Raw genomic sequence first — 576,716 nt, 5'->3', positions numbered from 1 at the left:
CAGATTATGGGAATAATTTTAACTAGCTGCGTGACATTTGGTAAATATATTAACCTCTCTGGACATCTAACTAGATCTCAGATACAGTCTGCTGCAATTGACTTACTCATTTCCCTGGGGCCATTTCAACTAACAATCTGCAAGGGTGAATGGTCTTTTTACTGTTCCTGTGGGAATATATTATGCTTGCTTTTGTGGGTCTGTGGGAGGGTGAGCTAGGGGCTTCTTTCCGATGCCACGGGTCCTGTGGTTATTCCAGGTAAACTAGGGATCCCCACCCATGGGCGATACCCCCCTGGGATTATGTGGCACTGACTAGGGACACTTTGGTCATCACTTCTGGGGGAGGATGCTCTCATCTAATGGGGAGAGGCCAGGGACGATGCTAAGTCTCACAGTGTACAGAACAGGCCCACGGTAAAGAATCATTCAGTCCAAAACGTCAACGGTGCCAAGGCTGAGAAAATGTGATGGATGCTGATGGACTGTGATGTGGTTCTTCCTGCCTTTCATGATTCTAGTGTCTGTTGTTTGCCTGAACAACTCATGTCTTTGAATTTATCCTTGATGTAGCTACAAAGCTTCAGCAGGCCTGGAGACCATTTCAGTTTTTTTAAAGTACATATATTTTTGGTCTACAAATACTCAGAGAACATAAAATAAAGGCACTTTTGTTGTTCCAAGAAAGTAATGTTGTATTTGTTCCAAACTCCAAATACTGCACTTGAAAGAGACTCGAAATCCATATGGTCCACATAGAAAGGGGGAGAAGGCCCTTTCATGCATATCTGTCAGCTCAGGACATTACCAATGTCATATTTCAAGTGGCAATATTCGCAAGAATTTAAAAGAATAACATAACTAGATTCATAGAAATTTTGAGTTGGAGTGAGTTTCTGGGATCATCCAGAATGTGAGATGCTCAGCCAGACTGTCTCCAGTGCTTTGGATGTGACGTCAGGGTCCAAAGAGGTAAGCCGTGAGCACCCTCAGAGCGGAGCCGGGCCCCCAGGCTCCCAGGCTCTGGGGCCAGCGGGTCACCTTCATCTACACGGAGCTGCTTCACTTATTCTGCTGCGAGAAAGATGCTGAATGAAGCAGCCTCATTTCTACCTCTTGAAAAGAATCCCCATTACCTTTTCACATCGTATCTAAAGTATAGACATCAAAGACTGATTGTTGAGAAGATAGAATTCCACGCCCGATGCAGCACAGCTCGCGACAGCTTGCCGCTGGGAGGATCTGTGTCCGTTACGCACCCCTGGCCTGCCGTCACCAAGCACTTGGCAGTGCCACGTTCACCCGGAGCCCAGGGTTACGAGGTAAGAAGGAAGCGTGTTCTGGGTTGGGTGCAGCTCACACCTTTGCTGTGTGACAAGGGCCTGAGAGACGAACAGTCCTGAGCTCACAGGGCCATGTTTCCGCAGGGCCGGATGCCATTCACTTCTCACCGCGCTGTGTTTTCCTGGGCGTGTCACTGAATCCTGGGACTGTCTGCCGTCGCCTGGGCTGCGTCGTGCTGGATGCACAGCAGGAACAGATGGGTCTGGCCTCTGTTCCTGCCGCGTTTACCGCCCTGTGACCGAGGAGGCCGGACACGGACACAGCAGGGGTCCACGCAGAGTTTCAAATAGTTGACAAGGCTAGAGGACAGGGACGGGGCGCCCTGAGAGGCACTGCGGGTGCAGGTGAGTGAGGGTCCGAGGCCGGGCTCCGGAGGAAGCAGCAGGCGCGGGTGAGCCCAGACGCTGAGCGGGACTGGGGGTAAGCCGGCGCAGGCAAGAGGCCGGGGTGCGCTGCGCTCGGGCCACCCCTTCCCTGCCGCCGCACGGACTTAGCCAACCCAAGAGCTCGCAGTGTGCGCGTAGCACGGGGCTGGGCTGATCCGGTGTGGAGACGCGGTCTAAGCCTCTCTATGGCTGACTGGAGGGACCGCTGGGTGCTGATGGCCTCTCCGAGGCGCGATGGGCTTCCCTCCTGCGTCACCGGGCTCTGCTTCACCAGCTGTGGTCTCACTCGAGTCGTCTTCTCCATCAGCCTTGGTCCTTGTTTTCTGAGGTGCAACCCCCTGTTACCGCAGTAAACTCTCCCCCTTTCCTAAGTCTGCTTTCTCCAGCCACCAGTTACCTATAAATTCTACACATTTTCTTTGTTTATTATTTTTCTCCTTCACTGGAATTAATCTTCATGAAACTGGGATTTTTATTTGCTGTTTTTCACTGATAAATCCAGTGCTCAGAAAGATGACTGATGTAATACACAATGAATAGATATTTGTTAAAAGAATAAATTTCACAGGGCTCTTTGGAGCCTCAGAATAATGCAGAAAAGTCTCTAGTGTATACTCCCAGGCATAGAAGAGTGCACCAAACTTTTCTTTATTTTAATATAAAAATTAGTGTTTAAATTAAAAAACGTTAATAATGCTTCTTTTGAAAATCAATTATTTTTTTAAAATGAGGAGTTCTGGACAGTCTTTTCAACAAATTATTTTGGGAAAACTGGATATCCACATGCAAAAAAATGAACTTGGATCCTTACATTATATCATATTTAAAAATTAACTCAAAACGGATCAAAGACCTTAATGTGAGAGGCTAAACTATAAAACTCTTAGAAGAAAATATAAGGGGAAAGCTTCATGATAATTGGATTTGTCAATCATTTCTTCACTATGACACCAAAAACAGAGGCAGGAGAAGAAAAATAGATAAGTTAAACTTCATTAAAACTGAAAACTTTCGTGCATCAAAGGACACTAACAACAGAGCAACAAACAAACAAACAAACAAACACCCCAACCCACACAATGGGAGAAAACATTTGTAGATTATCTATCTGATGAGAGGCTAGTATCCAGAATGTATAAACAATGTCTACAAGTCAACAGCATCAGTGAAACCAAACAAGCTGATTTAAAAATGGGCAAAGGGCTTCCCTGGTGGCGCAGTGGTTGAGAGTCCGCCTGCCGATGCAGGGGACACGGGTTCGTGCCCCGGTCCGGGAGGATCCCACATGCCGCGGAGCGGCTGGGCCCGTGAGCCATGGCCGCTGAGCCTGCGTGTCCGGAGCCTGTGCTCCGCAACGGGAGAGGCCACAACAGTGAGAGGCCCACGTACCGCAAAACAAACAAACAAACAAACATAAAATGGGCAAAACACTTGGGTTGATCTTTATCCAAAGAAGATATGTAGATGGCCAATATCATGTGAAAAAATGCCCAACATCACTAACTGTTAGGGAAATTCAAATGAAAGCCACAATCAAAGCCATTAGGACGGCTCCTACCAAACAAACAGAAAATAACTGTTGACAAGGGAGTAGAGAATTAAAATCCTTGTGCTGTTGGTGGGAATGAAGAATAGTGCGGCTGCCATGGAAAACAGCATAGAGGTTCCTCAAAAACTTAAACATAGAATTACCATATGATCCAGTAATTCTACTTCTGGGTATATGTCGAAAAGAATTGCAAGCAGAGACTGGGACAGATATTCACACACATACTCATAGCAGCATCATTCACAATAGTCAAAACGCCCATCAGTGGATAAATGGATAAACACAGTGGGATACACAGGTGCGTTGAGATACCATCAGCTTTAAAAAGGAAGGAAATCCTGACACACGCAACGACGTGGAAGAGCCACAAGGACATTACGCTAAGTGTAATAAGCCAGACACAGGAGGACAAAAATCACACCATTCCGCTTACCTGACGTACCGAGAGTGGTCAAATCCACAGAGGCAGAAAAGAGAATGGTGGCTGGAAAACAGAAGAGGGGCTGCAGGAGGAGGGGCCGCAGGGTCACTGTTCATGGGGACAGAGTCTCAGTTTGAGAAGATGAGAAAGTTCTGGAGATGATGGTGGTGGTTGCACAACATGATGTGTGCCTAAAAATGACTGAAGTGGTAAATTTTGTGTTTTATTTATTTACCACAGTAAAATCAAGACTTTTGATAAATATTGTCAATCACTTAAGAAACGTTTCCAACATTGCTCCATACATAAAATCCATATTTTCAAAGTTGTAATATAATGTGACATCAGGCTTTTTGACATTTTTCGCCCTGTATTTGCCTCCTGTATTTTTTCCTATTATATATATAGAAAAATCTAAAGTTTTAGGAAATTTGCCATTTTGGAGGAATCAACTTTGGACATCCCAGCACAGACTATTTTCTGCATTAAAGAGAAGATCGAATATGACAAGAGGAGTCGGGTAGTAGAGGCAGACGCCACGTTCAGGCTGGATGTTCATGACCACCCTATGTGGCCGATTCTGTTTGGCCAAATGTTAGAGAACCAGAGACCAAGAAAGGTGAAAACACAAGCCAAGGTAGAGACACCTGGATAGGCTGAAGATTTTTTGCTTTTTTTTTTGACTTTTAGGGTGTTATATTTTATAACCTCCAAATACAGACATCGAAGCCTGTTCATTCAGGGTCCATTCTTTTTTACTGACTTCGTTATTTAAATTAAGTTTACTGGCCGCCTGTAGTGTGCCAGGCACTGGGAGATTCGGGACAAACTGTCCCAATTTCGTCCTGTGTGGAGCTATTAGGGACAAGAGTTTGCCAAGTTAGGGACTGAACCATTGATTCCCGCTTAGCAAAGTGTGATGTTCATACCTGCTGGGACACCTGCTATTTCAGCCCTTCTAAAGCAATGACTTTCACTGGACAAAAGCCAGAAAACAATGATGCCTTTGAACATTAGTGAAGGTGACAACGGATGTTTTTAAAGGCACAAGGTACTGACAGGTTCCAACAACGCATAATCTTGAAATGTATTCATCTAGAGGGTGATTTAGCAAATCAATTCCTAATTTGCTTAAGTTGGTAATTCTGTTTTAAGATTTCATTTTTTCTTCTTAAGGGAATGAAGAAATAAACTTTTATCATGATTGAGCTGTTGAATGTTTTCTTTCTACCATATCATACTGCCACCATCTCCCATGCAGGGTTTAAAAATGCTGTTTCTCAAGCATGAATGGATAGAGCATTTGGGGTTAGAAAAAGTAGCTGAGTTGGCATTTTCTCAAATTTAGAACCTATCTAAGTTGTCAGGGCAGATTTTCAACTTTGAACAGTGAGAATATTAGCAATGACATCTTAGAACCTTAAGTCAGAGACTCACTACCCTCCAAACCAATGGGAAACATAAAGAAGACATCACAGAAATGCAGAAAGGGCCTGTGGTTGAAAGGCTGGGTTCCCAGTCGATATTAGAGGTGGGGAGGAAAGCCAGGGCCAGAGGGGGCTGCCTGGACCCCAGGCACCCAACTCACATCAGATCAGACATTGATGAACATGTGATGTTCACATCAGCACCACGGGATGGACACACCTGAATAAGATACACGGGAGTCGGGATGCAGCTGTGTGGTTAACAGGAAAGATGTCATAGTTACAGATTTGTTCATTTTGATTCTGTTGTTTCCTTTCATATTTCGGAGCCATTTTTTAACCTGGAAGTGTGCATGGCTCCAGGGACAACTATGCCTGAAATGATACTGGATGACATGAACCGGCCTGAAGAAGAGGTTAAGTTGTCTGCAGGGTCCCATGGCAAACTGGCGCTGGGGCCTGAACACGGCGTGTCAGCCCCTCCGGACACAGCTGGTTCTCAAAGGGTTAGTTGACATCTATTAGCTCCATCAGTACATTAGACATTGTAACAAACATAATTCTGAACCCAGATCAATGCGATTACAATCTTAATTAATCATGAGTCAGACCACAAATAGAAAGCGAGGCTCCTCGGCTGACAGAGAGGGAAAGAGAGTATAAGCTTACTCTCTGCCTGGTATTTCAAATGCTGAGGCGCTTGGAGAAGATTTAGAGCCTTACGAGTCACATGGGGCTGCTCCAGGAGAGGGGTAGAGCCCATCCAAGGCTGGCCCAGCCTCACTCTTTACAGATGAGGACATCCAGGCAGAGAGATGGCGCACCTGGACCCGGGCTGACCTGGGGTCACTTCAGTCCTACACGGAGCTCATTATATTGTTGCTGGTTTACTTCTGAAACAGGAGATGCCAGGCAGGATCTTGGGTAGAGGCTGAACTTTCAGGAGCCCAACCTCGTGGGCAAAGCAGAGTCCCCGGAGCTCGCCTCCTGGACCCCTAACTACGACTGGAATGTTGGTGGGTTTTCGAGAATTAGGCTCGAAGATGAAGATTTCCCCTAGACTTTTCCGTTAGATGAGGATGAAACTTAGGTTCTAGAAAACGTGCCGGGCCCTCCTGGCTCCACTGGTGACTGAGAGCGAGTTGAGAGCTGGCCCTCTTCCGACTGTCCATCCCTCCAGCCAGCATCACAGGGGGGCCTGGCCCCGTGGGAATTTGAGTCTGCAAACCAGAGTCCAGATGGTACATATTATCCAGCCCTGACACAGGAGTCCAAGGTGCTTCTACCCATGGAGAGAATAGATACATTTACGGATCCTACACATATGATACCCCAGGTTAAGATTTTACTTTTCTTTCAGATTCGTCACTGATCATTGGTGGGAGGGGAACAGAGTGGGCTGAGCAAGCAGACAGGGGAGGGGCTCTGTCCACCGCCTGTTGTCAGAAACCCCTCTGCAGTCGCTACCTTTTGCTCTCTTCAGGCTTACCAGAAGCAAAATAAACAAAGTGAACGGACAAAAGCTGAGTTAAAGCTAGAGAATAAAGTGTTTTAAAAGTATAAAGTTCCTAAAAATATTAAATATACAAAGAAATAAATAATTAAAAATAATATATATTAGCATAAACCTCAAAAATAAAAAAAGGAATTGACAGTAATTTGAAAGATATTTACTACTTGATAAAAGATGTAAAATATGAAAACAGAAAGAAATAAAAATAGTAGGTTTTATTTAACAATAAAAATGCTAAAATAATGTCGAAAGTACAAAGTTGAATATTATAAAATTTCTATTTTTGCATCAAAATGGTCAATCTCAACCCAATATGTTAATATTACTCTGACGATGCTCCTCAATAGCTCGGAAAACATCCACGTTTGATCTCTTTCCAGAAAGACCTTGATCTTCCTAGCAGATGCTCACGAGTGTCTTGGAGTCTGAGAGGTGATGGAAAGTCCCCTTCACCCACCTCCTGCGGAGAGAGGCTTCCCTCCACCCACCCCTGAGCACCTGTGCCCACTCCCTGGCCCCTCGCGGGGTTGCCTGCACCAGGCTCCTGGTTCCAGATGACCTAGATGTGGCTCTTTGAGAATCTCCAAGTATGGTATCTGTAGACTCATACTTCCCTCCTTCCAGTGCTGATCGATTCTCAGAGCATAAATTGGATGTGTTGTTGCTAAAATACCCACTTTCTATTAAAAGCTATCAACTAGGCCAAAGTTCAGCTGCAGTAACAGAAGACCCAAACCATCAGGAATTATGCCCTCACGGAAAGGAGCCAGAAGGGGGCAGTCAAGTGCTGCTGGGATGGCTCCATGAAGCGGCCAGGGACCCAGGCAGTTTTTAGCTTTTCGGTTCCACCATTCTTCTGTGTGGATTCCATCCTCAAAGTCACAAAATGGCTGCTAGAGCTTTAGCCATTGCATCAGCTTCCAGTCAGGAGGAAAGAGGAAGGAGAGGCGGCAAGTGGGCTTTATTTAGCTGTCTGTTACCTAAAGCCTTCCTGGTATTACCTCCTGATAACTTCCATTTGAGATCTCACTGTTAGCTGAGCAGATTGCTCTTCCCAACAACACAGGCAGTTGCTTAAGAAGGAAAAAGGGAGACCAGCTGTGGGATGGCCAATGGCAGTCACTGCCACAGGGATTGCTTTCCTTGCCAGGAATTCCTCTACATTTGTTCTGCCACCAAGTCCTACCTACTTTTCTGCACCTAAGTGCCTTCTCCTTCTCCTCCCTGAATCCCTTTGGGCTCAGATTATAGATTTCCAGGGTGTCCACTCATTCATCCTGCTCTTGAGCTCATTATTATCTGGGTACCATGTTGGTTTCTAGAGGGTTTTGATTGGTGAACAGCTAGCCACTCAGTGCAGATTTTAATATGTGCATCACCAAATGGATAATTTAGATAATCAACTGCAAATGTTTAAAATCAAGATGAAACTTAGGGACAAAAGTGGTTATTTTTCACATATCAAATTAATAATTTGATGAATGTTGTTTTACAGATATAGAATGCAGATTTAACAATGGCAATTAAAAACTGCACGTTAAAATGTTGTTCCTAAGAACCTCAGCTTTGGAGCATCCTAAAAAACGTCCTTTTGGGCTCTGTTCTAAACAGGAACGAGTGAACGCCTGTGGAGGCGCTGCATCAGCCGTGCTCCTCAACGCAGGTGCAGGGGCCTCACGGTGTCTGTGTTGGAGGGTCCTGGTCCCAGCTCGGAGGTGCCAGTTCCCGAGACTTCAGACTTACGTCACTGTTTGTAGTAAAATGATTACCTTTGAAAAAGCCACCAGCTGGTTAACTATGTGGGTTCAGGTTTGACTCTTTAATAGTTAACACAAATTATTTTCTTTTGCGAGTGAGGCACAGGGAAAAGAACACAGGTTGTATAGACCTGGCTTTGCCACTTCCTAGACGTGTGACATTGGACGAGTCACCTGATTCTCACCCCTGTCCTCGTCACTGCAGGTGAGTAAGGAGGAGGGGCTGACCAGGAGAAAGCAGTTGCAGGAGCTGAGATGGTCCGAGAACGGGGCCCAGGGCCCTGGGTGTTTCTAGCTGGAGGAGCACTTGGTGAGGTTTTCGCTGTCCCTGAAGACGAGTCTGGAGGAGATCTGGAGTGATCCGGAGATCACTCTTCCAGGTAGGCGTGGAATTTACCGTCTCAGCAGAATTGTCTGACTTACCAGGTACCAGGATGTAGATGGCTTTTAGACTGAGCTACTTGGGTAGGAGGGGTGTGTGTGTGTGTGTGTGTGTGTGTGTGTGTGCGCGCGAGTGTGTGTGTGTGTGTGTGTGGCATTAATTTTGATTATTTTTGACAAATAGCTTATTTGCCTTTTAACTCATTTCTGGGAGGAATGTTGTTCGAATGTCTGAAAGTCTCCCTCTCCCCTCCCCCCCAGCTTCTTTCCTTTGCACTTTATTCTTATTTTCCTCGTGCTTTAGGGACACTATCAAGTAAATTAAGCAGCTTCACTCAAAGAATTAACCCCAAAGGCCACACCAACAACTGGAGCGGGAGTGTTCATTTCACAGCAATGCTGAGATGGGGATGGGGGTCAAACAGAAACATCAGGGGAAGAAGGAAGACGCAGACAGACGGGGAGCCTCCCTGAGTGTGAGGTGCACCCGAGCTGTGCCCCAGTAAACGTGTAGCTCTGGTCTGAGGAGATTCAGAGCTAAGTGGCCACAAAGCGGTCCGTTCCCTGCGATCTGGGGATGCAGGGACCCCGGAGGTGGGGAGACCAGGTCGAGAAAGAGACTCCCTGAGGCTGTGTAAGTGGGAGGTGGACCCTCGGGGCTTCTTCTCCCGCAGCCCCCAGGACCGGAGGCCACCTTCCTCCCTCCCTCCTAGTGGGAGCCTGGGTGCGACGCTGGTCCTGGGGACCCCAGGGTAGGTGAGGCAGGTGCACGTGGGGGCCTTTCCTCAGGCTCCCAAGAGTCCCTGTCAGCAGCTTCACCACGTGGGCAGCGGATCGGAGGATCACCGTTAGAAAAAAATAAGCCGTGCAGGATGAAAACAGCAGAAGCCCAGATGGTTGGGAATAGCTCAGGCCCCGCACCACTAGGGAATCTCACCACTTCACAAGCTGCTCATACAGTTTTCAATCAGCTTTATTTTTATTTTTAAATAAGAACAGTTTCCCAAAGGAAATGGAAAACCTGAAAGACAAAGAGAAAATGAAAGATTGAGAATAATCCACAAACAGAAAAAGAAAGACAATAAAGCTGGAGGACACAGGAGGGGTGTAAAGGGCAGAAGACAGGCGTGCCACAGGGGTCCCGAGGCTCTGGGTTACCTTGTCACTTGGTTTCTGTAAATATGATCCATGGGTTTGCTTTTGCTGTCGGGTAGCCTGTCTGCTCGTATGCTGGGGTTTGGAAAGATGCAAAATCTGGTCCAATATTGCCACCATCTTTCCTGGGCCCTTAGTCAGACTGTAGTTACTATCCTCAGACAAGAGAGTGCACCGCATTCAAAAAGGAAAATCATGCTAGAAGAAGAAAAATGTTTAGGGAAGAGCGTCAAGACAAAACAAAGAAGACAGCAGAAATAAAAAATGATAATAGACACCAAATGTAACATAGATAGCTAGTGGGAAGCAGCCACATAGCACAGGGAGATCAGCTCGGTGCTTTGTGACCACCTAGAGGGGTGGGATAGGGAGGGTGGGAGGGAGACGCAAGAGGGAGGAGATATGGGGATATATGTATATGTACAGCTGATTCACTTTGTTATAAAGCAGAAACTAACACACCATTGTGAAGCAATTATCCAATAAAGATGTTAAAAATAATAATAATAATAGAGTGTTGGAAACAAAAATTGAAGAAAATTTCCAGAAAGTAGAAAAAAGAACAAGAACTTAGAAAGTTAGCGAAAAAAAGGTTTGACATTTAGATGCCTATATTGACTAGATGTTTGTGTCCCCTCAAAATTCATGTGTTGAAATCCGAGCCCCAGTGTGGCTTGTATTTGGAGATGGGGCCTTTCAAGTTGTTTAGGTCATGAGGGTGGAGCCCTTGTGATGGGATTGGTGCCATGATAAGAGAGGTGTAGACCCGGGATCTCCCCCTCTGCTCTCTGTCGCGTTCAGACTCAGCAAGAAACTTCCATCTGCAGACCAGGAAGAGGGTCCCCACCAGACTCGGGACGGATCTGCCAGCACCTTCATCTTAGACTTTCAGCAACCAGAATTGTGAGAAATAAACTTCTGTTGTTTAAGTGGCCCAGTCTGTGTCAGTTTGTTACAGCAGCCTGCACTGATTAACAAAAGGCTCTTGTTAGAAGCTACAACATTTAACTAACAGGAGTTAAAAAATAGAAAACATAAATAAATTATCAAAGGACTAATATAAGAAAAATGTCTAAAACTTAAGGACAGGAAATTCCAGATTGAAGGCATCCACTGACTGTTCAGGTCAAAAGGTGGAACAAATCATGACACCAAGACTCATCACTGCAAAGTTCCAGAAATATTATAAGAAATGACATCAAAACATCTTATTACCATATTGAGGTAAATACTACAAGAAACTGCTAAAATGTTGAAAGTGGATACTTCTGGAAAGTAGTTCACTGGGACAGGCAGAAATGATTCAGAGGGAAACTTCTTCTGTATGAGCTCTGCTTTTGGCTTTTTCTGTTGACCTTGCTTATAGATTATTAAGATAAAAATAAACAGACATTGAGTTGTAAGAGAGTATTTGACATTTGCTCACATAATCTCTGCTGTCTCAACTGCTCTCTGTACGTGTGGATGAGAATTTACAACCTTCAAGTTGGACTCAGGTGATTCGGTATCACTCTGTCATCCACCCATGTGAGAGCTAACCCTAGACATGTGCAGACAGGTGCAGACAGGGGCAGACAGATGAAGACAGGTGCAGACAAGAGCAGACAGATGAAGACAGGGGCAGACAGGTGCAGACAGATGCAGACAGGTGCAGGCAGATGAAGACAGGGGCAGATAGGTGCAGACAGGTACAGACCAGGGCAGACAGATGTAGACAGGTGCAGACAGGGGCAGACAGGTGCAGACAGATGAAGACAGGTGCAGACAGATGTAGACAGGTTCAGACAGGGGCAGACAGATGAAGACAGGGGCAGATAGGGGCAGACAGATGAAGACAGGGGCAGATAGGTACAGACAGGTACAGACCAGGGCAGACAGATGTAGACCGGTGCAGACAGGGGCAGACAGGTGTGTCAGACATCTTCCCCCAACCCTGCCAGGGCCTATCTGCTAGACTCCACATGTTCCAGGTACTTTCTGCTGTCACTCTTGGGGGTCTCTCTCTCCCTACAGACCGTGACATGGTGCTGGCAATGGAACTGTAGCTCTCGACTAGTAAACTCTGTTGCCAGAGCAGCATGTACGTGGGGCCCCATTTCATCATCAAGCCAAGACCACCCTGGCTGAAAGTCAGTCTGCATTTAGCCTGTGTGCTTCCTCTTTCCTGGGGCAGCTTGGATGGTTTAGCCTTTAGAAAGTGTGGAGAATTGTACCACTGTGCCCCCAGTCTTGCCACCCCCTCTCCGTGCAGGGCTCCCCGCTGTGGGAAGGTTGTAGTTCCTGATCAGTGTTGGCTTCGTATCACTTCTGAACAGAATCTTCAAGAGTCAGTTCATGGCCCACCACCTTCCCTATTCCCATTTCATGAAGCTGGCAACACATCGTCCTTCAGAGAAAAGAGGGCATGGAGCAGAGCTTCAGCTGGCCTAAGACACAAACTAGAGGTATGTATGTATTGTTCTGAGTTGCCGACGTCACGGTTGCTGCAGTGTGACACAAAACTAAGCTGACTGGCGCTGTGCCTACAGATGAGTGCCAGGTGTCACATCTGACTTTCCTGGGTGATCAAAGTAAGTCACACTTTGGGCTTTGGCCTTTATCAAAAGAACAGTAAGGAAGCCATTGATGGAGGTTAAGCTGAGGTATGACAAAATCAAGTTTATGTTTTCTGTTTAAGGAGATCATTCTGGCTGGATAGTGGAGATGGGGTTGGAATAGAGGACAAAATTGGTGCGGGGATCTATTTTAGGAGGTTCCTGAAAATATAGGCAAGAGCTGATGGTGGCTTGGAGGTGTAGGTGTAGAGAAGGGAATGATGTCAAGAGACATTTAGGTGGAAAACCGGAGATGGGATTAAGACACAGGGAGGTGGTGCCCTTACCTGGAGAGGTGATGATGCATCCACAGACATGGAGGAATCTTAGAAGGAGAAGTTGGGGGTCACTGAAAAGAGGTGAAGGTCAAGAGCTCTATCGTGAGTAGCCTAAGTGTGGGGTGGACTTGCAATGTCCAAGTGGGTTACTTGGGGGTCTGGCTCTGCCTTCTTGAATACGTTTCTGCACAGGACAGGAAACCCCACTCACAAAGGTACTAGATGTCTGCTGAGGTTCTTGGCCAGCTTGTGCTCAAGTGTCCTCTCAACACTTATTTAGTATTTATAATAATTCTGGTATTGAATGTCAACGAGTAAGCCTACTGTTTTGTTTTGTTTTTTAAACCTAGGCAATAAGCATGTGGCTCATCTGATGTTCATTTCTGACAAACAAGTGGCGAATAGTCTTTTTCTTACAACCACAAGGCAGACCAGGGGTTTAAATGACTGCTCCAAAATCATAAAAGAAGTTGACAGCAGCGTTAGAGTGGGCAGTTAGTCATCCAGCGCGGTGCTGGTCCATTAGGCGCCAGTGTTTTCACTGCACCAGGTTGCAGCAAATTCAATATGGCGGAGGACAGCCATAGCGTGTTGTGTCCTGTGCTGGGGGGGGGGGTCTCCTCAACTTCTCCTAGAGCCACAGCAGTAGGATCTTGTTAACAGAGCAGAGATGGTGATCCAGACATAGATCAGCCCAAAATCATTAATCAAAAACAAGATACATAACCTAAAACTTCTGGCCTGATTTTTCCTGTAACCTCTGAGGTGGTGACAGTAGACGAACACGATGTTAGAAAATCTCCCTTGGATGAAGGACACACCTTAGAGACTAAACAAATAAAAAGCAGGACAGAAATAAATCACCTTAAAGGAATATGAAGAAATAAGTGAATTGAACACTATTTGCTCATGAAACTAATGAGCTGAAATGTCACATTATGTCCTAGTTACGCTTCTGCGTTGTATCAATACAAGCACATTCCTGTCTATCCACCCAGCCCTCATGCTGGCCTTAACTTACGCTACCTTCTAAGGCAGGGGTCCCCAACCCCTAGGCCACGGACTGGTACTGGTCCATGGCCTGTTAGGAACCAGGCTGCACAGCAGATGGTGAGCGGTGGGCGAGTGAGGGGAGCTCCATCTGTATTTACAGCCGCTCCCCATCGCTCGCATTACTGCCTGAGCTCCGCCTCCTGTAGATCATCCGGCATTAGATTCTCATAGGAGCACAAACCCTACTGTGAACTGCACATGTGAGGGATCCAGGTTGCGTGTTCCTTTTGAGAATCTAATGCCTGATGACCTGAGGAGGAGCTGAGGAGGTGATGCTGGCCCTGGGGAGTGGCTGCAGATACAGATTATCATCAGCAGGGAGACCATCATAAGTCAATTGCTTGCAGACTCATATCAAAACCCTATCAGTGAGTGGCAAGTGAAAACAAGCTCAGGGCTCCCACTGATTCTGCATTATGATGAGTTGTATGGTAATTTCATTATATATTACAGTGTAATAATAATAGAAATAAAGTGCACGATAAATGTAATACTCTTGAATCATCCCCAAACCATCCCCACTTCCTGGGTACGTGGAAAAATTGTCTTCTACAAAACTGGTCCCTGGTGTCAAAAAGGTTGGGGACCACTGTTCTAAGGGCTTCTACAGCCTTTCTCATTCCTTATCTGGTTGTCCACATTCTCTCCAACTTTTGTGATGTGGTCCCCAAACTGGCCAACCTGAAACAAGGTTTCCCTTCCTCCAAGAAATAGCCAGGGTCTTGCACCCTCCCTCAAAAGTCCAGCTGTCCTGGATACCACTCTGAACCCCATGCCTGAGCAGCCTGGGATTCTGAGTTCCACATAACCATCTTTCCTAAGTGTCACTAAAGCCTAGTCACTCCTTGGAAAATTACTGCTTTCCATAGTATATTTGCTTAACTAAATGGAGAATTTTCTCCTCAGGGATATGGGTTCTGATTGAGATGTTTACTTTAATTATAAGCTTTGGAGCAAAGAGAATAGAATGTTTTTCTTCTTCAAGGTTGGTGTTCTTGCTTTGGTTGGTCAACAGTCTCAGCTGGTTCTCTTCAGCTCTGTTTCCCTGCGTGGATTCCTTGCAGATGGACATGGAAAGCTATTTACGAGAGCGGCCACATTTGGAAAACAAAGAGTTGCTATAGGAAGAAGAAAGACACCATGTTTATACTGGATTACTCATATAAGCTGATCCTGAGATTTTTGAAAATAGCAGACTATTTATTCTCTCTGAGCATTAATTAATATTTTTCACACAGATATCTATTCTTCTCAATGCATTCTGAGGTTTAATTATGAAATCCTAACAAACCAAATTGTGCGTTTTTCACATGCTAAAGGACCACACACTCACTAAGGCTTAAGAAGAATCAGTTTACTGTGGATTCCAGCCAATATTATGGAGTTCTGTTGTCCAAGAATACACTTTCGAAAGATGAGGTTAGATATATTAGTGTTGTTCTGGCTGAGATTTCATTAAGCAAGATGGCTCTCATACTTTTCTTAGACCGGGCAAATTTTATTAGGCCAAATTATTTTTAGGTGAATCTATGGAATCTTTCCAATTTGTTACATGTCCTAGAATCTTGGAGCTCTGAAGTTTTGTTTTGTTTTCCTTTTTTAAAATTCTCTCTTTCTCTCTCCCTCTCTGTCTCTTTCTCTGATGTTATTCAAGGTAAAATTGCGTCTTTGTTTCACATGTGTCTGAGGACAGAGGACAGTCAGGATGTGCTCAGAAAGTTAAGTACAGGTTACACAGAGAAGTTCCTCACGACCCCCGAGCCCTCCCCTCATGCGATGCTGTCTCCTGGGCGCCGTGCTTCTGTGATCGATTGTTGGGTTCACCGACGAGCTACCTACACACTTAGCAGCTACTGGACATCTTCTCAGAGAACAAATGACAGTCAAATGTCCAGTGTTCATGTGTTCAGTGGTTCCTTCCTTCTCTCACGGACAAGGCTTCATCTGGTGCAGGTGAAGGGACGGCCACAGAGCCGAGTGTCAAGGCTCCAGCCACACGCACCAGCTTCCAGTGCTGGGTTCACGATGCATTTCTCTAAGTTCCAAACTAGGGTCTTCTCGGGGCTTAAGGGCAGCATGTGAAAAATCTCCATATCCTGTTTTCAATCCCCTGAGCTATAAACTCCCCAAGAAAAAAAAATCTTTTCTAAAGAGACTGGCTTGCTTTCAAGCTTATAAAAACCAGCCAGAGGGCCCAGGCTAAGTTTAGACAACTAAAAATAAAGGGAAAACTTGGTTTTAAAAATTATTATTATTATTTTAAAAGCCATTTTTGAAATGTACTTATACAGTGGTACAAAATCAGACTAATAACATTTCCTTGTTATCATGAAAATAAGTCTGTTTTGGGCTCACATAAAATGAAGAGCTTCTGTAATGAATGCTTCTTTTTTTTCCTCTTAAAAACCAAATGTGCAAATACTGTCTGATTCCACTTACATGAGGCATTTAAAGTCATCAAAACCATAGAGACAGAGGTGTCATGGCAGGTGCCGGGGCTGGGAGAGGGAAGCAAGAGTCAGCGTCCCGGGCACAGAGCTTCAGTTTTACGAGACGAGAAGCTTCCTGGGGATGGCAGGGGCGGGTGCACAGCCGTGTGAATGTACTTAGTGCCACTGAGTGTGCCCTTAAAATGGCCAGGATGCACGTTCTATGTTATGTACAGTTTACCACAATACAAAAAAAAAAGAAGGCAAAACAAAGACCGAATGCGCACGATCTTTTGGAGAAATAAAGATGATAAGCATGAACTTTGTTCATCATCTTCAACCTGCTTGTCATTTACTCCTTAGAAATCACATTTTCCCTTAAAATCCTTGATCTTTCATGGTACGTCCATGCACCATCAGACATACATACTTTGATGAATGGTGTATCTCTGATGTACATATGTATAGATTTACTTATTGGCATTTGGCTTTCTTTGAAATATTATACTTTTTAACATACACCAAAAACACAAAGAATGAAAAATGATCCTGAAGAATGGCAACTCTGGTCCCTTCTTTTCTACTTTCATGGAATAAATATCAAACTTTCACGGCAGCTGGACAACTGTATCTCCACGGTAGGCAGAACACAAATGTAACTGTTCTCGAATCTAAGCAGGAAGATTCTTAGCAGAACCTTATGACGGATAATTTGGTCATTTTATAAAGTGGGTTTTATACATTTCAGCGAATTCCAGGAGTGCAGGGCTTGTCCGGCTCCGCGGAGACAGAGGTGAGCACGCTTCCCAGCGGAGGCGCTCGCTGGGCCCACACGTGGAAGCTCGGCCGCCTGTCCTCGTCCCTCTGGCGGCCGGAGCCCGGGGGGCAGGGCCGAGGGTGGCAGGACCGGCCGCCCTGGTGCCGGCAGCGTCCCAGCGTGGAAGGGTCCCAGGCCAGGCTCGGCGTCCGTCGGGGCCTGAGAGTTGCGTTTACCCCGGAGCCGGGGGATCTTCGGCGGCGGAAATCCGGCCGACTCACTGCTTCAGCTCACAGGCCAACGTGCCTCGACCCGCGAACGGTTCCGCGCGCTCCACGCGCGTTGGGGGATTCGGGCCACACCCAGAACGGGGCAACGCAGGTCTTCCTGTCGCATCTTTCTTACGGCGACAGCACGAGGCTTGGCGCCCACCCTTGGCCCGCCCGCGGACGTGCTCACGTTCTGAGGCTTCCGACGCAACGGCTAAAGCGGAGGCTCGCGGACCCATCGCAGCACAACACACGCCGACGGAAGGACGGCACCCCCGCCGGACGGGCTGGGACCCTCGGGGAAAGGCCCCTTCACAATCCGGCAGAGTGGGAAAACTGAGTGGACCGAGGCGCCCCTGGCGAGTGCCCCCCAGCTCTGCTCATAAGCTTCCAGAAGCGAGAGGCTCAGGCTTGTGGCCTGACGGGGATGCAGCCTTCGGCGTCCGAGCGGCCGTGAAACGCGCACCCGAGCCAGCAGGCACCCTCCGGAGACTGTCACGCGGACACGCAGCTGCTCGCGTGGGCCTCTCAGCCACTACAGCATTCCGATATCGATTTTTAGCAGTTTCCTGTAAATTATAAAGTATAAAGGTGGATGTAAGACACATTCATCCAAGACCGTTAGTGGAACTCAGCGTTTCCAAAGTCTCTGTGGCCCTGGGCTCAGCCGCGCTTGTGGCACGTGAACTCCCAGGACAGCTGCACAGTTAGAAGCTTCCGGAAGCACCTCCGCCTGGTGCAGGGAACAGCCTGGGCCTCAGAGGCTCTGAAACCAGGAGACTTCCTCAGGGGTTCCTTCAACAGAGCCTAAATGTGATGGGAGTTGAGGTGTTTCGTCCTATCGTCCATTTTACATTTGCATTTGCAAACCAAGCCCCGGGACTCCTACACAACCTACGCAGGTCACGGGTCAGTAAGGATTTGAACCAAAGCTCTGTTCAGCGCTGAAGCCCGCATGCTTCCTGCCAGCCACCGCGGCTTTCCAGAGCGAGGCGTTAATTAAAACACAGAACGATGACTGATTAAGGCCCTGAGAGGTGACCGGAAACCACCCAGAGATGGGAAATACCCACCTGTAGGATTCGGGGGTGGGTGAGAGACCCCCAGGCATGACCCTGCAACAGAAAAACTGTGTATGAAAAAATAATTACGAAAACTGACAGTCAGATGTGCAGTAAAATGAAGGAGGAAGAACCTCTCAGGGCAGCGGTGAGCACGGCCGGAAGGTGGGACTAAATCACAGGTATTTTGCTCTATGAGGTCCCGATAGGGACGTGATGGCCGAGGCTCCCTGACCCTCAGGAGATGAGCCGAGGCCGTTCCCCTCTCCTGACCCTCCTGGGGTGCGTGGTGGGCAGCCCTCGCCTCTGCCGGGCACAGAGTCCCGGAGCCTCGCTCGGAGCTGAGACCGTGTAGCAGCTCTTTCCTCGGTGCCCTTCACTGTGAGAAGAGAGCACCGCCTGTCTTGGCTTTGCTTTCATCCCGTTTTCCTCCTCAGCTTTTTCTCCTCCCTGACGGTGTCTTCCCCTGTAATTTAATGGAGCTTAGGACGCTCTTGGCATTTGATAAACACTGACTGCAAGTCTAATATGTGAGACTGTGATGAAAATACTTGAACACATTCACACACACTCGTCCATTCTTAGGAAAGACAGTTTGACCCTTTTGCTAATAAAATTCATGTCATTTGTTCTGCTTACAACTGTCTCTTCAAACAGCTGGCTCCTGGGGGACCTGCGTGGCGTCTGCAAGGCTGGGTGGGGGAGCCGGGCGCACAAGGAGCACCCAGGCTCTGCTCGGCCAGGCGGGCGCCCCAGGCCCTGCCTGCAGAGGCCGCCCTCAGTATCGGGACAGAAAAGGCAGCGGCTTCTGAGTTTCTCCCTTTCCTTCCCTCAGATCTGCCTTTTTCCTGGTGCCCGTGGCCTGCCCTGGGTAGGTGGGTCCCTGCATCACTTCCCCAGCTCTCATGTCCATCACTTCGTATGTTAGGCGAGCTTAAGGGGTTAGAAAAATACATGCATGCATCGATTTGTGTGTGTGCGCGCGTGTCTATACAAGCACGGATGCATGCGTCCTCTCACACCTCAACTTTTAAAAATATTCTCAGCAGATTTACAAATACCTCCCTGTTAGTCAAAGTCTGATAAGGCCTCTCCCTTTGTTTTGCATTTCTGCTCTAACAACAGTTCCCATCTTCCATTTCTGCTCTAACTGTTCCCATCTTCCGAGGCAAATGGCTCTTTCTGTCTGATGCGGGGAGAGATCCCATATACAAAAGAGGGAAAGAGGAAAGCACGTTAGTGTAATTATACTTTTAAATGATCTCTTTTGCCCCAGTATTTGCCTTACTTGTTCATGTTCATGAGAAGTTTGTTGGGAATGGAATAAATTAGAGCATGAGGAAAAGCGCTAACATTCCAATGCGCGCTCCGTGTGGGCAGAAGACACAGGTGACCAGCGGCCTTCCAGGCTGCTCTGCAGACCTGGATGCCAGCAGCTGCCCCGCAAGCCTGGGCTTTGCCGTCTGTGGGCAGAGGTGCCCTGAGCGAGGCCAGGTCGGCAATAGCGTGGGCTGAGCTCCTACTGCGTCTGCCCGAGGAGGGTGACCGTGGGGGTCTGGGCACCAGCTCTGGGGACGGGAGCCCTGGGCATGTTTAATATCGGGCCCCCTTCACAGAGCGCCCTGGTGTCGGCCCAGAGCTAATGTTAAGGACAGACCTAAATGTCAGTCCTTTTATCTGAAGCCTCTTGGATTCTTTTCTGCACAGTTCTTTTATTTTTCTTCCTCTTTCTGATTTTTTTCAAATTTGTTTTATTCAAGTATAGTTGATTTACAATGTTGTGCTAATCTCTGCTGTACAGAAAAGTGACTCAGTTATACATATATAGACGTTATTTTTCATATTTTTGCCCATTATGGTTTATCACAGGATATTGAATATAGTTCCTCGTGCACAGTTCTTTTTTTATGAAACGCAAACTCCTTTTCTCTGTTGAGCCCAAGAAGTCCTGACATTGTATAAGCTAAAATAGAAAAGTTATTTCCATTTGCTAGACGCAGTTTGGGAAGCTTAAGGGAACACCCAGGTTTCCTTCTTTCTTCCTTACCCACCCTGCTCTGTGATGTGGGGATGGATTTTCAGGCTTGGTTTTTCTGACATATGTTGAAGAAACAGAAACCAATGCCCTTCTCCAGAAACGGCAAAGAGCAGTGGATGTCAGAAAACTCAAACGCTCCTAGCTGTGACCTTGAATTAACCTTTCACTGTCCTCCGTTTTAGTTTCCACTGCAGGCGAGAGGGTATGATGTGCCCACCCCCGACCTCTGTGGCCGCGTCCCGGGCCTCTGGGTGTGGGCGCACCTGCTGGCAGGGGCACTGGGGCTGCTGGCTGGTCTCAGAGGCTCTGTATGGGTCTGGACCCCACCCAGGCCACCCACTCTGCTGTGAACTAGGGGAAGGTCGTGGTCCTGGGCCCCAGGACCGTCAGCTCTGTTCTAAGGGAATTAATCTTAATCAGCGGAGATGTTTGCGCCTCTTACACTCTGTGTCAGGAGCTCTGGCCGGATGCCTGAGGACTGTCCTTACTGCAGAGAGAAAGGGACATGTGCTCACTGCAGGGTGTCTGCCGCGGCGCCAGCCCTGCACACCAGCTTCCTCTAAATGCTTCTAGAAGCAGGTCTCAGTTTAACCCAGTTCTTCCGCTGGACACGGCGAGTCTGCCGGGGAGAGGCTTCCTTCTGTCCCCTGGGGACGGCCAGTGCTGGGCGCCCCAGCCCCGGTCTGGAGCAGGCCGGGGATGCCCACTAGAGGGCATCTCCTGTCCCGAGAGTGCCCGGGTCAGCCCGGCCTCTGCGTTAGGATCTTTGATCCTCTTTTCCTGAAACACATGCTGAATGCCTTTTCATACACTTCCTCTTTCCGCTGCCCCCCCCAACCCTGAAGAACAGAACAGGTGTTATCAGACCTCCTCTGGGGAAGGGGCTCCGAGGCTCAGCCCCTGGGGGATGTAGCCTGACCCCAGAGCCCCCTTCGGTCACCGGGAGGCTGAGTGGCTGCGTCAGCGCCCTTACGTGTCTCCTCACCTCACCTCCAGCCTTCCCCTATCCTGCTGATGACGGAAGCGGCTGCAGGACCCCAGTCCTCTCACCCTCGTGGGATGAGCTCTGCGTCCTGCAAGGTCGATTACGGACTTCCCTCCGGGGCGTGAACACGCAGGATTCGGGTCCTCGTCCCGCACCTGGATTTTAAAACATGTCTCAACGTCTTCCCGCCTCTAGTCCGTCTCCCCTCTGTTCATCTGAGGGTGTCCATTGGTCTGTCTCTCGCAGGGTAGTGATGGTCACATCACTCCCTTCTCAGGAACGTCACAACCCTTCTGAACATGAATAGGACCCAACCTTCAAGACCATTCTAAGGGCCTTGAACCACCTTTAGAACTTGCCTCTCTTAGCTTCCCTTAACTACTGTGCCCTTGACTTCAATTGAGCTGTTCACAGTCTGCACACCTCGCCCACATCTCCCTGTTCTGGAATGTTCTATCTACTCATCGCAGGCCAGGCCGTTCATTCCCTCATGAAGCCCTCACCCCGCAGCCCCCAGGCTACACGCACTTTCTATTCTGCGATTGTCCGTGCTTCATGTTGACCATGGCTACTGCTTTGGGAGAACAGCGGCCTGTCCTGAGCTAATCCATGTGGCTGCATCTTCAATGCCCACCCACAGCTGGGTGCCTCACGTCAATGTCTCGACGTCATGGTGTGGGAGCTGGTCCCAGCAGCTCTCAGCAGAGCAGTGGCCGATGTCCAAGAACCACAGTAGAGCCCAGCGCAGATGCTCAGGCTGGGCTGCCATGGTGACCAAGCTCTCCCCTCCTCTCTGCTCAGAATGCCTCAGGGCTGCTGGTTATCGAAATGGACGTTTTTAGGCAACAGTGCGTCCCAGCCCTCTAAGGGAAGAAATCCTATTTTCAGTACCGCGTCTGTCTGAAGCATCCATTATTTTCACTGCCAGAATCAGTTGTGTTGCCACCACCTGAAATCTGCTGTGAAACAACGGTAGCTGCCAACGCATGGGCGTTTGGTTAATTACCGTCGTTTTATAAATGAAGTGTGCTTTAACTGATATGCTTTTCTCTTAAGCCATTAATGATGTGTTATTCTGGCCTGTCATAGGGCAGCTCTGCAAAGAGTGTCCTTTCGGAACGATAATAAGCGCGTTTAAAAAGTGTTAATGCCAGGGGCCTCCCTGGTGGCGCAGTGGTTGAGAGTCCGCCTGCCGACGCAGGGGACACGGGTTCGTGCTCCGGTCCGGGAAGATCCCACATGCCGCGGGGCGGCTGGGCGCGTGAGCCATGGCCGCTGAGCCTGCGCGTCCGGAGCCTGTGCTCTGCAACGGGAGAGGCCACAACAGTGAGAGGTCCGCGTACCGAAAAAAAAAAGAAAAGTGTTAATGCCAATATCTGAGTTGCCCTAAGGAAGACAAAACTAATTAAAAAGGAAATGAACAGTTTCATGGAGTCACAGGGCTTAAAGCTGGATTTGTGTGAGTAAAGAGCTATGGAGAAATAAAACTGAGCTCTTAAGTTTTTGCTTTAATAGAATTGTTCTTTTGAAGACCTTGGGTCAATTGGGATGACAGATTTTTATCCTCTTACCATTTCAAAAGTTTTCTCTTTCCAGTGCAGAAATAGAAGGAAAGTATGTTCCTCCCTGAGCAGGTTTGTCTGGACTGAATGTGTCTCCCCCATTCATATGCTGGCGCCTTTACCCACACGTGATGGTTTGTGGAGGCGGGGCCCTTGGGAGAGGGTTGGGGTGAGGTGAGCCATGAGGTTGAGACCCCATCATGGGATCAGTGTCTGTAAGAGACACCAGAGAACTGGCAGTGACTCTGCAGGAAGAATAGGCTGTGTGAGCAGCAGACAGTGAGGCCTCCCTGGGTCTTGGACGTCCAGCCTCAGAACCATGAGAAGTGAGCGTCTGGTTTTCTGAGCCGCCCAGCCATGGCATTTTGTTATGGCAGCCCAAGCTGGCCAAGGCAGGCACACTGGAAAATTTGTTATTAAATATGCTTCTTTCTCAGAGTTCTCTTATCTAGCCTTGCTTTCTGCACAGCCATATACATTTCAGAATTTATAAAGAATTTTACAGCATCTGCAAGCACAAATCCTGATGGCATATTGACAGTTCCTTGCCTCTACAGATCTATTTGGGAATAATCGATATCTTTACAACATTGAGTCCACCTCTATTTTCTTTCACTCAGTAAGTGATTTTTATTGGCTTCCTGATTAGTGGCCATGCACATATTTTATAAATTTGTTCTAGTTAAAGTTTTCTGTTGCTTTGTGATGCTTTTCTAAATACTGTTTGTTTCTGGCTTATAAAAATACAATTAGTTTTTAAAAATTTGACCTTGTATTCAGCAACCTTACTAAATCCTAGAGTTTTCAGATTTCCACATTCAGTGTATCTTCTGTAGATAAGACAATGTGTTTTCCCAATCCAATCATTATATCTTAATTTCTTTTTATTGCCTTTTTGGGGTTCAGGCACCGTGTTGACCCTGAGCAAGGACGGCGGTAGCGCTGCTCTGTCACAGGCTCACGGGAGAGCCTTCAGTGCCTCACTGAGAAGTACAGTGTCTGTGAGAGGTTTCTTCTGATAGACATTCGTTAACAGATTATGCATTTTCTTCTATTTGTTTTTGACTAAAATTTTTTTCCTTTGTTAGAATGAATGCTGACTTTTATTAAATATTTTCCTGCATTTTGGGGAAGATCATGTGCACTTTCTCTACCACCTGGGATCTAGCAGGGACTCTCCTCCATGGCAGGTCTCAGACTCCCAATTTTGTGCCAAACAGTGTAAAAATATTACCAAAAAGTTGATCAAAATATTTGTCAAAACAGAACATCTGACAGACTTATGCCAACGAACCTGTCAACGTTTGCTCAGCATCTTGTCTCACAGCCTTTGCCCTTTGGAGACAGTGACACAGCTGGGTCACCTGGGGTCACCTGTCTGGCTCTCTCCTGGCCCTATTTTTGTCCCACAGTTACTCGTGGTCTTGGAGGTTTTCTGATCTCTTTAATCAGATGGATATATATATATGTATATATATAGTTTTGGTCTAGTTTCTCTTCCTTCCTTCCTTCCTACCACTCTTCCTTTCTTTTTTTTCCTGAGCAAAAAATATTAGAATCGTCTCATTTAATATTTTCTCATTGCCTTTGGAATAAATACAGAAATTGTGAAGGTCTTACATCTTACTTGCTTTTTCCTCTTCTTTCCAGTCTCATTTCACATGATTTCTACACTTTCATTCTCTGCTACGGTTGTATTTTACTTGTGAATTTATAAAAACCTGTAGAATTTCAAAGGAGCTCATTCTGTTCTATGGAGATAGAAATCATCATTGAGCTAGAGATGGCAAGAACTTCTCTAATACAATGTCCTTTGAATGAATATAATTTTACTCATAAATTTATCCTACATAAATCAGCACCCACGACATTCCGTTATCTTCAGCTCAGTATTAGAAACAAAGAAAAAAGGAAGAGTTGTATTGGACTTGAATTTCAGTGAGTGCTGACTCGGCATGCGTTAAGTCCTCACCCCTAAAACGTAGGCAGTAGTGACTAAATCAGTGTGTTTCGAGTCACATATGAGAAAGAGGTTTTCAGTGTGACTGGTATAAATCTTTTATAATGGGGCATTTTCAAAATACTTTGCTTGGATCTTAGTTAGCGTGAAAGACCACAGACTTCTCACTGATTCCAGAAGAGGCTTCTCCAGTGGCACCTGAGGGCTCTCTGCAAGGGCTTTATGTCACCGTGTTTGCATGGAGAAGCCAACTCTGCCGTGCTTTGCAAGGTACTGAGTAGGCCAGAGGGTTAGGGGTGTTTCTGAAGTTGTGGTGTCACCCTGCTGGCATGAAGCCGGCTGCCGGCAGACGCTGGTGACTCCAGGCTTCCTCCCAGACTGTAGACACATTCGCGGCTTCCCCGAAACTCAGGGCTTCTGCTGCCCCCACGCGTGGTGGAAGGCTCGGGAAATCAGTCGCCATGGCGAGTCGGATCTATTTCAGGGCACGGAAGAAAGCCAGAGGGCAAAGACGTTTTCTTCATTTCTGTAATTTCAGGCTTCGCCATGTATTCTCTTTTAAAAAAAAAAAATTCTGGGGGAAGTTGTACAATTAAAGAAACAAACCTCTTGGCCCAAGGGTTGAAAATGTAGTGGCTCTCCTTAGATACTGTTATGTTCAGCATTAACTGGTGGTTCAGGGTGAGCAGAAGCCTCTTTCTGGCCTGTGAACCGGACACTGTAGCCCTTGGCCTCCGTGTCTCCACCGTGTCTGTTAGCATTTCTGCGGCGGAGCAGACGGTCTGTAGCAGAGCTGGTTCCTGTGACCTACGTTTCACAGGCTCTGGGTATTTGCAACACGACTCAGGCAAAATTCAGTGCGACTCAGGCCGTGAAGACTCAGCGGCAAAGGGGCTCTTCGTCTTTTATTCGTTCAGCACCTCGACCTGAACGCCACTGTGACCAGGCCCCAACCGGCAGGAGGGCGACGTGTGGCCTCGGAGGCTTTCCCTGAAGTGGGGCTGTGACCTTGGACCTGGGGGAGGCGCCAGCCCAGTCTTGGAAGGAGCCAGGCAGGAGCCGGCGGGGGGGCGATCCACACGTGACGAGCTGGCGGGCAGAGCAGGGACCAGGGGCTCCCCTGCCCTTCCTGCAGGGACCCCACACCCGCGTCCAGCTGTCCAGTGACCGTGGCCACCACTCGCCTGCCTCACGTCCACTGCCTGCTTGGACAGGTCCGGGGCGCAGGCCCGACTCTCTGGCCCCGGAGCAGCGGGACGTCCTCGGCCTTGCGCACCCTCCAGAGCCAGGACTACATCCGGTCCCCGTGCCTGTTACTGTCAGCTGGTGAGTGGGGTGAGGTACCATATGAACACGCACAGCCACTTGTAGGGATGGAGCTTGGGTTCTAAGCCCTGATGCTAAACCGTGTCCCGTGGCAGGTGGAAGGGCATCCTGGGGCCAATGCTGGGACAGGACCCCGGTGTCACCGAGCTCCACCACCTCCCAGCTTGAAACCTGGGCGGGCAATGACAGCTCAGATGTCAGTTTCTCTCTCAATAAAAAGGGGATAATCATACTCACCCTACACGGTTGCTGTGAGAATTGAAATGTTCACATTTGAAAATCCACTCAGCATGATACCTGGTTCAAAGTAGGGGCCAAGCAAATGGTATCATAATAACATTTCCATTATTGCCAATGACCTTCACTGGCCTGAACCCCTTCCTGGTGGCTGACGGTGGCCGTCTTTGTCATATTCTCTTTCTCCACCAGGAGCCCAGGGTTGTGCTGGAAGGAGCACCGTGGCCCTGACACCTGCCGCATGCAGCTCTGGGCAACGTCTCCCCTTCCCTGATCCTGTCTTTCTGTTTGTGAAACGGGGAGGCCGACACTCACCTGAAAGACCGACTTCGGACCAAATGCGATTACAGTAACGCAGGTCCTGACTCACAGTAATCACTTGATGACAGACACTAGGTTTTTCCCCCACTTGTAGGAACAAGTTTATAATGACAAGTGGAGATTCAAATACAGGAATACGAGCAGATACGTTCAATGTTTTACCAGGAGGGTCGAGCCAGGGACCTGGACGTGAAGGCAGGACCCGGCATCGCAGGGGTCAGAACCCTCCAGCCTCCACCTGCCCCTCTGCGTCCACGCTTGAAAGACCTCACGGGAGCAGCAGATGGCTTTTTCCCGTCAACAAGGTCATGGGAGCTGCAGGACTTACGACCTTTATAACCTCATAAACGTTCGTTGAACGAACCCTGGTGCCGCCTAAAATAATATCAAACTGTGCTTAGTTATCCAAACAGCCTTATGATTCTGGGAATAGCGAGGAAGTGGTTTCCCCAACCGTCCTCAGAAAGCAGAAAGCAAATATACCTCTGATCAAAAATATAAGTTACCAGTCTGAGTTAAATTCAAGTTTCAGGGAAAACTGTGTGTGTTACCCGATCAGCTTTAAACATGGAGGGGGCAAACAGTAAGTCGTGCAGAACCGGCCAGGTCTGTGCTCAGGGCCTTGAACAGATGCAGTTGGCCGGCCCACACCACCCAGGGCTGCCCAAGCATGTCGCCCAGGCTGGGGCCGGGCGGCCACAGCTTCTCAGCCTCCTGCCAGGATCTGGGGGCAGCAGCCAGGCTGGCCTTGCTCTGTACGGCCGGGGTGAGGCTCCCGAGGTTCCTCACACGCCCAGGGGAGCACGACTGAGGGAGGAGCCCTGGGGTGAGATCTCCCCCAGCCCCACACCCGGCACAGGAGTCGGGAGAGGCTGGACGGTAGGCTGTCGGCCTCTCCAAGCAGCCCCGGGAGACCTGGGACGCAGGCCGTCGTCGTCATCACCTTCGGCTCTTCCGCCAAGGGCTGAGGTTTCAGGTGGTGCAAGAAGCCCGGAGGGTGACGTGTGAGCCCGAGTTCACAGCCGAGCAGGGACGGGGGGATGCCACACCCACCTACCCTCAAGCCCACCTCCCGACATCACTAAGGGTTCGAAGGTCACACTCGTGGGGCAGAAGGGCTAGAAGGCATTGCAAGTGTGTTGTTAATGCAAGTCTCGCAATGATAACTGGAGAAGGATCTGATTAGTAACAGAGCCACTCCTCAGACTGGGCTCTTCCACGTCAGAGCCTAAACCACTGCTTCTCAACCTTGGCTGCCTCTAGGGTGTCAGAGGAGCTTGAGTCAGAGGAGCCAGTGCCGGGGCCTAACCCACAGAACCCAGTTCAGAATCCTCCCTGGGCCGGTTACTGTGAGGATGTAGCCATGAAGGACTTCAAATATTTGTAGGCTTGAGGTCTTGGGCTCTGAAGGTAATTTCGAAACAAGAGGCATTAACGTGTGATGAGCCTGGAGAAGCTGGAGGCCGCGGGGGCCTCACCCTCACGTCCTGTGTCAGGGTGAGAGCTCACGTTTCCTGCGGGCGTCCCTAGGAGGGTGGCGTGGACTGTCATCAGGACCCCGATTCCAGGCTCCGTAGGAAGGGCCCACCTCCCTTGTCACGTCATCTTACTCGACACCTTGATTCTGTGATAGGCAGAGCGTGCGGGTTGGAGTTTATACTTGCGAGTTTGGAGAAAGGGAAAAGCAGCCCCTGACGTCCAGGAGCCGGCCTGGCGTGGTCAAGGGCCCTCCCGTTAACACCAGTGAAGAATCAAGGTAGCAGCAAGAACCCTTGGTGCTCACCTCTGAACAGACAGAACGTGAACCTTGTCCAAAGCACAGAACACCAAATGCCCTCTCCCGGCTGATGTGAGTGGCGGCTGCACGGCTACCTCGGCCCAGCCTCCCCCCTCCTAGTAAGACTTGTTGAGACCCCAGTCATAAACCTGCCCGATTCCCCCGAGCCTCCAGCCCAGAGCAGAGTCTTGTTTCCTCAGACTCTCCCCCAAATCACCGAACCCCAGCCAGATCCCATAGGGTCCCTTCTATCCCCCACAGTGTGTGTCCTGCTCGATGCCGCTGTCGTAAACCCGGCTGTGCACACTCAGGTGGTCCTGGGGGCATTTGGCTGGAAGGCATCAGCAGTGTGAAAACACCGAAATTATCCTTGATTCTGCGAGTTAGACAGGTATGCTGCAGAACGGGACCTGAGTTTATGTTGCTGTTCATCGATAAACTTTGAATTAAAAGAATAAATTCCACAGTTTGGGGAAGCTTGTTATTGATCAAACAAGAAGCTTTGACATTTTTCTTGCTTTGCCACTGAGCACAGGTAGAGAACCTTCTACCTGAATAGTCAAGTTTGACTAAGTCGTGATGGTGCCAGTTGGCAAGATACGAAAAGCAAAACCATTAAATATTAATACTGTTCAGAAATGTTGCCAGCTGCACGTTTTGGTCCTTGACAGGGCCGATCGCACGTTTGGACACATCACTGACGCAGTGCGTCAACGTTGCTGTTCTGTTCAGACCTCAGGAGCACTGGTGCCCCGCACCTCTGGGCCCCACCAGGCAGGGCCGTCCTGGGAATGAGGGTAAGTTGGTGTCTCCAGGCTGAGCCGGCATGGGCTGCATCTGGTTCTGGGCGGTCGTATGAGCGCCGGTCGTGGGCGACAACACAACTCGCTTCAGCCATGAATGGCGAGACAAGGTGGCGCACCTCCAGCACGCGGGCTTCTGCTCCCTCACTGTGCTTGGAAGCTCCAGGGGCCAAGCCTTGTGATCGGGCACCCACGCCCATCCTCCGCAGCCACATTGGCCACAGATGCGAGGGCCTCCCAGCGTCTCACAAGGACGATGTTGGCCTTGGGACTGGATTTTCAGAAGCCAGGCTACTCCTCCAAAATGGGTCATTAGACTGGACCTTCCCCCATCATGGATCTTCTGTAGGTTCTGCAGCGCGACAGGGAGTGTTGCCGTTGGGGTTCGGAAGGGTTCCTCATAGCTAAAATTTCCTGGATGGTCACCTGCTTCCCCCCAAGTTTTATCCAACTTCAGTGTAAGACTGTGAGGCTGAGGGAAAAAAAACTATGTCAGTGATGAATTTGAAGGACAAAATTAAGCTTTGAAAATGGTAAATGCAGATTTTGCGAAAGACAAACTCCACTAGCTTATGAAGTGCACGTTTTTATGATCATAAAGCTTTGGACGAAATGCAGCTGCATTTTGAAACCTTTGCTGTCTACACTGCCACTCATGTAATGGACAGCAATTAAATTATATGTTGAACTCAATTGCTTCCAAAGGAAATAGTTTTCTAATTATTGAAGCCATCTTTTGATGATACCGGAAATTAAATCTTTTCAATTTCTTGTAAATGAGAGTTTTTTTAAGAATAGAATTCTTGCTGAGTTGATGGAATCTCGCTCTTTTCCACCGACTTTTTTTTTTACATTTCTTTTCAAATCTCCCGTTTCCAATGTGAAATGTGGAGGGGAGCACTCACCTAGTTGAGTGGAAAAAGCTTCTGGTCTAGGTGAGGGGGTTTGTGCAGGTGAGCCAGGTGTTCAAGTCAGCCCAGGGTGCTGTACGGACGCCCCAAGACGGGGTGGCCGACACGCCAGACCGAGACGGGGTGGCCGACACGCCAGACCGAGACGGGGTGGGCGACACGCCAGACCGAGACGGGGTGGGCGACACGCCAGACACTGGCTTCTCACATTCTGGAAGCTGGACGTTCAAGATCAAGGCGCCAGCACATCTGGTGTCTGGTGAGGACCTGCTTCCTTGATCACAGAAGGCGACTTCTCACTGTGTGTTCGCCTGGAGGAAGGGGCGGGGAGCTCTGTGGGGTCTTATACAAGGGCAGGAATCCCATCCTGAGGGCTCCAGCCTCATGACCTCATCGCCTTCCAAAGACCCCAAAACTTTCAGTCCATAACAGCAAGCAAATGTGATTTTTTTTTTAACTAAATACCTGGGGAGAAGGCAACAAAGATGGAGGTCAAAGATGATCGGAGAAATGGACGTCTTAGGAGAATCACAGATAAACTAAACACAAACGGAGGCCAGAATGAACATTTTCTGAAAGTTGTCACACAGATACTGTGCCAACTGTATAAGGGGTGGCGACCCAGCACATCTGTGTGTGCAGATTCATGACGAAGCTGGACATATACGAGCATGTGTTCATTCAGCATTTATTAAATGTATAGTATTTTTATGCTGAGATCCTTGGATACAGAGATGAAAGGACATATTCCCCTTTTCTGAGAACCGTCTGTCTATGGCAGACCGAAGAATTAACAGCTAAACTTCACACAGTGAGGAGGTGGAGCTCTGGTCTTACGGATAAAGCCCAAGCAAGCCAGAGGAGGAGTGAGTCTACCCTTCTGGACGGTCCCCACGGCAGTCATCTCTGGGATATGCTCTGAGCAGCATTGAAGAAAGACCCGGGATTCCACAGAAAAGGGCAGGAGACCTTCGAACGAAGGAGCACCGCCTCCCTGTGCAGACGTGTGGGAGACTCTCTCTTCTGAAGGCACAGAGGGAGTGGCCTGCCAGGGCCCACGGAGGACCCTGCAAGCCACGTTGTCCTGTCCCTTCCTGCACTCATAACCCACCTGTCAGCAAGAGCTGCAGATCCATCCCCCAAATACTTGTAACTTCCACACGGTGTCCTTACGTCCACTCTGCACCGTCGCCGTGCCCTGCTGGCCCTGCCTGTGAACCACACACCTCCTGACTGTCTGTCTCTTCATCCGTGTCCACAGAGGAGTCCAGCTGATCCTAAAGGACCCGCCTCAGCTCCTCCACACAGATGCTGTCGTTTCCCGCTTCAGGGATCCTGGGAGGAGCCACGTGGTGCCCTGACCCTCCGCCCAGCCTGACCTGGTGGCCGGTGCCCCCCTGCCCCGTGAGAGTCTGCACCCACGGGTCCTGCTCTGCGAGGTTCCGCTTTCATCCTGGTGACACCAACGTCTAAGTGCTCCCCCATTACTTAAATCTTTGGATGTTTTATTGTATGCTTTCTTTGCATTTTTTTATGTTTAGAGGATTTTTCCAGTTCAGAGATATGATTGGTTATATTTTCTTCTAGGTTTTATTTTCATCATTTTTAAATCCTTGCTCTTTGATAATCTGGCTTTATTCCTCTATGTGGTACGAGATGGTGATCTAATGGGTTTTACCAGCACACCGTTTGTAAACGCACCTCATGGCCGATCTGGAAAGTCTTCACGGACGTAGTAGTGAGCAGCAGCGGTAGGCTGGCCCGGGAGCTACTCCCTGTGGCTCCTGGGTCACCGTCTATGGGAACAAACAGTTGAGAGTAAATGGAACACGGCTTCCACATTTAGCGTCAAACACTTGTACGGTCTGAGCAAGGTTCCAACCAAGTAATCATTTCGCATCTCGGTTAAATGTAGATTTCTGAACTTATGGTTAAAGTTACTATCTTGGGGCCAAGAGTGTACAAAATAGGTAAAAGTCTTATGGAAAATCCATACAGTGCTTACCGTCTATTAGAGTATGGTAAAGCTGCTGTGTTGTAACAAGGCCGGGTTGCTCTAAGACTAGGTTGTCAATAAAACCAATACGCATCTTGGCTTGAAACTGAAAACAAAAGTCAGTGGGCTTCGTATGTATATACATGTTGGCCTTAATTAACAGACCAATACATAGAAGTTTAACAGAAACGGACTTGATTGAGGGGCCCTGGAGGCAAGCTCAGGGTCTGAGCGATGTGTGTGTTTCAGACCCCAAGTTCCCCGAGGAGGTGTGACCGGCACCTACCAGGGCTGAAAACGCTAATCAACATTGTCAGCAGAATTTTCAAACCCTGTTCTTGGGACTCTAAGCTTGATCGACAGTGGTGTTGCTTTGGGGAAGTAATCCGCGCTCAGACCTTGAAATTATGTTCCCGGGAAAGTTGTTTCTGCAGCAGGCAGCATCTGTTCTTTATTGGGGTCTTGCCTCTACTTAATTGTGCAGCTGGTTTGAGAGAGGAAAAGCATGTCATGTAATCTGTTTGGGATCAAGGGTGAGCAGCAAATTCACTTCAGTCTCAAGGACAGGCAAGTTCTAAGAGGCACATCTCCAGCTCCCTGGTCCGTGAAGCCACGAAGCCACGTGCACTCTTAGGCTGGTCATTTATTTACAAAACACCCTCTTCGAGGGGGTGCGGCGGCCACTCAGGGACAGGCTAGTTTCAAACCAACAAGGACGTCTACACTCTGTTTTTAGGGGTACAGTTAGGATAGAAGTATTTGTGTTTACACACCTTCTTTCTCTGAGCTCTGGCATGTACATGTCACCCCCCCTTTCTAAATGGAAACATCAGCCCAGAGCTCACGCCTGGCTTCAAGCCCTCAGTCTTTTCACGGTGTCACCCATCCCTTCAGGTGTGAGGCCCCTCCATTACAGATGAAATTTTGTGGGAATAAAAATTAAGCTCATGGGGCTTCCCTGGTGGCGCAGTGGTTGAGAGTCCGCCTGCCGATGCAGGGGACGCGGGTTCGTGCCCCGGTCCAGGAGGATCCCACATGCCGCGGAGCGGCTGGGCCCGTGAGCCATGGCCGCTGAGCCTGCGCGTCCGGAGCCTGTGCTCCGCAACGGGAGAGGCCACAGCAGTGAGAGGCCCGCGTACCGCAATAATAAGTTCACTGTGCGACAGGCCTTGGGACAACAATTTTTTCATGTTTCCTTCATTTATCATTTTTAGTTTATCTGACATATATTTGAACTCATTATGCACAATTTATGGGATAGATGAGCACCCTTGAGCATTTTAAAACCAAGTCAAAGTCGCACGTGGAATGCTTTATTACTTTTTTTCTTGTTTGTGGTGGTATTTTAAAAAGAACACAATTATTTGCACCAAGACAGTGATAACAGACAAGGGGCTTAACTTCCGGTCCCCAGATTTCCTGCTTGTAAGAGGGGGCCTGGGCAGGTGATGAGTGCCCAGAGTGTTCACCTGGGGCCCGCGTGCAGGTCCACGCAGGTCCACGCCGCTCTGAAGCCGCTGGGTCCACTCCGATTGTGGAGCTCTCGCTGTGCTGGTGGCTACTGCTGTGATTTTTAGTGAACTCACGATGTCTGTGGTGAGCAGTCTGCAATGTTGCCAAGCCTTTTCCTCTGCAATGACTTTGCAGCCCACCTCATGGAGACCCACCCCATTTCCCAAACCCCATGGCCTCCGGGCTGTGACTGGCTGTAGCCCTAGAGGCCGCCAGAACACCTGGGGTCAGCCCCAGGCTTCACACGCTTCTCCCCTCTCCCTGGGGACCCTGGAGATGTTAATGGAATGCTAATATTTATATATCCTAAATAGCAATTTTTCTGAAAAGAAGCAATCTTTCTCAGCTGCCTGACACCCGAATGAGCTCCTCCGTGGACCTTTCCTCAGAGGTGCTGACTGTAAAGGGGCTCCCTGTCACCTGAAGTGTTTTATACACACAGGAAGAAGAGTGTCTGTTTTAACCACACCTCAGCTTGCGTAAGTATTTCGTGTTTTTTCTTCTTGGAGAGCGGGGAGCAGATGATGGTGTGATTCGTGACCAGCTGCCAACGCTGTGGAGCATCTCGCGTTAAAGGGTGCAGCCGCGGGCTCCGAGGGCGTGGCTTTACACGATGCCCACACTCGAGCGTCGCGCAAAGCTGTTCCATCCCCTGATAAACATCGGCACCTGCAGAGGGGCTGCGCAAAGACCGCCCGCCTCGCGCGCTGCCCAGTGGCGAGGCCTCATTTGTGAACGCGCGGCTCCGGCACGAATCCCTCCCGATTGTTTTCTGCCTCTTTGATTTTGAGCAAGTTGCTTACCTCGCCGATTTCGGGACCTACATTTGTAAAATAGGATTAAAATGTGCACCTCTCAGAGTTTATCCAGTGAGGAAAAAGAATGCATGTTAATAAAAAGAAACGACCGTCTAAAATGAAGTACGATGCTCACCGGACAGTTCCTTCCCTCTGCTTTCCTTTGTAAATGGAATTTCTTAACTGAGAAATTCAGACGAAAAGAGATTGCTTGCTTAATGAAACTCTTCCTATTTTGAAAACGTTAAGGCTATAACAGAAAAGAGGCAGGTCTGGGGTGTGCTCCCAGGGCTGGGCAGCTCTGCCGCTCAGAACAACCTTGATCCTCGGAGAACTGCCTCCGGGACCCGCACTGCCCCCGGGCGTCTCCCCGGGGCTGCAGGCCAAGCGCTCACCCCTGTGGGGCTGAGGGGCCGTCTGGTCCCTGCGTGACCCTGGAGCTGATGGGTCTGGCATCTCACGGGAGAAATGAGAGCAGAAGAGGCTGGTCTGAAGGAGGAGAAGATGGACGCAGATGTGCACGGGGAGGGGGTGTGTCTCAGTCTGAGATGAAGCGATTTCTCAGCATCAGAGATTTAGCTCCAGGTAGCATCCGTCCAGCCGTCTTCCCGAAATGGGCTGCTGCTCTGGGCAGGCTCACGTCAGTCACCTGGGGGACTGGAGTCTGTGAACAGGGACAAGGCACATGTATTTGTTCATTTTCTTAACGAACTCCTACTCCACATCTAATAAGGCAGGGTCCCCAGCCCCTGGGCCACAGACTGGTACCGGTCTGTGTCCTGTTAGGAACTGGGCCGCACAGCAGGAGGTGAGCGGCGGGCGAGTGAGCGAAGCTCCGTCTGTATTTGCAGCCGCTCCCCATCGCTCGCGTTACCGCCTGAGCTCCGCCTCCTGTCAGATCGGCAGCGGCATTAGATTCTCACAGGAGCGCGACCCCTACTGTGAACTGCACATGCGAGAGATCTAGGCTGCACGCTCCTTACGAGAATCTAATGCCTGATGATCTGAGGGGGAGCTGAGGGGGTGATGCCGGCGCTGGGGAACAGCTGCAGATACAGATTAGCATCAGCAGAGAGACCATCATAAGTCAATTGCTTGCAGACTCATATCAAAACCCTATCAGTGACTGGCAAGTGACAGTTAAACTGCATCTGGTGGCAGGCTTTAAGTCAGAATCCGACACTTATTTTAGTCCGTGCGTGGCCCAGCCATTATTTTATTTGCCACTGCCGTCCATGCCTCTTTCCCACTAACCGCATTGCTGAAGCTAAGAAGCCCTTTACTGTTGGTGAAGAGTTGATGCTGCCCGCTGCTAAGGACGTTTGTCGTGAACTTTTAGGAGAGGTGGCAGTTCAAAAGGCGGCACGTGTTCCTCTTTCGGCTAGCGCCGCAACTAGACGAACTGATGAAATAGCAGAGGATGTTGAGGAACAATTGCTAGAGAGGATTAATGAGTCACCATGCTGTGCAATCCAGGTTGATGACTGTACCGATGTTGACAACAAGGCAACGATGCTTCTTCCTGTGTGACATATTTTTCAGGAGGACGTGCGTGAGGATATGTTATGCGCACTTTTGTTGCCAACCAACCCCACGGCTGCAGAACTAGTCAAGTTTTTGAATGATTACATATCAGGAAAACCAAATTGGTCATTTTGTGTCGGTATATGCATGGACAGAGCCACTGCCATGACTGGACGGCTTTCTGGTTTCCCTACTCAGGTCAAAGGGGTCGCTTCTGAATGTGAGTCTATGCACTGTGTCATCCATAGAGAATGCTGGCTAGCCGAAACATGTCACCTGAACTGAACAACGTTTTGCAGGATGTGATTAAAATTATCAACCACGTTAAAGTCCATGCCCTTAACTCACGTCTGTTCATGCAGCTCTGTGAGGAGACGGACGCAGAGCACACACGTCTTTCTCTTATACACAGAAGTGGGATGGCTCCTAAAGGTAGGTCACTGAACAGAGCTTTTGAGTTACAAGAGCTGCTCCAGAGATTTCTTTTAGAAGAACAGTTACCACTGGCAGCACATGTCAGTGACACAGAATGGGTCACAAAAAAACTTGCTTACTTGTGTGACATATTCAACCTGCTCAATGAACTCAGTCTGTCACTTCAGGGGAGAACGACAACTGTGTTCAAGTCGGCAGATAAAGTGGCTGCATTCAAAGCCCAGCTGGAATTATGGGGGCGGCGAGTGAACACTGGGATTTTTGACATGTTTCAAACATTAGCAGAGATTTTGAAAGAGAATGAGCCAGGGCCTTCTGTCTCCCAGCTGGTGCACGATCACCTATCTCAGCTTTCAGAAGAGTTTGAGCATCACTTCCCAACCACAAAAGACCCCCGAACTGGGAAGGAATGGATCCATGACCCATTTGTGAATAAGCAGGTGAATCGGCTTTGTTCGTGCTAGAAGGGAATCAACTGCTTGAGATCGCAAAAGACGGTGGCCTTAAAAGTATGTTTGAGGCAACTTCAAGTCTCCATACTTTCTGGATTACAGTCAAGGAAGAATACCCCGAGATTGCCGCAAAAGCACTGAAAAGCCTGCTTCCATTTCCAACAGCCTATCTTTGTGAGGCAGGGTTTTCTGCAGTGACAGCGACCAAAGCGAGATCACGGAGTAGAGTGGACATAGCAGCACACGTCGGGGGTCACCATCTCCCATCACCCCCGATGGGACCATCTAGTTGCAGGAAGACAAGCTCAGGGCTCCCACTGATTCTGCATCATGGAGAGTTGTATAATAGTTTCATTATATATCACCATGTAATAATAATAGAAATAAAGTGCGCAATAAATGTAATGTGCTTGAATCGTCCCGAAGCCATTCCCCCTCCACCCCTGGTCCATGGAAGAACTGTCTTCCGTGAAACTGGTTCCTGGTGCCAAAAAGGTAGGGGACCACAGTAATAAGGTGCCCACCTTTAGAAGCCCACGCAGCCGGCAGGCACGCTTGGGATCAGTGGGGCCAGTCCTGAGTGTGTCCCTCAGGTGTGTCACTTCCCTGACCTGCAGGTACGCTTCCCGGGCTCCTCCTGACGTGCCCCCTCCTCCCTCCGTGCCTCCCCAGCCCCGCTGTGGTGGGTTAACAGGCTTCCTGGGTGTTCTGTCTCCACAAAAGCAATCGTGTTCTATGTCGCTCTCCACCCAGGGCCTCCCCTTCTTAGCACCTGCCACTTAAGTGACTTTCCTAAGTGGTAAACTGGACCCTGAGTGTCCTCACAGCTCCCCACGGTCTACAGGGTAAAGTTACACTATCTGGCTTGTACTTCTCTTGTTCCATATGCTCTCTTCACACAACTTCTTTATATTCTCCAAACGTGGCATGCATTTTCATATAAATCTGTCTTCAGAAATGCTATCCATTCGCCGAGGATGCCGTCAGTCACCTGTGACAGGCCGCGTTCTCTCCTTCCTTTACGGTGGGGCTCGGGCTTCACTCTTTGCCAACTGTTCCTCGGCCAGAGTCTTGGTTGGGGCCTGGCCATGTCCCTTCCCACGTAGGGCAGCCCAGATGTTCATTTTTGCCGTTGGCATGATTGTCATCACTTCGTTCTCTGTCCTCAGCCATGAGATTCTTAGGAGGCAGCCGAGACAAAGTTTCACATACTTTTCCTCTCTTCTTTATAGAGTTTGTGTCGTTAAATGAATGAACGGTGCTTCTGGTAATAAGACAAGTGTGTTCAAAGGGAGGGAGGGAACACGCCCGAAGGTAACACACATGGGAGGATGGGGGAGGCCAGTAGAGGGATGGGGGAGCCTGGGGCAGCAGGGCCTGGTCAGCAAGTGGGGCAGAAGCAGACAGATTCGGGGCACGTCCAAGAGGCCAGGGAACTAACACAAGGCCCTTAGCAAATCTTACAGGAAAAGAACAGAGACGCTGAACAATTCGGGCAGAACAGGCCTTTGATCACACCCACATCTTCAGCCTCACCATCAAGAGTCTTAGCTGTTTTCAGAATTTTATACCATGAACTCGCAGGGCCGGAAATGCACATAATGTATGTTTTCAAATCAAAATAGTTCCTGTACTGTAGGGAGATTCCACCACGGAGGATCTCAGGATTGCAAACTGCGTCCCGGGGGTTCAATCACCGAAGGACGCAGAGATCTGACGCTTCCAGACTTGGGGGGAAGGGCAGCATGGCCTCAGTGCACCGGTCGCTGCCGAGACCCGCGGGAGGCTTCAGGAATTGGCCGGAGCCTCAGGGCAGCTCATCTTCCAGGCCCTGCGGCTGCTGAGGCCCCTCGCCCATCCCTCCTGGGACCCCTTTCCTCTGGATGCTTTCTTCTGCCTGATTTCTTACAAGGAAGGGAAATGAGGGCGAAACAGATGCACATCTCAACACGTTGCTCTTCTAGGTGCCTGTAACAAACAGCATATTTAGTCAGAAATAGATCATGCTGCAACTAAGGAGCATATGTGCCACAACTAAGGAGCCAGTGAGCCACAATTTAGCAGCCCGCCTGCTGCAACTAAGGCCCAGCGCAACGAAAGTAAATTTAAAAAATTTAAAAAGGAAGAAAGAAAGAAAGAAATGAAGATACACACATTTTGGGGACCTTGAGAATCCTGACACAGGAGGTGTCAGATCCCACAGAAACTGCATCTGTGAGACTGATTTGTACGAGAACCTGGGACACTGCACAGCTTGTGGGGGGAAGAGTGGAAAACAAGTTATCGGAATATTTGCAAAAGGAGACTTGAGGAGCAAGGGCTTTGGGCGCTGGATTAAGGAGGAAGAGACGGTCTGCACAGACAGTCCAGGGGCCTGGGGAGGACACGGCACTGCCGGGAAATCAGGGCTGATCCACAGTAACGAGGACGGGTCTCTAGAGAATTAACTAAAGCTCTGAATTTTAGACTCCCAGTTCCTATGACTATTGCTAAGTCCTTGTAAAAATCACACTGTGAGATGTAAGGGTTTGGGGCAACTTCAGTGACTCCTCATGGGCTTGGGAACCAGAACACGTCTGTAACTTCCAGCCTTACGTGTCCATTCGCACATTAATTTCCTGTTGAAATACAACTGCTCGTATTCAAACAGATAACTGTTACCATAATCTCCCAGGGTTCCTGGGAATCTTGAGCATCTCCTTTGGAGGTTGAGCCCTTGCTTTTGAATCTGGAAATGCTGCATAACTTAAAGGTAAAAGACCCAAAGTGTAGCTTCACACGCAACTTTCAGGCCAGAAGTACCCAGATACACGGTAAAAGTATACTCCAGTTGCGTCCCTTCCATGAACTGTAACATGTTGGGGAATTAGCCTCTTGAAACAGAAGTAGTCAATTTGATGTGAAACAAAAATCACGAAACCAAAGAAAATTAAAAACTTTTGCCTGGCAGCGTCCTTACACATCGCATGAAGTCGAATGTGGTTCAAGTGACTGTGAGTGGCATGGGGTCTGTCCAGAAGCAGGAGGATCAGGAAGGACTGATTCTTATCACCGAACAAGGCATGTGCTGCTTTAATCTCACCAAAGTTTCATCTAATTAGAAATTGGAACGGTTTGTTTGTTCGTAGTATATTTAATAAACTGGAAAATACTTAATAGTGAGTGATTGCTTTGGGCCATAATTCCCCCAGTCTCTGTGAGGTCAGAGGTGAAGGATCCAGACCTTTCACATCAGGAATTCAGTGTCACAAGGGGAATAATTACCCGACCTCACACGTTCACGTGTGTGGTGTCAGCTTACTTTAGGAACGGGCGAGGACCTCATTTGTTTACTTCCTGACGCCGGGCAGCGGGCTAGAACTGCCTCTCTTCTCTCTCAAAGTGCTGAGTGTTATTTAAATTCTGTCAGTCTGTGTCCCCACCTCAGCCTCACCGCCTGAGGGTGAACTGACACCTTGAATGCTATGTGGATTCAGCCGATGCCCAACGCGTACTGTTCCCTGGCTTATCTACAACTATTAGCATAGTCCCAACTAGAAGCAGGCCTCCTTTTGAAGAGCAATTCCCACTGGTCCCCTGTGCTAAGGTCCGCCCGTGGAGTTTACCCCTCAACAGCCCCGACCTGGCTGGGACTCAGGTTTCCTTGAGCACTTTTCATGCCAGGAGCTTAACTTGCTCTAATCTTTCCTGCTCTTGACCAAGTTCTATGCTGACCTCAGTGGGAGTTAAGTGTCTACTTTCTTGCAATATTTATATATTGGTCTTAATGCCATCCCTGGAACTACAAAACATACATCTCATCATCACTAAGACCAAGGAAGACGTGCACACCCTCCCCCTTCTCTAGTCCGAGGACCTCGGACGGCTCTGCAGGGTCAGGTGTGTTTACATCTCTTCCGCTGAGCTGAGCTGCTCTTCACAAAGGAAGGGAGTGAATCACTTCCGCCTTTCTGACTCTAGGAGTGTCAAATTCTAGGAAATAAAAGGCACGACATACTAGTCAGAGTAGGCCAATCACTGGGACACCCCCATATTTCAGTGGCCTAACAACTGAGGATGAATTCTTCGTTTGCACAACTGTGCCTGCAGCCATTCAGGCACCTGGGTCCCTCCCCACCACCCCCCGGGGCTCAGGTCCCCCCGGGGCCTCTGAGGGCAGTGCAGGAACCAGGGGCAGGGACAGGGGTCCAGCCTGGAGGTGTGCACGTCCCTTCCCCTCCGTCCGCCAGCCAGAGTGCTGCGAGTGGGGAGTCGGGGTCCCCTGGGTGCCCCGGAGGAGGGCCGTGTACATGGCTCGGCTCTCCCGCGGGTGCTGCCCTCAGCAGAGGGCAGTGATTTGTCTCCTGCTCTTGAGTCCACAGACCCCACCATCCAGGAGAGACAAAGCAGGGGACAGTGCGCACCGCCTGTGGCTGCGCAGCCCATCTCCACAGGGACAAAGCCCGGCCCTGCATCCCCCGCGATGGGGGGTGGTGTGAAAGTGGTGCGGACTGAAGTCTGTCTAGCAAGCGAGTTCATTTGCCGTCCGCCACCTTGTAACGCCCCTCAAGGAGAAAAGTGTCACGCTTCCAGCCTGTTTCCTTTCTGTGAAGAAGCGTTGCTTTCCTCCCCTGGCTTCTGACGTCCGTAACAGTGTTCTCTTATCAAGTCAGGACTCGGACCTCACCAAACCCTTTGCTGTGTTTCTGTTTCTAGCCCCTGCCCCTCAGTGACAGCTTGTTGCTAAGAAAATGAACTGAGGTTTGGAGTAGGCACTGTTGTTTGCAAACTAAACCTTAATATATGGCGTCAAGGGTTCCTCAGAAAGTCTCTCAGAAGCAGCTCTTAGCAGGTAAGGAGGGATAATTCAAATCACTGGACAGGTTGAGCAGGTTAGAGTGACCAAGGCCCCTGGTGACGTTTGAAGCTCTCCTTCGAGGCATCCTGACAGCAGTCATCTGCCTTCTGTTTGAACACGTCAAGGACATCACGTTGCAGGTGTGATGGTTCTGTTAGAAACAGCTCAGATTGCCACGTGGCATATGGTCCTGACATTTCCATTCCTCCATTCCATTTAAACACTCAATTTCAAAGAGAACAAGTACAACCTCCTGTTGCACAAGGAAGGCTTTCACAGGCCTCAGGGGCCGCATCTTCCTCCTGCCTGTTGATGGGGCGTTGAGCAGGACACACTTCCAGTCACGTGTCTCCATGGCAGCAGGACACACTTCCAGTCACGTGTCTCCGTGGCAGCAGGATCCTGGATGAACGTGAAAGGCACAGGGGGTGACACCGACCTGAGAGTGCGGTCCAGCTGATTCCCTGATGGTACCTGCGTCTGAAGGGACCGCACTGCACTGCATAAAGTGGACACTTGAGATGAGAAATCAGTCACACAGACGGGCCCATGTTCCAGACGCCACTCACCGCAGTGAGACATCTTATCTGGTAACAAAACCTTGTGCGGTTAGTGAGGGAACTCAGGGAAATTTTATCCGTATATCCCTATCTAACCTGCACCTATTTATACCTATATCCGCATCTACACCTACACCTGTGCCTACCCCTGCGTCTGCGTATCTAGACCTGTTCTGCGTCTACACCTACCCCTGCGTCTGTGTATCCAGACCTGTTCTGCGTCTACACCTGCACCCACATCTGTCTCAGCTGTGACTGTGTCCACACCTGCACCCACATCTGTCTCAGCTGTGACTGTGTCTACACCTGCACCCACATCTGTCTCAGCTGTGACTGTGTCCACACCTGCACCCACATCTGTCTCAGCTGTGACTGTGTCCACACCTGCACCCACATCTGTCTCAGCTGTGACTGTGTCCACACCTACACCCACATCTGTCTCAGCTGTGACTGCGTCCGCACCTGCACCCACATCTGTCTCAGCTGTGACTGCGTCTACCATTTCTGCCTCTGGGTTTTACCGGAAGAGGATCTACCACACGTGAGAGATTTTCCCTCTTGAACCGGTGCCTACACTTTCTGGACCGGTACCTTCACGTGTAAACTGAAGCGTTGTGCCACGTGAGTGCTAAAGAAACTGTCAGCGCGACAGTTTTAGTCTGCGATTTCTGGGGGGCCTGCTAGGAAGTTTGGGGAAAGATGAAGGCAACCCCGACCCTAGTCCCGGCTGCCTGCCTTTGATGATGCTTAAAAACTCTGAGAGGAAAACTGTTTCCCAAGGAAGAGGTTTAGGGCACACGCGGCAGGTGGAGGGAGGGTGGCGGGGGCCTTTGGGACCCCCGACGGCGGCCTCGTCTGCGTGGATTCACCAACACACGTGCTTAGTGAGGGGACTCAGTGATGGGAAGTAACAGGTGTTTTCTGAGCTAAACCATTAAGCCTGAGGCCAGAAAGACAATGTGAAAGGGGTGTTTTCCGGAATATGTATAAGAACAGGCCACAGTCAGGGCAGACCTCCCTGAGGGTCGGCCACCGCTGATGGCCAGCCGCCTCCGTCCTGTGCCAGTCGGTCTGGGGATGCCCCCTGCCCTGTAGCCTCCTCTTCAGTTCCATGTGTTGTCACCTCCTCTCACCTTGGCTTCCACGGTGCCCCGCCCACCCCGGGCTGTGCCCCCAGGCTACAGGGCACACTCTGCTGAGTCCAGCAGAATCCCTGGAGACTTCCGTGTGCTCTTATCCACCTCTACTTCCGGGGCTTCTCCCGTGACTGACGCTAACCCTGTCAGTGAAGCATCGTAGTGGGTGGAGAGAGAGCCGGGCTGTGTCACATCGTCCTCTTGGCAATAAAGGTCTCCTAACTGATGTCTAAATTTTCACGTGATTTTTAACTCCGTTCAGTAAAGACTATGGAAAGCAACGTGCCCGCTGCTGCTGAGGATGGAAGTAAAGAAGCCACAAAGGTGCTCGTGGGCAGGAGCCCAGGCGGGTGGGCCGGTGGCCAGGTGAACATCCCAGCAGGGACGGCACACCCAGTGGGGTGGAAGGAAGCGTGGGTCTGCGTGAGCCAGGTTCCAGTGAGCACCATCGAGTCGGGGAAAACAGTCCATCAGAATCCATCCATTCTGCAGCACATGGATGGACCTGGAGACTGTCATACTGAGTGAAGTAAGTCAGACAGCGAAGGACAAATATCGTATGATATCACTTATATGTGGAATCTAAAAAGGGTACAAATGAATTTACTTACGAAACAGAAATAGAGTCACAGAGGTAGAACACAAACTTATGGCTACCAGGGAGGAAAGGGGGGGAGGGATAAATTGGGAGATTGGGACGGACATATACACACCACTATCTATCAAATAGAAAACTAACAAGGACCTACGGTAGGGCACAGGGAGCTCTACTCAATACTCTGTAATGACCTAGATGGGAAAGAATCTAAAAAAGAGTGGATACATGTATATGTATAACTGATTCACTGTACACCTGAAACTAACATAATATTGTAAATCAAATATACTCCAATATAAAAAAAAGAAAATAACTTGGAAGTAAAGGAACAGGACATCACAATAGAAAAATATTTCAAATCAGACTCTGATGGAAGGGCCCTAAATAGCAGACGGTAAACAGGTCTGTGCTGTGAGCGGCCGTGGCCTCAGCCCAAGACAAAAGAGCGTCAGATGAAGGTACGGGGTAAACAGGAAACTGGACATAGGACAGACTGTGGTCCACAGGCTACAGTCACCAGAGAGGCATCGCTTCCCCCAGTTTTTATTTTTAACATTTGAGGTGCAGTCATTCTAACAACCAAATCATGCTTGTGGAAAAGGGAACATTTTGTTTCATAGTTGATTCCACTTTTGTGTAGCCTGTTCCATGGTTTACCTTATAATATACTGATGACCTATAGGAGTAATAAGTTCCAGGAAAAAGCAAAACTCTTAGTATTCAGGCCAGGCACTTATGTTTGGATTGGTGCCCTTTCTGCCTCTTTTCCTCGGTGGAGAGCAGGACACGTCTCATCTGTTTGGTGTCCTTTCTTCGTCCACTCGCTCTAAATGCAGACGACTCCCTCCGTTTATTATTCTTTCTAAAAACATTACCTTGAGGCTCCCCCATCAGGGCGATGGATGTGCAGGTGACAGAGCTCAGCACAAAGTGACAGGCAGACACAAGGGGGGCTTCCTGGGGCCCCTGCCGCCGAGGGCTGACCCCTCCCAACGCATTACTAACCCCTGAGGAAACGGAAGGAGAAACGATGCTCGCTATGTGGGGAAAAGCATGGCAGGTGGGCTGTGTCGGTGTTGAACAGGATTCCTCCTTAAGCAAGAAAGCATATTGCATGGGGTCGCCAGTGGATTCCACAGGCTTGGACTCATGAAAGCAGCAGCCTCTCTTTCACTCTGAGTCTCCAGACCTGGGGCCGGGGCGTGGGTGGCGATATCCTCAGGGTGCGTGTCCCACTGCGCAGCTCTTACCTGGGGGAGGGAGGAGGGGCCCGGGACAGCAGCGACAGATACTAGGGAAGGGGACAGACCGCGTGCCTCTCACTCACAGAGCCGAAATAATGCTCTGATTGTTATTTGGGAAAAAATCCCTCTTTATTAAAGATATTTATATTTAAGTTGAGTTTCCATTCCTGGAAGCTGAAATTATTCCTAAGTAATACAAGAGGATGGAAGTATTAAATAAAAAGTATAAAACCATTTGTAAATCTAAAAATCTGTAACAATTTCTATAAACATGGTAACACCTGAAAATAATCTAATAAGAAAAGTCAATAAATTTGACTAACTGAACATTTTATAGCATATGCGTTTTTTCAAAATAAAGCTGGTTTACGGCAGCAGACACTCCCGATGGCTCCAAACCCTTCCACGGCTCAGAGCCTCGTGCGGCCCACCTCTGCACACCACGGTTCCGCTGCCTGGCCACACCGTGGTCAGATCAGCCCTGCAGTCCGAGCAGCCACGTGTGGCCTGTGGTCGTTTGTGCACAGTCACAGCTAGAGCCCGGCCGCAGGCCTGACCCGTCACAGCCCCGGGGGGTCAGCTTTCAGGGTGGGCCACCTGCCCAGGCACCTCCTATCCGAAGTCTCTTTACTGGGGGTCCTTGGTCCAGGCGTTTCTTGGTCACCTCTGCAGAGACCTCCTTGCTAGGGCTGGAAGACCCCTCCCCACTCCCACTCAGCCTTCAGTACTAGTCCATTCCTGGCCTCCCGTCCACCTTCCTTCAGCAGTAGGACGATCCCCACACCTGTGCTGTGACACCAAACTCACCTGGTCCCGTTCTGAGCGGGGAGGTGGGCGGGAAGAGCCCTGCTCTCTCCCATCACAGCAAGGGACAAAGCCTGGCCCTTACCTCAGTTGAGTGAGAACCTCGGCTTCTGGCAGCTCAGCCCTTGCCTGACGTTAGGGGTTCGCTGGGAGTTTTCACCTTTGTCCTCCTGCCACAGAGGTGGCACTTTTCTGCCTCTGGATATACCTACATCTGAGCGCGTGGCCTGGACGTGATGGGAGGGCAGAGACACGCGGAGATCCTGAAACCTTGATGGCGTGCTTGAGCTGCCGGGTGGTGTGGGCACCAACCCTGCAGCTACATTACTCTTGGGGTTTGAATGCCAAATAACAAACTGGTTCCACTTTCAGTAGACTTTTCTTGTACAAACTGCTGAAGACTTTTTAATTTATTTTATTCTTTATTGAGTATAATTGCTTTACAATGTTGTGTTAGTTTCCGCTGCACAGTGAAGGGAAGCAGCTCTATGTATACATCTATCCCCTCCCTCTTGGACCTCCCTCCCACCCACCCCCCATCCCGCCCCTCTAGGTCACCACAGAGCACCGAGCTGAGCTCCCTGTGTTATGCAGCAGGTTCCCACTAGATGTCTATTTTACACACGGCAGTGTATTTATGTCAAACCTAATCTCCCAATTCATCCCACCCGCCCTTTCCTCCCCACCAACCCGTGTCCACACATCCAATCTTAAATCACCAAAGGACAGTTAGTAAAGAAGAGGAACCAGATAATTCCAGATCATTCCAGATAATGATAATTTCTGGAAGCAACAACTAATGACAACAAGTCTTCTTCCTAATTGTTGAGGTGAATTGTGTCGCCCAAGGAGATTAGCTGAAGTCCTGACCCCAGGTTCCTGGGAATTGACCTAATGAGGAAATAGGGTCTTGGCAGATGTGATGAGTTAAGACAAGGCCATTAGGGTGGGTCCTGATCCAGTGTGACTGGTGTCCTTATAGGAAGAAGAGACACGGGGAGGAGGCCATTTGACAGTGGAGGCAGACGGGGTGGAGCAGCTGTTGGCCAAGGATGCCAGCAACCACCAGAAGCTGGAAGGGGCAAGAAAGCGTCCTCCCCTAGACCTGCAGAAGGACCCCTGATCCCAGCCTCCCAGCCTCCAGGACCGTGAGAGAACACGTTTCTGCTGTTTTAGGGTACCGAGTTTGTGGGTCTCTGTCACGGCAGCCCTGTTGGGATTGGGACGCGGCTGCCGCTGTAACAAATACTGGAAGATGTGGATGTGGCTTTGGGTGAGGCAGCAGTACTGGCTGGAAGAATTTTGATTAATAAGTCCAGAATAGCTTGAAGAGATTGTTGATGGAAATATGGACATCAAGTGTCTTCGGGTGAGGTCTCGGCACAGAGGAGGGAGCTTGTGCTGTCTTAGAGCCTCGTGTGCCTCCACAATCAGAAGGTGTTGCTGGGGGTCTGGACATGGGGGAGAGCAGTCCCATTCCAAGGAGTCAGAGACCCCAGCTGAACTGTGTCCACTGTTCCAGAGTAGAACATCTAAGTGATGAACCTGGACTTTAGCTGAGATTTCTCCAAACGCGGTGGAGGCTGCAGTCTGGTTTCCTCTTGCTGTTCACAGTAAAACACGAAAGGAAAGAGGAAAATGGAGAATGGAACCCTGAACCTGTAAGTGTGGCCTTATTTGGAAATAGCGCCTTGGCGGACGTGATCAAGGTGAAGACAGGCTCACCAGATGGGCCCTCAGCCCCCAGCGGGTGTTCCAGAGTCCAGGAAACCAGCACACTGATGGTCAGAGAAACACACAGCTAGGTTCCCGGGGATCCTTTAAATCAATTAACTCCATCGTCTGGTTTTTATTATTTCGTAAATGTGTGGATCGTTTTGTACGTTGGTGGTAAAAACAAAACTGATGTGAACTCGCTGAAAAACCTTTTGGAAACAACTTTCAAAACTCTTGAAAATGTTATGGCATTTAACTCAGCAATTACACTTCTAGGGAATTTATCTTCAAGAAATAATCATAGCCAAAAATAAAGAATAAAAGTGGAATAACAGAAGGAGCCGGATATAAGATTTCTGACTCCTGGCCTCCAGAACTGGGGAGAATAGACTTCTGCTGTTTGAAGCCGTCCAGGTGGGGGTGACTTCTTATGGCAGCCCTAGGAAACTAAAAGAAGTCTGACATTTTTCTTCAAAAATATCGGGAAGGAGGGTGTTACAGATGAGACAAGATGAGTTATGAATTAATAACTGGGTGATAGGTTCTAGGGAATGCAATCTATATCACTTTCTCAATACAAGCAAATAAGAACTTTTCTTCTTCTTGCTTTTTCCCTTAATATGTACTAGAGATACTTCTCATTCATTCTTTTCACTGCACATTATTTCATTGTATAAAAAGACCATACCTTTTTCTTCAACCAGACCCCTCTTGAGGGACGTCTGGGCTGTTTTTCCAGTGTGTCTGTCTGTCTGTTTGTTGACTTGCAGCCTACTACAAAGCCTTCCCGGAGCAGACCTGCTCTGTCTACACATCAATGCTGACTGTGCAAATAACTTCAATACCATTAAACCCGCCACATCTCCCCTATTGCTTCTGTATTTTGCATCATAGGTTACAAAACCGTCCATCCTTGTTTTCTCTTAATGAGATGCCTAAAATTTACTTTAGCTTTAAGGTAACACGCACACCCAGAGCCATCCATGGTTTGTGTGTGTGTGTGTGTGTGTGTGTGTGTGTGTGTGTACACTTGCATGTGTGCATGTGTGTACGTGCGTGTATCTCCACACCACACACTTGATCCCTTGAATTGCATCTTCATTTCTCCTTCTCAGTAACAGAGGCTTGTCCTTCTCCCATTTCCATCCTCCTCTACATCCTCTCCTTCCCCAGCGTTCCTCAGGACCGAGCACTGCTGCTCCGATGTCACCCAGGCCCCGTGGCCAGTGGGCTGCACTGTGAGGCCGCCCCCAGGGCTGGTCTTCGTGTGTTTCGCTCCACTGGGGCCGGCTGGCTGCACCCCCCTCCTCTATGCTGGGAATAATCAGGCAAAAATCACTGAAAATAGTTACTTCTTGAATTGTTCTTTTACCTTAAAGCAGCAACTACTGCTTGAAAAAGGATAAAAGTCAATTTTGACGATATTGTTCAAATTCATTACGGGTATCATTGCATGACTAAAATTCCCAAACCAAAACTTTATGCCTCAAAGTTCACATTGTTCCATCATTTTTTTTTCACCATTTAAAATTTTAAACACAAAGATTCTGAGTGAATCGTCTCATGGTCTCAGTTCTATGTTATTTTTGTGTTTATAATCACTGTTACTGTGTTTACTCTGAGTCTGCTGCTTAAAAGCAGGGGTGTGTCACCCCCAGAAGGGAGGGAGCCCTGACGAACCTACTATTGAAATGGGAGGGCTGTGTGTTAACGTGTCTGCATGTGGCTGTGAGTTCTCAGAATTGACTTTCTCATGGAATACAATGTTATGAAAGAATGTGCAATAGAATATGCTAATTTGAAGTTTACATATATTATTAAAACTCAGTAGGAACCTAAGCAATTATTTAGAGCTTAGACTAGCATAAGGCTGTGTCGGAGAGGAGTATTTCATGCTTGACATCATTTAACTCTCCAGCGCATAGCGATAAGACAAAGCCGCTGCTTTTGTTGGTTTGATTATTATTTATTACAAATTATCCATGGAGAGAGCGCAGGCTGCTCACACCGCTGTAACCAGCCCAAAGCCAGTGGGTTACAGGTCACATGGTATTACCAGGGTGTGTAAGGTTTTCCTGTGAAAGGGGAACCTGGACCTACAAGTCATTTGTTTCCTTATAATCTATTCCCAGGAGTAGAAACAGTGGGTCAAAGGGTACAGACACTTTATGTAAGTTGACAGAACTGCTGAATTGCTTTTCAGAAATTTGGTACCGCTATGTACAGCAACGAGCGTGTGTTAACATACCTTCACCAACAGAGTGTGAAAGTTGGTTTTATTAACTTCTTGTGCCTTATTACTTTTAGAATTCTGGTTCATCCCATCCCATGCTATATATAAATTGAGATCCTTTTCCCTGAACCTGAGAGATTTAGACCAGATTACGTTTTTTAGAGAGAAGGCATAAGAAAGCTGTGTAGTAACCCAGGCCACATGGTTAGTTTCTCAATGAGCTTCGATTTCCCAAGCTCTGCCTTAGCTGTCAGTGCACAAACCTGTTTGCATCACTTACAGCCTGTTCTCAGTGATTCATTTTAACAGCAAAGTGCAATTCTATTAATGTGTCTCCTCTGGACATGAATGTGATTTCTGCTCTGCAATTTCCTTCCCATTGTTCTTTCAGACCACTTAATGTTTCATATCGGTAATTAGCAAATTCTTGTTATTTAGTGCTAATTTTAAACATTTCATCTACTTTTGTAAGATCCCTTTTCGGTAAAGTAACAATAATTTCTTCTAAGTGTTCCCTATATTCATCTGTTTATAGTTACAAGGCCGCTCTACACCGGGGGTCACACGGCTCTTCTGCTCCTTGAGATGTACTGACAGGCTTTTCTTCTCCAGTCGGGATTCTGCCCATTGACCCTCTGGCATATTTTACTGAGCACCTACTACGTGCCTGGCACAAAGGGGGAGAGGTGGGGCCACACCCAAGATTAAAGAGGGAGAGAGGAGCTGGAATTTCTTAAGAGCCTGCAGTGTGCCAAGCCAAGTGTTATTCTCACGATTTCTGTGCATTAGTTTGCGTGATACCAGTTTTGCAGATGAGGGAACAGAGGCCTGAAAACCAAGGAAGTTGGTGGGTTTGATGTCTCTCCTTGTACTCACGTGAATACAATGCCTCGCCCTGCCTTACATTTTGGTTTTGAATAACCACAGCTCCACAATTGTATGTGTGTGTCCCCCTCTCAGTGGTTCTCGGCCAGGAGGCAATCTTGCCAGCAGGGACACTGGGTGAGGTCTGGTCACAGTTCCGGATGTTGTACCTGGGGGACGGGGCCACTGCATCAGTGGGCGAGGCTAGGAATGCAGTGCTCTGGACACCCCTCAGGCAAGAGCCCAGCCCACACTGTGAAGGAGGTCGAGATGCCTACATTCCCTGTCATTCTCCAGCCGAACTCCAGAGGGAGATGCTGTTGAAGGCGGGTGTAAGCCTCTCCCATGCTGTCCGTCCACTGTATTTACTCTATGTTTGACCTCAATTCTCTCTCTGTGTATATTTCTAGCTAAAAATCAGAGCGTGCTATATGTATAGGTCTGTAAGCATTTGCTTTTTCCTACTTCAAATATTACAGACATTTTCATCTGACACCTCAACCTTCAACTCATTCTTCTTGGTTGCTCAGTGTGCACGTTCCCTCATACGGATGCACGTAGGTTTACTTGGACGCTCCCAGTTGGAGGATAAGAGGCCAGCTTCATTTTTCACACTGTTTCCTACGTGGCTCTATAGGTTCACATCATGATGTGTGAGGGTGGTGTCCCAGAAGTGGGGCGGCTTGTCACCATGCACCCTCCTCTTCCTTGTGAGTGGGGTACACGTCTGAGTCCCCATCACCTTCAAGAGGGCCCCCCTTCCCACATCCCTGCCGTGTTGGGATGGCATCAACTCCTTACTTTGTGATGTAATCTAACAAGGAAAAGGCCCCTTCATGTATTGGCCAGTTTAATTCCTTCTTCTGTGAATTGTGTCTTCACACTGTGTCTGTTTATTGGCTCTAATGTCTCTCCTTGATTGCAGGGACTCTTGTATAGCTGTGATATGTCCTTTTGCCTGTTGCAGATGAAGCCGTTTTCTTCTCTTTGTTTGTCTGCTGGCTGGACATCTCTGTGGTCTGTTCCTTGCATCTGAGAACTTGGCCAGGTTCACCATCATTGTGTTCCCATTCCAAGCACGAGTCCAGGCATGCAGGAGGCACCGGTAAATATGAACAAAGCTAATAATTTGCAATGTGCATGTGAGTTTTCAAAATGTTTTTCTTCAAATAGAAAATATGAACAGACTAATCCCCAGTAATGAAATAGAATCAGTAATAAAAAAAAAAAAACTCCCAAAAAACAAAAGTCTAGGACCAGGCAGCTTCACAGGTGAATTCTACCAAACACTTACAGAAGAGTTAACACCCATCTTTCTCAAACTATTCTAAAAAATTGCAGAGGAAGGAACACTTCCAAACTTTTTCTATGAGGCCAGCATCACCTTGATACCAAAATCAGAAAAAGATGTCAAAAAAATTACAAGCCAAGGTCACCGATGAACATAGATGCAAAATTCTAAACCAGATATTAGCAAACCAAATCCAACAATACATTCAAAAGATCACACACCATGACTAACTGGGGTTTATCCCAGGCATGCAAGGTTGCTTCAATATCTGCAAAAGAATCAGTGTGATACACTACATCAACAAATTGAAGAATAAAAAAACATATGATCATCTCAATAGATGCAGAAAAAGTTTTTGACAAAATTCAATATCCATTTATGATAAAAACTCTCCAGACAGTGCGTATAGAGGGAACATACCTCAACACAATAAAAGCCATGTATGATAAGCCCACAGCTAGTATCGTACTCAACAGTGAAATGCTGAAAGCATTTCATCTAAGATCCAGAACAAGACAAGAATGCCCACTCACCACTTTTATTCAACATAGTATTGGAAGCCCTAGCCACGGCAATCAGACAAGAAAAAGAAATAAAAGGAATTCTAATCAGAAATAAAGAAGTATAACTGTCATGGTTTGCAGATGACATGATAATATACATAGAAAATCCTCAAGATGCCACCAAAAAACTACTAGAGTCATCAATGAATTTGGTAAAGTTGCAGGATATGAAATTAATATACAGAAATCTGTTGCATTTCTACACACTAACAATAAACTATTGGAAAGAGAAATTAAGAAACAATCCCGTTTAAGGTTGGATCAAAAATAGTAAAATACCAAGGAATAAATCTAACTAAGGAGGTAAAAGGAGGAAATTGAAGAGGACACAAATATATGGAAAGGTATTCTGTGTTCATGGATTGGAAGAATTAATATTGTTAAAATGACCATACTACCCAGAGCAATCTATAGATTCAATGAAATCCCTATTAAAATACCAATGGCATTTTTCACAGAACTAGAACAAATAATTCTAATATTTATATGGAAACACAAAAGACCCCAAATAGCCAAGACAATCTTGAGAAAGAACAAAACTGGGAGTATAATAGGCTCCCTGATTTCAAACTGTACTACAGAGCTACAGTCATCAAAACAGTATTATATTGGCACAAAAACAGACACATAGATCAATGGAACAGAAGACAGAGCCCAGAAATGAACCCATATTCATACGGGCTATTAATCTATGACAAAGGAGAACAAAAACACTAATTAGAAAAGATATGTGGACTCATATTTTCATTGAAGCATCGTTTACAGTAGCCAAGAAATGGAAGCAACCCAAGTGCCCATCAATAGATGAGTGGACAAAGAAGATGTGGTATATTATAATGGAATATTACTCGGCCATAAAAAAGAATGAATCCTGCCATTTGTGACAACATGGATGGACCTAGAGGGCATTATGCTAAGTGAAATAAGTCACAGCAAAGCAAATGAACAAACATAACAAAACAGAAATGGAGTTATAGTTACAGAGAACAAACAGGTGATTGCCAGAGGGGAGGGGGTTTGGGAGAGGAAAGAAATAAGTGAGGGATATTAAGAGGTATAGACTCCTAGATGACAAATAAATGAGTCATGGGTATGCAATGCACAGTGTGGGGAATACAGTCAATAACCATGTAATATCTTTTTATGGTGATAGATCTAAACTAGGCTTACCTTGGTGGCATTTTGAAATGTATAGAAATATCACTGTATAACAGGAACGAACATAGTGTTGTAGGTCAATTATACTTCAAAAACAAACAGACACACGTACAAACAACCTCATAGAAAAAGAGATCAGATTTGTGTTACCAGAAGTGGGAGGTACGGGGAGAAGGGATTAGATGAAGATGGTCAAAAGGTGCAAACTTCCAGTTATAAGATAAATCATTATTAGGGACGGAATGCACAACATGTAAAGATAATTAGCACGGCTGTGTGTTGTATATGATAGTTGCTAAGAGAGTACATGGTGAGTTCTCATCACACAAAAAGTTTTATCTATTTAATTTTGTATCCATATGAGATGATGGATGTTCGTTAAACTTACTGTGATAATCACTTCCTGGCATATGTAAGTCAAATCATTCTTCTGTATACCTTAAACTCATACAGTGCTGGAGGTCAATTATATCTCAATAAAACTGGAAAAAAATAAAAACAAAAAAAATGACAAAAATGTTTTCCTCCGAGACTATGAATATCCAGGATTTTTGGCTTTAGGTCCCTAAAGGTCACCGGCTCGGCCGAGCGAGAGGTCGGGGCCCTGGGCCAGGCTCTGGTGTCCTCAAGCCTCCCTCACAGCTCCTCTGGAAATCTCCGCCAACACCTCAGTCACCCCGTTCTTCCCCGCCATCCACAGTATCTCCTATGGCTTGTCCCCAAGTGTGTGCTCCTGTGTCCCAGACAGGCCCCACCCTGGGTGGAGTTGGGGAAGGGACCTCAGATCTAGGGAATCGATCTGCGTCCTAAGGAGGTCACTGGAAATTCAGCACCGATTAAAGGGAGAAGCCTGATCCTGTGTGCGTGACTGTCTCATGTGCCCAAGTCAACACGAGGTCCCCGAAGGGCAAAGTCCCATCACAGTCCTTCTGTTTCATGACTTGTACTCAACAGTCAGCAGTTCATACTCAGTTCAAGTGACTTATTTTCAAAAAACTCAGTCTTTTACATCATAAAAGAGGCAACTAACTTTCCTCAAAATGCTCACATAACATAGAAATTGACTGAGGCAACATTGAGGGTAATTAGGAAACTGTAGATTATTTAAAAGTTTTCAAGTACATTGCTTTGTCTTCAGTGGTAGAGCCCTTCAAAAACAGATTTCACACTCATAATAAACTTAATGGAGGTTGGCTTCTGTGATTCAATGAGAAACCACCAGGATAACTCACTTCCTGTTGCTCTGAGAGGGCAAAGCCTTTCCCATTAGCCTTTGACAGCTGACGGTTGGTGGGATTATTCTAGGAAATATTCGGGAGAACGTCTCCTAAAGTAACGAGAGTGGAGCTTCGGTAACAGATCGTTACCTGCAAACGAGCTTTTAAAAACCCAAGAAAGATGCTCTTTTTCTGCATCTGAGCATGGATTTCGGGCTCCTATGCAGCCGGCGTCCAGTTAGGGCAACAGGAAGACACGGTCCCCTTCCTGGAGCCTCTCGCAGCCCCTCCACGCCCTCCGGGCTCCCTCTGCTCAGAGAAGAGACCCCTTTGTTCTGCTTTTCAGAGTTAAGCACATGATATATATTGTGTTGGCCAAAAAGTCTGTTCGGGTTTTTCCGTAGCAAACATTTTGGCCAAACCCAATATTTTTAAATGGATGATATGATAATTAGCATCTCTCTAGCACTTGCTGTGTTCCAGCTTCCGTGCAAAACGTCCCACATTCTTTCAGAACAATGGGGACTGAGGTCATTTTAAGCACCTAAGAAGCGTTGTGCTCTTTTTTTTTAATTTATTTTTTATTGAAGTAGAGTTGATTTACACTTGTGTTAGTTTCTGGTGCTGTTGTTGTTGTTGTTTTACTCAGGAAGAAACTAGGATTTAAAGAGTCATAGGAACTAGGATTTAAAGAGTCATAGAAACTAGGATTTAAAGAGTCATAGGAACTAGGATTTGAAGAGTCATAGGAACTAGGATTTAAAGAGTCATAGGAACTAGGATTTGAAGAGTCATAGGAACTAGGATTTGAAGAGTCATAGGAACTAGGATTTAAAGAGTCATAGGAACTTGGTCTAGGGCCCCCGCTTTGTTTGTAACAGAACCAGGATTTGGATCCAGATCAAGGGAACATCAGCTCTGCCTGAGGTACAAAGACGGCCTGGGCCTGGAGACCTCGCATCCCAGGTGCTTCCTTTGCCTTTCCTCTTGGTGACCCCGTTTCAGGGTCAGAGGCAAAGCCCTGACCGTGCCGTGCACACCTTCGCTCCTCTCCTGGGACCTGGCCCTCAGGGAGCTGCGAGGGAGGCCCATCCACCTGGGCAGCACCTGCAGCAGAAGAGCTCCCCACCTCAGGAGGTGCCATGGCATCAGCGGGGAGGTTCGGATCTGCGCCCCAACTCCCAAGGGCGGCGCCTACCGCATCCCGGAGAAGAAGGCAACAGACGCCAGGAAGGTAAAGAAGTTGCAGAATTGAGATGGAAACCACACGTTTCTGACTCTGAGAGCAATGGCCACCCTCCTGCTGCAGCCCATCTGGGCCGACTGGCTGGTGGGAGTCGCAGAGCACGGGACCGCTCGTGGGTGAGTCCAGCTCTGCTCCCGTCGCTTGTCCTGCGGCTGTGGACGCGCTGCTCACTTTCTGTGACCCCCGTTTCACCGGCAGGGGCGGAGCCCGTCCTCGGCCCAGCACCGGCTTTGCTTCCCCTGCCTCGCGTTTCCACCAGTGCCTCCAGGACCTCTTCCGGACTCCGCACACGTCTGTCCAGACCTCCTCGGTGCCTGGGGGCCGTTGCCTTCGCTGCGGTCCCTCCAAGGAAGCGAGGCGGCCGCGTCCTCCCGGGCGGGCATTTGCGACTGCTGCGGCCTCCAGGCGCGCGAGCGAGTTTCCAGTACCCCCGCCTTGGGCCGGTGCGGGCGTCCTTGGGGCAAGTCACGGAGCCTGGCCTCGGGAGCCGTGGCCTCGGGCTCAGGAAGCCCTGTGGGGACAGTTTTATTTTTTGGAGAGGCCGGGATGCTCGGTGAGGGAGCTGCCTCCGCCCTCTGGGCTTCGAATGCCGTGTTCTCGTCTTCAGATGTTCTCGCTCTGGCCGATGCGTGTTATTTCCAAAGAAAGCAGTTCGGTTTATTGGTGGATATAACTTTTAAATTTAATTTTGCCTTGGACAAGATGCATGACGACCCAAGGGGGAAAACATCCTTTGGATGAAAATGCCCTTAAATGAGTGGTATTTATAGGGTTGCGTAGTAACTCAATCCTGATACCAGATGAGCGCGGCTGGCGCCTCGGCCCCGGGGTTCAGGCAGCAGCCTGTCCTCACAGCGCGGGAGGGCGGGCGGAGGATTAGGTCTGTTTTCTGTTTTCTCTGAAAATTAAAAACTGGTCTCATCTCCGTGAGGCTTCCTGTAGCTGTACCGTAGGCTTATTGCACAGAACATCAATTCTTCATTGTATTGCAAAACCAGTAACAATCCACTTTCGTGTTAAACTGAGATAATAAAAGGTTTATGCCATTTCCACATGCGAGTTACATACAGACTGTGTCTTCCTGGAAGACAGAGGAGAGTTTCCAGTTACCCCACTTCCTACTCCAGCTGACAGGACCCCATTAGCCATCACATAATTTACCACATGGGCTGCTTCCTGAGGACAGGCAGACTGGGATGCACACCTTATGATTACAGAACAGCACCCGAGGGCTGGAAGACAGTGCATGGCAATCGCTGGACCTATCCCGACTAATCTAATTATTCCAGCATCGTAGGGCTTAGAAATACAGTAAGTGCACAACCTCCATCACCAGCGCATAATAAATACTACACAAATCTAGTGAATGTATCGATGGGTAGTTTTACAGGTAGTAAGTTCCAGGAGTCTCCAGAACCTGGCACGATACCTCTGAACGCAGAGCACTTCCCCGGGAGCGAAGTGAAACGAGCAAAACCGGAAAGCAAGTGGGAAAAGTGCCCATTTCTGCCTCATTTTGACGACACCATTACACAGTCATCAGGAGAGAAAGGAATAAAGCGCTGGTTTGGATTTAGTGTGATGTGTTACAGTCTCATTATCTGGGATGCTTTTACATCCTTCATTTTTTTTTTAATTATAAGGCCAACGCTGAAAACACGACATTGGAATTAAAAACCACAAAAAATGTAAAAAGAAGCAGATTAACTTTTTATCAGCTTAAAAATTCTAGGGTCAATTGTTGAAAACTATTTAAAAACGAATCTGTGCTTAGAAGAGACCCTGGTGAGTGAGCAAGTAAGTGCCCGGGGACAGAAATAGCAGCGCAAAGCTGGGGGCCTGCTGCTGGTGCAGGGCTGACCATCCCCCGACCTTCCCTGTTCCCTCGGGGAGGCGGAAGGCGGTGACCCCACGCGCAGCGAGACTGTCGGGCAGTGGACGAAGGTTATGAAGTTTCTGTAAGGACTGGCAAGACGGTGACCAAACTAACAGGAGCCCGGGGCTTTCCTGAAGATAAAATGCACAGCAGTTACTGGTTTTTGTTCTTGTTTTTGTTTTGTTTTGTTTTGTTTTGCGGTACGCGGGCCTCTCACTGCTGTGGCCTCTCCCGTTGCGGAGCACAGGCTCTGGACGCGCAGGCTCAGCGGCCATGGCTCACGGGCCCAGCTGCTCCGCGGCATGTGGGATCTTCCCGGACCGGGGCACGAACCCGTGTCCCCTGCATCGGCAGGCGGACTCTCAACCACTGCGCCACCAGGGAAGCCCAGTTACTGGTATTTCACTTGTGAAGTGAGAAACTCACAACTAATCTGCAACGTGCTATTTGTCAGCCCAGCGCTGTCTTCGCACGGAGTTGGTGCCTGGAGAGACCAGAGAAGCTGCCCAGGTCACTCACTTCTCACATCAGGCCTCCCCTGTGTCCTTTTCCTCTCTGCAGTGCCCCCTCCCCCCGACTTGTTCCCTCCTGCTGTCCGTGGAGCCGTTAGCAGGACACTGATGTCTTGACTGCTGCAGTCACGTCGGGGGGCAGACACAGGACCGGTTGGGAAGCCTTGGGGGTTTTGCTGCTGTCGTGATGCCATTGCTCCTAGATCTCCAAGCCCACGCGTCACTCCTTCACCTAAACGGTTTCAGCCCCTCCTCTCCCCTCCCCCAGCTTAACTGGCAGGGCGGGGCATTATCAGCAGTGACGGGACAGTTGGGCCTGCCAACCTCACCTTGCCTCTGATTTTGGAAATCACATGCTGTTACAAGTGTTTGATGTCCTAAGTTTCTCCCTAAGAGCACGATGAATTTCCAGAAATATCGGGATTTACTCCACTTCTTGGCAGCAAGAATGTCGAGGAGGTGAGCAAACGGACTATCGCCTTCCTGGTGGGAGGTGAGAGGCTATGGTAATGTCTTAAAAGTTAGCATGCACCTGTTTTATGGCCAGCCGTGCTATTCCTAGATTTTGACTGAAGCGAAATGAAGACACGTGTCTAGAGAAGACTTATAAGGAACAGTCATAGTGAATTCACTCATGATGGCCAGAAACTTGAATACACGTGAATCCCATCAACAAGAGAATAAATAAACTACTGGAGATGTATTCATACAATGGAATGCTGCTCAGTGGTTAAAGGGAGCAAACTACTGATACATCCAACTTCGAGGGTGATTCTCACAGACATATTTCTGAACAAAAGAAGCCAGACCAAAAAGATCTCACATTGCATGATTCCATTTACGGGTAATTTACCAATATGGACAAATGTGATCTCAGGTGTTAGAAACCAAAGCAGTAGTCGCCTCTGGGGTGGGGTTGCCTGGAAAAAAGACACAGGACCCTTTCGGGGTGAGAAATCTTATTTGGGATATGGTCGCTTGTGTGTATACAAGTGCCAGACTCATCTTTAGACTTTTCTTTAAAATGTGCACTTTACAAGGTGTAACTTAACTTAGCAAAATAGAACTTAAACTTCTATTTCTTTGCTTTTAATAGCCTTCCCATCACGCCCTTATTGCAAAGGAAATTTACTGTAAATTCTGGATAAAAAAGGTTCTGTTACATGAGCAGAAACAAGGGATGCCCAAGACACATGCCTCTGGTTAGGAAAAGAGAGGCTCTTCCCATTCAGGGATTTAGGAGACCAGATGATGGCCTGAAAATAGGTCTCTGTTCACATTCAGGAGAGGTGACAGCATTTGTGTAGCCTGCTTCCTTTTTCTTGTTTGCTTTGTCTAAGTCCAGCTTTATTCTTTTGCTCTTTATCTTTGTTTTACTTTTATCTTCTAAGTTTGGATGGATTTTAACTCTGAAACTGTTCATTATATGCGAGGTCCTTCACCTCACATCCTCATTTTCATCTAATTACAAGCCATTCTTTTTTTCAGCTTTATTGAGATATAACTGACAGGTAAAATTATAATATTTTTAAAGTACACAAAGTAACGATTTGATATACACAGACATTGCAAGAGGATTTTGAGTTAATTAACACAACATTACCTCACCTCACATACTTATCTTTTTTTTTTTTTTCCTTTTTTGGGCGAGAACCAAGCCAATTCTTGACAGCTATAATTCATGGTTAGGCTTTGACGATATTAATATGCTATCCAGGAATACCTGACTTCTGCTGCTTTTCATATTTCTGATTGTGATGTATACAAAGGAAGAATGGCAAAAAGAAAATAAACAGATTAAAAATGGGGTTTGAACCTATAGTAACCAAGCACAGGGAACTGTAAGGTGTTTATGTATCATCTTAACTCAAACCCAAGTCTTATCATGGGCTGCCTATGGGTTCCCAAGACAAAAAGACTGTCAGAACCTGAAAGATAGAGACAGAGATAGAGATGGACGTGGAGATAGGAAAAGAGAGAGAGAGAGAAAGATGCTCCAGTTTTCTCCCCCGTGGGCTGTGCTCCTCGTTGGTTCAGCAGCACAGATGGAAGAGGAAAAGGGAGAGACCCGAAAAGTAACTCAACCCTCAGCCGAGCTGGGACATCAGCATCCCGTATCTGACCCGTAATGCTGGGGAAGAATGAGGAGGGGTGGGGAGGGGGAGCAGAGAGCTTCCTTCCCCGCAGAGAAGGCTGGGTTGGAAGGTGCCCTCTCTCCTTCGGACGTGACATCACTGCCTGTAAGACCCCGGGAGCACGTCCTGCTGCAGTTACCGTAAAGCTCTCCAGTGATACCGCCTGTGGTAAGGCAAACCGCAGGAAGGGGGTGTGTTGGGAAATAGCACATTGTTTCAGGGTGTAATTACCATCACAACTCTCTAGAAGAATGATCAGAGATGGCAAAGAACTTGGGAGTAAATGGGCGTTCGGGAGCTCAGATACAGGGACTGTATCTGTTAGAATTGTGCTATGCTCACTGCATTAGTAATTGACTCGTGTCTTCGCCTCTGATGAATCCTAGATTCTCATTCTTTTAATTATCACCCACACGGTAGTTTTAATGTGTTATTACTCTACTGAACTTAGAAGACTGCATTTGCACTTGATATATTATTGATATGCAGTAGATGCTGTACATCTTAGATGTGAAAGGGAAGTGGTATTAGGATAATATGACTTTAGGTTAATAGGAGGACATTTTTTCCTATGTTTCTTCAACTTTTCACATCAAGTGTTAACCCTAGAAGGAGGCTCTGGGATATGAGATATAGATTTTTATCATATAACCATCATATAACCAACTTCTATTGTATTTTCAGTGTGCTATTTCATGGTTCATTACCCAGTTGCTTCAACATTGGTATAACCTTTTATTTTATTTTATTTTTTTAATTAATTTTTATTGGAGTCCTGTTGCTTTACGATGTTGTGTTACCTGCTACTGCACAGCAAAATGGTATAAACTTTTATAGTTTCACCTCTTCTCCATTTTTTCTGAAGGGTCTCAATTGAAAGTCAAAATTTGCCATTATTTTTATTTATTTTTATTATTATTATGTTTTGCGGTACGCGGGCCTCTCACTGTTGTGGCCTCTCCCGTTGCGGAGCACAGGCTCCGGACGCGCAGGCTCAGCGGCCATGGCTCACGGGCCCAGCCGCTCCGCGGCATGTGGGATCTTCCCGGACCGGGGCACGAACCTGTGTCCCCTGTATCGGCAGGCGGACTCTCAACCACTGCGCCACCAGGGAAGCCCTGCCATTATTTTTAGAAGGAAATTTATCTTCATGGGGAAATATCCCATTTGGGGAAAAATTTTACTCACTAAATGTTGATCCAGTGTAACTGTATATGTGATTTTAGATTCGTATGTTGCGTTATTCGTATAACCAATATTCATTTCAGTGTTCGTCCATTTAGTGACCATGATGGGTCCAGGTGACGCGGAGACAAATGGTCTCACCCCCAAGCATCTCAGTCTGCAGTCGGGTGTCTTAGCTCATGACCTACAGACCACATGGTTGTTACATACATAGCAAGAGATTTGCTCTTCGAACGATTGTGATTCTTCTTATGGGAGGAGACTGTCTTGCAAAGATTTCAGCCTCACTCGTGGTGGGTGCATGTTGTCAGATGTGTTCCCATGGTTGCATCCTAGGTTCTCAATGGTGAAGAAACACATCTATTTTCAGTCCTTCCACAGTTATCTCCAACACTTTTGTTTTGATCAGATGTACAGAACTGGAAGTATAGCCTCAACTTTACCCCTGGACACGTATCTGTGAGATAATCTACAATTTGCCCATCAGCCTGGGGAGTTACTGTCTATTCACGAGCTGCCTGGCGCTCTCTCCTCCCAGCATAACTCCACCCGGGCGGGGACCAAACTGGCTGGTTCACTCACTTCTCTGTGAGGCTAGGCTTATATTTGGCATTCAGGAAATATTTGTTCAATGAATGAATATACAATCAATTGCAGATTAAATATCAAACTTTTGGGGCTGTGCTAGCGTTCCACTGGGGAACTAAACGTCAGCTAAAATGAGTTTGCTCGTAAGTGATTTCAAGGCTTCTGACGTTAGTATTGGAGGCTTGTCTGCACTGTTAGCGGAGAAGACATTTCAGGCCTCTATTCCTTCTCATCTCCTCCAAAAAGTCCACAAAGGACCCCAGGAAAGAGTGTGAGAGCAGAATTAAACGATGTGACTGAATCTAGTCATGGGGGTGCCGAGGTGGGAGCACAGGTGATGTTGCTGCTAAGGCCAGATTTCTGGGTGGGGGGTTGTCCCTCCAATGTGGTCACCTTCAACACCACAGATGCCAGAGTCATCCAGGTACAGGATAGCAACAGTTAGAAAACCTGGTCCCTTTACAACTGGCGGTTCCTACATAGAATTATTTTTGTTAGGATCCATAGTATAAAATACAGTGTTTTTCTTGGTCCCTGGTATTCATGGGTTTTGTATGTTTTCTTAAAGAGTGATGAAGGTCTGAAAACCATGCATGGCTAGGAATTATAGATTATTGTTACTTTAGTGTTCCTTTAAGGATGAAATAGAAGAAATGTAATGTGGATATTTTCAGTTCTCTTATGATGAAGATATTTGTTGTATTTCTTTCTAGCACTTACATGCACTTAAGTATAAATAGACTCTATTTTCAATCATTTCAGGAGGAAATTTCAGGATTGCTCGTCCTCTCTAAGTACAAGTAAATAATTTGGAAATAATTCAACAATATTCATGAAAGGACAGGTTTACAGGTCCTTCTTGCTGGACTGCCCCATCTGGCTCCTGAGTTCTCTGTCACATTCAAACGTTCTGGGAGGGAGGATGGGATTGGCCCTTTCCGGGTCAGACACCCACCAAGGTCCCATCACCTACAGGCATGCGAGTGACAGGTGACATGTCACAACGTATGTTCTGTGATGTCCTCAGCAGGGCATGTGACAGATTGTCGGGCCCCAGCAAAGGGCGTCAGTAAGAACATGGATACACACGCAACATCTTCAGCACGGAAGGGGGATGTGGCACGTGCGGTCCTGAGCGTGGAGCTGAGGTTGGCGGGAGCTGTGTGGTGGTGGGACCGAGACGAGGCAGCGGAGGTAGGTGGATGGGCGGACGGCCATGGCCGGCACTTTCCAGCCAGGCCGGCAAGGGGAGCAGGCCTGTGGGCACCTGTCTGCTCCTCCCTGGGCGCTTTCCGGCCAGGCCGGCGAGGGGAGCAGGCCTGCGGGCACCTGTCTGCTCCTTCCTGGTCGCTCTTGGCACCTGCTCTCCTGTTGGGCTCAGATTGCCTTAGCATCTGCTCCAGGAGCACCTGGGGAAGGCTTTTGGAGCAGAGGTGGCTGTGAAGTATAATGTCTGTGCCATCCTGAGGGTGCAGCTGGGCGTGGGAGAAAGCAGGGGGAGAGCGCGCAGTGACCGGACTGCACAGAGCCCCTGACTGTGATTAAAGGAGGAACTGGAGCGCCTGGACCCCAGCCCAGGTTCCTGGGGACCCCCTGTGGCTGCAAGCCCAGCAAACCCCTCGGCCTCAGCCTCCTCCTGTGGGAACAGAGGGCAACTACAATGGGGACCACCAAACCCCATGCCCGTTTAAGGCTTTGGACTTCTAAAATTTAATGTCTGATGGGTCTTTTGTTAATTAAACAACTCTATCCAATCAGTCTGAATAAGTGAGAATTTGTGCTGAGTTTCCCTGCTAAAACACCTTTTTCAGATACTTGAAGGCTAGCCTCTCTAATGATTTTTGTTTTCTAATGACCACTCAGAACAATGCCCTGTGGCTTTGACTTTTTAAGTAATATTTGCTGTTACAGTTATTGGTATAAATTGATACTTTATTTTAAAATTTGTAGAAAATCAAATGATGCTAAAGAAGGAAAGCGGTTTTTCATTAGCGCAAGGTAACTGCTCTTTATTATTCTGGCACATGTCTTTCTATCTCTTTCTGCGGACTCATATTTGTGCATGACTTTTGCACTTCTATAGAACTTACTTTATACTGCGCACTAGTATTTGAACACATTAAGATGATTTTATGTACTTAGATATGTAAGCATGAAGTAATGTAAAAATGCAGCAAAAGTATTGTTGAAAGTATTGATTTCATTAGATAAATGGGTCAAGAGTGCAGAACAAAGGGGCATCAAACGCTTTGCCTGCCTCTCTAAGGAGAGCCCCATCGCAGACGACGGGGCGTTAGGTGGAAAGAATCCAGTCGCCACCAGAGCGTCTGCACTTGGTATAAAGCTGACTCTCCCCTTGTGTACCTGACCTTTAGTAGCAGCCTGTGAGCTTGTGTGTACATGTACTGGATCCTAACATTAGGCAGTTAGGCTGCCTTAGGGTAGGTATTTATTATTAATTTCCATCCAATAGGTCACTGGTGCCAAACGCTTACTTTTTTTTAATTGGAGTATAATTGCTTTACAACGTTGTGTTAGTTTCTGCTGCACAGTGAAGTGAAGCAGCTCTATGGATACATCTATCCCCTCCCTCTTGGACCTCCCTCCCACCCACCCCCCATCCCGCCCCTCTAGGTCACCACAGAGCACCGAGCTGAGCCCCCTGTGCTATACAGCAGGTTCCCACTAGCTGTCTGTTTTACACATGGTAGTGTATATATGTCAATCCTAATCTCCCAATTCGTCCAACCCTCCCCTTCCCCCCATGTCCACATGTCCATTCTCTACGTCTACGTCTCTATTCCTGCTTTACAAATAGGTTCATCTGTACCATTTTGCTGGATTCCACATATATGCGTTAGCATATGGTATTGGTTTTTCTCTTTCTGGCTTACTTCACTCTGTATGACAGACTCTACGTCCATCCACATCTCTACAAATGATCCAATTTCATTCCTTTTCATGGCTGAGTAATATTCCATTGTATATACGTACCACATCTTCTTTCTCCACTTATGTCATTAGACATTTAGGTTGTTTCCATGTCCTGGCTATTGTAAACGCTGTATGATTGCACACTCTGATTATTTTTAAAGGTTTTAATTTTGGAGTGGTTTCCAATATCATGCTGAATGTCTCAGCTGAGTCTGTGGTTCAGGTGGTGCAAAGAATGAGCACATCCTAATCAGACCACGGTGCGGCCTGAGGGGCGGGCGAGGGGAGCCTGCTTGGCTCAGAGTCAGAGGGACAGGTTCCAGCCCCACCGCTGCTGACGAGAGCCTGCGGCCCTAGAGAAGCCAGGTATAGGGCCTGGTTTTAGCTTACTGATAACACCAGCCCCGTCTAACTCCAGGGCTGACATCATTAGGTCAACATGTTTCAAGGCTCACATGTTCAGCCGGTCATGTAAATATCATTCACTTATTCATTCCTTTACTGAGTATCGCTTACACGCCAGCCCCTGTCCTAAGTGACGGAGACATAAACGGACTCAAATTGCCAACTGATTATTGCAGGAGACAGTTGTTCAAAACCAGCCATGGTTGGCAGGGAGCATCTCAGTGTTTGGTACACATCTTAATTAGTCCTCACAAGAATACTATGATATGTGTTCTATTGTCCTTTTTCATAAATAAGGAAATTAAAGAGGTTTTAAAGAAATTAAGGAAGTGTTGACATCTTGTCCTAATTTATGACTATAACTAAGAGTAGGATATACCCGACAGCAAAATTTTCCTTGTAATTCGCACTAATTCTACCTAAGAGGCAAGAGGAGTTTTAAATTATGATAAAAACTCTTCAGTTATTCCTGAGAGATTTTGGAACAACAGGCTTCGTAAAATTACGACAGAGATCCATAATTGCACGTGTACGTTTGCTCTTTTTAAATCCGTATACTCAAAAGCAAAACGTTCAGAAATAATGCCATGCTCAATATGGACTTAAGTGGAGGAGAATTATTTTAACATTATTTTAGTACAGTAGATGTTTGGCTGAAACCATTCTTTTCCTGGACAGAAATCTGACTGACCCGAGAGACCCTGTGGTCCTCCTGGTAGCTTCCCGCCAAAACCACATCTCCAGAGCAGCAGCGACCACCGTAGCCGCCGTGCCCCAGGCGTTGAGGCTGGGCCGGCAGGTGCAGGGCCCGAGCGCTGCAGTCAGCGCATTCCCTCTGCGCTCCGCTCCACCAAAACCGTAGTTTGTAATTAAAAGAGCTCTGTGTAGCATTGAATTAAAACATGACCGAGATCCCAGAGATACTGAGCTCCAAAAGTAGAAAGCCCAATATAACCAATAAGCATCACTGAAAGCACATCTTTTCCAGGATTCTGCATCTTTATTTGATTTGCAAAGGATTTCAGCCACGCATGCCAGGCTCCATCCCCGCGCCAGGCAGTGAGCCTCCGCCCCTTCGCCTCGCTCCGCCCTGTTTGCCAGGCTGCCAGGCTTTTAAGAGTAACCGGCTCTTCTCTCTCAGCTCCCTGACTTTATTTCATGGTTATTCGTGTGTGAACTGTCTTCTGGGCTAAGGACAACTGATGAAAACACACGTGGACAGCGCGAGGTAGGGAGCATCTCCTGTCCTGCGCGCATCGCTGTAACCTTTGCCCTTTGCCCTGGGGCAGCGGCGAGCGTGGGCAGTGTGACGCCGCGGAGCTGGCCCTCGAATGCCACGTGCGGACGCTGCTCAGAAACCCGCTCTCCTATGAGAACTCCTCTCCCTGAGCGGGGCGAGCCGCCGGTCGGGAGAGCGAACGACCTTCCGCCACCGTTGAATTCTGCCCTTGGAAGCTGTGTGTTTCCTGAGCTCGCGTTCCTCAGCTACAAGAGGCCGAGATTTTCCTGTAGCGGCTGCCGTTGCAGCTGATGAGAAGGACCCGAGGTTGGGAGGGGAGAGAAGCAAATACCTGGTAGAGAAGTGGAGGGTTTTACGCAAACATCCTTGAATAATGTGTTTAAAGGAATTTATTTGGGAGGTTGTTTCCAGAAAAATGGATTATAAACTGAAAATGTTTGCCAGGTACTACAGTGTCTTCTGCCCTGCTTAATGGCATTCTTTGTCATTATTATTATTTGAATAATTTTCAATATTATATTATTGATATTTTATTTCCGGGGTATATTTTCACCAATACATCACTTAAAAATCATTAATTTGATTTAAAAAGTTTTGAGTTTAGAGAACACAACCATTAAAAGTTTAAAGAACAAAGTGTAATCGATGTTTAATATATATAGTAAATAACGCATTTAAATTAGCCTTTGGATTTCTGAAATGTGCCATTGTCATATTTCCAAGTAGTGCCTGAATCATTGTCTTGGGACAAAATAGAGAACATCTTGGGTGGCATCACAGAGCAACTCCGTTTAAGCCTCGTGAAAGCTTACTCTTCTCAGCGCGTGAAATCGGCTGGATAACTGTACCCTGGAAAAGGGTGTATTTGTAAATGTTTCGATAGCCCGAGAACTCTTGAATCAGCCACGTTTATTACTGCCCCCCCCATCCTCCCATCCCCTGTGCTGTCGCTGGAACACGTACCACCTGACAGCAGGGAATCTAAGGAAGGGAACATGATTAGGAGTCGGGGGTGGACAGGAGGAAGGGAAACCCCACAGATAATGGGATAATGGCCAGAATCCCATCCTAGGCACTGCAGGCTCTTCGTGTGACTGACAAGCAGTCGGGGGCCAGACTTGGAGTTTATAAGTATCGTCATGAAAAGGTGGTTCAGAAAGAACACTGTGTACAGATCTTTGATGCCCTTCATAAACGTGTTTCAAATCTCAGAGGAGAAGTATTATATTCGAGTCCAGAAGCTAAGTAGCCTGGCTGGGGGCTGCGGTCCTCCCTCACTGTCCCCGAAAAATCACAGGAACAAAATGCAATGAAAACCGCAACCAGGTGGAATCATGAGACACCCGCTAATCCACACATATTAACTAGAGCAGAGCTGCCAACCGCAGTGCAGCTGGACCAAATCATCAGAAGAGGCGCCCAAAGTAGAAAGGAGCTGAGCTTGGTTCCAGAGGGCAGGAAGGGCCTGTGTCTTCGGAACAGGGAGGATCCCAGGCTTGTGATGCCCGCGGAGTGTGTCTGACGATGGACCCACTACTTGCCTTTCAGGCGAGCAGGGGCCGAAGGAGGAAGCCCACGGCACTGAGCTCTCGTGGGGAGCAGAGCACGCAGGGTAGCACAAACGGGAGCTTATCCGCATCGGTGTAGAAAAATAAATGAAGGTAGGAAGTATCAAAGAGCTGGCCACACACGCTGCATGGGATCCAGTCCCCAAGCTCAGAAGTCACGGGCTTGTGCGTGTGGAGTCGATGGATGAGGCGTGATGAGAAAATGTTCTGAAAGGCTCATCTGAACTCAAGCTGCCCATCCTGCCAAACTGCTGAGCCAGGAGGTGTGGCGTCCCCGAGACAGGAAGCAGGAAGTAGAAAGGACCAAAATTAAAACCGAAGGAAAGTAGCACAAAGCACTAAAGGCAGATACAGATTTACATCAGAAGAAAAGCCAACTGTGATTGCTTTCGGTGTAGTTCTTAAAATTGCTCATTAAAGAAAATTTCTGCCAATATCAGGAGTGTGGATAGTTTTGAGGAAAATTAAACAGCTGAAAAGGGGAATAACAAAGAACTCAATTTAATTCGGGAGAAAGTGATAGATATGGAGACAAAGGGAATCCAATACCTACTCAGTGTTCTGGGAGTTCGGCAGAGAGTGACAGAATGAGCAGCGCGTTTATTGATGTTCATCCTTTTGGCAACCAGGCAGACGGAACCACAGCCCCGTCTTTCTTCCACGACGGGGGAGACATGCCTGCACCCCACTCCCTCCACGATCAGTTCATCATTTGGAACGTGAAGCAATAGAGGACACTAGTCTCAAATCTGAAGACCTAAATAAAGCAAGCAAGAAGGCTTCTTGAAAAAAATCACTTAAAATCAAGGAAACCAACAGCTAAGTGAAAATAAATGGTTAGACATTGAGAAGTCATAGAAGGCAGCTCTGTTGACAGGTGCAGCTCTCAGCACCCCTGGTGATCACGGCCAGTGACCGAGGACACAGGCTGCAGACAGGGAAACGAAGACAGTTAACGGGGGCCAGTGGGACATGGAGGGAAGATGCGATGAGCATATTGGCGTGCCGAGTCTGGCATTTGTCAAAGCAGAACTTCGGATATAAATTTAAAATCTCATAAATTAAATTTTAGAGAATAAGTACATTATGTAAATTTGCAAGGCAGCATTTAAAGATGTTAATATACAAAGTCAGACACCAGTGGGGAAGAGTAACTTTGAGGAGATCACATGTGTCAGTTTCCTCTCAGGTACTTGAAAATTAAAAGTCACTGTTTACAATGACAAATCAAAGGCTAGAGGTTTAAGCATGATATTGCAAGTTACGTCCCCTGACAGGGCTTGTCAGGTTGGCGGCCTCACAGCCAATGACGGGTGAACTCAGGGACATTGCGCAGGTGCCTGAAATATGGAGAGGGCGGGGTACGGACCTACAGCACCAAATGCGCTGATGAAAGTTCTCTGGGGATGAGGGTTTTCTTTCCTGTGCTTTTTCACAAAGAAAAGAAAACCTTTTCATAATCAAGGATTTGTCATCCTTTTCACATCATGTCAGAGCTTGTGATTAACCAACTTTAGTCTCTTGAATATCAGTAAGCACCAAACTAAAGGAAAAACGTTATTTATTAGCAGCCGTAGTCGGCATTAAAAATCACAGACCTGTTTATCTGTCACAGGATAGATGTTGTGACACGCAAAGTGGTGAATGTCCTACTGCAATGTCTCTTCTCCCACCTGATGACCCGCAGCCTCGGAGGGGTTTGCATCCCTCGTCTCCGCCCTCGCTGCTGTGCAGACCCATTTAGCCCCCATGCTTCCTCAGGGGTCACCGTCTACCACCCGCTCCTGAACCTGCCTGCCAAATTCTTCACACTGAACTCTAGCAGGTTTGATACATTTTATTTCCAATATTGCCTTCTATCTTAAGGTATCAATAAAAAAATGATGGTCATAATTCTGCAAAAGCACAAATAATAGAGGACTCTCAGAACATATAACTCTGATGAGTCTGATACAGACCCAGGGAACTTGTCAAGATGCAGATTCCTGGGCCCCGCTGTGCATGTATGGCCCAGGAAGTCCTGGATCTTAGACCCTAGGGATCCGCATTTCCAGCAACCACCCACAGGTCCCCCGGAGATGGCTGTCCAGGGACCATGTGCTGAGAATTATTTTTCTAGGGCTTATGATTGGAATATTTTGTGTTGATTTTAAAAAGTTCCCTCCTTTGCTTTCCTATTGCAGCTATAAAAGCTGCATGTGTAAAAACAAATATTTCACTTTTACCTGTTTTTTAAACAAAACTGTAAATTGAATCATACCTTCTGCATCCTTCTCCATCCGGCCTCTTCCACTCAAGTCTTTGTGGAAGGCATCCCCCACCCCCAAACCCTTCCTGCGTCCAAAAGTTTTCAGCCCAGAGTCCTTCTCAGACACAGTGAACTGAAGATTCTCCAAGGTTAATGATAGCGATTTCCTGAATTACTTGGGGTTTTCATATTAAAGCTGCATTTTGGTCACATACGTTCATAGGTGTTTTGAACTGAGGTAAGTATAATTGACAAGCTTGGTTGGCTGATCTATTCCTAATTATCTGAGGTGATGTTTTTAATTTCGTTATTTTCCAAGAGAGGATGGCAACAATTCCAGCTATTTGAGCTACTCATTTATTTAGTACTCGTTTATTGAAATGTTCTTATGAGATTGACTTTAGAAGGAATTTTAACAATGTTTCATAATAGTTAAACAATTATTAATAATGTATCTATGAACCTAGGGTCATACCCTTACATACCGTAATTTATTAAAACGAATTGAATGAAATACCACATTCATTACATCAATTTTACAGATACCTGGTGATATGTGTATTTTCATGTTATTTCTTAAATCCCCTTCCTTTGCTGTCTCGGTTAGAAGCTCTCCCCTTGAATTTAGGTTCAGCATCAATAAGCCCAGCACGCGGTGGAGGAATGTAAGCTCCTTGACACCAGAGCGCTAGGGGCTACTTTGGCAAACACAGTGCATCATCACCCAGCATTTTCCAGGTGCTCAGAAAGAGATGTTCCTTTGGGACCGGCAGGGAATTGAAAAATCACTCTTTTCTTTCAAATGGCTTCATGAATTTTACTCAATGTTTAATATAATGCACTTTTTTTTTTATAGTTTTATGGGGGAAAAGGGTGTTTTGATGCTAACATTTTAATGAATGATTTTTTACAAATTAAAATCTCAGTGCCCCAAATTATTCCCCCAAATGTGTTCAGACCACTTCTAAAAGTTGGAAAGGCAGTAATGAAAAACTAGTTTATGGTCTCAAAGAAAGGGTCACACGGTTTATTTACAAACGATCCAATTGAAATGAGAAAGCTTCGTATGTGACATCATTTGCTTGTGTGAGTTACATGCGCTCCTAGTACACAGCTGTCCCAGTAATGGGAAGCAGGGTCCCCGTGACGCGCAGATGATGGGTATCCAGTCCGTCCTGCAGCTCCTCTTGTCGAAAATCCCCCTTTTAGCCTGTGAACGGGTCTTTGTGGAAACGTGAGACAGCATTCAATTAAATGAAAACGCACATCAACCTTTACGCATCTGCTTCACCAAATGTAGGTGAATACGGTTCCCAAGTTTTAACAATTTACCCCCGATAAAATTACATCAATTATTTAACAAGATAACTAATTAGTTCTCTTAGACAGGTAAAATCACTTGAACATTATATAAGTTACTGGAAAGTCATGGTATATCATAAATAAACCAAAAATATCCTTAGCCTGCAAAGCAGTAAGCTTCAAGACAGGATGCAGGGTCTTCAGCGCTACAACAGGACCCAGCGGGCTGATCAGGGCCTTCAGATTCCAGAGCTGGGTGTCTGACCTTGGCTGCCCGCATCTCCAAGGCCATTTTCCCTTCTTGGACAGTCTTGGTCAGGGAATCGTTGCCATCTGGCTACCTCATCTCTAAGTTCCAGGTCCGGGAGTCTGTGAGCACGATTATAAATTAATGTGAGCATGGAGCCAATCATCTGCAGTTTTTTTCTTATTTGCACATATTTGTCTAACTCTGCATGAAAAACATTTTCATCACAGAAATTCCTTGTCAGAGATAAGGTGGTCTGCCCCTCCGCAGGCCGTGCAGCCACCCTTGGTGGCCGAGTCTGCCGTTCACACGAGGGGCTCCCACCACCTCCCTGCTGCATCTTTGGGAGTGCCTGCCCAAGGGGCGCGCTGCTCTGTGATCTACCGAGCCTGCCGGTCAGCGCTTCCTACTCCTGTGGGGTCAGGAAGCAAACCTAGGGCTCGGGGCCAGCGCTGGGGGTGCTTCCACAATCCCTGGAGGCTGGAGGGGCAGGGCCGCTGCTGCCGGCCGGTGGTGGTTTCCACGGCAACCTCCTGCCAGGGCAGCTTCCTCTTTCACCTCCTAGAAGAAGGGAGGGCCCCCTGGGAGCTGCCGCTGGAATGTCGGCCCGGGGGCACTCTGCCTCTGCAGGACCCAAGAAGATAGGAGACGGTGGGATCGCTGCGGCTCCACGGGGTCCTCTCCACCCGCGCACATGCGTCACACGGGGGGCGGGAGATGCGGCAGCCGCGATTTTACGCCCTCCTTAACGGGTACCAGCTTTATAAAAGGGTTAAATTCCTTTCTGCCTGATGACAAGCACTCTTCCGACCGGTAGTGCCTAAAACGGTGCTCTTCAGGTAGTATACCCTTGACTAGAAACTCAGCCGAAATCATTTAACTAATTCTGTGTGTAAACAGAGGAATAGGGTTTGCTGGTGCTGGCTACGACTTCCATTCGCAAAATCTGGACTATGCTTATTTTTCTTAGCCATCTGTATGTTCACTAGAGAATTGTTTCTCTCCCATAACAATTTTGACACGTAGAGCAGAAAAAGCCACATCATTAAGAAATTCGAGTTTCCCAGCATGTATGTCCTGACCCAGTTCAGAGGCCACTTATCCACCTGTTTAGTGTCAGGCTTGTGGTTTTGAGCAAGCTCATTTGAGGAAGAGTGTAGCTTTAAAATGTGTTTGAAATAAAGAATCTGGCACTTGTGTTTTATACGATGAAAGGTGATGTGGCTTTAGTATTTCTACAAGTAAACTTTTGACTTTTAAATAGATGTCGCACTTTACGCGCACACATGCTGCTCCACTAAGACCTGCTGGATACATAGGCCCTGTCCCCAGGATACAGCGAAACATCTTAATTAATCCTGAGCTTGCCATGTTTTAAAAAACAACGGCTCTATTCATTCCATGAAAGATAGGAGATGGGCAGAACACTTGTGTTCTGGTCCAGGTTGAAAAATAGCTCAAATAACTAGCGTCTGTGTGGGTGTTGGCAGATGTCTTGCTCTGACTATTTCAGGAGATCCACACGGTTCCCTTCAGAAGGGAGCATTAGCCTTGCGGGCATGTCCAGTAGAAACTCGGCTGGTTAAGTCTGGAGGCGGGTGCGGAGTGGTCCTCAGGGCCCCGGAGCTGCAGGCCACGTGCTCTGTTCTTTCCCTGCACCCTTTGCCTCACCTGGCTAGGTCACCTCTGGTGCCTCTTGCCTTGGGGTCTCCTGAGCGCCTCCCCTGTTCAAGGGGCCCCGGAAACTTCCAAGACCATGATCAGTGCTCACTCTGAAACACTTTACTGGACATTCACGGTGCAGCCTGTGCTTCTGTTCGTTCATTTTCACTGTCGTACAATCATCACTTCATGCTGTGGCCATTTCACAATTCCTTTTCCATTCTTACGGCAGTGGAATTTCAGTTTTTTCACAGGTTATTAGATCCCTAACTCACACCATAAAAAGTCTAGGTTTTAGATTGAGGATTTTATTCAAGATATTAGAAGGAAACGCAGTGATAAGACAGTAATGAGAGACGCTGATGCAATAAGATCACGAAGTGCAGGCTCTTGTGAGCATGTCTCTGCTGTGAACGCCTCAACCTCATGACAGCCCCACACAGGGGTCATACACAGGGGTCCCGCTGCCGTCTTACTTCACCAAAACTGAGGCCACAGCGCTGAGGGCTTACGTGACTTGTCCAAGCTTGCTCTGCTCGCAGTGGACAGGCCTGAATCTAAATCGGGTGTTTGGTGTTAGACTCACTCGACAGCTCACTCTCCTACTTCACGGACTGAAAGGCTCTTCAACAGGCAAGAGCTGCTTCCGGGACGGCCAGCTCACCTTTCTTTTCCCCTGGGACAGCCTGGCCCTTGAACTCAGTTTCCCCTGCAGCCTCTATTTCTGTCCAGGTGGGAGAGAGTGGTCCTACCCTACCTGCCTCTCAGCCTGGGACCCAGCACTGCTGCCACGTGTCCTTCCCTCGCTGGGGCAGGGGCGGGATGTGCTCGCCCCAGCTCACATCAGGCCACCTCTCCAGGCGCTGTCCTCTGTGGCCACCAGGCACTTGGCCACAGTCCTGTTCACCCAGCGGGGGTGGAGGGGTCTCCACAAAGAAGCACTGACTGGTACGTGAGTGAAAATAATTGGCTTTAAAATGCTTGGGAGCAAAGTATCATTTATACAAAGGGTCCAGTGTAGAGATTTGTAAAGGCTGCCTGTATAGAGACTGGATGATTCTACACGATTTCCAGATAATGTGCATCGTATTCCTTCAGCTTAGCAATGGCCAGAATAAATACTCCCCTGACCGTCTTTGCTTGACCATGTATATGTTCACAAACCAAACATTTTACAGGAAAGCGCACGTAAGTGTGAGCCTGGCCCGGGACCCGCTCAGAGGACCCGACCCTGCAGAGGACGGGACAGGACGAGTGTCTTCGGGTCACTCATCCGGGCCTTGTAAGGGGCCTTCTAATTACCTGAGTGCTGGCGGGAAACCGCGTCAGAGCATCTACTGAGTCCCACCAAGCCCTTGTGATCAACGCTGGGGGCGGGTGTGACCGAGAGTTCAAAGTTCCGGGGCCTCCTGGACGCTAACAGGCAGACCCGGTTCGGAGGGAGGTGGGTGTGAGTGCAGCGGCCAGGGGTTGGGGGAGAAATAGAGACCCCCGACCCGGGAAGCGGGGCCCAGGGGCACCACGAGGGACCCTCCCGGCTGAGCCCGCCGCCGCGCCCTCACGATGCACAGCAGGGGGAGGAAGGGTCCGTCAGTTTCCTGGGGGCCTCGCCGTGGAGACGCCGTGCGCACGCACGTCCCTGCACGGCAGGTGCACGACCCGCCAGGAGGCCCCGCGTGCAATCTCTGCCCCAGAGGCTCCAGGATCGGGGAAATAAAGGGCGACTCCTGTGTCCTGAGTCCCCACCTCAGCCTCGGTTACCGCGCGTCCTAGGTCCTGACTTACTGTGCGGTGAACCGGCCCGGAAACTACAGTAATAGGTAATTTATAAAACTGACAAAAATCCTCCGCTAATGCCAGGAATAACTGAAGATTTTCAGAAAGGAAACAGGAATATTTCCTGGTGTAAATAATAGATAAAGAATGAAAAAGAATAAATGAACACAATCCAGCAGTACTCCCCTTAGGGGACAATAAACCCCGAAAAGTCCAATTTGTGCAGCAGGCCCATTAGGCAGGAAGTTAGAAAGCCAGACACTGTCCTTGGGCTCTGAGGGGAGTGACCTAATGCAGGGCTTGATGCCTCAAATAAAAACTGCGGAAGGAAGGAGCAGCAGCGTTTCATTATCTTGCATCAGCTCAGTATGAACAGGCTTTATCCGAGACGATTTCCTCCAGCAAGCGCAGGGCGTGTGCCACGTGGCTGCCCCCTGCATCCCGGGGTCGGGGGCCCAGGTACACACGCGCCTTTGGTAGTGCTGTGCGTCGGCTCGAATCCTGAGGCTTTAACTCAGCTGCTGTTCTCATTTTGTGCCTAACTAATTTCTTTTGAGGTAACTATCTTACTGAGAGAAGTTGCTGCTTTTAAGATAGGCTATATATATATATTTTTTAATTTTTTTTTTTTTTTGCAGTACGCCGGCCTCTCACTGTTGTGGCCTCTCCCGTTGTGGAGCACAGGCTCCGGACGTGCAGACCCAGCGGCCATGGCTCACAGGCCCAGCCGCTCCGCGGCATGTGGGATCTTCCCGGACTGGGGCACGAACCCGTGTCCCCTGCATCGGCAGGCGGACTCTCAACCACTGCACCACCAGGGAAGCCCTAAGATAGGTTAGATATTTTTAAAAATAGAAGTTTAAACCATATTGCTGTGGTGAACCCTCATACATTTCTATTTTCTACAAGAAAAAAAATCAGGAGTTTAAATTTTTATTTTAGTAACTGGGCCATTCTAACAATAACTTTTGCCCTGTGTTAGTGATTGTAGCATTAATTCCGGGGATTGTAGCTCTTCGGCTCCATTCATACATAAGTGAGTCTCTCTACATGGATGGTTTCAACATGCTGGTCTCTGTACTGAAGGCAGGACTCATGTAAGACTTTGTATTACTTTTCCTATGACTATGAGTTTTTCCCAGTATTTTCACCAAAGTCCATCATGAGGCAGTCGGGACAGGCCTGCTGTTAAGTGAAGTCTGTGAGGTCAAGGTCAGGGCTGCGTGAACAGGCAAAGTCTGGTGGACACCGAACCCAGGCCAGCGTTACAGCTCATCCCAGTGAGTGTGGGGTGCCCGCACTCTGCCCGGACAGTCCCGGGGGTGCCCGTGCTCTGCCCGGATGGTCCCGGGGGTGCCCGCGCTCTGCCCGGATGGTCCTGGGGATGCCTGCGCTCTACCGGTCTGGTGCACCCACAGCCCTGGCCGATGCTCTGGTGTTTCATGCTCACACTGCATCTGGGCTGGCTGAATGTTTGAAGTGAACTGACCAGAATAGACATGATCATCATATATTTTTTCTGTCTTACTCAAATCATTATCAATGTGCCCAATTTTATAGTGATTTTTTAAGAATATCTTTCTAAATTTAAAAAACAAGGGATGTAATTAAGGCTCGAGCTCGCTTGCATATGGCCATATGGCCAGATTGTAAAAATATACCTCCTTACCTTACAGTTTGCTTTCTCAAACCCAGTAGTGTACTTTGACTGATTAAGTTTTCTTCTCATGGTTTCCTTCCAAGGATGTCTTTGGTAGGAAAGATACATAAAATTCCAATAAGTATCTTTGCATAATGTATTTCAATTACTGAGATAACTCAGCAGTAGTGGTTTGGGGATATGTGTGTGTTTTAAGAATGACAATCTTACTTCATTTTGTTCTGGTGGCTTGGGGAAATTCTTGGAAGGCCCCTAATAATGGACAAATAAGACACATTTCTGTTTAGCGTATCAGTTACCTTATAAAAATGAATATTTTCTGTATGTTTCAGGGGGTAGAATCAGATTATTACAAGCCCTTTTACCAATTAAGTTTATAACTAACTTTAAAGAAAATTTATGGAACAAACGACTACTGAACACACACATCCATCTTCCTTTTGTCTCTGATCCTAAACAGATATCGGAAAACAATCAATGCTAAAATAAGTTAATTCCAGGAAAATGCTGGGAGGCAGGAAACAGAGCCATCAGCATACCAAAAACTTGAGAAGTGCCCCCAATTGAAGAAGAGGATGGGGTCTTATCCTTAGAGAGAAAAGTTCTAGGGCAACTCCAATTCTCAGCACCAAGTGCAGAGAATTGAGCCCAGAGACGAGAGCCGTTGATGGAGGGCTTGCCTGAGAGCAGACAGATGGAAAGAAAGGATGGAGACGGTCCTTCCAGTGCATAACTGGGGAGGGCATTCACAGTGCTCAGCCAGGCCCTTGCCCTTTCCCCAAATTGTGCTGAAGTTGGGGGGGACACCAGCAGAGTTTTCCCAGAGGCTACAGTAGAAAATGAGTGATGAAGCCACTAACCAGTAAGGCCAGGGAATCATACATCCACACGAGTCTGGCTGCAAGCTTGCCCAGCTCAATGGGAGCCGAGTCAGGTTCATTCTCCACGATGCTCGAGATAGATGAGCCCTTGTGCTTGGAACCTGCACCTGCACGTGGCCACCAGAAACTGCAAACACAGAACGGGCCTTTGTGAAAACCGACACTTAGAAGAGATGCATCAGGACTTGTATTTCCTCTGAGACGGAGGAGTCTCATTCCTCCCAGGTCCTTCCCTTACAACCAAAGCACCTTACACAGCACAACAAACAGGTAAGGGGGAGTAGAAGGCAGGGCTTGGACCTCACAGAGTTCCCATACAGCCTGGGCAGGTGAGTCCCCTGGAGTCCTTGTAGCTCCTGCAATCAAAGCACCTCCCCAAATATTTAGAAATCTTTAGAAAGATGTGGGAACTGCGGTTATAGATACAATGAATCTGAGAGTCCAGTTAAGGCTGAAAACACAAAGTACTGTTTAAGCCTGTGGAACAGTGCATCTCCAAGTGTGGTCCCCAGCTAGCTGCCTGGGCATTGCCTGGAAATCATTAGAAGTGCAAATTCTCGGACCCCTGAACCTCTGAATCAGAGACTCCTGTGCATACAACTCAGGGCTTTGCAAGTGCTTCTGTGCTCACTGGAGTGGGAGCCTGCTGCTGTATGAGAAAGTTAGAATCCTGGAGCCCCTTCCCGCCCACGAGAGCCTGGACATCACCTCCCCACCTCGGCGGAAGCCTGCAGACACAGGACCCTGGAGGTCCAATTTCTAGAGACGTGCTCCTCAAACTTGAATGTGCATCCAGATTCCTATTAAACAGATGGTGATGTAACAGGTCTGGGTTGGGGCTGGGGATGATGCATGTTTAATAAGCTCCCGGGGGCAGGACCACACTGAGTGTCAGGGATCAGAGTGGTGCTTCCAGACTCGGCTGCACGGATAACCTGGGGAGCCCTGCAAACTGCTGGGGTGGGAGCCCCACCCTGGAGGGTCCCCGAATTGGTGTGTGTGTGGTCTAAGCACTGCCTGCTTCTGCCCCGGCAGAGACCTCTGAGGCAGGGGACTCTCCTACAGCTGAAGTGAGCATTCCAGACCCTAAGTGGAGAATAAGGAAAGTGCCTCTGCTGAAAAGTGGAGCTCCAGTCTCCTCTTCAACAGCTCCCAGGCAGAAGTTTATACGGTTACTTGTGGGGAAACCTGCCCAAATGAAAAGAACTAGAGAAATTAATATTTGAGTCTCCACCTGATCAGGCAATATGTTCTCCCCAAACTGACACACAAGGTGGTGAAGAGAAAGAAAGCCAGGCAATTAATGTTCAGTTTGAAATTGTAAAGGGTAAAAAGAATCTTTTCTATAACGTCCCCTCAACTATCTGGAAATCAGCTTAACGGGAATTGTGGGAGATTTACAATTGTGGAAACCTATAAAGAAAGCAAATGTCTCACCTAACAAAGAGACAGTCTTACGGAGAATTCACCATTTAAAGCTGCCAATTCTCCCCAATTAATCTACTAAATCAACTCAATTAAAATATTAAATTTCTTCCATTGAAAATATCAAATCTCCAATAGGATTTTTGGTGGAACTCAAAAAGCCAATTCTGAAACTCATCTACAATATACACAAGCTCAGCCAGGTCAATTCGCAGATAAATGGCAACTGTGCTCATTGCAGAAGCTGCTCACAAATAATGTGCTGTTCAGTTTTAGTACAAAAACGTACACTGTCTCTGTCTTTCCTGGATTAATAATTTTTAGTAATTTTTGCGGATTCTTAGTTTTTAACCATGAACTTAATGTAAGAAAACTATCTTGTGAAGAATGAAGGACATGGCGAACGCTACGAGCTGGCTAAGTGCTCACAGCCAGTGGACCCTGAGACCGTATAGCACATACTCTCTGAAACCAGACCACCAGTTTTTTCAGCATACTATACGTTTTATTCTTTGAAAAGATGTAAGACTTACACAATACTTTAGCAACATTAATCAAGAAAAAACAGAGAGGATCTACATTTTCATATTAAATTTTTAATAGTAAACTATGCATTTATAATAATGTAATATGAAAATGTAGACCTAATAGAAAATTTTCTAGAGAAATATATCTTACCAAAATTGATTCAAGAAGAAACAGAAGACTGACTATCCTTATATCCATGAACAAAATGGAATCAGTTAATGATAAAGATCTACCTAAAAAAAAAAAAGTCCCAGTTAGTGACATGCTTTAATCAAACTCTCAGGGGATAAGATAACTACTAACTTTTACTTTACAGATTTTATTTTTTAGAGAAGTTTTCGGTTCACAACAAAGTTAAGAGGACGATACAGAGACTTCCCATATTTTCTCTACGCCGACGCGAGCATAGCACCCACCCCCATCATCGAATCCCCAGATGGTACGTTTGTTACAATTGATGAATCCACATGACACATAACCACCCAGAGTCCATGGTTAACCTCAGGGTTCACTGTTGGTGGTGTTCATTCTGTGGGTTTAGACAAATGTAGCGTGACGGGTCTCCATCTTCATAGTATAACACAGCGTATTTTCACTGCCCCAAATCCTCTGTGCTCCACAGACATCAATTTTTAAACATTATTTTAACTGTTAATGGATCATGAGGCATGACAAGTTGCAAGGACATAGCCAGGCCAACCCCAGAACCCGCCTTTGAGCGTCACCCCACTCTGCTGCTGAGTGTGTCGGGGTCCTGCCGAGAAACAGAAGCTGATGTTTCCACAGAAGGAATTCAGTCCAGGGAAACGGACACAGAGGCATCTCAGGGTCCCCGAGTTCAGGGACGATGCTGCAGAGTGGCCCAGACCCCGGGGAGGGTTGCTGGCCCCTCCTCTTCCCAGAGCAGGTGGGCTGTGCTGGGTGTGTTGGAGGAGATGGTCACTGGGACCACCCGTGCTCCAGGGGACAGCCACTGACTACATCGGAGAGAGGGCGGTGGGCACCGGCATCGCAGTGTCCCTCACTGAGAACCAGTCTCAGCTGTTCGAAGCAGTGCCCACGTGCTCTGCGGGTTCAGGGGTGGACGTGGGGATGAGAGGCAAGATTGCTGAGTGTGGACAGAGCGCAGGGTGCCCCACTGCTTTGGGGACTTTCCCTCGGAAACGAGTTCTCCTCCGTCTCCTTTGGCTTCTGTCACTGCTGCCCAGGACTCCAATGTCCTTCTGCCTGCCTTTTACTCACACCGTTCCCTTGTTTCCCTTTGGAACTTTGAAAACCTATCCTTTTCACCTTGCATCCCCCAATTCTATGGTTATTTGCTTGGGTCTGAGTTTTCTTATTCATTACCAAGGATATTGACTGCATCTCTACATTTGTGAATTTATGGGCTTTACTTCTGGGAAACCTTCTGATTTCGTAAAAATATTTTTCTCCTTATGCTTTCTCTGTTGTCTTTCTGGAACTCTATTATTTTTCAAATGCTGCACTTCTTATTCTAGTATCTAATGTTCCTATTTTTTCCTCTCACATTTTCCATTTCTTTTCTTATTTCTTATTTTTTCTATTTCCAGAAGAGATCCTCAACTTTATTTTATCATCTTTTGTGTTGATTTTTATTTCATTTCTCCCACCATATACTTAGTTTTAAGTAGGGTTATCAGATCTAGCAGATAAAAATACACAATGCCCAGTTATATTTGAATTTCAGATAAAAAAACAGCCTTTAGTATTATTGTAACTATGGCCAAATATTGCATGGGGCCTAGTTATACTAAAATAGTACTTGTTAATCAGAAACTCAAATTTAACTAGAAATCTGGTGTCCAGAGACCCCAGTTTCAAGATAGTTTTTCTCGTTTCTCAACCTTTCTCCTAATAGAGAGCCTTCAGAGATGCAGTGTTTCCTTCTATCTCTACAGATGAGGATGCTTTCAGTCTTCTACTTTTTGAAGGTTTTTTCCTTGCTCTGTTTACTTTTCCTATTTCTGCTAAGTTATTTTTTCTTGCTGCCTTGTTTTGTTTACTTTAGAGATGTTTCTCCAGCGCCTGGTGATTATACTGAGGAGTGACTCATGGGAGGACGGCTACACTCTTGGGGGCACACTCTCAGGGGCTCACGCAGGACCCCTTGATTCTGGGGAGTAGTCCCTAACTGTCAGTATCTTCTGGGCAAGCTTCTGACCTCTGGACACTCTCTACTCTGCTGTTGGGGCCTGTGGTTACCACACCAGCTGCCAGCTTCCTGGACGCAGAGACTAGGAAAGGCTGCCGGTGATCCAACCGTTCAGAATTGAGCACTTCACCTAATCTCACGTTTTGCGTCCTGTGTACGCTTCAGTTCTCAGCTAGGACTGGTGCTTGCTGGTCCGAATCCACCTCCACAAGGGGCTTTCTGGCTCCTATTGGGATGGAGGGAGGGGCGTCCACATCCCCCCGGAAGACTCAGTTACCCCTGCCTCTCACTGACTTGACACTGTGATTTCAAAGGCACCTGGTGTTTCTAACTTTATGATTTTGGGGTTCTGTGGTTTGGATAGATAAATATCACTGAACAGGTTTATTTTTCATATATCATTTGACTTAAAAACATTATAAAACAGAAAGAGTTAAAATTACCAAAAGAAGAAACAATACAAACCTGGAAAAAGTGCCATAACTGAACTGTTAGAAAATCTAAAAAAATCTAAAATTTATTATTTGTTTTACACTGATTCTAAATGAGGCAAGGGGTAGTCAATTTGGCAATTTTGATATAAGACTAATTTGATCAAGTCCAATTTTCAGACCATCTTCATAACCCATTTATCTTCCCCTACGTATACATGCAGTACGACATTGGGTTGTAAACCAATCATAATTTAAACTTGAGGAAAACTATTATATGGTCCAATGGGAAATGATCTGGCTGTGGCCAGTTATGGCCACTGTACCACCAACTCTCACCCCGGGAAACTCATTCTCTCTGAATTATGCAGGGGGTCACGTAGCATAATTACGTGACTCCCAAGGTTTCCACGATCTTCAAGTGAGAGAAATGAAGGTTTTGTCAGTATTAGAGTAGCTTATTGGTGGAACCATCTTATTTATGATGGGATTATTATTAGGTTTGGTTCTTATGGAAATCTGCATTAGAACCTCCCCAGAACCAAGTGTACGGGGCAGTCGACATGCAGAGCCAGAGCCCAGCTCAAGGACCAGCATGTGGTGTGTGCCCATTATTCTGATTTTTACAAGGTTTTGTGAGGCCAGACAAGCAGTTTCATAACTTCCACCCATATATTCAAGATGTAGTGGAATAATTGTAAAGACGTTAGAGAGAGGGAACGTTGTTTCCTGAATGGGATAATGGGGCTGGCGTGGCGGTCGACCCCCTGCCAGCCCTCTGCCAGTGACGGAAATTCTTGTCTGTCTCCCAGAGACTGACAGTGAATCCAAACACCCAGAAGCATTCTTCGTGTGTACAGTACGGAAAGTGTATCGATTGGAAGTTGGCATAACTTGACTTTTTTCACACAAATCATTGGGTCACTTGTGCAATTCTGAAGAGGCACGAACTTTTCAGGAAAGAGACTGAACAGTCAGGCACAGACTCCAGCCCCCCTGTGTGCTTAGTGCGTCAGAGTGAGGAGGGGTCTGCAGCAGCCCCTCGTCGGGGTTTAGGAGAGAAGTTTCCACGTTCAGCAGAGCCTCGTGGAGCTGGAGGATGACGGCAGCTGCGAGACGCAGCCATGTGGCTGGGAATGGGGGGCGGGGCGGGGGAACAGGGCGGTAGGGCCGGGGAACGGCCTGCGGGCCTGTTGCTCCGGATCTGCCCCCGTGGCTGTAGTCTGTGTGGGGCTGTGCCCCGTGGATTCGCGTTTAGAATTCAACAGGCAATTTCCACTTTCAAATACTTGTTATGTGTTTAAAACACGAATTTTCTATAAAGTAAATATAAGGTTTTGAGCCCAGTGTTATAAGGAACTACAGATGGAGACAAATCTCTATTCTTTGGAAGTTTTAAGGAATAAAATTTTCATGAGTTTGAGAATATGTCATAGACAAAAGCCTAGGTGTAAAAAGTCCTAGTAATAATAGCAATAATAATAGTAATCCCATAATGATAATTGTATCCCCAAAAGGAATTGATCAGAACTCTTTGACATACCTGTGGCTACAAAACCTAACATTTGGACATTAACTAGTGATAGGTAACAGAGAAAATGGGAAGCTACTAACTGAAAATTTAACATGTTACTTGCCTAGATATGTTATTTTTCTCCATGGTTACTTTAATTCTAATGAGGACCTCTTAGAAGTATGATGATGTAACCAACATGAATAAAATACTGTTTGTGTTTATATAAACTCAGAAGAGACTGAGTTTAAATGAAAGTTTCCAAAAATGCAGGTAACTTTAAGACCTTTCGCTTTGGGATTTGCTGATAAATTCACTATTGTGATTCCTTTAACAGCTTCACCCATGCATCTCAGATTTTCTTATCAGGTCCATCGAGAGTCAGTCTTGTTCATGGTTCTGCATTACATCCCTCAAAGCCTGAAAACCAATGGAAGTTCCACTGCATCTCCTCCTCGTGGGAGCTGCCGCAGCTCGTGCTTGCCGGACCTCCCAGCTTGCTTCACAACCTGCTGCCCCATCAGCAGCTCTGCACACGTCCTTCGAGTAGAACATCTACGCTGGGAAAGCAGAAGTTGTACTGAAGACATTACATTTTTTTCTCTGAACTCTATACTTCCACTGATGCGGGCCAAAGGTATAAATAATACAATTCTTAAATCTTCATTGTAAATACTTCTGTACTTGTTCAGTTGCAGATTCTGAAACCAAATGGTGGGTCTTTTATTGGACGATTAAATGTCACTTCGGCTGGTTGAGACCCCGTGGGTTCCAATTCTTTCACTTAGATCGTTCTTTATTTTGCCTAAATTTCTGTAAATTTCAAAGTTGGTTAGCATGTCATTTCCTCGTTCAGGTCACTCATCAATAAACAGAAGACGCCCCCAGATGAAGGACTGTTCGTTAAATTTTAGAGGCCTCCTCTAAGCTTATTTAGTCAGTGAAAACATTGTGAGAATTTTCCATGTGCAAGGCATGAAATGTGTGATGAAACTACACCTGACTTTTTGTCCTTTAGGGAGCGTTCAGTCTACGATTTCACCAATTAATTCAAAGCAACATTCTTTAAATACTGTAGCTCAGTTAGTGATGAGATCACTCGAATGCACTAAAACATGGCTCACGCGTCTCATCTTTTCCAAGCTGCTGTAAAGGCAGCAGTCATTGCTAACGTGTGTAAGTCCTGAGGCAGAGATGCTGGCTGGCCGTCCATAAAGGTACCATCCTTTCTGTGGGGTGGCTGCCCACCCCAGGACACTTCCCAGCCCCTGTTTGCATCTAGGTGGGGCTGTGAGACTGGGACTCATTCATGGAATTAGCCGAGTGAATGACTGTCAGCTCCTGGTCAAAATGGTCGCAAAGAAGTGAGTCCCTCCCACCTGCCTTTACCCCTTTACGTGAGCCACCTGCACACGGTCCAAGACAAGACAGAGTCTCGGGGTCCAGTGGGGTCACAAGTTTCTGAATCATCTTGTGAAGTCTGTGTGTGGAATCCCCACATTGAACTGTTATGTGACCTGCGCTTTTGAGCCGATACAACCTGGGGGAGGCCTTAGCTTCCTCTGGCACTTAGCACGTTCCAGGGAGCGTTCTAGGCACATTCATAGGTGTTGATTTGTTTAATTCTAAAACCAAACGAAACCATGAGGTAGGTACATTTCTCACCTCTGTTTTGTAGTGGAGGAAACTGAAGCCCAAGGAGGCCAACGCCGTGGCAGAGTGCCCCAACCAGCGTGGGCTCGAGCTTGAGCCCAGAGAGCTTGGTCCAGGGTCCACCCTTGGGAGCTACACTGTACTTCTCTCAGGAAAACACTGTTAGGATCTCCAAGGAAACATCTCTGTCTTTATCTATCTCATCGTTTCCTTGCCCCGTGAGACCAGGAGGCCCATTAATGTCAATATAAATGGAGACACATTTGTTCTGATTTTGTTGTATGACAATAGTGACAGTGGAAATTTATACAAAATTTGTTTCTCTTTGTAATGCATTTGCTGTCTAAAAGCATCCTGTCAGGCAGATGCTAACATTAGTGATCAGGTGATTTTCTCGGGGTACTGGTAATGTAGAGAGAGACGGGGACCCCAGATGAAAGGCTCCTCTCTCTGTTCTGCTCTCCGCAGCCCACAAGGCCTAACTGCTCCAGTGAACTCAGGAGGGTCCAAGCTCTGTCCTGCTAAATGCCTGTCAGCAATCCTTCTAGAACCACATTCTTGACCCAGAAACCGCCTTTTATTGGGAAACAGAATATTGCCGGTCTCCGTTCTCTCATTATCCATGGGAGTTCCAAGCTCATCATAATGGTTCAACAAACACATCTGCAAGTTCTGCAAGTGCACCCTTGGCTGGCCTGAGGCCAGACTCAAAGTGAGGGGCAGGGCTCTGGACCAAGGTTCAGGCCAAGCGAGCAGTCTCTCAAGTGTGACCTCTGCCCCAAGCCCCTACCATGCAGAGCACGTGGTTTCAGGCTTTGCTTCTGCTCTAAGAACTCCCCGTTGTTTCCTCATTTATTCTCCCAACGTTGATCGAGTATCTAAGGTGGTCAGGCGTCATCCTAGCTGTTAAAGGAAGCGATCAGTGCCTGTGTGGCTTAGTTCCTGGTGGGGAGAGAGAAAAGCAGCACAAGGGGGCGGAGTCCAGGCCGGCGGTGGTGGGGGGGGGGTTGAGCAGCAGGTGGAGGGTGGGTGTTGGCCTCCTCCGTGGGTGGAAGGTGTGGGGTCATGGGTCCCATTCACACGTCAAGCTGGCTTCACCTCATCGTCAGGCCTCCCCCTCTCACACAGGACGTGAGCTATCAGGTTTTCAGGCTGTTTCTTCATTTTGGTCCCAAGCCCTCTCTGCACCTTGTACATCTGCACCCATCACAGCCATCCACCTGCACAAATCCTTCCAAAATTCACCGCCAATATTAGTGCGCTGAAAAAACTTTCCTATTTCACTTGCAGTCATTAGGGATTGCACTCACTTTGCTAGGTTCTTTCTGATGTGCGAGCAATATTCGAATAGGTTACTTGGGGTTCTTACTGCTTCATGAGCTGGTGCTGTTATTTATTTGTGTTGTGTGGCACAGTAGCGAAGCTGGTCAGAAGGAACTAGCATGACGTTATACATTTAGCCGTATTTGGCGAATGAATGTTGATTGAACGTGTGCTGAATGCCTATAATTGTGCTAAGGCTCCGCAAATATAGACATAAGAGAACTAATCGCACCTGCTCACCTCATATCAGGAAGAGAGGGGCGGGGACCTGGGCTCTGAGTTAATTCCTTGCCTTTGCAGTTGCGTACCCCATATAACTGTACCTCTCACACCCTTTCTTAGCCGTGTTATAGGGCTCTGGCCTCTCCTCTTTCCACTTCTGAAATATATTTTCTATAGGTACAGGGTGGATTTTTTCTAAGATGTTAATTTGAACAAGTAACTCATTTTCCTAAAAACTGATTTCCTCTTCCTACAACGTAAAGTCTGTTCAAGTCCCATTTAATTTAAAACTCCTTTTAATCAGGTGTTGTTCCAGTCCAACTAAACCTTCTTATTAGCCCCCAAATATTCTGTTGATTTCTTGCCCTTCACTCTGCTCAGCCCGTTTCTTCCGCTGGGATGACTCTTCTGACACTTGTGTGCCCGTCTCCACTTCTGTGGCCTCATCACGCTCGTCCCTCGCCTGATTCTTGGTTTCACCGGAGGCTGCGCTTCCCCAGCAGCACTGAGGACTGCCCCCCGCACCGGTCATCACCACACGGGCGGCTCTCGGGCTCCTGAGCTCTCGCCTGAGTGGACGCACAGCACTTTCCTCAGTCCTCCCCCTTCACTCAGACGGGAACGGGGACTCGTCCTTCACCTGGTCTCCTCTCGGCAGGTCTGCACTGCAGCCATCGGCTCCCCTCTGACCCCCGAAGTGCACCCAGGGACGCCCTCCCTCGCCCCCTCAATGTCAGCCCCGGGTGCCCAGCTCTCACAACGTCTCCCAATTCCAGCAGCACCTGCCTGGACTCCACACTTCGGGGTTTGTGCGTATAAAACACCCTCTGCTCAGCCAGCAGATGCTTCGCTCGGAACACGAATGAGGCCTCAGCAAGCCATTGCTGAAAACTGTCTGACAGGCCCCCTTCACCTGAGACCAGCCTCAGCTCTCAGCTCGGCCACGTGAACCTTCCCAAGGGCTGCCCTGTCTATTCCAGGCCCTGAACTTTATGTTCCCTGGACGTTTCCAGCTCCTGTGCCCATGACCGTGCCGCGCTGTCTGCACAGAACGCCTTGTGTCCTTCCTCTGTTTCCTGAACACCTGGCACCTCCTACTCAGATGCGGGGCTTAGCTCCAGAGGACTCACTTTGTAACCTGCTACCAAGCTGCGCCAGACCCAGCCTCCCCGTGTGCCCATTACATCGTATAAACCTCTTGGTACTTATTTTATTCTATTATAACTATCTGCTTATGTGTTTATCTTCCCAACTAGACTGAATCACTTCATATCCCAGGGATAGCGGCATTTAATGTTTCCCATTTGTACCATAGATAATTTAAAGTAAACATTTGCTGACTGGGAGAGAGTCAAATGGAAATAATGTCTATCTCACAGAAGTTTTAGGAAGAAAAAATGAGGTAATGTTTCTAACGTGATTCAAAAACTTAAAAATACATTACAAATGTTAGTAAAGATACAGTTGCTGTGATGTTGACGGTGATGGTGAGGATGACATGAAGTTATGTAATGATGCTCGGTGGGCAGGACCGGGTCTGGGGAGAGAGGCCTCAGCTGGAATTCAACATTATTCATCACAAGATGAGTCAGCCAGGGGCAGTTACAGAGATGAAGCACAGAGAAAACAAATGGATCCTTTCTGCAAAGTGGCATTGATGATGTAGCCCAAGAGGAGAAACCAGTACAGGGCTAGAGAAGGAAGCTCCAGAGGGGTCAGATGAAACCCAAGACAAGGACATACCCCATCGAGAGAGAGAAGAAAGGGCAGAGGGAAAGTCCACAAAGAGCTGGGCTCAGAAATGGGCTTTCTTCCATTTGAATTTTGCAATGATGACCCCACTGTTTACCTGAGTGACAAGCACATTCTTTCTTTGGACCAAATATGCAGTAACTGAAAATTAACAAAATATTTACTCTAGGAATGTACTGTACTCTTTGAGGGCAGGACCAGCACCTGGCCCACATCCCCTTACCTGGCGAGTATTTGGCATGTGGTAGGTCTTTAATTTGCAGGGTTTATTTTTTTAAATGGGAGAAGTTCTGATGGGCAGTGCAGGGCTACGTTCTCCGTGGCGTCTTAAGGTGAGCTTTCCTGCGCCTGCGTGTCACCCAGTGTTGGTGTGACAAGATTTTCTCTGGAACATTAAGTTGGTAAAATTTTGTGTTTCTTGAGTCAAGAAGTTTCTTTGTAAAAATAAATATATCTTAAAGTAATATGTAACGGTAATTGATCCCTGACGGCGGTTGTGTTTTCAATTAACTGGATGAATGAAGCATTTTGCTGTTTATGTGACAGCTGGACGGACCAACGTTCCGGGTTCTTTCTCTCCCTTCCCACCCTCTTCCCTTCTGATCTCATTCTCCTCCCTCCCCTCTCCCACCCCCTTCTCCCTCTTTCTCAGAGCAGGAGAGTTTTTATCTCGGTTATTGGAATTAAAAATGCTGATATTTCACTCCTGGGCCTCAAGAAACCCTAGAGCAATGATCATGTTTTAGATAAATGAAATGTAGCAAATGCTAAAATTGTAAAATGTGCAGTACATGAGAGCTTCCATGTGGAAAAGGCAGACGGTGAGAACGTACCCATAAAAAACTGGACAATGAAATATTATAACTTCCAGTACAGATACAACTGAAAGTTTAAAAAATGATCATGAGAAAGTGGTCTGAAGCAGATCTCAAAGGAAGTGATGGAAAATGCAGGGACCTTTGTTCTGTTCCAAGTTGGAAGATGGGAGAATAAAGAAATAAATGAAGAAGCACTTCTGATGTGGCCCCAACCCCAGGGACTGACACAGCACCTTTGTCTGTTCACTGCGTCTCAGCCTCTGGTCCCTAGCTGTCTCACTACTTCCACAGAGGAGCTTGTGATACCAAATTCAATGGGTACTTTTTGGTCCTTATTTCACCACATATAGTGACTGCGTTAGACCCAGTGGACAAATCTGTCCCGTTTGAAATGACTCTGTCCTTCGCCTTCCTGGCCCCCCTTCTCAGACCTGCCCCTCCCAGCCCGCTGCTTCACCCCAGCCTCACGCCTCCGGTCTCCCCATCTCTTCCCAGGCTGGTCTTCAGACCACTGTCTCTTCGTCCACTCGCTTAGTGACTCACTGACCCCGAGGCTTGACCAGTACCTGCTGAGGACCTCAGATCCTGCCTCACCAAACCCACATGCCCAGGTCCCACCTGGCAATCCTGATCCTGGGTACCAAACAACCATGGTTCACTCAGTATTTCTAAAATCGCATTCCTGGCCCTGTGTCATCTCGCAGTCTTTCCACCCTAACAGATCTGTCTGAGATCGCCTTCCACCCCATGTGTTCTATGCCCTTTACTGATTTATATTCATTGTCATCACTTGTCACTATTTAACATTCACAGGTTTGACTTCACCAGTTCGCCAGTTCAGGGAGGGCAGGGATTGTTCTCTCTGTTCACTTGGGTATTTCTAGTTCTTAGAACAGTGCCTGGTACAGAATATTTACTAACAGATATTTCTTGAGGTAGTGAATTAGGGGAAAAGCCAGATAAATCCCTGCTGCAGGAGTGAGGGCAGGACTTGAGGAGAGACAGCCTCGGGTCAGACCCAGATAGGGGACAGAGGAGATGTACAGAACAAGAGGGTATCTAAAGGTGAAGCTGAAACTTCCGTATTTGCCAACTACTAGACAATTCCGCTAGTTGACTTTTGATCTTTAATTGAGAGAAGAATGCAGACAAACACCATTTTATGGGGTGGGGCAGTCTTGTTTTAATAAGAGGTGATACCACAAACACAGCCAGAGTTTTCTGGGGTCCCGGATGTGGACTGTTTCAATGAATGTTTGATGGAAGGAGACTTACTTCATGGGTATTATTGGGGCTTTGCCACTTTTTTTGTATTTTATTCATTGGCTGCGTCGGGTCTTCGTTGGCTGCGTCAGGTCTTCGGGTCTTCCACCCTGCATCCTTCCATGTAAGCCGGGTCTTCGTTGGGATATTTTGTGGCGTGCGGGCTCTGGAGCATGTAGCCTTCTCTCTAGCTGTGGCGCGCAGGCTCAGTTGCCCCGCGGCATGTGGGATCTTAGTTCCCCGACCAGGGATCGAACCGGCGTCTTCTACATTGCAAGACGGATTCTTAACCACTGGACCACCAGAGAAGTCCCCTTTGTCACTTTTTGAACTCACTAACTCTGCTTTATAAAATGTGATATTTTCGTAGAGTAACTGTGTCTTTTCATTAGTGTCTCGTCCTCCTTCTCTGGAGCTTCATCGTGCTTTTCAGTAGAATCTAGCAGTTTTTCCTTGCACCTACGCTGGTATCTCGTAAGTAAGCACTTCCAAAACTGAGCTGCCAGTAGTTCGGCTGAAGACACAAAATGAGAAACGATTCGGCAGGAAAGGTCCAGCTCAAAGCCACAACTTTATCCATGAATTACAGGCAGCAGGATTAGATGCTTGGGCCTCGGTTTCCACGAGGTTGGTCCTGTTTCAGTGTCATCCTCTGGGCACATGGCTGTTATGAAAGTGCTTCTATGGCGAACTTGCGGAGAAGCTGTTCACCTTTTTCTTTACAAGAGGCTGCGCGTTCCTTAGAGAGACTTTCTTCTGCTTTGCTTTGGTCTCCTTGAAAATAGAAAAAAAGCAAACACTTGGGCACCGACTGCCCCGTGTCTCTAGGGAGGACCCAGGATGGCTCCCCTAGGAGGGTGAGGTCTGCCATTCCCCAGCTCCATTGGGCTCTCCGGCTGACGAAGCTTTAGACATGCTGGCAGTGTCCGGCGAAGCTCCTCCTTCATGGAAGCCCAGGGCGGCCGCTTCTGGGATGAAGCAATTCCATAGGGAGACCCTGGGGCCCCCAAGGCTGCATCACGCCTCTTGACACCTGTGTGGAGGAGAGATTCCCAGGCCCCCCCCCAGATGCCTGTCGTTTGGAACAGCTTCCGCGAGCTGCTGCCCTGTCGGCACCACATCCATGGGGTGGAGGTCTGAACACCTGTTGTGATGGGGGAGGGTGTCCGGCACGGGTCTGTTTCCTCAGCAAGTTCCTGCAGAGACCCAGGCGCTCTGGCACTGACTGGGGAGAGACCAGCAGCAGAGATTCAGGTGACGTCTGTGTGGAGAGGAGCCTTAGCGGGTGCTTCTGTGTCTTCGTTTCTGCTAATTAACTAAACATCACGTTGCTTTTACCTACTACGTGTTCAAGAGAAGAGGAGGGAAACGGGCCTGATGTTTATTGATGGGTACACGTGTGCGAGAGTGGGTAGGTGTGCTGGCATGTGCACGTGCACGTGTGCATGTATGTCTGTGTGTGTCCACACACTCCTTACCAAAGCCCTGTGGCAAGGATTAATGTCATCATCAAGAAAACGAAGGCTCCTAAAGGTTAGGCAACTTGCCAATGTCACAGGGTCAGCATTTAATCTGAGATGAACAATTAACACATCAAGTAAGTGATACGCTGTGACTTGTGACCAAGTGTGGAAGGGAGGCCCCCAGGAGGGGAGGCGCACTGACTAGAGCTAGAGAGAGGCCGTAGCAGAGGGGAGATGGAAAGCCCATGGGACCTGGGGACATTCACACATCCAGGTATGAGCTGCCCTTGGTTAGAGAACTCGTTAACCCTCTCTGCACCTACTCAGCTCACCTGAAGAATGAAAAATCAGTATCTCCTGCGTACAGTTGCCAATCAGAATTACAGAAGATAATGTGACTGTCACGAGGCTCATACAGGGAACTCAAGGGCACCGCTACTGTTATTCGGGCATTACATAGGAGCAAAGAGTATGCATAAAACAATTAAAAATCAGAGAATTTTCTGTCCTTCCGCATGTTTCTACCCCACGATGTTCACCCACATTGTTCCCTCTGACAGAATTGCCCCACCTGGCTCTTCTACGTCTATGTAAGTCGATTGGTGTTTTGAGGACCAGACCAGGTCCCCAGCGCTCTGGACGCCGACTCCAGCCCTGCCCCCCGCCCGCTTGTGCCGTCCCTCCGGGGGCCTCTGCCTGGGGGCCTGTCGTCTGCACTGCTCTTCCTAGGAAGCCTCCCCCACTGCCTCCGTCAGTCCCTCGTGTCCTTCTCCGCCCTCGTGATGTCACCTTGTTGAGATAACCGTGCACGGAATGCTCGGCGCTGACACAGTGACATGCACTCAAAACAGTTGACATTCTGGGGGAATTTAGGTACTGCCACCCTGCATCCTTCCATGTAAGCCTCAGGAAGACTTGCTCGACCCCGGCCCTGCCCCTCAGCCCCTCCGTCCTAAGAGCTATTTGATCACCACCTCTCTATCTCCAGAGACCCGGGGGCACGGGTGGTTTGAAGAACTTGCCCGAAACCACTGCCTAGAAGATGGACCGCTTTCCCACCAGACCTGTGACCTTGGGCCGCACCTGCCTCCTGAGAGCCGGGGCTGAGTTCGGAGGGGCAGGGACGGTCCTGCATTACGATGTCTGTTCCTGCAGCCCAAGCCCGAGACACCTCTGTTTATTAGGCCCTGGTCGGCGAGAGCAGGGACCCCTGTCTCCGGTCCCCACGCCCACTGAATGCACCTGTCATTTTTCACATAATTCCAGGTCCTGGAAGTAAGGAGCTGGTCAGAGCAAGGCTCAAACTCTCACAAAGTTATAATCTGTGGAAATAAGGTCTGTAACTCTTCATGGTGTAAGGGATTTTAATTTTATAATTTTAAGTTATAGTTTCCCTAAGAAAGTCACAAACTGATCACTTTTGAAGTCCCATTTCTGACGTAAGGAACTACCAAGTAGTGTTACTGTGTTTTGGAACGAGGCCGACAGGTCAGTCAGGAGTGGCCTCTGGCGTCCACGTGAGACCCTGGGCAGGCAGGGGTCTGCGTCTGCCCTGGAACAAGGCTCAGCCTACCTGCATACCTCTGGTGCCTGGCACTGGGGAGCACAGAGACTCTCTGTGTGCGTATCTGTGTATGTGTGCATATCTATGTGTATCTGTGTGTGTCTCTGGGTGTATATTGTCTGTGTGTGTATCTCTCTGTGTGTGTACATTGTGTGTGGGTCTCTGGGTGTATATTGCATGTGTGTGTATCTCTGTGTGTGTGTACATTGTGTGTGAGTCTCTGGGTGTATATTGTGTGTGTGTCTATCTCTGTGTGTGTATGTTATTATGTGTGTCTCTGGGTGTATATTGTGTGTGTGTCTGTCTCTGTGTGTGTGTACCTTGTGTGTGTGAGTCTCTGGGTGTATATTGCGTGTGTGTCTATCTCTGTGTGTGTGTCTCTGGGTGTATATGGCGTGTGTGTCTATCTCTGTACCTTGTGTGCGTGTGTCTCTGGGTGTGTGCCTGTGCACACAGTGTGTGCTGACTCACTGTGCTGGCGCAGCACTGAGGCACCGTCCCCCAAGGAAGCGGTTCAAGGCCCGAGGGCACCTCTGTTCCTCCATTACCATGAATCACGGCTCTGGGGACACTCAGTCTGGCTGCTCAGGCACAAACTTCTGACCCTTGGTTACCCAGGTTCCAGTTTGTGAAAACACAGAATTTAATGTTCTCTGCCTTTGCTTTGGACATGTATTCAAAACGCCATAAGGAAATCAATGTGTCGGTAGTTAAAATAGTCTACGTAGCCAATTCGTTTTCATATAATTTCCATTGGTCAGGCTTAAGTTTCTCATCTTTCAAAGTATTCAGTTTACTATGCTTTCAACAGAAAATGAGTTGGAAAAAAATGACAAAAGTTAAAACCAGATGTTTGGATGTCTATGATAATGTTCAGCTTGAAAAAGGGAAAACTATGCTAAGAAACAAGCTTTGTTTTATTTTTGTTTTTATTATGTCTCCGGCGGTTAGGCCAGTAGGAGGAGACCTTCCCGGCGGCTGTTCTGCCTATTTTCTTCTTACAACGCTGTTCCCAGCTGCACAAGCCTTTCTGGAGTAGATCTTGCTGCGGAGAGACCGATGACACGCAGAGCAGGAGGGCGGGGCAGCAGGCCCAGGGATCCTAAGTGCGGCGGCTCCTGTGGACACTCGGCCGAAACTCCCGTCCGTGAGCCCAGACGCTGAGGCACGGACCATCCTGAGCACCTTGGTTAAATGCCAATTCTGACAAGAACCGACGACGTCGGGATGGAATCATACCTGATTCTTCCAAAAACCACTTGCACTTTGGGGAGAGTTCAGATAACTTCTCTGAATTCTATGTTTAATTCAATGACAGATCACGGTGTCTGGGATTTTCAGTAAATATTGTCTGATTATGCACATCCTCCCTCAGGATCCTAGCCTGCGGACAGGCTGGGATACAAATGATGCTGTGGCTTCTGGGGCAGCTTTGAAGGCGTCCACCTGCATCTGAGGGGCTTCTTGCGTTGCTGGGTGTGGGTGTGTGTGAGATTCCCAGCCCTGGGCTCTGCCGGCCATGGTCCTCCCGCAGGAAAGGGAAAGCTGCTTCCTGCAAGCACAGGGATGAGGACATCGTTGCCAGGTTATAAGCGTATGGCCGCCCACATGCTGGGCCCGTGACCTGTCTGGTCTTCTTTAGTCAACAACAGGAGAAAGACACAGCCTTGCTTGTCTGCCCCGTAACTGCAGCCTCAGGAACCTGCCAGGACCCAGCAGCTCCCACGAGCTCTGGGTTCAAGGTCTGTGACCGAGTACTGTCGCCTCGTTGGAGCCTGGCAGATACAGCTTTGGCTGGTGGCGTCTTCTTTGCTCCCTTGTAAAGCACGTAAATTCGGAATTTGGGATTAATATATACACACTACTATATGTAAACAGATAAACAGCAAGGACCTACTGTATAGCACAGAGAACTATATATACTCAATATTTTGTAATAACCTATAAGGGAAAAGAGTCTGAAAAAAGAGATATGTTTAAGTATAACTGAATCACTTTGCTGTACACCTGAAATTAACACAACATTGTAAATCAACTATACTTCAATTTTTAAAAAGTAATTTAAAAAAAGCAAGTAAAGAGTTCATGAATTAGGGATGGTGGCTCTCCTAAACCTCTGGGGCCAATTACTAACCGAAATGAACTAACAACCAAACAAAAACAAAATGTGAAAGAAATCTGACAGCCTACAAAATTCTTACCAAACGTGGCCCGAACCAGCTTTGACCAGTTCTTACTTAATAGAGCGTGCTTCGTAATTCTCTAGAACTTGTCTCATACGCCGTAGTCTCTTAGTCATGCCTCTTCCTGTATGTGTGCTACAGCTGTTATCCCCCATCGTACACTCACTGCAGGAAACAAGTTGACTGATTGGAATGGAAGACAGAGCTGCCTGGCATTACTGAGCTCAAATCTCTCTCCCCTCCCCCGCTTCTCACCCTCCCCCACCTAACCCTTCCTCCCACTCTTCTTTCCCGCTCATCTGAGTACATTTAATAGGCTTTTCAAGGTATTTTGGTAACTGTGATGAGACACAATGGCAGTACAAGTGTATTACTGAAATGCCAACGCCCTGTGTCTGTGACACTAATAATTTGCCGTTATTAACTCGTCAAGTAGATTAATTTACAGCTTCATTGAATTATTCAACTTGCCACCCTGACTTCTGGGTGTGAGGTGAGAAGACCAAACCGGTGACTCTCAGGGCGTCACTGCCCGGCACCCTCACTTGCCCTTGGGGACCCTCCGTGGCCGCGTGACTCACGCGCCCTTGCCAGCGGCTAGAGCACAATGGTCAGATTTTCTCCTCAGGACTTTCAGCCTCTCCCTCTGCCCACCTCTTCTCCACTCGTGGGCCTCTCATTAGTTTCTCAGAAATACTGTGCTTCTCTTCTGACAAATGCTGTTTTCATCCTTTGTTCCAAAGGAGACTGTCCTGTGCAGAAGACTCTGCCTTTAGGGGCAAAGATCTAGGTTTATAGCTGCTGACTCTGGGAAAGTCTCAGCTTTCCAAGTCAACTTCTTCTATTAAATATTTTCAAAAACTTCTACTCATAGAGTTCTGACACAGATCCAATGTCATAGTGCGTAGACTATTACCACAATCAATTTATACTCTTATCATAATTATTCGATTCATGTTTGCAGTGTAAACCCTGACAGCTGTTTTTTCTCTTTTGTTACGCCCGTGCCCGACTTCAGCTCTGCTCCCCTCGACGAGTCTGCCAGCCACACACCAGACAGAGCCAGGGCCCCGGCCCCTGCGCCGCAATGAGGCCCCTGTGCTTTAGAGACCTTGGTTGATTTCAGTAACTGACCATTTGGCCCCTTGTTTTTCCTCTTCCTGTGCTTTAAATTCCCACCTTTATGTTTAAATTCACCAATAAAGAGTGATCCCGGGAAACCCCAGACCCCGGCCTCGACCCCAGTGAAAGCAGGACCCCGGGCCTCGCGCTCTCTGCTGGCAGCCTCCATCTCGCCGTGTGACCCAGGGGTGCTGTGTGATTTCCAGGTCCTGTCAGCAACAAACCTTTATTTTTTCAGTCCCCTCATGGCTACTGCTGAAGGCATCGTACGACCATAGTAAGAGCCACAAGGGCTGGTCCCGCCACAGCACAGGTTAGAGACAGGCCAAGAGCCACACAAAACAATGTTAACCTAGAATTCTAATCTCTCTACCTTTTCACCTCTGAACCTCTCGATTTGTTTTCAGTTCAAAATGCCACGTTTTCCGTGAAATGACTTAAAATATCACCAACTGAAAATTATGTCCTCTTGATCTGAAGTGTCAGGACACTCTGGACCTCACTAAAGAGACGGGACCTCAGTAAAACACAGTGGTTACGCCTCGGTCAGCCTGGTTTCCGGTGATACAGCGAGACACCCGACACCCAGCCACCCACTTACACGAGCAAAGGGCGTGACTACTAAGCGCATGGTCACCAGGTAAAGGCCTCGGTCTGGAGATAAGGAATTTTCTCCCTGCCTTCCCTCACGGCAACGACGTTCTCCTAGTAAATTTGAGAAAAATGATCATCTGATATGGGCTACGTAAGACAGTTTTAAACCCAACCGTATTTTATTTATACACTGTGTATTCTTTAATGTAGCTTTATCTCGTGTGGAATCTTCTCAGGAGATTTCAGTAGAACAGGCCACTGTCATAATGATGCTGTTTTGCACATCGTTCTAAAGATAGCTGTGTGCTTTCCCACAATTTCTGTATAAGAAAACACATAGAGGTTAAGATTAATGGAACATTGGATTGAGTCATATTCAATAACTAGAAACAACTTCTGAATCTTTGTAATTACTTATTATGTAGGATGAGAAGCACACTGTGTACTTATGAAAATAAATAAATTAGGAAAAATCTATAAATAGACCTCCTCTGTCATGTCATTATGATAAACAGTGTGAATCATGTTCATGGCATCACCCACAGGTACTCTCAGTCCCGGCCTAACTTTCAGTCTCCTCAGAAGGAATGTAAGAGCTTTGAGGTTAACAACATTTCGTATTTCTCCAGAATTAGCTCAATGCCTGACACAGAGCAGGCCCCCCCAAAACAACTGCAACACGAGTGCTGTCGCAACCACTCCGAGCAGTAATTACGTTAGTAGGTCAGGTCACCAGTATGAGTGGAAGAAAGAAAGGTTAGGGAGAAGTTTGGTCGTGTTTTCTTTTAATGGCCGAAGGTCAAAACGATTTTCTGCAACCATTACCTCACTTTGGCCGGAAAGGTCAACGCCCAGGCCTGTGGCTCATCATCTGTCGCCCCATCACGCACCCACATTTCTGTCTCTGCTCTTCACGTGTTTTACTGAACGTTCGTCTCATTTTTCAGTGTCGATTTTCATAAGCTTAATGTAATACTTTAAAAACTGGCAAAGATAAATCTGCCGTTTAAGTCTGGTTTTGCTCTAAGGATGGCAACATTCCACATGCTGTATTTGCAGGGAAATGGGAACGTTTCCAGCACAGTTAGAGGCAGAATATGGTTTAAAGGTCTTGACTCTCTCAAGAACCCTCCAATTTGGAGTCCCTTTGGAATAGCTGAGATGACCTGTGGCCAGTGTCCAGAGGACAAGACTAACCCTAACAAGTTCAAGGAGTTTCTCAGCAGGAATTCCCCTGGGGCCAGCACAGAACCGCACGGTGTTTCAGAACTGAAGCCTAGAAGCGCGGTCTGTGCGTAAGGGCAGACAGGCATCCGGGTGTGCTGACAGGTGGTACTGTCCGTAGTCCAAGTTCAAGGTGAGGAGCTCTAAAGCTTTCCTGGGAGACCGAGGCAGCAGGTCAGCATATTTGGACACACGAAGAAAAGGTTGACTACTTAATGTTATCAAATTTATTGTCTTTATATGTCAAAACAACCTGGTTTTGGAGGGGTGGAGAGACGGTGGGTGAAGAAAGGATGCTTCCAGTTTGGCTGTGTTACTTTCACAGAAAACAGCAACAGGAAATGACGTCCCCTCCAGGTCAACAGTGTGACCATGCAGCTAGGCTTCCTCTACCAGAGCAGCCCTGGGCCCTGGGACCACCTTCCAGTCTCTTCCCAAATAGCATGGAATCTACTCGTCTTCCTTAATATATTTTATAATTTTAATAGTGCTCCATCTGAAGGGGGTACAATTCGTATGTTGTTGGTCATTAAGCACTCAAGAATGAATTGTCAATTTCCCCTCATTACTGAATTAATCTAAGTCCTATAATCCTGTGTTCCATTATTTTATCATTGAGCTATGATCAATTTCTAAGGAAAAATAATCAACCAATCATTTATTTTGTCAATTCGATTTAAATTTTTTGCTAGGTAATTACAGCAAAGAACACCAAGTGACAATCTAGTAATTTGGGGAAGTCTGGACAAGACCTAACAATAGTGTCAAGTAACTTAACATTGGTTCCATTAGTGCAGAAGCAGAGGGAAGGCAGTCGAGAAGCATTGTTTTATTCCCATTGGTTCAGTGCAGGGATGTATGATTTCTCACTTGGAAGAGCTCAAATCTTTCTAGGTGGTCTTTCCATTTCCTGTGAGTTCTGACTCCTATCTATTTTGCATGTATATTATAGATTCGTCTTCCCAAAGAAGAGCTTCAATCATTTGACCCTAGAATCTCACAATTAGGAGGGATGTTATGGATGGCCTTCCTCACCCTGCAGTTGGGCACTTAAATGAAGTGTCTGGATGCTTCCCGTCGAGATTTTCTCAAAATGGGAGCCTTGACCCACCTGCGTGAGGATCACCTGTGATCTTGTCAAAATGCACATCCTATGTCTGTACCCCAGTTCCACTGACCTGGACGCTGGATCAATTGCCTTTAATCAGGAGAGTCCTATTCAGCCTAGAGCTAAGGGAACAGTAGCACACGACAGTCCATTTCATCATGGGAAACTCATTATTAGAAAGATATTGGAAAGTTACTCTCAAAAATTAAAGAACAGCAGGAACAGAAAAAGAAAAATCAGAAGAGCTGAATCTTACTCCCTCATTCCTGGTCACAAGGCAAAGAGCTGTGGTCCTGTGGTCCATGTGGTCCTCTGGTTCTGTGGTCCATGTGGTCCTGTGCTCTATGTGGTCTGTGGTCTTATAACCCTGTGGTCCATGTGGTCCTGTGGTCCATGCGGTCCTCTGGTTCTATGATCCATATGATCCTGTGGTCCATATGGTCCTGTGGTCCATATGGTCCTGTGGTCCATGTGGTCCTTTTGTCCTATAACCCTGTGATCCACGTGGTCCTGTGGTCCATGTGATCCTCTGGTTCTATGGTCCATGTGGTCCTGTGGTTCATGTGGTCTGTGGTCTTATAACCTGTGGTCCATGTGGTCCTGTTCTCCATGTGGTCCTCTGGTTCTATGATCCATATGGTCCTGTGGTCCATGTGGTCTGTGGTCCATGTGGTCCTTTTGTCCTATAATGCTGTGATCCATGTGGTCCTGTGGTTCATGTGGTCCATGTGATCCTCTGGTCCTGTGGTCCATGTGGTCCTGTGGTCCATGTAATCCTCTGGTTCTATGGTCTATATGGTCCTGTGGTCCATGTGGTCCTTTTGTCCTATAACCCTGTGATCCATGTGGTCCTGTGGTCCATGTGGTCCTGTGCTCTACGTGGTCTGTGGTCTTATAACCCTGTGATCCATGTGGTCCTGTGGTCCATGTGGTCCTGTGCTCTACGTGGTCTGTGGTCCTATAACCCTGTAGTCCATGTAGTTCTGTAATAGAGCTTGATGCTGTGGCAATAAAGGAAGGTGGGTCTGAGGTCAGAGACTACTGCTGCCTTTCTTCCAATTTAATCTGAAAAGCTCAACTATGATGAGTGAGTCCATGATCTTTCTTTGGGCTAGACGCCCCCATGCTATTTTTTTTTGCTATAGGGTGTGGTACTTCTGGGCATGTTCTTGAAATGCCTATGAGTTGTTTGCATGAATGGAGGGAATGATGTGGAAGAGTCACTGGGCTTCAAGTTCTTCTTTCCTTCATTTTGAGGGTTCACCTTATAGTCTCAAAAGATCCCCATCCAGATTCCTCTCATATTCCAATACAGAGAGATTATCTATCCTTACTTGCCCTTGGCTCAAAGTTGAAGATGAAGAGGCTTGGAGCCTTTTGTGAGTGTATGCAGGCTTTATGCTCTTAAAAGCATTTTTGATGTTTATAAAATTAAAAAGAGTAGTAGCAGTACAATGCAGGGAGAATGATGTGTGTATCTGAGCCCCATCTGTCATCTCAATAAGTGATGAGGCCAGATTTATAATTTAGTTTCTAAAGTCTAATAATCTCCAAATGTTCAACCAGACCCTCTTGGCTAGTGCCCTTGTAGCAGAGACATGCAAATGTAATTCATCTGAGAGAGATGAAGGTTTTCATACTATCATAAAAATCAGACCTCTCCGTTCTTCCTTTATCCTCCAGAAAGATCACTCTAAGGTATCACACAATTCACTTTTCCCCAAGACCCTAAGCCTGCATCAGACACACACATTTGCATGTCTACATGCAAACACAGACACAGACACACACAGAGGTGTGATGAGTATTAGTAGGCAGAATGATACTAGAGTATAAGACCTTAACCATTTTCATGTATATTTACTAAGTTTTAGGGTTTCTTTCCTAAACATATGTCAATCTTAATATTGCCAAACATATAGAAGCATCTTTAAACTCAGGAATCTGATTTTTGAGTCTAATAATCATAAAAAGGGTAAAGGCCATGTGGATTCATTCTCTTCTGTGCAATTCTTCCCATGTCTCTACAAGCCAGATTATCCCTTTCAAATATACTTCTTCATGACTCTCTTAGAAACACTCACAAAGAAAGGCAAAAATATGTACCTTGTAAGAAAACAATGACATTTAGTTTGCATTTAATAAAAACTAGGTATCTATTTAGAAAATACTGAAATATATAAAATGCTTCAATGACAGAGGAGTACATATTAATTCAATACAAATGTAATAAGCATGTACTATGTTCCGGGAACCCATATAAGTGCTGGACACGCAAAGATGAGTGGAACCCATCTATGGCCGTCGAGGACCTCGGTCCCCGTCGGAATAGTGTAGGTAGGGCACGTTTTCTGACATCTGGAGGTTGAGGGTTCTGATTACCTAGTATAAGGAAGAGCGGCTTTGTCAATCAAGTCCCCTCTGAGAGGAAAGGACCTTCCATGTTGGTAACAAAAGATTCCAATTCCAGCTGTAATGAGAAAGACAATAAACCAAAATAGTCTAATTTTACAGAATCTAGGAGTCATCTTGTTCCCATCCCCCGTGTACGATGAGGAAGCTGTGCCCGGAAAGGGTGACCAGCTCCGGGGGGCAGGGAGAGTCCTCAGCGGCTGACCCAGCTCCTCTTTGCAGCCCACTTTGTCTCTGCCTCCTGGAAGTGTGCTCCCCGTGCAGAGTCTCGGGGTCTGACCCGTCTGCGCCTCTGGAGCTGTGAGCTGCCTTCTGCTTGTGCTGCCAGAGGATGGGGGCAGGCAGTGGACAGAGGCCTGGGTGACAGAGCGGAGTGGGGCAGTCTTGGAAAGTTTCAGGAAAGTATATACTTATTACCAATTTGGGGTACAGTTACTCACCTACATGTTGATTATGATGGTTAATTGTTATGTGTCAACTTGACTGGGCACCAGGGGACCAAGATACTTGGTCAGCATTATCATGGGTGTTTTGTGAGGGTGTTTCTGGGTAAGGTTAACAATTAAGTCAGTAGACTGAGTAAATAAGATCGCCCTCCACGGTGAGAGGTGCATGGGCCAGTCTCGTGAAGGCATGAACAAAAGGGGGCAGGAGAGGGCTTGCTCTGTCCGTCTCTGCCTGACCCGAATGCTCTTCAAGTGGGGACCTGGGCCTTCATTTGCCACACACTTGGACAGGAGCAAACATCATCAGCTCTCCTGGCTCTCAGGCCTTCAGACTGCAGACCTGGGGACCCCGCAGCCTCCATATCACACTCGCCAGTCCTACACACGCGTTTACATATATGTACTCACACACATGTACACATAGGTATGTGTACATATATCTGGAGAACCCTGCCTGATACTAACAACACTATATCAGTTTTATATTAGTATGATACTCTACTAATAATCAATGGACAGAACATTCACAAATTGTTTTACTGAATTCCCTGTAAGAAATAGATGATTTTACTCTATGTTTACTCTATGGCTAATATGTTTATTGAGTGAAAATTTTCTCATTTAGGAAATGAATCTGACTACTAAGATAAACGAATCATTTAAAGTCGACTGGTATGAATCCCATTTCTTCCCTGACTTCTCTCTCTTGTTAACCTTTAAAAAGGTATTTGCATGTTCTTAAATAAAAATTGTGTCCATTTAAGGTGTACAACGTGATGATTTGATGCACGTGGTGAGATGATTACGACTGTCAAGCTAATAAACGTGTCACACATCTCCTCACGTAGTTATCATTTTTCTGTGTGGTATGTCCGCCTGAAACCTACTCTCTTCTGTGTTGTTAAATACCCCACTTGTCCTGTTCCAAGCTTGGTTTCTAAAAACTCTAATTTTCTTTTCTTTACATATGAAGTATGAATAGATTCCAAAAAACTTTCAAAAAGTTAAGAGAATAGAAAATAAAGTGGTAATTCATCTTTTGGGATTTAAACATCTGTTAAAGCTACGCTTGCATTTCTAGCATTTGGCTTGTTAATGAGTATAGTGAAATTTCTAGTTATAATATAAAATTTCTTCAAAATGCAAAACATAACTACGGCACAGTTTTTCTAAGTTTCCCTTAGCTATTTTTTTCAAGCCAGTTCCACAGTGATCTCATAGTTATTGAGAGAGACAATCAGCCCAAATGTAGTTTCCCATGAATGGAGCGTAGCTGGGAGCAGCTGCTACGTCTAACTTTGCCTGCGTTTTTCCTCAGAGCCGGAGCCGTAGCTCAGAAGCTCAATCAGAAGCTTCTAAATAGAGGCCTCACGAGCTGGGACTTCCTGCGTCAGACAATTTTGTTTAAAGTTGTTTTGCTTCTGCTCTGCCTTCTTAAGTTGACACTGTGGGTATTTTGGGTTCTGTGGGCATGTGGCTGTGAATAGACGCAAAATCTTCCAGTTTTCAGAGATTTTTGTGTTTCTTTGTGAAAAGCCATGATGGTCACCGGGCACACTTGAAGAGACGATCCGTCTTGCGGGCAGAGAAAGATTCGCCTGGAATAGAACACGCTTGCCCGCCTCCCACCCCTGAGAGCATGCCGTGAGGACAGCAGGGTCCCTGACCTGGCATCATCTGTGATAAGGCGTCTCTGGTGAGCAAAATCTTCAAATTAAGCATTTCTTTAATACAAAATTATCTTACATTATTGGGTTTGTTTTCTTACCTTAGGAAAAGACAGTTTTGATCAAGATTGAAAGGCTTCTGAGTAATTTTAGTGCTGTTTCAATCACGGACCATAACCCTGGGGTGTGTCCTGTTCCCATGGGACCTCTGTCCCCCACTGCTGCCGACGCCTATCCTCTCCCAGGAAGCGTAGCCCCCTTCTGCTCCCCACCACCCACTGCTGTTTAGGAAAATTAAGGTAAATAAAACCTATTAAATTGCTAATCGACTCTTACTAATTTATTACTGCCTCATAAAGATGGCCACTGTACTTTTTAAACCAACTTTAAAATTAATACTTTATTCCAAAAAACTGGCATTGCCTGAATTGAAGCTACCGAAATAAATGAAGGATATTTTCAAGCAAATACTCCCCTGAAAGGAAGATCCTAGACTAAATGTCTCAAGATTGCCCACCGGTTGGCCCCCGTACAAACAGGCCACAGAATGAAAGGCTGGAGAACGAATAAGCAAGCGCGTGTCCCATTGTTACAGGCAAGGGCTGGAAGGTTCTCTCTGGCCCAGGTCTGGAGCTGTCCTCCATCGCATCGCTAGTTTAAATGCAGTCTATTATTATTTTTCCTTTATCAGTTTTGCTATCTGCTATGCATAGGTAAATAAAATGGAATCTCTATCTGTTAACCTCTACAGACACATGGAAACAGCTGGGTAGATTTTCACTAAGTTAGGATTGTGACTTTTGGGTGTTAGGACTACAAAAGTGTTCCAGGCGTAAGTGTCAAGCGCACTCTGAAGAGACCTGGGATGCCCCAAAAAGAACCTGCAATTCAACCTCCGGCGAGGCTGAGAGGGAGACGCACGGGGTCACCACACACTCAGGGAGCTGTGCCGTATCCAGAGGAGAGAAATATGGAAAACAGGTAGTTTCCAGTTTCATCCCCCAGTGGAAAGCTACATTGATTGACAGCCAAACTGCTTCCGAATCACAGTGTTCTCGGGTCTTAAGGCAGAACACAGTCCAAACTCTGTAGCCCAAGGTTCTCGGACCCTGCATCCTTAGACTCTGGGTCCCATCAACATTTCTGAGACATTTAACGAATCCTACTGAGATTCTTAAGTGTCTCCTTCTTTACACTGTTACATACATTCTACCCAGTCAGCTACACTGGATTCCTTGGCCCTTTCTGAGTTCATCTATTCTTTCCTGACTCTGATTTCTCTTTGCTTTCATTTTCTATCTCAGATGCCTTTTTTTCCCACAAAGCACCCCCTTCTCTTTCCCCTTCCCCCAGCAAAATTTCATATGCTACCTTTCTTATCTGACCACTGTCCATCTCTATTGACATTTATCTTTTCAACCCTGCTTGTAGCTATTTAGCAATCCACCTTATTTTTATTACAACATAAGTTCATAGATTTCAGGAGTCATTCAGAAGATCTGATTGGTCAACGTATCTATGCATACATGCTGAAAGTGCATCCATGCATTTAAAATTGGAAATTCTTCTTTTTCCAGTTGTGTTAAGATAAAATTGACATATGACACTGTGTAATAGTTTAAGGTATACAATATTATGATACGATACACATCTATATTGTGAAACGATTACCAAAATAAGGTTAGTTAACACTTTCATCATCTCACATAATTACAATTTTTTGTTGTGGTGGTGGTGGTGTGAACATTTAAGATCTTAATTGAGTACTTGGTAACTTTCAAGTATACAGTACAGCATTGTTAACTGTAATCCCTGTACTGTACATGTACACTACATCCCCAGGACTTATTCATATCTTACATGGAAGTTTGTACCTTTGACTGACAGCTCCTCGTTTCCCCACCTCCAGCACATGGTAGCCACCAATGTCCACTCTGTTGGGATGAGTTCAGCTGTTTTGGATATTTTAATTTTTATTTATTCTGTGTACCCCAGAGAAGAGTTAGGGTCCTCTGGAAATTTTAATACCTCAATATAATGGGACCCTCAAGGGTAGTTAGCAAAAGTTTTTGCTGTTTCACTTTTGGGGTATTCTAAGAAATAGCAGCAGAAAGACCCAGGGTTCAGCGAAATTGCGTTGTTTCTAAGTTGGGTAGATTTGGTCAGATGTGTAGCTTTTGGAGAAGCATCAGTCCAGTCGGGTGGGGCGTGGAGAAAGCACAGACGTGGGACCCTGGTGGAGTGGACCTGCAGATCAGAGGAGACGCAGCCCTGGCTCAGCTGGAAGAAGTCACCATTACCTGGACCAGGTGGATCTCCCTGGAAAGGGGGTGGGGTTCTGTGTGGGCAAAGGCATGAACGTGGTTAGAGGATTTGGAGCGAGTCACCGGGGGGACCAGGTTGATTAGACTCTGCGGGTGAGGTGACAGGCCGTCACAGAGAAAGGCGGGCTTTTAGTAAGTCGTTGGGGGATTCGGGGAGCGGTGGGGGTAGGTGCCTGAGGGGTGGGGACAAAGATGAGCAGAGACAGTGACGGATGACCACAGTTGGCAAGTGTTCAGCACAGTCTCTGCTTTAGGCATAAGAAAATGAATTAACTGAATCTTCTCAAGATTCCAATGAGGTAGATACTATTATTCTGCAGGTGAGGGAACTGAGACATAGTGAAGGTGAAAGAAAACCTACAAAGGACACTACTGACCACAGGCGAACCGAGGTTGTGACCCATCATCGGCCACATCCGTGGTGTAGCCGGCACTCTCGGTCGCTCCTTGTTGCATCCGAGAAAACATGTTAATTTTTCATACTTGCAACTTATTTTTTCTAAGTAAGTAACATTTGAATATTAACTTATTCCCTGTACTCTTTGGAGTAGTAACAAACTCCTAAATAGAGAAAACATATTTAAATTTACAGTGTTCTACATATAAAAGAATCTTCTATTTTCTTCTCATAATTCTACACCTTTCTAATTGATATGTTTTATTTTATTTTGTATTTGCACGTACCTCACTCCTACTGCTAACGGGCCATTAGCTCATCTGCCATCTCACAAGGAAGCGGAAGGGAACTCAGACCGTAAGCAGACGTCCAGAGATGGGTAAGACGGGCCACCTGTTCCTCTGTGCACAGTGAAGTGCTTGGTGGGGACCCCGTACTTGCCCAGTGTGTGCACTCACACGTGTGTGTTTGGGGGGGGGGTGTTTGTCAGTACACAGGTGTGTGCGTTTAACAGCTGACTCAGGAGACCGGATGGAAGTGGGAAAGTCCTAGGCAAACAGGACGGCTGCTGGGGCTGATATGAACACAGATCGGTAAACAGTCCCCAGAGCTTCCTGCTGGGACTTCTGGAACAGGGGGTGGGCACGCTGTGGGGATTTAGAAGGGAAGGCGGGAGGAGGGGGGCGGTGGGCACGCTGTGGGGATTTAGAAGGGAAGGTGGGAGGAGGCGGGGCAGTTAGGGCTGGAAGCCTGTGGCTCAGCCCCAGGGTCAGCAGGACGCAGCAAGTCAGTCCCAGATTCGAGAACAGAGTGGGAGGCGGCTGGAATTCCCCATGGTGCACCAGTTACCCAGGTGGGGCCATCCCGGCCCCCATGACAGAAAACAACGCCGCAGACCCCCGTGAGGCCAGAGCAGGTGCGAGAAGACGGAGCCGGCCCTCAGCTCGGCGGCTACTGGGTGGCTCCCTTCAGCAGAGACGGTGAGGTGGCCCCAGTGACAGCAAGCGAAGAGGAGAGCATAAGCCGTGCCCACGAGGCCCTCAGGAGCGCAGGACAAGGGATGCGTTTCATAAAGACCCACAGGTGATGCGTAGGCTTTTCAGGGTTTGAAAAGCACAACCTAAAGAATTTTTAATTAGTCCCCTTGCATTTTGGCAAATGTGACTTTATTCATCAGAAGCATGTCGTTTGTGCAGCTTAAGTGACTTTTGCACAAATGTTATGACTAAAATGACATAGAAATCTTCATAAAACAGCTGACAGACTGCAGACATCACTTACTTTATGGCTACCTTCTGTTTTACAGAAATACGCTGAAATTTGTTCTTAATGCTGTGGGATTGCTGAATGGACCACCTGGCTAAGAATACAAAAGTGAAAGCTCGGGTATTATTTGCGTTCTCCTGCTGTAAACATGGAAGAGCCCATCAGAATGCTATTTACATTGAAACACGACTGTATATTGAAAATCCGCGCAGCCTGAAGGACACACGTGACTTTTCCGTAGCCGTGGGCGCCTCACTCCTGGCTGGTGGCCTGCGTCTCCCTATCGAGAAGGAGCCCCCAGCCCTTCAGCCCGGGGTTTGGGCTGCGCTGCCCCGGAGGGTGGCCTGGGGCTGCCGGCAGGCACAGGTCCAGCTGTTTCTGAAGGCAGAGTTAACGTTGTGTATTAACGTTGAATATAAACGTATGTGTCTGTTTTAAATACACGTATATGTGTAAATAGATATCTGTAGTTATATTAAATCAAAGATTGTAATTTTACAGCAATGGATTTTTCTTGGTTGTAACCCAGTATTCTTATGTTTTCTTTCAGTTATCACCATTCGAAATTTACCAGATGAAGTTTTCGTGAAAGTTGTTTATCAGATATTTTAAGAATTTGATGCTAATCGTGTTTTGCTTCTTTCTTTCTTGTTCTTCACAAAACACTTCCTCAAAATCCTTCTATATCAATAATTATGTTTATATATGTGTGTATCTTTAAAAAATAATAAATACTTTAAAATTTTAATTTTCTAACATTTTTTCTGGCACCAATAAATTAACGTGATGTTTACTTTTGATGGTAGGTCGTAGAGGCCCAGAAACTGATATGTAGTGTCACCTAGGAGTACTGTTAAGGCAGAATTCTTTGATTCTTTTGGTCAGAACTCGTGACTTTGGCAAGTTTTGATGTTTTTTTATTCACTGCTCCTGATTTAAAAGTTCTTGTGTTTTCATTAAAAATTTTGTATACCCATTTTGAAATAAAGAGAGAAAATGGAACAAAATTTAGCAGTAATCCCACAATTATGAGAAAATTACAGGTAATACTTTGTTTCCTTCTTCTACACACACGCACGCGTGCACGCGCGCACACACACACACACACACACACACACACACACAGATTTTATTTTAGAAAAATGGAAAATGGAAGATACTGTAGGATTAGTCAGCTTGGGCTGCCGTAACAAAACACCACAGACTGGGTGACATTTATTTCTCATGGTTCTGGAGGTGGACGTCCAAGATCAAGGTGCTGGCCAATTTGGTTCCTGGTCAGAGCTGGGGTGCAGACGGCTGTCTTCTGTCCTCACACAGAGGAGAGAGAACTCTGGGGTCTCTTCCTGCCTTTATGACCTCATTTAACCTCTGTCACCTGCTCACAGGCCCTGTCTCCAAATACAGTTACCGTGGGATTTGGGGCTTCAACATACGAGTTTTGGGGCAACACATCTAGTCTATAACACTATACATACTGTTTTATAAACGATTTATTAGCAATATACTGTGAATAACATTCCAGGTCATGAAATACTCTTTTACAGTACCATTTGTAGTGGCCACCTGGTGTTACCTTGTATGAAATAATGTATTTAACTAACTCTTATTGTTTCCAACAATGTTTTGCAAATAAACACAGTATTTCAGAACACTGTTATAGATAAATCTTTGTGTTTATCTTTTATTACTCAGTCATTGTCATTATTCAATATTTTATAATTATATAATTTATTAATGAAAAGTGAGACTATTTTAGCGTTTGTAATAAATACTGAAACTTCCAGCAGTATGCTTAAGACTGCCTTTACCAACAGCCAGTGGCCAACACTGATTTATGTATTCTCCAGTGACTTTACAAATATGTGTAATGGTTTATCATTGTTTTGATCTGATATCTGGGATAAGTTACGATATTGCAGAGTTTTTTCACATTTACTGGTTATTTGTATTTCTTCTTTGATGAAGTGTCTGCTCATCTCTTTGACAATTTCTTACAATTAAAATATTAAAATTTTTATTGTGATTTAGTAAGTTATATAAAAAACAATTAAATGCAATGCCTAAGTGGGATTTAGTCCTAGCATGTAAGGTTGGTTTAACACCCAAACTCAATCAGCATGATATACTGTAGGAATGAAATGCACCACAGAAAACATGATCATTTCTACGTATATAAAAACGAAGCCCTTCCAGCTCTGCTCCTGCTCCAGTTTGTGCTGCATTTGCTGAGTCTCACTGAGCCGCTGCTATAGATGTAGCTGTGCCTGTGTCGCAAATCTCAGTAACTGCATTTATGGGCAGGAGTACGGGATTGGAGTCTCCTTGGGCCTTGGGCCATGTCCGTGGGTCTCAGGTTGAATCTCCTCTCTTGGAGGAGAATATAAGATGGGTGGTGACTGAAACCGGACTCACAGGAACAACTCTCATGCTGTGACCGTTGGCTGTTTGTCTCCACAGGTGTTGGGCCCAGTTCTGGAGCTTCCAGGGGCAAGTCTGGCAGCCTCTGCAGTACGTGGGCTCGTCAGGCGCTACTCATGCAGGAAGAGCAGGTGCTACCCATGCCCAAGCTGACTTCCACACTAAAAGCAATGCCCACTGGGACCCACTGACGTTTCTGCTGCCTCGGCCACCGAAGAGGGTGGGGAGCCTCAGGCTGCAGGGGAAACAGCCATGGTACTTCTGGGGCACAGCAAGCAGGCTACTTCAAGCCTGTTTAAATGCATTTTACTGACACCCAGAGAAATAACTTGCCAATGGGGAAGCCCCTAACCCTGAACATGCTGATCTCTGAGAGGAAGAGTCTTAGAAACGTGAGCAGGCTGCAGATCGTGTCCCCAGGATACACCTAGTAACAAGAAAGGAGGGAAGGAAGGAAGGAAGGAAGGAAGGAAGGAAGGAAGGACGTGAAACCTGGGAATACAGGAGGAAGAGGAAAACACAGAGGTCTGCAATTTGACCCAGCTGAAAATTCAGAATTTACGTACACATATATATATAATACATCATATATAACACAAGGATAAGGTAAAAGAAGGCTGATTGGCTTTTGTGCCCCTTAAACAGAATTTCATCAAAATTTTAAAAATCTGTTCTTCATCCAAAGAAAGTAAAAATTTACAGAATGAGACAACATATTTGCAAAGTACATATGTGATAAGGGATTTGTATCCAGGTTACGTGAATAGCAGCTGTAAATAACAATGAAAAGACAAGTCCCACTTTTAAAAAATGGGCAAATGATTTGAGTGGACATTGCTCCGAAGATGATGTACAAACATCCAGTGAACGTATGAAAAGCTACTTGGCGGAATTCACATCAAAACACTAGGAAGCTAAGACAGAAAGACAAAAGCACACATTGGCAAAGATGCAGAGAAACTGGAACTCTCATCCTTGCTTGTGGGAATGTAAAATGGTGCAGCCAGTCTGGAAAACAGCTCAGCTTCGGCATTTTCTATAAATGGTAAACATGAAGTTACCATATGATTCAATAATTCCACTCCTAGGTATATGGTCAGGAGAATTAAAACCATATGTCCACAAAAGCACACAAGCATTATTCGTATTATCTATTGTAAAATGGGAAAACAACCCAAATGCTCACCAAATGATGAATGGACAAATAAAATGTGCTATATCTGTCCAAGGGGATATTATTCTACAATAAAAAAGCGTGGCGTGCTTATGACAGCAACAGCATGGATAAACCTTAAAATGTTACACTGAGCGGAAGAGGCCGGTCACGAAAGATTGCATGAGCCCGTTGATGTTAAATGTCCAGAAGAGGTAACTGTAGAGACAGAGGTGCGTCGGTGTGGCCAGGATCCTGGAGGAGAGAGGGGTAAGGAGTGCGTGCTGACAGGGTGATGGAAACATCCTCACCGGTGCACAACGTGAACACACCCAGAACAAACAAAAACCCACACCCAAATTGTGTGTTTTGAAAGGGTGGATTTTGTGGTATGTGGGTCGTATCTCAATAAAGCTGTTACTGAAAGGGGGACATGGCACCTGAAGATACAAAAGGGTGTGAAGCTCACTCAGCACCTGAGAAATCAAATTAGAGTGAGCTACCGTTTCTCTCCTAATTAATTGGGCAAAAAACAAGATGACACATTGGGCTGGTGAAGCGGTGGGGAAAACACCGTCCTGCACGACGCATGGAGAGAACGCTGCTGCTACTCTTCTGAAGGAACATGTGGGAACGTTTATCATCACTTCTTGTGCGACTGCGTCCTGACACAGCGATCCCTCTCCCAGGACCCTCCCCTGAAGAGACATCTCAACAACGCAGAACACAAATGCACAGGGTTACTGACTGCCTTAAGGAAACTGCAAAATACTGACAGTGACCTAAATATTTCTCTCCATACAATGGAGAGAAACTGAAGAAACTGTTGGGTCTACACAGTGGAATACTGTACCCTGAGCTGTGAGATAGAAAGGGGTGTGTCATCAAGTGGGCCAAAATGTACAAAAATGGAAAAGAAGACACACGTCTGTGTGATTGTGGAAAACACACATAGAGTGGGGATAACCTGGGGCTGGACAGCAGAGCTCAGGATGGATTTGGGGGGCTGGGGACGGAGCGGGGCGGGGACACTTCCTTGAGTACACATTGCGGCTTATTTCTTAGCAAAAACCTGTTCATGGTAATTTTCTACATTGCTGCCTTGTTCCTGTTTTTCCCAAACTCTGCCTTCTAATATGGACTCACTCACATTCGCATTTCTTTATTTGAACAGTTTACATTAATTATTTGACACCCTCTTTTCAGCCAATCACAGCAGTTCATTTTGACCACACCTCCACTTTGCTTCAACACACTCCGTCCTCAGCATGTGTTAACATTTATTCTGATTTTCTTAAAGCAATAATGCTGGGGTGCAAACAGGGTTGTTTGCCCACACCTGCCACTCTCTCTCCCACCTGGAGGGGTCTTTGAGAACATAACAGTCGACACAGCACTTTGCACTGAAATTACTCAGAGGGACTCCTCACAGTCAAGTTTAAAAGTCACCTCCTGAGACATCCCTGGCCCTGCAGCTTGGGTTGTGTGGCCCCCGTGTGCCCGGGAGCTCCCTGCTCTCCTGCCTAGCGCAGCGTTTACCCCGAGAATTGCAGGTGTCTCTGTGGGTCACCCCCTCCACGAGCCCCAGGACAGGCAGGAGGTGACCTCGCCCACTTGTGTCCATGTCTGTTGCATTTCCAGCAGAAGGCTCACCCTCAGGGAAAGTTCGTGAGATTTTGGAAAGCATCTGTCTGGCTAATTCTTTAGCTTATTTTCCCAGGACATACCAGCCTTGTTTATAATGAACAATTTTATTTTCTACTAAAGGTTTTTTTTTATCATAAAAAAAAATTGTCACAATGAGTTAATGTAATATTCTGAGTTATTTTTCAGTGGGAAGAAGTAACAGGAAATTATTACACAGCAGATGATGTTCAGAATTTGGATGAAAGCCGAGGGCTTGTAAGTTAGGGGTATTCCTTCATGTCACCTGCTTAGTTATCAAACTGGACCCCAAATTGGCAATTCAAATAGGCCTCACCCTACAGATCTACACGGAGAGGGAAATTGATCGTCAGAAAGACTTTGCGTCGGCTGCCAAATTCTTAGGAAGAAACAGCCGCTCTCATGAGAATCCCATTAATCAACTCTCCGGGCACAAAGCACACGTGGCTTTGCAGCCTCCGTGAGATGCTTTCAGCCTGGGTCGTCTGCCGCAGGCCAGTCAGGTTCTCCTGCTGCCACACTCGGGCCCAGCCGCGTGATTGCTATCCGGGAGGAACAGGGGTGCACAACCAGGGTTGAAGCTCTGTTATTTCCTCTCGGACATCCACCCCAACCCACAGCCAGGACGGACCCCGCATCTGACAGCTGTCCAGCTTACTTGCACGTGACCGTCTGACGAAGCCCTTTGTCTCGTGGCTGGTACCAATGGCCACCCTATCCCAGCACAGGGACCGGTGTCACCCACGCGTAGATCTACGTGATTTGGTTAAGTTACCTGAGTCCGCTGAGTGATAGTGTCTCTGTGTATAGAAACACCTCAATAAGTTGCTTTAAAGATTAAGTACCTTGATGTGCATATTACCTGGGACCCTTTCCCCCAAGAAAGCCTGTGACACCTGGGGCCAGATCCATGTCCTACGTGCAGTGTTGCGGGGCTCTGCACACCTGGGCGCCCTCCCTCCTTCCTGAGCCGACGTCACCCCGCACTCTAAGGGGTCTGTGCTGCGGGCCCCCCGTGGACCAACAACATCGCCCCCGGGCTCCTGCGGTGGAGAAAGCGGACCTGCCGCGGAGGGTGTTCCAGACCCACAGGGCCCTCCTGCTTCTCATGCTGCCTGGGGCCTGCAGGGCCAGGACCCCCTGCTGTCTTCTCACTTCTCCTACAACGTTCTTGCCATTACACAACTTCCTGCTACTCACTTTTCTCATGGGTTGCTTCTAACTTAGGAGAAGGTGAACACTTTTATTAACAATGCACTTTTCATGCACCTCCCAGTTATTTAATAATTACATGTGTATTGCAGTGGGATAAGGGGAATAATCTAAATGGTGCTTTGTAACATCCAGTTGTTAGTGAATGAACTAGAGTTACATGTATCAACGTGGACAGACCACAAAGCAACAGTAAGAGAAAAACTGAATCGTTAAAACAATATGTTCTTCTTGGTGCTGTGACATGTTTTATTCTCACCTCAGAAAAAAAGTTCTCCTCTTAAGAGTTATTGAATTAATTTAGGCTCTTAGGAGAGCAAGAAAAATTCACTCATTCACAGCAGCTCAAACAAAGTAGGGTTTGACACATGAACAGAATGAATGAATGAGTGAGTGAATGAATGAGTGAATGAGCAAGTGAGTGAGTGCGTGAATGAGTGAGTGCGTGAGTGATGAATGAATGATGAATGAGTGAGTTAGTGATTGAATGAGTGACGAATGAGTGAGTGATTGAATGAGTGAGTGAGTGAGCACGTGAATGAGTGAGTGAATTAAAAGGGCCACTAGCAATGGAAGCTCATGGAGGAGCCCTCCCAGCACCGCTGACTCTTGAGGATGGTCGGTTAGGGTGAACAGAGCAAGTGCCCCAACCCCGGGAATGGGTTCATTGTGGCCACGTCGTCTTCGGGGTTTGGCTGGTGGGAAACAGGGGGAGTGAGCCTGGTACTTCAGCTCTCCCGCCCCACCGAGCTCCAAGCTGCTGTTAAGAGTGGTCGCTAAGGCAATGACATTAAAAACACACAGAAATAACTTAGCGATAATTAAAGGACAGTGTGAGCAGGTCAACTGATATTTTCTAGGGCAGATTCCGATGCACACTTCCAGCTTGTTTCGAGTCGGGGTCCCAGGGGAACACAAACTCCATGATTCTGGCTCTGTCCTCTGACAGCCCTTTGGTGGAAGGTCTTTCTTTCTAACCTGTTCATGTTCAAAAGTTGAAATTGTACTTCTTTTGAAAAGAAATCCTGAATAGTCCTACCTTTTTGTAGTTAAAAAAAAAAGAAAATTCTTGGTAGAGATCAAGAAAAGAGGAAAGAATTTACTGAGAGAGAAACATAAAGTTATGGTGGCAAAAAAAAGTGAAAGAATGAGAAGATGGAAAAATAATTATAATATAAATGAACTCTGCTTCTTCTCTTCAAGCTTTCTTTTAAATTCCGTCATTTTTTTCTCCCTCATGGTAATTGTGTTCACAATCCCAAAGGGTTTCTTCCATGCTGTCCACACAAGCCCAAAGAGACTGATATGCTGAAGAAATTTCAGTGAGTAGCTGGGTGGGGTATTCACCAAAAAAGAGGCATTGAGAAATAGATGTATGATATATAATTAAGTAAGGCATTTTTTCAAGGATTTATATAGTTTATGCCTTTAAAATGATTTTTTAATAGATTTTATTGGAGTATAATTGCTTCACAATACTGTGTTAGTTTCTGTTGTACACCAAAGTGAATCAGTCATATGCATGCATATGTCTCCATCTCCCCTCCCTCTTGCGTCTCTCTCCCACCCTCCCTATCCCACCAGGTCACAAAGCACTGAGCCGATTTCCCTGTGCTGTGCGGCTGCTTCCCACTAGCTATCTATTTTACATTTGGAGTGTATATATGTCAATGCCACTCTCACTAGCCCCAGAAGACCTAAACAGACATTTCACCAAGGAAGACAAACAGATAGCCAAGAGGCACATCAAGAGATGCTCAACATCACTAATTATCAGAGAAATGCAAATCAAAACTACAGTGAGGTATCACCTCACACCCGTCAGAATGGCCATTATAAAATGATTTTTTTTTATGTTTTAAAATTGTGAATCACAGTGTCAGACAAGTTTTTAAAAACAGAAGAAAAAAATCTCTGCTGAATAACACCTCCCTAACCCAATTATTTAAATGTAATCCCATTCAAGTGTATTTTTGGTCTTTTCTTACGTCTTTGTTGCTGTCTTCCTGTATCACACGCCTGCAGTAGAATCAGTAAATCCCTATTAAGATGGACGCAGGTGAAGGACCCTAAAACAGACCTTATTTTCCTGGAAAGCTGCCTTTTCTGGAGGGCAGGGCACCCCCCTTCCCGGGGCCATGGCGGTACTCACCACAGCACTGGATCCCCAGGCAGGCGCCACTCACATCACACTTCACTCTGCGTGTGACAGTGTGTGCGACGTCCTCCGGGCGGCCGTGGTTGGGATTAAGGCTGGGAGACTCTCCCACGCCAGCCCCTCGCAAAGCCCCTGCAAGCCGCCCGGAGACTCACCGGGGAGGGCGGTGGCTTGGGGGCTGGCCCGAGGGGGCCTGTGCTGCTCTGGTGTTTGCACAGGGTCAGGCTTGACCCTCGGTTCCTGCAAGAGTGATGGCGGGGGGCGCGGGTCCGCTTTCCCAGGAGCAGCAGCTACAGGGCTGGGGGGACCCGCCCCGCAGGGCTCCCTGCGCATTTTAACAGGTTTGTTTTCCAGGTTTGGAAGGGGATCCGGTATCCAAGACTGGGTTCCCGAGTGAGGCCTTAGGGACGCGGTGACCGGCCTACGGTGTTAGCTTAAGCCTTCGAGGTGAGTCACGGCCGCTACGAGACTGGTCACAGGGGAGGCCCAGGGCTGATCCCAGGAGGCCCGGGATTTAGGGGGTCCGTGGAGGGGGCGGTGGAGTCCGGCCCGGCGCGCCCCGCCCCTGCTGCCCCCGCGCCTGGTCACGTGACGGGGAGACCCTCCCCCGACCTGGGCTGCACCTCTTGCGCTCCGTGTTCGCGGGAACCGTTTTCCTCCGCAGCCCCTTCCGTCTGACTGTGAGCTCCCTACGGGGGGACCACGGGGCTTTCATTTTGGGGCCTGACACGGGCCTGGCGCGTGGCTGGCTGCTGGGACAGTCACTTGAATGGGCCCCTGAATCAGCGAATCCCCGGCCGAGTGAGCTGACCGCCCCTCCAGCCCGTGCCCCCTTTCTGGTCCTGCGTTATCTTTTCAGGGCCCCAGATTTTCTGGGCCTCTGCTCCCAGCCTTCTGTTTCCCCATCTCAGAAACTGGCTAAAAACATCAAGTTCCGTGGATTTGCTGGGAGAATAAGGCTGAAGTGTTCCTAAGAGTTCTCAGCACTGGAATTTTTTCCTTTTTTCTTTCCATCGTATGGCTATGAGATGGTGGATGCTAATTGAATTAATTGTAGTGATCGTTTCAGAAATATGTGAGTGAAACCATCAAGCCGTACCCCTTAAACTTACACAGAGATGCACGTCAGTCACATCTTACAAAACTGGAAAAAGAGGACACGGCTGGCATTATTCTAATAGGTGTCTCCAGGGACGTGGCCTCCTTTGCTGCTTGTCACACACCTGATGCTGAGGGCAGGTCGCCTTGTGGATAGGAGGAGGGGGTGTTTCCGGGGGTCGGGGGCGCTGAGAAGCTCCAGGCAGCCGAGCTGTCCAGCCTCTCTTCACATCACACCGCTGGACCCGATCACACCACTGGACCCGACACTCCTCTCGTCCTGCAGTGGGTCAGGCCTTCCTGGAAGCGTCTCCATGGCTAGAAAAGCTCTGGAGAAAGAGAGGGCGAAATGCTCTATGCCAGGAAGATGCCCAAAACAGCGTTTTCTGGAAGCTATCTCCTGCTTTGCTTCTAGTTTTAAAAGCAGAGATTGCTCTTTGGAGACGCTGGGACCAGCCCTGGAGGGGAGGAGACTGCTGTCCTCACAGGCCTCCGCCTCCGCACCCACCGGGACCTTCCCATGTGAAGAAACAGAAGGAGATGACTTAGCGGGAGAGCGCCCCGCTAACCTTAGGGCTGGAATGAGGCTCGGACGTGAGGCCCTGTCCTTCTCTGTAGTTCAAGCAGGTTTTCATGTCCAGTCATCCTTGTTCATCTCAGAGAACATGTCACAGTGACATTGCAGAGGAATTTAGAGCCTCATAAGAAATGTGAAGTAAAATCCTACATCACACGGTCTCTGAAATGAGTCTTGTTTAAAAAGCAATAATTTCATTTTCTCTGATTCTGCATGTGTATCGTGGGACACGGGCTTGAGTCAGTGACAGGACCATCCTCTGAATTTTTGTCCCGTTAAATACACAGTGCCTTCCAATGGCTTGTTCTAGAAAACTGCTCTGATACTAAGGGGAAGAGAAAATGTTATTTATATAAAGTTCATTATTTGCATCACACCTATTTCCAAAAATTATTGGGGATGATTTATATTTAAAATATATGTAACATGAATATACAGACACACAGTGTGGAAAGTAGCAAGATGTCTTTGGCCTACAGCATCGCTTTATTTGGGGCCTTTGTTTTCCTTTGTCTGGGTCATTCTAATGCCCAGCTGAGCACTCCTCTGCCGCAGTCTCTTTCCTTTCTAACCTCAGTGCCACCGCTCTTCTTAAACACGTAAGCGGTCGGGCCACTTCTCCGTGTAAGTTCGCCCAGCATCCCTAACTTTCTGCAGGGTGGATTCGGACACCTGAGGGCCTCCGCAGCACCTTCCAGCACCCACCGTTCCCCTGCAGCCCCAGCACCAAGTATCCCCTGAGTCTGCTGTGCTCGCTGCCTCCTTCCCTATCTGGTCAAATAGCTCAGCATTTTTTAAATCAGCAGATTTTTAAAAAAGTATTTCCTCACCCAGCGTGCAGAGCCTTTTAGTAAAGGATTAATTAATAAACAAGTAAGAAATACTGGTCTCCTAACGCTGCTGATACAGCTAAACCGACGAGCTCCTGCCCTCGTGTGTCGGGGCACAGAGGAGGAGATGCGCACACAGAGGTCACACAGCATCACACGGCATCACACGGCATCACACTCTAGGGTGAAAGCAACCTGGTCATCCTCTTGACTTGTTAGTAAGACAAAAGATTATTTAAAATGTAGAAAGAGAATTTGAAACTATCATTCCATCTAAGAAGTAAAACTGAAAATAAGGCCACGATCCATGCCTGACTTCGGGGAGTCAGCCAGCTCCTGTCTCCACAGCGGAAGCGCTGTGTCAGGCTGGCCTCATGATCGCTAAAGCATATGGTGCCTCTTTTTCAGCCAGCGAGGACTGGGTGCTTCCTGAGGCACTTGCCAGGATGTGTATCATCTCTTGTCAAAGACCATCTGAGACAGGGCTTTTTCAGCTAGAGCCCTCGGGACAGGCTAATCCTTCATTTCTCTAGTTTCTTTGAGCTCAGTCTGATATCATCTTAAATCATCAGAAAGAAACATACTTCAGATGGCATTAACTTGGCTCCCTGTAGAAATGCTGTCACAGAATCACAATTCAACATGAGCTTTTAGATCGAGGGTCATTCATGCCGAGGAGCCGTGTCCAGAGAACATCTGTGCATCTGCTGAGCAGCCAGGGCAGAAGTCTCTTGACATCCTTTGTGCACAGAGACTCATGGTGCATTCACCCCAGAATTTAGACCAGGAAATTTGGACAGGACATATCTATCTATTCATCCATCTATCCATCTACCTCTCTATTTCTATCTCTCTGCCATTCCTGCACCCACTTATTTAACCCACACTTGTTTGTATAGCCGTAATTCTAGGGGGTCCAGCTGCTCACTGGAAATGCCCTGGAATGAAAGACGCCCTGGCCGTTGAGGAGCTTGGTGACTGTTGGAAGAGGAGCGGGTCCGGAAACTGCAACGCTCTGAGTCCTTTACTAGCAAACCAGCTGATTCACGGAGCCTAGACTGTCATCTCTGTAAGTGGAACGAGGCTGCAGCAGGGAAGGGCATCCTGACACAGCAGCGTGCGGGCAGCCCACACCCCACCCCAGACTTACTACCTACATGGCTGCACACCCTTCCTGAAGAATCCCAACATGTAGAACTGGCAAACCACACAGATATCTAATTTACACGGAACCAGAAACAAGGCACTGGAGTTAGCTGCTCACATAGTATGTTACACATGCTACTTTTCCAGGACAAAACTCTGATAAAATCGCCAGCATCCCGTTTATAAATTTCATTGCTATTTAACTTCACACAAAAGAAATATTATTTTGAAATTTTCTGAGACCTTCAAGGAAAGTATTCTAGTCGATGCAGATCTTATTCAGCATGCCACAAATCCTCAGAGATGGTAACTTACAGGAAATACGGCCTCTTCATAACATGCGTATACTTCTCCTTCCTCCAAACCATCCATTGCTCAGTCGTCATGTCTTCAGCATATTTGAAGAGAATGAATTATTTATGCAGGTGGTTGTTGGAAATGAAACACCCTTCAGAAGTGAGACTAAGAGCTGTACATCTGCAGAGCAGGAGGGATTCCCGCGCCCTCGTTCCAGAGGCTGCGGCTTCTAATACTGCCGATTTATGACAGCACACGAGGTAGGGCTCTGGGGTGCCTCAGCGGGTTCAAGCGCCCCCAGCAATTTTCTAAAGTAACTGGTGCACAAAACCTGTCCCTGTGGCAGAGAGGTACAGCTACAGAAAATCACAGCCTCATTTTAATTTGAAAAGCTCCCCCCATGTTAATTTATTGCATGGACGGCTTTATAGGAAATAAGCTTTTAAACTAAAAAAAAATCATTTTATCTGCCAAAATCACACACTTCCAATCTTCCCACACCTGCACGATGTTCGACAGACGACTTACGCAGAACCCAGCTCCTGCCGGCGGCCCGGAGCCTCTGCCCACTGCCCCTCCGTCCTGTGGCTGTAAGTTGCACAGACCAGACTCGGCACGGCAAAGGCCCACTTCTCACTCACGAGGCACCTGCTCACGTGCTGATCACGCTGGGCTCTGCTCTGAGGCCCCTCGGAAGGGCTGCAGGGGCTCCACCAGGCAGAGCATCAGGGTCCCCGGGTCAGTGGGAGAGGGAGGAAGGAGCGGGGAGGCTCCCAGGCTTCCAACCGCCTGGCCTGGAGCTGAAAGGAGCCGCTCCCCTGATGGTACCAGAACCCATACTCACAGGGCCCTCTCCTCGGACCTGAGTTCTCATCCTGCTTTGTGATGGCCGTCACCGTTTCCTTTGAATCTTACTTACATGTGAGCTCAGTGGTATCTACTCTGGTTTATAAGGACTCGGATTTAAAGAATCAACAAGAGTTCGCCATTGTATTTATACTCTTGGGAAACTGAGGTCAAACTTCCCCTCCACCATCTGGAAGGTGTTGGTAAGTCAAGTTTCTGGATAGAGGTTCAATTAACAGAAAAGTTACAGGGTGATTTCTGAAGATTATACCTTTAGGCTCAAAGTCATAATATCTCAGGGATGCACTTTTGCTTCAAATCAGTCATTCACAACCTCTCTCTCTTTCACACACACACACGTACACAGAGGCACACACATGTACACACATGCACACTGGGCACCAGTGAATCACACACACGAGGATCATTTGTTCACCTGCCCAACGTCTGTCTTCCCCATGTGACTGGGCTCCAGAAAGGCAGAAACTTTTGACACTTCGGAATTTTCCTGCCACATGCCCTACACCTAACACAACAACATCTGAAAAGTGTTTGTTGAATAAGTGAATAAATGCAAGCAAATAACTGAATTAATGAGTCCTCGTTTCTAACCCAATGGTCAAAGTGGATTTACAAACAACACCAGCTCTTAACTGCGGCCGCATTCAGCCCACCTCAAGCCCTCTACGGACTTGAAATAGAGGCCACGTGTACAGGTCAGACGACCCTCCGGGACATGAGGTCTTTGCTCCTTGAAGCTCCACCTGTGGGAATGAGAACACCTTTTATAAGACAGTCTGCAGGGCCTTTGAATGTCTCGGGATATCTTGAATCACGGTGACAGCGTGCGTGTCCACAAGGTCACTCACATGTTACAAAGTTGTATCATGTAAACGATCCTGGTTGGTCATAAACAGTGAAGGTGACCACACAGCAGGTTTTAATGCAGGGAAGGCATCAAGCTAAAACATGTTCACATAGCCTCACAAGAGATCCAAGGGAAAGCAACAACAACAGGAAAAGAAAAACAAGCAAAGCTCGCACAGATTTTTGCCAAAAATTATATTTTCAAACACCTATTTGGAGAAAAAACAGCACTATTGGAATTAACTCTGGCTGATTAACCTCTTTCGTGCTGCGACTTCCTCCAAACCCCATGGAGGCAGAGGCTAAAATAAAAGCCGGTTATGCCTGTAAAGAAGAAATAAAATGAAATACTAGGCAGAATTCTTGGAACATGAAATGGGCAGATTCTTTCATCCACTTCTCCCTTCAAGCCTCCATTGACCACGTGTTTGAAATGAAGTCCTACTTCATCTCCCTCCCTTGTCCTTTTCCCTTAAAATTATGGTGGCTTAAAACGTCCACCTTATAAGATATCCTTGGTTTCATCTCTTAGAAGGTCCCCTCACACATGTTTAAACACAGATCACGTGCAGAGCCTTTGGCTACAGTTGCAGATTAACTAAAAGCTATTCTGCGAAACTCTCCTGAGTTCTGGCAAAGTTTGACACACGTCACTTTTCATGTTGGGTGTCCATGTAGCCAAATGTCCACTGGACAGTCATTCCATAATGTGATGTGGTCCATTCACCTAAACGCTGGGCCACTGCAGTGCTACTGATTTAATTCATGATTGATTGGGAGTCAGGCTCTGTGATGAGTCAATAGTCCATGTGGCGAATAATATTACCCCAGTGCATTATGGGAGGCCCTGAGTTGAGGACTCAGGTCCCCTCTAAGCCACCAGGACACACAGGTGATTGACTCAGGCCTGCATTTTAGGCAGTGATTCAGGCAACAATTGTTTGCTTCTCAGTTGCGATCATCTGTTTTTCCCGTGTTTTGGTACAGACGGTGGGCGTCTGTCACTGAGCATGTTTGTCAGTGATGCTGACCTTGCACCAGAGGTCTGAGCCTGGAAGATGCTCAGAGGACAGGAGCCTGGCCCGTTCACGTGGGAAATGTTGGGAGGATTGACTGACATCGTGGCCTGCTGACATGCCCTCCAAAAGTGCCCTCCACATTTTTCATCATTTAAGATGATTTTGGCTATAATTAAGGACAAATGTCATTTCTTCTTCAAATACTGCAATGGCTTATGAAGCAGAAGAACTAGCAACAGTGCAGGAAGAAAAAGAGCCAGGCTGCCCTGTGGACAGGAGCCCACGTGGTCACCAGTGGACACTGTCCTGAGGTGCGTCAGGTCCAAGCACCTACTGTCTGAGAGTCCATGTGTCCAAGCTTCCGCATTTCAGGGAAGGAACATACTCTATGTTGTCAGTTGGGCATCTGGGGACATGGCCACTCCAGAAATTGTGAGACCTGCTACATTTCCCAGCATACAAGAATTTATCCACCCAAGTCGCAAAGTTCTGAATGGATGCCTCCTCTCTTTCAGCCCATCTTGTGTTCAACCACCAATTTGTAGACACTGCTCTCCAAACACATCCCCAGACCACCCACCTCTCTCCATACTCTCCAGGATGACCCTGACTGTGGTCCACCATCCCTAACCTCTGGGTCAGGGTGCTTCTCCCATCTCACTCCCACTCTGCTCCCCAGACAAACACCACAGTGATCCAGAACCACAGGCTGAGCTCTCATTTGCTCAGACCTCCTACTGGGTCCCCCCTCCCCGAAATGCAAATGCCATGCTTGGACACACACTCTGAGGGCTCTGCCTTCTGATGACCTCTCCGGGTGCCCTCCCTCACCTCACACGGTCATTCCACCCCTCAGAGCTCCATGAGCACTTGGAACAGGAACACTTCTTCACCTGTTTAAAGCAGCAAAACAAGAAAGAGTCACTGAGCTTCTGCAGGTCGGAGGATGCATGTATATGACGTAGGTGGGGGTGAGTTTTCATGAATCTCACAGGGTGGTGGAGAGGGGGCAGTGCAGGTCAGAGACTGAGGCTTGGACTTCAGTCTGGACAGTCCGGGTGACTCCCCGCCCTGCCCCTCCTCACTGAGCAAACGCTTGGAATTTACCGAACCCTTAACCAAGATGAGACTCTACTCACCTGAAAAATTAGGGTAACGATAATAATAAATCTTCTAAGGTTTCTTTGAGGTTGCAAGTCACTGGTTGACTTGAATGTTTCATCCATTGTAGGGGAAGAAAAACACAAATGCAACCAGGCAGTTACAGGAAAACATTTTCCCCTTTCTCTTCCCCATTTCCTATGACACCCTTTTCCATTAAATACTCCATGTTTGGAGGTTTGTGTCCGGAGAACTTTGGGTGTGGCTGTCAGGAGACCATGGAGAAAGGACAGAATAAAGAATGTGATGCTCTTTAAAAGCAACTATTCATGAGAAGCTGAGAAGTAGCACATTATACAAATGCTAAGGTGTGTTTTAAATGGATGGTTTTAAAATCCTTCTTTTTCCGCGAGGGATTTTTTTAAATTAAGCAATTCATTACTTGAACATAGTTGCCAGGCAGCCTCAGTCTAATTCAGTAGAGGTCCTGTGGTTTGGATGACCTGCTGGCAGTCACCTTGCTGGGACTCCGAATTACGGAATTCTCTTTTTGGTTGTGTCTAGAATAAAGTTTATATTTTCATTCAACTTTTATGTAAGTGAGTATAGGTATATTTTCTTTCTAAAGTATCTTTCTTGTTCTTCCTCTTTATAGACACTTATTTTATGACACGGGAATTCTATCCCTTTAAATGTTTTGGAATTCTTCCCACCCTTATTTTTAATTCTCTTCCAGGTCATTGTTCCCTTTCTAGAATGTGCGGGAAAATTCCCTGTATTATTTCATTGGATGTCTCTCTTTATTAATGGCTCATTTTCTTCAGTTATTTTTTGTTTTGTATTTTTTGGTACTTATTCTGTCCCTTGTATTTTTTAAACAATGCTGATTTATTTTATTTATTTTTCGTGTTAGAGGATCCTTTAGCAATTATAAGATGCATACACCATCATATTCTATAAAGGTAATGACCCTTTACATATAAAAACCTTACCTTAGCTCCTTCTCATCTTTTGTGCTCTTTGTCATAGATTTTATTTCCACATATGTTGTAATTCCCAGGGGGTATTGTTATAATTTTTACTTTAAACATCCACTGCCTTTTATAAACACCAGGAAAGAGTAAAAGAGTAACACCTCCACACACATAGTTATTATTTTCGGCACTCTTTAATCTTTAACTAGACCTGATTTCGATCATTTTCCTCCAGCCTGAAAAACTTCCTGAAGCATTTATTACGGTTTGGATGTGATGGGAACATTCTCTCATCTTTTGTTGTCTGAAAATGTATTTTTTCTCACCTCCCTTTGAATGCTGAAGAATTCTAGTGTGTGTTTTTCTTTCTGATGCCTTTGCTTTCGATGATTTAGTCTCATTCCTTGACGGCCTCTGGCCTCTGAGCTCGGGTGAGAAGGGCTGTGGGAAGGTGGCTCTGGGCTCCTCAGGGAGGTGGGGAGAACTGTCTTCGTCCTGAACTGGGCCAGAAGGTTCCAGGCCCCATGGTACTTATAGGAATAGCCCCTCTAGAAGTAAATGGCGTCACCCTGCGGGTGTACAACCCCTGAGGCCCTACAGCTCCAAGTCTCTAAGTGGAAAGTGGTGGACTCTTAGGCACACTGGGCCGTACAAGGAACATCTTCAGATGGCCACGCGGGTCTCAGGGTCCCCGATGGCTGCTTGCCACAGTCTCCCTGGTGCTCAGTGCTGAAGGCTGTGCAAAGAGATGTCCCATCACACACAACCTCACCCCACACCTCCCACTTTCCTGCTGCCCAGGGCTTGCTGGGCTGACTAGCAGTCCTAGGAGGTGATCTTGAATTTTTACCTTTTTCCTTAAGGTCTAGACGCAAGGCTGACCACCGTGTTGGCAGCCATGTCTCCTTCCTGGAGCAGCTCGGTCCCATTTGGGTCCCAGAGGAAGGACTCAGATGGGTCTCCCGTGACAGAAAGTCAGAGAAAAGAAGGAGATGCTCTTCCCCACTCCTTTTCTCTGATTCCACCCAAAGGCTCCCGGGATACCTGAGCTGCATCGGAGTTGCTTAGAGATTAAAATACACGCTCAATGGTTGATAATTACAATTTTTTAAATGATAATTATAATAATAGCGACATCGAATTGAAAAACACATTAATTTATTTAATCCTCGACCTCCTCACTCATGAAGCAGGTGTAACAGGGCAAGTTTTTGATCCCAGATATTCTTATTCAAATAACCATACTGTTTCCACTGTGATACCCTTTGAGTGAGGGTGTGATTAATTTAGATTAAGTATGAACAAAGTAGTCTCTCTTTATCTTTCTGACCTCACTTGTTCTCTTCATTCATGACCCTCCAGAACTTGCGGGGGTCACATAAAGGAAGGAAGGGGAGACTGTGGTCCTTTTATCCACATGAAATTCTGCTGACGTTGCATTTTGTTTTTTAAAGACACAATCCCTCACCCCACTCCTTATTTTCTTTCTTTTTGGAGCAATCCCCAAACACATAATTCTCCTGTAACAGCCAAACTGAACGAGGATACGAGCTGTGTGGGATGCACAGCCTCAATCTGTAAACCAATTCTCAGCCGCGAGGGTTTCTGGGGAGTACACCTGCGTTCTCCTCAGAAAGTTCTTTCTGTGCCAAAAACGTGGGACCACGTTTTCCTTGAAGACGCAGCTGCCAACGGATGAGAAGCATAGTTTCAAAGTAGGTTTTACATGTTACTATCACAGCTGACCAGGGGGCAGGGTGGGGCTCAGTGTCACAGGTGACACTCGGAAGGCGGGGCGCCAGCAGACGTTGTGCTGTTTCTAGAGGATTCCCCTCTGGCCCCACTGTCACTTTTTGGGGATCCGAGGTCAGAGCCGGAAGGCAGAGCGGAGGGAAGGCCCTGGAGGGCAGAGAGGAGCCGGTGCCAGGCAGCAGGAGCTGGTCCTGCCAGACCCCGAGTAGCAGCCTCTGAGGGACGGTGCCCAGGAGCCGGGCAGCTGCAGCTCCGCAGACACCAGGTGTGAGCGGACAGGCCACCAGCTCAGCACAGGTGAGGGCGGCAAGCAGGACGCACCTGCCAGGTAAACGGGGACCCCCGCTGGAAACCACGTGGGCATCTGGCTGCTGTGTGTGCCGCTGCTCCCACACGGTGCCATTGCACAGCTAGGCTTTTATACGTCGTAACTTATCCTCAAAGCCCGACGGCTGCTGGTAAGTATAATTATTGAGTCACGCAGTGTTTAATTTAATTTGATACAGAAAGAAGACAAAGGGCTGCTTCAACCAGAAATGGGTTTTGCTTTGTTCTTGTGAAACAGCACTTTCCCACATTTGTGCTTATCTACACTCGCTCCTTATTCATTAACCAAACTTTTATCAAGCACCAGGTGTCTTCAGTTTTGGGCCCTGGAGTCACACAGTCACCATGGGAAGGGTGGTGTGTTCCCTGCTCTTATGTCCTGCTTAAGGAGAAGAAAGGGCATAGAGGTCAAGGAGCTGCCTGTGGCCTCTCCTCATAAGTGGAAGGTGGGCTTAAAAACAGGGTCTGTCAGCCCCACAAACTCATTACGGTAACCAAGATTGTTATTAAAAACCTTAACGTTACTTAGAGAAAAATTATAAGGAATTCCCCTGGTGTTTAGTAAGAAGACAATCCATTTACCATGACCATCTGCGTCTGAATCGTCCACGGTCTACACAGAGAGCATCTGTGGGGTGTGGACAGCCCACAGAGTTATGAGGAAGACGTAAGGGTCTGGAGAGCAGGGAAGCAGAAACAGCAGCAGACCATTTCTGTCATCTACACGATGCCAACCCTAGTGCCAGGCACACGCCATTCTGCTTTCAAAATGTGCAAGGAAAGTAACTCAGACTCTTTCTGATTCTAATTAGCACTTCCCAAGCATCCAACTCTCTCTGTCCCTGAGAGGCATGGAGACATGGGGCCAAGTTAAAGAGATCAATGAAAAATCAAAACCCAGCCTCAGATGAAATCTCTACTAATTATTCCAAGTGACACACAGGTCATTGAGCTTCCATGTAACCGAACAATGGGAAGTGATTTCAGATGCTTGTAGCTGAGTCTTTATTTCCTTATCGACGGTGTGTCAGGATGACCAAGGGAACCAAGAAGCAAGAGGAACTTTGCTCTGTCCTCGCTGATGCACCGCCAGCTGGGGCGAGGGGGTAAAGGACACTCGCGTGTTCTGAGAGTCCCTGTTATTAGTGCACCCCAGGATGACGTCAGCAGTGCTCCGGGAAGGGTGAGCTGGACCCTGGGCCCTTCACAGAGGAAGGACCTGCGGAGGGTTGTCCACTTTTCGAAGCCAAGGAGAGTCCTGGATGCCTACGGATGTACCGCTGGGCTCAGGGACTCACAGTGTTGTCAGGGGTGGGGTGGGGGTGGGGTGGGGTGGAGAGGGAGGGGGAGGGGAGAGGGAGGGGGAGGGGGAGGGGGCATCCCACTGTGCAGGCGCACACCCCACGTTCCCAAGGATAGCGTCTACTTCCCGGGCCTTTTCTCACTTATAAAATGGAGATAACAGTGGCCCCTGCGTAAGAGATGATTTGCTAAAATCGTTTAGCACAACGTAGCGGGTATGGAAAGTACCCGGGGGGTGTCAGCTCAGGGCGTAAAGGCGCACATGCAGTTGGTCGAGGGCCGGTTAATGCAGGGTCTGATGCAGCCTCGAGAGTACGGACGCCATTCCGAGGGCAGCCGTGAACTGCTACGAAAAATCACAACCAAAGGGACTGTGTGATCAAAGCTTTTCCTGGGAGCTGGGTCAGCATCACGGGATGCTCAGAAGCGTCTGTATACAGCAGGCCGGTAGGAAGGACAGGTCTCACAGGGGCACACGGTTGGGCTGAGGTCCAGGAACCAAGGGTTTTCCCCTGGGGACTGAAGGCAGGTGATGGAGGGAGACTGTTAACGCTCAGATCAGCTCGTGCTCAGATAGGAAGTGAGGTTCCTCCTTCCAGCTGAACGCGCACCTGGTGATTCAGTGACCAGGTGGGGCATCTGTCCCACACCTGTCACCTCTGCCCAGGTAGCCAAGCCCAACTTCTCAGCTGTGGGGCAGGGATGGGCTGGCAGCCTCCAGGTGGCATCCTGACTCAGCCGGGCTGTCAGGACCCCTGACGGGGGAGACTCATCTCCAAGATGGGAATATTTTCTAGGTAACATTCAGTTCTGAAGGTCAGTTAGGAAACTATTTCTGTTTGTATATTTGGGCTTATTCCTAAACCTTTAAAAATGCTATTTCCCATCATTGAAGCAGTCTCATCTCCTTAAGTTAAATCATCCTGGCTTTTGCTTTAGAAATCCTGCTGTGGAGTGTCCTGCATGGTAGAAATGTGCTCTAACACCTTCAGTAAATACCCATCATTTGGAGAAGCAATTAAATTTTAAGGCAGTGAAATACTTCGGACCCAAATATTTGAAGTCGAGGTGAAGGGTGCTTCCTGATGGGGTGTGAGGGACAGATCCCTCCCCCTCCATCCCCAGCACCACGTATAACTGTCTGCCGGGTGGCGGCTGGGTCCCCAAGCTCGGCTGCTTCTGCCGGGAAGGGATTTACCTCTTTCCCGTGAGCATTCTTGTGAAATAGCGGTTCATCTCCTTCGACCAGTGGCTCCTTCGAGATAACAAATGTTTCAGCTCATTAGGTGAATTTCTCCTTCACTGGGTTTCATTTCGTGAACATGTCCGGGAGGCCGTGCACTTTAATGAAAGGTTTTCAGGGATGCTTGGAGACTCTGGCATTTTAAGGAGAAATAGGAAAGGTTTGGCAGCTCGCAGCTTGTTCACATCATTTTTTTCTATTGATTGTTGGGACTTCACATGAGAAGAAGATCAGTTCAAAAGACTAATGAACTTGACATTGATCTCGGACACAGGATGTTCTGAGCACTTCCCAGAGGAAGCGGGGACCTCGTAGACCTGCCTCTCAGGCCCCCTGAGCTGGGTGGAGGGTGTGATGGGTAGAATCTTCCCGGACTGGGAAAGGCACGTAACAGTGGATTCCATAATGCCCCGGAGGGAAGGGGAAGAAGAGGCTCGGGGTGTCTGCAGTCACAGGGAACATGTAGATTCCGGCAAGTGGCCGATGAGAAAATCAAGTACAGGACGATGGAGCCAGGAGGCAGCGGCAAAAACATCCAAGTCGGTCTTAGCAGCCATCGCAGAATTAAGTTACACCTGTGGCATTTTGTTCAGTTTGGGGCAGCGTGATTTAGAAGGGAAGTGTAAAACTGGAATATGTACTGAGTAAAACAACAAGGTGACGAGAGTGCTCAGAATATCGTCCTCTGAGGACTGTTGATGGAACTAGATTGTTTGGCTTCGAAATGAACAAAAAAGCCTTGAGGGGCAAAGTGAGGGTCACCGTTGGATCAAGAGGACTGTTTACAAATACATAAAGCTGTCGGGCAGAGGGTGGCTCAGCTCTTTGAAGTAACAGGACAGCAAGGTGAAAGATGAGAAATGACCAACGTCAGCTCAGAGCTGCTCAACGGGGCATCAACCACCTCGGGCTGGATGGGCACCAGTGGGCGCAGCTGGGCAGTCACAGCCACACACGTTCTCCAGATGCATAAAGCACAGATATGTGCATTCTGACCAGCTAACTAACAGTTCCGTCATATAAGAAGATACTCTGCAAAAATATGGAAGTAGAAAAGTGATGCCAAGAAAGTAAATACACACACATATTTATATTTTACATAAGCTACCAGAGCACAGGGCATGGGAAAATGCTTCTCTAAAGACGTGTATTCATTGGAATCCGCTGCGTGGGGAGTTTAGGGACATAGACTTCGGGCCGAAAATTCAATCTGGAGTGAATCTCCCCTGTACGGGCCACTCGCTCTTCGCTTTGGGTTCTGTTGCAACTTTCATGTCTGTTAACATAGATAATTGCATATGCAAACAGCTCCTTCAATGACCTGAAAGAATTCACCAGCGGGTGCTTTAAATTCTGTGGTTTCTCACTTTTGGTGGGCACAGGGACCATCACAGTGGGAAAGCACCCCCTCCCCTCGCTCATTCGGGCTCACAGCCGCGGCTGCCCACTTTCTTGCCCCCTCCCAGCCCCCCGCCTCGCTGTGCGCACAGCCCTTGCTCCGAGGCTCTCAGCACACAGCTGCCATGTGTGGAGCAGTCCCACGATGAACAGGCTTTGGCTACAGCTGGGTGACCTGCATAAGTGGCGGCCGAGGGTATTTTCATTCCTTTAGAAATGAAAACGGGCTGGCTCGAGATCATGTTCTTTGAGACTGAAGACAGCTGGATAGATTTTGATACTTAGATGCTGTGAATAATTCTGTGGACGAAATCAGCATAATTGGAAGCAGACGTGGACCAAGCACCGTGGCATCATCTTCCAGTCACCCCAAGACCTGTGCTTTTGCCAGACCACGTGGTGGCCGCAAGCGGGTCCCATGTGCCCCCTTTTACCAGCTGTCCTAGAGTCCGGCCACCTCCAGGACAAGTGCAAAGCCCTGCTCTGCAGACCCCTGAACTCCTCAGGGCTCGGCCGGCTTGGGGCGGTGGGGCCCCAGCAGCCCAGCTGTGTCAGGGGACGAAACCGGACGGGCATCTGGGGACCATGCTGCCGACCGCGTTGCCCACGTGGAGGTCGGAGCTCGCGGCCTCCTATCGTCCAGATTCGGCCTGCTGTGCACACACCAGGGCTGCTCCGAATCACGCTGTTTCCCCGAGAACAAGATAACTGCTGTGTCTTAGCTGTACCCAAAGCCCGTCATCTGTTGTCTTCAAAGTCTGTCTTCCACCACGGCAGTGTGGCCCTAAATTCATCTGGGAACGGTTACAGAAAGCAGTCTGTGCTGAGGCAGGGTCGCTGGACTCTGGAGATGCAGCTCCAACCCACGGTTTTGCAGCGATTGTCCAGGCGACAGCGGGCAAGGCCTACTCGCCTGTACGTAAGACGAGCGACTGAGCCCACAGCTGTTCTGAGCTTCGTGTGAAGCAGCGTGTGCTCATGTATTGTCAGGTGCCGCATCTTCGTCCCTCAAAGGCTTAATCAAAGGGGCAACCTTTGATAGAGGGAAGAGCCTCTATTTCACAGCCGGTCACTTAGACGGGGGACACGTCAGTGTCTGCCCGTGGTGATCAGCTGTGTCCCTGGTCACCAAGTGCGCCCCGTGGACGCAGCGGCTCCTGGCACGAGCCCGCGAGCCCTTCCGTCCTCTGTTAAGTTCTAACAGAGCCGAGAGTGTTCTAGCCCCCGTTGGCCAGGATTTGTACCGGCTCCTGTGCCACACACTCATTTCCCTGTGTGTTTGCGACACCGGGATACTCACTGAACATCCAGTTTTCTTGATTCTTACGGGAAATGGTGCTGGGAAGCGGGGGAGGGCGAGCACAGGGATGTGTAGATCTTATCGGGAGCCTCCACCACAGGTTCAGCCTGTGCGAGACTGAGTCGAAAAGCGTAGCCGTTCAGCCGAGACCAGTGTTCCGTGTCTGTTTGTGTCACGTTGGCCATTTGGGGTCAAGTTCAGCCTTGGGACAGTTAGGCCTCCCCCCCTCTGGGCCCCCAGAATTGGGCCAAGAACCTTCTAATTGACTGTTTAATTAAGGAGGTTTCCAAGTTACAGCAGTTTGGAGCCTCTGCATGATTTATTCTGCAAAATAAAAATCTCCTGTTTCTCTGCGGGTCTGAGCCAGGGACCCTCTCTCTCCTCTAGAGATCGGACAACGCCATCTAGAAGGCAGCCCACGAGACGCAGGGCTGGCCTGACGTGTGGGCGTGACGCGGCCGCTGTCGTTTTGACAACAAATCCTGTCTGGTTTGTTTTTGGGTTTGAGTCGTATATATAATATATATTATATATATTTTGCTAAAGATTCTCTTGTTAAAATACCAATGCACTCTGGAAATAGGTCACACCGTCAGACCGTTTCTTGAAGGCCAATGGTGGGGAAGGCTGCAGGGCTGGAAGGGTCTGGAGTTGGTAGAGATTCTGGGCCCTGGTCTGTGTCAGTCCTGCATATACGAGGACCCACAGGGCCAGCCTTCCAGGGCCTCACGTTCCGTGGGGAGAGGTAGGAACGTCCACAGTGGGAGCTCGTGGTTCGTGTTGGCAAAGCGCGGGGTGGCGGGGAGAGGTCTCACAGGCCGGACCCTGAGGGACCCCTGGGGACTCGCCCAGCACAGGCGGCACACAGCCTCTCAGAACTAAGCCTGGCTGAACTCTGGGGACTTTGAGGCGTTGCAGGTGTCTCTGGGCTCAGGAGCGAGGTGGGCAACAGGCGGTCACGACCTGGTGGGGACCCAGGTGGTCCTGATGGGAACGGGGGTTTCCTCACGGGGGCCTGGACTACGTGCTGTCTCCAGAAAGACCCCTGAGGACAGAGAGGACAGTTGGTTTTGTTTGCTTGTTTTGTTTTACCTTTTTGTTGGGGTTCGGGGGGGTGGCTGCACAGAAAGACAAAAGGAATGAGACTGATTAGGAGGTTTGGGCAGAAGTACAGCAAGAAGCAAGGAGCCCCGCTTTTACAGAGACTGTCTGGAGTGCAGGCCTGTCTATGGGGGTCATTTTGGGGAGTGTGTCCCCGGGCCCAGCCTGTGTCTGGGGCAGGGCTGCTGACCTCGGCCGTGCTGACCAAGACACATGAGGGAGCTTCTCCTGAAGCAGCAGGGACAGAGCCCTCAGCCTGGGTCTGTTTTCAATCGGGGAGTCAGGACAGCATGGCATCGGCGCCAACGCATACCTGAGCCGGACCCCCTTCCTCGTTAAACTCCCACCACGTGCTGGTGCCCCAGCTCCCGGCCTTACTGAAGGGCGGAGGGGACCTGCCTCAGAGGAGCTTTTGTAGGTGACCGACTGGGGGCTGTGGCCCTCGGAGCCTCCAAAGGCCAGCCGGACGCTCCTTGTGTTTCTGCCTTAATTTATCTGATTTGGCTGATGGCCTAAGTTAGAAAAAGGCAGATGCTTGGTTGAGAGCCTGAAAATGATCATTTACTTTCCCCTAAAGAAAACTGAGAAACGTGCGTGAAGTGCTATCATTTCTATGTGAATGACAAAGAGAAATTTGAAATTTCTCTTTTAAGATTCTACATTCTCAAGTTAGCTGCGTCTATCTGACACCTAAAATTACACTTTCTGTTTTCCAAGTTTCTACCAGTCAATAAGTTAAAGGTTAAACAATATGACTTCGAGGTGTGAATGTGCTTGCAATTTACTACCAACAGCTCGTTAATCACACGGCGATCCAGAGCTTTCCGAAAGGTCCAGGGTGAACACACTTGGCGAGTCACAGGGAGTGCTGTTGGTACTTTGCCTTAAACTTTTCTTTTAAATTCAAAATCAGATTTTGCTTGTAACGAATGGAGCTGAACTGATTCGGTGTCACCTGTCCTAAGAGGCTGGCGAGCTGTGAACGGGCTGTGAGTAAGGCTGGCTGTGGGTCCAGGCAAAGCCCCGGAGCAGCGGCGGGCGGCTCCAGAGCTACGCTCGAAGACGGCAGGTAGAGCAGGTCTGCAAGCTGTTCCCCTGGAGGAGTGGCCACAGGCAGGAGACGCAAGTCATGCTGTTCGTTCACTCAAAAAATCCAGGACCTGCTGTGCGCCCCTGTGGCGTGTGGGTGCTGGCCCCGCAGAGGAGAGTGAAGCGTGTTCTCGTCCCCAAGGGTCCTGCCACTGGTACAGACGTGTCCAGGGCACCGTGAGTCACAGCGGGGCTGCACCTCTCTCAGCCCAGGAGAGAACGGCAAGGCTTCCAGGGCAGACACCTGAGCTCTGTCCAAATGCGAACTGGGTTATCCAGTCACAGAAAGGGGCGCCCCAGGTGGAGTGGATGCATGCGGGCCAGCTGGGGGGACGCTTCCTGCAGGAAGCCAGAAGTAACTAGTGACGGCTGGAGAGGAAGAGGGATCCAGGCCAGGGGTGCTCACCTGTGTCCCTGTGTGTCCTTCCCGCAGCCCTGGCCGTACGGCTGTTACTGATCCTGAATCAGTGGTGCCCCCGCGCAGCCCTGAACTGCAAAGAGCGGGCCGCGTAGACCATCCTCGTCTCCCATCTCCCGATCCGCACCTGGAAGCGGCGCAGACGTGCATGGGGCTCGGTGCACGCAGGTCGTGCAGGCCTTCACTAGCAAGGTTGGATTTCATCTGGAAGGGGGAGCCATTTAGGCAAATGAGAGTCGCGACAAAAATCATGCTTTAGAAGAATAACTCTGGATGTGGAATATAAATGGATGCAGCGAGAAACAACGGTTCCAGCGCAACTCTGGTGGTCTGTATCCAAGTCGTGGAAGCAGAAGTGAAAAAGAAGGGTCAGTTTGAGACGTATTTTTAATACGTGATTTTTATTAAAGTCTAGTTTATATAAAATAAAATGCAGAGATCCTAATCACACTACCTGGTGCGTTTTGACAACTGTATTCACCCAGGTATCAACCTCCAAAACAAGATGAAGGACTTTTATGTCATCCCATGAATTTTCCTCCTGACTTTTATGTCATCCCATGAATTTTCCGCCTGTCCCTGTTCCCCTAACTCAATAAGTCTGGCCTCAGACTCAGTAGGGAAATGTCCCTTCCTTCTTTATATTCTGAAAGTGTGCAAGGTCGTATCATTTCTAGCCTGAATGAGGGATATAATTCCCCAGTGAGGCTATATGCCCTTGATGTTTTCTTTTGGGGAAGATTTTTGACTATGTATTCAATTACTCTAGTTTATATAAGCTTTCAGATTACCCATCTCTTTTCATGTCAGTTTTGGGAAGCTGTATTTTTCAAGGAATTTTCTCATTTCATTGAACTTGACAAATATATTTCTAGAATGCAGTTCATAGTATTTCCATATTTTCCCTTTAATGTGTGTAGGATCTGTATAGTGTCCCATCTTTCATGCCTGATATAGGTAATTTGCATTTTCTCCCTTTTTTCTTGATTAGAGAATTATTAATTTTATTAAACTTTTTAAAATTAACTTTTGACATTGTTGATTTCTCTATTTTCACTTCCACTGATTTTTTGCTCTTATTTTTTACTATTTTTTCTAATTATGTTGGTTTTAATTTGCTCTCCATTTAGTTTCTTAAAGTAGAAGCTTAGCTAACTAATTTTAAATTTTCTTCTTGTTATATGTTCACCTCTATGCACTGTCTTCGTTGAATCCCATACATTTTCATATGTTGTGTTTTTATAATGATTATGTTCCAAATATTTCTAATTTTCTTATGTTTCCTCTTTAATCATTGCTTATATGGAAGTATGTTTCAAATTTCCAAATGTTTTTGGATGTCTCACTGTTATGGATTTCTAATTCAATGCCACTTCAGGGTATATACTCTTTATGTTTTCAATCCTTTAAATTTATTGAAAATCTTTTTATGGCTCAGCATATGATGAATCTTGAAGAATGTTCATTGCACTTGAAAATAATGTGTGTTTTGTTCTTATGTGGAACGCACTCTATAAATGAAAATTAAATCAAATTTGTTAATAGTGTTATTCATGTTTTCTATATCTTTACTGAATTTTTATCTCCTTATTCCATCAGTCACTGAGAAAGAGGCATTAAAATCTCTGAATGTAATTGGGTAATTACCAATATCATCTTTTGAAAAAACAGACTAGTTTACAGAGCAGTTTCAGATTCACAGTAAAATTGCAAAGGTGGTGCAGGGATCTGAGCATCCCGCATTCGGATTCTTCTTTATTAACGTCTTACATTATTTATTACTATTACCAGTTACGTTACTATTAGCAACATTGCATTACACTAGTATGGCACGTTTGTTACAGTGATGAACCCATATCGATACACTGTTACGAAGTCAAGCCTATTGCTTATTCAGATTTCCTTAGCTTTTACCTATTGTCCCTTTTCTGTTCCAGGATCCCCATCGGGGACACCATATGACATCCGGTTGTCACGTCTCCTTAGGGTGTGGCGATTTATCTGACTTGCCTGGTTTTTGACTCTGTTGACGGTTTTGAGGACTCCTGGTCAGGCATTTTGTGGGACACCCACAATGGGAATTCTTATGATTTTTTTCATGGTAAGAGTGAGTTAATGTATTACCAAGGTAAAGTGCTGTTTTCATCACCTTGTGTGGGGGGTGCATATCGTCAGCCTGACTCCCTCCACCCCTCCCTGGGCCCAGCCCTTCCTTTTTCCTCCCACGGATGGGGTTCTTCCTGGTAAACGCCCTGCACAACAGTCTCCAGCTCACAGGCGGCTTCTCCGGGAACCACCTGAGTCAGAAGCCCACAAGTCGCTCAACACTGTCACTGATCGATGGTCCTTCCCTCCCTGTTACCTCCTCTGAGCTTTAAACACACAGTTGAGCCTTCCCTGGGCCGCCCCGTTCGTCCCCGATGAATCGTCCGTACTAGTGGTTTAGAAGGGTGATAAGGCCAGGCCTTGGATCATAGGGACCCTCCCACCGACACAGCTGATTCTCTTCGCCAATGCTAGAGCACAGACCCCAAAAGCCTAGAACAACAGACTTCCTTGTCAGCCACCGCCCCTCAGAGTTGTGCTGCCTGCTGTGCTATGGAAATGGAGCCCAGTTTCCATCAAGTTTTAAGTAAAGCCTTCATTCCAGCCAGTATTAATTGTCTGGACGCCACTGTGACACTAGTTGGATAAGCAGCCCAATGAAGTTTTTAATTAGCCTGTGTGGCGCCCTCAGGTGTGACTCACTTGCTCGTTAGGTAAAGCAAAGGGGATTTGCTCTGAGACCCACCACGGCAGGAACAGCGCAACCCCGTCTCTGTAAAAGCTCAGAATCAATTAAAAATCCCTTAGAAATCAAATGTCAACCGTTATCAAGGATAAAACGCTCTCAAGGCACCTGGCAAGGTGGTGAATGACGGCCCAGCATCCTCTCAGGCCGTGAGAAGGCCCAGTGCAGCCTCCCCGTCCCCCGCGAGGCGACTCGCTCGGGGCTGAAGCGACAAGGAGTCCCCGCTCCATGGCGAGTGCGGTTAAGGAAGGCGTTTCCGGTTACTCTCTGTTAAGGAAAGCAGAGATTCTCCTTATTTAAAATGTGACGACAAATGAGATGCAGAACGAGGTGAGGGCAAAGCAAGGGCAGAGCAGGCCGGGTGCCCCTGACAGTCGGAGCCGCAGCCCTCGCTGGGGCTCATCCCTGCCGCTCGCCCAGACCTCCGCGTTTTTGCGTTGTTTTCAGTGACAGATCCTTAAATCCGAGGGAAAAGTGCGTTACCCAACTCAGGCTCTGTGACTTTGGGGGCGTGCCAGGATGGGGCCTGGGCACAACGGCCAGGCCCGCAGACGGCCCAGGAAGGAGGAAGAAGCGTCTCCAGCCTGAAGGAGGAAGCGCTGTGTCCAGACCACGTGTGAGGCTCCACGTGCAGTGGCAGCTGCGGGCCACACTGCTGGGTGGACGCACGTGGAGGAGCTGGGCGCACCGCTTCTCAGATCCGGCCAGAGCTCTGGGGAGCCTGAGGGTGGAGGACGTGCCCGGGCAGGGCCCAGAGGAGGGAACCCAGGGGCGGAAGCTGGCTTCTGAGGGCGACTTTTCACTTGAGGCCAGCCATGAAAAACGGAAACGCATATTAGGAATCCCCAAGTCTCAAAGGACGGAGGGACAATAATGGGGTTTGGTTTCACCACGGAGCGGGGACACTGGGAAACAGTCAGGCCTTGCTGTGGGATCCGTGTCCAAACGCCTCATCCTAGAAATAAGGAAAAATACGAAATAGAGAAAATCCCTAATTATTTATTCCATTCCCTGATTATATTAAAGTCGCCTGTCCCTTTAGACCGGAGGATGTCAGAGGCAAATTTAAACTATTATGAAGGAATAATTCAGCCAGAGCGTCAAATTACTCCTACGATGATTTATATAAAATGTCCAATATACAAGGAGAATAGAGGAAAACAAGAAGTCAGACCCATAGGGAATTCAGGTTGGGATTATCAGACATAGACTTTATGACAACTATGATAACATGTACAAGAATTACACTAAAGTGGAAAGTTTCGGCAGGAAACTGGAAACTATGAAATAAATGGTTACCAGCACTGAGGGTGGGGGAAATGGGGAGAGGCTGGTCAGAAAGTACAAACTTTTAGTGACTGAGGAAGTTCTGGGGATGTAATGCACAGTATGGGGACTACAGTTAATAGTACTGTATTGTACACTTGAAATTTACTGAGAGAATAAATCTTAAGTGTTCTCACCACACCAACAAGTAAAAAAAACGGTAACTACATGAGGTGATGGGTGTGTTAAATAGCTTGAGTTCCATGATCATTTCACGATGTACACAGAAATCACAACATCACACTGCACACCTTAAATGTATACCATTCTTGTCAATTATACCTCAACGAAGCTGGAAAAAAGAAAACAACAAGAAAGTAACGGACAAATCCTCAGTTGTACTGTTTGGTGTAAAAATACATCTTCAGTAACTAATAGAAAAGTCAGACAAGGACTTAGCAAGGATATGAAAGAGTTGATGTTTTAAGACAAATCGTGTAAATCACCGCATTAACAGGACAAAGAGAAATTACACCAATAAAGGCAGAAAAAAGTATTTGATAAAATAACACACACATATATATACACACAGACACACACCATACACACACACCATATACACACCATACACATACCATACACACACAATACACACACCATACACACACACACACAATCGACAACATCAACAGAAAGGATTTGGCAAACTAGGAACAAAAGGAACTCCCTCAGCCCCCAGAAGGACGTGTGAAAAACCTACAGCAAAGTCACGGTTGTAGAAGATGAACTGCCCTCTCTCTCGAGGTCAGGAAAGAGACTAGAAATCCACCGTCATTACTGATGTTTAACTAGCAGGGGAATAAAACAAGAATAAGAAATAATACATGAAAACTGGAAAGGAAAAAATACGTCTACCCTTGTATGTAATTAAACTGATTATGTATGCAAAAATCTAATAAAGTAAACAGATACACTTAAAAATTGATAACTGAATTTAGCAAGACATTGGATAAGGATCAACATACAAAAAATTATATTTCTACAATAAGAAACAGTGAGACAACACAATTTAAAAGAGACCTTTATAAGGACAGAAAAAGTCAGATGTTAGCAACACATCTAACAAAGGATACATGAGACCTTTAAGCAGAAATCCAGAAAACATTACAGAACAAATTAAAGACCTAATTGAATTGCAAGACTCCATCATTCTAAATATGTCAATTTTCTCCAGTGTTTTATGGGTTTAATATAAAATCCTAGCATAATTTATAAGGTTAAGAAAATCTCGTGGAGGAATAATTGTAGACTTATAAAGCTACAGTAATTAACAAGAGTGAGGAATTGTCACAGCATGGACAACAGACACAGGAACAGCACAGACAGTTCAGAGAGGCCCACGGTAGATGGACATTCAACTGAGGGCAGAGGGCACTGCAGAGAAATAGTAAAGCACAACCTCCCCAATAAATGAGCGTTGAGTCACGTGGATATTATCCGTGCAGAAGAAACGTTATGGGATTCCCAGCGCACACCATCAGTCAAATCCCTTCCGGGGAAATAGTAGGTATAAATGCGAAGGCAACACAATGAAACTCATAGAAGGTAACAGTCAAATGTCTGGGTGGCCTTGAGGCAGCGAACCTCTATTAACCAGACAAACAGAGAAGTAGCGACAAAGGCGCTATATTAAAATTATGAGGGGCTTCCCTGGCGGCGCAGTGGGTAAGAATCCGCCTGCCAATGCAGGGGACACGGGTTCAAGCCCTGGTCCGGGAAGATCCCACATGCCACGGAGCAACTAAGACTGTGCGCTACAACTACTGAGCCTGCGCTCTACAGCCCGCGAGCCACAACTACTGAGCCCATGTGCCACAACTACTGAAGCCCGTGTGCCGAGAGCCCGTGCTCCATAGCAAGAGAAGCCACCGTAATGAGAAGCCTGTGCACCACAACGAAGAGTAGCCCCCGCTCACCACGACTAGAGAAAAGACAGCATGTAGCAACGAAGACCCAATGCAGCCAAAAATAAATAAATTTATAATAAATAAATAAATAAATAAAATTATGAACATCTGTCCATCAAAATATTGTAACAAAAAAGAAAGAAAAAAAGCAAGACAGACTGGGAAGGGATATTTGCAAAAGCTCCTGTCTGTTATCAGGAGAGAACTCCTGGATACAGTAAGATGGGCTCTCCATAGACAGTGTGAGTGGCACTGGCTGGGCCCTGTCGAAATGGACGGGCACGGTGAGCAAAGGGTAGAAAGCAGATTCGCCAAGGACCCTCCCGCTAAACCACAGCGCGAGGTCGCACTCCACCATCTGGAGCAGCTGAGACACAATGACCGACATCACGGGTGTGTGATGCATCTTTGCAAGGTTCGAAAACGCACAGAACTGACCCCATGATGCTGGTGACAGGAGCCAAGATAACAGTTAGCTTCCGGGAGGTGGGGAGGCGTCACACAGGAGCGACTCGGGGTCTGGTAATGTTTTATTTAAAGATGCCACGAGCAGTGCTGTAGTCACTCAGCTGTGCGTTGTTCACTGGGCTGAATGCATTAATAATGAACAACACCTAACAGCACAGTAATTCATGAGAAGGGGGACAAGGGCCATTCACGTGATGGGGCCAGAGATGAGGTCCCACGGGGCCTCGTGGGGTCAGGACTTCCTCCTAAAGCCCCCAAGGGCTTTGGGACCAGGCCTGCGGCTGCGTGGCCTGTGATGGAGACGGGCCGGATAAAGGCAGGTGGGTGCCTGGCTGGGAGCCGGCAGGAGAGGGACGTTTGCTCTCCTTCGAGGGGAGTGGGCTGCAGGTCCTCCAATCTAGAGGCACAAAATAACCTTTGACTTTAAAAGTCTGTATAGCAAAATCATTGTATTCATCACCACAATACTTCAAGACCGTAGAACTGAATTGCTGTGGGCCGACAGTATATATATTCTAGTCTGCAACAAAGGAACTTGGTTTTGTAAATTGTTAGAGACTTCAAAAAGCACATCTCATTTTCAAAAGTATTGTCAAGGGCAGTGACTCACTGCTCAGGCTGGTTCAGAAGCGATCTCTAAAGAAAAGCCTAATCTTTCCTGAATCCCATTTGTGAGGAGGCTGGGGTTCTGCCCCTCCACCCAAGGTTGGTTCTGACTCTGAGGTCCCTGAGGCAGCTGAGCCCCAGGAAGGGCAGCGTTGCTCATCCAGGGACCCGGGCGGGCACAGCACAGAGTCACGGGAGCAGGGGCACACTGCTCGCCCCTCTCTCGCTGAAGCTTATGACTGGGTTCGAGATTCAGCCTTTGGACACTAAGCAAATTGCCTCACCTATGTTGCATTAAAATACAATTTCCAACTTTTGCTTGAAATCAGTAGATGCGTCAGCTCAGTGATTCACTGTGTCTCCTCACCTTCTTAATTCTGTTATATCCTGGAAGAATCCTACTTGAATATTGATGGAAACGCTTTGAAGTCCTGAGACATTGTGTTTTCTCAAATAAGGTCATTTCTTTTTGCTACTACCTGACCTATGAAAAGTCTCTCCTCAAAGTCTGTAGAAACACTCAAACGGAGATGACAGGTCATCTGCCACCTTCTTCTGCAGTTGCGGGTTGGTCCTGGAAAGCTGTGACAGGACCTGGGGGGTGGTAAGGCCTCAGGCTTTGGAAAATCCAGGCCTCGAGCGTTCTAGCTGCAAGGTCGAGGGAGTCGTGTCCTGGGCCGTTTGCTCTCGGTAGTACAGGGGTGATGCCCACGTGAGGGACCTCAGACACATGTAGGGGCTGCCCTGGCTACAAACACACCCACCCAGGACATGCACCTGGGTTTCAGCCCTTGCAGCTTTAGCGACATGAGTACAGAGCCCTGGCATGATTGGGTCAGTAGCAGAAAAATCAGGACAGTCCACCGAGCATCTCCACTGGGGAAGGGAGTGGGGACCCACAGGCCTGGCATAGGAGACTGGCTGTCTGGGTTCAACAGTTCTGAAACACAACTTCACAGCCAGTCAGTACTAACCTCTGTGGATAATTCCAGCAAGGTCGGCAAGGAGGTCTTCCGGTTGGTGACATGCTTGGTGACCAAGAGCGGAACTCTCTGGAGCTGGTTTAAGCAGAAACAGGAACTTATTTGAAGGTTTCTGAGGCATGGCCTCCAGAGGGACGGTGGCCTGGGCCGGGGGCAAACCCCCTTCTGTGTCCAACCTCACCCTCTGCGAGGGCCTGGGCAACAGGGGGTTTAATCCCTGACCCTGACCCTGACCCTGGTTCAGGCTACAGTACGTCTGCCTCAGCACATGCCAACCTTAGGCTTTGAGCGGCTCTTAAACGTCTGGACCTCTTTCCCCTACAGTAGGTTGGGTGCAGGTATTCACTGTGGGCTCTGACCAGCCACGGAGAGAATCTGAAGTGTGGGCGTCTGGCTGTCCCTGGAGGGGCCGAGTGAAGGGAAGTCCTGGAGAACACACTCCCCAGTAACCATGCCCCACAATGAGCGCATTTTCAGAAACACTTCTGGAGGCTTTGATGTGAGAAGAAAGGACACATGTCTAAGATGCTGAGGTGGCTGTTTCATGTGTCCACTTTATGGGGCCTCAGTGCCCAGGTGTCTGGTCAATCATTCTTCTGGGTGTGTCTGGGATGGTGTGTTTGGATGAGATTAGCGTTTAAATCAGCAGAATGTGTAAAGCAGATCGCCCTCCCGATGTGGTGGGTCTCGTGCAATCAGTTGAAGGCCTGAATGAACAAAACGGCTGACCCTGTGCTGAGTAGTGCCCTCCTGCCTGGTGGCCTGGAGCTGGGACATCGGCTTTTCTCTGCCTCCAGACTCAGCTGTCATGGGTCTCCAGCTTGCCAACTCGCCTGGCCAATCTCGGGACTTGAGATCGTGGAAGCTGAACCTTTAATCTCAATCTCTTTCTCTACGTGGACACATCCTCTAGTCTCTGTTTCTCTGGAGAATCTGACCAGTACAGATGCTGTGCCCTGCAGAGACAAAAGGGCCACCAGAGGAGAGGAAACAGACAACACCCCCCACTGCCCACCCTGGACTCACACCCCAGTGTCCACAGGGTCTGACGTACTGTCCATTCGTGTACTTGGATGCCTGCCCTGTGCCCACTATGCTCAGGGGTTGTGTCATCCGGGTTAATGGGGGGCTTCAGAGTCCACGTGAGGGCTTGCTCTGCGGGGGTGGGGACAGTGCTGGGCAGGTGGGGTGAGAAATGTGACCCACGCAGAAGCTTCGTGTAAGTGGGGTTTGCTGTTGAAGACTCCCGAGGAGCTCATGACATCCACAAGACACTTCTACACAGAATCCCTCAAATCACCTGAAGTTGGTGATGAAGACAATGTTCATGCCATGGGAGTGGCTGGAGGGTCAGGCCGGGTCAGGCCACCCGCTTCACTTCACCTGTGAGCAGTCTCTGCTGGTCCGCAGCCTGGCCGGCCTCTGCCTGCCTCCCAGGGACACCTGGAAAGCTCAGACGTGGCCTCAGGCAGCCGGGGCAGAACGGCCAGAGCATCACTGCTTGGTGGGAGTTGGGGGCAGTCGGCCAAGCGGAGTCCCATACGTCGAATTACAAATACGTTTCCCTCAGAGAAATGACAAAGGATGCCACGGTGAGTATGGCCGTTCAGGATTTAGTGTTTCTACTGTGAGAGTCTGATGCTTCCAGTTAGGGGGCCAACAGGAAGCACAATCTTTCCCCAGGCAGTGTCAAAAGTCCAACTCTCAGAATTCTGTGGGCTGTAAATTGCTAAATCTACTGCAAGATAAGCCAGAGGAACTGGGTGAATCTGAAGGTGGCCTCATGTGTTAACACCCCCCTGGGCCTTGTGATGCACCAAAAGGGCTGAAACCAAAAGACAAAGTAAGAACCAGGTTTTTTTTGTTTGTTTGTTTTTGCGGTACGCGGGCCTCTCACTGCTGTGACCTCTCCTGTTGCGGAGCACAGGCTCCGGACGCGCAGGCTCAGCGGCCACGGCTCACGGGCCCAGCTGCTCTGCGGCATGTGGGATCCTCCCGGACCGGGGCACGAACCCGCGTCCCCTGCATCGGCAGGCGGACTCTCAACCACTGCGCCACCAGGGAAGCCCAAGAACCAGGTTTTAGAGACGTTTGTGCATTCAAGTCCTTTTTCCTTTAATTTAAACTTTCAAAAACCCACCGGTTTCTCTTTTAGCCAAAACTCTTTTAATATTCATCCACGTCAAGCTTCCCACTCCTGACTCGGGCAGCGACCTCCAAAGGTCAAGGGTGTTAAGACGCCAAGACAACGGTGAGCCTCAGTGGAGCACCTTGTTCTAAATGGGCCCGATGCGTATGGACATGCTGCGCTCAGATGTCCAAGGGAAAATGCTGCTCTCAAGTCTGTAACGTCCTGTCTGTTGCTAAGTGCTCGCAGCGCTGGCAGCACCGGGTCGCCACGTGGCCAGGTGGGGCAGGTCCCTCTTCTCCAAGTGAGGGTCAGAGCACCTGAGGGGAGGCAGAGTTGGCCTGGGCCCTGGGTAGATGCAAAACACAGCATTTTTTTCTCCACGTGTTAATTCTTCCCCAAAATGAAATGACAAGTTTAGGCAAAGCGCATACAAAATCTAGAGAGGCAGCACCACAGAACCTGCCCCTTAAAAATGCAGCGGGGCTCTCCCAGCAAATCCCCACAAAACAGTTGATGCCATGTAAGAAATAGCTCAAGCTGGTTAGTGGAATAGAAAATGTGAATTAGTTTTCATTTCATCTGAAACGTTCTCTGATACTTTCCCTCATTTTCACTTAGTGCCCACAGAGTATGTTGCAAGAGTGTAAAAGAAATACAAGTTAAAGAAATGGGAACTTTTTCTCTTTGGGAGAAAAAGCCTTTCCGCAGCAATTCAATTATAAATCCAAATTTAGTATTAACGCCTAGGGTCTCCTGTGCTATCCAGGAAAAAAGAGAGACACTGGCATTCCTGGTCCCTATGAAATGGGGGTTCTCACCTCCATGGAGGAGGGTATTATTGTCCCATTTTAGAAAGTATTACATCAAAGCTCAAGGAATTTAAATAACTCAGTCAACTCACCCACAGCACCTACACTTTCTCAATGTTGGGGCAGGTGTAGGTGTAGGTGAGTCATCACTGAGAAACATCACATGATGGGAAGTCTGAGGTAAATTAGAACCCACAGAAGGAGAATTAGAACCCACAGAAGGTGGGTTAGGACCAATGAAGGTGAGTTAGGACCACAGAAGCTGAGTTAGGACCACAGAAGTTGAGTTAGGACCACAGAAGGTGAGTTAGGACCACAGAAGGTGAGTTAGGACCACAAAAGGTGAGTTAGGACCACAGAAGGTGAGTTAGGATCACAGAAGGTGACTTAGGACCACAGAAGGTGAGTTAGGACCACAGAAGGCGAGTTAGGACCACAGAAGGTGAGTTAGGATCACAGAAGGTAAGCTAGGATCACAGAAGTTGAGTTAGGATCACAGAAGGCGAGTTAGGACCACAGAAGGTGAGTTAGGATCACAGAAGGTAAGCTAGGATCACAGAAGTTGAGTTAGGATCACAGAAGGTGAGTTAGGACCACAGAAGCTGAGCTAGGACCACAGAAGCTGAGTTAGGACCACAAAATGTAAGCTAGGACCACAGAAGGTGAGTTAGAACCACAGAAGCTGAGCTAGGACCACAGAAGCTGAGCTAGGACCACAGAAGCTGAGTTGGACCCAGAGGAGGTAAGCTAGGACCATAGGCAGCTGGGCAGTTTGGTGCGTCAGCAGAGTGCTTTCATTTGGATGCTCTGATGGATTAAATTTCCAGTGCAGGTGCGTGTTGAGCCGAGGGGACTGGGGGTTGACAAAAGCACTCTGGTCGTGGTTCTGTGAGTGGCAGCTGATGCAAGTCCTACTCCCTTCTCTTTCAGGGTCAGAACCTCCCTCTTAAAGGAACGTTCTGACAGCAGTATGAAGGCTCTGTGAGGGTCAGCTTAGGGTTAACAGTGGTAGATGCACTAAAGCAGAGAGCCAGAGAGAAATCCCACCAACTCTGCCCAACCGAGGGCCCTTTGGTCACATGTGCAGCTCCCCGTCAGAGAACAAGCAGTTATAAATTAACCTGTTGGGGAACAATGGTACCTGCCCCCCAGATCCCTCCCCAGACAGCTGGGCCCTCCTGACCCTCGTAGGAGGGTCACACACTCCAGGGAAAATGTGGGCTCATCCACCCTCTATTCAAAAATAGATTTTCTTATAAAATAGAGTAACAGCTTCGACCTAAAAAGTCCTGGGAAGAAGTTTTATCAAACCACACTGTGTGGTAACTTCACACCAAGAGGAGGCTCTACTCAAACAAGTTCCATGGTCGCTTTAAGAAGAAACGGTGACGTTAAAAAGATGTGTTCACTTGCTCTTGTTTGCTGAGGAATAAATAGATGCACTTTTCTCTCGACTGTGACTGCACCGAGCTTACAAAGACTAAGAAATTGGATCATTTACATGATGCCGAATGACCACATCCTTCACTCCGAGCCCGGAGGTCTGAGCACACGACTCTGAGTCATCCCAGCCCAGTGCAGAGTCCCGAGTCCAGGCCGCGCTGAGTCACAGCTGTCCCTCCGGAAGCACTTTTCAGGGTAGCTTGTCTGAATGCAGAGAAAACCTGTCCGAGTCTTCAGTAAACGTAGCAGAGGCTAAAGTGATGCTTCGAACTATAGCGCTGAGGTCTGATGGAAAGAGGTCAGATACTCGCAGGGGGTTTATAGTTTTGGCCCAGAGGCTGGAATGCTCTGCCTTTATCACTGAGGCTGGTTATATGTGGGCTACTTAGTAAGTTAAACTATCCGTTGAATGACAGCATTTGTCTTAGTTTCTGCTACAGTCGTTTAAAACGTACAGCTGATTCATCTTGTTATACACCAGAAAGTAACACAACACTGTAAAGCAATTATACTCCAATAAAGATGTTAAAATAAATAAATACATAAATAAAAACCAGCTCGGTGAGGACAAAGCTCGTGCTTGCTTTGCCAGTGCTGTGTCCCAAGGTCCAAGTATGGCAAACATGTTTAATATTTATTTCTGGATAAACTAATGAATGAATTGACATATTGTCAGGGTCCTGTTGGGGTGTCAACTCACCAATTTATTCAAATTCTCTTATCTACATTCTTATTCTAGTTAGTATTCTATCTTATGATATAATACGCGTAACAACTGATGTCTCTTTAGCAATCCACAGTTTACCAAGTTTACGTCATCACCTTTCATCTGTACAAACCCCATGAGGTGGGCATTAACATTATACTCACTTCTCATTGATGCACTGAGGCTCGGGGAACTTAAACGATTTCAATGCGACCTATATAATTTAGTAGCATGTAAGTTCTCTATTTTTCTTAGTACTACTATGCTTAATACTATGTTGAAATGCACTGTTTCAACAACAAGGTACAACTACACACCTATTAGAATGGCCAAACCTATTAGAATCCAGAACACTGACACCCTAAATGCTGGTGAGGTTGTGGAGCAACAGGAACCCTCATCACTGCCGGTGGGGACGCAACATGATGCGGCCACCTTGGAAGACAGTTGGGTGTTTTCTACAAAACAAGCATACTCTTACCACACAGTCCAACAGTCATGCTCCCTGGTATTTACCCAAAGCTGCTGCAAAGTTACATGCACACAGATGTTTACTGGAGTTTTATTCATAATTGCCGTAACTTGGATGCAACCAAGATGTCCTTCAGTAGGTGAGTGGATGAATAAACTGTTACATCCAGACATAATAATGGAGTATTATTCAGCAGTAATGACAAATGAGCTATCTACCCATGAAAAGATATGGAAGCACTTTAAATGTATATATACTAAGTGACAGAAGCCAGTCTGGAAGCGCTACGCACTACGTGATTCCAGCTCTGTGACATTCTGGGAAAGACAGAACAATGCAGACAGTTTTGTGAGAAGATCAGCGGTTGCCAAGGGTTAAGGGGGGCACACAGGACACTTAGGGTGGTGACGTTACTCCGTGTGACAGTAATGGTGGACGCCTGTCATTATACATGTGTCCAAGCCCATAGAACGTCAACCCCAAGAGTGACACTTGGTGTGAACTGTGGACTCTGGGTGAGGATCACAGGTCAACGTACGTTCAGCAGCTGCAGTAACTCTACCTTCTGGGGGTGCTGGCGATGGCGGACGCTGTTCCTGGTGAGGGGTGGGCAGGGGCTATACTGGACTTTCTGTATCTTTCTCTTAATTTTCTGTGAATCTAACACTGCTATAAGCACTAAAGTCTAAAATAATGGTGTGCTGCATGAGAACAGATTATTTCATATGTGTACATGTATATAGATTATATATATTTTATAATTATATAAACACATATTATTATACAGACACACAAACATATACACAGATGAGCAAATCCGCAGGCTAAGAAGTGAAACCATTGGTGAATAACTAACAGCAACACTGTGAATCCTTCATCCACGGCTCTGCAGCTACACTCCTCACACCTGCTTAGAAACAGAAAGATCCGTAGTTACTTTTTCCTCAGCGTAAGTGAGTTACCCGCGTCCTTTATTCCAGGACATGGGCGACTGTTCTCAGCAGCACCGTGAACCAAGCCCAGCACCGTCGCTCCAACCTGGGAGGCCACGCGGCGCGTCACCCGCGCCCAGGCTGTATTTCCGTCACTCTCATCAGTGTCACATCCGCTGACGCCAAGCTTCTCGCATTGTCCTGATGCCATTCTGGTCACTTACACATTGTTTGCACACACTGTCCGCGTGCAGCTGGCGCATTATTCACAGGAGCCCAGCTGGCAAACAAAAATACACCCAGGCTATAGGGATCAGCTGCTTATCCCCTGCAGCCTTGGCTGTGAGATGCCAGGAGGAAGTGAAAGCATTACCTGTGAAGAGTCCAGGCTGGGCCGGAGGAGCGTGGCGGAGCTGAGTCGTCGTGGTCTCAGGACCTGCGGAGAAGTCTCAGCTCCAGGAAGGACTTGTGCGCCAAGTACAGCCACCAAGGCTGCGGGGCAGCGCCCTCTCCTGAACTAATCCTTCGAAGGTTAGGATGCCGAGAACGAGGCGACCTGGCAGCAGCTGCCGGTGTCCAGTAGGCGACGGAAGCCAGAGGGACTTCTGCCCACCCGGGAGCCCCTCCTCGCGGCCCGGGGACTCGGGACCCTCCTGCAGCGAGAGGCAGGGCGGCAGCCTCGGCTTCCCCACCGGGTTATTCACCGATTCAACATCCTTGACAAACAGCTCAACTTCATGGTACATATGTTATTTGATTGTTCTGCTTCTATTCTAACTCATTTCGGTCTAGGGTCACAGTGACAAATACGCAGCAGTCATCACTGACAAGAAGCGGTCTCACACCCGGAGCTGATCTCGGGATCAGGCCGACCTCGGGATCAGGCCGACCTCGGCGAGGAATTAAGTTATGCCGGGTTTATGTGCTTTTCTGCCTCCGGGTCAGTGACACAAAGCGCCTGGTTGAACAAGTCTCTGCTGCTAAAAGGCCGTCTTTCTTTTTTCCAACTTTTTCTTACTGTAGCAACACACACAAAATTTACTACCTTAACCAATTTCGGGTGTTCAGCTCAGCTGGTGAGAATGTAGATTGGTGCGGCCACTTTGGAAACAGTATGGAGGTTCCTTAAAAAATTAAACAGAGTCTCCACACGCTCCAGCAGCCCCACTCCTGGGTAAGCGTCCAAAGCAAATAAAATCGCCGTCTTGAAGGGATTCCTGCACCCGGGTTCACTGCAGCATTATTCGTATGCCATGATATGACAGCAACCTAGGTGTCTCCGCTGGATAAAGGAAATGCTATATATGTACATAGTGGACTATTACTCACTCTTAAAAATAAAGGAAACCCTGCCGTTGCAACAACACGGTGATCCCGATCATGCTAAGCGAAACCGCATCACTGCACCTCTAAGACCGTCCTTCTTACCTGCTTCTGTGGTGGTAAACGCATCAGGTATTTGACGATGAAATGAAAGATGGAGTTTATAGGGACATTTAAACTAAGCTCCCTGAAGGTCTCCTGTGCTTCTCTGAGTTTCTACCAAAGACAATGGTGTCATCCAAGTACAGTAGAACTCCTAAGTCGCTCCTAAGGAGCTCTGAGATCCCCTCTTAGATTTTTTCAAGTTAACCCCCAGCAAATCGTCCAAAGGATGCTTTACCCTGGCCCTCATCCGCCATGAATCCCTTATAACCACCACCTGCACCAACCCCCTAGAAAGTGACTTCGTAGGTGAGACGGTTGAGTTTAGCCCCTCTTGTCACAACCATAGAGGCAGCAGGACGGCAGGGTTAAGAGTTATTTACCGACTGGCCTTAAGTGTAGACCCTAGGTCAGTAATTCCTGACACAACAGTCTTCCCTGGATTGTCTGGCAATGGACTTGAGTGGCTGTAGCTTAAACTCTTCCCTGAGGATCATTCCTGTCCCGTGAGGAGGTGGAAGCAGCCGCCTCCCTGTCTGGGCCGTCACCCGGGCAGAGGAGCTGCTCTGCTGCCGCCGCCGCTGTCGGCTTGGACCCGCCGGGACTCGCCTGCGTCCCACTGCTCCTCCGCCCTCCACGGTGGATTTGGACCTGCCCTATTTGGGTTCATTTCCTCTTGTTTTCAGCACCTTTAGTTCATCCCTTCTCACTACCAGATGCCCTTGGAGGGTAACTTGGCGTGGCCCTGGAGTCTTGCTCTGAAATGAGGCAGAGGTGGCTCTGGAGCCCCCATGGCTGCTGGTGGTGACCCCGTGGGGGTGTCCTCTTATTCTCCGCACACCTTCCAAGCCCTGATGAGTTCTGGGGAAGAGACCGCAGGTGCTGAGCTGGCCCGTGCGTTACTTCTGGACTGTTTCTGTGTGGCGGGGTAGTTTCCCTGGTGGCTGTAACTGGGTGAGTACATTTCTCATTCCTCACGGTGAGAGATGGATGAAGGTGATATGACACACGCATGCACACGCGCACACACACTCACACGCTCGCACACGCACACACTCACAGGTGTCCTGCAGTGTGAACAGCCTTGCTCCCAAAATGCAGGTGGACCACCTCACAACTGGGGATTGACTGGGCGCTTTACCCCAGGCTCGGAGCAAAGCACCTTCGCTTTCCCTTCTCAGATGTGGAAAATCAGATGTTGCCCCGTTTCTTATTCTAAGCAGTTAACTGTCATTTTGGTCTCCCGGCCCCAAGCAACACTGTGGCCTCGATGTCTTCTCTTCCAAGTGGCCCTTATAGTACTTTCCTTAGCAAAGACATTCTTATCTTTGTTCTTAATTATTAAGTGAGCACAATAGCCAGTAGAAATGTAAGAAAAAGCTTACTATCACTAGATTTCCAAAAATGAAAATTAAAATAATTGTCTGCTCTTCCTTTTCCAGCCAAATTGCCCAAAACAAAACAGAGTGCAGTCTTCCGGCCGTGAAGACAGGCAAAGGGCACCTTTCTGTGTGTCCATCGGAGGGATGTTGGGATGAGCTCTTAGAAGTCCAACAGTGCCAGAAAAGTTCTGTAAGGAAAAAATGGAGAAGCAAGCAAAGGTGTACGTTTAAAGATAATTTTTACAGTAGTGTTTATAAAAAAAAACCTGGAAACAAAATAAAGTGCAATTAGTAAAAGTGCAATTAGTAAAACAGTAGCTAAACGAATTATGATAAACCCACACAGTAGAATTCTATGAGCACCAAAAATCCTAATTACAGGTTGACTTGGAAAAATGCTGACAATATACTGTTAAGTGAAATAAAGTTTTCAAAACAGTGAATACAATCGTATCCTATTTTTGAAAACTATAATGCATACAGACTGACAAAATCTGGAAGAACACACACTAAAATGTTAAGAGCAGTTATTTCTGGGTGATAAGATATGGAAGATTTAATTTTAGTTTACTTTTATTTATTTTCTTAATAGTCTATGATGACCATAAATTACTTTTACAAAAAGAAAAAGTATTTTTCCCTTAAAAATATAAACACATATTGCAGCGTGGTGCACTAATTTTTACATATCGCATCAATTTCTCTGACATTAGAACAAATACCCAAACAATGGGCGGCCTCCCTTCAACATCGGAATTTTCTCCTATTTTGCCTAAAAGAATAAAGGTGAGTGTCACATTTTAGGAGAGGCCAGTGTACATTCACTCACAACTCCCTTTCATATTTTAGCTGGAGGTTCAGAATGTCATACTACATTTCTGCAGTCTCCCTAGGGATTTGAATTTGACAGAAATCAGGATTTCAGGCTATCAAGTTTAATTGTTTTAACTGGAATTGGTTTGTAGCATCACCCCAAAATCCCCAGCCGTGACACACAAAGCTTGGTTTTTGCATAGGAATCATTCTGCCTTGTCCTGCCCCACTTCAGCCAGCTAAAGGTTGGCACTTGCCATCTGCCTCTACAAGGGTTCAATCACACAAGCTGCTGCGACCACTGCCCTTCAACACCCCCAGAAAGGAGCTCCGGGTGGAAGTCAGGAATGACGCCCTCTGTGCTCTGGGGAAAACTGGCAGAACAGGCCTTCAGATTATTAGATATTTTCAGGGGAAGATTTTATGAACCCAATTCTTGCATCTCCTCATGTCTAGAAAAGCACTAAAATCCTTCATGATGACGTCAGCACCCCATGACGAGCAGTGACCTTTACGAGACTAGCAGAACCTTCTGCAAAAAGTATCCCCTTCACCAAAATCACATCGATACTGGCCGTCCCGCCGCCTCTTCGGAGCAGTTCCTCAGCACTGTCTGAAATGCTGTCTCCCAGCCTACAGTCCTCATTTTGCCCCAGTAAAACTTAACTCACAACTCTCACGTTGTGCTTTCTTTTTCAGTCGACAGCTGGGTGTCTGCAGAGATTCCCTCACTTCCTCTCAGTGGTCATTTCTGGAGCATTACTGTGTCTAGGACGAGACCACAAGCTGCAGACATGGCTGAGAGGCAGTCCTGTCACTGGAGGGGCTCAGAGCCTGGAGATGAGGACAGACAATCACACATCCTATGAGTGTGATTCATAGGTAACCTGGGGTAGAGGGAAAATGCCTTTACGTGCCAGGAGCTGAGATGGGGAGCAAGGTGTCCGGAGGTGTCCATGGGGTCAGACACCTGGAGGCTGGGAAGATGCTGCTGCCCCAGGACCCTGCGTTCCGGGGCCTCCAGATCTGAGAGGAGAGGCGGCATCACCCAGGGGGGCAGGGGTCTGACTGCTCTTTGCTGCACCTGCCAGCCCGTGAGGCGAGGGGGACTCAGCCCCAGACTTGGGGTCCGAGACTCAGCCAGGACACTCGGCAGAGGACTGGCGGGACCTGCCCGCAGAGGAGGGACAGCTGCCCACTCTCCTCCTTTTCTGTCTTTCTTTCTTTTCTTTTCTTTTCTTTTCTTTTTAACGAAATAGTTTTCCTTCTGTGCCAAGAAAACTAGAGCTTATGGTTCTGGAAATAATCATCAGCTGCACTTTTAAGGTCTGTGCTTTGTCAAGCCTGTTATGTTTGCTTTCATGAAAACTATTAGAAATTTTGGATTTGATGAAAGGTTTAAAAAAGTCACTTTAAATGGAAGATTTTAAATTCACATAATGTTTAGAAGTGGAGCCTTTCCCGTAAACTAGGGGTGGATTTTGGAAAGATTATGGTCTTTTCAGTTTTATAGGATATTCTTCGTGCTTTTAAAACAACGCGAACTCTGAATCTTATATCTTTCGATGGTTTTCAGTATTTTGTGGCCCCAGGTGCAGGCGATAAGGCAGATGAGGCTGTGCTTCTGCTCTCGGGCCCCGGAGCCCCCAGCTTTCTGGCCTCAGATGTACACGGGAGGCTGGAAGGTCAATGTTGTGAGGAAAGGGTAGACTCTGTGCTTTAACATAATAAACCAAACATTGTTCCTAAATGTCTGTTCTTCCCGGATCCCACTGGTTTCAATGGTTGCTCAGGCCTGGTTCTGACACAGGGGCTGCCTGGGGAACAGACACAAGCATTTAACTGGGAGCGTGCGTCAAAAAACTGGCAAGAAACAAATGGTTACTTGCTCTCCTTTCTGTCTCCTCAAGATTTCTTTTGTTTCATGTTCAATTTTTCAATATATGCAGGTCTGTAAAAACTGAGCTTTTATAAAACGTTTGGCAAAATGTGGATTTCTTGCAAAATTACTGGAAGGGTTACCAAGACAAGGAAGTCGTTCAGCTCCCTTGTGGGTTACTTTTGTTCTGCTTGGTTGAGTTTTCTGAGCATGTGGAAACTTGATGGGAGGATGGATTCTGTTGTGTCAGGATACTCCTGTGAGAAGGTGGTCACTAGCTGGTATACTGGGCTGGGGACGTGGAGAAGGTTGGGGTCCATGGCACATTTGTGACGGCAGAAACATTTCCAGCCGAGGGGTGTGGCGGAGGGGGGTCGGCCGTGGGGCAGCTGATGGCAGGCCTGGCATCAGCAGAGCCCGTGGCCACACGCAGGTGACCTCTGGCGCCAGGGCCCCTGCCGTCGCTTCTATGTGTCAAGGATCAGCCTCCTTCACTCTTTTTAAAGAGTTTGAACACGGTTGCAATGCAACACCCTGGCCGCCTTTTGTCTTTGAAGTAGTGGAGAGGCCCCAAGTGAAAAAGGTAGGAATCGAGAAGAAACTTAAAACTGGAGCCACCAGGATGCAGTGAGGCCTTGAACCCCGTGTGCACGGGCAGGCGTGTCGGCGAGGACGCAATCCCAGGTCCCCGCAGATGGGCAAGAGGCACCACCCAGGGAGACCCACCTTCACTCTGCATCTGCCGTCGAGTGTGCAAAGTGACCTGGTCAGCTTCTTCCCGAAGGTTCTCACCTGATGAAGACAGGTGTGTCTGCCAAACCTTGAGGAGAGCGAGTTAATCCCGACTCGGACAAATTGTGTCTACACGCCTCTTATGTCCACACGGCACCTTCATAAGGACCCGACTGTCGGGCATTTTCTTCTCTCAATACCTCTGTTCTATCTAAAAGTAAATGTTCTGGTTCACTGGGGGCAATATTAAATATAAACTCTATGGGTTAAGTAGTAACGTTTGCTCCTTCACACATGTCCAGAGAAGCTAAGGCTATGCTTTATTTATTATAGCTCTATGTTATTGTTCTCAACTCCAATGGCTACTTGAGCAACTGGGCATGTAGCCTGAAGAGACAAAATCATCTCTTATCAGGTTCACGACTCTGCTAACGGAAACGACCTTCCCCACCACCACCACCCAGTGATCTATCCCTTCATGAAGAATAAATCAGAATTGCCAAAGCCAACCTACTAACGAGTCAAAGCAAGGAGTTTATGTCTCCTCATCCCTCGGGGCCTGGACAATCTCATGCCTGCTGAATGTCAGACCTCCCAGCCAGGACTCTGCAAGGGAGGCTCGGCTCTGGGACAGGCAGGTTCTCTCTTGCACTGGGCAGGCTTGAACCTCACTGATTCAAGCTGGGGAAGAAAGCCGAAGGCGGGCAGCTCTGAGGAACTGCTGAAAGCAGCGAGCCCCTCTTGTAATCTGTGTATTTTCTTTGAAATATGCCAAGAATGACACAGCTGCATCCTCTTAAGACATTTATGTCCATGGAAATGAGGGGGCTTTCAATGTTTAATTATGGAACAGGCTGAAGACACATCTAAATAAGGGGAAATGAGTCTTCTAAAAAAGACCTTCTTTAAAAGGTTGTACAAATGCAAAAATTGTGTTCTTCAGACACAGGAAGACTGGGGTCTGAGTCAGACAGGCAGCCGTGCGGGTGTCGTGTGGACCATCACTCCTCACTGGTGACTGGGAAGGAAGCAGTTCCCTGACTCTGCTGAGGGGAGTCCGGGCACCAGTGCAACCAGCCGTGTGGACCTCCAGGGGCTACTGGATGTCGTAAATGACCCCTTGACACATAGGTGCAGTACCACCTTCAAGCATTAGCAGGAGAAACGAACAACAAAATGTTTTATGGGGCACTTGAGAGAGTTACCATTGTTGTGCGGAGTGTCCGTGGTCTTCTGTTCCCTGACTTCTCTCAGGGAAACACTGGGTTCCGTCACCACTGCCCTGAGCAGGAGAGGCCAGGCAACCTTCCACACACAGCACTCGTCACTCCTCACTAGGGGTCTGTCCAGGGGCAGCACACAGCCCGTGAGCATGCTGGACACAGGGAGGTAGGTCTTCTCACAATAAAGGTGCATGGATAACCTGATACATCTACCCCACTCAGAGCACGGAGTCCCAGAACAGCAGTGTGCTCTGTGAGCTCCTTCCAGAGACTGAAGCTGCCATGTAACTCTGACATGTGCCTGCAGGGGCCACGCCTCTGAGCTCCTCAGGGATGGGAAAGGGCCCTATTGGCTTTCGACTCCAGTTACCGGCCTAGGTGCGTCAGAGACATTATGCAGCAAACATTCGATAAATCCAACACATGGTAATGAAGGGGCTGAGTTATGCCAGGCAGCTGCTCAGGACTCCACATCGTGAGGTTCCAGGATTGTTGGCTGACCACCTGCTGGCCTGGCATTGTCCAGCAGCCACAGAGGCAGCAGCAGGATCCTTCTTCACTAGCTTGACAGGCAGGGCTGCAGGTGTCCTGGATCCTGAGGGATGATCTCAGCCAGAACACCTCCTAAAGGAATCCCAGATATTACAGTAGAAATTAATGAAACTTAAAATACCTGTGATTAGTATGTGCTAGAAATTATCAAATAAAAAATTTTAGAAGAGGATTGGAAGCTTGAAAAGACTATTGGAAATTCTAGAATTAAAATATCAATAGCTGAAATCAATAATTCAGTAAACTAACTAGAAATGATAATTAGTGAAGTAGACAGTAAAGAGGTAATACCCAGAACAAAGCACAGAGAGAACCCAGGAGAGATTCCATAAGAACAAAAAGCATAAGAGGTTGTGGAACAAAGTGCAAGCCCTGCTGTATTTGTGATCTGGGTTCTGGAAGGACAGGAGGGATGGATGGAGAGAAGTAATCATTGAAAAGATGAAAATTCCTCCAAACTGTTGAAAGACATCAAGCCACAGATTCAAGAATCCCATAAATCCCAGTCAGAATAAGTGTACAAGAATAAACAAAAAAGAAGGCACATCAAAATAATATTCCAAAAGATAAAAAGACAAGCAGAAAATCTTAAAAACAGCCTGGGAAAGAAAAGACCTATTCCATTTTATAAAAGCAGAAACTGAGACAGATAGTTAACTTTTTAATAGGACAAAAGAAGCCAGAAGACTGCAAAGGCATCTTCAAAAACAATAAAAGCAAATGAATGTGGGAGCAAATTCTATAGGCAGTGGATACATATTTCTAAAATAAAGGATAATATAGAGAACATTTAAAAATGGGGGGGCAGAATTGAAAGAGAATGTGAAAAGTTAGAAAAAAATTGTCAGTTGCCTGAGAGACACTGAATTCCAGTAAAAAGATGTTACTTCAAATTAAATACTAGGAAGGAGGAAGGGGGAGAACCAACATTCAAAATAAAGAGGATCCGACGATGTTAAATAAAAGTACTGGGATAAAGCAAACAATACAACAGAAATACAAACGTCTCTGTAAACCAGACGACATGTCTTAAGTGGGGAGGACAGACAGAGACCATCTCAGAGCCTGGTGGACACATAAATGCAACACAAAACAGATGACAAAACTGAGATTAAAATGCCAAGATCAGTAAATGTAAATGTGCCCGGTGCACTTAGTGAAAGACTTTACATGACCAACAAGGAAACTCAGCGCTGATTCGTGCGTAAGCGACATTCCTAAAGGCTCAAAAGGCAACAACTAAAAGGAAGGGCCAGAACGGAGCAGGTGGGTGTCAGGAGTAACTGGTTCCTATTTCCAGCTTTCCACGTCCCCGGAACCAGCTCATCACGGGCCCCTGGATATACCAGCACCTACCACAGGCGTGTCCCCTCAGGAGGCTGGGTCCCCATTTCTAAGAGCCCCTACTTCTTCCCCTGTCTTCCCACCCCTCAGGGTGTATCTCTTTCCTGCAGTTACTACTTCTGATAACTCACTGTCTGCTTTTCTACTTGTCTAATACGATTTAACCAGTTCTTTATATTACATTTTCTCTCCTAAAATAAAAAAGAAAGCACAAGTCAGGAATAAGTAAAGATCAAGGAAGAAATGAATGAATTACAACACAAAGAGCAGAAGAAATCAGAAATACATCTCTGTGAAAAATCAACAAAATAGGCAAAAATTATAAGCTAAGTTAATCCAGAAAATAGGAGAAAGACAAATAGATGAAATTAGAAATGAAAAGAGAAGAATAACCACAGATCAGAAGAAAGTTTTAAAATGCAAAGTGACACTTTGTGCAACTTTACACATATAAAATGCAAACACCAGAAGAAATTAAAAACTTCATTTTATAGATTTATAAATTTGACCGTGGTAGCGTCATAAACTTGAAACCAATAGCCTTAAAAGAAATTGAGTTAATAAAGAATCCTCCTATAGAAAGCAAAATGCCCAGGTAGTCTAACAGGCAAATTCCATTAAACTTTATAAATTTGATTATCCCAATGCTACCTAAATTATTTTAGAGCACAGGAAAAAAAGGAAAACTTCCAGATTATCTTTATTGAGAGTAAAACATTGATTCCAGAAACAAAATGACTACAAGTCACTTTTATTTAGTAATAATCATGCAGAAAATTAAATATTTGCAAAAGAATGTAGCAACACATTAAAAATATGATACTTCTTTAACATAACATTGAATAGAGTGTTCCCCAAATTGCAAGGCTACATCCGAGGGTCCTGAGGTCCCTGAAACACTTTTGAGGGATTCCTGAAGCCAAACCATTTTCAAAATAATACTTGGATATGTTTTTTCTACTGTGTTGATGTTGCCACTGATAGTGAAACAAAAACAAAAACAAGCAAAAACCAACCACGCACAAAGCAGCGGTGGGTAGAATGGCAGATGCCTTGGTGCAAAGGTGGTAGCGGCCCCAACTGTGCTGGCTGTAGGATGTCCTGTGCACCAGCTCCAGGTGAGGATGGCCCTGCTGAAGCAATCGCCTTATTGAGTATACACCACAGACCTCGAGCACAGTTTACGTGACACAGACAGAGGGATGCGTCTTGCACACTCCGGGTTGTTGATGGGCAGGAAGGAAGAGGAGGGGAGTGGAGTCAGGGAACAGAGGGAAAAGAGACCCCAGAGCCCTGATGTGCACAGAGCGGGTCGGTGCTGGGTCGGAGCCGAGAGGTGTGAGCCCTGGCTCTGCCCTCAGGTACCGTTTGGGAAACACGACAACAGAGCAACAGAGCAGGACAGAAGCTGGCAGTGGCTCTCAGTTTTTACCAAAAGTACTTGAAAAGCTAGTTTTCATCCTTCTTGTTACTCATTAACATGTGTAATTTTATTTCTGGTATTGCTGAGCCAACACTATCTAGCACCATGTTATGTTGCTAAATAATATCAATAAATACCCGATAAGTGGAGTGGCAACAGTACACAACAAAAATGACCAAATTCAAAATATGTGTATGGATTATAAAGCTTTAATTCTATATGTTTGTGTTTTACACTTCCCTCTACTTCCTGAGGTCACAATTTTCACACAGGGAAGAGTTCTGTTTTTGTTTAATTTTGGTAACATATTGTCCTTAAAGGATGCTGGGATGCAGGCATGAAGCCCCATTGATGGGCTGGTCCTTTGGGGAGACACCCAGCACTCCAGCCAAACACCAGATTTTTATCAGAGATGCTGTGCTGACAGCTGAGTGGAGGCGCTGCCAGCGTGCACAGGAAGTCAGAGACGGAGAAGCCTGTGGCCCCTCCCCACTGTGGCCCTGAGAGCGCCTCTGAGAAGAGACTGTCCTGGAGAAAAGGCAGCTCCTTCCCTGACTGCAGGAGAGCAGAAGGGAAGGGTGCTGAGATGCGTACCATCCCTCTAGCAGACTTCCTACCTACAAACTAAAAAGAAAGGTGAAGAATTAAATATGTAAAGTTACCATGCTCAGGGGATAGAGAATTTCAGAGAAGTGTGCCCAAGGGTAAACATCGTGTGTGTCTGCATCTGACTGCAATGCTGCCCACTCCTTGGAAGGGAGAGAATTCACTGGAAGACCAAATTCGGAGAGTTGATAAATGGAGATGTTCTGAGTTGGAGGACGTTTGCCCAGAAGTGCCCTAGGAGTCGGGTTTAGGGCCTCCAAATAGTCTTAATCGAGTTATTAATGATCTGAAAAAGGTGGTAATCAGGCCGCTAACGTGATTTCAGCAGGGCTGACATTCAGAGGGGTCACTAACCTGTGAAAAGGAGGAGGATATAAATGGTTCAGGAAAGTATAATCATTCAACTGTGAAATTCCAAAAACGTGCTGAAAAAGAAAACAGGAGCTCGTTTTAAAATAAATAGCTCTAGTCAGCTTACAAAATGAATCACTCATTTATCTTAAAACCTTGACCGTCGTCAGAGGTCTCAGAATTCGTGTTTACAAGGGGAAAGAAACAAGCAAGCAGGCCTGAGTAGCTTTATGTGTTTTCCCTCCTGACTCAGAAAAATGAATACTGTACTGGATTAACTTTTCTAAAAGTTAGTGATGTGGCGCTAGACAGGCCACCTGGAGGTTTTCTAGACGCCTGGGCGTGGACATTCCTGGGTCCCCAGCTCTTTGGGATCCAGGCCTCCCTAAGTGACAAACAATGGCCAGTGCTCTGGTGACCAAGCAGACGCCTGAGTTGCAAGTCTTCTATGCGTTCACGGAAATACTGTTGAGACTGAAGGTAGGACCGTTTGGCTGGATCTACCCTGTGGTTCCAGTGTAATTATTACTAGGACGCTATTTTAGTCTCGAGTTTTCCTAACGAGTGGAAATTGTATTGCTACCCCAAATTCAGACGTTACGGTTAAGAGCCCGGACCCTGGCCCCTCCGCCTCCTCGGTGCGCAGCGAGAGCCTCCTCCATGTGCCTCTCCCACCTCTGTAAACTGGGCGAGACAGTGCCCTCCTGCTGGCTGTCATGGGGAGCACGCCGAACACCTTCTGCCCGCGTCCCTGTGCAGTGAGTGCCCTGCAGAGGCTCTCAGCCCGGGAGCAAATGAGACGCGTGCCCCCTTTGTCTCTGCCAGGGGCCCCCTACTGCTGCTCCAGCCCGTCCATGGAGAGTTGTGGAGACTGCTTGACCCACTGACCCCCCCAGGCTGTGGGTTCTGCCACGTGCACCCAAGGGAGCCTCCACCCGTTTGGCATGGAAATGACCAGGGTGCCTGTGCCCCTCGGGGGATGCACACGCATCAAAAGGGAACCTCTCTCTCTCTTAGTTTGGTGACACGAACGTGGAGGTGGTAACAGAGAAAAAGGGTTTTGTTAGGAGAGAACTGGGCCAGAGCAGAGCGAGATGACAGAGTCCCTGAATAGACTCTTTCCTTTCCAGCAAATAAAATAAGGCCGCTTAATTATTCTGCCACCAGTAACCAAAAGTACCTTGATGTTTACATCCTGCAGGACTGTTTTTTGCAGATTAGTAGAGCAACACCTGTGGGGTAATACGGTCTCCTAAAACTTGTGTTTGTTGGACCATTTGGAAGTGTCTGGGGAGAGAGAAGAAGATGGTCCAGTTTTCACACTGTCTGCTCGTCAACCTGGACAAGCACAGGGTGATGAGAGCAGCCACATGAAGTGCAGGTCAGAGGGCATGGCGGGGTGGGCTCCCCAGACGCCCAGAGCATCACTGCCAGAGAGCCAGCAGACCAGGTTCCACCTGGAGAGCCAGCAGGTTCCCCTGGGGTCCCTGGTTCTAAGACTACAGGCGCATAGGACACAATCTATTTCCCTTACGTTGCCACCGCTCACAGTTCCATTAAAACAATTGTGTTTTATTGTAAATGACCATAAACTTAATGTAAACACACCATTGTGCATCCCCAGGCACCAACATAAACAAACCCTATCGTGTATTCATGGTGTTTTCTCAACCCCTTCCATGTGCAAAAATTTCCATTTCCACAGCATAAACAATCCAAATGCAGGAGGAGCTAATCCCACACCATGAAAAGACGGTATAAGTTCTTAAAAGTTGGACGTCTTTTATTTGCTATCAAAGTAAAGCAAGATTGTAAAAAACACTTCATCACTTCAAAACAAAGAGTAGTATTAGTTTCAAACAAAAACTCAATTCGCTTGGCCTCTCTATGAATCTCACAAAGTTAATTTGCCTCTTTTCACAAGAATGAATCTCACAATAAATCATCAACGCTAGTTAGGTGTCCGTCTTGTCACTGAACGGCTGCTAGAAAATAGCTACACAATCTTGCCGGCTATCAGGAATGTGCTTCCAGTTTTGATTTATTTTGATTTGCATGTTGTAAGGGACACAGCCAAGGTTTGGTCCTTAAAGATCGTTCAGTCCTCCCAGCAGTGCAGGAAGAGGCACTGGCTTCTGGTGAAGAAGTGGAACCCAAGCATCTCATCAGCGACAGAGCCCATCTCAGGCCTGGCCTTTCACATCCCTCACCAGAGCCGCGTGCCTGAGCTGTTAGGGGTCCGGGGGCCCATGTATATCTGAGGGTAAAATGAAAATAAAATCTATATTTCCTTGCTGGAGAGGATGTGGAGAAAAGGGAACCCTCCTACACTGTTGGTGGGAATGTACATTGATACAGCCACTATGGAGAACAGTATGGAGGTTCCTTAAAAAACCAAAAGTAAAACTACCATATGACCCAGCAATCCCACTACTGGGCATACACCCTGAGAAAACCATAATTCAAAAAGAGTCATGTACTTGGTACATGTTCATTGCAGCTCTGTTTACAATAGCCAGGAGATGGAAGCAACCTAAGTGTCCATCATCGGATGAATGGATAAAGAAGGTGTGGTTCGTATATACAATGGACTATTACCCAGCCATGAAAAGCAACGAAATTGAGCTCTTTGTAGTGAGGTGGGTGGACCTCCGTTGGTGCTGGAGAGCTTTTTGAGCCCTGCACTGTGTGGTCTTGGCGACAATGCCATCGTGAACATGGTGCAGACAGCACGGTCGTTCACACGGAGGAGACTGCGGCCGGGAGACTCTGCCCCGCTGCTCGGACACGCGCCTCTCTAGATCCACGCCTGCTTCCGTTGCCGCTTCTGCCAGGAAATGGGGGCTCCCGGGGAAGAGGCTTTGCCGAGGGTCTGCCCTGCAGCACTGGGTGCTCAGAGGCCACGTGCCACCCTCCATCCCCTCCCAGCGCCCTCGCCGGGCCAGGAGCAAACGCAAGATATCACTGGTCCGTGTTCCAGGACTGGGCCTCATTTTATAGCGAAATCCCTCAGCCTCCTAGGGTCCTCGTGACGATGGGCCCCCTTCTCCGCACGGCCAGGCCCGCGGGTGGCCAGTGTCCACACCTGACCACGTGGGTGTGACGCTGGTGTCACAGGGAATGGTTGCGTCGTTGTCACGGGGCCTGGGGGCTTTTGGTGTCGACTGAAGGGACCAGGGGATTGTGCTGACTTCCATCAGGTTTCTCAGCCAAGGGTGTCCTCCTGCTACGGATCTCGGGGGGCTGGGGAGTCACCTGAGCTCGTAAACAACAGGAACCCTGCTTGATCGCTAGAGACTAAATTCCGTGTTTGTTTCCTCTTCCCAGGAAGGGACTTTTATCAGATGGTACTTGTGGCTGTTTCTCCCTCTCACTTTCATCAGGGGAAGTAGCCTCAACCTTCCAGAAGGAAGAGGATGGGGCGTTCTGGAGGCTGGGATGCCTCCCGCCCCGGGGCCAGCAGCAGGTGTGCCGTCTGAGGCGCCCAACTCCCTCAGCTTCCTCACTTGCATGTGGACAGAGGCGCCAGGATGGAGGGGGTCCTGGCTGAGCTCTCAGAGAGATGCAGGAGGCCCTGCTGTTCCCCCAGACGTAACGCTCACATTTCCATCCGCTACGCAGAGTGACCTGTACTTATGGTTTTCCAGTTGGCCTGGGGAGAGAAAGGCGAGCTCTCGGATTTAGACAAAAAATCCCACCACAAGACTTTCACAATTCACTTTGTTTATTTTTAAATTTCATTTGGTGACTTTACATGTTATCAGAAATCCTAAATAGCACAGGAAATAGAATTGTGTTTGCACAAAAGGACAGAGAACCGTGGAAATCGAGTTTTCCCAGCCCTCTAGAGTATTAATTAAATGTGGTTATTTACCAGCTAGATGCTGACTGTCGATTAGTGATGACAGAGACTAATCGTGTTGTCAGAGGCCCTGGTAATTGTGTCACAGTAACAGGGTTACACCTTGAAGTCCCACAGGTGGACTCACGTGAACCTGTCTGCTCACCCCCAGCAGCCCATCCTGGGAGGAGAGGACCAGAGGGCAGCTGGGGTGTCAGTGTCGTCCTGCCTCTTTGTCCACCAGCACGGGATCTCAGAGCACAGCCAACAGTCCCCCCACCATGGTCCCCAAGGGACTAAACACTCCTCACCCTCGTGTGTGTAGGTTCCAGTTCTTATTTTTTTAATTAAAAATTTTTATTTACTTATTTATTTGTTTGTTTGTTTATTTATTTTTGGCCGTGTTGGGTCTTTGTCGCGGTGCGCGGGCTTCTCATTGCGGTGGCTTCTCTTGTTGCGGAGCACGGGCTCTAGGCACATCGTGGCACCTTACACATCCCAGCACCTTACACATCCTCACTTCTGTTTTCCTTCTCTGTGTTATTCGTTCATACGTCCATCTCCCCATCACCGCTGAGGTGAGGGCTGAGGTGGGCACTCTCTGGGGACACCCGCCAATTCCTGGAGGACCCTCAGCGGGGTCGGGTGGGCTCAGGCCGGCCTATCCCTCCCTCCAGGCCATCTCCTCTAGGCTGGTCAATGCACTGAGCCTCGGAGAAGAGGCCGCACTCACTTCGAGGGGGTTCCATCCCCATGGACCAGTTTTGCTGGAGCTAAAACAGAGCTGCCGTCAGTCCGCGTTCGATCAAGGGCCCCAGCCTGACCTTGGGTGTGACCTTCTGCTTTCACAAGATCTGGGAAAACCAAGGGTGAGGCCGTCACCCACCAACCATGGATCCACACGGACTGAGGTGGTGCCAAAGGAAATATATGATATACTGTAATACACAGCTAGAGGCACTATTACAATGTATATTATGTTTCCTTTTTAATTCTTAAAAACAATATATCATATTTTATGTGTTTTATATTTAATATAGTCTATTAAATACACAATATATAGAATAACTTTTTGCACCATATATATGTGTATTATATAATTGCTCTGTATCCTATAGTCCTTGTTAACACTCGCCAGCGTCCAGATGCTAATAGGTGTGCGTGCCTGCGATCAGCCCGTGTGTGTCCCTGCAAAGACTAACCAGAGGAGTGGATCTGCCAAGCTCTGTGAACTCCTAAGTCTGTGTCTACAGGTTCCTGGAGAAAAGATGCTTCCGGTGGGCGATCAGCTCCCCCGGGACAGAGGCTCTGAGACGGAGACGCTGCATGAGGCTTGTCGGGGGACGTCTCCCAGCAACAGGGACAGCCCTTCACACTGCCCCCCCGCATAGCGCTCCCACCACCCGGCCGCCAGCACTGTCATCTCGGGGGGCAGAGAGTGTGACCTGGCAGCTTCCTGCCCGCCAGGCAGTTTCTCCAGGAGCCTCAGGCCGTCGTGCGGGCAGCTCGACCCTCGGGCCTGCAGTGATGAACGTCTCCGTCCACGTGTCTGAGGGACACGGCGGGTCTGCTCCCTGCCCTGCTGTGCACTTCTCTGAGTGTGTGTGCACGTGAGCTATCCTGAAAATCAGTCCATTTTGAATTGTGTTATTCCTCACAAAAATATAGCTATTTTATAGATCTAATCATAGTAAAATTAACTCAGACATTCTTCAAATAAAGTTAATTAATTCACACTGGTGAGCGTTGGGTGCAGGTTAGTGCCATGTGGTGGGCGTGTCCCCGTGAATGACCACAAAACCACGTGTGTTTGAGAACAGCGTCTCTTCAACCGCGTTTTTTTTGTTGGTTTAAACCACTTCACTCAGACACAGCATTTAACGCAATTATCAATGAAGTTTTCGATGAAGTGTTTAGATGTAGGAAAAGCACAGGTGTGACTGATGCAGATTTTTCGTTTCCTTGAACCAATTTTTGTTTGTAGGACCTGGAGCGAAGGACTTTAATAAAACATTAAAGAAGGAACAGAATTTTAACATTGTCTGAACCAAATTCTCATTTTGTAGGCAAGAAACTGAAGCTCAGGAGGAAAACGGGCCTCCTGAGGAAAGAGTCGCAAAAACATTTTAGATTTTAAGCAAGACCTGAAGCTTTGCAGTACGACACCATCGAAACTGTCTCTAGACACCCCAGATTGTGTTGTGAGGCCTTGGAAATGCACGAAAGTGAACTCTAAGGTCTCAGCAGCTCTGCTCGGACAGAGTCGCCCCTCACCCTCCCGGCCCCGCTCCCTGTGAAAGGCAGACGTTGTACCCGTCAGAAGACACCCTGCTCCTGGTCTTGCTAGGATAAAGAACCTAGTTGTTTTGGCTTCCAGCCCCAAGATAAGGAGAAGTGAACAGTGCTGGCAGGTGGTTGTCCTGTCCCTCGTGCTTGTCACCACTCTGTCAGACCAGGAACCTTCTGACCTGACCAGGAAGCTGTAGCCCGTGGGAATTGGGGCAATTCAGAGGAGAAGCAGCAAACACAGGGCACTCACTCCAGGCGGGATTTTTCTTGTGACCCTCAGGTCTTGAAATCCACCCACTTGTATTAATTATACCTTACTGACCCTCTGGTATAAAGAGTTTATATCATGCTCAGAAATAGATTATTAAAGATTATGAAAGGAAGCAAACACTGTTGCATTGTCTTGGTAAGCATGGGGTGTGTAAGCACTGTGATTGCAAGTGTTTGGGTTATTAACTAAGACAACAGAGATTTTATTCTGAGTTTTGAATTCTTGATTGAAAAAGTCTTGTTACATTGAACACTCATGTGAAGGCTTAGAAAACGCCTGGATGGGAGGCTCTGTGGCGGGAGGATATCACCAGAACTGCATGTGCACTAAGTCAGGTTCCTGGGGTCTTCAGAGCCTGTCCCTGCCTTGGGGTCCTGTCCCTGAGCTGCAGGAGCCCCAAGACTGGGGCTGCAGATGATGGTGCAGGAGTCTCAGAGGTCAGACCTGGGCGATGTGGGTGGGAGGTGAGGCCAGCCTCCAGGGACAGGGGAGGGGCATCACTTGAAAGGGTACGAGAGGGCGTGTCTATGCATTTACTTATATTTATATGTATTCCTGTATTTCCTCATTTTCCATTCAAATGCCAAAATGTTCCAAAGTGCATCGTAGCCAAGGTGCTCTACCAGCTTTCCTAATGTGTGGCTCCAGTCACCTTGCTCGCCGATGGCTGTTTACACGCCTTTGACCGTCAGATGCCTGTGGTTCCTTCTGGTAGAGAGTGAGACCCATGAGAGGAAGAGAGGAGCGGAGGAGGGAAGAACGGAGCCGGGACGTGGTTCCATCCATCCTGCCGTCCTGCTCGTCCACTACTCAGTCCCTGCGGGCAAGTTTCAGGTCTCGGTATTTTCCTAATAAAACTGTCTCCCTCACTGTACTTCACACTGATATCCTCCATATACTTTGTTTCTTTCATTTTCATTCCATTCTGTTTTGGGTGCCTGACCTCAGGATCATATTGCGTTGTGCCCGTTCCAAGTTTTGGGTCTTTGCATTTGTTTCCACTCACATTTTTAGAACCTGAAGACTTAAATATCTTAAATCCATACAGTGTTGTATGAATGAGTCTGTTTTCCAGCAAACGTGGTGTGAGGTTTCTGTCAGCCTTAATTAAGGAATAATGATGCCCCGAACACACACATCTGGACTGTGATCAGCTCCTGTCCCCTTCTCGCTCTTCCTGTCCCTTCCTGAGGGGTCCTGGTCTCCTGTGATATACGAGGTGGTCCTGAACATGTATTACAAGAAGAAATGCACACCATACACCTCACTATTTATAAGAACTGCCAAGGGCTGAGATTACCTATTTAAGTGAAAATACCGTAAAACATTACATTTAAAGTCAATTATGTCTGTATTACTGAGACTTTAAATCTGCTAGCTTAAATATCTGTCATTGACACTGAATTTTTAAAAATCACAACTTCACATTTATGTATCATTTCACAATGACTAAAATCCCTCTTATACTATGAAATTGGTTTTAATTATTTTGTAAATAAAAAGAGCTTTATAATCCTATTCTTAAATGGTGTGTTTAGCTTACTGTTTAAAATGACAATTTTAGCTGTAGATGAATGTATTCTGCTGGATGAAATGAAGGAACTTAGAAATATTTCCTCACATCGACCACTTATTTGGCCTTTACACACTGCACACATGTGTATTTGTGCAATATTGTGTGTAGCAGGTAATATGTACACACGTATTTAGCAATAAATCCAAAGAAAGCACTGTTACTAGTTTTACTGTTACTGTTGCTGTTGCTAGTTTTCACAATTAATGTTACAGTTGGGGTCAAAGTGATGATCTCTCCAGCTGATGGACAAACTATCTTGTTAGAATGGACAGTCTGGGAGACAGAAGAATGTTCAAACAAAAGGTGGCTCATTGTGTTTCTCTAGAAAAGGCTGACACGTTAAGTCTGGAATGGAGGTGAGATGCTGGCCCTGACAGCCCCCGGGGTTTGCAGGTGCCGAACGCCCCATGGGACACGACTGTTCCCACAGGAGTGAAAACGATGAGATGTAGGTGGCTTTGGGGAGCAAGTGGTGGGGACAGAGGCCGCCCAGGGGTCTGACCTGCGGGCCTGGCTGGGCTGGAATTTGGGAGCTTCCAGGCGCCCGGGAGAGGCAGGAGCTGCTGGTCCGAGGACCACACGGGGTCAGGCATCCACACCCAGGGCTTCGTCCTCAGCCCGATCTCTCAGGAAACAGCTCATGACGGGGCCACGTGACTCCCAGGTTTCGGCAGGTGTAACGTTCTGGGGGGCTCTTGCTGGCGATGGGACGGGAAGAAGCTCCAGCTTTCGATGAAATCAAACACCTCCAACCCGATGACCCCTCCCTCCTGGGTGGGAAGCTCCGCCGCCCTGGGGGCTGTTCTGTTCTCCCTCCGTCGGGGAGAGGAGCGGGCAGCCGGTGTGCAGCTGCTCAGCAAGACGTATCAGAGCATCCTCGCTCCCTCCACACGAGACCCAGTGGCCGCCGTCACTCGGAGACTTTTCCCACGGCAGGTGGGAACTCAGCAGAGCTGAGGCAGGTTCAATGCAGGTGCAGATCAGCGAGGAGGACCTTTCATCCGGAGGAAACTCCGTGACCAACACTGAAGATGAGAAAGCCCAGGCAGGTGCTGTGTGGGGGCTGGTCCCCCAGAGCAGTGGGAGGTGGGGAGTGCCCAACCTTGAGGAGCCCTGTGGGTCTGAACAACTGATGACTGAGACAAACATGGAGGCCGTGGCAGTGACCAGACCTGGAGACGGTGGCAGAGCTGCAAAGTGGCCAGCGAAGGACCGGGGAGGAGGGATGTTTGGGGCAGAGGGTTTACAGAGAGAACAAAGGGGGAAGTCAGGAAAGGCTTCAAGCTTGGACCCAAGAGAACAGACCTACGCGTGGCTGGAGAGACAGGAGTGGATGTGGTTACAGCCCTGGGACAGGGCAGCCTCGCCACTGCGTCTGCAGAGAGCGGGCTTCCCTGCGGCATCTCCGGCCTGCACGCAGCCTGCTGCCCGGACTCGTCGGACCCCCACCCGCTGGCTCTCCAGCCTCCCCGCTGCTCGGGTCTGTTTTATCACCACGCTGTCCTCACGCCTGTGACTTTCCTCGCTTCTCGCTGGGACGAAAACCCAGGGTCCCTCCATCTAAAAAGACCAGCCAAGAAAGACTCTGAAATCACCAAACAGAGGAGAAAAGACAGAATGACCTGAATCGTCAAATTCAAGTTCAGGGATTTTAGCGCAACATGTGACACTGAAGAAAACGTGAACTTAAGGTAAATAAGAGGAGATGCGCTCCGTGCGGTAGGCGGTAAACCACGGAGCTCACCAGCAAGGGCCACTGGGCGCGGATCTGTTAGCTTCAGAAGTGACATCCAGAAACTATCCCCATCTTCTCCACTGAAGCGGTGACGACGTCCCTGTGCCCCCGTCAGGGTGGGAACGCTGGCCTGGAGCCTCGCTGATGCTGAGGCTGATGTGGGCGACGGGCATCTGGTCAGCAGCGGAGAACGGCGGGGAGAAGCAGCGTTGGGCCCGTCGAGGAACTGCAGGCTCCCCAAGGGCAACTTAGGAAGAGAAACCCTGCAGTGCCACCTGCTGCCTGACTCCTGAAGGCGCCGGAGTAAGACGTCTGAGCCAAAGTCGCTCACTAAGGTGGGGAAACGCGAGGCAGGAGCTGTCCCTGTCACCAGGTTGCTTCCTACACGCACCTGGGAGGGAAATAGGGCACACGTGGGTTCTGTGGAGCCCAGTAAACAGATCCGACTGAAGCAAGGAGAGACGTATTCAAAGAACTCTTCCTCCTGGGGGCCCTCCTTTCTGAGGAGGGGTGGGCAGGGCTGGGGGGCCGTGTGGGCAGGGCAGGGCCTTGCAGGGAACGGCCCCCATCAGGAGAGCACCCCCATGGGGCCTCGGCAGCCCTCTCTGAGGGCAGGGTGGTCTCAGGGTGAAACACGCCCATAACCCACCCAGGGTTTGCCCTTCACTCATTCTAACGTGAGAAATCCGCACTGTTTACTGCGTCGTCCGTCATAGTTCCCGGACGTGAGACCAGAATCCGCTTGTCGCCTGCCATCCGCTGTGCGCGGGCCTGGAACTCAGAAACCTCCCGTCCGCCTTCGTGGCCGTGCATCCAGACGGCCTCAGTTTAATTCTGGGACGAAAGGTGAGAATGTCTGGGCGTGTGTGGGTGAGAAGTTTCCAGAAGTGCAGCCGCTCACCCCAGGCCAACCATAGCAACCACAGGCGATGTCCTGGGTCTGGCTTCCTTGACCGTTTCCGAGTCTGCCCTGAGCTCCCTGAGGAGGGCCGACCTTGAAGTGAAGGGTCACCTGCTTGGGGTGAATGAGAGATCCCGGAACACAGCTTACCTGCCGAAGGGCGTGAGGATGTTCAGGCGGGCCCAGCACCTCCACGTTTTCTTGCCTTGTTTCTGTAGCTGGCCCTGGGGCAGAGGGGTGGCTATTTTGTTCTCAGACAGGAAGTGAGATGAGCTGAGTAGCTGGTGGGCTTGGGGCAGAACCGGATCTTCTGCACCCAGACGTGGCTCAGGACTCGGTCAGAGGAGCCAGGCATGGCCCTGTCCAGGAGAAAAGCTGAGTCTGGGAGACAGCTTTTCTCAAACCTGGGTCAGGTACTAACCCTTCAAAATGTGGGGAAATTCCCCAAATTAGCTAACTTGAGAACTATAGGCCCACAAAACTAAAATGTATTTAATTAATTCTATCAATTACTAAGTATCACTGCAAGATCAGCCTTTCCAACCAGTAAAATAAAGTCAGAGATTATCGTGCAAATGGAATCCTGGGATTTAAAACACATCTTATTCCAGACCTGACCTCTGACATCCTTGGAGTCAACCTAGCAGAGGCGGACCCAGATCTGGGGACTGGGGCAGGTCCACCCCGCAGAGAAGAGTGCAAGCTGGGAGTCCAGGTCGCCCGAGGGCACTTGAAGGCCGCGGGAAGCAGGGCACACGCAGCTGGTGGGAGGCGTGCAGCTGGGCAGCGGGGGTCTGCTGGGCCCTGGGCACAAACGGCTCAGCTCTAACGGGGGGACAGATCCGGGGAGCCCACTGTGTGCACCCAGGGCCACCGCGAGGTCGGGCTCCAAACAAGTCCATTGCCGGCCGCTGCGTGTGTGCTGCCTGCTTGAGGCCGACCCGCAGAAGCGGCGTGTGTTCAGGAAACGTCCTGCTCCTTCGGCGAGAAGAGCGGTCCCTGGAGGCTTGGGTGGATGGTCTCTGCCCATCGCCCACGTTCAGATTCCCCTCGGGCAGCGGACACTCCCGCCCCGGTTAACCTTCCAGGTGGCCAGACCCCCTCAACCCCTTCCGGTGAGTCTCAGGCCCAGACATCTGCCTGTGAGCACGGCAGTGGCCCCAGGGCGGACGGGGTGCAGGGGGAGCCCTGTGAGAACCAGTGCCTCAAAACCCGCAAAACAACGGGCCCTTGCCCTTATCTGGGCCCACCGGGCCTTGCATCGTCACACCTCCTGCAGCTGAGATTGGGAAACACAGGCAGTGCTTCCAAACAAGCCAGGGGCAGAGGCCTGAGGAGCAGGAGCCCTAGGGCAGCCCGGACGCCTTGGGGCTGATTTCACTGCCCAGGCAAGTCTGCACCAGGCCTGCTGCCCCCGGTGGCACAGCTGGGGAGAAGTCACGGTCCTGACTGTTGCCTCCCATTACGGGGTTCGACTAGAGCTTATTTTTATGGGTGGTTTGTGTGAAAGTGAGTGTAAATATGTCCTTTCCAGGCCTGATTTTAGAGAAACAGGGATGAACATCCATCAATACCCAGCAGCAGGTGCCAGGTCTGGAGCCAGCGGGTTAAGGGGGTGGCATCCTGAGAGCACTCGGGTCGCCAGGTCTGGGCTCCCTCGTTGCCGACCATCAAAGATGTTGACATTCACGTTATTTCAGCACAGAAAGTGTGTGCTGATACGAATCACAGTAGTTTCAATGATGAAACTGCTCAATGAAATTTTTCTTACCCCAGCAAACCTCTTTTCTTTGAATTTCTCACGCACAGGCCCTCTTGTTTTCCCCAGAAACGCGAGCTGCGGTCCTGCTTCTCTCCGCTGGCCTGCAACCTCGTACACCAGCTCACCGAGGTCGGCGACACCAGCCTGCTCTGTCCGCTTCTGGTCAGCGTCTCCAGGCAGCACCGACCCACTGACCGCACAAGGGTGACTTCTGAGTGAATGCGTGAAGAGCTAGATGAAGTACAACACGTTTAGCTTCTACATCCAATCCTGACACCAAATTCCGAGGGCTGGGGCTTTTCCTCACACCAAGCAAGGCTCCGAGGCCCGCGGGGTGCCCTACAGTTCGACGCAGCCCTGACACTGTCTGCCTGGAGACGGCCTCCGACCCCAAGGTGAGGGACTCAGTCCTGCAAGACTGGCCCCTCCTCGGCTGCCCCCTGGGCCTCCAGGTCGTGCTTCAGGGCTCTTGCTGCAGGGGCCTCGGCAAGGCGCCCAACTTGAGTCAGTGATTGAGCTCAACCTCCCAGAGGTCGGGGTGGGACTGACGGGGGCAGGGCGGGGGGGCGGGGGGGGGCGGCATTCCCTGGCTCCCAGCCCCCACCCTCGGGGGCTTTGCAAACATCACCTCACTCACGTAACAAGACAACCAAGGCTCTCCTCACAGGAAGTTCAAAGTGTTTAAGGAGTGGGACTTTGACCAAATATGTATTTCTTACTATAAATCACAATATCAAAATGTTACACCAGGTCCTTGCAGTTTTAAAGATAACTATAACTGGGAAATGCTGACCATTATATTTGTGAATGAAAAACGTTGCTGCCATGTCAGTAAGCAAAGGATGCTGCGGCCACCAAGCCATCTGCCATTACAGCTGCCCGGACGGGGCCCCCTGCGGGGACTCGGGATGGGAAAGCACAGGATCCTGGCCCCAGGTAGCTGAGGTGCGGATCAAAGGAACGATTCCGGTGAGCGCAGACTCTTGCATCTTCCCATGCATAGAAAAGGGCTGAATTCATTAACCTGAGATGTCTGGTTTTCTTTAATGAACAGTCATCTTTCCATGTTCCGACTGCCTGGTCTCTGTGGCAAAAACCCCTGTAGATCCTGGTTCCTCCCCGACCTCTGCACAGCGGTCCCTCAGCGCTACTGACAGGCTGCGCCCTGGGCTTAAGTCCTCAGTTTTGTCCGCCAAATAAACGTCATTCTCAACTTTTAGGTTGTGCATTATTTTCAGTTCACATATACATGTATATATTTGTATATTTTTATAATATATATTTTACAAATAAGATTTTGCCAAGAGAAAAGTCACCTGGCTCAGGTGACAAGCACTTGTACACACAGTGCGCGTTTCACTATGAATCTGACACGAGGACACACGTTTACCTGCAGCACTGCACTCAGCGCTGCATGGGGCGGGATCGGCCCACGCCATCTCAGGGATGTCCCCCCAGCCCTGCTTCCAGGTGGGTTCAGGAGCATGTGATTCCGGCTGATGAGACCAGGCAGACAGACACCAGCACTCCCAGGCGCACCCCCAGCTCCTCACTGACCCTGCAGGTCCCTCCCCCAGGTGCGGAGCCGGGACAGAGCCTCCTAGCATGAAGACAGCAGGACCGTGGGTAGTTGGTCAGGGCAGCTCATAGGCGTGGGGCTGTCCTCCCAGACACTCAGTATAGCACAGGGGAATGGACCGAAGGGCTTAACTTTGCATTAACTTCACAGCAAAGCAACACGCTGCTCCAGACAGTAGGAACCTTTCCCAGGCCCTAGAGCTCGCAGGGTTGATGTGAAACAAACTCACACTGAGCGTGAATGGTTAGTACCAATTAGAAGTGCAACAGTATTTGCATTTTATTCATAATTTTTAAAAACATTAAGACATTTCTATTTGTAGAGCAGACTTCAGCTAGAGCCTGGAAGTGCAGGAGATAATTTGGTCCAAAATTTTTCACAGAGATGGCGTTCTAGTTTTTTAGAATGATCGCTTTTTCCTTTTGCAAAGGAATCACTGCTTCCTGAGTCACCTCCCCGTGCTCTCATCTGTCTCGGAAAAGTTAAGCTTGAGAAAAATGAAACTCTCCAGTTTGCCTGCCAATTCATCCCTTAGAAACATCAAAACATAATTCAAATTTAAGTATTTAGAATATTTTTCTCTATATGAAAATTATAGCCAAATAGAATAAAAATTTATGTATTCACAAATACAGATTTACAAACTATAACTGTGGTATTCTTTTCTAACAGAGATTTGGCACAAAAAAAAAAAGAGTAAAAGAGGAAGGACTCAGAGCTGAGATGGGGGACCAGTTAGTTCAGAAATAGGTGGTCACAGATGAGCTGATGGCTCTTTTTACTCAAAAGGCCAGTCCGCCTGGGTCTCGGGGGAACCTGAAGAAACCACAGGTGACGCCTGAGTCTTACCGACCGGGTGGGTTCATGACTGTGCAGGTCACACTTCCTGGCAACACTTCGCTCACATCGATGAGATGATATTTTCAAAATGACTCTGAAATGCATCTTTAATGAATGAAGTACAACACACCTACAGACGACTGAAGTAACACGTACTTTAAGGTACAACCTCGAGCTCTCAAAACCCACTCAGTTGTCATGGGAGTCAATACCGTGGCCGTTTTGTATTCCCGAAATACGGGCTTTAGTGCCAAGCATGTCTGTCTTGGTGGAAAAAAATCATGTTTTCGAATTTTCATGCCATTGCATTTGCTGAAATACCCTTTTGAATTTATAGTTCAGTGCAAACATTTTTTTTTTTTTTTTTTGCTGTAGACTTCATGCTTCTGTAGAACTATCCAGAAAACAAATTGGAAGAACCTCTTTACCACTTTAGCACTATTTACTGGACACTAGTCCAGGTGCCTGGGGAGGACACGGAAATAACGACACAAGCCCTGAATCTTAAAATAACTAATAGCATTTTTTATTTGATTTTTTGTATGATCTAGACTATACCTTCATGGAAAGTATTATCTGGTTAGATAGATAATATATAAGCATTTAAAGAGATGGTTAAAACCAAAATACCATGCGCTAGCATTTGTTACGTAATGTCAATACTCTGGACCCCAAATAAAAGTCTGTTTTCCATGATTTTCCCTAATCTTTGCCGAAACACAGTGGGTAGATATCAGCCATACGTTTTCCCAACTGAAACTGAGACTCAGAGAGGTTGAGTGTTTTACCAAAACTTAAGAAAAAGCAAACAGAGCTGAGATACAGAACCGGGTTGTCACACCCGAGCTCATCTCTTCCCGCCACACCAGACACACTCGAGCCTCCAGGGAAGTAGCGGGCGGACACTGGACGGCGCTGGGTCCCCCTCCTGGACCGGCCCCAGGAGGGACAGGGCACGGCTTGCCCTGTGACGAGTGACGAGGGCAGTGGCCCTGGCTCTGCTGGGACGGTGTGGGGACATGGCAGCCCCGTCGGCAGGTTCAGGATCCTGGGCAGGCCTGCAGCGCTGAGGAGGCTGGAGTAGCTCGAGCCCAGCGGCGACCTGGGCTGTTTCAGGCCCTGAGAACTGGGGGCTGCTTGTCATTACAGGGCCGCCCGGCAAGCTGCAGTCGCCACCCCGAGGTGCTGTCCTGTCTCCTGGACGGTGAAGGAGGACAGGGGCGAGTGGAGGGAGAGTGCGGACAGGGTTGGGGGCCAAGCGCCGAGGTGGAGCCAGAACACGGTGGGGTGGGGGGCAGGTGAGGGTCTGGAATCCGTCGGGGTGACCCTGGAGGGTGAAACTGCTGGGAACTTCGAGGCAGAAGCCAGATGGCAGCATGCTGACGTCATGCGTCTTCATAACTTGGGTCCTTTCAAAAAATGTAAAGTAAAAACAAAGCCGGAAGTTTACTCATAGCTGGTAGACTTTGGGCCGTTTTAGAAAGAAGAGGCTGCACAGCCAATACCAGCATCAAACCCCAGGATGTTGGTGCCACCGCCCTCCCCCGTGGGCCGCCGGACCCCCCCTCCACATGTGGGAGCGGCTGCCACGTGCCAGACATCGAGGCCACTGTCACGGGCGGCGGTGCTGGCCACGGACGAGCTGGTGGCAGAGAATCCAAGGGTGGATGGTGCAGGTCGTCGCTGCGGGCTCTGCAGGGGCCCTGGGGCAAGAGGGCGTCTCCTTGGGGGCCTCGGTGACCCCCGTCTGCGGTCTGCACTGTTCCGGGAGTTACTGCCTCGACCACCACGCCTCTGTGCTCAGGGTGCAGGCTCAGCGGGTCCTCGGCTGCAGCCACAGGGCAGCGGGGACTACAGTCACTGGTCATCCCAGCAACCGCTCGCAGGACTGTGACTCAAGGGTGGCGGGTCCGGGGTCGCCCTTGGCTTCCCACTACACTGGCCTCTCCAGCCTGGTGGCTTGTTCCCCCAGAGCAGGAAATGGCCACAGTCTTGGAAGTGACCCCATGGCTCCGCCGTGTCCTTATCACTGGAAGCCCTTCGCTAAGTCCAGCTCACGTTCTCCAGGCGAAGGAATCGCATGCGGCCTGGGTGCCAGGGCCTTCCTTGAAGTGTGTGGCCTGGGTGCCAGGGCCTTCCTTGAAGTGTGTGGTCTGGGTGCCAGGGCCTCGCTTGAAAGATGCCAGCGTGGTGGGGGACAGGAATGAACGAAATGTTCTCTAAAAATCAGAAGTGCAGAGCCCTTGACACCTGGTCGACTGAAAGCCAGGAGAGATGGCTGAGCTAACCCAGGGCAGGTGGGGGGGGAGCCCCTGAAGCTGCTGCGGACACCCCAAGGCTGCAGGGACCCCAAGGACCCCCAAGGGGCAGCGTGGCCGGTGCCCTTACTCAGGCCCACACGAGGGCTCTGCTGGGGCTGAAATGCAGCTCCACGCCTGGCCGGGGCCCTGGGATCTTCTGCGAGTCCGGCGAGGTCACCGTGAGTGACAGCCCGGCTTCAGGGCCAGCCTCGGCAGTGGGGGTGGGCCTTCTCCCTCTAGATCAGGATCTCAAGACGGTCCAGAGGAGTGACTTGACCCCCTCCCGCAAAGGCCAGACTCTGCACCTGGGATGTCATCCTGCACAACCGGCCCCCCGTGGCCTGGAGGCGTCTCTGCTCCTGACTGGTGGCCATCCTGACGGACCGTGTGCTCCCGGGAGATCTGCGTCTTCTGGGGAACCGTCCGGGGAGACCGCGGAGAGGACAGGTTCCCAACACTGCTTCTTCCTGCTACGAGCCCAGTTAGGGGGTTCCTGCGATACCAAAACCACGGGAAACGCATGAAGTGCTCAGACTATAGCCTGTTTACTCCGGTGACACCATCAAATCACTAGCAGCGCACCCAGCATCTGGGGAGTGATTCTCTGGGACGGACTCTAAAACATTTGCCGCTCAGGGGGGTGGGCGTTGTCAGGCCGTGCGATAGAGTGCAGGTCAATTACAGAGCTCGATGTTCTAAATTAATGCCACATGACAGCGTGTTCGGGCCGCTCAACAGACCGCGGCTTTTAAAGGGAGTTGACAAATAGAACTTACGGGCCTGTTTTCCTTTTGAGAGGCTGTGATGGAATTCCCCAGCTCCCCTGCCGTGGGCTGACATGAAAAGATGACTCTGCAGAGTCCAGATTTAACACCCGGTTACGCTCCGGCCCTGGGACTGCAGTGGGTTTAGCTTCTCAGGGGTCCACTACCCCCTCCATCTGGTACCAAGGGACCACGTGAACTGGTTCGGTTCCCTTCAAACTGCTCCCAACAAAGAACCCGGCAGCATCTACAGAAAACCAGGGTTGAACTAAACAACCAACGCTTCTCTCAGTTCAAGAAGCATTTTGGGGTCTGCCACGTGCTAGGCCTGCTGGACTCTCCACGGACTTGTAGCCAAGCAGGATGAGAACACATGAGAAACGTCACAGGGGGCCTGAGACCCCCTCAGGTTCCAAGGTCCTGAGCTTCCCCCCATGAGCCTTTGATGGTGAGACTTTTTCTGTATGTGCAAGGAAAGGCTTTGCAGGTTGTTAAAGGGATTTCATGCAAAATGATGTAAAACAAGGCGAAGTGAAGAGTTGCCATTGGAAGATGCAGACTTAGTACCTGTGGGGTGCAGAGCCAGAACCCTCTGGGCTGTTAACGCCCTCTGGGACCCTGCGTGTGTGGCCCGAGCCAGTGCCCCCGGGGGCCTCCGTGAGGTGTCCATGGAGGCGGGACAGCCACGTAAAGGCCCGAGCCAAGAGCAGCAACAACTGTGCCGGCAGGAAATGGGGCTGCTGCCTCATTTCTCCTCGTGGGGACCGTCCTGGAGCTCCTAGGCCACGGGTCAGCCCCGGCCACACCCCCGACTCAGGGTGGACAGCGCTCTGGCCTTGAACTTAGCGTTTGAGCTCCTCACGAGGTGACGCCTGCACTGAGCCTGGTGCCGCAGGGTGCCCTCGGCTGGGGTCGTGCAGACTCGTGGGTGAACTCCCCCCAGGCTTCCTCATGTGGCCTCTTCCCTGGTGCTGCTTCTCCCGCCCGAGACCCCTCAGCACCTCCTTCTCGCCAGCGTCCACCTTCTCACGGACATGGGCCACATCCCGCCCAGAGAGCGTCCTCAGCCAGGAGCCCCTGGTTCTTCCCCTTCCTGGACGCGGGGCCTTGAGCGTCCGGGCTTCTCGGGAGCAGCAGGGCACTGCGGACGCCCGGCGCAGGTACGGGCGCAGGTACGGGCACAGGTACGGGCGCAGGTATGGGCGCAGGTACGGGCGCTGGACGGGCGCCCGCCTCCTCCAAGCCTCCCCAGCTAGGTGCTGCAGGAAAGGAACATTATCTACAGGGCCGCCGAGTTTCCCTACAGCTGTTCTACTGCAAGCCATGGCTTACTTGACTGTAAGTGGGATGTTTTCTTCGGAGTTGAACTTGGCAGAAATGCGCTAAAAATGCTAGCTACGCTCCTAAACCACAGGGCGCGCAAACCTCGAAATCAGAAGCGTTTCCAAAACCTGCCATTTAACTTTCTGAAAAGCCAAATACAATGACAGTTGTGATTTCCACTTGCCTCGAAGGAGGGTCAGTGGCGGGGGACCTGGCCTGGCCCTGGCGCCTTCCCCGGGCCGGCCCACTGCCCTCGGGCTGAGGCCGCCTGGGCCGGTGAAGGGGTTTGCAGAGACAAGGAAGGGTCCTGCTCCATCTGGGGGACATCTGGGGGACATCTGGGGGACACCCCGGGGCGGCCTGACCTCCTCGGGAGAGGCCCCAGGGAGGCCTGAGGAGGCAGCAGGGCAGGCCGGGGACCCCGAATCTGCTGACAGCCCCGTGCACTCGGCAGGGGACCCCGTGGCCCGGACGAGGCGCAGCAGGGCTGCGACTTCAGCCTTGAGACCTGAGAGGACAGCCCGGCCCTGTTTTCAGCGGTTCCACTGAGGTGTTTGTTCTGCAGAGAAACTAAGACAGTTGCTAAAACTTGAATTATTTCCTGTAATTTCGCTGCAAAATTCTCCACAACTGTTGCAGTACAAGTGAGAGCTGTGTGTCAGCTGAGCTGCTTGGAGAAGGGCACCATCCCCCCGGGACGGCCTCAGGGCACAAGCCGTCACCGCATCGTCTCCTGCGGGGAGGCGCCCTCCTGCTTCTCTGATGCTTCGCCCTGGAGCCTTGGACACGTGTGTCTCCAGCCAGGACTTGAGAGGAAGTGGATGGGAAAGTTGTAAACGCTTGTCGTCCGGCTGCTGAGGCGGCCAGGTGGCGGGATTTGGTGCCTCGCGTGAGAGTGAGGCCGGGGGTGAAGGGCCCACGGGGTGGAGGCAGCATTCCTACGATTTGATGGTGCTCCCAGAGCAGGCCGGTATTTGAAGGGATTTGATCTTAGGGCAGCCGGACCGTCGGAGGAGGGAACTTACCCGTCTGAGGGCAAGCGTCTCCTGAGATGGGGTGTGCCCCTCTTGGGAGGGGCAGCCTCGTGGGGGGGGGCGTCCTTGGTTAGGACAAAGCAGGGAGCCCCGGGCAGGACAGCGGAGGCTTTCGAGGACCAGGGCCTGTGGGCGGGGCCTGGCTGCGGAGGCAGGAGACGCCCGGGAGCCCGCAGCATATCCCTGGTGATGGGTAGACAGGCCCCGGGGCCCGAGGGCGCGGGGCCAGCGGGGCAGCTCTGCGGGTCCCCCTGAGACCCCGGAGTCCAGTTCTGAGGGCCACATGGCGGCGCCCCAGGTGGGGAAGAGGCGCCTCATCCAGGTCGGCGGCGGCTCCGCACACGGGCCTTGTTAAACTCTACAAGGGAAGCAGGAGAAACGCTTAGGACGCATCCGTTCCTAACGCCGTCCCCTCTGGCTCAGCGCCAATCTGGCTGGCTTTCTGTCACGCCCTCCCAGAGGTGGCCGTGCACCCACCGGTGGTGCTGAAGGAGAGGCTGCAGTGGAACGGCCAGGAGCTTCCAGAAACGGCAGGCCGTCTTCAAGGGCTGGGGAGCGCCAGCCGCCTGAGCAATAAATGAAGATGTCTTCTTAAAAGTGCTGATGTTTTCAACAAAGACTCGGAAACAAGTAAAAAAACACAGGCAAGCCGATAAGTGAAAAAAGCAAAGACAAGCTAACCTTTCATGTGTTCTCATGGAAAAGCTTTGTCTTCTCCTAAAATTGCAGTTTGGGTTGTTACCTACATCAACTGACATGTAAACTCCGAAGTTCTAGCCCTTTCATCGTGACACAAACAACCAAACCAACCTTTACCTTATTATTGCTTTTGAGTTGAATCTTGGGAAAATTCCAGATCACATCTTCTCTTTTAGGGTTGGTCATAAATCACCTGGCCTGTCACTGTTGTGAAAACTCCTGGGCAACTAAGACGACGGGGAGTCGGCGGTTCTGCAGCCTGAGCCCACGACCTCAGCTTCTCATTTACTAGAACAGCGGGCCGTGGCCTGCGCCCTGGGACCCTCTCCCCAAATTCCTGCTCGTTTCATGAAATCACGATTCAGGCTGGACGCCCGGCACCCCCGATGGACGTATCACAGGTACCGTGTGTCCCGGCAGCCCTGTCCTCAGCCTTCACTGGTGCTTCCAATCCACGTAGATTCAATTCCAGTTATTAGCCTTCCTTCTAGTTTCATTGTAGAAAATGTAGGGAAAAAATGTTGGCATCTCTAGACTGAGAACTGTACTTTGAAACATAAACTTAAACGTTAACTGTGGAAACAGAAGCATCCGTTTGCTGGAACACGTTTAAAAGAAACTCGTGGGACCCGGGACTGCCGGCCGTCCTGCCGCTCCCACGTGAGGCCGCGTTCTCAGAGGCTCTGTCCCTGCTGTGTCACGATGACACAGGCATCCAAGGTCGGGCAGAACACATGTGAACAGCTACCGAGATGGAAGCACACAGCAGGCTGTTCCCACCTAGGGGCAGAGCGCACACTCAGAGCTGGACATTCAAGGCCAAAGTCCCCATCTGACGCCCTGGGGCTGAGTCCAGCCGTGCTGGACTCAGCGCTGGCCTGTGACCAACACAGGGATTCTGAGGAGAGGGAGGCGGGTCCAGGCTGAGGCGGGCTCCTCCTCTACCTGAGGACGGGGGTCGGGCCCTCGGCTAGGCAGATGACCAGGACTCCATCAGCTCCCAGCTCACGTCTACCACCGCGGCGCCCCGGGACCAGACAGGCCTGGAGCCCGCGGTTCGCAGCCTCGGGGCCCGGCTGGGTGGTGAAGAGTGAACTTGTTGCTTCCGCATCCCTGAGGGTTACTAGGCGGCAACCACAGGCCCCCCTGCAGCAGCCACAGCACCCCTTTCCTTGGCTCAATCTGTCTGCAGAGCATCCTTGAAACTAGAAGACAGTTCACGAGCAAACGTGCTTATTGACTGACTGGGAGGGACGGGGGCTGGGCTGGTGCGGCTGGGCGGTGTCCCCTCGTGTCACAGGAGGGCGAGTTCCTGACCTCCAGACGTCTGCGTGTGCCTGTGTGCACGTGTGCGTGGTCCACGACATAGTCTGGACGCTGTTAACCTAGTTCGCGTGAAGAAAGGGACTCAGAGCCGCTGGTCCCGCTCGGTGCCCTCAGCCCGGGACAGCAGACGTCACACTCCTAGAGGCAAGGCCGCCTGGCCTGGACTCAGCCTCCGGCAGTGACACACTGTGTTCGCGCCCCCTGGGGGTCGCATGTGCAAACACGAGCGGAGGCTGAGAAACGGATTCATAGCGCGGTGGAACCGGCGGAGGTCGGGCTCCGCCTGCGACCTGCCCAGAGAAGCCTCCTGGCCCTGTGGTCACCTGTCCGCGTCCTCCTACTGGGCACCTGGGGAGAGCTGAGGCTTCACAGCTCCCGGGGGCTCCAGGCGATTCTGATGGATAAACCCCCCGTTACCGCCAGCCCAGCAAGAGCAGTGCAGGGAGATCTAACACGAGTCGGATGCTTTGGTCCTTACAGCGATCTTATTAAATAAGTAAGGCAGACCCCTTCCCACCGGGCTCTTGTTTCCCAGGGAGTGACGCTGTACGCTTCTAAGCAAACCCCTGGGACCCTGGGAACTCCTTGTGCAGGAGATGGGACCTTACAAAGAGGAGCTACTCCCAGGGCACCTCCGCGGGGCTGACACTCAGCACGGGAAGCGCCCTCCCTGGACTCACGTCACACACACACGACTCCCGAGAAGTTTTTCATGAACACGTTAATCGTTACAATCATGTGCACTAGTGCGTGGAACTCCACAACAATATTCTGTGGCTCCTGTTCTGGAATCTAAGATAATTGTGTATTTTAATTTGCTGTGGAACAGGAGTATTAAAACTCCCAGGATGGTGTGAAGACCCCAGGGTGTGGACCGTTTTCAGTGCCAGCTATTCTGCTCCAGATGGAGACTCCAGGGAATAAGCAGCGGACGCTCTGCCTCTGTCACACACACACACACACACACACACACACACACACACACACACACTCGGCTGGAGAGACAGGTCCCCTGGTCACTAGCCCAACCTAAGCAGGCGACCAGCCACGAAAGGAAGTGAGGTGATGACTGAGGCTGGTTGCTACGCTGCAGAAAAGGGAACAAAATCCCACAAATTTCTACTAAATGTATTTCAAAATTTTAGACCTTTGAATTATATACCAGGTATGTTTTGAGAGATTCTTGGATAAACTTTTATACTGTCAAAATATAAACTGTCTGCATTTACAACTTTTTTCAACTTTGCAACTCTCACTATTAAATGCATGTAACTTTAACACTCAAGTCTGATTTCACATAAACTGAATTTACTATTTTGGTTTGATAACTATGACATCAGTAACAACCTGCAGAGCGCAATTTAAAGAGCAAAAAGCTTGTCGAGTAACTTCACGGTAACACCTTCTATTTTCTGTGGTTTACACCATTCTCAGCAAGTGAACCCGTCAGGAAGAGACTGTGGCCCTGACACCCCTTCGTGGACGCCTGCTGAGACTGTAAGGATGCCGGCAGAAGGTGACAGCCAAGTGACACGCAGTTAGTGCAAAACAGTCACAAACACACTGTCATCTTTACGGTTTTGCTTATTTATTTCATGTAGGTGTTAGCTGATGTGTAAATGTTTTGTGGTCTGTTTCATTTACTTACACAAACTTCCATCAGATGCCCAAACTACGTCACCGGGCATCCTCTGGCTCCAAACCCACCCCCTTTTGCTAAAGCTCTGGGGTGAGAAGGGACCGCAGGAAACCAGGAATGGGGATATGCTTTCCTTCAACGGGCCAGGAGGGCCCCTGTGAACCCCTCCCGTCATGCCCCACACAGCAAGGCTCATACACCCCAAACCCTCTGGGGGACAGTTCTGGCTTGTAGGATTTCCCCAAGCAGGACAGAGAAATATCTGTTAACACTGAATTAGCCACTGAATGTGAACTTACCAAAAACAGTTAAAAAATAGTGTTTGTGAAAACAAAACTGTTACAAAATAATCGCACACACCAGTGAACGAAAAGGCCCATGTCATGTCTTCAGGCTGATATGCCATTAACGCCAGATTTATGCGAAGTTAGCAATGCTATCACACTACTGCCACACGGAAACTGAGACTCAGCCAGCTAGCCCCATATTAGGACAGCCCGAACAATTATGCACAGGGAAAATGCCCCAGAACCTCCTCGGCTTGTGTGGCCGAGGCCAGGGTGCTCCTATCCATGCATTCTGTCCCCTGGGCCCCGGCCTCAGCCCCTCCCACCATACCCGCGCTCCCAGGGCACCGGCCAGCTCGGCCCTGCTCTCCGAGGAAATCGCTCGGGATGCAGTGGACTCTTCTGAAGCCATGAGAACATTAGACACCCTGAACTGGAAATTTCCAGAAATGCAAAATGAGGCATGCTGTCAGGTACAAGAAATTTAAAATCTGACTTCACATGAGATGCTGTTTTTTAAGCCGATTTTTTTTTTTTTTTTTTTTTTTTTTTGCGGTACACGGGCCTCTCACTGCTGTGTCCTCTCCCGTTGCGGAGCACAGGCTCCGGACGCGCAGGCTCAGCGGCCATGGCTCACGGGTCCAGCCGCTCCGCGGCATGTGGGATCCTCCCAGACCGGGACACAAATCCGTGTCCCCTGCATCAGCAGGCGGACTTTCAACCACTGCACCACCAGGGAAGCCCCTAAGCCGATCTTTAAAACGTTCAGTACAGAAGTTTAAGACATCAAGGAGGGACTGGAAAAAATTTCAGGTTAAGATCTCCAGTAGATTTATCGAGGAAGTTCCACCCACTCACTTCTACAACTAATGTCAAAATTCAGGAAATAATTTCTCTACTGAGAGTTTATACCTACCTATAAAACCTTTATATATCTGGATTTCACGATTTAATTTCATAATCTGTCAAAGTGTCACCTTTTGAGCTTCTAAAGCTTTCATATGAACAAATTTTCTTTTCTTTTTGAAATCGGACGAATGTATTTCACTTATCTTGTTAAAATTATGGTAACTATTCACAAACTATTTTCTTAAACCCAAATCAGGAGCCAACAGCATCCTCTTTACTGAACGCTGTGTGTTTAGACAGGTGCGCTGCTTCACCCGTCATCCTCCAGCTGCAGCTCCAGGTGTGACAAGACCACGAGCGTCCTGCACAGACGCTGGTTTACAGAGCGGACATCACAGAGAAATAGTGCACCTGCTCCGATAAACCAACGGCATCACGTCCCAGGACACCCAAAGGGTAAAAAGAAGGTGGAACAGGAATACAATCGATCTTTGTATTTGCCATAAAAACATCTGTTAGTTGAAACAGGTGAATGTTGACTGTTTTTACTGGCAACTTTCCTTCCAAAAAACAACTCAAGGGGCTCATCCAGCCACTGCTTCTGTGGATTCCGACCCAGGGCCTCCGAGTGTCGTCACTTCTCTAACTGGATGAAAGGAAAGGCAGCCCCTCGTGTTCTGTCCTGTGGCAGCACCACATGGAGAGGCCACCGCTATGCAGATCAGACCAGGGTGACGGATGTGACAGGGGGTGATGGAGGTGATGGGGGTGACAGGGGTGGTAGAGGTGATAGGAGGTGACGGGGGTGATGGGGGTTGACAGGGGGTGATGAAGGTGACAGGGGGTGATGGAGGTAACAGGGGTGATGGAGGTGATGCGAGTTGATGGGGGTGACGGAGGTGCCCACGCGTGCATGGCACTGTCCCTCACTCAGTCACCGTCCCCACGTGGACAGATGTCTGGTAGCTCACACGGTCACAGGAGTCCCGTGGACGTGTGGCGACGTGCGCGGCTCCATTTGCTTACAACTTAACTGGAGAGATGGGACCCCCTGCAGGCCCGGCGAGTGCCCTGGTGGACGTGCGGCAAACTCTGTCCTAAAGGCTGGTCTAAGTGCAGTCCAGGAGCGCGCGAGGCCAGATCTGAGGTGTCACTCCTCCTGGGCCTGCCCCTGGCCCTCCTCCTCTGCTGCAGGGCCCTCAGGTCGGTCATCACGGTCAGGGCCTTGCGCACCCACAGGACCTGGAAAGAACCGTGCAGAGACGCGGTCAGAAGTGGACACGGGCCGTGTGAGGAGGACAGAGGCCCGAAGCTCCGGCACACACGTACCACGATGACCAGGGCGTTCAGCAGCACGGGCGCCGAGAACACTATGGAGATGAACATGCCCCTCGAGTCAAAATACTGGTATTTCGAGAACAACCTGTTTCAAGAAAGATTTAAAGATCACAGAGCGTCACAACATGGCGTGCTCGTGATACTCTCTGTCTCAGGAGCCCCTCCGCACACGAGGACGAGGTGCGGGCAGAGCCCCGCCTGCACACAATGGCGACCCTCCTAACCCCGTGGGGGACGATTCCCAGACCCTCCAGGGGCATTGCGGCCCCCATGCAAGCTCAGGCCAAGCCCCTGGAGAGGGGGACACAGCGTGGCGTCCCTCTCAGTGGCAGCGCAGGACACGAACTTTACGTCACTGACTCAGCAACACAGTCATCACCCTGGGGCCACAGTGAACAGAGCCCAGCGAGGGGTGGTCAGGATGCGCGTCCTAATTAGAAGCGGAAGAGACAAAGCGGGGGGACGGGTCGTGCGGGGGGCCGAGGGTGGGCTCCTGACCCAATGACAGGGGTCTGAAGCCGCCGGGAGGGCGCGGCGGCCGGGGCGTGGCTGTCACTCTGCTCTGAGACCTGTGCGGGCAGGGTGCCGAGGGCAGACCCGGGAGGCAGCGTGCTGCGGGCCCCGAGGGAGCAGAAGGCCTGGGGCGGTTCTGGAAGGGGGGCCCAGGGGAAGGGTCGACTTCATGGGGCTCACTGGACGTGGAGTGGGTTGCCCAGGTGTGTGAGCAAGAAAGGACACGCAGGCGAGGACAGAATGGCCGGTGTCCCGGAAACCAGGGACCAGCGTTTTCAGGACCAAGTAAATCGTGGGTGGATCTCGGGCTCCCCGTCACGGACAAGAGCGCTTCTGTTCGGGGGGCCTCCGGGGCCGACGGTGACCACTGTCCAAGGCTCATCGTGAAGGAAGCTGGGACGTGGACGGGGCTGGGGCTGCTTTATAAGCGAGAGCGGGGGGCTTCCTGGGTGTGTTCTGCTGCTGACGGGGATGGTCTCACACAAGGTCCACGTGCCCGGGGCCGTTCACCTCCAGTTCATTGCCGCCACTTCATTGATGTATTCCGCGCAGTAGACTAAGGTCACTGAGAAGAAAGCAAGCCCACGTGAGAAGTCAGGGGACCAGTCCACCGCCACAGCCTTATACATCCTTCACAACATGCTACGTAACAGAAACGTAACAGAACAATGCCACGCTGGACGAGACGTAACTCCTACTTCACATTACACAGAAAGGAAACCCGAGGTGACACACGAGTCCGGTGGTCTCGGTCAGACCAGGCCAGCCCTCAGCGGAGCGGCGCCACGACCAGGCTTCCTGCCCCGACACCACAGTGGCCGCACTGGGCCATCTGCCGACCTCCCTGCCCCGCAGGTCACACATCGGGTGCAAGGCCGGCAGTGGAACCCGAGGGCCCTGAGACCAGAGCTGAAGGCCACCTGCCTGCACCCTCTGGCTGCCTGGAGCCCCCAGTGGTGCTGGCGGCAAAGACACGGAGGGAGCACCGACCCGAGGGGACAGGAGCCGAGGACAGCCCCGTCGGCCCTCGCAGTCCCATGCGGAGTGCGTGGAGCCCCGCCCAGGGCGGGAGGACCGCAGGCTGGCCCAGCACCAGGAGCTGCTGAGGGCCTGGATGGGGCTGGCGGAGGGGAGGACGGCCGCCAGGAACCTCAGCCTTGTAAAACTGTGCAAAACCCCGGTTCCTGGGGTGAAATGGGGGAGAGCAATCCTTGACCCCTCCCTCGACGACTGGACCCTGAGGCGCACATCAAGGAAGCCAAAGAAAGGAGACGGGAGAGGAGAAGAGAGGCCTGAGCACGGGGGGGCCACCTCCCCAGAGGGCAACGGGATGCATCCACCATGCACCCCACTCAGGAGCTGGGGGCGCAGTGAACCAGTCTGTGCTTCGTTTGTAAGACTGCAGCAAATAACATGCAAGTCTTCTGTGGGTGTGAGAATTAAATGGGCCATCAGACGTGTAAACGCACTCAGACCAGCATCTATCATCCCCACGCTAAAAGTCACCCTCTGTTCGTCCTTGAAAACAACAAACCCACACGCAGCGCCCAGCTTCACAAAGCTTTTCAAGTATATGGGCTCCTCGCACGAGGCTCTGCGGATGACGCCACCACCTTTTCTGTGCTTCCTGCCTCGGGGCCTTTGCACACATTATTCCCGGGGCTTGCAGTGTCCCTTCCGGCCCTCGAACGCCTGCTGCCTGGCTGGTTCCCCCGCATCCTTCCCCCCTCGGTTTAAATGTCAGGGCAGTGACTTAAGTCCGGCCCCTCCCAGGGTTTCACGGTGCTCCTGCCCTTCCTGCCATGATGCTCAGCAGGGCTGTGGCTACTCAGTGGACGCCGGGGACCCCCAGCCCTACGAGGCTCCGGAGCCCGTCTGTCCTGTCCGCCCCTCGCGGTCCTTCCTAGGGCTCCCACGTAAAGAAGTGAAGTGACAGCCACCCCTGACCGTCAGGACCGTTTCCGGTGCAGGCTTGCTGATTCGCGCCTGTCCTAAGACGACCTCTTGTTTGATTTCCCACCTTGCACAAGGCCAACTGAAAAATCACACTTAAGGTGAGTTTTTGGACTTTGTTAAACTACCAAGCAAGATCTTCAGCATCTTCCCGACGTCCACAAGACGAAGAGCCCAGCATAGCCTCTGAGGCCCTGGCCCACCTTTCCTGGCTGAACATACTTCTAACTAGTCAGCATCAGAATGTGGTTTCTCTGACACCTGACGTCGCCCCTGTGCTCTCACCGGCTGCCTCCGCCCCAGATGCCAGGCCTGGGCCCGACATCTGCTCCTCACCCTAGAAAAGGAGATTGTACTCACCCCTTACACCCCCTACCATGACTTGACCTTCTCTGTGAAACCTTTCTCAACGACTCCCCACAGCTCTGCGTCTTCTCTAAAACCCTGTAGATCTTACCTTCAAAACTGACTCAGGCAATGTGTTATTTTTGCACCACAGCGCTTTCCTTCCTGGTTTGCACTCCCTCCCAGAGCAGGCAGGGCAGCTAAGCCCCCAGAGGAGCCTCTTGTACAGAGTCCGCGTTTCCGCAAACCCAGCTCTCGTTTGTGTAACTGGTATTCAGCACCCTCCCGGGAACACAACACGTGCTTGAGACGCCTTTGAAATCCAATATCCAAAACGTACCTTATCTTTATAGTACCCACAAGCGATCAAAGCAGAACACGAGGCAGGAGAGTTGGGAGGCCTTACATATATATTCACATATCACTGAGGCTACAGAGAGAACAGGCACCCGCGCTGCCGCAGCGCACAGCGATCCGAGCCGCAGAACTGTACTCACCCAGGCACAGGAAGTGCCCCACCTGTAGCTTGTACCTCCGCGATGAGAAGCAGGTGAGCAGCAGGCAGAGCACGTGGAAGGCAGCCAGCCCCACGAGCCAGGGCTCCGTCCAGTCCGTCTGCTGGAGGACACACAGCAGAACCTCGTCAGGGCCCACGTGCACTGGACCAGGCTTCACACTGCCTCTCCTCTGAGCCCGTCCCGAGCGCCCGCCAAGCCTCACAGGACACGGGGAGGGGAGGGGGAGCAGGGATCCCCACTGCACCCACGTCCAGGGACTGTCACCCGGCCGTGCCTGGCTGTCCCTCCACACAGGACTGAAGGCTTTCCTACCTGTCGAACAGACCTGCACTTCAAGCTGGGAGAATCTAAAGACCCTCCCCCACGGGGAGATGAGAAAGCGGTGCCTGGTTGCACTCGGTCGCCCCCAGAGGCAAAGCTACCAGTTCCTCAGAGCAGTGATTAAAGCCTCAGAAACCTGGGCCACCCAAACTGGCAAGATGTGGTTTTCTCCCGCCTTTCTGACACACACCCTGCCCTCCAGACAGTGCTGCGACCGCACGTCCGCTCAACTCTAGAGGTGGGCTCGTCCGCACCCCTGAACTCGGACCCCCTCCTTGGGGCTCAGGTCCCCCGGGGGCACGGGTGCTGGGGGAGCGGCCCGCGCCCTGCCACTCTGCCCACAGCGGGTCCACGCCACCCGGACCCCCCATCCCAGCCCAGGACGGCCCACCTCCCCGCTCCTCGCCGCCACGAGGCCCCAGCTCTCCCCGCAAACCCCCGACCCCCGACCGCCCCGCACCTCAGCATCCCGCCAGCCTGAAGGTCCTCCAATCTCGTCCCGCCCCGACGCCCCGGCCCCACCGCCACGCCACGCCGCGCCCACCCAGGTACAGGCCCCGCCCCTGCACCCCCCACCCACGCCTCCCGTCCGGCGCCGCCGGCGTCCCCGGCGGAGGCTGGGAAATTTGGAGAGGCCCCAGCCGACAGCGACCGAACTGACGGCCAAGGAGGCAACGACTTACCGTGATCACGGCGGGGATGCTGACGGGGAACTTGCTGACTGAGAATGCAGACGGCATCGCCTCCGGAAAGGCCCTGCTTCACCACCACCTTTTCGTCTTCCCCGCCCCGCCCGGATAGGTCAAGAAGTCCTCTGGTGTCCTCTCGCGTTATCTCCACTTATCGCGATGCCTGCTGTATCCGGAAGCGGCAGGCAACCTGCCATCTCGCGATATCTCCAGTTCCCGGTACCAGGTTCAAATCTCGCGAGATTCCGTGGTGTTAAAATAAACATAAGGGAATTACGAGTAGCTTCCAGCGTTGTTTTTTCCCCCCCCGAGCTGCTGCGAGAGGGACGTTTTAGTTCTTCCTATGTGGCGGGCTCTCATAAGTGGCAGCTCGGAGGACTGGGGGCTAGTGGGCGTCCCCGCCTCCTCCCCGCGCAACGCCTAGGGCTGGGGGCGTGGGGGTATCGCTCAGGAGAGTGACCTGGACCCCTAGGAACATAGGGGAGAGTGACCTGGATCCCGGGGACAGAAAGGGACAGTGTCCTGGACTCGGGCGGGGGACAGAGAGGGAATTGACCTGGACACTGGGGAAAACGGGGGACAGTGACCTGGACTCCGGGAGACAGAAGGGGACAGTGACCTGTACCCCAGAGAGAGAGGGGCACAGTGCCCTGCACGGAGGGGGACAGTGACCTGGACGTCGGTGGATGGAGTGGGACAGAGGGGACAGTGCCCCTGCCCCTCTGAGAAATCAGGGTCTCCAGATGCTCACTCTACCGTCAGCTCCAGAAGTGGGTGCTGATTGCTTCTAGCTCACATGGACCTTAAAAACAAAACGGCCAGTAGTTTTACCAGCTAAATGGCTTTGTTCCGGAATAGAAAGGAATTGCAGCTTGGGACATATAATCTAAGACAAAACCACAGGCAAGTTGGGCAAACAAAGGACAGGAGCGTGTCATTTTATAAAGAAAAAGGGGGAAGTGGAAAGAGCTGCTTTGAAGGAAAGTCCATTGGAGGAAAGTGAGAGTAAAGGGTGCTGAGGGGTTCCTATTGGCTGGGCAGTGGTGGTTTCTCATTGGATGAGTGGTGACAGTCTCTCATTGGCTGGGCTGTTGCCAGGCGGGGAGAAAATCTTCCCTCCCCTGCCGGTCTTGAGTAGGGACGTTCCTTCTGTCGGGTCTGCAGAGGGCCGGAGTGGTACCTGCCTGAGCGTATCCCCTTCTGCTTCCCGTTTCCATCTTCAATGAGGTTCCCTTTATTTTCACACCAATCAGGGAATCCTGAATTCTCTGTTGATTCAAGACACAGAATTAATGGAATCAATACTTGGCATCCTGCCCTGTGTCTGCGGACTAACAGGGAAGCCCCTGGTTCGCAGGCACTCAGTCAGGTGAAGAGACGGACCCCGTTCTCTGGGTGGACCTGGGGGAGGGTGTGAGGAAAAGGACTGCAGCCTGTCGCCACCTTGAGGGTACTTGGCACCTGCAGAGCGGCAGGGGGGAGGGAGAAAGTGAGCTCTTGGCAGGTGGCCTCCCTGACTGGGGGAATCAAGCCAGGATTGAACCCAAACATGTGAGCCAGGCTGCACCAGGGTTTCTCTTCCTTGCTGCCTGAGGAGCTTTCCAGAAACTCCATACTTGGCAACTCCGGCTTCCAGGGTGGGGAGGTCTCTATGGCGGCCGCCACCCATCGCGCCCCCGCCCTGCCCATCCCTCGCTGGATAAGACGGCTCTGTCCTCCTGGCCTCACTCTCCCACAGTCCAGTCCTTACACCGCAGACACAGACAGCTTTAAAAACATAAATTAGGTAAAGTTGTTTGCAACAAATGCATTTTCATATATTCATAGTTGTTGAATTGAGAGGTTTTAATTTATACCATTTAATTTTAGGTGGAGAAATACTTTTCTTCTGAGAATTATGGAATAGCCAAATCTGTTATTTATGACTCTTTTTTTCACAGATTGCCTTTACAAAATTATAGTCATTTAGAAATGTGCTTGTGAAAAGTCCGTAATTATGGATAATAAAAGCTTTATAGATAAAATACAACAAATTAATATCTCATCTTCGATTTATATTTTCACTGTTCTGTTAGTGTCTCCTGACCTCAGGGCTCTTGGAGGAGTTTGTAACTACATGGATTACAGGGCACATCGCCATGTGCTGTTTCCATGGATTTATGTTTCTGTCTCAGACATAGGAGACGATGTGTTTATTGACCTTTGTCAATCTCACAACATTTTGTGCATTGCCTGGACATACTGAGAATTTTTTAAATGGAAGTTGAGGGTTTAAATCATGTGTCACAATTGTACCTTCATGTGTCACAATTGGGGCTGCCAGGCTGGGGACTCCTCGGGCCGGCTGTGGACTCAGGTCAGCCGTGGGCTCCTAGGTGGGGCAAGCAGGTGTTTTGACTGTGATGGTTTGCAGACCTGGGCTCAGCCAGGTGGGCTTTGGCCTTTGCATGTGTCACTGATGTGGGTCTACAAAGGCAGGGACTGGGGTAGATGCCATCAGATCAGAGACACCCAACAAGGGCTCGATTTTATACGAGTCTTAGAGTCATTGTAACCAGAAAACCGTTTGCTTTGGCCTTTGCAAGGCGGCTCCAGCTGTAAAGGGGGGTTTCTGGCCCAGCAAATCGTGCCCTCCGCCATTCTGCAGGAAGGGCCAAGGGGTGAAGCCGGGAAGCCCTGGACCGTCCAGCAGCATACGAGTCACACCTCACACCCCAGGGCGCCTGCAGACTGAACCTGGACGGTGGGCGTCTCCGGGGCCCAACCTGCTGCATAGCCAGCACTGTGTTCTTTCCTGTGGCTGCGCTGACGGAACACCCGACAGGGGGCTTAAAACAGCAGGAGACAGCCCCTCTCAGTCTGGAGGCCGGAGGTCCAAAGCCCCAGGGGCAGCGGGGCCAAACTCCCTCTGAAGGAGGGGGGCAAGGTCCCTGCTGCCTTTTCAGCTTCCCACGGAGGGTGGCAAGCCCTACATTCCACTGTCACATGCGCCTCCACCTTCTCTTCTCATCAGGGCACCGGTCACTTATCAGGGTCCACCCTCCTCCAGTAGAGCCTCATCCTAGCTTGATCACATCTGCAAAGCCCTGTTTCCAATAGGCTCCCATTCACGGGCACTAGAGCTTGAACATACCTTTGGGGGACGCAGTTAACCCACAGCCTGTGTAACAGATAGCTGCCACACCCAAGGGTGCCTGCTCCGGAAATGGACACAGCAAGTGGGAGGAAGGGGTTCTGAACACGGTGGATGGGAAAGAAAGAAGGAAACCTCAGGAGGAGCGGACACAGCAAGTGGGAAGAAGGGGTTCTGAACACGATGGATGGGAAAAAAAGAAGGAAACCTCAGGAGGAGCAGACACAGCAAGTGGGAGGAAGGGGTTCTGAACACGGTGGATGGGAAAAAAAGAAGGAAACCTCAGGAGGAGCGGACACAGCAAGTGGGAGGAAGGGGTTCTGAACACAGTGGATGGGAAAAAAGAAGGAAACCTCAGGAGGAGCTCAGGTTTGTAGGTTTCAATTGCCACTATCTTAGGGAGGGAGTAATATATGTCCTCCCCTCCCCGAGGGTATGATACCTGTGTTACGGAACTCAGGTCCAGCTGCCTGCTGCTCAGAACTCAGTCTTCAAAAGGTAAGTTTTGGTGGAAATGGGAAACATTGCTTTTAATCAGAAAGCCAACAATCTGGGGAGAAGGTGGACTGGGTATCCCCAAAACCAACCCCAAAGATTCTGCCCGGCCATGCAAGCTTTTAAAGGGAGAGAGGGGACGTAATCTCAGTTAAATCGTGGAGGTAGGAGATCAGACTCATCGCAATCCCCCACTGTGTGCAGGCTGTCGACTCCGTGGCTCGCTCTTTAGTTGCTCTCTTGTTCACAGTTTGTTCACAAGATTCCTGAAAGGGGAAGCTGGGGAAAGATCTGGTCATCTGTTAATTACTTATTCTTCATCTTTACTTCCTTGATCTACGGAAGGAAACAAGGTTAGGCAAGGCTTTGTGTGACCAAGAGATTTGAAAGGTGTGCTTGGGTCGGAGACAAGCAGAGCATGGGGGTGGCTGGTCTAAGTTTAGTGACAAGACAGAAGGGGCCTCCTGCAGAGAGCTCGTTCCTGCCGAAAGCTGCTGACACCTGCATCATCTCAAAACTGCCCTCCTTCTGGGGCCTCTTAACTGACTTCAGTCCCGCTTCACAGGCCACAGCCTTCCTCGTCTGAAAGAGGTTGACATGATGGGGTGTAGCTGACCGCTCCAGAAGCAGAAACCTCTATGTCGACCTATTACTTAAATGCTCCTAAACCACTGAGGGGATGGACGTTATGGATTCACTCTGCAGTGAGGAAACTGAGACTCAGGGAAGTAAATACACTGCCTAGCATGACAGCCAGTGAGACAGTCCGGATCCGGGGGAGACTCAGCTGATTCCAGAGGCTATTACTCTTCCGCCATCGGCCTCCTCCCAAATGGTCCCCTCTAATGAGAAAACGCTTCTTTGCACAGGAGACAGCTCTTCCCCAGAGTAGCAAACCGTTGGCTTAATGCCTGATTCTCTTCGCAAGCACAGCCTGGTCTCAGAACGCAACTCTCCAACAATTCTGCAGACCAACAACCTGCCTTTCTTGAGTTGACGTTCGGGTCTTAGGTCAGGTTCAGCTCTCCTCTAAGGCAAAGCTGGAGTTGTGGGATGAGGGCCAGAAACGCTGTGACTGGTAAACCGTCTGTCCAGGTGAGGATTCGGTTAGAGACGGAGCTGTTTGAGAATGAGTCGCCGTCCTGCAGTGACTGCTCTCAACTCTGACGTTGGGTGTTTATGCTCAGTATTTACTACGCTGACCTGTCAGGGAGACGGGCTGGAGAAATCAACGACTTCAAAGGCAGTTTTTCTCCTCGCTAACGATGGCTTCTTACACTAGGGCATAAAGAGCAGGGTTCTCGGCTTCCTGCCAACGCCGGCTCCAGGGCAGTGTCGCTGGAGAAGGGCCGTTAGAGTAGCTGACTGTGTCTAACGCAGGGCAAGCCGGATGCCTTAGCAGCCGCTGTTCACTCCTCCTGTTCCTATGACAACCCGCCCCGGGAAGTGACCGGGTCAGCTCTCTGGGCTCCTGTCCCCTCAGGGAGCTCGCTGCCTTCACAGCAGCCACCGGTGAGTCCCTCTAAGAGTCCAGAGCCAGTGGAGAAGGCGTTGTGGGTGTCGACTGAAAAATAATGCACAACCTAAAAGTTGAGAATGATGTTTATTTGGCGGACAAAACCGAGGACGTAAGCCCAGGACGCAGCCTGTCAGTAGCGCTGAGGGACCGCTGTGCAGAGGTCGGGGAGGAACCAGGATCTACAGGGGTTTTTGCCACAGAGACCAGGCAGTCGGAACATCAAAGATGACTGTTCATTAAAGAAAACCAGACATGTCAGGTTAATGAATTCAGCCCTTCTCTATGCATGGGAAGAGGCAAGAGTCTGGGCTTACTGGAATCGTTCCTTTGATCCTCACCTCAGCTACCTGGGACCAGTGTCCTGTGCTTTCCCATCCTGAGTGCCCTCAGGGGGCACCGTCTTCAGGGAGTGGCTGCAGGGGCTGAGAGCGGGGCAGTGGGCATCCTCAGGGCTCACCGTCCGGCAGCTGTAGCGGTGGATGGCTTGACGGCTACAGCATCGTTTGTTTACTGATACGGCAGCAACATTATTCATTCACGTGGGCTTTCCTGTGCGCGGCCGTGGGGTTTATCATCTCACTTGTTTTTAAGACATTTGAGACAAGTAAGATATAATTTTAAATGCAGTTGTTAAACACAAGGAAATTTCCACCTCTGCTTCAAGCAATCATTGGCTCATTTTTACCCAATTAATGGGCCAAAGACATTCTGTTGAGTATCTCTCACCTTATTCATTTAGGGGCAACTGCTATTGTCCTGGTGCCACAGAAGGACAAAAGCCCCAAGGCATGAGGTGCAGCCAGGAAAAGCCTGCTTGTGAAGCAAGCAAAGCCAGCAGGTGGTCACTTCTGGGCTTTCGATACGCAGATAAGCCTTCGGGAGTCCTTGAACGCTAGGGCCGGCGCTCTGCCACGAAGATTGATGTTGGGAGGTTTGCGGGCTCCTGCACTATGGAGGCGGCAGGGTTCCCCGAATATTACACCCCTCTTACTGGTGTAAAATGACAGCGTGACACGTGGTGATCAGTTCATACTGACGTCTCCTGGGACATTTAGAGAGGCTGAAGACAGCCTTCATGTGGGACATCTTAACCCTTCTGTGAGAGCTGCCAGATGATTTTCTGCATAACATTCTGCGTGGGCTGCCGTAACAAAATACCACGGACCAGATGGGTTAAAGGACAGAAATTCACTACCTTACAATCCTGGAGGCTGGAAGTCTGAGGTCAGGGTGTCCACAAGTTGGTTTCCTCCGAGGCCTCTCTCCTTGGCTTGGAGACCCCTGTCTTCTCCCTGTGTCCTCACCTGGTCGTCCCTCTGTGCCTGTCTGCGTCCCAATCTCCTCCTCTTTTAAGGGCTTCAGCCATGTTGGACTACAGCCCTCCCACGTAATCTCATTCTACCTTGAGTAAAGGCCATATTTCCAAATACCATCACATTCTGAGGCTCTGGGGTGGGGCCCCAACACATGAACTTTGGGCAGGCACAGCTCAGCCCATAACCACTCCCAGGGGGATCGTTCAGTGCAGAGAGAGGATCTTTCATGTCCTTTTCTAATGTGATAAAGCACTGGGAACAGTGGAATGAAAATGGACTTTAGATCAGAGGAAACAATTTGAATGTGAATTTTCCCCTTGTTGGCTGCATGACCTTGCGACTATTAGTTTTTAATTATCTGAGCACTAGTTTACTCCTGTGTGAATGAGCACACTAAGGCCTTTCTGATGTAATTTTTTGTGGACTGTAATGATACGCCTTCACTGCCTTGCCATATAATGCCTATTACTATTTCTATACTGTTTTATCCCAACTATCCCCAGGGCATCTTCTTTTCAAATTTCTTTTAATGCATAAGATGGATATTCTATCTGTTTCCAGCTCTTTTCTGCACATGGGGAAGCCGTGCAGATGGAGGTGAAGGGAGATACATCCGGTACTCTCGTCATGACAGTGCCGTTTCTTTTATTTTGGGGACGGTGTTGTTCTAAATAGAACATTGTATTTTATTTGCTTCTTTGAATTCCATTGCACGTTGAATATTGCATCTTGGAAGAGGTTTAAAGGTCTGAGACTCTACAGCCACTTCGTATCCAATCACTGTCACTCTGTAATTCAAATTATTGCTTCTAATGTAAATATTCCTGCATTCATTAAACATAAAGTATTTACACAGATATTCTATTCTGAAGCTGGAGATCTAGGTTGCCTAATAAATAGGTCTGTTATTGAAGATGTGAACAGCATTCAGCTTTGCTTCCTTGATTTTTTAACTTGCCAGGTTCATATTTCTCTTTGTCCTAAATTGCCTCCAGTCTATTCGAGAATATAGGATGTACAGTTACTCCTTGGAAGGAGGTAGACACTTCTGACCAGTGACAGGAGGCAGGTGTGAGTTGGGCTTTTACCAAATCCTTTTCTCTTCTTCCTGGGCACCAAGCTTATCCCCGCCTCCACGTGGTCAATGGCAGTGTTAACAAGGACTTTAACCCAAAAAGGGAAAAGGAAGTGATTGATTGAAGGTCAAACTGGGTGTGCACAAACCTTGGGAAGAGGGCTGCACCTTCTGGTTGTGTGTCTGTCACTTAGCGACACCTGGCATCCGTGTTGGGGTCTGTCTGGGTTCCCAGAGTCCCTTCCCGGCCCCTTCGGTTGTCCTGAGTCACCCTCTCCTCCAGCTTCAGCTCATGGTAATTCCACAGCTCTGCAAAGGAGGGGAGAGAGTGCTTGGGGGTCAGCAGGAGTCAGCAGTTGGAGGCCCCGCTCGGGGAGTCCTCCTTACACCCGACTTCCGGGCCGTGTTAGTGGCTTGCAGGTCGCTATATTCGCGCGTGATCGTTGTATCTCTTCTTCAGTCATTGCTTTGAAATCATGCAACTTCCAAGAAGCATGACATTTTTGTTATCGCAAACTTTGTGATTAGAGCTGCTGAGTTTCAATAATATCTGAAGGAAAATCATAAGAAGCTGAATGCAGTACCCAATCTAGAACACAAATTTACAGTGAACACAAATGATAGTTTGTTTTGAATCACAGATCTCCCTCCACACACAAATCCAAATGTAATTCTGCATAGTATGTCTCTGGATTGTTGGTTGTGACCTGGATGGAAGGATTAATTAATAATATGGTGATGACGCACTTTCTCCTTTGACAGCAGAGTGAATTTAACTATCGAGAAGCAGGAAAAATTGACAACATACTTTGATGGGTTGGTCATTTAACTAAAAGCCAACTGGATACATCTTTTCCTTTTTGACAAAAATCAAGGTTTCTGAAGCTGCTATCCGTGGTGGCCTCAGTAGGTCCATGAAGCTCTGGAAATCACCAAGTTTCTTCTTCCGTCTGTTTACATGGAATTTTTCTGCAGAAAATGTCTAAATCCTTAGTTAAATTCTCAGAGTCCATGGAGAAAATCCAGTCCATTTTCTGGTTCCCAGAGCTTACGTATCCTGGACTTGTCTGCTCTGTTGTTTCCCCTACGATGCATCTCCTAGTGTGATGTGAGCTGGAGCCCTTCCCGGGGGCACACATCCCTCCACACTCATAAAACAGCTGAAGTGTAAATGAGGAATGAAATGAATAAGGTCAGCCCGCTCAAGGCGAAGCAGAGCGCCACGCGTCTTGGCAGCTAGAATCACCACTAGGCGTTCGACCATCCCCAGTGAGAGACAGCCAGGGCCACCCTCCTGGCTGGAAAGTCCTGGATCACATATTTCCTCATAAGATTATCAACAGCACCCCCTTTTGAGTGCAGAACTGTCCAGTTTGGGATGATAATTATACAGTCGCTCTATTACTGGGAACATGATCGGATCAGCGAATCCAACATTGCTTTACCGTTTTGCTGTAAATGAGTTATTTTGTCAGAAGTGATGTTTTATGTGAAATTGTGAACGGTGGATGAAGTGGTCAAGACGTCCAGAGTTGGCATCAGTGGAAGAAGCACCGTGAGCCCCGGGCACCCAGTTTGAGGGGATTTTCGTGCGGCTGACCGTTGGGGGTCTGTCACCTGTCTGCTTCCTGTGAACATGCGAGTCGTAACTGCACGGGCAGATCACAAAGGGGAAAGGGAGTGGCCATGGTGACCGTCCACTGGCTGGAGGGACGGTGCTGACTGAAATTCCCATGTCCTCTGACACGGAGGCTTGTCTGCCGAAGGGACTGCCTGGCATGTCAGCCTATCCTTTACGGACCAAGGTAAATCTTCCTCAAACTTCACCTTCACCAATCCTCCATTTATTCTTCAAATCTCTGTGCATCTGACACAGGACGCGCTTGAAAATCCAGGTCCACCTCTGACTACAGCCGTCTCTCCTGTGAATGCCCCGTTTAGGCAGAATCCCCTTGTTGTCCCCATGGAAGAAGCAGCAATAGGGTAACGGATTTTCAGCCCTACCAGGGGTCAGCTGTGTCAGCAGATAGAGGGCTTTGGAAATGAGGACTGTGGGGAAACGCATCGCATGCATTCAGACACTGACTTCGTTCCACAGAAAATCTGCCGGTGGTGCTTAGAAGTCTCTTCCTTTCCTGCAACTATTACTAAGTGACGCTTCCTTATCACGTGCCCACAGGCTACGTCCTGTCGTTAAAAAGACATGGAATCTTGCTACTGTCTGTTCCCTTCACTGCTTTCGTGGTCTTTGAATTAGATGCACTGAGTCAGTTAATATTTCATTGGTACCAGGATAGAATTAAAAGAGAAAGGCCAGGTTCCTTTGCTTGCAAAGGTGCCGTTTCATGTCTGCTCTGTTCTGGGCTGAAAGATGTGTCGTTCTCCCTGGAGACAAGTCTCAAAAGATAAGCAAAACAAAACGCTTGCATGAAAAGTCACCGTCTATAAATCTACTCCAAATCATGTGTGATAGTTCGATGTTTTAAGCAGTGTTATTGTTAAATAATGTTTTATCAATCATCTATTATTTTCCAGTGGCTGCCATAGAGAATGCTTTTACTTTTTTATCGTGTGATATTTTATTTACAGGATATTGAATGTAAGTGAGTGTTAATACTCACCTTTTCCAAGAGAGTCTGAAACTGAGCAGTTCAGACGTGAGAAGGTTAGAGACTTTCTTTCTCTTGATTTTAAAATTCCTCTGTCCCATATGACTTACAAGAGCATACTTTTATTTTCTTTATCCTCTATAAATTTACACTGAACTCAATTTCATCATTTTAAGAGTGAAGTCTATCCTAATACTACCTCCTGCACACAGCCACAGAGAGTATTTATTAAAAAAAAGGATGTATTAAACCGTTTTATGGAAGCTTTACCTGCAACAATAGCCTTAAGTCACATTTTCCTTTCCTGTTGGAGGGCAATGACTTTCTCCTCTTTGTAGGTGATATTAGCTTCTCTACAACCTCCCCATTAACTTTAAGGGAGGATCCAAGCTTCTTTGTCCTCTATAGTCCATTATGTCTTAGTTTGTAATAGAATTCAAATTACTTATGCAACAGTAGTACTTATTTTATTTCATTTACATACTTGCTTTTCATTGAGGAGTATAGGTGAACTGAGGTTTATACACCTATTTAAAATTCACTCTGGCATAAATGAAGGTTAATTTAGAATTCTGACAGGTCCTAAGGGTCAGATCTTCCCTCTTGCCAGGTCCAATCTAATATAGTTCCCATTTTTCCCTGGGAAATCTACCACAAAAAATCCTCACCCATTCTTATAGGGTCTTTTACTTGCCGTTTTCTAGCACCATCAGAGTGTGGGAAGGTAGGCACCAGCGCCTCTGGCGTCTGAATTGCCTGGACTCCCAGTGACACTGCCGGCTGCTGCCCTCGAAGCTGCACAGACACTCCCTAGGTGACCTGGAGGGTCTTTGTCTCAGGTGGGCTGTGATCAGAGTGATGGGGGGACGTACTTGCCTGGTCTTCCGGGGCGGGGTGCAGACCCCACTGTCCTCTCTGAGGAGCCTGGGGAGGGGCGAGCAGCATGGAAACAGGGGCAGGATGCTGCAGGCGAGGCTAAGATGCCTCCACACGTGCTGATTCCTGGTCAGGAAACCACGCTGAGCAGGACGGATGTGGGGCGGCCAGGTCTCTGGTACCGTGTTCTGTCAATGAGGGTCCAGCTGCTTCGCACTGATTGCAAAGTTACTGCTTTGTTGAAAACAGCCATGAGAAGCATGAAGTTATATATGCCTGGTAATGCTTGTTGTACTAGAAGAAGGAAAACCATGTCTTCATCGTAAGTGGAATTGCCAAAAGCGCCAGGAGGAGGTCCTCATGTAGCTGAAGTAACTTACAGACGATACGTTTACACCGAGGGAATGTATCAGAGGTCTCATCATTCCTACACATTATAAAGCATGTGGAGGACGGCCAGCTGACGCACACTGATGGCACATGGCCGCTACACACATTGCTCACGTTTGCTAAGAGCTCCCTCGGCCCAGGAATTACCGACCAGTTCAAAGACCGCGTGAAGCACAGCTTCAGACAGTTGATGTTCCTCATTCATGTTCTCAAGACTCAGCAAAGATGTTGGTATCTTACATTTTGTATACAAATTTAATGATCATATCTTTTCTAAATAAAAAAAAAAGAATATTATACCAGAAATTGAGACTTTGGAATAATCAATTTAATTGTCAATACACTCATGCCCTCTTTTAAATTTTAATGTGTTGTATACATTTAAGAAGGTATAGAGTCTGACATTTTAAAAGGAAATTGTATGTATGCAACATTAGTTCTGAAACTTCTTTTACCCAGACATCTTTTTTAATACGAGGAGGGAATTTAACCAAGTCTTAAAAAATGTGTTGCTTCAAAAATCAGTCACTGCAGGAAAAAAGAGTAACACGGGTTAGAGGGGAGAAAACGGGGTGGGGGAGAGAAGAGAGAGGCAGCGGTCAGACGAACGTGAGCTGTTGTTCAGTTAAACCGCGTGTCACAGGGTTACACACAGTTCTTGAATCATCTCTGGCATCACCGTGGAAACCTGCAGGACTTTCTCTGGAGAGGGGACCACACCCCCTGCAGGCAGCATTTCGTCCTTTGGAAAGCCAATCTGTTAGGAAGTTAAGCTTACCATTTTTCTCACATGTTTTAATTTTTTCCCTGAGGCCAAAAGTATTTTTCTACTTTACATCTCCTAAAATATTCTTTATGTCTTTAGGGACCCACCACCCACTGAGCACTTGGGGAAACGGCGGGGCCAGCATTGACCCTCCCTTACCCCGTCCTGCCTGTAAAGCTCTGTATGTGAAGTCTGCAGGGGCTGCGCCTACGAGAACACACATCACAAGGACATGATGTAGCTATCGTCCACCAGTTGCTTCTGTGGCTTTCCTTACAAACACGGCTGTTGAGAATGTGTTCCCATTTATGGGAAACAAATGTGAAACAAGATGAAAGTGTTTCCTTCTGTCCAATATGGATTCAGCCTATAGTTTGAGGACTTATTTAAACATTACACTCTCTTCCTCTCCTTTTCAAGCCAACTTCCAACTTGATTATTGTGTTGTAATGATCAAGGACACACGCATTCAGTCCTACAGGAAATTACAAGTCCCCCAGTTGTGTTGTCTCCCTGCCACTGGAACAGCAGGGGAAACAACGCCAAGTGTGTTACTTAAGCCTGCAACCAAAGTCCTCATCAGTACCGTAACGGATCAGCCTAATGATATTAATGGTTATAAATGAGAGGAAATTGGGGATTAGGAGAGAGGAGATAAAAGCAGACAGCAGAGCAGATAGGATTTGTCTTTGCAATGCAATCTTAGGAGGAAGAATAAATGCTGAAAATGGGAAAAGTATACATAAACCTTGGACCTCTATTATGACATCTGTAAAACAGAGAACAAATAAGTAGAAGACAGGGAAGGAGTGTGGGAAGGGTACTCTGCTCTGTCACCTGATCCCACACAGCCAGGAGTGGAAGGAAGGGCTGGTGAAGGTAACTCTAAGAGCAGATGACGATGTCCCCGTCCGGCTGCCCTCCCTGCACAGGTGACCAGGAACTTCTCCTTAGGCTGCACACCTAGAGCAAGAGGGGGGAGGACGTCTGCTTCTCCCGTCGTCGCAGGCAAATCGTTCCAATGAAAACCACTGGAAGCAACCAGACAACTGCATAAACACAATCGATATAGAGAAGAAAAACATTAAAGGCGTCAGAGACCTAGCAAGGCGATAAGGAATCCAAGCATATGGTTCCTAGAAAGACGGGAAAAGGGGGAGGGGACCCCAACATTGGCACCCTCTTCCCTTCATCGAGTGTGTTGACACAAGCAGCAGCTGAGATGTGGAGAAACCAAGGAGAAAGAGGCTGGGAAGTTCAGAAAATACATTTTACATCTTATAGAACTAAAGGGACAAGAGTTCGAGTTCAGGGCCCACTATAGGGAAGGGGCCCAAATGCGCCCCCAGAAGTAAGGTGAGCAGAACGCAGAGAGGAGGTGGGGACCCAGTGGGGACATCGCGGTAGGGATCCACCTCCACCTGCCCGGCCACCGGCCGAGTCCAAAGTGACCCCTCTCCGGGGAAAGACAGTGGCATCTGGAGCCCCAAACTATCTCTGGAATTATCTCTATACTGTCAGTTACCCGCTCATATGTTTCCAAGCATCAACTGCATAAAACCAAGAAATTCAATCCTAACTTCACTAGTCAACGTTTTATAGGCGTTTCTTGTCAGTCAAATAAGCTAAATAAAATAAACGGTAAGAATACTTGAAAAATACACGCGTCTCTACTTACAGGTGAAACGTGTTTATGAAAGAAATATTCTGTAAACTGTTAAGTTTAACAGATGAGTTTGACTCACTAAAGCACAATGTCATTTCACAGAAACCCAGTCTATTCCCCAGCAATTAACTAACAGGAAGTACGTTTAAAGTGATACCATTTACCACAGCATAAAACTCATCGAGGTTCTAGGAAGCGTGTGTAAATAAGGGTAAGGCCTCTATACCAAAGTTATGAAGATTATTGAGAGAAGGGAAAGAAAGCCTAGATAAATGAAGGACAGAGTGTTTTCTCAGGTTGGAGGAAGTAACATTGTGAGAATAAAAATTCTCCCTGAATCAGAGCAGGTATTTTTCTTTGTTTGTTTGCTGACAAGAGACTTGCTAATCTAAAATTTAAAAGGAAGCAGAAAGAACCAAGAATAGCAAAATATCTTAGAGCCCAGAGGAGAATATATACTACCCAAAGTCAGGATTTATTGGAAAACTAAGTAGAACAGTGCAGTTCTGGTGAAACGGAAGGAAAGAGATCGTTGAAATAGAGTCTGGGCAAAAGAAAGCCTGCCCAGAAAGTTGATATAAAACAAACGGGGAAAAAAGGAAGTCTGCTTAGTAAAAAGTGCTGGATAGACTGAAATACTCAGGGAAAAAACTCAAATCTGGGTGGACTGCAAATCTAAACGTGAAAAATAAGACAAAACAGCTTCTAGAAAATAATGTGAAGATTCTCTCCTTTGCTATTGGGGTGGGGAAAATTTCTTAAACAGGATAAAAAAGCTCTGGATATAAAGAACAAGAGACTTCTATTTACTGAAGACTCTACTACTAGTTTTTTTTTTTTAAAGCAAGCCACAGAGGAGGAGAACATATTTGTAATACATATAACTATCGAGAGAATCATTACAGTGAGAATAATAACGTCTATAAATCAATAAGGAAAAGACCATCAGAAACAAAAAAGAATACCATGGGTGGGCAGTTTGCAACAGGGGATCTCCAAATGGCCGATAAATGCATGAAAATTTGCTCAATCCCATTAGCCCTCAGGAAAATGAAAATGAAAACCAAAACCAAAATGACAGAAACAATCAACACAGTGAAAATCAACCTGTGGAATGAGAGAGAATATTTGTAAACCATATATCTGATATGGTGTTAATATCCAAAATATGTAAGGAACTCCTACAACTCAGCAGCAAAAAACAAATAATCTCATTAAAAATGGGCAAAGGACTTGAACGGATATTTCTCTGAAGAAGGCATAAAAATGGCCGGTAGGCACATGAAAGGATTCTCAACATCATTAATCACCAGGAAAATGCAAATCAAAATCACAGTGGGGTACCACCTCACACCTATTAGAACAGCTATTATCAGAAAAAAAGAAAACAGAAAAAGTAGATAAGTGTGGGTGAGATGTGGACAAAAGGGAACCCTCGTGCACTGTCAGTAGGAACATAAATGGTGTGGCTATTATGGAAAACAGTATGGACGTTCCTCAAGAGATTAAAAATAGAACTGCCATATGATCCAGCATCCCCACCTTCGGGTATTTACCAGAAAGAATCTTGAAGAGACGCCTGCACGCCTGTGTTCATTGCAGCATTATTCACAGAAGCCAAGACACAGAAACCACCAATGTTCACTGATGGCTGAATGAATCAAGGACATGCGGTGCATATATACAACGGAATATTATCCAGCCTTAAAGAAGAAGGAAATCCTGCCATTTTCGACAACATGGAAGAACCATGAAGACTTCGTGTTAAGGGAAGTAAGCCATCACAGAAGGATAAACACTGCGTGATTCCACTCATCTGAGAAGGTACCTGGGGCCATCAGACTCGGAAGCAGAGGGTGGATGGTGGTGGCCTGGGCCTGGGTGGGGGGCAAAGGGGGAGACGCTGGTCTAGGGGATAAAGTTTCAGTTCTGCAGAATAAGTTATGGAGACCTGCTGTACAACAGGTGCCTACCGTTAAAAGTCCTTAAAGAGGGTGGATCTCATGCAACGTGTTCTTACCACAATTAAATAACAAAACATAATGAAGCACCACTGCCTTGTACCTGAAATGCTAATTCCGATGCCATTGGCTCCACGGAGTGCTGGTGAGTCTGTGGGCAGCTGAACTCCCCGAGCCGGCTGTTGTCAACTGCTGTAACCACTTCAGGAAACCCTTTGCCATTTATCTTAAAATCTGGATGTACACGTATCACAAAACTTAGCATTTCTACCTCTAGTTATACAACCAACAGAAATGCATGCAGAGGTGCCTGTGTTTATACCAGTATTATTTATAACTGACTCATGTTGAAGAAGTATCCATGAACAAGCAATAAAAGGGGTAATCAATCATGGTGTGTTTATACAGCAACCTATAAAACAGCAATAAAAAAATAACTCTTCGGGCTTCCCTGGTGGCGCAGTGGTTCAGAGTCCGCCTGCCGATGCAGGGGACACGGGTTCGTGCCCCGGTCCGGGAGGATCCCACATGCCGCGGAGCGGCTGGGCCCGTGAGCCATGGCCACTGAGCCTGCGCATCAAAAAAACCCAAAAAACCCCATAAAACTCCTCTACACGACAGCACATATGACTGTCACAAACGTACTGCTGCTCAAGGAATGCGCACACACACACACACACACACTCACACACACACACACACGCACACTCACTCAAGCTAACCCTGGGCTGGTGACAGATTAGTGATTGGGTGGCTAGGAGTTCATGGGTGTTTTCACTTTGGGGTAATGAATCAGATGACAACATTTGTCACTTCACCCAAGTATGCTAAACTTCAGTATAAATGTGAGTCAAAAAGAATAAATTAAGGCTACACGTATTAATAAGAAAAGAAGCTCTGTTAGCTTGATTTGCTCGTAGTGACCTGCGAAGACTCTGGTGGTTATGTCCTCCTTTTCCTGTACGGCCACGGACTGAAGTATAATAAGAATTTCCCCATTAAGTTACTGGGAGGGAAGTACCACGGGCCGCAGGAGTGAGTTCGCGGGTTAGAATCAGTGTTAGCGATGCTTCCTGGCTAGAGTCCACCCACACTTCACAGGCAGCTTTGCTGTAGGAGGGCTATCAGAGAAGGCGTTTTCATCAGAGAACCCTGGACAAGTGTATCCAGCGCTCTTTCTGGACTTGCCAGCACCAGTGCTCACGTTACACTCGGGAAACCTCCCGAAAGTATGCCGCCTCTAGGACCACGGAAGATACAGGCGTCGGTGAGGCAGGGAAGAAACAGCTGCAGGAGCTGTGGGTGGAGATGCTGGCAGGCGCGCAGGCGCACAAGGCCCCCGCGTGGGTCCAGAGCGAGTGCTGGTGGTGGGGCTTCAACGCTGTGGCCGCCCTCACCTGGGACTGCGCCCCGGGTGGCCTAGTCCCCGCAGTCAGGGGCTGGACCCTGAGAGCAGAGCTCGGGGGCTGGCCGTGCCCGGGCCGGGAGGGTGTGCGGGCAGCCTTGTGTTCCTCAGCCCGCGGCAGCACCTGGCCACCTATACCCGTTGTTCTGTGTGTGTGTGTGTGTGTGTGTGTGTGTGTGGTGTCCGGGCCCAGACTCCCCCTTTAACAGGGACCCCTGTTGTGTTGGGTTAGGGCACACCTGACCCGGGATGAGCACATCTTAACTAACCACACCTGCAGTGACCCCATTTCCCAGGAGGGGCCCCTCCTGAGGTCCTGGCGTTCCGACACGTGTGTCTGCCCCCTGCTGTAGGCATCGTGCTGACTTGGTCCGGGGTATTTCAGCACGTGGGGGGCCGTCGGTGTCCAGTTGCTGACTGAGCAGATCAACAAATTCAGGTGTAGGTTCCCATCAGGATGGTGGCAGGACACATCTCTCCCTCTGAAGAAACTGGACATGGAGTCTTGCTATAGCAGAAGTCGGTTAGGGCTGCTTCCAATATGCAAGGCCTTATTCTTTTAGCCCAGTCAGGCATTTTCTCAGAAATGTTTCTCTTCCTTACTTAATCACATCCTGAAAATGGTTACTTTCTAATCAGAGCTGTACAGGGCACCTGGTGTGTGCTGCCCTGAGGAAGCGCTCCCTAGCGCTCCCTTCCTCTGTGAGCACCCTTTATTCCAGAAAGAGAGTCACAGTGTGATAGCCTCAGGGACCACTGCAACCCTGCAAAGACTGCCCGACACCAACTTCGACCACGTAGAAGTTTTCCAAGAGGAAAGAAGAGTGCAAGCTTGCGCCTGCCCTTCTCCTTATCAGCACTCCCTTCCCCTCCTGAACTATAAGACCCCGTCCTATTTTCTCCCAAGGGACGGCACAGTCTTGAGGGCGCTAGCTTACTGTGGCCTCCTCTGCCTGGCAAAGCAGTAAAGGCTACTCCTCTACTTCACCCAGAACTGTCTCTGCGCTTGTGTTTGGCGCCAGAGACAGAGGCTGGGATTCGGTAACAGTCTCAGCACTCTGAGAAGCTGTCCTCAGGCTCCTGCGCTTCCTCCTGCCCCTGCAGGGCGACCTCTGCTCACCCTCTTCTAGGAAACAAGCTCTGGGATGTTGGTTGCCACCCAGCACGGCACCCGGCCTGTGGTCCCCGGGTCATGGGTCTGCACCCGACACCGGCGGATCCGCCCACTGGTCCCCGGTGGACCGCAGGGCTCTTTCTTGTCTCACTCTCCATCTTAGCTTTTAGCAATTAAAATGGTTTTTCACATGCAGAAAATATGAATTCCTTACACTTTTCTTTGCCATTATTGTTTTTAAATTAGCTCCTTCATGCTACTAGATTTTAACTTTCCATACTTACTTGGAAGGCACTTGAACAGAGGTGACAAGTACTTTCTGAACTCAATCATGCCCAATAGTTTTTCTATTCACTGTGAAGGGTCTTTGAATGTGTGTGCTTCTTTCACTAGGCTGGCGGAGACATTTATAAACTGATATTAGAATTTCTTAAAGGCATTCTAGATAATGAGGTGAAAAACACCAAGTCTGATGTGGGAGAGATTCAGCCCCTGGAATGTTGTTTACGAATCACTGCCTGAATCTTATCACAGGAAAACAGAGTTAGTTTTCAACACTTAGTTTTGAGAAGCATCTAAACTTCAGTATGCGCCGAACCTTCAAATGCTTTTGAAGGAGGTTGTCTGCTGCAAAGCTAAATAGCGGTGAACTTAAAAACGTATCTCTTCTGGCTCTAAATCAGGCCATCTGCTGCGGAGAAGCCAGCGTACAGTGAGGCCCCAGAAGCCGCGCGGGTCCTCCCGCACTGAACCACCTTGAGGACTCCTGGCTGGTTTCCCAGTAATTACGTCTTTGGTGTTGCCAAAGTGACTTGATAAATTGTGGATACAATGAGCAGTTTGAAAGGCTAGTGTGACCTTTTCGTTCCCAACCACAAAAACAATATAAAATAAAGTTTCTAAAATGCTGATGAAAATACATAATCTAAATCTATTCCATACCTGATAATGAAACAATCAATTAATCATTAATCATGGTTCAGGCTGTTTGAGTGCATTTAAATATATGTAATACATAATAAATACACACATAGGAGAAGAAGTCACCTTCAGCAGCCCCTTGCCTGCTGGCCTCTGTGACGAGCTCTCTGGGTCACAGGCTGTCCGGTTATTGGGAAACAATGCGGGAAGGAGATCACGCACTCAGCCCTTAGTTTAGGGTCTTTGCACAGGACGTGATCTCCTTCTGACCTGGGCTTGAATCTCGTTATCGCAACTTGTGAGCTCACGTTATCCTGGGCGAATGACAGGGTTCTCTGAGGATGAGCAGAGGGGATCTGCTCATCGTGGGGATCTCCCACGTGGAGCTCCTGTGAGTGTTAAATAAACGTGTGTGTACACACACACACGCGTGAAGCACAGGCATGCAGAGGTCCAGCACCTGAAGTCCTGGTCCTACTGGCTCAGCCTCACTGGGCTGATGGCTGCATCAGGCCATTTAACCTGGTGCCGTTACGTATCCAACTGGCCCAATTCTCATTCCTTCTTCAGATTTTACGCTCAACAAACTCTCCAAATACAATTTAGTGTTTGCGATCTATTCTCCATTCCATGCTGTAGCCGTGCAAAGAAGGAGCCTTGCACTGCCTGTTGTTTGAAGACACACACACACACACACACACACACACACACACAGACACTCATGCACATCTTCTGAATTTCGAGACAAGCGAATGCTTGCTGAAATGTAAGTCTTTGTTAACTTTGTTAACTCTCATGTTTCTGTGCACAGGACACGAGTTAATAAGTAGCTGGTGTGGAACAACCATCACTTTTGAATATCGATTTACCCACAATTAGTTTCTAACTGTTGACCACATTTAGTTACTTAACTTTGATCTGATTTGCTTCTGTAGACTTTGCTTAGTGTATGTCTCAATTTCATCTTTGTGAAACAATAGATGATTGGCTTGAAACTCTTAATCCTAACAGTGTTTTGTATAATTTACTAGCAAATGAGCGTCAGGGACAAATATTTAAGATTTGGAACAGTAGGTAAGATTACCCACTGCCAAGTCACTCAGCTCCACCAAGGGTTTTCTAACCGTCTCTCCTCCCTCCACCGTCCAACAGCTGCTCTTGGTTACTTCCTAGACCGAGATCATTATTCCTTTTCTGGCTTCCAAAGCTTTACAGCGTGTGGCCTCACTTTAGCCAAACAGCCAGCTCTTCACATCTCCCCATCCTGTGTCCTTTGCTTCTGCCCTCACTACCACCTGCTCTCCTGCCCTGGGAGGGTGGGATGCCCGAGCCTGCACCCAGGTTTGCAGTCATATTAAGCGAAATAAATAAATTCAGCCCAGTCTCATCTCTCAAAACATCCAAAGGGCAGAGCTGGACGTGGTCAGTGCCTGACGTGGGTTCAGGCCCAGTTCTGGCGCCTTTTATTTGATCCTGGGCGAGTTCCATGAGCTTGAGGCTCAGCTCCTTTGCCTGGGAGGCGGGATCGACAGTTTCCAGGTGACAGCGTGTGTAAGCGAGGCTCCCACAGAGGGAGTGCCCGATGCACACCACGAGGCACCCAGTGCAGCCCGGCTCCCACCGCGTGGCCCCCTCAGGAGCCTCGAGACCCTGGAGGGACGGCTAGCTGTGCCTGGAGGCTCTGGATCCCAGCGCCTGGGCGTGAGGTACCTGCTCAAGTGGCCGGTTCACCGGTAAACTGATCGCCACGCATCACACGTCATTAATCCATGTGAAGCAGTCAGCAGAGTGCACTTCAGTTTGGCTCTAATAATTTCAAAATAAAAGGAATACAACAAAATTATACAAATAACATAAGAAATAAAGGATTTCCCTTAGTCTGTTGATGGCTTTAAACTTACCCCGCTTTACTCACTGTAAGCTAGTCTTAAGATCTATCTTAATAACCAATAGTAACAGAAGGGAACTAGCCCTCGTTCATTATTCACTGTGACTCCAGAATCTCTGAGCATCGCGAGAGTGATCTTTGCTGAAGGCACTGAGCGGAGCGTGTCTATTGCTGAGTGTGGCCACTAGATGGCGACATGCACACGCTCCTGCGGGTCTATTTTCATTCTTAATTGAAGTCCTGTTCAAGCAACTGCCTCTTTTTTCTCTCTGTTCCTGGAGCTGTGAATTTTTATAACACGTTTCATTGTCCTTTTAATAATCCTTGAAACTTTTTATGCCTTCCTTTAACCCCAAAGCCAGATTACTATTCAAATGGTCCCATTTGATAAAAATATTAGGTGTCTATCAAGTAACGACAGCTTAATCCTGCCGCCCCAGGAAGCTGATGGAGCTGCGGCCTTGGGGTTGGGAGGGGAGCAGGCAGGGGTCTGCAGCCGGCCATGACCTTGAGGACGAGCCTCAGGCCCAGAGCACACCCGCGCTGCAGGACTGGAAGACAGAACCCTGTGGATGGGATGAGAGCCCGGGAGGGGGTCTGAAGGGCTCATGTTACCCTGTCTATAAACAATCGGTACTCTGGGAAGGGGATTGGAACTCATCACTCCCAGAATCCTCAGCTTCGGCGATTTGCTCAAGGTCACAGAGCTGTTTAGAGGCAGCGATTTCAGGCAGGAATCCTCCTCTTCTACTTGGAGATAAATCGTCTTTCAGTGACAGGTGTGCTGCGCACTCGGGGTGTCAGAGAGCTGGAGGTTCAAATCCTCTCCCTCACCCGCCGACCCCCAGGCTTGGTGAGGTGGACCCGCCTCCCTCTCCCCTCCAAGGGCGTCTGCTCAGCGCCCAGGGAGGTGGAGGCCGCAGGGTCCCAGGGTCCGCGTCACAGAGCAGCCCGAGCCGGGCTCATCTGCTGCCTGAAAGACGCCTGTCTGCGCTGGACGGCAGTGGACTTGTTCCTGAGACGGAGAGGCGGCGGGTGCGGGGTCGGCGGGGACGGAGGACACGGGAGGCTGCAGAGCGAGGTCAGGCGCCATCACCGGCCGTCCTTGGTGGTACGTCTGCCAGTTTGGACTCTTCGGAAGGTAGGAGAACAGCTGTGCAGCTTTAAGCTGTGGAGTCCCTAACAGATCACTTTATGAAGTTTGCTCACTGTGGAAATGTGTGGAAGGGGGAGGCCGGGGGTCCCCGACTCGGGATGGGGGCCCGTGGGTGGGGTCACAGTGGAGAAGCCAGCGTGGACGGGTGGTGACGACAGCACCACAGGCGACCTGAGAGGGGAGAGTCAGGGGGTCTGGGCACCACGGGTAGGGCGGAGGGGCTGGGAGAGGATTCCAGGGTGGGAGGCAAGCCTGGCGTTTCGCCTGAAAGCTCTGAACGGAGGGACGAGCACGCGGTGCCCTGGGGAGCAGCTCGAGCCCCTCCGGTCCCTGGGGAGCCAGGCTGCAGGCAGAGCATCACCGGAATGTGAGCCCCGGCCTGGATTTCCACAGCATCGACGTCGTGGAGGCCCCGCTTTAACCCCGCCGTGTCCCCTGACCTCACTGAACGCGACGTGTGGGGCCGCGGCAGCCATTCCTGCTCCGGCCTCCGCGGTACCCGGCACCCCTCACCTCGCGTTGTAGCGAACGTGTTACCTTGAATTTCCTGGCGGTGAATCAAGCCTAGAGCTAGAAAATGCAATTTCTCTTTCCTCTGGGAGACCCACCTCACAGCCCCTCTGATGCAGGAGTGTGAGGGCTGTCAGCCTCTCTTTGCAACGTTCTTGGCCTGAGGCTTCTGCTGTAAGTGAAGGGAATCAGCTACACGTATACACACATCTCCTCCCTCTTGGACCTGCCACGCCCCCCACCCCGGCCTCCCATCCCGCCCCTCTAGGTCACCACAGAGCACCGAGCTGATCTCCCTGTGCTGCACAGAAGTTTCCACTAGCTGTCTGTTTTACACGTGTTAGTGTATTGATGTCAAACCTAATCTCCCAATTCGTCCCACCCTCCCCTTACCCCTGTGTCCACATGTCCGTCATACAGAGTGAAGTAAACCATTTTAAGACTTTTTAACCCAAGCTTTCTATATTCATTCAGAATTACATACTATTAACCAGGCTCGTGAAACCAAAGTGTTTTCCCGAAACCCCAAATTTCTTACTGAATTTCCTTCGGTGACATTTGTTTGTCTTTTTCAAGTCAGATGAGGAAATTTTACTCTCAAGACTCAGTCTTTAACTAATGCCCAAGTAAGACCTGCTTCTCCCCGGGGGACCCTGTTCTCTCCGCTTACAGACGCCAGAAATAAAGGGTCTGTCAAATGAGAAATCTCTGAACAGATACAAGTTCCACGTCACTGTGAGGTAAAGCCCGCTTTTGTATTTGAGAAAATGAATAGTTACATATCCATTTAGTCCACCTTTCTGTCAACACATATGTACTGACGTTTACCTGTGGAACGCGGGCCTTACTGAGGTGATCCTTTTGGTTTGTGTCTGGCCCTCGTCCAACAGGTGGGTGAACGGGTTCATGACAGCAAGTCCACATCAGCAGATCTATTTCTGCCGTAATCAGAGGCGATTCCAGACACTTGGCTACTCTTTATTAATTGTTTTGTTGTGTCTATTAAGATCAGGAAGAATTTAAAGTCAGTCTCATTGCGTGTAGGTATTAAATCCAACAAATAGATTATCTTAATTCTCATAGGTAATAAAATATTTTTTATCAAAAAAGCACTCTTTCACCTTTTATTTGAATGATTAAGAAAAACACATTTTCCTTTTCCATTAGTTTCTCTTGTAGAAGTCATAATTTTCAGTCCAAATCCAAACTGTTAATTGTTCAGTTAATTAAAAACGAAATACAAGCATGGGCTCCAGCATCTGTGTCTGCAGTGTCTCAGGGAACAATAACAACTGATGTGAGCAGACATGGTCAGTGAACCTCCCAGGCACCCAGAAGGGTCCAGATGCCGCTGCTTCTGGAGTCCCCTTGGCGACGCTGGACTCCTGAGGGGTGTGTGTGGGGTGTGGGCTATGTCCTTCCTGTTCAAGGTACTTCCTGCTGCATTTCTCTCATTTGCATCTAAAAGGGGTCCTGATTACTAACAGGGCCAAACTGAGAAAACCACGGACACTTCACTTCTACCTTCAGGGTCAGAGGGAGGTCCTCCTTCCGCCTTTCCTTCCACCCACGTCCGGCTCCGATGCGCGGTCGGCTCTGCTCCCGGACGTCTGGGCCGCGTCCCATCGTCCTCGGGTTCTGCTTACGGCTTTATTAGCCACCTAGTGTTTGCACGGAGAGTTTTCTCCACTTTTCCTCTTCTGCTTGTATTGAAGCTCCTGGAGCCGGGGCCACGCCGCGTCCTTGTCAGCTCAGTGGGCATCCCTCCTCTCGACCGCACACACAGTGCAGTCGAGAAGGGGTGTTTGGGAAGCAGGCTGGCTGGACGCGCTGGTCTGAGCCTCGGAGCCAGCACGAGCTTCAGGGATGCTGGCTGGTGGGGCGGGGGCTGCTTCCCTGGGAGGCCTTGAGAGGATGGTTTTCTTTTCTTTTTTTTTTATTGAGGTGTAGCTGATTTACAATGTTGTACCAACCTCTGCTGTACGGCAGAGGGACTCAGTTTTACACATAGACAACGAGGTCCTACTGCATATAGACAGGGAACAATATCCCCTCTCCTGGGATAAAGCATAACAGAGGAGGGTTTTCTGCAGGAAGACATCGGAGCTGAGACCTGCAGGGTCATCGAGAACAGGAAGCAGAGAGGACTCTGAGGGGTGTCCGAGTCCCAGAAGGGGGTCACACGGGAGCCTTCTGTACAGGTGTCCTCTGGGCCCTGTGAGGTGGACCCCGAAAGAGAACCTGCACCAGAGTTCTAGGCCAAGACCCCACTGGCCTTGAAAGGTAGAAAAATCACTGTGCTTTATTTCAGCATGTGAGGGACGGCCGTCAGGCGGCATCTTGTCAGAGACATTCGGATTTTTAACCCCACTCCCAAATATGAAACGTCACTTTGTCTCAGAAAAAAGAATGCTATCAACATTCAAAAGTCAAGAAGAGGGTCTTTCAGGAGGCTGCCTTAGAGACCAGAGGCCTAGCTCCTGCAGGCCTGACTGAAACGATTTGTCCACAGTTGTCCCCTTAGCTCCAGGCATGGAGCTGGGGTCCCCCCACGGCTCTTCCGAGGTCGATCCAGGGCCGTGTGGAAGTCAGATGCTCTTTCCTGACAGAAGTCAGATCGTCCCCTGGGCTTTCCCTCCACATTCTCTTGGGTAACAAAATCCAAGGCACACGACGCCTAGCTGTATCATTTCTCTGGAGTGGAGTTGTTCTCTAGGACTAAACCACAATTTGGAAGCTTGAAAGGTGTACAGCAAACAGCCAAGAAAGGAGAGGAGAAGGCGAAAACAGACAGGGGACGGGCTTCTGCGCTCACTGCCCTGGCAACAAACTTCCAGAAGCCTGACGGTGCCTTGCGACGTGGTCGTCTTCCTGCCCTTCATGATCGTGAGAGAACAAACCCAGCATTTTCAGTGCGCTTTACACGACAGCAGAAAGAAATGCTGTCCCCGCTGTTAATGACGCTGGGAATCAAGATGCAGAATTTTAGTCCTCAGAGATGCAGATGATCATTTTTTCAGAATGATTAGAGTGGGAGCCAAGAGAGTCAGGGCGCAAGGGTCCCTGTGATTGGGGGGGGGGCATTCAGACGTGACAGCCCACCTGGTGCCGGCATGCGTGGACGAGGGGGTCTCCAGAGCTGCAGGGAAGGTTCCAGAGATTTCAACCATCACGAGAAGGGGTTCCTAAAAGCTGCGTGAACTTTCAACCATTTTCTGTGAAAGCTTTATCAGGGACCAAGTATATTGCTACAGCAGAATCTCACACTTCCTTGTCTTCTAAGAGATGACAGTTGTCATTGCTGCTTTCCAGTATATGAAAGGAGTGCAGACTTTGACCTTAGCAATGACTTCTGTGCTGTAGGAAGAGGGGAGTGATGCGCTTCTCAGGCAGCATCAGCCCTTTAAGATGACGGTGATCTCGAAGCTTCCAAAGAGGTCCGGGGCTTTCGGTGCTTCAGTGAAGGGTGGGCCGGCCCCCCGGTGCTCAGTGTTCCCGAGCCGTCCCCACCACTGGCTGGTGGCTGCAGACCCAGTTTACACCCAGCACAAGTCATGGTGTTAGACTCACCTGACACAGAGGCTAACTCGATCTTAACACCAACAGAACAACCACACACGTTCCCCGCAGAACAGGTTACGGACCCTGTGACTGGAGGTTTCCAGCTGTGTAGAGGCTCCCTGGACCCCAAGCCTGCACAGACCCCTTCACCCTGCCCGTAATGTCTTCACAGGAAACTCCCCCAGCACAGCGCCCATGGTGGAATCCAGTTAACATTCCACCTGATCGTATTTAATTACCAGTCGACAGTGATTTACGCAGAGCCAGCGATGATTTCCAGGAGGGTTAGCTAGGTTAACAGTGCATTATTCTTCCAATGCTTAGATCAGATTTTTTTATCTTCATCTTTTCTCTATTTTTTCCTTCCTCTTAATGTGAGAAAAGGAATCTAAGTATTGGGGCAGCTGGTCAACTGGCATGTTTTGCCATTAACTTTTGTCATGTTTAAAAGGATGGGTTTGAAAATAATACTTGTTTTTATTTGTGCCCTGGTTTCTTCTACAGAGCAGTTGGAGAAGGACTGCATGAAAACTGGGTAATCTTGCCAGCTCAGTAGAATATCACTGAAGAAAGAGAAGTGACTTTTATTTTAAGAAAATGCTTAGAAGTCTATGCAGAAAACACACAAAAGCAATGGAATGTGATGAAAACGTGACTCTGGGAAAGAATGGGTGATAATATTACTTGTAACGGGTCTTGGAGATGGTCACGTGCCTTTCAGATCTCATGGTTCTCTTGAAACAGGTAGGATTTGTCGTGAGCGTCTACAGGCCTGAGTTACACCAGATAACGTAGAACAAAGGAAGCATTTTCGATTAATGAAAATGCATCTTTGTTTGTGCTTTAAAAAATTGATGTCTAAGTCCTGCCTGCCATGTGCCCATGGGAACATATGTAATGCTTGAAACTGGATATTTAGTTTGACTAGGTTAATTTCAAAAACAATGACAACTGAACTTAAAAGATCAGGCTATAAACGAAAGGAAATAGGAGTACAGGTTGTTGAAAGACAGGTATAAAATAATGCAGAAGTGCTGCTTCTTTCTACCAATCAGGCTCCAGTGATCTTAATTCAGCTCAAGCTAGTCCACGTTTGATTTCTTTTTATTATTTTAAGGAGCAGATCTTGACTTGCCAGATGGATTTTTGAAAGCAGTTCCAGGCTTTTCTTTCTCCTTCTTGGTTTTCCCCAAATGCAAAGGAACAGATGTCTTTGGGCTGATGTGTCCCTTCCAGGTTACACCCTTAGGATTCTGCCATCTTGGTACCAAGTAAACTTTGAACTCAGTGCTGGGTTATAGAACACAAGGTACGGACTGGATGGGGTATTTTCAGGGAAACGATTTCATGTTGTTTATTTGAAGAGAAGTGCTAGGCTGACTGCGCACACTTGACAAAGTGCTTCTTTTGTTTAATATGTACAGTGGTAATATTCCCAGAGGTGATCTTTAATTTCTATATTGTGGTAAGTCACTAGCTTGTTCTGATATACTTGAAATATAAACCTGTATGTTAACCATACTCAGTGAATTCTTTGGTTTAATATCTGCTTTCAAAATAACATGGCATCCCAGAAAAGTGATGTATACTTTTCTGTCATTTTGTCAAATTTCAAGGTAATTCCATTTAAATCATGTGAAAAAATGATATATTTATTTATAAAAATAATATTTGGAGATAAGACATATAATAGAAGCTTTAGGGCATACTTTTAAGATTGCATGGTGAAGCAGGATTACCGGGATGGTTTTTAGTTTTGAAACAGAAGTCTCTGATGACAACGCTGAGAGAGGTGGTCATAGACGTGTCCGCTCACAACCCCGTCCTGCACGCTCGCCTGGAGAATGAGTGTGTGCTCCACTATGGGAAACATGTACAGCTGTTTCATTTATTATAACTTTTTTCTGTGGTATTAAAAGTTGGGAAAAGCTTGCGTGCTTGTCATTAGTAAAGGAGAGCCTGTGCGTGCCCTGGGCTCTACCACTCCGCGATCTGGAGTAAAAAACAATGCTTTACATGCAGCAGTGAATTACATCAGAAATAAGAATCAAAGTGATGTGCGATACGTACAATAGTAAGTATGTAAATTAAAATACACGAAGAACATCACATCTTTTTTCACACACAAGCTGGACTACCAAGACTTTCATTAATTATAATAGAGTGAGTGCTTACTGGAGGAGAGTAAAGATAGGGAACAGGGAATAAAAGGAACAAAACAGAAAATACCATCTCATAACAGAGGGACCCAGCCTGGACTTCTGGCGATCAGCTTCTGTCAGTGCAAAATACGAAAGAATCAACTCTTTCCTTTTAGTGTCTTGTCTTTATAATAAAAAAATAATAAAGTGAAAAGGAAAGTAAAATCATGATATTAAAGCTGGTCTTGGATTATAAAAATAGCTGAATTACTATTAACAAAGAACATTTTAAATCAGATATATTAAGCAGAGGCTAATTTTTTAATGCTACCAATAGATAAAGAAGAGAAGTACCTAGGAAAAAAATCATATGTTTTATCAGATGATTAAATAGGGTCTGGACAGTCATTGCACAGAGATGTTAAATCTTCCATTATTTTTTGACAGACTGGAAACTGTAGAGACTCTTTAATTAAAATATCATCAGCTGTGACAGAAAATCCACTAAGAATTTGTGAGTCAAAATGTGATTTGAGAAGATGACAATTTCCTTAATAAAATAGCAAACTTCAGCCCTAACATGGCACTATTTACATTGAATGAAAATGATTTAATACACCAATGAAGTTATAGGTTGTCAGAATGAATTTTTCAAATGACCGAAAAAAGATGTTTAAAAAGAAACTCACTTCAAATATAATGTCATATGTAGGATCAAAATAAAAGGATCTAAACAGATGTACTCTGCAAAGCTGAATTTTAAAAAGGAGAGAACTTCTTATATTAACAACAGATACAGTAAACTTTAAGCAAAAAAATTACCAGGGACAAAGGTTAATATTATCCGTGGATAAAAAGATTGACCCGTGCAGAAGGCATAGCAATCCTGAATGCGAATCACCAAACACTGCCTCAAAATACGTAAAACCAGAGCTAATGGAGCTGAAAGAGAAGCGGACAAATCCACACTCAGAGTTGGCAACTTTCAGCAACTGACAGGACTCTCAGAAATTCATCACGGGCGAGGAAAGCGGACACCCTGAGGCAGCGGGTCTAACGGACATTTACAGAACCTCAACTCACATACACGCCATCCTAAAATCCACAGAACACGCACCAAAATACACCATGTCTTAGTGTATATGAAAAGCCAAACAATTTTAAGATACTTGAAACCACACCAGGTGTGCTCTCTGACCACAATGGGATCAAAATAGAAATCAATAAAATAAACACAATACAAAATTTCTGAACATACAAAAGTTAACAAAACATTCCTAAATAATCCATGTGTCAAGGAGAAAATCTCAAGGAAAATAAGAATAAATCACAGATATAAGTAAAAATTAAAATATATTAAAATATGAGAAGCAGCTAGACCATTGCTAAGAGAGAAATTTTATACCACTAAATGCTAAATTAGAAAAGATGGAATCCTCAGATAAATGGGTTAAGCTCCCAACTCAAGAAAATATAAGAAGATAAACTCAAATCATGAAAAAGAAAGGGAATAGGAGAAGAAATCCATAAAAATGAAAACAAGAAAAGAATACAGATCATCAATGGAACAGAAAGTTGGTTCTTTAAAACGATAAACCTCTAGTGAGACTGAAAATGGTAAAAAGAGAAAAGATACAACTCACTAATATAGGGAATGAAGCAAGATATATCACTGTAGATCCCACAGATTCTAAAATAATAACAAAAACATAAACGATTCTGTGCACATGAATTTGAAACCTTACAAGAAATATATCATTTCCACAAAAAATCACTCAACATGAAGTGGATAATTCGAATAATCATATAAATATAATGTAAATATCCTATAAATAAATGTACTGAGATAGGCCAACTGACATTATCCAGTTTGTGGAGCAGGAAGAAAAATGAATGAAGACAGGTGAGCAGAACCTAAGGGTCTGTGAGATGCCATCAAGTGACCCAACATATACCACATACACAAATATACAACACACACGTGCAACACACACACACATACATACACCATTCACACACAACATATACATGCAACACACATAAGACATACGCATGCAACATACAATACATACAACATACACAAATATATACACATACAAAACACACACACAACATACACAAGAATACAAAAGGTTACAAAACTATCATCCGAACATAAAGGATAAATGAATCCGTCCCCAGATAGTCAGAGCTGGGGTGTCTGATGTAGTAAATAGGGTCTGACAGTCCCGACAAGAAATGCTGAAAGGATTCCTTCTGACTGAACTGAAGACCCAGGTTGTCACTGGCACACGGTGTATCAGGTGAGACCTGAGCCATGGGAAGGAGGGACACTGATACACATTTTCGTGCACAGGAAATATAACCACCATTTTGTATGTCATCTTCTTTCTATGTGATTAGAAAGACAAACGTACAAAAAACCAATTTTCGACCCAAGTTGATGGGCACACATGCTAAACATGTAATTTTTGAGGGTAACAATGTAGAGGAAGGGGTGGAGAGATACAGGAGCAGAGGACGTATTTGCAAATACCGTCTGAAGTGGGACTTGGGTATAAAAAATACGAAGAACCCTCAAAGTGCCACAGTGAACTCGAGCAATCTAATTACAATTAGGGAATATGCAAAAGCCCCAGAGAGATACGTCACCACAAGGATATGAGGATGGTAGAGCAGCACACGGAAATGTGGTCGCATCTTACCCACAAGTGAAACGCAAATTAGCACCACAAGGAGAGCACTGCTTAGCACCACTGCTCACCTGTTAAAACAGCTTCGTTTTTTTAAAAAGTGACATTCTAAATGCAGGGAAGGATGTGAAGAGTCTGGTGAGAACGTAGAAAGACAGAGCCACTATAGAAAATAGTTTGCCAGAGTACATGATTATTTCAAAATAAAGGTTAAAAAATAAAGAGATAGACAAAAAGTAGTCTTAGGGGTAGAGAATGTTAATATATGTTGGTGAAATAGTAAATTCATTAGGAACAATAAATAATTCTGAACATTTTGCATCAATTAAGTTTCCTCAGTCAGTCTGTACAGCATTCCACAAATTGATGGAACTCCAAGGTTTAAATTTCTCTCAATTTTGTTGCTCTATTCACTGTCTCACGGGAGGGATTTTCTGTGCAAATGTTAACTTCAGTGCAGCCTCCACCTAGGTTTCCACCACAAGGCATCAGCACCCTGCCTCCTAGGAACCCGAGTGGTGGGGTACTCTGACCGTCCACGACGGCCGGTGCCGAGGTGCTGAGGACACAGCCCAGGGAGCTGGCACACATCCTAGGTGGCTTTAGTCTTCCCTTTTGGGAAGTAACCCAACAGAATCCGGTCAGCCTAAAATTCCTAAAAGGAGACTCTGACACATCCCAGTACTTTCCTAAGATGACTGTGGAATCCTTTCCCAGAGACTTTTATTTTTATGGGAGATTGAGCCGATGTATAAAAATAAGATAATGTCCAGCCAAGTGATTAACTTTCGCCAACTGCTTCTCGTCAGCTGCAATCTGAGACATTTTCTGACCCCAACATTCACTTTTCCGAAGCGTGCATGGCAGCTGTGTTTACAAAGAACCCGTCACACCTGGATGTGCTGATTTCCCACCTCAGTTGTTTCTTGCCTGAGTATCTGTTCTAATTGTTTTGTAAAAAAAAAAAACAAGGTTTTAGAATTGTTTTAACACCTGGAATATGGAAGTTGAATTTCTCAGATGGAGAATTAGGTGTTTCATCATCTGTCCCACGAAGTCACATTGATCCCTCTCTTTGAAAAGATTTTATTTACTGGTCCCTTAGCTGCATTTTTTAAGCAGTTGTTTTTAATAATATATTTTTAAAAGGCGTTTATAAATATTTATCAAGAAACTTAATTTGGGAAGTCAGCCCCTCCTCCCTGAGTGAACACTGGGCTTTGAAGAGCGTCATAGGAAACATTTATCTTTCATTTGACCTTCAGCTGGATTTTAACCCACTGCTTGTTGTGTTGGGGTTGGGTGGGGTGAGGGTGAATGCGTGAAAACAGCCAGATTTACCCTCCATGCCCTTTGCCGATGCTCTACTTCTAGCACTTGCTTGTATTATTCCCCACAAACGATAGAAAATCTTGGTAATTCCCATAGTGCTCGGTGGGTCGTACACCATCCTTTGAGGTCAGGCATAGCTGAAATAGATGATGGCGAGACCCCACCTCTGGGGCTGGCGCTTGACCCTGAGACAGGGTCTCGGAAGGGTCAGGCAGTAGGTCGTGCAGGAACAAATAGTGTTTAGAAGGAGTATGAGGGCTTCCCTGGTAGCGCAGTGGTTGAGAATCCGCCTGCCGATGCAGGGGACGCAGGTTCGTGCCCCGGTCCGGGAAGATCCCACATGCCGCGGAGCGGCTGGGCCCGTGAGCCATGGCCACTGAGCCTGCGCGTCCAGAGCCTGTGCTCCGCAAGGGGAGAGGCCACAGCAGTGAGAGGCCCGCGTACTGCAAAAAAAAGAAAAAAGAAAAAGAAAGAAAAAAGAAGTATGAATGCTCAGAGGAACACGCAGGCCCCAGCACAAGATTCTGCATCATCAGAACTTTCATGCCCAAATCAGCTTAAGGCTAATACAAAGTTAACAATTGACCAGTGGATCTGCCATCGACCCTCTGGCCACCATGCAATCCGACGGCATCCCAGTCTCATGTCCCCCCATGTGAACAGACAGTGGGACCAGGGTGAGGGGTGATGCTGCTGCCGGAGCAGGGGCTTTTCTGGGGGGCCTCGAGCTGCCCTAAATTCTTCAACCGCAAAGCCAGGGCATCTGGTGACGAAGGCTGTGTTTCCCAAGGATCCAGGACAACAGAACGTCTTAGTTGAATCTTAATATTCTTTTGTGCCAGGGTGAGTAAAGTCCTTTCGAGAACGGCTTCGCATCAGGCCCAGCCCAGGCCTACAGTCATCCTGGGGAGATGTGACCACAGAACGTTTAACTCTGCCTGTGAATGCGTCGCCCAGAGGGATCACGGTGTTTTGTTTAATATACAGTTTTTGATGATATCGTGACTTTTTTCCCCAACTAACTGTATTGCGATCAAAGTTGTTCCTCCTAATCTTTGTTTTCATTGCTGTCAACGAAGCTTCTGTCCCAACCTGCTTCCTCTGAGCCCTGAAGAAAGGATGCAAACATAGCAAATCTGATGCCGTAAATTACAGCTGCCCTTGCTTCTCCCCGACAGTTTTAATTAGCAGAGGGCTTTCCTACCAAGTAATTTATTATTCATAGAAAATCTTTGATGTAAAATTTATTTTGAATTGAGTAGGTATAAATTTTAACTTGGATTTTAATTTTTACTTTGATTTGTTTTTAAAGTACATCAAAGTTGACACCTTGTTAAGAATCTAATCTCTTTTCTAAGATTTCAGAATCTTGTGATTAATTTGAACAAAACAAAGAAACTGTAAAATCTTGGAGTGTTTTATGTTGCAACTGATACTATAAATAAGCTCCCCTTGACCCTCACAGCCCCCCAAACACATGCACCTAAATATCTAATGTGGCACCTGGCAAGCCCTGCTCATTTTACAGAATCAGAAAACTTCAGAGCAAAAATTGTATATCCTTGCAACTGTGATTCCAAGAACTTCTGTGCAGAAACTATTCCCTTTCCCTCTACCGTACCCAGCTTCAATTAGACATTTGAAAAAGCCAAAGTGGGCATCACCTAGTGTTACACGCTCATGTCAGGAGCCAAAAGGAGCAGGGACCAGGCGCTCAGTGAGGCTGTGCTGGTCCCAGCTGGGCACCTTTTTCCTGCTTCAGGAAAATCAGAGTCATCAGTTCTGTTCCAGGCAATGTATAGTGACACATTTCCTTGTGTTTGGTACAGTTTTGTGAACTTCTGCTTGCACTGCCCGGATGAAGCAGTAACACAGTTACTACGTTGAATTAGCACCTGCCAGGCTGTCTCTACATTCACCATCACACCTTCTTAGAGTGGAAGGTGTGGGTCTCAGGTGCCGGATGGAAGAGAAGTAACCGAGTGTGATGCTGTCACTGAAGTAACACGCGAGCGTCTTTACGCGTTAGCTCTGTCAGGCCTCTTACGAGTTCACCTCCTGGAGTTAACAGGCTTAACTTTTTCACGTGGGATTGTTTGTCAGAAAGGCATCTTTAGGGCTTCCCTGGTGGTGCAGTGGTTAAGAATCCACCTGCCAATGCAGGGGACACGGGTTCGAGCCCTGGTCCGGGAAGATCTCACGTGCCGCGGAGCAGCTAAGCCCGTGCGCCACAACTACTGAAGCCGGAGCTCTAGAGGCCACGAACCACGGCTGCTGAAGCCTACGTGCCACAACTACTGAAGCCCGCGTGCCCAGAGCCCGTGCTCTGCAGTGGGAGTGGCCATCGCAGTGAGGAGACCGTGTACCACGGTGAAGAGTGGCCCCCGCTCACCGCAGCTGGAGGGGGCCCGTGCGCAGCGACGAGGACCCAATGCAACCAAAAATCAATAAATTTATACATATAAAAAAAAGGTGTCATTAAAAAATATCCAGTCCTTCTGTTTTTGGTGAAGGGCTGGAACTTGCTGGCTATTCAGGCAGCACCCCCACAGCTTTTACGGTGCGTTTAGTGGACGATCGAGGCCTTTTCCAAGTGGAGCAGCTCAGCTGTGACACTGCAGTGAAGTACGGCAAACCAGACAAGGTGCATCACTGCAGTGGTGCAACATGTGAGGAAGGCACGGTTTAGAAAGTTGTAAAACACCCCGTTTTCTTTCTGAATGTGCCTGGACCTCCCACCTGGCTCAGAAGGTGAATCACAGCCTGGCCGAGTCTCGCTTGGACTTGGTGGCCAGAGTTCTCTGCGGCTTGAAGGATCCTGGGCAACCGGCTCTGGTGGGGGAGGGGTCTCTAAGGAAAGGGCCACCCCCGGGGGAGGCTCCCCCCGTTTGTGCTGGGAGCTGCCCCTCCACCGACACCCGCACCCCTCCCCCCGTGAGTGGACACCAATGTCCTGGGACTCACGCTGCCGCGTCTCAGACGGGTTTTCAGACGCCCTTCATTTGCCCTCTTTCTTGCCTGAGATGGGATTAAGCACTCAGTTAAAATTTCCCTAAAGAAAGAGAAATATAATGAGGCTTATATGTTCAGTTGGCGGTGAGGTGACTTTAATTTTTATTTCATAATGATTTTCATTTCAGATTGGCAAATCAATGTACGTAACTTTCAGGAACTTATGGGAAGATGTAAAATATTACATAATGCTTAAGCCATATGAGCTGGTCTGTGACTTTTTTGTGTCCAGAGGTACATTTTTTTCAATACTTCAATCGTAATAAGGAGTATGACTATTCATTATTAAGCCCTGGACTGGCGCCTCAGAAACATTAGTATTTTGTTTGAATTTACTATAAAGAGTGGTCATTCTCCTATTAGTCTTGGTGAGTTTGAGATTTCTCAAATTAGCACAACACCAGCTGTGATCTCTTCTTGAAGACCGAACAGCCCAGAGATCATTTTCAGAAGTCAGCTTTCCAATTAGCTGCTTCTCCTGGAGAGGCAGTGGTAGAAGCCTCAGAGGTCTTCTTATTACTAAGCTCTGAAAAATGACTGAACCTTTTCTCCAGTTTCCGATACATTCAGGACAATAATAATAGGGTCTAACAGCTGGGGGCCCTACAAGAAGCAATTATTTCCGGAAGGAAAGAAAATGTGAGTAATTTAGCCCCAAAGTGAAGAAAAACATGGAATCGTTTCCGTCTCTGAAGTAACAGTAGAGCGACCATGGGGTTTTTTGGTACTTAGGTGACTATTAGTAACACATTTTTTTAAAATGAAGATTTAAAAAATTTCACACAGAACAGCTGAGAAGGAAACACATCACTGTTAAAGTGATCAAAATCACATACAGGTTATAGATTAATTAATGCACAGCTAGTAAGTCAGTCAGCTTTGTTTTATTTTATCTGGTTAAATATTTCTAAGTCGTAATCACCTTATAGCATTGCTGAAGGAAATATTTTTAAATGCTTAACAGTTTTTACTTCTGCATGATTCTATTAAAATATGTCTGTATGTGGACAGTTTTTACATACTTGCATCTACAAAGCCTAGTGTGTTTTCTGTATTTTAATGTGTTCAGTGAGGACTTCTCCCTGTCAGCAAGTGAACATTATGCTACGTACGCACAGTGATTTGAATGCGAACTTGGACTAGCGTGATTTCTGACTTTGCTCCATTTTTAATCTGTGCTGTTAGGAGGTGCAGGATGCTAGCCCAGTGATTGCTGGGACATTTCAGCAGGGCTGTGATGGGAGGAAGAGGTAGACGGCGTGTGCTGACGTTGTGGGAGGAGAGTCCTGTGTGAGGCGGCGCCCGCTGAGGATGCTCCTTGGGGCCCAGGGATGGAGGCGAAAGCGTGGGGGCTGCTCCCAAAGGCAGAGAAGAAACGCTCCAGCTTCGTGGATTTCCGGGGTTCTGCTCATCCGTTTGCCCTGAGAGAGGCTTCATGTGCTTCCGTATTTGGGAAAGTAACGGCTTCAAAATAGACCTTGGCTACCTCAGATCTGTTACAACCGTGTGATGGGAATTTTAGAATTTGAAGAGTTTTAATATCCCCAATTCATTCTAACTTATGATATTTGTGCTTCATCATAAAAGATTGCTGATGCTTTCATGTATGATAAATACTCATGGTTCTTTCTCGAATGTCAAACCAGGAGAAAATACCCTTTCCACATCTTGGCTGTTTGGTTTCATCATCTCATTCCTCCCCTTTGATTCTACCCTATGGTTTCCCAGCATGCCCTCGCAGCTCCTCGTCATCCCATGTGCTTAAACCGTGCGCAGTCAACATGCCGGACGGCTTAGTGGAGAGACAGGGTGCGGAGAGCATGCGGTTCGAAGGCCTTCTGCCTTGAGCCACTCTCCTAACTGCACCAGAGGGACAGTCTCGGAATGCAGCTGCTCCAACTCCCAGCTCCTTCTCGTTGTAACGCGCGAAGCAAGTTGGAGAGTAAGAGCACAGGGGCCTGAACACTCACACGCTGTGTTTGAAAGGAGGTCTCTTTCTTCAGTAGAAAAATGAATCTGTGTAAAACGATCAGTGTTCAGTGGCAGCAGCAAGGACTGAAAGGAAAGACGGAATTTGCAGCTGGGTGGCTCCTGGGGACGGTGGATGGTGACACTGTTGATGGCAGTGACGTTAGACAGGTTCCTGATGGACATTCCCTAGTGACGTCCATGCGGCACTGATGTCACCTGCTCCTTTTACATTTAAATGCCGACCTTCCCTGTGGTCCACAGGTCAGCACAGCAGGAAGGATCGCGGGGCCTGGCGCTCATGTAGGCCTTGCCTTCACCAGCTCCAGGCCAACTGGGGCCAGTCGGCTTGGGCAGTGACCACAGTGGGGTGTCCCACTGTCCTGAGTTTCACTGAGGTCTTTGCACTTCAGGGGTCCCATTGACCCCAGGAGCATCTGGGGCCTTTTTTTTTTTTTTTGCAGTACGCGGGCTTCTCACTGTTGTGGCTTCTCCTATTGCGGAGCACAGGCTCCGGACGTGCAGGCTCAGTAGTTGTGGCTCACGGGCCTAGTTGCTCCGCGGCATGTGGGATCTTCCCAGACCAGGGCTCGAACCCGTGTCCCCTGTGTCGGCAGGCAGACTCTTAACCACTGTGCCACCAGGGAAGCCCCATCTGGGGCCTTTGTGGGGGGCTCCCAGCGGGAACCCCAAGGCCTGAGTGGTCCAGGGCCTCTGATGCTATTTAATATAATAAAGTAGATATTAGGGCTTGTATCTTCCTCAGCCAATTGTCAAGGCTAACTCGACAAAAGTGAAAAACTACTGTAACATATAGGCACCCAAGGTGAAGATATGAGGAGGCTACTGGGGCCCCTGGGAATACGCGCTGCAGAACTGAGGAAAGAGGAGACGCGGCAGCAGCGTTTAGGCAAAGGTGTAAAGGTAACAGCTAGAGAATCCACGTTAGAAGAACTTAGCCTAATGCACAGCATGAGAGTAAGCTGTGATCAGGAAGCAGCAAGTTTAGCCAAAGTCTAAAAGGACGGATGGCCTCTGCAGGGCTTATTCCTTCCCCGGGAGACCAAGCGCGGCTCTGCTGCTTCTCATCCCTCCAACGTGCTCCTCTTGGCGTCAGACACGAACAATTATAGGCTTTAGTCATACGGTCATTTTGGTGAAAATTACACAATTTTATGATGGCGTAAAACTACGAATTCTAGGTCTGCATATCTCTATAGCATAACTTTTTTCTTGTGGTTTATTTTTGTCATGGAAAATAAAGTAAGTGGCCCTCCCGTGCTGATGACTTTCTAATGCAGTCACGAGAAAATCTTGAAATCCCAAACCTAATGATATTAGATGTTGGAAATGTCACTCCCTGTAACCTATTTATGCGGCATATTCTGAGAATTCACTGTTCACCAGTTTCCATTCTGACCTGAGTTAACCTCTGTGTCTTCACCTCCACCTCAAATGGAGCTAGGCTTGCAAAGTTTCTGAAAATTCTAAGTATTTATCTCTGTGAATAAACACCTGGATTGTTTTACTTGTAAAAAAAAAATCTACACCTTTTAAAAGGAACAAAACTCCACTACTTATTAGATTTTTAAAGAGATTTGACTTATTCTCAAATGAAAACACATATTCATAAAATACCCTGTGCACGAATGCTCAGAGTGACTTTATTCATAATTGCTCCAAACTGTCAAAGAAGAACAAAAACAAAGAAACAGAAAGCCCATTAAGAGGTGAGCAGAAAACCTGATGTGGTGTACTCAAGGTGGAATCGGGCTAAAATCGCCCCAAACACAGGTGAATCTAAAAATCAGTATGCAGACGGCAGAGGACACACACCAAGAAGTACTTTAATAGGACTCGGTTTTTATGCAGCTCTGGACCGGGGGAAGTAGAGCGACAGTGATGGGGACACATCTTGCTGCCGGGCGGGGGGCTTTCTAAGGGAGACGTTCTTGGCGTGATTTGGAGGCTGTCCACACTGGTGTGCACATTGGTCAAAGCTTATCGAAATGTACACCCAAAACATGTTTCGGGCTTCCCTGGTGGCGCAGTGGTTGAGAGTCCGCCTACCGGGTTCGTGCCCCGGTCTGGGAGGATCCCACATGCCGCGGAGCGGCTGGGCCCGTGAGCCATGGCCGCTGAGCCTGCGCGTCCGGAGCCTGTGCTCCGCAGCGGGAGAGGCCACAGCAGTGAGAGGCCCGCGTACCGCAAAAAAAAAAAAAAAAAAAAAAAAAGAACTCCTCACCCCTCCTGCGCTGCCCTTGGTGCAGGCTCGTTCCTCCGCGATTCCCCAGTCTCGGAATCTCGGGGAAAGGTGGGGGAAGTGGTAAGCTCCCGGGACCCTGGGTGGCTCTCGTCATAGGAGCTTGCGGGGAGCCCCGAGCTGTTCCCACAGGAGTGAGGACGAGGCTCCCAGAGCTACAGGTGTGTGGGTGTCACACACACCTGGAACCTGCAGGCAAACATCCAACCGCGGAGGCTGAGAGCAGGAATTCTCTGCCCCTTTTACTCACCGTCCCCAAACCACCCTTGCCTACCTTTCTAACTGCTTTGCATTCAAACTGCTCTTCCTGTTCTCAGGCCTCTCACTTGAGCTGCTTCATCGGGGAAGCAATAGAAATGGGCCTGAGCCTCTCTGTGCTGTCCGCCCAGCTCGTCACCAGCCCACCTCCCCTGGAATCACGCCACCCAGGGACGCTCCACGCTGAGGGCATTCCTGGGAAGCAATCTTTTTCCCAGGAAGTGCTCATGAATTAGCAATTTATGCAAAGTGCCTGTGGGTCTAAATTAAAATTCTATTGCCGTAGCAGGTTGTGCTAAAATTAGAGGGAGACAGATGAGAAAATACGTTGTGCGGAAGCTGAGTAAGCCAGGCTCTCAAGGCGGCACCTGGGATTTGGCCCCTGATACCTTCTCAGGCACCAGCTTATACGTCGCTCTTACAGCCATGAGCCTGGGTGAGACGGCAGGGAAATGAATCACAGGAGGAAGGAGAGACATGGGAAAACGCACTCCTGGAAGCCACGCGAGGATACCAACCACGTGTGCCGTGTCACCGTGTCCCGTGCGAGAGCCGACTCAGACCCGACCCGAAGGCACAGGCACGTCACGTATGCATTGTACTGCATTAATATGCATATAAAATCTCCAGGCTTCCCTGGTGGCGCAGTGGTTGGGAGTCCGCCTGCCGATGCAGGGGCCACGGGTTCGTGCCCCGGTCCGGGAAGATCCCACATGCCGCGGAGCGGCTGGGCGCAGGAGCAATGGCTGCTGAGCCTGCACGTCCGGAGCCTGTGCTCCGCAACGGGAGAGGCCACAGCAGTGAGAGGCCCGCGTACCGCAAAAAAAAAAAAAAAAAAAATCTCCATGGAGAATACAGTACTGATGGGCAAAAGGAGGCGTTATCTGTGCATCTAGAGTATAAATAACCCCACTTATGCTGTGAGGGTAATAATGGGGAAAGAAATGGGGTGGAGAGATTTCTTTCTGCATCAATTTTATTCCCCATTTTGGATAAATGTCATTCAAGAACTATAACAGATGATATTTTCATCTCATTTTCTTTTTCTGATGCTGACCAGGCATGTGGTTTGAAGTAAGACGTGCCACTTCCTCAACCTGTTCCCTTATTTATGAAGGGAGAGGTCCTGAAGGAGCAATTCCTCAGCTGGTTGTGAAGTCACTTCTGCACCCAAAGTGATGTGCTTCCAGACTCCACTCTACCCTGGGCTCTTCCTTTGTCTCTGCCCAGAAAGCCAGGTAGGCACACGATTGTGTGTGTGTGTGTGTGTGTGTGTGTGTGTGTGTGTGAGAGAGAGAGAGAGAGAGAGAGAGAGAGAGAGAGAGAGAGAGAGAGAGAGAGAGGCTCTTGTGAGGAGGAGACTGTTGACCGTGCTGGGTCCCGGACAAAGCAGTTTTCATGCAACACCTAAATCCTCACAGACACCGAATTCCGTCCCCTCTGCCCTTGCTGAATGCATGAAGAGGTATGGTCTGTGTTATCATAAAATTCTCTGCTCACTTCACTGAAATGTTGCATTCACAGCACAGTCAGTGCTTGATTATAACCGTGTCTAACTTTCAAATTGTCACTTGGTTTTTTCTTGGGTCTTGAATAAAACTGTGAGTTCCTTAAGAAGCCAATTTCCCCATTGCATCTGACAAAGGGCTTTACACTGAAGCTGGAGCTGAATTAGGAGAAGTGGTGCATCACAGGACCTTAAAGTTTGGAAAGAAACACACCCCATTCTACCCTGACAGCAACACTGTCTATGAAGCCCAGTGCAGATGAATGTTGAAGTACCCATGACGAGTGCATCATCTTCAATAAGGGCTTCAGGCAGAGAAACAGAAAACTTAAATCCATTAGAAGACATGAAGAAATGAAAAGAGCTGAGAAAAAATGGTAGATATGGGAGAGGGGCATAATAAAATCTCTGAAGATTAAAAATAACAACAATCGGACAGAGTAAACACAAAACTTCAAGCAAATTATACATAAATTTAAAAATAAAAGTCTTGAAACTTATTATTAGGCTATACTGTCCACCTGGAAAAATCAATCCAGAAAGACCAGAACCAAAGTGACTTATAAAACGAATGGATTAACAAAGAAAAACAGTTGAGCATCTAGGTGATAACATGCAGGAAAATGAAGACCAGACGGTCATGAGGCTTTTCGGAGAAGATGGTGAAGGAGCACATGTCAGATCCTTAAGAGAGAAACTGTGAGCTAAGTTCATCACCCTCTGCAGGGAGAATTCCAACCTGAAGGCCACAGGCTGCTCTAAGCATATGCAAAACCTAGCGTGTCTTTTCTTTTAGTGTATATGTTTCTTGTGAAGATTTCCCTAGAAATCTAAAGAATAAGCTTCAAACAACCAAAAGGCTGAGACATTGGCCTCGGATTCATATGAGCCTGAAATGCATAGTTACCTTTATAACTAAGATTATATGACGGATATAAAGGAGAGAACGTGGTATCTATTGGCTCGTAGCGTCTACACATGCTCCAACGCTGTTAGTACGGTACCAATACCAAAATCCAGATCTGCGGGAATGTAAACGCATGCAGTCACTACGGAAAAGGGTATGGAGGTTCCTCGACAAATTAAAACTAGAACTAACACATGATCCAGTAATTCCACTTCTGGATATTTATCTGAAGAACATGGAAACACTAACTAAAAAAGATACCTGCACCTTATGTTCATAGCAGCACTGTTTATAATTGCCGAGATGTGGAAGCAAACTAAGCGGCCATAGACAGATAAATGGATAAAGAAATTGTGGTGTCGATATCCCATAAAAAAGAATGAAACCTTGCCGTCTTTGACAACATGGATGGGCTCTCGGGCGTTACGCCGAGTGGAATAAGTCAGACAGAGAAGGAGAAATGTCATATGATCTCACTTACGTGTGGAATCTAAAACACAACAACAGCAACAAAATGAACCAAACTCACAGATGCAGAGAACTGATTGTTGGTCGGCAGAAGTGGGGATTGGAGAACGGACGAATGGAGGAATATGGTCCCCCCAAAAAACTGGAGGATAATGGAGAGAATGGTGAAAGTTAAAGTTGCTGCATTTACCCAGCTTGAATTACTTTTTAATTTTTAACTTAGCATTCAGTTCTTTGAAATGAATTATTTTCCCCCTGGACGGAAGTCGGAATTTGATTGAAATGGGGGCAAAGCACAGCTCTCTTGCTTCAGTATCAATCCACAGGCCAGACATTGCCCAGAAGATGAAGGAACGGAGACACACAAACATTTTTCCAAAGAAGACCTTCAAATGGCCAGTAAGCCACGAAAAGATGGTCAATATCATTAGTCATTGGAGAAACAAATTGAAGCCACAAAGCTGTGCCCGTCTGCACCTATGAGGACGGCTAAGACCAAAGAGAGTCAACAACGTGGTGGTGAGGATGCGCAGAAGCCTGGAAGCTCACCCCCTGCTGTGGGGACAGAAAGTGTACTGAGCAGCCCAGCAGCTCCTGACCCAGATACACACTGAAGGGACGGAAAACAGCCAGAAGTCGGGCACAGCCCAAATCCCCACTGTCTGCTGGCAGGCTAAGTGTGGGGCAGCCACGTGATGGAATATTGGTCAGCAGCAGGTGAAGAGTGAATCGCTCGCTGACAAGTTGCTACAATGTTGTTGCTGACAAGCCAGCAGTGGAAGGTCGCGTGTTGTAAGGTTCCGGTCCTGTGAGGATCCAGACCAGAAACGTCTAGAGAGACAGCGGGGGATGGTTGTTACCTGGGCTGGGGGAGGGGCGGGGGGGGAGGGGCTGCTCGTGACCAAGCAGTTTCTTTCGTGTGTGATGAGAATCTCCTAAAGTTAGACTGTGCTGATGACTGCACAACTCTGAATACACTGAAAACTACTAGTCTGCACACTGCAGAGGTACTTTATGGTAGTGAAGTATATCTCACTAAAGCTCATAGGTTAAAAAAATAATCATAATCAAAAGTATAAAATACTTGGAAAATATGATAAAATCAACATATAGGAAAATCTGTGGGATACAGACAATATGATTTTTTTAAAGATTTGTTATATATATATATTTTTTAACATCTTTATTGGAGTAAAATTGCTTTACAATGGTGTGTTAGTTTCTGCTGTATAACAAAGTGAATCAGCTACACATATACATATATTCCCATATCCCCTCCCTCTTGCATCTCCCTCCCATTCCCACCCCTCTAGGTGGTCACAAAGCACCGAGCTGATCTCCCTGTGCTATGCAGCTGCTTGCCACTAGTAGTAGTGTATATATGTCCATGCCACTCTCTCACTTCGTCCCAGCTTACCCTTCCCCCTCCCCGTCTCCTCAAGTCCATTCTCTAGTAGGTCTGCGTCTTTATTCCTGTCCTGCCCCTAGGTTCTTCAGAACCTTTTTTTTTTTTTTTAAGATTCCATATATATGTGTTAGCATACAGTATTTGTCTTTCTCTTTCTGACTTACTTCACTCTGTATGACAGACTCTAGGTCCATCCACCTCACTCTTAAAGGATATTTTATGGCTTTAAGTAATGTAAATTTTTTAAAATTTCACCCCCTTCCAAAAGAACTTGTGTAATGATGGAAATAATCTATTCCAGGCTGTGCGATGTGATAGCCACTGACCACATGTGGCTTCTGAACCCCTGAAATCTGGTTACTGTGACTAAGAACTAAAGTTTAAAATTTTTAATTTTAATAATTTAAATGTAAACAGCACATTATTAATTAAAAACTGATAATTAGTGGGTTAAGTCTTCAACTCTATTATACTTAAAGTGAACAACAAAGACAATGAAAAGACACAAGTAATAAAGACAAAAACAGAAAATTTTGAAATTGAAATAAATAATCTGCACACGGTTATCATTACCAGACTCAATTACTGCAAAGAATAATCATATAGGCACACAGTTTTAATAAGGTTAAAAAGGGAGGGGGCTGCAGAGAGAGAAGGAGGGGGCGGGGGAGGGGAGAGGAAAGGGGGAGTGGGGAGGGAAGACACTCTGAGGACACAAAAGTCCCCTGAAGCAAGGATCTGAATACAGAGCGGGTAGAGGTTTCCACCCTTAAGTGTGCATCATGTTTACTTGGAGGGCTTGTTAGAACAGATTGCAGGGTCCACCCCCAGGGTTACTAATTCTATAGGTTTGGGTTAAGCTTGAAAGCCTTCATTTCTGACTAGTTTGTAGGTGGTGCTGGGGACCCTCCTTGAGAACCACTGGGGTAAGGTAAAAATCGACAGCAATGAAAGCAATTAACACACTCTTAGCAATAGTTTGAATAATTTTATGCAACTGATTTTTTAAATGTATCCAATTTCATAAGTAAGAAGAAATAAGACACCTAAATCTAAGTGCTGCCTCAAAGTCGTCCCCTCCAGGTAGCGGCCAAAATTGCCCCCACCTTGAAAATCATGGACAAGTTTTATTTATAGTTATGGTGGAGGGGACCAAAACTTTAAGGAATTAATCATCTTTATCTCAAACAAATGATTTGACAAAACAAGAAGACATAAAACTAGCCAAATAATTCCATATGTCTAGCAAAACTTTGACATCAAATAAAGCTTTACTAAAGAAGATAATTGTTAATTAATCTTGTTTAAAAATCTAAATGCAAAAACTATTTTAAAAAAGAAAAACAGTGTACCCATATTATCTAGTAATACGTGCATAAACCGTGACCAAGCTGCATTTATCCCGAAGAAGACAAGCGTGATTAAATATTAGAAAATCTATTACTACAAGGACCACATGAGCAACATGGAAAATTACCTTAGGATTATCTAAAAGGTTCAGAAACAAACTTGTCAATAGCATTTAATTCCTATTCATGATAACAAAAGAGAGCTTTTTTTGCAGAATAGGAATAGAGGGGAATGGCATTGACCCGATAAGGGATATTCATAAGGAAAAATAATCAAACATAACAATGGTGAAACTTTGAAGTTCTTTTCTCTAAAGGTTACCAGTGTTATGCTCAGTTTTTTAAAAAGGTATTTCCTTTATAGTCAAGAACAAGACACAGATAAACTCTGTCATGGCTAATATTGAATACTGTACAATGGCCATGAAATTAAAGGACAAAGTTGGAGGCATGTGTATCTTAAAGGAAGGAATGACATTTCCCTTCCTAACCATCCATAAGGTTGAAGAAAAGAGAATTATGAAGAGAATTCAAGACTTTCTACAATGACCCATAAGAGTTAAGCTCAACAGATGAATGTACTCAAAATAAATATACACAAGAAAGCATAATGTGTTATTATTCCAGAAAGGACCAGTGATAAAAATATACCACGTAGCAACAAGATATTATGTGGCACCTCTCAATAAGCCTAACATCGACTAGATATGTAAGGTCTTTTTAGAGAAAATTACAAAATTGCTGAATGCGTAACATACATAAATGGAGGTATACACCACGGTGGTGAAGTCTCAGTATTCTAAAAAGTGTCAATTTCCCCCAAATTAATTATGCGTTCAGCGAAATATTAAAATGTGTAGAACGGGTGACAGTGAGGCTAACGTTTATGTGGAAGCACAGGAGTCCAGTTAAGCAAAGGAACGTTTGAAAAGGCAGAGCCGGGAAAGTCAACTGGCTGACCCGACAGTAGACTTACTCGACCTCTATAGTAACTAAGTTAAAGTAGACTCGCTGTAAGAATTCAGAAATGTTTGCTCTGCACACACGTAGATTGAGAGCAGGTGGGCTTCAGATCACTAGAGAAAAATAGAATTAATTTCTACCTCACGTCATAGCAAAGATTAGTTTCAGATAGATGAGTGTGAAAAAGAACGTTTTTTCACAAGAAAGTATATGTGGAGATGTGTTGCGTCCTGAGAACAGGAAGGCTTTCTCCAAGGTTTACCAGTTGCCTCTTTAACCCTTAGCACCAACCACATGAGGCAGGCACACGTGTGGCCCCACTTCAAAGACAATTAAACGCCTCGCAGAGTCTGAAACTGACTTCCCCCCGAGGTGTCAGAACTCAAGGGCTGAGTCTGGATTTTGCTGAGACCCCTGACTGACTCAAGGTTCTCAACCAGCATGGGCGCTGCCCCTCCTCTTCCTCAGGTTCCCTTTTACACAGTCACTTCTGAGGACAGGTGCTAGAAACCTACTGTAAAATCTGTCTTCTTTAGAAATCATACCACACACACTTTTTGTTCTCTTGTTCTCAAAATAGCCCTAGGCACAAATCAATAAACTCTGACTGGGCTTGACCTGTATTGAACAACCATTAAAATTCTGTGTCTTTCCTCAACTTCCTTGGCTAATTGTAGAAGAGAGAACCCATTCTCCTTTCAAACTCACCTGCCACGCACCCCACTCCTGAGACTTCTTCCTTCTCTTTCCTGCTGGACCACAGCTCACAGCATGTGAGACCCACTCAGCCTCTGACCTACAGGGCTGAAGAAGGTAAACGGGTGCTGCTGAAGACACTAGTTTCGGCAGTTTGGGCAACAATAGAAAGCTAGCTTCCTAACACACAGAAGAAGGAAAAGTGAGCTTATACACATCTGAAAAGTCACTCGATTTTATCTGAGGTCCTGCAATTCCAAATTAAAACCATACTGAACTATGATTTTCCCCACATTGGTTAAGAAAAAATAGAAGACTGACAAACACAGCTTTGGCCAGGATGAGAAGAAATCTGAAACTTAAGCATTGTTTATGGGAACTTAATATGGTACCAACGCTTAAAAGGTCAAGGCGGAATTGTCCATCAAAATTTAAATCCCCCACAACTAGAGAGAAGCCCGTGCTGCAACGAAGAGCCCCCGGGCTGCAACTAAGACCCGACGCAGCCACTAAATAAATAAATAAATAAATAATCTTCAAAAAAAATTGAAATCCCACACATAATCTGACTCAATAATTCTTTTATAAATTCATCAGGCAAATATATTCCTGTAATTTTGAAGATATGTATACATAAGGTTGTTTCATGTTACCATTATTAATAGCAAATTTTTAGGAAAAAAACTGTTATAAACTGGTGATATGTTGGCAAAATTGTGTAACAATATACAATGAAAAAGATTTAACACTCTGAAAGTGTGTTAAAGAGCTGTATGCGCTAAATAAGAAGTTTCTTGTGAGAAGTAAAAAAAAAAAAAACGTAGAAGCAACACACCCAAGACGCTGTGTGACGTGGTTCCACTATTTAAGGACGCATTTGCACACAAGGCACTGTCTCCAAGGGTTTTCGTCGGAGTCCGTGGTAAGACGAGATAAGGAACCACGAAACACCCGCCCCCTGCACCTTGCAAGTTCCAGGAGGCCAGGTGGGTCCCAGGGCCCGGGACCTCTGACTTCTGCTTACTCCAGGCTGTGGGCACCCCTGGGTGGTCTCATCAACTGCAAGAAATACCTATGGTTTTGCAACTGGAAAGCACAGGGTTGGGAATTTCTATCTCTGGAAAAAGGTGTATCTTTGCAATAGAAAAATAGGATATTATAAATATTAAAACTATAGATATGCCATAATTTTTATTCCAGAAAAAGAGCTTCTTACCTAAATCATAGTAACCTTTAATGTAAAATAGTCCCTAGTGTTTTGATACACTTGAGATATGTGACTTAATCAAAATATTAATTACGAATCAGCTGGTGTTAGTTATTCATCTGAAGAATATTATATTCTGTGACTTTTAATAAAGCAAGATACAGAAGGAATATTTATGAAAAATACTGTCCTTAATTTAAATAGTAAGTAAAAGAAAATCTCCATTTTAAAGGGCATATATTTTGGAAATTAAAAACATATATATATATTTGAACACTCTTTCCTAAGTATTTTATTTTGATGACAGCTCTGGAAAGATACACTTTTCCAACAGCACATAGAATTAATGAGAGATAATCAGTTTAAAGTGCATTATTGCCAACTGTGGTGTGTGTCTCTCTTTATCTTTCTCACCTCTCTTGGAACATTATTTTAGTCTGTAAGTTTTCTCTTCCTTTCCCGTTTTTTGTTGCTGCAGCTGTTGTTTCAGAGTCACAAGTAAACGCGCTGAGCCTAAGAAGTATGACAGCACGTGTCAGTTACACGCAGAGCTTTGTAACTTCATCTTTTTATTACTTTCTGTTTCCTTGAAAATCTTCCTCATAATTTGAAACATGCTACAGTCTAAGTCAAGTAAACTTACTGGGTTTATATTCAGAGCACTTTGCTTGGTCTTCGAATCTCTTCATAATCTTTCCTCAGCCGTCATCCGCCAGCCTTGATTCCAGAAGGAGCCTGGGGTGTGTTTCTCTCCCAGGTGAGAATTCTTTCCTCTTACTACAGTCTGGGCTCTACCCAGACACTACATTTCAAGGCCTCATTGCTTTTCATAAAGGAACTGAGAAGCGTGAGGTTGGAAAGTGAGCACATCCCTTTATTGCTAACCGTGTTCTGAGGCTGGACCAGGCGGAGCCCAAGGCCCTGGGATTCGGAAGAGGGCTAGGTAGATGCTCGGAGGGACCCCTTGTTCTCAGGTCAGAGTCCCTGGTGTCCCAGTGGAGAAACCAGGTGCAGCAGACTTTACACGACACCACCTGCGCGCCCTCCATGTACACGCCTGCCTGTGGATTTAACATGTGTTCCTGGAAAGGCTGAGTTTCTTCATCCCAGAAAATATTCTTTCAGATTACATGTCTCACCTCACTTCTTACCATTCCCCCCACCAAATCCATGCTAACCAGGCCATTTCTCATATTTCTCTGAAATTTTCCAGTTAATCTCTCACCCCTGGTTCTGCCCACTTTCTCGGGTAATGTGTCATCTGGACAACTGACATCCTCTCAGTGACCACATGTACTTTGAGTTGGATACTTTCCCTGCTGGGCCCTGACCTGGTCCAAGCGCCCCTGTGTTCTCTGTTGTCATGGAGTTAGCAGGTGTGATTTCTGCCACAAGACACAGCGGAGTAAGAGAGCTGATGTATCTGCCTCTGAAACAAATTAAAAACTGGGTGAAATCATACAAAAGAGGCTCAGAAGTTGGCCATCGGGGCTGTAAGAGAAGGAAGGGAAGCGGGAAATGCTGGGAGCTCCACAAATCCTCTGCCGGTGGCTAAGGGGTCCCGGGGAAGCCGGCAGGGCTCCAGGTGGACCAGGTGGAGCTGCTTGTCCGGAGGGGCAGCTGTTCAGAGCCTCGGTACAGAGAGCCCAAGACAGGAGAGCTGCACCGAGGGAGGGTCCAGTCCTGAGGCAGCTGAGAGCCCAGCTCAGGGCAAAACGGACAGGTGTGAGGTTGGGGTGACCGGCAGAGGAAGTCTCTGCAGGTCACACAGGGCGAGAGCAGCTTCTAGGGTCACCAGCCAGAGAAAACCCTGTAAGTCACGGGAACATGGTAAAATGGTCGGAAAAGCGTTGCTTCAAGAACGGGAAATAGATCCATCCAGTCTCTACAAATGACCCAATTTCATTCCTTTTTATGACTGAGTAATATTCCATTGTATATATGTATCACATCTGCTTTATCCATTCGTCTGTCGGTGGGCATTTAGGTTGCTTCCATGACCTGGCTATTGTAAACAGTGCTGCAATGAACATTGGGTCTAGAGACTGTCATACAGAGTGAAGTAAGTCAGAAAGAGAAAAACTAACATCGTATATTAACACATATATGTGGAACCTAGAAAAATGGTACAGATGAACCGGTTTGCAGGACAGAAATAGAGACACAGATGTAGAGAACAAATGTATGGACACCAAGCGGGGAAAGTGGCAGGGAGGTGGTGGGATGAATTGGGAGATTGGGATTGACATGTGTACACTGATATGTATAAAATGGATAACTAATAAGAACGTGCTGTGTAAAAAAATAAATAAAATTAAATACAAAAAAAAAGAACAGGAAGTAAATAAGCTGATCTGATGCCCCTTCGTCAGCATAAAGGTAATGCTTCAGAGAACAAGATGCAGCCATTAACCGCATCCCAGAGCTAAGCTCAAGAACACGTACAGGAACCAGGAATACTCAAGGCCCGACGGAAGTCCGGCATCCATTAAAAATTGTCTGACAAAGAAATGGAAGAATCCAACGTACAGTGCAGGTGAAAATCCATGAACAGAAATAGATGCGGAAACATCACCGGTGAAAGAATTAGTAGATAAGGACAATAAAAACAGGGATGGAAACTGTATTATGTTTGCTCGCAAGTAAAGAAAAGCATGAACGTGTTAGACAGACAATGGACGATATTTTTTAAAACCCAAATCAAACATCTAGACGTGAAAACAAAAATATCTGAGGTGAAACAGACCTGTGATGTGATTAGACATCACAAAGAAAAGAAGTATAAATTTAAAGACACAGCAAATTAAACTAGACAGAGTCAAACACAGAGAAGAAAATACATTAAAAAATCAGAAATTTGGAAAAAAAAAAAATGATGAGCACAGAGCTAACAACCTCAGGGACGGCTCCCAACCCGTTACTTGATGTGACATGAGTTCCCGAGGGAAAACAGATTCGGCAGGAAAGAAAATATACTGGAGAAAAAGCCATGGTCAGAATTTCCAAATATGATGTAAGAAACTACAAACCCAGAAATTCAAGTAGTTTACCTAAGCCTGAGCTCAAGAACATGGAGAAAAGTACAGGAAGGCACATCATAGTAAAACTGCCTGAATCCAATTCTAAAGAGAGAGTCTTAGGTGTATCCAGGAGGAAAGAGAAGGGCAGGTCCCCAGGAGACAGACGGTGGACCAGCATCTTCAAACACAACAGAAAAACTGTCACCCAACAAACCTGCCCAAGAAAATATCTTTCAAAAATGAACTGGGGGGGTGGGTGTGTTTCCCTGGTGGCGCATTGGTTAGGAATCCGCCTGCCAATGCAGGGGACATGGGTTCGAGCCCTGGTCCGGGAAGATTCCACATGCTGTGGAACAACTAATCCCGTGTGCCACAGCTACTGAGCCTGCGCTCTAGAGCCCGCGAGCCACAACTACTGAGCCCACGTGCCACAACTACTGAAGCCCACGTGTGCCTAGAGCCCGTGCTCCGCAACAAGAGAAGCCACCACAATGAGAAGCCCACGCACCGCGACGAAGAGTAGACCCTGCTTGCCGCAACTAGAGAAAGCCCGCGCGCAGCAACGGAGACCCAACGCAGCCAAAAATAAATAAATAAATAAAATGTATTTTAAAAAAGAAAAGAAAGGGAAAAAAATGAAGGGGACTCAAGGCTTTTTTGCTACAGAAAAGCTGAGAGGTTGTGTTGTCAGCTGAGCTGTGCTGCGAGGCGTCGTGAAGGACGTGCTTTAGGACACGGTGTGGGTCCTGAAAACCAGGTTTGTTTGGACGGAAGGCTCGGTGTCAGTACTCGAGAGGAGGACGTTTGCAGATCCCAGCAGCAGGGAGGGATGAGCGGGGCAGGGCGGCCTGCGCCGGTGGCCAGGGAGCAGTGGGTGGAGAGCAGGTCACCATGGCGGGTGCAGGTCCCTGCCTCCCCGCTCAGCTCTACGTGCTCACTGTAGAGGGTGCCCCGCCCCCAGGCCCGGAGCAGCAAACCGGGAACCTGGGGCGGGAAACCTGAGCTGGCGCCTCCAGGTCCCGGCTCTGGGTGTGAGAGCTCGTCACCCGTGAAATGCGTGTTTTCTCATCCTCACGCTACGTGGCTCCCGAGCTGGATTCTGCAGTGGAGACAAGTTCCCCTGCGGTGAGGCTTCGTTGTGTTCTCAGGACTAACAATGGAGAACGATCTCTTTAAGGAAAAGGAGGCCATGAGACCAGAGAAGGTCTTGTGTTTGCGACACAACAAGCTGTCCAAGGGGCAGCGCAAGCTTCTTTTTCAGATCAGGTCTGTGGATGCTTGAGAAACCTGGGAGTGTTTTCTTAGGAGTCTCGGTGGCGTGTCTGATAACTGTGCTGTCTTCGTTCAGTGGTAACGTGAAAACTGGTGAGAGTAATATTTACCGATTTTTAGCCAGCTTTGCCTGCTCCAGGGAGAGGCTCCCCTTCCCCCCATCTGCTCACACACGTCCTTTGGGCCCCTGGTTGGTGTTCACACCTCAGTGTGGGTGCGGGCCCCTCCGCACAGGCGTCCTGAGATGGGGGGCTCCCCGGCCCCATGCGCTCCGTGGACGGCTAGCAGGTGCTCACCGGGGTGTTAAACACGGTAGCTGAAACATTTCTGAATAGGTCTGTTTATCTCTAGGTTAAATAATATACTAACGGCCTTGGCCTCCAGCCCATCTTTTGGTGGACTCTGGGGGCTTTTCTTTGTGAAGAGCGCATCTGACTAGGAAGTTGGAAGTTATACAAAATACTTTGTCCCCAGACCCCGAAGAAGAGGATTTGCCCTGTGCTTGTGTGTCTGATGGGGGGTTTTCTCCTCCTCTCCCCGGCAGCAGAGGTCAGCATCCAGGGAAACCCCAGGGAGAGGCCTGGGGCCAGCTCCTGGGTTCCCAACCTCAGCCTCGGGGGGAACTGCTCTCCTTCTCCCCCTGAGGCCAAGGAGCCCGGCTGACTCCACACCTGCGCCCCTCCGGTTGGCCACATCTATCTTAGGTTGTCTGAGCACCTCTAAGTAGGGGGGCTTGGTGTCCCCTGTGGACTTGTCCTGATTCTGTCTGGTTGTCCGGTCCTTTGGGACCAGCTCCATGTGCCCGGGTGCCGTCCTTAAGTGGAATAAGCCTGTACTTCACGTCAGCCTCAGATCCTAGACGACCTGCTCCCCCTTAGAAAACGCCCCCGAGAAGCCCCACCCCGATGGCTGGCACCCTTCCTGATGGAGAGGCCGCGCGTTCTGTCCTGTCAGCCCAGTTGTGTTCTGGTCTGATGCAGCTGGACAGGGATTTAACAGGGGCTGCACTGTCACTGATGGTCAGAACGCTGGCAGCCACAGGGGCACGTGTTTGAACCAGCCTCTTGCTATCTTTAGGCATTATATCATCACACGTTGAATGCATTCCCTGCTTAATGTAATTTCCATAAGTTGGTACCAAAAGACAGACATCCTGTCTGGTTAGAGCCATGGGAATGTGTGTCTTCAGGCAACAGGCTTCCTGCTTTCTCCATCCCCCGAGTCCTCCCTGCTTTATGTCAACTCTAGTTTTGACTCTCAAAGATGAGACACAGAGGTTTCTTGCACCCAGATGCATCTTAACATCGAGTTTCATCTTCTCCCCTGTGAGACTCACAGGATAGTCTTAGGAGAGGTCTGGAAAGTCAGTATTCTCCTGGGTACATTCATATCTCCTTCTGCTTCTACTAGAAATAACTTCAATTTGAAGTAGATTATTTGCTTTCACAACCCTGCAATTTTTGCCTTTAAGCTAACAGTCCTCGGGGCATGAAGAAATGTTGAACTTAATGGTTACGTCAAGGACCTTGGTAAACATAGAGTGAAGAATGATTTCATTAAAGTCTGTTAATATGAAGGCTTCACAAGGAGTTCCCCATTAATACTTGTCTTTTGTCTTTGGGTTACTCTGCTTTCTTTCTGTTCAGTTTGTTTCAAATTCATTTCTACAGTTCGTAATAATGAGTAAGTAGCTAAATGGATCAGCAAAATGTAAACTGTGGTACATGTGAATTAAAGTGAAAAGGAAGAGACGGCCAAGCAGACTTTAGAAGATGGGATCCCCTGTGAGAAGAAGGAGGGCTGTAATTTGACCGGACGCGAGTATTCAGGGGTGTTGGTAACATTCCGTGTCTGACAGTGTAGACAGAGGAGAGGCAATTTCCTTGTTTGTGAACTGAGCGGGTTTACCTGGTAGCGTGTGTACACTGTATGGGTGTGTCAGATGCAGCTGTAAGAGGATAAGCCTGGCCATGCTGTGAAATGACAGATGATTTCATTACACACGTATTTCATTTGGGGCACACAGGTGTTCAATAAACGTGTGGAAGTGATTAATGGCATTTCGGAGTCTTGGCTTTTATTGTGACTGTGAACTTTTAAGATCTGGATGATTAATGTCATTTTCATAACAATTAAATTATCTCCTTGGTTAACTTGAGGGTATTTTTCCTCGGTGTTTGTCTGCTATATACTTGTAATTAGCATATGACAGTCCGGACCTCAAATACCCGGAACAGTGCAAAAAGGAAACTGTGTCTCATGCGTTTGAGCCGTTCGTTGAGAACATTAATTAGCTTAAAACAAAGGCACATGAAACAGTTGATCAGCTCACCTCTTGCCTCGGTCAGTCAATCGTTCGTTTCAAAGGTCTCTGTACTGGCAGCGGAGATGGCTCTGGGCTCCGGAGAGTCAGGAAGCCACGGGAGGGGACACGGGCGTCCACAGGCTCTGCCCACGTGGGTCCCGTTTCACAGGCAGAAACTCACACGGGCCGTCGGAAGAGGGCACCGTGCGGTATTTCTATTAGAAAGATGGTTCTAATTTCTCTGACTTTGTGACATTTTGTCACTATTCCCAAAAGCAGTATTGTTATAAATTAGAAACTAAAGGGACACCATCTGATCCAGGTCACTGTTTTCACTGACTCACCAAAGTCCCAGCAGATTTCAGAGCTGGTCACGCCCAGAGGCAGGAAAGAAGCAAACTTCCTGGATGTGGTGTCCATCCCGTGCAGTAACCCACAACTTGTGCCTGTGTCCCCTCTGCTTTCATGCATGTCTGTTACGTGTGTTGGATGTAAATCGTACATTCATATCATTTTCTTTGAAATAGCCGGGCTGCAAGAGCACTGAGAACTACGGCTGGACCTGAAATTCCTCACGAGGGACATAATGACAATGGTTATTTGTGCTCCTTCCCCAAGTTTGATATTCATGGAGCCTTTTTATGTACTTATATGCACGGCAACGAGGCATGATTTAGTAAAAATTGAGTCATAAGCATTTTTCCATCTTGTCTTACAAACTTATAATTAAAACTCTTAATGGCTGCACATCCATGTGATGGTTGCACCAGTGACATTTCAGTGGGAGTCCTCATCTGCGTGGCTGTTTACATTCTTACTAATTATTCCCTTTCGTTAAGACCTCATAGGATGACAGTTCAAAACTCATCAACATTTTCCCTCCCTTTTGCACATAATGCCAAACTCAAAATTTTATGTTGGATAGGAGCACAGATGCAGAGAAAGCTGACAATATAAATGAATGGCTGCTCTCCAGTAAGGGAGGGAACGCGTGCACAGTCGCCTCTTCTGGATAATAGTGCATTTGTTTACGGACGGCACACACAAACCTCAAATTGTCCGGAACGTCTAACCTTCTCGCGCCCCTGCCACTCCGCGCTCTAAGCTCAGAAAGCTGCCGCTTCCTAGAAGTGTCACTTTTCTGTCTCAGGCCTTCGGAAACACTTCCTCTTTCCTCTGCCTGGAGCGTTTGTTTTCCTCTCGCTGCTTCATGTTCACACGCGTCGCAGTCCCTGCTCCCTCTGGGAACTGCCCTGGTGACCCAGCTTCCACCTAGTTCCTCTTTGCTCTCCTGACCTCTGCCCTTTGGCAGGCTCACGGAGACCCCAACCTCCTTGGTGACGTGCTCCCCGCCGTGTGTCACCGGAACACGGTGGGTCCGTGTGGATGCGCACGGGGCCAGCGTCCCCTCAGTGTGGCCAGACAAATGACCCCACAGGAGTCGTGCCGTCCCGTCCACTCGGAAAGGCTCCGTGGTCCTGGGGAGAAGCACAGGGAGAGCCCTGCCCCCTTCCCCGTCCCCTCACTGAACCCCTCGACTGCAGGCTGTCTGCAAACTCAGAGCGGTGAGGGTAGAGGGATGGGTCTTCGCCCGTGACACAGGGACGTGCAGACGCTTTGGGGGAGGGTCCCAGCGGCGTAGGGGGTGGAGGCAGAGCCTCCCCAGCCAGGGCTCTAGGGGCTCCTATTCTGTAGCCGTGAAGGCTTCAAACATAAAGCATTTTGGTGCTTTCTGAGCTGTCGTCTTTCTCTCATCTGTCCTCCACCCGGACCTGCAGCTCTGGCCCTTGCCCTCCGTCTGGGCCTCCAGCGCGCCGGCTCACCTTGAGAAGGCGGAAGGCCCGTTCTCCTCCCTCACGCGGTCACTGCTAAGAGGGGTCGGTGACCCCCACGGCACAGCGGCTTAGCTCCCACGGGGCGGGCGCGCTCCTCCTCTCGCTGTCGCCTCTGGGCGCGGGTCACTTTGCTCCTGTCTGCAGTCAGCACCGTGACGCAAAGCGTGTCTGAACTGCTACCCGGCACCTGGAAGTCTCACGCGGGCTCAGTGGCACCCTGGACTCCAGGTGGGTGACAGGTAGCGGGCTTCCCCGGGGTCTCGGAGACCCCGCGGCGCGCGCGCCCTGGACACGAGCGTGCCACACCTGCTCCCAGACGCGTTCCTCCTCCCGCCTCCTGTGCCGGAGGCGATGCTTCCAGACCCCCGCGCCGGGCGGCAGGGGCAGGACCGGGAGTCTTCTGGATTCCTCCCTCCTCCGCTCCGGAAACGCAGGCTCCCGGCTTCTTTCTCCCGGGTGTCTGGGCATCATTTCCTCACCCAGCGTCCCGAGCTCTGTCCTCAGGTGTGAACGGCCCTGGTCTCGAAACAGCTCCTGCGGCCTTGCTTCCTGCGCCTCTAGCCGGGAACGCGCACTCCTACTAAGAAGAGCTGCCCCCGCCGCGACCCTGCGCCCGGCTCACCAGCGCAGCGCCTCCCCGGCCCCACCGCGGGGCCTGTCGCCGGCCCGGGTTCTCCTCTGCGAGGCCAGCGGCGGGGCCGATGCTGAGAGCCGTCGGTCCGGCGAGCGGGGCCGCGGTCCTCGGAGCGTCTGGGGATGTTCCGAAGATCCACTCCAGCTCGCGTGGAGGCCCCTGGGTCTGGGCTTGAAGATCTGGACCCTGGTTTCGCTCACGAATGGCTGACGCCACGGCCCCCAGCACCTTCTGTTCCCTCGGCCTTGGGGCCCTTGTCCGTTTGCTTCCCCGGAGGGCTGGCTGCGGCTTCGCTCACACCTGCCCAGGGCTTCCTGGGCACCAGGAGCCCCTCTGCTGGGCTGACAGACAAGCAGGCTCGCTGTCCGGAGCCTTGCGGGCCCAACTTCGCCCACCGTCACCCAGACAGACGGCTGAGGGCCGCAGCCCGTGAAAAGACGTCGATGGGTCTGTGAACGTCACCACGTGGCTCTTTCAATTACAGGCCAACTTCCCGAGACACACGTGCCCGTGGGCGGGACAGGACACACGCCTCAGTGTGAAAAGCACAGCGTCTCAGACCTGCTCCCTCCAGGCGGCCCCGGCTCGTTCCTGCCCCAGGAAGAGTCCGCCCTGAAGTTGGAGGTCGGGGGCTTTGCCATAGTTTAGAGGAAAGATCACCACGCGTCTGAGGTCTAATCTGAACACGGTTTAGGAATAAGCTGTGTTTTCTGCTAAAACTCCTTCCTGGAATCATCTGCCTTCGTTAAAGCCAATGACCAGACAGCACAGAACGATCAAAACAAACCAGTTTGCTCTTCCGGGGTCCCAGTAAGCCTCCTGTTCGCTGTGATTCTTACGTAATCAGAGCCGATTTCGTGCGGCCTCCACACCAGGGTTGACTTCATCACGACGCGCCCTCCTGCCCTCCCCACCGCCCTCCGACCGGTCCCACCTCGACAGGGACGACAATAGCACAGCAAGTGCTTATGATTCTGTTTTCTAATCCATCGGCATCATACCATTGACTGCAAAACAAAGAGCAGTCCTAGATATACGTTTTTTTTTTCAATCGGATCTAAATGTAACTAAACGGAAAAGAAAGAGAGAGAGAAGAAATTGGATTTAATGTTGTTATTTCTGCCAGCCTGAGCCCAAGTGAGTTTGTAAACATCTGGGGCTCCTGACGGCTCAAAACACTCTCCCGTGTGGTGTGTCCTGTTGCTTGTCTTTCCTTCAACCTGCTGTGCGCTTTCACGCGAGTCCTCGTGAAGGAGAACGTGACGGCTCTGGTGTCCTTGAGTGGCTTCCCCTTCCTGAGCCATTGGACACTGCTGCATCTGAAAATCCAAATCCCTACCTTACATGCTTTCTGATGCTCCTGAGACGCCCTCTGTCAGAATCACAGGTAACTTGCATCTGCCTCGTCTCTTATTTTCAAGCAAACACGCCAACTTCCCAAGGTCAGGGGTGTCATTTGTGATCGGGGGCTCTTTCTGATCTACAGACGCAGCCCTGTGATAACGTCGACTCCCTGGGGGCTTGCAGTGGTCTGTGCTTTGGACGCTGGGGTGTGCTTTCCCGCACAGCTGCGGCCCCATATGTACAATCATTACGGGAGAGCATTGCATGGGGAAATCAAGCCTCGATGTCTTCCCACCCCTTCCGTTCCCTAGAGGATCCACTGTTAACGTCTTGGCATGTGACTCACCTTCCCAGTAGTTTCAGGGCAGGCACCACGTTTATCAATAACGGTAAGATCCGCAAGTGAACCATCACTGCAGTTAGGGCCTGCTCCCTGCATTCCAGACACTTCTCAAATGTCCACAGTTCATCTTGTCTAATGCTCACAGCGCCCTATGAGGCAGCTGTGACTCTGCTTCCACTTTCTCTGTGAGGAAACTGAGGCACAAAAGGAGATGTCTCAATGTCTCACTGGTGCACGTGGCCCAGAGGCAGTTCCACCCCATCCCTGCTCTGGGCCACGGACAGAGTCGGGGCAGAAGCAGACGGTGCTTGTAGATCCTCCCCCGGCCCTGGCAGCCCCGGGCAGGTGTCCCGTGTCCACACCCACTGGCCCTGCGGTCTGGCGGGTGTGGCCTGGGGACCCCGAGCAGCTGGGGTGCACCGCGGACGCTCCCATGAGCAGGCGACGATCCCACCCCACGCTTCTCACGGCTATGCAGGCTTTTCCAGGCGCAGCTCCAGTGAAAACACCTGAATTGACTAAGAAAGCCTTGAACAGATCGAGTTTAACATGAATTAGTAAAGAGCAGTGTGCCAGTCGGCAGAAGGAAGGTTTGAAATAGTAATCATATTCAGTTTCAGAAAAACGAAGACAGAATTTTTGCACCTCGAGGCAATGACCTGAAAACTTCACACCTGCTCTGTCTTGACAACACACACACACACAGGCTTTTATAGCCACCTGCACACCTGCCTGATACACACACAGATGCACGTGTGTGTGTGTGTGTGTGTGTGTGTGTCACAGGACCAGAAAAGTGAACAGATCAAAACCAACTGTAATGAACAAGGTGCGCAACCGCCTCCTGTCCCAGGAGCCTGAGCTCAGCTCCTTTGCCCCTCCCCCCATCCCTGCGGCCGCACCTCTGACATCTGTCACCACAGCGTATAGTTCTTGAACATTATAAGGACCGCCTGCCAGTGAAAGTCTACTCAGGAGACAGAAACCGGGCAAGTCATTTTCAGACAATTTAAAACAAAAACGGTTTAGCCAAGCACTGGAGACTTTTGAAAAGGTCACAAGACCACCCCAGGCGTTAGGTAGTGATTGGGGCGGGGAGGGTCGAGAGCTGGTCTGCGGCGGCAGAGCAAGGGAGGCGGGCCGGGAGCCGGGTCCACCCACCTGAGGCCCACACTGCTCGGGGCCCCTTCAGTGGACAGCGCCGGGGCGCGTGCAGACGGCAGGCGCATGCGTGGCGTGTGTGCTCACCCAGGCGTGCACACGCAGCTCGATTGATTTCTGCGTTAATCTGCAGACTCACTAAAATAAACGCGGTGCGTCTGGTGCGCCGCGATCCATCCGGCAGTTCCCCGGGCTCCTCTGTGAGTTCTTTCTCCGGCAGGAAGACCCGTCTCTCCGATTTATATAGTACGTGTCCTCATTCGGTGGACTCAGATTCAAAGGCGCAGTGGTTCCAGAGCCGCTAGCGTACCCTCTGCGAAGCAGGCTCACCGACGAGAAGGCAGTGCTGTTTGCTCCTGGCCTCACAGAGCCTTGTTAAAAGTCGGTTCTCCAGAGTTACTCGGGTTGGAACCTCTCCCTCCTTTAGTGAGGTGTGTCACCACCTGTGACTCGGTTACGTTCACTGTCCAGCTCTGCGTTCCATCCTGGGATCCCAGCATATTGGCTGATTTTTTCTAAATTTGTGTACGTGAAAATTCACTTTGTGGTGTTTGGTTACGTGCCGAGGGTCACATATGCACCACCAGAGCCCCTTGTGCAGAAGTTCTACCATCAGAAGTGATCCTGCAGTCTGCCCTGTCCAGCCCAGCCTTACCCTCCCCCAGCCCCTGACAACCAGGGATCTGTTTCCCACCCTGGTCCCTTTGCGTTTCTCAGGGCGCCATCTATTCGCACCATGTGTAGCCTCTGGACTGGCTTCTCTCACTTAGCAAAATGCAATTACAGTTTATCCATGCTGTGTCTGATATTTGCTTATCACCTTTTTGTTGTTAGGTAGTAATCCATTATACGGACGTACCAAGTTGTTTATCCGTTCTCCTTTTAAAGACCATACAGGTTGTTTCCAGACCTTTACTATAAGTGAATTATAACTAGAGGCCCTATAAACCTTCCTGCACAGAATTTTACAGGAACATGACATCCTAGAAGTCAGATGCCCATGGTGTCACAAAGGGAACGTCCCCAGGGTATTGATAGATCCTGTGACCTGGAGCCCATGGGCGATTCCTCCCAGGTGGTGGTGTTCAACAGGGGCGGGAAAGCGCCGTAGGCCTCCGGGCGCCGCAGGCAGGGCTGGCCCGAGCTTGGCAATGTCGGACGCCTGACAGACATTGAAGAGGAATTCCTGAGCCGTGTCCCCACTTACAAGGATTCACAGCCATGTCACCTTTCCTTCCAGGTGACAGCTGCTGATGTGAATTCTAAGTCGAATTGGGTGTGTTGGAGGACGCCCAGGTGGACGGGACCGCAGGGGATGGTGTGTGGTGACTCGCAAGCTCCCTGCATGTTACTCTCGACTTTCTCAGAGTGATATGAGCTGACGGCCGTTGTTCACAAGGACACGTGTATGCGAGTATTCGAGGACGCAAAGCTTGGAACATGGCCTCAAGCCACACACCATAAATTTGCACGTGATCTGCCTGAAAAAAATTACAGCTGAAATAAAGTTGGCTGCCATTCCACCAAATCTACATGTTTTTTATGGTATTTTTAGAAAATATTTTAAATGTCTATACTGCTGATTTTTCAGTTTTGGTAGTGGTTTCCTTATTTCACATCTGTACGGTAAGAGTGTTTTCAATTCTTAGAAATAACTGAAGTCTCTTAGGAGTAGAATTTCATGTTTTTGCCGAGAGGCATGGTGGGGTTTCCCTTGTCACAGGGGGCAGTGAGTGTCACACTGTCCATGGAGCGACCACCTTGCACCACATGCACTTCTCGTTGTTTCTGTTTGAGCTCACTGACCCCTGAACAAACCTTTGAGGTAGTGCTATTATTATTCCATTTGTAAATATGGAAATGAAGGCTTGGAGAGGCCACAGGAGCTGCATAAATTAAGAAGCTCCTAGATGGCGGAGCCGGGACCGAACCAGTCAGTCTGATTCCTAAGCCTTACTTCTAGCCATACACCATGGCCATAGTTTGGAGGAGTCAATAATTCATTGTTGTTGTTGTTGTTGTTTTAACATCTTTATTGGAGTATAATTGCTTTACAATGGTGTGTTAGTTTCTGCTGTATAACAAAGTGAATCAGCTATACATATACGTACATCCCCATATCTCCTCCCTCTTGCGTCTCCCTCCCTCCCACCCTCCCTACCCCACCCCTCTAGGTGGTCACAAAGCACCGAGCCGATCTCCCTGTGCTATGCGGCTGCTTCCCACTAGCTAGCTATTTTACGTTTGGTAGTGTATATATGTCCATGCCTCTCTCTCGCTTCGTCCCAGCTTACCCTTCCCCTTCCCCGTGCCCTCAAGTCCATTTAATTCATTGTTAAATGAATGAAACCTTTGAAGTATTATGTTCTCTGACAGATGAGGAACAGGAAGTTCAAAGACTTCTAGCAAATTGCAAATAAGTGGGCAAACGCACGGCAGAGCCAGACTTGAGCCCAGACTGCTCAGAAGCGGACCGACGCTATCGAGACGACGGGCAGTTTCAAGCCTGCACAGTCATGCAGGCGTCACAGCGAAGGGCGCTCTGACGAGGGCGACAGAAGACAGCTTCCCGCACCAGGGAGGTTTCAGCTGAGAACAAGAGCCGGGTCAGCCTAGCCAGACGTGAGTCTTTTCCAGTAGAAGCTGAGACAGTAAAGTTAGGCTTTTGCCGCTGATATGACTTGATATGTGCTTTGAAAAAAGAAACAAAACCTTGAGTGTTTCTAATCGCTAGCATACTGCAAATAATTTTCCAGGAGGCAGTGAAATCTCCCGGGTGCCCTGTTATTAGAACTCAGTGTTACTCCGCAGTGTCGACTGGCTAACAGCCTCGGTGTCCCGGCCTTTGCTTCCTGAGGTCCGGGGCTGGGTCCCTCCTCCCCGGCTTCGTCCTGCCAGATACTCAGGCTGGTGTTTGCTGGCAGCCACTGTGGGCATCCTGCAGCCACTTCCAGTGACTCTCAAAGTCAGCCCCGGACAGCCGGCTTGGAAACGGAGGATGGACAGAGAGACGGCAAGACTGGCCCAGGCGGGCGCCTACGAGACTTCAGTTAAGACAGAAGGTGCAGGAAATGCCTGGGGTTTTGGACGCGAGGTCCTCGCCCTTTAGACATGATGCTTTTTAAGAAATAGGCCCAAGGACACATCACACCTACTTCTGTGGAGAACCATTTATTCGGTCCCCCTAGGTGCCTAGAAATGCGCTTTTCCTTGGGCTTATGAAGATGAGGAAATCACGACAGGAGACGCGCTTGAATATAACCGTATTGTAACTGTGCTTGAGTTCAGTGCAGAGCCCGCCAATCCTGACGTTTCTGACGGGAAGTCGCCCAGGGCCACAGCCTGCACACCCGCGCTGCCCACACACGCTTCCACGCCCTCTGAGTGAGGGGAACAGAAGGTGGGGACACCGGAGCCCGGGCTCTGGGGACCAAGGGAGGAGGTGAGAGACCCCGTGCATCCGTCTGTCGGCCTCTCGTGACACACTCGCGGATGGAGCGCGCGGTCCACACTCCCAGAGGGAGGGCGGATGATGCGGCTCGAGCAGCCCCTGACCTGGGCCGCGGGCGCCTCACCAGCCGACGCAGGTGGTGGCAAAAGTGCAGGGAGCACCGTGAACGGGGGACGGGCCTAGAGGCCTGGACGGGGTGCAGCGGAGGTCGAGGGCAAAACTGAGGTCCAGACTGAAAAACAAAAACGCCAGGCCCAGTGGGAGATTCTCTAGATGTTCGAGAGAGAGAGCAGGGCGCTGGCAGGGCAGCGGCCCCCGGCCGCCCTTCCCCGCCGCCTCTGATCTCAGACCCCAGGACCGTTCCTGGCGGGCGGGGAGGCCTCAGGGTCTCTCTGTGGAGTGGCCATCCCCCTCCACCCCCGCCTTGCAGGCCATCCAACCCTCTGGGGGGAGAGCTCCGGGGCTGGCTGGTGTCTGCTTCCCCACCGGAAACATCGTGACACCGCCCAGGACTCGGCGTGAGCGGCAGCCTTCAAAGCAGATGCGAAACCCCAAGGACCTCGATGCCCCCTGCGTCACTGTGTAGGAACGGCCCGTGGAGCACAGACCCCGGAGGACAGGTCACACTCCCTCCACGAGGGGCCCCTCTCGCCCGTGTCTCTGTCTCACTAATGTGTGGATTTCAGCTGGGCCTGATCCCGAGTAAGAGGCCGTGCCCCACTTTATCAGTGCAGACGTCAGGGCTTGGAAGTTCAAGGGGGCGGGGCAGGGTCTGGTCCCCAAACGCCCCACCGCATCTCGGTCACCCGAGTCCTGCGGACGGGCGCCCTGGTCTCCGCAGCCGCACGCGCGCTAGTCAGAGGGCGGTGTCCGTACGCAACGGGCAGGTGCGCGCAGAGGCACACCGTCATGTCCCCTGTGTCTGTAAGGGTCTGAGCTATAGACGGAATAAAATAAAACTGAATCCCCTGCGTCACAGATCAGGTGCCGTGTTCATTTCTGAACAAATCAACACAAACGTAGTGACTCAAAACACCAGAAGGGCAGGCTCTTGGGGTCTGGCGTGCAGGCTGACGGGCGGCGCTAGCCGGCTGAGCCCCTCTGGAGGCCCTCGGGGGTCCTTGCTGTGGCTGCGTCTCCCCACGCCCCTCCTCGGTCCGAGTGTGACCTTTCCCTGCCTTCACAGGGATGCACGTGGCACTTAGGGGCCCAAAGAAAATCTCCCAAGGCTGGTGCAACAAAATTTTTCCACAGATGCTGACAGCAGTTATCATACTGTACACACTATACACTATATTTTAAAGGTAATTCCAGACTAGAAAACCACTTTAACGTATAAAAAATTCAAAGCAGTGTATGGTAACATCCAACTTAAACCGAGACACAGAGTTTCAGGTCGGAGAGAAGGCCCCCAGTGACACCGAGTGACGGAGAATCGGGTGGGTTCCGTCCTGGACAGTCTGTCCACAGGGGCGAGCTTGTTTTTATGACAATGTTCTGTGTGAGACACTTCAGCTCAGTTCCAGCCATCGGCTAAACGCAAACATCCCCTAATTAAATACTCTCTGTACTATTTCCCATCTATGTAACGGTGGCACATTTATAGAACTGGTATATTTGTTGCATAAGGAAACTGGTCCTTAATTAATGAACATGCGATAGTAAAAGAAACAAGTTAATTCCATTAAGTGTGTCATTAGCATGCTCTACACGAACTATAGGGGATTAATAGTTTTCTTGTCTCCCTGCTTCCTAAGAAAGCTCTGCTGTGTCGACAAAGAATCACTAACCCTTAAATCCTCTCGTTATTTTTTCTTGGAAGCCCATGGATTTCTATTCGCTCCTAGAGCCTTGAGGTCTGGCCACGGCACACCTTCAGGCCACAGACGAACTAAAGCAGGTGTGAGGACCCAGCTGCTCTGGACTCTGCCCCGGGATGCTCCGTGGCCTGACTCCACCCACCCTCCTTCTGTCCTGGTCCTTCCTCAGGGTTTCTCCCCAGTAAACCCCCTCACTCCAAACCTGTGACAGCTGGTTTCAGGGGTGTGCAGACAGGTCACGCCCCCCGCGCCTGGGGGCAGGTGGTGTGCACGCCGTCCCAGGGCTACGACCCTCCCTCACACAGGATGCTGTGAGCGGGGGGCAGGATTTAATAGAACATGTTTACTATATTATGATTCAATGATAATCTAAAACATGTGAAAATAAAACTCACTGAAGGAAGAAAGCCACAATCATCGCACCCTGGAGAACGTCCGAAGGAGTTGCCCTAAACCTGATCCCTCCTCCCAAAGACCCCACTTGGCTCTGAACCAGCTTTACGAGGAGTGAATGGTAATGAGCTGACAAAGCCGTTCTGCTTTGTGACGTGGTAAGGACACGCATTCCAACAAGATTTTTAAAGTAACATCTAAATAAGTAATTGGCCGTAGGAGAAACTTATATTCCTTTCACGTAAACATAACTGACACAATTTCGAGGAAGCGGGGGTCCTTCCGGATGCCTGTTGTCTAAAGTGGCCAGAATCATCTTCATCTGAATATCAGATCAGCAGCTCCCATGGAACCAAGGAGGGACAGACCCTCCCCGACGGCTTAGGAAATAGAGGCAGCCTTAGTTTTTAGAAGTAAATAGGGCTGTTCCCCTGTCCTAGGTACGTTTTGGAAGATGTTTATTGACCAGCACACCGCTGTTCTGATGAGATGCTCACAATCGTGTCAGCCGCACTCTCTAGGAAATCATTCCCTAAACACGTAGCGAAAGCGTCAAGAGAACCAAGGAGGGAAGAATTGCATAATACAAGATACCCGTGTGTGCGGAACATTAAAATCCCTGCCACGACCGAGAAGCCTTATTTGAATTTCTCACTTTTGATGGGGTGTCAGAAACACAAGGCCAGGTAGGGAAACTGAGGAGTCAGATTCAGCGGCGTCCAGCGTGTGGAGGGTGGCAGGCCAGAGCGCCTGCGGCACAGGTGATGCCCTGCTGCTACCTGGTGCGGCCCTTTATGGGTTAAACCTTAGGGTCACCGCACAGCAATTAATGGTGTGATGACGTGGCCACTGTGGGCTTTCTTCTCGGTGTTATGAAAATATCTAGAAACACGAGATATCCACAGGTATGCCGGCATCTCTGTCCTCAAACCCATCCTTATCTGACATGGAAGCACTCACACTGTTCAAAGTCCACATTTGACACAGAGACACTACATTGTTTAGTTATGAAAAGGAAAGAACCACAATGGAAAAACTGAATCGCTTTGTTATGTGAAAAAAAGCAGTGCATTTTAATGATTTTTAAACTATCTTTTTTATTTCCATCTTTTTTGAAATATTGAATAACCCAAAAAGCAATAATACTTTTTAAATAAAATGGCTTTAAATTTTATAATTTAAAGTTAACACCCAGGTTATGACAAAAAACAATAAGGTAGAAAATTAGTACCTTGGTTTCCCTTTATTTAAGAGTAAGTAAAGCAGACCTGCTCTGTAAGAAAGACTAACGAGAGTAATAACAGAACGGACTTGGGACCTCAGGAAAGGAGAAATCACAGCAGAAACGGCGAGTATCTGGGCGTATGCGATGGGCTGCTTTCCTTCTTTTGAATATTTTAAATTGTGCTTGAGAGTTGAAAGTGCACATTATTAGATTAACGAAGGGTGTTTCCAATACGTGACCGATAAAGTCATCTATACGCTACAGCTTCCCTCAATCTGCCAGGTGAACATTTTATAGCTCTTTCTAAGAGTCTCCTGCCGTGGAGACAGAGCTACTGCTGCTACTGATAATTAAGGGTAATAAGAAGCTAACAAAGAGCTAGTATTTATTGAGTGCCAATTTTGTGCAGACAGTGAGCTATGCTAGATACTTTCCATAATTATCTTTTTTTTTTTTTTTTAGATGTTGGGGGTAGGAGTTCATTTTTATTTATTTATTTATTTATTTATGGCTGTGTTGGGTCTTCGTTTCTGTGTGAGGGCTTTCTCTAGTTGTGGCAAGCGGGGGCCACTCTTCATCGCGGTGCACGGGCCTCTCACTATCGCAGCCTCTCTTGTTGCGGAGCACAGGCTCCAGACGCGCAGGCTCAGTAGTTGTGGCTCATGGGCCCAGTTGCTCCGAGGCATGTGGGATCCTCCCAGACCAGGACTCGAACCCGTGTCCCCTGCATTAGCAGGCAGATTCTCAACCACTGCATCACCAGGGAAGCCCCATAATTATCTTTAATTATTTCAACCACACTGATGAAAATAAGTTTTGGTTCCCATTTTACAGATCAGAAACTTGCAGTGCAGTTAAGCAAACGATTTGCCCCGGACAGTGAAGTGGAGAAGCCAAGGGAAAAATCCTTCTTGGCTTAAATAAACTGCTCTTGAAACTAGCGTGCATCCCCTTCTTGTCATTAATCTATGAGCTCAACCCTTCTTTCCTGAGCCTCAGATCCATCCCTGAGACAGCTGGTGAGATACATGGAGCACGGCGGACGGGCAGGGTCCTCGTGTTACAAACGCCACAACAAGTTCGAGAGAGAACCTCGTGGGGATCTGGAAGGATCATCTTCTGTGTTTGGGGGTGAAAGCAACTGTATTCATGAAATCCCCAGAAGACTCTACCTACCCCTAACTTGGTGTCTACGTCTACCATTTAATAAAGCAACAATATTCTCTTCTCCAAGTGGTACACGAGTCTCAGGTCTTTGGGGAATTTAGTTTGAAGATCAGCTAGGGTTCAAGAGAGTTACTCTTGTATATTTTCCAAAATGAGGACATTTTTTCACAAGTAAGTCCAATTTGCTTTTCTCGCAAAATCTTCCATTTTGGATTATCTTAAAAGCATAAGAGCACTTAGGAAGTAAAAATATTCTCCATGCGCTTGTATACTCTATGCTTACATCTATCATACAGATTTTATTTCATGGAGAAAGAGCCCATTCTCATTTTAGAATATTACAAAATAGAGGAAAAGAAGAAAATAAAACTCCTCCAACCCCATTAGCCAGCGGTAATCGCTGATCACACTGGGTTGAGGGTTATACTTAATTCTGCTCGGGCATTTACATATATGAGTAGTTGGTTACGATGTGATTACACTCTTCACAATGACCCGCCAGTTTTATTTATTGTACCTTCTGCCCATCGATTTCAGAAACTACTCTGAAGTCCAATGCTTAATAAGTGCCTGACACAATTCTCACATCTGTACAGCCTTCCTGTCCTGTGTTTGCTGCCTTTGATTTTAACAACAGTACTGTGATAAAAAACACCAACTTTTAGCCCTGTTTCTATTTATTACTGAGGAGAACACTGTAGGTGCACACGTTTGATGGAAAGGCTGCCGAAATTTACCCCCAAATATCAGCCACTTTATGGCCCCGGGAAACCCCAGAGAATTCCAGTTTCCCTCTATCTAAGCCAACGTTTTACGAGTGTGTATGTGTGTGTGTGTTTCCCATGTGTGCCTGTTTGTTGACAAAAATGTTAGCTTCTAATTTCAATATCTCTCACTGCCAGTGAGATGGAACATTTTCTTCTCGTATTATCTGAATCTTTGGACACTCGGTCTCAGCTTTGCTCTGTGCTCGTTCCCTTCCCCGAGGAGCTGCCCTCTGCTGCTCCCATTAATTTCTTGCCATTTTACTTTTTGCTACCAGAGGTCAGAGGCCACACCTTCCTGATAAACTCCTGGTGCATCCGTTACAAGTGGGAAAAGCAAACTGAATCCATGGCGGTGACGGGCTAACGTCCACTTACGTCACTTAGGGGTGGGAACAGCTCAGACTTTCACATTTTATTTTGGGATCCTTAGACATTTCCTTCCTTGTTTGAACTTCATTCACTAATCACAATTTCCTGAAAATTGTGGGATATTATTAAGAGCTCATCATTTCAACAAATGTCTCCTTAATTGGCAGGTTCCAGGGCATGTGTAATTTTAATAGCAGAACAACTTCAATCTCCTGCAGCCCCCTCAGATCTTCAGATATTCTCAACAAGGAGCTGTTGACGGCTCTTCCACACAGCGAGAGGGAATACAACATTTGGGCCACAGGCATTTTTGTTCTACGTTCTTAGCTCAAGAGAATTTCTCTGTATGAACTCACCTGAAATCTAAAAAGACTGCTCTCTGGATCCCCCCCAGGTAAGGTCTAAAACCAGAATTCTGCATGGCGTGGAGCCACGGGGTGGCGATGGGCAGAGCATAGAGGGGCTCTGTGCTTACTTTGCACTAAATGTCCCCTAAAACTGTCCCTGCTGGAGCAGAGCATCTGCAGATCCTCCCCACTCACCACTAGCCAGTCAGAGAGAAAACACAGAAACACACGCTTTAATTTCCATGAGAGTAAATCAGCACTTCTAAAACTGGTTGATTTCTATTCAGAAATACTGAGTCTTCATGTAGTAACAACTTGACCTTTGCACTGATGCCTCAAAAATCCAAAGTGTCTCCAGATACTAAAATTGTTCTCGAAAAGCAGCAGGGCTCTTTCCACTGGCAAAGCCTCACAGGTTTTGCTGGTCGAAATACTTATCGAGAGGCTTTCCGGCAGCTGGAGGTACAGTCTAACCCCTCACCGCACCCTGAATTGTACTTTCCCATCACTCTCCACACTCCCAAGACTTGTGTGTCCCCATCGGACTCCAGCACAAAGGCTCTTAATCAGTCCAGTGGTTCAATGGAATTCCAAAAACTAACGTTATTCAAATAGCTTAAGATTTCTTCCTGGTGGCTTCCAGAAAGTGGGCAAAAGTAAATGCTTACTAAACTGAACCAGAGTAGATTCCTGGAGACGCAGCCCAGCTCCCAGCAGCGTCCACTGGTCTCTTCTGAACATCCCAGACTACAGTGAAGATGTGGTACATATGCACAATGGAATATTACTCAGCCATGGAAAGGAATGAAATGTTGCCATTTGCAGCAACATGGATGGACCTGGAGATTATCATATTAAGTGAAGTAAGCCAGACAAAGAAAGACAAATATTATTTGATATGATTTATATGTGGAATCTATATATCTATATATATATATACTCATACACACACACAAATAAACTTATTTCCAAAACAGAAAGAGACTCACAGACATCAGAAACAAACTTATGCTTACTAAAGGGGAAAGGGGAGGCAGGGGGAGGGATAAATTAGGAGTTTGGGATTAACATATACACACTACTGTATATGAAATAGATAAACAACAAGGACCTGCTGTAGAGCACAGGGAACTATCCTCAATATTTTGTAATAACCTATAAAGGAAAAGAACCTGAAAAAGAATATATATATAACTGAATCACTTTGCTGTACAACTGAAACTAGCACAATATTGTAAATCAACTATACTTCAATTAAAAAAAAAAAAAGCTTGAAAGGCCAGTAGTTCTGTCTGCTGTCATGTTCCCCAAAGTAAATGCGGACATTCCTGGGGGCGGGGCTTCCTCCAAATCCTCCGTAGGAGTCCTGATGTATTGACTGCACACTCAGCCCAATTCCCCTGATCCTTATTGACTACTTTGCTGGAATCCACATGCATGGGGGTGAGAGAAATCCAACTGTCCGCACACCCACGGGGGCCAGTCCATCCTTCTCCCTCACCTGAGGGGCAGGAAGAGGCACAAAGGCCCCTGCTGTTGGCATCACAGGAGGTTCCCGTGAAAAAAGGCCTAATTTGCATTATGAACACACGTTTGGGGGATATTTTCATCAGCTTCGGCATCAAGATTTCCGAAATAAGGAGCCACATGCCATCAACTTGATTTAGGCTTAAATTTAAACAGCTTCCATGCTTATAAAGATGAGAATGTTGGATAATGTTGTATTTTAAATAATAATTAGGGCTTTCTTATAAAAGAATTTGAAAAACTGCTTGAAGGAGTTTCAAAGCCTGCTTAATTTTAGGCTGTCTCAGAAACAGAGACAATTTTCATAATTTTGTTTTCAAGAGTATAGAGCTGTCATTCTTCCGGGCACCTCAAGAAAGCAGTTTTCTTTAAAAGGTTACAGAACCTTTTTTCCTTCTATCACATTTCTCTTCAAAAAGTATCTAGCTTCAAAGAACATAAATATTTTATGTGTGCTTTTAAAATTGTCTATTTTTAGTATTAGGAACTGAGATATTTTGGTTTCATTGTAGACAGCATCTGCTGGACATAGACACACATCCGGCAGGTGTATATATATGTGTACATTTGATAGGTAGATGGATAGGTACACAGTTGGTTTAAAAAGTCTCGTCTGGGGATGACGGTGCTTATATGATTCACATGGTAACTACAATTGCCCCAGAAATCCACCGTGTGTCTAAAAGAATGGGAAACAACATATTTTAATCGCTTTTCTGTTCTCTCAGCCCCATGCCAACAAGGTGTGGTTACATGGGTCTTTTAGATGACCAGGCAAGTGACAGCAGAGAAAACCAAATTAGGAGACAAAACCCACCAGCCTATAGGATTTAAGTTAATCATGCACATGGTTTTATTATTAATTAGCCACCAGCTCTGGTTTAAGCAAAATACCATGACTGTGGGTGGAAATCAGAGGAACATAGTCACATAACCTCTCTGTAACCAAGTAACCACCCTGCCTTTCAGTAACTCCATGACAGTCAACAGAATCCTTCATTCTGTGTGTTCTGCAAGCAAATGTTGCCTCAGAGAAGGGAAATACTGCAGACTCCGCCAAAAGGCATTAAAGTCTAATCGGAAGTGAAACATAGTAAAGGACAGAAAATGAGTGGTCCTGGCCACATGGGGAGTGACCTTAGGCTTTCTATGACCCCAGGTGAAGTCGGGAGCAATTACACCTCAGGAGGATGGAAGGACCATTTATGACAAGAGGACCCGCAGCTCAGGAGGAATTTATGCTAACGGGACTTGATCAGGTCCTGAAAATGAACGGGGCCAAGATGAAAGAACCCAACTTCAGAGGGATGTGAAGGAGGGAGGATGGAGAGAGAAAAGGCACCTGCGATGCGCCTCGGTCTGAGATGACGACTGGGCCCTGCATGACTCAGCACAGCCGTGCATCTTAACACTTTTAAAGTCACATTCCTAAAGTTTGTTTTTAATAAAAAGGTCATACAGGGCCTCCCTGGTGGCGCAGTGGTTGAGAGTCCGCCTGCCGATGCAGGGAACATGGGTTCGTGCCCCGGTCCGGGAAGGTCCCACATACTGCAGAGCGGCTGGGCCCGTGAGCCACGGCCGCTGAGCCTGCGCGTCCGGAGCCTGTGCTCCGCAACGGGAGAGGCCACAGCAGTGAGAGGCCCGCATACCGAAAAAAAAAAAAAAAAAAAAAACTCAAAATGGATCATACACGTAAACGTAAGATGCAGAACTCTAAGACTCCTATAAAATAACACAGGAGAAAACCCAGATGACCTTGGGTATGAGGGTGTCTTTTTAGATACAACATCAAAAGGATGATTCATGAAAGAAGAAAAAGATAAATTTGACTTAATTAAATTAAAAACTTCTGCTCTGCAAAAGACACTGTTAAGAGAAAGAAAAGGTAAGCCACAGTCTTGGAGAAACTATTTGCAACAGACATCTGATAAAGAATTGTTATCTAAAATATATAAAGAGCTCTTAAAATTCAACAAAAAGAAAATTTATAATTGGGTTGTTTGTTCCACATTATATGTCACCAGGGAAATGCAAATTAAAACAAGAGACCACTATACACTTATTAAAGCAAATAAAATCCGAAACACTGACACCACCACATGCTGGTGAGGACAGAGCAGCGGGAACTCTCACTTGTTGCTGGTGGGATGCAGAATTGTACAGTCACTTTGGAAGATCACTCTGACAGTAAGAGTAAACACTCTGATCCTATGAGCCAGGAATCACGCTCCTTGGTATTTATATAAAAGGAGTTAAAAATTTTATGTCCATACTGAAACCTGCACACAGGTGTCTATAGCAGTTTTTGATAATTAGCAAAACTTGGAGACTTGACCAAGATGCCCTTCAGGAGGTAAATAGATTTAAAAAACTGTGGTTCATTCAAACAGTGGATTATCATTCAGCTCTAAAAAGAGATGAGTTCTCAAGCCATGAAGAGACATGCAGGAAGCAAAAGTGCATATTACTATGTGAAGAAAGCCAATCTGAAAAGGCTACACCCTGTATGATTCCAAGTATGTGACATTCTGGAAAAGGCAAAACTATGAAGACAGGGAAAAGGTCTGTGGCTGCCAAGGGGTCGGGGAAGGGAGGGGTGACTAGATGGAGCGCAGAGGATTTTTAGGGCAGTGAAAATGCTCTGTGTGATATTACAGTGGCGGATACATGTCAGTATACATTTGTCCAAACCCACAGAATGTACAGCACCGAGGGTGAACCCTGCTGTAAACTATGGACTTCAGTTCACAGTAATGTCAGTATCGATTCATCAGTTATAACAAGGCACCATAGTCAGGCAAGATGTTAATAACAGGGGAAACCGAACGTCTATGCGCGTGCGGGGTATGTGGGGACTTTCTGTACCTTCCCCTCTCTATTTCTATGAACAACCTTACCTCACTCTGAAAAATAAAGCCTATTAATACGAAATAAAACGAAACAGAACAAAGAAGTGTATCGAGCACAGACCTATGTACTCAGCTTATATCTAAAAACATTGCCCAGTGAATATTTTTCCCTGTTAATTTACCCTGTAAGCGGACCAAACACACCCATGGACCAGATTCAGGTTCAACATCAGCTGTGAGGCATCAGCGCGTCAGGAGGCAAATTCTGCTAAGTCCTAATACGCCTCGGGAGCCACGTGTCAGAAAGACTGTCCCAGCTCCAGCTGGATTTAAAGATCGTGTCTCTAACAACGCAGGTTTTCTGGAGATCCCGAGACATCTTGTAATCCCTGATTTTGTGTTTGAAGCGACCTGAGGGGTCTCAGCGTGTGAGCAGCAAAGAGGGGAAGGGATTTCAAAGGTCACAGGTCTGATGGCAAGATGTGGGAGTGTCTGCTGACTTCTGCGCTGGGGTCCGGGGCTTGGGAGTCATCGCAGAGCTCACACCTGCACCCACTCCTCCTGGCCCCTCCTAGGGTCCCTAGGCACCCCCCAAAACCCCCCCGGTGCACCCACACTTCCCACCCAGTCTCGGCATTGGCTGCACCAATGTCTGTCAGACTATCTACAGGAAGGACTGTTTTAATTATTATTTCCAGTATGTCATGGGCCGATACATGTGTCAAAGACGCAAAAAGAAACGGCTACAAACCTGAAACTGAAAATAACAGACATACGAAATACAAACTCAGATATCTGTTGCATTTTAATACATATATAACAAACAGAACATAGAAAAAAGAAACATTTTGTTAAAGTGTATATATTATTCAATTAAAGCTTTCATATAAGTGATTAACATCGAGAACTGTTATTCACAATCCCAAATTTCTGCTTTCACATTTTTAACTAAAAAATTACGGAAGTAGTGAGTCTCCACTGTGACCCCTTAAAAGCTCACTTTGAAGGGAATGCACGTATATCAATATTTAAAGCATGAACTGACGAGTGATCTTGCTTCTTGTTAATTTACCTTCTCTGGATTGAATAGCAGTCCTACAGCAAGGGTACCGTATTTCTAAAGGACTCGTGTGACTCGTTTTAATGTCCCTGTGTAGAAGCTGGTCATCGGTTATGCTACCAGGAAAAGAAGGGCAGATGTGAAGGCCGTTTCTTCAAAGTCAGGGGACTCATTTTTAATATTTATCAAAATGAAGCCGGGGTGACTGCATTTCCAAATATCCTTTTCAACCATTTTTCAGTGGCCAGTTGCAACAAATTCTCCTGTAACGTCGTAATTGGTTTAATTATCTGTCAGTGAAAGACATAGATTCTATATTTCGTACACTTCAGGGTTAAAGTTGACAAACTCACCCTAAATATCGCGTGTTGTCATCTGGTCCTCCAGGCACAACCAGCAGACAGCTCGTGCTACTGGCAGATCTCCTGAAGTCCCCTGCCCTGGAGGGGGTGGGAGGAGGGTCTGCGGCCCCCGGGCCTGGATGCTCCTCTCTCGTCCCTCCTCCGCCCCCTGGGGACCGAGAGCACAGACACTCATCACCTGTCCCGGAAACTCGCCTGTTCAGGAGAAGAGAGACAGTGGAGCCCTGGACACAGTGACTGGACAGCAGCCGTGGTTACAAGGTGCTCACGTCTGCAAGTGAAGAGTGTGAAAACAGCTGCCCTCCAAGACGGCTGGGGAAGCAAGGGGGGGCGGGGTGTAAGGTGTTGAAAGAATATGGAAGGAAGGAGGGAGGGAGGGAAAGAGGAGGGAGGAGGGAGGGAAGGAGGGAGGGAGGAAGCTCTATTTACTGTATGAAACTTGACCTGAGAACCATGTCATCAAAAAATAAGGGTTTAACCTCATTTTCAGTCTGAGCCTGTGCTGGTGGCAGGTGGCCCAGGGCTGTGAGGTGTTCTGAGGGCGCAGCCCCGTGAGGGGTAGCAGGTGGGCTCCAGGCAGGGAGACCCCAAAGAAACAGAGGAACCCGCTGCCCCCGCCCCGCACGTCCTGCCTGAGTCACGACACCAGCGGGTCCAAAAGCCTTGACCGCGGGTCTGGGGGGTCAGCACCCCCGTCTCACGCACGCCCTAGGCAGCACTCTTACGCTGTGTGCTGTGTGTTGAGGACTCAGTGATGACTCTCCTTCTGAGGGGAGGGGCTGATGGCTGCTTATTTACCAAAGCAGTTTTCTGATGCTGACGAACCAGTAGCCAAGTTTGGGAGCCTTGATTAAGTCTCTACTCAGCGCCAGAGAAACGAGAATTACTAAGAAGGACTAAAACTTGCCTGCCTTTCCTAATGGTAGCTGGCTCTGACCCTGGTATTGGTGTGATGTTTCAAATGATGGCTTTAGAGAATCAGTCCTGCATCTGGGATTCTATTCATCACTGTCATTTTTATTCCCAGGTTGCATGTCTGAAGTCTCCATTTCTCTTTAACGCTAGATCCCTTGGAATTCCGCTTCCTTGTGAAGAGTGACTACCTACAGCTTGACGCAACTATTTCTCAAACAATAAAGACAAATTTTTAAAACTAGCTTTGCTCTTAGAAATGCCCTCATTATCCCATTTCCAGAAATACGAATAATCTCCTGAGTAACCTATGATCTCGAATCTTAAGATCATGTAGTTTGGCTGATTTTAACTACATAAATTTGGTTAAACAGAGATTTTAATTATAGTATTTTGAGAGTGTGATTGATACCTGTTAACGTTTACAGAAAGTATCTGAAAAAGGACAGTTAAGCAAAAATGCATAAGGATGGGTTTTCACATAATAAACTCATTATATTAAATAGGTTAGAGTTTGCATTTAGTTGTTAATTAATTTCCTTATTCCTATAGGGTAACAGAAGCCTGAGTCGGAATCTCTGTACATACCTTCCCGAACCATAGAGCTCAACGCAGACAGTAAATAAAACCCGCTTAACGAGGTGGCCTTGTTACCCTCATATGGGAAATAATTATGAAGTTCGGTCGCAGATTTTATTTTGCTGCCTCTCAATCATTTAAAACTCATTATCGAGGGGGGAATATAAAATGGGTTTCAGGCACCAGTTTCCTCCTTGATGTACCCTTTGAGCATCTAGACATGTGGATGGCAGGCTCAGTGGCAGCCTGTGCGTGCTCTGAGGCTGAGGGGAGCGCTGTGCACCCAGGCCTGATCCCAGGAGACCTGGGCAGGCAGCGACCCCTTCACCCACTCAAGCCTTTGATCACATTCCTTCAATCGGTCTCCTCCCTGCACTAATTATAACTTAATCAACACCCACAAAGTATTTACTATTTACACTTGCTTCAGGCATGCTGTCTCCTATAAACTTTAAGAAAAATTTTGATCTGGTTATTATCATAAAAGAGAAAACTGCAAGACCAAAATACACAGTCTGGAAGCTAATTTAAAGGCAGCGAACCGCAGTGGACCCAGCACCCTAACTTCAGCTTCAGACCTCCCTCCCTCCGGGGCACAGCTGCACTGCCCCAGGGACCCTGCCTCGGGGGGTCCTGGGACACCCCGTCCCCTGGGCCCAGCTCTGTTACGTGTGCCTGTCTCCACCGGCATCCTGTGTCTTATGTGGCTCCCGTTTCAGCAGAGAAAACGACTTACCGCGGGCGGCCAGGCTTAGTCGGCTGGACTGTGGAGGGGCACCCTGCAGAGGAAGACGGGTCCCAGGCAAGGAGTCCAAACCAGAGGAGTCTGGGCGGTGGGGGAGGGAATGAGCGGGAGTCTGGGGTCAGCAGATGCAAACTGTTACATCTAGGATGGATAAACAACAAGGTCCTACTGTAGAGCACAGAGAACTGTATTCGGTATCTTGTGATAAACTACGATGGAAACAAATATGAAAAAGAATGTATATGTATAACTGAATCACTTTACTGTGCAGCAGAAATTAACACAACACTGTAAATCACCAATGTTTCAATAACATTGAAAAAATCTCTGTGCCATTGCCAGTAACAGGTTGTAAATCTAAAACAATTATTTCTAAATTATCAATAAAAAATTCAATCTTAAAGAAAACCGAACAAAAACCAGAGGATGTTGACACATCAGAGCTCAAGGCCACGGCTGGTCCCAGGGAAGTGACGGCTCTTGGTCTCGAGGGGCCACTGATGCTGTGAGACAGGAAATGACAGCGCTTCCTGCGGAGCAGGTGGGGTCACAGGTGAGCCCTGAGAGGCCAGGTGACAGCAGGAGGAGGGTCAGGGGTTAGAGGGGAGCCAGAGGCCCGCAGGGTTGCTGGGGGTGCACTCACGGCAACCGTCCCTCCCCACCGGGGGCTTGAGGGGAGGCCGCTCTCGCCCCAAACCTTTACCTTCCTGACGTTGGGGGTTTGCAGGCAGACGGCATGTACAGAGGTCAACCCCGGCCCTGCCCCCAAGCAGCGGGAGACGTGGGTGCAGGTCAGGCTCCCGGACCTGGGGAGGATGTGTTCTCCGGGCCCACGGCGCGGGATCCTTCCTGACCCAGCAAAGGGACAGGTCGCTGCAATTTCCTCAGGGCGACAGCTTTCCTCCACCTGTGCGTGCATCCCGGTCATGTCCACGTGAGGTTAAATTCACGTTCCAGAAGGACAGAAGATAACGATAATAAAGTTACTGAAACGACAAGGGTTGAGCGGTCTATCCACCCCTACACTCCCGCTGTCCTGAACGGAGGAACCCGTCTTTGTCAGACCCCGCCTGTAGCCTGCATTCAGCTGACACGTGGCCACAGTACATTTATGTAAAGTAATCTGAGCGCCGTGAAGGTGGGGGTTATAGCGCAGTGCCCGCAGCGTCGATGGCAGGCTGCTCATTCTCTGCACAGAGAAGTTACTTATTTTGGAGGAGCGCTTTTTATTCTCCTCAGAGGGAGGCAAAGGAACGTTTTGGGGACCCTGGAAACCAGATGCGCCGTGTTCTGGTTCTCTTCAATAAATAATTTAACATGTGATAATAGAAGCATTCTGTTTTCAAAAATATTCCCTTGTACTTATGCCTGCAATTCACTGCCAATGTCTCAAGGTTCCCATTTATTCTTTCCCACCTCAGGGATGTGACTTGAATATAAATTATATTTAGGATGATTTGTGAGTATGCACTGTAATTTTTTTCCTTGTCGATTGGCGCTGTTGAGACACACAAAGTCGCTGCTTTCGTGTGGGGTCCGTGGGGCGGATTAAACTCGGGGGGATCCAAGGGACCACTTCCTGCCATCGCTGGGGCCACGGCTTTGCAAATGTCCAGGGGTCCTCTTCCCTGCAGACCCCGGGCTCTCAGGGCAGGGCGGCATCTCCTCAGCCTCTGGGGACAGGCGCCCTGTGTCCTGTTCCTCGGTGTCTCCCCTTCAACCTCGCGGCTTGTCCCGAGCTAAAGGTTGGGAAGCTTTAGCTCCTTCTGAGAACCTGCCCGGCCCGCTGTTTCCTGTCTTCTCCCGAATCCCGGGGGCCGGCGTCCAGGGCTCGTCCACCACGGACCCACGGTCCTCCTCACACGGCCAAGACCAGGTTTAATCTCTGCGCTACTCAATAGCCTGCTTGACTCTCACTGATTTCCGTCGCTGCTAAGATCCCACGGAATTCGCAGCCTGGCCCTCCCAGAAGGAGGGCAACTTCCGACTATGTCATATTTGGCTTCTTCCCCAGGTGCCCACCTTTCTCCCCCTGTGCATCCCCAGGGCCCAGCACAGGGTGAACCGAGAGGCCTGGAGAGGACCCGTGTCTCTGGATCTCAGCATGGACTTTGGCAAAGTCTCCAAAAGCAGCTTTACTCCCCAGAAAGGTGTATGAGCTGCCTGGAAGCACGTGGGAAAGTCTGTGGGCGGGATGGAGCGGAAGGCTGCTTCTGAGACCTGGGGTGAGAACCCAAGATTTTCACGTGTCCTGATCCGTCGTGAGGAGGAAACGGTTGCACACTTCTCAGGCCCGTCATCGAATGTGCAGCCTCGGGGACACTGGCTGTCCCTCGGCCCCCCGTCCTGCTCGGGCACCTTGGGTGTGATGACAGTGACGTCGTGAGGCTTGCACCGGGAGGAAGCTGCCCTTGGCCGTGGCCCCGACACGGCCATCACTCCTGCCCTGCAGTCACCCCCCGCGGCTCCCTCCCCACGTCACTCAGTCCAGCAAGGGAGCGTCCCTGCTGGGGGATCCCTCATAACGGAGGGAAGACAGAAGCGTGATCGGAGGCTGCGCTCCTGACCAGACCACGCCCACTCGGGGAGAAGCGTGTCTCGAGATGAGAAGATGCCTTTGGACATGGGAGGAGATGCTGACAGCCACGCCGCGGAGGATCCGGGTCGTCCACATCTCAGACGTGAGAGGCTTCTGAGATGCATCTGGAGGAGAACAGCAATGCATTTTTAGCCTCATACATCTCAGACTTAAATATATTTTTAAATTAGAGTCAACACGATGGATATTACTGATTTCTGAGTCTATTATGTTAAATTCCAAATGATACTGTGGCTGATTATTTAGGTTACAGCTGGGCAGGATTTAAAATTTACACTTGTTAGTTTTAGCCCCTTTGATAATTAGGACTGAGGAGTCATGCCGTGCTCTATTTCCGCTTTTATTTTTTTATTTTTTTGATGATGCCTCAGGGTCTGATAAGCAGTGAACGTGGAAATTCACGTTTCTATCGGGAATGTGTGGATGCGTCTAACGCTACGTGCTTTACTGCCTTCTTCATAGTTGATTTTTGATCGTCACAGGGCTGTGCAGGTGAGCCAGGCTGTAATCTGCGCACCACAGGGGTTATATTTCAATAAAGTAGTGAGTCCGTACCCAGGCCTTCAGATGACTGGCCAGCTCAGTTCCCAGAGAATTTCATGAAGAGCGGGAGGTGTTTGGGAAGGAGGGGGTGGGGACCACAGGAGTTAGAACAGGGATGAGAAACGCCCTGCTGATGGATGGTGTCCGCAAGGCTGAAGGAGGGACCCAGCTACAGAGCTGGGCAGGTTGCTGGCGGAGCATCAGTTACTGAGAGTGGTTGTTTTTATGGGATAGACACTGATATGGCCACTTTTCAACTGAACACTCACAACAACTGATAACGGTCATTAGATCACTTATTTATCAGAACCTCTGCATCCACATCGCTGTCATCGTCCCCGTCAGGCCGCTGCCCCCAGACCGTCAGAGGGAGTCGTGCATTAACAGCTCAGCAGGAGAAGCCCTGGGCTTGGAGGACGCAAAGCACTTCACGTGCAGAGACAAGCTTTCTTTTTATTATGTGAAGCTTAGATTTGATCGCATGGGAGATTTCCAGTGATTTGATGTTTTAGCTTGGCTTTGAAGGAAAAAAAAAGGACTTTTCAAAGGCAAAGAAATAGGAAAAAAGTTGTTAAGGGTGAGTGAAAGGAAAATGAAAGTTGATGTTTATAAACGCACCCTCCTTCCACTTCTCCAGCCAGGGGCTTGCATGGAGACAGGCTCCCAGGCCCACCCCCCTTCTCGCCCAATGCCGATCCCACCGCCTCCTTCCTGCCCCTCAAACCCCGCAGCACGTTTCCTCCTGGGGTCTCTGCACCTGCCGGCCCTTGCTCCTGGTTCCTGACATCTGCCCAGGTCTGCACCCAACAGCACGAGGAGGCCAGAGCAAGGACGAGGCCTCAGCCCCTAAGGGCTCACGTCCTCACCCGCATTTCTCGAGCTCCAGCCTGGATCTGAGGCCTCGAGAAATAAGAAATTGGCAGATACCCCAGGTGGCGAGCGTGGGGGCCAGGCGGCCTGCGGACTCCAGGTCTGGGAGTGGACGGAGGCTCTCACCTGCGGGTGCTGGGCTGAACGTGCCTCCTCGTGGACCTAGGAAAGGAGCCGCGACAGCAATAGTCCCCAGAGCTGACCAGAGTCTCCACCGTGTCCTGGCCGCGGGAGCCACGTCTCAGGATGTGCTGAAGCCTCCCCGTCGCCATAGCAACAGGAAGAGCTGGGCACACTGGGTGAAAGATGGGGAATTTCAGGTGAGATCTGGAAACTTAAAAGGAACCAAATTGGATTTCTAGAAGTGAAAGATCAAGTCCCAGCTATTAAAAATTCCTTAGATGGAACTAAAAGCAGATTGAGTGAGGGAAGAAAGAACTGGTAAAAATTGAGGCCTGTCTGTACTCGTCACCCAAACTGAAACACAGAGAGAAAAAAGAACAAAGCCTCAATCCCCTGTGGAAGGGACAGTATAAACAACTCAAACATGTTGGCACTTTACGCCCCAGGAAAAAATATCAATGAAAAAGAATGGACACAAAATATATTTGAAGTGATATTGGCAGAAAATAACCCCAATTATCGGCAACAGCAATCTGCAGATCCAGAAAACACAGCAAAAGCTGAACAGGAAAACGACACAGAAAACCACCCGAGGTCCCTGGGAGCAAGTTGTCGAAAAACGAAGATAAAGTCGCACCAGATGCACGAAGGGATTTACTCCACATCGGGAGCAATGATAAACCCGTCAGAGGGTATTTTGTCACAAAAATAACAATAGCGGCAGAAGAAAACGTCACTGAATAAAAAGTCTGTCAAATGAAAAATAAGTCGAGCAGAACCACCTTTCAAAGATGAAGAATAAATGAAGACATTTTAAGATGAATTAAAGCTGAATAAATCTGTCCCCAGCAGATCCGCGCTTCAGGAAATGGTAAAGGAGGTCCTTCGGGCTGAAGAGAGATTATGCTGGAAAGAATCACGGCGCCCAGAAGTATAAGGAACACTGGAAATAGTAAATACGAGGACCCTTCCTTCCGTTACATTCTTCAAAGGTTAACTGACTGTTTAAAACAACAATAGCAACAAAACATGGTGAGTTCTACCACCTAACGTGTAAGCGGAGGAGACCAGCAGGTAGGGAAGGAGCGCCTGAGTGATGAACAGCGTCCTGAAGGTCTTGCGTGACAGACGTGTGAGGCTGCCTCAGAGAAAACCGTAAAAACACAAAGATGGATGTCGTGGTTTTGAGGGACTCCATTGAAAGGGAACTGATACAGCCCCAAAGTCAACAGCGGGACAGAAAGGATGATAAGAGGACACAGGAGCACGACTGCGAAAGGACGCAAGCGCTGGACGGGGAGGAAATCCCGCTGTACTGAGCCCCCGACAAGGCGCTGGGGCTGCAGACTTGGCTGTTGACGAACCCCCGCCCGCCGAGCCTGCGCTGAGCGCCTGGGAAGCGTGTGACGTGAGCCCCGGGCGGGGACGATGCTGGGGTCTCCCAGCTTGTCGCGTGCATCCAATAAGCCACACCTGAAGGGTCTTTAGAAGTGTATTTTTGGGCCAAAAACGCCCATTCTAAATGAAACCAGCACAGTTACTCAATTCCTCTGCCCCAGAGCACACACCCACCTGTGTCAGATTCACACTGACACGGTTGCCTGGGATGTGAACGCTGAACACATTTTCAGACCACGTGCAGTGTCCTGTGTAGTTTACCCACGTGCACTTACAACTTCACCAGGAAATACAGAAGGTTTAAGTACGTTTGATGACAAACAGACACGGCACGCGAATGTCCTGACCCGGGTACGGAGCAGCTCCCTCCCAGGGTCTCCACACCACCCTCTCAGGTCACATCGCTTCCCATAGCTGCTCACCTTATTTCTGTCAGTTTATTTGCCCATGTCACACTATTCAGATATCTGAATTGTTTCCAGTTTCCCACTCTGACCAGTTAAGCTGCAGTGAACGTCCTCTGCGTAGCTCCCCGTGACTGTGGTGGTGTTACTCTAAGGTAATTCCTACAGCTGGAGCTGCTGTTTGAAAGCAGGTGCACATAACAGTTGTAGTGGACGCAATAGAATGGCTCTTCAGATGGGCTGTGTAAATTTATACTCCAATAGCCTGTTCATAAGATCCACATCCTTGACAATTCTGCGTTCAGATTTGTTCATTTTTATAAAATGATGGGCTATGAAATTGTCTTTCATGCATATTTTCCTAATCAATAATAATGCTGATGGGCTTCCCTGGTGGCACAGTGGTTGAGAGTCCGCCTGCCGATGCAGGGGACGCGGGTTCGTGCCCCGGTCCGGGAGGATCCCACGTGCCGCGGAGCGGCTGGGCCCGTGAGCCGTGGCCGCTGAGCCTGCGCGTCTGGAGCCTGTGCTCCGCAACCGCAAAAAATAAAAATAATTTTTAAAAAAATGCTGATGTCTTTCCTAAACTCACTCTTTTTCTCCTGTATGAATTGTCTGTTCTCAGTCTGTCCCCACTTTTTCTGTGACAAATCTCTTTATCTTTCAATAGATTTTTTATTGGATTGTGAATGGTCTCTATTTAATCTTGATACTAACTCACTATTACAAATGTTACAAAAACTTCTCAGGCTGAAACTTAGCTATACAATCTCTGTGGCGTCTTTTTTGCTTGGATTTTCTGTTTCTGAAGCCATCGTGCTCACAATTAGTATTTTCTCTTTTCCTCTTACAGTTTCCGTTCACTTCATCGGTCTGTACCCCAGGACAATGTTGAAAATTATGATGACTTACTTAAAATTACTCTTGACTAAAATGGGAATGCAGCAATATTTCACTAGGAAAGCACTGATATAGGGTTTTGGTGGGTACTTATTTTTAAAAAATCACATTTGACAACTTCTATTACTGTTCTTTCAGTGTTTTTATTGATTAGTTGATTGAAATTTTATCAAATGTGTGCTTTTTTGTTTATTTTGCTTTTTTTTTAACTTCTTCAATTTGTTAAGTTAATGTGTTCATCTCTTGAATAATCTTTGTATTCCTGAGGTAAATGCTATTTATTCAAGATGGATGGATGTCTCCTAGGACACAGCTAGCTTAGATGTACCAATATTTTATTTAAGATTTTTGTATTTATGCTCACAAATGAGGCTGAGCAATAATTATTTTCTATTCTGCCTTTTAAAAACAAAATTGTTATGATTTTCCATAAAAAATAGAATTGAATTCAGCAACGTCTTATTTTTTCGCTGGCCTCTGTACTCGCATAGCTGTGGGACGCAACTCCTTTCCTGGGACGGTCAGATTCCCTTCTGGTTGAAATGGTCTTTTTGATTTTCTTTTTTTTTTAGATGAGGGTTTGATGCTGATAATCCTTTATTGTCTGAAAAAAAAAGATTTTGTTTTATTCTTACTTTTTGTATAACTTCTTATCATGGAAAATGTCAAATACATACGTGAAGGAGACTGTAGTACAATTAGCTCTAATTGCAGACGGCTCGTCTTCAGCTTGTGTCAACTCCTGGCCAGTCTCCTGTCCTCTGCTTCGCCCCTCCCACCCCTTCCCTAAAGCCAGGCTGGTTTCTATCACCACACCAAGTTATCGGTCGTTTCTCGCTCTTTGGAAACCTAGGTTGTTTCCAGCTTTTCTGTAACCAGTAATGAATGCTGCAGTGAAGTCTTTGTATGTGTTTCTTTATCAGTCATGCTGATATGCCCAAGGTACATTTCTGTGCATATCTCTAAGTATTTCTACATGTATCTCTAAAAGACACAGGAATTTTTTTTTTCAATCAACTCCCAGTTAACTCCACATCTGTGGCTGAACCATATAAACAGTTTCTGAAGAAACTAACAATACATTTCCAAACTTGAAATTAATCAACAATAATCTCTTCATATCATCAAATATCCAGTCTCTCTTCACATTTCTATAATTGTTTTAAAGTATTTAAGATACATTTTTAAATGCTTGAAATAGAACCCAGGCATAGTCTATGATTTGTTATTGGCTCTTATAGCCCTTAAAATTCTACGAGTCTGCCTATTCCTTCTTCATTGCTTTTTTCCCCTTACAATTTATGTGTTGAAGAAACTGAGACTTTTGTCTTGCAGCAGTCCTGCAGCTGGCACTGATGATTGCTTTCCTGATGTTTAATTTTTTAAGGTATTTTCATCAGTTCCCAGTATTTTCTGTAAATTGATAGTTAGATCAAGATACTTCACCAAATTCATGGTACATGTTTTGGTGAGACTATTCCACTGGTGACACCGTGTTCTACCACCAAGAAGTGTCTAGTGTCTACTCACCTCCCTCCCTCTCTCTCTCTGGCATTGATAATCGCTACCACGGAGGCTCATTAGTGTATTATGGGTAGCAAAGTCGAGATATTTTAACATTACTATTCTTTTCTTATTTATTAGCTGAAAATATATAGCTGAAATATTTCTACAGAGAGAAGCCTCCCTTTATCAACTATTTGGTTACTCTGAGGTACGGTTTTTATATGAAAGGCGGGATAAATGCTTTATTCTTTCCCTTTCTTTCCATTTTCAAAATTATGAGTATTTCCCAAAAGAGATCACGGATTCTTTTGATTTTACTTATGGAGAATCATTAATAATTCATGGAATTTTATATAATAGAGGTGCTTCAGTCCCTTACAGAAATTATCATTCCTGATGCTAAAATTGTCCTGTCCTTTCTCAGGGGAAGCTGTTATGTTGTATCCTGAGCACTTTTCAAGAAAGTTTTAGTAAGTGAAAACATTATGTGGAAAGGCGCACATAGCCTGTTTCCATCTCAGTGAATTTTTACAAACTGCACAGGTGCTTGGACCAGCCAAGGAGAACACCACCAGCGTTTCAGAATCCCTTCCCTCACCCAGCCCCCACCCCGTAACAGCTGGAGCCCCAGACAGCTGCTCCACCTTGAGAGCAGCACGGCCAGACCTGCCCATTCCTGCCGTCCGTACAGGGGGGGCCGTGCACACACACTCAGCACCATGTGGGGGCCATCCATCCCCCCTACTGCTGTGGTTACAAGTGGTTCAGTCTTGTCTGCCTTAATCTGCTGTGAGAATCAACAGTTCATCCACATGGCTCTCCATGGGCCCTTGTGTCTTATCCCACTTTGGGTCGCAACAGCAGTGCTGCTGCCGTGAATGTTCCAGGACACGCCCTCCGTGCTTCCAAACAAGAGACGTCGTCTGGTCAGCTGCCTTCCTCCTGGAGTCTCAAGGCATCCCAGCTTCATCTGGTCCAGTTCTTTCCCTGGAAAGGAAATCAGCGGCGACTCTTTCAGCGGGAAATGGTATCTAGAGACCATAATACTTGTTATTCTTTCTTTGGCTAAGATTCAAAAAGTAATTCCAACCGACTAAATCATTCATAAGAATTAGTAATTAGCAAAATCAATTGCTTGACTTTTATCGCGCTTCTCTTTACCTCTCAGTTCTTTGGACATGTGAATAACAAAATTATTAGCAACCGGAGGGAAAGAAAGTAAACCACGGTCCTGGGCAGGTCCTGGTTGGAATTTCTAACTTCAAGGACACGTACAGTATTATGAAAACCCTATACTTTGTAGTAAAACACATGGCTGTTCTCCTAATAAAAATTAAGTTGAATCCTTATCTCACAACTCAATCATAATATATTCTTTTTAGGTCAAAGATTTAAATGTGAAAACTAAAATCATCTAAGTGCCAGAAGAAGACTTGGAGATATTTTCTTATATCAGGATGGGAAATGTTTCTAAGCATGACTGGAAAGTGGGAGAAGTTTTAGAATTCACAATTTGACCAACGTCTTAAATGCTGCATTGTGTCCAAGAAAATGAACCAACCAGAAAATGTACAATTCAATAATAAAAACTATGGGATGGCACAGGGAGCTCTGCTCAATATCGTGTAACAGCCTAAATGGGGAAAGAATTTGAAAAAGCATAGATACACGTACATGTGTGACTTGGTTTCCTGTGCGCCTGATACTAACACAGTGTTGTTGATCGACTCCAGTATAAAATAAAAGTTACAAATGATAGTAATAATAAAAACTGAAAAATGGCCCAACATATAGAGAACCGATTCACTCACTAATAAGCGAGATGGAAGTGCCCTAAAGATGCTTAACTTCGTTGTAAAACAGACACTGACATCATGAATTGTGATTTCTTCCTCTTAGTTTGCAAATTATTGGATTAAATAGAATTTGGGAGAATATGCATTACACATTCTTGGTGGAATTGTAAGCTTTAATGAAACGCAGTTGAGAAGTCTATGCTAAATACAACGCACTCATGCTCCTTCGACCTGAAGATGCAGGAGAACCAGCTCGGCACAGAGAGGAGCCAGCCCGGCCAAGGGGAAGCAGGCGGCCGTGTTCCCAGGGGCCTGCAGAGCTGCGTCGGGCCCAGGATGGAGCCCCAGGCGGCGAGCTTGCCCAACATGGGGCAGGTCGCGCTGCTAGGGAAGCCAGGTCCTGCTGGGGGCTCCTGGAACAGGCGGGGGGCGCGAGTCCCAGCCGTCACACGGAGGGCCACGTCGTTACTCTTTGTAAAGTCAGGCCTGATTTCACCCTCACTGTGCCTGGTTGTCCCTTTCCTCAGGGGCTGCTGTGGACATACCCGTTGCCCGCCTGGCCAGGTGTGGAGTTGCTTCATCGCAGGACGGGCTCCAGCGCCAGCCCTGCGTCCCCTCCGCTGCTTCAAGGGTGAAGGGAAGTGTTTGTCGCCACGCCTGTCCTCTCCCACTATGACATGCAGCTAGGAGCCTGTCTGTCTGAAGAATTTATCAGAGTTGCTGCAAAACTATGAAGAATCCCAAGTGATGAAACTAAAATAATCCACGTGGAAAGGAGTCCCCTGTGGTCACCTGTGCTGCAGAAATGGCAGGGGCTCTTTGGGGAGAAATCCTCTCCTAACCACTGCGTCTGTTTCTTTTCAGTAACGCAGAAAGGACGTGTTGTTGACCTTGTATCTTCTTCCCACTAAAAGCTGGTGTCAGAATATGTAGAAAATAAAGTAACTTACCCTGGAATGCTTTAATAACAGTCTTGTGAGTTGCAGAATTACCCAAAGTAGGACCCTTCCTGCTGCTGAAAGTTGTGGGCTCCCGGCTCCCTATTCCCAGGCCTCGCTCACGGTGAGGTTTCTCTAAATCCTGTCTGGCAGCCGGTTGTCCATTGTCTTGGGAGCCCGTTCTCTTTGTCTAAAGGACTGACCTTTCTGAGCAATAAGTAAGAACAAGGCTGCCCAGCTCCTATGCCCGCAAGGACACAACCACCTGTGGGAGATTTGGCAACTCCTCGTGTCAGCCCCAGAGTTGGGGACAGCTGGGCACTTTCCTTCCTCGACCGTGTTCGTTCCCTGCCCTTCTGTGGGAGCCGGGGTGAGGCTCCTGTGTGCCAGGAGCTAAGGGCCAGCATCTCCTGGACCTGGGGCAGCCCGATGCCCGGTCCTTACAGGCCGCTGTCCACCTCCTGCCCCTCCCAGAGGCCACTCGTCTCCACTTGCTGCGGGAAGGGGCCCCGATCTGCCTCACCTTTGCTCAATTGTCCTCATGAAATTCAAACCTAGAGCAGAATAACCAACCAGAGATTCTGCCTCCGAGAATGTCTGTCTCTCATAAGCTTTGCAAAAATGCCACATCACTCGAAGTCACTTGGGTGTTTCCTCTTTTAAAGTTCAAATCCTTGTGTTAGTAAAGGAATAATGATTCTCAAAAGTGGGCAGTCTTGAAAGAAAGTCGTTAAAACAGTTAATTCCATTAAAGATAAATTTGTGTTACTCAAAATGTCATCAGTGCTCTTTGTCAAGGTACTTAAAGTAGAAGAGCCAATAAAACTGAGTTTCTCTGAATATGCAGTGTTCTATAAATATTGTAAATATTTATCATTGAGTAATTAAAATATATAAATCATGCTAATATTTTTTGGTATATGTATGGACACAAAGGACATCGAATTGACTACTGTTTAGTTATGAAGTATCAAATTTCATAATTACTCAATTGAAAACATGGCTATTCACTTTTAAATTTGACCATATATATGATGGATGACAAATTTAATATCCAACATCTTTTTCTTGTATCAGATTCTCAAAAGACATTTTTAATTTTGAAATTTGTTAATGGTGTTAAAGGGTATTACTGAGGTGACAAAAAATCCTTTTAGGGAAAATATAGTAACAAAAATCTGGTAATTTAAACATGCATTATGCAAAATGATCACATATGTTAATGTATGTCAGTTCTAGGAGGAGGGTGTGAGTTTAGATTTCAATTTATTGGAGCTGAGTTTGCAGTGTGCAGACACGTCTCCCCAACTGTCAGAAACGCTTGGGTCCTGATCACAGGAGACGCTGGGTAGAGATGTGAAGCCGTGACCCACTTGCCACCAGGCTGTTTGCCGCAAAGATGCTGAGCTGTTTCTTCTCCCCTCCTGGCAGGAGAGCTCTTCAGATGGGCTCCGAACGCCTTCTGTGAACCCTGACACGTCTTCAGCATCCGAGCCACCTGGGAAGGCTAGGGCCGTACGCTATCGATTTCAGAAAGGGATTCCTTATCTGTCAGACCCGATATTGTGATTTTTTTTTAATCTTTGTTTAGAATGTGGTAAAAGTGAACCTTCACACTATGGTATAATGTAATTCCCATCAACAAAGGCCCCATGGAAATAAAATACATCGATGAAATAGTTTGTTGGGAATAGAGAAAAAGATTAAGAAGTGAGAAGTTTCACTGCTTGAATTGCTAAGTTGATTGAAATATGACTATGGGACTGTCATTTTTTTAAATTTTAGAAATGTGCACTGTTAATAATTTTATAATAATAGTAGCAACATTTGTGACTCCATGGCTTTTTGCAAAGTACCCGGGCTCCTTTGCTCTGAAGTTTTCCCTCAGGGAACACCCCTCCAAGCTGTGAGGGCGAATAAGATGCAGCCCGTTAACTTCTGTTTGGTCGGATGGGATGTATCAGCTCCTTCTCTCAAAGACGCTGGTGGATATGGGGTGTATAGGCTATATATACACACACACATATATATGTGATATAGGGAAGGATGTATATATAGGATATAGCATGTATCTATAGGATATAGGATGTATATATAGGATATAGATACAGGATATAGGATATAGGACACAGGGAAGAGAGTATGCAGGTTCTGGAATCTGGGGTGTGGTGAGAAAAGGCTCTCTCCAAGGGAGACAGGAAATCTTACAAAAGACAAGGATGACACCCAGCCAGGATGTAGATGCTGACTGACCCCATGTCACCATGTGATTCTCTCCAGCTACTTAAACTGTGTCTTTACATGTTTCCTTGAAACTAAACTCAATTAAATCCATGCTATGGGATTGTAGTGACAACTAACTGACCTAGTGCTGTACAAAACTGTGTGTACATCTTCAGTGCTGTATCTGACAGGCAGGGGCGCACCCGACACTAAGCAGTAAAAATAACTACACACACTTGCATCGTTGATGCTAAGTTCTGGCCCTAGGAAGTCCACTTGACAGATATTTTAATAGAGGCTAAGTGATAAAATAAGTTGATAGATAATCCAAACACTTAGAAAATAGTGGGGGTTTTCTACTGAAAACATATTGAAAATTTCTACTGAATTCTTCTTTCATTTTCTTTGTTACAGAAATGTTTAAGCAATCAAACAGTCAGACGTTACTGTTGAATGAGCCATCAGTTATTTCTTTAGGAATTGCATTGACGTTGATACAGGGTACGCTTTACATTAATCTTTTGTTCCTTCGGACGCCGATGAGCTGTGGCAGCTGACTTTAATATTCAGTGTTATCCGCTGATATTTCTGATACAGAATTAACTCATGCTTTATGTAATGTGACAACTAAATGGTGAGACTAGTCTTGGTACCTGGCTGTGAGCCTGGGCAGCACAATATCCCTCGTCTAATCTTTTATGTGTTTTTTGTTTTTCTCTGCGCCGCACGGCATATGGGATCTTAGTTCCCCACCAACCAGGGATCGAACCCTCGCCCCCTGCAGTGGAAGCTCAGAGTCTTAACCACTGGACCACCAGGGGAGTCCCTAATCTCTTATGTTCTGATTCCATTGTCTAGGCAGATATAAGCAGTTTTGCAAATTATAGTTAGCGTTCCCTAAAACTTTTGTCATGTTTTCTGGGATTAGGAAAGGGCACCGTTTAAAGCTGTCATGTAGAAGAGTACCTTGTTTTTAAATAGGTATTACCCTGTAGCTATAATGAGAACAATTTTAACGCGATAGGTGTATTGTTCTTATTCTCCTTTTGAAATTCAGACTGACAGTAAAATAGTGTCAGGAGATTTTAGTCTTCTCCTCAGCTTGTGACCAGCAGATTATAACCAAAGCAGTGAAAAGAGAGTTCCACCTTTTAAAAGAACAGAGATCCAACTTCTGTCAGGGCGGCGCTGTCGTGAGCTGCCTTCCAGCCTCCCTTCTGTCCGGGATGCACAGCTGCCGCCCAGCAGGGCCTGGGGAACCATCCTGGGGATGAAGGGCATTTGGGAAAAGCTGCGGACAGACCCTCATCTGCTCAGGGTCACACTGCAGGCTCATCACCGCTGACCGTCTCCAACTCTGTCCTGTCCTTGAGCACCGCCCAGAAGAAGGGTCACCAGGTGGAGGGAGGGGGCCTCTGCTGGGCCTGAGGAAGCCCCCGGCCCTGGGAGTGGCCCCCAGACAGAGGACAAGAGGATTCAGGTCTGCACAGACGCCTCCACCAAGTCAGAGCGGAGGGCCAGCTAGCTGGGCTCTGCAGATCGTCCCTGACCCCAAGCCAGGGGACACTGCCGGCAGGAGGGCAGGGCGGGCCCTCAGGAACACAGGAGCAAACTCACAAAACGTGAGCGAACTGAACCGGCCATGAGGGAATGTTGGACTACATGGATTTAACATTGCAATTATGTGAACGGCATTCACCATAGTAACAGGCTGATAAAGATGTACCATGTGGGCTTCCCTGGTGGCGCAGTGGTTGAGAGTCCGCCTGCCGACGCAGGGGACGCAGGTTCGTGCCCCGGTCTGGGAAGATCCCACATGCTGCGGAGCGGCTGGGCCCGTGAGCCATGGCCGCTGAGCCTGCGCGTCCGGAGCCTGCGCTCCACAACGGGAGAGGCCACAACAGTGAGAGGCCCGCGTACCCCAACAAAAAAAAAAACAAAAAACAAAACAGATGTACCATGTAAAGGACCATAGATGCAGGAAAGACATTTGACAAAACTAAACATTCGTGAAAGAAAGAAAGGAAAGGAAGGAAGGAAAGAAGGAAGGAAGGAAGGAAGGAAGAAAGAAAGATCCCAGCAAACAAGGACTCAGGGACTTCTCAGTCTCCGGAGGGGCCTTGGGAAGTCCAGGCTGCTCTCACGTGGGGAGTGAAGGACGAAGACACCCCCCAGCCCACCACCAGGGGCCAGCTGTGCCAGCCTCCTCCCTGCAGGAAGGGTGGAGACAAGGCAAGAGAAAGGCTGACAACTGCCCCCAAGTCAGAGGACGGGATTGTCTTCATAGAAAATCCCAGAGAATTAGGAAAAAATCTCCTAAGAGAGACACACAGTTTCAGCAGATTTGCAGAACAGGCAGTCGGTACCTAGAAGTCAGCTGAGATTCTATACGAACAACTGGAAATTGGAATAAACAATGTGCCACTCAGGAGAGCACCCAAATGTGAAAGGTCTGGGGTTGGTTTGCATTTACTCTGGCCTGGTACCCAGTGGCCACCACTGGCCCAAGGTGGACCGCACCTGGGGGTCGTGTTGACACAAAGCCACGTTGACTCCAACCCCACCTGGGGCTGATCTGCGCTCACGAATGCACAACAGAAAGCACGCTTCCCACTAAGCACGGCCGACTCTGCACATCTTCCTCTCCGCCAGGCAGGTTGTGCTTTCAGCCCACTGTCACTGAGACCCTCAAGGGTCTGCCTGTGTCTTTGCTGCCCTTTCCACTGCCACCCTGGGGTGCAAGCCCCTGGCTTCTCAGAGAAGCAGCCACTGAAACCCCTGCCCTGTCTGTTACTGAAGCCAGCAATCCAGAGGGAGCACCTACCCGTCAGGGCAGAGATATCTTCTTAGCTTTTCCTGCGTTCGAAGTGGCTTCGGATAGCTACCTTTTGTTGATTGTGATACCCCAAGCAGTCTTTACCGTTACTTGTTAGTGTATAGAACACGCAGCTACCTATCATGATGTAATTGCTTAGAGACATACTTGGTGTTTATTTTAGAGAGACCACTTTAGTTTAGAATTTAAAAACCAAAATAATAAAACAATGTAAAACCTGGACACAATTCTAAGTTTGAGGGTGAGAAGATCAACAGTAAAAGGTAAAATGAAATAAATTCATGAATTTCTTCACTTCATTCACTATGTTGGACAGAGTGAGTTATTTGAATAAGAATAAAGTTTAATTCCTTAATGTTTTGGGAACTAAAACTATGCGAACACTTGTCATCCTAAAAATGACTTACATCTGATAATAAGTAGAAGAGTTAGCTGAAACTGAAATGTGGTTTTGCCCCCTTGTTACTGGGGCGACCGTGCTGCCGTGTGTTCTCCCCACCGTTACCATCAAGGTGCTGATTTAGAGACTGTCAGGAAAACTCACGGGTGTTACAGTAATAGTCTGTCTCTGAGTTTGTTTTTTTTTGAATCCACGACATTGCTTCTGAATAATGAAAGGGTTTTAAAAGCTAATGAATAATCAGACATTCTGGAATCAGAACACAGAAGAAAAAAAATATCTTGGTTTTATCTGTGCTAAATACCCATTTCAGATCCATCCGATTCCTAAGTCACGCGCACTTGCTGTCATGATTTTCAGGAACAACAAGAAGAAGGGTTTCACTAGTTCCACAGGCACTGGGTGTTCCCAGGCTCAGTGAAGCTCACAGCTGGAAATTCATTACCTATTAATCAGCTAATTGAGGCAAAATGCCTACTTTTGAGAAGGAAATGCCTTGGACTGTCTGTGGAACATTGGTTCACTCCTTGGAAATGTTTGGAAATACAACCCTCATTTTCCCTCAGGGTAAAGCCATAATAAATTTTTTTTCATTTCATTTCATTTTTCTTTGTTTTATTTTATCTTATTCTATCTTATCTACGTTATTTTATGTTATTTTATTGAGTTAGACAGGGAAAAGTGACTGTCTAGAGGCTGTAACAGATTATGAGGTTTAATTGGCGTTCACCGTAGCAAATTCCCCAAAATCAGAGATTGTTCCTTTTTAAAAAATGCACCTACTGGTAGAGCATCTCCTCCACTGGACTGACTATAAAACCTCCTGAGCTGGCTCTCGTGTTCAACGCTTTCCCACAGCGCGGACAGTGGTCTCTCTGGAGCCCCAGCCGACCGTGTCCCTCCCAGATCCCAGATCCTGGGGTCCAGTGAAGCAGGGTTTGCAGGGGTGGCGACAGGCTCTCTCAGGCGCTCCTGGTTGCCCTCTCAGCAGCCTGTGCTCACCAGTTACACCCCCTCCTGCCTGCCCTTGAGCTCCTGTCTTCCTTCAGTGCATTTTTCCTCAGCACCTAACCGACTTTACCGAAGCTTAGTTCAGGTTTGGGGTTATGAAGACACAGCAGACACACAGGCTCTATCCTCCACATTCTTGTGCATTTCGTGGACAAAACAAGCTAATTTCATACAGTGACAAGTGCCGAGGATTCAAGTACTTCTTACAAATTGGTTCATATGTGACCAAAATGATTTTAAGTGCATTAATTTTTCTATTAAAAAAGATAACATTGCTGTGTTTAACTTGACTGTGTCAAAATATTCAGCACATTTTAACTTAAACCCTTAAAATGTGTACTACGGCTAATGTTGATCAGGAAAGAATTTAACCAGTAAATAAAATTAAATATTACATATACTTCAAAAATTAAAGTGAGAGAACCAGTGTTTAGATTTGAAACTATTTCATTCATTTGGGTCCAGATTTCCCAGGACACGACTTACAGAGTGAAGTGCTACAACTTCTGAGCCTGCGCACCTAGAGCCTGTGCACCTAGAGCCCGTGCTCCACAAGAGAAGCCATGCAATGAGAAGCCCGCGCACCGCAACAAAGGGTAGCTCCCGCTCGCAGAAGCTAGAGACAGGCCGTGTGTAGCAACAAAGACCCAACGCAGCCAGAAACAAAATTCCCAGGAATTACTTCTCAAAACTGTCAAAGTCACCAAAAACTAGGAAAGACTGAGAACTGTCACCCCCAAGAGGACCCCAAAGAGGCAGGACAGTGAAATGCAGCCTGGGTCCTGGATGGGATCCGGGAACTGAGAAGAAACTCTGGGCAAAGAAATTTGAAAAAGTATGGACTTTAGTTCATCATAATTACCAATGCTGTCCCTCAATCATAACATACACTACCCCCCTGCAAGATGTTAATAATAGGAGAACCTGGACGTGAAGTGTATAGAAACTCACCCAAAGATCTTTGCTACCTTTCTGTAAATCTAAAATGATTCCAAAATTTTTTAAAGTTTATTTTCAAAAGTGGTTTATGATCTATAAAATACTTTACAAATATAAAGTACTCTATAGCCCATTATAAATTGATATGGAGTTTATAATCCTTTATTGTTTGTTTTTGCTATAAAATCACAAATGGATTAGTGTAAGCTTTCTTAAAGTTTATCTTTTTAATGTACTGATTGAATTTCATTTTACTGTTACTTTTCCAGAGGCTGACAAAGGAAAGAGAGGAATTAAAATTTTTGTAGATCTGCAATTTTCCGTAAATCACCAAGTAATAAAAACATCAGCAAAAAATTAAAGATAGTAATTTAGTCTCTAGCTTTATTACTAATGCATGAGAAGCGCATTTAAGCAATTTAAATTAATAGCATAAGTGTTACAGCAATAAAGCTGTCCCCTGTTTTCTAAGTCAAATGTATACATTTTATAATAGAACTGCAGCATTTAGAATTCACAGTAGACAACTGCTAAAATCACTGTGGAACTGCACCCAGACTGGATAACGCTTCACTCTCTCCCCTTCTCAGCCCTGCCATGGGCTTGTCAAATGGCCTGGGCCCTGGATCTCTATGATCTTTGCTCTATAATTTAAGAGCAAACAGCTGGGTTTAAATTTATTAGATTTCTTGAATTAAAATAATTTCTCTCTCCTATGCAAGCTAATAGGTCAACAAAGAGAGGAAATCTTCCAGAAAGTCCAGGTGGAATGTATTTGTGTGCATACGTGTTGACACCCACAAATGCTACTGCACACCGTGTTTCTTCCTTTACGGACATGCCTTCAGCCCCTCCGGATTTACAAAGAGCGTCAGGAGGCCGGCTCTGCACCATGTGAGTCAACAACTCTGACGAAGAAAAGCAAAACAAACCTCCCTCTGCAGCTGAAGTCAACAGAGAGCAAACTGCTTCCTGGCTCCCCTGTGCGTGGCTGTGTTCTTGTAGGTGGGACACAGACCACCCCACGGCCTCATTTTACCTTGGTCACCTCCTCTAAGGCCCCACCTCCAAATACAGTCACATCCTGGGGTTAGGACTTCAACACACACATTTGGAGGGGGCACGATTCAGTCCATAACTCTCTGGCTCTCACATTAAGGCCAAGAATCCATTTTGTAAAACAATCCCTGTACAGTCGTGTTTATTGCTTCAAACAGACAGATGTTGCCGTTAAGTAACAGTTCCCACTAAATATTTAGAACCGAAGACCAAAATGTTACATGCTTCTAAATGCAGCTATTTCACAAGCAAAGGATCATTTCTGGTTCCTTGTGGAGATCAGGTCTGTTTGTACAACGGGCTCATTCCTTCTGTGAATGGGGCTTATTTAGAACCAAATGACAGAAGGGGTTGAAGAGAGAAAAACAGCAGGATGACAGGCGCTCTGCCCCTAAATCAGATACATGACAAACACGAATGCCGCATACATTCATCAGAAGCTAAAGGCAATCTTTTATTTTACTTTTTTGACATAATCACATGAATTTATAGTAAACACAATTTTAGCATAAAGACAAATGGACCCAATAAAGTATTAATTCCCCGAATGCTGGTGCTACGTACCCTCTTCTAACACAATGCGTGTTTCCCTTTAAAAACATAAATGAATATAGGCACAGGTTTCGGGCTCCTCAAGGAGGTCGGCCAGCGACCTGGGAAGGCGTCTCGCCGCTCAGAGACCATCCCAAGGCTAACTAGGGGACGACGCATGGGCCTTAAGACGCCCACAGTCTGTCGCCTGCCATTTCAATGTATTCCCGTGAAACAGATACGAGTGTTTGAGAAGATATCCTTCTGCTTCCACTTTAAGTTGAATTCTGATACATTTGGGAGGGAAAAAAATCTCAGTTTCATCAGGGTTTCAAACTCCAGTGTTCAGAGCCTAAGTGCAGGCAAGACAACGTCTGAAGCCTCATCACGTCTTTAAAGCACACCCACCTCTGCTGCGGTGATTGCACTGAGCCCTTGGCTTCGGCCCGAGTACAGGCTGTGTGTACCATCACCACGGGTGGAGAATCTATACGGAGCCTCAAGCTCTCAATTAGAAGCACATCTGCCATAAGGAAGCACCCCCCCCCCCCGCCCGAAGTGCTGGGTCCCAGGGATCCTTCCAGAGAACTAGGGACATTCACAGAGGAGCATCCTCCCCAGAGACCACGAACGGACACACCAGTGCTTCTGTCCTGGAGGTTCTCTTCAGAGGATATCGGGATGAAACTGAGGCGCCCAAGTCCTGGATTGCGTTCTGACAGGAATCACTGAACACCTGAGGGCTTCCAAAGGCAACTGGAAAAACCACTTGGATGAGAATCTGCCACAGAGAGAAAAGAAGTCCAGGAATCTGAATGTCGGAGAAATCTGCAGGTCCTGCAGAGGACTTAGCCTCCCTCTTTTCCACACGCCCACAGGCAGGTCCCGCTGCCACTCCATCCTCACGGACACCCAGTCCAGCCCACCTCCCTGACACGCATCCACAGCCTCCCTCACCCCTCCCTGGATGGGGTCTCTTCACCACGCCCCTACCTGCAAATGTTCCACAAACCAAGGAGAGTGACCAGAGCCATCAGGCCACGCCTCTCCCACGCACCAGATCCAGGCACCCTTTCCTGAGCCATCAGACACAGGCTAAGCTCACCACCCCACCTGCTCAGCCCAACGCCCCCCACTTTCTGCTTCACCCCAGCTTCTTGCTGATGTGTGTGTGAATCACCGACCTGCTCCCAGTCAGAGGCGGATGTCTGCCGCCCCCTCTGCCCAAGATGCTCTTCTTCTCCGTCACTCCGTGGCTCCCTGGTTTCCCAAAGGTCCCCTCCTCCCGGGATCTGGGCATGAGATGCGAGCTCGGGTTCTAAAGTGGTCGCAAAGCCACCGTGCTGGCGGCTTTCCGTCTCACACACATGGTTCACGAGAGCCAGGAACTCAGGTAACTCTCTCAAGATAACACACAGTCACAGGAACGTGAAGAGAAAACGCGGGGTAACCGCCTTGGTGCTTCTGAGGCACCCCCCGACGCTAGTAAGACAGGGATGTGTGGGTGGAGGGCAAGCAAATCGACGGCGTTGTGCAGATGAGACGGGTATCTGGTCTCCACTGCATCCCCTGTTCTTTCCTGCAGCCTCCGGGTAACACTGCCATTACCAAAGCATTTCCTCTTTTCTTTCTTCCTAATGCAGTTTTCAGTGTGGCTTTCTGTACAGGTGCGGCTGCTGTGTTCCATGGTGCTCTGTTGAAGGGGGTTTTATATATAAAAACAATATATGTATGAATCAGAAATTGGTAGCATTTTAAAGGCTGCCAAACTTCACTCTAACCAGGAAGAACACTGCTGGGAATTTCAATACGGAGGAGAAATACATTGATGAAATGATTCTGTCTCCTCAAATGTATGCTCAGTATTTCTTCTGCTGTAGAATTTGTCACAGAATCACTAATGTCTTTCTGGAATGACTTACTCTCCATCTGTCTGCATCTCCTTTATCCCTGAAAGCCTAGACCAGAGGGAACCTCTGAGGGTCCGGTGCAGAGAGAAGAGGATGCACCGGGCAGGAGGCTGCTTTGTGCACAGAAGTGAGGGGCTGCCCGTTCTGACCAGGACCCTCAGCCCAACAGCCATGGCTGTGCTGAATGTCAGGTGGGTCTGCAGGTGTAGGAATGAGGCACCCCCAGCCTAAGCGTGTAGGAAGGCGGCCCTGCCAGCATGGGCTAGAGCAAGGGGCCAAGCAGGTAACAGGATGGAACAAAACACGTCTGACAAGCCTGTGTGTGGTGGGGGAGTAATGGCCCCCAAGTATGACCAAGTTCTAATTCCCGAAACCTCTGAATATGTCACCTTAGGTAGCAAAAGGGAATTTTCAGATGTCACAAAGGTTATGGACATGAATACGGGGAGATTATTCTGGTGGGTGAGTTTTAAAAGCAGAGGTCAGCTGCGGTCAGAGAGAAGTGACCACAGAAGAAAGGTCAGAGGTGAGGGGCATTGCTGACTCAAAACAGAGCCAGGGACTTGAGCCAAGGCTGTGGGCGTCGCTCGAGCCCAGGAAAGGCAGGAAGAGACCCCCAGAGCCTCCGGGGGCCAGCCCTGCACACACCTTGGCTTTAACCCAGTGAGACCGAGTCCAACTTCCGACCTCCATGACCGTAAGATGACAAATTCGTGTTTTTTAAGCCACTGAGTCTGTGGTTATCTGTTAAGGTAGCAAAAAAACAAACACACACGATGCAAAAAAGACCAAAAAATACATACGATATAAAAGAAGCAGGTACTTTGTCTGATTTTTGCTAATGCAAAAACAGAGGCTAAATTTTATCATGAATCTAGATTTTTAGAGAGGTCATAAATATAAATTTTATATGAACTACCTCAATTATTAAATATTGGAGGAACGCTTCGGGAAGGATCAACCATGATGAGAACAAAAACACATCTGCACAGGGTTGGTTATCAAAACCAGGAAATGTCTGCTTCACGGTCTTCTTAGTACAGTCCCTACTTTGTGTCACTCCTTGACTTTCTTCTCTTAAAAGGAGAATATTTTTATCTAAGTGCATGCAGAAAATCTGTGAAGGGCTCTTCTTTGTAACTTGGCACAACTGTTGGAGTAAATGTAACTCTGCTGGAAAAAGCTCTAATGCCTTTGAAATTAAAACATTTGGTCAAACCTGCAAGAATCTTTAGGAGCTGTTTTTAATCACAGGAGTATGAGATGGTGTATGCAGCTTACAGAAGGATGACAGAGCTCCAGGGATTCTTATAAACTGGGGACTCCAGGGACCCAGATGCGTCTGGCCCAGGGGAGAAACTCATCTCCTGGATTTTAAGGAACACGTCTATTAGAAGGTGCTTAGCTAATGAATTTTAGTAAACATGTTTATCAAAATTTATTTTTAAAAGTGTAACATTTTCAGAAATTGTCGTATCTAGTTAATGATAGACTGCTGATACTTTCTGCACATTATGTGAGTATTGCTTCAGTGCATATGTACTCTCTTATCGTAATCTCACTAAGAGTAGGAACTCTATCTCTTATTCTTTTGGTTTCTCTTGAAGCGAAGAGTGTGGTGTTCTACCCGAGATGTGTTAAACTGCTTGGTCACTAAACACACGTGCACGCACATGACCTCTTCCTTCAAACGTTTTCTTGACTTTTCATTATCAACAGTTAATTAATTCTCTCTAGAGTGGCCATGAGGGGCCTAAATTAAACCCTCGGAAGGAACTAGTATTTACTCGAAATCAAGCCTTCGGCTCTAAACCACAAGCACCACAGCAATTCCCCATCATTTGGGATGTGATGTGTAGTTGATTTCTAGTAGAATGCCCCTCTCAAGACCACCCTCTGCTTCTTCTGGTCCCTCACTCCTCCCTGCCCTTTTATTTCTCGGTCAAGGGCACAGGGTGCTCCCTGTGACAACGGCTGGACCCCTCAGAGGCATCGGCGCCCTCCCTGTGCCCCCAGCATCAGCTCACGCATCACACCTTTTCTCCCTCTCGCTCGGGTCCCCTCTTTCCTCCCAGGCGGCCTCACCGCTCACGCGGCTCCGTAGCCCCTCCAGGGAGCCCCTCCAGGGCCACGTCCTCCAGGGAGCTCTCCTGCCTTCAGCAATGACTTCCAAGGTTTTGATTATTTTTGAATGAATGCTCACCAGCTCAGTAGCCTAACGGATAAAACCAAGAGAAGGAGAGAGTCTCCGGCTGAAGCCGGGACGGTGGGAGGAGGGTCAGGGGCGGGGGTGGGAGGAGGGTCAGGGGAGGGGGTGGGTCAGGGGCGGGGGTGGGAGGAGGGTCAGGGGAGGGGGTGGGTCAGGGGCGGGGGTGGGAGGAGGGTCAGGGGAGGGGGTGGGTCCCCCCGCCCCCCCCCGCCCCCCCCCGCCCCCCCCCCCGTCCCCCCGCCCCCGCCCCGTCCCCACGTCGGGCCGCCGCACAGGCCCCAGGCCCCGGGGTAAGGCCGGCCCTCCGCTGCCCTCGCAGCGCCCTCTGCCGTCCGCCCGCCCGGAAGGTCCCGCCCCTCCCCTGCGCCTCCGGAGAGGAGACCTGGCGCCTCCCGCTGCGGAGCACCGGTCCGTGGAGCTCGCGGCCGCCCTGTGCCTCCCCGGTCTCGCGAGCGGGGCCCGGACGCTCAGCCTGGTAGAGCTGAGACCCCGGCGAGACGGGTCGTGAGTAACAGGCGTTCTAACTGTGGGGAAACGGACACACAAAGGCATGTTCCGACCACAGAGGGAGGCTGGTGCGGACGCGGGCCGTACGTTCCAAGTTGCCACAACCACGTGCCCTTCATCCTTTTGCAGCGGGCTTCTCAAATTCTTTCACCGGAATTGCTTTTCCATTTTACTGGCCACGTGTGTTCAAGGCATATGGAAACGGGACGTAACATTCTGACACGAACTTGAGGGGCCCCTCCTGCTGCCGTCTGCACCGTTGCCGGCATCCCAGCCGATGTCATGAGAACATTCCAGGAGCAACGTCACGGAAACACGCCACGTGGGCGTCCTGTCCAGGATGGCGGTGGCAACACAGCCGGGATGTGAGCCGTTCTAACGTCTGCTCGCCGCACGCCAGGCCAGTGAACTGGAGACGAGGTGCTGAGCAAGGAGCGCGACTTTATTCGGAACGCTGGCGGACTGAGGAGATGGCAGACCAGTGTCTCTAAATAACCATCTTAGCGGGGTCTGGATGCCAGTTTCCTTTACAGAATCAGAGAGGGGGAGGAGATGAGAAGTAAAGTAAAAAGGCCGTAAGTTTTGCAAATATCCCTGGAATGGCCAGCCTCGGGGAGGGGATGGGTCCATTTCTTCTTTCTTGCAGCGATCCACGGGGCGGGGCGGGGGGGGGGCAGGGTCCAGATGTTTCCCTGAACAAAAACACTTTGGTTTAACATTCAGGCAGAGGGGCAGGGTTCCCCGAGGCAGGCCATTATGTATAGACAGTATCCTTGCAGTGAACAAAAGCGCGGAAAGCAAAGGATAAAGTAAAAGAAACAGATCCAACATGGAGTCAGAATTGGCTCTTCCCTGTTACATAGCTAGTAACCACATTTACACACATTTATGGGGATTGTTTCTGCTCAGCACCACAACTGCACTGGCTTTGATTTATTTCCTTTACTGCCCCTCTTCCTGCTTCAATGAACAAGAGATTCGCTGCCGTGAAAATGAAAGTCAACAGCATCTTTGCTAAGGTTTTCATTAAACTCACGACATATGGTATAGAATGTCTACAACTTAAAACTATCAGTATATAAAACCAGTTTCCTTAGGTGCTGATTTTAATTTGAAGAGAGCTCACCCCTTTTATTTTCATGTAGGAAATGGAATTGTGGGATCAAGGTACCCCAATTATCCCCTCCTGAGTGGCTGAGGGACACAAGATTCCCCCAAGGTGTGAGAATGATAAGCCCTCGATCCTACAGACACTTCAAATCAAATGTTAATCACGTTCCATAAACTATTTTGAGTTCAACTCTATTTCTCAGTAAAAAGGAAGGAATTTCAAGGTCTGGCAACAAGTTGGCAGTATATATCCTTTTAGGTTAGGAGCTGATCAATTGTACTTGGTCAAAATGGTGGCGTCTCCATAGTGATCTGTGAGCCCGTCGTCTGGACCACACACAGCAGAGAGAAGGTAGACTGAGGGGTCAGCACTCCCTATCCACCCCCAACGCAGCACCTCCAGGATGTGTGGCCCTGGGAAGTCGTGTGACCCGTTTCGCCTCTAGGTTCCTGGTGGAGAAGATGAAGTAGCAACATTTGTCCCGGTGGAAGATTGAGAGAATTAGGTAGTGATGGAGGGGAGCATGTGCCTGACACAGGGCTTAGCACGAAGCAGGGGCTCAGGACCTGTTAGCAGTCGTCATGACAACCCTAAATTCCACAGGGGCAGCCCTAGGGCTCCCTCTGTCTCTCTCTGTCTGTCTCTCTTTATCTCTCTCCCAATGTGTCTCTGTCTCTGTCTCTCTCTGTCTCTCCCCGGGACGGGCTCTGCTCTTGCACAACTTCATCTGAACCCCGAGAGAAGCAGTTTAGAAGCTCCGAAATGGAAGGTGGATTATGTAGGGGCCACATCAATTAAACGTGTCACAGTTTCAAGTTTCTCATTAAGCAACTTCTGTTCTAGACTAAAGTTCTATTTCAGGAAGTAATGGAAGAAAGGGCATTTTATTTCAATGTAAGCCAAAGTTGTAACCACATAGAGAGATACAAATTGATTTCCTTTTTACCTGGGGAGTCCTTCATTTGCAGCCAGCTGTTCACTGACATTCTCTCAAAAGGCATTGAAGAAAATGTTTAATCAAAGAAAAAAATGGTCATAAATATGGCTCTAGACAGGCTTTTAAGGAAACGACTTCATAACCAGTTAAATGGCTCACAAACCTATTTCCTTATATACAAACAGAAAATTACCTTTTCCAATTGCATTCTTAAAATGTAGTCCTTTTTTTCAAGCTCAAAGTATTTTCGTGGGCAGTGGTCCCAGTTGCTAACACTACATAATTGGTCGTGTGCAACTTTAAAATGGAAGAGAAAAGCACCTTTTAATTTGATTTGAGCACTTGTTTTCTAGTAACCTATAAACCAGATTAAACGTTTTAGAGTGTTTCTTTTTGGCAAGCTCTGATTTATTTGGAACTTGTGTACATGCAATTTTTCAATAAAAATGAAATGTCCAGCCTTCTGGACAGTGACCGCTTCACCTGCTTAACTGTGACAGCCTGTGCTTCTGCCCCAGAGCGGAGCTTCGTGTAACGAACGCTGGTTAGAGGCGGCCTCCGGGGCTGGTACTCAGATGATGCTTCAACGGGCTTCCTCTCAGCCCATCCCCCGCCAGGTGCAGACCCTGCTTCCCCAGCAGAGCTGTCAGCCCTGTACTTGCAGACTCTCCACAACCTTATGCAGCATCTCACACAGCCTGGGGTGGGGCTAAACACGCATGTATTCATCGTCACAGTAAGAATTCATTAGCTGGGGGGAAATGGGAGAAAAGACACATGAAAAAGTCAAGTTTACATGGTGACAAGGTCTAGAAATTAGTGAGTTCTAGAAATGCCCCCAATAAGTTAGTAAGTGACCAGCCAGAGTCCATGGAGAATCACGTTAGAAGTTTTAAGAGTCTGCAATGATTGCAACGTGCAACAGTGCATCTTATTCAAATACTTATCGTCCGCAGGTTTTGATTTACCCCCATCTGCCTGTAGGACTCTCTGAAAACCAGAGATGGTCTTGTTGTGGACGGAGCACTGTCGCCCTCGACCCCATTGGACCCACTTGTGCAGGATTCGCCATCCACTGTGCACTGACCTGCCCCCTGGGGGGCTTCCTGACACCCAGAGTCCTGAGGCTGGGAATGGGGTCACCTGGGGTCCTTTGCCTCCAGTTTGGTCCACCAGACACAGCAGTTGGGTAAACCATCTAATCCTTGGAAACTTTTTTGTTTAAACTAATCAGAGTAGTTTCTGTTGCCTGGAATTCAACCCAGTTCTGTTTCCACCTTCTGTCTGTCATGGATACCTTTCCGTGGCCCCGTTTCCTGGTAACAGGAAGCAGTGAGGCAGGAGCACTAATCACGCAGAGATCTAATCTCTAGGACGCCGAAGTCCCTCGTCCCCAGAAGTGGGTTAAGTAGGAAAACGTGGAGACGTTAGTTACAAACAAACGATTTTCTAAGAGGATGCCAGATAACATGAGTTTTTTCTTACTTTACAAGAATTCCTATCCCAGTGTTAAAATCTCAAATTTTTGAGTACTTCTGGCCTTGAGAGATTCTATAAAGGAAAAGAGAATGAGAGAAAAAAAACAAAAAGGGCAAACGAACATCCATCCTTGGTGTCATTTTGCAGACGAGCTACACGCCATGAGGTGTGTTTCTTCTGTTCTTCCGTTTGTTTTCACCCCGGTCCCCTGACGCAGAGCCCCAGGTGAACCCGAGCCCTGTTTACCCCGAAGAGGCTCTCGGCAGGAAGGGGCGAGGGTAGAGCAGCCCCACGCCGTCTGCAGGCCGAGGGTCACGTGGTGACACAGGCCCTGAGGGCCACGCAAGGGTCCTGTAGGAAGACGGGCCTCTTGGTGCCACAAGTCGTGTCTGCCATCGAGACACTTCTCCAACTGGTCTGATTCCATCCTTGTCTGGGAGCTGCAATTACTCTTTTTTTTTTTTTAACATATTTTAAATATCTTTATTTTCTTTCATTATCAGAAGGCAGATTATACCAACAAGCATTGTAGTGTTTGTGTGTTCTGGTACATTACAATTCTCAAAGGAGATCATCCCAAATAGTAATTTTTTTTAGAATGGGTTGGGTTTACTTTTTTAAAGTTTTTTTTAATTGAAGTATTATTGATTTACAATGTTGTGTTAGTTTCAGGGGTACAGCAAAGTGATTCCATTATATATATATAGATAGATAGATACAGATATATATTATTTTTCATATTCTTTTCCATTATAGGTAATTACAAGATATGGAATACAATTCCCTGTGCTCTACAGCAGGTCCTTGTTGGTTGTCTATTTTATATATTGTGGTGTGTATCTGCTAATCCCAAACTCCTAGTTTATCCCTCCCCCCACTTTCCCCCTTTGGTAACCATAAGTTTGTTTTCAATGTCTGTGAGTCTGTTTCTGTTTGTGTATAAGTTCATTTGATTCATTTTTTAGATTCCAGATATAAGTGATATCATATGATATTTGTCTTTCTCTGTCTGGCTTACTTCACTTAGGATAATAATCTCTAGGTCCATCCATGTTGCTGCAAATGGCATTATTTCATTCTTCTTTAAGGCTGCGTAGTGTTCCATTATATATATACACCACGTGCTCTTTATCCATTCCTCTGTCACTGGACATTTAGGTTGCTTCCATGTCTTGGCTATTGCTGTGAACATTGGGGTGAATTTATCTTTTCAAGTTAGAGTTTTGTCTGGATATATGCCCAGTAGTGGGATTGCTGGGTTGTATGGTAGTTCTATTTTTAGTTTTTTAAGGAACCTCCATACTGTTCTCCATAGTGGCTGCACCAATTTACATTCCCACCAGCAGTGCAATAGGGTTCCCTTTCTCCACACCCTCTCCAGCATTTATTATTTGTAGACTTTTTGATGATGACCGTCCTGATCGGTGTGAGGTGATACCTCACTGTAGTTGTGATTTGCATTTCTCTAGTGATTAGTGATGTTGAGCATCTTTTCATGTGCTTCTTGGCCATCTGAGTGTCTACTTTGGAGAAACGTCTACTTAGGCAATTGCTCTTATCCTTCCCTTGCACTAGGATCCCTCTCGGGTCCTTAGACAGCACAGCAGTGACCTCGGCCAGCACACTTGGCCTCAGTGTTGGACCACATGTGCAGTGCAGATGTCCAAGGGGACCAAGTTCTTAGGGACAGAATCACCCAAAAAGGGCGAATTCCTAGGGACACCTGTGGACCACGTGTGCCCCCAAGGGTAGAATAACGAACAGCTTGCTGGAATGATCATGACTAAGCGAAGGTCCAGGGGCAGTCGGTGGAAGCAGGAATTAGGGTCAAGGACCACAATTCGCATCCTGGGTCCCTGCTTCTCGGCTCCATAATTTTGGACAAGCAAGGGGGCGCCATGCTCTCGGCGACCAGTTCTCCTCTCTTGACCTTGGCAAGTCAGGGTGGTGAGGAGAGGGGCAGGGATCCCAGCCCCCCAGACCCTGGACCTTCTGCATCCCTGGGGCTCCACCTGTGGAAAACCAGCCTGGACCAGTGCCCCAGAACATCTCAGATTCGTCCTCCACCTCATCCTCATCTTCCTTTCCTGAGGATGACGGTCCAGGCCAAGACTGAACAGCCGTCCCGGCTCTTGGCACATGCAGGGCAGTGGGAGGGCACCCTCAGAGCATCCTCGCCCGAGCCCCGAGCCCTGGGCATGTTGCTTGAGGCCTGACCCTGTGACCACCTGGCTTTCTCACCTGGATGGTAACAAATAAGACAAAAGCCTCCAAAACTAAGTGGCGGCAGGAGCTCGAAGCCTTGAAGGGCTGCTGTCCTATCTTTTAAAGTTCTATTTTACTCATAAGACAAGACACTTCCATTTTAATTACCATTGCTTTATTTAATTATCACAACGACTGTATGAATATTTGATGCAATTTTATGGTGTTTTACCAACAGTATCTCGAAAGGTAGCTACTTTACCTCAATCGGCCGCTGTTAGTCATTTATATTCATAAATGCGCTTGAGTCTCATTAGCAAAAAAGGCTGGAAAATATGTGAGCACATCACCGGCAACGTGTGAGCGCTGGGAGTTCGTAGAAGGAATTCTTTATACAAAATCCACAAACAGCTTAAACGTATGAACATTTCTTAGATAAAAACTTCTTCTTTGTCGTGTTGAGTTTTGGAGTGCTGGCAGTGTTTTAGAAAATCATGTTTCCGTTTCTCATCTGCTCGCCGCTCCTGACCCCTGAGTCTGTGTTCAGCACACGCAGGCGTCAGTATAATTAATTTTAGTGTGCTTTTCCATTAATGCTTCAGCCTCGTGAGACTTTCCGGGGTGGATAAAGTTTACTTGTTTGCGCCTCGGTGGTGTTTCTCCCGCGTGACGGCGGAGGCGCCCATGAACTTCCAGAGAACTGGATGCGGGTCAGAACGAACGTGGGTGTCTGCCCAGTGCGCCAGCACTCGGGGTCACTGCCGCCCGGGACCCACATTCTGACGCCACCTGTGTGTTTGCAAAGCCAGTCTGCCCTGTGTGTGGGGAGCTGCTCTGTGTCACTGCCTGCACCTCTGACTGGTCTCCCACAGCCCATGCTGACAAAGGGACAAAGGGGCAATGCTGTAGGACAGGCTGTTCGGTCCAGGTGCCCGCTTCCCCGGGGAGGGCATCCCCGCTGCCTACCGCGGTGCCCTGGCTCTGCTGACAGCACAACCTCCACCCCACCCCGTTCATCCCCCCCTCACACCACGTCCTGGCCAGGCGAGGCCTTGGGGTCCAAGAGCCCACTTCCCAGGGAGGTAGAAATGGGCCACACAGGACATACAGCCACGCTGGGGTCAGCCCTGTGACAGCGGGGCCTCGCGAGGCTGTTTGGGGGATCACCCTCCCCTGAGCAGCTGCGGGATGTGGTCCCACTACAGGGACCCTTGGGGTCATAGTGATGCAGTGACAGCATCACACGTTCAGCTCCTTGGGGTCCCCAAACCAATACCCCGTCCCCCTGGACTCTCATCTCATGTCCAGATTTCAGACCAAAGTCTGAGAGTAAGAAATAGTCACTTTGCAATGTTCACATTTTTTTCTGAAGAAAGGTGGGGATAAAACGAGATAATATAGATAAAGTGCCTGACCTTGGGCTCCATCCGACTTGGTCACTGCAGCGACTTCCGAACCCTGCTGGAACTGCCAGTTTAAAAATGCAAGAAGTGTTTTTGCATAATTCCTGTTTTGTGCAAGTAGCCACAGTTCCTTCATTTCTCTGTACTTTCTCATTCTTTATATTATTTTATAATATAAATGAATATAATATAAATATATAATATATATATAATATATATTATATATATAATATAATAATATATAATATATATTATATATTATATATATAATATATATAATACAATATAATATAAAATGAATATTATTATTCATTTTATTTCAAGAGATGAAATACATTCATGCTCTGTCAAGAGAGCCCAAGGAAGTTAGAAGCCTTTTTATGTGAAGTAGAAAGGCAAAAGAAAATAAATAAATAAAAACTTGGGAAACTTTAACATTCTACTTTTATGATGAGAGAAGCTGAGAGAAGCTGCGAGCAACGGTACAGTGAAGTTTGCATCTCTGTCCATAAGTTGTGCCATGTTCTTCTCCATGTCCATAATGCAAATCATCCAGCAAATTACCATCTCACAGGAAGGCTTGTTTACCTTCCGTTGAAAATCTCATGCATTTTAAGTGAAGGTCCTGGAATTCTGTAATCAAGCAAGCTCCGCTTCTCACCACCCATTCATCACGGATCACTAGATAAGTTTACTCCAGCCGCCCCCCCCCACCCCATCAGGGCTGACTGTGTGCTTCTGACCAACGAGGAGTGTCCTCTGAGGTCTTTGAAACATCCTCTGGTGGTGAAGCCCTTGTAGGAGCTCAGGTAAGTGGGTTGCAGGCCACATTACTGATTTATATGTGCTCTTTGTTTTTATGGGATCAGATTCCATTTTGGAAATTGACTTGTGGGGCTGGGTTCCTGCACAGACACGAGCTCTCAGCTGCAGACTAGGGTCCTCCTCCTCCTCCTGGGATGCCAGCCCATGCTAGTCATGTAGGGCAGGAGACCCAGGCCAGCCACAGGGATGAGACATCGCAGTCCACACCTTGGGAGCCCTGCTGTTTGGGGAGATTTCAAGCTGATACAAGGAAACGGTGTGAAGGAAACCTTCACCCATACACGGTGAAGGTGCGTGCCCCGGGCTCAGCCCTGGTGGTTGGCGAGCAAGGCAGGAGGTGCCTTGGCCAGGATCCGACTCCCAGTCCCTGTGACCTGGGCACGTCACCCACCTACCCTGGCCTCAGGTTCCTCACGTGTGAAAGAGGAGAACACCGAGATCAGCTCTGCAGCAATAATATTCTCTCTGTTTAATCGTGTCTGTTCAGGTTCAGAGCCCAGACGGGCACAGCTGGATAGCAAACAACAGAACTTTCTTCCCAGTGTAGATGACACTCATGAACAAATGTGGAGCATTTCAAGGAGAAGGGGGTGCAAGGGAGCTACAGGCCCCCGGGAGGACCGATGGAGAGTTTTGAATTGTGAGTCTGATTAAAAACCACAAAAATGCTGGTGACACGTGTGGTGTTGGTGCCTCGATGGCATCGGGTTTGATCGCAACAATCATCCTGCAGGAAACACAGAGACGGCCGCCCAGACCCTGGGGAGCCTCTGCCCTCCCCAGGGACCTAGATGCACGTGAGCAGCGGCTGGAGGCCCCGTCCCCCCCAGACTTGGGAGAAAGCCCCTGAAATAAGGAAGATGAGGGCCCCCAAGGCGATTCACGAGCTTCACGTTTTTGAAACCTACCCAGGGAATATCTCTGTCTTTCACAGAGCTAAGGTCTATGCTGGTTGTTACTCTGTTTTGAGTTGACAAAAACCCTAATTTCAGTAGGAACAGAGGACCCATCAGCATCAACACGAGATGCTTGCAGGGAAACAGGCCGAGGGTGTCTGCCCCCAAAAGAAGCAATTTCCTGGACTTCCCTTTGTGAACCAAAGAGAGGGGCCCCAGGGCTCCCCACGAGGAAACCTTTAACTCCTGTTTTCTCTGGAAGAGGGTCACATCTCTGTGGAATTCTGGATTCTCCCGAGACCGGTTTGCTCTTCACTTAGGGTGAGGGACACACGGCCACCTATTAAGGAATTGTTTGGTAATACCTGTTGGTCTGCAGTCTTTTCAGTGCAAACTCATGCAGTAAGTGAACATCATAGCTACCGTGTCTGGGCCATAGTGACCCTCGGTGAAGCTGCAAGGCAGTGGGAGTTGATGATGTTCTCCTGGTCTGTGGAGCCCCGTCAGATACCTTGCAGGGGCCTGAGTCTCAGACGTTCTTCAGTGTTTTTGTTGAAAGCCACGTTGCCTTTTCCTGACAATAAATGATCCTCAAGGTTAATATTTCCGACTTTTCTATGACAACTATAAAACGGGTCTGTCATTAATAAGGAAGGTGACACTTCATTAACCAGTCCTGTCACACACCGCAACCTCAAAGATCCCCCCCTGCACAGCTCCCTGCCCCTTCATTCTCCCGGGCAGCCAGGGTCAGCGCCAAAGCACAGGAGAGGCTGGAGGGCAAGCCGAGAGCTGGAGCTGAATCCTTGTCGGGTCATCAGACACCCACCCGCAGCCAGACGGCCAATGGTCAAGAACATTCCAACACGACAGCACACCAGGGACACGGGGCCCAGATGAAGCCCTGTGCCCAAGCGCCGGCCCTGCTTCCGGGCAGCAGCTCGGAGCTCCTCGGGGCTCTGCGTCCAGCCCCGGCACCCGGAAAGCCAGGATGAGCCGACGTGCCCGTTCTGTGCTTTCCAGGGAAGAGGAACTCAGCCTGCTCGATATTCTAGGCTGTGTGACCCGCGGACAAGCACACAGGAAAAGGTCAGAACGTGCCTGTTGTTAATCGTATTCTTTTGCTCACTTGCAACAATCATCCACTCGTTTGAGTTCACAACAGCATAATTTTTGTGGACGTAACTTTATCGCCCACTTTAGGCCGAGGCCCAGAGAGGGGAACTAAGTGCCCAAGGTCAGGGCTGGGTGGGGTGTGGCCCTGAGCCCCAGGGCTCTCCAATCCCGGCACCATGAAAGCCACCGAGGCCGAGGCTCTCACCTGGTGAGGAGAGGTAAAGGTGAGCGTTTGAAACACTAAAATGAAATTGAAAACTGAGAAGAAGTTTTTTTCAGGTAATTAGGAGGCGTTTGGCAGATCAATGCAATAAAACAGGTAGGGTCCATTTCCCACACGGTGTCCTCGTGATCACGATGAAATCCCTCAGGCGCCTCTAAGGCCGGGTGCCGCGAGGGCTTCTTTACATCCCAACAGCCAACCTCTCCCTTCATCTTGAGAGCAAAGGATATCACTGCTCACGCATCCTGAGATGAAGACATAATGAAGCCAAGGCCATTTCCAGGGGACTTAAAGTCTGAAATGCATCAAGTCCTTTAAATGGAAAACTTGCCCTTTATATGATAATTAGCTCAGTTCAAAGAACAACTGCACTGTCTAAAGGATAAGAAATATTTGAGAATATATATTAGACACTTCACGGCTTAAAACGAAACCCCTGGCTTGCAGGGGACTCGGAAGCACTGCCCTCGGAAGCCTGTCTCAGCTCCTGCCGGCTGGAAAGAGCATTCCGTGGAATAAAATTAAATTGGTTTATGTTTCCTCAGTAATCAAATCTGACAGAATAATTTTTCAGTAGCAAATGGAAATGGTAAACATTGAGGCGATATAAACAATTCTGAAGCACCTGCCCACAGCGCCACCCTCCATCCTCGGAGGGACATTGGCTTCTATTTTAGAGCTACAAGTGAGGTGAGTTCTTTATAGAAAGTCAGCTCACAAGATCTTCATTAATTATGAGTGGTAAGATTATATTAATGTCCTGTGTTTCAACTTATCACAAAGATATCTCCACTTCAAGAGAACGTTTCTGCGGATGAACTTGGACGTCCTACAGCTACTTGGAAAGAAAGCAAGTGTGAGCCTGTACCTGTCCTGCAGGAAACCCAGACTTAGAGCTTGCTCTGATTTCAACAGCCATCTTCACCCTGTATTTATTTTTAGAACAACCGGTTTTCTTTTTTCACGACGTGATTCTTAGATTCTAAATAGCTGAATAAACTTTTACTGAAAATAACGTGTTATAACATAAAGACATTTACATTTCAGCTCTCAGTACCAGGCAGCACACGCTCCTCCGCGTGGAACCTTCTGCATCCCACGACAGAGGGCCAGCCCCGTCTGCCCCACTGACCCTGCTCCCTCCTCGGGACATGCCTGCCCATACACAGCTCTCCCTGTAAACTGCTTTATGGGAGCCTTTGGATCTGGCCCTTTTCTGATGCTCTGGCCAGTGTTCTTTCCCCTGTGATCAGAGATGATTGTGCCTTTTCTCCTTCCCGTCCTGATTCTCTGGAATCACGTGTGTTAATCAGCATCCTTGCAGAGACCACCTCTGTCATCTTAATCCTGGTAAATCATGAAAATCCCCTCTTCCTGCAAGGTCTGTTCCCCCGACACTGATTCTGTGTGTCTGCGGTAGGACTCGGGGACCTATTTTAAGAATAGGTCTTCTTGGGGCTTCCCTGGTGACGCAATGGTTAAGAATCCGCCTGCCAATGCAGGGGACAAGGGTTCTAGCCCTGGTCCAGGAAGATCCCACATGCCACGGAGCAACTAAGCCCATGAGCCACAACTACTGAAGCCCGCACGCCTAGAGCCCATGCTCTGCAACAAGAGAAGGCACCACAATGGGAAGCCCGCGCACCACGACGAAGAGTAGCCCCCGCTCACCGCAACTAGAGAAAGCCTGCGCGCAGCACCGAAGACCCAATGCAGCCAAAAATAAATAAACAAAAATTATAAAACAAAAAAAAGAATAGATCTTCTCATCAAGGCGGGTACTTCACAGGCGGCTACAGAGCTGCCTTAGCCACGTATCCTGGAGCTCACAATCCTGGAGAAGCAGGACCACGCCAAGGAAGTGAGCTTTGAATCAGCAGGTCTGAGAACGTTCCATCAACTACTGGCTGTGTAACCTTGGCACTTGGACTTGAAATATCCAAGCTTTGAATTTCTTTATCAAGGGCGCATGTTAGACACTCGATGGTCATTCCTGAGATCCTTTGATCACACGTCTCGTCAGCACTGAGTTCCTGAAAGTGGCAGCTAGTATCAGAAAACATACAAAATAGTATTTCTTAACGGCTTGAGCTATTCCTCCTTATAAAGAAAGATGCTGAGTTCTTTTCATTTTTAGTTAATACTTCATTTTCATTTGAAAGGATTCTAACACTGCACAAGCATGCAGAAGGATGAGAAAATCGTGCATCTCTGTGGACTGAATAGTGAGTATATAAACATAGACTCACTACCACTAGGCACTGAGGGTTGAAATCCCATTTCTCAGGCAAATCAAAGCAGCGTTTCCAAAAATACTTCTAAATAATGATGTCTTTCCCACCATTTTCATCTCCCTTTTTCTGCCATACTTACCCTAGTGTTTTCTTTATTTTTCATTTTCTACTCATATTTCACAAATAAGGGCATATTAAAATATACTGGTTAAATTGTGGACTTTTTGCCCTCAAATCCCCTCTCCCGATGTTAGTTGAGTTACTTTGGACAAAGTACCCGGCCACTCTATGCCTGCTTTTTCATCCAAAAGATGGGCTGGTGACGTTATGATTAAATTAATGGACTTGAAAACTGTTAGAATTATGCCTAACACAAAGGAATCACTCAAAGTTGTGAGCTACAATCACAAGGGATAAACTAAAGCCTGAAATACTTTGCTCAAACAGTGTATTCTTAGTCATAGCACAAAGAGTCATAGCACAAAGAGTGTTGTATAAAGAAGGAAGGGTGCAAGGAGAAATGGACTGAAATATCCTTCTTTGCTGCTGTGAATAAATTCAAATAGTATTTGTCCAGCACTTGACCACACAGCATGATAAGGTATCACCAGGATTGAAATTTGGAAAAATTCACATGATCAGTTTTCAAGCAGTGACATACTATTTTACTGAGATTTTTACTGTAGAGATAGTAATTAATTTTAGCCAACTTTCTGTACTCTCATAATATTGAATAACAAGTGATGTTTCAGAAAAGAGATAAAATACAAAATAATGATACAACAAAATTAATGGCAACAGAAAGCTGGCTTAAAAAAGACAGTAATGGAATCACAGAAATCATAGGTAAAAAAAAAAGCACAAGTGATATGGCCGAAAATAAAATTAATATTGAAGAGGCAAATATTGTTAGATCGGAGTACTACAAATTGTACTGATTTTGATTATTATCATTACAACCATTTTTAAGGAAAAAATTTAAACTAAAAAGAAGTTTGTGACAAATACCATATGAGCATCTATTCATTAAATAGTACATGGCTAGCCTAACTTCCAGAGTCCACACCTGTATAATGTATCCAAGAGAATTTAGATCAGCATCGGGAAGAGCTACTACACCCCCATGTTCACTGCAGCATTATTCACAGTAGCCAAGAAGTGGAAACAACCCAAGTGTCCATTGATGGAAGGATGGGTGGATGATGGATGGATGGATGGATGATGGATGGATGGATGGATGGATGGATGGGTGGATGATGGATGGATGGATGGATAAAAACGCGGTGCATACACATACGTACAAAGGAACATAACGTAGCCTTAAAAAGGAAGGAAATCCTGATGCACAGAACACTTGGATGAACCTGGGGACACTATGCCAGGTGAAATAGGCCATCACAAAAGGGCAAATCCTGCACTATTCACTTACATGAGGTGCCTTGAGGGTCACACTCACAGGAGCAGAGAGTAGAACGGAAGCCCCAGGGCCCTGGGATGGGATGACAGGGGGTGGCTGTCCAGCGGGCGTGAGGTTTCCGTTCTACAGGCAAGAGGAGGGGGTGTTATCCCTTCAGACGCCCGGAAGGAGAGACGGGCAGCCTGAGAGGTGCACCCCACCACACGCCGAGCTCACTGCATCTGGCTCTCCACTCGCCCGTCCCGACCCTGGACTTTAAGAAGCACCTTGAAGTCACAGACTCTAATGTCTTAGTCAATCCAAGAACCTCTGTGCCCGTCACTAGATTAGAGGCCAGTCAGCCCTCTCTCCGTGTTTTATGTACTGAGTAGAAAGAGGAGAAAAGTCTCTCATTGTCAGCTAACGCCAGGGGCAGGGATTGCAGTAAGAGCGGAAACAGTGAAAGGACAGGTCTGTCTCTTACAGCCAATGCGCTGGTGTTGCCGCAGCGTAGCAGAACAATGGAAATAATTCTAGTGCACAGAATGGATCGTTCAAAAACATCCCGTAATACTGGTAGTCAGAACATTTTAAAGGAGCGTTTCTAAGAGATTCAGACAGAACTTTAGCTACTTTGTTTGATATAATAAAATGCTTTTAAAATGCACTTTACACAATAGCTATAATAATTCTGTTTTTATATTAAATTTTCTGTTGAACGTTTTTCATTTGTCTAAAAATACCTTTCTTTGAAACTCAACTGTCATCTTCATATAAAAATTTTAAAGTGATAATGACACATTTTCTTATTAAAATCTGAAGGGAAAATTCAAGCCCAAAATATTTTTACATTATTTTTCTGGTGAAACTATATTTATATACGGATCTGTTATATATCACACAATAAATATATCAATGATTCATAGGAGAAATAATTTTGCAATTCAGAATTTTCTTTTTTGAGAAAACTCAAAGTCTAAATGCAAGAACATTTATCTTCATATTATCTCTATCTACACAGACAACCTAGACATTTCACTTAGAATTTAAAATATATATTGTATGCAGGTTAATAATTGTGATGTTTTCTTCTTGAGACTTAAAGCACATTTCATGATTTAATAAAAGAAATCTTATTAACAGCCCCAGAGAGAAGACGGGGCATCTAGTACTTTGGTTTTGCTTTTCATACTGCTCTTAATCCAATGATGAAAACAGAGGAACATCCTTTGTTAATCCAACTTTGTGTAATTTGAGTTACTCATTGGCCACAGAACTTCTGTGCGGCAATGTGAGAAGCTTACGTCCAATGAGGATAAAGGACATGAAGGTGTTACCCGGTGATAAATTATGTGCTGCTCTAAGAAGTTTCATTTCTACAAATAGAATTACCTGGGTGCTTCTCCGTCTGAGGGTGCTCAAGGCAGTGAGTTTGGTCCTGTCCAGATGCACAGAGAGGAGGGAAGGGAACCTTCTCCTTAAGAAGCAGATCCAGGTCTGCAGGCCGAGAGCTGCCGCAGCAGGACCTGAACAAGAGGCAGCAGCGTGAAACCTCTGGATGCCAAGTCGGGCTTCCATCTCCGGGGTCTGAGGGGCCGTCCTGCTGTCCTGGGACGTGCAGGAGCCCGTTCGGCCTTTGAAAGCATGCGAAGCTGTGCCGCGCACCTGGGCGACTTTGGAACTGGTCACTGCCCCTGCCGGTCAGGGCACAGGGCCGGTGCCCACCCGAGCGGGGAGGGGCCACAGGACCAACTATGGACACTGAGTGTTGGCAGAAGTGGTCGGGGTTCCTTTAGGACGAGCCTTTGATGACACTGCCAGACCCAGTCTGTCCTCACCTCCTGGCCTGTCTTCACTTCCAGGGCATGTGACTGTGTATGTATGTGCATCTGTGCATGTGAGTGTGTGTGCATGTGAGTGTGTGTGCACAATTTACGCTAACACAAGATCATGTTTAATAAGTACCAGCCTAAAGGTGTTTACAGACGGCCACAGAACGAGGGAAAGAGCTAACAGTGGGAGGAGGATTTCTTGAAACCAGCCTGAATTTACCCTGAATTTCTATTCTCAATTTACAGAGCAAATGTGTTAGCCATTTTATAGTTATGTATTTTTTTCTGATAAAAGACGTCTCATTTGTTTGTACTTTGGGCAATATTTGCCCACAGGACAGAGCTGTGCACTATGATCTACAACCATATATCTTATGCTTTTTCAGCTGGACTTAGGCAATTATAAAAAGATACAAAATGAAGCAAACCCACAACAACAAAAACCCTCTAGGGCAGTAAAGTGGCACTCCCCCACACTCACCTTAACACATTCCTACTCGGCGCGTACAGAGCGTGTTGAGAAATAACCGTGCTTCGAAGTAATGCAACATCTGAAAAACTAGCTCAAGAAAAGTGTAGCTCAGTCCTTTCTATTTTTTCCACCATCTTAACCAAGGAAATGGGGAAAAAATGATTTTTAAAAGGTAATTCTTAAAATCAGTTCAAAAAATATTATCAGGCAATTAAAGAATGTTAACGATCTCCAAATTAACAAAATCCTACGGGGGTTGGTGTTCTGCTTATAAGCTTATCAACTCTTATGGAACAGGCTGCCTCTGTGAGCTCCAGCCATAACTAAGTAGGAGTTATACTCACAGCAGATCAGAACTACTTTCAATAAAGTAGAAGGGGCTCTAATACAGAGTCTGAGAATTACTATTAGGAAAACTTGTTTGCAAATCTCATGCCAAATAGATAGTTTTTTGTGTCTGGTTGTATGCCAGGGGCTAATTTTTGCTAAAGCAAACAATACTTTCTTCTATTGAGTTTTCACATTATAGTTTACTGAAGGGCGAATTAGCAGAATTATCATAATACGTAATGAAATGAAGAGCCCATTAAAAGCAAAGGATTGTGGGCAACACCGTAGATTGATTTCTTTTTGACGTTACAGCACACTTTCTGAGGGAGAAGTCATTTGTGTTTAAGGGGAGAGGATGTGACACTTCTCTGAGTCAGGTCAGGACTCCCAGTCTATATGTGGTGGCAGCTATTATGTCTACAATACGACTAATTGTCATAGCAATTGATGAAATTTGTAATAATTATAGTGAGTAAATTTATTGAGCTCCTTTTATATTCCAGATGACACCAGACATTTTACAAATTAGTCATTATAACAGCTCTCCAAAGTAGGCGTTAGGATTTTGGCTTTGAAATCGAAGTTCAAGGAATAAAGTGCATCGATTCATTAGTCAGGCGTCTGGCAGCACATAGGGCTCCGTGCTAAGGCCACACACTGTGCTCCAACCGCAGGTCCCTGCTCACCAGCCCTGGGCCAAAACAGGCCTCCACCTCCATCTGTAAAATGGGATGAGACTGGCATTGAACTCACAGGGCGCCAGAGAAAATACCGTGAGCTCATCCACAGACGACACTTAGCTTCTTGTGCATTGTATAGAAAGCTCAGGAGAACCTTAGTTGACCTAAAATCAATTATTGTTACCATTGAAGGTATTCTGTGCGGGGGTGACATTAGGTCCATGCAGCAACAATTTCTGTCCTCCCCAGCACACCACTATCACACCAAACACTCTGCAAAGTTTTGAAAGAGCAGTGCAACATTTTGGGCTCCACTTTTTTAATTCAAATCATTGACCACTTAAGAAAAGGAGTTAAGCTTCCGTGTTCTGAAGCCTTTTCACAAAAACTGTAAATACCTTTCAACATTCAAAATTCATGTCCTCCTTCTTTAGAAATAAATTTGCAACGAGTCTTCCATTGTTCTTTATTTGTTGCATTGACTCATTTTACAATCAAAGTTCCCATTATCTGAAATTCTGAAGTGTAGTAATTTGGAAGAATGGCAGCAACAGGCAGAAAGATCGCTGGGCAAAAGCAAAGCGATTGTTTATGAGACAGATTTGAAGCCTGGGTTTGGATTTTTTTTTAATGTGTGGGAAGGATGAACAACAATAATAAATTTTGTACCGGATTTTCTGTGTAATTTGTTAATACTAAGTGATTTACCTGTTTCAAAGACGCTCCTCAGGCATCCACAAGGAGAAAACGTGAAAGGGATTTTAATCACAATGTTGCTACGACAGCAAAATTCATAGATAAACTAAAGATTTACCCTTTATTTATCTGGCAAATAGACAAGTAAAATAGTGCAACTTTATGAAGTACTTGAGATAACGCATTGTTTATGTGTCATATTAAAGCAGCTCAATATAAAAAAAAACCCAAAATCAAAAATGGGCAGAATAGCTAAACAGACGTTTCTCCAAAGAAGACACACAGGTGGCCAAGAGGCACATGAAAAGCTGCTCAGCATCACTAATCATTAGAGAAATGCAAGTCAAACTACAATGAGGCATCACCTCGCACCTGTTAGAATGGGCATCATCTGAAAATCTACAAACAACAAATGCTGGGGAGGGTGTGGAGAAAAGGGAACCCTCTGGCACTGTTGGTGGGAATGTAGATTGATACAGCCACTATGGAGAACTGTACGGAGGTTCCTTAAAAAACTAAAAATAGAACTACCATACGACCCAGCAATCCCACTACTGGGCATATACCCTGAGGAAACCATAATTCAAAAAGACACATGCACCCCAATGTTCATTGCTGCACTATTTACAATAGCCAGGTCATGGAAACGACCTAAATGTCCATCAACAGAGGAATGGATAAAGAAGATGTGGTACATATATATAACAGAATATTACTCAGCCATAAAAAGGAATGAAATTGTGCCATTGCAGAGACGTGGATGGACCTAGAGACTGCCATACAGAGTGAAGTAAATCAGAAAGAGAAAAACAAATATCGTACATTATTGCATATATGTGGAACCTAGAAAATGGTATAGATGAACTTATTTGCAAAGCAGAAATAGACACAGACGTAGAGAACAAATGCATGGATACAAAGGGGGGAAGGGGGGTGGGATGAACTGGGAGACTGGGATTGACATATATACACTATTTATACTATGTATAAAATAGATAACTAATGAGGACCTACTGTATAGCACAGGGAACTCTACTCAATGCTCTGCAGTGAACTAAATGGGAAAGAAATCCAAAAAGGAGGGGATATACATATAGCTGATTCACTGTGCTGTACGGCAGAAACTAACACAACATTGTAAAGCAACTATACTACAATGAAAAATAAAATAAAATTGTACTAGGTTTTAAAAAATAGTTCTAAAAACATAGTAAGGTGGAGAATGTTAGAAATAGAATGATTTCTATAGCAAAATACCACACACACACACACACACACACACACACCCCACTACATATTTCCAAAGAAATACATATATAAATAAATATGCACGTAAGATAGGGGATGGGCATGGAGATAAAAGAAGAGGAATTACTGTGATGTAAAGAAAGTCCCTCAACAAACCAATGTCGATTATTTAAGAGGAGTTGTCTATTACCAGCTCAATCCTGTCAACCTAAATCCTAAGCAATAAAAACAATGCTAGAATATGACAGGTTGATCATTCCCACATTTCCCGTCCTTTTAGAAATCTCACTGAAACAGAACTATACGTAGGTTAGAGGAAAATTATAATTGTAGAAATAAAATAATAAAGAAATAGTGATGTACGTGTCAGTAAATAAAGGCTGGTAAATCTCTCAGGATTGAATGTGGAGAAAAGGAAACTTTTGTGTGTTGTCAGTGAGTATGTAAATGGTACAGCCACTGTTGAAAACAGTATGTAGGTTCCTCAAAAAATTAAAAATAGAAGTACTATAGGATCCAGCAATTCCACTTCTGGGCATTTACCTGAAGAAAATGAAAACTCTAATTGTAAGAGATATCCACACCCCAGTGTTCATTACAGCATTATTTACAATAGGCAAGATATGGAAGCAACCTAAGTGCCCATCAACAGAAGAATGGATAAAGAAGATGTGAAATATATATATATTTATATATGCCAGACTATTAATAATGGAATATTACTCAGCCATAAAAAAGAATGAAGAATGAAATCTCACCATCTGTGACAGGATGGATGGATATAAAGAGTATTATGCTTAGGGAAATAAGTCAGACAGAGAAAGACAGATATGTTGTGTTCTCATTTATATGTGGAATCTAAAAGAAAAGCCCAAAGCAAAACAAATGAACAAACAATACAAAATGAGAAAAGACTCATAGACACAGAGAACAAACAGATGGTTGTCAGAGGGGGTGGGGTGGGGGAATGAGTGAAGTAGGTGAAAGGAATTAAGAAGGATAAACTTCCAGTTATAAAATAAATAAGTCATGGGGATGTAATACACAGAACAGGGAATATAGTCAATTATAATAACTTTATAAGGTGATGTATGGTTACTAAACATTGTGGTGACCAGTTCGTAATGTAAATAAATGTCAAATCTCTTTGTTGTGCATCTGAAACTACTATAATATCGTATGTCAACAATATTTCAAAAAAAAAAAACGAAAAAAATATGTTAAAAAAATTTAATGGGAGAGCAAAACAACTGAGTATTTGCATTTGGTATATTTGGCATACATTTTTTAAAAATATTATTTTATTTTTATCAAAAGGACTTTTAAAATAAAAATAAATCTACTCTCACTGTCATTTCTAAAAGAGAAAGGGAATTGTCTCTTTTAAACCTCACAATCTCGTGTTTAAAAATGTGTGTCCTCCAGGGTCAATATTGAGGGGTTTCAGAGCCGGGGCTCCAAACGTGACTAGTGGGTGTGACTCCCTCCCTGCCCTCAGACCGGGTGACCTCTGCAACTTACCTGCATCCTTCTTCCCAGGTCACCTCACCAGGGAAGTGGAAAGTGAGGGACCAGCTCCGGGACCAGGTGGGGAATAAGCATCACGGCTGGGCCACTTCTGAGGTGGGAGTTACTTCTGTGGTGGTGATTTGTATAAATAGTCTCAAGAGTGTTTATTCAGTTGGGTGGATCTATGGGTAAATTAACCTCCGGAGGCTCACAGGGGAATCAAAGCTTGTCAATATCTTGTAGCCACTCACCATGGATGAGAGAGTTCAGAGTTTCCCGACATGCTCCAAAATCTTTGTTTTTGGAGAAAGTCCCAATTGATATTCACTCTCTGTGCAAAAACATTCCTGATGTGTTAAATACTTGCCACTTTTCCCGTATTATATGTGTGTGTGTGTGTGTGTGTGTGTGTGTGTGTGTGTGTGTGTGTAGAGAGAGAGACTTACAAAATACTGATGAAAGTCAATGAAAGTCAAAGAAATGAATGACTTGAAATAAAAGTCTGTATTTTACATAAAATTTCATAAGGAATTGTAAGTAATAGTCTCTGATGAAACAGTATGCGTACTAAATCATGTTTGGAAACTTGCTGTAGAGTTCAGTTGAATATAAATTCACATGTATTTTTTCCAAAGGAAAAAACTTGTTTCTGCATAGTGTTTATCATGTAGTATTTACCGTATGTGTACTACATATAAAGCTACATGGCACCGATAGCATATAGAACTGTATCGATATACAGGTACTAGCTTTTCTCTTTGAAAAGTGAAAACTACAAATTTTATGAAGAATGAAATAAAAGTATTCTTCATAATCACATATATTTCCACGGCAGCCACCATCCTCACGTCTACGGAAGTACAGATGCTAACGCGCGTACACACACCACCTTCTCAGATGCTGGTACCCTGTCTGTGGCCAGGTCGCCAACACGCCTCTCCGCACCCGGAGGACTTGGGGTTCTCCCGAGCCTGCCCCAGAGCACACCTTACTTATATGCGTTCTCTATTACATAAATGGTACTACGTTTTTTCATAAAGTGTATTATTCAATATATACATTTTATAACTTCGTTTTCTCTTAACATATTGTAGACTTTGTCTACTAGACATACATGTAAATATACCTCATTCTTGGTAACAGCTTCATAAAAAATGTGTACGGATGACATTTTATTTAACGAATCCCTTTTTATGTATGAAGATGGTGTTCTGATATTTTTGTCTTAGTAAGGCTGTAATGAGCAGTCCTGTGTCTACATGTGTGTGTGCACAGTTACTTTTATCATGTACTATGATAAATTCTTACATGTGGTATTGCTGAGTCAAAAGCTTACATATCAACCTCTCAAGCCCTGTTTTTTCCCTCAGATTGGGACTATGATACCAGCACTGAAAGTTATTGGAATGATTGGGTAAGTGCACGGCTGCCTGTCCTGTGCGCAGATATGGACGCTACCTCTTCTGCCACTGTGCCTTCTGAAGGCCCAGAGACCAGGCCTTCTTCTCTAAAGATGAGCAGGGAAACACCACGGACCTGGCCTGGGAGCAATGGAACTGAAAGTGTGTGATTCCCTTTGTCCAGGTTAATCCTGACTGTTGGCCCCTTTCCAGGAAAAAGAACTCTGGTTTTCATTTTCTGAGGATCAACTTGTAACTGGGCCTTCAAGTAACTACAAAGACTTCGTCATTTTTCATTAATTGATTATTCAGGTTGATATTCACTCAAATTTGATCAGATCCATGGGGGACCTTGTTGTGCTGACCTGAATGTCTGGGTGGAGGGGGGCTGTCGCTGGAGCCCTGAAGGAGGCTGACTCCTGGTGGCAGGTGGATAAACCAGCTGGAGAGGATGGAGGAGAGCCTGAGGTGGGGAGTTAAAGCTCTTTGAGAATCTGGTTTGGGAGGGAGATGAAAATGGGCAATTCATCCGGAGGATGAGGGAGGGGGTATGGGAGGGGAGGAAGGGGTACTGCAGGAAAAGGCGAAAGTGACAGGTTCCTTAGCAATTGGGGTGCGGCGGACTACCTTCCATAAGGCAGGGCAGGTCCCCTGAGAAGGGCAGCAGAAAGTGTCTGTGGAGGGAACAGAAGGTGGGTGGATTTGATTATAGGGTGGGAGACACATGAGGTAGCTCCTATCTAATTGTTTCTAGTTTCTCTTTGAATTAGAGAGAATACCTGCAGCGGAGTGAATGGAGGTGGAGGGAAAGGGGGAGAGAGAGAGAGAGAGAGAGAGAGAGAGAGAGAGAGAGAGAGAGAGAATATGGGAGGGAGGAAGGAGGGAAGTTGTTTTAGAGCCTGGAAGTCAAACCCACAGGGAGGGGTGGCTGAACCACAGGAGTGACTGGGCGCCTGCTTGAGATGTGGTCCTGGAGGGAAACAGACCAGTTGTTAGGGCTCTGTGGTTTTCCCTCACGGGGTTCAGGTGTTTGGGGAAAGGTAAGGGACAGGTGGATAGTTGGGCTTAACCAGGTTTGTGGTTTCGCGAGGCAAGTATGACAGCGAGAAAAACTGGGGGAAATTAGGAATGTTTGTAAGAGACTGATGACAGTGGTGTAGAGTGAGACACAGGGGACATGCAGAGGAAATGAGCTGGAGGGAGGGATACTGACAGTGGGACTGCAGGTGGTTGGTTCCTGGGGCTGGTAGGGCAGATGTGGGCGGTGAGGACCATGGCGTTGAGGGAGGGGAGACTGAGGAGACTGGACAGAAGCTCGGGCATCCCGTACTCACTTGCCAACTAATGCCAAACCCCTTGGCTCCCGCTGTTTCTGCTTACGCTTCCGGTGTTGTATTCTGCACACTGGACCAGAGCACGTGGTCTCTGTTACCATCGTGTTTGTCCCGTGTAGCACAAGCCTGATACATAACACAAGTCCAGTGCAGATTTTTGAATAAATAAGGAAGGAGGTAAATGAATGATTATCTTATTAAATTACGAAACAAAAGAATCCCATATTCTTGGTTGTAGGTGGGTGTTTTACTGAAGCACTTTCTTATTAAGAAAAAAACCTGTAGATTGCAAGCAATTTTCTGCAAGAAAAAGTACATAAATCAGAAATTCAAACTTTTCAAAATTCATACACTTTGTACATTTCTAATGTACTTATTAAGAAAAAGAAAGTATTAAATGAGAAATTAGCCTCATAATTGTTTTGTCACAGCAAAAGTTGAGGAGAATCATATCATGTTGCTCAAATTTCTATTCATTTCTCTTAAGCCTATGAGAATCAAAGTATCTTTGTGTTCAGAAACGAATTCTCTCCTCAGAGCCTCTGTACACTTATATAACTCTGAAAATAAGATTTGGGACTTGGTTATGAGTCAAAACTAAATGTGTTCATGGTTTATTTCTATTTGGAGACCATTCTAAAAATTCAGGTACATATTTGAATATTACAATGCCTACTGGATATATTTAATATCTTCTCCAAATATTCTTACTCAGGTAAGGATACGGTGACATAATCAGTTTTGAGTTCACTCATTCATTCTCAAAGATATTTAACACGTATGCTAGGAACCTGATTTGGGAAGGACATTTTTATTACATGGGTAATAAAATGTCTGTAAGCCATCAAATAAGGGAGGCAGTAACTTTATGTCTGTGACCCACTAGACTCTGAGCTCCGTGAGGACCTGGTGGTACATTCATCACATCCCCAATATCTACTAAGGCATCTAGACATCCGTCAGCAATCAATCGTTGTTGAATGTTTGAATGATTGAAAAAAATATTGACTATTAAAAGCGGTAAAAGATACAAATATTTACATACAGTTAGAGGCATTCACTGATCACCTGCCTAAAACCCACTCTTGGACCATGACTTAAAAGCCCTTGCATTATCCTGCAGTTGCACAGGCCCCAGGACCCTGGTGCTAGCCCTGGTCAGTTTCTGAGTCCTCCGAGGATCTGCTGATTCTCAAGGGCCCCCAACAGCCATGGCTCCCCTGGGAGAGGTTTCCTACAGGAATCCCCTCCACTGCTGTGGAATCTTTCTCTCCTTTCTCCTTCTTCTCCTCCCTCCCTTCCTCCCTCCCTCCTTCCCTTCCTGTTCTTTGAGTAGCATATTAGTGTCCATTATATCACACCATCCTTTTTAATGTGAAATGTCATTTTCTCCAAAAAAGTCTCAAAAATAGTACTCACTTCAACTCCTTAGCACACAAATATTAACAAATTTCCAAAACAATACTAATTTAGCCGTAAAATTTATTATCTGAAGACTGGGAAAAAGTGATACCTGCTCTACAATGTAGTTCTTGTGAGTTTTAGTTGTAATTCATATTAATATCAGGTTTAAAACTAGAAATATGGTAATGATCATGTGATTCTCTTTTTCTTAAATAATTAGTTGTTTTACTCTTTAGTGAATTTCTAGTTTAGACAACATAGAGAAATTATGGCGTATGCAAACACACTTCTTTTGTAGCAAATATGGTTTTAAAAACACACACAAGGAGCTTCCCTGGTGGCACAGTGGTTAAGAATCCACCTGCCAATGCAGGAGACACGGGTTGGAGCCCTGGTCCGGGAAGATTCCACATGCCACAGAGCAAATAAGCCCGTGCACCACAACTACTGAGCCTGCGCTCTAGAGCCCACGAACCACAACTACTGAGCCCAGGTCCTGCAACTACTGAAGCCCACACACCCAGAACCCATGCTCCACAACAAGAGAGGCCACCACAATGAGAAGCCCGCGCACCACAATGAAGAGTAGCCCTGTTCGCCGCAGCTAGAGAAAGCCCGCACACAGCAATGAAGACCTGACGCAGCCAAAGATAAATAAATAAAATAAATTAAAAAAAACCCTCAGTTAAAAAAAAATAAATTAAAAAAACAAAAACACACACTAGTTTTCTGCTCATAGGAAGATGGAGAAAGCAGTATGGAAGTACCTCGAAAAATAAATAAAATTATTACTATACCCAGCAATCCCACTTCTGGGCGTATAACCAAAGGAAAACAGGATATCGAAAAGATTTATGAACTCCCATGTTTACTGCAACATTATTCACAATAGCCAAGACATGGAAACAACCCAAGTATCCAGCAACGGATGAACGATAAAGAAGATGTGGGGTGTGTGTGCCTGTGTGTATGTACATGTATTGTGATATCTATCAGATATATATGTGTATATGTGATATATATGTGCCTATGTGTGTATGTATGTATATTCTATGTACATATAATGAATATTATTCAGCCATCAGAAAGAGGAAATCTTGCCATTTTGCAACCACATGGATGGACTTTGAGGGCATTCCGTTAAGTCAGAGGAAGACACATGCTGTATGATCTCACTTAAATATGGAATCTAAGAAAGCCCAACGCAGAGAAACAGAGTAGATGGGTGGGTACCAGGGGCTGGGGAGCTGGGGGCTGCAAAGACGTTGATCAGAGGGTACAAACTGTTCAGTTATAAGATGAATACATTCTGGGGGTCTAATGTATGGCATGGTGATTATAGTTATCAAGACTGTATTTCCCACTTCTGAAAAGAAATGGTAATTATGTGACCTGGTGAAGGTCAGCTAACCGAGGGTGGTAATCACACGGCGGTATAAGTGTATCAAGTCAACACTTTGTACACCTTAAATTTACACACTGTTATCCATCCATTATTTCCCGATAAAGCTCGAAAAAACCAGGTTGCCGTCAGAAAGAGCAGCGTCTCTCGTGTCTGTTCCACCGCCACTTGTCCGCCATGCGTCAGGCGTTCCACTCGCAGAGACGGGGTCACGCCGGTCCCGACACCTCGGCTTTCGCGCTTTCCCGCCTCAGAGGACAGCGAACGGGCTTCCGCAGATGAAAGGCCGCGCGCGTCTGCGCCCCTGAGAGTTTGCGCGACCGGGAGACGCGGGATTTGGAAAGGGAGGAAAACCCACGCCCTTTGTAAAGGTTGGTAGCTTGGGGGGTGGGGGTGTTTTCCTGAGATTTATGCCAAACTTTCGTTTACGCTTGAACGAGGATGACTTGGGTCTACGCAGCCCGATACTGTCCTGAGAGAGCAAGGGAATCGCCGACCGGCTGCTGCCCCACTGCCGGGAGGTGCGCGCAGCCCCGCGCCCCAGGGCGTCCCCGGGTCCGCAGGGAGGACACGGGCGCCGCCGAGCCGCCAGCCCGGGGCGCGGGTGGGGCTCGCGGGCGGGAGAGGCGTCCTTTCCTTTTCTGGACAGTCCCCAGGGTCCAGCACCAGCTCCACGTGAAGGGGAGACCCCGGCGGAGGGGTCCCCAGGGACCCGGCAGGCAGCTGCCCTGCGACCATCCGAGGGCGGGGAAGGCCCGGAGGCACCCGACTGCGGACGGGGGGACGCCCCAGGTCAGATCCACCGGGGAGCAGGGGCGGGGAGGGGCCGCCGAGCGGGAGGAGCGCTCGACCCCGGCCCGGTGGAGCGGCAGCCCCCAGAGGCTGTCACCTCTCCTGCTCTCCCCCGCAGCGCCGCAACCCGGGACACGTCCCCGCCCCCCGGCAGCCGCGCTCCCCTCTTCTCCCGGCTGGTCGCGTGGGCGGTGCTCAGGGCGGTGGGCGGTGGTCACGGGCGGTGGGCGGTGCTCAGGGCGGTGGGCGGCGGTCACGGGCGGTGGGCGGTGCTCAGGGCGGTGGGCGGTGCTCAGGGCGGAGGGCGGTGCTCAGGGCGGTGGGCGGTGCTCAGGGCGGTGGGCGGCACTCACGGGCGGTGGGCGGCGCTCAGCTCCTCCCGCCGCTGCCCGCGGAGCCAGAGCCCAGCCCGAGCGGCGCCGGAGCGCAGAGGGGCGCGGACGTGGCGCCCGCGGGGCCCTAGGAGGCTCGCGCGGGGCCTCGGCGCTGAGCTCGCGCGGCCCGGAGCGCTGGTCCCGCCGAGTGGGCGGCGATGAGCGCCGAGGGACCCTTCCCCCCGGCTGCCCCCCGCGGGCGCTCCGGCCGCCTGCTAGTGCCCGCGAGGGTGAGTGCCGGCCCTCCCGGCCGTCTTTTCTGCGCGCGCCCCTCCTCTCCCTGCGCCCCCTTCTCCTCTGCACCCCTTTCTCCCTCCAGGCCCTCCCCTTCCCAGCGCCCCTGTCTCTCCTCCGCGCGCCCTCCTCATCCTCCGCCCCTTCCTTACCCGGCGCCCCCTTCCCTCTTGCGTCTCCATCCCCATCTCCCGGGGCGGCTCGTGCGGGCGGGCGGGCGCAGACCCCCTGACCCTCCGTCCTCCCGGCCCAGCATCCCAGACGGAAACTTGTAGGGTCTGCCTTTCCCTGTCGTGAAGGTGCAGCGGCTCCGTGGCCCGTGGGAACCAGGTTCTCCAGTGTTGGGGGTTCGGGGTTCGCCCCTCATGTCTCCCTGCGAGCGGCTCCTGGCCTCAGGGGCCGCGGCGGACGGCCTCCTGAGCTCAGCTCCGTCTTGGGGGGCCTCTGCCCGGTGCTGGGGTCCCCCCCGGCCGAGCGCCCCGCTACTTAGGGGACAGCTCAGCTCTGGACGCCCACTTCGTGATACCGATTCGTGCGTGCGTGTCTGTGTGACATCGCTTCTTATCCCTGCCCCAGACGACTCCCCTCCACCCTCTTACTTTTAAATAACTTAACTGTTGGGGGAAAACAGAAATGTGGCTCAGTCAAAAACGAAAAGTTCTTGGAAGCCTTCGCGTCGCCACCCCCAGCATAACCGAGTGTTCTGGAAACAGTTTAGGAACCGCAGCCGAGGCTCCCCGACTGATTGAACCGCCTCCCTTCGGGTTTGTCCTCACAGACTCCCTAAGCCCGGGAGCGACAGTGAAAACCGGAGTGTGTCTAGCAATCCTTTTCAGGATAACCGAGAAATGTTTCGGAGACTGTGGGTTGAAGGCTTTTATAAATTCTTGTGTGTCAGGATGCTTCTAAACCAGGGCAGTAGTACTAATGACTGTATGATTTTCTTAAAAAAAAAAAAAAAAGCTTATGTAGAGACAGTTGCATCTTCCTTCAAGTTGTACAATTTTGGGGTGTTTCCACAAAATCTTGAAATTAAATTTCATGTAAAGTTCCGTGCTGATTGTGCAAAGTACTTTGCCACAGAGTAGTTTTCCAGCTACCGCAGGTGGAAATTAAACCGGGAAGATGTGCTTGGAGTAATTGGAAGTAAACTGCTTAAGAAAGAGAGGCTGGGAGTTCTGTCACTGGCTGGAGTGTTGCAGCCATGCCCTCTCTGGTTAGGAGCTGCCCATCCGCTTGAGGTGTTCTTGCAGCCGTCCTGTTTATAACCACTGTAATTATAGTGGAAGACCCAAGTGGATTGATCATACTGCATAACTGACCCAGTGGACGAGTTATTGGCAATAATTTAAGTTTTTAAAAAATATATCAACTGCAGGCTCTCAAATAAGTACTCTCCAGGGTGCTAAATGTTGACTACATTAAGACACTAAATTGAGGGCTCAGAGAGGGGCTCCATGCCCCTTTTGCTGAGGCTGTAATTAGTGCTTATTTGTAATAAGAACCTTGATTATAAGATGCATCCTATGTGCCTCATACTGGGTTTGAAACGACTTTCTTGTGTGTCATCATTTTTCTAATTAGAAGCACTAAGTTCTTAACTGAAGTGATTGACTAACTATGTAAACTCAATGATGTTATGGATAGTTGCTGATAAGAAAAGCAGCAAATCTGCATGGTTGTCTAGATTCCAAGGATTCAAGTGAAAAATTTATGGCCATCAGAGGTCCACAGTGCAAAGATGTTTAGGGCCATTTTCCAGCCAAGGTTCCAGCCATGATTGTGTTCCAACCAGGAAGTTCTGTCAGCACCAAAGGACAAGTGTCGGAATAGTAACATGGATCCCGTAGTAGCAGGAATGGTCCCTCCGGTGTCCTAAGTAATCAGGTGTGCTCAGATGCTGCGTGCTACAGCCTACAGCAGGGCTCAGATTCTTGCCCCCTGTTAACTGTTCTGTCTACACATGTGTCTTTTAAAACAGGAAGGTTCATAGCTCACAGTCATGGCTGGAACCATGTTCTTTATGACTGCTGGTTTGAATCATGAGAATTTGGCCACATTTGAATGTCTCTTGCTCAGGATTGGAACTTCCTTTTCTCTTTCGTTTTAGGTGGCCGTTCCCTGTTACTTGTATTCCCTAAGTTGAGCCAGTTCATATACCTGTGTCCCTGAGTCTCCTGTGTCCCTGTGGTTAAACCCCTGGTGGAGAACCGCCAATGCAGTGTGTAAAGGTGTCCTGCTTTCCTGTTCAACCACTGCTGTTGGTTTGTGCTGAATGCAATTTTCTGTTTTTAATTAACATCACTGCTTCAGTCCAGGGGCTGGAAGCCTGGGAGAGCCAGTCATATGTGAGTTCTCACGGTGAGCTTGGCGACTGGAAGGCGAGAGCATATCAGGTCATTTAAAGTGTGCATCTGTTAGTGTCACCACTTCGTCATCTAGTTAGAGATGTGAGTTATCGCAGGAGCTAAAGGCAACAGGTAACCTCTGGGGAAGGATGTCCGTTTGTTCTGTGCTTTTGTCACGTGTCTCTCATCCTTGCTGACTCATCTTTGATTTCAAGTGTAGAATTTCTGATGATGTCTATGATGTCTATGATGTCATAAGCAAGATTCTCATATTTTAAGATGGGGAATTGCCTGATTTTACCAGGAGATAGGTTTCCTATCTTGGATCGGTTTCCAAGATCCAAGTTTAATTTAGTTCCATGTCCCTAGATGTCCCAGGAGACACACTTAAGAAGGGTGACAAGAGGGCAGCCCTGATGTGAGTTCCATCAAGGGAGTGAGTGGCAGATGGAGACGTTGAGCTGCTTTATCATTGGGTGGAGGGAGGGGAGCTCGTGTCAGTGAGTTTACAGCCGGGTTCCCTCTTTGTCAAACGGGTACCCCAGCTGCAGAATTATGAGAGCAGCTCGCCTGCCACCACAGGAAGCAGGTGGCGTCAGGCACGTGAGGTCTATCTCTGTACCCCAGGCCCCCGCGCTGCCCTTCTCCGAGCAGACACTCGCTCTGAGGCACATGGACACGGGTGATGGGTGGCCGCTGCATGCGGGACGGGGACGGGGAACCCTGTGTCCCCTGCCTCCCCCTCACCCGAAGAGCCTGTGGTCTGGGTTCTGAGTCACTTCAGACCTGATTCCAACATCCTCAGAAACCCGCTAATTAGAATCGACCGTATTTTTTGCAGTGTACCAAGGCAGGTTAAAGAAATGCTTTTAGGGGAAAAGTGCATGCGAATTTCATGGAAAAAAGTATTTGTGTTTAGACTGGCGTGTGCTTTTCCTTAGTATCAGCTGGTTGCTGCATGTTGTCATTCAGATTGTACTTTGGAGAGCTTTGGGCGTGTTTTCCGCGAACACTGGATGTCAGTTTCCCTCAGGCCACTGAGGTCCCCGCTCATTCTGTGCTGAGCAGCAGAGTCTCCGGCCCTGGACGCCCACCCTCCGGGCCTCCCCGCAGCCCTCACCTCCTTCCTCTCTTGTGTTTCATCTTCAAGGATGTTAAAAAAGTGTGGCGAATATTATGCTGTGGTGATTTCTCAATTAAAATTGTTGGTGAGACAGTTTCTGGTTTCTACGGAGGCTGTAGTTTTACATCCATAAGTATTGTTAACTAGCTATGTTTTAATTAAGCAAAGAAGTAGGACTTTTGAAAAGTGAATGTGCCTCTTAGCTTGCTTAGCGGACCGCTCAGCAGGCCCTGTTGGAAACAGTTAGAAAAGGCCAGTTACGTGTGGGCACCGCGCTGACCTGCCGTGGAGCCCTGGCGCCGGCGATGACCTGCTTCTCCTGCGAGAGTTTCCAGAGCGGCTGTGTCTGGGCGCTTTACACTCAGCACTGTCTGCAGGTTACTTATAGTCACACTTATTATTCTGAGTGAATAAACCCGACTCTGAACTGTTCACATTTGGCATCAATTCTAGTTTTTTTTTTTTTTTTTTTTTGCGGTACGCGGGCCTCTCACTGCTGTGGCCTCTCTCGCTGCGGAGCACAGGCTCCGGACGCGCAGGCTCAGCGGCCATGGCTCACGGGCCCAGCCGCCCCGCGGCATGTGGGATCCTCCCGGACCGGGGCACGAACCTGTGTCCCCTGTGTCGGCAGGCGGACTCTCAACCACTGCGCCACCAGGGAAGCCCCAATTCTAGTTTTGATAGGCACCAAAATTCATTTGAAATCTGGATGAATCTCATTGTCTTATGGCGCTGAATTGTACTATTATAAATACGATCATATAAATGGTAAGGCTCAGTATTGTCAAGCTCATGGTGTTATTAGCATTCATACTACTTTATTTCTCCTGCTGATTTTAGTTGAAGGCTGACTCCCCTCCCCTTTGCAGTGAGTGGTAATTGCATTTAAGCGTTGACTAAAAGAGAGGTAACTGTAATTATTTATATTTTAATCGAAGTAGTTTGAATGACAAATCATTGTAAGAATCCAATTCCATTTCTAGAATGACTGAATGCTCTCAGCAGGTGTATGTTTTATTGTCTATTTTATGAATTAGCATCAGTAGGAATATAACCACATGAATGCACCGAGATTCTACATTAGGACATTTTTGTTCATTGAGCTAGTGTTTAGGAGAATAATCTGTATTTATAAAGTGTGGCATAGCTGCCAGGTATTCCTATCAGGAATTACAACACTTTCTATTGACAATAAATGTTGCATTTGACAATGTTCGCACACGTTTTGCATGACACAACTTTCAGAAACTAAGTGTGGTGGCCGTCGGGTCTTTAAAGGGAGACCAGCTTCCCTTGCTAAGTCAGAGTACAAGAGGTGGAAGGGGAGCTGATCCCACCTCCCTGACTCTTTCCCTCCGAGTGTGTTGCCCCTGGAGCTGTCCCTTTGTGGTCCCTGCCCCCAGCTGACCATCTTCACCTCTGTCCCTGCGACACTCAGGCCGCCATGTCCCCAGGCCCCAGGCCTGCTGCCCCCTTCTGGCTTCACCTCTAAGTGGTTTGAGCTGCTGACGGCTCACCTGGCGCACCTCCCTCCCCGACCCTCTGCTTTTCCTCCTTCCGTCTCCGGCTCTTTGGGGACCTAGTCCTCTGCTCTGCCTTTCAGAGTGGGGTGTACAGACCTTCTTCTGTAGGTTCTTTTCTTGCTTTATGTTTCCAGGTGGCCTCACCCCCCTCTGGTTAACCCACTGATGCCCAACGCGGTGCCTCGGTGAGCCCTGCTTGGCTGTTCAGTTAACACTTCCAAGATCCTCCGCCTAATCTTAACCCTGAAACCCCGTTCTCTCTCTGTGTTTATGTGTCAGACGACGGCAGCACTGCCCACCCAGCTCAGGTCTTTGTCCGATGTGTTCGTGTCCTTGAGGCCACCTCAGGGCCTCTCCCTGGACATTGACCCCATCCCTGGCTTCTGTCCCAGCCTCCATCAGCCCTGCTTATTCCCAGTCACAGTCGCGCCCCTTCTCTCCTGCTTTCAGAACCTACCTTTGTCTGGGTATCTGGTGCCCGTATGTTTTATGGGCCTCATCCCACCCTCAGGTGTAAATATGGACCAGACTAAGTCAACGATTGCCTTTGGAAAGGGCATGATTGCCCTTTTGCCAGTGAGGCTGCTTGTGAGTGAGGAGGGAAGTTCCCCTTTCTTTCAGAAAGAGACACAAGACTGCGTGAATAAATTACATGCCTGGCACGTAACAGCTGATACGCACTGTTGAATCATAAGTATTTATCTGAATTAATGGTATGTCATGCTGTAAGAGGGAGGAAGTTCTGTTTCTGGCTCTTGTACTGAGAATTTATATTTATGATTAGCTATTTTGTAAATTTATTTATTTATTTATTTATTTTTGGCTGCGTTGGGTCTTTGTTGCTGCGCACGGGCTTTCTCTAGTTGCGGCGAACGGGGGCTGCTTTTCATTGCGGTGCGTGGGCTTCTCATTGCGGTGGCTTCTCTTGTTGTAGAGCGCGAGCTTCTCATTGCGGTGGCTTCTCTTGTTGCAGAGCACGGGCTCTAGGCGTGCGGGCTTCAGTAGTTGTGGCTCGCGGGCTCTAGAGCGCAGGCTCAGTAGTTGTGGTGCACGGGCTTAGTTGCTCCGCAGCATGTGGGGTCTTCCTGGACCAAGACTCGAACCCGTGTCCCCTGCATTGGCAGGTGGATTCTTAACCACTGCACCATCAGGGAAGCCCTGATTAGCTATTTCGGGTTTGAATAAAATTGTGCCTTTATATTTTTATAATAGCTGCTTTTTCTTTTTTTTTTTTTTTTTTTTTGGTATGCGGGCCTCTCACTGTTGTGGCCTCTCCCATTGCGGAGCACAGGCTCCGGACACGCAGGCTCAGCGGCCATGGCTCACGGGCCCAGCCGCTCTGCGGCATGTGGGATCTTCCCGGACCAGGGCATGAACCCGTGTCCCCTGCATCGGCAGGCGGACTCTCAACCACTGCGACACCAGGGGAGCCCTATAATAGCTGCATTTTGATATCAATTTTACAAATCAGCATAACTGTTAATGGTAAAATATACTGTATTCTCTTCTCGTCTCTATCCTGCTGAATATTATCCTTAATGATTTCTCTTCAGATAATTATACTTTACCAAATGGCTTCAGTAGTTGACTCTTCACATTACAATTATCTTAAGCTTTTGTTATGTGCCGAGGAGTATAAAATTACTCATCATCTGTAAACCTGGGGACGTTCGGACCCCATGAGGCGGCAGCGGTGCTTTGGGGAAGGTGTGTGGTCTCGGCGCAGGCAGTGCCAGTCCTGTCATCCTGGTGATACATCCAGGCCGTCATGGCTTGTGTGACAAGGTAGACAAGTAGCAGCTTCTGCATTTGTGGCATTAGAAACGCCAGAGGCTTCACTGCCTTCCTGCCGGGGAGGGCAGCCAGGAGAAGTGGTACCAGGCTGGCCTTTTCCACAGGCTTGAGGCTTTTCCTGAAGGGGTCAGGACTTTATGAAGGTAAAATTAAATGTCATTTGGAACAGTGCTTTGTGGTTACAGATGTGTACATACCTGCACCTGCGTGCACACCATTTATGCGTGTACATCATGAACAGAGCAAAGTCTGAGCACCTGTTAGGAGCTGTGTAGGGAGCTGAGAGGACAAAGCAGGGCAGAGGGGTCCAGACACAAGGTGCGTGCCAGTGAGCACCCCTCAGCTCCCCCCCGCCCCCATGACCACTAGAGGAGGTACATTCTGGAAGCGCAGACTTTGGGGCGGGGCAGGGGAGCACGAGTGGTGGGCGACAGGTGCTTCCTCCCTGCCCCGAGTGGTGACTGCTGCTTGTTGCTGGGGGTACGACTGTGGCTGTGTGCACAGGAAAAGCGTGACACACGGAAAACGTGATCGCAGATATTCATGGCCGTTGTGAGGGAGAGAGACACGACCTTCAGAGAATATCGTGTGTGTTAATCATAAGTGCTCAGCTTGGCGTCTCGAGAGGCTGCCCTGGATCATCAGTTGCCCGGTTGTACCCTGGCTCTGTGACCCCAGAGTCTGGGGCCTGGATGCTCTCAGGTGACTGTGCGACGGTGGGCAGGTACCAACTTCTCTGTGACTCACCCGTAAGGTCAGGAGAAAACTAGGGAGGATACTCATATCTCTAGAATAATGACTATCAATTAATTATTTTTTGGGGGGGTTAATAACAAAAGATCCAGGTGGGATATAACTGATTACAAACAGGAGCCAGTGTGTGCGTGTGTGCGTGTGCGTGTGTGCGCGAGTGTGTGCACGTGCGTGAGTGTGCATGTGTGCGCGTGTGTGTGTGCGTGTGTGTGTGTGTTACAGCACACTTGGAAAAATCATTTGCTCTTATTAGTCATCTATTTTATACATATCAGTGTATATAAGCCAATCTCAATCTCCCAGTTCATCCGACCACCACCACCCGCCCCCGCTTTCCCCCCTTGGTGTTCGTATGTTTGTCCTCTACATTTGTGTCTCTTTCTGCCTTGCAAACCGGTTCATCTGTACCATGTTTCTAGATTCCACAAATATGCGTTAATATACGATATTTGTTTTTCTCTTTCTGACTTACTTCACTCAGTGTGACAGTCTCTAGGTCCATCCACATCTCTACAAATAACTCAATTTCGTTTCTTTTTATGGCTGAGTAATATTCCATTGCATATATGTACCACATCTTCTTTATCCATTTGTCTGTCAGTGGACACTTAGGTTGCTTCCATGACCTGGCTATTACAAATAGTGCTGCAATGAACATTGGAGTGCATGTGTCTTTTTGAATTATGGTTTTCTCTGGGTATATGCCCAATAATGGGATTGCTGGGTCATATGGTAATTCTATTTTTAGTTATTTAAGGAACCTCCATACTGTTCTCCATAGTGGCTGTACCAATTCACATTCCCACCAACACTGCAAGAGGGTTCCCTTTTCTCCACATCCTCTCCAGCATTTACTGTTTGTAGATTTTTTGATGATGGTCATTCTGAACAGTGTGAGGTGATACCTCATTGTAGTTTTGATTTGTATTTTTTTAATAATTAATGATGTTGAGCAGCTTTTCATGTGCCTCTTGGCCATCTGTATGTCTCCTTTGGAGAGATGTCTATTTAGGTCTTCTGCCCATTTTTTGATTGGGTTGTTTGTTTATTTTAATATTGAGCTGCATGAGCTGTTTATATATTTTAGAGATTAATCCTTTGTCCATTGATTCACTTGCAAATATTTTCTCCCATTCTGAGGGTTGTCTTTTCATCTTGTTTATAGTTTCCTTTGCTGTGCAAAAGCTTTTAAGTTTCATTAGGTCCCATTTGTTTATTTTTGTTTCTGTTTCATTTCTCTAGGAGGTGGGTCAAAAAAGATCTTGCTGTGATTTATGTCAAAGAGTGTTCTTCCTATGTTTTCCTCTAAGAGTTTTATAGTGTCCAGCCTTACATTTAGGTCTTTAATCCATTTTGAGTTTATTTTTGTGTATGGTGCTAGGGAGTGTTCTAATTTCATTCTTTTACATGTAGCTGTCCAGTTTTCCCAGCACCACTTATTGAAGAGACTGTCTTTTTTCCATTGTATATCCTTGCCTCCCTTGTCATAGATTAGTTGACCATAGGTGTGTGGGTTTATCTCTGGGCTTTCTATCCTGTTCCACTCATCTGTATTTCTTTTTTGGGCCAGTACCATACTGTGTTGATTACTGTAGCTTTGTAGTATAGTCCGAAGTCAGGGAGTCTGATTCCTCCAGGTCCGTTTTTTTTCCTCAAGATAACTTTGGCTATCCGGGGTCTTTTGTGTCTCCATACAAATTTTAAGGTTTTTGTTCTAGTTTTGTAAAAAATGCCATTGGTAATTTGATAGGGATTGCATTGAATCTGTAGATTGCTTTGGGTAGTATAGTCATTTTCACAGTATTGATTCTTCCAATCCAAGAACATGGTATGTCTCTCCATCTGTTTGTGTCATCCTTGATTTCTTTCATCAGTGTCTTAAAGTTTTCTGAGTAGAGGTCTTTTATCTCCTTAAGTAGGTTTATTCTTAGGTATTTTATTCTTTTTGTTGCAATGGTGAATGGGATCATTTCCTTAATTTCTCTTTCTGATCTTTCATTGTTACTGCATAGGAATGCAAGAGATTTCTGTGCATTAATTTTGTATCCTGCCACTTTACGAAATTCATTGATTAGCTCTAGTAGTTTTCTGGTGGCATCTTTAGGATTCTCTATGTATAGTATCATGTCATCTGCAAACAGTGAGTTTTACTTCTTCTTTTCCAGTTTGTATTCCTTTTATTTCTTTTTCTTCTTCCAAAGAAGAAGCACTACATGACAGCACTATTTACATAGTTTCTTCCAAAACTATGTTGCATAGGAGTGGCAAGAGTGGACATCCTTGTCTTGTTCCTGATCTTAGAGGAAATGGTTTCAGTTTTTCACCATTGAGAATGATGTTTGCTGTGGGTTTGTCATGTATGGCCTTTATTATGTTGAGGTAGGTTACCTCTATGCCCACTTTCTGGAGGGTTTTTATCATAAATGGGTTTTGAATTCTGTCAAAAGTTTTTTATGCATCTATTGAGATGATCATATGGTTTTTATTCTTCAATTTGTTAATATGGTTTATCACACTGAATGATATGCATATATTGAAGAATCCTTGCGTCCCTGGGATAAATCCCACTTGATCATGGTGTATTATCCTTTTAATGTGTTGTTGGATTCTGTTTGCTAGTATTTTGTTGAGGATTTTTGCATCTATATTCATCAGTGATATTGGTCTGTAATTTTCTTTTTTTGTAGTGTCTCTGTCTGGTTTTAGTATTAGGGTGATGGTGGTCTCATAGAATGAGTTTGGGAGTGTTCCTTCCTCTGCTATTTTTTGGAAGAGTTTGAGAAGAATGGGTGTTAGCTGTTCTCTAAATGTTTGATAGAATTCACCTGTGAAGACATCTGGTCCTGGACTTTTTTTTTTTTTTTCCTGTACGCGGGCCTCTCACTGTTGTGGCCTCTCCTGTTGTGGAGCGCAGGCTCCGGATGCACAGGCTCAGTGGCCATGGCTCTCGGGCCCAGCCGCTCTGTGGCATGTGGGATCTTCCCAGACCGGGGCACAAACCTGTGTCCCCTGCATCAGCAGGCAGACTCTCAACCACTGCACCACCAGGGAAGCCCTGGACTTTTGTTTTTAATCACAGTTTCAGTTTCACTACTTGTGATTGGTCTGTTCATATTGGTTCATTCATATTGTGATTGGTTCAGTCTTGGAAAGTTACACCTTTCTAAGAATTTGTCCATTTCTTCCAGGTTGTCCATTTTACTGGCATAGAGTTGCTTGTAGTAATCTCTTATGATCCTTTGTATTTCTGCAGTGTCTGTTGTAGCTTCTCCTTTTTCATTTCTATTTCTATTGATTTGAGTCCTCGCCATCATTTTCTTGGTAAGCCTGGCTAAAGGTTTATCAATTTTGTTTATCTTGTCAAAGAACCAGCTTTTAGTTTCACTGATATTTGTTCTTGTTTTCTTTGTTTCTATTTCATTTATTTCTGCTCTGATCTTTATGTTTTCTTTTCTTCTACTAACTTTGGGTTTTGTTTTTTCTTCTTTCTCTAGTTCCTTTAGGTGTAAGGTTAGATTGTTTATTTGAGATTTTTCTTGTTTCTTGAGGTAGGATTGTATTGCTATAAACTTTCCTCTTAGAACTGCTTTTGCTGCATCCCATAGGTTTTGGATAGTCATGTTTTCATTGTCACTTGTCTCTAGGTATTTTTTGATTTCCTCTTTGATTTCTTTAGTTATCTCTTGGTTATTTAATAATGTATTGTTTAGCCTCCTGTGTTTGTGTTTTTTATGTTTTTTTCCCTGTAATTGATTTCTAATCTCATAGTGTTGTGTTTGGAAAAGACACTTGATATGATTTCAGTTTTCTTAAATTTACCAAGGCTAGATTTGTGACCCAAGATATGATCTATCCTGGAGAATGTTCCATGTGCACTTGAGAAGAAAGTGTAATCGGCTCTTTTCAGATGAAATGTCCTATAAATATCAATTAAATCTATCTGGTCTATTGTGTCATTTAAAGCTTGTGTTTCCTTATTAATTTTCTGGTTGGATGATCTGTCCATTGGTGTAACTGAGGTGTTAAAGTCTCCCACTATTATTGTGTTACTGTCGATTTCCTCTTTTATAGCTGTTAGCATTTACCTTATGTATTGAGGTGCTCCTATGTTGTGTGCATATATGTTTATAATTCTTATATCCTCTTCTTGGATTGATCCCTTGATCATTACGTAGTGTCCTTCTTTGTCTCTTGTCACATTATTTATTTTAAAGTCTATTTTATCTGATATGAGTATTGCTACTCCAGCTTTCTTTTGATTTCCATTTTCATAGAATATCTTTTTCCATCCCCTCACTTTCAGTCAGTATGTGTCCCTAGGTCTGAAGTGGGTCTCTTGTAGACAGCATATACATGGGTCTTGTTTTTGTATCCATTTAGCGAGACTGTGTCTTTTGGTTGGAGCATTTAATCCATTCACATTTAAGGTAGTTTTCGATATGTTTGTTCCTATTACCATTTTCTTAATTGTTTTGGGTTTGTTTTTGTAGGTCCTTTTCTTCTCTTGTGTTTCCTACTTAGGAAAGTTCCTTTAGCATTTGTTATAGAGCTGGTTTGGTGGTGCTGAATTCTCTTAGCTTTTGCTTGTCTGTAAAGCTTTTGGTTTCTCCATCAAATCTGAATGAGATCCTTGCTAGGTAGAGTAATCTTAGTTACAAGTTATTCCCCTTCATCACTTTAAATATATCATCCCACTCCTTCTGGCTTGTAGAGTTTCTGCTGAGAAATCAGCTGTTAATGTTATGGGACTTCCCTTGTATGTTATTTGTCGTTTTTCCCTTGTTGCTTTTAATAATTTTTCTTTGTCTTTAATTTTTGTCAATTTGATAATTATGTGTCTTGGCGTGTTTCTCCTTGGGTTTATCCTGCCTGGGACTCTCTGCTTCCTGGACTTGGGTGGCTATTTCCTTTCCCATGTTAGGGAAGTTTTTGACTATAATCTCTTCAAATATTATCTTGGGTCCTTTCTCTCTTCTCCTTCTGGGACCCCTATAATGAGAACGTTGTTGCATTTAATGTTGTCCCAGAGGTCTCTTAGGCTGTCTTCATTTCTTTTCTTTCTCTTTCCTTTATTCTGTTCCACTGCAGTGAATTCCACCATTCTGTCTTCCAGGTCACTTATCCATTCTTCTGCCTCAGTTATTCTGCTATTGATTCCTTCTAGTGTGTTTTTCATTTCAGTTATTGTATTGTTCATCTCTGTTTGTTTGTTCTTTAATTCTTCTAGGTGTTTGTTCTTTAATTCTTCTAGGTCTTTGTTAAACATTTCTTGCATCTTCTCCATCTTTGCCTCCATTCTTTTTCCGAGGTTCTGGATCATCTTCACTATCATTATTCTGAATTCTTCTTTATGGAAAGTTTCCTATCTCCACTTCATTTAGTTGTTTTTCTGGGGTTTTATCTTGTTCCTTCATCTGGTACATAGCTCTCTGCCTTTTCATCTTTTCTGTCTCTCTGTGAACGTGGTTTTTGTTCCACAGGGTGCAGGATTGTAGTTCTTCTTGCTTCTGCTGTCTACCCTCTCGTGGATGAGGCTATCTAAGAGGTTTGTGCAAGCTTCCTGATGGGAGGGACTGGTGGAGGGTAGAGCTGGCTGTTGCTCTGGTGGGCAGAGCTCAGTAAAACTTCAATCTGCTTGTCTGCTGATGGTTGGGGCTGGGTTTCCTCCCTGTTGGTTGTTTGGCCTGAGGAGACCCAGCACTGGAGCCTACCCGGCTCTTTGGTGGGGCTAATGGCGGACTCTGGGAGAGCTCACACCAAGGAGTACTTCCCAGAACTTCTGCTGCCAGTGTCCTTGTCCTCACGGTGAGTCGTAGCCACCCCCCACCTCTGCAGGAGACCCTCCAACACTAGCAGATGTGTCTGGTTCAGTCTCCTATGGGGTCACTGCTCCTTCCCCTGGGTCCCGATGCTCACACTACTTTGTGTGTACCCTCCAAGAGTGGAGTCTCTGTTTCCCCCAGTCCTGTTGAAGTCCTGCAGTCAAATCCCGCTAGCCTTCAAAGTCGGATTCTCTGGCAATTCCTCCTCCTGTTGCCAGACCCCCAGGTTGGGAAGCCTGACGTGGGGCTCAGATCCTTCACTCCAGTGGGTGGACCTCTGTTGTATAAGTGTTCTTCAGTTTGTGAGTCACCTACCTAGGGGTCATGGGACTTGATTTTATCGTGATTGCGCCCCTCCTACCATCTCCTTGCAGCTTCTCCTTTGTCCTTGGACGTGGGGTATCTTTTTTGGTGAGTTCCACTGTCTTCTTGTCAATGATTGTTCAGCAGTTAGTCGCTGTTCTGGCACTCTCCTCAATTAATTCTTGAAGACTAAAGTTTTTAAATATTTTTCCTTTTCCCTCAGAACTGTATTTCTAAGTATCTTTGTTTCAGCGTATTGAAAAATTCAAATTCAAACAAACATTTTCAAATTTCAGTTTAAAATTATAAGATCAGTTTAATAAATTTGGAATGGAATTTTTTGGAGAGTTTCCTTTATTATTATATGTTAAATATGTATTTGTAAATAAAGTATTTTTGTTGTTTAACTTTTACTCTCCATCTCATTGCAGTGATAACTGGTGAATACATAATGCAAGATTTGGATGTAAAATGTGGCATATTTTTAAATTCTGCAAAGTAGTGACATTTTAGTGAAGCTGGGCTGACTGAAGCTTTGTGAATTTCCTGTAATCGCTTTAGAGAAAAACTCTAAAGCCACTTATCTGAGTTGGTGTTTAGGATTTGAAATACAGTAGGAACCAGGATTTATAGCTAAAATTTCTTGTGATTGAAATCAGTGGCATTTTAAAAAGAAATTGGTCCATTTAAAATCCGGAGAGATGTAAAAAAATAATTTGAGCTTACAAAATGTTTTAACTTTAAGATGCAATATAAGTAAAATGTATGTATTTTATATTTTGTTGTTAATATAGTTAATAAGGTCAAACGTTCTAAATTGACATTCAGGATTCTGGAATAATATTCACCTAAAACCACTGTATTTCTCTAAGATTTAAGAAATTAAAATCGAAGTCTGAAATTGCTAATAACAAAAGATAATAAAAGATGAATAATGACATGAGCACTCACATACTCTTTCTCTGTATATAAAATAGATTTGTTCTAACTGCCAGAATGAAATAGGAAGAAGTACCTAATGATATAAATGGGAAGTGCAATGCTTAGATAAGAGTTAATCACATTTACAAATTAATTTCTGAATTGGATAATGTAATTTAACTGTTACTTTGTTATGAGCATATATAACGTGGTATGTTATATTAAGTAGCAGATTACTTAATAGAATGAAGAGGGAAAAGCTGGTAGCTAAGAAAGAGTGGAAGGAAAATTGCAAAGCTTTCCTGTCAGGACAAGATACAAAACCCTGGCTGCGTCTAAGAGTGACGTGCCTTGTACGTTCTCTTCCTGATGTAGGTGGGGAGCAGCCCAGATCTTTGAAATTCTAAGTGCTTTGTGCATTAAAATTATTTCCTTCCTACGCTTTATCAAATTCCATTGTGACCTATAGGTTCTTTTCACTTTTATCAGGTGGAATCAAAAAGCTTTTAGATTTGTAATTTCCATTTTCACAGGTGGGAAGGAAGAGGGGCAGGTTTGGGAGGAGTCTGCACAGCGGGTTCTGGAATAAGAAGCCCAGTCCTGAGGAAAATGAGAAACAGTGGCTCAGCCGGGAGAGCCCCCACGGGGCGGACGCGCGGTGGTGTCACCACGTTGGCTGTGAAAGCCTCAGGCTGTGCTTGGGTTGGCGGGAGGAGGGGAGGACTGAGGTGACGGGGGATGAAGCTGGACATCCGCAGCAGGGTCGCGAGGCCCCGCGTGGCAGCACGTGGGCGAGGCTGCGTTGAGCCCCCTGTCCAGTCCTTCCGGGGGGATTCTGGCTCTTTCTGTTACCTCCTTTGGTTTAAATACATTTGTTTCACATTTTGGCATTTGTGTGAATGGTAGCATAATATTCCTGCCTCAGTGTGGAAAGTGTGTAAAACATTGAACAGCCTAAGAAAGCGTGTGACCTGGACATATGTGTATGGCTAGCATTTCATACTCCTCTTCTGGCCTTTTTTCACTATGTATCCTATTAGCTAAAACCATCCTTTAGATGCACTTTTTGTCCTGCATTTAAATTTTTCTCACTATAAAAATGATAATTTTCACACTTTTTAGACACGTTCGTCAATATCGTTGAATCTCTGCTCAATATTCTATTGTATCAGCAGAGAGGCTTTGCAGCTATTCTCATAAGAAGGGATTTAATGATGAATGTCTGCTTTTGTGTGTGGAAATCAGCACCAGCCCATCCAGATCCTTCTTGCTGGCTCACTTACCTCTGGCTACGCTGACTGTGTTCCTTAGGAATCTGTGTTAGCGCTTAAGTTTACTCACAGTTTATAATCCCATGAGGAGAAAATTCCGGATTTCTAAATCCCACAAGGCTCGCCAGTTCTCAAGCTGTTGGTTTTCATTTGTCAGAAATGCATCAATAAATTATGTTTTCAGGGTGGATTTGTGTGGCTCATTTTCTGATTCTGATATCTCACCACTGACTGTGGAGGGAAGAAGACAGTGGGATGGTGCTTTCCAAGGTGCTGATGGAAGAAGAAACATTGTTAGTCCTGCCTTTTATACCCAGTGCAACTGCTCATCAGAGCTGAAGGTGCGATAGAAGCAGGTCCTTGTGGACGAGAGGGGAGAGAATAGGTTCCTGGAAGGAGACCCTCAAGGCCACGGGAGACGGAAACCCATCGGCTCCAACCCACTCATGCCCTGCTGTTGACATGATGTGTGCTCTCTTGTTTTCTAACTTCAAAAGTCAGACTTAGGCCTGCTTTTTCTACAAGCTCCTCCCTCATCTTGCGGTTTTCTCTGTGCTGTTCCTCTGTGATCGCAGGCATTCCTTCTGGGATCCCTGTTCGTCCTGAAGGACATCCCTAGAGGTTTCAGTGGTGAGGGTCTATTTAGGACTAAAGTCGCTCATTTTACCACACTCGCTTCCTGAAAACGTTCCAGAATTCTGGTTTATTTTTCACTGGTATTCCGAAGGTATCATTTCCTCTGACTCACTGGTGCTGTCCAGCACTCGGCCATCAGTGGACTTGTCGCTCTGGTCAGGTGACTGTTGACACTCTGTGTCTCAAAGCCCTTTTTCCTTCGTAGTCTTAGTGTCATGGTGTGTCTGCATTAGTTATGAGGAATCCTCAAGCCTTTTCTCTGAGAATTCTGCCCCTCCCCACAGTGCCTGTTCTCTTTGTGGGGAATTCCACCTGAATGTGTTGGGACCTGAAGCATCCTCACTGTCTGTGGCCTCTCTGCTTGTCCATGGAGGTGGGCACTCAGGTCTTCCCTCAACAGCACCTGGCTTGCTGCCTCCCCTCCAGCAGGAGTCCTGGGGCGGGATCCCCTCCCAGGCACCTTTCTCAGGTGCCCTGTTGTCTGGGGTGTTCAGAGAGCTGCGCTGGGGTCCCAGGCTCGTGCTACCCACCCTCCTTCCTTCACCCCTCGCCTCACAGCCCTCAGACCCCTACCTCACACCAAGCCTTCTCTGCCTGCTCTCGCTCCTCCCACCCCTCACAGGTGTGCCTGGACCCCTGGGTGGGTGTCTGCTTCTAGAAGGGACTGAACCAGCACACTGTCTTTTTTCCCACTTCTCTGTCTCTCTGTGCTGCGTTCCATGTAATGTCTTTAGTTTTACTTTCCTGGTCGTCAAAACTGGTTGGTTTTGATAATTTTTTATTCAGTCGTTTCACTTACAGTAACTTCTTTTATATGTTTAAATCTATAAATGTACTCATTTTATATTCTGCACTTAATCATTTTAACCTCTGTAACCTTTGATTGCCTGATTCTGCAGTTTGCTAATTTTGCTTAACTCCTGGGGTATTACTTATTTTCTTGTGTTTTTAATAATTTCTCTTTGTGTTTCTTGGAAATCTGATGGTGAGCATTCTTTGAGGAATATATTCCTTCACACTTTGTCTCTGAGGGTTCTAAGATTTGGAAAGGCTTTTATAATGTAGAAGCCATAAGGAAAATGCAGACAAATCAGATTACGAAGAAAGGTTTTTTAATCTTGTAGGAAAAAATAGATAAATTAGAAAATAAACAAATTCAAAACAATGAAATAGAAAATTATTTCTAATACAAATGACAGTTGAAGAGCTATGTTTTTAATTTAAAAAGACCTTGTGAAATTGCAAAAAAAAAAAAAACCTAAGAGAAAAAAATGTACAAAGGATTTAAACTTGCCTTTAAACAAAAAGAATTATAACTAGTCATAAATATATGAAAAGACACATGCTGTCCCAACCAAAACAGTGGGAGAATCATAGATTCTGTGGGATTTTTTTTTATATTGATGATCGTGTTGTCTGCAAGTAAGGATACTATTATTTCTTCCTTTGGAATCTGTACTCCAGTATTATTTATTTTGTCCTAGTAAGTGGGTGGGACACAGGTGCAATAGTGAACAGAAGTTGCCTTGTTTCTGATCTTTAGGAAAAAGCTTCAGTTACTCATCATTAACTATGTTAATATATGTCTTTTGTAGATGCTTTTTTCAGGTTGAGGAAAATCCCATCTCTTGGTTTATTGAGATTTTTATCAGAAGTGGATGTTGAATTTTATGGAAAGTCTTTTTCATCTGTTGAGATGACATTATACTTTTTAGGCTGTTGATCTAGTGAATTACATTAGTGATTTTGAAAGTTGAACCAACCTTACATTCTAGGAATGAATTCTACTTGGTCACTATCTTATCCTTTCGTATATCACTACATTCAATTTGCTAAGATTTTGTCCGTGTATATTTGTGTCTGTGTCCATGATGGGTATTGGTTGGTATTGTTCTGTTCATATAACACCATTTGTTTTTTTTGGGTTTTTTTTTTTTTGGTTTTGGTATCTGGGTATCAGTGTAATCCTGGCCTCAAAAATGAGTTAGGAAGTGTTTTTCTTCTACAATTTCATAAACTTTCTGTGGTTTTGTGTTAATTTTCTGTTGAGTAAAATTCATACTGACTCCATGTGAGCCTAGGGTTTTATTTGTGGGATGCTTTCTGACTGCAAATTAAATTACTATAAAAGATAAAGCACTATTCAGGTTATCTGTGTCTTCTTGGATAAGTCTTGGTAGTTTGTGTCTTTTAAGAAATTTATCCTTTTATCTAAGTTATAAAATTCTTTGCAATAAAGTTGTTTGCAGTATTTCTTTATTAATGTTTTTGAAGTCTGTAGGTTCTGTAGTGCTGTTCCCTCTCGCACTTATAATACTGGTGATTTGTGACTTCTCTGTTTTTTATTGATCAGTCTCTCCAGTGTGCTATCAATTTTAATGTTCTTGCCAATGACATAGTTTTAATTCCAGTTTGTTTTTATCTTCACTGCCTTGGTTCTTCTTTTCTTCCTAGAGCATGATTTTGGGCTTCCTTTGCTTATTTTTTCTTGGTTCTTCAGGTGGACTCTTAGACTGTTGATTTAAGGCATTTCTTGGCTCGTATGATAAGCTTTTATTCCTACACATTTGCAAGTAACCGCTATTTTAATTGCTTCCCACAGGTTTTTACATTTTGTGTTTTTACGTTTTACAAGAGTCAAGAGAGCAGGTCTGAGACTTCTGGTCCCTAGAAAGGTCTTCTTGCAAGAGAATCAGACCCCTGCTGGCCCCTGGGGACTTGTGTTTCAGGGTGTCGCTACCCTTTTCTTGCTAATAAGGGCAACTCACTGTTTCTGGGCTCCTTGTCCAAACAGCACGACTTCTGTTGAGCACTTGCTCTCCTCTGGAAATCTGGAATTTTGGTGTGTGGCAGGCAGAGGCTGCCTACGTGACCTGCCCCCATCGGAACCTTGGCCTCCATCCTCTAATGTGCTCTGGGTGCAGAAGGGTCATATGAGGGCTGCATCTCCTTTGCTGGGGAAGAGAGCATACCATGAGCCCCTCGGGAGGGTGAGAACATGCGGGGGTCCTCTGCACCGTACCTGTGTGTCCCTGGGACCCAGCTGTGCATCCTCCCAGTCCCGTCGTGACGCTTCTTAGCCATGAGCATGACTACATCAATACTTACAGTGAACCTCCCAACAAGGGCAGTCCTTGGGGATGCAACACGTGTGCATTCAGCCAAAATATTTTCCAATTTGCTTCTTGATTCTTTCAGTGACTTACTGGTTTACAAGGAAATACGTAGTTCACTTTCTAAATATTTGAGGATTTCTAGATACTTAGTTTTAGCTTAATTCCGTTGTGAGTGGGGACATACTTTTGTCCAGCCTTTGTCAGTCCTTTTATATTTGTAGAGGTTTGTCTTAGGGTCCAGAATATGGTTTATCTTGGTGAACACTCCATGTGCACTTGAAAAAATATATATTCTGTTGCTGTTTGTTGATGGTTCTGTAAATGTCAAATAGATGAAGTTATTTGATAGCGCAGTTCATAGGTTCTGTTTCTTTTTCTGTTTGTTCTAGTACTTATTCATCTCTGGAAATAATTCTTATTCTGAAGTCTACTTTTTTGATATTAATGTATATACTCCAATTTCTCTTAGTATTTGTATTATATATAATTCCAAATTTTTCACTTTATTAAATGAAAATTATAAAATGAAATCCATTCATTATATTTAAAGTGGCCTCCTGTAGATATGATAGAGTTGAATCTGGTATCATTTTTATTCAGTCTGATAATCTCTGCTTTTTAATTGGAGTGTTTAGACATTTTGCATATGATGTAATTTTTTATATGGTTTAGTTTAAATTTATCATCTTGCCAATTTTCCATTTGTCCCAACTGTACATTGTTCTCCTTTCCCCAAATTTTCTTGCCTTCTTTTTGATTAAATGAGCATTTCATGATTTTACTTTGCTCCATTATTGGATTATTAAGTATACCTTTTTTTTTTTGTATTGTTTGTTCAGTGCACATCTTTAACTTCTCAGTATGTACCTTTATGTGATGTTGTGCCGTTTCGGGTACAGTGTAAGGATCTTACAAGTCTACTTAGGTTTCTCACCCCTCTTTCCTTTTGCTTCTATATTTTTAGGAACCACACAGTGTATTATTTCTCATCCTTTAACAGTTCTTGCAGTGCTGGTTGGTTGCCATTAAATTCTCTCTGCTTTTGTTTTTCTGGAAATGTCTTTATATTATGTTGCCTATGTATTTGAAAGGTAGTTTTGCTGAGTATAGAATTCTGGGTTGAAAGTTTTCATTTCGGTTTTTCAGTAATTTGAAAGTGTCTCTGATTTGCTTAAACTGCTCTTAAGTTTGTTCGTCTGTATCTAATCTTTGTCTTCTTCTTCTTTAGATACGTTCAGGGATTTCTCTTTACCTTTGGTTTTCAGGACTCCCTTGCATATAGGCTTGGTATTTTTTTTGGGGGGGTGGGAGATTATCCTTATTGGGACTTTCTAGGCTTTTGGGTATGTGGCTTATCCTTTATTAATTCGATAAGATTTCCATCATTAACTTCTTAGATATTCCTCTGCCTCTTTCTTTTTGAACTCTACTCTTTCTGGAACTATAATTACATGCTGTTACACAGTTGGATATTTTCCCATAGCTTGTGCATGCCCTATTCTGTGTCCTTCGTTCTTTTTTTTTCTTTTTTTGTCTTTCAGTGTGTGTAATTCTGACCTGTGCTCAAGGTCACCGACTCTGTCCTTATTTACCTGTGTTCATTTGACAGATAAGCCCTTTGAAGGGATTCTTCATCTGTGATGTTATGTGTTTCTCTCTTGCATTCCCTTTTGTCTTTTATTTTACATTTCCCACTTTTTGCTGAAACTCTCCATCTATTTGACAAAGAAATCATAACAAAGAAGGTACTATGGGCTCTCGTTTGGTGGGGCCATTGTCTCATGTCTTTATTTTACACGAAAGACAGAAACAAAAACAAAATAGAGCCCAAATCCAAAGCTGATCTCTTCCAGCTTCTTGACTCTTACATTTTAGTTACTCTGCACAGAGAGTGTGTGGAGCACATGCAGGAGGACAGTCACTTGGGTCCTGGTGCACATGGGCACATGCAGAAAATCTGTTCTCTAAATCGTAGGCTCTGAAAATTCTCCACGGATGATGTCAGATACATCTAAGATCTCATATATAATAGGTTCTGAAAATTGATAAATTAACGAGTAAACAAATAAAACCCAAAACAAACCCCAAACAACCTCTTCTACGCATGCACACACTCCCACAGTTTTATTGTTGACAAAAATACACAATTTTTTGAAAATAATGAAATAAACATGTTCAAAGACTAGAATTAATTATGTGTTCACCTTGAATGTATTCAGTGCATTTTGGCCTTAAATATGTCAAATTTGTTTTTCAAACCAGTAAGTTGATAAGAAAGGTTATTACTCTCTATGGGCACAGCCCTCATTATTACTCATTTATTCTCCAAAGATATTCTTGAAAATTTTATGTTACTGGCGGTAACCTTTATTAATGTGCTATAAAGATGCCCTAGTATGTGACAAAGAAATCACGACACAGAAAGTACACTGGTCTCTCGTGTAATCTTGGACATAAAGTGAAATCTAGACAGAAGTTGTCTGGGTTGCATACAGTCATACCACACACCAGCAACATGAACAAGTTCTCCTTCTACTGGCATTTTTTTTCTCGAAAGAGGAGCCTTTGGCTTGAGCTAAGAATAAATTGGAAGAGTTGTATGCAGTGGCTTTGGGGGCACAGATAATGGACCTGGTGTTTGTGGTTATTACTATCATCGAAATAATTAGAGGCAGAATATATTTAGGGCAAATATAAGAAAGAAACAGTGAGTCTTCTGAAAGGGAAATTTCTATAAACTCGAGAAATGTTAATTACAAAATAAACATTTTTTGAGTAGTATTTTGTGGTATCAAGATTTAAACAGTTAATAAAATGGTTCGGGAACTTTATGAAAAGTTCCTTTCTACAGAATTGTGAAATTATCACGTTTTCTTTCGAATTTAGTGGGTAAAAGCCATCTGATGTTTTTCAGGGACCATATCCAAAAGGTTAACTCTTGTCCAACAGGGAACTTGTCTCCAAAGTTAAATGAAAGGGGCAGTTTTTGTGGATGCCATAAACTTAACTTAGCCTGGGTTTACTCTGCCTTTGCTTTAGTTCCCACCCCAAAGCTATTAAGATGCAAATCTTTTGCCTGACATTTTTACCCTGCTTTTGGCTAAGCAAAGCTTCCCTGTGGTCCGTGGCACTCACATGAGCTAAAGATCATTGGGAAGAGACTTTTAAATTAGAGATATTTTGACCATGTGGACGTGTGTGTGTGTGATGCGTGTGGTGTGCACCAGTACCGTTGTCCTGAGATTCGAACACATCTAAGCAGAAGGATGAATGGGCACTGGGCGGGGCGGGAACCCGATCTTGCACTTACGCTCTCCACTCTTGTAAACAACCACGCAAGCTGGGGTAGATGCTTACCTTAGCTGTGCTAGTTCGCTCATCTGTGAAGTTGTTTACAAGGACACGCCTGGTTGGTGGTGTTCAGTTGGACTGTTGAAGGCTGCGTGTTCACGGGGCACCTGGTGCGCGGCTGCTCAGTGCCAGGCACTGGGGATCCATCAGGGGCCCTCTCATTACCTCCATCTCAGGGGAAAGGCCCGAAGCATAACTCAGAATATCGCCAGAAACCTGTGATGCGCGGGTCCCCTGGCTCCCAGGGCAGATCAGAGGGAGGGAACAGGCTGGTTCGCTGCGTGAGCTGATCCTTGTGGGGTCAGTGCTGTGCATGGCCGATTTCAGGCTGCCGGGGTTTAATTGCCAGTCGGCGACCTGCCTGCTCTCCTCTGCCGGCCCAGTGACGAATTCATCAGGATCATCGGACAAAGAAGGGGGCAGAGGGAGGGCCAAGTGGGCTCCCTGGGTCTGGGGGCAGGTGGGAGCTTCCTCACCTGCTCTGTCTCACTGACCCCTTGACCCCGTCGTGCTGCCCGCGACCCCTTGTCTTCTGGATTGTGGACTAAACGGGGTGTCTGTGTCACTTGCCAAGTCACCTTTGGGGAGCTGGGTGGCGTCTGAAACATGCCCCGGGGTTCTGTGCTCAGGGGTATCTTCTTCAAAAAGTGGTTTTAGGAGAAGCGCACCATTGCCTGTGATTTTTTTTCTGTTCTCCTTTAAAAAGATATTTCCCTTTCTCAAAACTGCAAGAATAGGAACAAATCAGTCCCACTTATTATGCAGATATGTGGGTTCCTTTCAAACAGCTGCTAGAGCAGTTTTCCGCTTAAAGATCTTTTAACTCTTACTGGCATATTTGCCACTTTCTAGCCCGATGCCCGCAGAGGCTGAAGCCTTCTAACCACATTTTTGCTGAAATATACAGAACGACTCTCATTCGATTTAAATTACGTTCTATTAAATAACTTTATGAAAGTATTGTATTACATTTTGTTAAGGATTAAGTCCTTATTAATCCTTAGTTATAATCCTTACTTCTATGTCATCATTCAGAATTTCTAGTGGCAGAAATCTTTCGGAAGTCAGATCGTTTATGATTTCGATGCTTTTTATGCAGTGTCCCTCACCTCCATGGGACTTGCAGGTTTGAATTACAGCCTGTCTCAAATCCAGAGTAATCAGATTAGCCTCCTTTTTATTTATAGTTAATTCTTAGTCTCTCACACAGACACCTACCAGTCTAACCAAGTGTTACTGTGTTAAATGCTCTGGACCAAGTTTTCAGTCACAACTCAGGCTTAGGGTCCCTATTTATAGGTGAACAGATGAGAGAGGATGATTTTCATAGTAAACACCGAAAACAGGAAGTGTCTAGGAGTAAACTAAAAAACATCTGAAGATGAATAATTCATGGAAAGTTCTCTGTTTCCTACAGATCTGGGGGAAAGGCATTACCTGAAGGAACGGTAGTGTTTTTGGAGTCACTGGGACTCCAACACAGAGAAAACAATACATTTTGGATGATAATATCTGCCTTTTCATCCACTGTTTTATCTTTAATTTAAGGCAAAGTGAAATGTTGGCTTATCCTCTGTTTTACCGAGAGTACAGTGGTCTCTTCAGAGCACGTATTTTCTACCAGACGTTTAGCTGGAATTTTAGCCTCGCGAGCTGTCTGATACAAGTGTAATGAATGGATTGATCTGGTATTATTTACTTTTTAATAAATAAAAATAAAGGTATGTAATGAAACCTTGACTTAATATTTGACATCACAGAGGGAAAATACTTTTAGTTTCTCTTGGAAGGCATTAACAGACGAGGTGCTGAAGGATAGCAAATTGTTTACCCAATCCATCCCTCCCTCCAGGCCCTGGTCTAAGGACTGTTTCATTATCCTGACAGGCAGTCAGCAGCCCTGCTCTTTCCTTGTTTTATATATGGTTTCCCAGGGTTAGAGCTGTGGCTTTCAGGGCTGGGATTCCAGCCACCTCTGCCCCGTCCTCAGCTCAGCTTTACCACCATGGCATCTGCACCCACCTGTGGAGTGTGACCCTGGGCAGCGGGCGTGAGCAAGTTATGGGGACAAATTCCCGTTCTCCTTGAGAACCTGCGGCATCATGGAAGGGAGTGACGTGGCCTGGACAGGCTGCTCACAGGACGGATACTTCCCCTGCTGGTCTGATTCCTGTGTCCAGTTCTCTTCTCCCCCTGCCTGCTTTTTCTGCCTGTTAGGGCCACAGGCACGCACACACATGTGTATACACAGGCATGCACACACGAGTGCACACGGGCACACACACATGCACATGCAGGCGTGCACACGCACGGAGACACACGCGTGTATACATGCACACACGCGCACACAGGCATACATACATGCGCATGCAGGCATGCACACACACGCACAGAGACACACATGCGTGTACACGTGCACACACGCATCCCCAGGCTTGTCCTTGGGCTCCTCATCTCCTAACGGAACAGCTGTCTGCAAATATGAATTCCAGTCTTTGCAGAATCGAGCAGGGTTACTCGCCTGTGTTGGCCTCACCCTGACTAGAACTCCAGTCTTCTCATTCCCATGAGTTTTATTTTTAAAATTCACATAAAAGTCAGTCTCCTTCATAACTATATAAGATTGTTTTAATATAAAACAAGGCTTAGAGTTACTTAAAAGTCAAGGGGGGGCTTCCCTGGTGGCGCAGTGGTTGAGAGTCCGCCTGCCGACGCGGGGGACACGGGTTCGTGCCCCGGTCCGGGAAGATCCCACATGCCGCGGAGCGGCTGGGCCCGTGAGCCATGGCCGCTGAGCCTGCGCGTCCGGAGCCTGTGCTCCGCAACGGGAGAGACCACAACGGCGAGAGGCCCGCGTACCGCAAAAAAAAAAAAAAAAAAAAGTTAGGGGAATTAGAGTTGACCCTTGAACAACAAGGGTTTGAACTGCATGGACCCCCCCTTTGTGGCAGGCTCTTCAGCGGTAAACACTGCAGGGCTGCGCAGCCCAGGGCTGGTTGGACGCGGAGCCTCGAGCACCGGGGGCACCTGTGAGTTACACTCGGAGTTTGATGTGCAACCTCCACGTTGTTGAAGGACCAGCTGTAGTTCCCCCACTTTTCTCTGAGAATAACGGATGGTTCAGAGGTGGCTGCGCTTCCTTGGATGCGTCGTGTACACCTGGATGTGGGGATGATGAGAGCTGAGCCCAGCGCTCAGCTCGCTGGTGCAGTGAGCCTGCAACGTGCAGGAAAACCCTGTGAGTCTACGCTGCTTTTCTAGATCCTCTTTGGTCCTGTTCCCTCGGGGTTGGGAGTAAAAGTGAGGAGGAAGTAACACACTCATGTAAAATAGGAAATGCCGTTCCAGCCGAAAACTTCTTAAAATCGTGAAGCTTACGCCTTAAACACGGCCTGTGACAAAGTCAACAGTTCATACATTTCGGTTTCATTCTTACATTTCAGCCTGGGAGGGGTGCTTCCTCCATGCAGGCGCCCAGATTGCTCTGACTCGATGGCAGCCTTGCTGTACTTGTCGAGCTTGCTGTGCGGCCCCTGCTTAGCCCGGCGTGGCTGTAATCTGGTTACTCAGGGTGGATTTTGTCACTTGGTAGCCGGCTCCCACCTGAGGTGGAAGCCCCGGGCGCAGGAGCTGTTTTCAGATCCGAGGCTCTGGTCCCTGAGGCTCGTCGACCTGTTCCTCGCACTGTTGGGAGCATAGTGAGGAGAGAGAAGGCGGCCGTGCGCAGATGCTGGTTCAGTCTGCTCGGTCTAGGGAGTTAACTTGCTAAAAGCCCTGCAAGCCCCCAGCGGGCGTGCTGCGGGAGCCCCCAGGCTCAGAGGACCAAGAAGAAGCCCGGGTCCTGGTGCTTCTGCCAGTTCAGCCCACAGTCTAGAGAAAGCAACTGGAATGGGACGTAGTCCTCTGAGCGGGCCGGGGGAGGCCTCCCATTTCCAGCTCATTCCCGCCACTCAGGCAGGACCTCTGTGTTTCCGTCTGTTTGGACCACAGTTGGGACCTCCTTCCTCTCTGCCGGGCATGACCCACCCCCTCCGTTCTCAGCGCCTTGCCCCCTGCGTCACTGGCTGTTCCGTGCCCCATGGCTCTGTGCTCTCACCCCGCACGGCCTCCTGCAGACCCGCCTCTGCTGTGGGCATCCTCTGTAACAGGCAGCGTTAGGTGGGCAGAGCCTTGTCCCGAGGATGAAGGACAGCGCTGGGCATGTCAGCAGTTCTGAGCAACGAAGCAGAGGACAGGGGTCGCATTGTTCAAGCTGAGGATATAGTCACAGCACATCCGAAGATACAGCAAACATACACCTCGTTTTCAGTTCCTGAGCCCAGACCCGAAGTCTGCAAGTCCAGTGCCGATTTTATGATAGGAGAGAGGGAATTTTAGTATCAGAATTTAACAAGGATTGACGTGGACCTTTTTGTTCCTCGTACAGGGTTTTCTTCAGTAACAGTAGAAAAGAGATGTTATAAGCTACGCAATTTGCTGGAGAGATTTTCTGGGCACAAGTACATTATGTGTCGTTTTTGTTCCCAGGAAACTTCTGTTCATTTTTTCCCGAAAGCATCACCTCAATTTGTGAAGATACAAAATCCAATCATCGAGTGTTGCCAGAGAACCAAGTGTATATAAATGACATTCATTCTTGGACACAGTCTGGTTTCTAAAGAAAAGAAACGTCTCCTGAAGAAAACTCCAGCTCCCATAGAGTAATTGCCTTTTCCTCAGTGAATATATATCAGATTCCAAAAAAGAAGATCTACCCAAACATGGGTGCCTGTTTCCATTAAACATAAAGGCTGGTTGCTTTGCTTTTCTTTCCTTTTTGGCACATGTAGAAACTGGCAGGAAAGCATTTCATGCTACAGCAGCTTCTGTAATTAAGATATTTCCTTCCTCCAGAATAGCATGGTTTGTGTTCACTGACAGATGTGTCTTTCTGTTTCTCCCAGTAGGCCTTTTCTTTTCTAGGATGTGGCAAACCAGAATCTCCGCTTGAATGTTGGGGCCGGTGCTGGTGACAGCCATCACCCCGCAGCTCACACGGTGGTCCAGGCAGAGATGTCCCCAAAAGGACTGAAATCTAACGCCCGAGGCCACTGTGTGACTTAACTTCAGAGCATGTCTACACAGTAATTTTCTTTTAAGACAGAGACTGACTCCTGGTAAATTGGCCTCTCAGGACTGCAGTCAGGGCCCGGCTGTCTGTGGTGATGCCACAGGAAGGCTTGTCGGTCCCCACAAGCCTGCGATGACCCCTCGTCTGTGCAGGACCTGGGCCCTTCCCCCGAGGAGCCCTTCCTGGGATTGACATAAGTGTTGCTGCTTTATCATGAACCCTCGCAACTGCTTACCTGACTTTTCTCACAAGAATTATTAATACTGCTGCAGGCAGGTGTTATCAGAGCTGCATGGATGGGAAAGACAGAACAGAGAAAAAGGTCGTGTTCAAAGACCCAAACTAAGCAGAGCTGAGGAAAGAGGAGAGAAGGGGAAGTGCCTCTTATCTGTTTGCATCACTTCCCGTGTGTGTGTGTGTGTGAGTGTGTGTGTGTGTGTGTGTGTGTGTGAGTGATGTATTATGTATTATAAATCATAGATATAAAGTATGTGTGTGTATTTTCCTGCAAATAACAATAAAATCATATAATTTTTTTGAGAGAGAGAGAGACGGAGCTGAGAGAATTTCGTATTTTCTAAATGTCCACTTTCCTCTCACACCCTGGGCTGGATCACTGGGGCAAAGTGCAAGGACGTGTGGCCGCGGGCAGGATGATGTCTGCTCGCTGCCCCCTCGGACCTGAGCCCCGCCAGGGATCTTCTATTAGGGGATCTCCTGGGATCTTCTATTAGGGGGTCTCCTGGGATCTCAGAGCAGGAATCTCCTGGGATCCTCTACCACGGGATCTCCTGGGATATCATAGCAGGGATCTCCTGGGATCTTCTATCGGGGATCTCCTAGGATCTCCCAGCCACTCTTCTCACAGGCTCTAACAGGGTTGTTTTGGAGAGAGGAACTTTACCCTCAGAACAAGAGAAAATCTCACATGGGATCAGGTTTCTGTTTTCATTTTCATGTTCGTGAAGACGCCCTGTACGTGAGTTGACCTGGACTCAATAGCAGAAAATGTAAATTAAAACAATTAAACAGTGCTTTCCATGGAGAGGCTGGTGTTTACCAAATGCCCTGAGTGAGGCCACATGCTTAGTTGCAAGGAAGGAGACGAGATGAAATACATAGAGCAGTATTTGGAGCTCAGGACGAGGCAGGAAGAAACCCATTGGCCGGGTGGTACCTGGGGCGGGCATCTTTTTAAATAGTCCCAGATCCTTAAAGACGTCCAGTAATTCTGTGAGAGATGCAGGGAAAATTGCTTCCTTACTGAGCGGGACACTTTTTTCTTCCTTAAATAAAGGATTCGTTCCTTCAGTAAAGACAAAATGTAGCACTGTTCGAATTAAAGCACAGATTGTGTTGTTTAAAGAAAATGTCCTTGGCATTCCTGAAAGATAAAACATGTTAGAAAAGCCAATAAATGGTTAGCATTTTCAGAGTGAACAGCTAAGGGCTAAATTTTACAGAATATTCCTAAAATACAGTAACTCTTCCCTCATTAATAGCTTTATATTAAAATTGAAATTTTTTTTGTAGTTAGTAAATGAGTGACATATATTATACTATACTATATTATATATATATATGTTTACATATATGTTTTTTGACAAATAATTTTCGGACACAAATTTTTGGAATGGTCATTATTTACTTAACACTGTGCCACATGGTTTGGAAAATGCACACGTTATGGAAAATATGGTCTGCATCCCCCGGGAGATGACACTGCCTGGCCAGGGAGGCATGTCGGAGTGACAGCCAGTGACGCAGGCGCAGTTGGCAGGGCCTGGATGTCCTGTGTGAGCCAAGAGGAGATGGGTTTCTGAAGCCAGGAATGGTCGTGTAAGGATGGTCTGAGAAGGGACTGTGGGGCCAGATGGCAGGTTGGATGTGAGATGCCCACGTCCTAATCCCGGAACCTGCGACTATGTTTCTTTACATAGCAGAAGAGTGTTTGCAGCTGTGATGAAGGATCTTGAGTTGGGGAGGCCATACTGGACCATCCAGGGGCCCGAGGTCACAGAGTCCTGTCACAGGGGAGGCAGGAGGGTCAGAGTCCAAGAAGGAGAGGAGAGGATGGACCAGGGCTTGGAGTGACACAGCCATGAGCCGAGGGACGCGGCAGCCTCCAGACACTGGCGGAGGCCAGGAAGGACCTTCCCCTAGAGACTTTAGAAGGAACAAGCCCCCCTGTCCTTGCTTCTGGGGCTTCTGTGCACACAGAAAAAATTGTGTAGTTTTATAAATTCTGACAAATAGAATTGGGGAACCACACCATGACCAAGATGATCCCCTTTCTCCACTTCCTGGCCACTGGTGACCTGGTTTCTGTCCCTACAGTTGTGCCTGTGTCATAAGGTCATACACGTAAGAGTCTGACAGTGTGCAGCTTTCGTGGTTGTTTTGGTCAGGGTTCTTTCACATAACGCGATGCTTTTGAACTTCACCCAGGAGTTTGCAAGTATCAGAAGTTCATTCCTTCATTGCTGGGTGTGTACCACTGAATGGAAATGCCTCCCTTTATCTTTTCACCAGGTGATGGACTTTTAGTTGCTTCCAGTTTGGAGCAGTTACAGATAAAGTGGCTGCAGTTCTTTACGAGCAGACTTTCTGCAGACACACATTTTCGTGGTTCTTGGGTAAATTCTTAGGAGCATGATGGCTGGGTCTTTCTTTCGATGCGTTTATAACTTTGCAGGCAGACTCCAGGCCCCTCTCCACGGGGCTGGACGACTCTGGTGCCCAGCGATGTTTTCTGCCGGAACCTGACCCTTCCAGCTTCTTGGCTTCAGCTCTTCCACGTGGTGCGTGGCGCTACACCCTGCGGTTTTGATCGTGTTTCCCTAATGAACTAGGACGTTGAACATCTTTTCAGTGTAACTTGTCCACACGGGTAGCTTCTTTCATGAAGCATGTTCACGTATTTGCCCATTTTGTGTTGTCTTTTTGTAATTAAGTTGCAAAATCTCTTTTCATATTCTGATGAAAACACTGTATTTGATTATCTCTTACCCTTTTTTTTTTTTTTGGCGGTACGCGGGCCTCTCACTGTCGTGGCCTCTCCCGTTGCGGAGCACAGGCTCCGGACGCGCAGGCTCAGCAGCCATGGCTCACGGGCCCAGCCGCTCCGCAGCATGTGGGATCCTCCCGGACCGGGGCACGAACCCGCGTCCCCTGCATCGGCAGGCGGACTCCCAACCACTGTGCCACCAGAGAAGCCCTACTCATTTTTTATTGGTTTTTTTTTTTTCCTTATATTGAGTTGTAAAAGTTGTCTGTATGTTCTGGATGCAGCTCCTTTCTCAGACCTTTATTTTGTAAAATTTTATTCCAGTCTCGGTCTGATCTTTTCATTTCCTTAACTGTGCCTTTCACAGAGCACACACTTTGAATTTTGGTGAAATCCAATTTATCAAATTTCTTTCTTCTCTTTTTTCTTTTCTTTCCTTTCCTTTTCTTTTCCTCTCTCTCTCTTTTCCTTCCTTCCTTCCATCCTTGTGCTCTGGCTTCTCTTTTTTGTGTCATGTCTAAGAAATATTTGCCTCACCTAATGTCATAAAATTTTCAGTTTTGTTCTTGAAATTTTATAGATTGAATTCTTACGCTTAAGTCTGGGATCCAGCGTGTGCACTTTCTGTATAATTAATGACGTATGGATTGGAATTCTTTTCTCACATATAGTTCTCTAATTGTTGAAGCAGCATTTTTTGAAAAGACTACCCTTTCCTCATTACATTTCTTTGCCACTTTTATTAACAATGTATCAGGCACATCTGTGTGGGTGTGTTTCTGGCTCTGTCTCACTTGTCGGTGTGTATTTCCTGATGCCAGTAACACACACTGCCCATTATAGTAGCTTTACAGGAAGCCTAGAAATCACTTAATGTGAATTATTCAAGTTTATCCTTTATTTTCTGTATTGTTTTGGGTATTTTAGATGTTTTGCATTTCCATATAAATGTAGAGTCACTTTCTCCATTTCTACAAAAAAAATAAAGCCTGCTGTAATTTTAATGGAGACTTTTGTTGAAAGTATAGCTCAATCTGGGGAAAACTGATATCTTAAAGATACTTAGTTTTCCAACTAAGTTAAGTGCATGACATATGAACATGAAATAGTTCTTATTCAGGTTTTTCAAATTCTGCCAGCAATGTTTTGTAATTTTATGTCTATTCAATATACTTCATCCTATTGTAAAGTTTTTTTAGTTTCAGTTTACAAATTTTTCTTGTTTTTAGCATATAGAAATATAACTGATTTTTGTATATTTCCCTGCAATCCTGTGACTCTGTTAAACCAACTGATTAGTTTTAGTAGGTTTACTTTTAGATTTGTGGGGATTTTCTATGTAGGCAGTTATTATCTGTGACAAAGACAGTTTTAGTTCTTCTTTCTTTACCAGTGGGTGATTTTTTTTCTTTCCATGTTGCAATGGCTGGAATCTCTAGTAAAATGTTAAAAAGAAGTGAAAGGGGATATCAAAGCTTTATTTCTGACCTTGGGGATAAATACTGATTGTTTTCATCATTAATTATCACATCAACTATACAGATTTTCTTTATCAATTTGAGGAGGTTCTCCTTCCATTCCTAGTTTACTGACCATTTTTTATCTTGCACGTGTTGAATTTAGTGAAAAACTGGTTTTACATCTGTTGAGTTGTTTGGATGTTTTTAATTTTATAGTCTGATGGTCCATTGCATTGATTTTCAAATGTTTATGGAAACTTGCAACACTGGTATAAATCCCAGTGGACATTAGCTATTATTCTTTAATAGCTGCCAGAACTGATTTGACACTGGTTTGTTGTGGGTATTTGCAGCTGTGCTTATGAGGGATATAAATCTGATTTTTTTCTCTTTTAATATATTCGTTTGGTTTTGATATCTGAGTAATTCTGAGATCGTAAAATAAGTGGGAACCTTCTGTTCTGTTATCTTCTGGGAGCTTTTCAAAGAATTTACCAGTAAAACAACGGGCTTAGAACTTTCTTTGTAGAAGTAACAATTCCTTTAATAGACATAGGGCCATTTGGGCTATCTGTTACTGAGTGAATTTTGGTAGTTTGACTCTTTTAACTAATTTGTCCATTTCATCCATGTTATTGCTCACAATATCCTCTTATCCTCTCAGACCTTTGGAACTTCAGTTATGTCCCTCTGTGAACCCTGACTGTGGTCATGTCCCCTCTCTGCCCCTCTTCCTCTTCCTCTTTTTCTGGATCATTTAGCTAAACGGCTATCAATTTTGTTGATCTCTTCAAAGAACTCTCTTTACTCTTTTTCTCTATTTTCTAAAAAATGCTGATCTCTTTTCTTTTAACTTATTTACTTCTTGTTGCATGTTTTAGGATGATTCTTCTTTTAGTTTCTTAAGGGGAAAACTAGATCACTGATTTGGGACTTTTCTTTGTTTTTAATTTAAATATCTAATTCTATGAATTTCCTCTAAGCAGTGCTTTAGTTGTATTTCACAAATTTTGATATGTCACATAAAAATTTTTATTCCATTCAAAATGTTTTCTAATCCCCCTTATGATTCCTTCTTTGAGACATAGGTTGAACTTGGTCCTTTTTGGTTAATATTTCATGTGCACTCAAAGGAATGTTTGATGTTATTTTAGCCGTTCAAGCTTTTGATGGGTGTTTGACGGTGTACACCTTCCGGTCCTTAACAGTGTGTTATAGGAGGACTTATTGAAGGTGTTGAAGGTTTGAAAACAATAGTAGGGAGGATGGGGGAAGGGAAGGATACTATTTTAAGGTTCTTACATTGTATGTGAGGTCATATATTACCTGAAGGCAGACTGTGAGATGGTGGTAAGTTAAAGATGTGTAGTGTAAATCCCGAATCAGCCACGTACACATTTAAAGGAAGAGTTATAAACATAGAAAGCCAACAACAGAAATAAAATTAAATAATAAAATTACTGAATCTAAAAGCCTGGAAAACAGGGGAAAAGACAGATGGAGCTAAAAAGCAATTACTAAACCATAAGGATAACTACGTTACATCCAATTTTAATGGCTTCAACCCGTAAATTAAAAGACGGAGAATGACAGATTGGATAAAAAGGCAAGATCGACTGCTTTTGCTTTAGGCAGTTATCTGTTAAGGAGATTATAAGAAAGAAAGCCATAGCTCGTGGATCCCCTTGTTTCCGTCTCTCTGGTGCTCCGCATTTCCCTCCGCATTTCTCCACCCTGTGTGAATTCACATCTCTGGCTGTGAATTCTCCACTTTTGTTCAACTAACACAGCTCTGCTTTGCCTTCACTTTGGAAACACACCTTCCTCGTGTGGAATCTGGTTTGATGCCTCCTCGTTTCCTTTCTGTGCTTTGATGGCATCGCTGGGTCATCCTCCAGCCTCACTGGGGACCGTGCTGTGAGTCTCGTCTTTGTCTCTCAGAGTGGCACTCCTTGTTTCTCTGGATCTTTGGGTGTCAGCAGTCTGACTATGATGTGTCTGGGTATATTCTGCTCTATTTTTCCATCCTGGTGATCTCTCTTTAAGGTCACAGATTTTTCAACCTGAAGTGTTTAGTGTGTTGACAACTCTATAGAAGAATTTTTTTAAATCTGTATTACAGATTTTTCCTGGAATTTCCAGGGGACTTTTTTTTTGTAATTTCAGTTTTTTCTGCTGAGATTCTCCTCCTGTTCATTCACGCGTCCAGCTTTACCAGTGGATGTTCCTAACTTGCTCATCTTAGCTCCTTTAAGGCCTCGTCCACACTCACAGGCAGGTGCCTGTATGTTCCACTGGTGACTTTATGTGGTGACAACGGCTTGTTTAAATCTCTTGCTTCTGTTGGGAGGAGCGCAGCCTTTTTCATGGACTGCTAGGCACCGAGCAGAAGACACCGAGGTGACCGCTTCCCTTTCCCTGGGGGGCTTGGCGAGGACGGGGAGCTGACCCAGCCGGTGCTCGGCTCTGGGTTTCCCTCTTGCCGTGGTCCCTCGCTCTGAGGGCTCGGCCAGCCTGCGGCAGCCAGGTGTGATGCCCCAAGCACCCCTCCCAGCTCCCACCAGGACCCCACTCACCCTGCATGGGGCGACCCCACTCACCCTGCACGGGGCGACCCCCCCCCCACCTTTCTCCGTGGTCTGCCTCCTTGCCGTACTCCTTCCAGAAGTCTCTTGAGGGGTGTTTTCTCTCCCTTCTCCTTCACCACACCCGCCCGCAACCCCAGTCTCTGAAGCACTGTGCTTAGACCCCCTCTTGGTGTTGCGGCCCTGCCCCCTGGCAGCAGAATCGGGGGTGTCCTTCCCCCAGAGGCGGTGGCTTCCCTGGGCTGGGGGCGCCTGGGAGGTCTTCCTGTCTCTTCACCCAGGGACAGATGGTTCTGCTTCAGGGGAGAAAACAGATGTCAGGGGCTCCTCATCTGCTGAGCACAGCTGGGGTTCAGGAAAGCCCTGGAGGGCACCCCCTCCCCTGCGCCCCGCTCAGCTTTATGCCCTTGTTGGCATTTCTGGGTTTTGTTTTTCCTGGTTTTATTTCCAACATCTTTCCTCCTGGTTTTTGCCAAAGGCAAAAAGTTGATGAATTCCACCAGCATCCAGGGGGGCCTGTCACCCTGCAGCTTGGTCCCGGGCGCCTGGGAGCCTCAGCGTCTGTGCTGGGGTCAGAGCTGTGGGCTCGCGTGTTCTACGTCCTGACCAGAGGGGATTCCGTCCTGATAAGCTTAGTTATACATTGTGGGCATCTTTCTCCTTGGTCAGTTCCATGCATTGCTGATGTGCATCTTTTTATTGAAATTGAAGACAGAGCACATTGCTAAAATGCACCCAATAAAACTGTTGTATAGTAACTCATTTTATAATATTATTTTGGAAATGTCATCCTAAGCTAGAGGAAAAATTTGGTGCCCTTTTCCTAATAATGTACTTAATGAATTTTGTATATCCTTTAGAGCAGGGGTTCCCCAACCCCCAGGCCACAGACCGCTAGCAGTCCGTGTCCTGTTAGGAGCCGGGCCGCACAGCAGGAGGTGAGCGGCGGGCGAGTGAGGGGAGCTCCATCTGTATTTGCAGCCGCTCCCCATCGCTCGCGTTACCGCCTGAGCTCCGCCTCCTGTCAGATCGGCAGCGGCATTAGATTCTCACAGGAGCACGAACCCTACTGTGAACTGCGCATGCGAGGGATCTAGGCTGCACGCTCCTTACGAGAATCTAATGCCTGATGATCTGAGGGGGAGCTGAGGGGGTGATGCCGGCGCTGGGGAACAGCTGCAGATACAGATTAGCATCAGCAGAGAGACCGTCATAAATCAATTGCTTTGTATAATTGTTTCATTAAATATTACCATGTAATACTAATAGAAATAAAGTGCACAGTATATGTAATGCACTTGAATCGTCCCGAAGCCATTCCCCCTCCTCTGGTCCATGGAAGAATTGTCTTCCGTGAAACTGGTCCCTGGTGCCCAAAAGGCTGGGGACCACTGCTTTAGAGACTCCATGTAGATTGAATTTATTTTCTGGCATTTGACTGACTAAAGAGGAAATCTGCTTTTAAAGTCATCGACTTACGTTTTATTTCTGCAGACCAGAAGGAAGGTGTAGCTTATTTCATAAGTGAGATTTGTATGGTTTTTCATTTCACCACAGTTCACTGTCCTTTTTTTCTCTCTCCTATTTACTCATTGAATAGTTACCATCCAAAGACTAGTAACAACTTTCAGATATGCTGATGGTACGTGCCTCTTGGCGTGCTGCTGAGAAAACTTGCTCTGAATTTGCATGTTTCTGCTAGTAATCAGATAACTTAATACTAAAGACAGAGAAAACCAGACGATGATTTTATCGTTCCTTAGCTTTAGGGATTAGAGCTAGGTCTCCCTGGAAGTGTGTTCTAGCTATTAATATCTAATGAATTTCAGGGATGAATGCCAGTACCTCCGAGAAGTGATTCAGTTTCCTAAGTCAGGCATAACTGTTCAATCCAGGCAGCATGTTAATTGAAGTTCTCGGGGAAGTGGGGCTGGATGAGGGAAGGTATCATTTCTGTAACATCCAAAAACACAAAGCTGTGACTTTAATTCCAAACTGACGGGACAATACAATAGTTCGCTCCCACAGCCTGCCTTCTTGTACTGGAATATTTATCATCAGCAACTCACTAGAGTCCTTCTGGCTTATTTTCCATAACCCTCTTATGGCTTTTGACTTAATAATCATGTGTTGGGTTGTGAGACAGTTTTCCCCCAAATAATGACAGTAGTCACACTACTGCTTTGAAAGTGCACCTACCGTCTGTAACATCAAAGACAGTAAAACCCATAAGAGTGGGTCCCCTTGGCTGCTCGTATAATGTGTATTCCCTCTAGAAAAGGAAAAACACAGACTTCTTCTGTTTTCCCAGGAATGATTTTCCTTGCTATCTTCATGAGACCAGGCAGCAGTTGTGAGAAACTATCCCCCTCAGTTGAGTATAGCCACTGATAAATGATGAGAAATTTCCTGAGAGACTGTACACGTCACATTACCCGTAAGCTTACATTTGGGAGGGGATTCACTTTGTACTAAGATGGACTAGTGGGGAGAGGACGGAGCCCCTGGCTTCAGCTCACCCGCTGTTCAGGGAAGGAGCCAGAAACAGGAGTGACTTTGACTCAGTGGGCGTGTGTGTCCGCGGTCCAGGCAGGCCACGCAAACGCCAAGGAACATCCAGTAGGATTTCCCACAGAACACGACGTACTTTTATATAAATGATCAACACCAAGTATCAAACTGAAAAGCAGACGCTCGACTACTTTATAAAACAAAAAGCTTAAAATGCAGTAGCAAAAATAAATAAGCAGAAAACAGACAGCCGTAGAAACTGAGTTAGAGACACTGAGAAGGTTACTGATTTCTGTCAATACGGAGGGAAAAGATATACACAAATATGAGAAAAGTAAAAGATATGGAAGGCAGAACAAATGATAGATATTCCTGTTGCGAAGTTCCAGTAATGGGACAGAAACAAGAATCTAATTATAACTACAAGACGTTCTTGAGTCAGAGTTTACCTCTGGCATCTTCAGAGATATACTGTTGACATTAGGAATCTCAAAAATAAATAGAACACTTGGGGAACTCCTGCAGGGCAAAATAAATAGATCAATAAAATAAAAAAGGAACTAGATTATCATCAACTGAACAAAATCCACCTGCCCTCGGAATTCGCCAGTGGAGCGCGGACCTTTCACCTTCAATCTCAGCAGCTCTCTGCTGTCCCAGGGCCTCTGCTCGTGCCCCTGCTCTGCCTCACATTCTCCTTCCTCTAATCCTCTGCTCTCAGGTACCCGCCCCTGCTGCTTCCTCAGATAAGCCCGTCCAGGACTCTCTGACCCGGTCTTTCCCTCCCAGATCCCACAGCAGAGGCCGGGAGTCACAGGCACGTGTCTGTGAGGTCACTCTGGTCGCTGGAGTCGAGCCCATGGGGAAGCTGTGCCCTTTCTCACTCACCTTGGTGTCTGTCACACCCTGAGCGCCTGGCACATGCCGACTGCATAGAAACAGTAGGTCCTGTCCTAGTAACAGGCCACTTTCTGGAGGTCGACACTTAAGAACGCAGATGGTGTCAGAGGAGGTGAGGCTGGAGGAAGAGGTTTACAGAGCAGGTGGTCCCGGGCAGCCGCTGAGGGGCGAGGTGCCGGGATGAGGGCTTGGGCGTCCTCAGCCGCGAGGGCGTGAGACCCATGTGGTGCCCTAAGGCTGCACAGCTGACGTGAGGCCAGCACGTTAGCCAAGAGCGCAGAGCTCTAGATTTTCTTGGGGTGGTACTGCCCCCTCTGCTTCTGTTTTAAGGACGTATAAGGAGACTCAGCCTCTCTGTCCACGTGTGGACAGCCTTCTTTCTTGTGTCTTAGTTTGGGTGTTTTGGCAGGTGAGAGTGAGGGAGATGACACTCCCAGGGGTTTCCCGCTTGTGACGGGGCCGTGCCCGGAGCCGTCAGTGGTCGCCCCCGCCCCCTTGTGATGGGCTTGTACACATCTCTGTAATGGTGCCTCTTAGTTCAGTTTGAAAACTTTATTGCTCGAGACGCACACTTAATGTAACTTTTGAAACACCATTTTTCTTTGTACGTAGCCTTTTTATTTCTCAAATAAGCACCTGTGAATTGTTATGCTTCTTGCTTTGATTTACCCCTCAATGTGTACTGTACCGCACGCTTCTAAATTCCCAGTGCAAACTCAACACTTCATTTTAATACCTGCCGTGACCTAAATGGCTTTGCCTGGGAAGTGAGTTATTGCAAAGCAGCTGTTGTTAGAAATGAAACTCTGCCGCATAGTAATACTCATGCAAACCCCCCTGAAAGATACAACATATATTAATTTTAATTTTTAGAAAATGATACCTTTATATTTAATAATAGTGCTTGACATTACCGTCATGTGACAGAAATTACATCCTTAGTCTCTGTAGCAGGGAGGTGGTTGTTCATAGGACTTAAATTTTAGTTTTAACTACTGAAGTCCTTAGGCTTTTGTAACAAACTCAAAATGATCCGTGCTCTTGCCATGTAACAGAGGAAATTTTCTCAGTAAACCAAGTTTGCGAGATAAAAAGCTTGCATCACACTCGTGAATGGATTCCTGACCAGTTTCTCTCTGCATGGACCAGCCATGTGGTGTTTCAGGTCTGTTGATACGGTTTCATTGTATCTGTCACTTGGTCTCTCTGGTTAAACACTTAAAGGCTGATGTGCTGTGATTATTGTGGCTCTGAAATCTCCTGGAGGGGTGTGTCTTATAAACACCAAACTCCCGTCTTCATTTGCCCTTTAAAGATAAAGGTGAATTATTTCCTAATATGCTTGAAATCTCTGCTTAAAAATAACACCTTTTCTTAGAGACGCAGATGTAGAGAGCAAATGTATGGACACCAAGGGGGGAAAGTGGGGATGGGGTGGTGGTGGGATGAACTGGGAGATTGGGATTGGCGTATATACACTAATATGTATAAAATGGATGACTAATAAGAACCTGCTGTATGTAAAAAACAAACTCCTTCTCTAAAATAATTACATGAGATTTGCAGTCTAAGGATTAAAACCTAGTTAGAATGGCATTGATCCTATAATACCAGAGTTATTTTTTTTTAAGTTTTACTCGTTACAGCCGACAATGTGAGTTTTTGCAAATAGACATAACACTTACTAACTTTCCTGATACACTAGCTGGTGGTAGGTATGACATTTGGTTGTGTTATTGGACTTTGTTTTTAGGTTGTGGGTACTTTGTGTTTCACTTGAGCGTAACTGGGCTGCACTGTTTATCGGTGAGCCTGGTGTGCGGCCCGTCCACTGCAGCGTGGACCTCAGGACTGTTTATTACATTCAGGACAAATGGCAGCTAATAAAAGTGGATGTTAAGTTTATCTTACAGTGATTTCCAAGGAGGATTCTTAATTTTATTGGCGAAGCTTCCTTGCAGCAGTTTTTTTCTTTAAAATCCATTTGCATGGTGCCGTGAGTCAAATCTAGGTCAAATAACATATTGATCTGTGTTTCTGTAAGTGAAGTTACTTTAGTTATTTGGAACTTAGTGTGTTTATAACCTTCACAATCTCTAAGTGGATTCTAATAATCTTATGCCTTTATTTTATTTCACATTGGTAGATTAGTATTGCGTATTTATAGCCATTCTTGATTATTTTCAGCGCTTCACAAAAACTATAGTCATTTCTGTAATAGTTTTATCACTTTTTTTGAGATGCACAAAGAAGGATGTTTAGACAGCCCCCATATAAAAATCATCACATACCAATATGTAGCTCTAGTACTGTGAATATTTTCAGTTCAAAAACACAAGCTATACTGAATCAAGTACCAGAATTACAGACTAAATGCCTGGGTGTCTACATGATTGAACAGATTTTATTTGTTATTTGTCAGCTTCACGGAGCTGACCAGAGGTGACGTAAATCCTCGTTTAATGTTTTAGTTACAGTTTTGATTGTGGAAAAAAAAATACAATGATAAGAAAGGACATCTGATTTGGAGAAGATTTGGATAGTAATTATTTTTTCTTTTACATAAAAATACATACAAGCTTATGAATTACATATATTTGAAATTGTTCTTAAACTTGATTTTTTAAAGTTTCCCACTCAACATAATTTTCAGTTCAATCTTTTTTGACAGACTCTAGGTGATATAATAGTGCATGTGACAGCAAGTGCTGTTTCAAGTTATTAAATGTCAGTGTGGCAGGAAAGAACAGCATTTATGACAACACAAAATTGCACACACATAATTGTCTTTCAAATTACCATCCTTAAGAAGGAAAAGACACACTGTTTAGAAAAAAAAAAAAGCACCTAGGAAAATCTGCTTTACAGAGAGACTGCTGTTGCCGGCAGTCAGCTCTGTGGCCGTCACACCTGGCCCTGGGAATGTGCGTGCCTGAGCCACACGTGTCACCACAGAAGACTCGGCTGCCACACACACACACACACACACGCACACACGCACACACACACACACACGAGTTTATCTTCATTCAAGTTTGCCTCATCTCAGGTTTATGGTAGGGAGTGAGGGTCTCTCCTCCCACCCTCTCTTCATTCTTTCGGTTTTAAATCGGCTGCTCTGACCAGCAGGGGAGAAGCCCCGTGAGGATGGTCCCTGTTCGCCGCCGTCGTGACTGGTGGTGAAGCGAACTTTCCTGGCTGAAAGGCCAGGGCTTTTGCTGGCGTCGTCGTGTCTGAGGTAAGAGGTGATGCGCTGTTAGAACACGGACGAGGGGGCGGCCAGCCCGAGGCGCACAGGACACTCGGGCTGGAAGCAGGCTGTGTCCCAGGAGACGCGGGCGGCCCCTCAGCCCTGGACCTGGTTGTCGTAGAGACCAGCTCCGGGGAGACAGCAGACGCCATCACACATGCCTTTTAACAGAAAAACACACACGTGTGTGTACGTCCGTGTTCATGGTATCAGTGAAGATGTCATAAATCTAGTGTTGGATAAACAGACACACATCATAGTTTTAAAGTTTGCCTCTGAGCTCACACAAACCTAAAATGATTAACAGGAGTCAGTGGCTTTGTCCTCCTAGGTTTTGTTCCCCATCACAGGGAAGCTGTGATCCCTGGCAACTGAATATTGTCTGGTAGGATAAGATACACGCCTAACCTTCCAGTTTAGATCATGTGGCGGGCGTTCTGGGGACAGCCGGTTGTGAGTTAAGTGCTGCGATGAAGAGGCACGTCTGCGTCCGGGCGGGAGGTGCCCCAGCCCCACCCCCGAGCCCCCTGCACCCTCACCCTCCTCTCCGTACCCTGATGTGCTTCCTGGCGTGTATACGGCATCCACACATAAGAAATAAGTAGCCACCTGTGGGTCAGTGAATTGTTTGGAACAGACGTGAAGCTGAGTGCAGGGTGGAGCCTCAGTTGACTCCCGTGCAGGACTGCTGGGCTATCAGGGTCTGAAGACGACTAACTCACAGAAGCTCTTAGAATCCCATTAGAGCTGGCTGAATTCTGAAGAGGCTCTTCAGTTCTGCTGAGCGCCGGAGAGAAGGAGCCAGGAGGGGCGTTCCTGGTGGTCCCGCGGAGACGGTCTCCCGGCCCCGTCTCAAGCGTCGCTGCTCCTGAAGGATCTCCTGGGATTTAGGGAAGTGGCCGTGGATGTGCGAGGAGTGGAGGTTGGGAGCAAGGGGTGTCAGGTGCCTCTTAGGACCTGCTGGTTGGAGGCGGGGTGGTGTGGGGGGATGCCCAGGCTTTCGGCCTGAGCCAAGCTGGGGTCCTGGGCCAGTCTCCACGGCACAGGCTGCAACCGCAGAGCCGGCGGCGGGCCTGGCTCTTCCGACCCAACACCTGGCACCTGCATGGGCCAGACGGCCACGGAGAACATGCTGGACGGGTCATGCAGCAGCGTGGCTCTGGAGGGCGTCTCCGCAGGGCCCCGGTGTGACTCGCTGTTCCATGGGGACTGCTCACAAACCGTTCCTCACCAGCACCGTCCAGACGGGTCTGATTGTGCCAAGTCCATGTGCCGATTCCTGCGCTTCTTCTCCAAATTTGTGTCGACGAATATTTGCTGAAACAGAAAGGTTGGAAAAATAATCGCAGTAAATGCCCATAAGCCCATCGCCCAGATCCCACACCCATGTTCGTATATGCTTTCTTCATCCGCGTGCGTGTGTTTTGCTTTGTTTTTGCCGAACTGTTGAAAAGTCATTCGCGTATGTTGTGAATCTCAGCCACAGTCGTGTCAGCCTGCCCACCTCGCTGGCAGCTCTGTTATCCCTGATCCGAATTCCTGACTTGGTTCAGGGCGGGACTCTGATTACTCTGGTTTTAACAGTACAACTTTTTTCTTTTTTTTTTTTTTTTGCAAATACTGTGGTGGCACCATGAAAGCATACTGTTCACCAGCAGTTTTTCGACTCATGGACTTAGCATTATTGATGAGCCTTCTGATGAGCTAATCCATTGAATATGGCCAAATGGTGGTTTTCTGTTCCATTTATCAACGGCCTCTCTCCTCTAAAGAAGAGCTTTCTGTTGTCGACTGGAGAGGCACCACTGTCCCTCGTGAAATGTCAGGATCGGTGCTTGTTTCTGTCTCCTGAGTCACCGCTTTCACGGGAAGGAGGGGAGATGTGACCTGATCCCTCCCGTGTCTGCCTCTCCACCTCTTCTCTTTAGCCTCTGAGAACCGTCGTGGGTCCAGGTCGCACGTTTGTCCTGTGAATCACAGTCAGGTATGTCTCTATGAGATGGTCAGTGGAGGGTCCGCAGGCTGGTTTCCTTTAACCTTCGGGCAGGTAATGCTTGTCGTTCTGATGATAAAAGATTATCTCAGGCTCACCCTTTTAACCTCTCCATGGATCTCCTGTTTCCTATGGACTTGCTCTTTTTTTTCATTTTCAGTTGAGTTTTTAGAAACCAAAAGCTTCCAAGACCATTCCCTGGACAGAGTAAGGGAAAATATTTTTAAATTTTCATGACATGATATTAATAGTGTTTACTCAAATTTCACATGACAGGTTTCTTGCCTAGACTAGGTTTTTTTCTTTTCTATTTTTTATTTATTCAATGAAGATCTTGAATCCTAATAACCTTTTCACCCTTACTTACTTATTAACCCCCTAAGTACATTAAATATTTTCAAAATTTATCAAAATATGAGCTCTAAAATTATTGATCAAATATTTATTTATTGCTCATCTTTGATCTTTGGAATGTAATCAATTATGAACATACAGGTCAGTATAGTGTTCAAATTTTTTTGAGATACTTATTATCTCTCTATAGTTTATTATGTAATTGGCTTTAATATTTAAATTATTTCTAATATTTGAGTTTTAATATTTTTCTTTTCACTTAATTTAATTTTTGAATTTGTAAAAATTTACATTGTGAAACATTAAAACTATAAAAAGAGAAAACTCAGAGAATTCTCACTTCAGTCCCTACTCTCTCAATCCTGACACTCCCTGCACCTGTTGGTAATCATTTTGGTTATTTTCTGGGTAAATTTATGTTTATGATACTTTTGAAAAAAGTAACTATGTATTTTCTTCCTTTTCTTATATGTTCCTCTTCTTCAGATGCAAGGTTATCTGACTCTGTCGACACTGCCCTGTGCCTTAGCATGTCTTGAACTTGAGTCCATGCTGATATGCTGGTGTCCCCTCATTTACGCTGGGCCGCACAGTAGTCATTGCGGGACGGTACAGCGTATGTATTCATCCAGTCCCCTATTAATAGACACTTGTATTCTTCCCAGGCTTTTGCAAATGCAAACAGTGTTGCGGTCAGTATCTCTGTGCATATGCTGTCTTCTGTAGGTGACGGCATCTTGAAGTTAGAATCCTAGAGGAGGTGTTGCAGGGTCAAATGATATATGCGTGGTTTGTTAGGGAATTCGAGTTTCTTTCCCTGGGGTAGTAGGCTTTGCACTTAGCTGAACGATGTATTTCCTTCAGGGGTTCACCAGTGGGACTGTGGTCACATGTTCATGTGTTTATGAGTCAGAGCTTTGACACACGGCTTCTCAGGTGTGGGCACAGGGTTTATGCTTCTGGCTGAAGGTGTGTATTTTCACCTTCCCGTGCAAATGTACGTTTACAGTATTATCTGTCTCCTAGTTACGCTGCAGATATATGGGCTGTGGGTAATTTTACCTGCTCTCCTTGCTGACCTCTAAAGTTTTTCAAAGATGTCTATCAATTTAAATTTTAAAAGCTACAGTTTTCCAGTGGGAATCTGAGATTAATTCTCTGACTTCATTGTGGAAAGGGGTTTTTCCATATCTATGGTAGCATTGCTGTGATCCTATCATTTAATTAAATGTTGACCAAACATGGCTCTGATGATAAATGTCACTATAGAAGGTATCATCTGAGGATTCTGATGGCTAATTCACTTCCGTTGCCTCAGACAGCAGGGAATTCCTGCTTCTTGTAAGGCCGCTGTGGAGCATGGACCACAGAGGTGGTGGAAATCCGTCATCTTCCAGGGAATCTCGGTAAGAACTTCCCAAGGTGGCTTTTGCTGTCAGCCTGTGTTCTCTGCCAGATATATTCTCAGGTATGAAAAGTCTGCTCTGTGCTACCAAGTCGAAGCACACATTTTAGAGTTGGTGGTTATGTTTAGTGTACCATTAAGGAATTAAGAAATTTCATTACAGTATTATCTCTGGACGATTAATTGAGCAATGATTTAATTTATATCATAACATTATAAGCGATAAAGTACAGTGAAGTGGTTCCAGAACTTGCCATTAGAACTTCAGTTTGCATTAGGTAGTCATTGGTCTCTACTTAAAAAAGTGTTCACAATTTGCTGTCTCTTGAATTCTACTGAACCACTGTTTTTAATACTAAATGATAATGAATCAGGCAAAACCCATTTTTGGAATTCAAAATTATGATGATTTGCTGACATAGTCATACATAATTAGTAAATTCCTTTGAATTTAGACCATATGATTTTTGTTGTGTACTGTCTCATAGGAGTTTTATTTACATCACACAAAACAAGCTTTCAGGATGTTGGGAATGGTTTGGGCAATCACTTCTAGAACGTGGGGAGCTGGGGGATATCCAGCCCCGCCCCCATGTTTATATAGTTAGCTGGCACAAGGAAATAATTTTGGCATTGATTCTACATTTGTACTTTGACTTGAATTACATGTATTTGGAGAATAAAAGCTAGTATGTTCATTTCATATCTTACGTCTGATTTATGTCCATAATTTTTGTTAAGAAAGAGTGAGTTCTCTAGTAAGAAGCGTGATATTACGTGAAGGAGAAGCCCAGGACTACAGGTGTTACTGTCAGTGCCCTGGGATATTGAATTTTATTTTTAAAGTAAACCAGTGAAATGAAGTATGTGTGGTTAGTACCGCGTGGGCACAGTGAACTATTTAAACGGTTTATTGAAAGTTAAGGGGGAAAAATGTCTAACATGAAGTTCTCTAGTTCAGTGTCCTGAGAGGTATGCTAATATCAGTCTTGAAAATTAGCTGGGTTTTCTCATGTACATTTTTCCAAAGAAATTACAGAAACTGTACAGAAATTTAGTGACAGGGGCTTGCTTCTCAATATAGCAAAGGTTCGTAACTGAGACAGTGTCTCCAGAAGAAAGAAAGCTATTTTCCATGACGTCATATTAGCTCACATTATCAGCGCTTCAAGTCAGGAGTTGTAATGATGTTAATTGGAAGAATGTTATTCCTTTCCTTCAAGTCAGAAAAACGCGCATTAGATTTCCTTCCTCGGTTCAGTTCTGATTCTACAAATGAACAGACCGAGTTTTTGCAGAGCAAACAGCCAGTTCAGTGGAGAAGCGTCAGCTAAAGGCTGCTGAGTCAGAGCAGGTGGGTCCTGGCCGACGGCGTCCTTCAGGCTGTAACCCCGGTTTCCGCCATGTGGCCCAGGTCCCCACTGGCCCACGAGAAAGACCCCTGAGTGTCTGGGAGGGACTTACCTGCACAATGACCCAATTTGATCAGGCAGCTCACCCTTCTAGGACCCAGGGTCAAACCAGGCCCCCTGAGTGGGAAGCGAGGGGCGGTGGCCCTGGCTTGGTCCTGGGGGGACAGGGCCACGTTCGGGTGCGTGTGTTGCACCATGCGTCTGGAACGTGGGGCAGCTCCGGCGTGTTTAGATCAGCGCAGGGTGCGTGCGTGAGGAGCTGTTTCCCCGTCGTGCGAGGACCAGACACCCTCCTCCCTCCTGGCCTGCGCTTCCCAACCTTGGGTCCCACCTGCCCGCCAGAGTCTGGGCTTGACGAAGTGCATCTCATCGCCGTGGAGGTGGAAATAGTCCTGCAGAGCGAGCCGCCAGGGCACCTGCACAGTCAAGATTTCCTTTAGGAAGGGAGGAAACTAGAGGAGGAGCCCGGGCTGGGGGGAGGCTGGGGACCCGCTGGGTCGGCGGGCAGCAGGTGGCCCTGTCTGTCTGCTGCCGCCACCGCCTGAGCTCGGACTGTGGTGGCGGGTTTACTGTGTCACTTTATGTCTGAGCCACTACCAGTGACGACGGGATTCGCTTTCCTGCTTCTGCCGCCTGCCCTGTTGCACAGGTGGGTGTTGGGCGGGGTTCACCTTGCTTGTCCGCTTGGAGTGAGGAAGGTGGCTTGAAGTTTAGAGCCTGGATGGTCGCTTGGCCCGGGGGCGTCCTACCCTCAGGAGCCCCCCCCCCCCCCGGGGAGGGGGAGGGGGACCAGTCTCACTCCTGGAATGTTCTTCTCCGTTTAAACAGCAAGAGGTACTTTAAATTGGGTGACTTGCCCGGGCTGCTGGGTGTGCCTCTGGACGGTGGGAAATCTATTTTTAAAGCAGCTCTCTGCAGTCAGAAAGTGCACATAGACGGTGTTGAGTCTTTGTTTTGGAGCACGGAGATTAAACAGCTTTAATTTTTTTGTTAAACACAACGTTTTGTTAAAGTATAAAGTATAAATGTATGCCTCAGGTAGGTAGTAAGTTACTGTTAGAATGTTCGTGGCGTCGTAAATCTGAAAGTTTGAACGGTGGGTCGTGCCCCCAATCCTATGGCCACTCGAAGGGTCGGCCTCACGGGACAAGCTGTCAAACTGACGGCCCCGACCCCAGTGATCATCCCACCTGTGGACAGCACCACTCGGGTGACCCACGTCATCCAGGCAGCTCTGGTGACGATGCTGTGGGGCCAGCGGGCTCAGTGTCAGCGGTTCCCTGGGAAGCCCCTGTCGCTGTGCCCGCACAGTGTCCCAGGTATGACTGCATCTCAGCTCCATGACCTCTGCTTCCCAACCAGACCCAAAAGATGCTCTTGGAAGCCGGTGTGCGAACGGGTAGCTGGCGACGTGGGAAAGGCAGCACGTGGTTTGCACTAGCGGCAGCTGTGTAGGGCAGGGGGTGGCAGACTTTTCCAGCGAGGGGCCGGATAGTAAATATTTCCCGCTGTGGGGCCTCCGAGGCAGGGATTCCATCCTGCTCCTGCAGGGGCACGGCAGCCGCTGTGGGCGGAGAGTGAATGAACGGCCGTCCTACGTGCCAGGAAAACCACTCGCCCGTGAGGCGCGCCTGTGTTTAGCGTCGCGCGCAGCGAGATGAGCCGGCCAGAGGCAGTATTTGCCGTGAGCTCTCGCTTATACATGGGATCTCAAAAACTAAGACCAAATGCACACTCATAGATACAGAGGACAGAGTGGTGTCCGCGAGAGGTGGGGTGGGGGAGGAGAAGTGGGTGAACTCGGTATTTTTTAATTTTAGTAAATTGAATAAAAATAGAACAGGTGAATCCTCACAGAGGTCCAAAGCAGAAGATTTTCAACAGGAGGATGAAGAAAAATTGTAGCATTGGGAAGGTTGCGGGTAGTTGGTCTCTTCCCAGAAGTGAACGGGGGTGAGTTGGGGGAGTCTGGGGACTGCTGTGCGGGTTCATCTCCTTGTTCTGTGCAGGCCCCTCGGACCCCTGCTGGGCAGACGACGTCCACTCCTCCCCGAGGCGCTTCTGTCCTTCATCTCTCCTTCCTTTGACAGTTTTAAATTCAGTTAAATCAGTCATTTAAGAGTTTGCTAAAATCACTGCGGGTGTTCAGATGCTGTATCTGAAGGCTGGATCTGCTGCCTCAGGTGTGTCCTTCCTCGTGTCTGAGGAGTTAAGGCATCAGGGGTCACAGTCTTTCCTTGTGTTTGTGTCAGAGTTTCTACCTTATCCTTGGAGACATTTTATCATCTTTACAAAAGTATCCAGGGCCTCAGGATCGATTTGTGTGTATATACCTACAAATGTATGTATTATATATATATATATATATATAAATCAGGATCGATCCAGTCATCAAAACCTTTACAAAGGGAACTGTTATCATCTCACTGTAAGGATTTTTGTGCATTATTTATTTCCCTTAGAAAATTTAGGCAAGATTGTTTCTTTTGTAACTACATTCTCACAGAGTGAATCTGTAAGTTTCAATTACCAGATTGGAAAAAATACAACAAACACATTACTGTGGCACAAAAAGCAGTTGGGGCACGGCTGATTCTGCATCTGAAATAGAAGGCGACTTCTCAAGGATCTTCCTGGAAACCCTTCCCTTGGAGGACGTCACGTGCCGCCCTGCCCTTGACCTCAGTGCTCGGTGGAGCCGGTCCTTCCCATCAGCCATTCTCATGCTCACGTTTAGTAGCGTCCAGGCTAGGAATTTGTGCCATTTTCTTCTGTGATATTGTGAGTTAAAATGTAAAGAAATTCAGTATAGTAAAGGTGGGTCTTAGCTATTATACAGGAGGATCTGTCTTCTGAAGAACTCGGTTATTAAATGTCTCAGCTGCATGATGGTTTTGACACGTGCAACTCAAGTTTGCTTTGTAACAAGTTTACAGAATGTTCGAGTTGATGCCGCGAGGACTCTGCTAAATTCAGTAACTAAGGTTTTTGTTATTTAAAGTGAGAAGCGTGTATCTGATTTATTTTCAGAGTCAAATGTGAAGGACATCTCCACTGAAATGCAGGGCACACGTGAAACATTGAGACACATTGAGCTTTTTCTCCATTTCCACCGGCTGTTTGCTCTTCCCACATGAGCCCGTATTTGTATGTTCGTACCTTTTTGCAGAACGAAGTCTTCACTGACTGTTCGCCTTGACAGTCGGCTCCTCTTTGCAAGTCCGTACGTTCCTGTAAAGTGTGCAGAGCTGGCGCAGACCCCTTGCTGAAAGCGCCAGTCTCTATCTGACGTGGTAACGAGAGTCTTCACTCCACTTTTGGACGCAGAGATTAATCCCCTCTTAAAATACACAAAGACTTGTTTGAACAACTTCGGGAACAGTGTCTGAGGGACTGACAGCTGAATCTGGTAATGAGAACCGGTGATTCATTTATTTTGTTGTGATTGTTCTAATGTCTTTTATGACTTTTATATGTGTATACATGTCTCTTTTTCCTAAGCTTTTTCTCACAAGTAGACTTCATGTATAACTGATTCACTTTGTTATAAAGCAGAAACTAATACACCATTGTAAAGCAATTATACTCTAATAAAGATGTAAAAAAATAAAAAATAAATAAAATACAGTTTAAGGAAGTAGGTATCTATTTTCAATAACGTTGGAATGCCTTTTGTGTGTCAAGTCCAAGTTACTCAACTGTTAGGCCGTTTTGGTGAGTCTTTGATCTTTGGGGCTCATTATAGCAGTCTACTTTTGCAGAATTAGAAATCATTCAACAGCATGGAGTCCTACCTTTTTTCCCTCAAAAAGTGCATCCTAAGTAGGTCATTATTGACAGATCTTGCTTGTTTCCTTTGATGGCTATAAATTCACTGGGATGATGGAATCAAGCAGACATCTGAGTGGCAGTTACCAGGTCAGTATCACTGATCAAAGTTTGGCCCTAAACAAATTTTCAAACAGAAGATTAAAATACTTAATATGACCATATGACCTTTTTCCTGGATTATGGGAAGATATAAGCCCTGCGTCTCAGCGCCACTGTGCAGCCGTGTCTCTGGGCATCACTCTTCCTACGGAAGGACCGGGTTCGTGTTCAGGTCTCCCGCGACCTCGCGTAGACCGCTGGGGGCCACTTGCTTCTCAGCCCTGCGGCCCGTCAGGCCGTGTGGGGGGCTGTCTGGATCTGAGCCATCGGATGGAGGGCGTGTCACGGAGGAAGTGAGGGCGTCTCAGTCAGCCCAGACCTTCCCCGCGGGGCCCTCGTGCAGACCCCATGCCCGTGGTGGCCACCATCCTCCTGCTTTTCATCTCCAGCCCCCTCGGGGGGCCTCTTGCTGCCTCTTCATCCTCAGTTTCCAGCGGGGTCGTTCTCAGACCTTCCTGCCCAGTAGAGTCACCCGGGGAGTTTGCAGACCCCTCACCGCTGCCTGTGAGGCCAGGCTCTCTGGGGGGCCCCGGGGGTAGTGGTTTCCGAAGCACAGCCGGGACTGCCCCCAGCGCCCTCTCCTGAGCTCCTGGCCTCAGCTTTTCTCTCCGCTCTCCTTCTTCAACAGCTTGGCCCCCAGCCCTGCCAACCCCATCACCCCCAGCCTTTTCCCTGTGGCTCCTGGGGGCAGCCCCGAGGGCTCTTTGGTCCTACAGCTCAGAGAAGTGCGGGGGCTCCATATGGAGTTTCTGTTGGCCGTTGCCGAAGTCGGGGTGGACCCACGGATCGCACGAATCTATCGGTGATAGGGAACCGTTGTTTCCTAAAACATGAATTTCCCTTTTTGTGTTCCAGATTAAAATAATTTAGAGATTTTATTTGCAGTTAATATCGTACCTGATGGCATGTCTCAATTCACAAGAAGTGATGGAGACCATCATTTCTGAGGAGGCTGGGAAGAGTGACAGTGTAGGCAGTGGAATAACTGCACTTTCCTCATCCTGCCGCCCTTGACTTTGACCTTTATGCTTCAGAAGTACGCCTGTGAGACTGAGCACGGGTGTGCCCGCAAACGAGCGTTTGGTTTCTGAGTTTGCTTCGTGTTCACTTCGCTTTTTCTGTCGACTTGCAGTCAAGCGAGTGGGTGGATTTTCAGCAGAAACTGATGTTAATTTAAACTCAGAGGCTTTCAGAAACAAAAGTGAGCATCTGTTGTTAGGTGAATCCTGGGAGGCGGTCGGGGTGAGCTTCCTGCGTTGGTCCTGCAAACCTGCCCACCTGTGCCGTGTGTTCCAGGCTGAGTTCTCTCCTGGGTCACGGTCCCTCTGCCCAGGGTTGGTTTGTGTCACCATCAGCAGGGTCCTTGGATGAAAGAACATTTAACCGTAGTGTATGCAAGTTTTTCCCCACTTAGTTTTGGGTTTTGTGTCTTGCTAGGAAAGCATTCCTGAGTCCCAACTGTCCAGAAGATATTTATTTCAAGTTTTCAGTTTCATCTTTAATGCACGCGGCATAAATAAGGGTCCAATTTACAGGTTCCTCGTGGAGTTAATCCGTTGTCCCAGCATCCTGTATTTTTGTTCCTCACCGTCAGCGGTGCCGGCCGACATCCAGTCTCCATGTTCAGAGGGACTCTGGGCTCTCCTCTGTTCTTCTGGTCGTTTTCTTCAAACCCTGTATCATTTTTTCCACAGTTTTAATTGTTATAACTTGGTGATGCCGTATCCTTCAGTTATAAGAGGTAATTAACATCAACATACCCCGTTATTTTTTGTACCACAAAGAACATCCATTGTAATGTACACCTTGATTTCACAGATGCTAAATTATGAACAGAAATCCATGTTAGACCCAGTGGCAAACTTCAGATACTGGTATTTGACAGGGGGAGGGTCCCACCACTTCTTTTTCTAATGATGCTCTAACTCTTCTTGGCCTTGTTTTCCTTTTAATCAGCGTCTTTTTGTCAAGGTCCAAACTGATTCAGATTCTGGTTGGAATACAGTGACTGCATAGACCGATTTGGGGACAGTTTTCCCATCTACAGGCATTTCTCTATTTAATCAGTATTTCTTTAATGTCTTTCAATAAGGATTAAATTTTCTCCTTTGAAGTCTTCAAGATGTTTTGTATATTCCTGGGTATCTAATGGATTCGGGGAAGAAAGATTATATTCTTAATTTTTTTCTCCTGGTTCTATTGTATAAATACATGAATCATATTGATAGATTGCAATTTTATCCAGCCATATTGCTAGATGTTCATGATTTCTAATATGTCTATAGAGTCTTTGGTTTTATTTGTGGATATGAATACCATCTGTGAATATTGTTAACGCCATTGAATTTTTATGCCTTTTTTCTCCTGTCTCCTGGTAAGTGAAGGTAAACAAAATGATGTTTACTGGAGGAGCTGTAACCAGCTGCTCTATTACAGATTCACAGAATTAGTATTATTCTTCCTGATTTTGGAGTTCTTTATATGTTCTGCATCTGAGTCTTTATCAAACATATGTGATGCCAAAATCTCTCACTTTGTGGGTTCCTTTTTGCTCTCTTAATAATATCTTTTATTGAACAGAATTTCTCGATTTTAATGCAGAATACTTTATCAATTTCTAATTTATGGGTAGAACTTTTTGCATGATGTTGAAATAAACTTTACTCCACGTTCATGACGATATTTTCATTTGTTTTTTTCTTTTAAACATTTTATTATTTGCCTTTTGTTTAGATCTTAAGTCCAATCAGAATTTTTTTCTTTCTTTCTTTCTTTTTTTTTTTGTGTGCTGTGAAGCAGGGTTCCAGGTTCACATTTCTGTGTGTAGCAATGATGATTCTTTCCAGACTTCACTGCAGGACCACGTTCACGGCCCATGACGTGATCATGTGTGTGTGTATCTCTTTCTGGATCCTGGATTCTGTCTTTCCCATTAAGCTTTTTTCCTTGAGCAGATGCCCCGTTTGCTCTTGTAATAGTTCTTGATATCCGGCTGTGTACGTCTTAAGCTTTGTTTCTCTTTTCCAAGATTGCCTTGACTGCACTTGAGTCTTGTATTTCCATTTAAAATTCAGAATCACTTTATCAATTTCTAGAAACTTGCTGAGGTTATGATTTTCTATTGTTTTGAATCTTAGATTAACCTGGGGAGAAGTGACAATTTGACGATATTAATTCATCCACTTCACGAGCACGATCTATTCTATGATATTTAGATCTCCTTATGTCCTGTTAATAACGTTTTTAAAATTTTCAGAGACCTTGGACGTCGCTTTTTTTTTTTTGGCTGCGTTGGGTCTTCGTTGCTGACCGCAGGCTTTCTCTAGTTGCAGTGAGCAGCGGCTGCTCTTCGTTGCGGTGCGCAGGCTTCTCACTGCGGTGGCTTCTCTTGCTGCAGAGCACGGGCTCTAGGCACGCAGGCTTCAGTAGTTGTGGCACATGGGCTCAGTAGTTGTGGCTCGCGGGCTCTACAGCGCAGGCTCAGTAGCTGTGGCGCATGGGCTTAGTTGCTCCGTGGCATGTGGGATCTTCCCAGACCAGGGCTCAAACCCATGTCTCTGCACTGGCAGGCAGATTCCTAACCACTGCGCCACCAGGGTGGCCCCAAAACCTTGTACGTCTTTTATTAAATTGATTTCTAGATGTTGGTGACTTTTTTTGTTAACATCTTTATTGGAGTATAATTGCTTTACATTGTTGTGTTAGTTTCTGCTGTATAACAGAGTGAATCAGCTATACGTATACGTACATCCCCATATCCCCTCCCTCTTGCGTCTCCCTCCCACCCTCCCTATCCCACCCCTCTAGGTGGTCACAAAGCACCGAGCTGATCTCCCTGTGGATATTGGTGACTTTTAATGCTGCTGGAAGTTGTATCTTCTTATATCTTTCAGTTGTTATACTTGTTGCTGATGTGTTGACATGTACTTTCAAAATATTGACATAGTATACCATTAACTGATACCTTTATTAATACCATGACTAATCATTTATCTATTTTCATACTTTAAGATGATCTCTGTGCTCAGTAATGGCATCTGTGGAAAATGCTTTGTTTTTTCCTTTCCAACCTTCAGGCCTTGTAAGTATACAAAGGCAGATGCTGGCTGGGAGCTGCAGGGCATGGCTGCAGGGAGGTGGCGGGGTGAGCATCTATTTCTCAGTCCCCATGAGGATGTTCTCCAGATTCAACACTGAGGGCCACAGATGCTCTGAGTCTTTCTTAGAGGTTTTCCAGAAGGTCAGGGAAGGTACCTTTTATTAAAAGGCTTCGCTGTGAATGACTTTCATCAAATGGCTTTTTGAGACTCGCTCACGGTCACAGGAGTGTCTCCGTGTTCTGAGCCTGTGACGGGGTGCCTCCCAGGAGCCCTGTCCGCCTGCCCCGTGTGGTCCTGTCCCACTTCTGTCCAGGGCTAGTCTGCGTGTCCATAGTGTTGGGCTGATGTGGCGATACTCAGTTACAGAAACCCCGCTCCATCTTGGGGGCAGGTCCTTTCTGTCTCGGATCACGCTTTCTGGGGGATGTTGTGTTGTGAATGGCCAGCTGGAGCGGCCCCGGGGCCCAGACGGGGAGCTTCCGGCCGGCAGCACAGAAGCGGGTGGTGGCCGACCTGTCACCCGGAGCCCACTCCCACCTGACTGCTGCCCCCATGGCTGACCGCGGCCGCAGGGGACCCGCATCCAGGTCCCAGAAGCTGTGAGGTGTTGGATGTCTTGTTATGCGGAGGTAGGTAACTGTTACATGGAGGTGCAGTTACTTTCAGATGAGAAACTACAGTCCCTTCGTTGATTCACTTGTTCAAAAAGTATTTTCCTCCTTATATTTTTCTGGATTCAATTTGGTAACATTTTCTTTAGGATGTTTACATTTCTGTTCAAGAGGGTGTTTGGTAAGTAAATGTAACTTATTATAACCTCCTTACAGGTTTTAGAACTAGCTTAGCTTGGGGTTATAAATGAGCTAAATGCTGTTCCTTTTTTGTTTTTCTGGAAGAGTTTGTATAATAGCATTATTTTTTCCTGAAATACGTGGAATTAACTGCTGAAGCTATATAGGCCTAGAGTTTCCTTTGTGAAAGATTTTTCATAGTGAATTCAGCTTTTAAAACGTAGTAATATTTGCATGAAAACAGTGATGAACAGGAGTAACCGGGTGGGTGTGGCTATTCCAATAAAACTTTATTTACAGAAACAGGCCTTTGGCTGCCCTGTGATTAGATCACTGATTTTCAACAGCTTTTTAAAAATAAATAATGCATTAAAAGATGTAAATTTTCTTTGAAACACATTTCAAGGAGTTGTAACTCGATTATCCATTCCAAGTACATTTCCACTGTGACTTTTACGTTGACCTGCAGTAGTTTGGAAGTAGATTGCTTAACTTTGAAGGAGAGGAGATTTCATGGTATCTTTTTTGCCTCATTTTCCACTGTAGAGTATGTGAAAAGGACACAATCTGAGTGATTTTGACCCTTTGACCTCCTCCCTCCCCTCCTCCCCTCCCCTCCCCTCCCCCTCCCTCCTCTCTCCCTTCCCCCGCCCCTCCCCCTCCCCCCTCCAGTTGTCCACATCCCCATGCCCCCTCTTGCTCTCCGGCACTGCACTGAAGCTCATCCTTCCAGGGCTTTAACCCACACTTCGTTGGCCTACAAGCCCCAGATCATCAGCTTACCCTTCAGGAATGTGTGCTTATATTCAGAGAAACATAACGTTCCAAGTCTGAGGAATTCTAGGTCAGCTGTCAGAATCTTTCCTCATTTTTTGCTCAGTTTCACAGTATTTTGAGAAAGTGCATCCTGTGTTGCGATCTTTAGCTGCGCCATTTCTTTATTTCATCGCGGAGGGAGAGGGCTCTTCGGTGTGTGTTGCTGCTGGTGGTTCTGAGGGGGGAGTGGAGCCCGGTGGTCCCTACGTCTCCTTTAGTGACGCCTGCCTGGGGTATAAGTGCTGCGCCCTCACTCACAGGCGGCAGTGGGCAGTGCACGCCCACCTCCCTGACACTCTGGGCCCCCTACTAAGAGGCCAGTGATGTGGACAGATGTGGTGCCTGACCCTCTGGCGCTGACCTTGTGGTCAGATGTGGGGAGCACGCAGGGTGAGGAGGTGCTCCCCGGAGCCTGTGGTCCTGAGGGCAGCACCTCCGGGCCCGGCCTTGCTGCTGGCCCCCCTGGGAACCACCGTCTCCTGGGGGCTGACCCGGGTCTGTGCCCTCTGCAGCTTCTTACTATGAGTAACCTCCTCGAAGGTGTTTGAAGGCAGCCCTTTTAATGCTCTGACTCTCTGTTGTAAGTAGAGGGCTGGGGTTTTGCATACAGACATCACTCTGATGAGCTGAAGGATCCTGGGAGCAAACCTCAGCCCCCACTGCAGTTTCCACTGGTCCTTCCAGCAGGACCTGAGGTGCAGCCTGAAGTGGGTGGTGATGCTGACGAGCCTGTCTGGATGTGAGCCTGCGTGAGCCCTGCTGGGGCCTGCTGGTCCTGGCTGTTGATTTCATGAGGGATTTTGTAGAGGTGATGTGTTTCCATAAATCCTCAGTACAAAGCAGCATCAATGACACCGTAGCAATGAACAAATCTTCTATGCAAACAAGTAGGCAATAAGATCACATTTCTTATGTTATCTGAGGTTGAATTGACGTATTTTATGGATTTTCTTAGAAGGTACATTTTCAGTTGAACAAACTAAATTAGGAAGACAAACAGGGTAAAACTGAATCATATAATAACTCATTTCAATTCAATAAAAGTTCACCTGAAATACACGTGATAAAAATTAGGCATTTTCGAAGTTAAAAAAATAATACTGCCAAGATGAGCTGTTTTTTCTTCTTCTTGATCCCTTTCATTTTTATTTCATTAAAAAAATGTTTGTTTCGCTTCCTGTCTGTCTAGCCTGTGTAAGTGCCAAGTACACCAGACTGTAAGTGCTGTCACAGGGTCCTCACGTTATAAGACATAATCCAGGACCTCACGCAGACCATGCATGTGCTGACTTACACTGCTAACCAGTGAGAGAAGTGTGTCTCCTGTCTCCCACCAGCATCCGTGAAATCCCAGCAGGTTACTTTGCTATCTTGCAAGCTGAGTCAAACCTCAGAACCTCCGTCAGTGTCAGTGATAAATTGCTTGAATTTGATCATTAGAATGGAGTGATATAAAAAATGTTCATTTTAGTATTTAGATATATAATTACACATTTATGTATTATTTCATAATGTCTTTGTGTAACCAGAATGAAACAAAAATATAAATTAAAATAGTACATAGATAAAATGATGTGTTTTGGGGTCTGTGACATGGAAGTGACCCATGGGAGACCAGGAAGGACAGGAGGGAGTCGGAGGGATTACATTCTTACCCTGTTCACGAAGCGATGCTGCTTGGTGGTAGATGGTGATACGGGAAGACGTATGTTTCCATATCCAGAGAAAACACTTGAAAATAGAACAAAGCTATATGGTTAAAAGTTTTTTTTTTTAAATTGACGAAATGGAAAACTAGCACATACTTCAAATTCATCCAAAGATGGCAGGAAAGAAGGAACCAGAAGGATGGAGAACAGATGCCCAAACAGAAAACAAGACCAAACATGGTGGAAATAAGTCAGACCATGTGGACAGTCACCTCCAGGGCAAAGTCTGAGGGTTCATTTAAAAAGCTGGAAACTTGACAAGACCCCACTTTGCGCTGTTTACAGGGATCACATTGAGAGAGACACAGAATGAGAGAAAAGGGTCTACTCAGACTTAGGTCCAGCTCCTCTGAGGACGACGGGGCTGGGGGTGAGGCTTCAGCAGGGGAGGGCGTTCACACGGGGCCTGATGACCTCTGAATCGGTCTGTCCTCGCGGGTGGGGAGGTGGCTTGACAAACCCAGCTCCTCCTGCTTCTGCTGAGAGGTCACCTTGGTTCCAGCGGACGGCCGCTCCCAGGGTCACGTTTTCAGGAGCTGTTGGGCACCAGGTGTCCGCACTCCGCAGGGAGCCTGGAACTCACTTAGATTGGCCTTGTTTTTAACGACAGTTCTCCTGCAGGTTGAGTTTACATGTAAGTAGACGAAGAATCAAACATTCCTCTACTCTGAGTGCCCTTCCTATTCTACACACTCAGCAGGCCCTAGGAACACGACGGAATTAACATGCTTTCCACATCCAAGCTGTTGCAGTCAGGTGAGTGATTAAGGTGATTATTGTAATTGCTAGTCCTGGGTCAATCCCGGCATGATTATTCCTTACGTGCTTAGTCTATAGTGTTAGTGATAAAATGCTGTAAAAACCAGAAACACACGAAAGACAATGGCAATTAGATGTTCTAATTTTCACAGCCATTTTCTGTTTTGTTGTTTTCTGTACACTGACCTACTACCAGGTTTCGGCTCCAGTGTTCATAACAAAAACCGTTTTGGCATTTGCTTAAAAATACGCACCACTTACTTTAAATTCTTCTGCTGACGGTACTGGTGGAAGGCGTGACGTGGAGACTTAATGATTTTATTTATGCATTCGGAGCTGCACGTGGATGACGGTAGTGGATCATGTGGAATTAGCTTGTGACCTACTACAGCGTTCATAGTAATTAAACAAGACATTCGCTTTCCAGGCATTAAGATCATGTAGCTTGAGAGCCAGCTGTTTACCACTGAATCATTGCAAGGCCGCTGCCTTCACTGGAAACGGCAGGGGTTCTCCTTGGGGCTGTTTAGAACGAAGCGTCTGGACCACAGTGTGCATTTTAAAAGACAGACGTTGTCATATCCATAACACGTTTATCAGCGCATTACATTGTTTTATAATTTTGATGAGGAGTGTTCTGTAGAAGCTTTAAGGTAGAAAGGGCTCGTTGTAGTTGATCATAAAAAACATATCTGTGTTTGAACTTGTATTCAGTATTTCATAAAATGCTAAATACCTTAACAAATAAGTCATGACATAAAGGCCCATCCTGTGACAAGACTGTTACTTTATCACATGCTGAACACGGACAGATGTACCCAAATGTATGCGATGGACATTCAAATAGCCTGAGTGTCTTTTTATATGTTTAGAGTTTTTTATGTCAGTTTATGTAAGTGGAAAAATCTTTGTCTTCTAGTTTACTTCCTAAAATTGTCTGACCTGTCTGTGAAAATGAACTATATTGCCATCAAAGTCCTGGCCACCGATTATGAAAGTGGGAATGTGAGTGTGGGCTCGTCCTGGAGGGCACCCTGAGTCTGGGAGAGCACCACGACCCAGGCCCCTGGAGGAGACTGATACCACTGTGGCCACCACGGGAGGGCGGATGGGTGTGGCAGGTGCTGGCTCTGGGGATGTGGTACCCAAGCAAGCTCTCATCTCTCTGCCCCACTTTTCTGGATGAAGGAGGAGGAGGTTGTTGGCTAGAGAGATATCCAGCTTCCTGGTGGCAGGTGTGAGGCAGGCAGAGCTTGGTCCATCTCAGATGAGCGTTGCTTCCATGTGCCTTACCTGTGGGAAGGGTCGTTTATAGGGGTCTCATCTGCAAAAGGGGCCCTGCATACCTCCTATTCAGCCTGGGGCCGCCACAGGAGATAACACCTGTGAAAACAGCACATTGGAAGCTCTAAAGCACTGTGACCTCACCAGCTTTGATGGTTTTTTTTTTTCTCCTGACATTTCTTTTTTGGCCAAAACATACTAAGTTAAGTCTGTTCCCCCTGGGAACTTGGAAGGAGTGGTTAAATGAAGAGATTTTAGGAGTGTCTCTATTTTGTAATTAACTGCCTTTAACCTGTAAACATCCCTAAAGAATTTAAAGGTTACTGTATATATAAAATGCCAAACACACCCCTACAATTTTACATTATAACTTTCTTAGGAAACATTTTTCAAGAGTAAGTGCAGTGTGAATTTAAAGCAGCTCAAATCCTGATTTAGCAGAACTTAAATAATTATTATAACAGGCACTGCTTAAATTAAAAGTCTAGCTTCAGCAAGAATGTCCTAACAGAAGCAATGTTGACAGTGTATCCCTTTCATTTTTATTGTACTTTGAAGTCTTTGAATCACTTTTATGTATGTATCTTATTTAATTCATTGTTGCGTTGCCATGTGGGTCAAAGATAATGTCCTTTGAAATCAAAATGAATAAAATAATCATGGAATCACATGTTAACATGCAGAATGGACCATAAGGGTTCACTCATCTCCCAGTATAGATGCCAAAACTGATGGCCAGAGAGGAGTGATAACTTACAGAAGGTCACGTAACCAAGAAAAATAGGTCAGGTGAGCATTTCCGATTAAAGCTACAGATGTAGCTTGTGTGTGTGCATCTGTAAGTTAAGCCCCGCCTGTCCGAGGCACTGCTCGGGTGGTGAGGACATGACCTCGTGGTGGTGAGCTGCCTGGGGCGTCCTCCACAGCAAGTCTCAGCACGTGACCCAGCTTTCCTGGGGATGTCGTTTGTGTCTTTTTAAACTTCAAACTCTTGCTTTTGTGGGCAGAATATTACCTGTTTTTCCAGTGTAAAGCTTCCTTTTCTGTTGGTTGGTATAAAATGAATGCATTAAGGTCCTGTTTTTCTTTACCCCTAAGAGGCAAGCGGTAGTTGTTTTGATGTATTTTTAGTGGAATATTGCCTGATTGTCATTTTTTCCCCCGTATCTGAACTCTTTGGGGACATTTGTGTTTTATTTAATTGGGGGGTAGTTGTTTTACAATGTTGTGTTAGTTTCTTCTGTACAGCAAAGTGGAGTTCCCTGTGCTATACAGCAGGTTCTCATTAGTTATCTATTTTGTCCATATTAGTGTATGCATGTCAATCCCCGTCTCCCAGTTCATCCCACCCCTCTTTCCGCCCTTTTCTTTCTAAAATCTTGGTTGTGGATTTTCCTGGCGCGATGGCTCTTCCTGGCTGTCTGCCCATTGATGCCGTTATCCTTTCATTTTGTGTGAAGTGCTGCAGGACTAACAAAGTCGACTTTTTCTCTCTGGTACCGAAAGTGGCTTCATTTTTACTGATATGTACATAGTGTGAAAAGATAACCTACCAGGAAAACCCCTGGATTGCATTCACCTTCTGCTGGTTTGAGACAGGCTATTAGAAACTTTCACAGGTAATGTCTCATTGACTCATTCTATCACCCAGGGAAGTTGGAATGATCTAATTTTACCCATCAGGAAACGGCAGCTCAGAGGAGGAAGGTGGATGGTCCGAATGTGTATGGCCAGCATGTGACGGAACTGGAATTAATTTTTATGCCCCTGATGCTTTTTCTATGACATCACTGCACTTCTCTACAGGATCTTGTCATTTTTTACATATTGCAAAAGTAATTGCTCAAAAGTACATAAACCTCACAGTTTCAGTTGTACCGTGTATAGAATGTCTGCAGCCTTTCAGGGAATATTTTGTATGATCTTTCATATTCGTTAGACCCAGTAAACCAAGATCAAAGAGACGATATTAGAAGTTTAGAATTCTTTATAACAAAGTACTGCTTATAATGCCCTTAGGTATGTATTGCTAAAAACTGGACTAAATTAAAAATCCATCCCTGTCTTTCTCGCCGTGAATAAACTGCTAAGGGATACAGATAGACTGTCTCCCTTCTCCGTGTGTTTTCATAGCTCTTTGTCTTTATTTTATTTTTGCACTTGATATTCATTCTTTAATTCATTTGTCAACAATTCAGTGAAGAAAATGTGCTTATTTCTGAATAAACAAGGAAGGTGCATTAAGACTACCTGTGTGCAATGCTCTTTGGTAGAATGGCCATGAGCATCTGGTGGGTGAGAGCTTGTCCACCGTGTTCTGTTACAGAACAGGCTTCTGTTTTGTGTGGTTCTCCTGAAAACCTTCAGCTTTGCCACACTCCTAACACATACATCACGGAGTGATTTGAGAGGGGTGTTCTTGGTTGTATAAGTAAATTAAAAAGCTATAAAATAGTTAAGTTTAGTTTTTATGATTTTTTAAAATTAGCGAGCAGACTGCTTCTTGCCACCTCCACTCGTGAAGGGCAAGCCATTTAGCAGCAAGTGTGAGAGTGGCCAGATGAAACCATCCATGACAGGTGATGCAGATACGTATATGAGAATTGGGGACGTTGACATAAAGTGTTGGTTTTTTGTTTGTTTCTTTCTTTCTCCTTTGTTTTTTAACATCTTTATTGGAGTATAATTGCTTTACAATGGTGTATTAGTCTCTGCTGTATAACAAAGTGAATCAGCTATACATATACATATATCCCCATATCTCCTCCCTTTTGCGTCTCCCTCCCACCCTCCCTATCCCACCCCTCTAAGTGGTCACAAAGCACCGAGCTGATCTCCCTGTGCTATGCAGCTGCTTCCCACTAGCTGTCTATTTTACGTTTGGTAGTGTATATATGTCCATGCTACTCTCTCACTTTGTCCCAGCTAACCCTTCCCCCTCCCCGTGTCCTCAAGTCCATTCTCTACGTCTGCATCTTTATTCCTGTCCTGCCCCTGGGTTCTTCAGATCCATTTTTTTGGTACATTTCATATATATGTGTTAGCATACGGTATTTGTTTTTCTCTTTCTGACTTACTTCACTCTGTGTGACAGACTCTAGGTCCATCCACCTCACTACAAATAACTCAATTTCATTTCTTTTTATGGTTGAGTAATATTCCATTGTGTATATGTGCCACGTCTTCTTTATCCATTCATCTGTCAGTGGACACTTAGGTTGCTTCCATGTCCTGGCTATTGTAAATAGAGCTGCAATGAACATTGTGGTACATGACTCTTTTTGAATTATGGTTTTCTCAGGGTATATGCCCGGTAGTGAGATGGCTGGGTCATATGGTAGTTCTGTTTTTAGTCTTTTAAGGAACCTCCATACTGTTTTGCATAGTGACTGTATCAGTTTACGTTCCCATCAACAGTGCAAGAGGGTTCTCTTTTCTCCACACCCTCTCCAGCATTTATCGTTTGTCGATTTTTTGATGATGGACATTCTGACCGGTGTGAGGTGATACCTCATTGTGGTTTTGATTTGCATTTCTCTAATGATTAGTGATGTTGAGGATCCTTTCATGTGTTTGTTGGCAATCTGTATATCTTTGGAGAAATGTCTATTTAGGTCTTCTGCCCATTTTGTTTGTTTGTTTGGTTTGGTTTTTTTTTTTTTTTTTTTTTTGCGGTACGCGGGCCTCTCACTGTCGTGGCCCCTCCCGTTGCGGAGCACAGGCTCTGGACGCGCAGGCTCAGTGGCCATGGCTCACGGGCCCAGCCACTCCACGGCATGTGGGATCCTCCCGGACTGGGGCATGAACCCGCGTCCCCTGCATCGGCAGGCGGACTCCCAACCACTGCGCCACCAGGGAAGCCCATCTTCTGCCCAATTTTGGATTGGGTCGTTTGTTTTTTTGATATTGAGCTGCATGAGCTGCTTATAAATTTTGGAGATTAATCCTTTGTCAGTTGCTTCATTTGCAAATATTTTCTCCCATTCTGAGGGTTGTCTTTTTGTCTTGTTTATGGTTTCCTTTGCTGTGCAAAAGCTTTGAAGTTTCATTAGGTCCCATTTGTTTATTTTTGTTTTTATTTCCATTTCTCTAGGAGGTGGATCAAAAAGGATCTTGCTGTGATTTATGTCACAGAGTGCTCTGCCTATGCTTTCCTCTAAGAGTTTGATAGTGTCCAGCCTTACATTTAGGTCTTTAATCCATTTTGAGTTTATTTTTCTGTATGGTGTTAGGGAGTGTTCTAATTTCATTCTTTTACATGTAGCTGTCCAGTTTTCCCAGCACCACTTATTGAAGAGACTGTTTTTTCTCCATTGTATATCCTTGCCTCCTTTATCAAAGATAAGGTGAGCATATGTGCGTGGCTTTATCTCTGGGCTTTCTATCCTGTTCCATTGATCTATATTTCTGTTTTTGTGCCAGTACCATACTGTGTTGATTACTGTAGCTTTGTAGTATAGTGTGCAGTCAGGGAGTCTGATTCCTCCAGCTCCATTTTTCTTTCTCAAGATTTCTTTGGCTATTCGGGGTCTTTTGTGTTTCCATACAACTTGTGAAATTTTTTGTTCTAGGTCTGTGAAAAATGCCAGTGGTAGTTTGATAGGGGTTGCATTGAATCTGTAGATTGCTTTGGGTAGTATAGTCATTTTCATAATGTTGATTCTTCCAATTCAAGAACGTGGTATACCTCTCCACCTGTTTGTATTGTCTTTAATTTCTTTCATCAGTGTCTTATAGTTTTCTGCATAAAAGTCTTTTGTCTTCTTAGGTAGGTTTATTCCTAGGTACTTTATTCTTTTTGTTGCAGTGGTAAATGGGAGTGTTTCCTTAATTTTTCTTTTAGATTTTTCATCGCTAGTGTATAGGAGTGCAAGAGATTTCTGTGCATTAATTTTGTATCCTGCTACTTTACCGAATTCATTGATTAGCTCTAGTAGTTTTCTGATAGCATCTTTGGGAGTCTCTATAGTATCGTGTAGGATAGTATCACATAGTATAGTATCATGTCATCTGCAAACAGTGACGGTTTTACTTCTTTTCCGATTTGGATTCCTTTTATTTCTTCTTCTTCTCTGATTGCTGTGGCTAAAACTTACAAAACTATGTTGAATAATAGTGGTGAGAGTGGGCAACCTTGTCTTGTTCCTGATCTTAGTGGAAATGGTTTCAGTTTTTCAGCATTGAGGACGATGTTGGCTGTGGGTTTGTCATGTATGGCCTTTATTATGTTGAGGTAAGTTCCCTCTATGCCTACTTTCTGGAGGGTTTTTATCATAAATGGGTGTTGACTTTGTCTCAAGCTTTCTCTGCATCTATTGAGATGATCATATGGTTTTTATCCTTCAACTTGTTAAAATGGTGTATCACATTGATTGATTTGTGTATGTTGAAGAATCCTTGCATCCCTGGGATAAACCCAACTTGATCATGGTGTATGATCCTTTTAATGTGCTGTTGGATTCTGTTTGCTAGTATTTGTTTTTTGAAATCCTGTCATTCTAAATTTTCTCCATGCATTTCTTTACATTTATATTTATGTACAAACTTAATTTTTTATATCTTAGGTGCTGCGTGCTCTTTTGCTCTTCAAGAATTGATATCTGTGGACACTCTCCTTGCCAAGAGATACAGAACTGATATTCTAAGTACATCAGGTGTGTTAAGTCTGTTAGGCTCACGCTTAGTGTCACATTAAAGGGTAACACACTCTAACCATGAAGACAGTGGGGAACAGTGGTTCGCATAACTCCCAGGGCGGCTGCCTGGCTGCGCCTGTGGGTGGATTCCTGGAGGCAGAGACACCCGATTCCAGATCAGGCGTGACAGACGCCCTCGTTATTCCCGGACCCTTTCCAGGAGGCAGGTGGCACCTGCACCAGCCACACGTGGGCCAGCTGCTCCTCCAGGTCCCGTCCACACTAGGTACTGCTGTTCTTTTTAAATGTTTGCCTATCAATTAGTTTAAAAATCATAAATCAGGGCTTCGCTGGTGGTGCAGTGGTTGAGAGTCCGCCTGCCGATGCAGGGTTCACGGGTTCATGCCCCGGTCCGGGAAGATCCCACATGCTGCGGAGCGGCTGGGCCCGTGAGCCATGGCCGCTGAGCCTGTGCGTCCGGAGCCTGTGCTCCGCAACGGGAGAGGCCACAGCAGTGAGAGGCCCGCGTACCGCCAAAAAAAAAAAAAATCATAAATCATTGTTGAGTAACTGTGAGTCTTTGGGTTACTGGTGAGCTGGCATCTCTTTTCAAATGTATTGTTCATTTTATTCCTTCTTTTGGGAATTCCTTTTCATGTCTTTGACTCCGTTTTTATAGGATGTTCACTTGTCCGTCTTCGGTTGTAAGACTCTTCCTGTTAACCTCGTGTCTACTATATGCATATATTTTTGTATATGGAGTTCTTGTCATACAAAATTTTATATTTCCATGTAGTGAATTCCATGAATCTTTTTCTCAGGAATTTTTGGCTTTTGAGTTAAGCTAACCTGGTAGTTTTTCCACACACATGCTAATATTTTCTTCAAGAACTTTTGTTTTTCTATGTTTTTACAAGGGTTGATCTCTCTGGGAGTGTTTTTGAAATAAGGTATGAGAACCATGTTTATAATAATCGAAATCACTAAGCAATAGTCTTAGGATATTTTGGGGAATTCTGTGGTGGTCCAGTGGTTCGGATGCAGCACTTCCACTGCCGAGGGCCTGGGTTCAATCCCTGGTCAGGGAACTAAGATCCCGCGAGCCATGTGGTGAGGCTACAGAAGCAGAATGTATTATGAACTATTTCCAGTGATGTAATTAACCTTTCTGGAGCCTTCCTCTGCCTCTTGCATCCGACCGTTCAGCACCACAATGTGTGGGGCTTAATGTTTTATGGATCAATTGTCTTCCCACAGCGCCAGTCTTATTTCACAAAATGTAACTTTAGTATCATCCTGGTAAGCGTCACAGTCGTCGTCACGGATTGTTATTGGAATTGCGTGGATGTGAAGATTCATTTGTGGGAAGAGGGTGGCCTTCCTACTTCACTTGTTTACAGAGCATCCCCTGTGCCCCTGGCCGATGGCTTCTCCTGTGAGAGCTGGGAACCCGGCAGTGAGGCCGGGACGCCTGGCTCCGGCACGAGGCCCACAGTCCCGTGGGCTGAAGGGAGAAGACGAAGCAGGGGCAGGGGTTAGGGCCCTGTGGCTGGTGGGGAGGTCTGTCCACAAGGCCCGTCTCAGCCAAGACCTACAGGTGACGAGAGGGGCCGCGTGGGACTCGGAGGGACCAGGGGACGCAGGAGCCGAGGACCAGATCCTGGGCCAGGCTGGGGGCCACCGCCGGGCTGGGACGAGGACCCGGGCCAGAGGGAGAGACTCTTCAGGCAGCAGGCGGCCCTGCGCTCCTGGGAGGCCGTGTCCAGAGGATGGGTGGCCTGTGTGGACGGTGGTCTGACAGGGTCAGCCTGGGTCGGGCAGGGCTGCAGTGGGGAGGGCGGCAGCCCAGGTACTGAGCGCAGCGTGGGCTCTGGGCGTTTCGTAGGCAGAGGCTGCGGGATGGGCCTCTGGACTCACCGTGCAGGTGAGGAGGGCGGGGCACGGGGGCCGCCGTGGGACAAGGACACAGCGAGGGCTCACCACTCACTGAGGCGGGGGCCCCGCACGGCAGGCGTTCGTTTTGTTCTGCATTTGGGGGGAGTTTAGGTTTGTTCTTAACGTTTTTGCTTTTGGGTACAGTTTTGTTCTTAATTTTTTGGGTTTTGAATGGCAAAGACCAACATGTAGTTTAAAGAAGTTGTTTTATTTCCGAGAAATGTCAAGACAGTGTGTTCAGTTCTGTAAAGCGGGGACCTGCTGACCGCGTCTGGTGTGAGGGAAGAACCCGGCTCGGCGGTCTGTCTTCTGTTCCTGCCTCTGCGCCTCTGGGCGGGTCCCCTGAGGACGGTGGTGCTGGGATCCCGGGAAGGGGGCTGTGACGTTTATATTACGGGGATCTTCATCTCTGGCGCACTCATGCCATTTGACAGAAGAGGAGTGATTTTCTAGAAGAAAGTGATGAGAAGAAGGTTGTGATTTTGAGTGGAATGCTGGATGCCCTCCAGTTTGGTCACGTTCCTGACTTTATTTTGCAACAGTTTGAGCAGCAGTTGGCTTTACCTCGGGCAGCGTCACGGGGTCAGATAGCACCTTAAGGCAACAGATGACTCGACTTAGTTCTCCACTGCATCCCTTTGCTTTCAGTAGCTGACTCTTTAAATGTCTAACACAGTTTAAATACCGTGTTTAACTTGTTAAAGCTCTACCACCCTTCCTTTGGCCTCTGGCCTGTGTTCTCCTCGTGGGCCGGGCGGAGGGGGTTTCGTCCCCAAGACAACAGACTGGGAGAAACGTGGGTTGGTCGGTGATGAATTAGCCGGAAGTGAACACTGTACGTGAGCGTGTGCTTTACGCATCGATAGAAGTGGGTCGAAGTTGCGCCTCTTTGATGTGAACCCGAAACGGTTCTCCCTCTGAACGACACGCAAGGATCAGCCCTCTCCCTGCGGGGCTGCCCTGGTCTCGGGTTCCCTTGGGTGCTGGCTCCCTCCAGCCCTGGCCCCGCCAGCAGCCACCCCGGGTCCTCTCCTGAGTGTCCCCACCGACTCCACGTGGCCAAGGCCCCCAGGGAACGGCTGTTCCGTGCGGTCAACCCCACAAGCGTGTTCGTGGGCGCATCCGTGACTCGGGAGCCGGCGAACCTCCTGTTCCCACAGAGACACCACGTCCTGCTGGATTAAAGCTTGTTTTATAAAAGGATGCATGATGACCTATGACCCCGCAGTAGGAATAAAACGCCTCCTTGCAGACACTGCCTCTTAGTCTTTTTTTTTTTAATCAGCCTTTGGTTTTACTTTCAGTTCAGGGTTCCTAAGTTCACAACTGAGGGCTTGTCTGTGTGAGCCAAACCTCATCGTCCTGCCCTGAGCAGTCACAGCACACTGACACGTATGCTGCGTGCCTTTGCGTGTTACGTGTGCGTGTGTGCATGTGTGCCTGCTTGGACGGCAGGGGGAGAGGCCGCACCTGGTCGCACCCTCACTGCAGTGAGCCCTGGGGCCGTCTGGTCCTGGCCTGAGGACCCGACCCCTGCGGCCTTCCCCCGCATCTCGCCCCTCCTCCCCCGCTCCTGGCTGCAGGGCTGTGTCCGAGGCCGTGTTGGCCGGAGCCCTGTGCAGGCACAAGAGGGACAGGAGGGCCGTCCGAGTGCTCGCCCGGGACCTGTGCCCACCTGTGCACCGCTCAGTTGGGGGCGGGTCGATGACTTCACGCAGACGAGGTGACTTCTTCTAATTTATCCGAAGGTGCCTTTCTGACTCATCGTTCTCCACCTGCTAAAAGCATGTTTTATACAAATCCTATAAAAACTACTCAGGAAGAAATATTAAAAATTCCATTATCTTGTGCTAAATTAATCAAATCCTAGTCAGATGCATGGGTATGTGATAAATACACAGGCGTGTTTCAGGAGGTTGTGAACAGGGGCAGGCGTGTTTTGTCAGGGTCCGTGCTCTCCCGTCCTCACACCCTCTTCGTCTCTGTTTCGTTTCAGACTAAAACCGGGACTGCCTTGTTGCACGATGAAGGGTCTGGACACGCCTATGACATTCGCCTGAAGCTAACGAAAGAGGTACTGACAATTCAAAAACAAGATGTCATCTGTGTTAGTGGCAGCAATCACAGTGCAAATGTAAGTGCTTCCGCGTCTGCAGGCCCCAGGGGTTTGTCTCAGAGTGTGTCTCGTAGATCAGCCCAGAGGCCTCCCCGGGCGAAAGCCCCCTAAGAGCGGTCCTGCGGGACGTGGCCTGACAAGGTCCTCAGCCGTATCTACATGTCCCCGTTATTGCAAAGCAAAGCATCTTTTCAAGTTTGTATTGTTGACACTCTCCCTGACTTTCTTAATTTCTTCATTAATGTATTTTCCTTGAGCAGCTTTGTATTAAAAATATCCCCAGACACCACAGCATGAGATTGGACATATTCTCATTGGAAACTAGAGAGACGTAACTCGACAGGTAATCTAATTCCTGAAAGAATAATAACTTGAGGGTTCCCATCTAGAACGACAGGCAATGAAAGATGCAGCAGGTGTTTTTCAGTGTCAGCCTGGTCCCTGCCTCTGTGGATACAAGAAGGGATTTTCACGTAAAGCTCGGTCCTTCTCAGCTTCAGTCAATTACAAGTGCAATTTTCTAAAGGGGAAGAAACTTATGTATCAGATGTGTTAGAATATTGAATAAAGATGGGGGAAAAATGCTTTGCAAGTTTCATCTCCAAGTTTAACTTGGGACTATTGCAAATGTTGTATATATGTGTACAATATATTATACCTGAAACTTCCTGTTTTCCTTCCAGGGACTTAAATGGCCGTGGATAAACAGGTGCATTTTGTGTCACATATCCGCATATACGATTATACAGAGAAATTATCAACATCAGTCATTACTCTTTCCTTTGAATAGACCTTCCCATTAGCTGTGAAAATGATGAGCAGGAAACCAGGTAGAGGAAAGGAGGTTCCCTCCGTGTATTTTTGGAAGATCCCTGAAGCTCTTCCGTCCCCAGGTCACGGCTGGCTCTTCTGGAGGCTCTGGACACCCTTATTTGTGTGGGTTTCTGGGTCCTCACGACCTTTATGTTGGAGATGACATAAACAGGTCCATCCGCAGTCCTGCAGTCAACGTGTCCTCATCAGGTTCCCTGACGTCAGGTGACCTTGCCTCTGTGTCCACACACACACGGCACTTTATGACCCTCAGCGCTCATGTCTCCACCTGGATGGCATTCTCTTCCTTCTGTCCTGGAGCCCAAGGCCACCCTCCACACCCCGTCGCCCGCCTGCTGCGCCCATTCTGGCCGCCGGCCTTGATCGAGGGCACCCCTTTGGGTCCAGGACGGTGGAGCCACACGAGGAGGGCAAGAGACAGGATGCCGTCCTTCCCAGGGCTCCCCCCTGGAACCTCAGGCCCGGATCCTGCATCCCGACCTCCAGAGCCCCCGGTGCGCCCTGCAGAACCCCACCCCGGCACCAGCTCTTGCTAAGACTCCCGCTGGCCCCCAGTCTGATCTCTCTAGAACAGATGAAGCAGTCTTGTGCTCACCTTCTCTGGCCCCGTCACTGACCCTCCCTTTGCTAATTTCCCTCCACGTGTTCTAAATACCACACGGGACGGGGGATGGTGGGGAGAGGGGGAAGCAGGGGCGTTTTGTAAACACTTAAGTGTCACCCTTCTTAATAGTGAATTTGCACCCTACAGAAAATCGCAGACAAGTTACAGTAAAAGCAGGTAATGCTTCTGTGCTGTGTTGTCCAGGAAAAATAAATTACACTTTTCAGAATTCAGCGTTGGATTCTCTGCCCAAGGTTATGTTCTTGATGAAAATTATCGGCTCCTTCATAAGAAAAGGGTGAGTGTTCAGACCTATACATTTATGTTTACAATTTCAGGTGATTTATTGGCGCCTAAAGCTCGGTATTAGAACTCCCTGCTCGAAGTTAGAGGTGGGGCACGTGGACCTGTTCCGGGTCTCTGCCGGCTCCATCCCTACTGGTCTCTGCTGATTCCTTAGGAAGCCCTCCTTTGTAGGAAAGGAGGGAGTATCTCCTTGAGTAAACATGCCTATCTGGGCTGGATAATTGGGAGGGAGATTCTGAGGACACTTTTGTACCTAGAAGAACATACTCAGCTACTGAGATCAGAATGTCTACTCTACCCCAGATACAGAATCACATTGGGTTCAATCCCATTACTCAGGAACAGTTGAAACCCTGTGTTCTTCAGATGATTATAAAAATAAAGCCAACGTGGACATGGGAGTTCATCGTGTGTTTGGAGAATGAGAAAGACGACTCTTCACAAAGGCCACGGCTGTTGGTACAGAATCAGGACACCTCTAAGGGGGTCGGACCATAGCGATTCTCGTATATTCATATCGTTGACTGTTTCCGCGTTAACCTCCACCAGAGAACCTGGTGGAGAGCGGTTATTTTCCATCGAAAATATTCTGAGGAGCAGGAAAGGAAGATGTAATAACGATGATTCCTCAGCTGATCAGCAGAAATGAGTGTGAATTTTACATCTCGCCAAACCTTGAGTCCCTGGGATCCCAGGAGATGAAAAATGTACCATCAGATTCAGCTCAACACACGTTTACAGAAGGTAAAGTCAAGCAGTACCTGGCTTGTCACTGGGACCCCGAGGCCCAGCTAGTGCCTTAGAACAGGCGCTTCACTGTCGTGTGGGCGGCTCACACCGGTGCTTTGATTTTCAAGATCAGTTTTCTTAATAGAAAATAATAATAATAACACTGATGGTCGATTCTTACATTTCAAGCTCTGTTCTCAGTGGGGGGTATATGCTTGCTTCAAAATCAACACACTTTGTGATCCAACGTGTACTCAGAATGGGAGCCTGGAGGGAATTTGGTTCTCTCAAAACCCAAGACCGTTTACACTGAACTTTACACCTTGGGTTGTACTTACACTCTTTTTTTTTTTTTTTTAATTATTTAATTATTTATTTTTGCTGTGTTGGGTCTTCGTTTCTGTGCGAGGGCTTTTTCTAGTTGCGGCAAGTGGGGGCCACCCTTCATCGCAGTGCGCAGGCCTCTCACTGTCGCGGCCTCTCTTGTTGCGGAGCACAGGCTCCAGACGCGCAGGCTCAGTAGTTGTGGCTCGCGGGCCTAGTTGCTCCGCAGCATGTGGGATCTTCCCAGACCAGGGCTGGAACCCGTGTCCCCTGCATTGACAGGCAGATTCTCAACCACTGCACCACCAGGGAAGCCCCTGCGCTTATATTCTTGATTGTTTGAGAAGTCAGGATTAAGGAGGAGACTTGTATTTTGTTTTCTTGAAACTGCTGAAAAAATAAGCATTATATCAGTTAAGAATGGATGTTACTCTTATCGGGAAAGAGGGAGAGGAAACTCAATTTATTCTTTAATAAAAACCAATAGATTCTCAAATCTGCTGATTCATTATCAGACTTCAGAATCGGTGACTTCATATTTCGTTTATATTCCTGTCCGTTCAGATCACCGTGGCGCTTGGAATGCTTAGAATCTCCGGGTTTTCTAATTATCTCCTAAAGAGAGTGTGTGCTTTGCACTATGGAAGAGCTGGCTTGTTCTCGCATTTCCGAGTTTCTGTCTAGATTGCTTTATTTTTGACATATTTTATTTTTCTAAACTGTAAGTTTACGTTTGTGTTGAGTATAGTGAGGGAGTTACATATAAAGAAAAAAATTTAGAAGATCTCTGTGTTGTATTTGGCCCTTTAAGTCATGGCACGTTTATGGTTGTGGAGAATTCCATACCCTCATTTTACTGTTTGGGAAATTAAGATTCAGGAAGAGGAAGTTGTTGGTCTGAGTTCACAAAGTTAATTACAGAATTAGGCAGCATCTTAGCTACTCCTCTGCTAACGTATAGTCCAGGGATGCTGCCTGGTAAATTCTCAGGGTAGCACAGAGCAGTGCAGACAGCCCAGGGAAGCACAAGCATCGCTGAACCCTGACAATGCTGGGCGGCCGTTCACACAGCGTGAGCTGGACTGGGTTTGCCGCCCCACGGGAGCTGGGTACAGCCGTCAGAGTGGACATCCGGAGGCAGCCTGGGCTAGAGCCAGAGGAGGGGACAGACCGGACTCTCCTAAGCCCCACCTGGAGGAAGAAAGCCCCAGGTCACAGGTTTAGAGTGTGAACTTGGAAACCAAGTCCTTCCCACAGAAGGGGCAGTGAGAGTTTTTGCCTGGCGGGGATTGGCTTCAGAAGGAAGAGGGCCCAAACCAGACAATTGTCCCCTGAGGACCCCTCCCCGACCTCCGCTCACTTGGGTCTGGTGCTGGAGTCTACACGTCCCATGTGGCACGAAGAGCCTCCAGCTGAAAACGAAGTTCGAGGTGGTGTCAGGTGTGCGGGTCCCCAGGTCCACGCGGAAGGAAGATGCAGGTGGCTTCTGGGGGAACACACTCACAGGTCTGAGACGACTCCCAGCTCCGGGTTCACGGGGACCTGCGGAGATGAAGCCACAGGGAGGAAAACCACCGTGAACCAGAGACGCAGAGATGGGCCTGTGGAGACTTGGGGTTCTGAGAGAGTCAGGTGCGTTGCATGCAAGGTGCACGTTCATTACATCTGAAGACTAAACGGGAGGTTCTAACAGTCGGACAAAGGAAGGAGGTTGTAAAAAGGGAGCCAGCCAATGCGAGACCAGCCACAGATGGTCAGTGAAATCGGAATTTCAACGTATCAGTTAAATAAGAAACGAAGAAACGAGGCGTCCGAGCTGTGAAGTAGATCTGAAGAAGTCTCTGGAAGGAAACGTCAAGAGCTGGAACACAGATGAGTGGCGTGGAGGCCCCGCGGGCAGCGAGGGAGCTGGCGGGTGGACGCGTGGAGACGCAGGGAGAAGATGGGGGGAGGGGAGCCGGGACCAGACGCCCACGAGTCCCTAGTGGTGAAGGACCTGGATCTGGGGTCTGGGACCCCAACAGATTCCGAGAGGCGGAGGCCTGCTCTCCTTTTCTGTACCTGCTCCTCTGGTTTGTGATCAGGGGCCTCGCACAGAGCTGGAGGTGTCTGCTCTGGTCTCTTTCTGGAAGCGTGTGTGTCCTGTCGGTGTTCGGTCTTCTTCACGGGTCTGTCTGGCTAATATCACGAACCTGCGAACTGATTGTAGAAATCAGAATCGGGCCTGGAAACTTTTTGCTCTGCATTCCAGGCACCGCGTACGCTGGCCCTGACCTGACCTCACGGCCTTCCACTCGCTTGTCCCCTGTGGACACACGTTGAGTCGTGGCCCCTGTGCTGTGGACACGTGGGCGTTTGCAGACGTCTGTGAGCTGGCCCTGCCGCTCTCTGGGGCTGTGTGCACCCTCCCACCCAGGAGCTGGCTTGCTCCCTCCTTGGTTTCCCACTTGCGTCTTTGCACCTGTGTGGGCGAGTGGCGTTTGAGCAGAAGTAGATGCACTTCCGATCACGTTCGTGAGGATCGCTGAGCGCAGGTGATGCACTGATTGGCGGCCACGTGGTCCTGAGCCCGCGAGAGGCGTCTGCAGATTGTCCAGTACATCCCGAGGGTCCACGGAGCCTGTTAAAAGCAGTTTCAAAAGTTAGGTTTATGGCTTACGTAACAGATCCTGTGAAGAGTATCAGCAAATTGCTATTTTAGTGTATTTAGTGTATTGATTCAAGAACTAAACTTGGATTAAACTTTCTGAGGCAGATGAATTTGCTATCACGACACTGCCGAAGTAAGGGCCGTTTCTGACGACTTCTGTACATGGTGCACAATACACACAATTCGATAATTGCTTTTCGTTGTACAATAAATGCCTTATTCCTACTTTCAGCCACTTAAACGGATACCCTTTCTGTAGTCCCCTTTTGCTTCCTATTCTTTGGGTCCATAAATCAGGAGTAGGTACCACCTCTATCTGTTTTAGTATTTAATTTAAAAATATTTTGAATTCTTTAATTTGAATTGAATTAATTGAATTAAATTTCTTTCTTTGAATTTAATCTTTATTACAGTATTGTATTTTCTTACACTAGTAATTATTGATTTCCCATCAGGCGTTTTGTCATTCAGCCAAAGTACCAGTGACCTAGTAACAAAACACTCTTCTGAACTCATTGGATACATTTCCTCAGCTTTGTATATTTCCCTGTTCTTGATATCTGTTTACTGACAAACATTCATTAGTTTCTTAACTTCTTCCATTTTTCCAGGACCTCAGCTGAAAATCCATTTCCTTTTAGTTTCTGAAAATTGGTTTCTATGTGTATATCCACACTGTAAACTGGCTCTGGGTCTCTAAGTGCTGCCTCCTGGGTCTTAGTGAGTTCCTGGTCCAGAAGGTTCCTGCGTTATCCTGCCGGGGAGGAGCGAGCCCCAGTTACGTCTGTGAGATGCAGGTCACTGGACCCCTGGGCCATTGCTCCAGCCAGTTCACCGATGCGGGGCAGGTACTCCTCCTTGCAGAGTGAAACACCACATCAGAAGGATTGGCGATCATTCCTATAAACTAGGGTACCAAAGACAAAACCACCTTCTGAGCTTTCCTTTTTCAATGATTAACCCACTAGTTGAAGGATTCTATACGATCTTTGGGGTGGGCCTGTATGAAAAAATTACTATGAACTATTCACTCATTATTAGTACTCTTTTGTCCCAGAGGAAATCTCTCTATATATATATATTCTTGTGACTGACTGACTTACTTTTAGTTGGAGGCAATCCTGCTCATGGAAATCACTGACTAGCCCTCTGCACGTGCTGGCATTAGCGATTCGTTCCTGTTTGACATCTGTGTGTCGTGGAAAGGCCGCCTTTCTGCTCGGGAGGGTCATTTCCAGAAGAATCCTCTCCGTAGCTGAGGGCTGGGTGGTGAGAGAGGGTGCCCGTGTGGACACAGATCCAAGACACAGAAGGGGCCCTGCAGAGTGCAGGTCCGTCCTGAGACGCGACCCGTGAGCCCTCCCGGGGGAGGGGGTGGGAGCCGCGGAGTTGAACCAGCGCTGCCGAAGTCGCGCCCCCAGGAGGAGGGTGGGCAATCTCTCCCGAGAGGCTTCCGGACAAGCACCGAAGTGCAGGTGTCAGCCAGTAGCCAGGAATTCCCTCCTGCCGCCAGGACAGTGGCTGACTCCTGGCTTGTGGGATTCTCCCGGGCCCTGGCCCTCAGTGCTGTGCATTTGCTCATTAAAACGCCGAGGATTCGCCACGTAGTCCATTTCACCACAGTAGGGTGGTTCTGGCTTTAAAAATGTGAAAACCTTGAATTAGGGAATAGATGGGGCGAATTCGTTATAAAGGTTTATACCGCGACTTAGTTGAAGGGTAAAATAATAATTTATACATGTTTGTCTGCGTTTGTGTGCGCACAAGCCACTGTGTAAGGAAATTAAATGCAAAAATATGTCATTCAATGAAACTTTGAATAACTAAAATCATAATAGCAATGTATTTTGCGTAATCTACTAAACATTTTTATTATTGTTTCCTTTAATTATGTAATTTTTCAACATAGAAAAAGTTGAAAAGTAATACGCAGAACCCCATGTAATTGTCATCCGTATTTACCATATACCAACATATTTGCTTTAAATCTCTCCACTTTTTTAAAGAAATGAAATGTGCAGATACCGCTGAAGCCCCGCTATACTGATACTCGTATACACTGTTCCATTTAAATTTTCATTCTTACTTTACGTGGACTTTCCACAGCCAAATGGTGCTTCTCAATTTATGTGAGTGGAATGACATTGTTCCTGCACTTGCAAATACTGTGCTATTTAAACTCACTCGTGAGACTATGGCGACGTGTACCTGTGGATGGTCACTTCATCGCTGTGGTGACCGCAGACTCCCCTGTGAATAACCCAGAGGTGACTGATGCCTTTCCTGCACATTCTTGTTTGGATTCAAGCCCCCAAGAAGAGTCTGTGTTTTAAATTCAGCCAATATTTTGATCTCAGGTAACCTTACTTCCCAATAACGCATACATTCTTTCAAAACCCATTTTTGACCCCAGTGCGGTGAACTCTCTTTGTTGAGGTTTTGAGGGATGAACAGGAAGATGATCGTGCAACGTCTGCTCAGCTGCCGCTCAGCTTCGTGCGAATAGTAACCATCCGAGCTCAGAGGAGCTGGCCAATCAGATGCCAGGGCTCAGATACCAGTCAGGGCAACGAGCGGACAGAGAAGGCTGAGCCTTTATCTCTTGCTGTGACCGCGCAGGCAGAGCTGGGGCGGGGGGGGGGGGCGCCCCCCATGGCTTCCGATGCCGGGTGGCTCTGGGAGGGTCCCTGCCCACCGGAGCCCTGAGCACAAAGCTCCTGTGTTTCATGGGTCCCGGGGGTGTTTGGGGTGGGAGGGTCCTGGGTGCTGGCCCAGCCCGGGTGGAGCATCTCCAGGGCTCCCTCCGCCGCAGCAAGGCCTGGCCGAGGCCTCAGACGAAGGGCCCCCGCGGACGTGCGGGGCAGGGCGTGCAGAGTCGCGGTCGTGTAGGAGCCCGGCGTCAGGGCGCCGTCGGTGCGCGGGTCCGGGGTGTGGAGGGCCGCTCCCCCGTCAATGCCATGGTCAGGCCCGAAAGATCACACGTAGCGTCTGGCAACTCCTCCCGAGGCCGGACTACTGTAGGGGTTTCGGTATTTTTAAGTTCTAGGGATTGTGGTACATTTTTGGAAACTCCGAGTCTGGTATACTGATTTTTAAGTCCCCTTAAGGCGGATTTGAGTCCGTTACCGAATTGAACAAATAGGCACGAGAGTTTTCAAATAACTATTATTGTTTTGAAATACTTACCACAATCCATGGAGGAATAATTTACTTATTTCAAGTGGCAAGTCCAGACTCTTCACAGATTGAGGGAATTTCGCTTGAGTGGACGGTTTAAAAAGAGGGGAGAGAGGCCACGGCCCTGTCCTGAAAGACACCTTCCAGGTGTTTGCTCCCTGGAGAATCCCAGCCCTGTGGACGGAGGCCCCTGGGGTCTGACACCCCTCCTCCGAAACCCTCCTCAACATCAAAGTCCAGTAACACTTTATTTTCTGGAAAAATAATAATTTTTAAAAAAGTATTTGTGTGTGTGTGCGAGAAATAAAATACTTCAGAAAATTCTTTCCCTAAGGTGCTAATTTTAAAAGTTGCTCTTTCAGGCCCTTCAATTATGTCATGGAAACTCAGGCTCATGCCTCTGTCACTGTTTTCCCACCTGCTCTCTCCTTTCCTCCTTGAGCAGCAGGTGTGGCTCAGGTGGTCCCGATGGGGTGCAGGTGGGAGCCCCCGGGGAGGGGCGCAGAGGCCGCACTTGGAGTCCTCCACTGATGGGAGGTTCTTGAGTGAAGAAAGCCCAGGCTGGGGAGAGGGTATCGGGCCTGCTGGCACAGTCCCGCAAAGGCAACTTTTATTTTAACTGCTGCCTGAAACCCATCTTTCTGGAGACCGCAACAGTCAGAGCTGAACATCTGTTAACAGCTGTAACAAATTTGAAGTTAGTGTTAAGTCCGCACTTTAAATGCCTGAGTAAAAACGTGTGGCCAGATCGTACATGTGCTGCAGCAGTACCTGAAGATCAGTATTTTAGAGCAAGACAGAGTAGGAAGTCCAACTTTCAGTATCCCCAAGTCGCTTCTCTTATAACAGGTAAGAATTGTCTCAAAATGTAACATGGGCGTAGCGGAGTCTTGCTACGGTGATGGCTCCAGGATGCAGACGTGAATGACCGTCAAACATGGCTGGGGATTCAGTGATGAAGTGCAGAAGACTATTTGCTGAAGGACCTTCTTATGTTTGTGAAGAAAGAAGTGCGGGACTGAGCTGAAGAGAATCGGTTGGATGGTTTTCTTAGGTTCCACAGTTCATCCTCCAGAGGTCTCATCGGTCAGTCTGCTTGTGCTCTGGACCCTCGGACTGGCGGAAGAGCCCGGATTACAGGGAAGACGCGTCTGAAGGGAGCGGAGGCCCCTCCCACACTGTGTCCTCTTATAACTGAGCCTCTCGTTGGGTCATATCTGGTTCCCGATCTTCTGGGCAGTTGATCCTGCAGAGTGTGTACTGAGTAAACTAACTGAAGAATGAGTGTTTGGTTTAATTAGAAGATGCCTTTGGTAACATTAGTTCTGTCTGGATCGCTGACAGAACCACGACGGAGCGTTCTATGCAGGACCTTAAGTCAAAAGGATCAGCCCTGGCTTGGCTGTGAGGTCGTGAGTGTCAGGACGCAGAAGGAAGAGTGGCTTTGTCTGGGCTGTGGTGTAAAAGGTTTCAGTTAAAAGCTGCAGAACTTTTGTTTCCTATTTGGTTTTCACCATCCACTAATTTTTACAAATTGTGTTTTGAAAAATAAGGTGCTTGTATGTGATACTGTTCAACTCTTTTAGAACCTTAATATCGATAGTTATGTAATCTTCATTGAAGAGAGCACGGATTAGCTGAGCCTCTTCTCCCAACTTTAAAATACTAGATTCTGTGATGCTTGAATGAGGGGGTTTTAAAAGATACGGAAGAACAACTTTTCATAGAAGAGACTCAACATCCCGGTGTTTTTATGAAACTCGATGGTTTGCAACATTCCTTCCCATAATTCCCTTGCTCGGCCTCTGTCTTGGCAATTCAGGCCGCCCTGACAACATACCGCAGACGAGGGGGTAGACGGGGGTGGGGGTGGGGGTGGAGCTTGAACAACAGGCGTTTCTTTTTCTCACCGTCTGGAGGCCAGAAGCCCACGGTCAAGGGGCAGGCCAGGCTCTGGCCAGGTTTCTGGATGCCCTCTGCCAGACGTCTGTCCTCTTGCCGTGTCCTCTGTGTGCAGAGAGGGCTCGGGGGGCGCTTGCTCCTCCTGTAGGACCAGCCCCTCCGTGGCCTCATTTAACCTTAGGCTAAGCCTCTGAAAGGCCCGATCTCCAGACACAGTCAGCAGGTGGGTAGGGCTTCCGCATAGGGATCTGGGGGACACGGTTCGGTTCACAGCAGCTTCCTGTGTAGGAAACTCAGAAGCGTGCAGAAACTCAGCTTTGCCGAGCTTTAGATGCCGGGACCGCGTGTGCTCAGAAAGGGCATCTCAGCAGGTTGCATAGAGCAAATATGTGAATAAGCAGTGTTCTGGCTTGGCCGGAATAAGCAGCAGTAGGCTCTTCGAGTTCTCTTAAACACACACTAAAGAGCTTTGTGGCCTAATTTCCTTTCCTCACCAGTTAGGCGCATTAGAACAGATTGTTGGGGTGCATTGACACACTTTGCCACAGTTGTGGCCATTTCCTGACATTTCCTTTACATTGTCTGCCCAAGGTCGATACATGAATAAAATGATGGATTGGAAAGGGCATTTTTTTGGTGAGGTCAGTTGAGGCAGAAACCAACTTACTCCTTCTCAAAATATATTTTCACCAATATTTGCCCTCAGTGAGGTTCAAATGCTTATATTAATGGCTAAAATGAAAACCATTATCGAATGTTTTGAGAAATACCGTAGAGATTCCTGGTTGGTGATCCAACTTTCTCATCTTCTGATGCTCAGGAAGTTTCCCTCGCAAGCATCAGTGTGACTACGTCACACGTGGGAACTGCCTTGTGCCCACTTTGGGCACAGCTGGACCCAGAGTTCCCCCCTCCGCCCACCGTGTCGGCTGTGCTTTGCCTCTGTGTAGGTGACAGGAGTATTCCTGGAACGTGGTCTCGATGTCACGTGGTGTCCCTGTCACACGAGTGTCACCTGCTGGTCTCCAGTGTCTCATTGGGAGTCCAGCCCAGGACCAGGGAAAAGGCAAAACGATTCTTCTGATGCCAAAGTCCCGAATTATAGCTCTCTTTCCATGTATGATTACATAAGTATTTCATCAGTTCAAAATGTTACATGTGCGAAAGAGCTCAGCATTATAAAATGTGTTCCCCGTATACACTTTAAAATAGTTTTATTTGCTCTAGTTTTTGGTTTCTTTACTTTAAGCTTATAATGTATCCACTCCTGAGAATTAAATTACAAGTGGATTTTAAATACTAAAATAATAAATAAAAATAATATGATAAATATAAATAAAACAATACAAATAAAAACTTGTAATAGATTACAAGTGGCTCTACAGTTTCCGCGTCTCTCCTCACTGGTGGTGAGCAGGCCCCAGGCTCGGGCAGGACCCCCAGGCTTGGGCAGGACCCCCGGCTCTTCCCGGACCCCTGACTCGCTCTCTGCTGTTGCTTTGCAAACACACAGGCTTTAGAGTCATTGAGTCTAAAAGCGCTTACGTTTTCCCTTAATAATCACAGCAACGCGTGTCCCTGTTTTATTCCGATAGTACCTTTTGGAGGCAAACACACTTCCTGCACCCCTTCATCTAACCCCAGGCCGCCCTACTCATGCCCTCTCAGCTTCACAACTATCAAATAGTCAGTTGAGACCAAAATAAAATACGTTACGTGATTGAGCATGTAAGAGATGGAGACCCTGACCAGCCCGTCAGCCCACAGGGGCAGCGTGGATCTTGGCTTCTCATCAGCAGCGACACCTTTAAACAAGGTCAGGACGTGAGATAATCGATCGTTCATGAGTTAACATTGATTACTAACAAGTGGACTAAAAGCGATTGCACTGTACAGAGAAGTGTGGTGCAAAGGGAGCCCGTTTTGGGATTAGTGGAAAGACAGATTTTAGAAACAGAGCAGAGTGTGTGCTCTGCAGCCTCCCCGTCTGTCACCTGGGGAACCAGGGCCGGTATTTCCCTCAGGGGCCTCACTTCCTCAGACAAAATGGGGGTAAGATGACCCCAGCTTTGCAGGAATCTTGTGTAAAGAATGCACCTAATGGTGTCTGTTCTTATCAGTATCTTTGTTTCCGTGTAATACTGCAGATGGAGATTTGAAGTGGTACCATCACTGTAGTAATTAAGCAACGTCCCTTTGGAAGTATAAACAGCCACTAAAGTTTTAATTAAGAAGTTATATATACATTTTGCATTCACTTTCTGATTGTGCATTTTAACCTAAACTGGGTTTTTTTTCTAAATTTCTTAAAGCACAGAACTGTTACGCTTCGCAGACAGCCCGTGGGCGGCTTGGGCCTGAGCATAAAGGTATGAGCGCACTGGATGTTCCTCGACGCACTTTTCCATGAAGGTCCCCGCGCTGATCTTAACTGCGCTCCTGCTTCCTGTCTTGCAGGGCGGTGTGGAGCACGGAGTCCCGGTCGTCATATCGAAGATATTCAAAGACCACGCAGGTGAAAGCCGCTGAGTGATTGTGAGCATGGCAGCAGTCTGGAAGGCAGTGCACTGTCTTAAATGAGGAGATAGCAGCTGTGTGTGTGTTGCTTGGTTATCTGCCTGCCGTCTTAGTTTGTAGCTGTCCGCTCTCCCATCCCTGCTGCCACGCGGCCCTTTTTCGTTTCCCCTGATCCCGTGAGCCCTTAAGAGAGATACTGACTCGCAGCGTGGTGTCAAGTCATCCCCAGGAGACACGGACACGGCAGTGGTTTGAGCTCTGGTTTCTCAGGAAAGACGAAGCACTGGGGGGATGCAGTGTGCACAGAGTCGGTGGTGATGAGGTTTCTCGTGTAAAATGGCATCGCAGCCGTGAGTGAGAGGCCTCTGCGGTGCTGACGGTAGCTCGTTAATCGCTGACACAGTGAATCGATGGCTTTGGGAGCAGATCAGTGTGTGTAGAAGTGAGAGTGGGGACGGGATTCCTTCTTGTAATGGGCAAGTGGAATGTTGTACAAACCAAGTAACAGTTGTACAGTCAAGCACTGCAGTTGTGCAGTCGAAAAGCTTGCAGGAGCTCAGAGGTCCCTGCGTTTGGAGTGAGGGTCCACAGGGAGAACGAATCAATTCGTCACTGAACTCGGAGTGTTTAGTCGTTTCTGCGAGACCGTAACCACCTGGCTGGCTGATTAATACTTGAAGGAAGGATTTGCTCAAATCTGCTTCTGCTCCTATAATCCTTGTGAGCATTCTCAGTTCTTTTTTATAAGTAAAGTTTTAAATTTGTGGATATGAATATAAGTTTCAGAAAAGAAAGGGAATAAGATTAAAATCAGAAAAGGATTTCACACTCAGTTCAGGAAGCGCATCCACCTTCTCTGCAGAGGTGTGAACAGGCCGAGGAGGCCGCGCAAAAAGGATTTCACGCTCAGTTCAGGAAGCGCCTCTACCTTCTCTGCAGAGGAGTGAACAGGCCAAGGAGGCTGTGCGAAAAGGATTTCACACTCAGTTCAGGAAGCGCATCCACCTTCTCTGCAGAGGTGTGAACAGGCCGAGGAGGCCGCGCGAAAAGGATTTCACGCTCAGTTCAGGAAGCGCATCTACCTTCTCTGCAGAGGTGTGAACAGGCCGTGGAGGCCGCGCGAAAAGGATTTCACGCTCAGTTCAGGAAGCGCATCCACCTTCTCTGCAGAGGAGTGAACAGGCCGAGGAGGCCGCGCACGGTGACAGGTGACAGGCTGCACCTTCTCCGTGGGCTGGGGAGCACACTGGGCTCCCGGACCCCTCAGCAGAGTCCAGTCGTGCGGATACGACTCTCTCTTCTGAAACGGAGACTCTGCAGCGTCTGGGACGCATCTTGAGCAGCTCAGACCCAGCGAGTCCCCAGAGCAGGTCCCCATCGCCCCCTGCGTCTCCTGGCCCCTTGTCTCCATCACCACGTCCTGCCTGGGGCCAGGCTGGCCAGCAGGCCCTCCCCCTCCCTCTGGGGTCCTCTCCATCTGCTGTGGCCAGAGATAAGGTGTTTCCCACCGATGTCTTCCTTTCTTCACTGTGGGCTTCTTCTACACCCGAAACTCTTGCATTAATGCTTAGTGAACTGTGAGCTTTCAGGGACCCGGGCTTGGTGTAACTTAGTTCGTATGTTCAGGGTCTGGCTCAGGATGTGTACCTTACAGGCAGGGAGCGCCTTGGCCGAGCTGCCGCGCACATCGGTGTCAGGAGGGACCGTAGCGTGCGGGAGCCTGGGCTCCGGGAAGCTGGGCCATGCACAGGAGGCGGGCGCACACGGCACTGGTAACCTGATAACCATCCCACTGCAACCAGCAACCCACCGAGTCAGGGTTTCTCCTGGGAGGCAGAGCGCTCAGGGGAGGTGACAGAACTGGGGTCCCCACTGCTCCTGTGGGGGCAGCACCCTGCTTCGATCTCCCCCCACCGAGGAGGGCAGGTGCCTAGTCGTCCCAGGAGAACAGTCCAGAGGGGGAGAGTTTCCCTCCAGCGCTCACTGTGGGGACCAGCGAGGTCGGCGGCCTGCCGTCCACCTGGCACTGCGTCTAGGAATCGGGTAGCCACGGACCGTTAGAGCAGAGCAGAGTGTAACCCGTTTATTCAGTCATTCATCCACAGACGGACCTGGCCGCCTTCAGCAGCCACCGTGCGGAGATTGAACTCTGGCCTGGGCAATCAGGGCGAGCGCTGCCCGCTTCCTCCCACCCGTGTCCCGTGGGAGAAAACAGGCGGTAAATGAACAGGCCATAGTACGCATTCAGACAATGCCAGCTGCTGTGAGGAAAATTAATCAGTGTTGGGGTGTGCACAGTGATGGATAGAGCATCGCTGTTTTTATAGGGCGGTCGGTGGGAATCTTTCTGTGGGTGACATTTAAGCAAATATTTGAATCACCCAGAGTAAGGGGTGAGCAGGCCCTGCCGCGGCATCCTGGCCCCGGGGGGGAGGAAGGGTGACAGCTTGGTGCAGGGAGGGGCGTGCTCGCTCAGAAACAGGAAAGCCAGCGGGGCAGGGGCGGCTGAGGCAGGAGGCGAGGGGGGGGCATGAGATTCGGGGAGGTGGGGGCTGCAGCAGGTCCTCGGGCCTCGTGGTCCTGGGGCAGGACTTGGATTTTCTTAAGGAGGTAGAGGGGTCGTTTGAGGACTTCCCAAAGCAGGATCATAAGGTAGGTCTTACGTTAAAAAATCAGTCGGGCTGCTGCTAGGAGAATATGTTCCAGCGTCCGGGGCGAGTTAGGGCACCAGCAGAGAACTGGCCTTGGAGTCTGGAAGGAAAAGTCCAGTGAGGTCCTTTGCCCAGTTGTGGCTTCACGCCCCTCATTGCAGGGTCACATTTGGGTCAGGTCATGGGGTCCTTCTCGCTGAGGGCAGGGAAGCTCCCCATCTTGGCTGGGGAGCCAGACGTCGTTCCTGGGTCCTCGGGCATCACAGAGGCTCTCAGATGGCCTTGTGACCGTCCACCCGGAGACTCTGCTGGAGAAGAAGGTGATGGTCTCGTCTTATCCCTGTGAGAGCTTGGCCCCTGGCTGGGCTCTGACCAAAGGCTCTGCCCGTCCAGGCCCTGCTGGTGGTCCGGGGTCCTGCTGTTTCTGGAGGATGCCAAGGGGCACAGGACTTGTTGCTGGCAGTCCTGGGTTCTGTGTGAGGTCCGGCTCAGCTGCTGGGCCTGTCAGTTCTCGGGTGCACACCTGCAGTCCTGCTCCTGCGAGGTGCTGAGTGCACCTGCCCAGGCCCAGCTGCTCCAGGGACAGACGTCCTTGCCCACCAGGGTGTCCTGCCCAGGTACCCATCAGGGCCAGTCACCAGGAATGCTGTTAAAACCCTAGAACCACCAGGGGCCATAGGATTTAATGCCAGTCTAGAAAGATCACTGCCTAGGTTTTGTGTGAGTGTGGTGCCCATACTGAGAACGCAGACTTAATGGCCTCTGTCCACATTCTTTGAACTTAATTCTTCTGTGTGGCTCTTCCGTCCCCTTGCCCAGAAGTCTCCCCTGACCCTCTGCTGCTTACATGTTAAGTGCTCAGGCTGGACATCTGAGCCCTTCTCCGTGTCACTGGTGATTCTGCAAATCCAGACGTGAGCCCTGCCCCCGTGTGAGGCCTGGCACCCCGGTGCCCCTCCTATCCCCCGCCTTCACGCCCACAGAGAGCTCTGCTTCCCGCACACCCGACCTCGCCCGCGAGGCTGCACACGTGCTCTGTGATGAATACACGACGGGCACACACACACATGCACACGTACACGTGCACACACATAGGTGTGAGGTATCTTGAGTTAGACACACATCTTCTTAATAACATTTTATGTTTCTGGAAAGCAAAAGCAGTGTTGGGCCGTTCTCCAGTCCTCCTTTTAATCGGTGGTCACAGCGGCTTGCTGTGAGTAATTACCACTTTGTACTTTATAAAAATAAGCAAGAATGAGGAGTTTTTCCACAATTGAATGAAATTTAAATATATTATTTCTAATACTGCAAAAACTTAGAAACCCAAAACAAACTGTATATAGCAAATAAACAATGAAGAGAAACATGGATGACAAAGAGGCTTGGAGTTAGAAATTGTCATCTTAGCAGCAATATCTTACATTAGAATAATGCTTGTGTGACATGGAAAGGACTTCCGTTTTCTTTTTTTTTTTAACTTTTATTTTATATTGGAGTCTAGTTGATTAACAATGTTGTGTTAGTTTCAGGTGTACAGCAAAGTGATTCAGTTATACATATACATGCATCTGTTCTTTTTCAAATTCTTTGCGTTTTCGTCGGGTCTTCATGACTGGACAAGGCAGATGTGGCTGGCTGTTCACACTCGTAGGTCAGGGAACAGAGAAACGGTGGTTCGCCCAGTCTCACTCTGCCAGGGAAGGGAGGCTTAGTTATAAACCAGATTTTTCTGTCTCTGAATCCAGTTCTTCCTCCATACCGTGTCATCACATTATGTACTAGTAAAATCCGTTCGCAGCCGAGGTTTAATTCAGTTATCATCCTAATGTCTCAGTAACGATTTGGACGGGCAGGCCTGCACCCTGTGACGGGTTTGGTGCTTGTATCCAGGAGACAGATGGGACAGTTAGAATATATCCAGAAAATTGAACTAACATGTAGGGAGGGGGGAAGTTTGTCCCATTAGGACAGTAAAAAGAATTAGGATCCTTTAGCCTTTTTTATGTGGAACAGTCATCATTACCTGCAGCTGGATGGTGGGGTCATAGAGGACGTTTCTGTGACAGCTGAGTGTGGATGGAAATGGGGCGGCTGTGTCCCTTGTGAAGACGCTGCACATTTGCACAGAATGACCGTTACTATCATCCAAACACAGGTATCACCCCAGGGCGAGAGGACCAAGCCCATGCCGAGGAGCTGCACGGTCACCCCGACCGTCACAGGGCCGGCGGGGGAACCTGAGTGCAGGGGACCTCCGCCTTTTGAAGCCACGGCCTCGAGATCCGTCGAAACGGGACTCCTCTCACTTACTGAGCCAACTTCAGGGGGAGGTCGGAGCTTCCTGGGGTGTGAGGTCCCCTGAGATGCCCACTTTTTATTTTTCTCTAGAATATTCACCTGTATTTGGTGTCTTACAGCCGTGAAATGCCGCCGTTATACAAGATTTGTGATTAACTTCTTTTCACATCTGTGACATTTCATTAATTTCATTTTGCTGAATTCAGTGGAAACCTTTATCTTCCCCTTGATCTTTGCATCCCTCTGGTTCCCTCCCCTCCGTCTACACGTCAGCCCCTCATCTGTGTTAATTCTGAGGCCACGTGGCACCCCTCCCCACTGCATAGTCCAAATATGTGGTCCAGGCTTAGGGAAGCAGAGGTTGCAGGGCCCGGGCGACCTTTTCAGAGAATGCGATTGTCTCACTGCCTGTCCCACTGGTGTCGGGGGTTCAGACAGCGGGCCTTTGCCTCTGTCCGTGTTAACTGTGCAGCCCCTGACCCCAGCAGCAGGGCCTGCTGTTGCCCCGTCTCATTTTTGTGCTGCAAAGGACACAGCTTTGGAAACGTTAAGATCTGACACAAATATTCGGGCCAGTGTGTCTCGCCAGTAGTTGCTAACTTCTTTCTAGACTCTTAATATTGAACAGAGTCCTATTTTAGGATCCGACTGAATTTGTGTAGATGTAGAAAGTCCTCTCACCTCAGGAAGAGATTGTGGGCCCGATTTGGAATCTTTAGGTCAGGCTTTCCTGACCCTGCTTCCTAGAACAAACCAGAATCTGCTCCTTTTGCCTCAGGAGCTGGATATAGGGCGAAAGGAGACCCTTCCCACACCCTGGATCCAGGCGGAAGTGCAGCTCCTAGAGTGAAGAATATTTCCGCATTCCTTCTCCTTCGTTGTTAGTGAATCAATGAAAATATGCTCTTCAAGCTTCCAAATAATAGAACTTGGAGCAGACGATAAAAATTGACTTTGTAGCTGAATGAGGAATGTTGGAACCTGGACAAGACATACTAGATATATCAGGATCTTGGAAGGACGCATGTTAAATGCTGCAGGTTTAATTGAAATTCCACGTGGGAAGAGCCGTCACCTTCGGTAGCTGATTGCTGAGAGCGAAATGCAGCAGAGAATCTGGCTGCCGGGCTGCCAGCGTGTTCTTACTGTTGAAGGATCACTTGATGTTAAGATCAGAGGGAGGCAGGTTGGCAGCGAAGAATCCAGTTGCTATGGCTACGGAAGGTGTGTGAGAGGCTCTCTGTACAAGTCCTTTCTGTCCTGGACCCACTTTGTCGTTGCTCCTTGAATCCTCCTAATACCGTCCACTGTGTCAGCTTCCACAGTTGAGGGCCATCCTGGAAGATGGAAGTGCTTTTTAATTTTAATTTACAAGTTACTTTGAAATGGCTGAAATATCTTGAGTTACTTAAAGAATTTAACTCCCCCCATTATCAATAACACATAACCTCCCAGGGCCCCTTGGAAGATGGGAAGAGAAACCGTGTTAGCACTTCACGGACCAACCTTTAATCCTCACTGGCAGTGAGGTAATAGGATAATCTCCCTGTGCAGGGGGGCAACGGAAGGTTGGAGAGGGACTGAACCAGGGCAGAATGTGGAAGTGAATCCTGCGCCCCTGAGTCTGGTTCTGAGGCAGAGTAAGCGGCTGGCCCCTCGGAGGTCTCCCCAGGGTGGGGTCAGCCCCGTCCCTCTTCCCATTGACTGCTCCGTGGTGACGATGTCCACACGTGGCCGGTTCTGGGGCGTAAAGGACTCAGTGCTTGTAAAGGATGATGAGGAGGGTTTTAGTCATTATTAATCCAGATGTTCAGTGCACGTAAGACTTTTTAAGAAGTGTTCTCATTTTCTAATACTACCCAGAAGTTTATGTGAATGAATATTTAACAAGCGTCTGAATTTTACAAAGACTAATTAATTTGCAAAAAGAACAGTTTCTGTTATAACACACTTGTATTGCAAACAATGATTAAATTTACACAGTCTCACATAACACTATAGTAATAGCGATTAATTTGACTTGAAAAGGCAAGTATAACAGAAATAGAAAATACCTCATTGTAGCTAGTTTGCACGTTTGAATATTTATGTGGTTCAAATACATTACGCTATATCTCCATTTTACGTCCTGATGTAATGGCAAGATTACCACAGAAATAAACTAGAGCCATTTTTCAGCTGCAATCTCCAAACCTAGCTTAATCTCACCAAAGAGTTTATTTAGGAACATTAATTAAATTTTTTAATTAAAATCAAATTTCCATGGTTTTATTTTATCATCCATTTTACCACTTTTTAATTTGTTTCTTTAGGGCTAAAAGTGTCCTACAAAGAGAAAAACATTTCAAAGATTTAACTGGGAAGTCTTTTTAATTAGCTTTGCTTTAATGACACAGAGAGACAGACGTGAGACACAGAGAGACAGAGAGACAGAGACAAGAGACAGGCAGGGAGAGACAGAGATAGAGACAGAGATAGAGGCAGTGAGAGACAGAGACATAGAGAGGCAGAGACAGAGGCAGAGAGAGACAGACGTAGAGAGAGACAGAGACAGGCAGAGAGACAGAAAGATAGGCAGGGAGAGACAGAGAGACAGAGATAGATGCAGTGAGAGACAGAGGCACAGAGACGTAGAGAGGCAGAGACAGAGGCAGAGACAGAAAGAGTGACAGGCAGAGAGACAGAGAAGACAGAGACAGAGGCAGAGAGAGACAGAGGCAGAAAGGACAGAGAGACAGGCAGAGACAGAGACAGAGGTAGAGAGAGACAGAGGCAGAGAGAGGCAGAGTCCGAGAGACAGACAGAGACAGAGATAGAGGCGGAGATGGGGGAGATTCTGAAAGGGCCCCCTGTGGAGCTAGAGGGAGTGTAGATCTCACCTAGTGGGTGACAGAGCTTTTCTGGGTAAAGGCTCAATGTAAATGAGAGCTTTATTACCTAAAACCATACCATTAAATTCATTAATATAAAGACTGTACTTTATTTTCAATAAAATTTAATACTAGTTAATGACTAGAACTAATATTAACAATTGACATTAAATATTTACCTGGAATTTAAAGAATTCCAGTGTTAATAACTTATTATTTCCAATATTTAACCAAAGACTTATAAATTAAAACAAATCTAGAGGAAGGCAAAAAAACCTGTGAAAATGTGTTTTCTGCAGGTCTCAGCCTGTCTCTAACCCGTGCTGTGGCGGGACCAGCCCTTGTGGCTCTTACTATGGTCGTACGATGCCTCCAGCAGTAGCCATGAGGGGACTGAAAAAATAAAGGTTCGTTGCTGACAGGACCTGGAAATCACACAGCACCCCTGGGTCACACGGCAAGATGGAGGCTGCCAGCAGAGAGCGCGAGGCCCGGGGTCCTGCTTTCACTGGGGTCGAGGCCGGGGTCTGGGGTTTCCCGGGATCACTCTTTATTGGTGAATTTAAACATAAAGGTGGGAATTTAAGCACAGGAAGAGGAAAAACAAGGGGCCAAATGGTCAGTTACTGAAATCAACCAAGGTCTCTAAAGCACAGGGGCCTCATTGCGGCGCAGGGGCCGGGGCCCTGGCTCTGTCTGGTGTGTGGCTGGCAGACTCGTTGAGCGGAGCAGAGCTGAAGTCGGGCACGGGCGTAACAAAAGAGAAAAAACAGCTGTCAGGCTTTACACTGCAAAATGCTTTACGTTTGGTGTGAATTCGTTCAGTCTTATTATTGAAAGGAGTTATCTCTCTGCCTCTATGAAAATAGAAAAGTGAAGTGGAATAATGCTGTAGAGATTATACTCAAACTTTACAGTACAAAGGTTTTCTTTCCTTTTTCCTTTAATATTCTGGGCACATTTTCTTTAATTAAAGCAGTCTATGTAAATGTGTTCCCGAGAAAGGGGAAAATGCTGAGTGGCTTCTGGGATTCCTATTTTATTGTCTGTGTCGACTTAATGAAAAATGGGGACCAGACTTTCCACACATGTAATGAAATCCTTCATTAGGAGGAAGTGACATTTGTGCTTCTCATTGAACAAGGCTGTGCGTTTACAAAGTAACTCTCTTAATGTGCTTAAAAGTAGCTGAATGTTTAGCTTCACCAGCCGGGCGAGGGGGGCGCTGGGGCTGTGCTGTTGGCGTTTCCCCACACTGTGTACACACGTGCATGTGCACACACACAGACACACGCGTGCTCACATTCTCACCCGTCATGCGTGCGAGCGTGTGCACACATATGCACATGTTCACCCAGAGACTCCTGCGTGCAGACATCCACACACACGCACACGTGCGCACACTCACACCTGCACGCACACAATGCCAGTTGCTGCAAACTCTGACCCTAAACCACTGCCAGGAGGAGCACGATGTCTCTGAATCTCTCTTAACACTGTTGCCCCTTTTGCGACCCTGCAGCCCACCAGACAGGGATGTTATTCGTAGGGGACGCCCTCCTCCAGGTCAGTATTTTAAACTTCAGTCCTTGGCTCTGTTGCATGTTAGTTCATGTTAGTTTTGAATTGAGACTCATCAATTATTATCCTCAAAATTCTTAATTTGTCATCTTTTCAGGTTAATGGCATTAATGTAGAAAATGCAACCCACGAAGAAGTGGTAAGTGTATGATATGTTATGTTTTTTGTTCTTTTTATTAGATAGCCTTTTATTATTTTTTTCTCTGAAAGTCCATTTCACGGAGTGTACTCATAGACACAGAGCTTCAGAAAAGCTTAGACAGTTTAGCAAGTCGTGTTTCAGAGGGGCCTCTGTGCCACGTCCCTTCACAGTCCACACGTCATGGGTCCTCTCCGATGCTATAAAAGGTAGATTGGTGGCTGCTATTTTAAAGATGGGAGGGTTGAAATTCAGGGCGTGGGACCCCGCCCGGGTGACCGGAGTGGAGCCTGTGAGGGTCCGCACACTGGCTCCCTCTGACTTTGTGTGCTCCTCGCCTTGGAGGACGTCTCGGGACGCTCGCCTCTGGTGTGTGTCTGGGATGCTGGCCTGTGGACATGGGGGTCACAGGCTCCGCCCCAGCACCCCTTTCCAGACATGAACCTTGCCCAAGGTCAGGTCAGGCTCCAACACAGCGTATTAGTAGGTCGCTAACTAGGTGAAGAATTCCTTTAACTTGCTCCAGGCACGGAGGAAAGATTCGCAGGTGGGATGACGTGTTTCTTGGTCTCAGGGACTTGCAGTTTTAGGTTTAGGTGCAAGTGGATGATGTGCTCTCATCTGTTTACTTCTAAACTTAACATTTGGGTTATTTTTCAATCTCTGCAAAAGTTTGCTTTCTTAAGGTGAGAAAACACATAGTAATTCAAAAAGCGACAGTGTACACCTAGGTAACTTTATCCCGGCCCAGGGAAAGTAAAAAGCATTCGTCTGAAAAGAAAGACTTTTAAATTAAGTAAATGATGTGTAAAGCTTATAAATGGAGCTGTTCCAATACTTGACTGATACAAATATACGTTTTGGACCCAATTGTCAAATTACAAGTCTACAGTCTTCTGTGACACAGAAGCCGTGATTGGAACCCTGCTCCTGACATACAACCTCAGCTCTTCAGACTTACGAACTTCGTAAAAATATTAAATTTGTAAAAGACCTCATAAATCACAGTTGCACACTGTGAAACTCACTTTTCAGAGTAGATTCTAGGTTCACTTAATCCTAAAAGAAGAAAAGTCAGTTCTGCTCCACACAGAAGACCCACAAAAATGAGCCTCATCCTGTATATGGGCTCCTGCTTTGGAAAAGCTGTACTGCTTTTCGGTGACAAAAATGTGTTTATTTCCCTCTTTTTCGTACACCGTGTGTCCTCATCCACATCAACATATAATATCGTAGCCGACGTGGCAGAGAGTAAACTTTCCATAATTTTCTTTTTTTTTTTTTTTTTTTTTTTTTGCGGTACGCGGGCCTCTCACTGCTGTGGCCTCTCCCGCCGCGGAGCACAGGCTCTGGACGCACAGGCTCAGCGGCCATGGCTCACTGGCCCAGCCACTCCACGGCGCGTGGGATCCTCCCGGACCGGGGCACGAACCCGCGTCCGCTGCATCGGCAGGCGGACTCTCAACCACTGCGCCACCAGGGAAGCCCTCCATAATTTTATTGGGCAAATTCTGAGACATCTCACTATTCAGAGAGGAAGGAAAAATGATGTTTGGAAAATCACTCAGTCTCACCTGTGTGCAGAGGTTAGGGATGCCTGGCGGGAGGTGGCGCGGGCGCAGCTGGTCCCCCTGTGGGACCCCCAGGCCCACGCGTATGGCAGGAGACCTGGCAGCAGAGTCCCCGCAGCAGAACCCAGACCGATGTCCAGTGAGAGACAGAGCGGGGTCAGCGCTCCGTCCTGAAGGGTCTCAGAACGAGAAACATTACAGAACTTCATTTTTATGCAACGTGCTCAGAATTTTTTTAAAATATCTCAAATGTTAAATTAACTTCTAGTCCAGAATGGCAGGCCAGGGTTTTAAGTCCCACGAAAACCATTGATTAAAAACTGCCCTAACTGATAAAACTTCACAGACTGTTTTACGAGGCGCCCTTTTCAAGGAAATGAGTCCTTTTTATACACATTTCATTCACGCACAGCAGCTCGGTCATCACTAAGATCTCAGGACAGATTCTGAGTTCTGGTGATTTTGAACTCAAGAACCCTTAGAAATAAAGTCTTCACTTGTGTTTAATAAATGGTAGAAATGGAACCTTCCAGGTCACTGTTCCAAGCAGCAGCCAGGCCGTCACACCCCCAGACCCCCAGCTCACGGCATCTCGTGGGCCGTCACTCAGCAGCTCGCAGCTGCGTTTGATAGAAGGTGTCCTGAGGGAGCTGAGGCCGGTCGCCTGTTTCTCCAGGTCGTTTGGCAAGTACGTGTGGACCCTCCTTCCCCTGGGTACCGAAGCATCTGTCAGGCGTCAGCAAGGCCTCTGCCCTCAAGGATGAGCCTCCGCTCTCGGGCCCTGGGCTGTCCGGACTTCCTCTTCCCTGCAGCAGCCGGCTTACTCCCGGCCCCCCCACCTCCTCACGTCTGCCCTCCTTGGGCGATGGTCACCTTCTCTCAGTCTCTGCTCATATGAGAAACTGTCCCGAACACAGGAGGTTAAGGCAGTGTTCCATCTTGTTGGAAGGAACATAAGTGCTATGGAAAGAAAGAAACAGGCTGGAATAAGTAGGTTAGGTAGAGGGAAGATGGATGGATAGAAGGTAGGTAGATAGAAAGGTAGACAGATAGACAGACAGGTAGCTGATAGAACATGGGTGGTTGGGTGGATGGATAGAGAAATAGAGAGACAGATAACCGACCAACAGTATTTTCTCATGCATGAGTTGGAAAATTGTTCAGAGACGTGCTTCTCAACCCCGATGTGCATGAGAATCACCTGACACCCGCAGAGGTTTCAGCGGATGTAGCTTTGGTTCAGCATCACTGCTCCCTAATTCCCGGGCCTCGAAATTAGCAGGGTTCAGAGCCATTGGAGTGGGGATCTAAACTCCCAGTAGCGTCTCCGGTGTGCCTTGTGGGGCTTCGTTGGTGCAGGAGCACCGGGGGCGGGGGAGTCTGGCTCCTGTTCACGTGCCCACTTCCTCCCCTGGGGCCCGGGCCAGGCCGGCCTTGTATAAACGGCTGCCCTTGGTAGCAGAGATGCACGTGTCCAGCCCCTATGGCCTTGGGAGACAGAGGACACTCAAACTCTGACGGACGGGACTCTGTGTTGTAGCGTTGACCACGGTCGAGCATCCAGACCCCACCTGAGCCCAGTAACCAGGTAGGAGCTTTTCCACGAGGAGAGCAAACACAAAGCTATGCGTGTGATTATCCCGCTAGCCTCCTCCAGACACCGCCTAGAATCCCATCTGCCACGGACACTTCCGGCACCTGAGGTCTTTGGGCGGCGGGCCCGGGTGGCAGGGCGCCTGCCCGGGGCAGCGTGGATACAGTGCGGAGCCGTCACCGCGTCGGTGCGTGGGAAGGGCAGCGTGTCCAGCTGTGGGCCACGCCCCCATCAGGACCCAAGCCAACCACCGGCGGGCCTTGCCGTCTTGGCGGCAGGGGCACTCCTGCGGCAACTCGTTCTCACGTCACAGGTGCCAGTTCCAGCCCCCTGTCTGTCTCTGGGGCCACTTCCCGCTCTGACACTCCCGCGTCTTCACAGACCCTCTAGGGTGTTGCCTCATGTCCCCGCAAGTTGAATACACACAGCGTCACGACGCAGCTGACCAGCCGGGGGCCGCGAGGGCTGGTGAGATGCTGGGGGCGGGGTGACAGAAAGACGGACGGCCGGCCTGGCCCGGATGCAGGAGAGTCAGGGTCCACTATTGCCGCTGCCTCTGCTGGCGTTTGCTGACAGCCAGAACCGCCAGGGAGGGAAGCGTTGGCTGTGTCTGTAGTTGTAGCCCAGGTACCATGAACATGTTCTATTTGTTCTGGGAAGGAGAACGCACCTGGAGCCACGGTTGTCGTTGTAGTTATGTGTGTTTATACTTACAGTAAAGGACGGCTGTTACTGACAATTCATGTGCTTTCTGCGGGGCCCAGTACCCAAGTTGGCTGGGAGGGTGGAGGAGACCGCATCTTCCAGGTCTTCCGTGCAGCACGGCTGTGGTTTCCTGTTTGACCCCAGAGAAGCGGTTCTGGGGGCTCCCACTTGACCCTTCTCGCCTGCTAGGCCTGAATCAGGAAAGTAGCCTGGAGATTCTACCAGTTAGGGAATATGTCTGTTCAACCCTCTATTCAGGGAAGGGAAGGAGAACCACAGGGTGTGTTAGGGACCGATGTGAGGTGGGTCCAGGACGAAGGGCACCGATCACCTGGCAGACATCAGCCTCCTGTTCTGACTGGTGGACCAGGGCAGGTGTTGGGTGTCCAGGCATCAGCGCAGACCCGGCGTCTGGAAGCTTTGCTCTCACAGTGCTGTCACCGGTTCCGCACGTCATTTTATAGAGGATGGGGGGATATTGGCAGACGTCGACAGTGGCGGTGTTAGGGAGAGTCGGAGGGGGGACCCAACCCCGCAGGCGACGGCCAAGGGGCTGGCAGGCCAGCAGGTGCAAGTGTATGTGTGTGTGTGAGTGTGTGTGTGTGGAAGCCTATGTGTTTGTGTGTGTGTGTGTGAGCCTATGTATTTGTATGTGATGGAGCAGGACAGGTCTATGTGCTGACGTGAGGTGAACTGCAGATTCGATTTTAGGCAAAGAGAGTGATTTGTCTAGTGGACATGGTTCCACTGACGTGAAAACGGCCAAAGAAGAGGACAGACAGCACACGTGGTGTAGTGTGCTTTCCTGCGTGTGCCTCTTTGTTCCCACATGGTCACGTACCTACACGTGTGGGCACGGGGCCAAAAGGCACACAAAACGCCCTCAAGAGAGAAGGCATTCTTGCAAATGGGTAGACGATTTCCGGAAGGACACGCAAGATACACCAGTAGCCGCGTGTCTGAGGTGTCCATCCAGGGCTCTGGCATGTGAAAGACACCCACGCTTTCATCGTGTATCCGTTTGTTACTTCCTGTTCTAAAATGTCCAGTCATCATATTTCAGTTACGACATTTTAAAGCTGTGCTGGCTCCTCGGACATAACCATATGGGATGATTTCTTCACTCCCTGGAAGGCGTCCCGGGTGAGACAACTTCAGAGACTCCCTGGGGAAACTGCTCTGAGGCCGCAAGGCTGCCAGCCCCTGTCCTGGAAGTGTCTGTGCCCCAGATTCACAGGTTGGAGCAGTAACCCCTGGGTGATGACGTCAGGAAGAGGAGCCTTTCGGAGGAGAATCCAGGGAGATGAGGTCACGAGGGTGGGGCCCCGTCCAGTAGGATTAGCGTCCGTGTAAGGGGGTGGAGGCGCCAGAGCGCACTCTGTGCCCTGTGAGGACCCAGCGAGAAGGTGGCCGTCTGCAGCTAGGATGAAGGCCCTCACCAGAGCCCTGGCCCGGCCGGCACCCTGACCGCGGGCTCTGCCTCAGAACTGTGGCGGAGAGTGTCTGTCGTCCAAGCCCCAGCCTGTGGCTTTTTGTCGTGGCAGCTCAAGTCGTTTACCTGAGACACCCAGCAGTTTAGATGGCTCGAGCGGCATTTTAAAAGCTTGGGGGAAGATTCATACAAGAGCTGAATCCTTCCTAAAAAAGAAATATGTCTGACTCACCGGTAAACTTGGCGGCCCAGCAGGTGAGTCAGAGGTGGGAAATCGGAACCTGCACCTACGTTGTCAGAGCAGAGCAGACGTGCCTGGTGACAGGGACGCAGGCGGGAAGGTGCCGGAATCGCTGGTCTTAAATAGATGCAAAGGCAAGTCCGTGTCGCTCTGAGGCAGAGCAGGGGCCCCGCCATCCAGAGCCGAGCGTGGAGTCAGGTCCCTCCCGACACCCGTCAGTCCGAAGGCTGTGGTCTGAGGGGCAGACATAGCTTTGAGATCAGTCGTTGAATTCGGAGGCATTAATGGTCAGTGGTCAAAATATTTTCTCAGACACACATACATACTTGGAACTAAATTGAAAAAAAAGAAACTGGCGATGCAGTAAAACCTTTGCCTTGTCCTAGCATCTCAAAGTCTGGAAACATCAAGGCAGGGCAGACACTTGGGATTTGAAAAATAATAACACGTTGAAGTTAAGCCCACTCTTTCATCAAAGGTGCACCTGCCTCACTCTTTACTGTTGTTCCCGGATACAACTAACTTGTCCAAAGTGACGTTTCTTCGAGGGCCTGGGGAACAACGCTGAAGGGCTGAGCCGTGTAAACATGTGAGCGAGTCTTCTGGGGGCTAATTAGCCTCGATTAGACAGATTTTAATGCTTTAAACTCCATTTTATCTCCAGGAAGACTTGTAAAATTGTTAAATGTATGCTCACTTATTGAGGTAGGGGTGGGTGTGTGTGTGCGTGTGCGTGCGCACACGTGGGCAGACCCACATAACAGAAGCAGCGGGAGAACTTGACCCCAGACAGGGGCACGCATCTCAGGCTCGTGCTGTCCACGTGACACCCTGGTCTTAAATTTAAAGCTCCATGAGCCCCAGGACAGGCAGGCTCTTGGGCGGCGGCGACCGTCCCGCACTCAGGTGTGAGCCACACCCCGCAGCAGCCACATCTGGAGAGGACGGCGCTGCAGCTCGGGGTCCCTTCGATGCAGGAGACGAGGGCGCAACGACACCACGGTTTTGTGAGACTCGCCCTGGGTCGCCCTCGGAGGAGGAGGTGCGTGGGCCCCGTTGCCCTTGATGGCCTGGAGGAGCTGAGGTGATGGTCATTGTCTCCGGGGCCTCGGGCCGGCCTGAGGGTGGTCCCAGCTGGGCCCCAGCCGTTGAGTCGTCCGAGCAGAGCGTCCGTCTCATGGCCGTGTTGCTGGGTTTGGTGGGAGGCTTTGAGCCCTCCCCTTCTCGCTGCCGTGGGCGGCAGCCCTGACTTAGGGAAGACAGACGCTGGGGCGTTTCATCCCGTGTCTGCACCTGCACCCACCCAGCAGGAGACGAGGGGGCTTCGGGAAGGGGCATCAGGGTAGGCTCGCCTCAGGGCTCCCGGGGCACCCGCCTGGTGAGGAGTGAAATGGAGAAAAGGCCTCAGGGTCACGAGATTTGATACGTGGAAGAGACACGCCGGCGCCCGTGGCGCAGGAGGCTGTGGACGCAGGGCCTCAGGGAGAGGAGGACAGACGGATGCGAGATGAGCGGGGGGCCACTTCATGTTGGCTGGCCCGGGCTGGGGCGTTTGGCGGGTTTCACAGGCCGAGGCAAAGGGGAGGAGCTCAGGCTCGGGGGCACGGAGAACGTCCCCGGGGTGACGGGAAAGGCCTTTCTGTGGGTCTCCAGGCAGAAGCAGGTCGTCAGCAGGGTCGTGTTCAGAGGAGGGCCGGGGCCGCGTGGCAGCATCGCACGCGTTCCCGATGGGACGCTGGGGGCGCGAACACGTACAGCTTCTTACTCCGGGCTTTGGCTAATGTGTCTGAATCACGTTTGCTTAAACGAGGCAAACGTTGAGCGTTAAAAGCTGACCCTAGAGCTAAAGGAATGAGCTGTTTGGGTTACAGGGGAAGGGCCGGAACCGTGGGGATGGTGACGCTGCGGCCGAGAAGGGCGAAGTGCTGCCCGTTGGTTTCTGCAAAATTAAAATGTCGTTTAAACTCCGAAGCTCGTATTTGCGGTTTGCAGCGTCACAGTTAACCAGCTGGCGTGTGTTGCCAGCGTCTGAAATTTGTCGGTTTGCGCGCCACGCGGGTTTCTCACATGACTTGAGTTTCCAGGATGGCGTGGGTAGAGTGTGCAGGGAGCCTGGCCTCAAACCTCTGCTGACGTGTGAACGTGTGTGTAGCTGAGGCGCCAGAGTCCTGTACCTGGGGACATGCAGCCATCCTTTTGTTACGGCAGGTAAAGCTCGCAGGACTTCCAGAGTTTCAAAGGTAATCGTGAACATTGAATTCTCAGGAGACAGGCGAGACGTGTAGGGATTTATTTCTATTTCTGTTCTGGTCACTTTGTGATGGTAGAGTAACTGTCTTTTGTCACATTGACAGGTGCATCTTTTGAGAAATGCCGGCGATGAAGTGACCGTCACTGTCGAGTATCTCAGGGAAGCACCATCATTTCTGAAGCTCCCATTAGGTAAGGGGGAGGGGACAAGTTCAAGGGTGCCACGCAGCACATTATTTATGCAAACGATACGGCACTGGCAGGAGTGTAGATCGTTTCCTGAGCTCATATTCCGAGAGAGGAAAGACGCAGAGAGCGCCTCAGCATTGCATGTTCCTAAGACGTCCTACCCTTTAATCCGTCCACAGACTTTTGAAAGAGGGCGTCCCCAGACGGCGCTTCGTCAATGAATTAACTAAGTTGCCTTCCTCAGGTCGCCTCCCTGTGACTGTATTTACCTACACACGCACATGCACCCATACAGGAACGAAGTTTGTATTTAAGATGTCTGTGTTGACATGAGACGTATTTAATGTAAAAGAGGAAAGAACAGTAAATCTGCACCGTGACGTGTCACCGTCGCCCGTGTTTTCCTGCAGAGCTTGTAACTCTCTATTAGACCTGACGTGATCCAGCCGGGAAGTGGATCAGAACAGGTGTTGTGACTGACTCTGTTCGGGAGGATGGCTTTGCAGAATTTATGAAGTTACCGTCCTTCCTTGACGTAGCGGCAGGGCCTCTGTCGGGTGCTGACCTTGGAACCAGAGGGGCTCTGGGCTGAGGTCGCGCCCAGGGGCCGCAGCTCCGCTGTGGCTCAGCACGCTGTCCCGGCTCGCGGGGAAGCGGGGCCCTCCCCCCGCGGCAGCCCCTCTCTTCTCTTTTCCCTTCTTTCTCCGGCTTTTTCTCTCACATGAAGGGACAGCTTCTCTCTCCTGGGCTGACCTTATGGCCGGAATCTTCTCTCTCTTTTCCATCGTTCCCCTGTTGTCGGAGCCTCCGCTGCCGCCCCTGGGCCTGGCCCAGCTCTCTGGGGCCACGGCAGCTGCTGAGACCCGATCTCACCTTCGAATCCACGGTCACAAAAAGGGCCATTGAACTTCTGGCCCTGCTCCCGTCCATCTTCCTGAGTAACCGAGCAAATCGGTTTCAGCAGCTCGATGTTTGTCCCCATCAGACCTCAACCTGGAAACCATGCTGCTCACTGATCTAAGAAAAACTGACGATCCCCCCATGGGTATGAAAATATATCAGTAGGATTCATCACACGTCCTGCCTTCTAAAAAGACCAACGTGAGAAATCAGGCCACACGTTCAAAGAGAAATAAATGCTATACACAGCACAAGAGTTTATTCTTCCAGAAGAGGGTAAAAGGCCCATGGACAGCCAATCCCAAGCGTTCACCTGGGGCCCAGGTGTGTGGCGCGTGTGAGGTTACAGCATCGTGTAGCCGCGGGGGGTGTGCGCACGGCTGTGCCTGGACATCTCTCCTGCGGGCGCCTCACCTGACGGTGTGTCCGGGAGGGCACAGGAGGCGGGAGGGGTCTCCTCTGGAGACAGTCAGTGCCGACTTTGATTATTTTGCATAAATTCAGACTCAGACTTTTTATGAAATAGAAGTCACATAACATAAAATTCACCACTTTAAGGTGCGTGCTTCAGCAGTTTTTAATTTGTCACTGTGCCGTGCAGCCGTCACCACTGTCCCATTCCAGAATATTTCCATCACCCCAGAAAGGAATTTTGTACCAATCATCCCCTCCCCCAGCCCCTGGACACCACGAATCCACTTTCTGTCCCCATGGATTTGCCTGTTCTGATCGCTTCACGTAACTGGGGCCGTGCAGCGTGTGGCCTTTCGTGTGAGCTTTCTTCACTCGGCATGTTTTCCAGATTCATCCACATGGTACCCTGTGTGCAGGGTTTCATTCCTTTTTTTAACTGAATAATTTCCATTATTTGGAGAGACCATGTTTTGTTTCTCTCTTCATCAGCCGACGGGCAGGTGGCTTGTCTCCACCTGGGGACCGTTGTGCCAATGCTGGTGTGCGCCTTCATGTACAGGTCTACGTGAACGTGTTTTCAGTTCTCCCGGCCACACACCTGCGAGTGGAGGTGCTGTGTCATACGGCAAGTCTGGGTCAGGTTGTTGAGGACCTGCCACGCTGCCTCCACGCCTCCATCTCACACCCCACCAGCCCTGCACGAGGTCAGTGTAGCTGCTATAGATCACAGCTCATTTTTTTAGGTTAGGTGTTTTTGTAAATACTCGTTGAAACTATTTGTGTTGTATTCTTTTCCAGTAGTTGGTTGTTTTTATTTTTATTTTTTTGCGGTACGTGGGCCTCTCACTGTTGCGGCCACTCCCGCTGCGGAGCACAGGCTCCGGACGCGCAGGCTCGGCGGCCATGGCTCACGGGCCCAGCTGCTCCGCGGCATGTGGGATCTTCCCGGACCGGGGCACGAACCCGTGTCCCCTGCATCGGCAGGTGGACTCTCAACCACTGCGCCACCAGGGAAACCCCCAGTATTTGTTTTTTGACACTAACTATTTTAATTATTAATAATTATTGACACTGATTTTTTAAAAATAACGGGTTTAAGTAGTGATAAGCAGAAACAAATATTACAATGTTCAGATTTCTCTTTTGGGATCTATGAAAAGATGCTCATTCACCAGCAGTAAGTTGATAGAAACCTAGAGCGCATGAATGACTGTCAGGTTACAATCCACTCACTCACTCGCTCACTCAGCCGCCCCTCGGGGTTGATTTGGCAGAGTTAGTCCCTCCAGTGAGAGCATCTGGCGAATGAAGGAAATTAGAAATATTTTGATTTTGCTCCCAAGTTACTGATGAGCTAGTTACGGGAATAACACATGTGCCATCAGGAAGGAGCTGCAGATAGAAGATGTAGTAAGAAGTAGGTAGAGGTGCTGGCAGAACAGACTCTGGGTCCAGAAGCAGTTCCGTATGTGGGGAGCTGGTCGCAGAATGTTTGGAGGGTTAGGAAAACGGGAAGGGAGCTGGGTGGTCAGATGCAGTGAGAACGACCGTTCAAGCAGAGTTAAGTCGTTGTCATGTTCTCAAGCCTTCTTGGAGCTGTTCAGTCCATCCCCACGCCTGCAGGGATGCGGTGTGGAGTGTGCTACAGACGCTCTGGACGCGGGGGTGGGGGTGGGTGCACAGAAGTGCGTCCATCGGATTCCACGTCAGCTTCACGTGCTTCTTTCCTTAGGAGTGTGGAAGCAGGAAGCATTGCCTACTTGTTACGACTTGTCCTGCTGCCAGGCCCGCCTCAGTGTTTCTTTCCCGTCCTCAAGCACCCAGGTGACCTGTAACAGGCCCTGGATTTTACTCAGGGATCAGTAAGGGTCTCCTTTACTGTATTTCCCAGGTGCTTCCGCTTCTCACAGCAGGGAGTTTGCACAGTCAGGGTGCCACGTGTGTCACAGCACCCCAGAGCGTGTGGACGGAAAAGCTGCCCACGCTCATATTCTGGCCAGAAAACATTCGGGCGGGGTCGTGAGGACGTGAAGGAGCGCAGCCTCCCTCTTGAAGCTGGTCGCCGACACTGGAGGTGGCCTGGAAGCATCAGTATGGAGACCCATGGGTTTATCTGAGTTTGTTGAGAGGTTTGAAGCTCTGGCTGTCCTGTGTGGCGTTTAAAGGGAAATTGGGTCGCCGGGGCATCTGCTGGACCTGAACTGTGCCGGCTGCTTTGAAGGTGAGCCCATAAACGCATTCACGGCTTTTCAAGGAGAAAACTGACGTCACTGAAGTAACTTGCACGATGTCCCACTAACTTTCCTCATCTGTGAACTGGTGATAATAATAAGTAACAAGCACACCTGAGGCTTGTGTGTCGAAGTAGTAAATACAACAACGTCACGAGGCTTTCAGTTCTGTCGTCAGCGACACGGATGCTGGTGACACGCGTGCTGCAGACCCTCAGGCCTGACGGAGACGATTGGGCAGGACAGGACGGGGAGGGCTGGGGCGCCTGCTGGGAAACCCCTCGGCTCCGGCCGTTTACTGTCGTTTGGGAGCTTTACCCCAGTAAAGGTTTTTGTCATTTTCCAAGAAAGGGAAGTCTGGATTTTTAATGCAGTGCCTTGGCTTTGATCGGACAAAACCGATTTGCAGGTCAGACGGAACTTCACCTGCCAGTTTGGAGCCTCTGCCTAATGGGATTTATCACCCGAGTAGTTGGCTTTTGAAGGCTAACGCTGGCTTTGAAAATTTTCAAGCTAAAAGAAAATGAAGGACCCGTGTATCAGGCTGGCACCCGCTGCGGCCGGGGCACCCCTGACCCTGCACAGCCCATCGGGGTCCTTCCCGTCGCCCATTTTGGTAACGGGAGGTGCGGGGTCACTGGCTTCTCCCTGAAATTGCCAGCTGAGTCAGGAGGGCAGCGGGTGAACCTGCCCATGGAGGCACCTGGGGCCCGGGGCCGCCGAGTCGGTCTTGCTGGTGCGTCGTGGTCAGGAGGAGGGCTCCCTACTCGGGGAGAGGACGCGGACCTCCTTCTGCCTGCAGCACTGGCGCCCGTCTGGGGTCCCGCGAGGGGTCCTGGGCACGTGGTCAGGGCCGATGTGCGCTGAGGGCCCGCTGCCCCTCCTGCTGTCCACCTGGAGCGCTGGTCTTTCGGGCGAGGCCTGGGGGCAGCTGGTGCCGCCCCACCTCACCTGGCGCGTCCAGGGCCACAGTGGAGGGCGGGGCGGGGGCTGAGCGGTGGCGGAAGGGTGGGGACAGGACCTGCCTGGTGCTGGAGCGACAGGACGGAGATCCCTTTCCATCCCTGTACTTCCTGAAAAGAGGACTGTGCTCGGGAAGGGCCCTGACCTACCCGAGACAGACGCTCGACTTGGACCCTCTGTTCATCTGTGTTCCAGGCCCAACGGCGGCTCCCTGTTCCCTCCCCTGTCCAGAGCTGCTTCCTCTTTTCATAAATATCACTTTCCTCAAACTTACCTGATTGGTCCTTCTATTTTTCACTAAAGCAACTTGCAGTGCAGAGATAATCCGAAAATGTCAAACAAATAAATAATGTAAAAATTAACATCGGAAAGTCAAGAATAAGTGTGGGAAGTTAGCATCGTTATCCTAGTGGTGGGGAGGGCAGGTTCATGGAGCCCCCGGGGCCAGGGGACCGGCTTGGAGAGGCCGCGTCTCTCTGCACCTGGACCTGGTGCAGCCCTGGCGAGAAGCTGGTCCTGCCCTCCTTCTGCCAGGCGTTTTGTGGGGTGCAGACGGGAGCGTCCACATGGTGGGCGGGCGGCGAGGGGCCAGCGCTGGCTGCACAGCCCGTACCAGCAGCTGCGTCCCCCGGGGGCTTGTCTGGGGACCCCCCTAGGCGACCCCCGTAGGTGGACCTGCAGGTAACACGCTGCGACTCCTCTGGTGGCTCCATCTGCAGTGAGTCTCTGTTTGATTTGCAGGGTCCCCAGGACCGTCTAGCGAGCCCGGCAGCGGGACCTCCTCACCCCTCTTTGACAGCGGTTTGCATCTGAACGGAAACTCCAGCAACACAGTAAGCTCGCTCGTGCTCACCTTTGATTTAACCAGAAGCTCCCCTGGCAGATTTAGAAAAGCCCTCGCTGCCCGTTTCAGAGGGAGGTTCAAACATGGGTGTAGGGTGTGCTTACGTGCGCGTAATTCCCACGTGGACACCTGGTCTTTCACCGTAGGGTACTTCGGCTCCTAATTCACAATATCTCGCGAACAGGCCTGAGTACGTCATTTTGAGGTAGAATGTGGAGTCGTGGCTCCAATTTTCCTCGGAACCTGACGGTGGGAACTGCCGGGGTTTGTCCTCAGGAAGCTTCCTCCAGACTCACAGGAAAGGGGTTCATTCCAGGTTAATGGAATCACCTAGGAAGCGTGATGCTGTGTATTTGCAGTGAGTTTCCGTCATCCTCCAAATCTTCACCTTCCCAAGAAAACCAGAGCTGAGCAGAAAGAGAGGGCTGCAGGGGACCTGGGTGTGGACGGCTGCCCCTCCCCCAGGGAGGGCTGGCCTGACCCAGACCCCGGCTGGGTGGGCCCTGACAAGAGCCAGCGTCCAGGGTGTGGTCTCCTCAACCACTGAGCCGTTAGTGGATACGGGTTAGACTCCTGTAAGCAGCTTGAAAAAATGTTTCCTTGGAAATCATATCCGCTCGCACCTTCCGACCACCACCTACCTGCCCGGCAGGCGGAGCCAGAGGAAGTGATTCATGTTAGCACAGTCCATTCTTAAAATACCATTCTTTTCCATTTTTAACCCTTTAATATAGTTCTTGATATTTAAAAATTGCGTTTAGGGTCTACGTGAGTTATGAAGCAGAAAAATAAAACAAATGTCCCTGAACTCAAGACTCAAATCGGTACTAGGAACATTGTCCCCAGCTTATACGGCCGCCTGTGTGTCACTCCCATATCCCATTTTCTGGCCTTCCCCAAATAAACAGCATCCTGAATCTCGAGTCTGTCACTGGCATGATAAAAAAAAAAAAGTTTATCCATGTGTATAGATCCCCAAAATATACCATTTCATTTTGAGGCTTATAAAATGTTATTCTGTCATAGCCTTCTGGGATTTACACTTTTACCTGCTATTATGTTTTTGAGATCCACAAATGTTATGTAGGTCCCTGGTTCTTTTTTGCTCATTTGTTTTTTTCTGTATTGTATTTAATTGTGTGAATACACTGCAGTTTACTTACTGATTATCAGTCATCACTAGACACTTGGCTTTTGTTTCTTGGTTTACCCTAGTCTGCTGTCAACTGAAACCAGGCTGCCGTGAACATGCTTATAAATATCTCTTGGCTACAGACCCAGAGCTAGGATTTCTGGGCACAAATGATGCCAGTGTCTGATTTTCAAAACAACGACACCTTATTTCCCCAGGCGGCTGTCCCAGGTCGCCGTCCCAGCAGCAGGAGGCGTTGCAGGTGGCCATGGCTTCCCAGGGCTCCATGCTCTGGGTTCATTTTCCCAAGCACAGGGGTATCTGGTGGCTGCTCCCGGGTTGGCTGGGGAGGTCTGTTTGCCTCTCCTCTTGCGGTAACTTTGCTTTCTCCCCTTCCGGGACGTGCGTCCACTTTCACCCCTTTACCTGTAAAGCTGTTTGTCTTTTCCTTCCTGATCCCTTGGGAATCTCCATACACACTTGGGATTAATATTTTGCTGAGTTTGGGTCTCAAATCTCTTCTCACAATTTACAGCGTGCGTTTCGTTATATTTACGCTACCTTTTGATAAATGGAAGTTAATCTCTGTGTAGCCAAGTGTGTCCATTTCTTTCTGGTAGAGGTTGTGGTTTTAGGATCTGGTTCAAGACATCCTTTCTTATCCTGAGCTCATAAAATGTTTCCTTGTGTTTCTTTTCCTAAATATTTTTAAGCTTTGTTTTTCACTTCAGGTCTCCAAAGCATATGAGGCTTACTTTTGTAAAACACGTGAAAGGCTGGGTCCCAGGTTCATTTTCCTGGGCAACCGGCTGCTCTAACCCGTGTCCTCGATCACTGCGACCACAGCACATTTCCTGGTCTTGGGCTGATTGCTGAGACCTTGGTTGTATTCTGATTGCAGTATCAATACCAGAACCACACTGCTTAGTTACTCTGTATCTATAATAACTGTCGTCACTGTAGCCTGCGCTGTCTCGCAGCGTCCTGCGTCTTTGTATTTTGTCCATTCTCTCTCACTTACCTTTTTCTTGTGGACTGTATGTAACCCACGTTGAGTACGAGGAGTGACCACAAAGCTTTAGTCTTTGGAAGACTAGGACCTACCGTATCTCTGGACTGGAGAAGAAAATGGGCTCCACTCTGCAGTTCGTTTTATCAAAGGAAATGAGTTGGAACCTTCCTCAGACACAGAGGGTTTAGGCAGTTTTCGTTGGCTGCACTTTCAGACATGCTCACATCACTTTCCTTCTCCCAGGACCAGACGTGATGGAGCAAGAGGCAGAGTGTGCCAAGTTCAGAGCAGCTTTACAATCACAGGAGCCCTGGAGGCTGGGTTTCCCCTTCATGACTGTGTGCCCCTGACCCCCAGCACATTTGTAACCCCTGCTTGTGGAGGAGGGGGAGCCGATAGAGTGCGTTTTCACTCTGCCTGTGATTCCCAGAGCCACTCCCAGTGCTGCCTTGTGTATTTGACAACTTCCCTGGGTTCTCACTTGAAACTAAATTATTAACTGCTCCCTCCCCAGATGCTACATCTTCTCCGTCTTCCTACCCTCCATGAGAAGGAGTCTGCTCATGGCTTCACCCCCAGGCCCCACGTTCTCCTCCAGACCCAGGAACGGCTCACACACCTTAAGATTCTAAGTTCAGTGCTCATACTGCACTATTTTCGTGTCAGAAAACGTACTGAATATTTATAACAACAAAAAGTCTCATTCACATCAGTGTCACTCATCTCAACTGAACGTGTATATTGTCAGGTCCTTCTCTCCCTCCACCCCTGTTTCCACACTCCTGCACGTCCCGTTCTGGCTCCCTTGTTAGTGGGTTAGTGTTCATGTTTGCCTTCACAGAGGGAACATAGAGGGGTTATTCCTTGATTACCTGATTGTCCAAAAATGTTTTCCTTTTTCCTGAGAGATAGCTGGTGCTTTCACCTGGTGTGCTTGGAACTTGGGTGCTGACCCGGTCCTTTGAGGGACTTCAGATGCCAATGTCTCTGCTTTACCTGTGGCAGATGCAAGGCTAAATTGTGTCTGACTAGTTTCCCTTTGTCAGAAAACTTTACCAAATATAAATAAGGAGCTACAATTAAAAAACAAAGAATTTATGACAGTAAATGCCTGATTTTCTGAGTTAAGAATTTCAAAAGATTAACTCAAAAGATTAGGGTCATTACAGAGAATTGAATGCTCAAAAGTGTACAGGAACAATATATCAAAACAGAAACAAGATTTTTACAGAAATTATAAGGAGACAGATATGAAACTTATAAATAGTAGTTGCAAAAGAAAAGCAGATATAATAAGAAAAATAAACAAACAAAATATATTTTAAAATATTAAACAAATAAGCACATAAGTTAAACATTGAATTGAGTCTTCTAAATGGAAGGAGGGATGGTCTCCCAGGCAGAGAGAACGAATGAGTGAATGATACTCAACTGTTTAATTAAAGTATAAGGCACATGCAGGGAAGTATACAACTCTGAAGAAACAGCTCAATAAATGTTATAGCACCCTGGTCAAGATATAGCACATCACCATAATTTCAAACTACCCTCTCCCTCAAAAAATTACTATTATTTTGACCTCAATTACTATAGATTAATTTTACCTGTATTTGACTTTCACGTGGAGGGGGTCGTACTCTTCTGTCTGACCTTGTTGCCAAAAGTCAATCTTAAAATCAACTAGCGAAAGCATAGATCACTTTGAACAATGACAATTTTATTAACAGCACATTTCTCAATAGTGACAATGGAAGCTACATAACAGCCCAATAATATTTTCAAAATCATGGAGACAAGAAAAATAACTACGAGTCTATCTTTGTGTTCCTCACAAAACCATCCTTCCAAAACAAGATAAAAATAAAGACTTGTTCATAGGAAGAGAATCTGAAAGAGTATATTAGTAACAGAATTTCTAAAGACCACATGTCAGGAAAATAAAAATGATCCCAGAAGGGCAGTTGGAGATTAAAGGAGGGGACTATGTATGTGAATCTAAACAAATGTTCTCTGCAGAAAGTAATAACATCGCTTAAGTTAATGTCTAATATCTTAGGTTAAGATAAGAGGGCAAATACAGAATACTGAAAACAATGTATGTGGTTCAGAGTGAGTGGACTGGATGTAAAGCATTCTAAAGTCCTACAGTTGTTAAGACACTTCACGAATTAATAAAACACCAGTAAAAATAAAACATCAAATGAAAAAAAGCAAATCAATAACAAAAAAATCCTTAACTAAATGCATTAAGAAAAAAAGAATAGAAAAATAAGACAATGAAAGAGCCAAACTTAAGGAGGTAGATATGACTACAGACATAGCAGTAATAAAATCAATATACATAGACTGAATTTACTAGTTATAGTTAAGAGCCACAGATTTACTTCAATCTTTAAAATGATTCAAGTCCTGTCAAGCATCTTTTCTGACCACAGTGGTATGAAACTAGAAATCAATTACAAGAAGAAAACCAAAAAATCCACAAATATGTGAAGATTAAACAGCATGCTACTGAACAACCAGTGGGTCAAAGTAGAAGTCTCAATATCTTGAGACAAATGAAAATGGAAATACAGCATACTAAAATTTATGGGAAGCAGCCAAAGCAATTCTAAGAGGGATGTTCATAGTGATAAATGCATATGTTAAGAAATAAGAAAGAACTCTTATAAATAACCTAAAACTATAAATCAAGTAACTAGAAAAAGAAGAACAAACTAATCCCAAAGTTAATAGAAGGAAGTAAGTAACAAAGGTCAGAATGGAAATAAGTGCAATAGAGACTAAACAGACAATGGAAAATATCAGTGAAACTAAGAGCTGGTGTTTTTTTGGAAAAGATAAAATAGGCAAAGCTTTAGCTAGACTTACCAAGAAAAAAAGGCAGCACTCAAATAAATAAAAGTAGAAATGAAAGAAGAGACATTACAACTGATACACAAATACAAAAAATCATAAGAGACTTCTCTGAACAATACTATGCCAACAAATTAGACAACTTAGAAGAAATGGATAAATTCCTAGAACATAAAATCTAAAAAGACTGAATCATGAAGAAATACTGAAAGTCTGAACAGACCTATTACTAGTAAGGTGATTGAATCAGTAATCAAAAATCTCTCAGCAAACAAAAGTCCAGGACCAGATTGCTTCACTGGTGAATTCTACCAAACATTTAAAGAAGAATTAATACCAGTCCTTCTGAAACTCTTCCAAAAAATTGAAGAGGAGGGAAGAATTCCAAACATATTTTACAAGGCAAGCAGTACCCTAATACCAAAACCAGACAAATATGCCACAAAAAGGAAGTTACAGGCCAATATCCCTGATAAACATAGATACAAAGATTCTCAACAAAATATTAGGAAACCCAATTCAACAATATATTAAAAGGATCTTATGCTATAATCAAGTGAGACTTATTCTGAGAATGCAAGGATGGTTCAGTATCTCCAAATCAATCACATGATGTACCACATTAACAAATAAAAGATTAAATCATATGAGTATCTTAATACAATAGATGCAGAAAAATCATTCGGCAAAATTCGAAATCTTTTCATGATCAAAAAAAAACCACTCAGAGGTACTTCCCTGGTGGCACAGTGGTTAAGAATCCGCCTGCCAATGCAGGAGACATGGGTTCGAGCCCTGGTCCGGGAAGAACCCACATGCTGCGGAGCAGCCAAGCCCATGCGCCACAACTACTGAGCCTGCGCTCTAGAGCCCATGTGCCACAACTACTGAGCCCACGTGCCACAACTACTGAAGCCTGCTCTCCTAGAGCCTTGCTCCGCAACAAGAGAAGCCACAGCAATGAGAAATCTGCACACCACAATGAAGAGTAGCCCCTGCTCACCGCAACCAGAGAAAGCCTGCATGTAGCAATGAAGACCAAACGCAGCCCCCCCACAAAATTAATTAATTAATTTAAAAACTCAGCAAATTGTATATAGAGGGAACATACCTCAATATAATAAAGGCCATAAATGACAACTGCGCAGCTAACATTGTACTCAATGGTGAAAAGCTTAAGGCTTTTCCTCTAAGGTCAGGAACAAGAAAAGGCTGCCCGCTCTCACCTCTCCTATTCAACATAGTACTAGAAGTCCTAGCCAGAACAATTAGGCAAGAAAAAGAAATGAAAGACATCCAAAGTGGAAAGAAGGAAGTAAAATTGTCTTTATTTGCAGATGACCTGATACTATATTGAGAAAACCTTAGTGACTCCACTAAAAGACTCTTGAGTACTAATAAACAAATTCAGTGAATTTGCAGGATGGAAATCTATTACAAAAATCAGTGGTATTTCTGTGCACAATAATGAACTATCAGAAAGAGAAACTATGAAAATAATCCAATTTATAATTGCATAAAAAAGAAAAAATACCTTGGAATAAATTTAACCAAGGACATGAATGATCTGTACCCTGAAAACTTTTAGACGTTAATGAAGGAAATTGAAGAAGACACAAATAAATGGGAAGATATTCCATGCTCATGGATTGGAAGAATAAACCTATTGTTAAAATGTCCATACTAACCAAAGCAATCTACAGATTCAGTGGGATACCTATCAAAATTCCAATGGCATTTTTTTGCAAAAAAAAAACAGTACAAACAATCCTAAAATGTATACGCAACTGCAAAAGATCAAAAATACCTAGAACAATCTTGAGAAAGAGAAACAAAGCGGGAGGCATCACACTGCCTGATGTCATACTAAATTTTGAAGATATAATAATGAAAACAGTATGATATTGGCATAAAAAAGGCACATAGATCAATGGAACAGAATAGAGAACCATGAATAAACTCACACCTATATGGGCAATGAATTTATGACAAAGGAGTCAGGAATATATAGCGGGGAAAAGGATAGTCTCATAAATGAAAGGTGTTGGGAAAACTTGATGGCCACATGCAAAGGAATGAAACTAAGCCCCTGTCTTACACCACTGACAGAAATTAACTCAAAATGAATGAAAGACTTGAACATAAGACCTGAAACCATAAAACTCCTAGAAGAAAACATAAATGGTAAGCTCCTTGACATTGGTCTTGGCAATGATTTTTTAAAAATTTAACCCCCAAGGGCTTCCCTGGTGGCGCAGTGGCTGGGAGTCCGCCTGCCGATGCAGGGAACACGGGTTCGTGCCCCGGTCCGGGAAGATCCCACATGCCGCGGAGCGGCTGGGCCCGTGAGCCATGGCCGCTGAGCCTGCTCGTCTGGGGCCTGTGTTCCGCAACGGGAGAGGACACAACAGTGAGAGGCCCGTGTAGCGCCAAAAAAAAAAAAAAAAAAAATTTAACCCCCAAAACAAAGGCAACAAAAGCAGAAATAGACAAGTGGGGCTACGTCAAACTAAAGAGCCTCTGCACAGTAAAGGAAATCATCAGCATAATGAAAATGGAGAAAATATGTGCAAATCGTGTACCTTACCAGAAGTGAATATCCAAAATATATAGAAAGAATACATACGCTCAATAGCAAAAAGCAAGCGACTTAAATCAAAATTGGGCAGTGGGACTGAATAGATACTTCTCCAGAGAAGGCATACAGATGGTCGATAGGCGCATGGAAAGATGCTCAATGTCACTGATCGTCAGAGAAGTGCAAATCAAAGCCACAGTGAGATACCACCTCACGGTGTCAGAATGGCTATCATCAGAATGGCAAGAAGTAACAAGTGTCATCTGGGGGCCTGGGAGCAGATGGCAGTGTCTCCAGGTGGTCTCAGGTTTCTGTAACGTTTGTGATTTCCCCTGCATCACACTTCTAGTCCCATGGGGTGGTGTTTGGGCAACTGTTTGTGTTCCAGCTGAGGGCAGTTTTGCTGGGGAAAGATTTACTAGCAGTTCTTAGTGCGTTTGGATTTCCTCTTGTGTATGCCTTACTTTTGTATTCTTTTTCTTAAAGAATCCCCCCTTCACATTTTATCGTCTTTGGGCTTTATGAAAACTGCGTCGGCTCCAGGCTTCAGGGTACTGGTCATGGGGGAGATGGGGGCCAACCGTGCCCACGTGGGAAGACAGGAGGACGCAGAGGGGTGCAGCGGCGATGTTCTAATTTGTGAGTCCCCTGGGAGCTTCAGGGGGCTTCGTTTTAGTTTTACGTTTCATAACTTCCTCTATGACTTGTGTACATAAGAATATATGTATTACACTCTGTATATATCAAATACAACAAAAATTTTAATGTAGCAGATTGAAGGAGAAAAGCTGCTAGAAAGACATTTAAATAAATAATGTGGAATCATCTTAAAACTTGAGAAGGGTTGTTTGGAGGAAGACAGTGAATAGCTACCTTACCTCCAAGGAATTTAGGCAAAAATAGCACAGTTATATGCAAACAGTAGGTCTGTTACAGACCACGAATGGGCCAGCGAGGCAGAAGGACTGGTCTCCCAGAAGGTACTGAGTCAGAACTGGTGGCCGGTGTGTAGAGGTTCAGCAAAGTTCAGGCGAAGATGACTCCACTGGTCCTGACCTGGGGGCTCGGCAGAGGGCGTTGCAAAGTGGTCCCCACAAAAGCTGGCCTTGTGGTTGTGTTTTCTGTGGGGATGACTGACGAGGCCTGACGAGTGCAGTGCAGCAGCGTTTCTGGAAAGCGTCTGGCAGCAGGTGCTAACACCGCTGTGGATCCTCACACCTCAAACATAGCAGTTCCACACCCAGGAATGGATGACAAGCCGTGTTTCAGAGCACATTCAATATGTGCGTAAGAAAAAGTGACTTCAATCTGGCTTCTCAATAATGGGGAAATAATTCGTTATATGGGGATAGATTCATGCGATGAGATTTTTCAGTGTTTTAAAATGAATTTTACCAAGATTGTTTAGTGACTGGAAAACACATCATGTTAATTTTCAAAAGTGTATATAGTGAGGAACACAATAATTTACAAAGGCATTGGGAAATAAATGATATGTGTCAAGTGCTGAAATGACTATCTATAGAAGGAAAGAATGTGGGTCACCTTAATGTTCTTCCTTATATATATAGATCTATTTACTAATAATAGTATTAACAACAACAATTTACATAGTAGTTATTACATAGCAGGAGTCTTTCTAAATATTATGTATCTGTCATGATCACCTTTTTTGTGTGGGAGAAGGTAGAACTCTGAGGCACAAGAATGTAACTCATTTACCAAGGGGACACAGCTAGTGCCTGATGGTATAGGAAGGGGACGCAGCTAGTGCCTGCTAGTCTAGGAAGGAAACACAGCTAGTGCCTGCTAGCACATAGGAGGGAAACACAGATCGTGCCTGCTAGTACATAGGAAGGGAACACAGCTAGTGCCTGCTAGTGCACACCAACAGAACACAGCTAGTGCATGCTAGTGCACACCAAGGAAACAGCTGGTGCATACGCAAGTCAGAATTGGAACTCCATGATCTGGTCCTGGAGCCCTGCTCGAACCTGATGGAACGGCTCAAGTAACTATTATTGAAATGGATGTGTTTTTCTTCCATTATCAATTCACGAGATGTTGATTTTTCTCTCTTGTAACTCAGAAGTCATTTTTCTCTCGTATAATTTCTGTGCCATCTTTTTCACATGAACCAAGTCTGTTCCTAATAATCTTGACACAGGCAATGGGCACCTTTGCTTGCATTGGTGCCTCAGCTCTGCGGGTCGTAGGATTCCAGTAGGGCATCGTTCCACCTCTGAAGCCCCCCAGCGTGTTTAATAATATCATGTTTTTCTAAACATTTGCACACTCCTCTTACTTTCATCCGCGTTTCATTGACCTGTATCTTAAGTAGATTCTGGTAGCTCTAAATCTTCGCTTGGCTTCCAAATCGGCCTGATTTACCACCACTCAGTGAAGAGTTTAAGAACCAGGCCCTATTTTCACTCCATCATTCGTGTTTCTTAAGATACTTTTAATCTTATCATAATAATGATTTCAATTTGAAGAATATAACAGTAACCTGTTGTCAGATACGTTCATTTGCTTTTAAATTATTGTATTGCTGTAATATTTAAAAATTTATATGACTTAAATACTTTAGATACTTGCTGTCTTCACAAAATTAATGAATTAATTTCATTAAGATAAGAAGCCAAGCATTTCCACTCAAAATATGTCAAATTCAAATAGAAAAATTATTTACATATTTCTATGGCATGCTGAGACCATATAGTACAGCACAGCTGTTTCATTCCTGAGGTATAGGTCTTAAATTTGCTGCAGAAAAATATTTTAGAATGAACCTTCTCTCTCAATAATAATTAATATTTGATGGTTAATTGAGCCTTTAAGAGCTGCCCTTTGGAGAGAAAACAAAACTTATTTTAGTGGGAAACACACTTGATTAAAAGTTGACAGATATGACACTTCTGTAGAATATGTGAACATAGTTTGTGCAAAGCTGCCTGCGTTTGCTTAAATTACTTTCCTGAGATGCACTTGTCATTGATCCCCGTAACCTTGGTGACCTGTTGATAGGTCGCCTCCCAAAAAAACCCCAGCACACCTGCTGCGCTGGGTTTCCAGTGGCGTCTTGTCCATGCGCACCTGCTCTGTCCAGGGCTTCACGCAGGACAGTCCGACTGTCCAGGCAGGGCCGGGCCCCTGACAGATTCAGGTGCAGCTTGACAGGAGGCATTTTCAGAGAAAATTAGAGCTGGAAATGCCGTAAAAGCTGAAGCTCTGTTACAAAAGTATTTTAGTTCTGGGTCTGTTTTAAAAAGAACTGGGGGACTTCCCTGGTGGTCCAGTGGCTAAGACTGCGCTCCCAATGCAGGGGGCCCGGGTTCGATCCCTGGTCAGGGAACGAGATGCCACAAGCTGCGACTAAGACCCGGCGCGGCCAAATAAATAAATAAATATATTTTTAAAAAACAGTTATTTCCCAAAAAAGAAAAGAAAAGAAAAGAAAAGAATTGGGCAGAAGAGGATGCCTCTGAAGCCTCCACAGGGGCCCAAGGCACTTGCTTTCCGTCTCCGAGCGAAATTACCACCATCAGGAGGTGGCCGATGAGAAGCCAACACAGAAAGCGTTCAGGACTGACGCCCAGCAAAGCGTATTAAGGCCGCTTTATCGGGGCCGCGGCCCGGCTGCCACCGGCCTCACGGCTTCCGTGGGACAGAGCGAGATTGTGCACTTCCTCCTTAGGAGCTTGGTGGCCCCCCCGAAGCTCTTCCCTGATACGAAGTCCCCCCACTTGCTGGGCCCGAGGCGCCCTCGCTCTGCTGCCCCCGCAGCTGCCGCCCTTAGGCCTCTGGTCTCAGTGGGTCATCCGCCAGGCTGTTCCGGACGCCGGGGAGACGGCCGGCCTGTCCCAGCGCCCCAGGGCCCAGCTCACGGGAGGAGGGAGCAGGGCCAGTGCTCCCCGGGACCCTCCCTCCCCAGCTCCCCACCGGTGGTCCTCAGGTGATGCCTCTGACTGCCGGTGTGGACGGCCAGCTTGGGTCCGGCCGCGGCCCGGGTCAGCCGGCCCTCTCCGGGCACCCCAGCATCAGCCGGCGACACCTGCACACCCAGTTGGCGACACTGCCGACAGCCCAGGCTCCCGGCCCGAGGCCCTGCGGGACAGCCTGCTTACGAGAGCTCCTCCCTGGAGACTTGCAGTGAGAACCCCTGTGTCCTAATGTGTGAAAGACTTTCCCCAGCAGAGCGAGTGACTGGCCGGGGAGATGGATTCGTAGCCTCTGGGACGCTTGGGAAGTACACCCTGTGCTGGCCGCCTGGCCTGCGTGGACCCTGGGTTCTGCGCGGCCAGGCGGCTCCCCAGGAAAGGCCAGGGTGTGTCCCTGATGCTGACCCTGAGAGCAGCGGCACAGTGTGGCCGCCCAGGCGCGCTGGAGGGCCGTCCCTTCCTCACTGACTCCAGAGCCTCTTGGAAAGTGACGAGAAGACAGACAAGGGGCGGGGGCAGGCAGGGAGGCTGCTTCCCCAGGCCCGGGCCTCCTTTCCTGTCCCGCCTCACGCGTGACCCTGCAGCCCCTGGGAGCAGGCCAGGCCCCAGGACTGGAAGGTGGGTCTCGTCCCTCTGATGTCACCAGTATGGTCCCTCCACTCCCCACCTGCCTCAGAGATGGATGTTTCATTGTTGCAGTGATGGAAAGACAGAAACGTGTAGGAGGCCTGTCAGGGTGACGCGCTAGGTGTCTCTTCCTGCAGCGTTGCTTATCTCTCCTGAAGAAACGTCTTCGTAACAAAGTCACCTCCGGCACTGGGAGCTGTGAATACGCTGCCACTCTGAGGGTCGTCGGGAGACACTTGCCCGTACAGGTGAGCATCACTCAGCACGTCAGAGGAGGTGACTGTTTACGTGGCTCCCTTACCCCACGCGGCATAAGAACGGGAGCCTATCGTCTTCTCAAGCTTCTAGATACTTAACAGAAACGTAAAGGGAGCACTAGCGTGGACACCCTGCAGCTCTGGCTGGCGTCTGACGTGAGAGAGAAGAGCTCAGGTTAGACCAAGTTCAACAGCCATGGGGGGTGAGTAACTCAGAGAACTAACTGTACCCTGAGGAGCCAGAGTTTTCTTCTTGGGCAAAATATTCCGAGTATGTCTCACCCAGGAGACATTTCTTGGGTGTGTAAATAGGACAGATTTAAATTCAGAGAACTCAAAGCACAGAGTAGTGACTGCTCTCTAAATGAGTCCTTCCTCCAAGCCGGGCTCCGGGCGCGTGTGCCGATGGACGCCAGACTGGGCCAGCCGGAGGCCGACCCGCCCGGGCCCCTAGGGCTCGAGCCGCACCAGGGGCTTTTGAAATACTTTTGGCAGAGATGGTCACGTCCTGACAGACGCTTTGGTCCCCTGTGATTTGGGTTCCGCGACAGTGTTTCAGGCCGTGGGACCGTCACACCCGTGAGGACCTGGCTCAGATACAGTGACCGTCTCAGTGCAAACCAGGGATGAGGTTCTGGTGGAAGAAAGTCTTCTCTGCACGAAACTCACCGGCTTCGTCTCATGGACCTGCGGCTGCCTTCACTGCACAGCAAACACGGACACAAACCCAGACCGTTCCCAGGAGACTGGCATGTGGATTTAAAATGGTTAAATCTGTGGTTTTGTGGAATGTATGTATTTTAAAACGCCTGTAAAATATTGACCAATAATTTATTTAATTTAGAAAATTATAAGAATTCTGGACTAAAAGTCAAATTTTGTAGGAATCCTGGGTCCCTTCACTGAGCCTGTTTTAACCCTCGTTGATTTTCATGTAAAAAGGGGCTAGATACACTTTTACTGCTGCCTTACAGTGCTGTTATATTAAATATTTGTTTGTTTTGTGTTCAAAGGCTAAGACCCCAGGCTGCACCTGTTACCAAGCCCCGCCGAGCCCCAAGTGCCCTTCTTCCTGGGGGGGCGGCCGGGGGTTGCGGTCCTCGGGCCGAGCAGGGCTGTGGCGGGAGTGCGGCTCGGGGCCAGGACGGGCAGGCTATGGGGCAGCAGCAGGTGGCTTAGAAGGTAAGGAACAGGGCCTGGACCGTCACACATACCAGAGATGAAAGCACGAGGAGGGTGATTTCTGGAGTAAAAATTACCGTGGGGAAGTCATGACAGAGCGCTGAAGGAGAAATTACAGTGGAGACACAGCATAACCAACAACTCTTTCCCCGGAATGAGCGCAAGGCCCGCCGTATGTCAGCGTGATTACAGTTTTTAAAAATAAGAAATACAGAAGCATCGCCTGGGAATACTGTTCCAAAGGGGCCATCCTACTGCGGTCAGAATAATCCGCCATAGAAACGTTATGCTCTCATCCCAAATTAGATACTGACAGTAAAATTAATTATATAATTATAAAAAAACTTCCCGTAAAGAAAAACTGTTCTCTTAAGAATATGCTGGGAAACTCTGAGCTAACTGCTCAGTCTATTGCATCTGCCTTTCTGTCCTAAATCTCTGAGTCCTGAAAAAATAGTATTTCATGTTTTTGTGTTTTTGACAGTTCAGGTTTAAAATTCCAATCTAGTATCTGGGCCAACATCCAAAATGCAGTGTGACTGTTTCATATCCAATTTTAGGTCTTTCTAGTTGGGGAAAAAAATAATCTGTTTTCTCAGATGATGTTGGATTTTTTTTTTCAATTTTTTAAAAAGTATAGATTTGGTGCATCTTGTTTCCCCCCAAAAAAGAAGTGTTTATAAAAGTCCTATATAAATAATTTTGTTCTAATCAATTGCACTTTTGAAAACACTAACTTTATGATATATGGTCAATAATGTAGTAAGGCAGGGAGCATTTTCAGAATGTGTCTGTTTGGGGGACGGTGACGGAGAGTAAATTCGGATGCATCTACCAAAGACAAGGTGGGGCTGCGTATCGATGTTGAGGTCACTCCCTGCAGTTTCCGTGGTCGAGCTCCGATTCCAGCTCACACAATGAAGAACCAAGTTCCGAGGCATTTACTCGGTGCGGACGCGCTTCCCCCCCAGAGGTTCTGGTCTCTCAGTTCTGAAATGAATACGTGGACGAGATTATTTGGGAGCAGTTCCTGGTTCTCTCTGCTGTGATCCCCTTTATCGATGTTACCACATCGCTAGGTGATTTCTGTTCCCCTGGTTCTTCTTCCTCCAAAAGATACTAAAGGATCTTATGGGCGCGGAGGACCCTGATAAAGTAAGCCAGGTCTAAACGGTAACGCCAGCTTCTTTAGTGCAGGAGATCTGGGGCCACAGGAGTAGGGGCAGCATTGCTCTAAGGCGAAGACGGCCTGGAAGGCTGCCCGCCCGTGAACAAGGCTGGTGGGGAGACGCCCCAACTGGGGCCGCCTGATGCCGAGGGGCGGAGCCAGCCTGTCCTGCTGGACTCGTCGTTTTTGAGCAAAGTCCGAGCAGGTGAAGGGGCCTCGGGCATGGGGGTCGCAGCGTCTGGGCGACGTGAGACCCATGGGGGAGGCAGGGTTCATGCTGAAGGGGCAGGCGTGGGGCACAGGACCAAGGACAGAGGGGGAGCTGGAGGGCAGTGGGGGGCTCTGCCCGCTTGTCCCTAAGCAGGCATGTGGGGCAGCCCCGGACTCCTTAGCCCCTGTTTCCCGTGAACCTGGGACCCCGTGTCCCCGTCGGTCCCTGAATCAGGCCTGGCGACTCAGAGCCGGCATGCCACATCCCCTCGGTGTCCGCAGGGCACCGGGAGCTTGGGGACGGCCTGAGCAGGCATTATCAGCAGCTGTCGCAGTCCGATGGGAAGACCCAGGGCTCCAGGAGGCGTCCCCGCCGCACCCCAGGCCCCGCCGGCCTCTGCTGGCTCGTCTGCTCTTCGTCCTGAGACGGACCGACACGAGGACACAGAGGTTCGGCCCTTTGGACGCCAGGTCTCAGGAAGGACAGTCAATGGACGAAAACTCTGAGCTGCGCTGGATTTCTCCAGAAGCACAGAATTGACTCTCCCGGGGGAAGGTGAAAAGCAGGCGTGCCCGTGGGTTCCCAGCACTTCTCCGAGGGGCTGGACCCCACTTGGCGGCACAGGGAGTTGCAGTTCATTCCTTGAAGACAGTCAGGGCCTGCAGTCCACCGCACGTTTCCCAGGAAGCGCGGTGTGCGGGGTCGCCGACCGAACTTCTCCCGACTCCGCTAAAATGACTCAAGATGTGGAAACGATAGGGCCGCAGGGAAAACGGACTCGCGGCTCACAGAAGCCAGACCTGCCATGTTCGGGGAGCTGGTGCAGGCGCGGGGCTCGGGCTGCCGTCCACACCCGCGGGCGGCCGGCGTGCTCGGGCCGGAAGGGCAGCAGCCTCTCCACGGGGCCGGTTACTGTTCCACGAGGCAGCAGACCGCGGTTTGCCCTTCCCTCCACGTCACCTGTCACCCTCTCCTCTTTAGAAGCCAAAATGCCCAGAAAATCAAAGAGGGAGAGGGCAGGTGGGGCTGTTACCTGGGCCCCGGAGGGGCCTGGCGGGGCGGCTGTCCCCTCCCCGGGTGTCCTGCCCGCTGCTCACAGACCCCGGCAGCACCCTCAGTGGTCTCACCCTGTGACCGCCTAAGGCCATGAAGTTCACATAACTCTCACAAAGTTAAAGTATTGGGGTAATTGGGACTTTTCACAGAAATCCTTCCTTCTTAGGACTTACTAGATGCTTAGAGATTTCAGATTCCCTCAAGTCCTGAAGTCCTTGCAGGGATAGCTGTCATCTTGGACAGTGTTTTACAGTTCTGGTCACTTCCAACTAAGGCACCCTCACAGGGTTCTGTATCTCTGTTTGCAATACTGAAATACTGTTCTTTGCCATTATTACTGTACCATAGTAGAGTCTTAAATTATGTATGAAATAGGCCCGTCCTCCAGCAAAATCTATAAGGGTAGAAAGTACAGACTGCGACCCACAGGCATGTGTGTCTGCTGGGTAGACACCTTGTTTGAATTGAACGTGACGTGGTAAATATTTAGCTACTTGCTAGTTTTTGAGTCTTTCCCTTAGGTTTAATAATTGTCTTTATTGATCAAAACTTTTAGAAGGGAATAGAAGTCACATTTTTGGGCTTATCGAAAAACAACATCTGGGCATTACAGCGTGCCATGAAGAAGGACCTCCTGAGAGCCATGCAGAATAAAGCCGGGGTTTGGAATTTCCTGTCTGCTGTCTGTGTCACTGAAGGCTTCATGTCACATTCTCAGCATCTCCTGTGAGCAGTCAATTCATAACGTTTGCACTGTGCTAGGTCAGAATATCCAAAATCCAGACCTTCAGTAATACCACCAAATACCTGCCGTCCGTTCTAGTGACTTACTAGTTAATTTCATGGAAATAAGCATTATTATTATTATTTTTTTATTATTATTACATGGCTGTGGAACGTAACCTATGAGCCCAACCTGCAAAGTATCAAGCTGGATACAGAGAGCACACGAACAAACACAAATTACATAATACTCCCTTCTCATATGAAGCCATTCTTGACAATCATTCTAACCATCATGTTTTATTCTAAGTATTCTTAAAACTTGCAGTTGGTACAGGCACACCTCGCTTTATTTTGCTTTGCAGATCCTGGGTGGTTTACAAGTTGAAGGTTTGTGGCAACCCCACCCAAGCAAGTCTGTCCCTGCCATTTTTGCAACAGCATTTTCTCACTTCATGTCTTTGTGTCACATTTTGGTAATTCTCTCAATATTGTAGACTTTTTCATTTGTATTATGCTTGTTACGGTCATCTGTGATCGGTGATCCTTGAGGTTACTGCTGTAATTGTGGGGGGCAGGGTCGCAAACCTCACCCATATGACAGTGAACTTAATTGATAGATGTGTGTGTGCTGACTGTTCCACCAACCGGCCATCTCCCCATCTCTCCCTCTCCTCGGGCCTCCCTATTCCCTGAGACACAATATTGAAATTAGGCCAATTCATAACCCTAGAGTGGCCCCTAAGTGTTCAAGTGGAAGGAAGAGTCGCATGTCTCTCACTTTAAATGGCTGAACTTAGTGAGGAAGGCATGTCAGAAGAAGCCGAGATAGACTGAAAGCTTGGCTTCTTGCGCCAAAGAGTTAGGCAAGCTGTGAATGCAAAGGAAAGTTCTTGAAGGAAATTACAAGTGCTACTCTAGTGAACACACAAATGATGAGGAAGTGAAACAGCCTGATTGCTGATACGGAGAAGATGTGAGTGGTCTGGATAGAAGATCAAACCAGCCACAACATTCCCTTAAGCCAAAGCTCAATCCAGAGTAAGGCCCGAACTCTCTTCAATTCTGTGAAGGCTGAGGCAGGTGAGGAAACTGCCAAAGAAAAGTTTGAAGCTAGCAGAGGTTGGTTCACGAGGCTTAAGGAAAGATGCCATGTCTCCATGACATCACAAGTGCAAGGTGAAGCAGCAAGTAAGTTAACCAGAAAATCTAGCTAAGATAATTAATGAAGGTGGCTACACTAAACAACAGGTATTCAATGTAGAGAAACAGCTTTCTGTGAGAAGATGCCATCTAGGACTTTCATAGCTGAAGAGGACAAGTCAATGCCTGGCTTCAAAGCTTCAAAGGACAGGCTGACTCTCGTCAGGGGCTAAAACAGCTGGTGACTTTCAGTTGAAACCAGTGCTCATTTACCATCTGAAAATCCTAGGGCCCTTGAGAATTATGCTAAATCTACTCTGCCTGTGCTCTGTAAATGGAACAAAGCCTGAATGATAGCACATTTGTTTACAGCATGGTTTACTGAATGTTTTAAGTCCACTGGTGAGACTTACTGCTCAGAAAAAAAGATTCCTTTCAACATATTACTGCTCACTGACAATGTACCTGGTCACCCAAGAGCTCTGATGGAGATGAACAGCAGAATTCATGTTGTTTTCAGGCCTGCTAACACCCATCCATTCTGCCCATGGATCAAGGAGTAATTTCAACTTTCAAGTTTTATTATTTAAGAAGTGCATTTCATAAAGCTATAGCTGCCATATACAGTGATTCCTCTGATGGGTAATGTCAACCGAAAACAATCTGGAAAGATTCACCATTCTAGATGCCATTAAGAACATCTGTGATTCCTGCGAAGAGGTCAAAATATCAACATTAACAGGAGTTTGGAAGAAGTTTCTTCCAAAACTGTTTATAAAATTCTCCCGTTCTGGGGAGAATCCATGAGCACCCAAAGGATAAGACGAGATGCACCAAGAAGAACCACCCCAGTGTATCTCCTGCAAAAATAAATACCCTGGGCTTCCCTGGTGGCGCAGCAGTTGGGAGTCCGCCTGCCAATGCAGGGGACACGGGTTCATGCCCCGGTCCGGGAAGATCCCATATGCCGTGGAGCGGCTGGGCCCGTGAGCCATGGCCGCTGAGCCTGCGCGTCCGGAGCCTGTGCTCTGCAACGGGAGAGGCCACAACAATGAGAGGCCCGCGTATCGGAAAAAAAATAAATAAAAATAAATAAATAAATAAATAAATAAATAAATACCCTGTTACACTGAAAAATAAGGCATTTGTGCTCAGGTGCTGGGCAGCTGGCAGCTCCACACAGTGACCCTGGAAAAGAGAGAACATCACAAGTTAAGTACCACCTGGGGACAGTGGAACTCAAACATGGTGCATGGTCCTGCTGCACTGAGAAGCAAAAATAAGGATGTAGGGCTTCTGAATCAGCTAGAATCTGGGTGACAAGGCACCAGAGAGTCATAACCCGAAGGAGGTGGCAGAGGGGGAGTCAGAAGATTTGGGGTGTTGGGCCCCTCCCTGGCTGAATGTAGGATACCCATGCACAGGGACATACTATCAGTGCCCACCCAGGAAAGGCTGCTGAGGGGTAGGAGCAAACGAAGATGCTAGAGGTCAAGCAGTAGGGATGAAATTGCATTTCCCCTTTCCCGGAATGGGGAAGATTTAACGCGCCCGGACATGGCGGCTGAGACCTCAGAAAGGCTGCACCTTTGTCACTGAGACCATATTAAACCTGTCTTAACAGAGTCCAAAACCAAGCTTTGAAAACATCTGTAGAGACAACAGAGTTCGGGGCTGATTCCTCTAAGTTACAGAGTTTAGTAAACAGCTTAGATTTTCCAAAAACCCACCTCAACAAAGCTTAAAACTTCCTGATTTTAAGGTGCTTAAATAACTGAACTGCCTGTTGAACAAAAAACAGCTCTTTAGAGGAAGATAATATAATGCATAGTCCCTGCCCTAGGTTACAACGTCCAGTATGCAATCAAAAGTTACTAGTGACGCAAAGAAGCGAGACAAAGCGATACAAAGCTACGAAAAGCTCAGTCAGTAGAAATAGACCCCACATGACGTTGTGTTTAGCCAACAAAGACCTTAACACAATAGTTATCGATACCTTCAAGGCCTTGAGGAAAATATGGTTTTAATGGTTGAATAGATAGGAACTCTGAGTAAAGAAATTGAGATTTCAAAAATGAAACAAATGGTAATTGTAGAACTGAAAGTGCAGTAACTAGAATTTTAAGAAAAGAAAAAAATCTACTGGATAGGTTTCATATGAATTAAAGATGGCATAAGGCCTGGCGGTAACCTTGGAGACACACCAACAGAAATCTGCCCATCTGAAGAACAGGAAAAAGACTGAAAAACAAGGGAGCACCAGTGACCTGTGGTGTAACTCAAGTGGACCAAGGCTGTGTGTACTTGGAGTCCAGAAGGAAAATGGGGACGAAGACAAAGCTGGATGAATACAAAGAAAACTATACGTCAGCAGATCCCAGTCAAACTGTTGAAAGTCAAAGAAGAGAAAATCTAGGTAGAAGCCAGATTTTTATAAAAGACATATTATTTACATAGGAACAGAGAAATGAATGAATATCTATTTAGAATTCTATATCCAGGGGAATATATTCTTCAAAAGTGAGGGGATACAAACGTTTCAAAAGAAATTTAAGCTGAGAGAAGATATCACCAGCAGACCTGCACTACCTGAGATACTAAAAGATGCTCTTCAGGCTGAAAGGACAAGACACCAGATGGAGACTTACACATACAGGAAGAAGTAAAGAGCAGCATAAATGGTAAATAAGTGGGTGTGTGTATAAAATATCTATTTTCCTTATCATAATTTCCTTTAAATATAAATACTTCAGAGGACAAAATGATAAGACAGTAAAATGGAGTTGATAATGTATGTTGAAGTAAAAGATGTAGCAAGAATAGCACAAAGGGTGGGGTCAGGTAAATTGAATTATTCTGCTGTAAAGTTCTTATATTTGTGACATGAGGTGTAGGAACAGTGATGTGTCAGATGGGAATTTTGCAGTGATACAATGTAATAAATAAGCATTGATAAATTAAGAACATGTATTATGATTCCTACAACTAACGAGAAGATAAAAGAGAATAATGAAAAAAATTGATCAACCCCTTAAAAATAGTATGTTCAATAGAGCAGAAACATCAAGAGGAACAAATAAGAAATAGGAATTAAATAATAATTAAACCTAGTGACATAAGAGTTATAATAAATGTAAACGGACTAAATGTTCCAATTAAAAGGTACAAGTTGTCAGACTGGATTTGATAAAAAGAAAGGCCCAACTCTATGCTTTCTACTGAAATTATAATTTAAACGTAAAGATGCAAATAGGTGGTGATTAAAAGAGTGGAGAACATATATTTTATAAACAGAAACCGAATAATTGTGGCTATATTAATATCTGACAAAGTAGTCTTTAAGGCAATGAGTGTACAAAGAAGAATGTTGCATTATGATTAAAAGACCAATTCATCAGGAAAATGTAATAATCCTGGATGGAGTTTGCACTTAGTAACAGAGCTTCCGAATATAAGAACCAAACCTGGCAGAAATGGCAGAAACAGACAAACTCACAGTCATACTTGGAGATTTTAATACTCTTTGCTCAGAAGTTGATGGGACAAGTAGGCAAAACATCAGTAAGGAGATAGAGGATGTAACCGACCTTCTGAGTCAACTAACTGGCTCACAGCATACTGTGTCCAAAGTCTGTAGAATCAACGTTCCTTTCAAGTGAACATGGAACATTCATCAAGATGGGTCACGTGCAAGGCCATGGAAGACTGTTCAGGGCAGCAAAGGCTTATAGAAAACTCAAGTATTCTGTAATTGGTGAATCCTGTCAAAGAACATGTCCATTTCACAGACACTTTCAGGAAATAGAAGATTTGCTGCATCCCAGCTAACTCTACGAGGCCAGAATAATTTTACGAGAATCTTCTAAAGGCGTTACGTGTAAAGAATATTACAGACCAATGACCCTCATAAATGTAGATGCAAAAATCTTCAAATATATGAACAAGTCAAAGGAAGAATAATGTGTCATGAGCAAATGAGGTTTATCCGAGGAATGCAAGCTTGGCACCCAAATTTAACTGATAACACAGCACTTTTATTTAGATTGTTCTTAAACTGGGAATGATTCAGATCTCCTTCAACAGGTGAATGGATAAAGACATGCTGGCAGATGCAGACAGTAGACTACGACTCAGTGATGAAAATGAATAATCTGCTGGAACACGCAGTGATGAGGATCCTCTCACAGCCTCCTGCCGAGAGAAGGAAGCCTCACCCACAAGTATGTCCTGTATGATTCTAGGCATAGAAGCCCTAGAAGACTCAGAGTAATCTATAGTGACGGAAGTCAGACCAGTGGCTGCCTCGTGCAGGACAGAAGTCAGACCAGTGGCTGCCTTGTGCAGGAGGCGCAGGGAACTTTTCTTGGTGGCTGGGGTGGAATTATTCTGTATTCTAATTTAGGGCTTGGTTGCGTGAGGTGGATACATTTGTCAAAACTCATCAAACTGTGCACCTAAATCAGTACATGTCGTTATACATAATTGACGCCTCAGTATAGTTCAGTTAAAAATAGAAGAATAAAGTGGAAAGTCCTCAACCATTCAAAGTAGAGATGTGGCAATACCTAAAAAGTTGGCTTCAAATTTCCCAGTTAAACATCAAGTATTGAACGTTGAACATTTTTCCTGAAAAAGATGACTTGAAGACGTATCCCAGCGCCCAAGAAATGAGACAGGGGAGGAGTGGAAGATGCACAGGTAGAGCGTTTGAGAACAAGAAGGTCCGCCCTCGCTAGTTTGCCACTCGTACTCGTGGCGTCAGGGAAAGCGTGATCGTGGCTGTGATGCAGCATCCTTGGCTGTCACTCCTTCAGAATCCTCTGTGGTGCGTAGCCCTCTGCAGGCAGTGAGTTCCACGGGGAGCGTCCCGTCACGCTAGGGATCCCCAAAATCAGGTGAGATGCTGCCCCACGAGGTAGAACCTCCACTGAGCCATCTCAACTCAGAATCTCCAGCTCAAAGAAACTACGATGTCCTAGAGCAAACGGTCCTGTGGGTTGATGGGTCACATATAAATGTTTTAGAACCAGGACGGCCTTCTTTTCCTCACTCCTCTGACGCCTTTGACTGGTGTCAAATGGAAGGAAACACGACTTGTCCCTCCTCCTCTAAAATCGATGTCTTGGGTGGTGGGTAGCAGTAGATGGTGTCGTAAGACCTGAGTTCCCTGGGCTGGGCCGCACGATCAGGAGAGCTGACGGGTACAACCCACGGCGTTTCGGTTCAGCTGGGGGGACCACGCCTCGTGATCTCTGCAAGCTCTAAAGCTGATGTACCATTTCGGGCTGAAATTAGAATCATGATCTGCTTCCTGCGGGTGACGAGCTCCCCTCAGACGCGGGCTTGCACACACAGGGGAAGCCTGCCCAGACCTTGAGCGGCCCCAGCCTTGACCACAGGTTCTGGAAGGTCTGTCCGGGCACAACTTTCCTGGTGTCCCATCAGGCGCGAGAGCTCCGGGCTCCCGCAGTGCTGGGGCCCGCAGTCTGTTTTCCCCCAGACCCCAGGGCTTGCAGCTACAGAGGGCAGGCAGCTACTGTCCTGCAGCCCATGGCAGGAGTCCAGGGATGGAGCAAGCTTGGAGGGGACCCCAGCCAGGCTCCTCCTCCTTTCCCAGGCATCCCCTGAACCCACCATCAAGGAAGCCATGTGAGCATCACAGAAACCCCCACTGGTCCACGGAGACCTGGTGTCCTCCTTCAGCCTCAAGGTTCTCAGGATTATACAAAGTATTTTTCCAGAGGAAACACCGGTCAAATCTGACATGAAACTCTGGGCTTGTCAGTGGCCCCTGAGGTAGAAGCTTTCCAAAGCAGAGGGAACAAAAAGCTTCCTTTAAAAAGTTATAGTCTGTTGCTAAAATGTGCCCTATAGGTTATGAAATGCAACCTGATTTTATAAAGGAAAAAATTGTTTTCCTTAGTGGGGAATCGCTTTTTATCCTACATTTTGAAAAGCCAATTTAAAATGATTTTATTTAATAACCATATCCTTGTGCTCATTTAAATACTGCTCATTATGCACGGAATCCATTATGACACTTTAAGTGGTGGTTTTGCAGAATTATTCTCATAACTCTGACTATTGATGCCTGTTGTCGCTTACAAGTTTGAATCAGTGAGGGCAGCAAACCGCATTCAAAGAAAATGCACGAAACGTTATTCCTGGTGAACTCTGATACCTTAAATGCAGTGTTGTGAATGCAAATAACAGTGATAAAACTCAGTGAACACTGATAACTGAAGACACGCCGCAACGTATAATAAATTACAGCGAATTCTTACACGCAGCAGCAGTACATGTAGGCAAACGGGTATCTCAGTAAAGCCAGTGTGAAATCCATAGTAAAGTAATAAGTCTGTAGGCCTTCCAGTGCTGTGTCATGTGTACACCAAAAGCAAATATTCTATCGGACACTAGAACATGATGCAAAAAGATGACAATAAATGAACATTAATAAAATCTAGTTTAATCTTCTAATGTTACAGTACCTTTGCTTTTGAGCTATTGGCCGTGGAATTAATAAATTTAAATAAAGAATGTTATGAGGACAACCCAAACCCAGCCTCTGGTTGCTTGGAATCCAGGCATTGGCAGGGCTGCTCCTTCCAAAGGCTCCAGAGGAGGGTCCTTCCTGCCCACTCCCGCTCTTGGTAGCCCCCGCACCGCCCCGGGCATCCTGGTCGTTCGGCCATGTGGCTTCCGTCTCTGCCTCTGCCTTTGCAAGGCCCTGCTCCCTCCTGTCTGGGTTCCCCTGTATCCCTCTGGTAAGGATAGATGCCACAGCGTTGAGGGTGCCCAAATAGTCCAGGTACATACCCTAAATTTAATCACACACGCGGGGACCCCTTGTCCAAATAAGGTACCAGGTCCCGGGATTAGGCCCCGATATGTTTTATCCGGGGGTGGCCTGAGACGGTCAGACACTAGACTCGTTGGGAGTTTGGCCTGGAAGGAATCCTCACCGTAAGAGTGGTTTCAGGCCTTGCTGGAGTCTTAGAGTGGAGGTGAGTCCGCAGCATTCTAGCACCGCGCGTCCCACGCAGCCTTAGCCGTCCCAGCAAGAGCCCGTTTCCAGCGCTCACCATCGCCACCCTGCAGGCCCTGCTTTCCTTAGCGAGGCCCTTCCCCCATATTCCCGACGACCCCTGTCGGGACAGCACAGAAGTGGCCTCCCTGATTTGGGGGCCTTTCCAGCGCTCCCAGGCAGATCCAGCTTTGCCGTCCTAACTAGTGCCCCGGGGACTCACACCTTGCTCTGGCCGCCCGTGCCTGAGCTAGAAGGTGCCGGGAAAACCTGCCCTTGTGGCTGGGAGCCACGGCTGCCGCGAGGATGCTTCCGAGTGACGGAAGCCGGCGTCCCACGAGGCGCGGCCGCGCGTGCCGGGGCTGTCTTCTCCGAGGGGGCGAGACGGGCCAGCATCCGACCCTGTGACTAACTGGGCACGTGCGGCGTCCTGTCTGGTGTCCTGGCTGTCTGCGTGGCTTCATTCAGGCGTTCGAGCCTCTTCCTCTTCCCCGCAGGCCCCGCCGAGGAGGGACCGGGCCACCCCTCCCCACGGGCTCCCTCTCTGCTCACCTTGGACAGACAGTGGGGCCTTCGCCGCTGATGAACAGGCAGGGTCTTGTGACCTAGGCACCCGTTAGCGTGTCGTTGATATTATTATGTATTAAACTCGCTCTGATTTGACCTTCCAGGGAGACGTGGTCGTTCACAGCCTTCCTGGACTCAGAGCCTTCGTCGTGTCCCTCAGGTTCCTTCCAGCTTTAGCGTCTCTCCCCGTCCCCTTCCCTGGGACTTTTCTGTCTTTGGAGCAGTATGCTGTGTGAAAACTAGAGGCAGAACATCGTTTATGTCGAAATAGAAGAGCCGTTCTTTCTTTCCGGAGCTTTGAGAGAATGATCACGTGCTTTTGCAGCAGCTGAAATGTGTCTCATTTGGGTTTGGGGGGCGTGATGTCGGGGCCCGTCGGGGCCTCCCCTGTATTTGGTGCCTCCACCTGATTCTGTGGCCGTTGATTCTCGTCTGTTTTGCGCAGGCTCCGTCCTCGCCTTCTTCGCCCGTCGCTAATGAGCCAAAATATGAGAAGCGCTGGCTGGACGCCGTGTCCCTCCCTCTGTCCATGGCTCGGGTCTCACGGTGCAGAGCTGGAGCACAAAAAGTAAGGTGCGTGACCGACGTCTGGGGTGGGAAGCGCCGATAAACGCCGAGGTGCGTGTCCTTGTCTCCAGCTGGATTTAGCATTTGCAGAAATAATCACAATATTAATAAAAGTCAAGCATCATAAGAAAACACTAGTCAGAGCAGGGGCCGATTTGCGGTCAGGAGGCTTCTGTCTAGTGGGGACTGTGTTCATTCTTCTGAGACATAGTCATCAGAAGAAAAAATCGTATTTTCAGTTTGAACTGTTAACAGACTTAGATTGGAAATAAGACTGTACTCTTATCCACGTTGCATACAATTACAGAAAAGTCATTTAAACCCCACGGGCCTCATTTTCTTCATTAATAAAATGAGAAGGTTAGACCAGCACCCGTGTTCAATAACTGCTCACTAGTTTTCGAGCCTGGTTAATGAAGTAACTTCAGAGTTTCACCTGTAAAGGTTGTGTGTCCCTCACTGTTTTGTGGAATAAGGTAGCATTTTTCCCTCTGAGTTAGTGCAGTGTGTCATCTGTGGCCAACTGTGCTGTCCGGTCACTGTGGAAAGGCTGAGAAGTAGGTAGGTGGTGAGTTTCCTTTCATTCTCAAGAAGGTGGGGAGAGAACTGTGTGAACAAAGGAAGAGCGCTCGTTGTCCTGGAATTGAGTACTTTCTTGATGAGACACGTGTGCCCACGGAGGCCATGTTCGTGTGAACACAAAGCATCTGAAGAAGGCGCCCCTGGGTGGTCACACGCCCCTCCTTTGCCCTGGGGAGTGCTGTCAAATCCTACGAGCAAACCAAAGGTTTCCATGTCGTTTTATGGAAACAAACATATCTTATTAGCTTTGCTGACTCTCATGATTTTAATGTGGGCAGGAAGATGCAAAAAGTAAAATGAATGACGAAAATTCTGCATTTCATCGAGTGTGTTTGTCTGACTCACATCAGTATTAACGTGCACGTTTAGAGGGGATGCTGTCCCCTCCCCTGCCCTGTAGCCCCCTGGTCGCACATTGAAGAGGAGGGGAAGAGGAGAGGAGGTGAGCACGTGGCCTCAAACAGCCTGAGTTACTTCTGCAGCTCCTGTGCTCTCTCCCGAGGGACCCTCGCTCTGGGGCATGCAAGGAGCAGGTTTAGGAGTTGCCAGCTCTAAACCAAACGCTTTTTAAAATCTAAAAGCCAAAGCTCTAAACTATAGCCTGGGAAGGATTTTTAGGAGATCCTCTGAGGGGACGAAAACAAGTGGGATGAGCCTGTCAGAGGTCAGCGTCCTGGGGCTTCTGTCGTCGTCCAGTTGTAGGACCAAAATTTGTCACCAGCTGCTCTGCGTTTTCCTTGTTTGGAAAGTACAGTAATTTGGCCAACGATGGTTGAGGTGCCTTAGTTTTCGGAAGACGTTTCAAAAGATTCTCTAAAGAGTAGACACATATTTAAATCTAACATTGAGATACGTATTGAAATGATAAAACTCAGTTGTGGTGAGTATGACGGTTCCCATGTTCCGTCGCCTCCGGGGCTGCAGGGTTGTCCTCTGCCGGGGGCCTCTCACACCTGTTCGCTGTCAGGTGGACGTTAGTGTCAGCGGTTCTTGGGCACGGTGGGAACTAAGCTTTTCCGTAAGTTATACATCACTGTTAATGAAGGTCGAATCATCGACTGCCCAGGACAGGAAAAGATGGTTCCATGAGAATTTGGGGGAGAGCATCTTGATATGAAACGAAAACAGGTGTAAAAACAGCACGATGCCCAGTGAGGGTGACAGCCGACTCCTTACAAAGTAGGGCTGCTCCTCGAGTGCTCACGTAGGAAAATAGACCACGTCTGCAGACTCTGGGAAGTAGCCACGAGACATCACAGATTCCTCAGCGGAAGCTCGTGCTTTTGGCTATTAGGTGGTTGTTAGCACATTTCTCTGACACTGCGAGGAGGAAAGCATGCTTCCTGGGGCGACTAACGGTTGTGAAGAGGGCGAGAGTTTTCTGAGCAGGACCCTCTCCATTTTCCGTTGCTACATAACCAGTCAGTGCAAATTTAGCTTCAAAAGCGCGAGTGTGTCATCTCACAGTCTCCACGGGTCAGCTGGGCTGTGTGTGCCAGGGTCTCCAAGCCGATGCTGGGGTGTGACCGGGCTGCGCTCTCGCCTGAAGCCGGGGCGCTGCCCAAGGTTCTCGCTGGTTGTTGGCAGAACTCAGGCCCTCGAGTCTGTAAGGCTGGGTTCCCCATCTCCGTGCTGGCTTTCACCCAAGTTCCAGGCCACATGTCCCCTCCCCTACAAGGCGGCAACAGATGACCTCTCGTGCATGGAATCTGACCTCCTGTCTCTGACCTTCAGACCCAGATGTGAAGGGCATGAGACCACGTCGGGCCACCTGGATAATCTTCCTAATTTAAAGCCAGCTGATTTCAGGTCTGAATTACTTTTGCAGAATCCCGCCTGGCAACACCTAGCTTTGTGTCTGACAGAGTAACTGGGTGCAGCTGCCTGTGCCCTGGAGGCTGTGGTCTGAGCTTAAGTGCAGGGCGTGCTCAGACCCATCTTAGGAATCTGTCCTTCGAAGACGCGCTGAGCCTCGGCCTGCGGTTGGCTGTGCTTTCACGTCCCCATGACGAGTCTGGTTAGGGTCCCAGACCTGGGCTGAGCAAGGTACCGGCTTAGTGTGTGTATTTTAGGAAGCTGAGGGGTCGGGACTGTCCTTAAGAACAAGAGAAACGTGTGCTTGCCAGACGGTCAGTCCAGCCACAAGGGAGGCAGCCTCAGACCAGACGATCTAAAGCCTGGGGCTCTGGACTTGGGCGAGAAGAGGGGAGGCGGATGGTGTGGAGGAAAGAACAGGGTTTGGAGGGAACCGTCTCTAATCCCGCATTGCCTCTGGGCCTCTTGGGGCCGCGTGACCTGCCCTCAGGGAGCCCCTTCCTGATAGCCAAGCGGGCAGGACATGATGTGAATTCTCCACCGCTTCCTAAGATGGTTTATGGAGAAAGCGTAAAATAACGAGGTTTAAGGGAGCCTTTAAACCCCTTTAGAAGTGTGCTGCCTGGTGTGGGGTTGCCGCCATTGTTGACTGTTTGTGGGCTGAGCAATAGGCCTGAACGGGGAGGAGACTCAGATCCGAGCCGTCGCTGCCGCGTCGCAGGCTCACCCGCGCCGGCGGCTTCTTCACGCGAGGCGCTGCTCTCTGTGCTTCTGCTCAGATGGGCCCTTCCCAGGGCTCTTGCTCTGTGTTGGCCTGAAAAAGTGTAGGGAGTCGCTTATCTCGTTCCTTTTTCCAAAGGGACGGAAGGAAACTAAAGCTTTAGTTCTATTTGTCCCACATCTTTCGTATTTGTGAAAATAACAGTGGCTGACGTCTCTTCACCGACAGTAATACCCCATGTGGCTTTGGAGGAGGTCCCCTTATTTCAGAGTAAAGAGCATGGAAGGGACCAGACGGGCTTTACGGCAGCCATACTGGAGACATCCTGCAGAGAAGCACATTTTCAAAGGTGATGCTGCAAGTCAAAACTGTCCTGCTGAACACTCTGATCTGCTTTGCAAAGGACGGCTCCATGCTTAGACATGCGCCAAAACCCGCTCTCCTGTAGCTGGGAGATCCTCCAAGTGGGGGTCAAGCAGAGGAGGGGAGACAGGATCCCAGGGCCGTAGGCGTCTCCACAAGAGGAGGGGCTTCTGTGGGGCGGGGTTCGTGCTGGGGGGACCATAGCAGGGTCAGGAGCTCAGGGTCTGCTCTGCACTGGGGGCTCGGAGAGTGGGCCCCCGGGGTCATCGTTGAGTTTGACTACATCCAGGAGGATGCAGGGTGGGGTATCTGGGAGCAGGGCCGGGCCTGTCCTGGGGGAGCACCGTCGTCAGGGTGGGATGAGGGAGGGTCTTGGTGGCCGGACATCCTTTGTGTTTCCATCTGCTCGGGCAGGATTTCGAGCCCTTTTCTGTCTTGTTCCTGGAGTTCGGGGAGAGCCCTCGCCTGCTGTGGGCGGGCTCGGGACTGTTTATGTTCAGCAGAAGAATCCCACAGCCGGTCTGGGAGCTGTCGGGTGTCAGGCTGGAATGGAGCACGACCCTGTGGTCCTTCCCCAGCCCCTGTGTCCTCCACCTGCCTTTTGTCTGTAGAAAAACTTTAGTCAAAAAATAAGTTTAATCAGATAAGTGAAAAATGCAGAAGCAAAAGAAAACAAACAGGACAAAATAATAAGAGTCTAGTCATTAGCAGAGTCAAGGACCTTTAGTCCCTCCTCAAGGGCTATAGATCATATTCTGAGCCGTATCCTGGGAGCCGTCTTGTAGACACTGAAACCCCACCAGTGTCTGGTGGAAGGAGTGAACTCCACGATGACCAGGATGTAGCCATGACATAAGCTGCCACAATTCGGAGCCTTGGCCTCAAGGGAATGGGAACACACTGACCCTGGAACCGAAGATTAACTGTACTTAAGACAGTCAAGATGATGCTGGTCAGAGCACAGCAGCACCAATTTCAAGGCGACCATCAGAGCGGACCGTGCTGTTTCTGCAGGGAGCCCCTCCCTCCGTCTATAAAAGCTCTTGCCCCCTGATTGTCAGTGGGGAATGGGGGGAAGTCGGCCACCCTGCCCCCAGGTTGCCAGCACCCAAAATAAAGCAAACTTTCCTTTCCACTTTCCTGGCCTCTTTATTGGCTTTTGAGCAGCGAGCAGCCGGACCCCACTTTCAGTAACAAGGCTGCTGTCTTTCTCAACTCACTGCGTCTTTAATTTTTTCCGAAATTTCCATCGTGGGGAGAGAAGGTTAGGGCATGTGTGCTTACTGAGAGGGAATGATGCCCTTCTAGGAATGTCCCGCAAACGTCCAGGCTCTGGCCGCACCCTGCACACGGGGTGTGGACGGCCTGGGAGCACGAGGTGGGCCAGCTTCTCCGAGGCAGGAGCTGCCTGGTCGGCCGTGTCCACAGAGTCGCGGGGAAGCCCGGCCTTGCAACAGGGTCGTGACGGGACAGTGGCTGGGGTGCCAGCCGGGCTGCAGCCGCTGCGGAGGGCAGCCTGGGGAGGAGAGCCCGCCGGGGCGGCCGTCCCGCTGTGGGTGTGGACAGAGGACGCTACCCCCGGACGCCGGCGGAGAGAAGTGGGCCTTTCACTTCACCGTGCGTTTCTGGTCCTTGGTCACCGGCTTTAACCCCGGAGGCCAGCCTGCCTCCTCTGTGATCATCTCCAAACCACGGGCCACGTGAGTCGCCCCCGTGTAGACGTGCTGCCCTGGGACGGTGGCTTCTCACCACGACCGGAAGGCACGGCGGGTCTGGACGGTCCCCGGCGGGAGTGGTGACCGTCTAGGTTGCTGTCCGGCCCTCTGGGGCCGGGGGCTGCCGGGGGGGCCACTGCTGACACGTGGAAGCCTCAGGGCCCCTCCCTCCGCGGCTCGTGGGAAGCGCTGCCCACCTGACCGCCGAGGACCGTTCTGTAACCTTCCCTGGTCTGTGCTGCTTAGGACTCGAGCTGGGTGACCCGCACAGCCAGGCCCATCCTGGTGCAGCCGGCGCAGAGCAGCTCCGAGTCGCCGTCTTTGGTGCAGGTGGCAGGGCTCCCGCGTCTCTTCACTGGGTCTCACACTTGTCCCCAGCCCGCCATCCCACACGTGCGGTATCGAGACTTATCCTGGGAGATGCTCCTTGTCTCTGCTGGATTCGCTGCCTCGGAGAACGTTTTCTCTCTCTCTCTTTCCCGGTGCATCCAATGGCAGTTTCTCAAAGTAGCACCTCTTATTTTAGCGCCGAGGATTATCCATGGTGACCGTGAGGGGATCAGAGCCCCAGCTACTGAGAGATGCCGCAGAGCCTCAGCCCTCGGACGTTCGGGCCTTTTCTTCTTATCCGAGTAGGGCCGGTGTCATCACAAGTCTTCCCCTTGGAACGTTAAATTGATTTTCCTTTCCTTTGTGTATAGAAATGTAATAGGCTCTCGAAGTTTGAAATGACAGTAAATAGGAGGGCGTTTTAAGGTGGGAGAATGGCGTCGCTATAGACGAGGGGCCTCCTGTGGGCGCCCTGCATTCCTGAGAGCATCTCCAGGGTTGGCTGTCGCCTCTCTCAGACCCTCCATCTCCACCAGCTGCTGAGGGATCACATGTCTCTGTCCTCATTTCACCAGCATCCCTATCGTCACAACAAAGCAAATGAGCTGAAGTGACAGAGTTTCCTGCTGCTGAGAGGAGAGGGCCTCAGGGACCTCGCTCTACCGGATCAAACTACCCCGGGCACAGGGAGCAGGCCGGCTGCTGTCTCTAGGAACATGTCCCATTGCTCCTTAGGTACTGACCCCAGGCTTGGGGGTGTACAGGGGAAGCCTGCTTTTTATGAATTCGACCAACTTTCTAATTACTTTTGAGGTCACACTCTCAGAAACTGACCCAGTTCCGTCTGCATTTCCATTCCTGCCTCTACCTGGCAGGTGGTCCTGGGCATGCATGTGACTCTTGACTCTTGACCCTTGACCCCATGCCTTGCCCCATCTGTCAGTCAGTCTGCTTCCCTCCTCTTCTGACAGCCGTCAGCCCCCTTCTCCTCATGGCCCCCACTCTGTTCTTACCCCGAGACCACGACTCCTTCCCCAGACTCAGGACCGGCGCTCCCAGGGCTTCCTGGTGGAGCAGTTACCAGTGGGATTGTCAAGGATGCAGGACGCTCCCAGGACTTCCTGGTGGGGCAGTTACCAGTGGGATTGTGCAGGATGCAGGACGCTCCCAGGGCTTCCTGGTGGGGCAGTTACCAGTGGGATTGTCAAGGATGCAGGGCGCTCCCAGGGCTTCCTGGTGGGGCAGTTACCAGTGGGATTGTGCAGGATGCAGGACACTCCCAGGGCTTCCTGGTGGGGCAGTTACCAGTGGGCGTGTCCAGGATGCAGGACGCTCCCAGGGCTTCCTGGTGGGGCAGTTACCAGTGGGCGTGTCCAGGATGCAGGATGCTCCCAGGGCTTCCTGGTGGGGCAGTTACCAGTGGGCGTGTCCAGGATGCAGGACGCTCCCAGGGCTTCCTGGTGGAGCAGTTACCAGTGGGCGTGTCCAGGATGCAGGACGCTCCCAGGGCTTCCTGGTGGGGCAGTTACCAGTGGGCGTGTCCAGGTTGCAGGACGCTCCCAGGGCTTCCTGGTGGGGCAGTTACCAGTGGGCGTGTCCAGGATGCAGGACGCTCCCAGGGCTTCCTGGTGGGGCAGTTACCAGTGGGCGTGTCCAGGATGCAGGACGCTCCCAGGGCTTCCTGGTGGGGCAGTTACCAGTGGGCGTGTCCAGGATGCAGGACGCTCCCAGGGCTTCCTGGTGGGGCAGTTACCAGTGGGATTGTGCAGGATGCAGGACGCTCCCAGGGCTTCCTGGTGGGGCAGTTACCAGTGGGCGTGTCCAGGATGCAGGACGCTCCCAGGGCTTCCTGGTGGGGCAGTTACTAGTGGGCGTGTCCAGGATGCAGGACGCTCCCAGGGCTTCCTGGTGGGGCAGTTACCAGTGGGCGTGTCCAGGATGCAGGACGCTCCCAGGGCTTCCTGGTGGGGCAGGTACCAGTGGGCGTGTCCAGGATGCAGGACGCTCCCAGGGCTTCCTGGTGGGGCAGTTACCAGTGGGCGTGTCCAGGATGCAGGGCGCTCCCGGTCATGTCTAAGGGGGTAAAACACCGCCCTGGCTGAGTGATGTCCTGGCATGGAGATTTCTTCCTTCACTGCACTCAGCCCGGCCGCCAGACTGGTGTTGGGTCTTTGGGTTAGAGTTTGCATTTCCAGTGTCTCCTTGAGATGCAGTGTTTCTGTCTCAGAAGAGAGATCTAAGTGATGAAAACTCAAAGTGCAAAATATGGTCATGTTACTGGAGTCGTGGAACCGTTCCAGCAGACTTAAACAAACATGTGTTTAAAACAAAGCACCAGGTAATGAAGGAATGAACTCTGCAGAGTCCTGAAGGCAGGGTCTGTGTGGTTCTACTGCACAGAAGAGGTGCTGGCAGTTTTCACGAGGTGGCCTGATGTTACAGTTCAGACTGTGGGAGACCCGGCGAGTTCCGGGGTTCCAAGACAGGGTCCCGCAGTGCTGCCTGGAGAATCACTCACCCTCCTGGTGTTGGCCACCTGAGCCCCTCTAAATGTCCCCTAAGAACTTGGAAAGATTGAATCTCCACCATGGAGCTTGTGCAGGAAACATTCCTTAACCACCATTTAGTGCCACGTGCTACAGAGGGGAAGAAACCTCCTTTCTGTCACCCAAGTGTTGATATTCTAGCAAACAATTAAGTTGGAAGAAAAATTTAGATGTCCAAAAGCTGTGAGGTGTTACAGTGCAAGGTGGGAAGGACCGTCGGACCTGGAGGACACAGGTTGTTAGAAGGGCCTTTGGGAAGGAGAGATGCAGCTCTGAAGGACGCAGATCACGCGCGGATGTGACGAGCAGGGGTCGCTGGCAGGGGGGCCACGTGCACGTGTGTGTGGACACGGGTGTGCGCGTGTGTGTGTGCGTACACATAAGTATATACACTCACACATTTATGCATATATCCGTCGGGTTCACAGCTAAAAACATTGCTTCTGGCTAATTTGGGAAATAGAAATGTGTGGGGAAAACGTTAATACGTTAAAATTCTACCATGAGATAAAGCTACATTGTCACCTTAACGTGTGTTTGTCTGGACTTTTCTCTGGAGAGAGAACACTGTGGATGGGTGCCTGGACGTTGGGATTTAATGAGACTTTTGTCCTGTCGGTGTGCATAGCGCGTACCCAGTATTCCTTTATAATGAGACCGGGGCTTATTTTTCTTTTAAAACATGTTTTGGGGACTGCTCTGATGTCGTTATGCATACATCGTTATTCACATTGTTATTCCATCATTTCATTAGAATAGGTAGTACGGTAAGATTATGGAATGAAAAGGTTAAAACGTTTTAAGGCCTTTAAGACATTTTGTCAAACATCTAATTTACCCCCAGAAAGTTCATCCCCGTGTCCATTTCTCTTGGATAAGTTCAGTTCGCTTCCTATGGAATAAATAAGAAAATATGTTAAAAATCAATTTATTATGCAAATAAAACTGAAGGTTGAAAAGTGAGAAAGTATTAACCAATGAATCCATTGCCTGACACCAAACTTGCCCATTTCACAAACATCCATTGACTCAGTTGCTTTCAGGGTCTAACAGGCTCTTCGTTTAGATGAAAACAACAAGGGTTAAGTAGTTAGAAGTATGGATTTGAATGTAGAAATAAAGGCTAATGAGCACGGGGAAACGGGAGGGCTGTGCGGATAAAATGAGCATTTTTCAAGGAAGGAATTGTTACTCAGAGGCTCCCCAGTGCAGATTACAGCCTTTCAGGAAGTGCATGTATTTTCACCCAGTAATTCAGATTTTCCTAGTAGATAAATCAGCAGACGAAGAAGTAGGAACTGGTTGTAGTGTTTGCTCCACGTGGCACCTGCTGTAATGTTATGCTGGGTCAGCGGTCACTCCCATTAGAATGGCCCCCCGTCGACTTTGAAGGAGGTATCCAGGGATTCGAAAGGTTTGCTTCATGGAAGTGAAAGCCTTCGAGGGCTGACTAATGCCTCCTGGACACAGAAATCCTGAGGGAAAGACAAAGAAAATGCAGAGAGAGATGCAGTGTCTGTTATGTCTGATGTCCTTATTCATAGGATAAAGCTGCAGGTTCCATTATTCAAAACGGTTGTAAAAAGAAAACGTCAAGACTTAGCAGTGCCAGTGATCTTAGCCGCCTCCGAATCTGTTAGAATGTGTTTTATTTTTATAGACAGTAAAGATATTTCTCTGTTCTTGACTTACAGTATTTTGAATTTGTTCAAAGCGGTTTCAATCATTATGGAAAGGGGAATTTTCAAATGCATGATTAATTGTTCAAACATGAAGAATTTAAGAATATAAGGAAGATGGTTGCACAGGTTCTGCAAACATCTCTGACAAGCACAGAGCCTGGGCTCTCTGTGCTGCCCGTCCCCGTGCATTGAATACATGTATAATATTCTTATATTTATGTGCGCGCGTGCCGGCTGCAGTGCTGTCACTCCACCTACCTCGCCGGCCTGTCCCCACGGCCCAGCGAGCGGTCCTTCAGGTGCCTGCTCTCACATGAGGAGGCCGCGCCCCTGGCCGGGTTGGGAGGACAGTGGTTTCTCTATCAGCGGGCAGTGGGCATGGGAGGTGGGAGCCTTTTCCACCGTGCTGCGTGTTCTCCAGCACTTACTGATGCGACAGGTATTCTAGCATGCCTGCTCCGTGCAGCGCTGCCGTAGATGTTGCAGCCTGAGGGTGTGCAATGAGCAAACCCAGGAGTCCATGCTCTCTGGAAGCTTCCCGTCCGGCAGGAAATGCAGGCAGGAAACAGGCATAAGCTCAGACCAGCAGGGAGACCTAGGTGAGGTGGTTTTGCCTCCGCTTTCTTTCAGTGGGACCCCTGGGAGGGGCTCCGCCATCTGGCTCGGGCGCCGCCCACAGGGGACCCTCCGCCCTCACACCTCTCAAGCCCCTGCTCCATGATGGGCGAGGGGCTCGGAGGACTCGGACCTGGTCTCAGGATGGTGGTCGGGGTGACAGAGGAGGGCAAGTTGGCCTTCGGGGCAGCACGCAGGAGAAGTTATCTTTCTTTCCTGGACTTGCTGGACTTTTGTTGTGCCTGGAATCTTCCAGGAATAGTGATTTTTAATAAACAAACTGACACAGGGAGACGGGTGCCTGCATTGAAGTTGGGTCTTTGTTGCTGTTTAACATGGAGCCCTTAGAGATGCCGCTGCATGGTGGGGAAGCAGAAAGAAAATATTTCTCTGGCTTCCATGAAAAGATAACACGCATGCCACGGAGGCAGGCTTGAAATGTGACATGTGAATGGCAGTTGGGAGATTTTTTTCAAATTCTGAGGAATATACACGTTTTTCTCTCATTTTGTCTAGTGAATGTTCGTAACTCTCGATGTGAGTGAAATAAACAGACAGCGACCCTTCAGCTTCCAGAGCAGGGGGCCTTCAGGTTCACCAGAGCAGAGATGCTGTGTGCAGTCAGTCCTCCCTGGATGCTGTCCAGGTGTAAAGGGTCAGGATTGGCCGGAACCTGGGGGCCTGGATGGCCGTGAGCCATGACTCGTGGGTAAGAGGTTCCGTGGGTCATTTTGGAAGCTCGAGTGTTTTCGTTCCTTAAAAAACACACAACGTGTTAAAAAGATGATTTATAAACTTAGATTTCTTTTTCTCCAATGTTGAAGCTTTGAGGGGCAGTTAAGAACGCTCAGTACTTAGAGCCCGATTTGGGTCATGCTGGGATTCCACGGCACAGCTGAGGTCGGTGTGGGAAGATCGTCTGTTGCCATAGGAGGCAGACGTGGGATGCAGACAGATGTCCAGCGTTAGGCCTGTAACATAACTGAGATGAGCTGTGAGGTCACCAGCAGCCTCCAGCAGCTGGCCTGGTAAAGGTACTGATGCAGAGTGTCTCAGGAGGGACTGTGGGAGGGTCTGGGCAGGGCTGGGGGGCTGGCGTCTGCGGGGGCGGGAGGGGAGCAGCAGGATGCTGGGGGGAGCTGTCATCTGAGGAGAAGTGGGGGGGGGTGAAGGGGTAGGAAGAGAAGATGCAGACCCCTCCTCCTCCAAAGGCAGTGCAGACTCAACATTGAACTTTCAGTTCCTTGATCTTCTAATAGGTTAAGATACACGTACTTTGAGCCTTATTGGAATAGATTTCTTTTGCTTAGCCAGAAACTGTGAATCGACTCATTTCCCACGGTATGAAACCGTCTCACCAGTTTTCTCTTCGAAAATCAAAAATCCTCTCAGGTCTCGAAGGAATCCTGGAAGCAGGTAGGCTTTCCAAAGGCACGGGCAGGGTCATTCCTTCCCTGGCCCTTGACAGTGGTGTCTGGGGCTTGGCTTCGTTTCTACCCGGGAAACACACTCGCCAAATACTCTACCTTCTCTGGGTGTAGGTTTTACTGCTGATTTTTCAAAGCTGACATGTGACCCCGCAGAGCACGCTGAGTCCCGAGTACTCTGGGATTTCTAGTTCTGACTGTGACCTTGACCATGGGATTAAAGTCCTGAGAATCCTGAGCAAATGCCATGACCGTAGAACCATGAGACAGGATCCGCCTGTGGACGGGGGAGGGACGTTGTAGGGGAGCCTGAACACCGCACAAGTGAAAAGCTGAGAAAATAAAACTTCAGAGTCAATCAGGAGACATGAATGTCCATCCATCGTTCGGGCATACACGCACAGAGTTTGTGTCATTGCCTCTAATTAATATGACTTTTGTACAATAAGCCAAAGTGCGAATTTGTTTTCATACTATGTTGGTACGTTGGCATCTATCATCAGCATTCATGCCAACACTTTCACCGTTTCTGCTCATATAATGTTTAATTTGTATTGCTTTGCTTGACAGATAACCTCACTGGTAGCAATGTTTGTATAGGATCTGTGGGTTTGGTATAACCATATTTACATTACCCCACTTGTTTCTCCCAATATTTCCATTTGTGGTATAATTGGCATTTCAAGACCCGTTGTGTAGACAAGGATCTTTTAAAGGTTAGGCGTCTAGCTTGTCTCACACAGCTGAAGCACGAACACGATGGATTCACATCTCATCCATTTTCCTCAGAGAGCCGACTGTCTACACGCCCTACACGGGCTTTTGTAGAAGCTCTTTATCAGACTGAGAACACTCCCCTTTAGTCGTGGTTTGTTGAGTGTTTTCTAGCATGAAAGCATTTTGGATTTGGTCAAGTGCTTTTTCTGCATCTGTTGAGATGATTGTGTGATTTTTTTTTTTTATTCTGTTGCTATGATGTATAACATTTCCAGATGTCAAACTGACTGAATTCCTGGGGTAACTCCCATTGATGGTGGTATATAATTCTCAATAGATGTTCCTGGATGGAGTTTCCTAGTATTTCACGGAGGATATTTGCACCCATATTCAAAACAGATATTGGTCTGTAGTTTTCTTGTGATGACTTGTGGTTTGGGTAAGGTTGTATTGGCCTCATAAACTAATTTGGGAAATGTTCTATTCTATTTTGGGGACAGTTTGTGACTAATCGTTATTAATTCTTCTCTGAATGTTTAGTAGAACTCAGTGGTAAAGCCATCTGGGCCTCAGCTTTTCTATGTGGTTAGTTTTTTGGTTAAAAATTCAATTTCTAAACTTGTAGTATTGTCTATTCAGATTTCTCCCTGAATCAACTTTGGTAGTTTGTATTTTCTAGGATTTCATCTAATTTATCTCATTTATTGGTATACAATTGTTCAAGGATTCCTTTATAATCCTTTTTACTTCTGTAATATTGATGGTAATATCTCCACTTTCACCTGTTATTCTAGTATTTTGATTCTTCTTTCTTTTTTCTTGGTCAATATAGCTAAAACTTTGTCCATTTTGCTGTTCTTTTTAAAGAACCAGATTTTGGTTACATTGATTTTCTCTGTTGTTTTTCTCTCTCTGCTTCATCAAGTCCAGCTCTAATCTTCATTATTTTCTTCCTTCTGCTTGCTTTATGTTTTGATCTTTATTTGTATGTATATACACATATATATTTAAAATCATTAAAGAAATGTAAATGCTTAATTAGAAGATATTCACATACTATAAAAGAAAGCAGGGAAAGAGGAACAGAACAGATTTGAGACAGGTAGAAAATGAAAAGTAAATTGGCAGACATAAATCTAACTATACCAATAATAAAATTACATTTGCACGATTGAATAATCCAGTTAGAAGGTGAAGATTTTCAGACTGAGTAGAAAAAACAAGATCCGACTGTATTCTGTCTTCAAGAGACACACTTTAGATTCAGAGAAACGAATAGATTGAAAATAAAAGATGGGAAAAAATATACAAACAGCAAACACAAGGATGCAGTAGCTTTACTAATATCATAGAAAATAGAATTTAAAACTGAAAGTGTTATTAGCAATAAAGAGGGACATTTTAAAAAGATGAATGTTTAATCCATCAGGAAGATATAACAATTATAAATATATATGCACCTAAAAACAGAACACCAAAATACATGAAACTATAACTAACAGTATTGAAAGGCAAAACAAACAATTCCACAGTAATAGTCAGAGGCTTCAATACACCAGTTTTAATAGTGTATGGAAAAACCAGGCAGAACATCAGGAAGAAAACAGAAGACTTGAACAACACTATAAACCAAATAGATACGGCAACATTTGGGGAACCTCCGTGCAGTAACAGGAGACCTTTTCTTCATTTTCTAGTTTGAGTGTCAGAGGTTCTGACAGTTTCTCTTCACTCCTTCTTCTGTCTCTTACTTGGATTGCATAAACTCTATTGATCTGTCTTCAAGTTTGCTAATTCTTTGTCAGTTGAAACCTCCTGTCAAGCCTCTCTAGTAAAATTTTTTTCCGTTATTATACTTGTTCACCCTAATACACTCATTTGCTCGCTTTTGTAGCTACTGTCTCGTTACTAACATTCTGTATTTGAAGTGACGTTGTCATTGTACCTTTACTTCTTTAAGCAAGCTTTCCTCTAGTTTCTTGGACGTGTTTACCATGACTGTTTTGAAGTCTTTCTGCCTGATGTGACGTCTGGTCACCTCGCAGACACCTTCCGTGCCTGCTTTTCCCCGGGCGGCGCGGCGCACTGTCCTGTCTCCAGCAGCTCCGGGTGCAGGTCCTCACGCCACACCCCTACCTGCGGTTTGTTGTTTATTGTTTAGTGACCGGCTGGATCATTTTAGTGAAGTCTGGGCACCGCTCTCCCCGCAGTCCTGTTAAGCCCGAGGTTGGTTTCTTCCTGTGACCACACCCGGCTGTTCAACTTCACTCATTTCCAGCGGATTGGTCTATCATTTTCAGCAAAGCTTTGTGGTATAATGGATCGGCAGAATATTCCAGTCAAATCTGGGTTCCTTTGAAGACCTAGTTCCTGGGGTCGGTGTCTGAGATTTGTTCTGACCACAGGAGAGCTCCTTCCAGCTGTTTTAGTCTCCGGTTTTCTCCTGAGAATTAGCCGGCCAGCAGTTCAGCCTGTATTCATTTAATTTATGAAACTCTTTCTAATTGCCTTTCACCGAAACTTCTACTGTTTTTGAAGAACTTCTCCACATTCTACTGCAAATGAAGTCACTTCCTGTGGAAATTGACCAGGAGCTGTAGGTTTTGTTGCCTGTCCCTCACCCCCTCGCCAGGTAAAATTTCTGAGCCCGGGTGGGTGCGGGGTGCAGGGACAATAACACACTTGTCTGTAAATGAACCTTATGTTCTGATTCAAGCAGTGCTGATTAGGGTGGGAATGGTACGTAGTCAGGGATATCTACTTATAAAAAAGACAGACGGATTGTTTGATCAGAGAAACTCCGGTTGGTAGATTTGGCCCAAGAACGTGCAGGGCTGGTTTATAAGGTCTCTACTCCCTTCTCCCGCCCTTGTATCCTTTCCCGTATGAAGCCATGATTGAACCCACATCTGAAAGACTATTAAAACATAATTTAGCGCCAACCTTGTTTAAAAAAAGTTTGTTTTGTCATTTTTAGCCTTTCAGTTGTCTTCTTAAGGCCATGGAGACATAAGCTGCATGGGTTAGTGTGCATTTTTCTTAAGAGAAAACGAACAGACGTGTAAGTGACATTCTTTTGTTGTAAGGGTTGTGTTCGTCAGCTCAGGCTGCCTTAGCAAAACACCAGACGGCGGGGGTTGGGCGGGGGGATGGTGCTCGAACAACAGCAATTTATTTTCTCACAGTTCTGGAGGCTGGAAGTCCAAGATCAAAGTTCCAGAGGGTTGTGTCTGGTGAGCACTGTCCTCCTGGCTCGCTGACGGCTGTCTTCTCACTGTGTCCTCATATGGAACAGAGTTCTGCGCCCTCTTCTTCTAGGGCCCCCAGTCCTGTTGGATCAGGCCCGCCCTTCTGACCTCACCTAAGCTTCTCTCCTTAGAGGTCCCGTCTCCAAATATACCCACACTGGGGACTAGGGCTTTGACATGTAGGTTTTGGGGAATACACACATCAGTCTATAGCAATAGTTATATGGAAATTATCTCTGGAAGAAACGGCTTGCATGATAGGGGAGAACTACTGAATTAGAGACAGTGATGTCGCCGTTATGAATGATTTGCCATGGGTGGGTTTGTGGCAGGCTGATTCTCATGGTTAAAAATAAAGGAAAACCAACTTCTTCAAAAGCTCTGTTGTAAATCAGACGTATACGTGTGGTCCTAAAACACCATCGACGCTGAGGAATGGTGGTGTTTGACCTGCTCCATCGTCACGGGGCCAAGAGCCTTCAGACCATGATAAGTGGTCTCCGAAAGAATCACTGCTAAGGACCCCACAAAACAGTAACTCCAGCCCTGCTCTAAGAGCAAGTGTATTTCCTACAGGAGCTGCCTTTCATGTGTTTATTAAATTAGAAATAGGGATTTCAGCGTTTTGAACTGAATTTCAGTCAACCTACCTAAGATACGGAGATGGGTTAGGCTGTGCCCACGGCTGTGAGCTGTGTTTCCCGCGGTGACTGCAGGTCGGTGCTGAGCAGGGCTGAGTGGGCGCCGCCTTCTCCCGGTCCTGGGGCATCGGATCCCAGGGCCCTCCTTCCAGCATCTCCTGTCCTCCTCCTGCAGGTCCAGTGCATTTGAGGTGCAGGCCCTGGATGGGGCGAGCTCGGGAAGGCTTTGGTTTTACACCACGCAGGAGAGCACCGCCTGGCTGAGGGCCGTGTCTGCCAACATCAGCGACCTGACGCTGCAAAAAGTGAGCACGGAGACTTTCCATGTCCCTGTTTTTGCTCTTTAATCCACGAAAAGAATTATGATGTTTTGTTACCTATGGTGAATCCTGAAACAGTTGGTAATAACATTAAACAGAAGAACATGCACTTTTTTTCAACATAACAAACCTTTGACTAAAAATGTTAAAGATTAAGTCATCTAAAAGTTTCCTGGTATAAGAGTGTAGACTGAATCAAACCTCTGGACACCTCCCCGCTGGTTCTGTCTCTCCCTCTTCCTTTCCACGCACCTACACAGAAGTATTTGTGTGCATGTAATTTTATATATACGCTATCCAAATGCATTGATGTAACGTGACGTTTTTATTTGGGGAACCCAATTGGGTTAAATACGTAATTCTCCAGAACATTAAGGAAACTTATGAAGAGGCACCTCCACCACAAACATCCCTTCTCAGTGGATCACCGCAGGCACCCAGGAAAGAAAAACGCTCTGTCTCTTTGAGTGATCTGTTTGATGATCAAGGTCAATATGAAACTTCAAAATGAAACAATAAAACTAGATGGGGTGAGAGTAAAACATGAATAAAGTACTCAGCTCCCTAAAGCAACCGCTGTATCCCAGCAGTAAGTTGATGGGCACAGCTGCGGGAGGCTCATGCAGGGACCAGCCCTTGGCCCGAGGAGGCCGTGGACCCGTTTCCTTGTTCTCAGCCCTGCAGGTGACTTGCCCCGTTGTCCACATTTGCACCCCAGGGCCTGCTGTGGCCCAGGGCAGCTGGTGGCAGGAGGACCCCGGGGGTCTGGATGCACACGGCGTAGTCTCACACCTGCCTCACTCCTGGAGACTACTAACCAGAGCTCGCCTGAGCACTTGGAAATATCAGGGAAGCAGCAATGTGAGATTTCTATTCCAAAGACCTCAGAGGCTCTCAGCTACATAGGAGGTACTAGACCCTCTCTAAGACCTCAGTTTTCCAACTTGACATTTTGAATTCCAAAGGTATCTGGACGGATAAAAGGAAAAGAAAAACCCAGGTGGTGGTAGCTTGTTATTGGCAGAAATGCATGGTTCTAGATGAATCTCACACATCGCAGCTACTGGGCAGAGCAGAGGAAAGGAGACGCAGACACTTTCGAGCTGGAACTGTGGATTCAAAGCCACTTTCCAACTGGGTAGGCTTGATCTTGTTATTACTCTGGACCTTCATGTCCTCACTGGTTAAATTTTGCAGGATTGCTGGGAGAATCAAATGTGAACTGTGAAAACTGTAATTACCTAAGACCATGTAGTACAGACATCATTTTCCCCAATTATTTCAGACGTGGACATTTAAGCATCCGCTGCCCCAGGGCTTCACTTAGTAAAGAGCTGATGCTTGAAACAGTAGCGTCGATACGCTAGTCTTGGGTTTTCTGTTATTAGAGTCGTTGCCAGACATCTGTACATGCTCTGGTTTGGTTTTCAGGTAAGAAATACCTCATAAAGGAAACGTTTCATGCAGGGACACTTCATGCAGCTAATTAAATCCAGTTGCCAGTTAGGTTGAAAAATTATGACATCAATACATGGTCATACTGACTTCTTGCTTCCCTCTCTCTACAGATGAAGATGGCAAATCAGTGCCGCTCTCCTTGTGACCAGGTAGGATTCGTGGGTTTTGTGTTGATTATACGATGTCCCCGAAGGCAGCCTCTTTCTGTTTTTGAGATTTGGTTTGGAAATTTTGACAGGAAAGCATTAGCACACATCGGACTGAAGTCCATCCTCACCCTCAGTGTTAACTCCAGGAAGCTACTTGTTTGTCCTGGAAATAGCGCAGGAGGAATCGTTCTGACCTGAGTGTGCCGTGTTATCAGTGATCTGTCGGCACGTACATTTGCTAAGGAGTCGTGATCAAATGATGTGACTAGATGTGACTGTTGATAGCCTAGATGTGACTGTTGAAGCTTAGAGGGTGTGACAGCTGAGACTCCCCCGTGTAATCTGGAGTCTTCAGCATCCTGTGATTTTCTTAGCTCACGTCCTCGTTCAGGAGGTTTCACTCTGGGAGGCTTTGACTGGGAGCTACTGTCGCAGGTGGGAAGGAAGCACCCCACCCCTGTGCCCGCGCTGGCCCTTGTCCACCTGGAGGCCGCGTGTTCTGGTGGTGGTAGCCCGCGTCTTCAGGAGCCTCGGCTCGTTCGTTCGGAGGGCGGAGGCCAACCTGTAATGTGCCTGGTTTTCTAATTCAAGGACTGCTCATGTACTAGGCTGTAAGTGCTTAGCTGTGTATCAGGTAAATACACTTGGAAGTCACTACGTTATTTTTCTGTTTCCTTTTTGATAAAGTCATAGTTCAAGCTGTAAGTGTGAACTTTTTAAGAGGTATAGCTTCTTAGCTTTCTGGTCGTGTCTTTCATTTAGGTCTGAGGCGGTATACCTTGTAGGCTCGAGTTAAGCAAACTAAAGGAATGTGTTCAGTTTGCTTTAAATAGCACTCAGAGACGCCCTTTACAGAGAGCTGAGTGATAACATTTACGTTAAAAAGGAAGGCATTCAGGAGAGTAAGTACCTGCCAATCAAATGTTTCCTGAAAAAGATAGGAAATTAGGACCATGTTTTAAGTTAAACCCCTGTAGTCAACATTTCTAAATTAGATAAGAAACACTAAGAAAGGTTCTTCTAACTTTTATTTGTTGTAATGTTTTCCTACATTTATGAACAGCTATTTTTGTTTACATAGCTAAATGAGGGTGGGTAGCTATTTAATGAGTAATGGTCCCGTAAATGTCTTCAGATTACTGTAGGACTCATTGCATATTCTTACGCATAAAATACACTAAGCTTTTCGGCTTAGTGTTTCTGAGACAGAAGTTTCTCTTGGACTTTTCCCCTGAGGACACACCTCCCTGTAGTTCACACTTAAAGCCTGTCTTCTCTGGATTTATTTACCAAAGCTGGTGGGACAATAGACCAAATTGGTGTTTTTGTCTCCAAGAATAATTTGCCATTTGAAATTGGATTTCTGTTGGCACAAGCAAAACTAGCAAAGTGTCCCGGGGGATCCTTTTTGTCGTGAATCAGAGACTCTTCCAAGACTGCTACCAAAAGTCAGCCTATGTACACGGGCACCGAATTGAATCTCAGAGACAGAGTTTGGGTAAAGTAGGAAAGAAGAGCTTTATTGCTTTGCCTGGCAAAGTGGGCCACAGCGGGCTAATGCCCTCAAAACAGTGTGTCCTGACCTGGAGGCGGTAGTGCGGAGTCTTATGGTCCAGAGGCAGGGCTGCTGGAAAGTATCAGGGTGCCTGCAGGGCTTGCATTCCTTCAATCCAGAGGTTTCAGGTGGTCTGTGATGGGCTCCTGTGGTTCTCAAGGTTCCGGAACTGTGACCTTCTCTGTGGAATGAAGAGTACTAACATCTTCCATTTGTTGGGGGTTTTAGTTCTGCAGAAGAACTCAAAGACATTGTTATGTGTATCCCTTGAGGGGAACCAGGGCCCTGCCCCAAGGCTGCACTATTGTTTCCTGACGGCTCCTCCCTTCCCTGATTAGCAACTGTTTGAACCTGCCCTTTGGAACTCGGGGAGGGTCTTGGAGGCTGAATGCTGCCTATTTCCTACAAACAGGAAACGGGGAGCACAGAAAGGCTTCCAGGCCCCCGGAGCCCCACGGGCCCTGCTCCGCTTCAGGAGCACAGGAGAGAGTGCCCTGCAGGTGGAGCCCTTCCTTCAGTTTCTCCATGTCCTGTCACAGAGGGGAGGCGTCCCGTCCCCGACTTCCCAAACACGTCATGCATGGTCAGTGGTTTGGGACAGTCACGTGCGGGCACACGTGAATGCCCATTGCCCTGAGGCCTGAGCAGCTCTCCCAGGACCTGAACTTGACGCATTTGGCGCGCACTCTGCGTTTCTGCGGCTGTACCTGACTGCCAGGCCGTCTGGGAAGGGCACCAGTCTGGAGACCGAAGCGTGTTCTGTTTTGTTTAGAAATTTAACTCCTCTTTCCCACTGACTCACAAGAGAGAATCAAGAAGGTTCAGGGGAAGTTAAAACTATCTGAGGAGCAAAACTCCCAACACAAAGGACATGGAAGGAATCATGGTTCAAAGGCAGTGGAGTGATTTCGCTTTGGTTTTATCTTAGTGAAATTTGGTCATATATGAAGCCACGTTTGTGTGATATCAGTCTTGGTGGCCTTAGGTGAATCAAACCTGGATTCTAATCCCACCTAATCCCTTCTCTGGTGGTGCAGTTGGAACACATTAACACCTGAGCCCTAGTTTCTTAATCTATAAGAGAAGAAAGTTGCAAAGGGTAATCTGAAGTCTTTTTTTAACTTAAAAATTTCTATATAACTTTGAATTTACTTAAGGGCTTGAATTTGTTTATCCGGAAAGAAACATCAGAGACAGGCCTCACTATGTGAGGTTGTAAAAGAACTAACCCCTGCCCCAATTTGCCGAGATTTCAGTAGAGGATGCTTTCACATTTTCTCCAAAAACTAAACATTTTGTATGCATTATAGGAGTTTAGATTTATGGTGTTGGGCCCTATTTAAAAACAGGAAGGATTTTTTTCTCATTTTGAACAATTAATTATTGATTTTGGTATGTAGCAAAAAATAATATTGGATAAATAAGAAAAAAATAAAGATATTGACAACCACTGAAATTGACAAAAACCAAAGAAAACAGAATTAGAAGGATAATACAAAAGGCATAAGTATAGATTTTTAGACTCTTATATCTGATAAGTAAAATGACTGTGTAATTTGTCATCCAAACTGGGACACTTCTTTCTGGGATGGAGACTGACCTAAAAGTAACACTAAGACAACAGGAGTAACTTTAGAATCATCCCAGGAAAACCAGGACATGTGTTCACCCTGCGAAAACAGCAAGAATCTATTTTCCAAAATAAATTTCTTCCCGAAAACCTGAATTAAAGGAAATATGGGCACCTTAATCACCAAATCCAAAAGAGGCTTAAATAATTCAAGTTATTCTAGCTTTTTCTGTGAAAAGGAACAGAGCAGTTGTACAATTATTATCTGATGGACAAGTAGGTGTTCATAAAATTATAATATACATTTCTTGGATTATGTAATAAGCCATAGAAAATTCATAAGGTGAAATTTAAAATTAGCTTCCCTTAAAATTATTTATGAACTGCATATACCTAAAAAAGATTCCTAAAGCAGCCAATGTTTCCATAATAGATAAGCGATAACTTATTTCTTTGCTAATTAATATAGGCAGAATTAAATTACATATGGAATTTCATTAACTTCACATCCGCTTTATAGATGTTTCAGGTTATTAACAATCTGTGTGTTTCCATCTTGGCCAGAAAGGGAGTTCCTAGTTCGGTAGGTAACTCCTGTTGGATGCTGTGCCCAGCACTGTATTAACCAGATGTGGGAAGGAGAAGCAGCAGAATAAGACACTGCCCCAGCCCTGGAGGAGGAGGACGGCAGGACCGAGGGGCGGGGGGGGCTCCACAACCAGTGTCTGTGTCTCCAGAGAAACAGGCAACGCTCAGCTGAGTGCGAATCAGATGGAAAATCTCTCCCTTGACAAATTGTCCGCACAGAGGAACGCTGGCTGCTGCTGTGCTAGAAAAAGAATCCCAGCTCCTCCAGGTCAGCCTAGAAGTTACCCTTCCAGCTTTCTACTCACCCTCGACCAGTCTATAATGTGAATCTAATCTACCCGTCCGTCCGTCATATCTATCTACCTCTCTACCTATCATCTATCTATCTACCTATCTATCTGTCATCTAGCTAGCTAGCTAGCTACCTATCATCTATCTATCTATATCTATCTATCATCTATCTATCATCTATCTATAATCTGTCATCTAGCTAGCTAGCTAGCTACCTATCATCTATCTATCTATCTATTTATATCTATCATCTATCTATCATCTATCTGTAATCTGTCATCTAGCTAGCTAGCTAGCTACCTATCTATCTATCTATATCTATCTATCATCTATCTATCATCTATCTATCTATCATCTATATATCTAATCATTAGCTATCTCTCATCTATCTATCTATATCTATCATCTATCTATCTATCATCTATCTATCTATCATTAGCTATCTCTCATCTATCTAACTATCTATCTATCATCTATCTACATTTCCCTGTCTGTGCATATTACAGCCCTGTCTTAAATTAAGCTCCCGTGTATCAGGTTCCAGCACATCATTCATCCCTTGTGGAATCTACGCTGCAGTCTGTGACTAAGTATTTCATGAAGAGAAAGAGGACCATGGGAGACTTGTCAGCATTTGAATATATGATTTAAAAATAAAGGAAAACCCAGCAGAGTTTGTCCTCCCTACAGCCCGCTTTGAGACCCAAAGCTGAAGCTTGGTCTCTTCGGAGTTCTTGGCGGAGAGAAGAACGTGTTTACAGGTTTTAGGGACCCTCACGCCGCACTGCTAGAGACCCGCTTGGGGCTGTTTTCTTCCCATTACTTAGTTCCTCATCCGGGTGGCGCTTTCTGTTCCCACCAGCCCTCACTAGCTTAGTAGTTTGAAAGCATCTTAGTAAGATTCCTGGTACTAAATATAGTATCAAAGCGGCTGACTTAAAAATGTGCAATAATTTAGAATTTAAACAATTTCCTGTGCTTTCTAGAAATGCTGGTTCCACACTTTGAGGGTGATCAGTAAAACAAAAGGCTTCCAGTCCGCCAACCTGGTGGATACAATACGCAGGTCCTCCCTGCTGTGATTGTTTAACTTCCCATAAAGTCACAGGTAGTGATAGATGAAGAGCCACACATGGGTTCTTTCAAGAAATTTTAGGGGACGAGCCCTCCCTGCCAATCCTGCGGGTGTGGAGTAGATACAGGTAAAGACACAGGTCTCATCCTCAGAGAGCATGTGGTCTAACGCAGACCCAGAGGGAAGCAGTGTGAGAGCCCCAGAAAAGACAGCCCTGATCCTGCTTAGAGATGCCGAGAGGATCTGACATCATGTGATGCTGAGTATCGCCGTGCAAACGGCTGCATCTGCCTCAAAACAGGCGTGTGCAGCGGCCTCCGTCCACTTCTGAAGATAAGGACGTGAAACGCAGTCCTTGACGGGCCTGGTGTAGCCTGACGTCCCTAGCTCCTGCGCCCAGAACTGCTTTCACTGAGTGTCACCTGTGGTCCCCACCCCACTACTGAGAAGGCAGCCCTCTCAGAAATAGGATAACGGGGTGAATATTGTCCAGAACCACAGGATGTCTCATGAGCGCTGATAAATGCACTAAGAAAAAAATATACCCATGCTGCTAACCATGCCGTTTGAGACCTACAGTGATGACTGGTTTGTAAAACGTTACCAAACACCCACTGCCCCTGGGTGATGCTCAGCAAGGTGGTCTCGTACCAACTTAAGGCAACTAGGACGGCCTCTTCATGCCCCACGTCCCGTCTGCATGGATCAGAGGCTGATCTCTGAACAAATCCCTGGTTTTCACTGTGTAAAACTCAATCCGGTTGCAATTCATTGTTTTTAGTAACCGCGCCTAAATGGATCCTGTCTTCTATAAATATACAAATCACTGTGCTCGTGCAGTGGTGAGTGTGGAATTCGAACCACCCATTGACTTCGTGTTCATTGTAGAACATCAAGGAGCTGCTGAACTAGCTAGAGAAAATGAAATGTTTCTTCCCCCAAATATGCAGAGAACTCTTAAGACTCAGCAGTAAGAAAACAAATAACCCGATTAAAATGAAGCTTGTTTTAATCATGGAAATTGAGCACGTCTTATGGTTTACAGCAGTATTAATGCTACTGTTATAATGAACAAAAGTGTATCTGTGTGATCCTACCGGACAAAAAGGAGAAAAGTCAATCAGACATTTTTAAGTAACGTGTGTAATCAGTTTCAAATCCACAAGATATTCAAGCACTCAGTGCTATTTGTGTTGTTTCCGCAGAGTCCTGATTCCATCCGAGCAGTGTGTTACTTGCCTCCTGCCTGCTAGTACTTTGGGAGGGAGTTTTCTGTGGTACAGCGTTAAATTCTCGAAATTACCATGTGAGGGAATCCTAGTCCCATTTTATGACGAGAAAACGGACCCAGAAACATTAAACGAGTCCAAGGACACATGAAATAAGGTTGTCTTGTATACTAATAATAAAACTCTCTGTTTTAACATTAAAACTGTATCACATTGATGTGACCCTAAGTCTTCACAAGACAATAGCTAAACCGAGAGGGAACAGACAAGTCCATGAGCCAGTGGAATATTTGGGTTACCTTCCGAAGCTCTGTATCTAGGGCACTGATGCGCTAGACAACTTCTATTCAACACCTGGACTGGTTAGCTGTGGCTGCCACTCTCCGTAGAATGATACTCTTTAATTTTCTCTTTTCCATCACCAGGAACACTGTGGAAATAGGATTTTTGTAAAATTTTACCTGGCATCTTGACCTGGGAAGTCTTTCACCAGGCGTGAGTGAAAGCTGTCAGTGATTTAGCAAGTAAAAATGGAAAGGAAATGACCTACCTTGAGCCCCCGCGGCTCGAGTCACTTCACGCGGCTGCAGTGAGGGCGCTTCCCGAGGGCTGCGGTCCCCAGACCTGGAGGGCAGCCCCTTCAGACAGCGCAGAGGATGTTCATCCCCTAAAGCCCTCGGCCTGTCTATGATAGTTTACTACTAAGTTTGCTTAAATGTGCAAAGTACGTGTCACATTACAGTTTTAGCTGAGACAACATGGGGATTTGACCTTAGTACTAGTTTAAATTCATGCACTCAATTTTTAAATTGTATTACTATTTCTGTTAACTTTTTAACCATATTCTGATATGTTGTAGTTTGCATTTTGTGTCACTAGATAGTCAGTGCCAGTTGTGGGAATCTAATATTGTTGTGTTATTTTCACTGTTGTTAGGAAGTTGAACTGTAAAGAAACAATCATTTCTCCCACGTGTATTAACGATATATTTACTACAGAAATGGAAAATACAATAGTTGCTTTTGCACCCTCATAGACAGATTACAAATACTAACCCCTGATAGGATGTAATTAAATACCGTGGTTGTAAAAGTCTACGTATGGGAGGCACAAGTGTGAGGCAGCTGAGACGCCCAGCATTGGCCCAAACTAAGAGAACTGAGAAGCTCAAATTTCGAGCCTGGCCCAGTGCAGAAGCCTGGACGTTTGACCCCAGATATTACACATCTTTGTGGCGTCCACTTGATCGGAGGTTGGACGTGGCTGAGGGCTCCCCCGTCCCTGTCTGCGGCCCGTGGTGTGTTGCTTGCTCTCTCCGCCCCGGTGGCCCTGTGCTTCTCCTAAGGCCTGGTTGTTAATTCTGAGGGTTTTGCTCCACAGGTCGTCCACGTGGGGTGGGTCAGCGAGAGACTGGGAGGGGCCAGCTCCTCTCAAACCTTCAGATCCAAGTTCCTGGCCCTGAAGGGCTCGTCCTTCTACGTCTTCACCTCTCCTCCGGTAAGCAGGCCTCCGGGGTTCTGGGAGGGATGCCGACGAGGCCATTCTTGTAAGAGAAGCAAGGATCTGATCTAGTGCTTGGAAGAGGCCAGAGAGGGTGCACGACCAGCTGGCCGTCCTCCTCCGCCCCTACGTACGCAGATGGAAAGGGCTCCTGTGTGGACCCGCTGGCTTTTCTTAGTCTAAATCCATAAATCAACCAGTCCATGGTTTTCCTTCCATCGAACAGCCGTTAAGACATTAGAGTGTTTTCCTGCTTAAAATAGCTGGCTGGGACGTGGGGATGTAAAGGCTTAGTTAGATGTCTTAGAGCATCACATATATAGCTGAAGAATCCAGAAAACAAACAAAACAGAAGAAAACCCTTCTGTTAAGACATTTCTAATTTAACGGTCAAATAATGAAACTTCAAAAGCTATTTTTCCCTCATATCTCCCAAGTTTTATAAAAATAAACAAACAGCCTGATGTAGTAGGGCCCATGATAGAAATTTAACGGTGAATGCTACAGTTTACAATTCATTTTCTAATTCCTACCAGCGCCATTTTCCCAAAACTGGCCAAATGTAATGCGTGTGCCCTGCCTCCAAGTTTGTCAATTAAAGCAATTTCACCTTGTGTGAGTCCAAACATCAGAGCTGCAAAAAGCAGCAGAACCTGATAGCTTCAGGCGTCTAAACAGTTCGATGCCGTTTACTACCGTGCTGTTACTTTTCTGCCATTACAGATAAATAAAGGGATTTCCTTCCTTCTAAGGCTGAATGCTGTGCCCTTGTCTGCACACAGCACATCTTCTTTATCCGCCCATCCATCAGTGGACACTGTGACTGTGTCATGTCCTGTTGCTGTGAGCGGTGCTGTGATGAACATGCGGGGGCAGGGGTCTCGAGGCTCACGTTTCATTTCCTTTGGGTGAATGTGCAGAAGTGGGATTGCTGGATGGTACGGCAGTTCTGTGTTTAATCTCTCTGAGGAACGTCCGTACCATCTCCACAGCGGCTGCACCATTCTACATTCTCACCAACAGTGCACGAGGGTCCCTTTGCTCACACCCTCACAGCACGTGTCCTCTCTGACTTTGGAGGGAAGGATGCGTTTATGGCAAACACGGGGGTGATACTTTCTTGGGTGTTTTCTCATCTTCAGATTCATCAAGTTGTATACGTTAAATTTGTATAGCTTTCTGAACGTCAATCACACCTCAATAAATGGTTTAAGAAAAGATTGACAGAGACCTTGCGCACAGGGTAGGAGAATTCCTACGTAGCCTCCCTCCAGGTTTCTGAGGTCTGACCCCGTACAGAACTGTGGTCTGTTTGCTGAAACTGAAGGATTACCAGTGACACAACACTGGGAACTAAAGCACGGATGCCACCAGACCTCACCATTCTTCCCACGGACTTCTTTTCTCTCCCCAGGACCCAGGCCAGTATTCCACCAGGGACTCGAGCTTTTCATAAACCAAGGCTGTGAATTTACTGATGCTGGAGGGTTATCTACAGATTTGCATCATAATTGAGTTCTTCTCAAATGCAATAATGTTATTTAGCCTTTGTTGCTAAATGTAACTTTCTATGGTTTTGTCTAACAAAGTAAACATGAGAATAACCACAGACAACCCCGATGGCCTCACTTCTAGCTACAGCAGTGAGTGACGTGGAAGGCGGCTGGGGCGTGACTGGTGCATCAGGGAGGGGCATCGAGAATCAGTACCGTGAGGCTCCAAGCAGAGGGGCCTCCCGCTGGCCTGTGACAGTTGGGAGAGGAGGAAAGGGTCACCCTACCTGCACCCGATGTACCTGGAAGGAGGGTTCCCCCCTGCAGAACTGGGGGAGGAAGTGACTGATGTCCCAGGTCACACGCCTGAGAGTTCTCCTAATTTTTCTTTTCTTGTTAATTAATATTTTCAGGGTATAAGTTTTCCCTACATAGTACAACATTCTAAATTATGAGAAATGCTTTAAATATTTAATCAGATTTCTGTACCTGTTACAGTGAAAGACAATTTCATCCACTTCCCATGGCAGTGTCAATTTCATGGACAGAAAGTCTCATCTGGGGCTCAGGGGATCTCCACAGCACCATATGGATAATGTCGTCTGTATTAACACCAGGCTTGGCTTGTTTACTTTAAAATCCCAGGGCCCATCTTGCATCGATCCGTGTCACCAGCAGCATATATCATGCGAATCAATTGCTGACCTCAGCTGCTCGGGTTTGCCCGGAGCAGGCCTTCTGCTGCCGTAAATATCGTTCCTCGAAGTTTGAAATCTGCTCAGCTCTCTGCTCTGGCCTGGCCGAGGGCTGAGTCCTCCCCAGGTGCCCCCGTCGGGGCCGGGGTCCCTCCCCGCCCGGCTTCCCCGGCACCGGTGAGCAGCTTTCACAATCTACTCCCCCCTTTCCTTTGGTTTGGCGACAACGTCTTCTGCGTTACGGGTATTCTAGGCACACACGGGATGCCCCGCGTCTTTTCACAGACGCCTGCCCCCCGATTCTGGGTGCAGCTGGTGGAGGTGCTCAGGTGACCCTCAGAGATGGAAAGGGCCGCGCGAGGAACCCTGGTTTCCTCCGTGAACCGAGGTGAACTGGCCCAGTTCTTACCAGTAAATTGAGGTTTGGGTGAATCCAGTGCTGGGCTGGCGGCCGCTCCTTGGATTGCCCGTTAGCGTCTGTGCCCTGGGAGATTTCGCTTACTTTGCACATAATCCTAGCAAAGCCACTCCACTTCCCTGCAGCTGGACGTGAGCCTCCCGTGTGAGCTTCTAGTTACATGTGGCCATCAGCCCCGTATCGCGAACGTTCTGGAAATCCGGAGATTGCCGGTTCTGGATTATGTGGGATCCGGCAGCATATTGTCTCTTCGGCGGGGCCCGTTCAGAAGGTGTTTGCAGAAAGCAGGTGCTTTGCAGGAAATGCTTGTCTGTCTGTCTGTCTATCACTCTCCTGTCTCTCTGCCCACTCTTCTCTCTGCCCAAGGTCTCCTCCCTTACCTGATTTCTAATTCCACTGAGACAGAGTTGCATCTCTGATATGGAGAAAGGGCAGCGTTACCCTGTAGTAAAGAAACACCTGTGAAAGAAGCCAGTCACGAAAGACGCATATTGTATGATTTCATGTGTGTGAAGCATCTAGAGCAGGCAAAGCCACAGAGACAGGAAGTAGCTTAGTGGCGGCCTACGGCTGCGAGGGTGGAGAAGGACGGAGGGTGGCAGCGAAACGGCACAAGATTTCTTGGGGGGACGATGGAAATCTTCTGCAGTGACTGTGGCGATAGTTGCACAACTGTGAGCATACTAAAAACATTGAATTGCACAATTTAAAAAGAAGAAGAAAGGAACACCTGCCCTCTCGTCTTTTCCTATAACTGACATCTCCTTCTCCCAATAAAGGCGTTTCCTGGCAGGCGCATCTTTCATTAACTCGCATTCCTAACAGTTTCTGCAGGAGACACTTTCCACCCCGCCCCCATCTCTTCTCAGAGTCATCAGCAGCAACGTCTTTTGATAATTATAGTTTTGTCGACATCAAAAAAAGAGGGAGGCCTTTTTTATATGTTTATCTCATGCCGTTACTTGTAAAGGAAAAGCAAGACCCCAGGGGAGTCTGGAAGTGATGTCCAGGATGCAGACCTGTGAGACTGAATGAGCCCCGCGTTCATTTACGGATCACACTGGAGTTAGGGTAGCCAGAGGCTAATGTAAGTTTTTCGCATCCATGCAAACTTGCCCGCTCGCAGATTAGAGTCTCACATCACTGAAATATGGAAACTGTCTTGTCCTGAAGAAAGCCTGTAGTTTCGCGCTCTGATTTTTAGGTGTGGATATAAAATCGTACATCCCATCAGTATAGCACGTCGCAGCCTCTGAAGCCCTAGAACGCAGCAGAATTTAAGAAGCCCACTGAGACATGCACACAGGTGCAGACCACTCGGTGCCTGTGGCTGTGGTTCCAGCCGTGTGGGGATGCCACTGGCGCCCCAGACGGAGCCCCACGGGGGGCACAGTAGTGAGCGCTGGGGGTTCCTGAGCCGGAGACATCTAGAGATGCCCCAAGGAGATTTTCGAGTAGAGTTAGGTGCCCTTGTTTCTAGTGCAGGGACGACATCTGTCTGGCAGGATGGAGTTTGGAGGCATCAGTACGTAGATGGTCCTTAATGCTGCGAGGCCAGATGAGCCTCCGTGTCATCTCACTGGATTCTGCATGGTCACAAGTTGCAGAAGCCATCTGCTTCTCCTGAATCTGCATAATTTCTATTTTCCAGGGTAATCAATACTAGTAATTCCCAGGAAGAAATGAAAGGATGAAGCCAGTAGTATTTATAAATATTCGCTCCAGAAATTAGACTGAGTTGATTTATTTGTGTACTTCCTGATGTCTTCATATAATTTTAAAATTTCCTTACTAAACATCACCTATAAGCAAGTACAAAGTAAATGGCTACTTGAGAGGTGCTGTGAGATTGAAAGATGGCTTATGGAGAATTCCTCTCTGTTAGTAAACGCCGCAAACCAATTTGTTGATTTTCCGCCGTCCTGGGAGCTTCTTAATGTGGCTCCGTTGAATCTAGCATCACGCCGAACATGAAGAAGATGCCCCTTGGTTACTGGTTGGATAGTCTGTAAAGTGAATATTAAGTATTTAAATAAATGTCTAATACATCTATTAATATAAATATTTAATAATAAGCATTAGAGCTCTGTGGCTGAGCTTTGGAAATATCATCAAATCCTCTAAAGAGAATACAGTTGACCCTTGAGCAATGCAGGATTTAGGGGCTCTGACCCTCCACACAGTGGAAAAATCAGCATAACTTATAATCCACCCTCCTTATATGCAGTTTCTCTGTACCCACGGTTCTGCATCCGCAGATTCAACCAACCTCAGATCACATAGTGTTTACTACATGCATTTACTGTTGAAAAAAATCCACGTAAAAGTAGACCCACGCGGTTCAAACCCGTGCTGTTCAGAGGTCAACTGTACAGAGGAAAAATCAACCCTTTAGATTTGGGGGCGGGTGAGGGCAGTAAAGCCAACAGATCTCAAAACAGTTCGTGATGGAAACCCTCAAATAACCACGAGCAAATTCCACGAGAAGCAAAGACACTACATCAGGATCTTGCCAGCCTTTGCAGCTTAAAGGAAGCCGTGGGGTGAGGGCTCGTGCATGAGGCCCCCATCCAGGTGCCCGCAGAGGCGGAGCCTTCAGCCCGTGCACTTGCTAGCCCTAGTTCTGCACGGCGAGTTCTCAGGTGTGGAAGTTTCCCTGCCGGAGACAGTGTGATGTGGACGCTCCATCTCCCAGACTTTTGGAAAGATTTCCAGGAGTTCATTCATATCATTTAAGGTAAAAATGCTAGCGGTTCCATTTCTATTTTAATTAAATAAAGAAAACAAGTATGTAAATATTTTCCTATTAAAGTCAAGTGTTTTGAGAACGTTTGAGTACACAGTGTTAGTACATACAAGAGTTAGGTAGAGATCAGAAAGGTATGGACCACAAAAATTTCCAAAGTCAGCATGAAGGCAGGATTCTCATGGCTCCTTTTGGGGTGTGTGTGTGTGTGTGTGTGTGTGTGTGTGTGTGTGTGTGTGTGTGTGTGTAGATGTGTGTGTAGATGTGTGTGTGTGTTACCATAGTATACAGTTTAGCACATACCCATTTGCAAAGGTAACCACATGACAATAATTCACCTTGTAATTTGCTTTGAGATGAAAAGGCTGTGTATTAAACACAACATACAAAGACATGAAACATCCTGGGTAATTTTTTTTCAAAGATTTTATTTTTAGAGCAGTTGTAGGATTACAGTAAAATAGAGGGGAAGGCACGGAGATTCCCCTCTACTCCCAGGCCCTACACATCCCCATCATTAACATCCCCCCAGATGGTACGTGTTTTACCAAGGATGAACCTACGTAGACACCTCTTATCATCACATTCTATGAGTTTCGACAAACGTGCAATGACGTGTGTCCACCATTGTGGTTTAGAGAGTAGTTTCACTGCCCTAAACATCCTCTTCGATCCACCTATTTGTACCTCCCTACCTACCAACACTGACAACCACTAATCTTTTTAATGTGTGCAGTTTTGCCTTTTCCAGAAGGTCAGATGGAGTCATACAGAATGTAGCCTTTTCAGGTTGACTTCCTTCACTTAATAGTATGCATTTAAGTTTCCACCATGTCTTTTCATGACTTGAGAGCTCATTTCTTTTTAGCTCTGAAAAAATATTCCCTTGTCTGATGAACCATAGTTTATTTATCCATTCACCTACTGAAGGACATCTTGGTTGCTTCCAGGTTTGGGCAAGTATGAATAAAGCTGCTATAAACATCCATGTTCAGGATTTTGTTTGGACATAAATTTTCATCACCTTTGGGTAAATACCAAGGAGTGTGATTGATGGATCATATGGTAAGAATATGTTTAGTTTTGTGAGAAACTGTCTTCCAAGGTGGCTGCACCATGTGACATCCCCACCAGCCATGACCGAGAATTCCTGTTGCTCCACATCCCTGCCAGCATTTGGTGCTGTCGGTGTTGGATTTTAGTCATTTTAATAGGTGTGTGGTGGTCTCTCAGTGTTGTTTCAATTTTCCTTTCCCTGACAACATATGACATGGAGCACATTTTCACCTGATTATTGACCATCTGCCTGTCTCCTTTGGTGAGGGATCTGTGAAGGTCTTTGGTCCATTTTTACTCAGGTTGTTTTCTTAGTGCTGAGTTTTAAGAGTACTTTGTATATTTTGGTTAACAGTCCTTTATCAGATGTGTCTTTTGAGATTTTTTTCTCCCAGTCTATACTTTGTTTTTTCTCACGGGCGGGCCAGTGAGGCTGGTGGGCTCTGTGTACACAGAGGTTTGGGCCACACGGGAGGGGCTCGAAGTCCTTAAGCCTCTCTGAGTTCAGGCAACATAAACAGCTCTCTTGGGAGGGCGTGGGAGGCAAGCCTCTGGTCCATTTCTCTTTGGAATGAGAATAAGTGGCTCCAGGGGAGTGAATCTACAAGTGTCTCTGCTGATCTGCTCTCAGACCCCCCCAGCCTGGGTGCCTCACTCCTCCATCCCCGGGCCAGCAGTCTTTGCCAAGAAAGCCCGACCACACTGATGGAGCCTTGTGGCCAACACATTGTGTCAGAATATCTAAATGAACTTTTAAAAGGCCCAGAGAGACTGTGGCAAATAAATTAGGAAAAATTAAAGAGAAAGTCCTGTCTTCAAGATGGTTTCTGAGCTCCTTCAAGGTGAGGGAAAGGGAGATGTTGAAGGCAACGAGGAAACAGAAGGGAGAAGGGCTGGAAGACAGGAAAGGAGCAGCGTGGGGCGGGGGAAGGCAGTGGGTTTTCTGGGGCTGAGTTACCTACGAAGAGTAAACAGCCGGCGGTGGGGAGTGGTGACCCCAGGTCTGTCCTGTGTGCTGATGCATGCTGGAAAGGCTGCATTAAACCAGGATTCTCTGGCCTTTCTCATGCACTCAGCTCTCCTTCCTTAGCGTGAACTGTCATTTCTGATTTGCAAATTGGAATCTGAGAAATAATGTTTCAGCTACTCATGTTTTCAGACACCATTAAAATGTGTTAAATAACACTTATAAAACCAAGTTTATAGCATCTTATAACATTAACATATAAATTATATAGCAGTTACCTATGAATATGCAAGAAATACTAGAAGTAATTTTAAGGGTGTCAATTAGGGGAGTATATTCTATCATTTAAAATAAAATATTTACCTGGAAAGAAGTAATTTAAGTGAAGATTTGTAGCCTGAAGGCGTATTAGACAATTATGCATCTAATATAGAATATCTCTCTGTGTCAGTCCTGGGGCCACACAAGTGTTCCACAATAATATTAAAATACGCCAGGATACTACATCTGAGGAGCTACACTCTCTGCTCTATTTCACATCAGATGTGGTCAGAAAAATAGAAAATTGTCAAAGCAGAAGGTAATGAAGAGAAAGACCTGCTTTTGAAAATTAATTAATAAACATTGTGTTTTAGGTTTACAGAAAAGTGAGTGGCAGGTAGAGAGCTCAGGCCCCCCATCTTCCCTGTTCTCACCATCCTGCCTTAGTGGGCGTGTGTGTGTCACAGCTGATGACCAGTGCAGGTACATCGTAGTGACTGATGGCTACATGGTCCCCACACAGCTTCCAAAGGCTCTCAGGGTGGAAGTGTTTCCCTTTAAGTCCATGGAAGAAGCAGTCCATCCCAGAAGTCCGAGCATCTTCTCAGTGTCAGCTGTGTCTCTGACTGTGGCACATTCTCCTTGAAACAGTCACCATGGCCCAGAGCGTGAGACGCACGGACCGACTCACCTCCGAGGGCACCTCCACCCTGGGCTGAGCAGTCAGCCACCAGGAGCACGGGAGCCGGGCATGGAGAGGGGGTCTTCCAGGGGGGAAAGGAAAGTGACCATCAGCAATGAAAACTAAATGGAAGGGGACAGCTCAAACCACAGATGGCCATGCAGACACACAGATAGTAGCTGCTTAACAGAAGTTAGGAGCGTAGCAGAATGGGTGAGGAGTCTCTAAATTTAACCTAAAATCGGTCCTTAAATTAATGCAAAAGACATCCAAAATGAATTCCTAAAATTATGCCCAATTGTGTGTAATAGATAAGTTCCGCCGTTACTGGGTTCTTGTATCAATAATGTATCTAAACATCTTCATGCTTCACGCCAACAGCGGCGACGTGCAATTACTCAGCAAAACTTGCTGTGGCATATAGTTTAGTTTTTCAACTGTCCTGCTCCTGGTTTAGAATTTAATGAAGGTAAAGACACATTGACTAGCTCCATTGTTGTAAATGTTTAAATTCTCATACTAAAAATAGTATGTGTCTTTGCATGTATACTTTACATTTTTTTTCCAGTTTTATCGAGGTACGATTGACAAAAATGGAATATATTTAAAGTGTACAGTGTGATGATTTGATATCCATGTACATTGTCAAGTGGTTCCCACAATCAAGTTAGTTAGCACCTCCATCACCTCACACAGTTCCCCTTATTTGGGTGAGAGCACATAGGATTCATGTGTCTGTTTTATATTTCTTGCAGGTGAGCACGTTAGACTGGGTCCGAGCGGAAAAAACCTATAACCTCTGTGAGGTACTATTTAAAGTTCACAAGGTAAGTTTCCTTTGCACATTTCATATTAACAAGATGATCTTTGGGCTTAAAGAGTGAGAGAAATATTTGTTTCCCACTGTCTGTTGAAATAGTAAAATAACATGAACATCTAGCTTCATCCCACAATCATTCATCAGAATTCCACAAAAGAGTATCATAGAGGAACTTTTAAGTCCTTATTCTTTTTTTTATGTAGGTGCCTTATTATTTCATTCTGGCCTTTTTATATTTTCAACTAGTTTATATGGCTTTCCAGACATCTGAGATGTTCATTTGGTACTGGGATGTCCTCATAGGACCATCATATTTTATATGTGTTCTTCATTAATAAACTATCGAGCCTCTTCTGTTTTTATCCAGCATATCTTTTCAGAAAAATTGAAAAAAAATTTTTCTAAGGTCGGATCTTAACAAACGGCACCGTGAAACAGAAGAAAGCTTCAAGTGAGCTTTATTAGGGAGCAGTCCCGGGCGAGGTGCACTGGTCCGCGAGAAAGGGGCCAGAGAAGTCGCGCCCAGTACTGGATGAGGGGGATTTCTATTGGGGTAAAAGCAGAAGGCGGCTTGCAAGGGGAGGGGGTGGTTTGCTATACAGGGTAATTCCTTATTTGGTGAGGATACAGCAGGGCCAGGTGTTGGTTGGTCTGTTGTGGGGCGTAAGCCCATTTTCCCTTCCCGTCAGCCCCATTGTTTTCTGGGCAGGAAGTTAGAGTCTCTTGTTGATTCCCAGAACAGGTGAGGTCGTTATGTCCCAATGCCTCTCCTACCTCATACTGGTCGATGTTTTCTCTTTCCCCCCGGGCCTCCTTTCACCCGGGCCAGTGGGCCTTACAATTTTAATCAATAAACATGCTATGAAGTAACTGAAATCGTGAAATTAGCCAGGAGGATGGCTGCAGCAAAAGTATTAAACTCAATGCAGGGTAAATAATAATCATAATACATGTATCGCATTCCGCATTTTAAAAAAGGAGATTGAATTCTGTGTCTTGTTGGGAGTCTTTCAACAGTGATCTTACAGAGTCTCCCCTTTTCTCAGGTGCCTTTAATTGTTGATGTTGGTCATTTTGCACGTATGAATTTTAAATTATCTGTAATATTTACTTCAGTTTTCAAAAATTGAAATAAATGTATGATTATTGTAAGAACTAGCACTTTAGTATAGAATTTTTTTAATGATTTGTTTTCATAATCACCATTTCAAAGTATCGTCATTAATATTTAGTCCAGAAATCAAATTTTGTAGTTGTGGTGGTGTTTTTCTATGACACTTCCTCCTCTCCCAAAATTCCTTTTTCCAGTTCTTAAAATTATGTGTCTGTATTTCACACTCACCATGAAAGGGATGAGAAAATTGAATCAATCAGACTTGATTGCAATCGTGACTTAAATCATAAACAGCCTCCGCAGAGTGAATCATAAAAACACTGCTCAGCAGTGAGGCTCCTCCTGCATAAATATTCCCTCTCAACTAAGAATATTCCGTTTGCATTTTTCAGTGGAACCAAATTTACTCATATGTTTGGCAAAGGATCTTGAGAATAATACCTTATCTTTGCTGAGTGAGCCTCCTGGAGCCCTGCGAAGTGCTCCATCTACATCCTGAGTTAATCCTGTCCCCAACCGAGGACTTAATCCTTGTCATCTCCATCTGACAGGCGAGACCCAGAAGCACAGAGGGGGAGTAAGTTCCAGAAGCCTCACTGGAGGCAGGTGGGGTCCAGGTTCCCTTGGCCTGAAGCTCGGCTGAATCCGATTCTATTTTTTTATATGTGCACTATTCTTTTTCCCTCTGCAAATGGAAGCATGCGCACTGTTCCACACGTCACTTTTTGCCCTACAGTTTATCTTGTGGCTCTTTCTTCAATATCCACAAAGAGATGATCCCACTTTAAAACCGCTACCTAGTGTTCAATTCCATGAATGTATCATATTTCATTTTACCAAGCCCTTATCAAGGGATATTTAATTTGTACCCATTTGTTTGCAATTACAAACAATGTAATAAATCATTTCACACGTGTGCAAGTGTATCACCAGGAAAAATTTAGAGCGGTGGAATTTCTAGGTCAAAGGATGTGGACTGTTTACATTTTGATAACCAACAAGGACCTACTGGAGAGCACAGGGAACTCTGCTCAATACTCTGTAACAACCTAAGTGGGAAAAGAATTTGAAAAAGAATAGATACATGTATATGTGTAACTGAATCTCTGTGCTGTACACCTGAAACTAACACAGCATTGTTAATCAGCTATGCTCCAATACAAAATAAAAATTTTTTAAAAGTGAAAAAGAAATGCAAGTGGAAACCGTGAAATAATATGTTTGCCAATTAGGCTGTCAAAGATGAAAAGGTTGGTGACAATGCGAGGAAGGGCCTATCAAAATGTAAACAGTCCACGACCTTTGACCTGAAATGCCACCTCTCTAAATCCTGTTCTGCCTCCCCTGTCAGAAGCGCTGGCCTCCCGGGAAGCTCTCTGGAGTGTCCTCCTGTGACCTGTTCTCCAGCCACCTCTCAAGTGCAGCCTTGTGAATAAGGAGAATACAATTCTCCTCAAGTCCTGTCAGAGAAAACCTGGACCCATCGAAGTTAAACAGACAAGGAAGACATTGCTGGGGGCAGAGACCGACCTCAACTCCACTGAAACAAAGGGCAGGGGTCCCCGAGCTGGGTGAGGGGCGAGTGTGGCCCAGGTGGGCCCCTCCCAAAGGAAGAGGAGCCTCTCTCCCGTCTTCGTGGAGGGAAGTGTCTGTGCAGCCTGGCCTGGGTCCCGCGGAGGGGGGCTCCCGCCCGCAGAGATGGGAAGACGGGCCCCATTCCTGGGCATTCGCGCCCCAGGGGCGTGGATAGCACCCAGGCTCGCCCTGTAGACCCGGCGGAGGCTTTAAAAAGGTCTGCACTTCCAGGGGGCAGAGAGAGGTTTAGAGGGATGGGTTTCCTACCATAAATGCTCCGGGGACGGCAGGGGGCGCCCAGAGTCAGGAAGGGGCCTTTGCCACTGGTCAGGCCGCGGGAAGTGATTTGGGGGGTGCCACAGCAGCTCAGGGACCTTTAATTTTGTAATCGCTCCCGATTTTCAGTCTTAACAACACATTGCAGTGCATAAGAACTGAGCTCCTGCTTCCAAAAGAAGCTACAGAAAATACCCGGGGAAATGAGCTGTGTATCGATCAGTGATTTCACTCACGTCGCAGCACCTACAGCGCGTTATCTTGTGAGGCTCAACAGTTTGAGGTGCAGAAAGTAATCACATCTATGAAATCCTCCAGTGTCCTTTCTTGGATTTCTCAGGTGGTTCAAACGTTATTTTTAACTCTTCTGTTTGTTCTTGCGCGTAGAGCTGAGGTTTGTCCATTCAGATGAAGACTCGCAGACACTTCACTGCTCGATCAAATGAGCTCACTCCTCAGAACTGACTCAAAACAAGGAATTTGCAAGAGTCAGATAGCTGTGAGCATGGCAATATTTAATGATATTCTTAAGTAGTGAACATTAGGAGAACTGTCAGATGACCACTGAGAAATAAAGTCCTAATAGGGTCATATATGTCAAGTCCTCCATTAAAATCACATTACACATTTATAGAATGATGTGTACAAAGAGACATTGCATGGAGGAAATATAAAAACAAATTAGATAACAAAAGATAGATCATAATAGAATGATCTGTCTTTTAAGTTTCCTGTATCGTTGCTATAATCATCTCAAATAAATAGAAGCAGGAAAAAATCCAGGTAATTTTCTAAAATAGTCTTTGCGTTTTGTTGTCTGTAAAGTGAACCCAGGGTGGTTTCTGTCTTCTCACAGTCTGGGGCAGGGGGGCCACATCAGGAGCGGGTAGCTGGAAACCTGATGCTGGACTGTGTAGTCGCTGACTTTGTCGGGAGACAGTTCGCTATACGTTAGATGTGAGAGCTCAGTCTACGCCACGACCCCGCACTGCCTGTGGACGGTGGGCTCCGTGTAGACAGAAACCAGCCACGTGGGCGAGGACGCAGCTGCTACGCGCTTCATCCCTGCTTCCTTTAAACCCGTGACGACCATTCTCTTACACCCCATTTTATGGTTCAGGTATTTAGGCTTAGAGAGAAGTGAAAAGCTCAGGGTAACAGCTGATAATTGGCCAGGAAGGTCCCAAGCGTTGTCTGTCTGACTGCAAAGCCTGTTTTTCTCCTATAGCAGCGCACAGCCCCCCACCTACACCAATACAGGAAAGAACATAGCCGTACCGTCGACGGTGCCACCTGCTAAGAGTCCTTCTTTGGTGGTCAGTCCTGACACTCAAGGTCAGTAGTTATGGACGGAGTTCCTGAGAAGTCAGGCTAGTGACTCACATCTTGCTCTTCTCGACTTAGGACCTGATATCCTATTTCCTGAAGGGTTTCTGTGCATATGCCAGGCTGAGGCCAAGGATCTGGCGGCCCCAAAATACAGGTGCAGCCTCTGTACCGTGTTCATTTAGGATCAGGACAGATGCACCAGCACACACCACACCCGTGCACACACACGCACGCGCACGCACCCTCACGTCGCACACCACAAGGCAGCAAGTGTCTGAGTGACGCATGAGGACAGGTCCCTGGGCGGCGGAAGCGGGGACAGCGCGGATCGGGGCCTGCAGAGCCGCCACGAGGCCCTGAGAAGGCAGGGGGCATCCAGAGCCCGTGCGCCTATCTCCACCCCCGTCAGGAGCCACTGCTCTCACAAGCCTGGGCCCAGTAGGCAGAAGTGTATTTCACATAAAACCAGCCCAGCCCACAGGTGGGGCACGGGGATTCTGGGAATGAACTCTGGCCACCAGTGTGAGTCGTGGGTGTGGCCTGGCGGGACAGCCCGCGTGGATCTGAATAGCTCGGAGTCGGGGGGGTGAAGGCCTGGCCTGTGGGCAGCCTCTGTTCCTGCTGCCACCGGGCTGTGGCTCACGTCATGTCCCCTCAGCTGCTCAGCAGCCCTGGCAGGATGTCCACCTGCTTCCCCGTCCCCGGGGAGGCCGTGCGGGCAGAGGCCACCCTAGTGCAGGGCCTGGCGTGGACTCTTCAGGGTGTCTGTGCAGTGGGTGGGTGAGCGGGAGACGAAGACAGACATGAATCTCCAGGGGACAGAGACACAGAGATGCAGAGACACACGCACACAGAGACAGAGAGACACAGAGGAAGGGAAGAGCAGGCTCCGGCCTGAGACGCGGACTCGTTTGAGGCCCCAGGCCCCATTTCTCCTGATCCCTCAGTGAAGCCAACACAGCTGCTCCTTGGGTGGGTGCGTTCATGACTCAGGCGAGGCTGTGGCGGAGACCCGCCGCCCCGAGGTTCAGAGCTGCCGGGACATCCGCCCGGTATGTCTGTGACCCACGGACACGCTGGGGCTGAGTCACGTCTTCTGCTTAAATGCTTAATCAGGAACTGAATAACGGCTCTTTTTTCTTGTTTCAACCTTTGCTTTTGAAACTATTTCTAAAACACGTCTTCTGTGTGGCCAGGACCTCTGGGCTCACGTAGTTAGGTCTCGGTGGCCCAGTGCCCCTGGGGGACCCCAGGTGCTCCGCACATGGCTGAGGGGTGGGGACCCTTCAGGGACCCCGGCAGAGCGGAGAGAGTCGTGCGGTCTCGCTGTCTTCAGTGTTTGCTGATTTTGTGCTCAACTTAAGCACAAACGTCTCGTGACTTTTTTCTTTATCTTTAAAGCTAAGCATAGAAGCAGAAGTTGTGGCCACTGATGGTTTAGGTGCAAGATGCTTGCAGAGCACTGGCAGGTGGACATAACTGACTCCCAGATATTGACTTACAGGCCCGTCTCCACGGCAGCGACGTCGGGGGACGCCGCTCCTGAATCCAGGCGCGTGGCCAGGAGGCCGCCTGGTGGAGTGCGGCCCCAGCCCCCAGCCTGGAAGAGGCCCCTCTGTCCCGGGCGGTCACCCGGGGGGCGTCCCCTCTCACCTGCGTGCCCCCCTCTCTGTTTCAGTTCTGGCTTCCGGATGACTGCTGGGCCCAAACCAGCCTCTGCCTGGGTCTCCAGGACCCCACCTGCGGGGAGCACAGGCCCTTCTGCTTCAGCGTCCTCGTCGGCCACGGCAGGAGCCACGTGTTCAGCGTGGAGCTGGGGAGCGAGCTCGCAGCGTGGGAGCTGTCCTTCCAGAGGGCCACCTTCCTGGATGTGCAGAGGACGGGGGTGAGCGACTCGCTGTCGTCTCTGATTAAACCTGCTTGGGCACCGGAGACGTAAATTAGAGCAGCTGTAGCGAGCATTCCAGAAAACAGGCGTCGTCAGGAGCTGGGCGCTTCTCGCCGGGGTCCCTACGTCCAGTGCGCCCGGCAGACGAAGAGGGTGAAATTAGGGGAAAGCAGGCAGAGCTCTCATCTCGGTTGCATCAGTCTCTCTACTCACTGTGAGGGAAGGGCCTCCTGCGCCGTTAAGGGAAACGCCCTCAGCCAGCAGCGCAGTCAGGCCCCTGGTGTTTGCTCGCCAGCCGTGTTTACTGTGATTCACCGGGACCTGTGTCGTAGTTTAAGGCACTCAATGGCCCTTCCTCTCAAACTTAATGATCCAACAGGAACATAAAACAGCTCATGTGACTGGGTCGCTTCTCCCTTTTCAGGACAGCAAATAAATCTCTCCCAGATCGGGGTGTGTAGGGACTAAATGGATGAGGTAGTGTGGGTCGTGATCCGCGTTGTTGGAAGTAGCAGCCGCCCTTCATGGGGGAGTTCGCATGGCTAGAAGTGAGAAAACAGATGCAGCATCGTGGGGTGGGTTTAACTCCACACGGAAGTTCTGGGTTCCTTCTCCCTCCTGGCCTGGCGTCAGTCGCTCTGGGTGAGGACTTGGGAGCAGCTCCTTCATTTATCAGCACTGCTTTGAATGTGAAAAGATTCTGTGCCATCGTTTATCTCTCGTTCGGGATGTAAAAATGTATGGAGTCCCCTGATGCTCAGGGCTAGGAGGGAGCAGGGAGCGTCCCTTCAACTGTGTGATGTTCTCTGAAATCTGTGGTCCACACGGTGGGTCCCACGCAGACGTTCACGGAAACCAAGCCTTGTCCCTTCTGGGGCCCCGAGATACCCTTGCTCACTTGTAGTTGTCTCTGATGATGTGAACATCTTCCCAGGGAATCTGTCATTCATTTATTGCTCATGAACTGACAACTCTTTCAGTTGGAAACACTGTGGATGTAAGAAAGTGCAACTGTGTGCTTTTGAAGTCAGAACTCCGGCCAGTCTGTTGAGGAAGCCGGGCTTCAAGGTGGGCTAAGCGGCATCTGTGCGGTAGAGGTTTTAAAATTATAATCCTCCCAGATTCTACCAAACAAGAGAATCCAGCTTCTGTATCTGCAGAATCTCGTCGCGCATAACTCACTGTGGCTCTCCCTGGCTTTACAGCACAGCCCTCTCTGGAACGTCTTTCCAGCCCGGGTGTCTTTAGTTCCTGCTCCTGGAGTGTTTTCCCCCTTCACAGCCAGCCCCGTCAGCAGAGCACCCCTGCATTTCCTGGTGTTGCCTCTACTTTTGTCCATTAAAGTGAGTTGAGCCCCCTTTGCTCATCCCTTTACCACAAAGAACTTGCACCTCCACTTTCCAAGTTATGTTTAAAATATAATCAAGATGCTCAAAATGCAGACGTTAAGGCAGACGTGGCCGTAGTAGGTTAGCGGCTGAGCTGAAAGGAGCACCGGGGCTGGGGCTTCAGATCCTCTGACGCCGGGGAAGCTGCTGCCCAGAGGGCAGCCCATCCTCCAGGCCTCGCAGATGCCCCCGAGCCCCGCCGCAGCCAGGAGGACGGCAGACGGTCTGTGCCCTCCCCCGCGCTGATGCCCTGAGCCCAGGTCTTCCCGAGCATTCGAGATCAGGCTGTGGGTCAGGGCTCCACCACCCCGTCCTCCTGTCTGCCTGAGCCCCCCGGACCTCCACTCTGGCCTGGGGGTGCCGCCCGGCTGTCCTTCGGCCGGAAACACGAACGCACAGCAGGGAGACCGTCCCAGGCTCCTGTGTGTCTCCTGTCCACCCCCAGATCCTAACCTAACTTGTCAGTGGCAGAGAGCGTGCGTCCTCGTGTTCCTGCAGCCCTGCGTCGATGCAGCCGGGGACAACCCTGCAGGCACGTCCAGGCGGGCCGCTCGGGCCCACGAAACTGCCTGGGCCCTGGACGGACTGTGGGCCTCGATCCTCGGGGCACACCGACCACCCCATGTTGCGCCCCTGACCCTCCCACACTGCAGCACCCACGCGGCTCCTTCTGCATCTGCGGCCCGTCCTCCGTCCACACCCTAGTTTTCCATGCTTTCCTTTTGGATGTAGTGTGACCCCAGGCCTCAAGGACCCTGGTCACCCTTGGGTTCCACCCGTGCAGAACAGGTAGCCGCTGAGCAGCGTTTAGGGATTCGAGTGGACCGCAGCACCCATGCCGTTCGGGGATTAAACAGTTAAAGAGCCTGTGTTCCTTCTCCAGCTGTTTGAACACCGACAGAGCCACTGATGAGAAAACATATCTAGACTACTGGAGCTGTGCTCTCCTTGGAAATTTTGTTTGAAAAGCCTAAATTGAGTAATCTCCACAGTAAATATTTGCAAGTCTCCAGAGCGAATCGCCGACATCTGTGTGACTGTGAGAGGCGCTATTCAGTGCTGTTCTTGGCCCAGATGAGCTCTTCTGAGGATTTCCCAGGAAGATGCTGGAGTACGGATTAGCTTACAGCTCAGCAACTCATTTCTCTAAAAACCATCACGGCTTAATTTAATTAAATGAGAACTCAGAGCGCTGCTCGTGACGTTTCTATTTCCGCTCCTGAATTTATTTCGGGGTCAGTCTTGTCCTCCAATTAGCATTCCCATCATGGAAGAGCACAGCCAAATAGCTTTTATTACTTGTTTGCATTTTAAACCTTCCTCTTTCCAGGCTGTAACCATTCTGGTTCTGATGGATGAGGACAGGAAGGGAACACTGACGTGACCTGAAAATGTGGCTGAGAATCACGAGTCCAAGCATTTATCTGGAATCCAAGCTCAGTAATGGGGGGATCCTGTCCTAGTTTTTCACTATAAACCCAAAGTCTCCAACATATGATATCACAGATCAGCTGCCTCCCAAAAACTTATAAAACATCTAAGAATAGGGTACGTTTCTTGACATCTACTGCCTTCTGGCGTAAGACTCCACACTACTTTCTTTTAAAGTTTATGTTTGTATCCCTAGAAAAAGAACTGCATGTAATCTTGAGTAAGACAAGACTAACTTGGGTTTATCTTTTAAGATTTCACTTAGAGCTAAGTTTTCAGAAAACAAGTAGAACATTAAAGGCACTGCCAACAAAATCACCAATTCCAAATACTGCATCCATACATTGTCTTATAAAATAAACAGTTCTGTTTTTGATGGAAACATTCAGCTTTATTTGTAAGTCACACAACTCAACACTTCCTAAACATTCGCTGTGAGATGTTCATCTATATATATATACATAAGCACTAGCATTGAGAAATACCCGGTCCTTTGGCATCCACACCTATACATGTGTCTCTGAGTCCCTCCCCTCCCAGAACTGCTCTGTCACTGATCTCTCGGCCTCCACTCAGCTGTGTGAATAACCTGTGTTCCCACGTCCTCCAGGCAGTGTCCATCATCTGCTGCTATTGCCTAAGCTGCTTTGCTATCCCCAATGCTCGCTCTCTCTCCTCCTCTCTCTCCCCGCCCCCCGATACACAGATAGATGGTAGATGGCATATAGACAGACAGACAGACAGACAGATAGATCTGGTAATGTGTCGCTTAAGGCTAGTATTTTCTTCTTGTTTGTCTGTCTCATCTGTCCATTGGTGTAAGAGGGGTGTTCAAGTCCCCACTATTATTGTGTTGCTGTCAATTTCTCCCTTTATGGCTGTTAATATTTGCCTTATATATCGAGGTGCTCCTGTGTTGGGTGCCTGAATATTTACAATTGTTAGATCTTCTTGGATTGATCCCTTGATCACTATGTAGTGTCCATTTTTGTCTCTTACAACAGTCTTATTTTAAAGTCTATTTTGTCTGATATGAGCATGGCTACCACAGCTTTCTTTTCATTCACATTTGCATGGAATATCTTTTTCCATCCCCTCACTTTCGATCTGTGTGTGTCCTTAGATCTGAAGTGGGTCTCTTGTAGGCAGCATGGACATGCGTCTTGTTTTTGTGTCCATTCAGCCAGTCTGTGTCTTTAGATTAGAACATTTATTCCATTTACATTTAAATTAATTATTGATGGGTATGTACTTATTGACAGTTCATTAATTATTTTTCTGGTTGTTTTGTAGTTCTCTTTTGTCCCTTTCTCCTTTTGCTCTTCGTTTGTGGTATGATGACTTGTCTTTAGTGTTATGTTTTGATTCCCTTCTCTTTTTTGTGTGTGTTTCTGAAGATTTTGGGTTTTGGTTACCATGAAGTTTATGTATATATCAACATATATGTGTGTGTGTGTGTCAGTGTGTGTGTGTGTGTGTGTGTGTGTGAGTGTGTGTGTGAGAGTATGTGAGAGTGTGTGTCTGTGTGTATGAATGTAAGTGTGTGTCAGTGCGTGTGTTGTGTAGTGTGTGTGTCGTGTGGGAGACTGTGTGTGTTGTGAGAGTATGTTTGTGTGTGTGTCTGTGTGCATGTGTGTGTTGTGTAGTGTGTGTTGTGAGTGTGTGTCTGTGTGTGTGTGAGTGCGTGTGTGTTGTGTGAGAGACTGTGTGTGTGTGTTGTGTGTCTGTGTGTGTGTCTGTGTGTGTGTTGTGTAGTGTGTGTTGTGAGAGTGTGAGTGTGTCTGTGAGTGTGTGTGTGAGTGCGTGTGTGTTGTGTAGTGTGTTGTGTGTGTGTTGTGTGAGAGACTATGTGTGTGTGTTGTGTGTGTGTGTATTGTGTAGTGTGTGTTGTGAGAGTGTGTGTCTGTGAGTGCGTGTGTGTGTGTGAGTGTGTGGTTTTGTGAGTGTGTTATTTTAAACTGATGATCTCTTAAGCTGAATGCATTCTATCCACCTGCACTTTCACTCCCTCCTGCTATGTTTAAGGTTTTTGACGTCATATTTTACATTCTTTTGTTTCGTGTATCCCTTAAGTACCTACTGTTGATATAGATGATTTTACTACCTTTTAAAAATCTTCCTACTAGCTTTATAATAGTTGATCTACTATCTTTACTGTATGCTTGCCTTTACCAGGGAGATTTTTCCTTTCATAATTTTCATGTTTCTGGTTGTGGTCTTTTCTTCTCCACTTAGTGAAACCCTTTAACATGTCTTGTGAAGTGGTTTGGTGGTGCTGAACCCTTTCAGTTTTTGCTTGTCTGTAAAGCTTTTGATTTCTCCATCAAAGCTGAACGAGTGCCTTGCTGGATAGAATGTTCTTGTTCGTAGGTGTTTCCCTTTCATCATTTTAAATATGTCCTGCCACTCCCTTCTGGCCTGCGGAGTTTCTGGGGATTCTCTTCTATGTTATTTGTTGCTTTTCTCTCACTGCTCTTAATATTCCCTAACTTTAATTTTTGCCATTTTAATTACAGTGTGTTTGGTGTGGTCCTCTTTGGGTTGATCCTGTTTGAGACTGTGCTTCCTGGACTTGGGATGTCTGTTTCCCTTCCCAGGTTAGGGAAGGTTTCAGCTGTTATTTCTCCAGTTATGTTCTGAGCCCTTTTCTCTCTCTCTTCTCCTCCTGAGACCCTTATCATCTGAATGTTAGTATGCTTGACGCTGTCCCAGATGCTGTCTTAAACTGTCCTCATTTTTTAAGGTTCTTTTTTCTGTTCAGCTCGGGTGATTTCCACTGTTCGTCTTGCAGTTCACTGATGTGTTCCTCTGTATCCTTTAGTCTACTGCTGATTCCTTCTAGTGTGTTTTCTATTTGCTTTAGTATTCTGCAGCTCTGTTTGGTTCTTCTGTATATATTTTCTAACTCTTTGTTAAACTCCTCACTGTGTTCGTTCTCCTCCCGAGTTCTTTCAGCATCTTTGTGATCATTACCTTGAACTCTTCATCAGGTAGATCGCTTAGCTCCACTTTGCTTAGTTCTTCTTCTTGGGTTTATCTTATTCCTTCTTTGGAACATCTTCCTTTGCTGCCTCACTGTGCCTACTTCTCTACGTTTACTTGTGTGTATCAGGTGGGTCAGTTACTTTTCCCAGTCTTGGAGACATGGCCTTATGTAGGAGACATCCTGAGGGCTCTAGCAGCGCACTCCCCTCTGGTCATCAGAGCTGTATGCTCTAGTGGTACCTCCGTGTGCGGGGTGTTTGGCTGACTGCCTGGGCATGGTCACAGGCTGGGCTGGTCCCTGGCCCCGTTGGCTGCCATGCCCTGCCTTGTGCAGAGGTTGCTGGAGGCTGATGGTGGGCCTGTGTCCCGATGTAATAGGTGTAGGGCCTGGGGGTGCCGAGGGCTGGTCCAGGCCTGTTTGTGGCACCAGATCCCTTGGCGGGACCCAGTGCTGATGCTGGCTTTCTGGTGGGTGGGCCTGGGTCCCCACAGCATTGGCTGCTCAGCCTGGAGGGTCCCAGGACTGGTGCCGACTGGCTGGTGGCTGGAGCTGGGACCTGGCACCAGTAGACTACAGGGAAGACTCCACAGTGGCACTCAGCAGCGCCAGTGTTCTCGTGGTCGGACGTGCTTCCAAAGAGGCTGAGGCCACCTTCCCCATCCCCAGGTGAGCTCCAGCCTCCCTGGAGACTCACCAAGATCAGCAGGTGGGTCTGGCCCAGGCTCCTTTCAGATTAACGGCCCAGGCATCAGAGGGATGGACGCCACACACAGCAGGTCACTGTGTCTTGGGCCAGCACAGCACCTGCTCACCGAGGATTCTGCTCCCCACTTACCTGGATGACATCAGCTTCCCAGCCTCATTTCCCCAAAGGCTGCAGAGACTCATATGGGGAGAGAGACTCTTTAAAAACGAAGTGTCCTCTTCAATAAGTTACCCATCGGGCTTCCCTGGTGGCGCAGTGGTTGGGAATCCGCCTGCCAATGCAGGGGATGCGGGTTCGTGCCCCGGTCCGGGAAGATCCCACATGCCGCAGAGCGACTGGGCCTGTGAGCCATGGCCGCTGAGCCTGCGCGACCGGAGCCTGTGCTCTGCAGTGGGAGAGGCCACGACGGTGAGAGACCAGCGCAAAAAAAAAAAAAAAAATAGTTACCCATCTTCCTGCCTCAAGTATTCCTTAGTTTTAACTTTCCCCAAAGGCATTACATAAGGACATGGAAAACGCACCCCCGAAGTGCTGTGACAGGAGGAAACGTCTCCTGAAGTAGAACTTGCAGAAGGCGTGGCCCCCTGCCGGGGGTGGAGAGCTCACCCGCAGCTTCTCCCTAGCGAGCCTGGCGGCGCCTGACATCACCCACCACTGTGTTAGGGTCTGTTCACCTAGCTTAGAATTTGACCGACGAGCACCCACAGAAGCCCTTGCTCACCCGTCTGGTGCTCACACTTACCAAGCACTGCTATGAGCTACACAGGTACTGATCACCTGATCCTCACAAAACCCGAGCATGCTGGGGCCACCGTCACCCCTTTGTTTAGGGGACGAAGTGCAAGCAGCCCACCCGCACGGACCACCTGCCTGTCTTCCGGGGCGGCCCCTGGTGCCGGAACCCCCTGCGCTGTTCAGCCACCCACTGCCCCGCCCGAAGCGCCCCCCCTGGATGCCCTGCCGGCGTGGGAGACCCGCTCGGAGGGAACGCGCGGCAGGACGCACACCTGCCCGGTCCGGGGTCTGCAGACAGATCACGTTTCTCAGAAAAGCACGGTCTTCGGAGAGTGTCCCTGGTAACAGAGCCTCACGTCAGAAGAGGGCTGAGCTCACGGGGGCGGGAGTGAAGGGGACGTGCCCCCGCCTTCCCGCTCCGAGCCCAAGTGCAGGACACACAAGGCGATGGACACTCGCCCCAGAAGCGGTTCAGAACACGGTCCTCCCGGGGCTCCCGAGACGCAGTTCTCACGTGACACCAGCACCGGGTCCCTGCCCAACGCGGAGCCTCAAGCGGCAGCTCCGGAGAAATCAAAGCCGCCTCTAGCTTCTCCCTCCGCGCCTCCCCTGAGAGGGGTGGCGTGTTCTGATCCACCTTCATGAACAGAAACCTGGGTCCCACCGTTGAAGGTCGTGACTACTCCTGCCCGCTTCCCACTATGTGTGCCCGCGGGAGAGGAGCCGGGTTGCTGGAGCATGAGTCCTCGCGTCCCAGACGGCGTGCAGCGCTGACGTCACGTGAGCATGCAGCACTGACGTCACGTGAGCGTGCAGAGCTGACGTCACGTGAGCACTCGTCTTCACGGGGACGCGCACGGCTCGGCGCTGCTGCGTGGCCCCCGTCACTTGCTCTGCCGCCGCCGTCCTGCGAGGACCCCGGTCAGGTTGGGTCGGGGCCTCCCTCCTCCAGGGTGACCTCATGCTCACCTGACCCCATGCGCCGGGCTGGACGAGGCCCCCAGCCCTGCCAGTGCTGTTGGGGGGCCGAGTCAGGAACGCCCCCAGGCTGTCCGTGGGGACCACGTGGCCGATGCCCATCGCTGCCCGGCAGGAAAGGGAGCCCTGCGTCTCCAGAGGCCAAGCGGGGAACCCGGCTACAGGGCGGCTCCCTCCCCTGAGGAAGATGCGTCAGAGAAAGTCGGGCGGAACAGAGGGTTTAGAACAGATTAAGGGTCTCGAAATTCAAAACCAGCCAGGTGTCGATCGACAGTCACTGCTCCTGCCAAGAACCTGGAAGATCTGGAATGAACGGAGACGACCACAGAAGCCAACGTGAGGCCCATAGGAGGTCAGAAGCGTCCACAGGTGCTTTCCAGCAGCCCCGATAACCACACTTCCAAAACAAGAGCCAACACGTTGAAACAGATGGAGACTGGAAAGTCTCAGCAAAGCGATCAAGGCGGTGAGTTACAGAGCAGACACAGGGAAGCTTCAGGGCGAAAAGCAGGACCGCTGGAGGCAAGGCTCAGGGAGTAAAGGGGCGGACAGGGGATGAAGCCCCCGTGTCATCGGAGTCCCCACAGAGGAGACCCAGGGCGGGGCTGAAAAGACACAGGGACTGACACTCCCCAGAGCCAGCAAGTCACAAGCCTGCGGGTTCAGGGAACAGGGCACTGCCACATCTTCCTGTCCAGACCGATGGTGAGGTTCCTCGCTGAGTGGAGCGCTTTACCTGCAGGTTAACCTCAGGGTTGTAACTACTGTGCTCCCGGGACCTCAGGGTTCACCTTCCTGCAGTCACACCTGATGTTAAGAGCAGTGCCCAGACAGTAGAGCACAGGCCTGTGCGTTTCTGTGCTTTTGCCCGACGTGGCTGGAAGTGTGGACGTGCGCCCGCGGCCTGTGTGCACGTGCGTGTGCTTGTGTGTGCACATGTGTGTATGTGCCTGCGTGTGCCCGCGTCCTCACAGCGCTGGTCCCTGGAAACCAGGTGGCCCGTGGAGTTTGGTTCGGGCCCACAGAAGTTCACGTGACAGCTGAGGCCGCCCTACCTGAACCAGCCCCAGAGGGTGGGATGCTGGCCCCTCACAGCAACCTGCCGCCTGTGAGGGTCCTCGGTCCTTGTTTGGGTTTTGGTGACGTCGCTGCTGCCGTTTTTTCTGTCCTTTGTTCTTGTTTTACAACAAACTCCTCTCGGACGGTTTCCCAAGAACAGCCGGGTCTAGGTTCTCCTGGACACACTTCCAGCCTGACCTGTCCCGAGGCAATTTGTAGGAGCAAAACAATACCCCCCATTTGTGCAACAGGGATGGTCCTTCTGGAATGAGTCCCAACAGGGATTTACTGATCTGGGATGTGTTTCAAAGAGGCTTCAGCGAATGGAACTCTGTGTCCTCTGCTGGTTTATTTCTAGTTAGAGTGACGCCCATGCAGGTGGTCCTACTTCTACAATTTGCTGACAGACCAAAAGCTAGGGACGCTGCCCGTGGGAGCCGTGTCCCAGGATTCGTGTGACCGCGGGCCTCCAGGTTCCCTCCAGGTGGTTGACACGTTAACACTTTAAAAAAATAGGTTTTGACGGGGGGAAGTATTGTGACTACCTGATTAATGTTAAACCTCATTATTAAAGAATGTTTGCTCACAGTTAATACTTTGTTCTAGTCCAAAACGTACATGTGCAGCTGGCAAGGAGACGCTCTGTGCTTCACGGTGGACTTCGCTCTGGGATTCACCTGCTTTGACAGCAAGACAAAGGTAAGGGCCAAGCATCTGGCGGTCGGCGCCCATCAGCGGTGCGTTTTGTTACATTTCAGGGCCATTAACACCTGTGTGCGTCTCATCACCAGCCCCGACAGTCTCGTGTCCTGTGCAAGTTATGCTTCGTGGTGGACCTTCTCTCTGAAGCTCAGGGTCCCAGGATCTCACAAGCCCCAGAGCCGGGCAGGGCTGACACCACACCACGTGGTGCCCGTGGGCAGGTGCCAGGGGTCTGGAGTGGGGAGGGGGAGGTCGGCAGGGCTCTCCCGCTCAGGGGGAGGACCCTCCGCAGCGACTGAGCCCTTTGGGGAGACCCCTTACCCCTGCTGGACCTAACACCTCACCTGGGTTGTTAGGTTGGGGGGTCGACACCTTGGTTGGGGGGTCGACGCCCCACACCTGGTGGGGCTGACCAGGTGCTGATTCCACACCTGTGAGCCGTGACGGGATTTCAGTTTCACTGGACATTGAACAACCAGCGTGAGGGATGGGAAATGAGACCCACTCCCATCAGCATCTCGAAGGGGCCTGGGTGTTCACCCAACCACACAAGTGCTGAGAATTTTGTTGCAAACATGAAGCCAGTATTTTGTCCTTCGATATTTTTAAAATCCACTGTCTGCTAATTAGGAGCAGAGGTGAGGGGAGAGCACCGGTGTGATGGGAAGAGGAGTGAGACCTGCCAGGGACACGGAAATGTCGGCTTGGAAGGGAGTTGCTACCAGCATCCAGTGGGGAGGGGAGAGCGATGAGGTCAGACATCCGCAATGCACGGGGCGGCCCCGCAGAGCGAGCAGGGAACCCCGTTCTGGGCAGGAGTCCACACCCGTCACAGAATTCTGGGCCGGAAACCCACTGTGCTCTTGTCACTTCCCTTCCTCCCAGGAAGATGGTTAGATGTTTCCCCAGTAGGGGTCCACCGACCGTTTATAATGACGAGAGGTCTGCTTGCATAAAACTGGAGTTGAGAAGGCTCTCCTGTCTGCCATCCGACATCAAGGTCACAGAGGGGACCAAGGCTCCCGACCCCGTGCGGGCATCCTCCCACGTACCTGGTCCACCCACGGTTCCCACCAGCTCGGGCTCCATGACTCGCTGTTCATGCTGTTTGGCCTTTAGCCAGACATGCACGACCTCCTTCCACGTGTCCTCGGAGACAGGGAAGTGACAAAGCACCTCCCCCAGAGAAGGGAGAAGCCCTGAACACAGTTGTTAACCAGCAGCTCTGATTTATAACGTCTGTTTCTTGCTTTGTGGTTCAAGGAATCCTGTGTGTCAGGACATCTAAGCCGAGACTTTCCAGAGTTCACCTTCAGGGTGCGTTTCTGAAGCCAGTACCCACTCCCCGGCTGCTCCGGGCTCTGTGCAGGCCCGCCTGCTCAGTCCAGGAGCAAAGCCTCCACTCCTTGTCTGCTTTTCCGTGCGCAGGTTGTTCCCAGCCGGCAGGTCTGGTTCTTTGGTCACAGTTGGCATAATACCCGGCGCCCAGTGAGCTGGCCGGGGTCACCGTGTCTCCCGCGGGGTCCCCGCTGTGTGGCCTCACTCTGTCGGGGCCACACCGCACCCACCCTCCGGGGCCAGGCCAGGCCGGGGAGGGGTGTGAGTGATTGTGAGAGGTCGGGAGCGAGTGCCTGGCACTCTCCCTTCCAGGGACTCCGAGGCCCAGACACTGATGTTCCCAAGGCGCCCGCAGAAGAGCCCGCTGGCACGGCGCCGAGGACGGGAAGCCGCTTCCCTAAAGGCCCCATGTCCCTCAGGCCTGCAGCCTGTGCAGCCGGGTTAGGTCTGGCTGCGTCGGAGGGGCTCCCCCGGAGCCGCTGGGGGGGTCTGGGGAGCCCGTGGGTGGCCTGCGACGCCCACACCCTCTCTCCTACCTGCCCACTGAGCTTCCCTGCCTCCCTGGCGGCCGCGGGTCTTTCTGTCTTTAGGGCGTCGCCCTGTGCGTGGCCCGCTGTTTCCCAGCGGCAGGCAGGCAGGTCCAGGCCCGGGGCCCTTGGGAGACTCTTCCCAGCCCTGAACCCCGCACGTTTCCCCACTTCGCCCTCACGCTAATCGAATAAGACTTGAAACAGGCACACTGTGTTCTTACCGCTGTGCACGGCCGGGCTGCCGTGTTAAATGTCCTGGTAACCGAACCGCGTAACTCGACGAAGCTCTCCTAGTTGAAATAGTATTTATGGGTGGCCCTGCCTGCCTCACTCTGCCCAACACGCGGGGCTGCCCGCGCCACCCCTGGTGGAGAGCGAGCGGCTTCTGCAGCCGCTGGGCTTGCGGGAGGCGTGGGCAGCTGCGGCTGTTCCCGGCCAGCACGTCAGGGCTGAGCCCCGCCTGGAGCTCGCCCGCCGCAGGTTCCGGGCACCGCAGGCTCTGCGTCCCTGCCGCGCTCAGCAGAGCCCTCTCCCCCTCGCGTCCGGTCCACTCTTGTTCAGTCACGTTTTCATAAAGTTCCAACTAAGCCTTCTTTTTGCTCATCCGACCCTCTGGTTCAGACTCCAGAACCCTCTCCTGACCTGTTCCCCTTTGAAGGTGAACTCTTGACTCCACATTTTTCTTGTGATTACTTCTTTATTTCAAGAAGTTCTGGCCTAATACTTATACATTTATTTACACAGTAAACAGTAGACAGTAATGGAAAATGAAACCAAAAACTGACAAAGGAAAAAAGAAGGTTATTCCGGAGGCTTGTTTCATGGATTCCTTTTGAAATTTTATTTTCAGAACTTACAATATTTGAATTAGTTTTGAAAAACAAAGCTTTCTCAACCTAACAGTGAAGAGTATACCAGTGGGTTGTAAATATATAAAATATTTATACTTTTACTTCATTTGATGTGTCTTTTAATGTAGGAAGACATTTGCAAGTCCAGTACTAATAGGATTTCAATATTTCTAGATTAATATGAAATAATTATGAAAATAATTAAATAATTACTGAATATGAAATCATTATGAACATTATGAAAATGAGGTATTCTCCATATGCCCTTTATGTAAGTCATCATGCAAAAATTTGGGGGCCCCAAAATATTTAGATTGGGATTTATCACGCCTATTTTCACAAGATAATTAGCACTCCTGTACCACATTACACTGTTAGATCAGACCGTTTGTGTATGATGTGTGGGTAAAGCTAAAAACGTAGCAGTGCTACTTACTAACCAAATGCTTTAAAAAAGCCCCTAGAATTCGATAACAGCCCACATTTTGATGCTGGGCATCTGCTGGGCACTCACCTCAGAAGCACGCATGAGGTCATATTTCTTAACTCCCCACCCCTGTGCCTGGCAGAGGAGAGCTGAGCAGTTATTTCCAAGCATGAGTTCATTCACCATCAATTCTCCTTTTCAACATTGATAAAGATGAGTTAAGCTGAGAAGATCTGAAATCACAGGGGAGAAGAAATACGTTTGACCTGGAAATTTTTTCTGCACTTACAAAGTAAGTAAGAAGATCATTATCTAATATTTTTAAATTTCCAAACTATTCTTAAAATATTAAGCCAGAATGAACTAGAACTCCATCTTTGGTGGCCCCCGCACTTCCCTGATAGAAAAGAAGTACATCTCTGCCCATTTCCAAACTGACCTATTTTGTATTGATCCCTCTGGTTTAGGGCCAACCAATGCCCCATCTGCGCTGTAATTAAGCAGAAGTGGGAGAGGACGTAACAAGACTTAGAAAACTGCGTGTGGACCTCAGACCACACGTGGACGGGGCCACGGACCAGCCCCTCCTCCGGGCTGCGTGTCCTCCACGGGCCGCGGACTCTGCTGCTGCCCGTGTGCACGGCATCAAATGTTTGGGACCTGGAAACAAAGGGAAATTCTCTCCATGTTTACTTATTACTTGGGGCGTTCGCCTTGCCTCTAAATGTCAACGTGCATCCACATTTTCTTGTTACCTTCTGATGGTCCCCGTGCACAGCAGAAAACTGACATCTCTGTATCGGGGGTGGGGGGTGGTCCTCGTCACGGGCCTCAGCCCCTACGTCACCCGCTTGTTAGGCTGAAACTTGACGATGCTGCAGGGCTGAGCTGAGACCGAGGTGGAGGAACAGAAAGAATAGTTTTGGGGAAAAAACCGGGAGTTGACTTTCCCATAGGAGGGGAAATGAAGAGTTGGCTCTGGCCTGAGTGGAGGAGTGAAGAGGGATTCCACAGGACTGCCCAGGAAAATGCCAACTGGTGAATCTGCTCTAGTGTCTCATCCTTTTCTCGTAAAGTCTCTGGAACCGCTAGTTGGGTTATTTGTTGAATGTTTTTATAATTATCAGTTTATTATCAATTTATGTCAATTATCCACTATCAGTGTGTAATAATAATTAAAATAATTCAGATTTGCTACAGAGGAAGGTTATCATCATTAACCCCCTGCAGAGTCATAAAAATAAAACATAAACGTTAGCATGTTTCCTGTAACACTCGCTTAACTGTAAAACTGTTCTTTAATTACTGAAATGCTGGAAAGACATTTTCTGTCTTCCAAGATTGAGTTCTAGAGATCAGGGTTCCCTCCAGCCTTCAGACGGCTGGCGGGGAGACCCAGGGCCCCTCCAAACACATCCCGAGGCTGCTGAACCAGCCAGGACATTGCTGGGCTTAGCGGTCAGTCAAGGCGACATCTCTGAGCTGTGAGTGGACAGCGTGTCAGGTTCTGGCCTGGAAAGTCCAGTCGCACAGCAAAGCTCAGAGTCCTCAAGTTAGACTGTTACCTGGAACCACTTGTAGATAAAATGTGGAGAAATGTCATCCATAATGGCAATGGGGAATTCTTTTCTTAAATAAAAATTACCGTTTATAGGTACTTAGAAGTTGAGAAAGAGTTCCGAGAGGCCACCATTAGTGACTTGAAGATTCCTGATTGCGGGAAGGGAAGGGGGCCGCCCCCGAAGGCTGTCCTCCAGCTCCCACATTTAGGACATCTTACCTCACCCCAGATGGGCCACCACGTGACATGAGAGCATGATTTTAAGCAAAGGAGCTGTGTGTGTACGTCTCACAAGCTTCATTTCCCTCATATCACCTTGCAGGACAGCTTCAGTGTAAAAATAACGTACCAAACAGCTAACGATGATGCAGCTGAAGGACTGCATCGTAAGGACCACTGTGGATTCTTCAAACGACAAGCAGGGCTTTCACAGGGATTGCTGCACTTTTTTGTCTATACTATTTTTTTCCCAATATATCCTGCCCGTAGTTTCCTTTATTATTAACAAGTTACATTAGTATGGTACATTTGTAACTATTAGTGGACCAATATTGATAAATTATCATGAATGAAGTCGACACTTTATTCAGATTTCCTTAGTTTCTACCTCACGCCCCCTTCTCTTCCCACATCGCATCCAGGATACCGTATAACGTTTAGTTGCCATGTCTCTTGACTGTGACAGTTTCTCACACTTCCTGGTATCTGATGAGCTTGACAGTTCTGAAGAGCAGTGGTCAGGTGTTCAGTATTTTGTAGAATTTGCCCCTCTGTTGGGATTTGCCTGGTGGTTTTCTCATGATTAGAATGAATATTATTAATTTTTACCTTAATCGAAATTATACGTGTACAAAGTGTTAAAAGGCTTATTAGTACCAACAGATGTGTCATGGAAAAGCAGTCCTCTGAACTGCCCCTTATCACTCTCACGCCCCATGGCCCCCTCCGTCCACAATTTTAGCTGTTTCCCCGCACTTGCTGCCCTGTTTCTAAGTCCTGTTGCTCATCTTGCCTTTTTTTTTTTTTGACAGCCGCTTATGATACCATGTAAATGATGGTTGGGTAGGTTATTCCTAGAATCTTACGACCACTGAGCTGTTCTTCTTCATAAGCAAATTTGAACACCAGGTGATGTTCTCAGAGCAGTCCCGGTCTCGCTTATTTGGTGAGGAATTTCGCAAACCATTATATGCTGTCAGATGCCTCCGGCTCCTCCGGATACACGCCCCTGTGATCACAGGTTCCTGGCAGGACAGCTGGAGGGTGGGTAGTTTTAAAGGCAGGTGAGATTTGGGCTGTTTCCACAAAATCCTTGAGGCTGAAATCACAGCCGTCTTTCCCTGCCCTCCAAGGGCAAGCCGGGGCGACGCCCTGGGAGATGGGAGCTGCCCGGGAGGGGGCGTCGCAGGCGGCCTGAGAGCACTCCCCGCCGCCGCCGGTCTCATCTCCGGTGCCGGGTCCTCCTGGCTGGGCTGTGCTGTTGCTGTGGTTTGTCCTCTGGCTTATGTCAGTGGGCCAGCAGCCCTCCTGCAGCCTCGGCTACCGCAGTGCTGATGGAAGCGGCTTCTAGCGGCTTCATCCTGGGTGGGTCCAGTGACTCTGACCTGAGAGGGCCCTGGTGCCCGAGTGGGGACTTAGCGTGAAAGTGCAAGCACTGGAGTCACTGTTCCCCGAGACCCCACGGGGTTCCAACTCCTCGGCATCGAGAAGGAATATACGTGGTGACACTTGACCGCGAGCTGCAGAGCCTCTGTTCCGCTGCAAGATTCAATATAAAAGAAACATGTGCCAGGAGCCTCGAGGCCAGTGCGAGTATGAACACACGGGCCGAGGAGCTGATGGGATGACAGCGCCTCTGAAACTCTGCCCACGTCCCAGCCTCTTGGCCTTTTGTGATACTTAGAGAAACGTATGTTCATTATTTCAAAATAAATGCTTTTAATACAAACTTATAGCTTGCTAAAAAATAATGCTGTCCTCTCTTGGGATTCTTTCTGGGAAGATAAAGATTTATTACCATAACGAGTCTATAATTAAAGGCTATCTTTTATAAAAGGCAGCCAAGTCTTTATTTGCCGCAGCCTTTCTTTTTTAATTGAAGAGTAAGTGTTCATAGAGCACACATCATCTCTAAAGTACCTTAGCAAACATGAAGCAATTGTTGCACTAGTATTAAGAGGTAATAGCACCTACGTTTTTCAGCTTGGCTCAGGAGAAACCAACATTGAGTGATTGGAACTTAGCCTGAGGAGGGGGCGGGAGAAAGGTTTTCATTTTCTCTGCACTGCTCACCGCGTCTCGTGTACTCTGTGTAGCCAGACCTGGCCCTTGCAGTGGATTCTTTTAAGCTTTACAAGAAGAAAAGGGAGCAAAGCGCTTATGATGCTTTTAAACGTTAAGGAAAACCCAGGAGAAAGGCGGTGCGGGTAGCATGGATTGAAGAGGAGACCACAGGGGCCTGGGCGCTCGGGCACCAGGACAGCCTCCTTGGAACTTGACGGGAGGGACCCCCAGGAAGTCTGGTGGTTTGAGGGGCTCAGTCTCTTATACTCGGAAAGAGAAGGTGGAGATTCTAAGTCACCACGTGCTCAGTGTACATAAGATAACGGAGAAAATGTCTGCATTTATTTAAATAGATTATTTAACATATTGACAGATGTTAGTGAAAGAAGTGAGCTCTTGTGTCTAAACCACTAATAATTGCCTTCCTTTACAGAATGTGCTCTGGAGGTTTAAATTCTCTCAGCTGAAAGGATCTTCAGATGATGGGAAAGCTCGGGTGAAGCTGCTGTTTCAGAATCCGGACACCAAGCAGATCGAGATGAAGGTAGGAGCTCACCCACCTGAGCCCAGCCTCGCCCGAGTAACCAAGCGTCCGAGGGTGGAGGGAAAATAATCAGAATCGGAGTGGGAACCCTCCTCAGAGATCAGCAAGGATGTCACGAGAGCCCGTAGTATGTCTCCCGTTAGAGGCTTTAATGTCCTAAAACTGTAAAATCATCGAAACATTATTTGGTTCCACTGAAAGTCACAACTTGCTTAGTCAGTATTAGCAGAAAACAATATTTAAAAATACAGGGGAAGTCGGTCCTTAAAGGAAGAGTTTTACGAACCGCCTTAAGTGATGGATTGTCTGTGGTACCAGGAGCAAACTGCTCTGTTAATTCAGAGGATCTTGACATAACTTACAAAGTCATTGCATTGAACTATCGTTTTACTATGAGCAACTGTTGATGTTTTCCTTACTTTATGTATAACTGTGTTGTCAACAACCCAGTTTTAATATAAACTAAAGACAAACTGAAGGATAAGTTCCATACACAAAACCAAAAGAAAGAGAAAACAAAAACGCAAAACCTACAAACACATATTGTTTGGAAACTGACTGTCAGCACTTTGCACGCACTTTTTGATGAAATCCATCAGAGGGACACAGCTCCTGTGACATTGTTATATCCGAATACTGTGTCAATTTTTAACACCTCTTCACTGAGGTTAATGAGATAGTGCACCACATCTACTTTTTTTTTTTAACCACATCTACTTTTTAAGTAAAACTGAGATTGTGCAGAAACGCTTGACATTATTCTGTTTAGGGAGTGGATGAAATCAAATCAGACCGTAACCACTGTCAAGGCTTTTGGGTCTGGAGGTGAACAACAGGGCAGCCAATGGGACAGTGATGCTGGCAGGAACACGGGTCCCTGGGCTGTGATGGAGACGTGGCCACTCTCAGTCACGCCACCCTGAGCGGAGTCCAGTGGACATTGCCACCAGCAGAGGGGGGTCCGAGGAGAGCGGGGAGAGGGAGGGAGGCTGGAAGCGATTGTACCGTGTGTTTGGTACTTGATCTGCATGGATGCGGCTATCACAGCAGATCCTCCTCTGCTGACGCATTGTTTGGCCCTTCACCCTAGGGACTGCGGCCGGGAGGAGCCCCAGGACCCCTTCCAGGCTCAGGTCCTATGCCATCCGTGTGAGCCGGGGGGCCACTTAGGAAGCTAGCCCCGCAGTGCACCTTGGGTTCCTGTGCTCACGGGTTCCAGGGACTTTGTCAGAGCACCTGATGTCCCAGGACACGGTCACGTGGCACCTGGAGTCCCTTTTCACAGGGACTCCTGTTTCATTCGATTTAAAAGTATTTATTTTTTGATGTTTAGTCAACTCTTGGTTATCTGTGTTGGTAAAGGGGGTAGAGGCATTGGATGGTCTAAACCAGACAGTCTGAAACAGGTGGCGTAAACTTTGGGGCGTGTGTACTGAAGCAGACTCGGTTTCTTTGTGGCCCTCAGTTTAGGCAGCTTCAGTTTCCATTTTCAGGCAAAGAGAAAGTTCTAGAGAGTCGTGGAGGCCATAGGGGCGGATACAGGATTTGCAGAATTGAAGCTTAAACAGTCTGCAGGTGTCTCTTTATGAAAAAATATACAAAATTGCAAATGCGGTAAGCTAACTAGACACAGAAATGAGTATCAGACACATCACACCTCCCAGGAGACCCAAACTGAACCCATGTCCACATGAACCCTCCCCCCAGATCCTAGGACCTCCAGCAGCCCCCCGTGCCTCCCCTCCGGGGCCGTGGGGTGCGAGAGAGTAGGGCAGAGGGGGGCCGAGGTCTCAGCAGGTAGCACAACAACCAGGGGCCCCTTGCTCAGGCCCCTCCCGGGGCCTTGCAAGTGGGGATGAAACGGGACAAAAGTAGTTTCCATGTTGTCACACGGAGCAGGAAACGTGCACGTGGAGAGCCTCTAATAAGCACGGGCGGCGGTTTGAAAAAACTGCTTCAGGCTGAGGTTCTGCGTTTATTACAGCTTGTGAGACAGAGGGAAGGTTGGAAACGCCAATCAGGAATCTAGAACCCGTGAGAACACCTGTAGCTACCGCTGGACTTAAACCAGGAGCCGGGCGCTGAATTCTGAATAGGACCCAGGGCTATGGCCAGTGGAAGGGAGAGTGGCATGATGTCCTCAGTGAACCGAGAGTTTCAGAGAAAACGATTCCTATTCATTGAGTTTCGTTACGGGAGTGATAGCCGTGGAGCAGTTAACCTTTGAGTGTTTATTGAGAATCTTCATGGGATGTTTAACGATCGCCGCCTCAGGGATGAACATGAAGAGAAAATGCGTCCGAGGGAGGGTTTCTGGGGCTTTGGGAGCACAGAGGGGAGGTTATTTTTTCTATCCATTATTTACAAAAACGTTGTGCGGTTCCGGGACGTGGGCTGAGCCCACAGTGAGGCCAATGGCTGGAGCTTTGGGGCTGCAGTCTTTTTTAAAGAAAGCATTTGCTTTCCTGTTTTCTACACCTTTCTCCTAAATGAAGAGTGTAGCATAAAGAAGCTTTCTGAAATGAAGGATTTACTTGCCTGCTGATCTACTTAATAGGTTATAAGCGAATCACAGTTAAGTTACAAGGACTGAATTCGGGGTCCACTGCAGGGAGGGACGGTGCCCTTCTACCCCCGACCCCTTTCCTATGCCCGTTGTTTGTATTTTACACGTTCCTCTATGATTTCATTTCTGCCTCTAGACTGAGCCGTCAAGGGCAGCTTTTCTTTAGCTTTTTATCTTCAGAACTTAGTAAATGTGTTTTAAATGAATAAATTAATGAAGAAAGAAAGAGCAAGTTAGTATTGAAAGAACTACCAGATACACTCACAAAAATTGTTATCAGTTTCCAAGGAAAAAATTGTTCCAATTATCGTGAAAATCCCCGACGGCTACAGACCTCTGCACACGAAGGTTTCCGGCGAGCCCAGTTGAGAATCCACGAGGCGGATGCTGGTCGTTGAAGGCAGCGCACTGTGTGATGAAGAAGAATTCTGTCTTTAGGAGGAACAGAGGCGGGTGTTCTTCACTCTGTGATGATCCGGGAGCATAAACTCCACTGGAAACGGCCTCGGCGTCGCGAGTCGCACAGACGGTCAGACGTGGACGGCGGCGGCTGAGCAGGGGTACATCACGCCGCTGCCGGCTTCAGCGAGTAACCGTGGCGGCGTCGGATTGTGGAGAGATGGTGGAGGGAGACAAGGCCAGGTTCCTCCTGAAGATGGAGTGAAGCGGGGCCTCGACAGAATAGGGGACACGCGAGTGCAGCCCCTTCCAAATATGGGTCTGAAATTGGCCTTAATCTGTTCTCCCGGAAGCTGGAACGGAGCAGAGCTTTCCTTTCTTTGCTCTTCTTTTCCCTTCCTCGCTCCCTTTCTTCCCTCCTTCCTCCCTCCCAGGTCCCCTGCGTGGTCGGCCAGTAAGGTGCCCCTCCTCCGCATGGGGACAGGGAAGGTGCACCAGTCCCGCTGCATCCAGGTTAGAGCCCAGCATCACCCGGCCGCCTCGCCGCTTCTCACCTGCTGGCCTCTGACGCCACTTCTCGGCTTTCTTCCTGGACGTTGTGCTTCCCGTAGACATTTGCTTGGAAAACATCGGTCAAAGGTTTGCTGTGTCCGAGGGTCTCTGTGCAAGGGTCGTCTTGGTTACGACACCTGCCTGGGGACCCACCCCTCCCTCCGAGCCTTCCTGGGCCGTCAGGCCTTCACCGCGGCCGGCGGGCGGGGGGATCTTTTATCGCACCCGTTACGTTACAAGCCGCCGCTGTGCTCAGTCCTTCCTAAGCACGACTGCCTCATCCCCACGACCAGCCCAGGAGAGAAGCACTGGCATCACAATATATGTTCAATATGGTACAAAACAGATTGTTCAAGTCGGCATAAAGTTTACGTTAATTCACGAACAAGCCACAACGACCTCCCCAGACCTCAGTACGTGAATGTTTCTTCCACCAAGAGAGTCAGCCTGTCCTTGAAGCTTCGAAGCCAGGAATGGGCTTCTCCTCTCCAGCTATGCGAGTCCTAGGTGGCAGTACTTCCAATGCAGGGCGGTTCTGTCTGCATATGGAAGATCAGTGGTCCAGTGTAGCCGTGCTATGGAATATCTTCTCTGGACCTCCCGGATGACTCGCGGCAGCTTCTGCGTCACCTTGCACTTGAACCCTTCTCCCTGCCCGGCTCCACCCGCCACATGCCTGCTGGATGCCTCCAGGGCAGCTCAGCCGCAGCCAGCCCCTCCCCTCCACCCGCTCTGGGGCCCCAGCCGCGCCCACTGGACGCGTCTCCTCCGGGGTTGATGAGGCCCGGGTGCCTCTGTGAGGTACCACCCTGCTCCCTGAGCTCCTCCAGGACGACATCCCCTACGCAGAGCCTCCGTCTCCGAGGGGCACACAGACCACCAGGCACCACGGGGGATGCGGCCTGAGAATCTGCTTTTCCAGGATGCTCCCAAGAGGTGCTGATGCCTCAGGACCGCTCGGTGTAAGAGCTAGTGCACTAGGTTTCTTCTGGAAGGTTTTGTCAGGAAACAGCGAGGGCCCATTGCACCAGTTTGTCCTGGATTTCGGTGCCAGTTCTGTGACTAGTCCGCCTCGTCACCTCGCAGAAGTTACTTAAACCCCTAAAACCGCCATTTCCTCCTCTGGAAGATGAACTTGGCACTTTACTCGGCGTGTCCTACTTCACTTCTGACCTTTGAGGCTGACGATGCTCTATTAACAGACGGCTGGAAGAGGACCGGCGTTGGCTAGGTACCGATGCTGTACCGGAAGCCACGCCTTCCCTCCACGCCTCCTGTGCTGGCCCGGCTCCGTCCGGGGCCGTGTGCATCACACCCCACGGGGAGCCACTCGGTGACGTTTCAGGAACTTTGCCAGCCTGTCATCAGTCCGTGGGGAGTATTTACAAACACCACAGCCATCAGCAAATGCTGCAGCTCAGAGGCCCTGGCACAGCACTGCCTGGGCCGCAGAGTCCACAGGTGGGAGACCCGTATCTGATCCCCTCAGTGGGCCTGTCTCCACACTCAGCGGCTGGGCCCCGAGCTGAGTTCCCTGCAGAATAACACGTGGTAGATTGTGTTCTGTGCTTGGTTATCCCTGCTAATTGTCACATCCAGTTACACTCCTTGGGGGCGTTTTCTAAGGGAAATTACAGCGCGTATTCACTTATCCTAGAGACTCGTTCATTTATTTAACAATAATCTCTTTCAAGTATAGCTTTGATCGGCTTCCATGTTGAATTCTTTGGGAAGGGCAGTGGTTAAGGCTCCCCTTGAAATACAGTCTGTGTCTGAATTGCTACAGCTGAGTGGAAACTGGTCTCTTAAACGGTTACAGACTTTAAACTTTCCCCCTCGTGCACTGGGCCATTAGATGACAATTAACGAAAACTAAAAGCCCAGGATGGCTACCGCTGCTCGGAAGGGCTGTCTGTCATCTCACAGACAGTTTTGGACACATGTCTGCAGTTTGCGCAGCAAGATGGAAATAGAGGTAGTGCCCTAAGGAAATGTGATTTCTGCGCGAGGAGATGTATTGAGGACATCCGGGCAACGTTAACACTTACACGTTCATTGAAAGTGTCACCCTTGTGATAGATGGAACATTCCTGAGAGTAAGGATCATAAAAGAAGAAATGTTTTCTCAGGTTTGGGTGACCTCAGTCTTCATAGTTTGACGAGGCCAGTATAGACCCTCATGGCTTCCTGAGAGTTTCCGCTAATTAAGGAAAAGATCAAGGTATTAAAACACTTAAAATCTGATAATTATGCCAAGCTGTAGATCATATTTAAAATCAGTGTTTCAGCCACCATGAAATGTTAAAAGACTTTATAAAAATCGAGCTCACTGGGACAAATAAATTGCAGAGGAAAGTAACTGGGTGACAGGGTTCAGTGGGTGAAACTCACAGAACATGAGATAGAACTTGCTGGCCATGTGCCCCAGCCTCTAGCTCACCTGCCGAGCACGCGGACACACACATCCATGTGCACGAACACTTACAGCACACGTGTGCGCGCACGCACACAGGCACACGTGCGTGCAGAGCGTACACACACGGGCACATAAGTACAGGGGCACAGGTGTGCACATACGTTCACGCATGTGCACAGGCGCACATGCACACACACAGGGTGTAGCACGGTTCATTCTGCTAAACTGGGAACACGGTGAGCCCTGCTGTGTGAGAGCTCTGACAGGCTGCAGTGGAGGCCGGAGTCCCGACCTGGTGCTGCCGGTCAGGTGACTGAAAGCCCGGCACAGATGGAGTCAGGATGCGGAAGAGGACCTGAGCGCTGACCTGTGTTAGTTACAAGAAAATCACGAATTAAACCCAATCGTCAGGATATCCGTGCAAAAAACCCAGAAAGCCAGTGTGTTCATGTTTACAGCCGCCTTTCTTAGTTCGTGTGTATTTGTACTTACTTGAGTAACTTCCTTGTGGTTCTAAGAACATAGAATCTGTTAAATTTTCTGTCATGTGTTTTTCTAATATTTATAATATATAAGTACATTCTGTTTTTTCTTGCAGGAGCTGGAGTTTCAGGATCTGACGGCTGTTCTACACTGCATTCACTCCTTCATAGCAGCGAAGGTGGCCTCGGTGGATCCGGTATTTATAGACAGTCAGAGTATTGCCAGAAAGTACCTGTATAGCAGCTGAGCAGTGCTTCTGTTGAGTCTGAAATTTAAATTATTTTCTTAAGAAATGAATATTTCCTGCACAATATTGCGACTTTGTGTGATTTTATAATGATCCTATAGTTGTGATACCAATAAAACATGTCACTAGTTTCCAGAGATGGGTCGGACTTGTTGCATCTGACAAGGAGCACAGCCTCCGCTCAGGCAAAGCTGTGGCTGAGAAAACTCGCCTTCCCTGTGAAGTAAGCCGCGTCACCACAGTCCTCCAGACACGTGGAGGCGCCAACAGCACACACGCCGCTAAGACCCACATCTCGTTTCCATTTCTATCTCCTTACAGTCGAAGAGCCCCAGAGCGTCATCACTTTTATTTTCCCCAAGAATGGCAAGTTCTCCTTTGGATTTCCACCATGGTTTATCCCAGGACATTGGATATAGTTCTCTGTGCTGTACAGCAACTAGGGATGATCCAACTAAGTGAAGTAAGTCAGAGGAAGACAAATATCATATGATATCACTGACATGTGGAATCTTAACAATGTTCCAAACGAACTCATTTACAAAACAGAAACAGACCCACAGACATAGAAACAAACTTACGGTTACCAAAGGGGAAAAGGTGGGTGGGAGGGATAAACTGGGAGTTTGGGATTAACAGATCCACACCACTATATATATATATATATATATATATATATATATAAAGAGAAAGATAAAAAGATGCAGGGGTCATTGGCGGCCAACTTGATTTCACTCAGAAAAGCCTTTTCCTCTCAGTGGCCAAGACCCTGCTGGACACAGGGCTGTGGACACAGGATTCCCACCTCAGGAGGCCTTTCTGCCCACCATGGCCAACGTGGACAAGTGAACACTGGGCCACTCGGCAGCCCTGCAGACTTGCGGTGGCGGGGAAAGGGACACAGGCCACCCATCAGAAGCACAGCTAAGTCAGAAAGAGAGACGGGATTGGTGAAAATGCACCCTAGAAACTTTGTAAAGCTCCCAGCTGGCTAACCCTGGGATAAAACTAGCACAGCGTATGTTCTAGAAGACAGCACTACACTGAGGTTAAAAGACTCCAAATCCAGGGAGACAGAGTCAACAGAGCTGGTGTGAGGAAAACGTGGAGGTCTGAGGTGAACCGCTGATGGTAGGTTTATTTATTCAACAAACACTTGCGGAAGGTTCTTCGGGGCAGGCGCTGTGGCTGGTCCTACAGCCACAGCAAGAGGCGGCTGAGGACCCAGTGCAGGCTGTGGGCTCGGACGAGGCCAGGTGGCCTCAGAAGGCCAACGTGACAGGTGACGGCGGCCGAGGCAGTAGCGGAGATCCACCCTCGTGGGTCAGTTCAGACATGGGATGTGGCCTTCATGCTTCCAGAAGAACGTTGGCATATTGGTTCCAAATAGGCATCATTTTGTAATATAACACGTTTTGTATAAACTACGACTGTCTACCACAGGTTAGGAATTCTAGATTTTTGTATAGTAACTAGGAAGCTGGTTTACTTTAAAGCCCTGGACCATTCATAAATGCGATGGTAGTTGTACCACGTTAGCAGGATTTCCAGAATCTGGCCTATAGTGTCCTTTTTTGTGTGTTTTTATTTTAAAACTCAAAGGCAATACCCACATGACTTAGAATTTCCTCACTCTTGATGAAACAGTGCTTACTTGGAAATTTGGATAAGAGTGAGCGTCTTAGTCTGTTCGGGCTGCTGTAACAGAAACCACAGACTGGGGGCTTACAAACCACAGACACTCATTTCTCCCAGTTCTGGAGGCCGAAGTCTGAGATCAAGGCGTCTGCAGACTCCAACCCCTCTTCCCGGTTCAGATGGCGTCTTCTCGCTGTGTCCTCACCCGGAGGAAGGGGTGCTATAAGGTCACCAATCTCATGAGGCTCCACCCGCGTGGCCTCATCAGCTCCCAGAGGCGCTGCTTCCAGACACCAGCACCCTGGGGGCTTGGCTTCCAGAAACAGTCATAGCAATAAGGAGGAACACAAATGTAACTGGCTTTATACAGCTTTTGTATTTTTTTTCTCCAAGTGGTGACAGTCTGGACAGACTTTCGTGACTTTTTGAAGTGCAGGTGACTCACAGCTGTGTCCCAGAAGACATTCTTTTCTTTGTTCAGAAAGCACTGAGAAACCCCTGCTCTGCTCAGGGCCATTAACCATTAACTGTTGCAGGTAATTCAGGCACAGAGAGTTCAGGGTCGTGTTCACAGTTGTAGGAACTCCCCGCCCAGCCTTCAGTCTCACTGTTATTCCCCTTGTCATTAATTTTTTCTTTTGTTAATTTTGTTTTCCTCTGTATTTTTGGTGTCATTAATTTCAAAGGTCAATGGATAATTGAAGTTCCCAAGCCTGAATGTATTCCAACATGTGCACTGACATACAATTGTTGGTCATGCCTGAAACCCCAAACAATGGTGAGAGGAACATATATAGCCTCAGAATATTCAAGGAAAATATGAACGGCGTTCTAAAAGATAAAGTAAGCTGCTACCTACAGTATGTCTACAGCGTCCATTTCAAATTCATAAGTAATATGCTAAGTGTGATAAATTAGCATCATTTTATGCTAATAGGTATAGAAATGGCTGTGTTGGTTTAGAACTCTTTTCTCCCCTTGGGAAGAAAAACCACCTTTGAAGACTCTTCAGCTGAACGGAAGAAGCAGCACCGTCACCCACCTGGCCTCTGCTTCTCTCACCCTTTCCCTCTCCCTGCCCATTGCATGCGTTGGGACGCAGGTAGAGTAACGCTGAGAAGAATCAGCTGCAGCATCAGCAGGTTTCTCCCTGCTCAGGATTTCAGAGCCGTCCAGGGCTTCCGCTCACGGGGTTGTGGGTGAACCGCTCTCAAATGGATTTCTGCCCCTAATCAAAGAGTATTCTAGAACCAGGACTGCAGCGGTGAGCCAAGCAGACAAAAACCTTTGCCGTGTTCCCCAGACTGGAGCCACAGTTCCAACGGGGAGTCCTGAATACGTATTCTGGGTGCTCTGAAACAAGGGAGCAAGGCCTCCAGGACGTTGAATCAGCAGCAGGCCTCCTCGGACAAACTGCTCTCGGGGTCAAGGCTTTGGACGCTCTCTGCTTCATAAGGTCACGAGGATCCAGTCTGGACAGAGACGCTCTTTATGCCCAAACTGCTGGAATGCGAGGAACTGGAAACCCCCTCGAGTCCAGTTCCTGTGCTGCAGCCGTGTCACCAGCTCCTCCCTGGCGGGACCTCTGGTCACCTCCATCATAAACCCTCCTGCCCCTCCGGCCACGGGACAACCCCGGCCAGCCCCAGGCTTTTGTGTGTGTGTTCCTTTTCGTTTTCACTGACCCGGCGGAATTTTTGGCTGAGTTCGTCTTTTGTTGTTAGTCGTGGATAATGAATTTTCGAAGTGTGTTACAGACTTACCAACCCACGACCTCTCAGGGAAACAGTCCCTGCTGTGTTGGGCTTTCCCTATCTAGTAGAACCAAATGTTGGCCCTTTAGGGTCTAACTTTCAGCAGAGAATATCTGAAAACATTTATGCAACATTGTTGACAGAGGAGTTCTTTGGAAAGAACAGCACACCTGAAAAGGTGAGCCCTTTCATTTGTAGATTTATCTTTTAAATAGATGCATGCGAATTTTAAACATCGACACAAAAAGATTGATTAGTGAGTTTTTTCATTCTTTTTTTTCCCCATTTTCAAATTTTAAAAAGAAAAAATTATCATGAAGTAAATTGCATCAAATTACTTCCATCACAAATTGCTGATAGAACATGTAGAAGATGAAAAAATCACACTCTTAACTTGGGTCTGCGTTAGCAGAGTAAGTGGTGGATTAAAAACTCGTCTTCATGATGGAAGAGAGGCTCTATTCTGGTTTACAGCATCTACGCCATCCCATGAAAATGTATTCAGAGGCAGGAATCACTCAGTATTTTCAACCCTACAGCTCCATCAGGCTTCGGATTCTAAGTTCTATTTCTGTGTTTGTTGAGGCTGCTTGCTAACCACGATTCTGCGATATTCCCTTGTTTTGCTAAATGGCCTCAGCTGCAAAGCGCAGCATGAGGTAAACTTAGAGCCAAGATTCAGCCAAATGCTGTCCAGCTTGTCTCCGGAAGGTGAGGAGAAGCGGAGATGGAGGTGAGGAAAAGCGGAGATGGAGGTGAGGAGAAGCGGAGATGGAGGTGAGGACCCAGGAGGCTATTTCCAGTCACAGGGGACGCGTGTTTCCCTCAGTCCCTTGGGAGTGAGGTCCTGAGTCTTTCATTCAGGACGCTTGTGTCCCTCGAGTGTGTCTCCTGGGCATTGGGTGCAGGCTGAGCTCTGACAGGTGCCTCCTACCCGGGCTGGGGTGGGAGGTATCAGCTCACAGGTCCCCCTACACCTGGGAAGAGAAAGAGGAAGGAGGCCCCGGCTCTGCCGTCTGGGGTCCAGCTGTCCACTTAAGTACAGCCCGGCCCCGAGGCCCCTGGAAGTGGGGTGCACAGTCCCCTTTCGCCCGCAGGGCCAGCCTGTCCTCCCCAAACGCCTGCCGGGAGCGAAGCCCAGCTCTGACCTTCAGCCGGTCACCCAGTGCCAAGTGCTTTTATAAAAAATGTGCCCCTCTTCCACTCCTTGCAGGAGAAGCCGCCGCACGAGTCCACACAAACGGGACTGAGCGGCCTTTCTGCCCTTTCAGACAGTCCACGAGGGACATTCCTACAAGTCTGTCTGATTTGAGCAAACAGGTCATTAAGGGGCTTTGGCTCGTGTCCTCAGAGGTTCCATTTCTGCCTAGAAGTGACCCGGGACGGCCTTCCACTTACCATGGAGCAGTGATCCTCCTGGAGCTCCTGGACCTGGGCCCCGTGTCGATGTCACCCGCAGGGCACCGGGCACTCTCAGCGCCGAAGGGCCAGGGGTGGCGGCCAGGTGACGGTGCTCCTGCCAGGGGGGCCCAGAGGTGGCCATGGACACAGCCCTACTGCGCGGCCAAGGCCCAGGCCGTAAACAAGCAGGGCCGCGCCTTCTGAGCCAAACCCAGGCCCGAGCCCCCCTCCCCACTCCCCCTCTCTCCCCAGAGTGGAGAATTAAGGCATTTAACCACAGGTAACGTCCCGAGATCAACCAATGGTATTTCAGAACTGAGCAACCTTAAATGCTTCTGGCAATGAAAGAAAACCAAATGCACGCTTCTAAAGAACTTCCCGAGGGCCGTGGCAGCGTGACAGACAGCGGTGCAGAAGCACGAGCACAGCTCTCCTGAAAGGTGGTTTATGTTCTGGCGATGACAACATAGATAAGACAGAGTTTGGTTGGAAAAAGGATACATGCGTCATTGGTACCCAACAGTAAATTAACACCACGGTGAGAGACAAGAATATTAAGTAATACATACTTTTCCTGAGAAAAAATGTTCTCCTAGAATAAACTGTTCCTTTAAAACTGGAACTCAAAGCGAATGCAAAGCAGAAAGCACACCCACGTGTTTCCTCCAGGGAACTCGATGTCCCGGTTTCCTCCAGGCAGGCGGTATTTTCTACCTTGACGCACACACACAGAGAACCTGCCTGCCCTGAGCACCGTCTTCGTCTCGGGTTTGGTGGGAGACTCACGAGCTCCACAAGAGTAAAATGTGCCTGCACGTGTGTGTACATGTGCGTGTGTGTGCACAGATGTGTGTGTGTACACGTGTGAGCGTGCGTGCGTGTGTGTGTACATGTGTGTGCGTGCTCCTGCCTGTGTGTGCCTGCATGGGAGCCTACGTGTGTGTGTACACGTGTGAGTGTGTGTACGTGTGTGCATGTGTGAGTGCATGCGCGTGGGTGTGTGTACACGTGTGTGTGCATACATGTGTGAGTGTGTGTACATGTGTGTATGGAGCAGGGGGAAGGCAATTTCAGAAATAAACATGGATTCTGTTTCCAGAACCTGGAGAGGTGACGCTGAGGACACAGCCCCACCCGTTCCCCGGGGCAGACTCTCGGTTTGAGGATCTTCTAACTGAGAAAGGAAAACAAACGTTGCCATCGGGTCGGATGTCGTGGAGCGGCTCGGACACCAAGGGGCTCACAGTCACAAAGCTGGCCCCGATCCACAGGGCTGGGCGCACCCTCCAGGTACGGTGACAGGCAGGTGACGGGAGAGGCTGGGGAGAGCGCGGGGGTCGGGCTCGGGGGCCCCTCCTGCCTCAGTGCCCGGAAGCTGACCCCTGGGGAGCCTGGCTTCTCCCTCTGAGCTTCCGGGACTCCGACGGCAGGGCTGGGATCCGATGCCCCCGACGCTCGCTCAGCCCTAAACTCTGACCCCTGCAGCCAGGGCTGTGGGCCGTCCCACTCCTGAGGCTGGAGGCTCAGCTGCTGCTTCCTTGGGCTTTTATTCTGGGAAGTTGGGCCTCTCCTGGGTCAGCAGACGCTATCAGCACTGAAACGGCCTCGGGTCATTGCTGACAGTGACAGGGTCAGCAGTGACAGAGACAAGGTCAGCACTGACAGGGACGGAGGTCAGCGGTGACAGTGACCAGGGTCAGCAGGCACGGTGACAAAGGTCAGCGCTGACAGGGACGGAGGTCAGCGGTGACAGTGACCAGGGTCAGCAGGCACGGTGACAAAGGTCAGCGCTGACAGGGACGGAGGTCAGCGGCGACAGTGGCCATGTTTGCTACAGCATGGTGTCTCTGTAGATTCTCTGAATTAGGCGATTATTACCGCTTACCAGGAAAGTTACCCGCTTTTCCCACACGAAACCACAACCTGAAACGCGGGGCTTCCGGCTGGAGAGCCCTTTTCAGCCTGGACACCGTGGACTTTAGTTTCCATCCTTCATACAGCACTTGACCTTCTGTCCTTGTTAGCAAGCTTCTTACATTCAGAAAACTCATTTTGCAAAGTTATTAAATTGGTAGGGGGGCTCCTGGGTTACAGAAAACACATACAGCTGCACCTGAAAACCAGAAATACTTGTGACTTGACTGTGCAAGTGTCTGAGAAGAAGAACCGCTCCATTATAATGTGCGAATTCGCCCAGCAGTCTAAGTGAAAATGTAAGTTTACTTCACGTTTCAATGAAACTGGTGATGCGTTCATTGTAGGTGTGAGTTTATTCAGGATTTTTATCGGCAAGAATCAAACATTCACACAGACTCTCTTCATGTCTTGGCAAGTCAGTCACTAATGACTAAACCTAAAGGAGAACTTTTTAAAAAATTCCTCTTATCTTTAACAAAAATATAAATAGAGAGGCCGCTTTCTAATCACGTGTCCTGGTGGCAACAGCTGCAAGCCACACAAGCAAAATGAAAAGCCCGCTTACAGAGTCTCCCCTGTCCTACCCGTCCTCGGGCCTGGTGGGGACTCTGGCTGGTCCCCTGGGCCCTGCGCTGTGGGTGTCTCTCCTCGACCTGGACAGAGCATCCCCTTCCTTGTCCGAAAGGCAGAGAGCTTCGGTCCAGGTGCCCCCGCGTGCAGGGAGCGGGGCTGTGAGATCGCAGAGGCCTCCAGCATTTGGGCTCCAAGTCGGCCCAGCAAGGCCACCTCTGGGGACGACTCAGCACCGATGTCCCCAGAGGAGAAGACCCTGCACAGCCGTGCCCGTCCCCCGCTCCCTGTGCCCCATGCCCCTCCATCCCGCTGGCGCCCAGGAGCACCCCGCACCTCCAGCGGGAACTGGGATCTGACGCCCGAGGGCACGGCTGCCACACCCGCCTCGAACCCGGCCACCGGGCTCCACCCGGGGACGACGTCTCTGCAGTGGCAGGGCTCCGGGCACTCGTCTCTCAGGGTAAATTCCAGATTCCTCCGGGGGCCGGTGGGGAGGGTCGGGGTTGGCGGGAGCGGGGAGCCCCAGGGCGAGCCTTTGCCCAGAGGCCCTGCTGAGCTAGCAACCCACAGAGCAAAGCACAGCAGGCAGGCGGGAGGGCCCTCGGGCGCTCGAATCGCAGAGCGCGGTGTCGAGGCAAGGCCCCAGCTGCCGTGGCCGAGCCTACACCTGTGGTCCCATCAGCTGAGTGGGCACTGAGCGCTTCTCCCACTCAGAGCCCTGGGCATGGACCGCTAGCCTCACCCAGAATGTAGACCAGCGACGTCCCCAGGCTGGCTCTGCCCACGTGGCCTGGGGGCCAGAGTCCGGGAGGCTCGAGTGACCCGAGAAGGACCACGCCGGCGTCCCACAGGATGCCACCATCACCGTGGGCGGGAGGGTCCACCTACCTACACGTGGCAGGAGGCCACGCACTTCCCCGGCACAGAGCGCTCCCAAGAGTCGCACGTGAACTGGAATCGGAAGGCGCAGGGCCCGCGGACACACAGGTCTTCACACGGAGCCCATGTGGGCAGACCGGCCATGCGTGGTCGCTGGGTCCGGCTGCCTCTCGCACACAGCCGTGAGGGCGCATCTTCTCCTCGGCGGGTAGGAACGTGCACAGCGGCTCTGCTCCCTTTGGTGCTGGAGCGAGAGGACACTGGGCCCCTGCGCGGGGACCCAGCGGGAGGGGACTCGCTGCACCTCACTGCAGCCTGGATGGGCTGCACCACGCCCCCCCAAAGTTCACATGCCAAAACCCTGACCCCCAGAACCTCAGGACGTGTGTGCAGTTAGGGTCTTTAAGGAGGTAATGTGGGTAAAGTGAGCTCTTCAGAAGGGGCCCAGCCCAGGAGGACTGGTGTCCCTGTAGGAAGAGGAGGTCAGGACACAGACACGCAGACACGCAGAGGACAGTAGGGACACAGGGAAGACGCCGTCTCCAGCCCACGGGACACGCCCCAGCACCCTGGGGTCCGGGAAGGAGGTGAGGCCACGTCTCACTCTGGACACGATGTTTTCAAAGGAGGCGGATCACGTGACCCCGTCTTCGTTTGGAAGGTCGTGGGCAGAGGGAACATCCAGATGTATTTAGTTGTCACCTCCCCCCATTTCATATGTGTTCAGGGGACGACCAAGAAGCATCCACTTCTCCAGGTGTAGAGATGGAGAGTCACACACAGCGTGCAGGGGACCCAGGTCCTGGGGCGACGGACGGCGGGGAACACAATTATTAATGTAGGACACATCCTTCAGAAGCTTCAGGACACACGTCCTGGGGCTTTCATTTCTGTGTACGTGAACATGGGCAAATCATATGCACCGTGACTTTTAAAATACCTTTAGAAAGACGGTCACATCAATAAATTCCCACAGTCCTCGTGACCGACTGGGATGTGTGCGTATGTGGTGAGGGGCTGTCAACGTCTCACTACCTGAAGCTGGAGAATGTTTTAGCAGAACATTGAAAGGGCACATGCTCTGGGCCCTTCAAAGGCAGCTGGAAATGCAACGAATACCTCTCGAAAGTGCAACCCTGAGCTGGTTTTTCCAGACTGACCAAGCAGATAGGTTTCCTTGTGTAACTGTTACTTTAACAAAAGCCAAAATGTTTTCTTTATTTCTTTTTGAAAAGGGCACAATTGCTTTTTAAAAGTCTCCCCAAAGATACCCTTTCCTAGATTGTCTTTAAGCAGTTAGTTAAATGATACAGGTGTTTCAGGAGAGTCCTATCGTTTTTTGTCTGTAACTCGCCAAATATCAGTGTTCTTAACGCACAATATAAAACTGAGCTCGTCAGAACGTTTAATAAACCGGAAAAGCACATGCCGCCTTAACACCCGCTAACATTTCTATCACCCCTTGGAGCGATTCAAATTCACTAAAGGAAGAAGAATGATGCGACCTTCTTCTGTCTCTTCTGGAGGAAGAGGACCTTTGTTTGGGACCCTCCGCTTCGGGGCAGGGCTGGGAGCGCGGACAGTAAAAGCCTCAGCGCACCGGCAAGAGCGAAGCGTCAGCTCCAGGATTCCATCTCAGGCTGATGTGTTTTGCTCAACCCTGTGCTATTCTGAGCCCTCGTGTGAGGACGTGGGGTGGGGACACCAGTGAGCTGGAACCTCTAGAAGGCTCAGTGGGACGTGGGTGCTTCATCCCCACAGGGCACCACGCAAACTCCAGGCTCTGACGCGAGTCACGGAACATCTTGGGCCCGGTCGTGGAGGGCGACTTGAGCACAAGGACTTGCTGTTCCTGGGCGCAGCCAGCCGGCACGAGATGCCCGTGGAAACAGTTACGTCAAGGCGCTGGCCTCTGAGGCTGTGTGCACAAGGCCACCCGTCTGAGCGTCTGCCCTGAGCCAGCCAAGGACTCAGAGGAACATCCGGTCTCCACTGGGACCGTCCTCACGTCCAGGGCCCTAAACACAGGCCGACAGCAGCTGGTGTCCCAGTAAAGAGACTCCTCTGCGTCCCTGTGTGCTCCCTGAACCATCCCGCACGTCACATCCAGCTGCCTCATCTATGTTCACGACTCTCTTCAGGCAAATTCCACCCAAAGTTACGAAAGTGTGTTTCCAAATGCCCCCAGCTGGCTGCCTGGGCACAGCTCCAGTGCCTCAAGTCCAGCGTCCAAACCCCAACAGTCACCTCTGCTTCTCTCACCCGGTTCCCCAGAGTCAGAAGCGGGATCTCCACGACTTCAGGCCAGCAACTCAGCCTGGCGGGGCCCCGGCTCTGCCCCCTCCCTGCTCCCAGGGAAGCAAGTCACCAAGTCCCCGCTTTGCTGTGAAGGGGCCTGGAGTCTTGCCCTTCATCTCACTGTCTCAGCCTGTTCCCACCATTTCAGGGAGAAATTGCCATGACTGTTGACGATTGCCCACCTGCTTTTCTAACTCATTTACTGTGTTACTTTCAAACTGACCTTTCCTGTGCTAATCGTGACGTTCTTGTGCTTCAACTATGTCCCGATGCCTCGCACACGTGTTAGCGTCTAACCTCAGCTTTCCTGGAGGGAGCGTATCCCCAGGTTTGAATAAGGCCCCAAGAAGAGAGTGAAAAAGAGCAGGAAGAAGAGGAGTGATTTTCCTGTAGAAGAAACCCAACACTCAGACGGGCAGTGGAGAGGTCCAGGAACCCCACGCTCTCCACAGACCCGGAGACGTGCTTCACGCCCTCTCAGAGACGGGATGCAGGGCATCGGCCGGGCTTCCTGGAGCCGCTGCCTCTGAAGATGAACCTGCTCTTTCTCATAAGGTGTTTAGCTCAGAGAAGCGAGAGAGAGGACAGTGCGAGCGTTACGAGGGGCCGGTTGCACTTGGTTTCTTCTTTCCCGACACATATGCCTTCTTTCCCTTTCTTCCTCATTCCAGGACCAGAGGTTCAACCTCACATGGACGCACACCTGGCCAGCACACGGCCTTCTGTGCAAACACAGAGGTAAACGTCCAGCCAACCCAGGAACGGGAGCCGGTCCAGCCCAGTGACGTGGGCGGGGAGTGGAGCCTGGAGCCTCCTTATAGCGGGAGGCCAGGCCCTGGGCAGCCGGGCACGTCCAGGGTCACCTGTCCTGTACACCTACCTCTGGCTGAGTGGAGGAGAGGGTCTGGCTGTGAAACATTTTGGCTTTCCTTTTTCTGAGAGAAATCCATCACTGAAACTTGTAAAGCAGTTCAAGGGAGGCTGTTCTGCGGGCTCAGGGCACATCTGGGAGGCTGTCTGAGCAGAGCCGCGGGGCTGACGACGGTTAGGTTTCCTGTGACCTCAGTGCAGAGAGCGCGGCCGGCAGGTGCGGCCAGGGCGGTTCACAGGTCAGCAGGCCCTGACACGTATTCCACCCAGGATGCCCTGTCAGCCGCACCCCGTTTAACAAAGTTCGTGGCCCCAAGATAGCAGCAGAACATCCGAGGCTAGGAGAAGAAAAACTGGGAAAATGGAAACGATGGATTTGGAATTTTTGCTTTGTCTTAACAGCTCCGTAATTCTGAAATCAGTTTATAGGCAGGAAAAAGAATGTTGTAGGAAATCCCATGTGCATTTAGAAATTTTATTTACCTCTTTTCTAAAGGCTAAATTCCTTGTATTATTCATTTTTTAAAATTCTACAGAGATGTGTTATGGGAAATAGATTTGTTTTATTCCCTGTAATTATCCCCAGAAGTTTTATGGCATTAGGGCATCACCATGAAATAAAACAGGTTGTCACTGAGCTATTCTGGTGACCACAGCTGCCCAAGAGGAGGGATCTGTTTTCAAATAGTTGGGCGGGTAAGGCCTGTCCACACCACAGACATGTGGGTCAGAACCCCCCAGCGCTCAGACCCAAGCTTCTGAGAGCAGCTGCCTCGCAGGGACTAGCGCGTGGAGGGTCGTCAGCAGGGACTCTAACTGAGCGGCTGACCGTGCCCTTGACCACCTGATGCTCTCAATTCCTCTTCAGGATGGGAGCTCGTGCCGTCCTGGGCACCACGCTGGCCGTGGCCTGTGCCGGAGCTGTCTTCTCTTTCATCCTGAGACACAAGGACCTCTTTTGGGGTGAGTAACAATAAATTATGGTCTTCTGAAATCATAACGTTATTGTTCCCAGCAACCAGAACAGGAAGCATCGAGGGTTCTCCAGAATCAGGTAAGACCTCTTCAGTGTCTCTTTCACTTTCCAAGAAAAGAACAATAATTCTTGAGTTTAGAAGGATTAGAATACAATTCTTTCTGAAAAATAACTGATTTTCCTATGATTACACAATAGAAAATTTCCATTTTTACCTACTCATATATTTGAAAAACATTTCTTTGGGCGTAGTTGTTTGTTCCTGTATCACAAAATCATTTTTCATTAAATCACTTCTGTGCTGTATTTTCTGGAATCAGGGTGCTACAATGTCAAATTCCATTAAGAAAGGTATAGCTATGCTGTGGTTGAAATCATCACAGCTCAAACTCTGCTTCTGTTTTGAAAAAAAAGGAAAAAAAGGTCCCAAACACGGAGAAGGGATGTGACGGGAGCAGGGTGTCGGAGGGCGTTTCGAGGATGCTCTCTGGTCACCAGCCTCTGCAACACGGGCCCCCCGGGCAGGCTCGCCCCTCTGGACTCTTCAGGGCTGGACATTCTGCTCCCCTGGCCTCTCCCCCGAGCCCCGGGCCCCTCGATCACCCTCCAGGCCTGATGGGCGGCCTGAGTCCACGCAGCCACGTCCACCCCAGGGTGTCTCCTGCTGAGAGCCGCGGAGTCTCCAGTTTCATTGAACACGGGGGCCTCAGGGCCACATGAGCAGTTGCACCAGAGTCCTTTGCAGACCCGTATGCTCCTTAAGGAAATGGCCTGGGCACCAAGGCCATGAGGAGGCCGGGGTCAGGCTCTGTCCCCACCCACTACTGACTGGGCCACTCTCCTGTCTGTAAAATGGAGAAAACCGGAAGATTCTCCACCACAGCTCCATTTGCGAGTGTCAGTGAAGTACTGAGTGCCTCGTGCCTGGACAATACGAACTAGAGAAAACAGAAACCATTCCATTTAAATCCCCTCCAGCCATGTGGTCCCCCTCCTCCCAGCCCAGCAAACCCACCGCAGCAAAGGGGTGCAGCAAACGCTTTGCGAACGGGTCACTGCATCTGATATTTACCACAGTCCTAGTTCTACAGAACCGTAGTGACAGAGGTGTCGTGAGTAAAAGCCATTCAACAGAATACAAATCTATCTGCTCACTAGACTTTTTGGTTTTAGAAATCATATATTTTTTAAAAATTGGGAAAGTTGTGTCTACAGCTTTGCTAGAGCAAGTTTTTACTGTTTCCCCATCTCTAAGAGGTTATTTTTTTCCTCAGACTTTCAGTATATATATAACTAATGCACAGTATAGCATCTGATAAAAATGCTGCAATTTGGAGCCTATTTTGAAGCTGGCTAATTACTTGTTTGCTTTGTAAATTAATTATTTAGAAAATAATTACAGTGTTTGCATTACAGTGTTTCACTTTTACAGCCTTTAATACAATGATTTTTTTTCCCAGTTGACAAGCCAATGGTCATTTTAAACAAAATCATTGCGCACTGGCTAACTTCCTTTTTTATTTAGTTATTTATTCATTTATAATTGAAGAAGAGCTGATTTACAATATCGTGTTAGCTTCAGGTACAGCAAAGTGATTTAGTCACACACATACACTGTTTCAGGTTCTTTCCTTACAGTTTATCACAAAATACTGAGTATAGTTCCCTGTGTTATATACAGTAGGTCTTTGCTGGTTATCTATTTTATATATAGAAGTGTTGAACTTTCTTTGAAACATAACTTTTATCAGTCACATTTCTCTGTAGCCAAAATTTCAATGACGGTCCCACCAGACTTTTTGTCTGCGTTTGGGTTTATATCACTTGTGTTCACAGACTTTGTGACACGAGCTGCTGGATTGCTCCCTGTCACTTGTTCAGAACCGGCTGGGGGCCCCAGGCATGAGGACCAGGTCCGGGCTGGACCACAGACGTCCATCTCCACCTGCCAGTGGGGTCCAGTCACCCGTTCACAGCTTAGAAAGCAGAGGTCCCGAGGGTCTCAGAGACGGCAGAGCTGTGGCCATGCTCACCCTCACCTCCCAGGTCTGCACGTGGAAACAACACACACGTTTGAGCCTGGTTGATAAACACTCAGGAACAGCTGTCCTTAGGTGTCACATCAGTTTGTGAACCGTAGGCAGGTTTGCACAGCAGGAGTTCAAGTCCTCTCGCAATAGCGCGTTTATCATGGAAAGCACGTGAGTTCATCACCTCACGGACTGGGGTTCGTTTCTTGTGTTTGTGCAAAGTCAAGATTTAAGTGCAATCATCTGTGTGTTCCAAACATCATAGCTGTTACAAGAGAATCAGATGCAAATGAACAAGAGGCAGCAGAGGCGTTGCTGCAGATGGGGGATTTGGGAAGCCAGCCTGATGAGTGAATCTGTTTCACAAGGGAAGTTGGCAGACTTACTCCAGTTCATTGGGTTTCAGCAAACAGGTATCATTAAAGTCAGGACTAAACACAGAGCTCAGAGCAAAACCACGTCCTCGGAGTTAGTCGAGAGTACAGCTCAGAGAGGAAGAGTCCAGCACTCTTGCCTTGTTTTTTTAGTAGTCACTCTTTGGAAATAAGTGACTTCCTTCTTTCTGGCCTGTAATGTTTTCTTGCATAACGGCTTCCTGAATTCCAGCTCTTTCCATATGAGATGCCCATGTACGGAGGGGACCTTCTAGGGGTAGCGCACCCCCTCGGGTGGTACCCGTCTTCAGAAGGCTGATGTCTCCAGATCAGACAATCAGGAAACTCCCTCAGATTTAGTTTTCAGACCTGAACAGAAGAGGTTAGGTTCCAGGTCTCCCAGTCTGTGGTCCTACGGTCGGATGCTGCGTCTCTGGACGCCACCCCGTGCCCCGGTAGCTGCTCAGCAGCAGCTGAAGGAGGTGATTGAAGAGCCAGGAAGGGAGATGAGCCTGACACCCCACACGGTGAGGAGGAGACGATACGGGTCACATCCACCCGCTACTGGCAGATGGCAGAGACTGGAGGCAATTCAAGACGAGAACTACACTTTTATGGGGAATTTTCAGCACAAAACTATATTTCTTATGCAATACCTGAAGAGATAATACTCTGCAAGCCTGTAACACTATCTTTAGGACCTCGGTAAACTACTTCATAGGAAGGAAAGATACTGGAGAATAAGTCAGATACAATCGATTACGCTTAAACGACAATGTGAATATCGCCAAGAAAAGGAAGGATCTCTCTAGCAACTGTTAATTCCAAAGACAGTGGTGACAGACAAACAGTTTTCTTTTTACTGAATCCGTTCTCAAATACTGCCAAGTGCCTGCGAAGAGCCAGTAGTGGATCTCATTGCAGGAGACCTAAGAGGCAGGGGGGTCAGTGCATTCGGCCAACGCAGGGCCAGGCTGACCTCAGGAACGAAAATGTGGACGGAGGGTTTGGACGGAAACGAAAGGAAGTACATGAAGGTCACAGGGCCTTAAACCCCGAGCTTTCGTGGGGCTCCCAGTCCTGAGAGCTGAGTGAAATCCCCCCCAGCCCAGGGCAGGGGTCCCTGAAAAGGCCTCTCCTGCGGGTTCTGCAGCCCCAGGCTGGTGGCCCCTCTGGGGTCCCCCTGACTCCCCCGCTCTGCCCGCTTCCTGTGCCGCACGCCCACCATGTGCTTCAGACCCCATGGCAGGAACCCATGGCCGTGGTGGCCTGGACCCGGCCGAGCTGAGGCCGCTTCCGCCCCGTGTGCCCTCCACCAGCCCGGGGTTGGAGGAGCGCAGGGGGCACAGAGGAAGGGCCAGAGGGAGTCACGCTGTGGAATGTGCGCTGATGGCTGGGGAAGGACACTGAGGGGCTGCAGGCGAAACCCGACGTCCTTCAAGGTGCCTTTGTGGGTCCACCGGGGGCGAGACCCCACGCTGGGCTCCTGGATGCAGGATGGACTCTGACAAGGTCTCCGCCTCCCAGGAACCTGCCGTCTGAATCCCCCAAACTTTTCTTACAGTTTCGAGTCCCTTTACTTCTTCTTGCAACAAAATCTTCCGTTAAATTTTAGGACAAGAGCTATCTGGTAACTTAATCCTCCTAAATTTGCTCAGGAATTTAATGTATTTTCTGGAATACGCTATGCCTATGGAATTCTAAAGATATGGAAATCTGCCATTTTGAAAATAGCTTTCTTTCTACTTAGATGTGTAACGTTCAAGAATATTCTGATATTCTATTTATTCTTAGAAATGGATGCATTTCCTTTGATGAAGTATTGATTACGCAAAAGGTAATTTAGTAACAGAAGTTACCTGTGTGCATTACTGGAAGGAGTTGCCTACTTCATGATATTCATTTGGAACCTCACGTTTTAACCCCAAGACGGAATCTTAAATTATTTTCTTAGTCTGTTTGGGCTGCGATCACAGAACCATGGACTGGGGGACTTATACACAATAGGCCTCTGCTTCTCTCAGTCTGGAGGCCGGAAGTCCCAGATCAAGGCTCCAGCACCTTCAGATTCTGGTGAGGACGCTCCTCCTGGTTCACAGACGGGCTCTTCTCACTGTGTCCTCGCCTGGAGGAAGGGGCGGGAGCTCATGGGTTCCTTATACGAGGGCAGGTACCCCATCATGGGGACTCCATCCTCACGACCTCATCACCTCCCAGAGCCCCTCCTCCGGACGCTGTTCCATTGAGTGCTGGGATGTCAACATACAAATTCTGGGGAGACGCGAGCATTCGCACCACAGGACGTGTTAAACATGCCGTGCACTGAAAACTAAGATAAAAAATAAGGGTCTTTTCACTGCAAACTGCTGTGGTTTATCAAACTGGAGTAGTTTATCTTCTCTTAAACGCACAAGTTAAAATAGGCAACTATTATTATGAACGTTCTATACCACTGGTTTAGGTAACCAAAACTCTCACGAAAGAAGTTATTCAGAATCCCTGGAGGTGGCCAGGGCAGGTGAGAAGTAGAAATGGCCGGGCTGCCCGCGTAAGATGGTGCTGCGTCCCTCCCCACCCCATCCCCAGGGTCTCCGCCAGCGAGGAACCAATACTCACGTAAGATGGGGAAATGGACCCAGGACCCCACGGAGGAGGGGCCCAGACGCCGCGTGGTTGTCACTGCATCCGGCTGCGCGTGGCGGGGAGTTTGTGAACTTTGCGTTTGACGGTGGGATGCTTCGTTCGTAGGAGAGACGGAGGAGTGTCGAGTCAGGGGCATCGTGGAGGCGAGCAAGCTGCTGGTGGACGAGGCCGTCTACTCCACGATGAGAAGGTACCGTCCCGGGAGTGGGAAGGAGGTGCGCCGGCTCCTGGGGCGTAGCGATTTGCCCATTGTCTTCTTCACAGTGTCCTCCACCTTACAAATTAGGGGCTGAGACTCACGTGAGCTTATTCTCGTTTCTGGGGTCACATGCAAACAAGCGAGAGGAACCGTATTCAAATTCTCTCTCTAGCAAAACAGAGCAAAGGGCAGTGATGCAGCCAGGGGTCAATATAGCCTGGTTCAAAAGACGGATGAGGGAGCCTGGCTCCTGCAGAACTGGCCTCAGACCCCGGGGGCAGGAGGGGTCCAGACACACGGCCCCAGCGTCCGGGCTCTGCGACACAGCTGTAACCTTACCTAGGAATTAAATCTGCCCCGCATTCCTTTTAAATCATTAAGAAACACCTTCATGTTAAATATAAAAGTGACATCAATATTAAGAATATTATAGTCTCACATTAGATGTTCGTAAAGCAAACACGACAAACACACAAGAACTTAAAAAGCAGGTTTTATCTTCACAAGTGTGTTAATTTACTGGAATCTGACTAATAATTATTTAAGGTCTCAAGATACAAAATATCACAAGGCAGAGGTCGGTTTACTTCAAATTTCTATTATTCCACCAGAAAAAGGCCCTATTTTCCATATTGGCTGCAATTAAGTTTTGCTTATTTTATAAAAACTTCAACCAAAGGGGAAAGAAAGAAGAAATCTCTTGAAGTCTGGCTCTGTTAGTGTGTCCACGACTATGATGTCAACTATAGGGGGAAGAGCTACTGACAACCCCTATGGAGAGAAGGCGCTGAGCCTCCTTGGACCCCCTGCAGCGAAGGCTGCACCGTCCTTTCCTGAGGTGACCTGCTTTCTCCCGAGGGGGAACTGACCTTTTTGCAAAGCCTGTGGCCTGGGGGCTTCGTTTCATATGTAAATGTTGAAACAAAGGCTACTCGCTGACTGCGCTGCACAGTGGATTTTAGTAACAGCAGAAGAAAAACAGTAGAAACCTGGGAATGAGGCTGTGCCCACTGAGACCTGAGCAAACAGGGAGGTGAGTTCCAGGCCCGCACAGGCCCGCCTGCTGCCCTGGGGCTCCGGCCGGCCGCAGCCTGGGGAAGGGCCCGGGGTCTGGTGTGCGGTGGCCCAGGAAGATCCTGTCTGTTTTCTTATACACCAGCTCTCCTGAGAAGGGGCCCTGACTGCCTCCCTCCAGACGGCTCTCCAAGGGTGTCTACACAGCCAACAGCCTTGGAAGACAGTTTTGTTCACTGTCCGACGTGCGGTTAAGGACTCCTTCCAGTAAAGGCCAGGCTTCCTGTCCTCCCAGAAAGACCCGGCTTCCTCTGCAGGACCAGAGCCCGCGGGCGCTGCCACCGTAACAGATCACCACAAACTCGGTGGCTACAACAACGTAATTTATTACCTTACCGTCCTGCGGGTTGAAGTCCAACACGTACCTCACGGGCCCAAAACCACAGTGTCAGCAGAACCATGTTCTTCCTGGAACTTCAGGAACAAATGTGTTTCCTGCCTCTTCCACGTCCCCGAGGCCACCTACATCCCTTGGCTACTGGCCCCTTCCTCTGTCTTGGAGCTGTCACATCCATCTCCCGAGCTCCCTCCACTGTCACCTTCCCCTGCGGCTACCCTGGGCCCACCTGGGTCATCCAGGATGAGATCCGCTTTTATGATCAACTGAGTAGCAACCTGATTCCACCTGCAACTTAACTCCCTTTGCTGTAGAAGCGAACATGTTCACAGGCCTGAGGGTCAGAACTTGGATGTCTTTGGGGGCCAATGTCACATCTCCCGCGGCGTCCAGGGTGTGGAAACACACGCCAGCATGGGTGGGCAGCCCTGAGCAATGGCCTCATTCGTCTCTGAGCCTGGAGCCCGGGGTCTCTGAACCTGGTTCCCGTGGGAGCTTGTAAGGAAAAGCTCTGCCTCTCAAAGTTCACGGCCTCACAGTACCTTTGGAAAACACGCTGGCAAGCCCAGCCCGCTCCCACGTTAAGTTCTCTATCGTGTACATCTATACGCGCCCTGGCTGGTGTCTAGCGTGCCGTGCATGTAGGATCTTCGGTTCTCAACGCCGTCTCTGTCAGTCACGGGCTGTCATCCTGGTGCACCGCCTTCCTCATCTGTAAAATGGGCCCGCCAGCACTGGTCTCCTGCGCTTTGGTGAGCAGTAACTGCAGACGTGGGGCAATGTGGGTCAGTGCTCAGCCGGCACCTGCTCGCCACCTCCGCCCAGGGGGCGCCGCACATCCCAGGCTGTTAGTAACAAGGGAAACGTGTGAAGGATCCACGTGCTCAGAGCTGGCAGAACAACTGAAGCACAGCTGGGCCATTTCCCCAAGACCTCAGGGCTGTGAACCAGAAACCCAAGCAGCAGTGGTAGGGGGTGTCCTGCCCCCGAGCTCTGCCCCCACGGCTCTCAGGTTAGGCTTAGAGCTGGTTCTCACACGGGCTCCTGGGGCCTCAGTGGTGCAACCCTGCAGGGGCCACCAGGTGACGGCAGCTTCCTGCACAGGCCACCTGGGTCCTGCCCCTCCAGGGGTCCCCGGGCCCTGAAATGCTGGTGGGCAGGTGGGTCCCCTGTGGTGGGAGATGCTGCAATCCCGAAGGCCGGGGACCCTCGTGAGAGGACAGAGGGATGGGAGGGTGAGGGGCGCCCACGGCAGGACTTGCAGTTCTCGCCGCCAGCAGCTCCGTCACCTGCTCAGCTGTGCCGTGAGATGCGTGACTGACACGGACACAGCAGGGTCGCAGCCTCAGCACATCTGACCTGGGACCAGGACAGGCTGCTGGCTCTCCGAGCCCCATCCATCAGCTGGATCCCTCATGTCTAACTGGGTTGTTTTCTCAAGTTACAAAATCAATTTATTTATCCACAGTAATACTCTCAGTGAAACATTAATTAGCACTTAAAATACCCTTAAATAACACTAAAAATCAGTATTGCACAATAAGCTAGAAAAACTATCAACATAAAAAGTGAGACGACCTTATCTCAACAAAAATTTAAACTATATTACAAAGTGACCAAGAATGAATCAGCGGCACACACACAGATGAGCCATTGTCAAAAGGGTTCGAAACCAACTTAACTTAGTTTTCATGGCAATGTATGGTACAGGCATAGGCAACATTAGCAAACCCACTCACTAACTGGACTTTGATGAGAAGGTTGGTCTCACACAGCTGTTATGAGGATCAAATGAGTTGGCTACGCATGTTTGTAAAAGACAAACATCGGTCATTCTCCTCACCTATCAACACTGGAAGATCGTCTACACTTGGGTCCCAACCCTTCACCAAATCCCACGGTCCTTGTGGACGGGGTCCTTGAATCCCCACCTGCCTGTCGCCGGGCAGGTACTAAGTAAAGGTGCATGTGATTGATTAGTAAGTAATTACCAAACACCATAAAAGAATAATTGACTTTACATCTCCTCTTTGTGCCCAGAAACCTCCACAAAAGAGAAATCATTTCTCCGTCACAGCTTCTGTCTTTTTCCAAACTCCCTGAGCCCACCAGCCGCGCGGCGTCCCGGGCGGCGGACATCATGGAGGTGTCGGTGCAGGAGGCAATGAGGAGGGCTCACCTCGGGTCTGCACCGTCTGGGCCGCCCACAGGTGAGCACCCGGGGGAGGGGGCAGCTCAGGGCCGGGCAGGGCTGCGCAGGGGCCGGGGGAGTCCCCGCAGGGCGCGATGCCCACTCGTTCACAGGACAAATGAGCGGTTTTTAAGAGGCTCAGTAGCTTGGTTTTGTTAGTCTGGGAAATCACTGCTTCTCTGCTGTTCAGATGGGGTTTGGAGAAGCAGCTCGATAACCTAAGTGTCCCGCTCTGTGGTAAGAAATGATCGAGGGATACTTTCAAGGCCCCGACCGACCTGGTTAAAACCTGGGGGAAACTCACTTCTGTGGGACGCAGTGTGTTCCAGGGAGACGGGGACAGCAGCCCCGCTTCTCCTGAGAAAACTGCCTCAGGGTCCTGCTCAGGCCTCTGGGAGCACTGGCCGTCCACTCGGCTGGCCACAGGCAAACCAGCAGACACGAGGGGCGAGCTGCATCCCATCAAAGGCTCTGTTGATGTTAAGATACTGAGTGAAAGTGATTTCGATCATAGGCATATTTCTAAGTCCAGTGATGAGGAATTAAAAAACAAGATTATTTTTAATGAACTTATGGAGACTTTTTTCAGTGTGGTACCATGAACTACTTGGTCTGAGTTTTTCCTCCCAATTAGCTGTAGATTAGTTTAATGCTGATTTACTTAGCTTTTAGAATGAGACAGACTCAGCTAAATCGGGATTAACCTGAATTCTCAGATACTAAACTTAGAAGTTAAGTTTCATCAACTTTATAGCAACCAAAGATCCATTTGAAATGTTTTTATTGAAGCAGTTGAAAACTGTCTCTAAGGACTGTTGGTCCGCGGTCCTGTCTCGGTGCAGCTGGGACTCCGGGAGCAGCGACTGCAGTCAGAGGTCCCGCCGGCCTCGGGTTCACGGTGTACAGTCGCAAGGCCATTGCCCAGGTCTGCGGGTGTATCTGACTGATGGGTTTGGGCCAGGCTGTGGTGCAGAACTGAAGAACCCCATAGTCTAGGATGTTTTCTATTATTTCCACTATCAGCATAGCCAATCTAGAAATTTCAGAATTAGTAAAAGTGAAAGGATCCAAATGTTTCCCCATCAGTTCATCACCAAACAGTATCTACAATCAAATGTTGGCACCCCTCCCCTAGGGATGTTTCCTAACATTGGTTTTGTATTAACATAGCTATGATCGTGGTTCATTTTTTTTAAATAAATTTATTTATTTATTTATGGCTGCATTGGGTCTTCGTTGCTGGGCACAGGCTTTCTCTAGTTGCGGCGAGCGGGGACTACTCTTTGGTGTGGTGCGCGGGCTTCTCATTGTGGTGGCTTCTCTTGTTGCAGAGCACGGGCTTTAGGCACAAGGGCTCAGTAGTTGTGGCACACGGGCTCAGTAGTTGTGGCACACGGGCTCAGTAGTTGTGGCGCACGGGCTCAGTAGTTGTGGCAAATGGGCTCAGTTGCTCCGTGGCATGTGGGATCTTCCCGGACCAGGCCTCAAACCCATGTCCCCTGCATTGGCAAGTAAATTCTTAACCACTGCGCCACCAGGGAAGTCCCATTGTGGTTCTTTTCATGGACTTTGTCTGTTAGACTCTCGCATGTGCTTGAGCGTTTCCTGATACAAAGCTTCACCTTGTTAAGGAATGTGTATTTCTCTATCGACTAAATAAAAATTGTAGTCTAAGCTTCATTTAACTGTCCACGTACAGTCATTCCATAGAGGTTGTTCAGTGAACATTAATTAAGCTAGTTTTGTTTCTCTCTAATTTGAAAACGTGATGCGTGTCTTCCAGTGTTTTTCTATCTTGATTTCATCGGGATCTGGCCAGTTTTATGGCATTATCTTTGAAGATTTATACAAACCATCTTGGAGAGTAACCAGTGATTCCCTCTACCAACAGACAAGAAAGTGGTCCTTGCTTTGATTTGTCAAATAAACAGCAACAAAAATGGCAAAAAATAAGAGACTGTTTCCTGGGGCCCTAACCTAGAAAGATTTATGAGAAGGAACCAAACATCAACATGAAGGAGAAAAGAAGGGTTTTGTAGATGGACACGTGGATACTGTTAGGAAACTTGACTGAGGTAGGGTTTGCGGGGAGGATAAAGGCCAGGATTCGCCGTCTTCTGAGGTCAGGGCGTGGGCCCCCAGCCTCGGCCGAGCAGCACGGCAGACGCTGGAGATTCCGCGAGCGAGGCCGCGGACGCCTCCGAGAAGTGCTGACCTCTGGAGTCACGGCTCTCAGAACTGCTTTTCTGAAAGATCGCAAAGCAAAAATAAATTTTAAACCCCACATTCCTAGCAACGAGGACACTCAAGGGGGTTAAATGAGAGAGGATTGATTTCAAGGAGAAGGAAGGGCTTCCTGCAGAGAATGAGGAGGTTTCTGTGGGAATCCCGATCACATTAGAACGTTTACCCCGTCAGGTAGGTTTGTTATCACAATCGAGGGCTGAAGCTTTGGTGTTTGTTCCTTAGATGTTTTATCAGAAGATCTACTGAAAACGATTGCAAACCTGTCCGGATGCCAGCCCTACATGCTTCCCCCCAGATGTCCAAACACCTGCCTGGCAAACAAGTACAGGCTCATCACGGGCGCCTGCAACAACAGGTAATTCCTCAGTGCCCTCGGTCTCACCTGTAAGTTGTATTGGAACATGACAGGCGTCATCAGGGCAGAGTCCCCATAGATTGTTTGAGGTTTCATTGAAGAAAGTGGACAATATTGACTCCATTATATTAAGAAGTGGTCAAGCCTCTTCCTTACGCCCATGTTTCCAATACTTCTGTGTGTATCTTTAATAAGACACAGATTTTAAAGTCTTCAGCTCCCTGGCAACCAGGTACCACTTTTACCAGCGATGGTAATCATAAACTTCAGGTGTCCCTGAGGTCATCCCAACTTTCTTCCATTTCTTTTTCTGTGTATTTGCTGCCCACTCTCAGCCACGGACTCAGGCCGTCTCATACTCTGATCGCTCTTTCCAGAAGGTCAGTCCGTTCTGGCAACCCCCAAACATTCCAGGTGACCCCAACCACCTCTGGGCCCCCGGCGTCCCCAGGGCCCCATGTGCCGTGTTCTGGGGAAACTGTACTTGCAGGTGGATGTGGGGTCATGGACGGCAGGACCAGGGTCAGGGGTCTCCTCTGCCCACGGCGCCCCTCCCGGCTCCGCTCTCTGCTGTCACCCCACCGCCCGCTGAGGAGGGGGCAGCCAACGCCCCCTGCTGACGGGCTCTGGGGGACGCACCTTCCAGGGAACTGTGGGTGGAGGCCGAGTCCCTTTCTTTCCTTCCGTGATGACGACTGAATCTTGTGTCACAGTATTTACAGCAACTAGATCCAAAGGACCAGCAGGGACTTCATACTTTTTTTCTGCCCCAAACATAGCATACCTGCTCAGAAAACTCAAGTGATACCACCCTGAAGCCTCGCTAACTGTTTTATAAATGAGGCACAAGGGCCGCTGAGTATCGGCCCCAAGGTGGCCAATTCTCTCTGCAGGCTCAGACTTGATAGTTCAAAACCTGCCCACACCAACCTCAAATGTTCACACATCCACTTGTTATAAAAATAGCCCCCAGAGCAGATTTTCAGCTGCCTGGTGTCTGAGAGACAGCAGCTGGTGTTTCAAACAAATCCCAGTGACGTGGAGCCGCGGGGGGAGCAGACACCTGTCCCCCTCGTGAAACTCCCCTCCAGAGACGTGTCCCCTGCTTGTCGTCAGCCTTGCGACCATTTCCAATGTGGTCGTCAATCCAGATCTACTAAAGGAAGCACGTGCTGGTGAAAGCTGACCTCTGGGGCCGCCGCGGTTATTCTGCTCCGGCCTAGCAGCATCGGAGAGCGATGCCGGAAGCCTGGAGGGGGCCCCGCCTGGTGGCTGCGAGGTCCCCACATGGTGCCCCTGGGTCCTGCCGAGCAGGCTGCGCTCTGACCCGACCAGAGGGTGAGACGGTCACAGAAACCATGTGATGTCCCGGGAGCTGCTGAAACATGACCGTCAATCAGAAAAAACCACAAACAAACAAACAAACAAACCAACCCAGTCCCCTGAGCAGTTAAATCAGCATTCTCGTTATTCTCAATTGAGTGAAAGAGCTTCACTTTATGGAACTTCAATAAAGACAGGCCAACTGAAACAGATCAGAACTCCGTATTAAAGCTGACTTACTGCAGCTGATTAAATGCATTACTGTCCCATATGGTTTTGCAAATTAAGCCCCTTTGGTAGTGCTGGAGACCAACGGAGTATTAAAACTAGAATGATCCCCACTTACGTCCCTTCAGATGTGCAAAAGTAACCATCACCACCTACTGCTACTCATCATTCCTGAGTGGCCCCTGGACACAGCGGCAGGGCTGGGAGTGAGCCACAGAGTCCCTTTTCTCCAGCGTCAGGGACCCCGGGGTGTCCCTGCCTGAACTGTGGTCTCTCGCCTCAAACAAGAGCTTAGACGGTTCTCGGCAGCCCGTGGTTCCTTTGCTTCTGGACAGAGCATCCAAACCAGCCCCATTTATACAAGAATGGTGGGCGGACGTTGTGTCTCCAATGGTACAAAATAATTTAGTGTCAAAACAAAGCAACTAATTCTTCAATATTTACATTTACAAATACTTTAAAAGTTTTAAACATCCTTTAGCTTGCCATGATTCTTGTAGACTTCACTCCCTAAATGTTGTGTCTACACATCAGATGCGGGAAAGAATATTAGAAAGCCTAGATCCCAACCTTTTCCAATTCAAATGCTTTTGCTACGTGACCTCAAAGAACCCAGCAAAGTTGTCTCCTGTCCACCTGCAAACTCCAGCCTCACTCCTTTCTTTCTGGAAGATTCTGCAACCACCAGACAAACACCCCCATGGCTATTATTGCTATAGGGATGTGTTGATAAAGGCCGAGGGGCCTTGGACACCACAACAATTTTGTACCCAAATAATCCATTTTTTAAAAACAGAACACATTTTTATCTAACACAAAATTCCCCTTTTTTTCTTTTGTCTTTGAACTAACATTTCCATTCTAATTTGTCTGATGGTTTTCTTCTAAATGTAGGATACTTTACGATTAAAGTATTTTATTTTCTCCTTTTACATAGTCCTTTACTTTTACGTATTCTCTCTAGGCTTTTTATTCTTGTATTTTCTAAATGTTACCTAGTCACGTACTTATTTTATACATTTACATACGTGATCACATATGTATATATTTACTACTCATATGTGATTTTCACAAGGACTAGTTACCAATCATTTGTCTCTCATTTCCCCATTGCTGGAAACATTTCTGGGACACACTGGTTCCTATTGATACTGGTCCCTTTGACTTAGAGGCACCTGCGTGACTCAAAAGTCATGCTCAAAAGTAGTCTGAAGGGCTTCCCTGATGGCGCAGTGGTTGGGAGTCCGCCTGCCGATGCAGGGGACACGGGTTCGTGCCCCGGTCCGGGAGGATCCCACATGCCGCAGAGCGGCTGGGACCGTGAGCCATGGCCGCTGAGCCTGCGCGTCCGGAGCCTGTGCTCCGCAGTGGGAGAGGCCACTGTAAGTAGGCTGTAAAATCAGAATGTCGTTAGACACAACTTCGCCTCATCAGATGCACTTTATATTTGCGTCAAAATATATTTTGACCAATAGAATGAAACTGCAGATCAGTCTGTTTATGGAAAACATTCCCATTTACCTTAATTGGCCGAGTCCATGCTCACTGTCAAATCCCTGAACCAAGTGAGACTTGTTGATACTTTCTCTCAGAAAAAGCTTGACTTATTTTTGATTCAAACAAATGTATTAATACAACCATCTCACTTCTGAATTTAGGACATTTCAGCAAGTTCCAAAGATTCCACTTTCTAGCACAATCTTTGTCCTAAAGGTAAATACAGGTGACAGGAAAGGGCATCCTGCCCAGGTGGTTGTAGGAGTTTTGACGGGAGCATGTTCAGCACGGCAGGGTTTCAGGTGTGACTCTGTCTGGAGCCCCAGGGAGGTGCCCATGGTGAGCTCCCGAGTGAGATGCAGCCTTCAGAGGAAAAGCAGGGAAACTGGGCAGCGAAGGTGGGAGACACACGGACGGGCAGGACGCCCCAGGTTCAGGTGCTGAGGAGGGAGGGCACGTGCATGCGGGCTTTGGGAGTCAGCTCCCTCGAGACCACCTGCGCCCTTACAGCCCGGGGAGCATCTCAGCACCACGGGGGCGTGTGGTCCCCACTGGACAGAAGGCTTCACCCTCTGCAATCACCCCAGGGCGCCGGCTCCACTGTGTCCCTGGGGACAGTTCACTGCATCGGCCCTGCTGCTTCGTCCCTCCTCGACTCAAACACGGAGCCCCGCTGTCTCCACAGAGACCACCCTAGGTGGGGAGCCGCCAACACAGCCCTGGCCAGATGGCTGCCCCCCGCCTACGAAGACGGCATCAGCGAACCCAGAGGCTGGAACCCACACTTCCTGTACAACGGGTTCCCCCTGCCCCCGGTGAGTGCCGCTGAAACCGGGCTGGAACTGGTTTCCCAGAACGGAGCGAACCTCCCCTCACCTTGGAGGGAGCCAGGCTTTGATGAGACCTCGCTCAGTCGGGCCGGCCCCTGGGCGGGCGCTTATACGATGGGCCTCCCTGCCCCTGTGGGGTGGAGAAGGGCTCCTCCCCTTACGGCTCGGACACTTGGCTCTGACAGATGAGAGCCACTCAGCCAGCGAGTGGAGCAACACAGAGTCAACCTTCATCCAGCTTTGGACTCTTTACAAATAGGTACAAGACTAGACACGTTCAGAGACACTTATAATTGGTTAATTCACTCATTTAAGTGGCAAAGATGATAACTGCTACCTACTCCCAGAGGCAAATCCTTTGCCAAACAAACTCATACCTGATCTACTGAGCACTCGGGTCCAAAAATGCATCATTTGTCCCCAATTCGACTGCTTGCTTCAGTGAATAAACCGGGGGTCAGCCACCCACATTCCTCAGCTTATCCCCCCTCCCGGAGCCAGCAAGGCTGCGTCTCTCTGCGCCTCTTCTCTGAAGTTACATCTCTCCTGAGTCAAGGAAGGTCTCAGAGTCTAAGGACCCATGTGGTTAGATCTGACCCCCTGGGAATCCAGGCTCACCCCCATCTCGAGGTCTTTAAAGTGACCATGTCTGCCAAGTCCCCTTTGCCATGTGATGTATTCACAGGCTCCAGGGATGGGGGAATGGACAGCTGCAGGGGCCATTACCCTGCCTACCAGTCCCCCTCTGACCCCAGAAGTCAACTGCATTCCACACGCAAACTGCATGTACCCCCATCCCAAGGCCCCCCAAAGTCTCAGCCCGCCACAGCATCAACTCAAAATCCCAAACCTGATCTAAATCTCACCATTTTCAGACCCCCAAATCTCATCCTTTGAATAATCTGAATCGGGGATGGGGAAGCTCTGGATGTGACCCCTCCGGGGGCAAAACTCCCCTCTTTTGGGGCCTATGAAACCAGAAAGCAAGCCTGCCCCCAAAATGCAATGGTGGGACGGGCACGGGATAACAGCTGAGCTGTAGACGTCCTGGTTCAGAAACAAAAAAGTGGAAAGGAGAAAGTCACCGATCCCAAACAACTCTGACTCAGGCCAGGCAAAGGCCACCGGGCCTCAAGGCCTGCGAACAAGCCTCGGGCTCAGGGCTCTGCCCCTCTAGGCCCAGCATTAAATGGCACTAATCGCTAGATGACTCAGTGTAACCCCCACGACAGTCCCCAGAGGTCAGCATTTTTATGTTTATTTACAAGTGAGGAAACTACGACTCGGCCCTAAATCACCACCCGTGCACATCGGGGAGGAGAGCCAGGGGGCCCCCAGGGACCCCAGCCTGCCCCAGGAGCGCCAGTGTCCTGTGAATGAGCGCGGAGCCCTGAGCCCCCGGGCTAACCGCACCCCAGGGGTCTGCTTCCCCCCGCCCCGCAGGACGGCCTCCCACACGTGACAGCTGGTCTGTCCGCCCAGGTCCGGGAGGTGAGCAGGCAGGTCATCCACGTTTCCAACGAGGCTGTGACGGAGGACGCCCAGTACTCTGACCTGCTGATGGCGTGGGGCCAGTACACTGACCACGACCTGGCCTTCACGCCACAGAGCGCCAGCCACGCTGCCTTCGGGGGCGGGGCCGACTGCCAGCAGACCTGTGAGAACCGAAGCCCGTGTTTCCCCATACAGGTAGAAGTTTTAAACTTCCTCATTTTTACTATGAAACTAAGAGGTGCTGTCTTCAGAACTCAGACACAAGTCACTTCCGGTCCTGTCCCCAGGGGGCAACAGCCATTATGAGTTTCCTGTGTTTCCTGCCAGACGTTGTCTGCACATATATGTGTATAAGATTACGTGTGTGTGTGCTTACACCTTACAGTTTTTGTGTCCTACTGTGCACACGTCCTGAACCTGGTATGGGTCACCTGGCAATAGTTCTTACACTCCTCTCTGTCTCATTAAAAGGACAGAGGCTGGGTTTCATGACCCTCCCTATCCCACCGCGTTTGCATTTTGACCTGTTTAACCCGATTTCCTTACTGATGAGCACTGGAGTCGCCTCCAGTTTTGCTGCTGTTCCGCTGCCGCAAACAGCGAAGCAGAGAACGCGCTCTGACCTGAATCTCGGCCGCATGCGCGTGCCTAACAGACAAGCCACTGGGGATACAACCGCTAGATTCAGAGCAGACGCCGTGAACTTCCGACAGAGATTTTGCAGAACTGTTGTCTGTTAATATTGCTCTGGTTTTCCCTCCGACCTGCAACGTAAGAGACATACAGGCAGAGTTTTTAATTACTTCTCCTAAGAAAATATCTCCGAGGCTGGCAAGGGGCATTTTCCACCTAGGAGCAGAGACTGCTTGGGGCTGGGGTCTTCACTCACGTTTGTTCCAGAAACCTTGGCCGAGCAGCCAGGATTCCGCATGTGGCGCCCTGAGCTAGGAAGGCCGGACAGGACGGAGGAGGGGCTTCCTGGTGGGCCAAGGAGAGCCAGCAGGCGGGGTACCCCTGGCGTCCGCAGAGGTGGCCCCAGGCGAGGCAGAACACACCAAAAGGAAGACCTGGGGGGCCGGGGGAAGTGGGCGCCACCACACGGCCGCATGAGTCAGAGCAAAGGCAATTCCGACCAGTCTAATCGCCCAGACCCCGGGAGGAGAAGGGCTGCCCGCGGAAGAGCGGACGGGACCCCTGGGGCGCTGGAGGGAGGTGGGCGGCCCGGGGCGCCTAGCGTCTCTGAGGAGGGGGCCCAGGACCCCAGCTGACCCGCCGTGCCCTTCCCGCAGCTCCAGGCCAACGCCTCGCCGGCCGCGGGCGCCACCTGTCTGCCCTTTTACCGCTCGTCACCCACCTGCGGCTCCGGGACCCAAGGCGCCTTCTTCGGCAACGTGTCCTGGGCGAACCCGCGCCAGCAGATGAACGGGCTGACCTCGTTCCTGGACGCGTCCACCGTGTACGGCAGCTCCCCGGCCTCCGAGCAGCGGCTGCGGAACTGGACCAGCGCCGAGGGGCTGCTGCTCGTCAACGCGCGCTACCGGGACGCCGGCCGCGCCTTCCTGCCCTTCGCGCCGCCGCCCGCGCCCCCGGCCTGCGCGTCCCGGCCCGGCGCCCCCGGGGCCCGCGCGCCCTGCTTCCTGGCCGGGGACGGCCGCGCCAGCGAGGTCCCCGCCCTGGCGGCCCTGCACACGCTGTGGCTGCGCGAGCACAACCGCCTGGCCGCCGCGCTCAAGGCCCTCAATGCGCACTGGAGCGCGGACACCGCCTACCAGGAGGCGCGCAAGGTGGTGGGCGCCCTGCACCAGGTGCGTGCAGGGGCCTCACGGGCGCCCCGCGAGGGTGGGTGCGGCGGTCTGGTGGGCCCCCCGCCTGGGCGCTCAGAGCCTTGTGGGTGGACGCCCTGCGTCGAGATTAACCTTGCTCCCGTCTGAAGCCCTGGGTCCCTGGCGGTCCCGTGGGAGCTGCTCGTCTGCTCAGGGGCTGGCGGCGATTATCCCACCAGGAGGCTGACCGCAGTAGTAACAGGCAGGGCTCCTCCGGCCTTCCCCGGATATCCAGACCGTTCTAAGCGCTCTGAGGGTTCTAACTCATGTAGTCCTCATGGCGACCCTTTCAGATGGGTGTCCACCAGTGATTTTGGTATTTTGGAGAGAATGAAAAGAAACACAATCTGTATGAGATCTGCAAATTAGCACGTTAAAGTAAGGATTTATTATGATATTTTTCATCTTGACTCAGAGGATACTGGGTGGAATATCAAGTTGGCCAATTATAATGGAGTGAAGTTGGAAAAATTCCTTACGTCCATCAAATAACCTTACTAAGTCCGCTGGTCTCACAGGGCTGTTATGAAGGTGGAGTGCCTTGTTTTAAACCAGTGGTTGCTAGTCATGTGTCTCTGATCTGGGCGCTACAGCAGGCCCTTGAGTGCATCCCTGTATCCCCTCAGTGACCCTGTAAGTCCTGTTTTACAAAGGAGGAAGTTGGGTCTTGTCCAAGTTCTCACAGGGACCACATGATGGGATGGGCCATCCCCAGGCACTGCCTGTCCCTTGCCTACCTTTGGTCCACTGTGGCCCAGACACCCAGGAGTTAGAGCAGAGGCTACAGAGCCCTGCTGTGCCCGGCGCCCCCCCATAGATGTTGGTGGGTTAGGGGACTCGGACGTGGTCCAGGAGAAGCTGGGCAGCAGTCGGGGCTTGTGATTCCTCCGCCGAGGAAGGACGTCAGTGTTTTAATACCAGGGTGCTTTGGGTGAGCCCCGGCCCTGGACGAGTGGGCTTGTGGAGTGTGTGTGTGTGTGTGTGTCTGTGCACGCGTGTTTGCACGGCGTGGTGCGTAGACGGGTAGACTATAAACCGGGCATCTGACACACAGTCTGCCTGCTGCCCGGATGAACACTGCAGCTCAGTGTAAACCAGCTGACAGATGTGAACACACAGGATTGATAAATAAAGAAGGAAAGAAAGGCACAGGGATCTGTGAAGGGGGGTTTGAGTGCAGCGTGGCCAGGAGTCTTGCGATGGTTTTCAGTAACAGTCAAGGACCTCATCCGTCAGCCCTCACCGGGCCCCCTTGAACAGAGCGGGCTGGCCAGTCAGGAAGCGTTAGGATGATGTCCCCACTTCCGAGCCATCCTTCCCCCTCAGCAGGCTCACTGGTGAAATAAGTCCCGGGACCATGCCTCTTTCCGGCTTGCCGTCACCACCCACCTATGCTTTGTTTTGGTTCCCTCTGTGCCGCTCCCCCGAATGTAAGCTCCAGGGAGACAGAGATTCCCTATTGTTTAATGGCTTCCGGGCACCTGGACCCAGCCTGGCTCTAAGAGGTGCTTCACAATGTGAATTCAGGAGCGAAGACCAGGTCCCAGGGACAATCCCGGGAGTCCTGCCCTGCTGTCTCCCCGAGAGCCGGGATGTCCCTTTAACTTTCTTTAAACGCACAAGAGCTCAGTCGGCGCCGGGGCCTGGGCTGAGTGGCTGGATCTCAGATCCACGTGGACCCTCCCGGAGAAAAGGCTCCATGACCACTGTGTGCCCCTGCAGCAGGGAAGGCGGGGTGGTTATCTGGGTGCACGCGGCCCTAGACTCGTACGTTAGAGGTGCTTGCATTCGAGAATTCTGAGAACCCCTGCTGGCCTGGAAATAGCGTCATGGGGCTCCTGTGCTTCTCAAATAGTGAGATAATAAGTGCGGCCGCGGCCCTGAGAAGCTGCAGGGAGGGGCAGGGAGGAGTGCTTCGCTGGACCGTGACTGTCCCAGCGCACGCGGCGGGTGAGGAACCGCCACGAGGGTTTCAGCATCGTCCTGGCAATTCCAAAGGAGGGTTAGAGCCCTGCCGATCAGAGGGAAGCAGTGCTGCAGCCCTCACCCTGGGGAGAGATCCAGGCTTTTTGGCAAAATCGCCTCCAGTTACATTTCAGATCAGATGGCGAGAGACTGGTGATGGGGGCTGTGCTCCAAGGTCGAGCAGGGACGATGTGTGGGGTGGACTGCAGGGCGCCCTCCGCTCTCTGAAGCAGCTGCTTTGGGGGTGAGGGGAGCCTTGCCAGCCTGTGACAGCAGGCTCTGCGTCCTCCGGGATCACAAGTGGAGCCTGAGTTAGGGAGCGGGGGAGGGGCCACCACTAAACAGTTTCCACTTGAGCGTGAAGCTGTCTCGCCTCCCTGGCGGAGAAGAGAGAGGATCTCCCATCTTCTGGGGGCAGAAGGGATCAGAGCCGAGCGCTGGTGGGAGTGGAAGTCGCTGCCGTGTCCCCTCGCGGGGTGGGGAGAAGGCACGGCTGCAGCCCCGACCGGTGGTGGGAAAAGCTGCAGCATCTGAGGTGGTGGCGGCTTCTGTGTGATCACGTCCTAACTCTGCCCGAATGCCAGTCGGGCACGTGCCAGGCCCCCGCTCCAGTCAGCCCGGGTCTCGGCGGGGACGGCACGCAGCGGTGCGAGGGGCTCCGTGGGCCCTTCACCTGGAGGCCGCGGCCTCCGCTGGCCTGGGAAGTACCGGCTTGTGCACTTAGAAGACACACTCCGTCGTTTGGAAGGGATGGCCCACAAGGGCGCAGATGCTCTGTTGTCACCTTCATGTTGTTTCTGAGAATGGTACACGTTCCCTTCCTACACTTATAAGCTGAAATGTAAGACCTTTCCCTCTAGGACAGAATCTTTCCTACTGGTTTATATTCCTCATTTAGATGTGGCTTATGGGCCCAAATATTCTCTTAAATACCAGACAATTCAGAAGGGAAAAAAGGAATACCACAGGGATGTCAGCCCCTGCTTACATTTTAATTCGTGGAAGCCATTCCGACCGTATATGAGCTTTAGGTTGTGTATCATGTCCTTTAAACCTGGGGACAGGTGGTTATCCGTGCATGGATGTATACACTATACACTATATATGCATCTTCTCCGTATACTGTCTCTATATGATACCATATGTCTGCTGCGTGTAAAGCCATGCAGTATCTAATATATCCATGTGCTCTATAGAATGTCTATAGATAATACCATGTGTCTAACCCATATAAACCCATGTGTATTGTTTATTCTCACAAAAACTCAAAGGAAGAGGTTTTTCCAGCAGAGGAAACAGGTTCAGAGAGGTCAGCCTCCCAGAGTCACGTAGCTGAGAAGGGGGGGATATGGGGTTGCAACTCACCTTGGTCCAAATCTTCAGCCTCTGATGCCCAGACCCAGCGAAGGGACTAGATTTCTGAGTTTTGCTTTAGGTCCTGGTGTTAACGGGGGGCTCGTGGGTGAAGTGGGAGTGAAGGGGGCTGATTGCTGGACAGAAACCTTGTCATGTTTCTGGAAGAGTGCAGGGGGGCAGCAGCCTCCTTGGTTCGTCTTCACGCACTGAGGGTCCCCCTCACTTTCCGTGGCCTGGCCTGGTCTGGAGGGTGTCTGGGGACATCTGACGTTCCCTGTACAACCCCGTAGAAGCTGAGAGCTCAGGACTTTCTTTGGAATAGGGGGTGTTCCTGTACCTGCTCCCCTGCTTCCCTGTGCCCCCAGGTGACAAGACCCCCAGTGACAGCTCTGGAGATGCAACGGCCCCCAGGCCTGTGCGGGAAGAAGCCCCCCAACCCGGCATCGCTCTGACTGTGAGCCCGCATCCAGCCAGGGGCTCCACTGCCCCGGCTCCCACCCACTCTCCTTTCTCCACAGATCATCACCCTGCGGGATTACGTCCCCAAAATCCTGGGCCCCGAGGCCTTCGGGCAGCACGTGGGCCCCTACAGGGGATACGACCCCGCCGTGGACCCTACGGTGTCCAACGTGTTCTCCACGGCCGCCTTCCGCTTTGGACACGCCACAGTGCACCCGCTGGTGCGGCGGCTGGACGCCCGCTTCCAGGAGCGCCTGGGGCTCCTGCCGCTGCGGGATGCCTTCTTCCGGCCCTGGCGGCTCCTTGAGGAAGGTGCGCATCCCTGGGCCACGCTTGGGAGGGGGAGCCAGGTGTGCGGTCACCTGCCCGCTGGCCGGAGGTGCTCGGGTCAGCAGCGGGCATGGAGAATATAAATGCATCCACAGAGGTTTGAAAAGTGATCCTGTTCATCAGACGCTTTCCCTGGGGTTTCTGAGTCTCCAGAACTCCCAGGGACGGCCCCGGGCTCCCTCAGCCAGGCTGGGGCTTGTTCACTGGTCTAGGCTTTAGACCCAGCAAACACCTCCTTCAACTGTGACGTTTCTGCTGCTGAAAAACAAGCACAAAACCTCCGCCCCTGAGGCTCCATCCTGGTTTCCTTCAGACACACGTCACGGTCTGGCCCGTTGGGGCTCTGACGGGGCGAATCCACCACGAGGCAGCACCCTAAGGGCCCAGGAAACTTGGGAAGCCCTGGAGGTGAATTCCTGAGATAATGGGAGGCTTTTGTTCAGAACCAGCATAGTTTACGATCTGTTCTGTTTCCCCGAGGCTCACCTGAGAAAGTGCATCCCTCCTCTGTGCTGTTTCCAGGTGGTGTGGACCCCATCATGAGGGGCCTGCTGGCGACACCAGCCAAGCTACAGGTGCAAGACCAGCTGATGAACGAGGAGCTGACAGAGAGGCTCTTTGTGCTGTCGGACTCGGGGACCCTGGACCTGGCATCCATCAACCTTCAGAGGGGCCGGGACCACGGCCTGCCAGGTGGGCCCTCCCGGTTCCTTTCCTGCGGGAGCTGCCGGATGAGCTGCTGTTCTAATGTATCTCGGACCTACTGCCAACGTCTGAGAAACGGCTTTGAAAGCCTCTGTACCCTCGCATTCTAACTGGAAATAAGGGATCCTCTCCTCTAGTTCTGTTTAGTCAGAGCGCAAGCCCCCACCCCCAGATTTCTGTGTCCCGCTGCCTCAGCGCCCTGCGGGGAGCTGGCCCGGGCACAATGTGTTTCCTTGTGTCCATGCGTTCATGCGGCACTTCCGTCGGGGGTCTGCTGTGTCTGAGGCCCCGGGCATAAAACGAGACCCAGTCTTGCCAAAAGGGCCGCGGGCGGCAGAGCACATAACCAGAGAGGAAATGACGGGGAGCCTTGGCGAGCTTCTGGTCAGACCCAGATGGCGTGTAAGGCGAGGGTTCACGCGCCATGAGGAGGGTTGGAGGTCTGGAGGAGGCGGGCCCCGAGAGCAGTGGGACGCGGAGGGAGAGGATGGGGGACCAGCGGTCCAACAAGCCAGAGACCAGGAGGGAGCTGCAGCCCAGAGTCACACAGACGTGGTCCTTTCCGTGGCTCTGCCTGTGTGTGTGTGTGTGTGTGTGTGTGTGTGCGCGTGTGTCTATGTCTGTGTGTGCGTGTCTGTATGTCTGTATGTCTGTGTGTCTGTGTGTGCGTCTGTATGTCTGTGCATCTGCATGTTTGTGTGTCTGTGTGTGTGTGTGGCTGTGCATGTATGTGTCTGTGTGCCTGTGTCTGTGTGTGTGTGTGGCTGTGCGTGTGTGTGCCTGTGTCTGTGCGTGTGTGTGCCTGTGTCTGTGCGTGTGTGTGTCTGTGTGCCTGTGTGTGTGCGAGTGTGTGGCTGTGCGTGTGTGTGGCTGTGCGTGTGTGTGCCTGTGTGGAAGGAGGGGTGCTGGCGCCTGTGCTCCGGCCGCTCCCGTGGGAACGTGGATGCGGCAGGTGAGCGCTGGCCTCACCGCTCAGCAGAGACGAGAAGTGGGTAACAGTGTGGCCCACTCGGGTGTGCAGGGTTCAGCCTGGTCCCCACGCATGCTGCCTGGCTGGTTTGTGAGCAAACTCTCCACAAGGCCCTGCTGCCCGTGCTGGAATATTCCGACAGGGAGGTCTGCAGGCCGTGGGGCGGCAAGGTGGATTTGAGGCAGGGACCCTGTGGCCAGAGCCCCAGGTGTCGATGGCCCACAGCTGGCGGGGCGGGTGGGGAACGTCCGGATCCCGAGTAGGGCGGCCTCGGCCTTCTCCCCGCACAGGTTACAATGAGTGGCGGGAATTCTGCGGCTTGTCCAGGCTGGAGACCCGGGCCGACCTGAGAGCCGCCACCAGCCACGGGAGCGTGGCCGACAAGATCCTGGACCTGTACGGGCACCCGGCTAACGTGGACGTGTGGCTCGGGGGCTTAGCCGAGAGAGTCCTCCCCGGGGCGCGGACCGGCCCGCTGTTTGCCTGCATCATCGGAAAGCAAATGAGGAACCTGAGGGACGGGGACCGGTAGGTGCCCGGGATAGGCGGGGACGCAGGGGCTGTTCGGTGCCGACGGCGTTCCCGCGCCGGAAGCGGGGCTTTATGTGGTGAGAGGAGCGCGCTGTGGCCTTTGGGTCAGCAGCTGTGGGCTTTGCCAGCGATGCAGCCTCTTGGGAGGACAGTGAGACAGTTTCCCAGAAGCTGAATTCCCCTGGCGATGGGGCCAGAGGAGAGCCTGCGGGGAGGGGGCCTCAGGGCACGTCCTGCAGGGCAGGCGCAGAGCCCTCCTGAAGGCTGGGCTCTGTCCTCGTCACTCTTGTCGTAGAGGCAGCTCTGCACCCAGGGAAAATCAGTGCGGCCGAGCGGGTTAACTGGGTCCCGAAATGGAAAGAACGGTCCTCCCGGCGCCATCCGGGCCGCTCTCCTTCCCTGGCCGCGCCCGGCCTCCGGTGCCGCATGGCGTGGGCACAGAGGGTGGGCAGGAGTGGTCGGCGTGGCAGGGACTGGGCTCTCACGTGTCCTCACGTCTGTCCTCCTGGAGGTTCTGGTGGGAGAATCAGGCGGTGTTCACGGAAGCCCAGAGGCAGGAGCTGGGCCGGCACTCTCTGTCCCGCGTCATCTGCGACAACACCGGCCTCTCCCACGTGCCACGCGATGCCTTCCGGGTCGGGACGTGGCCCCAGGAGTTCGAGTCGTGCGACAGCATCCCGGGGATGAACCTGGGCGCGTGGAGGGAGGCCCCGCCTCCAGGTAGCCGCGAACCGGGAGTGTCTCTCCTACAGGGTCAAGGACAGGGTCTCCCGGGGGTCACAGCTTCTGAGAGAAGCGGCTTCAAATCCCCTCGGGGGGAGGAAAGAGCCTCCCGTCCTGCTGGGTCCCAGGCGCGACCTCCTCGGCGGGGAAGGCGCAGGTCTGAGGCGAAGCCCCCCTCGGCCCCTCCTGGGGACCACACTGGCCTGCACCTGCCAGCAGAGCAACTGTGTCTCGGGTCCCAGCCTCGGGAGGGTCGGCCGACGGTGAGCTCCCCTGGGGTCAGAAGAGGAGAGGGGCTGAGATCCAGCCTGCCTTGTGCAGCGAGGACCGTGGCCGCCCTCAATTAAAGCGGTCTCGTCGTGGTGGGTGGGGAAGCCTGGTCACGGCTGAAACATGGGGAAGGGTTAGAGGCGTGACTTTGCCGCAGGGGGTCAGTGCTGAGAGGGGCCCGTGCTGTGTCCCACTGGAGGGAAGGAGATTGCTGCCGTGAGCCCCTTGGGAGGCCAATCGGGGGATGCAGCCCCAGAGGAGGGCGAAGAAAGGGGTCCGGCACTGACTGTATGTACCTGTCAACCTGGCCCAGAGGATGCCTGTGGCTTCCCGGACAAAGTGGAGGACGGGGACTTCCTGCTGTGTGAGGAGTCCGGAAGGCGTGTGCTGGTGTTTTCCTGTCGCCATGGATTCCAGCTCCACGGGCCGGAGGAAGTCGCCTGCACCCGCCGAGGATGGGATTCCCGGCCCCCGGTCTGTAAAGGTCAGTCGTTAGCAGGTGTCTTTTCGCGACTTGACCCTGGAGTCTGCATTTTTCAAATACAAGTTAAGAATAAATGTCCTTGAAAAATAAATAACCTTAAAAATTGTGAATCACTATACTGCACACCTGTAACTTATGTAATACCGTATAGCAACTCTCCTTCAATTTAAAGAAAAACTGGAAGGAAACCCCAAATGAAAACATACATAAATGTCATTCAACCAAAGGTGTCTCCAAGTATAATCATCTTCCAGGGACTCTCTGCGTGGAGATAAATTATCCCCTCCATGTGGCCCATGTTCCTAAGTCGATGTCTTTCTAGAAAATGAAGCACCCAGACGGTTGCCTCACGACACGCCCGCGGGGTGACCCGGGAAGGACGGGGGGAGGAAGAGGCTAGAGCTTCAGGGAGGCCTGTAGGAAGGGGCTCACAGAGCCAGTGCTCCAATGAAACACGAGTGTTTCCACAGGAGGCGTCAGTAGAGCAGGCCCCCCACCTGTGGTGGCCCGTTTCCAGGGAGACCTCACCCTCCTCCCTGCTCTGGGCCCCAGTCTGCCTACACCTGGGAGGACCCGGAACCGGGACCAGGCAAGCAGAAGCAGGAAGCCTCCCTCGTCCCCTGGGAGAAGCTCCCTCACGTTTCCCTCTAAGCTGCACGAGGAAGACCCTAGAGGAGCAGGAGACGGACTCATGCAAGAATCGGGCTGGTTTACAAGAAATGAAAACAAGGCCCAACTTGTTCAGTTCTACAGTTTCGATTTGGGAAGATGAAACAATTCCAGAGATGGAGGGCGGTCATAGCTGACGACCACATGGTGATCGTACTTAATGTGACCAAAAGGCACACTGACAAATAATTAAGATGGTACATTTCATGTTGTGTATGTTTCACCACAGTAACAAAGTTTTCACTTCAATTCTGGGGACTCCAAAACGGGTCCTGGAAAGTTACAGAGGCCACACCCGCCTCTAGACTCGGAAGAGTACAGGAAAAGCCCAGGAGAGGCGGAGCCCCAGGACCCTCAGGACTCAGCCCGGGGCACCAGGTTCAGGAAGGTCCCGGCCGCTCCCTCCAGGTGAGGGGGAAGGACAAGGAGGCAAAGAAGGAGGGGCTCCAGGGCGACGTCCAGGCCACCACTTGGAGGAGGGCGGATGGCACAGGGAGCTCATCGGGAAAGTGAGGGTTTGAGGGAATCTACGGCCAAAACCAGCACGCTGGGCCGAGAGCCCTGGTTAGACTGTAGGGCAGCCTTCACGCACCCAGGTCTGCACCAGGAGGACATGTGCTGCAGCCGAGCGGGCACCTCCCACATCTCCTTGGGGTTTGGGCGTGAACGACGGTGGACTTGAAGGAGAGGGGGCCGGGCCAGGCCGCACAGAGAGTCACGTTCCAGGAGCCTCCCGTGACAGGAGCCCGACCGTCCTGGACCGCGGTGGCGTCCGGACGCGCCTCTTCTGTCCGTCAACCGCCTCTTTTATTGCTGCCTATTCTTATGTTCTGTAGACGGTCCCGCAGGAGTAAAAGTAGGACAAATCTGGAAGCTTTTAGTGCTGTTTCCACTTAGCGCTGGTGCAGAATTAAAACATCCCTGTTACCCAGGGCTGTGGTCCTGGTGTCGGCAGGGCAAGGACACGAGCCCGGGGCGGGCGGTGGGGGTGGGTGAGAGCCCCGCGTGCTCCAGGTGTAAACGTCACATGTGTGCCTTCCGTCTTTACTGAAAAAACCCCTGGACCTTTTATGCTGCATCATGCTGGCTACTTGTTTTAGCTATTTATGACCCCAAAGCTCTATTCCTAGGGGTCTACAAGGTACAAATAATAAAGGAGAAAAGCTTAGAACCAGAGAGTAAAGGAGGGTCAGTGCCACGGGCTCACCTGCTGCCCCTGGTTACGCTCCGACGCCCAGCTCAGACTCTCCCCGAGGGAGGCCTTCTGCACCCTAGCGATGGTCCGAACGACGCCAGCATCGCTCTTCTACTCCCAACGTCCTCCCACCTCCCAGTCAGCTCCCCCACCTCCTGTCTTTTTCTAACGTAATTTTTCATACTAACAGCTAACTGCGCCCTGAAAGCATGTGCAAGGCACGTGTCAGCACATCACTAAGTAAAACGGCGACTTACAGAGCTGTGTGGGTAGCGAGAACCCACTTTCCAACAAGCAGTGGGTCCTATTTATTTCAACATTGATAAGCGTCCCATGGAGACAGGAGCTCCTTAAGCTCGGTCACGTGGGCACAGCGAGATAGGACCAGGGAGGAGGGTACTGACTCTGTTTATAGAACCCTGTGTTTTTGTGTGGACACATCGATAATTAGGGCAGAATATCTTTAGCGTAAGTGTATGACAGGAAGCAGGACGAGGGCTCGCTCCTTTACACAGATATTTTTCGCCTCATCTATGCTCTACTAGAAGTTTCTAAGCCAAGAATTGCGAGAAAAAATGGCTCTGGACGCAGCAGGGAGGGAACTTCACTGCCGCTGTGAATTGATGAGACGGAAGGGCTGCAGCCCGTCCTCAGCGCAATCGCTTACCTGCACGCCCATGGCTGCAGAAAGGGCAGCAAGAGCGTTTAACTGAACATCCAATCCACAAACTCTGAGGAGACTTGTTCTCTCTTCTCTGCTCAAATCCTGCTTAGCCCCCAAAATCATCACATTAAAAAACATAATTAGCAAATGAGTGTAATGAGTCTCTTTCGAGGGCTTTGAAGTCGTGAATCCAGAAGGATAAAAAGCAATGTGTCCGTGGCTTTTCACTCTGGTTACCGCCGAGAGGTTCTGTAATAAGTGAGCACAAATACATGTTCCTGCACCTACAGGGAGCGTGAGGCTTGCTGTCGGCACACATGTGCTTAGGGAAATGGAACACCGTGCAGATGTTTGTAGCTGGGCCCGGGGGTGTGGTCTTCAGCTCTCCTTGGGAGGTAACCCGTCCCGGTAGGAGCAGCCATGGCCACGGTGCAGACTGACGTGGGGATCTGGGGGCACACAGGCTTGAGACGGCCCTCACCACCCGTGTGGGGCTGCCACACGTTCTGGGTGGACTCCCCGGACCAGGAGACAGACCCTACAGTCCCCGCTCTGGCTTCTGATGGGAAGAACCTGACCGTGGAGTGAAAGGGGTTGAATTCTGTCCCCCCAGAGGTATGTTGAAGTCCTAGACCTCAGGACCTCAGATGTGGCCTTATTAGGAGTAGGGTCTTTGCAGGTGCAGTCCAATTCCAATGAGGCCATCAGGGTGGGCCCTGGTCCAGGAGGACTGGTGTCCCTCTAGGAGGAGGACAGGCACAGAGGGAAGACGGCCCCGTGAGGACGGAGGATGGGAGAGAGGCAGCCAGGCTGAGGAAGCCGAGACGGCCAGCAGCCCCGGGAGCCAGGAGAGGCCGGGAGCGATGCTTCCCTCCGAGTGTGCTCGGGGCCGCGTCTGCACTTCAGGCCTCCAGAGCCAGGAGAGGAGGAGCCTGCCTTGTTTTACGCACCTACCTGCAGTCCAGTGTCCAGGATGGAGTGAGGGGCTCGGCCGGCGGCAGAGGCTGAGCCCACGTTCACTTCATTCCCTCAGAACAAGGGCCACCTGCGAGGACACACGCGCGTGACGTTTGCTAACGTGATGTGGTTGGACAGCATGTATTCAGGACATATTTCTTCTTTTGACATTCTGCTGCTTCCTTCCTGAAATTGGCCAGAAAAGATAGCGTGTTATTTGGAAACAGGAACCTGGGGTCCGGTCGTGGTTATGGGTTCCGACAGAAGGAGACCGCGGGGGCCGCACATGCTCCTTGTCTGGGGGGACTCACCACACCCACCTGCTCTGTGGGCCTGGGTGTCAGGTCCCGGCTCCCGGCGGCACGGCCGGTGTTCTTCCAACGGTGGGTGGAGGCCCAGGCCCAGAGCCGGCTGTGTGGCTGGAAGCTGTCCGCTCGGGGTGGGCGGACTCGCTCCCACCGGCCCTCACCCGCCTCCTTCCCACCCACTCTCGAGTCCCGCCCGGGGTGGAGTCCTCCTCAGTGTGGAAAGCACCAGCGGCCTCCAGGGGAGCCACGTGCCCGCGTCTGAGCGAGGCTGCCAGCCTGTGTGGCCTGAACCTCCGGGGACCTGCCTCACCCTCGGGCCCTCGCAGCACCTGGCAGAATTTGAACGAACAGAACTGAGTCTGGATCGGCACCGGCACCAGAGGGATTGCGGGCTCAAGGCGGCCACTGGGGACGGGCCAGGAGAAGCAGTCAGGCCAGCGGGGCAGAGGGTGGCCACGGGCCGGGCTGTCTCCTGAGCGGCCGAAGGGCCGCTGTGAGCAGAAGTGGGGCGGGAGGGAAATGCCCGTGGGACATCAGGGGACGTTCTCTTTTCAAAGGTGCAGGGATCCAGGGGAGACGCGGCCCCGACATGGGGTGATGTCCCTCTGCCTCCTGGACACGGGACAGAGCTGGGGAGGGACCGGCCTCGTGGGGAAGGGAAGCAGGAGGCTGTCCCTGACCTCTCATCGTGTGTGCAGACATCAACGAGTGTGAAGACGTGATGGAACCCCCGTGCCACGCGTCCGCCCGGTGCAAGAACACCAAGGGCGGCTTCCAGTGCGAGTGCACCGACCCCTACGTGCTTGGCGAGGACGGCAGGACCTGCGTGGGTGAGACCACGGCCCTCGGGCATCCAGGCTGGGAGGGGGTGTCGACATACAGGCAGGGATGACCGAAGGGTCACCCTCCGGCCATGTGTGTCCGCGCTGCCGCGGCCTCTGATGCTGGGTGAGAGCAGGGAGCCAGCCGGTTCGTACTTGAGGCTAGATCGTGTCTGAGACACAGGACCACTGTGAAACCCTGGGTGGGGCGGGCTAGCTCCAGACCCTCAGCTAGTTTCACCCCCCCGTGAATTATCTCCGGGAGGGAAGCACGAAGTTTGATCCCCATGTGCAGAACAGAGAGGGTAAGTGGCTTGCTCAGGGTCACACAGCCACTCAGCTGCAAATCTAGGAATCATAACTTGGCTTCCAGCTCCTGTAAGAAAAATTATAAGAAAAGAATACCAAGAAATCTATTTCATAAGCGGTCATAAGAAAAATTATGCACTGGGACCTGTTACAATGGCAAGACATTTTATTAAAGCTCCTGCAGTAGGAAAAGGAGAGCTCAGTAAGAGCAGAGCTCAACTCCAAGTACAGCAAAGACAGCAGGGGAGGGACGCCCACGGGGCAGAGCGAGGAGGTCCGTGGAAGGAAAATTACCCAGAGGAACTTGGTTTCCAGGGTCAGGGATGCTCGGGCTGCGGCTGGGGGTGGGGCTGGGGTTTGGGAGGGTGCACTGGCCGCTGCCCTCAGCCGGGCAGGCTCACCGGCTGGCTCTGTCCTTGCTCCAGACTCCGGGAGGCTCCCGCGGGCGTCCATGGTCTCCATCGTGCTGGGTGCCGTGCTCATCTGTGGCCTGGCAGGCCTCACCTGGATGGTGGTTTGCAGGTGGTAAGTCCCCGCTTTTCAGCAGCTTCCACTCCTATGGGCCCGGCTGGAGATGCTGCTTCTTTATTTTTCTGGAACCAGTAGAGAGCACCGGCGTCCAAACCCACCTGTCTCCAGAGCTACTTTGTTCAGTGTTAGCCTTTCTGGCCCTTTCATTCTGCTCCAGATAATGAAAGTGGGGTGACCGTTCGTACACATTAGAGGGTATTGAACATCTGTGGGTAGAGATTCGGGGATATTGGATTCTTGGTCACATTAAATGATTGTATTGAAAGTCTCTTTCGCTAGGAATAAAGGTTCTTACAAAGGTTTCTCAGAGAAAAAAGGTCATCCCTGGATAAAAACCTTACTCTTCATTTCTCTCCCCTCCCTCAAGAGCAAACTCTGGGGAAACTGGGAAAGTGAAAGGTGAACTTTTATGTTAAAAACGGCACAGCTGTTGACTCTGGCGGCCGGATCTGCATGTTTCTGGGGGTGAGAGCCGAGCCAGGGCTCCGTCCCCACCCTTCGCTGCTGCTTCTCATCTGCCAGGTCTTAGGAATCAGACCCGGCACCGCTCGGTGTTCAAATGTGTGCAGTTAGTAGAGACCACGTGGAAGCCACTGTGGGCCAGCAGCAGACCCAGGCCCCGTCCTCTCTGGCCTCTGAGCTGGGTGACCTTCCGGACACCCTCGGGCCGCTTCCCCTCCGCTCAGCTGCAGAATCCCCGGTTCTGTGACTCAGGCGCAGCGCCGGCCCCGCGCCCATCCTCGCGTCACCCTGACCCTCTGCTCCCGGGTGGCCTTTGGTTCACGTCCCATCTTCCTGGTGAGCTCAACGCCTCACACCCCCTGTCTAGAGTTTCTAGAGACTCCTTGGCACGTTCAGAACCCCCAGCTGCTGGACCCCAAAGGGAACTTCCCCCCATGGAGTTGCTCATCTTACCGGAATGGGTTTCTAATAGAACCCTGGACCTCAGCGATCAGGTCTCAGGACTGACCTCACGCCTTGTGGTCAATAATTGAGTCTCATCAGTAATTGAGGGTCACGGCCTTTCCGTTTATTCCGAGGACCTGGAAGGGGGACCCCTGTGTCTGTGACCCCCGGTCCTACCCTGCCCCCTGCCAAGATGCAGTAGTAAAACCAGGTCCGTCTCTCCCCCAGGATGCTCTCTGCCGCCCAGACTTCAGATGACACAGGGCTGTGGCCTCCAGGTGAATGACAGTTAGGTGACACACTTGCTAATGGACTCACAGCTTCTAACTGCGCTAATATCTTTCATAGTTCAGATGCCGCGGAGAAATCATTTCTCCAAATCACAAGCTTGTAGAACAGCCACAAGTCACGTGTCAGATACACTGAGGAATTTTAGTCGCTGTCTTAGTCTTCCTCTCCATGGCGAGTACTCATTATGGGCTGACGGTGTCCCCAAAACTCATGTGTTCAAGTCCTAACCTCTACTATCTTGGAATGTGACCTTATCTGGAAACAGGGTCATTGCAGATGAAATTGGTTAAGATGAGATCGTGCTGGAGCAGGTGGGTCCGAACCCTACAGGCCTGGTGTCCTTATAGAAGGGGAGTTGGGACACAGGTGCACGGGGAAAGGCCAGCGAGCATGGAGACAGACTCCTGCGTGATGCACCTAGAGCCAAGGCTCACCCAGGCCCGTCAGCGGAGCAGCAGGAGGGAGCAGGGGACCGCGCAGCCTCAGAGGAGCCAGCCCTGCCCACACCTGGGGCTCACGTCTAGACCCCCAGCTGTGAGACAGCAGATGCTTACTGTTCACACCCTCCAGCCCCAGCACCCCCCAGACACCGAGACACCTGCCATCGGGCCTCCTCTGGTCCCCAGGGTCGACTTTGGCTTGGGGCGATTCATCCTCAGGACTGTTATTTTGACTAATCACTGATTTGTTTACACCTGCCTTGTCCTCAAGACCCCGCTGCTCCCCTGCGCTGGGAGAAGATGACTTACAGTGACTGCAAATGGCGTCTGGAGTTTTAGATGAGGGTGGTGTCAGAAAATATCCCCTATGTTTTCAGAATTACTTGGCCTTAAAAGCTTAGACATTATCGATAATTAAAACCCTTAGGTAGGGCTTCCCTGGTGGCGCAGTGGTTGAGAGTCCGCCTGCCGATGCAGGGGACACGGGTTCGTGCCCTGGTCCGGGAGGATCCCACGTGCCGCGGAGCGGCTGGGCCCATGAGCCATGGCCGCTGAGCCTGCGCGTCCGGAGCCTGTGCTCCGCAACGGAGAGGCCACGACACTGAGAGGCCCGCGTATCGCAAAAAAAACAACAAAAAACCCCTTAGGTAACCATGAAATCAATTAAGCAATAAAAATGAGATGGGCCGTAGGTGAACACCCCAAACTAGCTGGGTTCTATAATCGTATCTACCAAACGCTCCCATGGTGAAAAGCTGATATTACCATAACTTAGTATTCAGATGCGATTTTGTATTTGTAGACATCTCTATGAAACATCAATCACCTTATTATTATGGAAAAGTTATGCCTCTAGCCCACACACTCAAGAAAAATAGCTGTTTTCTTTCAGATTGACAGCCACAGATTAAATGAACACCTGTCTGAGGAAGTTTGGGAGGGAAACATCTACCACCCTTGATTGTAGACTCTGGAGGCTGAAAAATACGCCCCGACACCACTTTGGTTGCAAAGTACCACTTACCTGAATGACCTGTGAACCCTGCGGGGGGAGGGGAGGCCGATGGCAGGGAGGGGGAGGGGTGGGCCTTCTTTATGGGGCCACACGGGGGCCTGTCTGCACAAGCCCCTGAGTCACTGCAGCTCCCTGCAAACGCTGCGTCCTCAGAGCCTGGTGGAAGGAGCCTAAACCTACAGGCCCCCTGGGTGTCTGCACGCTGCTGCCCCGAGGATTCCAAACCTGATCATTCCAGCCACGAGGATGCCAGTGGGAGACTGACGGGAGAGACAGAGGCAAACAGAGAGAGACACAGAGACAGAGAGACAGAGACAAATAGAGAGACAGAAACACAGAGAGAGACAGAGAGACAGAGAGAGACACAGAGAGATAGAGAGACATACACAGAGAGACAGAGACAGAGAGAGGCCGAATGGTGGACACGTGTCAGGTGCTCCGTGGGCCTTGACCTGCATTCCGTGCTGATTCTCTCGCCCCCCCCTTATGCCTCCCCTACTATTTTGGGTCTAAGGCTATATATTTTGGAGCAACAACTATTAACATAAGTATCTCAATCAGAAATATACCAACATTGACGTGTTTTCACTGAAAGACTGATCCAGAGTTAGCCCCATTAAACCAACTCCTCAGGCAGCTTTCTTTACGCAATTAAAATACACGCCAGTTTGACGTTGTTTGTCTCACTGAAATTATATCCACCAAGATAAATCCTTTTCTGTGCAACTTTTACACTAAAAACTTGATTCATGGCCCACATCCATTTCGCTCGTTGGTCTCCAGCCCAGGAGAGCTTCCTCTGCACAGTTACTTCTGCGGGTCTGAACTTCTCGGGTCAACCCTTTCGGTCTAAATTTCATCCACACTGTGTTCACCTGTCGGTCATTAGTCAGTGGAGACTGTGAGGTGTACATGTCAGTTCCTGCGATGGGCTCTTGTTTTATCGTTTGTCCCAAGCGTAGGCTTTGGCCGTCAATTTCAGCATCTGAGGTGAGAGTCTTCAGTTTCCCTTTGTTTACGTTCCATTATCCTGTGCCTTTGGTAGATTGCAGCTGCATTCTGCACTGTTTATTTCTACCGGAAGTATGATTGCAACTTGGGGAAAGAGGGTGAGTTGGCATTATTTCCCACTTATCCCTGAGAGGTGATGGTCCCCCAGGCGGTGTGGCCTCTCCTCTGCCCGAGGCCAACCTTCCGTCCGCACCGCGGGTCTGTGCGTGTCCTCCCGCACCTCCCCTTCTCTTGATGACGGGATGACCTGCTTGGGACAGACCCACGGGGAGGTCGGCCTTACCTGCTCTACCACCCGGAGCCCAGAGCTGGCGAAACAATACATATATTTTTCACTGCCATAAGAGTGGCTGCAGGTCAGACGGCTGAACCTGGAACGCAGAGTCCTGTTGCTTTTGTTGCCGTTGATTTTTTTTGCTCTCTTTCAGTTTCTCTTTAAGGAAAACATAGAGTTGCGCCTCTTGCATTGAGGGGCTGAGGGAGGCAGTTTCAGCAACTATCCCGTCCCGCCGTCCAGAGCGGGTCCAGGCGCGTGACTCAGGGTCCCGTGCCCTGTGGGGTGCCGTCTCAGTCCCCTGTGCTCCTTCCCTGCTGTACCCTCACAGGACTCCGGTTCCCGAGGCCGGGCTCCCGACATGAGACCTGGTTTCTTCAACTCTCAGTCTCTTTACCCCTACCGTCCCCTCCCTCAGAGCCCCTGCAGAGGTGAAGGTCGATGGCCTGCACCACGTTAGTTGTCCTTATATCCTGGGACATGTTTTTAAAAGTCCCCCATATCTCAGTATTAGATTGTGTCTTAGAAACAGTCAGATCGAAGCCACTTTCACGCTATGACCTTCGCTGTCATCTCCGTCGTTTACTCCTGGGGAGGTGACGAGTTCTATGAGGCAGAGTCTCAGCAAATACCCCAGCAGGGGGTAAGCATCTCCCTCCAGCTGTGCTCCATGGGATTTTCAGTTTTGTTTCTAAACCGAGGTGTTTTCTTGAATCTGCAGCATTTCTTTGTCTTTGCGGGAGCGAGCTGGTGACCCTCTGAGGTCACATGGCTTGGGGCTCCCTCTGTTTCTTGTAAGCGATGACAGCAGTGTGTGTCCACAGGACACATGCCGACCCTGAATCCTCGCTGCCGATCCTGGAGGGAGAGGGAGAAGGGACGTCCCAGCTGGGACACGGGAAACCCCAGGACGTGAGCTCTCCACAGCACCACCCTCCTGCTGGGGACTCAGAGCAGGTGGGTCCACACCTGGCCTTCCTGAGGTTTGCAGTGTCAGACGTTCCCCTTAAGACCCCGGAAGTCCCTGGGAATGCCGGGCTGCTGGCGCTCAGCGGGGTGCCTCCTGCGTTTCTATTTGGCGCTGTGTCCCCATCCCTTTTGCACCTTCCCGCTGCGTGTTTCCCTCTCCTGCAAACTGTATTTACAGGAGATGCTAATTTGTCAAAATGTTAACCTACTTTTTAAAAAGTAAAGACAAATTGGAATCAGTGAGCCAGGGTGAAAGGAACGAAAATGCCTTTCCTTTGTACGAAGGGCTTCAACCCCAAGACTAACTGTGGGGCATCCGTGCAGCACGTCTGAAGTACGGGCTGGGGTGATGGGAGAGGAGCCAGGGCTGAAAGAAAATACTGACTTTTGAAATGTGCTTTTTTTAGAAAATGGAGTAATTATAATCCGCGTGAAAGACTCAGGCTAAACTCGCTTTTCACTATCTTTATGCACGTGACCCCAAGCGGCGTTATATTAAGAAGTTACTGCTGCTCCCTGGGGCCTGCCTGAGATTCAGGGCTGGGTGGGATTTAGAGCTAAAATGATCCCCTCCTTGGAGGCAGAGTGGAATCAGCCTTGGCACCTGCCTCCCAAGCATGGAACCAAAACTACGGCACCCGGAGTGAGGCGGCGCCACCGACATGCCCAGACCAGGCCTCTGCGGCCACGCCGGGGACCGCGTACCCGCCGGACACCTCAGCAGCCGCCGCGGCCGGGGCCGGGGCGAGGCCTCCTGTCGGTCTGAAGCTCGTGGCGGCTGCTCTCCTGCAGGACCCGGCCTGTGGAGCCCGAGTCCTTCTCCGCAAGCAGGAGCTGCACGTGTGATGCGCGCACAGCTCTTGGAGCCCGAGCCAGACACCGCTCTCGTCTGTCTCGATTTCCAAGGACGGGGACCGGCGGAAGCGGCAGGACGCCCGCGCGCTGCCCGGCGCCTCATCAGGACACGCTGACCCAGCGTGGACGAATAAACCCCACCACCTTGCGGTCGTCTGGCTCTGTTTGCAAAAGCTGCCTGACTGTTTCCTCCTGGGGGGCTTGCCATGAGGACGTATTTACATGTTACACATGCTTATAAACCTGTCCCTCCAACGAAAGGAATGGAAGATTATTTTCACCACCCTCACATCCCAGGCTCACTTTTTCTCCAGCTTTAATGTTGCCTCTTATCCTGTGATTCCTTTTCCCCCGAGTTTCCTACCCACTCAGCCAGCTTCTCAGCTGACTCAGGATGGACAGTGCGAGCCCAGCTCATCTGTCTCTGCGGATGCCTGAGCCTGCGTCCCGCCCCTCCTCCTGGGAGCAGAACTCGAGATTTCCTGGAAGGACTGTGCTTCTGAGGACGGAACAGGGTCTAAGTGGCTCGTCTCCTCATCTGGGAATCTGCCGCCAGATTTAGAACCGAGGCCTCCATTCCCAGCCGCTGCCCCCTCCCATTTGCAGGCCCCGTTTCTGCCCCTCCATCCCTCTCCCTCGCTTGGGTACCTTAGCCTGATTATCCTCTGAGGGGCCCCCTCCGGGCTCGCGGGCAGTCCTGGGGGAGCTATTAGTCACATCAACCCATAAAGCAGTCGTCACTGGGCCCCTGTTTCACACGTGAAGTCGCGAGCCCGGGGAGGCCATGCAGCCATAGCGACAGCTCTGAGGTGGGGCGGGGCTTGACCGCAGTGGCCCCCGCCTGTGCTGGCCCTTCCCTCACCCAGGACGCAGGGAACCCTCCTCCTTCCTCCTGGGGCGTCCGTGCCCTGCACCTGCTGTGTTCCAAGACCACGTGGTAGGTAGGGATTGACAGATGAGAGCCTACCGCCCGGCTCTGCGCCAGCAGGGAGGGAAACCGCCAGGGGAACTGAAGGTCTGCTCTGCACGCTTACACAGGTGTTACGTGGAGAGAGAGGTTTTACCGTTCGTCACCTAAAAATACTGCTTCTCGTAGGTCCTGGGCCATCTTGTTCTGTGTTCCCAAGTTCTTATCATTGCTAATATAAAACCCGTTAAAGACTTGATTGGACCAGTATGGGAGACGCTCTAACCACCCTCCCATCGCGTCCCTGGGAGATGAAGCCGGTTTCTGCGCCGGAGATTTTTCCATCAGAGGGGCCGTAGCGAAATAACACGCATTGTAGGTCACTGCGCCGCTACGGGAAAGGAAGCGTAGCAGCTCTGAGTCGCTGAATGATTTCTGCTGAGGAGACACAGGGACGGCACTAGCTGGTTGGCAGACGGCTGTGTTCTCCCCTGGAGCCTCGAGCTGACATCACCACCAGGAACCACCGGTCGGCTCGGCTCCGTGTAGCTCTCAGCCTCTGGCCTCTGGGACCCTGTTTAGTTCCTATGTGTCTGTTGGGTCCCGTGTGCTGCAGACGGCCCCTGAGCTGCGTTAACGACCAGCTGGCTGGAAGGAACAGTCCCGTCTCCTACGAGTCCTGGGTCAGTTGTCTCACCGGCTCCGGGTCCGGACGGGCCTCAGCGCCCAGCTCGCCCAGTGTTCGCACCTGTCACCGTCCATCTGCGCCGAATCCTCACTCCCCCTGAGGTCAGCTTGTTACGGTATTAGTTATTCTGCTGCTGTAATAATTCCGGTCCATCTGCTGTCAGGATTGGCACTAATTTGCCCAGGTTTCGTACCCTCTGAAAGTCTAACCCAGGAGACTGTGCCCTTGGCCTTGGGGTCTAGGACTCGACCGGCTCCCGGCCCAGGCCCATCTGTGTCTACTGTGCCTCCTGTTCTTACTATTTCTGTGGGGAATTCACACGAGACGACCTGCAAACTGGCGGTGGACGTAGCTCGCCCTTGGGACACTCAGCACTGCGCGATGCTTACCCTGGACGTCACCCCAGCATCGCGCGATGCTTACCCTGGGCGTCACCCCAGCATCGCGCGATGCTTACCCTGGGCGTCACCCCAGCATCGCTACCCTGGGCGTCACCCCAGCATCGTGCAATGCTTACCCGAGGCGTCACCCCAGCATCGCGCGATGCTTACCTGGGCGTCACCCCAGCATCGCGCGATGCTTACCCTGGGCGTCACCCCAGCATCGCTACCCTGGGCATCACCCCAGCATCACGCGATGCTTACCCTGGACGTCACCCCAGCATCACGTGATGCTTACCCTGGACGTCACCCCAGCATCGCGCGATGCTTACCTGGACGTCACCCCAAAGATCACTTGGTGCAGCATTTCTTTGTCTTTGCGGGGAGCGAGCTGGTGACCCTCTGAGGTCACATGGCTTGGGGCTCCCTCTGTTTCTTGTAAGCAGAAGACGGCAGACGGCCATCGGTAAATGGAAGTAGCTGAGTCCCAGGCGATAGAGGTGAATCGCTCGGCATCACACAGCAAATCACAGTCAAGGAGAGACGGAACACGGCTCACAGCTGCCCTTGGCGATGGAGCCGCTGGCGGCTGCCACGGGATGCAGGGCCCGTCGTCTCTGCCCCAAACCCAGAGGCTGTGCGTTGTGTTCATGGCATCTTCTTCCTCCTCGTTAAACCGTCTGCTATTCACGACTCATCTGGTCAGGCTGACGAGAACTGAGCCTCGCCCGGGCCTCAGAGCATCAGTCTCGCCTCGAGGCAGCCCCGAGCGGACAACAACCCAGGACTGACGCCGAGGCCTCTCCTTTACGGAGGTGGAGGGGCCGGTTCCGCAGGCGCACAGCACCGCCTTCTGGGAATCGGGGGCGTCGCCGATTTGCGGCTGCTCTTTCCGCCGGGCACCTTCTCTTCTGCTGAGAGGACTCTGTCTCTGGTTCCAGGGCACCGACCTGTGCCTCATACACGGGCAGCCTCTGCTTCACCTGCTTCCTCTCCTGAGAGCTGAGTATCACCACCGTATGCATCACTCGGCCGTGACCCTGAGGGGCCCGGTCCTCTGCGGCTCACGGGGCTCTGGGACCAGCTCGCAGAGGCGGAAGCGTCCTCCTAGTAGCAGCCGCTCCGCACCTCCCAGGGGCCCAAGACCCCAAACGCGCTCAGCAGACCCTCCCTCAGCACTCAGTAACCCGAACTCACAGAGCCCCTGCCCGGGGTGGTCGCGGGGGATGGCCCCGGGCATCACGTCCTTAGAGCAGATCCTTGGTTTCCCTGCACGTTCCTTCTATCCCTGGCAGAATCCGGGCGTTGACTTGGGGCGGAAGCCACAGGGGCGCAGGTGCCCTGGGTGGGTCAGGCAGGGGCAGGGCTCACCTGGCAGGAGAGGACCAGCCAGCTGGGGTGAAGAGCTCAGGTCCCCATCCGGAAGGCTAAACCCCCAGGGCCACAGCCAGCACCCGCGCCGGGAAGGGGAAGAGGGGCCTGGGGCCCTGAGCACTCAGACAGGATGCAGAGGCGCATCCCGGAGCAAAGAGCCCAGCGTGACCTGCACCACCAGCCCCTCTCCTGCACGTGCAAGGAAGAGAATGCGCCGGCTCCATCACGTGTAAGATCAGGGAAGGTTAATTCCCAGGTCGGGTCCTGCCCAGGTTTGACCCCCAGGCCTCCCCAGTGGACATCGTTATTACATAAGCAGAGCTAAAATGTTAAATCTAGAGCAAAACAGTAACCAATTAATAAAACATTTAAACTATCAGGCAAACAGAAAGGTCTTCGGTGTGACTTAGCTTTAGCAAAATTGTTGATAGATTTTTAGATCTTTTTTTTTTCTGACTCCTCTTAGGGCCTAACTGCTAAATGTTGTTTGAACAGATTATTCTTTAAAATAGTTTTTAATTTGTTTTTAATCTGTAAAAAGAACATTCTCTGTCAGTGCGGTGACAAAAATAGTCCAAACTAAAAATAAAGCTCTATCCCCAAAATTGTATAATTCTTTCACAACAAAGTACATCTGACAGTTTTCATCTCTGTTGAATTGTCACGACTTTCGGGGAAGGAAAAGTACACTATGTCAAGCAGTCTTTCATTTCAAAGGAATGAAAATTACTTTGTACCTTCTATACTTCCACAAACTACTTTTTTACCTATTTCCATTAATTTACTTAGATTAATGCAAAAAGCCAGGAAAAATAATTTACCCTTGAATGAGTCTTGTCTGCCTGGGTGATTCCTATGCAATTAGAAGATGGGGAATGATGCACTTTCCTCAAATTACTGCGAAATATCACAGTCTCCTCCTCTTAGCCTATCAGGAGGCAGGAGGAAATACAAACTACTCTACAGCTTGGGGAAGTTTTAACATGCTGACTTTTAAATGGAAATGCACCCAGTCACCCCATAATCTGCATGTGACGACACACGTCCATGAGCCGCGGGCTCTGAGCAGACCTCCTGCCGGCCTGTGCCCACCCGCCTGGGTCCCCGGATCCCGGGGCTTCTGTACGAGACCAGACCCGGGCTCCACAAAGAAGGAAGCTTAGAGCAGCTGCTTTTACCAAGGCCACCACCACCTCGGGGTGTCTGGAGAGTCTGCAGGGCCTGGAGGGCCACGGTGATCGGGGGGGATGCTGGTGGCTTTGAGGGACAGAGCCCGGGGGTCCGACGTCCTGGCTGCTCCGGCAGCCCCAGCCGTGGAAGAACTGGCCCAGCTCCCACAGGGCTTCTGGCCGTCCCACCGGACCCTGATACAGGAAAAGCACTTCACACCCGTTTCTGGTGTTCTGATGGTCTTAATGTAACCTGAAACACAAACATATTTTTGGCACAATTTTAACTGCAATGAACTTTAAGGGATGATGTCATCATGCAAACCATGATGACGTTTCTTCAGAACTTTGCCAAAAGGTCTCCATAGTTTCAAAAAAAGTGTTAGACTCTCCAAAACTCTGCTCAAGTCACTCATTCAAAATACTTGTATTCGAGGTGATGGCATTTGTACTTGTACGAATATATGTTTATCGTTTTAAGACGTGGGATCGAAATAAA

The 576,716-nt window shown here is 48.3% G+C and overlaps 3 protein-coding genes across 5 annotated transcripts; 2 read left to right on the top strand and 1 right to left on the bottom strand.

Annotated features, from left to right (window-relative positions):
- Positions 1-188,659: 188,659 nt before the first annotated feature.
- TMEM18 (transmembrane protein 18) lies at positions 188,660-194,063 on the bottom strand. 3 transcript variants are annotated; one of them, XM_060027174.1, is made up of 6 exons: positions 193,852-194,063; positions 192,827-192,947; positions 190,542-190,596; positions 189,510-189,603; positions 189,207-189,422; positions 188,660-188,826 (listed from the first exon to the last, which is right to left on the bottom strand). In XM_060027174.1, exons 1-5 carry the CDS (start codon positions 193,906-193,908, stop codon positions 189,210-189,212), a joined length of 540 nt encoding a protein of 179 aa, XP_059883157.1. In that variant the 5' UTR covers positions 193,909-194,063; the 3' UTR covers positions 188,660-188,826; positions 189,207-189,209. The 3 variants fall into 3 exon arrangements, with proteins under 3 accessions (XP_059883157.1, XP_059883158.1, XP_059883156.1); XM_060027175.1 differs by having other exon boundaries at positions 188,660-189,422; positions 192,827-192,944; XM_060027173.1 differs by having other exon boundaries at positions 188,660-189,422; positions 193,852-194,060.
- Positions 194,064-323,968: 129,905 nt separating this feature from the next.
- SNTG2 (syntrophin gamma 2) lies at positions 323,969-521,740 on the top strand. The gene is made up of 17 exons (XM_060027648.1): positions 323,969-324,107; positions 394,016-394,153; positions 406,974-407,030; positions 407,119-407,176; positions 416,523-416,566; positions 416,679-416,720; positions 424,618-424,705; positions 429,952-430,043; positions 455,980-456,107; positions 472,679-472,808; positions 474,392-474,430; positions 482,119-482,235; positions 491,312-491,383; positions 497,349-497,555; positions 507,448-507,540; positions 514,967-515,077; positions 521,609-521,740. The coding sequence occupies exons 1-17, from the start codon at positions 324,036-324,038 to the stop codon at positions 521,738-521,740; spliced, it is 1,620 nt and encodes a 539-aa protein (XP_059883631.1). The 5' UTR covers positions 323,969-324,035.
- Positions 521,741-527,746: 6,006 nt separating this feature from the next.
- TPO (thyroid peroxidase) lies at positions 527,747-566,034 on the top strand. Its single transcript, XM_060027645.1, has 15 exons — positions 527,747-527,823; positions 533,939-534,033; positions 539,199-539,283; positions 542,744-542,913; positions 545,364-545,496; positions 549,230-549,359; positions 550,857-551,063; positions 552,158-552,673; positions 556,531-556,783; positions 557,324-557,494; positions 558,767-559,004; positions 559,519-559,727; positions 560,314-560,484; positions 564,976-565,107; positions 565,833-566,034. Exons 2-15 carry the CDS (start codon positions 533,940-533,942, stop codon positions 565,934-565,936), a joined length of 2,613 nt encoding a protein of 870 aa, XP_059883628.1. The 5' UTR covers positions 527,747-527,823; position 533,939; the 3' UTR covers positions 565,937-566,034.
- Positions 566,035-576,716: the final 10,682 nt, after the last annotated feature.

This window comes from Delphinus delphis, chromosome 12 (genome assembly GCF_949987515.2).
Source record: "Delphinus delphis chromosome 12, mDelDel1.2, whole genome shotgun sequence".
NCBI lineage: Eukaryota > Metazoa > Chordata > Mammalia > Artiodactyla > Delphinidae > Delphinus > Delphinus delphis.
The sequence above is the reverse complement of the archived record's forward strand: the minus strand, read 5'-3'. Positions and strand labels throughout refer to the sequence as shown.

Bases quoted from the DNA above. Each gene is read 5' to 3' on its own strand.
- TMEM18 (XM_060027174.1), bottom strand. From the start codon at position 193,908: ATGCCGTCTGCATTCTCAGTCAGCAAGTTCCCCGTCAGCATCCCCGCC. The intron at 189,604-190,541 runs GTGAACGGCCCC...TTCTTGAAACAG, and splicing joins GTGGCGGCAATGAACTGGAG to GTTGTTCTCGAAATACCAGT. The intron at 189,423-189,509 runs GTACGTGTGTGC...GGTTCTTTCCAG, and splicing joins TGAACGCCCTGGTCATCGTG to GTCCTGTGGGTGCGCAAGGC.
- SNTG2 (XM_060027648.1), top strand. From the start codon at position 324,036: ATGAGCGCCGAGGGACCCTTCCCCCCGGCTGCCCCCCGCGGGCGCTCC. The intron at 416,721-424,617 runs GTAAGTGTATGA...TCACATTGACAG, and splicing joins ATGCAACCCACGAAGAAGTG to GTGCATCTTTTGAGAAATGC. The intron at 482,236-491,311 runs GTAAGCAGGCCT...TATTTCTTGCAG, and splicing joins ACGTCTTCACCTCTCCTCCG to GTGAGCACGTTAGACTGGGT.
- TPO (XM_060027645.1), top strand. From the start codon at position 533,940: ATGGGAGCTCGTGCCGTCCTGGGCACCACGCTGGCCGTGGCCTGTGCC. The intron at 534,034-539,198 runs GTGAGTAACAAT...CTTCGTTCGTAG, and splicing joins ACACAAGGACCTCTTTTGGG to GAGAGACGGAGGAGTGTCGA. The intron at 551,064-552,157 runs GTAGAAGTTTTA...CCCTTCCCGCAG, and splicing joins GCCCGTGTTTCCCCATACAG to CTCCAGGCCAACGCCTCGCC.